The 576,716-nt window shown below is 34.8% G+C and overlaps 1 protein-coding gene across 4 annotated transcripts; it reads right to left on the bottom strand.

Annotated features, from left to right (window-relative positions):
* Nucleotides 1–194,442: 194,442 nt before the first annotated feature.
* On the bottom strand, nt 194,443–559,659 carry FSTL5 (follistatin like 5). Of its 4 annotated transcripts, XM_077782912.1 has the most exons (17): nt 559,557–559,659; nt 531,389–531,437; nt 441,465–441,603; nt 422,885–422,918; nt 380,284–380,532; nt 319,896–320,092; nt 311,961–312,081; nt 280,954–281,120; nt 261,764–261,884; nt 254,586–254,747; nt 251,957–252,091; nt 239,567–239,593; nt 235,236–235,354; nt 228,668–228,817; nt 222,346–222,453; nt 220,656–220,780; nt 194,443–196,861 (listed from the first exon to the last, which is right to left on the bottom strand). In XM_077782912.1, exons 3-17 carry the CDS (start codon nt 441,585–441,587, stop codon nt 196,159–196,161), a joined length of 2,541 nt encoding a protein of 846 aa, XP_077639038.1. In that variant the 5' UTR covers nt 441,588–441,603; nt 531,389–531,437; nt 559,557–559,659; the 3' UTR covers nt 194,443–196,158. The 4 variants fall into 4 exon arrangements, with proteins under 4 accessions (XP_077639038.1, XP_077639039.1, XP_021392230.1 ...); XM_077782913.1 differs by lacking the exon at nt 531,389–531,437 and having other exon boundaries at nt 559,557–559,642; XM_021536555.3 differs by lacking the exons at nt 531,389–531,437; nt 559,557–559,659 and adding an exon at nt 464,289–464,513.
* Between the last annotated feature and the right edge of the window lie 17,057 nt (nt 559,660–576,716).

The following is a 576,716-nucleotide window of genomic DNA, read 5'->3' as shown; positions in this document are numbered from 1 at the left end:
AACTTCTTAGGAAAATAAACTGTTTCTGAAGGAACTAAATCTGTTACTGCTTAAGGGAAAGGAACAGATTAAGTGGTACATGGTGCAGGAAGACTGACAAGGTTTTAGGAGAGGAGAAAAGGAAAAAGTAAAAATAAAAGAAAGAAAAAAAGAAACACAATAGTACAAAACACTTAAACTTGAAACAATCTCTTAAGGAAACCAGAAGAAATGATATAACTTGCAATGCTTATTTAACACGCTTCAATGAAAGCATAGGAAAAGTACTGCTCCTTCCTCCCTCCCCTTGAATGCAAAGAGAAGCAAGCCAGCCTGCTTTCGTGTCCCCAGCATCTATTATTTTGCTCTAGTAAAATGTCCCAAGGCCTAGTAGTAATATGAAAAACTAGTAGACTGGAGATATTAGATGAAAAAAAAAAAAAAAAAGAGAGAGAGAGAGAATAATAAATAATAATAAAATGTTGCTATTATATGTTAGATACCTATTACATCTATCAGCAACCTTTCAGGCAAGGATAAATCCTTCCAATATTTCAGTCATACAAATTTCCTTTATAAAAGCTGTTGGTAATTATCAGAGACACTGAAAAGAGAGAGAATTCTTGCAGTATACTGTTATTTTTGAGTGCCTGAAGCATAGAGGGCAAAGCACAATGAATACATGCTGATTACTTAACTACCTTTTTCCTTCTTTTGTAAGTCTCTACTGGCATATTGTAATGCAGCTTATTCAATTCAATTCATAGAAATGAGTCAAAGGTGATTATTCTCACAAAGTCCAAAGGACAAAAAAATAATCATGAATCTAATGTTAGCTTCTCAATCCTTTCAAGACATACCTGCAATCAGTATACCACCAAGAAAACCAACTTAGAGCAGCAGGAACAGGTGTATTTAGCAGCAACATACAATAAATGTCAAATAGAAAACTCTTAAGGATGTTCCCAATTCAGTTGTCATCACTAGCCATTAAAGCACCTGTTTACATAAAAAAGTGATAGCAGAATATATTTTTAGGTGTCTTAGGGGATGGAGCAATGAGAAACAACAGAACCAACAATATATGGCATGTCAAGACCGCCTGGTGTACCAGCTTGCACGGTGTCAAACTGCCACCATGCCTGTTTGAGAACCATTGCTGTAGAAAAAAATGTTTTATTCTAGTCAAAATTTCTTCTTACCTTTTCTATTTTATCACTGATTTTCAATTCCACTTACTGCTAGTATTTCAGTAACATCTTGGTTTTAGTTGAACCACAACCCGTCACAGCATCAGTGAGATACGACTGGTAATTTCAGACCTCTTACAGCTCATTAATTTTTCCCTATTCTAAATGACCTTTGTTTATGAAAAAGAATGTTTATGATAATTTTATTTCTCTTAACTGTTCTTATTTCCCCCAAAATATTATGGCAGTGTTGCCTGTGGTTTCAGAGATGGTTTCTCTTTACTAAACTTTGGGGTGACAAAAGTCCTTTTGACTTGTGAGGGTTTAATACGCAAAAACTTTTTGACCCTCTGTTATATGGCATCATGCCCCAGGCAACGGTAATGAAAGCATGGAGGAAATATTAGAAGAACCTATAAACTTACACTGATACTGAACATTTTTACATTATTTTTTTTTGTCACTTGGATTGCTCATCTATGATATTTCCCTGTAATTGTCTAATTATTCTTATACAGAGGCTCTTCTATGTTCTTCTATGCCTCCACTAAAATTCAATTTCCATTTTGACTTAATATATTCTTCAATAATTAAAAAAACGCTAAAGTTCAGGAAGTACTTATAAAGTTCCATATACAAATATAAGCCCTGAGAAAGATCACCACTGACAGGAGTTAAATTACATTTGTTTTAAAAGTATCACAGAACTGAGATCTTAGTCTTTTAACATAGTTATTTTCAAGTAAAGGGATATTGTGGGAGGGGACTTGGGAAACTGTCCCCCCGAATTACCCTGGGAGGTGACAGGTGTGTAGTTCCCTGCCTCCCCTGTTATCAATCAGTATGTCTGTCATCCCTTGGTGCTAGAAAATTCTTTGTTCTTTATACCTCCATTGGTTCCTTCCCTGAAGCCGCTCCTTCCCCTTACCCTCATTGGTTATAACCCTGCCACTCGACCCTGACTCTGCCCCCGAAGCCTTCCTTCACTGAACGCTTCATGCCTGGACCCTCCCTCTCTTGTCCCAGTTATAATCCCGATTCCGCCCCCTGTTCGGGGCTCTCAGAGCGAGCTCCCTCCCGGAGAGGTTGTTTTCCCTTCGCTCCCTGAATTGCTGTTCCTCAATAAACCCTCCTGGAATCAAAGCCGCCTGTGAGTCGTCCCGCCTTCATAGAGGAAGATTTCATTACGCTATCCGGCTTTCGAGGACTCGGCTCTCTGACAAGCAGAGTGGTCAGAGACCCAGAAGCCCTCAACTGGCGCCCGAACAGACTGGCCCCTCTCAGGAGTCAGCCGCAGAGCGTCTCCTCGGCTGCCTCGGCTCTGTGATCCGGCTGCCCGAGGACTGAAAGCGCCGTTCGCCGCCAGTTCCACGAGCGGCTGCTCTTCGTTGAAGAAGATCGCCTACCTCGCGGGCTGCAGACACCTCGTCCTGGTTCGACTTCGAGTTTGGGAGCAGACTCCGAACGGGACGAGATCTGCAGCGCTTCCTCTCCCCTCAGAGGCTTTTTCGTTTTGACAGCGGTCTTCTTTGTGGTGAGTTCCTGGTGCCCTGTCTGGCACCCGACCCTGTCTCTTTTCCTTTTCGTTTCTCTCTTTGTCTCTTTGGGGATTTCCTTTTTTCTGCAGTGAGAATGGGCAACCGCCTGTCTCCTGCCCGGCGGGATTTTTACCTCCACGTTAAATCCTCCCTTGTTTCGGGGAACATTTCTTTTAAAAAGAGGGACCTTAAGGCTTTTGTTAATCTTATTTTCGATAACTTCCCTGACACCTCCAGGGATGATTTTTCTTCTCTTATTTTCTGGGGAAATATTGGGAAACTGTTATACGCATTACAAGTAAAGGGGAATTTTTCTGTGGGGCATTTTTTTCCACTTTTTCATTCTATTTACACTTTATTTAAACAAAAGGGTGAGAGTTGGGTCCCCGGTTCTCCTAACCTTCATCCCGCCCCCCCCACTCCTAACTCGGTTTCCCCTAAGGGTGGGTCGGGCAGCAGATCCTGCCATAACCAGGCACAGGGCTGCCACCGTCTCCCTGCTGCTCCCCGCCCCACTCTGTCCTCTCCTCGTCCTGGGACTGGCCATCCCAGTGCGAGTCTTTCCTCTCCCCAAAGCCCTCAAACCCCTGTACCCAGTTTAAAACCATGTTATTCGATTCCTGATCTCTGTCACCACACCTCACAAAATGGCGCCGGCCACATGGCCGAGCAGCCCGCCACCGAGGGACAAAATGGCGCCTCCTCTCCACCTCCTCACTCCCTTCGGGCCCCTGCCAGTCCCCCTCAGGCTCCACCTCCGTCGAGTGCCGCCCCTGCGTCGGGTCCCGCCCCTACCACCGCGTCGATTGTTACGTCGTCGGGACCCGCCCCTCCAGCCCCCATGGCCACACCCCTGGGTGGGCCCCCGGTGGGAGGGACCGGCCTGCAGGAAGGCCACGCCCCGGTGGGAGGGAACCCCCTGCCGGAATGCCACACCCCGGTGGGTGAGCCTGGCCACGCCTCCCCTCAGGCCTCTTCTGGTTCCCACGCCACCGGAACCGGAAGTCGGCCTGGCCGGAAGCAGGCCATCTTGGCCTGCCGGGCTTCATGCCACCGAAGCCCACCGGCCAAGGGGAAGGTCTGAGCCCTTGCTCGTCCTGCCTCATCCTCCGATGAGGATGAGGACAGCGACAGCCCCCGGCCCACACCTAGGCCGGGAGGTGGGTGGGCCCGGATCAGGGCAGAGGCAATTAAGGATGGGGATTTGGAATTCACAAGAGATCTGGGGCCATTCGCAGCACCTGTGGTGAGGACCAGGGGGCAGCGGCCACACTGGGAGCAACTCCCATATGTGGAGATTAAAGAACTGAGGAAGGCTGCCAAAGACTATGGTCGAGACTCTCCTTTCTTTAAGAATGTATTGGACCTCGCTTTCTCGGGCCATACATTGGTCCAGCATGACGTTAAATATATTGCCAAGTCCCTGCTCACTCCCACCGAGCTTTTATTGTGGGACATTCAATGGAGAAAGCTCCTCAAGCCTCTTCTGAAAAAACACAATTTAGCAGAGGCAATTGGAGAGGGAGAGGAAGCCATAGAAGCCCTGGCAGGGGAGGGGGAGTTCAGCCAGCCAGAGGACCAAATACTGTTACCCACGGAGGTCCTAGATGACATCAAGGAGGCTGGCCGAGCGGCACTGTTAAAAATCCCCGATGGGAAAACCCCCCTCCAGAACTTTTCAGCTATTACCCAGGGCCCAGAGGAATCTTTCATAAAATTCGTGGACCGGCTGAGGGAGGCCATCGACCGGCAGATAGACCATCCTGCAGCGAGGGAAGAGCTCCTGAGAAAGATGGCCATGACCAACGCGACAGCCGAGACAAAGAAGATATTAAGGACTTTACCTCAGGACCCCGAACCCACCATCGCACAGATGGTGGAGGCCTGCACGAAAGCCGCCTCCACCGAGACCACTGTCGCCCTTGCAGTAAGTAAGGGGATTGGGGAGGCGATGTTGACGATGAACACCATCCGGTGCTTCGGGTGTGGCCAGATGGGCCACATACAAGCCAACTGCCCATACTGGCCCCCGGAGCAACCACATTACTCGTACACACCCTCCCCAAGACCAATACCCAGGAACCCGATGCCCTACCATCAGCAGGCGGGAAACGGGTCGCGGAGCGCGGGGAGGGGCCGCGCGAGGACAACAAGTGGCCCCTCACAGCGCCCAGGCCTCCCCACCATCCGGGAGGACCGGTGGCCCAGCGGACAGTTCCGGAGGGTTGGCGGAGCCACGACGACGGGCTCCGCCTCTTCCGTAGAATCCGCAACTTAGATTCAGACACTCACCGGGTCCTCAAAAGCTCCATCACTGTGACTCTCCAGGATGAGGACCTGGTGAGAGTTCCCGCTGGGTTCCTGGAACCCCCTTACCGCAATTGTGAGGTGACAGTGTTAATACTCGGAGATTGCAGGCTCACACCAGACCGTGTTACCGTCGTTCCTGAAGTGGTGTGTTTTCAGCCGGGGTCCGAGGTCACCGTCTCGGTCGTCTGCCATCAACCACCTTGCACCATCACCAAGGGGCTCCCCTTCGCTGCCATGTACCTCCTCGACGTGGCCGACCTCACCGATCCACCAGTACAGGACTATTTCGCTGGACATGACTCCGGGGAAGACAATTTTGTCTTCCTCACACAAAATGTTTGCAAATCCAGACCAATGATTGAGACTGTTTTATCGCTTCAGGGAAAGTCCATCAAACTGGACCTGATGGCAGACACCGGGGCAGACGTCACCATCATACCCCGGTCAAAGTGGCCCCGCGACTGGGAGTTGGTGCCCCCTTGTGGCACAATCTCCGGAGTGGGAGGAGCTGTCAACTCCATGCGCAGCAAACACCTGGTAAGTGTGGAGGGCCCTGAGGGACAGATTGCCACCATTCGGCCTTTTGTTGTTTCATCTAACATCATGTTATTAGGCAGGGACGTTTTGTCCCAATGGGGTGCCCGCCTCGATATCCCTAGCCCTGCATGGGATTTTTAGTATGGGCCACTGCGGAGCGCACCTCCCCACCGCTGAATTGGAAGACCGATGTTCCAGTGTGGGTGGACCAGTGGCCCCTTGTGGAGGAGAAATTAAAAGCGCTCCATGAATTAGTAGAGGAGCAGGTCCGCCTGGGGCATTTAATACCCTCCACCAGCCCCTGGAACACTCCTGTCTTTGTTATTAAAAAACCTGGCAAAGACAAATGGCGCCTGCTCCAAGACCTGCGCAGGGTCAATGAGGTAATCGAGGACATGGGCCCCCTGCAGCCTGGCCTTCCCTCACCCTCCATGCTTCCCCGGGATTGGCAGCTCGCAGTCATTGACATCAAGGACTGCTTTTTCAACATCCCATTGTATCCCGGAGATGCCCCCAGATTCGCGTTCTCCGTCCCTTCCATCAATAGGGCGGAGCCTTATAAGAGGTACCAATGGACCACTTTGCCCCAGGGAATAAAAAATTCTCCAGTGCTCTGCCAAACTTTTGTGGCCCAGGTGCTTTCGCCGATCAGGAAGCTGTTCCCTGAAGCGATCATCCTGCATTATATGGATGATGTCTTGATCTGCGCTGAAACACAAGCTTATCTGCAGATCACACTTTCCAAGACTGTTAAGGCCATTAAAGCTGCAGGGTTTGAAATTGCCGAAGAAAAGATCCAGCTGTCAGCGCCATGGAAGTATTTGGGCTTTCACATTACGGGAAGGACTGTCGCGCCCCAATCTGTCACCGTCAAAGACGACCCACGGACCCTGCGGGATCTCCAGCAGATCTGCGGTACCATCACGTGGATCCGACCTCTCCTGGGACTCACCACGGAGGAGCTGGCGCCGCTCTTCAACCTGCTACGAGGAGATGGCGACCTAGCTTCCCCTCGCGAGCTAACACCTGCCGCCAAAGGAGCCCTGGAGAGAGTCGCTGAGGCCATACGATCCCGTCAGGCCCACCGTGTGGATCGGCTCCTTCCCGTCACCCTTGCCATACTGGGTAAGTGCCCAAACTTCCATGGTCTGCTTTTTCAATGGGACGCTGGGCGGAAGGACCCACTCCTTATCATTGAGTGGCTGTTTCTCCCGCACCAGCCAGCGAAAACTATTTCAACTCCTGCAGAGTTGATGGCTAGAATAATAATAAAGGCCAGACAACGCCTCCGGACCCTCGCAGGGTGTGACCCGGCGTGCATTTACTTACCTCTTAATTTGGAACAATTGGAATCCCTGCTTCAGACAAACGAAAGTTTGCAAATTGCTTTAGACAGTTACCCTGGACAGATTTCCATTCATTACCCTAAACATAAAATATTCAAAGACACGTTATATTTGGCCCCAAAGTCATTCAAAAATAAAACACCTATTAAAGGTGCTCTCACGGTGTTCACCGATGGGTCGGGAAAATCCCACAAATCGGTGATCACTTGGAAGGACCCGGAGAGTCAGAAGTGGGAGTCTGACATCCAACTGGTTAAGGGTTCCCCTCAGATCGCAGAACTTGCTGCGGTCGTGAGAGCATTCAAAAAATTTCAGCAACCTTTCAATCTGGTAACAGATTCGGCTTATGTTGCCGGGGTAGCAGAACACGCCCTGCTCAAAGAAGTTCAAAACAAACAGTTATTCGATTTGCTCACGGAATTAATCTGGCTGATCTCCCACCGAGAGCAACTCTATTATATTATGCACGTCCGGGCTCACACAGACCTGCCAGGAGCTATTGCAGAGGGGAACCGGATGGCCGACCTCCTTGCAATGACATCTCATTACTCTGCACCTGCACTTTCATTAACCTTACCAGACATCTTTGCACAGGCAAGGCTCAGCCATGCGTTTTTCCATCAAAATGCACCTGCCCTTGCCCGACAATTTAAAATATCAAAAGAACAAGCCAAAGCCATACTAGCCACATGCCCAAGCTGTCAGTCCTTCGCCCTTCCACCGCTGCCAACGGGGATAAACCCCCGAGGGTTGGCAGCATTGGAGCTGTGGCAAACAGACATCACTCACTATAATCCTTTTGGCCGCCTGAAATACCTGCATGTGTCCATAGACACATTTTCTGGGGCCGTGTTCGCGTCACTCCACACTGGTGAGAAAACAAAAGATATCATCAAACATCTATTCATGGCATTTGCCACATTAGGAGTCCCAAAAGCCATCAAAACGGACAATGGGCCTGGATTCACCTCGACAAGATTCGCACAATTTCTACAACAATGGGGAATTGCCCATTCCACCGGCATTCCCCATAACCCCACAGGACAGGCAATAGTGGAACGCTCCCACAAAGAGTTAAAAAGGCTGCTAGAACAACAACACGATTCGGCTCTGGCCATGACACCAGTTGAAAGATTATGCAAGGCACTTTATGTTCTTAATTTCTTAAATTGTTCTGACCGGGAGCCGAATCCGCCTGCACTCAGACACTTTTGCAATAACACCAGGGCAGTTTTGAAAGAGCGTCCGCCAGTCCTCATCAGAGACCCAGAATCAAAAATCATCTCAGGGCCATACCCTCTGATAACGTGGGGGAGAAGGTACGCTTGTGTTTCCACAGCCCAGGGTCCCAAATGGATTCCTGGAAAATACGTCAAACCGTACCTGGAGAGCACTACCACGGACCCCCCAGCGAGGAGCAACCCAGCGACCCCATCACAATCACCACCAGATAATGCAGTGGCGTGGCGACGGAGAAAAAAGAAGAGGACCGGAAGACCACCCAACATCGTCTCCCGGGTCCTCATCACAAGGACATACCTACCTCTGCAAGACTTAACAACTTCCGCCACCCCATCCCCTCCTGTGCCGTTCCCTCTACCCTCATACCTAACCCGTCATCCCTTTACCCCTCCGTCCTGAAATTTATTTTTATTTTAACCCAAAAGGGGGAGCTGGGGGAGGGGAGGGAACCAAATGTATGTTGGTAATATTGTTTTGTTTAATTTTAGTACTAGGATGGCTGCCAGAACATCATTCACCCAAAAGGAACAACAGAAGATGTCCCACTGCGCCCAGCTGGTTGCAGCCACGCTTTCCATCCTCCTGTGGCTGCATGTAGCAGATGGCTGGGTGGTACCACAGCCGAAAGAAAACGTCTGGATCACGCTGGCAAAGTCCTTGCAGCAGGATAACCTATGTCTGGCCATGGGCAACGTGGACAATCCCCTGTCCACTTGCCTGGTGGGGGTCCCCTTGGTAGCTGATGATTGGCCGGTATCCAATTCCGACCTGCTCCGAACCACGGGTAGGAGGCCTAACCCGGTCGATACTTGGGATGAGTGAACCAAAATTTTGCCCAACAGCAAAGAGGAACCCCAAGAATTGGACTTACTGGGGTCCTCCACAGCTAGATATTGTGTCAAATTCTATTATAGGAGGCCAAGTCAAAATTGGCACGGAATTGACTTGGCCAAAGACACATACCGGAAAGATGTAACACCTATCAGTAAAAAATATAACAGCCAAACCTGGTGCAATTATACTAGCCAGGTGATTTCAGTTTCATCCACTCATCCCAAGACATTGCCCAGGGGGATGTTTCTTATCTGTGGGGACAGAGTATGGTCGGGAATTCCATCTCGGCTCCAGGGAGGCCCATGCAGCCTTGGCAAGCTTGCTACCCTCACTCCAAACAGAACTCAAATTCTAGATTGGAAAAAAGAAAGACAATTGGCACGCACCAAAAGATCATATGCTCAATTCGACGAAAGTTGTGACTCCGAAATTTACGATTGGGGAAAAACAAAGAGGGTCGCTGTATCCATCTTTTTACTATGGTATGCAGCAGCTAAGGCCCTCGGTGAGCTTTCTCACCTGGAGTGTTGGATAAGTAAGCATGCCAACGCCTCGTCTGCCGCCCTCTCCGATCTTCTGGCAGACCAGCAAACCACCAGGCAAGCCACATTACAAAACAGAGCGGCTATTGATTTCCTGCTGCTCGCCCATGGCCACAGCTGCGAGGACTTCGAAGGATTGTGTTGCTTCAATTTAACATCACGGAGCACTTCCATCCAAGCCAACATCCAGCGGATCCGGACCGAAGTACAGGACATCAAAACGGAAACTTCGGCTGTGGACCCCGTCCACAAACTATTGATGCAGTGGGGCATTCCCGGGTGGGCAGCCTCCATTTTAAAAGGACTCTTTTGGATTTTCATAATTATCCTTCTCATTTCAGTTGCCTTAACCATCTTCAAAAAGACGCTTACCAAGACTTTGGCAAATATTTATTTAATTAACAAGAACGGGGGAGATGTGGGAGGGGACTTGGGAAACTGTCCCCCCGAATTACCCTGGGAGGTGACAGGTGTGTAGTTCCCTGCCTCCCCTGTTATCAATCAGTATGTCTGTCATCCCTTGGTGCTAGAAAATTCTTTGTTCTTTATACCTCCATTGGTTCCTTCCCTGAAGCCGCTCTTTCCCCTTACCCTCATTGGTTATAACCCTGCCACTCGACCCTGACTCTGCCCCCGAAGCCTTCCTTCACTGAACGCTTCATGCCTGGACCCTCCCTCTCTTGTCCCAGTTATAATCCCGATTCCGCCCCCTGTTCGGGGCTCTCAGAGCGAGCTCCCTCCCGGAGAGGTTGTTTTCCCTTCGCTCCCTGAATTGCTGTTCCTCAATAAACCCTCCTGGAATCAAAGCCGCCTGTGAGTCGTCCCGCCTTCATAGAGGAAGATTTCATTACGCTATCCGGCTTTCGAGGACTCGGCTCTCTGACAAGCAGAGTGGTCAGAGACCCAGAAGCCCTCAGGATATGCTGCAAGATAGTGCGGTAACCCATACTACATTGTAACTTAGATTCAGATGAGGCATAACAGGAGGTAAAAATAAAAAGTTTGTCAGCCATGAAATTTTAATTTCTCTTAAATAGTAAGACAAAAATCTCTGAAATCAATAACAATTTTCCATGTGTCAAATGCTATTGTCATATCTGCATAGAGCAAAGAATGAAGAAGGGATTACATGACCATGAGAAAGAATTGTTTAGGACTGCACACTTTCATAGGCAACAATATTTGAATATGATTAATTTAGAAAATTATGAAATCCGAAAAATTCTGGACTTCTGAGGGGTATTAGATATAAACTCTTTGAGATGTCCAAGAAACATTGCTGTTGAAAAGTGAATTCATATACTGGACATGAAGGCAGGGAAAAGTAAAGATTAATACTGCAAGATCATATGACAGTACATCTTGATAGGTCAACGTTTTGTACATGAGTGCTGCTTGATGAATTTCTGGACATAAGGATTAATATCTAAAGGAAATTGAAGTGCTTTCTACTTGCGTCTTGAAATCACTTTGCAAATCTCCTGAAAAAGAAGTTTACAAAAAATAGTTTAAACCAGAAGTCTTTGTTTAGCTGGCCAAATACTAAGAAAAGTAATAATTTTATAAACAGGTAAAAACAGCAAATAAAAATATCAGTGTAATACAAAGTATTTCTCATGACAAATTTTTTGGTAGTAATGGTTACAATAAATTGATATAAAGTATTTTCAAGTCTTATGCTTCCCTTTCAATCTAAATCAATAATGCTTTGTTCTCTATTATTTTGCCCCAGTAAGGTTCTATGATAGCCTCAAGAGATTAAAAAATGAATGTGCTCTCTTTTAGGTGATACAACTTGTTAGTCCCTTTTCTTCACAAAAGTGTTTTCCTGTACAAAGTAAACCCCTAAAGATATATCTAACCTCATTTAATCCTTTCAATAGCTTGATAACCCACCCTGAAGTATTTTATCTTTATAACGGTCATGGAAGAAATTGCTTTGGTCTGCAACTTTTCATGGGAATAAAACTGCACCTCAGACTTGTGGTATAAGACATGACACAGTAATGTGTGAACCATGAATTATTGAAGTAAAGGAATCCTGAAACAGAATCTCTTTTCTGAAGGCAAAAGGTCAGTGCAGGTTTGCAGGCTGGATACCCTAAACATCAAAGCCAGTCGAAACATGACCTACAGGGAGATGAGTCAGGAGATCTCAGGTCACTTCCTGACAATCAAGATTTGTACTGAGTCCAACTGTAACATGAATTTTTCACTGAGATAAAACAAATAGTTGCACCTCCATGTTTAACACCTCTAAATAATTTTCCCTTTCTTACCACCACTTCAAATATGATCCAAGCTAATGACAGTGAGAAAAAAACAAAGAAAAAATGTCACCCCCTCAGACTACACAAAACTCCACGTCCCTACCCTTACACAGCCCCTGTTAAAAAAAAAAAAAAAAAAAAAAAAAAAAAAAAAAAAAAAGAGACTAAAAATCACTCCTGGAAGAAAATGATCGCAGATGTTACATTTTGAAATATTAAGATTAGTAGGTAAACTTACATTATTCAATATACATGTAATATACAACCAAACCTAGTGGATTGATCCATCCCCTCCTAGAGCTGACTGAGAGGATCTGCTCCAGTCCCATTTCCAGGCCTCACCAGGAGTGAAGCTGGACACTATCCCCTTTGGGCATGCACAAGGTCTCTGCAGACACTGCTGCTTGAAACAGACAGGCAGAGCAGGATTGACACAGGCACCCGCGTAAAACAGGAGCTGCCTGAGTAATCCAGTCTTGGGACTCTCTGGGGAAAAACCCTTCCCAGATGTCACCAGAGTTTGATCTCTCTGGGGTCCTGCTATCACACCTAAAGTCTGCAGTTAAGCAGCTCCAAGACCCCTGGTATCCCCATTAACCAAGACCTCCTGCTTGCCAGGCAGTCTGCCTTGAGGTTCGCTCCTGGGTCGTGCACAGACTGCACATTATTGCTTCTCTGATCACTGGTTGCTCTTTATCCATTTTGAACAGTAATTAGTCAGATATCCTTTCTTTGGTCAGCCTTTCTCCAGTGTAGTGCAGGCAGCCTAATTTCATGGGTTTCTCTTTTATTAAATTCTTTTAAGATTCATTCAGTGAAGTTTAAAACCAAACTCCCTCAAATCGGATGGTTCATTCAGGCTTTCCATAAGCTCCCAGCAGATAACAAACAGTAGCAAATTAGTGAAGAAAATAAATACATAATTCAAATTTCATGTAAATAGTATTAGGGACTTCAAAGATTAAAAATCTATCCATTTAAGTAGACACAAGTTGACACAAATAATTGTAACACTTACCAAAATTATGGTTATTTAATGACCTCAAAACCAGCAAAACTTTCTTGAGACAATTGTAATTTTAAATTTATTACAGTAACTAATAAAGTTTGGTACAAATAGTATATCACACATATGACAGTGAGTAAACAAATAATGTAAAGGGATTTTTTCCTCCTTTTTATAATTATAAACATATTTTTTATTGACATCATGCTTCTGACCTAGAGACGACGAGCTTACTTCAGATTTATTATCCCAGATGCATGTATTTGTGAGTAATACAAGAAAGCAATCCGTTGTTAAGTGCTTTAATCTTCATGGAAGATACTAAAAGGATTTCTAAATTTATTCTAAACCCCGAAGTTCAGAAGAAGAATGAGAAAGAAATTTATGCTAAAGTAAAATCAAAGGTAGCCTTTTAAGAATTTTTCCTATAACTTCTTTCTTACTTTTACTTTGAGATGGATTTTTTTATGAATTCCTTCACCTGACCATAAGGATAACTGCTCTTAATACTTTTCAAGAAAAAAGTGAGCAGTCTCTTTTCAAAAAAAGAAAAAAAAAAAAAGGAACCATCTTATATAAATTATAGTTTCTCCTTTTTTCCTACTAAAATGATAATCTGATAATCTTAAATATTTGTTATATTTTCCTGGAAGGAAAAAAAGAATCATATTATTTTTCAAACATACTGCAACCACCGATTTTTTTTTAAGCACAACATTACTTTTCTCAAGTGTGTAATACTGAATTTTCTATATCAGACTCATAACCTCAAGTGGTTTTGGGATTTTCCAAAGTGAGCCTTTGAAATGCTGAATGAGTGCCTATACGTAACTTGAAGAGAAGACTTCAACTACTATTAAGACTGGCTTCCAGCTCTAAAATGATAGGAAATGTCTTAAAAAATGAAACTTTTTTTATTATCCTTATGAAGTAGCATTATAACATAGGACCATAGGAACGGATGGAAAAATTCATATCAATTCCAAATGTATTTATGTTGTACATATATTTTACTTTAACCTCAGTGCTCCTATTGGGCTTCTATGGAATCCTAATCATGTGGCTACAGTAAAAAAAAATCATTTAGTTATGTGCTTATAAAAAGTTACCAATTATTTTGTGCTTTTCAAAACAAGCATTTCTGATCTGTTTGGGCTTTGTTTATTCTCTTAGTTTGCAGTGGGTCATTTTGAGTTCTTTTATGCTGGAATGCTTTTAAAGTGAAAGTTATAGAGGGTTGGAATTTGTAAATTGCCAACAAAAAGTGTAACCATTTGTATGGAGACTACAGTCATGAAAACAGTATGACCTTCTCTTTTCCTACTGTCTTTCCTTCTAGATCTTAATTGCTGAGACTAGAGGTGTCATTCAGTGAATGTCAGGTCATCCATGTAAGAAGGGAAGAAAAACATACTTTTAAAATTTTCTATTCATACATGGAAGAAGAGTCAAAATAGGAAAATAAAAGCTCAGAGAATTCCCAAATAGCTGTATTTTTGAAGGAGATGCAAATATTCCTGGTCTGCATTGGGAACTCTTTTAGTACAGCATTGCCTGCTACTAAGAAAATGTTTTAAGGTTTGTTTTTCAAGAATCCCATCAAAAGATGTAGAAAGGGAAGAAAACAGTCTCTTTAATTAAGGTATATTTCTTTCTTCAGTAACTACTTACTAAATGCATAAAAACTCAGAATGCTTATCCTCAAATTCCATCTCTAAATTCAGATATTTTTTTTTTAATTTTTTTTTTTTTTTTCTCGAATGGAACTATAGGTTCCGCCATTGAAGAGATCTCTCATGAAGGTACCACACTGTGGTTTTTGTGAACCCAGCATGGACAGTGCTTTCAGATGCTGTGAAATTCTGGCAGCATTTGTTGGCCCAAGTGTTCAGGACTATTTTCACCCATGAAGCACAGTTTGCTACCTTGGCTTTAATGCTGTTGCCTACAGAAGGTACTTTAAAAAAGATAAAAAGAGGGGTTTGCTCAGAGCAAGTCTGCCTTCCTCTCTGCACCACCATGGACCTATTTCAACTCAATTAAAATGTGTCAGGTACCCCTGGAGTAACACAGAACGATTGTTCAGTCCCTCAAAAAATCTGCTTTGAAGGTGATCCCAGCTCACAAAGGAAGAGGGGTAAGAAAGAGAAACCAAAGGGGGAAAAAAAGAAAATTATACAGTATGATTAAAAACTTTGCAGAAGAGTGGTTAAAAAGTATTTCAGCGATACTTGATCAATGTTGAGACCTTATTTCAAAATGTTAAGTATTTAAAAATAATATAAAATTATGGACAATATGATGTATACAAATAGTACGAATGCAAGTGTGCAAAAGTAAATACTAAGTGTGGCCTTGGGCAGAATATCTTATTCAAATAAATATTTGAAGAAAAGTTTCAAAAAAGTTCCTCAAAATACATATCTATCACCACATATTTTCTCACATCAAAATTTTGTTGAACACTCGCAATAGCCACTATATCAATTATTAGTAGTGGTTATGGATTTTTCATGTGGAGTGTTGCACACTGCTTTTAAAAATCAGTTCTGGAGTCAAGCAAGTAACAGCTTGCTCACATGTAGGGACAAAAAGGACAAAATTTGTGTTATTGCTAATACACAGAGCTATTAACAAGGAATTCAGAAAGTCCACAAACTTTTTATACAATTTTATGCAATGAGACTTTTTATCACCTATATGGCATGTGTCCTTTTAATGCATTTTAAAAAACATCTGCCGTCAAACCCTAAAAAATTAAATAAATTATAGAAAATATTTTTAGGACACTCATTAATGATCAGAAAAAAAGAGACACAATATTTGCACTGGTTTTCTTCAGCAGTGCATGTTATTGGCTGTGTTTTAAATGTACAAATTCAAGACTTGTCTGCTTTTTTTCTGTTTTTCTTTTTTTTTTTTTCCTTTCTTTTTAAAGAACCTCATTTAAAATTGATACGTGTCCATTGACAACAAGAAACGCAATCCTCTTGTTCTGAAGTATTAAATCAATTCTGTAATCTTACAGAATCTTTTCACTATCTGCACTTTTATTGTTATGCCTCAATTCTCAGGGGACATTTGTAAAAAAACCTGATTTCTTTTCATTAAGTCTTTTTTTATCTGCAAGAAATGTGGTATACTGCTAATAATGCTAACAAGTAGTCTGTTACCAGAATGTTCCATTTACATTAGTACTTTGTAGGTTTTCTAGCACTGATGTAAACAAAGAAGAAGAAATATAGTTCAAATCCTGATTATAATGTGATTTGTCACATCTTAATGCATCCTTCATCTGAATCATGAAATTTTACCAAACAAAATTGTGATGGTGATATTTCAGGGCTTCGAGATTTCCCTGGTTTTTTTTCCTTTCTGAAAGCAAATAAATAATTAAACTAATTAATTTGTTGAACCCATAAATGAAGCTTTTGGGTCCCCATAACCATTTAGGGAAGTGAAAAATTTTATGCTAAAGAGAGAAAATCCCTAGCAAATCTATTGAGTGATTTAGATTATCTCAACTGTGGTGCTAATAATGCCAAGGTTGTAGGTTTGATCCCGTTCACTTAAGAGTTGGACTGGAGCATCCTTGTGGGTCCCTTTCAATTCCAAGCATTCTGTGATTCTGAGTGTGCTCCTATCAGTGTGGTTTTGCATCTTGTTCCTATGAGCAGCATCAAACTCACCTGAAAGAGTCAAAGAGAATAACAAGAACTTGCTAATGATTACTCCTATTGCAGTAACATCCAGGATATGAAAACAATGACCAGACTTCAAAACTCTAAGCAAACTACACCAATGACAACAGTGGGTTTTTTTCTCCATTTTAAAACCCAGCTTTCTTGATGACCACAGGGGTACTACCTCTGCATGGAAAAGCATAACTATCACATTAGATAATGTATATAGTTTCATTGTCAAGAGGGACACTACTTACACTAATTCTGTCCCTTTCTGTTGTGAGTAATCATTTGACAGACAGATTACCTAAATACAAGACAGCATTAACAGTTGACTTTCCTGGTGTGACAGGATTCATGTTGCACAGCCCTAATTACTTCGGACTTGTCAAAGGGAGAGACAACTGTGTACGATACATAGTGTACTGCTAATGATGCATGTCATGTGAATGAATGGACAGGTTAAGCTACATGTTCTTGCCAAATTTCTATTCCTTCAGACAATTAATAGAAGATGTTCAGGAAACAGATGGCCAGATATCTAAAAGTCAAATCAGAATATCTTTTATGGTCTGTGGGGAACAGTTACTGGCAGCAGAATTGAAGGTGATTAGCATGTTGTTGACAGTCTATTCAATCTTTGTATCATTTATTTAAAATAAGTAATTCTTCTCTGCAAGAGACCTGACTTACCTTTCCATCCTACTAGTACAGCTATGCCTGAGAGAACACCAAGTATTTTCTGCCATACTGAGTTTAGACCTCTCTGAAACTGAAGAAGCTACAATAATAATGTTTTCATTTTATAATAATAAACAACAATAATGTTTTTCAGAATAGAAATAATGTGAATCCAAAGCCCTTCTCAGGAGTTGGAATTGTTTCATCCAGCTATTCAATTTCACTTCAATGTTTAATGTAGAGAACATCATCCTTTTCCCTTTAATTATTTGTTAAATTTAAGTATAAGCTTGGTAACTCAATGGGAATTTAGTTATCCTGGTTATGGGTTTAGCCACTTACTTTTAGGAACTTTTAACTTTTATCTATCTTTTGCCACTCTCAGATTTTTTCTGTTCCTTTTCTCAGGAAGCATTTCCATTTGGGTTTTTTATCAGTAGAGCAAGCCATAGTGTAGTGTAGGGCAGGTGTAGCTCTATCCGAATGCTTTGTTGGAACTATTAACATTTGTCACATGATGCACCTCATAGAAACCTACAGTTTTCTTTACTGACCCTCCTGTAGTTTGTCATAAAATGGTTTCCAAGAGAAGCTATCGAGCTTGTGAGAAATTTGGACATGTAAGTAAAGCCTAAATTTTCTCCTTGCTGTATTTTAATAGAAGATCATTCCCTTGTATGTATGTGGTACATATTTCAGAATGAGTTGATTTTTCCTGCCACAAAAATTTACAAGGATTAGCCTTGACATACACTCACCTCTTCTTGATTGCCCAATATTATTTCATCAACAAAACAGTTCCTTATATATCCAAGTCGTTGGCAAATTCAAAACAGGATGAAAAATTCAGACAATAACAATTTTGTGCCCCATTGTTTAACTTTTTTGCCATTGTATGTTGAGAAAGCATAATCAAATAGTGCAATGAAATTCACATAAATAGAAATCACAGTGGATGATCCTCCTAGCTTAAACTACAATTGCTTTTATGCTCATAATAAAGGCATTATTTTTTAGTTTTATTCTACATTATATCATTGCATGATCACACGTATTATATGCTAGTCAGTCTACTACACTTCCTGGTAAAGTGAAAATTTTAAAGGAATTATGATCTAAAGAATAAGATTTGATTCTAACAACTTTTGAGGAAGGACAAAGGTGTGTATGTTGTTGAACAATAGACAGTTGTAAAGCAATGTCAGAAATATATCCTGAACTTCATTGAGAGACAACAAGTCTTTCCATAGAATCTAGGGATTTTGATAAGTCAATATTTTTTGCCTATTAGTAGTAGAATAGTAGACTAGAATTAGAATTAAGCCTGGTTCTGAAACAGTTCTAACCAAGAACACTTCAGAATTTAATGAAGAGGCAGAATTTCTTCCTAGGTGAAATTTAATCTGTATGTCTTCCATGAATGAGTAACTTTTGAATAATATTAGACCACAGAGAAAATCACCCAACAATGCAAATCTGATGAGTATTATCAATGAGAAAATATACATTAAGCCAAATCAATATCATCATTCTATACAAATAACTCAATCTTCCATTTCTAATTTACTCACACTGACCAATCACACTAATACATTCCAATCAGGTAACAGCCATGGAAAGTTAAACTAACTTGCTCATTTGGGCCAATCTTGTAAAAATCTCATTTTTGTAGTACTGATTTTAATAACTGTGTCAGTTATTGTTATAAAGTAATTTAAAAATATTTAAGTGGAATAAAGGTAGGTATGGAATGGATTTGTTTCTTCTTTGATAACTTCAGTAGAGTGAGACAGGATTTAATTGAGGTTTTTTAAGTTGTTTTTTCTTTTTCACTGGAATGTTGATACCCTGTTGAGTACATTGTGCAAGAAAGCAATTATAAACCAGAATTACTAATGGTAGGTTAATCTTATATATCTGAAATCTTGAAACAGAAATTCGGAAAGCCCACTCCACAACCCATAGACATCTTGAAAAAAATTGTAAATTATTGCATAAGTCTGTGTAGAAGTCTGTAGCTCTCAATTTGATATCCAATAGTTATATGCAGGAGTCCTATAATGTAAATAATAGTTTCTAATCACATTGAATTTTGGCACAGATTTTTTATTTCCATATTTGAAAGAAATGTCTATTCTTTGCTCCTGTTCCCAGCTGACAGTCCTGATAGCTTGATGACAATTTACATTATGATTTTAAAAGGTTTTTTCCCAACATAAATTATTCTGTAATTCTATTAGTGATTTTTTTAACTTTAGTCTATAACATGATACAACTTTAAAGTCTCACATAACCATATGAAATGGGCTATTTTATGACTATGACTAAATTCCAGTGATGCACTGGAGATATGAGACATAAGCAACAAAACTGACAAGAAAACTTGTGTATGCTCATTAGCTTATTTCCTTCCAGTAATTATGAATATTCTGACATTTTTACCATCGATCACACATTAACAGACAGCAATTCTTACTTTTGAGATATGCAAAACCGAAGACATAATTACAGTCCCAAATTAGCTTTTGAAAACAGTTGAAAAATAGCCAAGTTAGTAGGATGTGTCACCCAAATGTTTGCTCTTGAGCTCACAATTGCCTCAAACATTCAAAAAGTCTCTTTGACACCAAACTGGTGATATCTAAATTCCTTATTTCATGTTTTTCTGAAGCGAACATATTTTGACCCTTTTCTGCTATCATTTCCCTCCTTATATCTCATCTATAAACCCTTCATGTTTGATGGCGTATTCAATATATTTCCGGAGATAGCTAGCTAGATAGCTAGATAGATACCTCCAGATATCTCAGATTTTTATATAGATTTTTATACAGATTTTATCTATAGATACCTGTAGATATTTACCAAAATATTTTATGATTCTATAATCTGCATCAGAGTTAGCAGTTGTTCTATAAATTTTTATGTACTAAAAGCAGAAGATTTAGATTGGCTAGCACTGCAATGGAATAATTTTTTTTTTAATTGAACAAAATGTTACATTTATAGTCTAAAAAGAGCACACAGTTCAATTAGGCTTGCTATTATAGTTTAGTTTCTCATTTTACATGGTGTTGCCTCTTTGATTCCAGACTAATTTCTATCTCCGAATATCAAAAAACTGTAAATTATAGATAACTCACTCAAAAAGTTTCAAGGCAAGTATTCTTATTGGGACCCACATGCTGATTATAATGATTGACACTGACAAAGGTCTCAAATCACTGTGGCATCCTGCAGACTCTTTCACAGGTATAGTCATTTTTACTGTGCAGATCCTCAACTGACTTCAAAGTTGCTTGTAAGAAAGCCTTCACAAATCTTAGCCCTGCTTGCCAGAATATTCATTTTAATCTCCTTAATCTTTTATTTATCAGTAAAACATATGGAACTCATTTGACACTAAATAGAGAATACATAAAGGCAATAATTCTCATCATTTTAAAAGGGTGAAGATGAAACAGGAAGACAGAAAACTATCCTGATGGAATGCACTAAATTTTATGCTCAATTCATTTCAATACTGATCCTTAACCTTGTTTTTCCTTCTTTCTATATGCAGGCCTCCATAAAAGATTTCTGAGTTTAGACCAAAATAAAATTAATAGCAATGATTTATCTATTTAACAGACATCACGACTATTCAAGAAGCACAGACAGGAAGGAACCATTTGAATCTGTTACCAATAGTTGTGTTTTTATGATTTTAAGTTTCTGTACCAGTTTTGTAATGGTTCCTTTCTGTACCCTCATTTCCCCACACTGGTTTCCCCAAGTTTTCCCTCCTCTTTCCGTAATGTCCATCACACCAAAAGTGCAAAGTCATTTCCCTGTCCCCTCCCTGGTGCCTTGTCCATCACATGGCTCCCCATCCCACTCCTCTAGAACCTTCTACCATGGGCATCAAGTGACTGGGAGAGGATCAGGGGCCCCTCCTCTGGATTCCCCCACTGGAGCTGGTGCTTGTCTGTTCCCCCACCTTCAACTCCCCCAGTTCCCCTCCTTGGCTGGTGGGTGATCCCTTCCCTCGTCTCCTTCCCTATTTATATGTTGCAAGAACTAGATGTGGGCTCTTTGTCAGCTGTATCCCCTGGAGTGCCAAGATCCCTGGAGCTCTGTAAGAAACTCTGGATTGCTACCCTTCTCCTCCACAGCAGGGCTGGCAGCCTAGACACTCCCCAAACCTCCCTGAGGCACAGGGGAGTGTCCCCCCAATCAGCCATGCCAGATCTGGCCAGGGGCCTTCAGGTGGGCATGGCGGCAACCAGTGCTACAGAATCCTTTCTAAAACAATCATAATCTGTTTTAAAATTAGGCAATATCTTTGTCCCATTCCTTCTATTGTGGTAAGAAACTGCCTTCCCTTTTACAGACTATCTTAATTAGTAAGAAGTTTATATCCCTGTGTTCTGGTGTCTATGTATTTTAAGGTCATTTTCACCTAGCTGCTGTTAGCTATCCTATTTTTTCAGTATATTTATATATCATTCAGATTTCTTTTTATTATGCTATTTCAGCCATACTTCTCTGTTTTACTGTTATTAAATATATTTCTCATTCCCCTGTTTATCCTGAAAATAAAGATTTTTCTTCCTTCTACATAACATTCTAGAGGAAGTCTCATGAGTTCTTTTATGCAAGGACAGTAACTCTATCTTAAAAATGCTTCACATTTGTTTTCTAAGGCTGAATAACCATTTTTTAATACTGTTTTGCTTTTGTGATTTCAAGTAATCATAGAATGTTTTGGGCTGGGAGGTACCTTTAAAATCAGCTAAGTCCAACACTCCTGCCTTGATCAGGGATACCTTCCACTAGACCAAGTTGCTCAAAGCCCTGTTGAACCTGACCAATCCACAGCTAATTTGGACATCCGAAAAGTTTTCTTTGTTTCTACCACTAGTGTTTCCTTTATATATCCTAAACCATTGATAGAAGTACTTTTTGAATTTCAGATTAGTGAATTTTGCTCTACTTCTATTAAGACACCTTCATCTTACTCTATCTTCATCCTTTTCTGAACTGATTGCCAGCTTCATGGCATCAACAAACTTCCACTGTTGAGATGAATACATCAGTGACAAGTATTAAACAAGATTTTCTCCATTAGTTATCTTTGAGTTTCACTACCAAACTTCAACAAATTCAACAATTATCTCACTAACAAAACTTCCTCAAGCATTCAGCATTTGTCTTTGCATGATATTATATAAAACGTTTTACTGAAATCAGATTAAAACTGAATTTCCCTGTCTAGACAATCAATCTGTTGTCTTATCAAAGACAATACAAGGTTAGTCTGACGCAATCTACTTTTGATGAACTGATGCATTATTTTCCAACATTTATTCATTTACAGTCATGACTTGAACACTTACTTTCAGTATTTATTCATCGATTGTATGCTACTGAGGATAGACTAATCAGTTTGCAGCTGCATGTTTTTCTCTCCTATAAGCTAGATATTATATTTTGCTGTCGTATGGTGCCACTCCAACTAGGCAAATTCATTAGAAATTCCTACTAATAACTGCCAGCTGTTTTGAACTTCTGTGATGTGTATGCATTTCATACAATATTCAAGCAGAACATTTTTTACCACCTTTCTCTAAAACATTTTTTTAATCAAATCTTTTTATTCCTCCCTTAGTCATTGTCCACTACTATTATTACTCAATCAGTAATACTCTTTTAGAGCCATTCTGTTCTCCATTACATTTATTTCTTTGCTGACTGAAGAACCTACTTCATCAGTGACAGGCACAAGCTTTCAGCAGTCATACTTAATCTATTACTGGAAAAAAATTTTCATACTGGAAAAATCCTTTCCTCAGTTTTTAAGAACCACACTCACATAGATTCTACTGCTGAGAGGTGGATGAAAAAGGAAAATTTATTAAACTGGCATATACCTCTAGAATTTTAGAAAAAACCTCAAAACAATAAAATATGTGAACAAATTATTTCAGGCAATAGAATTAATCTTTCTCCCTTTAAAATATGGTGTTGTTTAATCACCTTCACAGACCTTCAATATGGCAACTTAATTTAAAAAAAAATATTATTTCTACAAACAGAAATACATACATTTTGATTTTGTTGCATAGTAATGGATTTCATAATTTTACTTCTCTAATATAAGGCTGAGTTACAATGAGCATGTTTCACCTCCTAGGGCTCAAAAAAATTTTCCTCTGGGTGGTTCAATTGTTTGCTGCATGGTAAAGTGCAACTATGTTTTCTTTCCTCTGCTTCTCCCTCATTCCCCCATAGCTTTTCATTGTGGGTTGATACACTGAAAATAAATATTTTACCAGCTTTGTAACTTCAATAGTTGTTAATTTGTTGTAATTCCACTGTAATTGTAGCTTATATTTTTATTTCAGGTTAAACCGTGCTTTGGCAATCTGAGGAATGAATACAAATTGTGTGATACAAGAATATAAAAAAAATTCCTTTTTTGTTGCTATTCAAGACCCTAAAGCAAACAAATTTCTTTAGGCAGACCATGCTTACTGTTCCAACGTTTGCAATGCCAGTTTTACATTTAAAACTAAAGGATATCGGACTATATAACGTGACTTTTGTACATTTTCATTTAAGATTCTAACTTAAGAACATTAAAAAAATATTATTTTAAGTTCCATATTTATTGCTAGCAATTTCTTCTCATATAACGTCCTGAATATACCTGAACTTCAATACTGTCAAAGCTAACACATGTAATCTTGTTTCAAGTGACTTTACTTCAATAAATCTGTCACAAATGTTTTCTTCTTAAGTTGGAATTACTTTAATTGACTTGGCATTTGACTCTGTTAATCAACATTCATCTTATCTCAGTTGAAGTAATTTAACCTGAGTTCAATTAAATTAATTCTCTGTCTCATTCTTAGAAAATTGCATTCACAATTATAGTCTGTACAATACTATTTAAATTACCCAGAATGAGAAGTGGGATATTTAAATATTTGTTTATGGCCCTAAATAAAAGTTACATCTGATTTCCTTAACAATTTTTTACAATTGAGATTTTCAATCCAGGTATTCAACCTTGACAATTTTGCTTTATTATGTGAATTATCTTTGTTCTGATTTCCTTAGTAGTGACTTAGAAAGAATAAATGCTCTTGGAAAGAGGAAGCAATAGGTGAAACCATTAGTCAGAAAGTGCAAAGCAAGCAAATAGAAGGCAGGTGCCTAAGTTATCTATTTCCTCTCAAGGTTGATGTTTGCTACAGGATGTTTTGGATGGACTGAAAAAGTAATTTGACAAATAACTGGAGAAAAGACACATTAAAGACTGTTAAATACAGAATGCCAGATCTGTCTGAAAAAGATTCAGAACCTGAAACAGTAGATATTCCTTGGAAGTATTACTTCACATTTTGACTGTTTATACTCTGTCCCCTGGATATCTATAATTGGATGGTAAGTTCTGCTAAGTATCATTACAGATCAATATGATCAAAGTATTCAGAAATTCTGTGCTATAATAATGCAATAAAGATATTCACCACTTGCACAATATTGCTTAAAGGAACATAATATTTTTTTCTCATAAGAAAATTGGTATGAGTTCATGGTGTGACAACAAAACATCCTCAATCACATCTTTTGCTAAATGTCACCTCCGGTGGCGCTTTATTTGGGTCATTATTGTTTCTGTCTTTTGATTTTTGGGGGGTATTGGTTTCGGTATTTTTAAGACATTGATCCAAAAGCATACTGAAGCTGTCAACTCGTTATTACCAAATGTTCCAGACTTTTAGGAAAATACATGAAACTATGACCATACGGTCTGTATTTAAATATTTGTGCAAATGTTTCATAGAATTTTTGGCAACAGGACAGAGACATGCTTGGTTTAATTTTTTATCTCAGTGGGAATTTTACTTCTTTTATCATGATTTATAATAATAGACTATTTTAATTAGCCTCAGCTTTGTGACAAAATTTACTGATGTCATTTACTGTCACTCACTATGCTCTATATGTTATATATTTTATATATAAATATATGTCTGTATATAATCTGTTTGCTTTAGAGAGGGGAAATTATTTTATATTCAGTTCAATTCTTGCTGTCATAGAAGCAGCAAAGAATATTCCTTGGGTTTTCTATAATTTTAACTCTCTTTTCAACAGAAATAATTTATGTTCATTCCCCACATATGAAAGCAAACCAAAACCTATAAAATCTTTATACAAACAATAACTTTAAGATAAAAGAAAAGCCTAGCTCACATTGACTGTTAAGAAAATATGTGGGTTTGCTACTTGCTTTGTTTATTCTTATATATCTTTCTTTCCAGGTGTATTAAAAATAATCTTAAATCTCAAAGTATCTTTATAATTAAAAAAAAACAAACCTGTTTTATTAAAAATATACATAGTGATTCATTTCACAGGCCAGAACCCAAGCTGAGTAAAAGTACTTATCCCACTAACTGCTCCATTCAAGGTTTTTTTCCTCTTAAGATATGAAATGTTTAAAAGAACATTAAAAGCAATTCAATAACCACATTTCACTAAAATCAATCTTTTAACTTCTTGAGTTCCTTTGATAATTTGGTTTTTGGATTGCAGTGGGTTATTTACAAAGACTAATTTTAAGCTGGTTTCCTAAGGCTCACTCTCCTAGTAGCAAAAAGAGACATTATTTTAGAGGACAAATTGGAGCACACAAATCACCCCCTAGTAAGGACTTTCTACTTCTTGATGTATAGAGCAAATATAGGAGACAAATCTCCTGGGCAGATATGGAGACCACTAAAATCACAGGGGTTTGGAAATCTGAACAATTTTTGAATTGAGCAATTTTCTTTCCAGACATTTTAAGCAAGGTAACATGCTATGGTAGAAAAAATGAACATCACTAAATCATATTAATGTAGAACAAAAGATGTTGAGAACTATCACTTCAAATTTAATATCTCATTTTAAATTAAGTCCATCATCTTCTGGAGGAATGCAAGAAGGTGTTTTAATAATTCAAGAACACAGTTATTCAGGGAAGCTTGATCTATTTGACTACTAACACACTGATGACAAGGGTGTCTATACTTCTCTTTTTCATCTCCTGCTTTTTACCCTTACTTTGACAAGTCCATATATGCCTTAGTTCAAAATGATGCTGTGAATTAGAAAACTACTGTTCTGATCACAAACTCTTTCCCACCGCCAGAGATAAGTTTGGTTTACATGACAACTTACTAAAAAAAAAATTATCACCAATTTCAGCTGGTTAATATTCCTAATTGTTACTACAGAGCCAGCCAGTGGTTACTGTTCCAAATTGGGCAGTGCAAGGGAGAAGTAAGGAAGGGGGAGCCAGAATAAAAAAAAAGTACAGTTGAAAATACTTACATGGCATAGACAGGACCTCAACTCGGTGAATCCACCACCCTGCTACTAAAGCAACCACCACATTTCTCAAAGAAAACCCCAACCTAAAATTCTATACTTATTGCAGTCATTTAGATATACATTTATATATTTTTAAACTGTTCCAAGTCAAACTCCAAACATAAGAATACTTCTATGACATTACTGCAGCTGATTAGTTCAGGAAACAATGACACTGGCAATTCAGACTTCTACAACATCTACATTCAATATTATTCTTGTAAATGGCTTTATTTTGTGAAAAATCTGAGAAAACTAATGACTAGGAAAGGAATGTGTTCTCTGCCATGTGAAAACACAAATTTTTCTCAAGTACATGTCTTCAACAGATACTAATTGTGGCAAATAACTATGATAAAAAAATTAAGATGTTTAAATTTGAATTAGTAACTTGTGGTCTATAAGAAAAATACTGGATATTCAGTTCAGTCCTACTATTTTGCTCTTATAAGATGTCAATATGTTACAGTAAAAATAATTATCACAGGATTGAGGTATTTGGCCAACTTACTATTCACTAAATATAATTCTGTTAATAGCCTATGTTGAAGAACAGAAATACATTTTAGACTCCTTGCAAAATCTCCCCTCTGTTCGTAAACCACACTGAAGTTCTTAGCTAGACTTTCCCACAGTAAAGCAGATCCACCTTTAACTCTCAACAGCACCAATTGTGATGCAAAGTAATTTTGGTCGTCTTCCATACTTTCTGTGTTGTTATCTGACATTACTGTATGTAAAAGCAAAATATTACACTAAGTATACCACAGCTTTTAGGGTAGAGTAAGATTAAAATTCTATAGGATTTCAAGTGAGAACAAAAACTATTTCATTTTAGCTAGTGTAGTCCACTCTTGCAATAAGTCTGTATTTCTAAAATAGAACATATATTGAAAAATATATTATGATCTCTTATCCATCTATTGAGATTTAACTTGTCCTTTAAAATTATTCTCATTTCTTAAAATTAAACATTAATATCACTTTTTTTTTTTTAATGCATTCAGCATTAGCTTCTAAGGAATAGATTCATGCATCTTTTTCTGGATAAATACACTTCTGTCTGGCAAAGACTGTATTTAAATGTAAAAGAAAGGTCATGCTAATATTGCCTCTTAAACTTTGCCTTAAAATCATCCAAAACATTCTACTAGTTTTTCTAATATTTTCCTCTTTTTTCCAATATTATTTTTGAATGTGGGCATTAAAACTTGTTATGCCATCGTAGTATGAATCTCAATAGCATTGCAAATTATTGACCATAGTAGTGCTATTTTCTCTAAGAATTCAAAAATAATATAGCCTAATTTTTACCCACTGCATTTCTCAGATGTTCTCAATTAATTTTTCATCCACTGGGTTGCCCAATAATTATTTTCAAAAATTAGATGTTCAACATGAAAATATGAATTGCAATCTTCAGATACATTTGTGATCTGATTTTTTTTGCTATATAGTTTCATAATGTAGAGTAAGCTGTCTGAAACCAAATTACTTTGTATTCTAATTAGCATGTACTCCAACACTTATAAACATAAGTTATATGGCTTTTCATTCATTACAGTATGGACTAAGTCACTTAGCCTGGTTCTCATTTTAATCTGGATCAAACTTGAATTAATGTATTTTTCTGAAATATTTCCCATCTTTGTAAGGCTCCCTTCCACACACAAGTTATCAAGCCTTGTGTATATTGATAATACTGGAGCTTCCTGATGACAAAATGTTTTTTAAAAACCTCCGAAAGTAAACAATGGCACCATCACCCACAGTAAAAAAAAAAAACAAAAAAACCAACAAAAACCAACCAACCAATCAAAATAGCAAAAAGCCAAAAAACCAACTAAACACAAAAAAAACCAAACAAAACCCAAAAAAACCCAAACAAAAACAACTCCCAAAAAACCACTAACCCCAAACTCAAACTTATGAAAGGAAAAAGTGACTTAGGCAGAAGTGAGAGGATACAAATTTTTAAAAGGAATTGTAGCCTTTGAATCATTGAGGAGAATTGTGATGTGTGACGGTGAACCAGCATATAAAAAGGACATATTAATCAAGGGCCAACCAATTGACTTGGAACTTTCAACGTACTACTTGCAGTAGCAGACCAAGTAAAAGAGTTTCAGAAGAGAATACCAAAACATATCTTTAAATATAAATTAAGGCAATATTTTCATTGATTATTCATGGCTTCAGAAGTCCAGAAGAAATTTTCTCTGTGGTTATGACCTCATATGCAAGCAACTTTATGATAGACACATAAGTAAAAAGGGCTTAACTGTCCAAATTAACAATAGGAGAAATGTGATTTGGAAACAATTGTAACTCATGAGATATTTAATTTTTAGTCTTAAACTATATTTTAAGGTTGTTTTCTTTATCCTATGAAATTTATCTGTAATTAGAGCACAAAAACGAGGGGCTGTGGAATCAGTGATCCTTGTGGGTCCCTTCTGACTCTGAATATTTTCTGATTTTGTGATGCTGTCAAAAAATTAGTCAAAATATCACATGGCATATTTTGGCAGGAAATTACATCTTGTTTAATATCTATTTAATATATGTTACTATATGTTAGGAGAGCAGACAGAGTTATTAATAATGAAGGAACAAGGACAACACAGATGTGGATGACCTGGATAAGAGTAAATATTAGAAAAAAGAAGCCATGAAGAAAAAGAAGCCAAGCCAGGTGAAGGATGAGGAATAAAGATAGGTAAACTACTAGATAAAGTTGTTGAAGCAATTATCTACATCAAAATATTTCTACAGCAATTACAGTGCAGTTATTTGGGGTAAAGCAATCATCAAGGATGTAGGCATGTGAAGCCATACACCTACATAAGTACCTAAAGAGTTACATTAACATACTAAGGAATGAGCAATTCCAATTTGATAGTTTGGTCCTTTTCAAATACTACTGCCACATCTATAGAGGCTCATTCATCACCAAGGGAGCTCTGCCTCATTATTTAGACTGCTTCTGCAGGGTTCCCTCCAAGGCTATAAAGAGAGCAGCTCACTGCTAAAGGCTTCGAAATCTGGGAACTGGACACAATCACTGGGAAGCCTTCAGAAATATTTACACTGAGAACATTGAAACAGTCAGTTTGTGCTAGTAGTGTTTGAAAACACATGACACATTTGTTGAATAAACTCGGACTCCTGCATCATTTAAATCCACAGGTTTAACTGCACAGCGTCATGGGTTTGCATGCATTCCTTTGGAACCAATACATCAAAATGCCTGTTTTGAAACAATGTCTGAATTCGGTATCCCACAACAGCCTGGAGTGACTTTTTAGCTGTAACAGTTCCCTAAGAGCTGCCTGCAGTAAATTATTTGACTGCATGAGTAGTACCAAGCCAGCACACTGACATGAAGAGTCACGTCAGTGATTGTTACTGAAGACACACTTCATGTTTCACACCTCACAAAGCCAAAGCAGGGAGAGGAATGAGTGCTTCTGGAAGTTTCTTACTGCCTCAGAGAATGTATTATGCTGGTCTCTGTCCTGATACTTTCCCACTTAACTCTGTGCCCTGAGCACAGCTCTTATGTTGGCTCTGTCTTTTATGCCCAACATACCCAACCAGTACTGGGGCCTGTGTAAAGCCAAGGCATTCACATGAATTACAAGTGGTCTCTACAGTTGCTACTTCTTTTGAGCATCTTTGAGATGCAATATTTTTACCCTATATTGGTATCATCAAAAAAAAGATAAACTTTTAAAAATACTTATTGAAATAAGCAATATAGAGGTCTTGCCAATTCAATAGCATTGATTTCAAAAAAGGACTAAATGCCAAGGGGAAACCTTAAGCCACTTCACTACTTTCAAAACCCAAAAGAAATAAATGCAATATTATGCAAACTTATTGAACTAAAGAACAATGCTATGATATATCCTATAACATTAACTGTTAATGATGTTATGTAAAAGATACTTACATGAGGTTAAATATCTCCACTATTTCAAAATAGTGAGTTCTGAGATGGGCTAATGGCTTTCTTGAGGCAAAGGGATGTCAATGTCAGAAGCACAATTAAAATCTTTTTGCAGGCTTACAGATCCTACTCCTACACTATTAGCTCATACTTATATCTAAGGTGTCAAGAGCAAAATGACATCCTACTGCCATTCATTAACATAAAAGCCTTCCAAAGTAGCACAGCTGGTTTGTAATATCATCTATTTATCAAAGTGACCTAAATCACACTATAATGCTCAGTTTCTACAGAGAATTATTAAAGATATCAAGAATCAAGGCTTAAACCTTTGCTGCTACTTGACTAAGAAAATAAAAAAGTGATGTAAGGAATTAAATCAAAGATCTATTTGCCTCCTGAAATAGAAATCATTATTTATCACTTCAAAATATTGTAAGGAGCATACACTAAGACAGTAGAATTAGTGACACACCTGCCAAAGTAACTGAAAATTAGCTTCCCCCTGAAATGATGCATATGAAGAACACCCATGCATAACAGCAGGATCTAAACATTATACAATGATAATGCTGTAGACTTAGGGGAAAAAAAAGCATGCTACAGTCTGATTTTCTCAAGTGTCAAATATGGACCTTTAAAGGATATCAGCAGCATCTTCCCAAATTTTGAGAAGAACAAGAGTTCTTTAAATGCCTGAAGGAATTCAGAAGTCTATACACTTAGTCCTGACACCAGTGTCAGGATGTACCTTGCTGATCTCCAATGTAATATTTGTGTCCAGACTGAGAAATTAACTAATGAGCTTTAACTTCTACAGATTACATGTATATGCTGTAAATAGGTAATGCAACATGCTCTTGGTTGATGACAATTTGAAAAATTGCAATGTAAAAGTGACAGTTTCTTCTATCATAATTTTCTGTGTATGATACTTCCCAAGTAAATTTAGTGGCTACTATACAAATAATAGAGCATCCTTTTTGTTTGCACTTGTATCTGTAGTGTACAACCCTTTAATAGCTGTGCCATTCATAGCAAACAGGATATACAGAGGGCTGTTTATGTTTATGTATAAGTATACATATATATGCACATAAGCATGTGAATATATATGTGTGTAACACAACTGTTCCCTAGGGATTTATCAGTTTCACAGGCTTATTTTTATGGTTTCAAGAAACAACAGAAAAGAAGAAAGACATCATCTGTCATTTCCTCTCAACTATCTTGTTCCCTCTTTCTATAAATAAGTAATACTGCATAGTTAGTTTAAAAATTGCAAAAAAATATTAGAAAAAGAGAAGGGGGAATGATCTGGATTTTTTCCCTTAATTTAAAAATCTATACATCAATACAATAAATAAATTGAAACCCCACATACTTTTGGTATAAAATGTAAAATGTTAAGGCTAGAAGAGTTTGAAAAAATCCCACATGCTCAGAACATACTATCTATTAGTGTATATAATAATATTAATATGAAAACATTGGTACAAACATATCTGTTTTACTCTGTTTTTCAAGCCAAGAGAGAGCATGCTCCATGTAGAAAATCTCACACGACAAAAAATATATTTTAACTGGATCTGAGTGATAGTGAGGTTGGAACTAGAATGCAGACATAAATATAGCTTATTAAAAAGGAAAGAACTCTGTTGGTGTGCTGATGATACAGCTGTTTTCTTTGGCAGTAATCTCTTTCCCTTGCTTCTTTATTTATTGAAAGGAACTGGATCACCATCAATTTAAAATAAATAGAACATTTGTTCCTACATTATCTTAAGTGAAGTAGAGATTCTAAATCCTTTTCAAATCTCAGATAATGCATATCCATTAACTTCCCTTAATTAAGGAAAGAAAAAAAGAAAATTAGCTCAGTACCCTTAACCCAATAAAATAACTGTCCTTTGTCTGTACCTTGTAGTAATAAGGATTTTGATTCACCTTCAAATAAAATAGCTTTGATAGATAAAACCAGTTAAGCAAACTAAGAGATAACAGAAAATGTGTTTTTTCAAAAGAACTCTGTGAAAAGAGTCCTTGTTATCTCGAGCATTATTTCATTGCCAGATTCATTCTGTTTTCAGCTGTAACAAAATGAGACAAAATCATACACTTTTTTTCCTCTATTGTCTTTTCTCCTGGTTCAGTTATAGCAGTCAGAACTCCAGAAAAGCCTGTTTGTGTCGCTGGTTACTTAAAGGACCCACTTGCAATGAAGAGATTTTGCACTTCTTTTAGTTCACTATTAATGAGCTGCTCGAGTCAATTAATGATGAAGTTCCTGAATTCTAAGACATTCCAGCAAATTTTAGTCAACTAGGTAAAATACCTATATCTCAAGGAAGTTCCTTGTATTTTTATGTATCTCTTTTCTGGTATATAACAATAATAATAATAATAATAGTAATTTTTTGATACACACTGGGTTCTGTTTGCCTGTTTCAGGAGAGCACGTTAGCTCAAAAATCTACTGAGTTTGCATCTGCTAAACTATATAAATATCTAATTAAAATAGCTAATAAAACAAATACATCAAAATTAGCAGTGTCTTCTTGTAATCTTCCATTGCATCCTTCTAAAATAAAATCTCTTTATTTCATGACTACTTTTACATCCTTGCACAACCCTGATGACATGATAATAACATAAATCTGTTATTACCTAGTTAGTTAGGTATTTAGTTTCACTACTTTTGGCCTACAGAGATTTTTGGCAGGATATTCAGAGATTCCCATCTCCTCCTATTAAGGTAAAAAATCTTACAAATAACTCCATCTCCAAATGGTTCAAAAATAGTTAAGAAAGAAACTAATGATATTTTTGCCTTGCCCTCTAATGCTGACACCCTAACAGAATACCTTCATTATCAGAAGTTTAACACTGGAATGATATTTGACTTGGAATCTGTATGTAATTTTAAAAAATGTTAAACTAATTCTAACCTTTGTCTATCAATACATTTCTAGAAAATTAGGACTAAATTTCTATTAGAGTCCTAAACTGAGTCCTAAACTACAAACAAACCAAACCAAAAAAACCAAGCAAACAAACAAACCAACCAAACCATCCAGAACAACCCACAAACCAATCCACCCACTCACCCAAGATGTAAGATTAAAAAAAGCATAGGAGACTTTTTTCAGCTGAAAGTCCTAGCTCAGAAAATCCAAACCTGTTCTTCAGTGCCCCCTAACCCACTCTGCTCCCTCAGTCCACATTCTTAGCTCAATATAGTCGTAGTGAGAGAGGAATATATTACACAACTTTTCAGCATGTGGAAAGCAGGCTCAGTAAGCACATTGTAATGTGAAAGAAGGGCAGAAAATGTTTTCAAACCCTTTAACATTTCTTGACTTACAATCTGACTCCTCTGTGCAAAAGGAAATGAAGTCTCACACAGTTTTTCAGGAATTGGTCAAGACCACTTCATTCTCTAGGTTTATTGCTACTTATTGCATTTTATTGTATAAAAACTAAATTTCGTGCCTGTGAAATTAACATTGGAACAGTAGATATTTCAACATAAGTTAATCAAGTGGCATGGAGTGTTCTGGCAAAGAATGGACCAAACTACTTATGCTCTCCAACCACACAATAATGGGTCACTCCTATGAAAGATTACATATTAGAAACATTTGTAGAATATTTCCTTTTTCTTGCTCATGAAAAAAGTACTTGAGCAAAATAAAATTATGATATTAAAAAAAATAATTCAAGTTGCGTCTCTTCCTGACACTGCAGCCTCTGGGTGTACCTTTACCACTCCTGCAAAAGAGGAAAAAAACCAATCAGCCCTCTGAATTGAGGGCTGTTATCAATCTCTGTGTTAGTTAATAGTCACTAGTTCCCTGAGGTCAAATTTATGAATATTTAATACTAAATAGAAGCACAAATTGTGTTTGAGAAACACAGAATTGGACAAATATATTCTGCACAGCCATTATGGTAACATAAAACATTATTATAATTGTGGAGTTTTAAGTGCTTAAAGGGAGAAAAACCATAAAAAGTGCCAATTAATTTTATCCAATGCAGGAGAAATACAAACAAGAATGGTGACTGATTGGGGTTTTGTTGCACAAACTGCTTTCTTTGTATCATGTGCACAGGAGAAAAGGGCAGCTCTAGGACAGGAAGGGCTTTCATCATCTAGGTCTGGCAGCCATGTATTCTGAAAATGGTCCACAGCTTCACTGAACCACTTAGGTACCTAGCCCTTGCCAATAATGATAAAAAGCCATTGAATTATTGTTAGCCTTCTTTATGCTGATGGGAAAATGCACAAGTGATATGCCTATGACAGAATGGCAACTATTTATAAATACTGAAATATTGACTTTTGACATCATTCCAGATTTACTTCAAAGTAACTGGAGAAATGTCATGCCGCACACAATTTAATTTTGTAATTGTGACACATGATTCATTATTTTTTACTTTATGTTAGAGAATTATTTCAGAAATGCATTGGCCATAAAATGATAATTTTCATTTTTGTTAAAATCTCAAAATCATTTCAGTAAAATATATATTAGTACCACTTCTTAATATTTTGCCTACACAATAATGGTAGCAGAAGTATTAATAGGATTTTAATATTTTATATAACAGTATATATATTAATATTTATAAGACAAAAGCACAGAAGCATGTGCATATAATACAAGTCTGTCAAGAAGCATGACAAATACTAAGATTGAGTACTGTTGTGATTTAAGATAATTTGGGAGTGACATCAATGGGTATTACTTTTAGAACTTTTCACTTGGAAGTTTATTTAGTTTTGGTATTAAAAATAATAATACTGTCTTCAGTCATGCAGGTTTGCAACCTAAATATTGGCTGAGGTCATAATTCTCTTTGAGTGCTTTAACTGACTTTACACTACCCCAGTTCTGAAGATGTCTGATTGTTTTAGAGGAGTTTAGCAACATTGTGCTCTTAGATAAGCACCCTTCCTCCAGCTAATGAAAATCTATAATTAACTCGCTGTGTGCTCCTACAGTTGAAAAAACTTTGAGATCCCCTATTATGTTATACAGTATTTTACACAGCTCTGGAAACCTGAGCACCCATGGCATTAACTCAAAAAATGAAAACAGAAATCAGAAACTTCTGACTGCAAGCATGCTGAGATAAAAACTGCAGCTAACACAATAATCCATAAAAATGACTGAATTTAGAAACGTCAAGTGATATTTGAAATTTTACATAGCAAAAGTCCTAGTTTTTCACATTAAAACTGTCCTTTTTTACACTATTTTCTGTAAGTTTAAGCCTTACGTTAAAAAAATCTAATTTTTGCATATCTTTTCACTAAAACTGTTTCACAAGCTCTACATAATAAATACATTTTTATCAGCCATATTTTGTTGAGGAAGAGAAAATGAATGTATTACATATGAATTTTCTCAAAATGGCTTACTTATTTTTTAATTCACTCTGTCAGATTTTAATTGTTTACTCACATTATATTATGTAAATGCATGAGATTTACTCTTAAAATTCACTGAATATGGAGAAAAATTACTTTTAATTTAGCAAATCAGCAGAATGGAGCCTTGCTCTAAGATAGACAAAGTAATGGATTAAGTCTGGCCCTTGTAAAAAATACCAAAGTACTTGTCACATAGATTAGAGCACCTTAAAAACATTGAAAAGTTAACTAAATAAATAGATAAATCTGAGGTAATAATACAATATACTTCCCTCATTTATGCCATCATAGTGGCTGCCAGGCAACTTGACCTTTGAATCAGTTGGCAAAGTCATTCATTACTCATGCAGTCAGCATTCACTGTCTTGTACTGAATTGAGAAAAACAGGTACATGTCATGAAAAGTTAAAAAATAACACTCAAAATAGTAAAACCTTTTGAAATCCTGGTCCATATAAACAAGACCACTCAGCAAATACTAATATGAACAAGAGGAGTTAACTCTACATGTAATTGTAGTGAGCATCAGAAAGAAATAGAGTGGTAGCTAAATTCTTTGTTCATGATTGATTGAAAATGCCAAACTATTAAAACAGCAATTTGAGGGCAAATGTAGTTTATTCAGGGGATTACCTTTCTTTTGTACTTTTATTCTTCATCGTGTGTGACAAGAGTACCAATGCCGTCTCCCCAAGTTGAATTAGACGAAGGCATTAGTCTTTAATCTTTTTAAAAGGTAATCTCTAGAGATTAATAAGGCTTTTATGTAGAGATAATCATAACCTTTTATGGCTATACAGGTGCAATCTGTTACAAAGAGATGTCCCAAAGTGGGACAAAACAACTACATAGTTTCTCTGAGTTAAATGGTTCTGCTGAAGGAGGCAAATAATATAGTTTTTATTTCTTCACTGAGTTATGGACATAAGTACTGCTGCTTTTATAAATAATTTGAAAGCATGTCTCACAACGGAACATGGTAGTTGGCTATTGCTGTGACTAAATCATCACAAATTCTTCTTCCAGTGAATTGACCATAACAATACTTCAGTAGAAACTAGATCTGTACTAAATGTTCAAACAGATGTAATTAGAGATTATTACTAATGAGTCACTTTAATGCAAATGCATGGTTACTTCCTTGTTTAAAAAGTGATCCCATGCAGACACATGGTAAAATACATAAAATTTAATCCCTGTGAAAATTAGCAAAGAAATCTTGAGTTTTGCCTTTGTAGAAAAGGACAAAACCCTCAGATGCTGTTTGTAGAGGGAAACTAGAGCACAGTGAGACTATGCAGACTCATTTCAGAGTAGTTTACTACACCTGAAGTGTTTAATGAACTGCATTCCCACAGCATAAATTCAAAAGACTGGTTTCACAGGGACTGCATGGCAGGAGCAACAAATGCACAGTAAATTCTCATGTAGTCCTTGCAATATAACCACAGTGAATCCTTCAACTATTCCTTTTTGAAAAGTTCCTTAAAGTTTACTAAGTCTGAAAAAGTTCTCAGTAGAAATGGGTGTAGTAGCCTATGGCAAATATGAAAAGTGTGTTTTAGAAGTTTGCAGACTACTACATGAGACATAATGTAATTTTCTAAGATGTGCTATGGGATATATATCATATCCAGAAGTGCTTTTTTTCCAATAAATGATTAGATTTTAAGGATTATGCTCCCAGCAGCAAGTATGGTAAAAAAAATCCAATTAGTGTAAGTGGGAACTACATGACTGATTCTCAGCACACAGCAGCTTGCTCATGGGAGATGTTGGTCTACAACAGCCTTTATAACCATCCAGAAGAGATCTTCTGTAACTACAAAATATCCACTGAAAAGACTTAACTCCTTCTTCCACAGCTGCAAATGCTGCAGAACAGCTGGGGCCAATATCACTGGTAAGTTATGCAGAGTGTTTAAACTAGCATCAAGCAAGTTAACTCTGAAGTTCCTAAAAGGCAGCTATGGAAGTAAAATAGAAACTACTTCACTGAAAAAACAGGTAAAGCTAGCAAAAAGAGAAATATTATAGAAGGCTAAAATGAGCTAATATGAAGAAAATGCCCAAGAAATAGTAAATAGAAACAATTTGTTTGCATCTGTATGTGGAAGCACAGCATGTACTCGGCATGTGAATGCATGAACTACATGTACCACAGACCACTAGACCTGGCATGATTTTACAGGACTGCAGAGATCCATCTCTGTTGGGTTTACACACATCTCTGTTGTGTAAACCATCTATTACATACTTTCACTGTTTATTGGCATTTAGAAAAGCCACAAAAATTGTTATATGGGGAACATTTTTGAAACCCCTTGCAACTTTCTTTCTCTCATTCTATCTACCACATACATGGCAGACCAAGTTTAGCTTTTTAGGCTTTGTACAGTAATGTAATTGTGACTTGTGCCAGCATTATCAAAATATTTGGGTTTATTGACTCTTCTACTGCAGTTTAATTTGTCTTTTGTTATCTTGGTGAATTAATGATAACTTGAGGTGGAAAAACACCACTAAAATATTTCCTGTTTATCAAGTACAACAGAAGCTAAGAAAAGTCTGTGGAGAAAAACTGGGAAGAATTGCTTATTTAATTGCTGCATCATAACTAGCAAAATCTGAATAGAATATTAGTTTAACATATCAGTACAAATGCTTTTAATGTACAATGAAGGGAGAAAAAGGAGAACATGGAAAAGCTGTCATTTAGTACATAAAGTAGATATAGAGCTGACAATAAAGCTATTCACATACAGATAAGGGGTTCACTGCAGTGGTATTTCTCTATTACAGAGATACTGAAGGAGAGACTCAAATACATATTTTACTGTTGATGCCCTCTTTTTTTTCTGCCCAATGCTTTATTTTCAGCTTCAGTAAGGAAAACTGATGCTTTGTAAAGGAAATGGCTTTTGGGAAGCAGAGGGAAATGTTTGTCTTTAAATAGCAGCAAATGAGGAAAAACTCCCAAATGCAACTCCCTTTCAACCCAAACCATTCTATGATTTTATGCTTGTTTGCTACAATTGTTATTGGAAGAAATAGTACAAATGGAGCTGCTGATTTCCTTAAAAGAAAAGAAGTGTTTCTCAGCAGGTGGGGGGAGGATAAAGTGATAGAATTTTCTGCTCTATAAATCATCCCTAAAATAGCCAGAAAACCTCATAAAGTTCCTCCTCTTTTAGGAATATCGCAAAAGTGGAAAGATGGCTGAAGTAGCTCTGTCGCCATCAAGCATTCCCACAGTCATTTGTATCAGAATAAAGGGCAGACACTGAGGCAGAGCCAAAAAAAAATAGTTCTTATTTTGTGGATGAACAGTAAAAGTGATCAAAGTGTCTGGTTTAATAGAAGAAAAAGTTCAATTGAGAAAAATTATAATCTTCTCCTTGCTCTAATAATTTCAAGCATTTGGGTAACCCTTAAATCTTTCCCTGCTTTGAAAAGGCTGAATTTAGCATAAGAGTGCTATGGTCCCTCTTTTAACAACAGTTCAATCCAAGCTGCACTTCAATAGAAACTAAATGTAATTGCAAAAATAATAAAAAAGGACATCCTCCTCCTTTCAGTTAGACAAAATACCAAAATCCCCTTCAGCTGAAAAAAGACAGGACTGTTTTAGAAATGTCTGATGGTAGGAATTTCAACATTATATTTGGAAACATACATTTGTATAACTTATCCATTATTATCATACACATATACATATGGATTGAAAGGCATAGAGAACAGAAATTATTGTAAAAGAAAAAAAATTTTAAAATAAAAATATTTGGATTTCAAGTATAAAATTTACTCCCATATGAGCTTGATTAGAACTCTTTTTCTCAAGCCTGTCCTTTCTTCTCTATTATACAAAATCTTATCTCATTCTCTGTACAGTCTTGTTTAAACTAATTTGAATGCTTTTTTATTTCAAGTAACAATCATTTCTTTAATACAAATTGAAAAAAAAGAAATGAATGCAAATGGGTTAGAATCCAGCACTATGTAACTGCTGAATTATACCATTACAGAATTATTATAGTTAGCTATCTTCTTTTTTACATTTACCTCCTAGAGACTGCTAATACATCAAAGGATTTTATCACATCATATCATACAACATATAGATCTAGTAATACTTCCCTTTAGTTGGCCTAACATTAAATATTAGCTATATTTTAGTTAATATATTGCTTCAATCAGCACTGAAAATCACTCTTATGAGCTTAATAGGAGCTCCTGCCACTTTTCAAAACTTTTTTTATTTCTATGGATTTTCTGCTTGAGATTGTTGCTGTGACACTACAAAATAACATGAATTGAAACGTTTTCCCATGAATTGTTCTCCTACCAATTTTACAGATTTCTCTATTTGTCCTACTAGGGAAAATGTTTTGCCTTAAAATTCTACAGGGAAAGACTAGCATTCAGCTAACCTACAATTCACCACATGTCCACTGATTACAGCATAGATACTTATGTGTTTGTGACAGCAGAAATGTCAGATTTTTAGAAAACTTGAATTACAATATAATTCTGTAGTTTTTGACAGCATTACTACTTATGAATATAGTTTTATTATTCAACAGAGATTTATACCCTAATTGCTACTTGAATTGGTTTATACAATAAATTAATATAGCAACATTAAAAACAGAAAGATGTTAATGGTGCTGTAGAAGATGATAACCATGCCTGTGAGAGAGACCACTATAGGAAAAAAATGGACACATCACTTCAAATAAGTCATCCGTGTAGTTCAATATATTACACTGAAAACAGGCAGCAAATTGGAGGAAGGTTAAATAATTTTCTGAAAGCTCTATTTCTCACAGTAATTTAAGTTCCTGTCACTTTGTACCCAAAATCATTGTACATACCAAAGTAAGTCTTTGTTTCTTAATTTAAACAGTTGGTAACATCAAAATAATCATTATGCTTCATGCAATGGCCTTGTCATAAAAAACATACTTACTTCTTATAACAGGGTCTCAAATCCAGACCTATTATCCTCCCAGGGTAATTCACCATTAAAGTAACACATTTGTAGTAAATCTGTATCCTGTGTAGCTAATGCAGAAACCTTCATTTCCCATGGAAGTAGAAGCACACTCTGCAGGCTTTGACAATACTGAACACAAATATAAGCACACAGACACAGCAAAACCTTTTAATACTTTTTTTTTGGTGTTTGTGTGTGTGTGTGTGCGCATAAGTGCCCTTTGAAAACATTCCAGAATCTGTCACTAAGAGGTGAGAAGCTCTGCAGTGGCATGTTTGCAGCCCACAGTGCAAGGTGCCAATGCTCCCATGCAGTTTCTCATCAGCTTGTTCCCAGACGTGTCTGTGTGAGCCCAAACCTCATACCAGGTGTCTCCTGTTGTGACACACACTTTTAACTGCAGGATAACAGCAGAGGCTTTGACAACATGGGCACAGCTTGGAAGTGGAGGCTCCAACACCAATGGTCAGTTGTGGGTCATTGAAGAAGGCCAGCCTTGAGAGCTGGGGCAGGACTGAGGTTAGTTAAAGAAGCAGAAGCTCAGCAAAGAGAAATAACAGTTGAGAAATAGCATAAAAGAACTGCCCTGGCAAAGTAACATCCCTGAAAATACCTAGCCCAGGGACACAGACCAAGAGCTGCAGTCTGCAGTGAAACACAGCTGTCTATAAAATAGCTAGATCTCAAATATTTTGGTAGAAAAAGCAGATGCCTGATTTGGCTTCTGATCATCTGAGTGAAAGCTCTGAAATCTAACTGCCCTGATGGTTACAATCATCAACGACCATTCCCATCAGAACTAATTAAATATTAGTTCTGTGGTATCATATACTAATCTAGGTCAATGTCCCAAATGTTCCCATCACAATGATCTCTAATTTCTTCTTCTTCATCATCATCTCCTTCTTATTCTACCTCCCCCTCTTCTTCTTCTTCTTCTTCTTCCTCTACTTCTACTTCCTATTGTTCTTTGGGGAGATGGCAGGAAACTGAGCTATTGCTGAGAAATACCTATCAGAATCTTCTTTTCTTAAATGATCTTCTTTTCTTTAATGAGCAATTCTAATGATAGATCCAATGATACTCAAGAACATTTAGAAAATTGCCAGTATCATTGCCAGCATTGTTCTGCCATGACCAGCTTTACATCATATCCATGATCACACTGGTGACTTCATTCTACTAAATCCTCCTGGTACTTCTCAAATTATTTTTTTAGTTCTATTATGCATAATCAAAAATTAGCTCATTTAATGTCTTTTCCAGATTGTTATTGCAAACAGTCCTTTAAACCAGGGTAGTTTCTCTTTTAATACTCAATCATATCACTACATTTTACACTTTCCAAAATTGAGGAATTACTCAGGCTCTTTGTTTTCTGGGTCTCATCCTGCTTTTGACATGTGAGACAACATTAACTCTTCCCTGAAGACTGATCATTTTTTATGGCTTCTTGTGAAAGACAACAAAAAGTTTTTTTAAAATTGAGACAAACGTGTCTACACATCTCTTTCACTCACCATTTCATTAAAATCCTTAAGGAATTTTACTATATTAATTTAGAGTCCCATGATTTCCCCTTATGAAGGTCAAGCTCCTTGTAAAATTATGATCCATTAAGTAGTTAATAATTTTACTTGTAATTAATACTTCAGCTACATTAGTTAATGAAGGCCTGTGAGTTCTGGAATCTCATTTGGCCCTCTAATAAAAGTAGCTAAAATATTTTCTGATATAGAAGCTTATTGTAATGAATACCTGGGTTTGGGAGTTTTTGTTGTTTGCTTTTTTGTTTTACAGGATTTCAACCACCTTCGCTTTTGGTGTGCCCTGTTGGTTAACTTGTTAACAGTTTTTAAACTTGAAATTTAAAAAGACTGCTTTTGATACTTTAATCTCTAGTAGTATCTCATCTTTAACAAATGAGAAACTGATATAAATTGTCTCAAAAATAAAGATGAATACTTAGAGACAATGCATTTATCAGACATTCAAGTGGTGTTGTTCTCTCAGATTATGTAAAGAGAATTCAATTTGCCGGAGAAAAAAAAAGTGACAGCATTTCCTTTAAACTTTTTCAAATTCCCTGAAAATAAGGCTCTCAATTTCCATTTAAATGTGTTTAAAATAAGTGAAGATGTTGTGGGATTTCTCTTGGAAAATATTTGTAGTATTCCTCAAAGGACTGCAAGTATTGTTAGATTAACTGTAAAAACTTCATGTGTCAATACCTGGATCACAGGGGTGGGAAAGGCCAGTATTCAGTATTTCAACTGTGTGAGCAGATTCATTTTCTTAAATTATCTTTAAAAATGGCTTCTTTTTTTTTTTTTTCTCATGAGCTCTAGTGAAATTAGTTGGAAAGAGGAAAAGCAACTTTCATATTCTTATTGAAAGTAATTCATGAACCCAATTACTGGAGTGCCAGAACATATCTACCTTTTGAAGTATTTCTTGTCACATGCTGAATATTTCATAACATGCAGACCACATATCCATATTTATTTCAAGATGGTCTAGGAATAATATGTCTTGTTAAAACTGTATTAATTCCAACAATAATTATGCTACATATCAGCAAGAAAAATATAATATTTTTCAGAAGAGGAAAATAAGAAAGTTTTAAACATGAAAAATTCTTGTTAAGGATTTGCACTTATCCAGTACTAACTTGCAAATTATTTAATAATAAATGAACAATTCATCACTTCTGCTATCTTGAATGTACTGGCACAGTGATCTCACCTATAAACCTTATAGATTAGCTAAATGACTACTGTGGAAATGACAAAACTGAGAGGTTCTTTTAGAAATTTCATATCTGAAATAAATTTAAAAAGTTTTTGCAACATTTAGGAGTCAGAGATACAGTATCTGACTTTGCTAAAACAAAGCACCACCATGAAACAGTAATTTTGCAGTAAAATGCTGCAGATTATGGAAATGATGAAAGCATATTTTAAAATGAAAAAAAAGTGTTTTTCTCTTTCTTTGCACATGCAGAAAATATTGATAGAAGAGAAATAGATTTATAAGGGCATTTAAAGTAAATATATACAAATGTGCTTATTAGAAGAGAAAATCTGTTATTGTGATTTGCATTTTCATGCATTTTACTTTATGAGTATTTTGTATAATTTAGTGCCTATTATTGAAAACTGTTTTGCTTCTTAAAGCAAAATTTTAGATTAATTTTTGCTATGTTGTAGAGAATTTTAGTGAGGTTATTTTTAAAATTCCGATAGACTTTAATTTTTTTATAAATCAGAATTTAGAATACTGCAGGAAAAGTAGCACAGCTAAGATGAAAGGAAATCAAATGGAAGCAGATATTTGTAGATTTGTAGAAAAGACTGTCAGCTCTTGCAGAGTAATGGAAAATATCTTACCAGTTACTTATAAAGGGAAGAAATTTTAAAGGAAGAAAAATCTTCTATGTATAAGAGATAAATGCACACTGTCTCAGCTCTCATCTCTCTAAAACGTTTCAGTAATACTTGGAATGTAATAAAACTCTGGGGTTTTTTTTGACAGGTGTTCAAGAGTTTCCTCTGTTGCTTTTTAAGATGTCAAAGATACAATTTTTAAAGCTTCTTCTCAAGCTCTGTTGTTTTTGTTCAAATTCCTGTCTTTAACAAGAAAATTGCAGTTACACTTCATATATTTTTAAATACTACTTTTTTTAGAATAAGTTTTAAGGAACACTAATTTACCATGTTTTTAATTTTACTGAAGTAGACAGGATTCTACATGTTTTTTAACCACTTAAATGAAAGATGGTCATACTCAGACTATGTTAGGCCATATGGCCATAAAAAATTATATCAGATGAATAAAATAAAAATCACTGAAATGTAACTAAAAGCTACATTTCCTCTCAGATGAGGAGACACTGAGGTATTCTGCAGCTCATTTGGATTGTGTCAGTAGGCAGGAAGGTGAACCAGTCCATCAAGGAGTTCGTGGGAGTTCTTGGGATGTGAGGTGAGCTAAACAGAAAAGTTCAAATCCTATTTCTGTTTTGGATTCTCCCCAGACTTTCTGATAAATGAAATGCAAACTTCAGTCTTGTATCAGCCCAAGTTACAACACTAAACTGGAGCAGGGACTTGTGGCAACAGTCTGAGAGATCTGCTTCACTGGAGAGTCACGAGTCATGAACACGAGTCACGAACAACCAAGTGCCCTGGCACATGTCCAGAAAAGCACTTATGTGAATGTTTCAATCAGAACTCCTGAATCATCTCAATCAAGACTTTATTTTTTTTTTCATTTTTCTATGACTTTGAGCAAGTTTATAAAACTGTGAAGGTTTTAGTTTTAACTAGTCTTTATAATCTGTTTGAATTCTGAGAAAACGTATAACCAGTAAACAAAAACTACAAAAGTCTCTGTGACTTGATAACTAAACCAATGAATTACACTGTGGATAAATGCAAAAAGGAGAAATCATGTAGTTTCACTAGTTTTAAAATAAAAAGGATAAATTAATAAAATTAATTCAATTTTTAAGTGCCATTTGCTTTATATACATCTGTTCCTTGAAGGACAGTTCCCTTGACAGTCATTCAGTATTTTCTATGGTTAGTCAAATTCATTGTCTACATGACTATTATGTTTTACTTGCATTTGATTTTTAACCACTTAGATATACACTCATGCTTTGTCCCTTCATCCACCATTCAATCCTAGAAATAATGGCTACAAATATAACTGTTAGAGGCTTCTGTTGAAATTGCATAGGCTATTTTTAATAACTGCAAAAAATTCTCAAAGTTAGCAGACCAACAGTTTTCACATTTTGGGTCTTCACAAATACAAGAACAGACAACCACAACAAAAATAGTAGCATTCTGTTTCCCCTCTGCATTTGTTTGTATTGAATATATAGCACTTCAGAGGAAAATTAACTAAAAAAAGCAAACTGACAGGAGGTAAATAGCAATTTGGATGTTATTCAAATGCACACTTTTTTTATTTTTCAATACTTGAAGAATTTCCATTCTCCTTAATCTTCCAAACAACTTCTTTAGCATGTCAATGAGTGAATTACAGAACAAAAATTCATCCTTGTTTTGTTATTCCATGTGTTTTGTAAAATAAAGTACTTGCTAGATTACCATTCACATAAAGTCTATTCAGCAAGTGGAAAGTGATTCAAGCCACAAAAATTAGATGTCTGGCAACAAAGGGTTTTGCTTGAGCCTACCTGAGGTTCAAGCAGAATTCAAGCCCACAATGGATAATGAACAAAAACCACAAGGACCCAAAAGCTCACAGAAATGGGCCATCCTGATTCAATGTACACTTTGTATGAGTTTGGGCAGAGTCTATAAGTAATATGTACTGTTACGTAACATTATTTTAAACACTACTTTTACCGGGAGTATGTCTATCTTCAGAAATTCAGGTTTACATTTCATGTATGGTCCTCAAGGAACCACTTGTTGGAACCTGCTTGAGTTCTCTGGGCTACCTGAGTAGGGATCTGGTTGTGCTATCAAATGAAGCAAGCAAAGACAAAGAATTTTCTTGTACTCTCTTTCATATACCATCTCTACTTAAGTAGTTGTAAAAAATAACTGATAAAAGACAGATATGACTCACAAGTGGGTAATAATATTTCCTAGGCTTCCTTTGAAGTACATGACAGGCTTTTAAAGGAAACGATTGTCAAATAGGCAAGAGTGCATTCCTTTTCAGTTGAGAGTAGGAGTTCATAGCACCTCCATGCCTCTTACTGAGGCAACTATTCAACACCTTCTGGACATTCTGGGCATGCTGGAGAAGAATGTAATTTAGAATAATAAGGATTTGAAGCAACTGTATGAAATATCTCAGCAAAATAAATGTGTTTCTCTGTTCTTATGGGTCAAAAAGATTTGTACTTTTCATTTAAAGAGCTACTTTCAAAAGCGGCTACTTTGCTTGAAATGCTGAAATATCACATTATGTGAGTATGATTAAGACATTTCAAAGCTATCAGTGTGAGAAAAATTCCTGGATGTTTGTCTGCTTACCAATTATGCTACCTTTCTAATATACTTGATGAGAAACAAGGCAAATGTGTATTATCTCAGTTTAGCAGAGGGATATTCAGAGCTGCCCAATTTCCAACCCTTTACCTATAACTTGTGAATTCATCACCTTTGTCTATATGCAGGGATATTTGCTCCAGAGGTTTTTGATTTGTAACAATTCCTAAAATACCAAATAAGAAATTTAGATTAATAGATTAATATTTAGAAATATTTCATGCTTCCTTTTTTTTTTTTTTTTTTTTTTTGTGTTAAGTTGCACTCTTGGCTTTTAAAACTGCAGTTGCAAATAATTTCTGATAGCTAGTAACTAGGAATGTTCTCAAGTTTTCATATTGGAGCTGATAATGTTTAAAAAGTTCATTAATAGCCTGGATAGCATAACAAAAGGGTCCTGCATCATGCTGGCAAATGATACCAGGCTGGGTGGATAGGTCCACCCTGGAGAGATGTTGAATGGATGAAAAAAGTGGACTGAATATAAAAAGGTCTCATATGAAGTTCAACAAAGGCAAATGAAAAGCCTTGCATCTGTGATGATATAAACCCTTACAATTTTACAGGCTGAGAACCACATGGTTAGGAAGGTGGCTTTGTACAGAATATCTGAAAGTTTACAGTAGGCAACAATTTGAGCACAAATCACCTGCAAACCCTTTCAACAATGGGGACTGATCACACCTGGACTGCACCAGCCATAAACTGCAGGAAAGTGACCACTGGAACTGACTGTCATGGAGCATCAAGACCAAGATTCCTACACATTGGAGGATGAGCTACAGGTGACCTTGGCACAGATGGGGGTAGAGACTTCAACACGGGTGCAGTTCCACAGGACCAAGCAGGATTAGTGGCAGTAACAAGCTCAGCCCAGTGACCATCAGGCAAATGTGATGTGACAGTCGGGACTGAGGTTAAATTGTACATCCACCAAAAACATCAGTACCCAGAGGAAATCAGTTTGGTGCAGGGATACATGTTTCATAAGTCAGACAAGAACTAGGGATACAACCTGGGCTTAAACAAAGCTTCTAGACCAAAAGGCAGAGGATAAATTTGTATACTATGACTGGTCAAGACAATTAGTGCTTGTGGGTGGACTCAGGGCCTTGACACCCTGAGAGCTGAGTTCTACATAGTAACTGTGTATTTCCAGATTTAATCAATTCTTTCCTAATGCATTTCTAGTCATGTCTCTATCAGTGTGTCTATTCATGTTCTCAGATCAGATCAGAACATTCTTATGTCATGCAAAGTAATTAATTTTATTGTACTTTTCTGTTGTATGCTGCTGTTGTAAAACTTTTATTCCTTGATTTTTTTCCTACAATAGCTGATCATAAGATCATTTAAAATACTTAAGTGTATATTTATAAGGCATAGTTATCTATTTGTATTTTATCTAACTTAGCTAGTAATATTTAGGTAATTAAGTCAATGCCTTATTCAAAAAACTGCACCAAGACAGTATACCAAATGCAAAGAAGTGTACTAGTTTTTACTCACGAGAGAAAAAGGCATATTCTACTATTTTAACTTCAGAAAGAAAGCAGTGCTTTTCTTGATGTATTAAGCAGTAACTAACAATTGATTTTCAACTTTATAGTCTTTTTTCTTAAAATAATAATAATTCTGTTACAGTTTTGGAAACTAAAGAAAGAAAAGAATTGATGTCAAAAAAATTACTGTTTTTTACACCTGAGCTTGAAAGAGAAGTAAACATGAAACAAAGTAATTTAGGACAAATTGGGACAAACCACTCTGCATTAATGTCAGGGATCAATACTCCATCTGAACAAGATATACATAATATTTTTAACTTTTCAGAATAAAGCCACTGTCTTAGACTCAATAACAAAGGACTTTTTCTAAACAGTCGATCAAGTTTTGGGCATATCCATCCATCAATATATTCCATATTTTATGTACCATAATTCTTGGGTTCTTATTTCACCCATCAAATTTCTTAACTCCTTCTCCCTCTTCATTAGAGTACTTATCCCACCACTTTTGCTCAGTTTTTTTTGCATCACTGCAGTCTTAGTAGTTACTGAATATAGACCCAGAAACAAATTTATGCATCACAGTAAGAAATGTGACACAGCAGCATTAATCTCTAGGTGACTTGCTCTCCAGTACATAACACAGTCCCCCAAACCCAATGCCACATTGCTAGACTCTGTTTATATCAATTTTAAAAAATAAAGAAGGAATTAGCAGCCAGTCACCAAAGTTAACCAATCCAGAACACCGAGCTCTCATGGAAAAGGCCACCCATTAAAAGGGATGCCTTCTAATACAGTGTTCCAGCAATTATCATCTTAAACATTTAAGATGCAGATAGCATTCATTACTCTGCCCAAATACCATGTGAGCTCTTCAATTTGTATGGCAGTGAAGGCTCTGTAGCCAGGCAGCAACTCCTGTTCAAACTGTTCCAATGCTAATGGCCAGTCTAGCAATCTTCAGTATCGACATGAGTCCTAATTTAGCAGTAGGGCAGAGTTTCTCTTCTAAATATATATGAAGATCAATTAGTTCCCTGGATATTGTTATATTTTTATTTCATAATATTTTGTGTTGGTTCTATTACCCAACTCTCCCCTGTTTGCCAGATGATTTTAATATATTACCAAATCAGATGTAACACCATTTAAGAATATCCTTTGAAATAAAAAAAGCTTCAACACACTTAATATCATCATTATGTCCACCACACAATATGCTGGTTCCTCAGCATCTCCAACAGTCATTATGCATGACAAAAATCTAGAAGAAACTAATTTGGCAAGCTGAAGGAAGAGATGTGGATGAGTAATTTGAAATGGGGAATTAAGGGGCTAGGGGAATAACAGAGAAAAAAAAGTCCTGAAAAATAATGGCCAGATAATGAACATGTCATCTCAGAGAAACAGCATAAAAAGAGAAAAATTCAACAACTAGCAGTCAGAATATATCTAAGACTTTAAGGAAAGAAAACTGACAGTACATGAACAAATTATTTGCGTGAGAAGGGGCAAAGAAATAAAAAGCTCAGGGATGTCTATGGAATAGATAGGAGAAACATCTTTACTATTAGATTTGACATTCTTACTAAACAACAAGAAAGGAAATGAACATTTCTGTCTGTGAAAGAAAGAGATAAGCTAAAAGAGCTTTTGGAGGCAACTGAAGAGCCAAAAAAAACCCAAAAAACTGGAAGGTAAAAGTTTGCATTGGGCATAAGAAAGAGCAGGTTATGCTGAGTGTCTGAGAGGGTGGGGCTGAACTTTCACTGCAGCTCTGCTGGATCAGAAAAAGCTGCATTACTCCTAAAGCTGTAGTTCCCATTTCCTTGTAGACTGTCAGAAAAAAAGCTGGCAATAAAGGTCCTTTATTAACTTTCCTACTGTTTTCACAAAACATCAGATCTACATCAATTAAAATATGAAAAAGAAAATAAAGACTATGTCTGAGAAATATCCTGAGGGCCAGAAAATCCTAATCGTTTCTAAGGAGTGGAAGCCCTGTTGTTTTTGACTTTAAGAACAATTCTGGATAAAATACTTGAAAATGCACAATAAAGAACATTTGTGCAGTGGCAGGAGATTAACTCATTGATCTAATAGGTGTCTTTCCCCTCTAGCTTCTATCATTCTGGTTTAAATTGCTCTTTAAATTTAGAGAGTTAAAATTAAATAAAGACAAGCTGTCGCACCAGTATATGCCTTTGAAAAATCTATTAAATGCATTCATCTGTGTTACAGCTCTCTCCATGGGCCAGATTCTTCCTTCATTTGTACCAGTGTAGAGCTGTTGAAATCAGCATGAGAAATCTGAGTAACTATTTATTGCTATTCAGGAGATGTAGCTTGTTTGGTAGTCAACTATCCTAAGTGTTCTAAACTCCAAAAACATCTGAGGCCTTCCTGTTGAATATTCTGTATTTTGGTGCCTAGTAATATAAAATAATGCATTTTATAAAATAAAATTGATTTTAAATCTGTGTGGGCCAAATGCTGCTTTCAAATCCAGTGGCATAAAATGATAACCAAGTTTACTTTGAATTGTTATTGGCACTTAATGTTAAAAGCGATGAAAAACAACAGTAACCAGTGTCTCCCTGAAAAAAACACCAAACCAGATATCATTACTTCTGTTATGTCTTTCTAAGCCCTAAGAATGCTATTGGAGCAATAGCTGTTTTTTCAAATGGCTCTGTCAGCTGGTCTCACCTCTGAGTTTCATTTAACACGTGTCTTTATCACAGATCAAGTAAGGTTGGAAGAGACCTTTGGAGATAAGCTAGTCCAAGTGCCCTTCTCAAGAGAGCTACTTAAAGCCAATTGACCAAAGCAAATTTTGATATATTCACTTGGAGGAAGACTCCACAACCCCCCTGGGAAACTGGTGCCAGTGCTCAGAATATAAAAACAACAGTGTTTCCTGAAGTTCAGATGGAGCCCCCTTTGTTTTCTCTTTGTGGCCATTTTTCCTTGTGTCATAAAAGTGAGCCTAACAGAAGACCCTTGTCCATCCTCTTTGCATCTCCCAGTGAGGTGTTGATATACACTGATGAGATGCTATCCTGAGCCTTCTCTCTTCCAAGCTGAACAGTAGCAGCTCCCTCAGCCTTTGCCCACAGGAGAGATGCTCCAGGCCCCATAGTCTTCAGGCCTTTGCTGGAGTCTGTACAGTATGTTAATGTCTCACTTGTGCTGAGGAACTGCGAATCGTTTTCATTTATTCTTCCATCTGTGTTAAAAGGCTAAATGTGCATGGACTACGTGCACAGCAGTAATAGCTTTTTGAGTCTTTTGACAAGTTCAAATGGGTTTAGAAAAGGACTCTTTTCTAAATAAATGAATCTTTGATTCTCTAAGTAAACTAAAAAATTGGCTCTATTATCCCTTTTTTATACAGAATATTTCTTTTGACTAGAACTTAAATTTGTTGTCATAAGTTTCCTGATTTCCTTTATTATTTGTATAATTTTTACAGATTTTATTGGAAAAAAGCTTATGAAATAATCACGTAGAACAGATAAAAGCTTTTTATTCCTTGGCTTGCAACTGCAGTGATGTCAATTAAGTCCCAGAGAGGGGCATATTATCAACCATAAAGCTGTAAGTGACCCCTGCATCCCACTCATGAACTAAGCAACAATAAGAATGTTAGACAAAAAAACTCTTTGGCAGAAGATTAAACCATTTTAGCTAGCAGCATGGTTACTCAGTATGGGAACCATTTCTAGTGCAAGACTTACTGTTGTCAATTTCTAATGCATTCACAAAGATTAGAATACATAATAGCGGTCACAGCAAGACTTCTTTAATAATTGTTTTATTGGTAGGGAAAAAGAGTTCTTTTTGTGGAGAGCAAGAAACCACTACTTGCCTTCAAGAGAGGTCCACATCTCAATGCAGCATGTTTCTTAATCACATATCTAATCACAAATACATAAGTGACCTCATTGTCACTAAACAAAAAGTCTATAGAAAATTTTATAAAATTAGAAAGGCTCTGGCTAATTATGTTTACCCACAAATCAACTCAAACCATAGCATCTTTAGCTTGTACGGAATAACTGATTATATATAAAATGGTATGTGTGAGATCAGGCACCAAATCATGCTCTCTTCTTTAACAGTCAAAGGGATATGGTGTTCCTTCCCCTCTTTCATTCAGGCACTAGCAATTTGTCTGCCAGTATGTGCTAATACAAAGCCTGGTCCTAAAGGAACAGATTAACATACTTTTTTGCCTGAGTCCTTAAATACATGGCTTCCCACAGGGCACAAAATATGTCACGTTTACTTAAAAATGTAAATTCCACAGTAAAGCTGATTTCTTTTTTGCTCTGCTTGGCAGTAAGTCTGCAGCTACAGGTAAGTGGGAGACTGTCCTGTCTAACAAATGTGTCTTCCAGCCATAATTCACCTTCTATCACAACAGCTGCAACATGAACATATTAGGACTGATTTTGTAATGTGCAAAACAGGCCACAGTATGACTGGATTTGCATGTGTGTGGAGGGAAAAATGCTAAACATCAAGCTTTTATGCAAACCTATACGTCCCAAACACTGCTCTGCTTCTCACAACCAGATAAAATTTCTCTGTGGAAACGCACAAGTGTAAGGCAACTATTACTACTTTCAAATTCCACACTTTTCTGTAGGAAAGAAATTTCCATGATGCAAAGGAGTTGTCTCCTTAGCAGAACTGAATACCATGAACAATCTGTCTGAGTCTGGACCACACAGGGAAGCATATGCCTTGGTGGAACTCAAGACCTTCCTTTCAGGCCATCAATCAGGGAATGGGGATAATTAGAAACTATTTCAAAGGCAATAAGAGCAATAAAGGTGTACCTGTGATTAAACTGCTGGTTCAGTGTTCATCCTTTAATGAAACCAAATATTGCTGGATTTTTGTTTCTTGCTTCACTCATATTTTACTCATTCTGTATCTCAGCCTTGTTTTCATACACTTTGATAATCATGAAATATTCTGCTATATCATCCACCTTCTTAAAAATGAAATTATCAGAAATGATGATGAGCACTGAAACACAGTTGACATGAAAAATCTGTAGCAAAACAGTCCAGTTAATCAGTACTGCAAAAGGGAGGTATATCAGGATGCTTTTTTTCATGTTACTGCATTAGTAGAATGATGAAAATTAAATTAAAATGAACTTATTACTATGGTCATTGGAGGTCCAAGACAACATGTTCAACAGCTAATCTCACTGGATTAATAGGATATCCAGAATATATTTTCTGGTTTTGGATGAGCTTCTCTTCTCAGCATTATTATGGCACAGTTAATTTTCAGTGGGATTTTGAATTTAATGAGGTTCTTTAATAAGGAAACCTATTAACATTCACACTCAGGAATTAAAAGGGCAACCCAGTCTATGAGCAAATGAATCTTTTTCCCTTGGGAAACTATTAGACAACATGTGTATGCCTTTTATTAGTGATCATTGTGCCTGCATCACAAGATGTTCAGAAAATTCGGTGTTTCTGCCATACCTTATGAGGATTTACCTCCTCAATTTTCTCCTTCGTTTTACCACAAGAAGCTGCTGTTTCTTCAGCTGTACTGAGAGACTGTGCCTCCAATCCAGTGTCTTCAGCTTTACCCTTTAAACTGGTGGGACTTCAACAACAACTAAATAAAAAGTACTAGAATTTGTGAATGGGTGTATATGTTCAAGAATTCACATGCATATGACATGAGAGGTTTAAGACAAACTTACCAGATAAAATACAATCTGCCTTGGTTATTAATTATCATGGCTATTCTAACAAGATAAGAATATTTAGCTTCTCCATGTTGAAAATCAGAAGTGATAATTATTACTTTGTAAAAGGCCTAAATTTCATTCTCATGCCTTCTTCACATTCAGCTCTCTGAGCTTGGGAATAACCAGCAAAATCCCCACTGAAGAGTACTGTGCAGTACAAGTGTGTATTGTAAATTCTATAATGCATTGATTGAACTTGTTTTTAATTAAAAAAAATGAAAGCCCCAATATTTTGCTCATGCTTGTTCAAAAAAAAAAGATGTTTAAAGCATGTAGCTGTTAGAAAAATTCTCACCATTCTGTGGAAAAAAGCCAGTAAAGGTAGGGTGTTGGGACCTTCTAATCTTTTGGACCTGAAAATTGTGCAGTCTGCCACAGTTGCTGTATGCCAGTCCCTGTGATCTTGGGCAGAGTTGCAGAAACTCATGCTGTGGGCAACTGGACAAGCACAATGTACCTCCTGCTTGAACACGTTCCTCATGATTTGGTTATACTGCCATAGAATCACTGCATTTTTAAGGTTGGAGAAGACATTTAAAATCATCAAGTTCAACTATCAATCAAGCACAACCACCACACTCACCACTAAGCCATTCCCTCAAGTGCCATATCCACGTTTTTTTTTGAAATCTTCCAGGAATGGTGACTCCACCATTTCCCTGGACAGTGTATTCCAATGCTTTACAACCCTTGCCATGAATAAATGTTTCTATATATCTAATTTAAATATCCCCTTGCACAACTTGAGGCCATTTCCTCTTGTCCTATCACTTACTAGCTGGTAGAACTGGCTGACCTCCACCTGGTTACACCCTCCTTTCAGATAGTTGCAGAGAGTGATAAGCCTGAACCTTCATTTCTCCAGGCTAAATAACCCTAGCTCCCCCATCCATTCCTCATAATAATTTGAAAAATAATTTCCCAATGGAAAGAAAGCTAATGGAACAAGAGGTATAGCTGGAGAAACAAAAGAAGCAGCAAGATCTGGGAATAGAATTGGAGAATAGATTGCCTGTAGTCTGCTCATACAGTTTAGAATTATGAAACTGAGTTTACTGCCTATGGTTCTGATTAGTAGTTCTTTACTGCAAACATAAAGGTCCTGCAGGCTTAAGCCACAGAATCACAGAATATTCTGAATTGCAAGGGACCCAGAAGGATCAGCAAGTCCAACTCTTATGCAATTGACCCATAGGGGGATTGAACACACAACCTCAGAGCTTCAGGCTTGAACAGGGAATTTCCCCCACATTTCAGTGTGGGTGAAACCATAGCCAAAGTCCTTAAGAATGAAATAGTTGTTAAATTCAAAGATACAGCTGGATGGGAGGAGGAAAAATTAGAGATAATATAATTTGTTAACTTTTTGAAAAATCCCAAGCAATATGAGAATCTGGGAGCAAAAATTCTAAAGAAGGCAATCCTGATAGGTCTTCCAGGTACTGGGGAAATAGTTTTAGCTAAAGATACAGCTGGAGAAGCTAATGTACCATTTCATCACAATCAAGGGCTCAGAGTTGTTACAGGTATTTGTTGATGTGGGTCCAGCTCAATTGGGAGACTTATTTGCTCTTGCTCAGAAAAATGCCTTCTGCATTCTCTTTGTTGATGAAATAGATACAGTAGGAAGGAAGACAAGGGGAAAATCTGGAGGACAAAGAGTGCACTCAATCACTAACTAGTAAAAAGATGTATTTAATACAACCACTAATGTAGCAATTTTGGCAGGTACTAACATGCCAGACATATTTGAGACCAGAACACTTTGACATGCAGATTGAATATTAATTCCCAGATATAGAAGGAAGTCCATCTGTTTTCAAAGTTCACCTTAAGCCTCTGAAATTAAACATTATTCCAAGTAAATATAATCTAGCAAGAAAATTCACATCATTAACACCTGGCTTTTCTGGTGCTGATACTGCCATGTTAAAGCTGAGGTAAGCAATTGTGTCTGCAATTAGAAGTGAAAGAAAATGAGATACAATGGTTTTAAAAATGGTTAGAAATTTCTAGTGAGGGAATAATCTGACAAATGCAAAGTAAGAACTTATGCTTTAATTGATCCTTTTCCCTCCTAAGAATTTTCTTTGTAGTTAGATTGTACATTTTTGTTTAGATATGGCTAATGTTTTGTTTGTGTGTTTGGAGATTTAATGATGGGCTTTTTGTTCTGGGGAATTGTGTGTTGCCCTTCAGCTTTTCAAAATCCCTTCAGTAATGTTGTCTAAGAAAACAGTGGTTGCATTTAGAAATAATGCAAAAAAAAGTTTTTCCTTTTTTCCTCAGATTTTTACTGCTCAGTACCAATGACTTGTCACAATATCTTGCATAATCTTTGCATACAACCTTAGAGAATCTTAGAATCACAGAATAGTTATGGTTTGAAGGAATATTAAAGATCATCTAGCTCCAACCTTTCTAACATGGGTAGGAAACCTCTCATTTAAAAACATCAGATATATTCAGAAGTCCAGAAAGCATTTGTGGGTAAAAAAATGGCTGAAAAGATGATATAAAAAATTTGAGGACTAAACATAGAAATGGCAGAACACGTAGAGAATGAGAGGAAGGTTGGCATAGGAAAAAAGTGAAAAAGAAAAGTGAGCACTACTTGGGCTGAATATTTAAGGAAGCTCTGGAGGAATATAATCAGGATGTCAGGACACCATACACATTTTTCTGCCTTCCAAAGCTCAGCCTGGAGTCAATTCCACGATCTCTAAACTCTTTGTAACATTCCTCCCTGTGGACTGTACCCTGTCTCTCTGAGGACATTTGTTGTTTGGTTTTTTTCCCACAATCCATGCCACTTTCTCTCTACCTTATTTCATCTGACAGGTTTCTCTTTTCAGTGATCCAGTTTTGCTTTTCTCTCTTTCCTAACTTTGTGCTTTGGCTCTAATAGCTTCCCTTTTTGGCATGTGGCAGTCAAACACACATCTGCTCTCTCTAAGAGGACTTGTCATATTAACTTAAGCTTTACCTTGATAAACACATAAATACAGGCTTAGTTTTAAATGAGATAAAACACATTTAATGACTCACTTCAAGCAGGACCTCGGTTTCATAATTTTAATCTATGTTCTTTCAAGATGTGCACATAGTGATGAATATAAGTTGTTAATCATGCTGAAATTTTTATTTGCACACAAAAGCAATAGTTCTGTAAAATGTAATGAGTTGAAAATTGCCAGTCTCTGACAGAATACTGCTCTGTTTGAAAATGATTGTGTGCTATTTCTGGGTGTGTGTGTGCTCACTGTCTACAACCAAATTGTTACATTGCAACAGGCATTACAATTTATGTGCTTTTCAAAAAGAAACCAAAAGAACCCTGAATATATTTACATAGCAAAATATTTATTGAGCCTTTCCTTGCACTACCACCACTAACCAATGTTTCCTTTAAGAAAAGCAGACCATGGAAGATAAAAGATAATTTTACCAGCAGTTTACATTGTGTGCTACTTCTGCTCCCATTATGCAGTGTATACACTTTCCTTAATATGTTTTCAGATGCCACTTTTCCCACTTCAAGTCTTTTGCTATCAAAATTCATTCATGAATTTATGTAAATAAAATAATGTGGAGTACTGGTCCAGAGTCTGAGCATCATTCTATTGGCTTAAATCTAGGATAGCTACTATTATCAGTAGGACTGTGTGTATTTATACCACTGTAAGGAAATTCTGGTAAGGTATTTCCTAAGAGGAATAGCTATTTTTATTCTCTTCTGAAATGGGGTTTTTGCTCGTATCTTTAACAATAAGGTTGGGACTCTGTACAAGAAAAAAGCATTAGAATTCTAAATCACTAATGATTCAATCAATATATTAAAATTATAAAATTAAAGCCTTTTCTGAATTTGAGTATTACAGCCTTTCTTTCTCTACCTCAGTTAAACACCTGACCTGAAAGAAACTATCACAATGCTGTGAATTCAACTTGAGTTCAGCATTTTTTCCGGCATGGAATCTACAGGCACTCTCAGGAGAAAGAAATCAAAGCTTTTGCACTTCCTCACTAAACTAGTCTATCTATTTACCATGCCCCATTTCTAAGACAAGGCATATTTCTGAAGCATGTAAGATTTTGTTCACTGCACTGCACAGAATGCATTTGCATACAGAGCTCTTAGTTACTAGCCTTTGGTAGGTTAGGTTCTAGTTGTGGAGCAGAAATTCATGCCATATATTAATGCACATAATGCAAGAAATTTACTTAATACATGCATTCCCTGTCACTTGCTCCAGCTCTGTCTCTTCCAAAGATGGAAAAAGCCACTTCAGGATTCTTTTTGAAGAACCAGTCCAGTAATCTATTGAAAATATATATATTATGTGTGTGAGAGAATGATAATCATGGGAAATTTTGTTTATATTTTATTAAGTAGAAATGATAAACTAATAGCAGTAAAATTTTAGAAGACCTACCTTAACTTGACCAAGGAATACTGGGAGGTATTTTCTGAAGTTTGTACAGGGTAGCTTTCTAGGCTGTTAAAATATTCACAAATTAAAACATATATTTGTCTTTTATGTAGTGAATAAACAAATTAACACAGCATGTGTCAAAAACGTTAAAGAACCCAAATTAAAACAAAACAAATTGAGTCAAAAGATATCAAATTATAAATGTAAATCTCATTATAATCACATAATAGATCTTTTTACTATTAGGCTTATGCCGAATATTTTAATGAGGAAAAGTAAAAATATAATTTCTATTATTACATCAATGATTTTTGCAGTACCTGGAAGCTAGCATAATACAATTTAGTCAGGCTTTTGTAATGCTCAATGCATGAAAATCCTTTGTATGAGTTTTCACCAATGAAAAGGGAAAAAACCATATGTATAATTTAAAATCAAGATGTAAAGAAAAAATGCTACAATCTCAGAAACAGTTTTGAATCAAATTAATAAAAAAGCACCTCATAAAAGAAAAACATATGTGAAAAAAATTTAAACTATAAACTGTATTCATAAATGTATTACATGTGTAAATCTGTGTGATGCAATTCATGGGCAGTACATGTATAATCCAATATATTTTAAATATAAATCATGTACATGCAATGTTCTATTTCCTCTGAATCCTGGAAGTAAAAATTAATAAAATGTCAAATCAAACACAGTCCAGTGGAAAAAACTTAAAAAAAACCAAAAAACATTAATGTTTAAGGAAGATTATCAATTACAGTAATTCCACAGACACAATTTCAGCCTAGAAAACATCAACATCTAAAACTGGATGAATAATTAAAACAGGACTGGTTGCAGAAATTTCAATGTCAGATATTTATTTTTAGTGGACACCACTCAGAATAACTCATAAACAGGATAGCAAAATACATTTAAGATATCTCTTGTACAAACCTAGTTTCCAAATGTATTTTACTGTATGATATGTAGTAATACTAGAATGTACCAGATGGTATGGAGCTGAATTCAAGGAAACAATCCACTGTAACATTCTGGCATAGTTATAAAACTAATCATTAGAATCAAATGTGGAGCAGAAAATAAGTGACAACTTTTTTACAAACAAAAGATTTCCACAGTGATATTATACACTTAATATTTTCATTGTGCTTCATTTAATGAATAATCTGACAATACATAGTAAATATTGCTGCTTTTTCCTATATATTGGGGCAAAACTTTAAAACTTTAAAACTCAGATACTTTTACTCTTGATTAAAAATGTGACAATTATTACATTGACATAGAATAAACTGTTGGACTAACACTGCAAGACAACATTTGTACCAATTTCTCATATTAATTTCTAAACTCAGATCTCATTATAAAACTTTAGTATACTAAACCCAAGGAACAACAAACTGTGAAAAAGTAATTGACTTTTACACTGTTTTGATGCTGGAGGTTAAGAGTGCAAAAAAGCCCCAAGCAAGCAAAAGATTTTTTGGTGCCCTGTTTTTCTCCATGACTCCCAAAACATAGTCTATGCGTTGTTAAATAAGTCTACATCTAGCTGGTTTTTTTTTGTTTTTTTTTAGCTAGAAAATATGGTATGTTTTGAATGGAAACTATCTAAGGTATTTTCATTCCTCTAACTTAACAAACACACACATGATGACAACATAAAATACTTACTACCAAATCTTAACTTGAAAACAAAATGTTTTAGAATACTCATTAATTGCTAATACTACACATTAACATACAGGAGTTTCTATTGCCTCTATTTCCTAGGTTAACTCTCTCCTCTGCTAATGATAAAGAGCAGTTTAAAGAAAGATCTCTTAGATAAAATTCTCTTGACTGGGAATTAACAGAAATGTTTCTGAAAATGGAATCTCCACCTATACTTCTGCCTGTTTTCTAAGCAAAGTACAATAAATAAGATTTTTATTCATGATACAGTGGAAACTTCTGGACTCAGAAGGTTTGGGTAAATATATGCAACATTAAAACTTGCAATATTCCCTTCACTGTGGCAATAGTAAGTAAGCCATACTGTGTGTATATCTCATTGTGACAAAAGCCACCTAGAACAATGAACCTGGTTTGTATTTTTTTCCCCATTTCATAACTAAAATAGCTTCATCAGGACTAACGATGCATTGCCAAGAACTCCAAAAAGCAATACATGAAGAAGAAGCTATTTGTCAAGGCTGTTAACAAAGACAGAAAATTAGAAAACACAAATAGTCTTAGAGTTTAGTATTTTGGATTTGTTTGGTTTTGTTGGTTTGTGGTGGGTTTTTTTGTAGGTTTTTGTTGTTTTTTTTTTTTAATATGAAATGAAATATCAGGAGACTTGTCATATTATAAAAAGGGTTTATAATATGTATATATATATATACACACACACACACACATATATATATATATATATATACACACACACACATATATATGGTATATATATACTTTCTAAGAATTGATAGCTTTCCTGCATCCTTAGCTCAGGAAAGACTGTTCTTAAATGAAGCACTCTGCTACCATTTCTAGAGGTAGAAAATACAATTTCTGCACCAATGTATTTTACAAGATACCGTCATTGCTATTAACACCATGTATATATATATATATATAACTTTAATACTCACTTAATTTTTCTCTCAAAACTTTTCAAAGCTAGCCACAGGTTTCAATACCCTTCACCCGACATCTGAGGTTGCCAGTCAGCTACGGATTATCTTCACTAAGGGTTTATTAATTTCTGCCAATCCTGGTAGTTTCAATTGAATTTTCCAGTAAATTCTTAAGAGCTAAAAAACTTCCAAACCTCACCACTCCAAAAACAGCCACATTGAGAACTTCATTGTCACAAAAACCTTTATCAAGCTCTGTGGAAAAATAAGTAACAGGGTTAATATCACCTTCTTGCAGAGTCTTAAGAACATTGTGAACTCTTGCACTAATACACCAAGCACAAAAACTTCAGTATTTAGGAACAGATTAGAACAATCAGAATACAAGGCAATCACTCTTGCACATGGATTTCCCTAATGTCATAAACCTTTATCATTTCACTAACATAAAAAAAATAGAACTATGGCAAATTTCATTTCACTTAATTTTGTATAGGAAGGGGGAAGAAGTGACCTTTGACAGAAATTATAGAAAGGCAAGTGATCATTCTGACAACAAGCACAAGCTAGTAAGTAGGAGAAATTAACTCCAAATACCTTTTCTTCAAAAATGTGACCTAAGGGCTTGTTTTCACTGATTTTCTTTCTATGCTAAAAATAAAAATCCCCAAATCCCAAACCCTCATATTCTAAAAAGGTCCCACTTTTTGTTTGATGTGAAAATTTTTTATTCTCTAAATACATGAATTCTGTCATTCCAGAAGTATTCACAGAATTATATGGAAAAATCTCCATAAAATAGTGACACAGAACTACCAAAAACTTAAGCTATTCCTTAGAAATTGAATGTTCTTACAATTTCAACCCCCTACAACTCAGATCAACCCTTCCTGAACAGTCTATTAAGAAATTGTGGCAGGATGCTTTTATGTGGTGAAATGCCCTTCTATTTTCTATAAATTCCCACTTTAATCATTGTGAACAAGAAACTTATGAAGCAGCTCTCTGAAAGATGAGAAACAGAGTTCTCATTTTTTCCCCCTGATCTCAGTTTTTTGCATTTTCCGTTATGTCCTTTAGTCACTTAGAAAAGCTTGAAAGAACCTGGATGTAAACCATTGAACCTTCTGTTCCATACAATCACTGCTTGATTTAAGTGAAAAATAACAAAAAAAGCCTCTCAAATTCCACACTGTATATCTTTGCTTTCATATAAACCTATATGGCCTGATCTGATGTGTTTCAAAAACCGTGCTGGGTTGTGAAGGTATTGTGTAAAGTGTTATCTGGTGGTGCTTCAACAGTGATTTGAGATCACAGAGCTTGTGACAGACGCCTACACAATACTACTGATTTGTATTTGGGCTGTTCCTTCTACTATTTATCTTTTCAACAGAGGGTGGCCTGATAGCTTTCTGTTAAACAAGTACATAGGGAGATGGTTTCCAGCTACAGAAAATTCTTTATCTGGTTGGAGTGATATGAGAAGATTTCAAGTTAAATATTAAAAGCTATGAATGAACAGACTGCTTTTTAGTATGGGTTTTGATGTTTGGGGGTTTTTCACCTGTAAGGTTTCCTCTGATAAAGGTCTTCTATTACAATAGATTTAGAATAGCAAAGCTGAGTTCTCACCTAGCTGTGAATGTTTAAAAAATAGAATACAATTTCCATGTGAAATATTCCATTTGAAAAAAAAAATATCAAATGCCTAAAAAATAAATGTTTTGTTTGACTGTTTGCTTTATTGGAAAGAGATACAGGAAAGATAGCAAAATGTTGAATCCAGACTAGAACTCGCAGCCAGGGATAAAGGCAGAATTTGATGCTGTAATTTGAAAGTGTCCAATGTACACATAAAAGTTAACAAAGTGAAAACTGATTGTGGTTGTCATTTACTTTTGAAACTTAGTCTTTCACCCAAATCTGAATTGACTCATTAGAGACACAGAAGTTAATATTTAGTATTCTCAATAACATGAATTTCATAGGTGCACATGCTGCTCATGTGATTCTAGTCTCACAGCCAAGGGAACCTAACATTAGCCACAAATATAGAATTATGAATGGAATCTCTCTCTCTCAAATGTTTCCTCCTAAATACATTTCTGATTATCCATTTAATCACGATCTACAGTGAATATTGTGAATATCAGACTCTTAAAAGTCATTGTGACCCATGAAAAACAAGTGCATTTCTCTAGTGGATGAATAAACACTGATAAAGTTTAGGGCAGCAGCAGTGGAATAACCAAGGAAAGCAATACACTGCAGTCCCAACACTATGCTCTTATCTGCATTTACTAATGATTAATTGTTGATCCTGACTTTTTTCCACCACCAGCTTCTTTTATAACTCACACTAAATTATACAGGATATGAGGCAGACTATTCAAGTTACAAGATTATTATCAATTTTTCCTGTCTGATTAGCTAAAACCTTCCTTGTAATACACAGGGGGATTCATTATGCCTCTTCTGGAGTTTAACTCTTAGATAAAATGTTCAGAATAATCTCTTCAACTTGAAATTAGACTGCCTTGCTTTCCCTAAAGAGATCACTTTTATTTCCAGGTCAGTATAAGGACAGCTTCAGCTATAGATAAAACAATTATTTTAATTTTTAGAAACACTTTTGAGGTTACACAAAAGAAAAAAAAAAAAAAAGTAAAAGATTTACTAAGAAAAAAATTGTGGAACCATGGAACCATCATCCCGCTTTTAATCTTTTTCATCTGTAAAATCTATAAAGAGAACTGGAGAATTAAGGAAAAGGTTATACTTATATGATCCACTTTCTAAGAATTGATAGCTTTCCTGCATCCTTAGCTCAGGAAAGCCTGTTCTTAAATGAAACACTCTGCTACCATTTCTAGAGGTAGAAAATACAATTTCTGCACCAATGTATTTTACAAGATACCGTCATTGCTATTAACACCATATTCCAATGAGCAACAATATTAACTGTACCATTTAGGAACACTGAAAAGTCTGCAAGTATATTTATTATATTTTCAAATGCTTACTTAACACTAATGAATTCAAGCTACTACTGCTAAGCATCATTTTGAAGCTTTATATATTGAATTCAGCATTTATTATGCACAGCCATACAACACTGCAGAAGACAGAAATTTTTGATTAGAAGCTATAAAAATCTAGATTCTCTCTGCTATGAAGTCCTAGTAATTCATATCTCTGAAGCAACAGCAATATGTAGAAACCAGCAGAATTAATCAGGAGAGCCAGAGTTTTGGGGAAAAGTGTCTATTATTTCTAATGAACTCTCTTTACCAGTTCAGAGATTCCAGTGTGATTGCTTTTCTGTGCAGACATAATACATTTTATGATGTAATACTTTCTACACAATTATGCTACTCAACTATTTAAATCAATAAACTACTCCTAAAGAGTCACTTCTGTTTCACTAGGGCAAAATAAATTCCCTTATGTGTTTTAAATATCTTCTTTGACAGGTAAATAATTTCTAATAAGGTAAAACATTTTCTTATTTTGGATGACTATGTAAATTAAGCCTGAGAAAATACATTTTATAAAACAATAAAATCCATGGGGTTTTTTGTTTTGGTTTGTTTTTGTTTTGTTTTGAGGGTTTTTTTATCTAGACTAGCTTTGATATTGAAAAATATCAAAATGCAAGGAGAGATTGGAAAGAAAACCAGTAGCTAGCTAGAATTAGGACTAAATGAAAGGCAAACAATTCTAGCCTAGCATTAAAATATCAACTAGACACCTGAAAAAAAAACATAGCTGCCAATACCTAAAGCCACTTTTGCATTTCATGCATCTGACTGATGCATGCCTCAGGGACATTTGCTGATACTCACAGGTTATACATGATTGATACCTGATGCATGAATAAAAGAACTACTGCTCCTGATAAAATTTAGTTCCTAAACAGAAGGGATACATACAATAACTGTTGAGTGAGCAAAAGTATGCCTTAATTTAGTGTAGCAAAGACAGCCCTAGATATTTCCTGGTGTTCCAATAAGAGACATTGTGCATTTGGAGGGATCCCTGCAGTAACTGTCAAAAGAAATCTTGCATGTAACAGGTTCTAAGGTGAAAGATTACCCTTACAGAATATTCTTAAGGAGGCACAAACTACACAACAAAAGAACCAAACAACTATTTGTACTGCTACACTGAAATGGAAATAGGTTAAATTAATCAACATTTTTTTTACCAAGCACGCTAATGGAAAAAAAATCCTTCATGCCAGTAAACAAACACATCCCTTTTTAAGACCCCTTAAAACAAGAGGTTAAGTTTGCTATATGATTAATTTACAAACCAGTTACCTCACATAATGCAATCATAAAGAGAAAGTCAGTAACTTTGTCTTAAAAGAGCTTACTTTGCCTGATATACTTGATTTTTCAGGAGTCATTAAAATTTCCTTACATCTTTTGGGGGCTAACTCTGTGTAGCACCCTATCACATTAATATCTATGAATAATATTAGCATACTCCATTAGTATAGTAATAACATACATTCAGCAGTTTCATGTTAGCAGTTTCATTATACAGGTCTCTTTTCCTCAGGCCAGAAATAACATCCAAGCTATTGGGAATAACTGCTGTTCTCAATCCAATATTGTTGCAAAAGGTCTTTGAGCTCCTTTACAGAAACAAGTGGCTGTTGAGTGATAGTCTCCAAGTCACAGAAAAGGGAACATACATCTGCCTAAACCAGTAGCTTAAGAGTCTGCTGGAATGATCTTTGGCTGTTGTTTTGAGAGGGAAGTGTAGCAATACATTTAATGGAGGAAAGCAGAATCACAGTAGCTTCAAAATACAAGTAGATGAAAGAGAAAGGTTTTTGTGCTCAAACACACACTGTTTCAGCCAAGTTCAAGTAAAAGGAGTTTAACTACTGAATTTGAGTAATCCAATTATTTCAAATTACACACTTCAAAACAGTAAGGGCATCCATTTGTTAAAGAAAATAACTACTACCTTACAGATAACAGGGAAATATATCAGTTGGAACTTCTAGATCAGAGGAAGTTTTCTGTGGTTCTTTCTTAATTCTGGACTCAAATATTTGCAATTTAGCAGAATTATTGTTAGGTTTCTAGATCTCATGACAGGTTCCTGCTGGAATTTTGGCCCAAGATATATTAACATAACAGTAAAAATACTCTCTTACATCTAATGGTAGCTGTGTAAGATAACAGATGTTAATTTCTCACTTTTAAATAATGAGAAGAAATAGTTTTAAATCCTAGAAACAATCTCTGGTTTTTAACCCTTAAAAACAGTTCTCTTGGAATGACTTTGAAAATACGGAGTGTCTAATAACCCAGAATTATAAAATCACTGAGAATGGAAATTCTACTTTGAAATTCCCAATGCATTTCCAAAGATATTATTACACTAGGGAGAATTCTTTGCCTTTTTTTTTAATGTGGGAAAAATGAAAATTTTCTCCCTTCACTAGGGTTCAATTGCCTCATTAAGAACATTGTGAAAAGCACAAACAAAACATTACTGGTACATGTACAAGAAAGAAACTTGATAAAAAAAGTGGAGGAGTACCATACAAGCCCAGGAACACAAGCCCTTGATTGTCTCTCACCCTTAAAGCTGCTGCCCTCCTGCATCAGAGCAGTGACCTTGCCTTGCACTCCTCACACTGCATGCAAAGTCCATTTTCCTAGGCTGTGAATAACTGTTGTGGGAAGAAGTCCCACAGAAAACTCACAATTTCATTCAAGGCAAAAAATTCCCTTTAAACTAAGGCACTCATCACAAACAATTTTTATTTCAATTAGCCATATCTTTAAAAAGTATTGTGTAAAACTAGTCATGATAAGCAACACAAAGTATGTTCATAGTATTTTTTCAGGGCAGGGTGACCTAATTTTACAATGTATTTAGATCTCTGAGGTCTTTTGAGAAAACAACATAAATTCCATCTTTCATGTGCCACTGAACAACCTAGGGACCCAATTTATTACCATGGAAATGATTTGAATAATAAAAATACTGAGATACTGGCCTGCCTTCTCTGAGAACTGTTTCCTGTACAGCCCTAGCCACAGCATGGCTGGAGAATGTGAGTGGTGTGCTGGGAGGAGGAAGCTAGGAGGTAAAAGAGCTTGCCATCCTGATTTTTGTTAGTTTGAAGGATGTAAAACTTTAGTCCCAATAAACCTTATGCCCTTATATTATGATTCCTCCATATGTTTTTATTTTTCTTACTTCTCACTGTTTTAAAAGAGAGGGATGACCAGAAGTTCATATATATTCACAGATATATCTATTCTATGAATATGTTTAGTATATTTTAAAATATATGCATATATATATTCACACACACACATATATATACATTCACACTCCTATATATGTAAGTATAAAATAGTTGTTACTTGTAAAGAACATTTATCCACAGGCCATTGTAGACATACTAAGCTAGAGGAGGTTGACACTGCATTCAGACAGTATGTACAGAAAGAAATGAGATAAACAGGGATGCCTCATAATGAAATCTGCTTTGTTGATAAGAGAACAAGCTATCTGATTGCTGAATTCAGCTTGCTTCCTGTTGTTGCAGAAATGTATTGTGTAGAGAGATAGCAATGAAATAGTCATTTCAAAATTGAAATTGAAGATGTAGTCATTGTGAAACCAGGAACTGATTTGAAAAACCTACAAATGCCTTCTTCACCTCCCACTTGGATTTAAACCAGAAGGCTTGTATAATTTGGGATTTATAATTTTGACACATAATTCTATAAATATGCATTTAAAAACATAAAAAGGAAGCTTCTATTAGGATTTATATTTTGTGGCTTGATAGCGACTACACCTGGAAAATCATTAGTTTACATTTTAGAAAACAGATGTACAAAGGAAGTGGGTTTTTTTTAACATTGATGCCACACAAGCCTCTGCCATTTTACAAATTCATTGAATCCCATGGGGGGAAAAACAAAAAAAAACAAATGAGGTAAATATTTCTCCACTTTCATCACCAAAATAAGAGAAAATCCACCAAAAGTGTCTTGCAACTCTTTAGAATGTGTAGTTACTTAAAATACAGTACATAAAATTATAAGATTTGTAACCTTATTTGCAAATATTTGTATCATTTGTATCATTTCCTGTACTTGCAATGAAAATTTTGTAAACATTTTTAATCAATGTGTTATGGTATGTGACAATTTTTAAATATCACCCTATATGAGCATTATTCTTCATGAGAGAGTGGAAGAAATTGGACTAAATAAATTTTACTCTACAGTTAAAACAAATGTACATAAGCAAGAGCCAATGAGTAAATTACTTCCTTTCCTGTGGCGTTTGTTTAAAGAACTTGAGCTCATTTCTTCTTTGACATATCAAAGAAATCTGTAGACATAACCAGCAGAGATATGAAAGTATGCTAATACATGAAAAAAATTGACAAATGAACAGAAAGTAAGGAGACAGGGAGGGAGGAAGGAAGGAAAAAATGAAAGAGGGAGTAATTTAGGAAATCAGCTACCCAAAACCAGAATTACACACACATTGAATCCTTAGAGTGATTTCTGAGTTTGTTAAATTGACACAGTCTTAAAGAAGGTAGCATTTATTCACAAAAGAATTGTTTTTTGCCTCCTGCTGCCACATTGAGTCTCCTCTTTCAATAATTTCACTTTTATCTTCTTTTAATTGGAATGCTATCAACAAGATAAAGATTTGTATTTCTATATTTTTGGCTATACTAGGACATTTTGAGACTTTTTTCCCTCTATACATCCAGATTTCCAATGCAGTAACATGCAGCATTAGTAGTAGTCTCACACTTCAATTATTTTTTTTTTAAATCATCAAGAAGGCAGGACTCATTTTTGTGTCTTCAGATCTCTCTAAAGCCTTTGATATGCAAGGTGTCTGAGGGTACAGACATGGGAGACAAAGCTTAAATTACTGCATCTTTACTCTGAGTGTAACGAAGTCTGGAGTTATGCATCGTGTGTTCCTAGACTCAGTCATATAAAAAAATTGAAGTGTCTTAATTTGCTTCTATTCTGGGGAGCATATAACAGCCCACACACAAATGGTTGAGATACTGTAGAAAATTGACATCTTAAGATTATATCTGAGAAAGTGTAGTCTTTTTGGTCTGTATATTTAGGTGCAGTATAATCACCCATGTTGTTACGACTAGATTCATTCTCTGCTTTCCTTACACAGACTCCCTGTACACACATGCAGACAGAGCTATTTTTTTCCATAAAAATAGTGAATATGTGCCTGAAATCTCTTTAGTCTTTCAGAACTCAAAACATTAAAACTGGAAATAAACTTTTATATTTTCTCTTTCTTTCGGAGAAGAAGACTTATGAAATGGGAAGAACAGCTGAAAAGTTCTTGCTCATTAACTGAAGGTGGTATGAAAGCTACTGTGGAGTACTGGAAACAATGGATTCTCATCTGAAGAAATAACTACCCCAGTAGTGAGGAAGGATTATGTTACCAGCATCATTAGACCACCAACTATTTCACATACAAAGCTTCAAGCTACATTTGAGAAATATGGTTCCTCTGCTCCAGGAATGATTTATTGCATTATACATGCATTACTTAGAGCTGTCTCTATCTACCTTGCACAAAATATTCAATCACTTTCTCCTAGAGCTTTCTTCTTATTCAATTATTAGAATAAATTCTGACAGTTTCTCACTCCAAGAGATACCTACCTATAAATATTCTTCTGCTAATTAGTCTAAGATCACTTAGTCTAAGAAGGGCTAAAGTGATCTTGCAAATAACGTTATGTTTTCTATGTCATATTAATTGCCATATATCTTGCTATGTAAAGCTGAGCATCCTGGAAATTTCTCACTGAGATACAATATCTCTTTTGAAATAACAAACTCTGAAATAATCATACTTCAGCACAAGCACAGTACACAAGAATTAACATTTGCCTGAAACAATCCCCGTCACATAGTGATTTCTGAACTATGGATCTGTGCTGTTCTACACACAGTACTTCCTACAGGTATCAGTATTTTGTTATGTATGATCAGTATTTCTGCATAGCTTCAGTGCTTGTCCTCTCAGCTAGGTCCGTCTCTAATCTGTCTCCCAGATTTGACACATCTTTTCCATTGAATACAATAGTAATTTTGTCATGCCTTTGTTTGTCTTCACTCCATCCTTTATACTTCACTTTCAACCCTCCTGGCCTAGTACATGTTTCATGGAAAACATAAATTGTTTAATCTCTCTTGGCTAAAAATAGTAAATTATTTTTTCCTGTCATCTGGAAGATAAACTATCATTTATACTTTAAAATGGATTATATCATGAGACAAAGCAAAAGCAAATTTAAAATAAAAACTATTGTACTTAATAGATAACTGCCCAAAATAAACCTCAAAAAATCCTCACTGAATTAAAGATATACAAAGTTGACATAAGACAATTACTTAATTATTATGACTTAACCAATTATGCAGTCAATTGTAGTGACCAGGTTATTTATTTATTTTTTGGAATGTTACACCATATAATATCTTTTAATATGAGTGAGTGGAATTTTTTGTGATTTTTTTTTCCAGAATGAAATTCTTTTTGTAACAGGTCTGTTTAAGGCTACTGCCATTTCATAAAATCTGTCATAATTGCATAACTTCAGCAATTAAATAAATGCCAAACCAATCAATTAATGCCATTGCATACAGAGTAAGAGCAGATTGATTTGTTTCAGTACAGTGTCACAATCCCAAATTTTCATTACAATGAGATAAATGAGTGAGAGCTTGATGCACATTAGACAGTAAAAGTGCAACAGTGATTCAGCAAGGGACATTAAGAACATTAATGAACAAACATAACAGTCTGAAAATGAAGCACTTAAGAATGCAGAACCGTTTTCTGTAAAAATAAAACCAGGAAACCGTAACAGTTTAAAATACAGGCATTCCCAAAAGATGCATGCAATGCAACTGAAAGCAGAAACTCTTCAAATAGAGTTGTTAATTTAGAGCAGAACTGAGTCCTGCACAAAGAAACTAGCAAGAGCATATTGTTAATTGAAGTCAAAGCTGTGAATTAGTCTCAAAACAAACATTTGACGCTGTCAAATTCCATGGAATATACATTAAATTAGTCTAGTTGTGGATAAGAGAGATGCTGCCTTCATCTTCTCACAGCTGGAAAAGTTTCTCATAGTGGAAGAATTTTCTGAACCAAATTAGTTTCATCAGTAACAGTCACACATTTTTTGGTTGCTTCTGTTCCCAACATTTCCTTCAATACCAGCAAGTTTGCTTGACACTGTGTCCCCTAGAGAAGATGTAAAGGTGACTGTGTCTGCCTACACTCTGAGGCCATACTGTGACTGCTGTGAGCAGCAGACATTCATTACTTTTAAGTGCTACAGCAGATGGCAGATGGTGGATGCCTGACTGATACTTTTTAGCGCTCCTTGCCATGTATGACCGTCTGAAGGATTTCCACATTAATGAATAATCATAACAATTTCTGAAAATGTTTAAAATAGCTAAAAGCATTATCGTTGGAGCACTGCAGTGCCGCAGGTCTAGAATAAACAGTTTTCTTCAAAGAACCTCTGGAGAATATTTTTTGCATATGTCTTTCCAAATAATCAGAAGTACATTTTTGGATGCTTCAATAATCACTGCACTTATTCAGAATCTATGCCATATGTGATATCCCAGGCTCAATTACTGCTAAAGAAGAATACTGCTAAAACAAATTGCTTGTCTTAGAAGTAAAAATGAGGGCTATGTTTCCCACAGAATGTCTTTATATTAATTATTACTTTACTTAAAAGGAGAAAAAAGAGTGATTCTGTGCCACAACTTGAGCCATTAAATAAACATTCCAGGGATTCCCAAAGCTTTCCTTAATTTTTGCCTTATTTTTTTAACTTCATCCTCTTTTTTTAACTTCAATAAAGCTCAAACATAATCTGACAAAAATAAATTGGTAGAGGTCTAAGATTAATAGTGCTTGAAGAGGTACATGGGCAACTTTCTGTAATTAGCCTTGCTGTTAACTAGAAACACTTAAAACAATAGAAAAAAACCCCACCAAGTTTTAGAGCGATATCTGATGAAGGCTACCACAAGAGGGAGAAGAGGTGGAAATTGATTCTTTCCACCTTCACACCATTTTGAAACTGGCAGAAGAATCCTGGCCTAGGAGTACAGCCAGTCTAACAGATGGCTGTAAGTGTTGCTAGTTGGGGAAATCAAAATGTCCATAAATTTTGAGGATTGGGATTATAGTCTTATCCAAGAGCTATTGAAGCAAAAGCCTGAGCTGGATTTTCTTCTCAACTATAAAGGTGTAAAGGTATAAAAATGGAATTTGTATACCTTTTTTTTTTGCGGTCTTAATATCAGAGAATGGAAATTTTGGTCTTTAATAAATGACCATCAAGAATAAATCCCATTTTAGATCTATTTAGACCTTAATATTTAGAGATTGCTTCTCAAGTCTGATTTTGTTAGTCAGTCTTGCAAGACTGGCTGTGCACTTGTCTTGGTCCTGACTTCTGTGAGCAGATCAATATTGGTGTGTAACTTGGAGCCTAGGACTCTATTGGTTCAAAACTCCTATGTTTTCCACATAATCTCCACAGTGCTTCACTTTTCCTTCTCAGGTCTTAATCCTATTAGGAAAAAGAAGGAAAAGAAATACATTGACAATAACTCAAACTGTTTCTTACAAGCAATCTGGATACAACCCACTTAATAGTTACTTTGAGTACAGTTAATGAAAGATAAGAAGTCACTACAAACACAGGGTTTGGGTTTTATTTATCTGCTCTGACCATTTCTGGTGTTGTTCTAGTTACTATATATTATACCAGTAAAATCAGATTTGGATGTCTTACTTTCTCTTACTTTAAAGCCTCTACAAGAGTAACTGTCTCAAAGTAACATCTTTTATTTGATATTATAATACCTAAAATCATCTGTCTCACTTGATCTAGTGAGATAGGTTAGTGAGTGTCTTTTCTCCAGCCACAAAACTGAACAAATATAATTTTATGAATTCAATTTTTTCTGTTTTCTGCTGGATTAATGTGCTTTGCTTGCTCTGAGAACACTGGAGTTGTTGATGCTACTTAGACATTATATCTTAATGGCTCTTAGGTTCTGCCACTCATTGGAGAACACACACATTTTGCTGTCACCTGTGAAAACTTAGAAGGAATTACTTTTTTATTTCTACAGTAGAGAAATCACACTTTTAGAGATAGACCTGAAAATAAACCAATGAACAAAAAACCCTAAACCCCCTGCATCTTAAGAAACTACACATTTTTTGCATAGACAACTTAGAAAATTATATATTGGTAAGATTAGAATTGTTACATGAGTGTCAATTAATCACATAAAGTAGGGGCAATATATAGATCATGAGCTCATGACTTGTTCACTTTTTTGAATCTATGAAAAAGTGCAATTTTTGTTTTGAACCAGTTCTTCCAAATTTTTTAATATTAGACGTAATAATTTATTGGCACCTTTAAATGCCAAGAAAAAGAAAATAATCTAGTAAAATTATTTTCAAATAGCAGTTGTTTGAAATATGCAATTTGCTTTCTTTTTGTTTTAAAATGTGTACAACTGGTCCCATATAGCTTTATAAATTCCTGTTGTATTATTACTGAAACTTTGCATTATCTTCTAATCAAAACAAATAAAACCAGGGGGAAAATATCCAGTACAAGCAGATGTGAGTTATATCTGAGGAAACTGAGCTAGAGGTCAGATCAAACAACTTAGACACCTGTAAGCAATATTAGAGAAAGAAAAGAGTTTGATAGGGAACCATGACCTATATTTATAGCTTGGACATGGGTGTATATCTTCTGTCAACTGCCTCCAGCCTGAGCCAAGCTGATCGCTATCACTCTTACACCAGGAGCTATTGCTTCTGGTGGCTTTGCTTGTTATGGGTCTCATATTGAGTCAAAATGATTTAACTTAGCAAAGATCTGATGCTGGCTTTGTTTAAGCTAGTATTTTCTGCTTTGCCAAAATAAATTAGGAGTTCTTTTCAGAGAGGGTAGAAAGCTGGTTAAAGAATGTCACACTCTTTGATCTTTGTATTAGTTATGAGCAGAAAATAATCTGTATGGAGGATGTTCTTTGTACTTTAATAAAGCTCTTTTTACTTTGTACTTACAGTTTCTTCCTTTACATTTAGCTAAGCAACTTGGACTGATGCCTTATTTGTAAATGGATTTACCATATGTACTTTTTTAGGAACTTTTTCAAAGCATATAGACACAGTTTATATAGGTTATTTCATAAAATTTCACCACCCACTAAGTAAAGTATTAATTAAAATGTCTGACACTTTAAAATTCTGAGTTACCTGCATTTACTCAGGCTCCATGATGTTGATAACTGATAACAATAACTGAAAATTTTTGTTCCAGCATAAAGGTTGCAAAGTAAATCCTGACTCTGTCAATGGGACTCTTTATTCCTTTCTATGACCTTTGCTGCTCTTAAAGGTGTCAGCTGCTACATGGAGGGAGAGTATCTGAGAAAAGATGTAGATCTGCCTCTGTTACCACCTAAAGGGTGATAACATTTGGCTACAACTCTGGCAGAAGAGACATGTTGACTCCTCTTGCTGTAGAAAAGCTATTAAACCTTAGTTAAAGAACTTTAAATCTAAACACCTAATCCTGCACGATATTTTAATCCTAAATTTTGATCACTTTATGTTGAAAAATATACATAAAGTACATTTCTAGGTCAAAGAATTCAAAGGAAAATCTCAATGAAGTATGCTATTTACTTTTGTCACTGTTTTTGACAGTAATTTACGGGTAATATTTACAATGAGGGACAAAAAATTAAATTTAATTAGGATCTTAATATTAAATTATTGCTTCACAAATATTAATGGAACATTCCCTACCAATTTAGAGAAAAAATGTCTCATTATGATAGCATATATACAAATCCTTCAATTTTAAATTTAAATCAGCATTTCATACACATAGTGGTATTTGTTTATATGAACACAATAATAAAAAAATCTTCTTTAATTGTAATAGGTAATTATGTAGAAATGTAATTAATATTCTCTTTTTAGTCTATATTTCCCATGTTAAGCTTGAGGAATTGTTGAGAATTGAATAGTGATTTCACCTTGCATACTGCTTTTAATTATCAAAGATACCTTTATATATGTTTAAAATATGAAAGAGACACTTTTTTCCCCCAGTTTACTGTTGATATAAAGAGAACCAAGCAGACAAATAACTACCTAAAATGTCTTCAAATATAACCTCTGGACTGTAGAAACAATGAAATGTAAATGCACTAATGTTTAATTAACACTATTGTACTATTGTTATTCTGAAGGAAGGACAATATCAAGGCATAGTAATTGCTGTGCTTATCTTACCATTAAATTCCTGACAAAGCAGAAGTACATCTACGATTCTACAGAGATTTTAATTTAATTAACTCTGTGGTGAATGGGATACTGTGCACCTTGGCTTGAATTTCCAGTGAAGTTTCCACTACTTCTCTCTTCACCCTCCACTCCTACATCTTAAAAATAATTTCAGATTCATGAACTGTATTTTTTCATCAGTTCTCTTTTTAAAGGTAGAGAACCACTCTTTGTGTCTGATTTGGATTCAGAATCACATAAGTCTGGCCAGGATATTTGGTCTACCCTATGTTCCATACCTTGTATACCCACTGATCCTTTCAAAGGGGATTACCAAAGCAAAAGGCAATTCAAAACTGTGCTACCTGATCATGCTGTGTAGTTAAACCAAAAATAATGATAGATTAATAAATTCAAAAGTATGTTTCTTGCTTTTGACCACTCCTACTTTTTAGTCACTGCCTAAAATAGAAGCAGATAAGTTATGACTCCATTAATATTGTCAATAAGAAACACCTCTTTTTACTAATTACAGTTTTTACCTATAAAACCACTATACCATTCCTTTCATGGTATTTTAATTCACATGCCCAAAACTACAAACCATTGTGCAAGATACATGTTTATTCCATTTTGTTGTAGTCTTTATAGAAGATACACCTTTGGAAAAAGTTTGCAATGGAATCAGTTTATGAAGTGCCATTAATGAAGAAGTTGTAGAGGTAGATTTTTTAAATTTACACATTTTCTTTATGCTCACAAGCTTCCAAAAACCAAACATGCAAAGCCAAAACTTGAATGAAAGAATATGGATAGTCAAAAAATATCTGAAAACTATTTCAAGCTGTCAGCAGCATTTTAAGTATATTTATAATTCATATGCTACCTGATGACCATATACAACAACCTAGTCACAACATTTGATGTCTTTTATATCTACTTATGTACTTTATGTGTAGGGGTGTCCAGAAGAAAAGACAAAGTGTGTAAGAGCACATATTTAGCCAGGCTAACTTCTTAACAAGTGTTCAGAGTGAAAGTGAATATATCCTGGAAATTAAAGATTTCAATTACTGCTGCAGATTTTCCCTGCTTTGTTAATGTAATATCAGTGAATGACAGTTCATTCCAATTCTGATCTACATTACCAATAAAGTCCTTATTTTGAAGAGTCTGAAAAATCAATTAATAGTCAAAATTAATCTGAAACATGGTCTACATTACAGGCTTAATTACACATCGTTTTCAAATCAATAAGTAACTTACGAATTTCTGCTGCTCATACCTGATCTGTTCCCACACTAAAATGCACAATATATTTACAGTTTGGAAAAGAACAAAAGACACTCCTTTTTAAGTGGACACACAGGTCCATTAAACATAATGATTGATTTGCTCTCCTGTACCAGCCCAATAACAAGAAAACTTTCCTCTCAAGCAAACAAACCATTTGTGAAAGCTGTGTTAATGTTCACACTGTATTTCCAATGATTCCAAAACATTGGGCCTCACAAAACTTTCCCCAGAGGAATGAGGAACCAGTACAAAAATAAGGACAACAAAAATAATTACCTCTATTTTCTCCAATCCAGTCTTATAGTGAATGTAATTCAAAAGACATTTTTTTTCAGCCATAGGACAGAAACAAAGATTGTTGCTGCCTTGCATGATGCAATGCCATGCATCTAAGCAGATATGACAGATTATCCCTAGCAGCAGGCTGATAGCACAGTTGTACTCCACTCCTTCTGATTGTTTCTGTGACAATACAAATATTCCTGCACACCAAAACACATTATGGGCATGCCAAATGCCCTCTCTGTATAACACATACTGCACATTATTTCATTTTTAAAACCAAGAGAAATCTAAAACTCCATTCAGTCACTTGCTAATAACACTAACTGAAAGTTCCCCAACTAAAGCAAACATTAGTAACCAAACTGAAGTTATTTTTTCTGACAGTTACCTAGCATGATTTGGTGAAAGTAGCCACTTCTTAAAGAATATTTATTTTGACCTAAAGTATTCAGTACATATGAACAAGATGTAATTTTAGATAACATAAAACAAAATAAAAGAGCAACCTCTAAAACCTCCTTAAATGTTCTGGCTTCCAAACAGTGAGATACTCTATTTTCTTTTGAACTAGAAGGAAAAGAGCTCCACCCAAATATCCTAATTTAGAGGTGTGGGGAAGCAGCCAAATAAAAGTTATGTTTATTGCTTGATGTATTTCTTTTTCTGTATAAACTCTATATTATCTGTAGTGATGTGACATGAATCATTCTCAATTTTCCTATGGAGGAATAATCCCATGCACCAGTAAATGCTGGCTTCCCAGAGAAGTTGTGCTGTCTCTACCCGTGGGTTTAATCAACACCCAGCAGGACATTATCCTGGACAACCAGCTGTAGCTGATCCTGTTTGATCAGGAGAGTTGGACGAGATGATCACAAGAGATCCCTTCTAACCCAAATCTGTGATGTCAGATGTCAGGATGTCAGAATAGATCACTGCATGCAGAATGTAACATTTAACTTACTTAGCTGTGTCTTAATAGGTTTATGTGCCTTGACTGACAGTTTTAGAATAAACCCAACAGCTGAACATTATTTTTTGACATCATTGTCTTTACTGTGCATTTAAACAAAACCACAGAGTTTTCTTAGTTTAAGTTTGTGCAAGGGAAAAATGGCTCAAGCAAAGCAAAATGACAGAAATATTTTTCTTTTTTAGTGCTTACCAACTCTCAGTGGACAGAGGAAAAACTTTGCAATGTCAAAATTTGCAGTTTGCCTGTTTCCTACTAATTGACATTATGCCACAAGAATCCAACTTGCAGCACTGAGTAATTAAAAATTAGTTGCCTGCTATTTAAAGCTCCCAGTGGGAAACACACAGACATGTCTGTACAATGCACTAAGAAAGGTCAGGCCTTTGGGCTGCATTCAGCGTTTGGATTCTGTTTCGGTGGCTTAAACACAAAAAAAAAGCTTGAATAGAGTTCAATTTGCTATTGACATAAATGAGGGTTATTGGGACTTCAAAACAAACATCATAATTTTCCCCTTCTTACCAGTGAAATAAGGGTGACAACAAAATTAAAGTCTTATGCAGAAATAAAGCAAATCTGCCTTTCTATGGGAAGAGTTTTGGTAAGTAGAGAAATTATACTGAGAAATCACTCCTAACGTTCAAGTTGCCACTCTTTCTAAATGTCATGAAGCATATGATATCTAAAAACAGTTTTGATTTATTGATTAAGAACTTAAGGTCATGTTATCTCATGGGCTTGTGCAGAAAGAAGGAGTCAGAAATGCCACTATATACAGGAGCTATTTGTCATACAAGAAGGGTACCTCTTTTACATAATCTAAAGGAAAAATGTATCATTTCGGTTTCCAAATCAGTCTGCAAAAATGATTGAAGGCTGGATGCCTATGTCCTAGAAATATTCCTTTGAAACCTTCTCTTGGAATATTAATTTAGATTATTTGAAACCTGTTCTCAGATATTTTAAGCATGTTTATTAGACTATATATATGCAGGTTAGTCCAATTCAGGAGTGATCAATTGGTCAAGAGATTTCTGAAATACATAAAATCCATGGAAATTGATATTATACAAATTTAGTAGAATTTTGTTCCAAATGGTTTTTTAAAAGCAGCTATTTAGAATCACATAATATCCTGATTTGGAAGGGACCCCGACAAGCACCAGAATCATGTGTCTCCTTATTTTACACATGTGGAAAAGTTGAAAGAATTTAGATCTTTACAGTAAATCAAGAATTTAACTTTTAAGAAAGCTAACTTTTAAAAACACATGGGTATGTTCAATTTTGCTAATTTCCTGTTACTTCCTCACAACCATACATTCTCAAAACAAGTTTCTGAATATATACATTTCTCACAGAAGTAGCTGTAGTTTAAGTTCAGAAAGATACATTTCAAGTCTTTTTCCATTTTATATCAGATATTTTGTACAACAGATTTTTCTTTGTTTTGAAACAGCTTTTAAGAGTCTTAATTAATTTCATTGTGGATTTTGAAACTTAGGTAACCATTTCTATTTTTTGACCTGAACTCATCTTGATCTTGGAAGACAAAAAAAAAAAAACAAAAAACAAATCCAGATGAGAACAGATTGGGTATGAATAGTTTTCTTCCAAGTCATGAAAGCATGTTATGAATAAATTATCATTGCAGCTGAGCAGCAAGTGGCCATGACAGTGCATTTTGACATAATGCAATAACAGGAAAAGGTTGAAATTATATTTCCTCAGGAAGCCAAAATCTAAGTGAGACATATGACTTGTAAGTTAGGTGACAAATTCGTGTCATCAGAAGTAGGGCTACATTCAGGAGTCATATAAAACCCACATACATAAATGTTTATAAACAGAGAGACAGTTCTTGTATGTGAATACATTCACTATTAGGATGCTGCACTTTGGAGTCTACACATGTACTAGATGTCTAATTTCTACTATTGCCATAAAATCAAACACCAGTAAGCTCTAGGTGCCAGACTTTAGTTCTATCCAAAAAAAATGAGATACCCATCCCTTGCTGCATGTCCTGTTGAGAGGCTCTACGAAACCACTTCAGTGCCCCAGTAGGTCATTGCATGTATGCAAAGAAACAAACACAGGGCATTCATGATTTCAGTGAATGAAACCCATTGGTGTCTTCAAGGTTTTTCTTCAACTTGTACTACTAATCCTACATAATGTATAGGTCTGAGTGTCTAGAAAAGCTCAACATTGGCTCATAGTTACTCCCTTAAAAATCAGTTGAAAAGCCTTGCTCTGACAAAAGGAGAAGCAGAGATTTTTTTACCAGAATAAACCTTAAGTTTAACTACAGCAATAAGCCTGGGACAGTCTTGTTGAATTCAGCATAAATCAACACCTGCTAACTGCCAAGTCTCTTAGTTTGTCCATCTGTGCTGCATGGCTAGATAAATATCCTAAGTCACTCAATATTTTAGTCTGGTACAATAATTTATGACAATGAAGATTAAGGGCTGACAGGTGAGGAAAGAGCTAGAAAAAGATATGCATTGCCTTTGTGAAGATCTCAACTTGAAACAAAAATGCAAGTAAAAAAATTAATATATTATCCTTTTCTTATTTTGTAACAGTTTGGTTTTCCTTTAAATGCTAAATACAACTGCTTGAAGACATTGGATCTACTTGGTTTATGCTATCAGAGATGTCTGTAATATGGAAGAGATTGTTATAGTATTCTTCTTCAACACATTTTGGGAATTCCTCTTCTTCAGAGCAAGGTCATTGAAGTGATGATATGTGAAACCATTGGTACCTGTTGTGAGAGCTAATCTACTGAAATACCTCTATTTTTAGCACAGATGTATTTTCTTGTACAGATAATACTCTATTGTAACTTACTAGGAATTAATTCTAAACTCAGTTTCTCTCTGCCTCCAGATTTACTGGCTAAAAGGGGACTTGGTAGAAAGTAAAAGAAATTCCACACCATCTATGAGCCTAGAAAAAATGTCAGATGTATATAGTCAGTATCTACATTCTTTCCTTGCATTTAGTTTGTGCCTGAGGTTCCAGTAACATCCTCATTGGATGGTGGTGAACTGATCAATGGACACAAATTTAAAAATATGAAAAAAAATTAAAAATTAAATTTAAAAATGAAAAAAAAAGAAATTATATGAAATTATATGTCAACATGAGAAAAACCATTTTTACTATAAGGACAGTCAAAGACAAAAACAGGTTTGCCCAGAGAAGCTGGATTCTCCCATTTTAGATATTCAGAGTGACTGGATACATCCAAGGCAATCTCATCCTTCGACTCTACTTGAGAAGTGGAAGACATGGTGATCTTAAGAGGTCTCTTCCAAACCTCAAAAATTCTGTAATTCTGTGAATTTCAGTTGTGTTGGTATGAGAGACTTTAAATCCTCAGAATACAGCTCATGTTTGAATAAAGACAATTGTATGTTTTTCTGTGGTGCATAACATTTGAGTTTCAATACAGAAACTCAGAGATTTAAAGAGATCTCACATTAAATGAGAGAGAAAAATTTAAAATCCTAAACAAAATCTAAGCCACAAAAAAACCCTAATGAAGAATACAAGAATGAGAAACTCTGAACTCCTATGAACTCCTTGCTTCCTTTGCAATCTTTGCTGTGCATCACTTCTGTAAAAAAGCCAAAACTCAGGAGATGCAATTTTAGTCTTTCTGATTTGAATGAGTGCTATTTGAGCTTCTGCTGTGAGCAGTCCTTTTAAAAAGAGACTGAGGGAAGATGAGATGTGATAGATCTGGGTAAAAGAAACAATATCATTGAGAGAGATGTGAAAGTAATCCCAATGAGAAACTGAAATTGTACTTGAAAACAGAAGTATAATAATAAAAGGGGTGTAGAAAAGCATTTTCTGTAAGATGCAATTTAAATAACTGAAAAGAAAGCAATGGAAGTTGTATTAAAAATAAGGAGATCGGTAATTTCATTTTCAAGAAGCAATGGAAATCGGGAATATGAACATTTTTACTCATCTCTGTAGGCTCTCACTTAGGTTTGACCTGTAAATCAATAGATGGTAGTCTGATTCATCACTAGAAACTGGAGCTAATCAGTTATTTCCCACATTTCTTTCAACTGAACCAGCAGCATTCCTACACCTGCAGATAGGAATGAAGAACTATCAGGCTAGAGAGAAAGCACAGAAATAAATGTGGTTCAAGGCTTTCAGCTAAGGTACCTCCAACCTAAGTGAAAGATACTTGTTTTGGTCCCTGCCACAAGCAATGTTTGACCTTTGAAAAAAATTACTTTCTACCAGATGAACACGAGATTATAGAGAACCAATTTAATGTCTACAGCTATTCTACCCTCAAAGATGCACTGTGAAAAGTTTCCCTTGACTTTATTTTCTGCCTTGGACTTCAAGTCTGAGAGAGAAAAGTTAAATAAGACACTGACATGATTTAACATCCAGCCATTCTGGGACATGGAGCAGAATTTTAAACAGGGAAAGTTCATGTGTTGTGATAACAGCAGTTAAATAATTGGAATAAGGTAATATTATGATGATGAGAACAGGAAGGGGGAAGGAGGAAGGAATAACATCCCATAACAATACAACTGCTCACCACTCACTGACCAATGCCCATCCCATTCCCTGAGCAATAACTGGCTGCTCCTGGCCAACTCCTCCAGAATATACACTGAGCATGATGCCCTGTGGTATGGAATATCCCTTTGGCTAGTGCAAGTCAGTTGTCTCAGGTATGCTCCCTCACAACTTCTTGTGCACCTCCTCGCTGACAGAGCATGAGACAGTGAAAAGTCCTTGACTTAAGGACTACTGAGCAATAACTAAAGTATTAATATCAACAGTACTCCTAACCTGAATCCAAAAAAACCACGGCAAGTTTCAGTTACTCTGAAGAAAATTAACTCTAAACCAGCCAAAACCAGAACAGAAGCCATATAAACATGAAACATTAATTTTATTCTGGTGGTCAAAATAATCAGAGTGCAAAGAAAAACTGCATTAATTAATAAGCAGGAATTCGCTTTTCTGTCACTTTCCTGAAAATCATGTCATGCGTTTTGAATATTATTTTATTAATCAGTGGTTTTTATGAGTGACTCAGCTTCTGTAAGTCACAATGATAATAATTCTCTATGTCTGATGAACCAAACACATTGGGAACTTCAGTCCCGCTTTTCTAAAGCAGATTGATTCATTAAAGGGGATGAAGAGAAAGGTGATCCCATCTAATCTCTATACATTTGCATTTTTCTTATCCTTCTTGACCACACCTGGAAAATTAGCCTTGAGTTCATTGGTGTGTCCCTTACAGTGTGACAATTATACTATTTTTACCAGTTTACTCATTGTCATAACCCACAAGGCTTGAAAAGCCATTAGGCAGTCCCAAGAAAACAATGTTTGATTAGGTTTACCAGCAGCCTAGTTATGTTTTGGAATCTAATAATGATGTAAGAAAAAAGTTTCTATTTTCTTATCTGTATCCATTTTCCTTATTACTTTCTTTACTTCCTAACTATGTATATATAGCTCCTTGTCTCCAATTGACACAAAGGAGAAAGGATGATCTCAATTTTTGAGAAGGAATGATCACTTTGTCCTGTGATTCAGAACACTCAGAACAATATATTGTTTTTGTTATGTGAACCTATTTTTAATACAAAGGCACATTATTCAAACAGAAATACAACAGCAAACAAAGAAACAAACCCCTAAAAAACCCCACAAAACCTCAACTCATTCTCAACATTAATATTAGTGTGGTGTTCCAAAGCACAGTCCATACAGTACTCAGAATTACTCTCAGATTAAGAAAGTACTTATATAAAATTTATTCAGGAATTAGTGATATATTCTTTGTTCTCTCTCTAAACTTTTAGTTTGTTGTTTTTTCATTCTCATATGATTACATGTATACTATTTTATTTCCAATAATTAAAGTGAATTTGTTCTTTATTCAACCAACCATTCTTCAAACATGATTTTTTTTAATGTGTTTTTTTCTCTGTACACTTCCAGGCATTACTATAATAATTACTATAATATTTTATTTCCTGTTTTTTTCATTTATAACCCAAACAGTTTTCTGAGCATGAAAAACATTTGTTTCATTTTCTGAGAAAAGACTTTTATTCATACATCTTTCAGACTGCAATCATTGCTGTTCTCAGCTGTGGGGAACCTTGTTGACAATGGACTAACTTTTGACCCAGACATATGCTGCCACTTTGCAATGAGAGTTATTTCAAATGCCATTTCTGCTCTTCTGAAAAAGGTCACTCAATCCAAAAAGCTGGATTGAGCAGTTTACATCTGGCTAAAAGATAAATACAGTCTGAATCACCTGAGAATAAAAAGTCTTCTCCTGTAGGCTCTCTTGAACTGGAGGACTGAATCCAATTTTGTTTTTACATTGCCATAAAATAAATGTGTTTTGATAGCCATTTAAGTTAAAGAGAAGTAGTTTGGTTTTTTCCTGTAAAAGAAGCTGTGCTTTTCTTCTGGCAGCAACTCATTTTCTTAAGAGCTCTCACTTCTCAGAATCAGCATGTAATAAAGATTCCTCTATGTTGATAATATTACTGTAAGCACATTTGAAACACAATGCAAATTCTTTTAAAGCTTTTTTTTTACTCTTAATTTAATAAACTGTTCTTGTCTTATAAAAAAAAAAAAAATCTGTTTCTTTCCCCATCATTTTTTCTTTATTTTTTACTTATTTCTCTATCCTGGAACCATGAATTTTCTGCAACAAGAAATAACTATTTCCTAGAAAAGAAAACAGCTTCCTCTCATTTCAACATACAAAAGAAACAATTTTTGTACAAATAGAGACTTAGAATTAGTTCTGTGCTGTTTTGCAAAAGCCTTATCCTATCTAGAACAGCAAATGCATTTCAGAGAGGCAAATTCAACATCTGAGATATTATCAGAAATTATAACTGAGTTTTTAGGAATACTAGCTTTTAAGAAGCTGATTCATTTCCTCATGAGTATTCCACAAGTTTTCCTTTCCTTAAACTCAGTACTATAAGTATTTTTTTTTCCTATTAATATAACTTGTCTTGTTTAAAAAATAATTTTGCCATTCCATTTGCCAGTTATTAGTATACAAGGCAAGTGGGTAAGGGGTGAAGAATCAAAAGGATAAAAGTGAGAAAACTTGTGGGTTGAGACCCACAGACAGTACAATAATAACTATTATTGTTATAGCAACTTGCAATGAAAAAAGAAAATATGAGAGAGAAAATAGAGAGAGAAAATAAAAGCAAAAAAGACAAGGGATGAAACTGAAGAAAAATTCCTCACCATCAAAGAGCTCATGTCCATCCAGTCCCTGAGCAGCAGGACCTAATTCCCCTCATTTTATTGCTAAGCATACCATAGGTATGGAATATTCCTTTCGTCAGTGGGTTTCTGCTCCAGCAGTTTTGTTCTCTCCCAGCTTCTTGTGCCACTGATTCCTTACTGATGGGATGCAGTGAGGAATGGAAAAGGCCTTGGACCCATATGAACATTGCTCAGCAACAACAAAACCATCTCTGTATTACCAACAATTTCCTCTGTAGCAGTTACTGTGAATAAAATAAACTCTATCCTAGCCAAAATTAACACAATACCATTATTTGTATATAGCCTTCACAAGCCAGGCTTCCACATGGACACACTGAAGATCTTTCTACTAAATGACTGAATTGAACCAAGTAATTTCACTGAAGTAAGTCATACTAACCAAATCTGACCCCTAATATTTCTAATTTTTATCCATTCTTTGTGCCTCCTGCTCCTCCACTTCATAGGTGACTGTTCTGAGACCATCATGACTGAATGAGAATTGCAAGGTTACATTTTCTTGTGAAGGACCTGACTGGGTCGGGGTCAAGATCAAGAAGATAGCATGAAAAGCAAAGAACACACACCAAGCCATACCCACTTCAAAGTTCAGCAAATGCCTTTTAACTCTTACTTGTTCTCAAACAACACAAAGAAAATTAGGTAGCAAAGCTGCATGCTGCAAATTGCTCCAGGCACTTTAAGTCCCAAGCATTGCACTGAGACCAAACTTCAGTATAGTGGCGCGCACATCTTATCTCATCTCTGCATCATATTTATCTTTTTTTTTATACCTTTAAAGTTGCTTTTATACAACCAAACATCTACTTTCTAGCACCTTATCAAATCTGTTTTTAGGCAAAAGTAATTTAGAATGCTCTCCACATTACAAGCTTAAAAGTTTATATCTGAGTTTAAGATCCCCAACGTAAATTTTTTGAGGGCTTGATGACAAATATATTTCCCTTCTGTAAGGCTCTTTGTTAAGCAAAAAGTTCAGAATTATATGAAGATAGACAGATATCTGTCCAGCAGAAATGTTACCTGGTTTTGTAATTGAATGGTGCAATTCAATCAAGAAATTATCAGTGCACAGTGACTTTTTGATGTATACATAGATGTAGGGTTTTTTTTCTGTGCCTAAAGATTAAAGTGCTCTCTCTGCTTCTCTGTCATCTGTTTAGCACCTGGCAGTTAAGATCAGTTGTCCCACAACTCATTACCTCTTATTGAGACCTACCTCTGATCGATTACAGGTGCAGGGTCTACAATTTGGCAAAGCACCCTACCTACCTACAACAGTCCTTCTTGTAAGGCAAATCAATCATTCACTTTCTGCTCATTTATTATCTGCAGCTTCAGCTAACAGAAGCTTCAGCTGAACATCTCTTGTAGGACTCCCATATATTTTTTTCTCTAGCATTATCTAGACTTTTTTTTTTTCATTCTGAAAGATGTTTTAAGTTTGAAAATACGTTTGGCAAAATACTCCACATTTAAAAATACATACTCAAGGTTCAGTATAATATTAGACATAGTCATTTTACAGTTGCAAAACTTGCTCACACAAATGTAGAATTTCAAGTCTGTAATTCCAAAATTCATACTCTATATCCACTTTTTTTAGAATTAAGCCTGAAACATCCATTTTCCTCAATCATTTCAAGGACATGAAGTTAGATTTTTTTATTTCTTACCCACAGACCTTCCTATCCACAATGTGTTTACAAAATCTATGTAAACTTCAAAAAGAAGAAATCTAAAATATTTATTCAATTAGAAAAGCTTAAAATTCCTACCAAACAACAGAACCAATGACTGAATCCTTGGGAATACTTCAATCATATTAGACAAAAGTTTTACCTGCTTCATTGTCTAATGCTTCACAACTCTATCTGTGCATTGCAGCATTTGAAATTTCAAGGAGAAAATCAAACAAGCAAACAATCAGTTCTATTTCAGTACCCTAGATTCAATAACAGAACATTTATTTGTATGTTTCCTAGAATTAGATAATCTTTGAGCATACTGCACATGTAACAAAGTTATCTGAGTATAACTTGTGCGACATGAAAATATTGTAGTAGTCATACAAGTCTCAGCAGGAAAGGTTTTAGCCTACTTACCAAGACAACAATAATTGTCCCCACTACACTAGGGAAACTGTAGAGCACAGAGAACAATTGGAAGCATGGACAGGCAGCTGTGGGGACTGATACACCTAACATAAAATGTCCACAGTGACCGAGGGGACCGAAACTAGAGATGAACAAAACAGCAGCTGTCTCACAGTTGTGTGTCCTGGCATAAGCAAATAAGCAGTAACCACTCAAGATTTTATTTTAATATGTTTCTGATGTTTTTAGCTGGAAAGAACAAGTATTTAATGGTATGATCTCAAACACTTATTTTTTTTTTATTCTAAAGAAGCATTTTGCTTAATATAAATATGAAAAACATAAGCCCAAAATAAGGCTACTCCCAAAACTCCCTTCAGCTCTGTTCAGAATGGCTGAAAATGATAACAATCATAACCTGTGTGAAATTCACGAGACTATACTGCAAGCACCTTATTCTTTCCAGATTTTTTTCCCCTAACATCATGTTACCAATCCTCTACACTACATAAGAGTAGAGTAGAGTAGAGTAGAGTAGAGTAGAGTAGAATAGAATAGAAAAGAATAGAATAGAATAATAGAATATTTCAGTTGGAAGGGAGAACTAAAGGTTCTACACTATTAAGGACATTATTTAATAAAAAACAACATTCAAAGCTTGCATTCCATTTTTCTGATTATCCAAAATATGATTCATAGGCATTTCTAGATAAGTATTTCTACTCATAGCTACCATATCTTTCCATGAATCAGCAAAACATACACACAAAAGCAGCTCTTATCTTCAAAGCTATTCTCCTTGCAACTGTTTTTTGAACCTTCCTGAAACTGGTCATGGAACATCTCTAACACATATATTTCTCACTGACATTGCAGATAGTGTTTCCCTTTGCAAAGAAATGCACATACAAAGTAGTTTTAAGGATTCTAAGCCTCAAAATATTTATTCTATTTCATAGCTGCTTTGACTGATCTGTATGGAGTTTTAATTTCAAAAGGAGTAACAAGGTGTGAAGTGTTTGCAACTGCAATTAAAACCAGTGACTGAGACAATTGCTGCTTGATTGCTGTAAGATTTTTAGTCCCCCAAAGCATTTGTAAAATCTTTCAATAGTGATGTTATCCCTTTTCTTCCTCGTTTTTGTTCTTCAATAGCAAGCTTGTATTAATACTGTACTTGTTAAGATTAATGTGAAAACACTCCAAGTTTTGTCCTTAGTGGAGAATCTGTCCCACAAAGTACAGGAAGGATGCCAAGAGAGGACAAGAAAACTAAGGAGGTTTTTTTAGGTATTAGAAACAAAATTACTATTAACTCATACTAACTTAATATATAACTGATTACAATTTCTGAGTTAAATAATATATGGTTATTTTCCTCCATTTCATTATTTCCTTCATTTTTGCCTTTTTTATTGAACCTATTGATGAGCATCTCTCCTGTATGGCCTCTATCCCCCAAACACAACTTATTCTGGTGCTTGTAAAGTCTAAATAGATTTAGGGACACTGACTAAAAACTGGGACAACTTCCACTAAACAAACTTCATAAATAAAACATAACTCTCATACACACATATACTCCTGTTCTATTGAACTCTTTGTATTTGTGAGTTTGCACACAAATATAGGGGGTACTTTGAAAGAGAAGTTTAGCTCTCTTTTGAATACATACATTCATTCACAAGAACTTCACCTGCGAACTGGTGATAAAATCTCTTATTCTTCCTCATCAGTAGCCTGTCAGTTTGGGAACTGCACAGCACAGCCTGCACAGCATTTACAAGGTTACTCGAAGGAGCTGTGAAGAGACACACACACAAACAGTGGAAGTTTTTCATTTCAGAGAAGTGTTTCAACTAAATATGCAGCTGTAAGTTTTGCATAGATGAGACAAAAAGTGTGACAGGAAAGCTTTATTCCAAAAACTTGCATAGACCCCAAATAAAGTAGAAATGGGATCAATAGCTGTATTCTCTTGACTGAGGTCAGTAGACTTGAAGAGTAATTTACAAAATATTATTTTCATATTAGACAGGCAATCACCGTTTCTGAAGCTGACTGCAGTTTAGTGCATAGCTCACATTTTCTCTCCATTATCTATTTCATCACATTAAGCAACTAAAGCCATCTCAAAGCTTTCCTAGTATTATTTGTACATACATTTTTAAGTACTAATTTGATGCACTATTATTTTATGGTAAACCATGCCTTCAGCTGGCTGAAAACTAAACTTTGACAGGAGCCAAATAGTTCAGAGTTGCTAAAGTATTTTCCCCAACAAGGGTTTTTAAAACTCAGGAGCCAAGTTACTTTAACTGACAGTATTGAATTGCACAACTTTTGAAACTGGTCACCAGCACTGCAAACGTAAATGAGCACCTAATTCTGTCTCTTCCTTGAGAACAGGCCTAAGTTAGTAGTTGAGTTTCATGGCACAGCATTAAGATGCTGCCTTTAAAAGAAAGAATCTTAATAGTCCAGGACAGCTGTACTGTGTAAACTAGAGATATCACAATTTGCTGCTCACAGCAGGGCTCAGATGCTGCCTGGTTAAGTAAAAGTCTGAGCTGCACATTCTGCTGCAAATCAACCAAATGCTGCTTCTACTGCAGCAGGCATATAATCTTGCAAATGAGAATGGGTTGCCAGTTTGGTGCACTGTTTATGGGTCTTTTTGCAATAGATGGAAATCATACATCACTTTCTACATGTCACTCAGATTCTGCTAAAAGCATAAATTACTACTTATCCATAATACAAAAGAAGGAAATCTATTTTATTATTCCCCTGGAAAATATAAACAAATTATGCAACATCACACTTCCACCTAGCAGAAAGCAATAAATTATGTATGTAGACAAGGAAATAAGAGTGGAAGTATCAAAGGAGGACAAAATATATCACAAAAATGCTGTTCACACTACAAGATATAAGGCTTTATCAGTTTTTTTATTCTGATCCATTATGCTCTGGGGATCATCTCAGCCTCAGAGCAATTCTTTTCAGTTAATGTATAAATCTAAAGTGGATGTGCTGTGTGGTTTTCTGTTATTTTGTCCATCCTGGACAAAAAAATTGGACAAAAAGGAAATTATAAATGTCACTGGAAAGGTGCCTGTATTGGTGAGATACAATGGTCAATTTCTTCACAATTTTCAACACAAAAATATATTTAAACTAAGCCATAAAGGGCAGCATCACCAGATACTTAGGATTTGAATAAAACTACTAAGTAGAGACTGGGAATTACTTCAAGATACCCAATACAGAATATCAACTGCAGAATTGAAAATTTCCAAGCGAGGGAGTGACAAAATTAACAGACTAAATTACTTTGTCAGGGAAAGAGGTAGCTAGTCACAGGTTTCCCATTACTTTTTGATACCCAAACAGCTGAAATTCCTGTTAGATGTATCAGAAATACAAGCCTGTGGGATTGTATTTTCTGAAAGGGGGAAAAAATAAAGGATATTTCAAAACATTGGCCTAAGTCAATAGTGCCTCTATTTATTTTTCTCTTTTGTCTAAAACGGCTTGAGTTGTACCCAATTTTTCACAGGGTAAAAGGAATCTTCGTTCTTCATATTCTTGAGAGGAAGCTCATACACGGTGCCAGAATCTATAGCTTTGTGGCTGATCTGAAATAATTTGTTAATGGACATTCAAAGCTGTTTCTCACTTTTCAGAAACATTCCCTGGCTGCATCAGTCACCTCAACAAGAGTGTAGCTATCAGTTAAGAATTATACAGCAGCTTATTGCAGTGGTCAACAACAATGGGACTGTTGTGCCAAATTATAAAGTAGATCTGAGTCATTTGGCTCATGCCTTCTGTTGCAGTTGCTTTCATATGCCTAGACTCATCTGTTTCTTGCACAACATTGTGAAACTCTTCAAGCTTAATTCTATTTACTATTAATTGCATTTCAAGAAAGCTGCAAAAATACCACATTCACTTTTCACTCTTGGATAACTTGCTATAATAGGAAGGCAGAAAGCAGGCTGTTAATCACACTAAAACACCTCTAAACTGAGACAGCTTTGGTTAATGCAGGCAATGCAAATACAGAAAATATAGAAAATCAGGGAGCTGGTTGAAATCAATCCCTGAAACAAGTTGCACTTCTGCTAGCAAATTGTGGACACAACATCCTGTATATAATTTCTTACAGTTAATACTGAACACATATGGCAAAGCAGTCCTCACAGTATGTGGAAATATCTACATAGTGAGTGATATCAACTAAATAACTATTAAATTAACTGTCATGCAAAATAACTCTAATAATTCCCTATTCCATTTACTCCAAACTCATACAATCAGATGAGATTTTTTTATAATTTCTTTTTGTTTCCTCCTAATCTAGTAAGATTAGCTTAGTTGGTTAGAGCATGGTGCTAATAACACCATGCCTGGTGGTACAATTCCTGTATGGGCCATTCTCTTAAGAACTGGATTTGATGACCCTTGTAGTTCCCTTCTAATTCAGAATATTCTGTGATCTGGAAATAAGTTCCTAAATGCTACTATTCTGGAGACAAAGAGAAAGGCATACAATTTTTTTTTAAAGCAAAGTAATTAATGGAAAAGGCTATCAGTCTTTCCTTTAATAATTTATTCCTTATCATAAATCGGACCAGAACCATTAAGTAAAAAGACAAAAAGTCTTAAGGCGTTATGAACTTCTCTTAATCCTTGCATCAATACAAGATGAACAGAGAAGATAAAGAAAGAAATCTTGGAAGAGGAGAACTGCTGTTCTCATACTACAAAACATTAATGGCATAGCTAGCTACACTAGTTAACAAACTATATTTCTGTTGGTTTTTGCAAGAGGTGAAGAAAATAAAAAGAGGATTTCTGGAGAAATATGTCCAAAATGAATTGTGTTTGCACTGGGATAAAAATTCATAGCTTGAAGCACACAAAAAATAAACAGTCCAGCAGAACTAATATTAAATCTAATATTGGGACAGGCTCCTGTGAGCTATTTGCTACTCTGTTGACATGTAATAGTCTGTTCAGAATTGTAACTTACATTTTTGTACTACAAATATGAGCACAACTCCTGAGTTAGGTAAAAAAAAAATAATTCAAAAATAATTCAAAAAATATTGCTTTTTTTTCTTTAAACAATGTGGTGATTTGTAGCTTAAACCACCAAATTTTTATTGTCATATTATCAAAAAAATTCTATCTTTTTGAATGTTTGATTGTCATCTAGCCCTGTGAACTTCTTATACATGGAAAATTTTTTGTTAGGGGGAAAAATTTCAGTGTATATTTTGTTTCTTTAGATTTGCAGAATCCACAGCAAAGGAAGATTAGATTACAGAAGCATCTGAAGCTTAGTTACAAAAACCCCCATAAAAAAGCCTTCAGAACAATTCAATAATTACTATTTGACATACATTTATGCATGCTCCAATGCACTCAAATCAACTTTTTCATCTTTTACTTAGGCTAAAATTAACTTCTCAAATGTATAAATTAATAGAGTTTACACAACACAGAAGGGAACACCTCCTTCTAAAGGGCATTAAACAGAATTAATGTCGTCGGCTTAGCCTAAGGGTAACCACTTTGGAAAAATTGATTAATAAACAATAAATTCCTTATGTGTGATGTTTCAGTTGTTGGGATTGGCTCATTTTTACACAAGTTCTTTAGAGTTTCTTAGGGCAATCAGTCCATGGTGAAGGAAGCTCTACAATTAAAATAAATTACTGTGTTCAGGACAAAAAGGCATAATGTTTTATATGAACATGAAAAATGAGGGCACATCAATTGGTATGAACAATGATAGGGGGAAATAGTGGCTATTATTCTTGTAACAGGTTTTGCAATACACTTTGCTTTCAGAAGCTGGCAAGTCAACCATTTCATTTTTTAAGTAATTGGCTTAAGAAAAACAGGTAGGCTTAAGAAAGCAGGTTGTCAGAGACTCTGGCAGTTTTCAAGCTGCATCCTAGTACCCAGGGTTCTAAATAAGTGCACATCATCACATTGGAACATACTCTGAAAGGCTTCTTCTGCTTACCAATAACACAGAGAATTAGGCAACTTTCAACTTATTCTACATTAATCAATTCTTATACCTATTTTTACTAGGTAGAGTAGATCTGTCAATGTCCTTGTGCAACAAATATAATGCTCTGCAATCATTATTAGGCAGGTGTAATATGACATGTAACATTTGCTTCTGAAACTAAGGTTGATGAGGAAGAGGGGAGAGTTATAATCCTATTTGTACCTTGACTTCATGAATCCTGGAAATTCCTCTGATTCCTGCCACTAACACCTATAAGCTGCCATAAGTAAATCCAAGCTATACAACATGACAAGAACTCACAGACACTGGTAAATAAATCGTGTCAAAACACCTTTTATAAACAGCTTCATAAAAATACATAAAGTTGACAGATATTTTATACTGTTCCTATGAGAGAAAACCTCTTCAGTGAATCTCCTGGATTTGATGACATCTCCTCAGACTTAAGAAACTAAGATACAGTATTAGTCTCCAGATGCCAAATATCTTAATTTTTAACACTATCTGATTAATTTTATGTTTTATCTCTCACAGTAACAGCTAGAATATATGTAGCTGGGAAAGTTTATATATATTTTTAAGGAAAAATATTTGAACACTTCACTGGAGTTCATAGTCATCTAGTCATCGTCCATAGTTCACTAGGTCATCTTGTATACTTAGCAGGTGTCATGAGGCATTGTAAAAAGTTTTTAAATGATTTAAGCTGTATTTGGAGCAAGTTGTATAGACAGAGTGAGAAAGGTTCACCTTAGCACATCTGTATCCAAAAAGGTCAAACACCATAAATGCACTCATTCACACTTAGAGGTAGAAAGCTGCTGTTTTCCTTTGAACAAGCCATTGGTGTGGGAACTGGTGACAGACTAAGCTGAGTTTCTGTGCTTTTAACTCTGTACTAACAACACAGCCCAAACCTCCTCCACAAATTTCTTTTCCAATGGAAGAACATCAGTAATCTCCCTCTTGACTGTGCAACCTCCCCTCTCACTTCAAAGTTTCCCGCATATACACGTTATCATCATTCATTGCAAAGCAGAAAAAATGGGATTGGTTTTACTGCCAGGTACTTCCATATTTTTCTTATAAAAACTTTCAGCTTTAATTTATTTATTAATCTCAAAAGCCAATTTTATTTTATGGAATAATCACTTAGTAAATTCCCAATGTGGAACAAAGACAAAAGAAGTTGAAATTCATTGGAACCATGGACTACTACAGCTACTTGCAACTCTAGAGCTTATTATATCTTTTATAACGGTACATTTTAAGAGAACTTAGAGAAATCAACAAAAAAATCCCAAAAAATAAGCAAAAAATTAGCACCCCCACAAATTTTGATTCTAAAAATCTTAATTTAACAGGATAAAAGTTTATTTTCTTTTCAAGTCTCTCTGTACTTATATACATACAAGGTCAACCATGTAGCTGTTAATGCCTGGGTGAAAAGAACAATATTTTAGGTAAAGAGTGGGAGTGGAATGGCTGACAAATAGATGTTTAGGACCTAAAATTGAACTTCACTGAAGATGCTTAACAGAGGGGGGAAAATAAACAAAATTTATGTCTATTTCATATCTACCTCCTCAATCCTACCTCACCTTCCCCCAAAATTACAAAAGAAAAAAATATCTAGGAGCGTAATAATTGCTATAGGGCACTAACTGCTATCTTTCACTGGTTAAACAGAACTTGAAAAAGAAACTGCACAGAAGAACCAAACAGCATAAATCTAACAAAATAGCCCCATAAAGCAGTTCAGGAAGATGCTACTTCACCTGAGGAAAAGAAATATAGAACTGGTTTGAGATCAACCCCTTAAAAACAACCTTTAGATAAGCAGTGGAGAGGGGAGGCCTTATACAGTACAGTCAGAGTAAGACCTATACAGATTCACCTCACCCTGACCACATAAATTTTGGAAAGAGAGAGTGACTGAGAATCTGAAATTGCTAGAATAGCAACATGAAATAATTCAAGCAAGGTTCAACAACATCTGACTTCTTTACGTTCTGAATCTTTCCCTGTCCTTTTTGTCTGCTAGCTGCAATACCTCTGCTTTGCTTCTCACATAGTTATTCTAAGCTTTTGTCTTTTCTGGGTTGTTTTGCTTAATTTTTTTTCCTTTTCCATGTTTTAGCGCTGTAAATGTTACTTTGCTGAGTTTCAGTCAGCTAAATACAAACTTGATTTTCCTGATTTTTTTAACTTCAAATTAGAAGCCTTGGGGTATGATATCAAACAACAAGCTGAAAATCACTGATTTCCAAATAAAATTTTACTAAAAGTATGCCACTCAGAATGGCTGCTCTACTGTCAAGGTCAAACAGCAAAGTCTGAAAATCCTCTTCAGAGCCCTCTTCCTCATCTCAACCACTCAGGTATTCCCACTGCTTAGTTATTCACATATGCCTCAGCCTACTTCATTCTCTTAATTTATTTTTCTGTTTATCATAAGGAGTTTAAACATAAGTTAATTTTGAGTCATTCATACTGAAGGCTTAATACCCTCTAAATCTAATTTTATTGAATCTCCAGGCTGCTACAAAACTCAACTCAGAACATTATAACATAACTCCAGATCCTTTTTACCCCTAAAACTTTGAGGAAAGCACAGTTTGTTTCCAGCTAGGAGTGAGTCTGTTGTTTTCCCTACACCTTAGCTGGAAGAATCCAGTCTTTTATAAACCTATGTCAATATATTTTATATCAAGCAAGCTTTGCCATATTTTTCCTCCATTCTCCCAGCACCAAAACCTCCTAATGCAAAACACATATAGTTTAACCCACACCTGACATGAACAATCTGTTTGTATCTCTATTTCATACATTTCTCTATTTTATTATTAACATTTTGAAAAAGGGAGTTTTCCTAAACTTGAAAATTCCCTACATGGTTAAATTTTAAATACAGCCATGCTAATGGTCTAAATAGTAACAGTAGAAAAATAGAAAAGTTATATCTTTCTGTCCAGCTCCAGAAGTCTTATAATATGCTGCAGAGAAAAATCTGTGTATGATATATCTTCATCTTTCCACTTAGCTGCCATGATACATTAATAAAACTACTGATGCCTGAGATGTGAGATTATAGAAATGACTTAAACCTCTCATACAATAATATTACGTGAATAAAGGAAGTCTTTTTCAACCATTCCTTCCAGCTTTTGTTAACATCATTATGCAATAATAGCTACACGCCTTGGATATGTAAAACATAATAATAATTTGCTATTGGAGAAACAGCACTGCAAATAAGCAGAAACCTGGATGCTTCTACAGGTTTTTCAACAGAGATCTGTACAGAATACAAAAACTAACAGGCATTGAGTGCAGTTTACTAGCTGCATTTCATTTATTCTGAAAATTCCCCATGCTATTTTCTGAAGGAGATTGGAGCAAATTGGTATTTCCCTTTGCACAACACTTTTCCCCATTCAATATCTACCATTAGCTCCATTACTTCCAATTTTTAGGGTGGAATGTAATCAATAACAAGCACTAAGTCCAAAAGGAGCCAAAAACCTAGCTGGAAGATTCTGAAGTCTTTTATAGAAAAGGGCATCTCTAAGCAGGACATTTCGTTCCAATAAAAAAATCTTACTCTGTAGTCCTGTGCAATATATCTAGTAACAGCAAAATGTCTTCTCTAATCCATATAGTACAATTAGGGCCTGTTTGAAATTCACTCTCACTTTTCAAAGATGAACTTTCTGTGAGGCACCTTGATCTATTTTGAAATTTGAAATTACACAGATTCTGTTCCTATGCAAAGTATATTTTGTATTTAAGATTTTCAGTGGCAGTCCTACCATGCTACAAAAAGATGAGTAGAATTGCCAGTAGGAAAACTGTTGAAATTCCAGCAATAAAACTAATTCCTAGAATACAACAATATTTTTAATTAATATATTAATATGTTTTTTCTCTTTATAGAAAGGAAGTACTATAATTCTCTTGCCAACTATTGTACTTTGACAGCACATTTGTTGAAAAAGCTCTAGGAGTAAATTTGCTTCATCATTATATTTTAGTGTTTTACAGCCATATGTGGTTTTCTTATTTGGAGTCACTAGCAGCCTTTTGTTGTCCATAGTATGAGTAAAAATAGACAAGAAAAATACTTTTTCCAGAGAAAGAGAAAAAAATTAGGCACTTCTATCTGAATTTTACATGTCAACAAAAGTCTAATAAAAAAACAGATTTTAACTTTTGTCTTGCTAGTAACATGTTGAAAAGTTTTAATTAAGAGGCTTACTTTATTTTTGACTCTCACTTTGAAAGAAAGATATAAGTTTAATAATTTACTACTCACCATTTAGCACTGAAAAATACACTGTAAAGATGGCTAAAAATAGATCTGCTCAGCTGCATCTCTTCATAGAGAAGTAAATTAAATTAAGTGAAGTTGCTGGTTGGCTCTTGTGTATTCATTCTCTTCAGCAATATGGGTCATCAAACACCTAATACGGTTTATCACAGATAGCATGTTGCAAAAATGACAGTGTAAGGGAAGTTTATATGGAATAAGATGTGGAAGGAACATCCTTCTGTTTTCTTTCCACAAGATATACTGGAAGAGTTTTATGAGACAAAAAATTGTATTTTACAGTCAGACATTTCTCCATACATTAATGAACCCATAACCCCTGTGAAAAATAAAAAGAAATTGAAAGCTTTAGAAATGTATCCAATGCACTTAGAGAGTAGTATTTAAAGGAAATGAATCTTGTAATCTAAGCAAATAAAAATCGCAACATTTCAGCTTTGAACTGCAAGCTTATTCTTCATTTGAAATTTTCAGGCACTGCAGCTGCAATGGGATATCTATGGTTAACCTCAGGAGCCCAATAGAAGATTTGCACACATAATGTTGAGGCCACATGAACTCAGTGAAAATTTGGAAACCTGTGTTAGACACCCAGGAACTCCCAGTAGAAAGTGACACAAATCATCCCGTCAGTAAGGGCCAGAAGCGATATAAGGACAATAAATATCCTAAAGCACAGCACCAGCAGCCGGTCAAAGGAGGTGACTGTCCTGCTCTGCACTGCTGTGGCCTCACCTTGAGCACTGTGTGCATTTTGGGCACTGCAATATAAAAAAGACACTATTAAAGAGCGTCCAGAAGACAGCTATAAGGGTGGTGAATGCTCTGGAGGTGAAGCTGTGTGAGGAGTGGCTGAGGTCACTTGGTCCCTACAGTCTGGAGGAGACTGAGGGGAGACCTCATCGCAGTCTACATCTTTCTCCTGAGGGGAAGAGGCACGGGCACTGATCTCTTCTTGCTCATGACCAGTGACAAGACAAAGAAAAATCATGAAGCTGTGTAAGGGGAGTTTTAAGTTGGATATCAGGAAAAGGTTCTTCACTCAGAGGATGTTTGGGCACCAGAACAGGCTCCCCAGGGAATTAGTCACAGCTACAAGCCTGAGTTCAAGAAGCATTTGGACAATGCTCTCAGGCACATGGTGTGATTCTGCTCAGGGCCAGCAGCTGGATTCAATGAGCCTGATGGGTCCCTCCCAATTCAGCGTATTCTATGATTCCAAATGTGCAGCTCCTTACTTATTCAGAAGGCTAATGGAGGAATACAGAAAATAGCATTTGTCTTAGCTGAAAAAATGTTATCAGACTTATTTCATGTCTCTTGTAATTTGGTATCTGCATTCAGGAAGACTCTCCTTAAAATGAAGATGACAGCATCATTTCTTTTTTTCCTTCCCAATTAAAAAAAAAAACAACAAAACAACCTACTAACCCCTTTTAATAATAACAGGGGTTAATGTAAGGTTTTTCAAGAACCAAGAGAAATTACTTTGAAAGTACTGCATATTTTATCCTCTTTTATAATTAATTTTATACCAGACCAAATAATTATTAAATTAATTCAGGGAAAATGAATGCTATTCTAACTGGAAACAGATTTATTGTGTAGATTGATATTTTTCAGAGAAAGTGAGGGAGAGTAGATGATACTTATTTTTTGAGCAATTTTCAGTTTCTTTTAGTTTCCCTAGCTCAAGTCACTTGTCTCACTGGAATGAATGGCAACCTATTAAGAGCTGGATGACAAGAAAGAGCAAAGAGGTCAAGCTATTTAAAATTACCAAGTGCAAGATTAAGTAGTGAATCGATCTCAGTTTCTGAGTATCTACAGCCAGACAAAACATTTATAATGTCTTCTTTGGTCCAGCACACAAAGACACAACAAGGATGTAAGAGCTGGAAAACAAAACCATACAAATTCAAACTAGCAACACAGTGCACACTTTTTATCATAAGAAACGAATCATAGAAACAATTTAGCAGGGTTTATAATGGATTCTCTGTCACTGTCATTGCTAACATCATCTGATAGGATAGCTGTCTTCATTTCTAAAAACCAATATTGCTGCTCAGGGATGCACATAAGTCCTATTTAGTGTGCTATAGAATAGCTAGGATCATATAATTTCCTCCTTGCTTAATCATACAGGAGTGGTTTTATCAGATATCAGTAAAATGAACACACATTAAGTGTTTCCATCAAAAAAAAAAGAAAAATTCATTTGAAGTATAAGTGATGGCTTAGTTTGCCTTGCCTGGAGGACAATAAAATTCCTGGAAATTCTGAAATTATTCAGGTTATGATTTGGAAAGAAACAGATGTCCCTAAAGAACAATAAAAACTCTGTATACATTTATTTTTATTCTTTCTGTTAAGGGACTTTACAGCTCCAATACTTCCCTAAAGAAATATTCCATGTTTCTGTTTACTTGTCACCCACAGCCACTACTCTTCTGTAAAATGGTTTCTTCAAACAGCAGAATCTGATTCTCTCTTTATGTATAAATCAGCTGCAGGCTATGGGCTTTCAGTCTTGAATTGCAAAATGAAGTTCTCTGCTCCCTAATTATTCTGTGCAAGCTAGTAATAAATCAATAAAAGGGGCAAATATAGAGCCACAAGTATAAAACACCCTTGCTCACTAAATGTATAGAGTTTATGTATTTACTACTTACTTTTTCTCACTGTATATTTTTCCCCCTTCATTTATATACCTAGTTTCTCTTGGGTGTCAAAATACACTGTTATCTAAGAGAAATCAGTGTTTGTGAAATACTGTGATGCCAAACTCAGGTGCATTTCAGCAGCAGTTCATCACACTTTCTTATGCAGCATCATTCCAATATGATGGTAATGGCAACTAAATTCCAACAGACTACACAGAATTCATTTCTAATCTCTCCAGGGTAATTTTTCTTTACCTGAGAGCTTTATGACTTTACATTCTTCCTTGCATCCCAGAACTAGCTACATTTCCTGTGAGCATAAATTTGGAAGGAAGTGACTGTAAAATGTGTTAAACAAATGAAAAATTTTAATACTGATGATTTTTTCCTGTGTTCTGTCATCCAGCAGACTTTTTCAACTAGTAGCTCCACATTGTAAGAAGTGTCTTTTAACAGGTTTTAAAATTGGTATTGACTGTACCTCCTAAAGGTCAGACCTGAAGATATTGTGTTCTTCACTTCTATTTCCCTCCTTCTCCTCTTGATTGTCAAAACCAGTCAATGAATACAAGTGCATATATCTTGAAAGAAGGGTTGCCAAACTGGATTGCATTATGTCAAGTTGCCATGCATTTGTCTTGTATGTATCATGTTTGGTTCAGACAGAGTTAACAATAAGTTTTTTCCTTTGGGTTGGGGGTGGAAATCCTATTGAGTATTAGTTGTGAAAACTTTGTTTATCACATGAAGGTCAAGTAAAATAAAGCTAGGGTTTTGTTTATTGGTTTATGATTGCTACTTTTTATTTAAAGCATTTAATGATTTCCATCCCCCCAGAAATGAAAAAAAAAACAAACAAAAAAAAGCCCAACAAAATATTTGGGATAGGAAAATAAACTAGGAAAATAAGCAGGAAGCAATTTCCATTAGAAATAGAAAAGGTCAGTTTCTCACCTTAAGGATGGAATGAAGAAAAGAAAAATCCTTTCTGCATAGCAATATCCCCAAACCATTTGATTTTATTTAAAGCTTGTGATATGGGCGAAGTGAGTCATGTTATAGCTAGCCCATTAAAAAGTTCCACTGAAAGATGAAATTCAGGGCAGATTTTTTTATGTGAAGCACTCTATACACATTTGATGGAAGTGCAAAAAATGGAAATCAATGCTGATCTTAACCCAAGAACATTGGTTGAAAATAATAGCAGACTGGGACAGGATAAGAAATGAACAGCAGATCAAGCATGAAAGATTTCCTGCAAGACTGTGCTTGTGCAGAGCTTTACCTTTGGCGCAAGAAACAGACCAGGTTATTGATTAGTCAAGAGTATCTCTTTCAGTCCCATAGAGAATTTTTTCCTACATATATTACTTTTAATTGCCCATTTATTTTTGGATAGGACTAGAAGCGGGTACATATGACAGCCTCTATTCATACTTATATAGAAAAGGTTAAACTACAAATGTTTTATTTCACAAGTTCAGAAGGAGTCAATAATTCATATGTAGTGCAACCACAGGCAAAATTCCCAGCTATTTCAATGCATACCAGCTAAAATCTATTTGTGGCATACTCTCTACTGTATTTATCTGGGAGCTTCATTTCATAATTCCTTGTTATTCTCTCTTGCACTGAATATAATTCCTTTGTCCTTTCTGTGGTCCCTAAGGTTCTAGTTCTTGAGATTCCAATTGCATTTGTTGAGACCCCACTTGCTTCAATTCATTCTTAGTAGTCTATTGACTGAAAACAATGAAAAAAACCAAAAAAAACAAAACCAAACCCACCCCCCAAAAAAAAACCTGAAACCAAACCCAGCAGAAAAGTATTGAGGCTACTTTGAAATTCCATCCTGATTCAGAAATACAGCAAAAATACAGAGGCATCTGGAAGAAGAATGCTCTAAAATTTATAATTTACAGCATTGATCCTGCAAACAAATGCATCACGTGAGTAACCACTGAAAAACATCATCATCTTTATTGGCTTTGATTGGTTGGGCTGTAGGTGTGGTAAAGCTTCTGATTTATATATATATATATTTAATTTCCTGAAAAGTAAGTTTACAATGATGCCTAGAGCATATGAGAAGCTTTTTCCTTAGCTTTGTCATAAATCTAAACAAATAAATTATAATAGAAATGGTACATTCCTCATGGATAAAACTCTTCATGCTATTAAAAATGGGGGAGAAGGACGAGGTAACTCCATTTTTCATTACATCAATTTAGAATCAATTCAACTTAGCTACATAATGAAAATTAAATGAAAGAATCATGCACATTTAAGTGTCAACAAGATATACTTATGTTAAAACATTGTTACCTTCAGTTGCTATGATGTTTTTCATTTTTATACTGTTAAATTCTTTACTTTTGCAATCATCATTTGTATTAGAAAGATAACTGTAGATGTTACCGAATACCATCTGCAAACAAATATAGACTAAAACAATGTGAATGTGCCTACAGAAAAAAGCACTAAAAAAATGTGTTTCAAGAAGAATGCCCCCAAAATCCATAGGAAATTTACATTGCTCATAATTTCTACTCCTGTCTAAATCATTAGTAATGTGCTTAACACTATATATGCTGAGAAGACTTGGATTTTAGGATGCCACTGAAATTAAGCACTCCAGACATATACTAGATGAAATAAGTTGTGTCAGACTTCATAATAAAAAATAATAGGTACAAGGAGCTATATCTGGACAAAAATGTAAGGGTACGGCTCATTATAAAGATGAAAATTGTATCAAGAACTGAGATATTACAGATAAATTGAAATAAAAGGAAAAAAATCATGCACAATAAAAACTACCTGGAAGCACAATCCAGAAATAGCTCTCTTCAGTACCCATTTTTAAAATTTGACAAAAATATAGAAGTTCCAATTCAAGATAGAAATGTACATCTCAGTGACCCATATTAAGATGTGGGATTGCTGATTCATGCACATCTCTCACAGATCCTTGGTTTTTTAGGTTTCTCCAAATTTCCATTTCACAGATTTTGAGGGTGTCATTATGGAACTCGGATATCTGTTTGGGGTGACAGTTAAGTGGTGATGATGATATACTGGAATCTTTGAATAAAGATTTTTCCACAATAAAATAATAACCAAAGTAATTTTAAAATCCAGCACATCAAAGAAGTAGTCAAAAAGGGTAAAATTGTCATTCAATTTTATATGAGAAAAAATAAAACAGACCTAGCAAACTAAATGTAAAACTATAGTAAAGCAAAGCAGGTGATGCTTTGAGATGAAACTTGAAGGCATAAAATGAAATGTTTTCATGCACAGAAGTAGGATGACTGTAGAGTCAGTGGGGCCAGCAGATTATCAAAGTACAAAAGGCACACTAAAGAAAGGGAAGACCACTGCAGAAATCACAAGGGACTCCTTTCATCACTGTTCACTATGGAGAAGGTCAGGAAAGTTCCCTTCTTCACAAGCATGAGATGGAGAAACTATTTTTTTAAGAAAAGCATCAATAGAAAAGGTTTTAGTACAAATTAATAAATGGAACAGTAACAGTTGTCAGGACCAGGCAATTTGTTCAAGAGTGAAGGAAGTCTAGTATGAAGTTGCTGAGTTACTAACTGTAGCATATAAACTATTTCTCTAATAAGACTCTGTGTCAAGAGGAATAAAACAAAGAATGGAAGACGTAAAATGCTTGAAAAAGGACTCATGCAAAGATTTAGGGAAATACAGAATAGCAAATTGGATAGCCATCAGGAAAGTATTACTATTCTAGAATTAATAAATGATAGATAAATATGAAACATTTGCTAAAGCTTCACATAGCTTTTATAGATTTTTGGGAGGACTACTGCCTATCAGATTACTTTGAGGGTGTTAACAAACAGATTCATTGATATAGCTAATCTGGATCTTCAAAAAGCATTTGAAAAGTTTCCATTCTACAATATTTCACCCATGCTGTTCTTTCTTTTTTCATTCCTTTTATTACTTCTGTTTTTATTAAATGCATTCTATTTAGGTTAACTATGTCAATGTAATTTCATAATCTTTATTCTTTTTTCCAGCTGCTATAGTTTTAAGTTACTAAAAAATCGAAAATTAGAAAAAGCTTTGATGCACATTTATAGAAAGCTATCTAGGTTATTGATCAGCCAATTTGCAGAATCTCCTAAGGTCCTTTCACAATGAAATTCTGATACTACTCCCTCTTAATTTAATGATAAATGCATCTCCTGGGATAATACACAACTCAATTTTCTGCCTAGTGTTTTTTCTCTTCCAAATGTAATTAATATCAAGTTAACAAGAAACACTGTCAATTGTCAGAGGCAAATGTCCTGTACCATACAGAAAAATGCATGAAGTCAGTCAATTTTTGTGAAAGGTGGGAAGAACTCTCCTTGTATTATTCTGAAAAAGTAAGATAAAAATATTGTTTTAAGAAATCCAGAGAAGGAACAGCTTCCAAATACTGGATTTTGATGTTTTCCTTCTAACAGCCTTTCAAAATAGTCTTTTTTTATGTGTAGACGTGTTAGGAGACATATTTGGACCTAGCCAAAGCTGATGGTCGTTTATTTTTTTAAATTACTTTTTGCAAAACTGCAGGTGTATAAACCAAATAAGAATATAGTTGAGCTAGACAATGTAACCATGATTGCAATTCAGAGCTGATCTCAGCTGCAAACTCTGTGTCTTTATCATGCAAAAGATTAAATTCTTTCTCTTTATAACAAAAGAAACACGCCCCTGTTAGCCCTGTTCCCATCCTCTGTTATTCAGTGGGAGTATTTAAATTAAATTTGTTTTATGCAAGCAAATTCAATTAAACCTTACAAGGAAATGTCTCCCAGGTTCATTTACTAGCGGTTTGTTTGTGGATGACAGGAATTTACCCTTTGAGTGGCATCTACAGCATTTAGCAATATCATATACAGCACACAACTACCCTGCATATGGGGTAAAATACTTCATTTTATAAAATATTACCAAAAAATTTTCTTTTTATAAATCCTATTTCTTTCTCTTTTTTTTTTTTTTTTTTCCAAATAAAAAGATGAAAAAGCCACAACTGAGAACACAACATTTAATAAATACCAAGGCAAAACTATCCAGCCTTAGGTCAATTTGTTGCTACTGCTCACCGTTTTGCTTTAGTTATTGCATATTTTATCTATGTTATCTATGTTTAATTCTTTTATTGCCTAGTTACCATCAAGGATTATCATATATAAACCAGAGAAAGGGGGAAAAAAAAGCCTATGTCCCCCTGCTCCCACAATTAAAAAACTAAATAAAGCCTCCAAGGCAGCAAAAGTCCACTATAGGTTTAAGTATAGAAAAGTTCATATGGGCTAATATCTAAAACCTTAAAATATTGCCAGGTAGTCTATTTACTATAATTAAAAATATCCCTACCAAGCACATAATACTGTTTGCAAAAAATATTATCTTGTCCTCTGCAATATCAGTTTTATTCATTTGAGCTATACCTGATGTTAGCACTAGACTACACAGCACATCCTTTGAAAGCAAAACCAAGCACTTTTTTTTTTTTAAATCATCATTAGTGTGAAAAAGTTAAAACAAAGACTATCCAAACAATTATTAGTGGTAGCCCAATATTGCACAGTGAATAAAGAACAAGTGACTAGCCACTTGTCTATAATCAATGCAAAAATAGCCACAAAATGAAAAAAGATAATGTTAATACTTCACTTTACATAAAAAAGTTATGTAATCCAATGTGCCATTTGTAGAGGCATTATAGTGCCTAATAATTGTAAATGTCCACTAAAAATGCTCAAGTTAATGTAATATACCATATGTGAACACCTCCACCCTTGTTATAAATTACCACACTTTTATTGTTCTAAAAGTTTTGAACTGCATGAATTTATTCTAAACAGCAGTGTGATTTTGGTGGGAGTTTTGAGGCTGCTTTGGTTGGTTGGTGTTTTTTTCTTCACTGCAGCCCTGTAGCTCTATTACTACAGAATTGCAAAGCAGTTTTTGCTCCTGAGAGAAACCTCCCTTAAGATTACAGCCACAAGTGGGATCACACAAAATTCAAAGTCACACCAAAAGCAACCAATAAAAAGGCAAGGAATGAGATGCATTTTTTTTGGGATACAGTAAATATTTTCAAAGAACTCTCCCACTGGTGATAACTTGTGTTAGTGGCCACAAAGAAACATTGCTCAGATTACTAGAAGATGACAGAATTCCTAGTTCTTGTTTTTCTATAAAAAAAGTTTGTCATGAATTTTTGAAAAATTATTTCTGTTTTGGGGGCAGTTGCTATCAAACTAGTTGCAAATTTTGGTATTTCATTAATGCTTTTGGTTAGTCCAAATTTAAAAAATCTCCTACTAGCCTTCAGAAATGTGGCTCATCACATTAATTTGTATAAGTTACATGCTTAGTCAGCATATGTGCATATTCCAAAACAGAAGAATTCCTGTTTCTAAACATATTTCAAAATTATGTAATAAGTATTTTGAAGGTTTTTTTTTGGTCTTTACAGTATGTTATGTTATGCAGGAAAACAATATTGCTAAATAGAAATGGAGAAAGAATATAGGGGGAAAATGGACAGAGAAAAGCAGAGATGTATTTTAAAAAGTCAAGGGAGTAGGCAGAAAATTAATACATGCAGTTTAAAAAAAAAATGGGAACATGATAAATGAAAATTCAGAGATAAAAGAACCCAGGAAATGAGATTACATATTTTTAGCAAGTCCAAATATTATCTGCACTAATGAGCACTAGACAGAAAAAAGTTTAACTATCTTTCTTGAAAATGAGAAAAAAACTCAGACAACGGAACTTCAAGGAAACCAACAAAAAAGTTTGGCAATTGAAGGCCATATCCAGTCTTAGTGTTTTTATACAATGTGCTCTATCCCCTGCAGGCACAAGAAAACGGGATGTAGTTGTAGTGAATGAAGGATATGAATAATGCTTTAAATAATTCTTTAAATCATTATTTTGTACTATTAAAATTTATTTCTGAAGTCAGTATAAGAGTACTTGTAGCTACACTTATCTTAAAGGATGGAGGAAATATTTGTCTGCTTGGCTGTTACTCCTAGGTTGAATAATTTTTGGTGTTGCTATTCAATCTGCGTAATAGAATGTAACATGCTTGCAAGGAACAGAGACATACTATCACTACTCCATAAGAAGCTACTAAAAAATTACTCAATGTGCATTACTGTTAGGATCTCAGATGATCTGAGATTGATCATTTAAGGTGAAAGAAAGTTAAGTAAATTAATACTGCTATAACCTCCAAAACTAAATTTTAAGCACCCCTCATAATACAGAATATCATTTTAATGTCAGTTGTAACCCTAAATGAGTGTTTTTAATGAGAAGATGGGCAGAAACCATGCATAACCTCTGGCAACATGGAAAGAGATTTCTTAATCCACTATCTGCTTTCCAGTTGATTCGCACTACACAATACAAGGCAGCAAAAAGTAAATTCCAACCCATTCATGGCAGGGGCTTAAAAAGCAACAATTCCCACCTGTTCCTTGCCATAGCACACTCATAAATTTTTCTAATTATTATGATCATATACAGTTTTAAATATTGTAATTAATTCTGCTAATGATGTGACATCACTAGGATATGATCAATTAGCCTTCAGCATACCCTGCACTTGTCTTAGACCTGTGGATTATCTTGTAATTATCAGCTCTGCTATTTGCTGCTCCCAGACACTGGGAAAAAACACGGTTGCTGATTATAAAACATGTGCATTGGATCCTTCCAAAGTGGAAGACCTTTCAGAAAAAAATAGCACCTCAGTGCTACTGGTTCGTTTTATAGATTCACTCCACATGATTTCTACAACAGATGAAGGATGTTGAGTCATTCGATTATAAACTTTCCTCTTCCACAAACTTTAACAATAGTTTCTAGCACTGCATGTTTTCTTGTTTCCAGTTTCCTCTGGAGAGAACTGTCAAGAGATGGAGATCAATACTTCATGCTTCTCTGTACCCCTGAAATTTAGTTTTCTATCCTTTTCTAACTCATTGTTAGCCTTTCTTCTCCTTGATCACTTTGCATCTAATGCATGACTTTTGCAATAGTCAGGACATGCTTCTGTTGTGAGCTACTATGAAAAACAACAGATGGAAAAAGCACCTCTCCTTACTAGCACCAAGACACGCTCAAAGTGACTTCCTTCCCCTAGGTGCCAGTCTTACCAACAAAGGGATGCCTCTATCATCTCTAATGGCCAGTAGTAAGAGCTACAACACTAACCCACATCCCAGTGTGTTCTGCTGCAATGCAGGGATTTCAGTTGCGCTACATCACAAATATATTTTTGTTTAAACAATGACTCTTCCAAACGCTTTGCTTGATCTTGACAAGGTTTCATGTGATGGCTATAATTTTCTGTTTACATTACCTTTACATGTTCTGTGCCACTGTATTACATTTTCTCTGTAATTATATTATTAGGAGAAATATGAATTAAAACATTCAAGGTTTTTTATCAATTAAGTAATAAGGAGACTAACACTTCTAAGTGATGTAGAAGGAAAGCTTCTCAGTATATATACTATGTTAAGCAAAATAATGCATATAAATCAGTTTCAATGACTAAGGCAGCACTTAGAACTTTTCTTTTTCTGCATCTGTTACAGTTTTGAGGCTGTTTCTATCACATAATAAGCTACTGTATGTCACCCTTATTCTTAAGATTTTCTAAAGCCTTCTGAGTTTACATTCTGTTAGAAAGCTTTCCCACACATTTTCTATAAACAACATATTGTTTTGCATTCCTTCATGGGGGTAGAGGAAGTTAATGTATTAGTGGTTTGTCCAATGTCTTTAGAGAGGTAGCCCATTCACTCTCCAATCCACTGTCACCTTTGGAAAAGTATAAAAGTTAGAGTCAGAAAATAAACCTTCTTTTTTTTTACCTTGCCATCGCAGTGGTTCGTGTTGTGCTTTCTCATGTCCTATAGCAACAACTGTAGGCATACTTTCATAGAGTAAATAAAACTATGGGTAAACCCTACACTCTTCAGTCTCCATTAAATAGGATTTTATTATTGTACTTGACTGTGTATCCCTAAAGAACACTGAAGAGTTCAAACTGCATTGTTAATAAATACCACAAAAAAGAAACAGTTCACAATATCAAGGTTTCAGAATTCAGATCAAGTAATTAATGAATTATTATTTGATAGTTTCTTGTGTTTGAAACAACTGCCATCTACTTCATCCTCTCCTCAGAAACAAGAGATACTTGAATTCAGAGCAGTGAACAAATAGCATGTGATAACTTATATTCCCTACAGTCTTCCAGTGTTTCATGCCTATTTTGTCTATGGAAAAAGCACCAGAAAGACATGACTGCTGTAGTTGTAAACTGGCATTTGTATTTCTTTGTAAAATCTGTAAACAGCATAGATTGTACTAGGAGAAACATTATATGTTCTAGGTTTAAAAATTAATCACTGTGCCTAAAAATCAGATAGATGCATTTGCACAACACTGTGCTTAAATAAGCCCTGCTTAGAACCATGACATAGCACCTAAGAAATGTATTAAATATTCATCAAATAATAGAATTGTTATGCCTGGAAATGGCCTCTAAGATAATTTCAGTTTATCTAAGACTAAGCAACTGTTAACCTCATGCTACTCTGTTTACCACTAAGCCATATCCCAAGGTACCACATGTACATGATTTTGAACACTTCTAAGGGTGTGACTCCACCATGAGAGGCATTCCAAAGTCTGACCACTCTTTCAGCGAACAATTTTTTCCTAACATACAACCTAACCCTCCAATAATACAACTTGAGGCCATTCTCTCTTGACCTGGCACTTGATACCTGGGAGAAGAGACTGGCCCCTCACCTGGTTACAACCTCCTCTCAGGAAGTTGTAGAGCACAAAAAGATCATCCCTGAGCCTCCTTTTCTCCAGGCTAAACACCCTCAGATCCCCCAACTATTCCTTATAACACTTGTACCTCAGACCCTTCACTGCTCTGTTGCCCTCCTCTGGACATGCTCCAGCACCTCATTGTCCTTCTTGTAGTGAGGGGCCCCAAACTGAACAGAGTATTCGAGGTGTGGCCTCACCAGTGCTGAGTACAGAGGGACAGTCACTGCCCTGGTCCTGCTGGCCACACTATTGCTGATCCAAGCCAAGATGCCACTGGTCTTCTTGGCCACCTAGGCACATGCTTTTTCTTGTTCAGAGAGCTGTTGAGAGGCAGCCCCAAGTCCTCTTCCACTGGGCAGTTTCCAGCCACTCTCCCTGTAGCATGTGGGACTCAGATTCAGTCAAAGGAAGAAACAGAGTTTCTAGCTAGGCAGAGGCCTGGGAAAGAGCTGGAAAAGAATGTAAATAATTCTTTATCTCTCTTGTTTTTCGCATTGTTTATAGTTAAGTTCTATCACTGTGCGTCAAACACTCTGCACCAATGGTGGTAGGTTGTTTTCACTTCAGAACCAATGGATTTGGTCCTTGCGGAGCTCTGTATAAAAGAGCGGCGCATTTTGAATAAACAGAGGTTTACTCTCACAGCCTTCTGAATCAGTCTTCTTCATTCCAGTCCTGCCTCGACAACAACTGTAGCGTTGCATGGGGTTGCTGTGACCCAAGGGCAAGATCAGCACTCAGCCTTCTTAAACTTGTCAAACTTCCTGCCCTTCAACAGATCAACACCCACACCCAATCTGGCATCATTTATGAACTAAGAATGTACTTGATCCCCTCATCCAAGTCATCAATAACGGCATTAAACAGAACTGGCCCCAGTACTGAGTCCTGGGAAGCAACACCAGTGATTGGCTGCCAAATGGATGTAACTCCATTCACCACCCCTCCCTCAGCCCAGCCACCCAGCCAGTTTTATCTAAGGAAGAGTACACCTTTCCAAGATATAAGCAGCCAGTTTCTCCAGAATGCTATAGGAGACAGTGCCAAAAGCTTTACTAAATTCCAGATAGACTATATCCCAGCATGCACAGCTCTTTAAGGAGATAACCTTGACATAGGAGGAGATCAGGTCAGTCAAGCAGGACTTGCCTTTCATAAACTCATGCTTGTTGGGCCTCATTCTCTGCACATGTCACATTATGCCACAGAAAATTATCTGCTCCATGACTTTCCTTTGCTCTGAGGTTAGCTGACAGACATACAGTTCTCTGGATTCTCCTTCCAACCTTTCTTGTAGATGGGCTAACCTCCAGTCAGTTTGGACCCTCCCGGTTAACCTGGACTGCTAGTAAAAGATGGAAAGGGACTCAAAAGCACTTTCACCAGCTCCTTCAAAATGCTTGACTGGATCCTATTCAACTCCATAGACACATGTTCCTCCAGCTGGTGTAGCAGGTCCCTGACCATTTCTCCTTGGATTATGGGCACTTGGCATACAGACCCTGAGCCACGAATACTGTATGATGTTCCTGTTTCTTCCCATGTCATTGCCTTCAATTGACAACATAGAGGATGCTCCTGATGCCCCAGCTATTCATTCTAAGACCCTGAGGTTTCTATTCATTGTCCTCAAATTTCTTATTGTGACTTCATCTCTGTCCACTTGAACAAACAAGAATAGGGAATAAATCACACCAGACTGGAGACTTTCCTGGTGATGTTTCTTCCTGAGATCCCAAGGAGACAGCAGGCTCCTGCATGGGTTTGTTCAAATTCTATATTGGAGTCTCTGTTTCTCTCAGAATGGAGTCATGGATGTCAGCTACTCTTTTTCTTAACAAAATGCTCTACAGAAGATGGCAAAATACCAAAAAAACAGAACAGTCTAGAATTCTCTGTATATTAAAAAACTGGATCTCCAAATTCACTAATCTGAATTGTGTTCTGTGCTTTGTTCCTCCTGAATAAATGGATATGCTTCTTAAAATTGCTACCCAATTAACATGTAGAGGGGCCCCTGAATATTTAAAAATCTCAGCCAGAGGACTGACAGTTTCTGATGAAAAGGTCAGTTTTCAATTGAGAGATTTTTTTTCCCATTTCTGTGCAATAACCCATAATGAGTGAGCAAACTGTATTTCAGGATTGTAGCTCAACTGGAACACAGAAATTAATTATGCCAATCAGTCAGCAAGTAGCAACCTGTCGCAAGTGCCTGCACATATTAACTATGAAATGAGTCAAAAGAATAAATATTCAGCATGAAAACCTTCTGAGAGCATATCACAGTTATGTTTGCTTCCAGTAAAATTCACAGCACAGCTGTATTTATTGTGCCAAACAGAGATAGAAGTCTAAAGCCAAAATTGGATTAATTAAGCAAGGGTTGTAGGATCACCATGGGCTGATCCCAGCATAACAAAATGAGAGGATGCTTCCAGTTCTTCCTGTATGCTGGCCAAAATAATTGTTCTGTAGCAGGCTGTACTTGGAAAGACAGCTCTGAAGGCCATGTTATTTGGGTAACCTTTTACAATTAAGCCACAAATTAATCTGCTTGTTAATGTTTGTCATCATGGAAAGACACTTTAAAAATCCTAGATACATTATTGCTGCCCACTACAACCATCTGCAACAACCATCTCCTTGGAATAAATTTCAAACTAGTGCATTTTGATCTAAGGCCATGCTGAAAATTAATGGCCTGGAAAGGTTGTGGGTTTTATCCATTTTATTATATATGGTGTGTTAACCATATACATATGGTATTATTCATGTATTAAAATCATTCTAACAGAGTAAAATTACTGAGATAAGTATTGAATTCTCTGTTTCTGTTAATGGAGAATGGCTCAGCTACCACCCCTGTCAACGTACCACTGTTCCTCAGAGGGAAAAAACCTTACAAGAAAAATGGAACCACCAAAACTGCATTCCTAGGAACTGAATATAAAAGATGAAAAGCTTGAAATTGAGAGACCCAAAAACCCCTCTTTGAAGAAGTGGAGAGATATAACCCAGAATCCATGAGACAGAAACCCAGGCAGATAGACTCAGTCTGAAAGGGAGCTTCTTAACAATTGCACAGCAAAACCTCAAGGCTCGTTATCAAAGGGAAATAAACATCCCCAAGTTTAAAAGTTTATCTAAGCCAGGTCTAAATAGCATTGGATGAGACATAAGAGGGCAGTCAAGATTAATTATTCTTGTAAATATTGTTAATTTTGATACTTATTTTTACTCTTAACCATCCAGTTTGCCACCTCATAATTTATGCCACAATCTTTTGATTTGCTGAAATAATTCTGGTTTGATTTTAACCACAGGACACTTTATGACGGAAAGGAAACTAGGTGGAAGCAATAAACCTGCAGCACATTTCCCCAGAGTCAGTAGATATAAATCAAATGGTGTATACCTATCACATGTATGTACAACTTTAACAGATTTAAAGATCTTTGTGCTGTTTGAGGAATTGCATCATCCTGCTAACTCAAACTGAAATTCAGTACAGAGACTGGAAACATCTCTTATTTTCTAGGGAACGTTTTCCTTTAGAACCTCTAATAGCACTTGTTCTGTAAGGAGCAGGAAAAAATAACACTCCCAAATCTTCATGAAAATTTGTTAAATTAAAAACATAAATTGTTAATTTATGATTAAAAGAACTTGTTTGTGTCTATTAAGAGCATTTTACCTATTACCCTAATATTTATATATCACTATGTATATGGACATTAAATGAGAGTATTAGAACTAATGTACTTGGTTTAGAATTTTCTCTCTGCTGTCTCTCTGTCTCTTATTTTTCTAAAATACTGCTACTTGTACCTAAATAAAAACTCTGATTAAGACCTAATTCTGCAAAAGCCTTACAGCTTCTTTCCACTAGAGAATATCATAGAATCCTATATTATCCTGACTTGGAAAGGACCCAAAAAGATAATCAAAGTACAGCTCCTGGCCCTGCACAGGATCAACACAAAAATCACACCATGTACCTGAGAGCATTTTCAATGCAATAGAAAGGCTTAACTGCAATTTTGAATAAAGTGATCTAAAGAGGTAACAAGGATGATTTATTTACTTTTATAAATGAAACTAAGTGTCAAACAATGTTGACTCTGATACTTAGTGTCTGAAACATTAAAAACTGTTTAATGGAAGATGGGTGCTCAGGGCTGTACTACATCAGGTTTTCAGAGTTTACACCAAATGATGACTCTGACTAGCAAGGCTAATGTAACTGTTCAGGTACAAGTTGGATATACTGATATCTACTGGTATAGAAGAATTCAGAGATTTAAGTTAAAACTTAACAAAACTCAAGAAAGAAGAAAAGACAAATCAACTACAGTGCTTGTGATATTTCCATATGTATGATGGAAAATAGAAAGGCAAAAATAATGTCCCACAGCCATCAGTAAAAGGATGGAGAAAGTTATGTTCTGATTCCATAACTTCTCCAGTAAAAGAAGACAACTAAATTCAAATCAAACCTCTGAACTTTATAGTGCAGTTTGTAAATAGACAAAGCTTTGCACTGCACATAAATGACAGTAGCTTTGTCTTTGACTACCTTACTTCATTGATGCTGGTAGACATCCATTTTATTCATCTAGATTGTGAATATCAGGCAGGTGGTTAATTTTAATGTCTATTTATAAATGTCTCATATAAGCAAGAATACCATAAAACAAAGAGTAGTTGAAATTTAGTTAACACAGAATCCTGCACTTCTAAAAGCATAGAATGTGCTGTGGCTTTTGAGCACAATTATCACGAAGTGAAAAACCAGGGAGATAAATCCCCATGGACACAGTTTAATATTTATCAAGATATACTTTAAGAAACTAAACATGTAGGAAGCTAGTTTGCATGTGGAATTCGTTGGGGAATCAAATGCAGAATTCTCTCTCCCAACAGAGATTCTGCAACATTATAGCATCTGAAACTGTTTTGAGTCCATATGCACATCTGAAACTGTTTTGAGTCCATATGCAATCTAGTGTGACAACTCTAAAGTAAATTTGTACTCACAAAACTACTAACAAGTTGTTACTTAGGTTTTACAGGAGAGCAGATGGGAGGAGAATCAAATTATTCTGACTAAAGCATATAAGAAATTATTTATGGGCATGTTCAACTATCTTTTTGAAGTAGGTACATACAGACGCTTGTGGGCTCATGTGCTGAAGTGCTTGATGAAGAAAACCATAAATAGAACTCCCATCCCTGAACACTAAAATAATGTACTGCCCATGCAGTCATTTTGTTAAGCAGTATGAGAATAAATGCTAGTGCATAGCCAACATATCTTTATAGTGATTACTAGAGACAGGACTGAGATAGATAGTGATTATGATCAGGAAAAATATACAACTTCATGCACAGATTTTTAAAGTTAAAAAATGTAGTTTTCACCTTTGGAGCAAAGTTATATTAGGAGGTATATTGCAAGACATTTAATCACAAAACTTCTTAGTTGACCAAAACTCTGCAATAATCTCCACACGATAAGTTGAGGCTGATAAGGTGGGCAAGTGTAGTAGAAGATGGTTCAAAGAGAACATACTTTAGAATATACTTATGTGCAAAGAATAAACCATCAGCATATTACATTAAAGATGTGTGCCTAATAGAAGACTTGAAGATAACAACTAAATCACTGAATAACATGACTTGCCACAGGCTCTTAAAAATAAGTCTTATTCCTGGAAAGTGTACTTGCAAGACAGGTTGGAAGTATTTTTATCTCAGGAGTTTTAAACAGACTGTAAAAGACATATTTCAGAGGTGATATGTAACATGTAGCACAGATGTAACGCTTCAGTGATGAAGCAAAAAGGGAAGCTCAACAAATGAGGCATAACTCAAATCTAGAAAAGTCTGGACAAAGTCTGATATCCGAGGCTGGCTTGAAGAAGATGACATAAAATGAGAATAAATAGAATTAACAGTGGTATTAACCAGAAGGAGGACTCTGTATTGAGGAATCTGAATTATCATTTTGTCCATAATGTGGTGTCAGAGCAATTTTCCTTTGTGGGGAACACATCTTTTACTAGAGGGACACCAGAAAACAAATCCCTATACAAAAGATGAAGAGCTAAACTGTTAAAAGGAAACAACAGTCAAGGTGCAGTACAGGTTAAAAAATCAAAAATATGGAAGTTGGAACAAAGCCTTCCTCTCTGTATATTTGTTTGAATGCTATACAATATCACTCTATCTCTAGAAAATGAAACCAAACCAAAACACTCTTCCACAATAAAAAGCCCACCTAGTTTCACAAGGCTTGCATCCCTTTGTATTATTACCCAGCATACAACACTTAAAATACTTTGAGAACAGCCTGGCCTTACTGAAGTCAGTGAGAAATTTGAAATTGTCTTGAGAGGAGCCAGGATGAAAGTCAGCAGTCCCATTGATTTCAGCAAGACTATTAATTGTCTGAGACTATGTACAAACATGAATTTTCAAAGGAGCAGGGAGCAGGTCTTTGAACAATTCAGCTGTGTGTATTTACAAACTGAGAAAAATGTTTTAAATCTGGCTGCAACACTGGCATGAGCTTCAAATGAAATGAAGTGCACTATTTCATTATGTTGAACCTCAGCTATATGCAGATTAACTCAGGTGAGCGTTCTGGATCAGTAGGTGTCAGTCCCCTGCTGTTAAATAAATTTAGGGAAGCAAAGGCAAGAGGAGCATCCTGCAGCAGAGCTGAGGAGCCGTGTGTGCTCTAGCTCTGCATAAGGGAGCCTGAGCAGACAAGGAACCATCTCTCAAACCAAGATTCTGGTTTCAGGACCTGTAGTTCTCAGTGTCCTAATTTTTATTGAATAGAAAAGAGGGGACATGTCCAGACTGAGAAAAGATCTCAAGGTGTCTAGGCTGTTTGCCTCTAGATATGGTATTTCCTTAAATGCTCAAGTTCTTTCCAGCTTACATGGTACAGCCTAATTCCCTCAGCTGCAGTTTCTGAAGTCAAAGGCACCATGGGGAGGTCCCAGAACCAATACATTGCAAGACACTCTCCAAAGATGGAAGAACTCTACATACCACTTTTCTTCCACATAAAAGGCAAACACAAAAAACATACAGATTAAACTTCTAACTTATGTTAGTCACAAATTTTCTTTCTGTTTTTGTCTGTGTGTGTATTAAAAAAGAGAAAAAAAATTACCTTCAAAATTGCAACCTGTTCTAACATTGCCATTGTTCTAATATTGTCTTTGTAAATTTTGTATCTGGTTCATACAAGCAAATTTAATTTCCTGTCAAATAAATTAAAATTGAGAATGAAAGAAACAAACTATAAAAGTTGGTAAGTCCTAAGTGGCACAGCTCATGCCAGGTAAAGTGCGTTCCAGGTACAAAATGTTTTCAGATAACTCCCAAGTCATAGCAAATGCTCTTTTATTTGTCTTTCCTAAATAGCCATTACTATCTAAAAAAATTGGATCTATGCTCCCTTTTCTTTTTTTAAAATACATTTTGTCATCAAAGACTAAGGAGACTGCAGAAATGTGTTTGGAAGGGGGGGATGTTTTAGAAGTTTTTGGTTTTATTTTTCCTGCAGTTTTGTTTGTTTAGTTGCTTTAGCATGTGGTAAATAAAATATTTAAATACAAATGATCCTTCTCCACTCTTATTCTGCTTAGTGCCCTACCCGAAACTGTGACTATTGGGCATGACATGCACAGCTGCTTTTTCCAGTGCACAAGGAAAATATAAAATTGCCCTCATACAAATAACACTTCCTTTTAAGGCCATGTGTTAACTACAGCAATCTGATTTGCAACCACCACTCTATAACTTGTCTAATCAACTCTCAAATGGATATTAGATCCAAATCACTGACTGGCTCTTTTCCCTTCCTATAATTTCTTCTACAGCTGATCTCTTAGTTCCATAACATTATCCACAGATATAAAGGATATATTTAAAGTCATTAGGCTTTCAATTCTACTAGACAATACCACTTGTAACTATTTAACTTCAGTCTTTTATGATCTTATTTACTTCAACTATTTTTACAATATTTGTATTTCACATAAATCCTGTCATCAATAAAATTAGTGAAACACATAGCTAACCTTTTCTCAAAAATCTATGACAAAATTGAATAATGAGTCCATGGCATTTTGTTTATCTCCACCTTATAATAAATCCTTTGAAAGAAAATAAAAGCACCTTTAAAACATATATATTTAAATTATTACATTTTAGAAATTGTCACATTAGTTTTAACAAAGAAGAGAATACTGAAATACATAAGATGTCTGCTACCACTGCCTAGCTTGTTAACTTCTTAAACGTCATGTTTAAGAATACTTCTATTTAAATAAAAATATAAAATGTAATTATGTGCAATCAGGTCAATTTTTTGATATTATGTAAAAAAATAATTATTTAGCAAATATGTTCTAATGTTATTTACCACACTTCAATTTTTTTCCTGCCCAAAATTGATAATAAAATAAGTCAAGTTTACCCTATAGAAAACTACAAAGGATCTCTATTTATAATTATTGCTTGGAAAAACAGATCAATTGAGTCTTTAACATTAAAAGCTCAGTTCTTTAATATAAAGATTTTTCCAATTTTATTACCACAGTGTTCAATTTGGTTTAAAGGTATTTGTTTTTTTATATATAGAGGACACTTGAAGGACTGAATCTACTAAAGGAGAGGAAATTTAATGAGAAAAGCATATTATAAATTAATTTTGCAGAATACTTATGATAAATGAATCCCACCTTTATAGCGATTAACACCTGAGATATTATTTAGTTCCTAAGATATGTTCCGTTATCCAGGGAACAGTAACTATGTTTCATTATTTATATCACTGATCAAAACAACAAAGATTCTACACATCAGGATGAAAAAACATTGAAGGAACTCTTTATTGAAAACCTACACATTAATGTCTAATCATTAAGAACTCTGAAAAATAACCTGGTCTGGGAGGATTTTTTAAATATATTTTCAGCTTGCTTAGAAGAAAATATACATGGTATGTCTAATAAATTTTACAATGATGTTTCTTTTAGTTCTCATTATGATCTTCAGGCAAAAAACTGGAATATGCTACACTATGTGAACTTATCACCCTGCCTGGAGAATCCTCCTCATTTTCTTCTTGAATTTTTCTCCTTACAGAAAACTAAGGGTAAGGAGCAGCAAAGATACCACCTCCTACCCCAGGAAGAGCTGAGGACAGGCACAGCCAGGGCATCCCGAGGTTAACTGTATTCCTGCAGATAAACACCCATACATTCTTTGGAAGAAGTGAGTCCAGGCAATCTGCCAGCGCACTGCATCATTGTTAGCCAAGGGATTCAACTCAAACAAGTTTATGGCAAAGCAGCATCAAAAAAAGATGCTTTTCAGAGTTCATGTTGAATATTTACTTGATCAGGCATAAAGCAAAGCTGTCCAGGATTACCAAATACACAAAAATCTTTATCTTTCAGAGAGCTGAGAGTATCACTGGAATTGCATACTTGCCTGGGGTTTATAGTCTTCATGGGACAGCCAATTTTAACAGCTCCTGGACTCACACAGAGGCTGAATGAACCTTCCCTCCATGAAGTGTGCTACTGTCTATGCCAGCCTACCAGGGCCTCAGATATCCAGACTGAGAACTAAACTAAAACCTGGGGTATTTTCTCACCTTTGCATGTTCCAGGACAATTTGGCCTTTGTAATTTAATTTCCATACAGTGAAAAACAGTGTATAAATAGTTAACTAAGAAAGAAATCAACATTAAATAGTTTAACTAAACCCCTATAAATTGTGATTTCTATCTCACTTATAGAGAAAATATGTTCACTTTATATGTGTGCACCTTCCACCTAGTATTTACTCAAGCATACAGGAAAAATCAAGCCTCCATAATGGGAATTTCTTCATGAAGTGTAATCTATAAAAATACCTATTATTTCTAAGCATAAACATACAGATTTTTTTTTTTACAGTAATAATATTGTGGGGGGAAAGACAGGGATAAAGACATCTACTCATCTGAAAAAAATTAAGATGACAACACAGAGACTGAGTTTATAGCATGTAAGACAAAGTGTGGTAAAATAAGTGAACTATCCCTAAGCAAGCTGGAAGGGGACTGGAAATTTCGATTGCACTAACATGGTGTGTCATGTTGCTGTGGCTATTTTTTCTCTTCATCTCAAGTAATTTGTTTCTCTGACCCCTTAAAATGAACACTGCATTTGTACACAAGAAAATAACATAATAAATAACATAATACAGGTTATACATAAATTATTGGTGCATATTTTAATGATAGGTACACAGTCATTTAGATTTTTGAAAACAATTAATATAATATCTATAATATCATATATGTTATAGCATATATTTTTTATGTAAAGATAATAAAAAAAGGTGCAAAAACTTACAGATACTACCTATCACGTACAAACATAAGTATTCACAAATGTCCAAGATGCATGGTGTTGAAGCAATATACTTGAGTATTTCAAGTGTTTGTGTTTTCTCTCAAGTGCATCATTGAAAGTATGAAAAATACAAAATATTAAAAATTTTCATATGCTATGTTGGTAGTAACTCCAAATACTGTTCTCAGAGCTCATGATTTATTTCAGTAGCCAAATGAATTTTTAAGAGCTCATAGAGTATCTAGGATAGGTACAAGCACAGCACTTGAGATACAGCATAGAAAAAGGCTTTTGTATATTAATAAACAGTGACCGTTATGAAGAAGCCTAAATAATTTGCATTCTGCAAAGAGTGACTAAATGATCTGGAAAATGAGACATCTTTGAAAATATTTGTTCCATCCATACTAGGCTTTGGAACACAGGCTAAACTTAACAACAACATCATTTACAAACTTCATTGTCATGACCCATAGGACGCATTCATTATTGGAAAAAAAAATGTTTCAACATAATTTCCTGGAACAAAATCTTCATTTAAATGTACATTTAGAAAAAAAAATAATAATCTGGATACAGTTATCTTTTTAATTTTTCTAAATTTAAGCCTCTGCAGGCTTCTTTCTATCTGAAGTGTTGTAATAAGCCTATGCTGTTAAAGGTTTACAAGGGAGATGGCTATCCACTTACCTTTGAAGTCCACTGTAGTTTACAACTCCTTTCCTGCCTCTTTAAGTGATATTATTTTGAATAGATGTCTATAATCTTAGGATGGTACTTCTACATCATACAAGAATCTTCTGCACAGGGCAGTGTTATGTCACTTTTATTAATTAATTAATATAAAACAATTGTTTGATTCTGAGCCACAGCTGAGCAACTATAATTGCACGTATTCTTATTGAAAAATTTTGTTTAGCCTTTTACTATAAAAAAACAACAACGACAACAACAATTGACTCCATAAAAAGGACGCATGAAGCTCTTACATGATATTAGGTATTTGTTAGGGGAGGGTGAGACCAGTATTGGTCTGAGGATATTTTTGCACCTTAGAACAAGAATATGCACAAAAAGTAATTTTAAGTAATTAAATATTAATATATTTTTTGAGAAATTTTACTTACATTTTAAATTTTCCACACACAAAAGGATTTTTGTAGATGGCTGATTCTATCACATATCATGTTGAGATCCAGTATACTAAAAGCTATAATTGTTGGTGAAATACTGTTCTTACGGAAATCAAATGTAGTTTCCCCCTGACTATTTTTAACTTTAAAAAAAAAATTAAAATTTACTTACTTTTAAAACATTTGGAGGACAGTATTTTGGCCTATATTAAAGATTACATATAGCAAAATCCTATATTTTTATGTTTCCTGGCAAATCAGGCTTTTCAGTATTCTACTTTTGCTTTGATTTTATAAAATTACATTGCATGAGTTCAGATATTTGCAATGCCACCCAGCCAAGGAGCAACTTCTGAGGCCTGGGTTATGCTGCACAGGACTATGCTTGATATTCCTTTGTGGCATTCAGCTGCTCTCTAAAATTGGGGTGAGTGGAAGGGTCTCTCACTTCTGACTTCTAATTTCTCTAAGCATATAATCTGTTTACCCCTTTCTGACAGAGGGCACTTTTTTTTTTTCAGGTCACTTTTGGGTCACCTTTCTGCTTTGGCTCATGCCAGACAGTTTAGTTTGTGTAAAGGGAGACCCCTAGAATCCTAATTCTCATAAAAGCCATTTTCTCCTGAAAAATTACACCACCATGCTGTGTGGCTACTGGGCCCAAAATGTCAGTGTTTTTCTAAAACTAGATAGAATAGTGATCCTGTCTTAATAAATATTAAAAGCCTTTTTTGTTTTTACTTCAAAAATATTAGTAAAGGAATAACAAGTCAGAGTCTCAGTGCTGGTTGATGAGGACTGCCAGCACTGAAGGCAGGCCAGGTGATTTGCAGGACAAATATAATCTAACTTTCTGGGCAGAGTAAAGAAGCAGGGGTTAGCACTCAGTGCTGTCACTGATAAAGTTATTACGTATCAGTGCACCCAGGATGTGATGGATTTGGGCTGTGCTGATCAATACAAGCAGAAAAGATGACATATTTGTCTCTTTGAGATGACCAAAGCCCACGTGCAGAACAAGCTGTTAGTGTGCTGCAGGTTCTAGGCAAGGCACAGATTTCAGAGCTGTGGTGGCATCAGGAACTTTCCCTCGGGGAAGCCCAGTTTCAGAGGCATATAATTTCAATGTATTAGTAACAAGATTTAAGTCTTAAGCCTTTCATTATCATTTAAGGATGCCCACTTTCAAGCACAAAGCACGCTATGCTCCCCTTCACATTAAACTCATTTCTGACAGTTTTCAGATTAATTTCAAGATTAACCAGATGCCTATTTGAAAATAGGTAACTTCAAATAGATTTTCAAGCAGGGGAATAAATATTTGCCTGTGTTATGGCATCACTAATATGTTCTTTGCCACTGTTACCTCTAGCTGAGCTTTGCTGGCAACATCTTAGTCCCAGGTGATCAGGAAAACTTCTGGAAAAGGCTACAACCATCATAAATACTGACATGTAGGACTTTTAAGTCTCAAACTGAACCCTGATTATCTCTGAGGTGAAGGCTAACTTTCAGACTCAAGGGTATTTTTCCTCTTACATAAAAAATTGTCCAAAATGAAGAAATTGAATTAAGTTCAAAATTCTAGCTCAGTGAGAACACAGTGATCAAAGTTGGTTCATGATTAGAGCAATTTATTAGAAAAGTATTGAATTAGTCATTCTTTGAAGTCTTGGGCAGCTTTATGGAAATTATGATGCAAAGAGTAATTTACAGAAAACTGTATGATCCAGTGTTTCTATTTAAATATTCATAAGATATTTGACGCTACAGAAAAACAGACACTGGTTTCTGATACAGAAACACAGACTTGATAATCCAATAGTATCTTCTGACCTTAAACGTGAGAAAAGTGTGCTGATACAATAATTTGTGTGGAGTTTGTTTAGAGTGTGTTCTTGGTGGGGTTGGGCTTTTTCTTTTTGGCTTTTTTTTTTTTTTCTCCAAAAGGAATACAGAAATCCAAGAAAATATTCGTGTGCTGCCAGTTATTGTAAGTTGGTTTTAGCTTTACTTCTTTTTTTTTTACCTTTCAAACAAGCCAAACTGATGTTATTGCAACAAAAGCAGTATATTATTGAATATAGAACAATAATTAAGGGTATCTATCTGTACCATAGACTACTAAATTTTTTATCACCTGTCAGGAAGCATTTATCCCTAGCTGGAAAAAAAATTTCAATTAATTTCACATAACTAAAAATTAATTCAAACTAAAACCTGCTATGAATGGCAGCAATGATATAATACTAATTCGTTATCACACAAGTTTCAGAGAGTATTAAATGTGAGGGGTTTTTTTCCCTACAGGAAAATATTAACTTTTTCATAAATTGAAATGCATTACCAAAAATACATTAATAAAGTACTTCACAGGAAGTGAGTTAGTAAAACCCCAATCCATCCCATATAGTGTCCAGGCTGAATTTCTTTGATATACTAATATTAAAGTAATAAATAAAATCTGTAAGCAAGTAATCCAAAACTCTGCTACAGAAACAAAGCAGTCCTAGAACTGAACTAGCAGCTGGGATTCCTTTCTGTTTGCTTGTTTCTATAACTCAAAAGCAGAGCTGAGTGCTTAAAGAACATATTTTATATCTGTTCTAGTCCTCTAGTATCAAGAAATTGTAGCAGCAGAACAGTGCCTACTATTTCCTCCTTCCCATCCCTTCAAAACTGAAATCTGTTCGTGTTTAGTTTGAGGAGTTTGAGGGAAGGTTTTTGGTTTAGTGGGTTTTTTTAGTTGGTATTAATCTGTGTTTAAAACTTGCTCTGATCCTTGTAATGAGATCTCACTTGTTACAATCGTTTTTAATATTTGCGGGTGAGTAAGAAAGCAAATGGATGATATCATGCCCTAATGAGAATGCTTGCTGTCATGAAGATTAATAGGGAAAATGGATTATACCACCAACTATTGCTGCATTGGGTCTGAAATCGTGACTGTGTGAATAAAATAATAATTACTGATGATGGAGTGCATGACAAAGAGTGTAAATACGTTTTTGGACAGATCCTAAATAATACAAATTCTAATTACATAGTTCATTAATATTTTTTGATTAAACACTAAGATATCAAAATAGCTAAGTACTTTAGTCATTTATGAGATTACATTTTTGGTAGAAATAAATAGAAAAGCTAAATTAATACTATAAATACTTGCAGAACTTTATAGGAACAGTATAATCACTTTGTTCTGTGGTTTCCTTCACAAGAAAAAATAAATTTTGTAACTTTAATAACTGGCATCAGCAAATCTGTGTGCAAAGAGAAGAGAGGCTAGATCATATTTTTCCATTTGTGACAGTGCAAGATTTGGCAGTCATCCTTTTGTACAGTTATTGCACTTATTTGTGCAAAGATGAATAATGGTTAAATGGTTATTAACTGTTTCGATTTTTCTTTCCACTAAAAAGACAAGGAGGCCTCAAACAGGAGCACAGAACAGACCTTTAGGACAAAAACCATAATGCAGATATAATACTATGTTTACAAAATATTTTGCAGAAGCTTTTTTAAAAGGTTTGTTTTTCTTTTTTTTATCTCTGGAGCTTGAGACAGAGCCTGAGAGAGCTGATAAGTTTAAAACAAATCTAGACACTATTTTCTTAGATATTCCTGAAACAGGGCAAATTTTGCACTTTTCCTTTTCTCAGCTGAATGCAAGCATGCTACCAGCCCACAGTAATTACTCAAGAGCAGTATAAACCATGGTCATGGGATGAAATGATGACCTACAGAAGTTGTGCAAGTAATCACATCAGTCACTTGTCCTAAAGCAGATGAGAATAAACTTCTGTCTCTAGCAAGTGTAGTCTTTTTTATCCTGATTTTCCCTAATTATATTTATTTTTTCTTACTTTTCCCTGGATGACACATTGAATTTAAAACCATATGCCTTTTGAAAAGCCCATAACAACCTTTGTTTTGCTTGTTCCCCATAGGAAAGGTGTTATTATGGAGTTAGCTGCAAATGAGCCCATTGAAATTAACTTCAGGGAGGTTAATTTATTTTTACAGTTTCTGGTTGTTTTTTTCCCCTAAAAAAATCCATGACACATTTCCTGACATCATAGTTAAAGGCACATTAAGAATGAAGTAAGAATATACTTGTAGAAAGACTGAATTGCCAACAATGGTTTTATGTGCAAGATTAAAGCTCTACAGACAACAGCTAGCAGTAAATTATACTGCTATATACACAGTATGTATATAAAGTGTGAGGATAATGGCAAAATGAATACTACTCCATCACATAATGAATAATAAAATGAACTCTAAGTTACACAGAGAATCGAATAGTGTGGTAGCTGGTGACAGCCACAGGACATTTTGATAACATATCTAAATATAATTTGACATAGTTCTTTTATTATCAAAAACTAACTACTTCACAAAGAAACAGGCTCTGAAAGTCATAATTTATTCCCAGTTGCAAAGACAATGAAATACCTATTTCTCTGGAAACTGGAAAGGATTTTCTGTGACACAGATCAGTGTCCTGTTTAGTCAAATTTTTAACTGCTTTAAATCAATTATTTAACTCAAAATTTTCTTCTAGCATTGATCAGAACCTCTACCTCTAAAACATGAACATTATTTAAATGATAAAAAAATTTTGTTATAGTAAACAAAAGAAAATAAAATTCAAACATCTTCCTTCCAAAAGGCGATTGTACAAGAAGCTTCACAACAAATAGCTTGCTCTTTGTAATTTTTTTTTTATAAACCAAAGATTTTTCTTAAAACCCTAAGCTGAGATGAACTACAAAAGTGATTCACGTTCTGCTATTAGTTAAAATTTTGCTTTTTTTGGATATAAGTAAAGATATTTCTTTATATTCTCCAATAATCATTTGGGGTTTGGGCTTGCTTTTCTTCTTTTTTACTGAAGTTTTGAGCACAGTGAAAAATTAAGCATTGGGAATTTATCCCATTGCACATTTTGAAGATTGATGAAACTCTATCCACCTTGAATGACATACTGAATGCATGGAACTGTGAAAGTGGAAGCTATGAAGTGAAACAGCAAAGTTATTTGTGATTTATAAGCTCCCAAAGGCTTTACATCAAAACAACAGGAAGGGTTTTCATATGGTCTAGAATGAATTCTGCTTCTTAGCAAACACAAAAAACCCCCTAAGAGTGGAAATTGATTTAAAGGATCTAATCTTCCTGCAGGTGAAAGCACACCCCTATTGCTACTTATTCTAAATGAGACCCTCAGTTTTATTCCTAGCATCAAGAATTTCCTGTCTCCTGCAGGATTTGTTGCCCTCCAACCTGCATTTTCAGCAAACAGTTCTCTTCCTCAAAATATTATATCAGAGGCCTTAAACTTTTAAATGTGTAATCTTCATAATTTTGAAATTTTAAGTTGTATTATGGAAAGTTACAGTAGACATAGCCTATCACAAACTGAGCTATAATCAAAACAGGTTTATGCAGCTACTCAAAAAGCTCTTCAGGATGTAAAGTAGAAAAATTCACTCATGAGTCATCTAGCCATCCATATGCACTCATATATCTACCTGTAGCCTTTCTTCCTTTTGGCATATATTGTGCGCATCAAACACGGGTAACACTGGAACACGAGCACAGCAATGTCCCATCACAGTGTCCTGAGACAATTGCACTAAAGCAACACCACCCTCAGTACTAGGGGGAAAGGCTCCTTCACTCTCCCTCCCCTGCTGGGTGCCCCCAAAGCCAGTCCCACCCTGACATACTGCAAGTTCCTGCAGTACCACCAGCCCACCCTACCCAGCCCCTATGGCTGCGCTGACTTCCTGGGAGACCTTGGGCTCTGCCTGATGCACCTTGAGGCAGCATCATCCATCCCAGGCCATTCTTTAACCCCACTAACAAATAAGGACCTATTCTGGAAGGAAGATATGTAAGCACAACAAAATACATCCACATAAGCACATGGAAATAAGGTATATGAAGATGTATCTGTTCAAGTAAACACATTCTTTTTACTACAACTTTCTGGAACTCCTTCCAGCTCCCGTTTTCTTTGTGCAGAGAACGACTTCAAAATAATAGGTAGGTGGTTGTAACATTTCATCAACTGCCCAGAAAGGTTATTTTGTTTGATTTTTTTTTAAATTATTATTATTATTATTATTATTATTATTATTATTATTATTATTATTATTATTATTATTATTATTTATTTTTGTTGGTTTAGGGATTTTTGTATTTTTTTTGGGGGGGGGGGATATTTTTTTTTTTGCATTTGTTTTTCCTTCTGCAATCTTCTGAACTTTGAGAAGACCATTCACATGGTGCTACTGGCATTTGGGAGAAGTCAGAGTAAGTTACTTGACCTGACAGCTTAATGCTGCATACTCGGTATGAAGGCTGATTTGACCGAGATTGCAGGAAAAGCCTGAGGCTGCATTACCTCTCCAGGGTGCTGAGAAGCCAAGACTGCTTGGAACATTTGAGTGAGTCCTGGCACTCAGAAAGGGGGTCATCTCCACAGTTTGAAAGCTGGCAGTATCCAGTTTTCTGTTATGGGATATCCCAGAGCAAATATTATTTGACATAGGTAATAGATAGCTCTATATCACTACTTTTATTTTTTCACTGATAGGAATAGTGCATTTTCTTTTTTCCTTGTCTGGAGATTTTGGTCAAGTTTTGCATTATGTTTTAACTAAGAGAACCAAACTCTATTTTTTGTTGTCTTCAAAAGAAATCTCACTTGCTGAAACCTTAAAACAGCTCATTCAGACACCAAATCCCCTAGGGCTGTATCATCTCCTCCAGTGAAATCAGAGCATTTATTTCATATTAATGTGTTTCAATTAGATATTGGAATCACTGAAATCTATGCAAATAAAAAGTCAAGATTTTTTTTCCTCAGTTTCTATAAGCAGAATGGTTACATAATTTTCTACTTGATTTACAGAGATATATAGCAGGCAAAGATGACCAAGAAAATTTAGTTTCATGGAAGACCTCACCTTATCTTTTTAAATATTTTCTCCTCTTACCCAGAGATGGGAGGTGAAGCTGCACAGGTAATGCAACAGAATAATCAAAATATATAATTCTGGAATTTTCTAAATTTTTCTAGAGAAAACCAGAAAACCAAACCTTTATCAGGCAACCCCCCCCCCCCCCAACTTTCTTAATATAGCCCAAACAGAAAATTATTCTAAACCAACTCTCCAAATTACCTAAAATAGGTACTTCTTCACCCAGGAATATTTCAGGAAACTGCATGGTGCATAAATAAATTATCACATTGTTGCTTTCAGTAAGAAACTCGCTAATGCAAAGGTTTAAATAAAAGACATATAGAAGCTTTCTGTGAAAATGATTGGAAGGGTGAAGTTTGTGGACTATTTCAGTCTTGCCCACAGAAGTATGAGACTGAAGGCACTTCAGTACAGGTGCTCAGAGAAGCAGCAACCCCTTTGCAGATAAAACATCTTGAAAACGAGGATTAAGCATTTCTGAGATTTTTAAAACATAACCACTTCTATTGTTGCTGAGTGATTGAAACAGACAACTGATGCAAATTCCTTATCATGATGTTTCACAGACTTTTGACATTACTGTAATAACAACTGTTAATTAAATTCACTCAACTACAAAATATTCTAGTAATCACTGACAATTTACTGAATATTTCACAGTTTAAATTATTAAAGATGAAAGGTACAAAAGAGAGCCATTTATCAAACCTGCTGCACTTTTCACAGCATAAATTCTTTAGAATTTTTATAAAGAAGCCATCTAAATCAACATGTCCACTATGACATGATTATGTTTCTTTGCCAATGTCAGAGCTATTATTCATGCCAAAGAATATCCTACTAACTCTTCTTTTTGGTGTCATAAATAAAGGCAGTAATTTGTCAATAGTCTCATCCTCCCCAAGAACATCTTTTATGTAGAGGATTTTATTTTGATTTTCTTTTCCTACTTGTGAAGATGTCACACTTTCCCATGGACATGTTATTTCTTTATTCTTCCTATACATGAAAAGTCTTAATATTCAGGATGTTAAGTTCCCAGTGTTCACATTATATTCCACTACTTGGAGTCAACAGGACCCATAAAGTTCATATACATCATATTAACTGTCTATTCCACCATCACCATAAGGGCAGGAAAAAATAATTTCCACTTGTCCTGAGTAAAATTTGAAGGAAACTTTACCCTAGTTTAACATAGCTGTCAGCACAATGTTCTGTATAGTGACCTGGCCATGTGGGGTTATCTGATAATGTCACATCCCCTGCATGTCAGTGACCATTTTCTGAATATAATTGGAAGATATTGGACTATGGTTCCCAGAGAAGGAAAAAAACCCAAAAACCCCATAGTCCCAGTAATTTATCCAGAGCAGTCCTGATGAATCAAGAGACACCTCCAAGCAGCTGTCAGCTCCCAGAGGTCTGCCTTGAGAGCAGACACATTAGAGCCCAAGGGAAGTAACACAGCCAGTTTTCCCAAACTCTGTTTTATACAGTAAGGAAAAAGCAAACTGTGGATCATTAAACATGACAGTGACGTCCATCTATGGACTAACAACATGTCAAATTACACAAGCATTTATATTGATGACCAGAAGAAAACAGGAGGCTCTGAAAATCTGTTCCAGCTATCAGTCTTTGATTTGCTCAACCACATAGCTAATCCATGTAGCAGCTAACCTAATAAATTAAAGAATTACATATGAGCAGTTTTAAAGAATAATAAAATGTCTGCATAGATTGTTAATGTTACATTACAATGTTTATCATGACAAGGATCTACTCTTAAAATTACATTATGGCAGTGTCATCAGAATCAGGAGCTCAAGCAGTGCAGCACGTAGGTGAAGATAAAATCCAAGGTTTTCTTAGAAACAATATATTTTGTATTTCCTTTTTAAGCTATTTTAGCTGTATAAAGAGCTGTAGGAAAACATTATTGCTACCTCTTTGCCTGCTTCCCAACAGTTATTGCATTGAACAATGTAGATAATGCACATCTAATGAGTATTTCATTCTCTCTGCTTCAGATCAGGCAGAGCACAGTGTTTCCCTGAGACTGATTAGTGTTCGTACAGAACATCATAGAGAGCAAAGTGAAAGCAATTACTTTCCTCTATAATAATGCAACTACATTTAACACATATATTCAGTGGGGAGGGGAAAAATAACCCTGGATACTGCTAACACTTTGTGGCTATGCTTCTGCAGTCATTGTTACGGCTATGCTAATATGGAGATTCAATTCTGCAAGTGCATTTTGCTGCTTGTCATGGAATTTATCATACATCAAAAATAAATTACTGTAAAAGGAGCCTAGTATAACTAAATTTCAGGTTTTCTGAGACCTATTGTTTACCTTCTTTCATCAACTGCTACTGAGATCTGTTCAGTAAATTATAACAAAATAATAAAGGTGATCATTGCTTTTAACAATCAAGTTTCTGTATTGCTTATCTGTGGAAATGAATAAAGAATACATTAAACCTACAGAATAGAGTAAAACCTCTAAGTTATGAACAGATCTTATTCCTATTTTGTCTAAAGATGTCTTTCTCCCCTAGCATTTAAGTGAAGCAGTGTGTCCATATGTCACAGGTTGTGTTCAATGACAGCAATGCTCTGGGGTCCAGGCAAGTAGCTTATTGTGGGAAATATCCTTCCTGTGACACTACGCTAACATACTCATTCTAAACCCTTTTCAGAGAGATCCTTAATATGAATTCTTATTGCCAGAATTACTTGAAAAACATTTGATAATGGGGGCCAGAGAGGAGAGGGTAGGGAAGGGGGAGCAAGAGGGCAACAAAAGGATAAAAAGGACATGGTGTTAATCCTACCAAAAGTAAACACAGGATTCTATTTACTGGCTCTTCAGAATGACCAGAATAATTCTAGGTCAGCAGAAATCCCTAATAATAGAAGGTCGGGGTGCTAACAGAGCTCTCTGAATAAAAGCACAACTCAAGGAGGTTAGTTACTGGTGATTAAAGAAATGCAGTCTTCACTGCTGTGTGGAAGATGATTTGCAGGCTATAAATGAGAACAAGAACATATCCAATAAATTTAAAAGGTCGGGTACAAAGACAATACAAAAGTGATAACAAGAAAAAATGCAAGAGATCCACAGTCCTTATGACAATGAGAACCAAGAGAGAATTATTTCAGCATTATTTCCTGAAGTTAAGGATGCAATACCTGCAGTGCCAATACTTTAACATCCACATGGAGCCACCTCCTCTTCATTAAAATAAGACTGCTACTTTTTGATTTCCTTCTTCCTATATTTTATATATGATTTCTGAAATTGCAGAATTCCAAAGAGCAATCTCTGCGTGTGTCACATGTCTAACACAGGGCAACAGATATCACAGCATCAATTTACGGTAAAGGTAAATGAAAAAACAAACATGCAGCAAGGAAAGACCTGGGATGATGGCAGGGGAAGAAATTTGTGGACAATGGTGAACAGGGATTAAAGCATGGTTGCAATGCAGGAAGAAGTGGTCAGAGAGTAAAATGCACTGGGCAACTGAGAGGAAAAAATTTTCTATTGCACTTTAAAAAAACCCCAAACTGAATAAAACCCACAGCCTCAATAGAATTTCTTGTTTTGAGTTTTCATTCATTTAAGTGATGTCCTTCCTTTTTATGCCTGGAACCTGAATGAAAATATAAGATAATTCTGGGAAGGAAATGATTTTCTGTAGTCAGTGATGCAGAATCCAAGTTCTGAGTTCTGATACACTAATTACAATGTTACCCAAACAAATGCATAAAAAAGCAAGTATTATATTAATGTACTGTTTAAACAGTAAAATGTCTTAAAACTATAATTTCTGACTCTTTTTAAATGAAGTTTATTTCTTGTTAAACTACACTGCGTTTTTGATGATTATGCATTAACACTTAGTCTCTTCACACAAGGAAAAAAACCACAGTACACACACAAGCAAACAACTCCTATGTGTCAGCTAAACCTCTAGCAGTCTCTAATTTTTCAAAGCCATGTTAGCATCAAAGTAGTCTCAAAAATTATGTCTGTATCATCAGATGTCCCTTGTCAATTTTAAGTATTTTCACCAAAAAAGAAATGGTCTGTTTACATACAGATTGGCCAAAACCTATGCTACAAAAATTCAAACATTATTTTATATTTTGTATTAGTTCTTAAAATTAACTTTTAATTATTTTGACCCAGTGTTGATGCTTATTTTTACTTGATAATATTTCAAAACATTTTCCCATCTCCATGCTTTAATATAAGCAATGTTAGTTATCCTCATTTCAGTGCCTTCTGAATTCATGGCTGGCTTAAAAAATACTTTGTTTTCTTCTTCTCTAAAGAAATGAAATGCATAAAAATATTGCAGAATATGAATATTAAGAACTTCTGTTGAAGGAAAAAAGATTTCTTCACAATTTACATTCTTTAGCCACCTATTTTTCATTGGTTTTTTTTTTTGTCAAAACGCATAATAAATAACAAAATTAATGAGATACCTATGGACATTGGTGTTATTTCATAATAACCAAACTGACTCCTATAACATGAAAAAGCAACTAATAAAGTGTCACTTAAAGCAGACAAATATGAGCCAAAGGCTAAGCCTAGAAACAGTATACTAGTAATGTAATAATATATTGTTCCCATCAGGCTTCGTTACAGTTCCTGGATTTATTTAATTCTATTCATGCCTAGCACAGCTCTCAGAAAGAGCTATTAAAGTATATCACCTAGCTTGTCACAAAAAGAAATACAAGTCATCCATTTCAATCTAAAAGTAAACTAGGGAAAAAAAAAAAAAGAACCTAAATCCCCTTTACCTACTATTTCAATGTGTTCATTCTTTGTTACTAGTAAAGTTTCTGTGACACCCATAAAATGATAATGTATAGCAAAACTGAAGCCTTGGGAATGACCATAATGCCTGTTGAGATATAAGCTCTGATTTCTGCCCCAAATACAAGGAGGAAGAATGCAAGTTCAGGAAAACAAAAAGTTTGAAAACAGGAAGAAATGTCTACATTTTAAAAATTTAAAATATATGTCTGCATTACTTTTTTTTTCTTTTTAAGGGTCACAAGAAGTGAGAATTTTAAAACGTCACAGCAAAGAAGGACATAAGTTCAATCTATTGTTTCTTCCATTCATGAGACAGGAAAAGGGAAGGGTTTCAACTGTCACTATAGGGAATTCCAATTTCATTGGTTTCTTCGGTTTGTTGGGTTTTCTTCTGTGCATCCTGCCCCCACACCCCTCAAAAGAAAAGAATAATACTACCCATTGTTTTAGTGCAAAATGCTGTACAACAAACTCAAGTTACAGCATAATCTTCATAGACTAAATGAACAGGCATTAGTTTCAAGCATCATATTAAAGAATACAATAAAAATGCGATGGCACTCCTACTTTTTATCAACTGGTTAAATGTATTTAGAATGAAACTGAGTGAAAACAGCACATGAATTCATAATTTCTTTAATAACAACTAGAGGAAAAAGGAGCCATGTATAAGATGTTTTTCCTCTTCTAAATCAAAGAAAAAGTTTAAAAGGTATTATTGGATGTTTTCAGCAAAGCTAATCTTTAAAGTACCTTTGTACTTTGGCAAATTATTATTCTAGGATCATAGCTGTGACACTCCTGCAAATTAGTTTATAAATGAAAAAAAAAATTTACACATTCAAATTTGAACATAACACTAATCTAATTTTGTTGATTGCAACTGCCTTTAGTCTCAAACCTGGGTACCAGAAAACAGATAAATTCCAAAACCAGAATTTTACATTACATAGTATACTGAAGACTGATTTGGTCAGTTTACATTGCAGCTAAGAATTTGAGAAACACAACCAGGCATTTTAACTACAACATTTTGTTACAAGATTCCACATTGAGCACTAAAAACCTCTCTCTAATTTATATGTATAAGGAATTCACAACCAAAATTTACTGATTACTAGCATATTTAGATGTTCTTTAGTGTAGTAATGAGAGAAAAAATGGAGGGTTGATTTTTTTTATTGACAAACACCCTTCTCATGACTTTCCTATTTTCAAAAAAAAAAGTACGCCATTTTCAATTTTGCAGTGACAAATTTTTAATTAATTGCAGTAATGTTCTTCATTACATGTAAATTTTCAACATGCAAGTCTTTGTAAACCTGTCAACATATTTTACAATTGATCAGAAGTAATTTATTCTAAATCACTTCAGAAAAATCAAATATAAGAACACTTAAATGAGAACTATCCACAAATACATTATAATCCTCTTAAATAGTCAGCAGCTTAGTGCTGCAAAATAGTCACTTAGGAGAGATTCAGCTGATTAAAATATAACTGTACCACACTGGAGAAGCCTAAACCTCACTTTCAGAAGAAAATTACTGTCACTGAACTTACTTAGATGGGATGGATTGCTTCTGGCTTGGACCTCACTCTCACAACTGCTTATATAGATTTACATGACAAGCCCAATCTAGGTACATGCACAAGCTTAAGTAAAAGGAAACATATCACTAGATTTCAGTTATTCATTTTAATCATAGCACATGTAGGAAATGCAAAGAAAAAAAGCTCCAGCTAGGTGTCTCATCTTTTATTAATTGCCTCTAGATTCTCTAGGCAAATCACCCAGATCCTCTATAAATCTCTCTTCTCTTGATAAGGTGGAATCAAAGCCTTAAGTAATCTGAAACTATTTGCTCATGGGGCCTTCAGAAATGGAAAACTTCTGGAGTAACCTAATTATAACTTGCCACTTTTCAATTATACTAAATAATTGCCTGTGTTTTCAACTCTACAACTACAAGCCCCTAAATTTTACCCTTACTATTTGAAGGCAAATTTTATTTTCTGTATTTTGTGTTATATATTTACTCAGTTTTGATAGTTAACAGATAGCTGCAATGTTTTTTTTTTTTTTTCTGAACCATACCAGCAATCAAAGCCCTAGACCCCAGAAGTACTAAAGAATTTCAACCATAAGAAGACATCCTGAAGGAGCAGTTCCCATATCTGCCTGGAAGCAACAACCTTTTTGAAGTATGAGGCCTCAGAAATCTCTCCTATTTCCTGAATGTAATCCATTTTAGTATTTGAAGGTATTAGGCATGATGTTTTCATTTATTTCACTTTTTTATATCCCCTTTGCCTTTTGCCCTGCAAACAGCAGACTTCAGTAAAAACAACAGGTGTACAAAGAGTTACATTTTCTGGTGTTGATTATTCTCTAGTTACAGGGATTTATTTTTTATGTTTTTGCTCTGGAAAATGTAGCATTTTTGTTTGCTGAGTGAAATGAGGAGGAAGAACATCCAGATTTCAGCTTGAATTCAACCAAGTCCTAGATCTGGTTTCCATCAAGTATTTCACTTATTGTTATTTATGTCTCATTTCACTCACAGCTGAAGAAACATTTAGGTCTATAGAAGGCAAGTTTCACTGGGGTAAAACTGAAACTTCCTCAGCCAAAACTCTTCCACCTTTGCCCATCAGTTTTCATTTAACTAAGATCTTTTACTTTACTAACTGCAGCCTGAGGCAATAATCAATCATTTTCAAACAGTGCAGTGAACAAAAGATAAGTACAAATATCACCAGAATCAATGGATGGGGGATTTTATCATTGTACTATCATTATGACCATAACTTAATTTTAACATTATCTAAAAAAATAATTTAATTACTTAAAAGCACCAGAAAAGTCAAACAGAATATCTAAAAAAAAATATATATACTATTTCCCCCCTAAAAAAGGCAAATAATAAAAAAGAAGAAACTACACCAGAAAAGTTCAGACCTTCAGCTGAATTGTGGTAATCATATAAGACATTGATACCTGTAGCTGAACCACTGTCTGCAGTTTTGAGACATAAACAGTTAAAGCCTAGGAAAATTAGTTCTTTACATACTAAATATTTGCTAGAAAGCATTTTGTTTGAATTTCTTATTTCTCCATATACCGCTATATTTGGTGCTGAAACCTCAAGAATTTCATAATGATCCTTTTCTTTCTAATGAAATTCCAGAAACAAAAACCTTTTATTATTCTGTTAGTAACTCTGCCTTGTGCTACACCACTGCACCTCAAAACTGACCTATAAAAGCATCTTGTTTAGAAATAAGAGTAACTTGGTCTGCTTCCTCAGTAAAGAAAAACTGATGGTCATTCCAAAACTTTCTTTTATATTATTAACTAAGCAGATTTCAACTAGAAACTATATTTATTTGAAATATATGTAATTTGCAGAAATTATTAAAAGAAAATGTTTAAATTTTATCTTGTTAAGATATTTAGAAAGTAAACAGGATAAATGGTCAAGCTACACTCTCAACTAACATTTTCAGTAATACAGTTAAATTCCTTGTTGGTGATTCAAAGTGCGTTGAAGTTATTATTCATTGTTTAGAATAATCACAGTGAATTACATCACCCCTATCCCCACTTGAATAAATACTTGTTTTGTTACAATGCCAACTTCAGAAAACAGATTATATAAAACAAAACATTGAAGGCAATTAGAGAACAAAGAAAGACCTGTAGTTCTCGTGTAAACAAAACTTGGCTATGAGAACAATTTATTGACTGCACTCCTTGCATGGGAAAGAGTTATGGTTGTTAACTCAAGCAAGTATAATATTCAATATATAGGTAAACTAATCTTTGGCAAAATCCTTACAGACATATTGATCTGACTGTAACCATTAACAAAAAAAAACATTGCATCAACTTGAAGAAGAGTGCTCCACAAGAGGTTGCTCCAAATTAAATTCAATTCAAAATTACAGTAATAGAAATAAGTGAAAAGAAACATAAAACCAAGCTGATGAAGTAAAGTTAATATAAAACAAAATTAGGAAGACTGTGGAGGTTAAAGTGCTACATTATTTTATAGTTTAAGAAAGTGAGATTCTGGATGTTTTAAAATACAGGAACCACTTGAATGATAGACTGAAAGCAGTTTCTGGTATCTCCTTTATTATTCCCTTCCCTGTATTACATGAAAGGGAACCAACTCCCAAATGATTCTTTAACATTCAACTAACCCTTCCACAGGTAGGAAAACACTGCTTTACCTTTCAGACTAGAGTGCTGTATTACCAATATGGGTAGCTCCTTACTATGTTCCCTGTTCCAGATATGTTTCCTTTCACCATTTGTGATTTAAATAGTGGTGAGAAGGTGAAATAAAATTACTTAATTTAAACAGCAAAGGTAGGAAGCTGTGATACAGCTTTAAGCTGCCTATTACTTTGTCTTACAATGAGGTTCAAAGAGGAAATTAGTTACCTATATTTTTCAGTATCTAGTGATATATTGCAAATTGTTTTTTTCATCTTTTTCTCATTTTCCTCCTAGTATTCTTTCTTCAGTTTGGGGGTAAGACTGGTCTCTTACAATAATTTGTTTACTTTTCTGTAATAGCTGATAGATGCCTATTAAAAACTGGACCCTTGACAGCAGATCTTTTTTTTTTTTTTTTTTTTTTGACATTATTAGAACAGTTTATAAGCTCCAATGGTTTAGAGCTGGGAGGAAGAAAACCATCAACATATAGTTAGTGGGTAGTAGGTAGGGGGGTGCAAATGTGTAGGAAATGACAAATTTACTTCATTCATAAAGGCTGCAGTGAGAGGGGCTGGCATTTTTGGGGAACAGGGAGGAGAGCCTGTAGCTGCAGTGGCCCCTCTGTGTGCTGATACAGTGCACAAGCCAGGATAGGGAGAAAGCAAAGTTCCCTTTGCCACTGAGTACTTCTGTATTTATGATCTCAGAGACACATAAATTCAGTTACTTGTTTTCACTACTATAGAAAGCATGCAGAATTAATTTATTATGAGCTTTCAATACACTACATGATTGTTTGTAAATACCAAGTTTATGCGACACGTTAAAAAATATTTCAGATTTTGTCCACTTTCTATGCAACCTTCTTTGCAACCTTCTTTCCAAGAAAGTACTGATGATGAAATAGAAAGCTTAAGAAAAATTAAAAGCATTGCTATTAACAATATGAAATCCAAAACTCAATTTTATCTTTCAAATTAAAAACTGAACATTTTTACAGTTGGTTTTTCAGTTCTTAACAATACAATCACCAAAAATTAGAGCTATCATCAGTTAGTTAGATGAAGAAATGAGTAATGCAAACAAATCCCATTATCTTCAACTCTCTTCAGAAACCAAAATTGAAAAATTAAAAAAAAATCTCTTGTTCTAGAAAAATTAAAATCTCTCATGACAAAAGTTGTATTTTTTTTTAAAATAAAACTCTTAATATTTAATTGCTTCTGGAAAGATGAACTTAATTAACATTATTTTGAAGGTACAAATGAACATTTCACAAATCCCAAATGGCAGTTTCAGTTACCACTCATGTGTATCTAGCTAATTTATCTGAATGGAAGTAGTCAAGTATGTATAGTAAAAAGGTAGAGCTCATTAAAAAAAGTGTGAAGAAAGAGTGCTACACTGTACTGGATCCTAAGATAGCCTATGGCTTTGAATATTTTATTTATTTCACTTACTTACAGAAAAAGATAAACCAATACTTTCCAGAGATATCAATCTATTCACACAGGTCCCTCATGAAAAGTACTCATTTATTCTATAAGTCATGGCTGAAGAGATGATTGCTGAGGTTCAAAGCTATTGGTATATCCATGAAGTCTACTAAATCACCTGTATAGAAGATTTGAAGTTGTCACGTGCTTTGCTTTATAGGTCTTTCTAATTTTGAAAATCTATTTTTGGATCCTTTCATAGCAGAAACACACCAGCTCACACAGTTTGTGGGAGCCCTGTGTCCTTTTCACCACCACCAATGATTTCATCCCAGGTCTTAGTAGGCTGCAAGAAGCATCCTGAGTGGAGAAAATCATTGTTATCACCTGATTTTGCAAAGTTATCCTTGAACACTGAGATTTATTGAAGTCTGTGCATCAATGCAGCCCAGTTTGAGACTGCTACACCACTAAAGGTGCACAAAATTCCTGAATCACTGTGTTTGTACATTAGTCAGAAGTGATAAATCCTAGTTGTTTTAGATACCAGGTATCAGACTCCAGCAAAGCCCCTATTCTAACTTTTTGTTTTGGATCATTGTAAGGTCTTTGAGGTCTTTGGCAGATAGATTTTTTTGAGTGCTCTTGGTCAAAGTATGCTTTCTCTATGAAAGATCTGCCAGAAATACAAAAGCCAAATTCCCACTTATTTTTACACATTGTCCCTTTCTTAATTACTTATCTGTGCAAGAGAATAAAAATATGGATAGGGTGTCTAAAGATCATAATCTCCATTTGAACCCCATACATAATTTTCTTTCTTAATCCTACTCTGTAAAATTTAAAGTTTATTTCTTACCTTAATTTTTCAAGAAATTGTGTTAAAAGTATTTAACTGCAAACATAGTTGCATTTTTGTAGCCCTATCTGAAGAAGTAATTTTGGATCATACATCAGATTATATGAAACATCTAGACAACAGGCTGGGAGCTGAGTTGTGTGTAGGACTATTCTCCACTGCCATATTGTTCTAAAGGATTGTATCAATAAGTTTCATTGCTAAAATAATATTCTATCATCTTTATTAGGAAATTTATTTCAGTATTTTTCTTGATTTTAAGGAAGTATCACAATACAAGAATACAGAAAACAACACAAGAGCACCATATATATTTTCCAGCAGCCAGTAGTATCAGCAATTGTATTGATAAACAATATATATTTGTATACTGCCACTCTGGAAATTCATGCAGTAAAACAAGAGATAGTTTTGATTAACTCACCATCTAAAGGCTGCAGGAAATTTGGCTATGTAGGACTGGGAAATAAAAAGCTAAGATGAGAATGAGAAGAATTAACACTTGAATGTTAATTCATTTTCTCTGATTTAGAAACTAAAATAATTTCATGGGATACAAAAATTTCTGCAAGAGTTCTTTCCAAGAGTACCTTTGGGCAAGTTAACTCAAAAACATATTGAGTGCTTCTATTATATTGTCCACCTGTATTCACTAAAGGTCCATTAACACCATCTACATTTTATTACTTTCATTTGTCTTCCCCCCAGTCCAAAACATTTAAAGGACAAGTTAACATGAGAAAGATGCTGCTATATTCTGTATTTTTTTCTTATAAAATACTAGCTTTGTACAGGTTGTCAGCAAACATGTAGATACAGTACTTCTAGAGAAAACAAACCAACCAAACAAACCAAAACACCCCCTCCTGCGCCCCCCAAAAAACCCAAACCAGCAATCATACACAAAAACCAGCATCCCAATAGCAAAACAAAAAACCCAAAACTAAGTAGATTTTTTTTTAATTGAAGTTACAAAATTCATCTCTATGGAATTCATAGTGCTTGAAAGGCCTTGTTATGATACAGTATACATTTAGATGATATAGCTGTGCTTCATTCATTAAGTAGATAAGAACACAGCAACATGACAGACTTCATATTGATAAATTGAAGCAGGCAATATACTCAGTACCACATAACCCCATTGAAAATAAAAAGATCTTTAAAAATAAGGATATAGCTTCTACTCTCTTCACCAACCATATTTTATTATATTTTATTGTTACTCAGTATTTTTTTCCTACACAAGCAATTGAAAGGTTTATATCATAAATTTTTATGATTACATGGAGAAGTAGGTAATAGTCCAAGAAGGTAATAATTTTATAAATTGTAGGAAAATGAATGACAAATAGATTACTGGTGCTGTTGCCTTTTAGATTAATCCTCCAATAACATTAATCATTAATCATTCCATTCAAATGCTTATGTTCAGAATTCCTCTTCCATAGAGAGCATTCATTGCTCAATGCCAAATTCTGCAGTCTGTTTACTGCTGTTGGACACTTTCTATTTCTTACGTCTATAATTTTTGGGCAGCTGATCTTGGAAATATCATGTGAATTCAATCAACAATGGCAGAAATTTCCATGATACAGATGATAATACGTAAAAACTTACTTGAAGGTACACTGCTAACATTTGGCTATGAAAGTCCTTCTTTTAAAAATTTGGTATGTCATGTGCTCATTTTTGTGTGATTTTCTGCATAAAGAAGCTACCACTCTGTTCTGCCATGATAACATTCAGATACCACTTCTGTGACATCCTGCATGTATACATAAATACATACCACACATTCAAGTGGCCTACAACAGTATTATGACTAGAAGGAAAATCAGCCATGACGCATGCTAACATTTCTTCTGAGACATCTTGACACCATACTTAGCTTCCTGATAACAAGTGGAAGCAGATTTTAACACCTATTTGAAGAAATTATGTCCTCCTCAATTTATGTATTGGTAAGAATTCTTGTGCCCCTTTAGCCATATATGTTGCTAACCAGACAATATCACAGTCCTGTGATTCGTATGATAGGGAGCTATTACAACACTGAGACAATTGGGCAGCAATGACTGACAAAGAGCACTTACTTAAATAGGTGGAAAATGGAGAACATGTCCTTATTTATTAAGTCTTTAAAGCTTGATACAGACTATTTATTTATTATTTTTAGTCAAAAATAATAAGTTAATTTCTTTCATCAATACACCCATATACTTGCATCAAGAAGTATCAGAATTTTTCTAACAGAGAAATATGAAGAAACAAAGTTATGTCTTCTATGTAATAGGTTGCTAATCCTCATATAGCCTCACTTTTACCAGGTCCTTATTTCCCTCCTTTGTCTTCAGAACACTTCTATACTGAAGTTATCTTTTTGCTATCTAAATTCCATCTGTTTAATCATCTTTGTTTTCTTATACACCAAAAATTAAAATGTTTGTTTCTTTTTCTCCCTTCTCTTTACTCCGTACACAAATGTGTCTTCGAATTCTGCTTACTGATCCTAAGGGTAAATTACTCAAAGTAATACATTGCATGTGAGTTTGCAGCAGTTATATCTGTATATACATTTAACAAATATTTCTCCTCTCTTGCTTTCCTCTATCCCAATGTTCTCTTTTCTCTTCCTGCTTCAGCATTGTTGCATTTACTGTCTGCTAAATGTCTCATCATTTAGCAAAACTGGGAAGGGTCATTCCTATTCTTTTCTGAGATGGAAATAGCAGTGTGGTGATATGTTTATTTGATTGCAATCAGATTCATTACAACTCCATACTAACACTACTGAACCTCATGGTTCTTCTACTTCTGCAAACGTTATGAAATAGCAGAAAATCTTCATATGCTGTCTTCCTCCCCATCCCCTCACAAGAGCTGCCCAAATGCCCTTCTCACACAGTGAAATGCCTGTGCGACCCTCCCTTCCAGCACTCAGTTCTCTCTAGTGCAAGGTCTAGTTTTGAGGGAATACAGCTATGCAACATTTTTCATGTTGTCAAACCTAGGCTAAACTGTGAGAAAACAGACTAGAGCAAAAATTGCTGTCAAATCTAAGCTCAGACATTACATGAAAATTAATGACATTAAAGAAAAAAATACAAATATGCAAAGGCATACAATTCATCCAAGTATGACTAGAGGCTGACCCTTCTGCACATGACCAATGAAACCTTAGGCAGCAAAGACACTTGTGATATCACAGGAATTACAAATGTATTAATGCTTAGGCAGTAGCTAGCTTAGTCTCACTAGCTATGTACATGTGCCAAAATCCAAGTGCTTTGTCAGTCTGTTGTTTAGCAACTGCTTGTATTCTCTGCTTGTACATGGTAAAAAATTATATCAAGTTATCTGGACTGCAAAGTCAAGACCAAGAGTGATTAATTAATTATAATTAATCAAAACCCATACCCCTGATGACCTCTGCTCCCTCACGGCTAATATCAGAGAGAGGCTTATCACTACTAAGTAACTTGCAGGAAATTGCCAGACTTTTGCTTAGACTTTGTGTTGAAATTCAAAAATATTCCATCTGAATTTTTGTCTGTTCTGTTGACATTGATTGCACTTCCTGCATCTGGGATATGTTGAAACAGTATAAAGATTGCCATGATGCCACAGAATCATAGAAAACTCAAGGCTGGAAGAGGTTTTTAAGATTATTGAGTCCAACCCAACACTGCCAAGTCCACTACTAACCATGTCCCGAGATGCCATATCCACATCTTTTGAACATTTCCAGGGATGGTGATTCCAGCACTTCCCTGGACAACATTTTCTGAGGCTTGACAGCCTGTTCAGTGAATAATATTTTTCATAATATCCAGTCCAAAATTCCCCGGGCACAACCTGAGTCCCATTCCTCTTAGTTGGTCACTTCATACCTGGGAGAAGACTCTGCTGCCCAGCTGGTGCACCCTCCTTTCAGGCAGTTGTGGAGAGCAGTAAGGTCAGCCTGAGCCTCCTTTTTTTTTTGGGCTAAACACCCCTGGCTCCCTCAGCTGCTCCTCACAGGATTTTTGCTCCAGACCCTTCCCCAGCTCCATTGCCTTTCTCTGGACTCTCTCTAGCACTTAATATCCTTCTTCTATTGAGGGGCCCAGAACTGAGCACAGGGGTGCCTCACCAGTGCCAAGCACATGGGGACCATCACTGCCCTTATCCTGCTGGCCACACTATTGCTGATCCCAGACAGATGCCATTGGCTTTCTTGGCCTCCTGGGTACACACAGGCTGATGTTCAGCTTGCTGTTGACCATCAGTCCCAGAACCCTTTCCACCAGGCAGCTTTCCAGCCGTTCTTCCCCCATTCTGTAGCACTGCATGGGGCTGTTGTGACCCAAAGGAAGGACCCAGAATATGACCTTATTGAGCTTCATAAAACTGGGCTCAGACCCTTGGTCCAGCCTATCCAGATCCCTCTGTAGAGCCTTCCTACCCTCCAGCAGATTATAACAGTATCAAAGGCTTTAATAAAGTCCAGGTAGACAATAGTCACTGTTTTTCTCTCATCCACTGAGCTGGTGACCATGTCATAAAAGGAGATTTCGTTGGTCAAGCAGGACCATCCTTTCATAAACCACTGCTGTCTGAGCCTGATCCCTGGGTTGTGACAGCCCTCAAAATGATCTCTTCTCTGGTACAGAGGTCAGACTGTCAGGCCTGTAGTTCACCAGATCCTCCTTCCAGTCTCTCTTGTATGTGGGAATCACATTTGATGACTTTCTGTCAACTGGATCCTCCCAGGTTAGCCAGGATGGCTGATACAAAATGAAGAGTTTCCTTACATCTCCTTTTATTTCTGATGCATTTATAGAAAGAAGTTCTGTTGTCTTCTGTGGCAATAGCCAGACTAAATTCTAATAGGTCTTTGATTGTTCTAATTTTCTCCCTACACAGTTTCACAATATGCTGCCTGTGGTGAAGGATAGGAATCAAACAATGTAGCCTTTCTGTCACTCAGGTCACTTTTCATACTTTAGTTTGCATAGCACCAATCTCCTGTTAGTGGGTAATGTACAGTTGTTTAAATATTCAAGTGGAAGAAAAACATGCTGTTCTGAGAGAAAACCGCATTTGCTGAAGAAGAAACAGTAATATCAAACAAGAAGTTCAGAATGGTTTTGACTCACTAGTGATTCAGAGATCAGCTTTCAAAAGGGGTGAAGAAAAGGAAGGATGGTAGGTATTTTTGTATGTCACAATGTGAACTAGATAGCTGAAGGGCATTACAGGTACTTCACTAACCAGGATGTATGTAGAAAATGAAGAATCCTCAGATAATCTCATACAGAAATAGTTTTTAGCTCTGGGAATTTGAGAGAAAGTCAGCAAACTGGAGGATTAAAGAGCTTTGCTAGTGGACACTAAAATGCTCCAGGCAGAGAAAAAGCATTTGCAGTCAAGTAATGATTGCAACTACTCTCGTCATACAGAACAACTTTCATTTCATGAAAGTACTGAAATACATGTATGAAGCTCTAGTTGTCATTCTGCCTAACCTATGATCTGCATGGAATAGAAAAAATTCAGCTCTCTGCCTTAACTGTTTCTGCTGATGCACTAGGGAACAAAAGCAGTTGCTTATGTGAGCTATAAATCGCCTCTTACCCACAAAACAACAAACAACCAAAACCAAACAAAAAAACCAAACCAGAAATAAAAAACCCCAACTTTTGTTATCCAGTTACTCCTTGTGTATAATCTGCAAAGCTGTATGAAGCCAAGACAAGCCAAGCACTTTTCTTTATGTCTTACCAAAGTCAATTAAAAATAACTGATGGAAAAATTATTTTTAGTTTGAGTATGCTGAAATCTTAGTGTCTTTTAGACATTCATTTGAATTCTTGTGAGGTCAGCAAAGTGATTTCACTGTGCTTTTACCTAGCTCCTATGTGCTTGTGTGAAAGACAGAACCACAATCATGACTCTCAAGCATTTACATGCCACTAGCAAAGCAAATTACGCAGAAATGGGAACCTCCATCCATAATTACAAAGAACTAAAATGCAAATAAACAGTACCTTAAGGTATAAACTGTTCATGAATTAAAATTTCCAATTTATTTTGATTCATAGCATTCTCATCCCTTGCTTTGTTTGGAATTTTTTTGTATTGTTAGTGCATTGTTTGACTGAGTTTTATAGTCATTTATCTGACTGACTTTGTGCATGCACATGTCTTATGCATCACAAGAGAGGGCTGGGACAGGAGACTAGCAGAATTGAAAGCAAAGAAACTCAGACCATTTAAAAAAAAACAAAACAGGTGGTGTTTTTCTTAAATATATTACCTTAAAAGACATAATTAGTAAACAACAGACACAATTGGTCTGTAAAAGATGTATTGGGTTTGCATGGTCAAGCTTTTGTAGCTTCAGGAGCTACAGGAGTGGCTTCTGTGAGAAGCCACCAGAAACTTCCCCCATGTTGGGCAGAGCCAATGCCACTGGCCAATTAGAAATGGTGAAAATACCTCAGTGATAGCATATTTAAGAAGAAGGGGAAAATTGCACAGATGTGATTAAGGTTAGGGAAGAGCAGAGTGAGGATATGTGAGAAGAACAACTCTGCAGACACCAAAGGTCAGTGGAGAAGGAGGGGCCAGAGGTGCTCCAGATGGCAGAACTGAGATTCTCCTGCAGACCACGGTGCAGATCATGACTGAGGAAGCTCAATGGGTCCTGCAGCCCATTGAGGACCACAGACATGCAGAGATCCACCCACAGGCTGTTGGGGAGACCCACACTGGAGCAGGTGAATGCCTGAGAGGAGGCTGTGACCCCATGGGTGGCCTGTGCTGGGGCAGACTTCTGACAGGGACCTGCAGACCCATGGAGAGAGGAGCCCATGCTGAAGGTGGTTTCCTGGTGGGACTTGTGACCCCATGGGGGACCCATGTTGGGTCAGGCTCTGCCTGAAGGATTGCACCCTGTGGAAGAGGGTGACCTTGCTACAGCAGCTTATGTAGGACTGTTGTCTGTGTGACGTCACACTGGAGCAGCTCATGGGGAGATCTTTCCATGGGAGAGACCCTGTGCTGGAACTGGGGAAGGGTTCCTCTCCCTGAGCAGTGGGAGAAACAACATATGATGATAACCCCCATTCCCTTCCTCCCTGAACCACTGGGGGAGGAGGTAGAGGTAGGAAGATGGGAAAGGTTGGGGGGAAGGTGTTTTTAAGGTCTTATTTTACTTCTCATGATCCTGATTTTGCTAGTAATAAATTAAATTAATATCTCCAATTTGAATCTGTTTTGCCTGTGACAGCATTTGATGAGTGATCTCTTCTGGACTCATGAATGTTTGTAGTATTTTCTCAACACGTTATGTTATATTCTATGTTATATTTTCTCTCTCCTGTTCAGCTGAAAGACAGTGGGTGGGGCGGAGGGGCAACAGAATGGCTTTTGTGGGTGTCTGACATCCATCCATTACAGATGTTTAATGTAAGCTTTAAGACAGCTTCAGGTTTACTTGGATATAATATTACTTGGCACTGTGGGAATTGTCACTCAAAGTGTCTGTCTCTTTCCTTCCCTAGCTTGCAAGAAGAAAGCAAATACCTTGCAAGAAACAAATAACACCAGATGCTATTCTATGACAAAATATTGTGTTAACAGGATTTACGCCAGTGACATTAGATATGTCCTAACTACTAAATCACATGGGGAAATGCTGAGAAACACTCTGAAGATTCAAGTCACTGCCCATTACTGAAAAAAGTTTTTAGCATCTAGATGGTTACTTATATTCTTTCCAGATAATTAAACTAATAATATAAGTGTACATACTTAGAAAGAGTAAATATTTGACCTTAATAGAAGATTTCAATTTTCAAGTGTAACTAAGTTATCTATCAAAGATCATTTACTATTAGAGTTTTATCCTCATATGAATTTTAAGTAATTTAAGCACAAATTTCTTCTAATGAAAACAGACATTTAAAATGTCCACACTGCCCTTGGGAACTCTGGATGGTTGACCCTGCCTTTACTCTAGGTGCCCACAAAAGCTTTTCTCTCCCTACCCTCTTGAACTGGAAACAGGAGAGAAAGTAAAATTCAAGGCTTGTAGGTTGGGTTAAGGACAAGGACAGATTGCTCAGCAATTGCCACAGGCAAAACAGACTTAAAGGAAATTAGTTTAATCAGGGTAGGATAACAAGAAATAAAACTAAATCTTAGATCACCTTCCCTCCACCCTTCTGTTGTTCCCAGGCTTAACTTAATCTCTATTTTCTCTCTCTCTCCCCATTAGCAGTGAAGGGGTTTGGGGAATGGGGATTATGGTCAGTTCATAAAACATTGCTTCTGCTGCTCCTTCCTCCTGAAGGGGAGGATTCCTCACACTCTTTCCCTGATGTGAGACAGTAGTCCATGAACTTCCCCTATGAGCATTCTCCCTATGAGCTTTAGTCCTTCACACTGCTCCAGCGCGGGTCTCTTCTAAAAGGCAAAGTCCTTCAGGAACAGAGTGCTCCTGCGTGGTTTCCCCTATGGGGTCATAAATCTTTTCAGCAAACTTGCTCCAGGGTGAGCTCCTCTCTCCATTGCATTGCAGGCCCCTACCAGAAGCCTGCTCCAGCATGGGCTTGCCACAGGGTCACAGCCACCTGTGGACATCTACCTGCTCCAGCATAAAGTCTTCCATGAGCTGGAGGTGGATACTTGCTCCACAGTAGTTCTCCCTTGGGCTGCAGGGGCACATCCAGCCTCACTGTCTTCACCACAGTCTGCAGGGGAATCTCATCTCCAGTGCCTGGACCACCTCCTGCCTCTCCTTCTGCACTGACCTTTGTGTGTGCAGGGCTGTTTTTCTCATTCTCTCTACTCTTTCCAGCTGCTATTCTGCAGCAGTTTTTTCCCTGCTACCATCTCCTCTGGCTGGCTTGGCCTTGGCCAGTGGCAGGTCTATCTTTGGCCAGATGGCGTTGATATTATTGGACATGAGAAAGTTTTCTGGCAGCTTCTCACAGAAGCCACCCATGTATCTCTCCTGCTACCCAACCTTGACCATGCAAACTCAATGCAGGAACAGAGAATTTCCTTAATCGCCAGGTATAATTTCATGCTTCTTTACCAGGAAAATGTCAATTAAAACCATCTACATTTAATTTCAGACAACTATGAACATGAGTAGCTGGAGAGTCAACACAAACATTGATTAGGAAGAATTTATTAGATAGAGTTTTTAAAAACAATTTTAAATGTCCAAGTATTATGTTACATAAATTTCTGCATCATTGTTTTTCCATCAGATAAGCAACACTTTTCCTGCCACTAAGAACTGTATCAAATACATTGATGATTTGTGTTTTAACCCAGGAAAAGTTCTTTATAAACACCTTTGCTTCACCCCTCAACTTTGTTTGAAATCTTTTATAAAAAAATCAGTTCACAAAGAATCAACAGCAAGAGCTAGAAGATACTCTTATAAACTCCCTATTCATTACTATTAGGGAACTAATTGAAAGAAGAGGGTTTATGATCACTTTAGAGTATACTTCATTCAATTCTTAATGATGTTTAACATTTGACAGATGTTTTTTAGCTCAGTCATTGCATACAGAGATTTACAAGTGGTGTGTCAGAAAATAAATCTAAATTAGATTTCTCCCTATTATGAAAAACTTTTAAATTTTTCCTAAATTTAATTATTTAAACCAAATTTTTCAGAATCTTTTAATATGAGATATTGGCAATGAAACAGCTAGATTTTGAATGTACAAACAAACAAAATTTCAAATCCAAGTTGTCAGAAAATCTATCACAGCATGTCTGGGTCTTTTTGAATTACTACATAGTTTTCAATTCTGAGAATATTTTTAGTTGAAAACTTTTATATTAATTTAAATTATAACTGTCCTTTTACCTTGCCATAAGTTGATAGCCAGGGTGAACCAAATAGTCATTATATCTCAGTGTTAGTACTTGCAATATGTGAACCATATGTACCCTTTTCCATAACTTATTCTGTTATTAGGACAGTATTCTAACTCTTAAGGTGATGTAGAGTTCATTTTCACTCACTGAAAACATGAATGATCAATGTTTTCTATAATACTCAATAAATATAATACCTTTACAGAACCCTTCCCCTTATTGCCACCCTGAATGTCTGAATAAGGCAGGGAAGACCTTAGAGCAACCAGTTATTGGGAACTACATACTATATCACTCAACTTTGAAAGCTTTAGATGTTTTTAAGCATTTACTATTAGCTTATCTCCACATACCAGCATCAATGTAAATACATTAATAGGCTAAATTAATCAAAATGATAAAATGTCAACTTTTAATGTTTCTGAGAAATTAGGAGGGAAAACCCAAATTATTTAGGTATTTAAATTCTTCTTTACCTGTCTCCTAATGACATATGTCACAATCACCTTGCATTATTCTGAAAACTTTAAAATTTTTGAGTATATGCCTTTAAAATATGGCAAGCTATTCAGTAACTGAAAGTAATCTCAAATTGCCTACAATTTTCAGCAGTCAAGTCCTGTAAAGTTCTACTTGCAGTTTTTAATATTAATATCCCAGAAGAAAGGAGGTGTTTAAACTATTGTGAGAATTCAACATTCAGCTGCTTTTTGGTTAATTTGCATCTCACCAGGGTCCTCTCCAGCATTCTGTACAATCTGAGATAGACTTTTTTCTTCACAAGAGCAATGAGATATAATCACTAACTCTAACAGAGAAAAAAAATTCGTTGCTTTTATTTAAAAAATTACTTTTTCTTAACAACCTAAGTAGTTTATCCAGTTACCATAATATATTTAAAGAGCAATTTTAATAGAAAAAAGCTAACTAATTTTAGGTCAAAATAAAAAACCTCCAAAATTAAATAAATTTTAGAAGATAAATTTAAAAATATATTAAAAATTGTTATTATTCAACCATTTTTAGTATTATTTAAAATCTAGTTAATCTAGTTAAAATGAGTAATTCATTACAAGAAAAACAAAAGTAAAAAGTTTTTGACACTCAAAATATCCACCTAGAGAGCTATAGACATGTTGCTCAGATATTTATTTAAAAAATCCCAAAATGTATTGAATGTATTGATATATAAAATTCAAAGGTAATGCCTACTAACTAAAACATTTCTGCAAGTTAGTAATGCATTCTTTTTGTGTTTTCATGCCACATGAAAAAAAAAAAAAAACAAAACTCATGTTCTCCCCTTCTCTCAGCAGTGTTTACCAAACTCTTAGTCAAAGTTTAAATTTAAAGTTTTACAGATTATTTTTGTAGCTGTAACTATACAGCAAACTTAAAACTGTTGAATCTTAATCCCTACAGACTTTTGGCCCTCCATGGATAATGATCTTTTGTGGGGGGATTTATTTATGCAGTAGTTGGGGTTTGGCTGCTGCAACAGCCTGGAACAGTTACAAAAGGACCTGGACCTTACCTGCTCCTTTTTCATCTGATATTTTTTCTGGTTGTACTTCTGGTTATCTCCTTGTCAAAGAGTTCTACATTTCATGAGATGAACCCTGTGCTGCTGTGGCTATCCTGGTGAAAAAATAGGATGAAGGGACACCAGGCACAGCACTAATAAAACTTACAGGGAAAGCTCAGAACTAACCTGCTTCTGTGGAACCACCAGTTATCCAGATCCTTTCCATCAACCAAGACAGGAAAGTGAGTATCTTATAAAAAGGTACTGAAGAAAGCAATTCCATGATATTGGAGCCATCCTTTGAAGGGGCAAAAAAAATAATTTCCACTTCCAAATGAAAGTAAAGGAGATTGTGCCAGTAACTCCACTGCAAATTAGGAGTGAAATCTCAGCCACTGCCACTGAAATGGAATCAATCTTTGCATCATGAAGAATTCTGCATCTCCCCACAATGAGCAAGACCCTTTGTTACTGACTACATGGAGGATATGCACTATTAATATTTTTCAAGCATCAATTAACTGCTCACCAGGAAGACAGGTTTTTGATTCCCAACAGTTTCCTAGTACAGCATAAAAAACAATTATAAACACCAGTCGTGGAACAGGAAAAAACTCAACCAACTCATAGAAATATTAGTTAATACTATTTTCTCTCAGAACTGTGAGCATTGTGTCTTTTTTGGTGCCCTCCCTTCTTTTTAAACTATCAGTATATTCTGCACCATAAGTAAGGTTTTTTTTTTTTTTTAACTTTAAATCCAGGATCATACAAGGACCATACAAGCAGTTTCTCTAAGACAAAACACCACAAAAAATTACAAGCACTACCAATAATCCCCCACAACATGTACCAAAATACTTATTTCCACATTTTCAACTGCTGTCTGAAAAACTTTCTCCTCTCAAACAAATGTCAAGTAGATATATTGTCACAAGAAAGTTACGGAAGTTTAGTTAACCCTCAAATATTTCTAATCCTCAATATCAGAATACACCATCAATTTTTGTGATTTCTTTTTTGCTATTTCAACCACAAGTACTGAAATGTGCATACATAATTAGAAAGCGATGATATGGGAAATCAAAAGGAAATTATCTACTACATATTTTAATGATTTTGAGAAAGGATTTTGATGACACAGAGGAAGACATAATTAAAACTTCAAAGTTCTTAACAACAAGATTTGTTATGGATATTTCTTTCTTCCAAACTTTTTAAAATCTTTGCTATCAATTGCTTTCTATTGGCACTTTTTATGCAGATCCATTGCATCACCTTTAAATTATTCCCACTTTTCAAGATTCTAAATGTAGAAAGAAAAGGATTCTATATTTTTTTTCTTAGAACAATAAAATCCATTACCCTTTAAAATTTCACATAACTCTTCTTTTGTATTTTGATCAAATTCCTTAAAGAACAAGAGAAACAAGTTAATTTTTCCTATTGAAAACTACAATATATTTTTTTATCAATGCACCAAAGATCCTTTGAATGCATTTGGTAGCTTTTACATTACTAAATTCATCATACTGAAAATATAAAGCCAAACAGTAAAACCCACAAGCACAGTCTTAAATATTAAGCAGTTCCTCTCTATGCTTTAATGTAAATATTATATTACTTTATATTATGGCTTGCACAAGAAGAATACTTCATGCATCGAGCATGCAAACTGATTTTGACAATTAAAGATACAGGAATTACTGAAATAATTTTACTCAAAATTGAAATGTCCAAAATAGAAATTAATTTACATATGGTTGAGATTATTTAAATTCTAACTAATTGTAATCTATAAATCTTCATTAAATCTTGCTGAAACATGTAGGTCATAACTCAGTTGCAAAAGGATTTCAAGATGTATGTAACAGTAATCAATTCCTTTAATCTCCCTTATAAGATGAAGGGGGTTACTGAACCCTTATCATTTTCTCTTGCAATTCAAACCAAATAACTTTATTACTGGTGAATTGAGATTCTAATTTCTTTAGCTGGACAAAATAAAGATCCAGTGTGAATGTTTGTCTTTTTGTACAGCTGGCTATATATACCCACAGTTTGGCTGCTAATGTTATAAAATACTGTAGGAACAAATAACTATTTTATGTGTAAAACCTACCAAGATTTCATTATTAAGCATCTTCTCCGATTTGTGTTGTTAAAGTACTATTTTTTGGCCTCATCTGTGGAATAGCCCTGGATTACCACAGGTAATATATAGTGGCAATAAAACTTGCTGCTCATTTTAGATCTTCAGGAGTATTGTATATTTTATGGGGTCAATTTTTAGAAATTTATCATTTCCACAGAGCTTGCAATTTCATGGTATTCGAGTGTTAACACCCAGCTGCACAAAAGAGTTCTACTGTACTGTATTTCTTCCTTTAAATCTGCTGTGCTGCAACAGAATCAAGTGATATAAGCCTGTATTTTTCTATTGGTTATTTAATAGTAGTGATATCCTGTTGAAGCTTCTAGAGGAGTTGTAAATATTCTTTCCATAACTGACACATGTTACAGGAACACTGCTTAAGTGCATCTCTCCATTTCTCACCAGAAATATGGGAAGATTTTATTTCAGCATATATTTTCTTTCTGAAAGATATCACAAGTTTGTTCTCCTTTTAAGGAAAATTGTAGCTTTACTTCCTTTAGAAGTGCATTCTCACTGAATTCAGAACTATGTGCAATGTAATACTAATACCAGTGTTAATGGCAGAATGCCATTCCCCTTTTCTAGGTGCTTTAAAAAACATCCCCACAGAAGAAATACTCCCCACCAACGCACAGCTGTTTAACACAAGGAGATATTTCTGATCAATGTCTTTGTGCATATAAAGTTATATCCTTGTGCTTCTTATGGATACACACTGGATAACATATTTGTAACTACAGAAGGGTTTTTTTGCCCACCCATGCACCCAAAATAACTTCAGTAAAAAACATGTCAGTGACAAACATCGTCATTTTTTTTGGAGTAACACTTCCAGGTTTGCAGGGAAAAACCCACACAATGCTAACTTCATTCTTTTTTAAATCAGTGCTTTTCACAGCGAGTTGCACAAAGCATGATCATTTCTAGTTTTAAATCTCACTAGGAAAAGAGAAGAATTATATCTAGATGATTCTAACAGGTCTGGTTCTGGAAGATCTTATAGGGATGGACTTGCATTATACATCACAGGGGCTAAAGAAGAATTTTAAGATCACATTTTTATTGAAATATTTACTTGGCTGAATGCACACTAATAGGCTGTTCTCACACACAGAGCACTATGATATTTAATAAGGTAGGTCATCACTTGCCTGTGATCTGGTTGTCAACAGCTATTTTTTATTTTATGTGCAAGTGGTAATCTCTGGAGCAGCAACAGTATGTGGTGTGTCAACCAGTGAGAGCTGTATTCAGAAATAAAACACCTATGGTTACAGCAGTGAAGGGAATGCTACAGAACAGACAACAGCATGAGGATGGGCTGCTCTGAATAGTTGAGGACACTTGGGTAAAAACTTATAATGTTACTCTTTTTTTTTTATATTGCTCATATATTATGTATTACATGCTCTTATGATTATCTTTTTAAATTTAAATAATTCTTTAAAGAAATAGTATCAAACAATCAACACATGGAAATTATTTCGGTAAAATAGAGGCAGTTCCTGTTCTTAAGTAGAATTACTACATTTTGCTCTTGCCTGTCCAAAATCCTTCAGTTTTAACTGATTTCATTGTATTTAAAAGTTTTATTCCCCCCTCCCCACGGTCACAATTTTGTTTATCAGATACTGATGGATAGACCACCTATCAAAATTTTAACAACTCAAAGGGTGCACTAGCATTAGGTAAGACGATGTAGGTATAAAAAACTGCACAATATCTAAGCAAAATTATTTTTTCATGACAGAGACAAGATATAAAGTAATCTAAAAAGCTTATAATACTGTGCTTATCCAATGAAGCTGGCTGACTACGAGTAGCAAACTGAGCTTCTAACATAAAATCCAGATAATAATTAAAGGTGCACAAAATGCATTAGATAACCAATTCTTTTACACTTTATAAAGGTGAGGAACTAGTTAAAAAAAAAATATAATGATAATGATAAGTCCCTGCTCAGAATATTTATCAAAATTTGCTAAGGATGATTTTGCTGCTTTTTACTTTGCAATGATATAGGGGAAGTGAAACAGTACCCCTCCTTAAATCTCCAAATTTCATTGTAATTTCTGAAACATTCTTAGGCATTACAAGTAGTTCTTCACTTCAGTAGTCTGTTCCTTGAAGAACTGATTAAAACGAATTTCACAGAATTCAGGGGTTTACAGTTCACTTGCCTGGCACAGACCATCAAGAGAAAGTTAGCCAACTCCAGGAGCAAATTCAGCAACTCAGAAATAAATCATCTATACTTAACATTGAAAAGGTTATTTTTATCATGGATGTTTCTGGGTGTCTGACTTCTGAAGGTAACTTGAACATTTTTTACACACGCTCATGTATTAATTAAAGGTAGCATGTAATGGTAGAATGTTGTACTTTACCTTCTTCACAATCCTGATCTCTTCAGCAACACAGAGTATAACTTCTTGCAAGATGACTTTGAATTAATATGTGATGCAATGAAAATCAGGGAAATTATCAGCTTTAGCATGGATTATAATGAAATGCATTTAGTATTTAATGCAAAAGATATAAACTAAGTTATATAAAAACTTTTGTACTTACTGTCAACAGATACAGAAAAAAAATCTTTTGTCTACTTAACAATTTAAAGCAGAATTGTGCTTTTAAATGTATTTTAAATTTCATACAAGCTGTATCACATCTATTTTATTAGTTTTGCATTAAAGCATACTTTCTATGAATACATTAATTTATCATATTACTGGAATTTATTCTGTGACTAATTTGTATACAAATTTTAACAAATTTACAACTATTCGGAGATAATCTGGTTTTGTTCTATAATTTAAATTTCATATTTCTTTTGTCACTAATAAAAGCAGACAAAAACTTAATCAGCATTACTTTACAGGGCATTTCTTTTAGCTTCCATATATAGTCCCTAGCCCTTTCAGCCTATGTTAATGGTGCTCTTTATTTTCCATTAAATGTTGAAAATAATGTTTTCAGTGTAAAGCTATTTTTAAATAATCATCATTCACAGTTCAATGTTAAGTCATTTTCCTACTAGTTAATTTGTTACAATGAAATTACATAAGAAAAATCAAGTAAAAAATAATCATTGCACACTATTTTGAAGTAATGATTCATCTATGCATGAGATTTGCTTACTAAAGAATTAATCACAGGACTCTGAAAATAACTAAAGTCTTCACAAGTTTTTGTATATAGACCAGCAACTGAACACCGATGGAAAAATAATCCCATGGAGTAATATTCAGTTTAAAAAGTAAAAATAAATAAAGATTCAGACCCAAACCTTCAAAAAATGTGAATCACAGGACCCATCTGAAGAAAGCACAATGACACATAGTAAAGAACATGGTATCTCCATGTTTCATTAATATGAATGAATGTGTTAAAATATATGTTGCTTCTCTTATGGTTTAAAAAAAATCATCTAAAATTATTAAAAATTAAGCTGATATGGTCATAGGTCAAGGAATACAAAAGAAAAGTTATGTAATATTGCTTTTATTGCTCAATTTTGTAATACTAATTATGCATTGCTTATTATGTAATATTGCTTAATTATGTAATATTCCATTTAAAAGTAAGCACACACACTTTAATTGCAAATGCAACAATCAAAAAACTTATCTTCCTCTTTATTTGTGACTTAAGGTCTTCAGTAGGAAAAAAACATTCTTGAAGTCTTTTATGTGATGTTAAGAAGCATGCAATGACTTTCAATTTTCAGGTTATACAGAGATATTTTTTATAGACAGCCAAGATTGTCAGGTGACCCATTGCGTACAATGTGTTTTTTAGTGTATATCAAGTGGCAAGATATAATCTATAGTTCTAGATTGTTGTTATTAGTAAATTATTTTCCCTGTAAAAATACTGTTTCTGGGTGTTTGTTTTTGTTTTTTTTTTAAACACATCACTTTCAAAATTAAGTACAATAATATGTGTACTAGAAAAGTTTTCTTGGAAGTTAAACCTGAAAGGGGACTCGAGTATTTTTATCACCAGCCAAAATTTTGGGGCACCTGAGACAAGAGGTTAGATACAGCAACAGAGGAGGCTGACAGCTGTAAAATGATCTTATGTTTCTAAACCTCTTGTTCCCTTTCTGACATATTTGCTATCTAACATAATTTTTCACAGTTTCTTTTAATTCTACATTTGTTTCTTCATTCTTTCTCTCTTTCTTCCTCCAGATGTTTGATGGATTAACATTCCTCTTCTTAGTTTGAATTTTTTGTTCAACATATAACTTTTTGAAATAGTTTAAAAAAGTGTTAGAACACATACAGTATCAGGCTTTGGCTTGATGTTCTTTTAAAATTGAAATTTTTTTTCCTGCTATTAATATCTGTAATACAAGTACTTTCCAGTAGTAAAATATAGCATGGTTCAAAATGAAAAGAAACTTCATTTACTGAATTCATCAGGTGAGAAAATTAAGACATTGAAGGACAAGGCATCTTACCCAAGTTGTCATACTTCAAATTGATACTTCAGCAGCTTTTTACAAATAAAAATACAAAACAGTCTTTTAATCAGTTCAGTTATCTCCTTCAAATTTCTTCAGCCTTTGTTCTCTGCTAACAAAGCACTTTTCCAATTATAGAAAAAATGTAAAGGTTTCCTCCTCCCAACAACTTGCATGTAATTGTTCCCATAATCTTTAGCTGAAGTCCTTTGGATGCAGGGTGCCTTTTCAAGTGAGATATTGTTAGTGTTGCCTGAGGCTATTATGATGTAGGCATTTTCTTTGACCTCCAAGCATTTTGCAGAATAGTAGAGCAGCATTACAACCCCCCAGAGCACCTAAGTAGCTACACCACAGAACACATTTCTAAGGAAGACTTATTCCACTGAAGCATGGAAATGCCTTCATCTAAGACAACTCTTGGGCTTCATCTGAGTATTTTAATTAAGTGCAATGCCAAAACCAAAGTGCTATTAAAATTCTAGTTTTGGTCTTGAATTTCCCCAGGTGGTTAATGTGATGTGATAAAGTGTCTCAATAGGAGAAAAAACAGGATTATCAAAGCATCACTGAGCAGAAATACTCAAGAGTGTACACACTACTTATCACATAACTTTAGCAGGACTGTTTAATTGGAAAGTGTTTAATGTGTTTTGATCTGCCAAGCATTCTTCAACATTTTAGTGATAAAATTCTTTGGAGATAGTTTATCCTTAATAGCTTGGTGTTTGCATCACCAGTTGAAAAGCAGCATTGCTGAATCCATTTTTACTCTGAATATCTCCATATGATCACCTATAAAAGTTCACAAAGTCTCTTCAGAGAATGGAATTCTGTCAAACATTGAAAGATGGCAGAGGTCCAGAGTGTTCTTTATCACTACATATAAAAGAACTATTACCTCACAGAGGACAAAATGATAATTTAGAGATAAATAAAAGAGATCATGCTTTGTGTCAGTATGGAATTACATTTAACGATCTAAGAAGGCATTTCAAGACCTTTTTGATTCAGAGAGACAAAACTTTCACTCCTGATTTTTCAGTGTGTTAACATCACTATCCACAACCATAGTTTAGAACAAACAAATAGTCAAAACCACAATAGTTTGATAAAGTGGAGTTCCAAATGCATATAAAAAACCAATGAAATCAAGTCTGCTGCCAGAGAAATTAAAACATGTGTAACCAAAATTCTGGGTGTGTATGTGTTGAAATGGTTTGGATGAGGTCTGTCTACAAGATCATCAAGGGGTGAAATATTTCTATATCTTACAGACAACTTTTAGCATAATTGTTGAATTAACTAACAAAAAATTCTTAAAAATCATATGAAATTATTGAATTTAAAAAAATTTTTGCACTTCAGACACCATCAAGTTTACATTCTGTTTAAATTTATTGAACCTTAACTTAAAATACATTTGTTTGCTTGGTAACTAATGCAAGCATGAGGAAGAAAAACCCTGAGTGTTTTCCCCAGAACACTCCACTCCAGCCACTGATGTACATTATTTTTGAACAGAGGCAGAAAGGGATAAATAACTCACTAACAGCACTTCTCTCAAGAAAAATGTATATTGTAATAGAGGATTCTCTACTAGGACTAGAAATAATCCTGTTAACAATAAAAACTCCAGTCCATTTATATCTCATTTCCCTACAATATAAGTATTTGTACTAAGTTTTTCAAGGCTCTCCAGACAGACCATATTCTTAAAGATGCAAACCATACCCTCTACATTTTTTTTCTCAAGCTGTGTAAATTGTAGCAGTATATCCACAAGAAGTGTAATCATGAGTCTATTTTTACCTCATGCAAAGTATATATAAAAATAGAATTTATAACTACACTTCATTAAATTGAATTATTGCTTAAATCAAATCTGAATCCCAAATTTCCTGAGTTTATCTTTGGTATTTACTGTTGGACTAGAACTGCTGTCTGAGATCAAAGGGTAGTAGAGTGAACAATAAGATATAAGAAAGATATTACAAATTGAAAATCACTGACAAAGAAAGGTACAAGAGTGGAGCTGCAGAAAGTAGTAAAAGGAAGTACAGTTTTAGGGACTTGAAGTTAAGAAAAAAACCCCTAGCCATATTGCTAATATTAAAATATTCAGCCTAAGACTTTCACTTTGCCATGTTAAAACTGCATTTTCTTCCCAGGGGAGATATTGACCTGCTCTAGTTCTAAGTACAGAGCTATGCTGACTCCATAGCAGTGTGACTATACCTCTTCCTAACAGCACCTCTTCCTCAGCACTCTCATTTGAATCAAAAAGAAGGAAAGTTGGTTAGGTAAGTCTTATTCTTCTATGATCTTCAATTTTTAGACCTTTTTTCCACCTTGATGCACTTTCATATTTTTATTCTAAGTGAATAAGCTCTCAGCATAAAAAATTCTTTACTTCTTAGCTATTTCTGTAATAGAACAGCTAATACATATTTATAGATTTTTAAGCCATAACTGAAATCAAGATCACTGTGTCTTTAATTCATCTCTTGGTTTTAACCAATGCAGAAACTGCAGAAATTATTCATAGTGTACTTTTTATCTCCTTGGATGCAAGATCAGAGATGACTCACAAAATTTTAAAAGTTTCTTAGCTCAAGTGACTATGCAGCCACATAAATATTTTAACCAAAGGACTTAAATTGAGTTATATGCTGCTTAGAAGATTCTACTTGCATTGTTTTCTTTGTTTTCTCCTCTTTACAGTTCTTTCTTTTGTCACTGCCTGCCTTAACCACATAATTAATCTGCTTGGAGATCACCTCAGGTGACACACATTAAGAGCAGACAAGTTCTACTGCATGGAGCTGATAAATCAAAGGCAGCACAGACTTTTTTAAAACAGACACAAGTTTTGGATTCTCCTCAACAGCTCTGAAGGGCTGACACACCACATGTGTGTAACTCCAGCCAGCCAGGGAGGTGATCTCCAGGAAGGTAGTCCTATAATCAGTTCTAGCTTGTGATTCTCTCATGTATTCCTGCTGTTTTACAAGTCCTTCTCTGTCAAGTCCTACATCTTTATTTCTCATGGTAATTAAAAAAAAAAAAAAAAAAATCAATGCAGTAAACCATGGCATAAGAAGAAAAGACTGGATCTATATAAATTCCAGCACAGAGGTACAAGTGCATCATTCAGCAGTCACCTAATACTGCAGTTAAGCCCCTGTGCTCAGAATTCTGCTGTTGAAGTCTGCATGTGCTTTATGGTGTTTGTGGTGTGTCACCAATGAAATTATCATCCCACCAAGTACTTGGCACTTATTAACAGATTTCCAACAAGTTAGCCTGCTCACCAGCTGAATACTTTTTACATTGGCTCCCAGCATAAAGTGAAATATAGATCTTCTTTTGCTTGGGGAAAAACCACCACGAAACAAAACCCAAAACAAACAGCCCAAATAGAGAAGACAGAACATTGACAAATGTAGATACTTTACTCCCCTGATGTAGTAGCAAAAAAACTCCATTTATTTTAATTTTTAAAATTTATTTACCAGTTTCTTTACCAGGAAATGTAGGAGCGGTAGTATGTTTAAAATTAGTTTGTGGCTCAAGCTTATATTTCCTTTGTGGCTCTGCAAGTGACATTAGTGATTCAGCCCTTCTGGCTGTAACAGCAAAACTCAGCCTCCTCCCAAAACACTTTACCCTTTCCTGTGGCAGAAGAGCTTCTTACAGTAGCATGAACTTGGTAGGTTTGTGGGAGAGGAACTGTAGAGTGGTAAGTGAAGGATTTGGCAGAGCTGGGGAGGTGGTGGAATACAGAGGGATCTAATGATCTTAACAGAGCATTAAGGTTTCCAGTCTCCTCCTAGAGTAATTTTGAAGCTCCTTTCCAACTTTCTCTGACTCATCTCAGAACCATATGCATTAACAACCCCAAAACCAGTTCTGCTGCAGAAACTGTTCTCCCTCAAGTTCCCTGAAATAAATAAATAATTTTCTCTTTATCCTTAGGCCAGTGATTTTCAGATATGGCTTACATTATTGAAAAGGCTGAAACAGCTCTTCAGGAAAGATGAGTCTTAAATTTCATTTTGCTCTAGTGCCTAAGCTTCTTAATTTGGTTATTCATTTAATTGGGGATTGCATCCCTGAATTCTTTTCTGGACTTCAGTGTCTAAATCCCTTCTTTCAAAAAGTTTTTTTTTCAAAAAAGCTTCTAGGAAATAAAGTGAGACAGGTCTTTCAGCTAATAAACAGAAATATAATTAAAGCAAAGATGCTATTTCATTTTTCTTCTTTACTTGAAAACATTCAAACTATGCAGATAATTCTTCATATTGTAATGCTTTCATTTCCGGTCATAAGTGAAGAGCAAGGGAGATCATGACACTATAACCCACTAGCTCAGATGCTCACCTGGTGCATTTTACAGCAGGACATTTGCTAATGACACTTGAACTTCACTAACTCTATTTAAAAATAACAGCCAAAACCTGATTGTACAATTTTAGCCAAAGCATTGCAACTTTGTCCTAAGGTAAAACCATTTTTGAATTTCCAGTCCCAAAAGACTTGACGGATAAAATCCCACACATAACATGTATCACAGCTTAGAAAGATCTTTGGTCTGTGCAATAAGCACAAAGCCAATTTTTTTGTTCACTTATTTCATAAGATAAAACTTTCCATAGTAACCATGTTGATGGTTATACCTATGTTTTTTGATTGCTGTTTTCAAGCCTTTGAATGGTAAAAGGTTCCAGTCAACAAAACTTGTATTTTCACTGGCCCAAGATAGGATGATAAAGCAAAGTATTAAATTATCTCTCAGTGTGAAAAGAAGAGGAGAACTTTACTGATAATCAGCTTATACAAAGTTGTGGCTCTGTCTAGCATCTTCACCAAGTTTTTCTGTTTATCTGGAAGAAAATCTAATTGTTTCCTTGGATTAGTTAAGGGCAATCCCATGAATGACATATAAAGGTCAATTTCTTCCACACTGACATTCAAAACAGTATGTGGTACTTCACATAACTATATTTTGTTCGCTGAAGAACTAATAGTACTTAACTATATTTTGTTCACTGACAACCCATGAGATTGTTAAAGTTGGAAAAGTCCTCTAAGATTGTTGAGTCCAATTATTAACTGAGCACTGCTACATTTACCACTTCTAGTGTCACACACATGTTGTTTGAAATCTTCCAAGGATGGTGTCCATTTCTCTGGACAGCCAGTTCCAAGGCCTGTTCACCCTTACGAGTGAAGAATTTTTTCCTAATACTCTTCAAAGGTTAAAAGCATATTCCCAATTGTAAAGAAATCTAAAATCTTAGCCCACAAAATATACCATGTAAACAAACAAACAAAAGAAATCAACATTTTGAACTTGTGAATACTACTGGAAGAACTCCTCTGTTGCTCTGGTTCCTATTGAGATCCCTCAGAAGCTGAAATAGTTCTCTACAGAGTTGAAGGGGAGGTTCAAATCTCTTCAGGGAAGCTCCCGGGTATTTTTTCCCTATGACGTGAAGCTGCAGCCAGAGCTCACTCACCTGGATATGTGAGTCAATTTCAAAAGCAGAAAGGTGACTTCTGGTCACAGTAACTGCCAGCAATGCTCAATTGCTGGACTACATGCTACCAAAACACTCTTTGATAGTACCCAGAAGAGCACCGTTTGATAGTACCCAGGTAACCAAGTAGACAAAACAAAAAGTGTCACATGAAAAAAGTGGCATTAATTTGTAAAACTAATTCCTGTAATCTTGTCATCTGCAATGGGAAAAGCAGCAGAAACTAATGGAAGCGGGGGAAAGAAATGCAACACCAAACACAAAACTCATCTTAAAAGAAACATTGCTTTGTATGATACTGGATAAAGTCAGAATGGCTTGTCAAAAATAAAGGAGCACTATTAGGCTTGGGAACTAGCATTTAAAATAATTAAGTTCATGGATAAGGAATATCTAGCCAATACTACAGGCTTTCAAGAAGATTAACTGCCAAAGCATCTTAAGTAGACATGACATAAAAGGATGGTCCTGTACAATTTGTTGAAAGATTGGATAAGGTGAATTTTCATAGTGGAGACAATGTATTGAGGGCTTCACATGTACTGGGTTACATGCTAATCAACACTACAAACATATAAACTACTCATTAAAGAGAAAGAAAAAGAATGAAGTTGAAAGGGTTGTTTATGAAGCAACTTTGTTTAAAATAGATTTTATGAAACTTACAGGACTATAAATTGGCAACTTTATATAAAATTGGATTTTATATAACATTGAACTTTATATAAATTGGAACTTTAATATGAAGTGATAAAAGCAGCAACAACAACAAAATAATTCCAGCACCTACAGATACTTAAGGAGACTATCTGTATTAAAAGAAGGCAAAATCTGGGGCTACAATGGATAATTCTAAGAAAATTTAAAAAAAAAAAAAAGAAAAAAAAACCAACCAAAAAAGGACAGTTTAAAGTGTAATAGCAGTCAAAATAAACTTTGTTAGAAAAGCTGTTGTGCTTGACAAAGCCTGTAGTGAAACTATTTAGAGTCAAACACAACTCTTAAAAACTTAGAAGCTAAAGAAGTACAAATTAGGTGCTCAGAAAATTCCATTACCAAATGTCAGATGTTTTCAGAACATAATAAAAGCAAGTTGTGTGGAATGACTTCTCAGTAACCACAGTATTAACATCAGCACCAAAAGAAATAGGTTGGTAAAGAAGAAAGTCTCTTTCAACAAAAATAGTGCAACAAAAATCTTCCTATGAACAGTGAAGATTATACATACACCCTGAGCTCATTTACACAGGAGTCAGCAGAAAAACCCATAAGAGTAACATTTTATTCCTTCACAAAAGTTTAAAAGATGCATTTTCTGTATTGTACATGGTACTGATTACCTTAGTGCCTTGAATTGACAGGAGGATGTGGGAGTCCAGGGCTTCCCTCTGGCTGCCCTGGAAGGCCTAGGACCCTGGAAGGGGGTCAAGAACCCCCCTGTACAGAACCCTGAGAGACTGTCTCTGCTCTCTGTCCATGGAAAAGAGTTTTCAATCTTACAAGACAAATTACAAGCTCTAAGTGTTTAATATAAGTAATAATTAAGTGTAGCACAAGTACAAAAATAAAATTTTAAAATTCTAAATTAAAAGTTCAAAAAAAACCAAAATAAAAGAATTAAATATATCATATCCATTTTCTCCTTCTTCATGCCTTCCATTTTTCACTATAATACTAACATTTTTCTACTAATTTAAACTAAAAACACATTATTCACCATAAATAACAAATATTAACACATTATAAATATTATATATTAAAAATTATGTGTTATATTTATAATAACATCCCACTAAAAAACAAAACCCCACACACTACCCTACAAAACAAACCTACAACAAAGCAACAAAACATATTATAAATAATCAAAAATAAACAACCTTAAAAACAACACAAATTATAACTCCTTCTTTAACAACAAAAAAACAAAAACTTTTTGCAGTCTCCAAATCATAACTACCTCAAATTCCAACAGGAGGGTTTGCCCTTAAGTACTAGAAAGAGTGTGACAGTCTTTTAAGGGCTTTTCTTCTAAGTATTGCACAGAAAAGCTTTATTTCTGGTATTAAATATTTCACATTCCTAAATAGTCTCAAAAATACTTGTGGTTGAATTATAAAAAACTCACATGGGTCTGTCCTTTTAAATGTATTTCAAAGTAGGATAGAATTATTTCTATTTTAATAAATTTTTGCTACTTTTCTAGTCAGTCATTTACCTAGCAGACCTCTCTTGTTGCCCAACTGTACTTCCTACTTTGATATTGCAAAAATAATTAAAAGGAACAGAATGTTTCTTGAGCTTCAAAATTACTCTATGTATTCAAAAGTAATAGAACTCCTTGAATATTTGAAGTCAAACAATTTTAGGCAGATCCTTTAAAATGTAGAGCTAGAATGTTGTGGGCTAAAGGAATAATCACTAATAAGGAGTCTCAGGCACATGGTGTCCACTACCTTACACTGAGAAGTGGACTGAGCAGTTTGGAGTGTAGCTTGGAGCAAAACTAGAAACTCTCAAGCTTTCCACCAGGTACATACTACACTTTTATTCTCTATTCTGGTAAAGTAACAAGTTCTGGTACACATTTGCTGAATAAAATCCCAAACAAACAATCCTAGAATATGACCCACAGTTAGAGCACAAGTCACACATGCATCTCAATATTTACGAAGTATTGAAAACTATAAAGACTTTTCAAACAGAAAAAAATCTGTAAGATGTTTTGTTGAACATCAAACGAAGTACGTAGAAAAGGAAGAACAGAAGAATAGAGCATTATGCAGTGCATTAAATATAAGAGTTTCTTCTTCCATTCTAGGCACAGTAACCTTTGCAATCACCCTAGGATAATTTGGATTACACAGCAGCAACTACAATCAAACTGACAAAATGTGCAAACCTGAAAATTTATTTGATCAGTCACATTTTATAACTAGTAAAACCAGTTTTCCAAAGCTTATGGGGAGGATTATTTCATATAGTTGCTTCTTGAAAACTACATTTTGGTATGTGTTAGTCATTAAAGACAGTGTTCCATGAAGAATCTCATAGCTTCAAAGACTGACATTCTTCTCAAGCTGAATTTTCTTTATATTGAGGAAGAATACATTTTCATTTCAAGTATACTGGCTTTGTGGAGGTGTGAAAAATATCTGAAGGTATTGCCTTTCTACAGTTAAGAAAACATCTTCTATTCATGTAGATATATGTCTTTCATGAACTTGTTATCTCAGTAATTGGCAAATTCCATGGATGGGTTACTAAAGCCACCTAAGGCAGAGGTATGTGCCCATTGCTGATGCTGTCCTTCCCAGCACTAGCGAAACTATCAGTAAGTAAGGAATCATTTGGCATGGTACCTGACACCAGTGACATAAGATGACTAATTAGTATATCTGGCTTAGCTGTTCTGTATTTATTTCTCAAGTTCTCTACTTCATTTTTAAATGTAAAATCTGTTCTGCATGGTCATCTTCAGGACAGGCTAAAACTTCACGAATGTTGTGTCTTTAGCCCATCTGAAGAGTAAAAGAAGTGAAGTTTTCACTTAAAATAAGGGGAGAACTCTAATTAAAATAATAAAATAAGTATTACATTTTCCTTCTCACGGTTAAAAGTAAGCGCTGCTGAGTTCTAGGAAATCTTATTTTCAATTAGTCTTGAATCTTTTGTTGTTGCTGTCATCATTGATGGTAAGTTATGATATGCTTAGAAATTCTGTGGAGAATATGTTTACTGTCATTCACCACTGAGATTTGCAGAGATCCCAAAACATCAATTAAATGTGGTTGTTTACTCAATGCTGTCACCAGAAGAGGATATAGCCTGTAGAGTGGAACTATTCAGGGGCCTGAAAATGTTCTGCTTGTCAGTAATATCTAAAACATGAGCCAACAAGCATCTCTTTTAGAGTCCTCTCCAGATTTCAAGAAAATCAGAATTCTTGGCGAATAAAGAGTTTTGGTTTAAATGCTTGTTTTGTCTGTAAAGCCAAAGGAAACACTCAATTAATTCATTCTTAGTCAAAATTATAAAAGTATGCCTGGCTTTCTTTGTAAGTATTTATGTGCTGTTACTTGTAACTCTCACTTGGTGACAAAGAAGAGACCCCAGTGTAAATCCATTCCTATTGTTCATCCCTTGGTCAAACAGAAGTTGCATGATGCATAAATCATTGCATAAAGTGCAAAAACATTCATGGAAATATTTATACAAAAAAGGCAGTGTTTCTTTTGTTCCACAGCTCAAAGCGGTCGCTCACATCAGGCTTTCATAGAGACATAGAAAAACAAAGTTTTATCATAGAACTCCGGTGGTAATATATACAAAGGAGACTTCAAGTTTTTGTATTTGTAAAGAGGAAATAAAGAAGTGGTTTCATGAAGGAATTAGATGTTACCATGTCTCCCATAATAGATATTGAAAGTCTCTAGTAAGTACAAGATATGATGCCATGTCCAAAGGAAAAGCACAAAGCTGTGTCAGGGGAAGTTTAGATTAGATATAAGGAAAGCGTTTCACACAGAAGATGGTTGGACACTGGAACAGGCTCCCTAGGAAAGTGGTCACAGTGCCAAACCTGAGAGAGTTTAAAAACAATTTAGACAATGCTCTCAGGCACGTGGTGTGACACTTGGGGTGTTCTGTGCAGGGCCAGGAATTGGAGCCTGTGATCCTAGTCAGACCCTTTCAACTCAGAATAGTCTATGATATTGTCTTCTGCTCACTTCTTTCTTCAATTCCCTACTCTCAGGGTGTGCTTGAGAGATTTATAAATAACTCAGTAAACTCATTGGAGTGCTGAAATAAATACCATGAAATAGGACTAATCAACAAAAGGAAGCACATGCAGAGCGTCATAGTATGAGTTTTCTGCAGCTAGGACTGCATGCAGCTGCATGGGCCTTCCATGCCAATTTTCAGTGAAATAGTATATCTACTCTAGCAGACTTAACTAATCAAATAAAGGTTAGCACTCCTAAATGGAGAAAGAAGTGAGGCATATCATATGAAAACATTTTTTGATAGAAGCAGATCTATTTAATGTTTTAGAACTACCAGTGGAATAGCTGGTATGACCTTCAGTTTTTAATGTGCAAGAATTTTTAGCAATCCATAACTCATAGTTGATTAAACTTTCTAATACCATACCTAAAAGATTTGTAAAATTTCCATTATTTATGAGAATTAGTAATAATGTGTGGTTGTTCTAATGGTTGCTTATGTGTGATTACAATATTAAGAACACATTTTTTTTATTTAAAGTACTTTGTTTTTAACAGGAAATGGTATAGTAATTTTCAAAATTTCAGAGTTAGTTTAATAGCATTTATAAACTACAAGTGATTTCTTCTACTGAAATAGAATATTTTTAATAAATACAATATATTTTCAACCATTTTCAATGTTTTATTTGTAAAATTAATTTATTCATGTCAGGAAATTTAATTGTTTTAAGTTCTTCAGTCAAACTTGAGTTGAGCACAGCCCTGCAGACACCAATGTCAGTATAGGAGTGGGAGGAAGTTTTCCAGGCACAGATCAACCTGCAGCCCACGTAGACAGTATGGAGGTGCTTACCCAGCTGTAACCCATGGACAGGAACACAGAGCAGATATCCACACTGATGCTTAGTGGGACAGTATGCAAAAGGACTATGAGTGAATTTGATCCTGAGAAGAAAGGAGGTATGAGGGCAAAGTAGGTTTACTTTTGTCTTTCTTACTCTCCTATTCTATTTTTAATTGGCCATTAATCTTTCCTAATCAAGTTTATTTTGCCCATGATGGCACCTAGCAGGTGATTTCCTTGTCTTTATCCTGATCCCTGAGCTTTTGACCTTATTTTCTTATCCTGTCCTGCTAAGGAGAGTGAGCAAGAGGGCACTGTGGTTGGGGGTCTGACAGTCAGCCAAGATTAACCCATCACAATTTTGTAGATCTAGGATAAGAATTATTTAGCCATAAAGAACTCTGGAGAGCCTTCCAGAGTAATCTATAAATAGAAGTTAATTGTTTTATTAGAAGGCTAATACAGTATAATTTCCTGCAGCAATGACACAGGAGATCAATAAGGTCCTGTGCTGTGCATAAGACCTTTAAATCAGGCCAATTGCACTTCTTTAGAAATTTATTCAATGACAACTATTATCAGCATTGTGAAAAACAGCACTAAGTGAATGTCAGTGACTAGTTCCTGATAGCATTCAGACCTGAATGAAAATAAACATCCTTTTAACCTGCCTACAATTTCACTACTAGCAATTTTGGATTTCCAATCTGAGTGTGATTTCTGGAAGACAGGTACTCAGCATTATCTGAAAGTACCATTCACCTAACAACATATTTGATAAAAATGTCACTTTCAGAATTCTCTCTCCACTTCTTACTCAGAGACAATTCTCAGCACAAAGATGTAGTTACTGTAGTTTAAGCAAGCAGAAATCAACAGGTTAGAAAAAAGACTCTGGGATTACTAAATCCTGAATTTAATGGCTTTTTGTTCAAGAGCACAAAAGGCCCTGCCTTACTGAGCTGTAATTTAACTTTGCTTGCTTACACTGTTATAGGTCTGAATTGACAACATAAAAAGTTATCAGTCTCTAAAAAGTCACTTGACTATGTTCTGTGTTTCAAATGAACACTGGAGTAAGTTCAAATTAAAAGAAATCATATGAAGCTAAGTTTTATCATGTCTACAGAAAATTCTAGAACTTTTCTAAAACCATCTATGTGAAATTAGAACGTAAATAAAACCTGCCAATATTCACAAATATCCCAAGTTGTATCAGCCTAAGGGAAGAACTCTGATTTCTACAACAATCTGTTCTCATAGTACTACGACATCCAGTGTCTTCCAGATAAAAAAGCAATAAAAAAGTCTATCCTGGTTGTAAGCCCTAAAGTAAAGGATTACTGTGATAAAGTCAAGCAGCTGCCTCTGTAGAGCATTTTAGGTTGTCTGCAATAGAAAAGCTGAGAGTGAGACATAAGTACAGGAAGAGAATCTGTTAGTGTTTGACATTAACTAGCAAAAAAGCTCTCAAACTGCTAAACTGGTGATTCTCCTTCCTAGGGTTCTTACCACATTCCTTCAGACTGCAAGAAGTTGGATAGCCTTTTTGTAACAAGAAGTGCATGGCAGGTTCTCCTATTTTTTAGGAGAATTTCACATACATCAAATAGTGAAACTACAATCATAAAAAATTTAAAAGTATAAATTTAAAAAGTTTGTTGAACAAGATAAATATAATAGTACAAAACCCCTGGGGAAGAAAATAATGCTGTAAATTCCTAGTGAATGGAAAAGAACTGATTCCAGGTGTTGTAATTCATTGTGAAAGAAATAACTGAATTACAGCAGAGAACACTAAATTCCCAAGGTTGATTTATTCACAATTATTTGCATGCCTGAGCAGGTGTCTTGATAGCAGCATCAGCAGCAAATTTTACAATTCACAGGTGTAACATCCCTTTCAGAACTCCAGCAAAGACAGCTGTGTTTGAATAATTTCAGCCTGCCAATAGTTTCTCATACTTCCACTTTTCCCAAGACACTGTGTCCCCAAAACTGCTGCAAACTTGTTTCACTCCTTCACTACAAAGAAATGAAAGATTCTGAGCTTAGGCAGACTCATGAGGTTATCTGGTGTATTGCTGTTTCACAACTACATATATAGCATAATCAGCAATTCCCAAGTGTACAGGAGAAAGGTAACTGCAGTGCTCAGACATTCCTCATTTTAATGCCATGCAAAACTCCAGTGAAAAGTTTTGTTTGTCACAAAACTTATAAGTCTGTTTTAGATATAAATAATCTCCCATTCCAAAGCTGGCACAGCTTCATGGTTAACAATGGATTTCTCTTTATGTCATATCTGTGAGACTATTTGCTTGATTTCACAAGGCAAGACATGGAAAACTAGAGTCCTGAAACTACATAACTGACTTAAATGGATATTCCTTAAACACAGGATAATAATTTTTAAGAGGATTAGTAGGCACCTCAAAACTCCATTGCTAAAATCAAAACAACTTAAAATACTTCATATTAACGTATGGGTACAAAACTAAGATTTTTTTTCTGTGCTGTTGCTGCATTATTTTGGCATTTAGCAAGAAGAGACAGCCTTATTAAGTCTCAGAATAAAATCTATGCTTCTGTAAATCCTCTAGAAATTAAAATATTTTAAAAATGAAGTTTATATGGCATCTATAAATTATCCTAAGATACATCGGACATACTCTGATCTGTTAGGTTCTTTTAAGTAAAAGATTATAATTTTAGTGAGATATTTGAACAATTTAAAGGAAATCAAATTAAGGAAAAAGATTTTATTGTGCTTCTAATTTTATTAGCAAACTCTGAAAGCTGTAAGAAATACTGCTGCTCAATCAAACCAAGACAAAGGTACCAAAGAGCATCAGTGCATTAATTCTAACCTCACTTAGATACAGCAAATTATATTGCTCCACCAGTTTTCATGACTTATCCTCATGATATCTGCCTGGTCTACAATAGAAAGCTAAAGCCCTTTTTCTGTTGGAAATGTGGTCTAGCTACCCCAAGGAGTGAAAGCACAGGGCTAGCAGAGAACAAGAGCTACTGCTGCATAGAAGGCTGTGCTTTTGAGTGGCATTTTAGTTCTAATGAATCTCTTCCTGACATCCAAGCGCATCAGAAGTACTATTGTGATCTGAGTTCTCTGCTCTTCAGTCAGCAGGGGCTAAAACTGACAGCTCACTTAACTTCATAGGGAGAGAGACTACCTCTTACCTCATGGAACTTAAAGGTGATCTTTCTGGCTGGATAAGAGAGACAGATTCCAATGGGAGAGGCATCAGTTCTTACTCAGCTGAAAGGAAGGTGGTTCTGATGACAGGATTCAAAGGAAAAATAATGAAAATACATCAGAGTGGAGGAGCATTTTTACAGTGAATGATACTTATGATCCCCTAGCGGATGTCTCCTTTGCTAAATTTCAGATTTGATTCGTATCTACAATGTTATGAATTTTGTTCATTAAAATGATTCAGTACCATTATACTATGACATTTTACTATGATATAAGCTCAGTAACTGCAATCAGACTATAATTACTTCACAAATATATTTGAAAAACCTAAAAAGGCTCTTAGGAAATTGCATACACTCTCCTTAATGTCATTTGTACAAACCACATGTTACAAAAATCTTCTGTATTATAGAAGCGTTTCTGTGCATAAGAAAAGATTGCCTAACCCCTCAGTGGCTAAGAAGAATTAAATATGCACTAGCATCTCTGATGTATCAATTAGTCATATAAAATAGAGGCAAGTAAAAAGGAAAATCCTACAGTTCCATAGAGAAAAATGTTTATAAATAGTAATAGTACTAAATTTAGTACTAATAATAGTAATAGTACTAAAAATATGATAGAACTACAGATCCTGTGCTAAAAGCAAAATACCTGTTAATAGTTTAAACCTTAAAGAACTAGGTAAGACTGAAAAGCCAAATGTATTCATAAATCCTTATTAAATTTATGTGTGTATGTGATGTTCTGCTTAAATATAACAGACTTGAATAACTCAGGGTGTTTTGTTTGTTTTACTGCTTGTTTTCTTGTAGACAGGGTGTGGTTTGCATGTTTATGTTTGGTTTGGGTTTTTTTCCCCCCCTCACAGTATGGCCTTATAGCCTTGAATTTTCCTTCCTTGTTTCAATGTAGATCAGAAGTGATAAGGTTCTACAAATAAATATTTTAATCTCTTCCAAACCATTGATCTAAGGAGTTCTTGTGGCATTTCCAGCTAACATTATGGAATAAAGATTTTGGCTAAGCAGAAGATTTTTTTTCCCTGTGTTATAATCAGAATTAAAGGGTGTTATTTCCTTATTTCATTATTAAATTCTTTGCTCTGATCAAGCAAAACCTACCTAAGCAGAATTCTACCCTCTTATCAAAGCAAGCAAAGAAATAATTATTTATAGCGGAATTTGAAAGTAATAATATTATTGTAATACAAGGGTTTTTTAATTAATTGAAAGCTCTTTTTTGAATAGTTATTTTTTGGATAGTGATCAAAACATAAACCTGTATCCAAAGAGCTGAACGTTTTGAAGAATTATTTTAATTTATGGTAAACCAAGTTTCTTTATCTGTTTAGCACATTTCTTTAATATATTTTTCATTTCTTTAACACATTTCTTAATTGTTCAGAAATTACACAAATGTTTACCATTGTGCACTGGGCAAGGTCTTCATGTTGAAGCTTCTATTTGCAGAAACAGAACCAATGCCCTCTGGAGTGTCCATTTCATAATCTCAAAACCAATGAGGATAATAAATATATTCACACTATGGGATTGGTTGGTCTACTAACACATCCTGTGGGACTCAGTTAATAGTATTCTTTCTGTCAGAGCTGCCAGCAATAATGTGGATTATTTTGAAAGTTCTGAGATACCAATCTTTCCCTGTCCTCCAGGGCTTCCTAGAGGACAGAAGTATAGTTTCATGAGAAAATAGCAAATTGTTCATCTTACATTAGAACAAATATGATAACTTTGAACTTCTGGGGAAAATACATTAAAAAAGTTATAGCCCAATTTGAGCACCCATTTGGTGTCCTGAGGGTCCAAAACCAAATGCTGGCCAAAAAAAAAAAAAAAAAAAAAAAAATAAAGACCATAGTCTTGTTTCCAAATTAATGCTTTAACAGTCTGACTTCATCATGTTCCTCTCTTTGCACATTTGTTCTCCCCAAATAACCATATCTTTTTTTTTTTTTAAGAATTCTCAGAATATGTTCTCTTGGACTTATGCATTTCAACTGTGAAATTGAAACACTTTCTTTAGAAACAAGAAATGCTGCAACCTCTGCTCATGAAAGGAAAGCAATATGCTGCAAGGAGAGACCACTACCAGTACAAAAGCCTCAGTGTTTTCAGTAGAATACATTGAAATATCTGTCCTATCTAGATACTTTCAAAGGAAGAAGCACAATGAAGGGAATTCAGTTCATTTATTCCTTGACCATGGTGATACCCAGATGATTCCAGATGGAAAAGTGTGAAAAAGGGAAAAAAGATAAAAGAGGAAATGGACACTTTCTTACTTGAAGAATGGACCAAATTCACAAATATGATGATAATAATTCCACAAAAAAATTCAAAACCTGTGGAAACTGGTGGAAAATGTATAATATTGGCTCAGTTCTTAGGAAACTGGTTTATCTTTAAATATTAAAGAGTCTGATTAGACTCCAAAACACTACAGAGAACATTTGCATTTGTTCAGTGTTATACTTCTGATCCTTTAACCCAGTCCCTCAGATGTGGTAAAAAAATTTCATCATTTATTTTAAAAAAGTTCCCACACAACTTAAAATGTTTAGTCTGTGTTCCCTCATAACTCCAGCCACAAAGCCATTTCACCACCTTCTCCACTGACTTCCAGTGTTCAGCCTAAATGTGCTTGTGCAGACTATATAACTGCTAACTTTTCCATCACGGTTGTTCTTTACCCTAATCACCCTTAACTTTCTATTTTTGAAATACAAATCCTCTTTCAACTGTTTTTATACTAAACTAAGAAAACCAAAAAGTTATTTTTCTCTCAAGCCACAGTATAAGTATACAATTTTATTATTATATTTGCTGTCTTCCTTCAGGGTTCAACTTGGAGTTCAGCTCTCAGGTTGTACACAAAAGAGACCTCATCAGCTTTAGTAAAACAGGAAACTTTTCTAACCAGTCATACAGCAAAATTTCTAATTCGTTTCCCAGTAAGCCCCTTTTCTTCACATCAGTATGTTAATGCAAAAATAAAAATTGCTTGGATTTGATCCAGATTACTTGTGCTCTTGATTATACTATATGACAGCTTTATGCTTTTCCTCATTTTCTTTACATTTGGCAAGGTTTATGCACTGTATTTTGACTTTTGCAATTTATCTAATGCAGTTTTGTCCATTTTTTTCTTTATTCCTTTATTTAGGTCCTCTTAAAACACAGAAACTAACAAAACATTTTCCCCCTCCATTTTCCAAAGAATATATTCATAGCCATCATGCTTCTTCTTTCTATAATAATTTTTTAATATTTTTATTTAATTGCAGATATTGTCAGAACACTGCACAGTTCCAGAGTTTCTGACAAAGGCCCCCTCTGTGATCCCATGTGCCACTTCAGACATGAACAAGCCTATCATCACCTTTACAGATTTCACTCTTTTGCATCTTATTTATGCCTCTAATTTGCCCACAAGGCAAAGTATCCCTAGACCACAAAAAAAAAAAAAAAAATCTTTCTGGAGTACAATACATAGGACATTATGTCCAAATGCATGACTGATAACTGTTAGTTGAAAAATAACATTTTACATTACATCATTCCACACCTACATGGTGCTTTTGAGTGGACTACAGCTATCCCAAACAGTCTGATATAACATTGCATATCAAAACAAACAAACAGAATTAATTTTCTAAAAGAAAGAAATTTGTCACAGCTGAATTCAACCAGGACACACAATCAGGACTAAGCTGACACAAACATTTAGAGAACAAGAGAGAAGAAACTTGTTCAGTATTTTTGGTTTCTCAGATACCTCTTTGGCTATTACAAGCCAGATAATTATGTTCTCTCATCCACAACGAAGTATTTATCTGGCTTTACTCCTACACAAAAATAACTTCTAGTACCACTAAAGTAGCCTTCATTTTTTCCAATTAGCAACACACCAAATTATTTCATTACCACTATTTTTCTGTGTTTTTGTTTTAAATCTCCCATTGCTTGAAGACAGATTGCGTACTACACTGACACACTCAGTTCTAAATCACCAAGCTATCAACGGTGTGACTGCTGTACTTTTAAAGAGTCTTCCACACCCTTTGAAAGCACTTAGAAACAGAAAGACTTCTAAGAACAACCTGCTCATATTTCTTCACTGCCAGTTTCCAATTTAAATTATGTAAAGCAAGATAAACAATCTGCAAGCATCCAGGAGGTGTGTAAAGTTTAAGGTATAAGGTTAATGTAAAAACTGCCAAAATCTATTTCACAATATCTCACCTTAAACATCTTTTCAGAACTAATAGGAGCACCACATGTCATTAAAGTCAGCAGCCCATATAGATGTCTATCCATCACTACAGACCTCTTTGCACATTTTAAACACACTTGAAGTTTCTAGTTCTAGTTAAATGATTAGTTTTTCTCTCTAAAGAAAAGACATGAAATTCATCATGCAATTACCTTAACATCCTGCTGCGACAGAAAGGGTCTTTGTAACTCATCTGTAGCTCTACACTTTGTTTCTTGTATGACAGCTGATCAGAAAAAGAGCAGTCAGACTGAGTGGGGAGAGGAAATATTTCCAGACTTGTGGTATAGCCTATTCTTGGAGATTAAACCAAATCTGTAGAACAAGCTCTTCTCCCAGAGAGAAAGGAGTCCTCACACTTTCTCAATGTACCTGAACAACTTCAGCTGGGCAGACACACCCCCAGGAAACAAACACATCACAGGTGTGGATAAGGAGATTTGGAAAGAGAGCTGGGAATATGAACCAGAACTAAGAAACAGTGGGGAAAAGAAAAGCAAAGTGGAGTTTTGGGATGAAAATAACTTTTTTTGTTGTTTTTCTCTATGTGCTGATTGATGATTTTGTTGAAAGAAATTCATTGCCACCAATGTTTAAATGAATGCTAGTTTAGCTTTAATAAATTTCAGACAGATCAATCTCAAAGTTCTGTCTAGCTTGCAATCCCAGCATATTCTTACATCTTTACTTTCTTCAAAAGTTATTGATTTACAGAGAGAAAAAACCCAAACAGATTAATTTCTAAATCTTCATTTTTTGTGTAATAGAAAAGATGGACACAAATTTAATTCTGCTTGTCAGTAACAAGTGAACTATTTAGACATATAAAGATACCATATCTGTTAGAAAATGTCTTTAATTAAGATAAAAATGTAAATGTATAAAATAAAACCCTATCTTTTCAGACTCAAACATTCAATGGAAATTCATTGGTTTCAGCAGAACAAATGTGTCTTGGTTCTAAATAGTAGCTGAAAACTCAATGAAGATAAAAGAAATAGGCAAGGATTTCCACATAGCTGCAGAAGATCTTGGTCCAAATACTTGTTTTTTCTTAGTTCTGAGTAAAGCTAAAGTTGTCTCCAGCAGTCCCTGCTGCAATTGCTCACTTTCTGCCTTGCAGCTGCTCCTTTCCATGTTCAAGGACTCCCTCACTTGGTGGGCAGCTTGCACACCTGAGTGAAGGATAACAATGCCTGCTCTCAAACTGCAAGTGCAAATATGAGGCTCGACTACAGAGAATTTTGAAGTGCTTTGAGTAAAGATTTCTTTGCATGTCTTCTAAAAAGAATTCAAATCTTGAAAACAGTCCGAGGGGAAAAATATTTTTTAGCTGTGCCCTGCTGTAAGAATGTTATCAACAAATTTCTCCTAAGGAGCAAAGCATTTGCATTAGCCATAAAAGAAAACACCCTAACCAACTGGTACTGCTAATCATAATGATGGGTAGGGGAATCATTATGTAAATGATCATTTATGAAGCATCTCACTGGCATCCCAACAGGACAATAAAGCATTTATAAATAAAAGGAGTCACTACAGCAGAGTAGAAATTTTCTTGGGGCTTTTTTTTTTTTTTTTTTTTTTTAATGGGGTTTTTTGTTGGGTTTTTTTTTTGGCTGTCAATGACAAAGGTTCTTTTGATATTTTATTCATACTGAATAAGGCTGCAACATGTTTGAAATAATTTCTGAGAAAGAGAAAGATTTTGTGAGAAAGTAGGTCTGATACTTCCCCTTCCTACTGCACTGTTGAAAGACAGTAAGGAAAGATTATCAAATACTTTGCTAAAAAAGCCCAACTCCTTAGTGAAAATTCAAATTTGATAATCCTATAATACAGTATGACTTTAGTAGCATAAAGATATTATAGTATTTTTTTGATGCCACAAATTTCATATGTGGTATCATAGTTTAGGCTATCCACACTAATGGGAGAAGGCTGAAGTCAGTTTATCATGTGCTCTAGTTATTGTAAGAACTGTTACAGACTCATAGCAAAGATTAATATCATGTACTGTTTTAGTAGCAGAATGTAATCATTGTTAAGAAATAGGCAAGTAGAGAAAACTTTTCCATCTTCTTATTAGAATGTAGGCAGTCTCTGAACTAGAGACCTGATCTATAGCATTATTTTTAATACCTATTGAAAAAATAGGTCTGAAATTTTGATCAAGAATCGGTATATAAACAGAAGATTAATGATATTTTCAAAATATCAAGAATGCGTTAAGCAAGTCACCGTTTGTGACACTTTTTGATTTTTCTTTAAAGACAGTACTCTGGGAAATTGCTGGTGAAACAGAAGTCTCTGAGACAGCTGGAGAAAGGAGGTTAGGATCATACAGAACAAAATATATGATTGTGAACAAGAAAGAGGTTATTACAAATGTCACTCTATAAATATATATATACTTTTATTTAAAGGAATAATCTGAGTGACAGGTTTGTAGGATGCCATTACAGCTAGCACCTGCAGAATGTTTCATATCTGAATGTCCTGACTTAACCCTTCTCTTTGATACTCCACAAATTCTAAAGAGTTTCTGAGAACTCAGGCACCTTCTGTTAAACAGATTTCCCACTTGTCACTTGTCCAAATAAAATTTGAGTACTACTGTATTAATAAGAAGAAAAATCACCTCAAATTCAATTCACCAACAATAGATTAAGAGAACCATCCTGGTTCCTAATTTCCTCACGGTGATTTTGCCTATGCTACCTGGAACCAAGTGGTTGTAAGGCAGATGACCTCAGCTAGATTGAATTCTGGAGCATTGGCTAAATAATTTTTAGCTACAGATTAACGTCGTGTTTTGCTGAAATTCTACCTCGATGCAAGAGTGAGGCAAATTTAGAGGACAAAAATATTTTGTTGTAGGAGCAATATTTTTTTCTCTGGAAAAATGGTTGTCTTTCTCATGCAAATTTGTAGTTGCTAATTTTTTGGTATGGTATTAAATTACAAAGAATTGAAAATCCAGAATCTCAATTTCATCTTCAACAGCATAAAAATATCTGAACAGTCTGCCCCTCTTTTCATCCCATCCTAACCCTCTGCCCATCTTTCATTTCAGAGGCAGGGCCAAAAGGTAGGTAGGTATATAGGTAAATAATTATTGCATTGAAAATTCTTGAGAGCTACTACACTGTTTCTAGTTGTGGTACAGTGCTTAGAATTTTAGGACAGTTCTTCAGCAAAGTCTGAGAAAGAAAAAGATGATGTATTATTCATCATGACAGTAATTGCAAATGCCAAGCAAGGTTCTTGTAAAGTTCTTCCAGAAGAAAGTGTTTACAGTGTATGACAAACCTCTTGTTAATGGCTCCTTCTTGAAATATGTGATTGAATTCATGCTACCCAGGAGCCTTAGGAACACAACAGCAGATATTTTCTAGAATATAGCATTATCTACTAAAATAAGCATCTAGAAGATGTTAAGACACTAAGAAAATTTTGAGAAAATGTCTTAGTATTCTCAAGAGCTACACATACTGGCTTTTTGTCTTGTGTATGACAAAGGGATATAACTATGTTTCATACCTGAAATTCTTTGTTTGTTCTTGAAAATAATTATCCTCTAAACTTTTATCCTTAGGAAAACTGCATAGAGTTTCATTTTTAAAAATATTGTTTTAATTAATATATTTATTTATTGTCAATAGTGGGACAACTAAAGAACTGGAGTCAAAATAAAATAAGCCGTTTGTATACATCTGTGGAATTTATAACAAATATTGCATTTGGATGAAATGTTTAAAAAAAAAAAAAGAATGTTTAACATCACTTTAAAACCCTTTAAAACCCCAAATGGTGTAGCTGGGGAAGATATAATTCAGGTAGCTCAGTACTTGATTCTTAGTGCTGCCACTTATGTCTCTAACTAATAGAAGATGCAGATTATGCTATTATGAGAAATTAGATCAAATAAGATAGAACTGGCTCTACAGATCTCATAGATAACCTAGATTTTATTCCAGGGTTTCATAAACCAAAACTAATAAGTGCTTTGCAGTCCAAAATGTTCTTCCAGTGTTTTCTCCTTTAGTACTGGTGTGCTATATAATCAATTTTAACTGTTCAATAGGAGGAAGTTGCAGACAGGTCTTGCAGACTAATTGTTTTTTTAGGAATAGTAAAAGGATGAAATGTAAATAAATTAGATGAAAGATTATATAGATCTTTTCAGTTCCAAGGAGAGTTGATAGTGCCTGTTATGGATATGTTATACCCAAAGATTTGTTATGGCAAAAAAAGAACCCATAAAGGTACATACAGAGCCAAAAATTTATTTTTAACCGAATAATAATATTAACAGTCTAAATAAAATAGAATAAACGGATTAGTCTTGTTACAGTAATATTAAGTTACAGTTCAAATTCATACTGAAAAGCCTTCTATTGATGTCACTAAGATTGTTATTCAGCACTTAACTAACAACTACATTTTTCTCTGGTGTTGTGTTCACATCTGTTGTGTCACAGGATCAATTTTAGTTATCTGCATCAAGCATGGGAGTCCTGGCAGGATATGAGCATCCTGAGGTGTTTCCAAACAGGCTTTCAGTTAAGGTGTGTGTGCAGGATCCCTTTGCCTCCCTGCTGGCATTCAGCTGGGACTACCTTTACATGCTTTCTTATCACAGTCTGCTTCATTCACTGATTCCCAGCTGAAGTTTGAATACTGCACCATGGCCTCCCTCAACTTTATTTGCCATAAGGGGCTACTGGTCTCGAGGCAAAGAGTGAATAACCTGGTCTGCCAGACCTTTACAGTCAACTCTATTCACAGGGGTAACTACAGCTAGGAATTTGACCAACAGAGAAGTATAGAAAGGTGATAAAAGTAGCTCAGGCCAAGGAAAGTCCAGACAAGTCCTGACAACTGTACAATCAGGTCATCACAAAATCTGTAGCCTTTAACTAGTCATGGAAAAAGGTCATATTTACCATCCTACTGGCAGGGAAAATACAGCAATAATGGTCAGGGTAAAACTCACTGAAAGAGAAAATTGCTTTAGTAGATTATGCAATGACAGAATTTGACTGTTCAGTCATTATAGATTGAAAAGAAGAAAATCATTGAACAAGGCCAAGGACGTAGCAAAAAATGGAGGGATCTGAATAAGACATTAAAATTGTTAGGTCAGAAGTTAGGTAAAAAAATGTATTATGGCAGTTAAAACACTCTGTAGGCAAGGAAAAAAAATGTAATATTGGCAAAAAACCCCCACAAACCCAAACAAAAGCCTACACAAGCTCACACATTTAAAAATTACCATGAGCTGAATGTCATATTTCTGCGCTTTAAAAGTACCGAGAAGCATTTTCTCGGAACATATGGACGTCTGTACAAGAAACTTCGGTGTGGGGCTTGCTTTGGAAATTGTCACATCCCAGAGCCTACCCCCAGGGATGCATCCTGCGGCGCTGCGGGCGCCGGGGGTTCCACGCCCGCCCGGGCGGGAGGACGGGCGCTAGATGGAGCTGCCTCCAAGGCTCGGTGCGGAGCGGCTCCTCCAGGGATGCTTCCGAGCCCCGAGAATGGCAACTCACCGCTGCGCTGAGGGCTGAAATGAGGTAATGCACAGCTGGGGAAAAAAAAAAAAAAAAAAGCTGGAATGTCTATGGAGACTGCACATGAATTTGGAAGCTCGGGTATTGTTGAATGCATTTCATGTTTGATATGTCCAATGAAAAGCAAATTATATTAGAAAATCGCACACTGATCACAGGCAGAATTATATGTGAGTTCATGGTGAAAGCGGAAAGTGTTTTAATTCTACACACAGACCTAGATGGATTATCCTTATGTAGAACAACACATTTCTAATAATAGAATTCTTTTAAGGTTGAAAGGGACCTTAAAGATCATCCAGTTCTAACCCCCTCCACCTTAGCCAGTGACAATTTGTATTTGATCAGGTTGCTCAGAGTTCCACTCAACTTCTCCTTGATATGTTGTTGAGAATTCTCATTCTTGGAACATGTTTTTCTATCAGCAACATGCTTTTCAACACATTCCAGGCAAAATGAATGAGTGAGGACTGGGGAAAAGGAAAGGTAAAAACATTATTTCAAGAAACACAACTTAAACAATTTCAATTGCATCAGTCATTCAAGCAAACTCTCTTGTGAAGTTTGTAGAGTAATGTAAAAAGTCAGTTGCGGGAAAAGCCCCTTTGCATATATTTCATTGAAATTCCTTTCAGTGATGATAGTTACTAAAGTTTAAAAAATCTGAAAGTACAAAAGAGTGCCACATGAATGTAAAGATGGAAAGAAGTCAAACCAGCATTCAATTCCTTCAGTAAAACTCTCAAGAGAAGAAGCTAAGACAGAGCCTACCCAGACTTTGACTGCATTGTTGCTGACCTGGCTGTCAATTACCTCATAAAACCTCACAGATTTTATTCTTTAAGACCTAAAACTTCCAAACATTTTAACAAAGTGCATATTAGTAAAGTCTAAAAGCATAATCCTAGAAACACCAGTTAAAATATAGCATAACTTGGGAGACCAGTAACCTACATTTCAGTTTTACTTTCCCCATCCTGTAAAGTTCAGGTTCTGGCTCTTTGCAAAAGTACCTCAGCTATGATAGCAACGGAGTGTCATTTCACTCATGACAACATGATCTGGGTCAAGAAAGCAGTAATCCCTCATAGAGCTTCCCTGAAAAGCTGAATCCAGAAGAACTCTTGATTGAAGGTTTGTATGAAAATCCATGGACAGCAAAATGACTGGAGTAACAGAAACAGTTGAATTTTGACAGTGCACAGTTTCTGCATGGTGCCTAGAAACCCAAGAGCACTGATTCAGGACTTTGCATGAAACTAGAAAGGCAGAGAGGAGTATTAGTTGAATGTAGGCTAGCCCCAACTCATTGATGAGGAGAGAGTTATAGAAAAAGCGTCTTAGAATATAGTGGTTTTTGGTATTTCCAAGCAACATACAGAAATGCTAATGCCATTGGACAAGGTATTAATGAAATGTCACGTCAAAATATCAATTTATTTCTAATCTCTATTTTCAATATGGAAAAGTTCAAAGATGCTAGAATAATCACTTAGGTTGGAAAAGACTTTTAAAATCCAATCCCACTGTAAACAGGCTAATGAAAGTCTAAATGTTTGCAAGATCTTTCCTTTCCAGAAAAAATTGCCCTTGATGGTTTTTTCAGGGTATATTAAGAAGGAACACTAAAGAGGAGAAACTGGAAAGACCCTGCTGGTAACATCTTGGCTGAGACTATGACAAAAGTTGCTGACAAATTCAAACATCATTTGTCATTGTGTGCTGAGTAAGCCAGAAGATCCCACTGAGTCCCTGTGGTGTTCCAGGATAAAGGTGTTTGCCTCAGAATGTCGCACAATGCGTATGTTCGGCATAAAAATGAGATATGGCACACAGCCACATACTGCTCCAATTCAGGTATTAGCAAGAGAATATTATGGAGAAAAAGAAAACCTTTCAGACTTTTTAAAACAAAGGAATGCTAACAATGAGGACAGTGGCACTATTGTGACTGAGGCTTCCAGTAAGCCGATTCAAGTTTGTTTTTCCCAGTCATACTGATTTTTTAACTGGAGTCTGACAGTATAAATGTAACAAACTGAAGAACTCCCATGATTTACTGCATGCAGGGCCTTGTTTTCATGCTTTTCCAGAGTTAAGAGAAAAGCCACAATACTTACTTTGAGCAGCAGAGAGCAGAGGAGCAATTCTTGGAAATTCTGGCATTTGCTTATAATCTGCAAAAGTGTGGAAACCAAATGGCAGCTATTGCAGTGCAATAGTACACAGCTTGCTCAGTTTTTCATATTGTCACTTATACTGCTTAAAAGGGAAAAATAAACTCATTTACTTTCCTGGTATGTCATTGTTTGCCTCAGTACTTTTCCATTCAGTGTTTTAAACCTCACGGATCAGAATTGGTCAGGGCTTACTTGACCTGCCTTGACATCAGGCACAGAACCAATGTCTTATAAACAGAAGAAAATATTTGCTTTTATTCTGCTTATAGTAGTAATATGTGGACTGTGTTAGAACTTGTCCACATTTTATTTGAAAATGTAATTTTTGATAGGGCTACTGAGGCACAATGTATTATGATGCTTTATTTTTTTTCAAAAAATATTTTGAAACATATTTTTCAAAAACACTTCCGTTCACATCCTGTGAATTCCACTGGGTTCCTGATTAAGTTTTAGACCTATGAAACATATAAAATGCATGAATACAAAATTTAGATCCATAGAAGCTGTGCTTACTTGCCTCCTTCTCTTGGGCTTCTAAATTCTCCTGTGCATATCAGCTTCCTCGACATTATTTCCAGAAGACAAAGTGTCTGTTTCTGGGGCATATCAAGATCTGACTATATTCCCACAATGCTGAGCAATTTGAGAATTTATTTCAGATTCATGTCAGCAGAGAGTAGGTTCTTCAGACAAATAGTGGGGTCTAATCCTTTAGGGTGCTCTTATCCTGATATCATTCTAACAAAATCTAATCAAATTAATAAAAATCCATCTGCAATATTCAATATAAATCTAAAAGCCTGGAAATTGCCACCTAATTTACTTACACTGTAATGAATAAAACAAGAAAGCCCATTCAGCTCAATGGCTTCTATCAAGTTTTCTCCTGAGACACCATCTGTCCCCATGCTGCATTAGAAGATCCAAGGCTTTCATCTGTGTGTGTGAATGCCACGCCCAGCTCCAAAGTTCAGGCCGAATTCTGTTTCAGTCCAGTCCTCCATCAGTTTTGTCTCTTTACAAAAATGCTCAAACAGTATTAAGCACATATAAGCATCAAGATGACAGTTAAGTCTGATGATCAATTTTACCCTTCAGCAGTCTAGGACATACAATTACATGTTTCAATTCATTTAGAGAAACCTCAGACATCCTCACGTTGTATGTACTTTGGATGCAAACAATGGTTTACATTGTTTTTCTGCTCTGTAATGACTCTGTAGTGTGTGGCTCTGTGGCACCCTTCTCAAATTACAACAGACTTGCTTTATTCTCTACAAGTTTTGGACATTCAGCACTTTCAGAAAGACTAAGTTGAAACTGAGTCTAATGTATCCTTCTGGTGGGCAAGAACAACTTCACTAAAATAATTAAATAAGAATAAGTAGCAGATGAAATCTAAGCAGATTGCTGTATAATATTTGGTAATAGGAAAAAGGCTGAACCTTGTTTGTGATTATTAAAGAAGACTAAGTACTGTAATAACAAAATACATTTTTATTTCATGTTTTCTTCTCAGGTCTGTTCAGGAATTTGCCAGTGGAGTGTGTCAAGGGTGTTTTCCTGTCCTAGTTACCAAACACCTGAAGGGCATGAAAATTCTACCTTGGTTTAAAAGCACTTGAAAAACAGGTTAAATAAAGGTAAATTGTTCTCCAGCTCTTTTATATGATCCAAAATGCTCATACTTCTTTACAGATTTAAACTATGTCCCCACTCTCCTGTCAACACGGCCTTATGAACATCAGTAAGGCAAGAAAGGTGTTTTAAGGTTTTTGCTCTTCTCAAATTCTGTTTCTGTTCATCTACTGATATAATAATATCTTTCAAACAGCCAGAAGGAAAACAAATCCTATTTTGTCTATCAAATGCTTTGCTTTAAGGATTTGTTATACAATGCCAAAACAATTCCTCTGAGAACTTCTGACAAAAATTTCCTGACAGAGGGATGACCTTTCTTGAACTGAAAGCTATCAACATTTCAGCCAGATTAGAAAGAGAAAGGGAGCTCATACAACTTTGAACTAAATTACTTTAAACTTTCAGGAACAAGTCAGAGTGAATTATTTCTGCCCAGACAAAAAGTATTACTCGATATTTAAAACTGACTAAAACAAATATTCTGGATGGAATCACTGCTTATGAGAAGACAGAGGATAAACTATATGCACAAAGTAAAATGTTGGGATAAGTAACACTGAGAAGGGAAACCTCTAAAAAGCAGTTTAACATATAGTTTAAAATTAGAAAGGAAAATTAAATGCACTTAACAGCACTTTATGGAAATTATCTAGTCACCTATGATATCCTTAACACTATGTATTTGAAAAAGCCAGAAGAATTACAGAACTTAAAATCAATAATACCTGATACCATTTTGAATTAGAAGGCAAAGTGTTCATAGAAAAGTGTATTTTCTTCTTTTTTTTTCCTTCTTTACTATCAGTACCCTTATTTAATGGTGTGAGTGTAGCTGAAATTTTAAAATTTTTCACTATTTTCTGAATATAGATTCTTTGTTAAGATTTTTTTTTTTGTGATCAGTAATCACAACATTAATATCATTCTCCCTATTCACTGTCGGGTAGTAGAGTATTTTGATGTAAATATACTTTGTTACTAAATGGATAGTGAAAGGAAAAGCCATGTTACAGGTAAAGTGTAATTGGACTCTGTGAAATCCTTACTTTAGATACTAAAAAATCCCTGATGAAATTTTTTTTTTTTAATTTAAAGGAAACACTTCATACTTTCTTGTCAATATGAAAAGGAATATTACAAAAATTATGCTTGCTCTACAAGTGGTTCTTAGGTACATATAATGGTTCAAACACTTATACAGATGTGAGGGTCACAATTTAAAACAAAGGTTGCCTTGAACAACAACAGAAGGCATGAGGCAATACAACACTATCTGAAGAGTTCTTGAATTTCAACCATGCAATTCACTTGTATAAACTAATACTTAGAAAAATACTTAAGAATTACTGAAGCTTAGAATAAGAAGAGGAAAAGAGTTTTCTATTTTCCTGCTTTCTATTATATGCCTATGTGTCAGGAAGAAAGAGGTTTTAGAAGAATGGAAGAGTGATTTGGAATTGTATTGATATGAAAAGATTAGAGTAGGAATACAATGTCCTCAATTCCCCAAAAGTTTCTCTTTTAAATGGAAGTACATTTGGAGAAGCAATGAAGAAATTCAATTCTCTAGTTTCATATTACTAAATTATCATTTCTCTGTAATGCTTGTAAATTACGATGAATCTCAGTGAATAAAAATCTACAGTCTGTAATTGAATCTCTAAATAAAATAAGGTCTAGTAGATCTTAAAGATATCTTTTCAAGTAAAATATTTAAAAAATGAAAAGCAATAGCAGTATTATAGTATTAACAAAAGCCTTAAAGAAAAATCACATTTGTTAAACTGAGAATATTTAGTCCTTGATATATTTAAAATGTTTAGGAAACCAGAAGAATACTCTGTGGAACACCAGGTAGTGTATTAGACAGTCTCATGCATGTGTGATGGTCCAATAAGCCCTTCATTTTTTAAGATAAAGCTCATTAGGCATGTATGTCTTCTTGAAGAAAGGCTTCATTTAAGTACAAATATTTCTGTTTTTTTCTGCATCATGAAAGTAGTTCATCCCCTCCTAGGAGGCCTCTACCCTTAGAACATCATAGTTTTACTGTATCTCATGCACACTTATTTACATAAGTAAACAAAATGTGGGCAAGCACGAAAATGGGAACACACAATCATTTCTGCTATCAGCACAAGGGAAGATGGCACAAGTAAAAAGAGTTCTGTTACAGAAGATTTCTGCTATAGAACAACAGGTTATGGATCCCAAAACTAGTATTAAAAGTGATGATGAAAAATAAAATAATAATGAGAAACTCAAGCAACATTTTAATTTTTCCGACCTCAACCCAAAACAGCAGTGACATGGCATTGACTGGAATCCTCCTAGACCCTGTGTTTTAAGGAGTTCTGTGTAAAATTTGTTTTGAAATCTGGAATCAAGGCTTGTCTTCATCACATTCTGAGCCCCAAACCACTGAAGATTCCTGTACTAAACTGAAGATAATGTTCCACCTCCTGGTCCCAGACACAAAGTGCACTGACCAACTTCTACTACTCTATCTCCCTGTAAATGTCATCACAACTGGCATGTGAACTAGCAGGAGGTAAACATGAGATGAAAGTACTATAGAGCTTCTGGCTTTTGTGTCCCACACAGATCTTGAATGATGTGGTGTTATCTCTTCTTCATGGCTCTCCTCCTTAGTACATACAAAGTGCTGCTGCTAGGGGTACAAAAGACTAGCTCTACAATGATACCCATTCTCCTACAGAGTAATAAAGAGATGCAGAAAAATTTGGCAAGTACCTCTCTTTAGTGAAGTAAGTGAAAGGTGTTCTATTTGGGCTTTTAAAACAGTCAGAAGGAGGAAAAGCTCTCTTTATCACAAGACTGAAATCATCCAAGGTAATTAGAGTTTAGCAAAACAGGTAAAATAAAAGCCATATTTTGTGGAAATGTAATACGATTTAAGATGAAAATGATTAATCATTTTAGCCAAAATTTATTTGAGCATCAAATACAACTCCAAAGGTCATGCTGATCTTGTGGGAAAGATGCTCACTCCCACAGCTAAATGTTGTATTTAAGTTTACAAGGTAAAAGAGGACAACATATCAATACCAGTAGGACCAGGAAGATTATTGTCTCTGTACTTGGCACTGGTGAGGCCTCACCTTGAATACTGCTTACAGTTCTTAGCCCCTCACTTCAAGAAAGACTTTGAGGTTCTGGAACACGTCAAGCACTGGAGCTAATGGAGGGTCTAGAGACTACGTCCTACAAGTAGCAGTTGAGGGAACTGGGGTTGTTAAATCTGGAAAAAAGGAGGCTCTGGGGTAACCTTGTCACTCTCTACAGCTGCCTGAAAGGAGGATGTAGCCAGGTGGGGTTCAGCCTTTTTTCCCAGACAACCAGTGACAGGACAAGAGGAAACAGCCTCAAGCTGCACCAGGGGGGTTCAGGTTTGACATTAGGAAGGATTTCTTCACTGAAAGTAGTTAAACATTGGGATGGGCTGCTCATGGAAGTGAGCAGTGTTCAAGAAACAACTGAACATGGCACTCACTGCTATAGTCTTGTTGACATGGTGGTGGTCAGTTAAAATTTGGTCTCGATCTTGAAGGTCTTTTCCAACCTTACTGATTCTATAATTCTATGGTTCTAAGATAGCAAGAATGCCTCCCCAGATGTCCACTTAACTAGAAATTCAAAGGACCCAGGAGCCACCGAATGGTGGAAAAGAGGATATGGAGGTCCAGCCTGAACAGCATTAAATTATGTTGTTTTGCTCTCAAAGTACAGGGAGAAAGTTCATTTGGAAAAAGCATCCAAGTACATTTTACAAATGTATCTCACTTAATCTTTACAGCCAACAGAGAGAAAATGGATATTTATTTACAATTTTAATTAAGACACTTAAAAACTAATTTGCCATAACTTGGAGACTTAATTCTTCTTCCCTTCTCATTTATACAATAATTTTTCCTTACATTCTACTTCGTTACAGTATTGGCTGCAGGATAAGCAATATTTTAGCACAGGTCTACTGAGATGGGGGTTAGAGGAGGGAAGGGAATCTTCTTGTGGAAGAATCCAGGAAATTACTGGGGTATGGTGAATTGTGGTTTGCTTTTTTCTTGAATCCTATACAAGGACAGTACTCAAAAATATTACCAGACAAATACATTTTTTTTGCCATAGGTTTAATGAAAAGTAAAAGGAAAACATATACCTAAGTTTTCATTACTAGAGAAAAATATGAAAAGAAGCACTGCAAAACGAGAGAACCATCCATATGTAAAGGACACATACCTTGAGAAGATTAAAAATAAGAACATTAACATCATGACTAATAACAGGAAGCTATTTTTTAATCTATTAGATTAAAATAAGAACAAGTTTAATATTCATAAGCTAGAAGAAGCAATCTTTCATGCATTAGTTCTAAATAGAAAAAAGCAATTTCAGTATCTTTCAGACTTTTATCAGTAACTGAATTTGTCATACTTTGTGAAAGATAGCTCACTGAAGACAGCTTTAAATCATTTTTAAAGTCATGGCACACCAACAGGGCATTTAACCCATTAAGAGGTGACAGGCAGGACAGATTCAAGTGAAATATGTATTTTTAACTCCTGTTTCTGAATTTTTATTGGTAGTGTCAATAGATTTTTGACACATAGTCTTGTTAGTTCTTTCTCTGAAAATTTCTTATTATTTAAACAAAGAAAATACCTCTGTCCCCCTCCCCTCCAAAAAACCCCATCAACAGCCTGTCAAATCCAAACAAAAACACCCCAACATAAAACCCCTTGAACAATCTGGAAGCTGAATTACCTGTGCTAAGGAATGTAAACATATCTTAGATGATTATCTCTTAACTCTTAGGTACAGACCTGTCAGAATCTCTTCCTTCCTCAATATAACAAGGAAATAGTTCACCACAGTGTCTTTGTTGACATTACTGTCTTCTGCATAATGTGATACTCACTGACTATAAAATGAAATGCTCCTAACATCAGCACAAGTAGGATTTCACCCATTTCTTCCAAATTTAATTATTGTTGTGATACCATGCATCACTGCAAGTGCTAATTTTTATTTTTTCTCAAATTCCAGTATTACATAAAATGGACTGATAGCGTGTGGAGGTAGGAGTTCAACACCCTCTGACTAGGTTCTTTTAGAGGTTCCACATAGGAGGATTTAAAGTCTAATACCAAATTGACTTGATATAATTGTTTCTTCATGGCATTTTGATTGTAGGATATTACAGCAGCACACTGAAATCATACCAGAAGCACGATGTAGCTATTGCAATATGCAGCTGCATCACCATGCAAACATGGTTCCCATTACCAGTCCCTGTATTCTCATCATCATGGTGCTGGGTGTGTCAAGTCACCAGAAAGGAGTACAAGGGATGAACCAGGTCAAGCCCATTACTCTCTTCAAAGCTCATTTTAATAGCCAACCAGGTATCAAACTCAACCTTAGGTTGAGCCACACATACACTTTCTGCCCCCATGCAGCTCTGGCTAGCTCAGAACAATAGTCTCCACTAATTATCTCAGAGAAAGCTGTTTATACGACCTGATGGCTCACTGGTACAGCTGTGTATCTAAGCCAAAGTTTACTTTTCAGTCCCCCTAAAAATGCAGCTATCTCTACAATAATTGGTCATTCTTGACATTCTTCCCCAAGCTCATTATTTTTGCCCTTCTCCTCCAAGTCTTCCTCAATTGTGGGGAGACCGGTCACAGTGAAGCGGTATCAGTGTGGTGCAAGTGCAAAGGTTCTCAACTGCTGGGGTCCATCTCGCATCTCTCTAATTAGTGTATGTATGTACAGAATTACTTTTTCCTCTCTCTCACCTCATGTGCTCTCTCTTGTTGCTTTCTGAATTTGACTGAAATTAAGATTTTTAGGTACGAAGTTGTTACTAAGTTTTTTCTCATTTAACAATATTCACAAAAAAATCAAGTCATACTTATGGATCATTACAGCTAAATAATGCTTAACTATGTATTTTTAAAAATTCTTGTGTTCTGCATCTTAGTTGCTAACCTCAAAACAAAGTTTTCAGTAGCATTCTTTAGGAACTGCTTAAGATAAAGACCAAAATGCAAAGGACAAACTGATGAGATGTGAACAGGACTTGGTCTTTGTTTCAGTGTTTCTTTTGAAGACATGGCTATAGTTAACATGAGCTCTCCTATCTAAAATTGATTTGTAAGTTAACAGATCATTTTTGTCCACTACTGAACCATAGTATAAATGCCTAGAAAAGATTTACTAGAAAATCCGTGACTAAGTATTCACTAAAGTGGTTATGTTCACATTTGGACACATACTCAGATTTCATGTACAATGGTTTTTTCAAGTCCTCCTTCCCTCTGCCATAGATATTTTTTAGATACATCAAAAGAAGCACTTACCTCTGCATAATTCATCCTGTGCAAGTTCTACAATCATCTTAGGATTTCCTGGAATACAGATTTAAAACATGAATATTCTTGATTTAAAGTGAGATGTTCCAAGCTAAGGAGTTCAAGTGACAAAAGATACTGTTTTTAGAGTTTTGCTTAGGCTATACTTTAGCCCAACCATAATACTTGCGGGTTTTACATTAAACTGAATCAGAAACGTAAACAACTGAAACAAATTAAGTCTCCATCCCCATGTTGTAATGATGGAATCACAAGGCAACTGAGGTTTGAAGGGTGCCTGGCAGATCTCTAATCCAACACTGCTAGTCACAGCCAGTTCCACTAAAGGTCAGATGGGCATAATCCAGACAGGTGTTAATACACTCCAAGGATGGAGACTGCATAGTCTCTCTAAGCAACCTGCTCCCATGCTTGACTGTCCTCACAGCTTTTCCTTATATCCAGCCTGAAACTCTTGATTTAATTTATGCTGCTGTCTTGTCCTCCTGATATGCACAGCTGTGAAGAATCTAACCCTATCTCTTTTATAACCTCTCATGGGCACTGGCAGGCTGCTACTAGGCCTCCCTGGAGATGTTGTCTCTCTGGGTTGAAAAAGACCCTTTACATCAGCTTTCCTCCTAGAGCTGCTAGCAAAGAATGGAAACAGGTTCCATATCTTCCTCTCGTTTAGATCAAAGCTTTCAGTCAGGCCAACTGTACTTGAGAAAGCTGAATTTCAACTATAAGAGCTATGAAATAACCACAGTGATCCAGTATTTGTTTAACTTTACTGAAAAAAAAAACAACGGTGAGAACTTGTCGCCATTGTTTACACACACAGTCTGGAGAGTATTGTCAAAAAAGAAGTAGAATTATTGAAGGCAAATAATAATAATCATGTCACTCGACCTGCTGGTCATGTCTCTCTTGATGCAGACCAGGATGCAGTTGGATTTCTGGGTTGCAATCACACACTGCTGAGTCATATTGAGCTTTTCATCCAAAAACACTCCCAAGTTTTTCTCCCCAAGGCTTTCCTCAACCCATTACCCACTCAGCCTGTACTTGTGCTTCAGATGTGCTAATAATGAGCTTGTGGTATAAGATGAGCTTTCCTTTGTAGCAGCCAAAGAAAACTTCTCCAGTTACTTAAGCTCTTCTAAAAAATTTTCTTTCAACACTACATATTGTTTTACATATATATAACTACATCTATTTTCAAACATCTATTTGAAATAATAGGTGCTTTCAAAGAGTCAGTTCACTTGCCAGCTCAGTGACTGATTGGATGATTCACCAAAGTCAGGACTGTTTAAAATTTATGGGGTTTATTCTCTTTTTGTCAAGCATTTTCTACATACAGAACATTCACGTGGTATAAATTACAGAACAAAAAACTGCATGAGACAGACTACTGCAATTGAGTAACAGACAGTTTACATGATTATTGTTTGTTCACAATGGTGAGGAGTTCTTAAAAAGGAAAATAGATTCAGTAGCTAGAAATGTAAGCAAATTTTTATCTCAGTTAAAGCTACTTACCAGGAGGTTCACTCAAGCTAATGAGAAATCTACTGTACCACACAGGGCAGAATGCTCAATGCACACAAGATTACAATGCTAGAAAATTCCAGATTTCAAAGCAATTTTACACAATCTAAATTGCAGTAAAACTTTGTTTAAAAAAAGATTTATTTTCTGATTGCCTTCAGTAAATGGAGGTCAGTTTAAGAGCTTATAAGCATTCTTTAGCAAAAAACATAATAAAAATAAAAATACTCTCAAACTTCTAAGTCATTTGCTCTGAGTTGGATAGATGTTCACTGCTGGCTTTCTATTGACTTGTTATTCTACTTCTGGAAATATTTTTCCCATTTACATGTTTAACCAGTGCTATATTAGAATACTAAGTAAACAAACTATAAAAAATACAAAGTTTTTGTTGTTTGTTTTTTGTTTTTGCCTTTTTTTTTGCACTAATCCAGTTGGATGCAAGAACTAGAAAATCTGTTGAGCTAACCAAATGGTTTAACAAATAGCAATCAATGGTACAATGAATAAGCAAAAATGTTATCTACCAGTTGTAGACTTCAGTTCTTTGCATTCTCATTTTCTTAAAATGTATTTTCTTTATGTTTATTTAACAGTTTCCTCAATGATATAAGTGAAGATTTGTGATGCCAGGTTTTTAGAATGTGGTATATTCTGAAAGGATGTGCAATATTTATCTTCAATAGACTTGAAACTCCTTGCTGATGACACCCTGTGATAGCTGAAAAACCTAGCATCTATTTTTTTTTCTAAAAAAAGTTAAAGCTTCTGCAAGCAGCTTTCTCAACTAAGACAGCATAAAAATAAACTCCAAAATGCAGTGATCAGAAAACACTGCAAATATAATTTTTCTTTTTTTTTCTCCTGTCCATGTATGTTGCACATCTTGTCACCTGGAATTTGATAGCAGAACTTCCTTTCCAATGACAAGCAATCCTGTAGCCACAGTGGGAATAAATGTTATAATTTCTATGTTTGTCTTTCTTGTGAGACTTTCGCTTCAAGGCACAAAAAGATTTAACAGTGGACTGGACAGGACATAACATTTCAGCTTAAGGAGTCAAAGGTTATTGTACAACAGCTGTTTTGTGTCTGAAGCAAAAAAACCCAAAATTTGAATAATATTTAAGTCTTCCATTTACAAATGCAAAGTATTCCTGAAACTTTTTTGCTTGGTTTTTTTATTCCTTTTTTACTTTAATTTTTTACACTTATCATCAATATTTAGTTTCAATATTTAGTTATTTCAAACAACAAAATCTCAGCTGATAAATAATGAGTACCATTATCAAATAGCCATCATTTTAGTCACCTTATGTAGAAGCTGATTCAAATTGTGTACATTGTCAATGAAAGAACAGGTATAGAAGGGCCTAACAATTTAAAATTAAAATTGTGTAAATTTGAAGAATGGTGTAATTTAAGTGCAATGTACTGTAAAACGATTAACTCAATAAATATCTAACACAGATTATTATGCTTCTCCAACCCAAACTACTGTGTTGCCTCTCTCAACTTCAGTGATTTCACAATTTAACTTATTGAGCCGTCCATCCAGGATGAACAGAGATTCCTTGGAAGGGGTCATGAGATACTGACCAAAAAGGCCACTGTCTTTTATAAGACGGTTCTTACTGTTCCAAGGCCATTCGCCTGGCTTCATGGGTTCCTTCAGACTCTTCACCATCTTCACCTTGCCAGAAGAGAGCTCCAAGAAGAGAACATCAGTTTGTGTGCTGGAGCTGCAGTAGACATTGTATTGATGAGCTTCAGTGAAGGACGGCTGAAAAGCTACATCAGATATGTGCAAATTGGTGCGAATGTCAAATGCATCCTGTATTTCTCCTCTCACTGTTATGGACTGGATCCTCAGGAGGCCTTTTGCATCATCAATGCTGAGCAGGTAGTGTCCATCTGGAGAGACATGGGGCGTGCCCGTCACGTCGCCGTTGTACCCAACCACGGAATCAGTAACGCTATCCACTATGAGCTGCGGCAGGACAGCCCCAGTGGTGTCAGGCTTACAGCAGATAAAAAGATATCCTCCAAGATGTGTATAAGCCAGTGACTCAGGAATGCAATTATAATCCTTTAAACTAACTGTCTTGATGTACGACATCGTTTCTAGATCAATTTTCTGGAGCATGGGATCATCCCTATGAAGAATATATCCAAACCTAAAAGGAAAAGCATAAAACCAAAGAGTTACTGTGTGCATAATATATGAATGGGGAAAGACACTATGAGCAAAGGAGATAATATGTGCAGCGGTGTATTGCTATACATCTCAGCTTCAGATGTTTCAGATATTAAGCAGTTTATAATATTTTATTTTTAGTGTTGTAATTTAGAATGTATTAAAAAATGCCTAAAACCCATTTATTTGATTAATGGGAAAGTTCTTTTTTCCTACTGACACAAGGGAAAAAGTAAACCATTACTCTCTATATCTATTCACTTATAACTTTACAAAAGCCAGAAAGGAGAAAGAAATGAAATATCAATAGATACCACATCTCACATATTCGAACTCAGTTCATAGAGCTCTTCAACTTACTTGGGAACATCAGCTTAACTCAGCCCTCATTGTTATTCAGATCATTATCTGAATCTTCCTTATTTTAATTCAATAGAAATGAATATCATAAAAGGATTTAAGTTTATGCCTCCTAATGACCCAAACACCATATTTCTTACAATTTAAATGATCCTTTATGCTCTTCCATACATCAAGAAACTTCCACTGAACATGAATAATATGGTTAAATTTTAAAATCCTGGAGCTGATTGATTGTAACCTTTTAATATAAACTATATCACTATTCTTTTATGGTAATGTATATGTTCTGACTGCCTAATCAATTGACTATATATATGCAAAAAAGATACTTCTAAATATTACAGAATTATGTGAAAGTACATTAGCTTTACTTATCTAAGTAGCTTTCACAGCACCTTTCCCAAACAGCTGTTTTCTTTTGACATACTTCTTGGCACTTTCCTCTGAATCTTTGATCCTGAAAATGAGGCTGCATGATAATAAATATAATCTAAAAATACCTTTCACATCCTTTTGATATAAAGCCATATGACAGAATCTTCCAACAATTGAGTTGACAATAACACAAAATTTTCACACTATACTTGTAACCCCAGTGTACTTACAAATCAGTAAGCCACCAAAGTAACAGGCAAAAAATGTTTCAGGACATTGTTCAGGCAGTTCCTCAGTATAAGATAGTGTAAATTACATTTGCAATTTCTACTGAATTGATGTAAAAACACTTTTAATTTTAGCCCCACCTTACAAAATCCTTGCTTAATGTTTCAGTATCATAAAAGCACAGAACTAAAGAACTACTTCAATTGTTAGGGACCATAGGATTTCATTTGGTCCAAATGCTTCCGCAAGAAGGCTCAATGTGAATCACATTGTCCACGATTACAATTTGATCTCATTATGACATCAATTTTGTCTTTAATTTTTCAGCCACTTATAAATACATTAATTCAAGCATCTTGGTTAGGAAAGTGTTGAGTGAGCTTTTTTGGAAGTTATGTCTGGATAACTTACTTAAGATAATGTTACTTTTCTATTCATGACGTCTGCTGTTCTGTCATTGAAAAATATTAGGAATATCAGGCAGAATTTGATTTTTAGGTTTTTTGACTGCATAACAGCTGTTTCTTAATCTTTTCGGGTAGCCATAAACTCACTGATTCCTGGTTTCATTATTAACAGTAAGTATTTTTCAGCTATAAGAAACAGACCTATGCTGCATTTTGTAGAAAATCATCCTGTAATAGAAAAGGCTGAATAGGTAACAACAGTGACATTGCACATCTCCATGTTTAAAAACTGGTGTTAGACACATGCGCAGTGGTTACAAAGGAACAATAGAATTGGTTTATTGATTGCATTTTTACATAACAATGTAAAGCAACAATCAGTGAATTATCCAGGAGTTCACAAGAAGATAAAGGGAAAATACCTAATTTTAAAGTCAATGTGATGACAGGTGCTGAATAACTTAATTTTAAGCTATTATAGTATTATTTAATCTATTTTAATAAAAGTACACAGTGCAGAGAGTTTTTGCTTTAACTACTTCTGATCTCAATTTAAATTGCAAACAGACAGTAAATTTTTTGTGTTTGAGACCGGCATGCTGACCTTGGGTTTGAAAACATTATTTTTCTCTTTCAGTATGCCAGTATATTGTCATGGGAAAAATCAGGAAATCTTTTTTAAAAGTGAAAGAAAAGGCTCCCACTGAGTTATTTTTATCTTACATAGGTACTAAGACACAGACTTATATCCAAGTGAAATTTTCCAATATAAATAAAGATACCAAATCTTTACTGTGATTTTGAAAATACAGCAGTCATCATCTACTTGAATAAATCTATGTTTTTAAATATTTGGCCTGTTGTTTTCAGAAACTGTATTAAATATATTAATAAATTCTCTTTTGTAAAAAAAAAAAAATGAGTCATTTAACATTTGAATATATTTTATTCTATATATGGGTCCATCATATTTCATGGTACCTTTATTTAATTCAGGAAAAAGACTTAAAATTTGACTGTATGTTTTAAGATGCACTTTAGTTTCTATCCTGCAAGAGAAAAATCACAAGCAACCTTTATAAAAAAAAGGTAATAGTTTTTTAAAAACCCTAATGAATTCTTAAACCATTTTACACCAGAAAGCAAATTTAAAAATATAAATACATATATTTTAAACTGGTCAAAATCTAAATCAATTTTTTTTTCATTGATCATATATTAAAGAAGAAGAAGAAATTTTTGTTCTGCTTGACAATTCATTTTTTTCTATAGATAATTCCAGGTCATAAAAATGGCCTTCTTCTAAAGTGAAATACAAATGCAAAACAAGATTAGCATCAATTATCAAAATCAGCAAACCTTACTTGCTGATTTAAACTGTGATTAAAATCAAGTATTTAAATCAATTTGATTCAAAGAAATCTGCCTTGCTTATGATTATTTGATTTAACTACTGTGGAATAATTAAGATGCCTTAAATGTTTTTTGTTGACTAACCTGGTTAGTGTGAATGAAATATCTTAGGAGCCACAGAAGAATGTTGATATAAACCTTCCCACTAGAACAGACTTTATAAATATTAAATATTAAATAGTTTGTCCACAGCAAGGAACTCCAGATCTCCATAGTCAGCAAACACATTTTAAAACAAACCAGCTGATAACATAAGGGCACTGATTTCTTTTATAGCTTTATCTATCTCTTTGTATATTTAGTTCACAGTTCAAAAAGCCACAAGTAAAAAGTTTACAGTATCTTAGACAGGCTGTTCCTGTGATGTAAACAGTGGCTTCAGCTTTGATGATGACTGAGTTTAACTGAAAACTATAGAAACTGGCTTCAACATTTTACCCACTTTATTTGAGTTGTATTTTTATTGCACTTGAGAGATTTATTGTCCCTTGCTTTGGAGCTATTAAGGAACTTGATTTTATATGCTACAGCAGCTAACCATATGTATTCTGATAATCAGTTATACCTGAATGCCTGTTTACAATGAATCTTACTTATAAAGTGCGCAAAGAGCAGTTTAATGCATTTTTTTCAGTGATTATTTATTTTCAACTCACAATTATTTACAGCTATCTGTACTATTCACCACATTCTATTTACTTCTAAATTGGAAAACTGGTTTGGGAGATATGCTCTCTTTCCTTCCTTAAAGAACTGACTTCTCCAGCCCTGATAAAATATAACTCCATTTTCTTTTAACATTAATATGCAAAAGACTTTTTGCTGTATAATGTTTTCTAGTTCAAACTTTAAAAAGTCACTGCTTCGGACACAGATGTAAAGTTAGCCCAGTGTAATGTCTCTGGAGCTGAGCACACTGAGAGACCAGTTATGTGAGCAGAATAATGTATAGAAGGTACGTAGCAGTTTTTAGTTATTGATTTCAAAGCACTGTACAGATATTACAGAGGGCAAAGAAAGCTGAATGACTGGCCTAAGGCTATACAATAATCCATTGGCATAGTCCAGGTGAAAATACAGGTTATCTAAGGCCCAGCATGGTTTCTAACCTATCATGGTACAGGTTACTATTGTAACTGAGGTACTAAAGAGACAGATGTGCAAAGGTACCTATAAAACAATATAGTTTTGAAGAAGAGTATATAAAATCACTCCATCAAAATAATGTTCTTGATTGCTAAAAATACAGAATTTTGGACCTGTCTGGGAAAGAAGTTGGGAAAATTTCATGAAGGATCTACCCTTCCCAAAACCAGGAGTACAGCTGACAAAAGCAATTTATTAGAACTAATAGGATTTTATCAGTACTATTGTTTAAACAATTCTTTCTTGGCTGCCATACTGCCTGCAACATTTCAGTGCTCTAATTAAAATTCAGTAAAGCTGGACAAGGATGTAAATACCCTAACAGCCCAACAACATAGATAAAAAGAAGGGGGAGTGGGAATAATTTTAAGCAGCCAGTCTTCTTGGGTGTAAAAGGATTTGGCAAGCAGTGTATCTCATATGTTTGTCTGCCCGTCTCAGTGAGAGCTCTGTGGCTGGAGTTTTGAGAAGCTGAACAAATCAAGAGAGGTCTGTTCCTGTGCCTGCGAGGTTGGTGAGGCTGATTCTTAGTCTCGCAAAATTGCTAGGAAGAGGCATAAAGATGGAAAAAGTAATGAAGTTCTGTAGGGAAGTTACAGAAGGGAAAAGGGGAAGTAAAGAAAACTGATAAGAAAAGCTAAGCATTTCATGTCTAGTATAGTTTACAATATACAAACCCAACAGAAAAAAAACAAAGAATGAGAAAAAATATACTTTGCTACCTAAGATGAGAAAGTACTTTCCCAGACACTGGCAACTGAGGAAGGTGATAAATAGTTTTTTTATAGGGACATATATCTGTCTGGTTAGATAATTTGTTCCTAATAATTTTGAAAGAGTTGACTAGCTCTTAGCATTTTAATAAATCTCAGAATAACAGGAAAATTTGGAAAGTCTGAAAAAAAGTCAGGTATCCCAGCTAACAGCTTGATGCATATACAAGAGGAATAATAAAATAGATTATATGAGAATGAATTACAGAAAATCGTGACTATAATGCAGTCAACATGGGTTTATGAAAAATTTAGTTTTGTCAGACAAACCTAAATTAATTTTTTTATTAGAAAACTTTCTGAAGGTAACTGAATATCAGAAGGTCATAGCTTTCCTGGAATAAAAACTCATACCTGAATGAAAAATAATTTATCTGTAATAAAAGGTAGTTGTCAATGCAGAATCATCATTTTATAGGAAATTCTTGGTACAAAAGCTGATACTTCACAAAATTTTCACAGATGATTTGGATGTAAATGTCTATGAATGTCCATGACAATAAGGCTGTAGATAATGACAGCAAAATCATTATATTCAGTTGCTCATTCAAGCAAAGAGTGTTCAAATGTGGCCAGGTGTAAAGTTGAGCAGCTTCACATGTGAATGAGGAATGTATGACATGAACATAAAACAGTATCCTAAAAAATAGCAGCTATAAAAGGATTTAATAATCATAGCAGACATGCAAGTCAATACAAAATCTGAATCCAATGAGTCAAAAATAAAACCAAGACCCAAAAGCCTCTGTAAAGTCCTTAAGGGTATAGCAAGAGAGGTGAATAATACAACACACTCATTTCAACACATCTGTATTCTACACTTGGAAGACTAAGCTAAAAATGCTTTATTTTTTTTTTCTTCACTTCTGCCCTTCTAAAAACACAATAAAAAATTAGAGGCAAGGAAAAACCTGAAAATTATTTAGGAATGGAGACAATGGTTTTATGCAAGAGCCTGAGTCCAATATAAAAATAGCTGCATACTGAAACCAGACAACTTATTTAGGAATAGGTATTTTTTCCTAACAATGGGGACAATATACCATTGCAACCAATTACCATAGACATGCTGATTTTTCTGTGGTGGGACTCTCCAGGTAAAGATTATACTACTATCTACTTGGATAAGTAAATGTAGCTTCAAAAATATCAGATTCATTATCTGAATCACTGAATGACTAATTGAAATTATTAAAACATAAAGTACATGCAGGAGTCAGAGAAAATGCTCTCATGGCCTCTTCTAGCTGATGGATATATGAAACACCATTTTTTTGCCTTTGTTCATATAATCAACATTGCATAGGTAGAGTAGATTTTAATCTTATACTACCCATTCATTTGAAGGTGAGATATTAACCATCATAAAATCATAAAATCATCAAGGTTGGAAAAGACTTTTAAGACCATACAGTCTAACCACTCCCCCAGCACTACCACTCTAACCCCTAAACCACATCACCATATCATTCAGACACACCTTGAACACTTCCAGGGGTGGTTATCCCACCACCTCCCAGGGCAGCCTATTGCAATGCCTGAAAAGAAGCAACCAAGGGTTTCAAATCTTGTGAAATGACTGTGATTTTACACAATCCCTTAGCTCACAGACATACACACAAGTAGCATGCAGAGGAATCTGCTCTCCTGCAAACCTAAGGTTGTGGTGCCACTTTTCCATCCACTGTATAGAAAACAACTATTTTTAAAAACTTGTCTTACACTGTTTTTGATTTTAAGTAATTGTGAATTTCACGCATGAGTTACTAATAATTTTACAATTACTGATCTTTCATAGACACATATATTTTGAAAAAGAGCATTGTCCTTGACAACACATTCATATCCAAATACAGAAGGTTTACAAATTGCTTGTAATATTTCATATTCAAATATATAATATTTCTATACAACTATAAAAGCTATAAAAGGTTATTATTTTGAGGCTTATTGATCTAACTGTACAAGATCATGGTGGATAGGCTGGGAGAATGGTGTTAGACCATGGAGACATGCTTCAGAAGAGTTGTCTGTTTACACACACCAATGATCAGTTGCAAACAAATTTCAGTCAACTCTCCATAACCTAATTGCTGCCTTCTAACTAACAGATGAATCCATCTTCCCTTCTCTACAGCATTATGAACCATCTCAGCATATCAGTGTCAGATTATTAACTCTGCTTCTGTTCCCAGACTGGGTCTCATCTTTCTGATAAGGAGACAAGAGCAACTATTAAAAAAATATTACTTACCAAATTTGTGAGAAAAAAGTATTGCAAGTCACTAAGCTGATAGTTTTGGATTGCAAAGGCAAGCAGAATGGGGGATGCAAAAAATCTGTATGTAATAAAACAGGATAAGAAAATGTTGTCTTCCAGTGGTGTCTACAGAACAAGCAAAATAGGGACATTTCACAAAATTTATATTAGTGAGATTTTTGTATGAGGTCTCCATAAACCAAATGTGTAAGTGAATGTGCTGAGCTTTGACTATCCCAAGATTTCTCTTTTTGTTCTGAGTAAAGGAAAGCTATTAAATCTGAGTAAAGTCTCCATTACTACTCCATGTTCTATAGAGATGGAACCCAGCCTCCAAAGTAGTCATAACATTGTAACTTTCCAAAGCACTTGGCTATCTAAAAAGATTTTAAAAATACAGCTATTTATAATTATGTCATTAAATTGTGATTGTCACCTCTGTTCATTTAGCCTGATTTTTATGATTAGGCTGTTGGAAAACAGCAAGTGACAGTTGAGAATACCTTCACTTTTCTGGAATGCTTTATATATGTTTGATGGAATATTCAATACAAAATTTCCTGTCACATAGTTTAGTATGTAGAAGCCTCCCACTGCTCATTAATTTCCAATTAATATTTATGACAATGTCAACTCTTATGTCTCTTCTATATAGTGAAATAATGAACAATATCAGCACATAAAGTTGTTTCTCACAGTGCATACTGGAATCATGTGTAACTTAAACCTGCCAGACATGAGAGCAAATCTTTAGATTTCCAATAATTTATTGTACAGTTTATACAAGTGGGAACTGTAGCCTGTAGGCATATCACTACAATTGGAGAAAACACTAGAACTATGAACTGTGTCTGTTTCTTTCCTCCCTTACTCTATATGAATAAACAATAAAAATTTTAATCCCAGATTTTCAAGATTTTTGATCATATGTTGTGACAAAAATTTAAAAGAAATAGGACTAATTATACTTAGCAGCTCTATAGATGTTTCTGTAAGAGTAGTATACTGCATTTGGCTGAGATGGAGTTAATTTTTATTATACCAACCTGCATGGTGCTGTGTTTTAAATTTTTGAATAAAAGTGTTGATAACTCACCAATGTTTTAGTTATTGTTGAGCACTGCTGGCACAGCATCAAGGCCTTCTCTGTTTCTTACTCTGCCTTTCCCACGAGTAGTCTGCAGGCTTGGATAAGGCTGGGAGGTGACACAGTGGGCTATGCCAGGGATGTTCCATGACATGTAACATTAGGTTTCAACCATTAAACTTCTTCCAAAGTATTGTTGTTCCTGCTGAGTGGGAGCTCAGCTGCTGGCTGGGGACAGCTCTCCACAGGGAGTCATTAGATTTCCATAATGAGCTTTACAGAACCCAGACAAAGGGAGGTAACTCAAATTTCCTTGTCCAAACCAACTTCAAAGAGATGGGAAGATATCCTAACGTATGGTAATTGCAAAATGCAATTTAAGAAAAATGCAGATCATATGGAAGATTGCTATATTGTTTAAAAATTAAAAACCATGTCCAAATATTTAAAGTTATATAATCACAGTGACAAAATTAATAACACTATAGATTATCAGTTCCGCAAAATAAATTCAAGACCATATTTTTAAAGTATTTTTAAAGCATTTTAAAGGTATTTAAAATATGGGATTTCACTACACATTTTATGACCCTATAAGCCTGTTTGTAACACACACAGAAAAAAAGAACAGTAAACACAAGAAATCCATTATTCTTTTCCCAAAGTAATTATCATAATTACCACTCATTTCCTGAAAAACAACCTGGAGACTCTCATTGCCAAGCCGCCAAAGTAATCCCTATAGCAAATCAGATTATTGCTCTACCAAAATTAGTTCTCTCTCTTGCTCTCATCAGATTATCAAATGTCTCAGAGTGAGGGAAATCTTTTATCAAATCATTCTTTGGAATAAGATGCTCACAGGAACTTGCCCATCACTGAGAAGTAACTTATGACATGAGGCACCAACATTAAATTTATATTTAAAAAGGTATCAGTTTTGGAAACCTTACTAGGTATTATTATTACAAATAAATATTGTCAGTTTTTACAAGTATTTTAACATCCTCTCTCTTTTCATACCTGATTTCAGTTTTTTACCTGCAAAATTCCCATCACCTCAAGTTCATCATTTGTAACACACATAAAAGATAAAAAAGCAAATTTTCCTTACATGCTATACAGATTTCACTTATGAGAAAATGTGACAGTGCAGATTATCATATCACAGGATTTACGCAGTTGGCTCCCTTTCACTGTCCAAAATAAATTATTCAATCACTGTCCTTTATGGTGTGGGGCTTTCAAACCAGAAAAAAATAAACAAAACCCAAACCTTTGCTAATGTAGGAATATGGTTTATTATGGTTTACAAGAAATGTTGGTTTTACATAAAATTTCTCTTGAGTTTTTTATCAAATCTGTTCAGCCTAAGTAGCCTTAACTAACTCTGGCAGAGCTTGAGAAGAGTATTTTGCTTTTGAGAAATGAACAAAAAATCTTTTTCCTCTCAAATATCTCACTGTTCTTACATATCTGTTGCTCTTTATAGCTATACCAAAAATGCTTTGAATGTCATTAAACAATTTAAAAGGTGTACAGCATCCTGCTCTGGATTTTGTGGGTTTGTTCCATAACAAGAAAGTAGATTTCAATAAATTAATTAGAAAATGTATTGTAGAAGTATCATTGGTAGAATGTGCTATCTACTGGTAGTTGTAAACAAAGCTGCAAAACAGAAATCTGGCTGAAATCTTTAGTGACTCACCCAGTTCTGTGGGAGGTTTCCTGGTTACAGGATGTCACATTTATGTGCATAACTCTCCAGCTTCATCACTGTAGTACCTAGGTAAATTTTTTCCTATTTTCCTGAGTAAAGGCTTAACAAGAAACTTATTCCAGATCAGTACTTGTTGCCTGAACTTCAGCACTGCTACGTTTTAATATCTCTTTGCATATCTGAAAAGGGTTGACCTTGTTTACAAACCAAAATACAGAGCCATTGCACAAGGAGCTTGTTTACTGTCAAGCCTTTTCTGAATTCAGTTGATACAGTCATAGAGCAGACATCCTGTGAGTTGGTGTATTTCACACTGGCAAGGATTCTGCTATGATTTGGTTATGACTGTTAATAGGTGTGTAGCAAAAGATCCTTAAGCATCCACAAATTCTCCTTTGGACCCTTCTTCTATCATCCAAACCCTACAAGACAGAGGGAGGGATAACATGGGGAAAAACCCCATGCTGAAATTGCATGAAATACCACTCTCACATACCTGCAGTTTATTTACTGCCAGTCTGCAGAGTTTTAATGGAGGTATGTATTATTTGATATAAAAAGAGCATGTTTCAAAACATAAACATGCATATATGCATGTGAGTATATAGAACAGGTAGTATAGGAAGAAAAGTATAGGAAGAAAATCATATACTAGGACATTCCTCTTTTCACTGTTCTTTCCTCTAAGATAAGAAGTGGAAAAGTAAAAATAATTTTTGCCTCACATATTCTGGGCCTCTGTACTAAGCTTCCAAATACTTTCACTGCTACTCTCTGCACAATCCTGTATCTTCCAAATTGCCTATCAAGTCCCCACTGATGCTGCTTGACATCAATGGTAGTATCCTTGAAAGCGACGATTTTTCCTTTTCCTCTCAAGGGATAAGCATGCTCTCTCTCAGGATTAGATATAAATGCTTTCATTTTCAGCTGATGAACTGGAGAGTTGAATGTCTACATATCAGTATCATATATCATTTAGGACAGCAGTGCTAGATCTGAAGTCACACAGAGTTGAGTTCTGGGTGGTTCTGATAAGGATTTCAAGTAATGCACTTTGAAATTTAAAAAGAAAGTGCTGTTTAGATTAAGCACGTGCAAAATGAGTGCTCTGCCACAATGACCAGTTTAATTTTAAATACTGTATTTTTTATAATGTGTTCTTTTCATCAGTTTATTAAAAAATGGTCTATAAAACATAAAATAAAAAAAAAATCCCAAAAATTATATGTCTCAACTGTATCTCTTCCAGAGTACATAAACATATCAATTTGTTTATATTTATACCTATATTGCTTTGAAATAAAGAAGAAAAAAACAATTTCTGCAGTTCAAATCAAGCACAGCTGCTTCCCACCCCTACAATCATATCAGTCATCAATAAGGAGGGTCAAGAATTGCCATTACACCTCCTTACTGCAAAAAATAATTCTCTACAGGTAGCACTCCTCTTCTGTGGACACCTACATTTCTATGCACTGCTATGTATGTCTAAATATGAGCTGAAAATCTAAGCTGCTATTTTTTGCCAGCAGAAATCTAGACCATACAGTCAACAGAGTCCAAAGAATTTTTAAAAATAACCAGTACCAAAGGCCTACCCCCAGAGTAGGGGGTGAGAAATATTGTTTATACACTCCACTGTGTGTATAGACTAAATCTCCAGTAACTATTGCAGAAGACAGAGAGCTTACACTCACAGATTCACTGTATTTTCACATCTAAATGTAGGTGCCTACAATCTGAACCTCACACTCACCATAAGCATCCTCTCAGCATGAAAACATAATATCGAAATATAGCCTCATAAAACTTTGCACAGATTTGGGCAATTGAGGCTTAAATGACTGACATTACATCACAGTGTGACTAAGAGTTAGAATTACATTTGAAATGTGATGGTCTGTTTCTCCAAGACATTTTAACAAGTTCAGGTATCATACAGCAGTAGGGGTTATTAAAGCTTGCCTTAGGAGTCAGAAATTCAACTGATTCGAGGAATAGCTAGCACTGCTGAAAGTGCCTGCATAGAGTGAAGAATGTTACGTAAGTCTCCATGCAAAACAACACTAAAAACAGAGCTGTCTCTTCTAGAATCTTCAGGAATCTCTGAAGATGATTTTCACCACTCTCAAAGCGTAGCTTTAACAGAAAACCATCACTTTTCTTTCCACAAAAAGAATAATTTGTCAGTCATAACAATCAACTTCAGTAGACTTTTTCAAGGATAGAGTCATCAAACATACAACAAAAAACTCTTCTGAGTCTGCCTTTCATTTTTGTCTTAGGGTTTTGTGGATGTCTATGAACTGCATGCAAATCTTATATATGAATTTTCCAAGAGTGATTTTGTTTATCACAATATCTTAGAGAACTGTGTTTTCATGACATTACTGAAGTACTTGGTATACTCTGACAGATATAACATCACTACACAATATGGAGATGGAATCCACTTCAGACTATGAATTTACAAAAGATAACTAGTATTTTGCAAGAAAACTAAATATAATAGAATGTGGCTAGTAACCATGCTATATGTACTGATTTTAAAAGTTCAGGAGATTTTCTGGTTTATAAAGAATGATTTTCAACTGTTTCTGTGGACAGGAACTATAAAAGCTGTGCAAGGGAACAGTAGAAAGACTATGCTACACAACTTTTCCCATTCTAAAGCATGGGTAAAACAGGAAGAAATTAAAGCCCTCTGAGGCACAATTACTTGAATTAACTATAGCAGAGTTAGGTCCAAATGGTCTTGCTAATATTTATTGTCTTTATAATACTGAAATGCATACTGGGTTATTGTGGAAAACACCCTAAAGCAAAGGTCACAAGAGAAAAACAAAGCATGAAGAAGAAACTCAATGCAGGACTTATGTTCTGTACTACAAAAATGCCAAAGCCATGTGAATTCTGACACTGCTTCTTTAAATTTGCAAGGTGTCTTTTTTTTCCCCTCTTCCTTCAGGTAGAGCAACTTAATTTACCTTTTATATGCACACATACCCAAGCAAGGTGCAAGTGTGGAGCTGCCATCAATTGGTAAATTAACAACCTGAGCTCCTCTATGCTATTTTCTTCTTTTAGACAAGCCATATATATTGCTTACCATTCCAACTGCAGCCAGTATAAAAGAGGAAATATCTAAGCATTGTTTAAAAAGATGAAATAGAGAAAATATTTGGGATTTTTTTTCCTGAAAATGAGGATAAATTTATTTTTTCATTTCTTTTAAAAATATATTAACATAAAATTCTGAGAAATGTATTCTTCTCTTCAGGAAGATCAAAATAATAGAAAATGAGGAGGACGAGAAGGATAATACAAAAACTGATGTCCTCTATCTTTTCCGGTTTTGGCCTACCCCAAGAGATTACCCTTATGAAGGCTATAGACTTTTTTAAAGTCTGAAATCAATCACTTCAGGAAAATTATGTTCTCAAAATAGAAAGTACATATAACAGAAGAGAATTAAATAAGCTACAATCAAAATTATCTGTACAAGAAGCAAAGGGCAGCATTTTTGTACAAAAGAGTAATTTTCTAACCAAATAATTTTTTCAAGAAAAAAACCCTGAACTATCTACTTTATCCTAAGTAAATAAAAATTTTGTTTAAAGCCTCTCCATATTGTATGCTTAGGAGTGGGGAAAAAAAATTAAAACCCACAGAATATAAAGCTGTGGGGCCACTCATAGGGAAAATGAGTCATTTCAGAGTAAAACAAGATCATCATTATAATTTCTGTTACATGAGGAACAGAATTTGATGGCAGGTCCAATTTTCTAAAAATATTGACTCTTTTATTATGCTTCTGCTTGGGAAGAAATTCTGGGTTTTGAAAACTTAGGGTTTCAAAACACGAACACAAATGTTTGTGTTCTTATAGATTTGCACATTAAAAATCTCATTCTTCTCCAACTAGAAGAAAAAAAATATCTATCCAACAACAGGCAACCGTTGAAATTTACAGCATATATAGGACAAAAGAGGAAAACTAATATATAGCCAGATATTACTTGCTTTTATTATTATTATTAGTAGTAGCAGCAGTAGTAGTAGTAGTAGTAGTAGTAGTAGTATTGATTAAGCAATATCTTTTTATTATAAAAATAGATGGCAGCAGAGACCTTATCCATTAGAAATCATGTTTGCTTAATAATACTGATAAAAAATAAATACAGATTTTCATAGATTAATTCAGAAAAGAACTTAATATTCAATTGTAAGTAGTATGAAATGAAAATTTTTAGACTTATGGGAACAGACAGTCTTAGTAATGAAAAAATTCCTGATTAGATCCTCAAGTGTATTGAAATATACTAGAAAAGGGGCAAAAGAAAAAAAAAAAACTGAAAGTGACCTGGTGTCCCAAAAAAAGGGGATAACAAGTGCTGAATATCACCTGAGAGATCTGAATGAAAGTGATCTTTATAGTAAGTATTCCAAGATTGCAGAGATGGATATTCACAGATCTGTTCTGAAGATTTTATTCTTTTTGGATATTGCTTTTTATATACTTCATAGAAGTGAATATGGTGTCTCTATCTCCATTCTTAGTGAGGGAGCTCAGTGTAGAGAGGATTAAATTGGATGTCAGACTCCACAGTCGATGATGACCAAATATACTAAAATGATTTTTTTCTCTCTTTTTTTTACTCTCTCAGTACAGGCTGACCATTATTTTGAAAAATAAGGATATCAAGGACTTCAAGACAGCCATGCAAGACAGAAGGGAAGAAATATTTCAGTAAGGGCTTGAAGGAATCCTGACAAGTGTTATGCTCTTAGAATAAAGAGATCTCAAATTAAGCTTTGTTCTTTGAGATTGAATAGAAAAAAAATCTATTACTAGACAATATGTAACAGAGACAGAAGATAACATTATAAAACAGATAGTTTAACGCATTAGTAAGCTTCCAGCTTCTGAGTTTATCCTACATCATATTTAATAAGATAGGTTCTGGATTAAAAATTGAACACCACAAATTTAATGCTGCTGAGCTGAAGTAAATGACATTGTAAGTGTCATCAACAAAATCCTCCCTTTTATTGGAATAGTTTTCACTTGGGTGGAAAAACTCAAATAAGCATTTATTTGGGGAAAGTCTATGTGAGTTGTCTTCTGTAACTCTGCTGGATAAATCAAGTAAGTGCTTGCAAGCACTCCTTGTGGGAAGAGATTATTTATTTCAACACACTGCACAAAGCCCAGGACTCCTGACTTTTAGTGTACATTTGCACAGCTTAGGGATATACTGAATTTTAGGCTGCTGATGCCGGTATCTATGAATTGTTTCAAGTCTCCCTGGAGGAGCACTTGCAAGATGTGTATTACAATCAGATTTTAAATTATTGCAAATTATTGCCCAATGCTGACAAGAAATAGTCCAAGAAATTTTAGGACAAAGGGAAGTAACTTAATTTCTACATTTTTAGTATCCAGGAATATATGAAACTATTCTTATTATATTATAAAGGAACCCACACAGCAAAAAAAATCTATTTTTAAGCACTGGCAGCTAGTGCATTTTTCTGTCTCATACTATCTAGGGAAGGAGAAATTTAATAAAAAACCCCAATCATTTTTAAAGCAATAAAAGTCAAAGAAATGGCTAGCCATACAGACACAGCAAACAAAAGTCATTCTAAAGATGCTCCTAAATGTCAGTACAAGGCAGGAAAGGATTAGGAAAATCTGGCACTTCTGAAAATGTGGTAACATCAAGGTGGGCAGATGCCATATGAACTGAACAGTCAAATTTATATATGTCACAAGAAATAGTCAGCACCAGTACAGAATGAATAATGAGGTAGAGATAAGGACTACAAAGGTGGTAAATAACAGCAAAAAAGTCTCAATAGATCTTTTTCTTCATTTTTAATATGAAGTCTACACCCTGTTACAGCTGGGGATATGTGAATATTCTCAAGAACAAATACTGATCTTTACCACAATTCTTTTCTCTCTTTTTAGTTTTTACTAGGGACCCAAATTAAGAAAATATTGCATGCAACAACAACAATAACAAAAAAACCCAAAAAAACCCAAACAGAAACAAAACAAACAGAAGAAAAAAACAACAAAAAAAGCATGTAATTCTTGTTTCTAAAAAACACGATAAAATGTTATTTTTTTTGCACATAGAAGCATCAGAGATGGCATTTGATTTAAAAATGTAAGATTATCATGGCAAAAATGATCAGGCACGTCAGGGCCTGACGTGTTCCGTGTTCTAATTTGTAGATTGTACAGGAGGTGGGAGTTGGTTTGAGTGGCTCTGTTAAGATGGAAGTTGGATGTTTTATTCACCATAAGATGATACATGCTGACAGATGAGGACCCATAGAAGGAACATAAAAACAATCTATTTGTGTAGATCTGGAAGTTTTCTTACAGTCTGACTCATATGACTTAAATCCATTTAAAATGGGCTTGTAACATAACAAATAGGACAGTTTAAACACAATTAGCAAAAATCTATTCTAAATGTTAAAAGATAGAGCTGAACAAATGATAATTTCCAATCACATTTGTACTAGATCCCTGTCACAGATCTAGTCTACAGCACGATTCTTGCTGCTATCAAGAAAACTAGCTCCATCCAAGCCAGACCCAGCAAATTTTTTTTTAAATAACTGTGTTCGGGGTGTTTCCTTTACAAACATTATTTAAAAAAAAAAAAAAAAAAAAAGGTTGATTTCATAATTAGATTGTCTCTGAGCTAATAAATGAATCTTTATAATTTGGGGTATTTTTTGTAAACCAACAGGTAATTAAAGCACTACTAAGATAACTTCTATCCACCGGGTACAACAAATTATTTGCCATAATTGCAGAGATTAGTTTCTTCTTATAGTTGATTATTTTTTAAATATTAAATTGTACTGGTACTGGTAGATCTGAATCTACATACTGGTACTGGTAGATGCTGAATTTTTAAAAGCAGATAGGTTATAGGAGACATGTAGAACACTTATTTTTAGAAATGGTTTGTCCACTTCAGATGGAAGATGGTATTCTTTCCAAAGATAAATATTCCTGTAATGACTTCTGCAAAAGCAAAGAAATGTTACTGTGTGAAAAATAAAAAAAAAATTACAATTTAGCAAAATTACCTTTTACTGTATTACAGGTGACTAGACTTACTTAAATCAGATTCCAAGCACTTTCTAAGCTAATGGGGAAGGTCAAGTAGAACAAAAAGATTCTTTTCTTGTTTGTTTGTTTTTGACTGATGTTGTTTTATACTGCTATAAAGGCTGGCTGCAATCTCATGTTTCAAGTAACATTTGAAGGGAATTCTCATTTCTAAATAGTCACACTGAAATTGAAATTTTTTTTATATAATCTTTTTTTCTGCTGACAGCTGGAATTTGTTGTTCAAGAACTTTGTGAAGTTTTACTCAAGGTACCTAAGAGAAAAAGATTTGGACCATAAGTTAAATAAATTGGTCAAGCAGTATTCAATTCTCAGCTGATGTGGGAAAAGGCACACAGAATAACTGGTTCCACAAACAAGATAGTTTTCCAGATGGATTACTTATATATATGTGTGTATGTCTGTGTGTGCATACCTTTATTTTTCAAGGTTAGAAGCAGTCACACTGAATAAAAATATTAAAATAGTTTTATATTGGCTACATTTAAATGTGCAATTAATTATTTATTAAATTTCATAGCATCAAGATGAAAATGAACTTTAAAAATATTTTGAAAATATTTTCTTTCTGAATTCCAGTATGCCCTGGCTTCAAAAACATTATGTACACCTCTGAACATCATTTCAGTGACAGTAAATCTTAACTGGACTTGTGGAATGATGGCAATTATCTTCATCTTCGTGATTTCTTATGTGCTTTCCCACAGACACAGTTGGGAATCTGTATTGCCTAGGACATATTAAAGCCTGCAAACACTGGTTCTTTCTTGTCACTTAGACTATAGGAGTGGAGCTAAAAGAGGATGCAGATGGAAATTTGGGCACTTGGTATACCTTGTAATTACCTAAAGGACTGAGAGTTTCTTAGTTTAGATATGAAGTGACTACATTTATGAAATTTTTGGGTGGGAACATGTGAACAGAGAAGGACTGAAATAGAGAATATAAGTTTGATGCACTTAAGAGGACTCCACATTTCTAAAAAGTCCCTTATTTTAATAGTTGTTGGTGTCACTGGTGGTAGTTGGACAAAGTAAGTTTCAATGCTATAAAACTGTCTGAGGTGAATCTTGCAATCTTTCATTCATTAGATTCCCTCTGGAACAAAGATGCTCTAAAATCTACTATTTAAAGCCAAAAACAGCGAAAAAGATTTTTGCTGTCTCCTCTCCATCTTTCCCAAACAACCCTATTTTTCAAAAGCAACATATTTATGGTCCAGAAGGGTCCTTCTTTTGGGTGGCAAATATGAGGAGAGGGGATAGAATGACCTCAAGGTTTTCATTTAGCATGAGTCTTTAACTAAGACACAGAGTAGGAGGCTGCAGAGTGAAGTCCTATCCCCCCTTTTTGTGCCACCATGTTGGATTCACTGTCAGATTCCACAATCCTTATCAGAAATTGCAGAATATTTTCTAAATCTTCTTTTCTTGCCCTGGTACTAGTGAGCTGTCTTAATTTCCTCAAGCTTTCAAGCCCTTTCCCTATTTTCCCAGTATCATTATAGGCTTATAGCTGGATGACTAAGAACTGTCTCAAAATATCTGCTCCCTAATGTGCATTGTTAACTGAATTTGTAAAATATTAAATTGTTCCTATCTTTGCACTAAATCATACCGTCTATGTGAAAAGTCAACCCCTAAATTAATTATATTTTTTTTGTTAATGCTTCATCTACAGCTGACTTAGCATGCACTGCTTCCATTGTTTCACTCAGGAACTACTGAATAGAAAGCTTTTTCTGATTATGTAGGATTTTTGCTACAAAAATACTATCTTCTATTTGATTATTTGCATAGAAACACTGAAAATGCTCTCCACACCCTGTCAGCTACTTCACACCTCTGTGGGAGCTTAAACTCTGGAATGAAATGTGAATGTACTGACTCACTGCTCCACATGGGTTTCATTTAAGAAGGTTCACAGGAATGCATTGGCAGTGCATTCCAATTACCTCTTAAAGAAAAGCTTAGTTTTTGGATTGTTTTGTGCAAATGAATAAGTGTGATTTTAGAAAGACTGCTTCCCTTATTGCCATACACAACAGGGGCATAAAAGAGAGAAAAAACTCAAATAGAATATGTAAACTCTATTCAGATCCTGAGCCATCTCATCAGTGAATTGATTGCTCATTCTTCCACTTGTTAGGTCAGGTAACAGTATGACATTTAAAGCACTGCTCAGAGATTAAAGCATCTAAAAACTTAGAGTTACTCCATTACAGTGAGTTCTGTACATTTAATACTGCTTTTGAAACATTTTGCAGTGTAGTGAAAGACCTTAATTTATTCCAATTATCTTTAGTTCTCTTCAATTTATGAACACTGGAGCGCAAATAATCAGCTCTTTTGCTCCTTAGGCTTCCAAGAATATATTTTCGTGAGTATTGTACAAGTCATCTTTCTGCAACCATCCTACATACTAATTGCAGGAGTCTATTTTTATGATAAGGAGTGGTATTAGCAGACTATTAAGGACAAGATCATTGGTTGTCCTGAATTGCTTTGGAACAGAAATAGCTCACTGAATAAAATTTTCTCCTCATTCAGTGTATAAGGACAAATATTGAAATCATATATCCAATTTTTATAAGGTGCATCTGCAGAAGGAAAAATCTTCAGAAAGAACTGAAGAAAAACACCTTGGGATTTGTACTATTGATGACAATGTAACAGATCTCATCCTACCTACTTTTGTGGCCCTGGTGTTTGTTAATTTTTCAACAGAACTAGGGGGAAGGGGAGACTTTTCAAGCTGTGTGTATGGAAAATATGGGCATAAAAGTGTACATGAAAATCAGTGCTTTATATTCATTCATTCACTCTCTTGGTATAATTCAAAGTAGATTGACAGTGAGTGCACAGCCAATGATGATAGCAGGATGGGCTGTTTTTCAAGATAGGCAAGATAAATATGTAATTTCTTCCCTTTGAAATCTTCAGATTTCCAACTGCAAGACTGAACGAACTTCTGTCACTGTTCTTTCAAACAATGTTTTACTGTTTTGTGTCATAGCCTCTTTTTCTAAGATTATGACTGAGATCTGTTGCCCATTGCAACTACAACTAGCTGGCACAAGAAACTAATGAAAACTCATGGGAAACTGACTTTCTCTAAACTCTGAGCTTTCTTAGCGAGAAAAAAAGGAAATTTCTTTCCATCATGAAGGAATACTCAAAGGCATGATGCAATTCCTCCCTTAGAATCAGCAGTCTTGTCAAAAAAAACAGAGAGATAAATCTAGAATTAAGTCAGCTCTATAATGGGATGCCAATCAGGTCTATCTGCAACTGAGACTCTGTAGAACCATGATCTTGCTATCTGGAAACATCAGTGGGGTTGCTATAGACATTATTAGGGCAACAATTAGTACATTTTCACTAAAACAAAGAGGTATTTTCTTTTCTTTGTAAATATATACATACACACACACACACACACACACATATATCTTTATAAATGCAGATACAAAAGGATTACAGAAAAACCATTGTTTGATTCCTAAGGGTGTTTGAGTGCAAGGAAATAGTATTACTGGAACATAAAAGAGAGGGGGACACCTTCCTAACATCCCAAAACTAACTGGTGGTACTGAACCTACTACAGTTTTCTCCCCAGAATTATAAAGTTTCTTTTCTTGTCCTTTTCTGTAAACATACCAACTGGCCAGCAATTATAAAAGAAAGTTTAAAGAAAATAAATTAATCTAGTCTTCCTCTACTTCTTTTGGCTCATGCATACTCAGTTTGGTTAGTCGATGTTTTGATGGTGCATCACAGTTGTTCAGAGCATGAATGAATGTTATGCCTGCTGGTAACCAAACCAAAAGGTTACTTGCTTTGACTCCTGCTGTGTGATAAGTATAAGAAAAAATTAACTCAGTCAGTGGTAGGAAAAATATGGAAAAACAATTTTTTTTACCTTGGAATGAATTACTGTTTACGTGAGAGCAAAATTTATAGTATCTCATCAAATGTCTGATCTGGAGGAAGTGTCTGCTGCTCAAAAGAGCATTAAAATGTGTGGAATTTTCTTTTCTAATAATGAGCAGCCTATTTGGATTTTCATACATAAAAATAACTGACCTAGGTAAATCAAAAATATAGTTCCACCACTTCTTAAATAAATTATTTTGCAATAAGTTTTAAATACTTATATACATACGAGCAGTAATTGCCACTTCAGTTATTATTAAAAATTTAAAAAAATAACAGTTCACTATGGCTTTAAATTATTTGCCTTTACTTCTGTTCCTATGTGTCAACAAGCCAACCTATTGGACAGAATATGCTGTAGATAGTAATACACTACAAATGGTATCAGATGGTTTGTGCTAGCTGTTAGGAAACTTATTTAATTCTTTTAAGTGATAGGTCTTTTTTTTGCTTAGAACTGCTTTTATTTGGACAGTATGTTTAGTTCTAGATGCTAATTTGGTAAGCCATGCATACTGTCTTCTGCTCCATCATTCAAAATTTTAGTTTACAAGCGACAAATGCACCTAGCTACAGAAAGTTTCCATTTTTCTGAAAGGGGCTGGTGTTGCATGGTCAAAGGGAGCTGATTTCTGACAAAGAGTAAATAGGTCCCTTGGGCAATTAACTACACCAGCCAACTTAGCCAGTGGGGTTATTTCCCTCTTAGCTGTTTTTTGCAATTCATACTCATAAATTGTTCCCCTGGTTGGTATACACTCCTAAGAATAATAAACTCAAGCTTTATGTTTGTTGCCTAACAGCCTTGAGAAACACATGCTGTGATTGAGTGGGGTGTATTTTTGTTGACTGGTCATATTAACTTTAATAGACTGGGATTTTCTACATCACTACTAATTTGATAAAAACAGTTAATTTAAAATCTTTCCTGTAACATTGTTCACATATTGAATTCTAATTTAAACAAAAATAGCAAGGTACTGTCAGGCCAGATATTATGGAAGACAAATTCTTCAACAACTGATTAACATAAACAGGTCTTGAAGAATATATTGAAAGAAAAGCAGTGTTTTTGTCTGCATAGAGGATTTTTTTAAATTTTCTTTTAAGAAAAGGCACTCAGAATTAATAGCATTTCCCTTAAGTTCATTATTTGATAAAACCAAATTGATTTTGTTCATTAAGTGCTCCAAGTCTATAGGTTTAGCAGTGGACAAACTATTGCAGGCTTTTTTGCCAGACCAGGAATTTTATTTTGGCATTTTGGCAATCTTGATAATTTTATCTGGCATGTGAATATAAAAAAAAAAAAACAAAAAAACAAAAAACACAAAAAACCCCAAACAAACAAAAAAAAAACCAACAAAAACCAAAAAACATTTACTAGCCCTGAATTGATGTACATGTTTATTAGATATCTGCAGGCACCTATCAGATTTTATTCTTTCAGTGTTCAATTGATTTCATACACCTATTTTATTCCTGTGTTTTTTTCTTTTATTCTTTCATTGTATTTTCTGTTAAGTTGCATACAGGACATGTGAAATGGCTCAGCAGCTGAACGTAACATGCAAAGCAAGAAGCACCTACTTGACCTCTTTGGGCAAAATATCAACCTAAAATAGTTTGAGTTAGACAAGGCAAATCCAACACTAGCTTTGGACTGGCCCTATTTTTCTTTTCCCATTCTGATTCCCCTCCTAGTATGATGTTTATCCCTATCCATGGTTTTACTTTCCTATTTACTAGAACATTAAAGTATCTTAATGTCAGTTCTGTTTGGGCAGTACCTGCTAGTTTATGAAACAGTAACTTTTGTCCTCACAACACATATCTTCTCCAAATACAGCAGAAATATTTAATGTTTTTCTAAGGCTGAATGTGAGGACTACAGATTACTTTGGGACACAACAGGAATTTGCCTACTCAGTTCAAGAAATATGGTAATAGTGGTACTTAGAGTCAATTTATTATTCAGATATATTAATCTATAAATTTCTTTTTAAACTGCATATGGCTGATTGCTAACTTACTTGTTAGTTTAGAGTTTTGTAGGAAATTTAAAAAAATAATCTCTCAACAACACCATCTTTAGAAGAAGCCAAACGTTCTTTGATACAGAAGACTAGATTCTTCCCAGGCACATACAGAGAGAATTCTAAAATCAATTGTAAAATCATCCTAAATTGCATGTTTTCACATTTAAAAGACTACTACTCACTACGATAAGAAATTATATCCTTTTTAATGGAGATGCCTATTTATACCTGTAATTTGATAATTTTGCTAGAACAGAATGATGACAGTTAAGATTATCTAATGAAGATATTCCTATAGAATAGAAATAGAAACTTGAACTTGGAATATCAGAATAAGTAATGGATAATTGTTGGCAGAGCTGTTTTGAGGTGAAATGGGTCTGTGTCAGCTTGTAAAAAAACTTAGAAGCTCTAAATATACAAACTAGTAATACACAATAATGCAATACACAGAGGAAAAAATCCTAGACTGCAGAATTATTCAATACCTAGAAGTAGAAATGTTACAGGAAAAAATAGGGGAGGGAGGGAGGGAAGGAGGAAGGAAGGGAGGGAGGGAGGAAGGGAGGGAGGAAGGGAGGGAGGGAGGGAGGGAGGGAGGAAGGAAGGTTATATATCAAATTCTTACTAGTGTATTTTGAGGAAGAAAAATAGATTTTCCTATTTTCCTCTAAGAGGTCTTGGGAAGAGCTCTGCTTTATGCCTGTGCTAAGTGTTGTCCTGTTTTCCTCAGATTCTCTTTCTGTGTTCCATGTCTTTTAAAACCCAGCTGATCAAATTGTTCAGTTCTGTCACAGCCAGAACCCGTTCTTAGGATGAACACAAAGGCAATCCAACATTCCCTTCATTCAGACAAACTTACCGTACATGGGTAATGATAAGGGTTGTAGCTGGAATGAAAAAGTCATCCACTCTGTCAAACTGCTTCCCCACGGGCTGAGTATGGATTGTGTGATGAGAAACACTCCCACTGGCTTGTGTTATCACCTGCATAAAGTAACATCATTATAAACTGTAGAAGCGCTCTTTAAAACTCAAATCTCAATCCAAATGGATGCAGTATTGACTCCGTAGTCTCTTGTGTTGTCTTTTCCACATTACCAATAAAAGGAGTGCAAATAACAGTGAAAAAAGCTGATCAACAATACAGATTTCAGAGAACTATTACATACCAAACCTCTTAGTCTTCTTACTTATTTTTCCCCTCTATCTTTTTTAGCAACCCTGAATCCATATTTATTAATTTACATTACTAAACCCCTTAACAGTTCTTAGTTTAAACTAAGTTTAATGTAGTTTAAACTTAGTTTAACTAAGTGAAAATGTACTAAGTTTTTTGTTTATCTTTTTTTTACACTAGATCTTAGAGTGAGATTAAATTTTTAAGCACTTCAGCCAGAGTGAAAAGATGCTATCAAATCCACTGCAACATATGTCTATGCATAATCCCAATCCTTGTCAACCATGAGAGAATTCAACATAGCACAGACATATTTCATAAGAGCAAGCTGAATTAAGTTTACATATTCCTTAAATTGTGAGGAACCAATTGTATTCAAATGCCAAAATCTTGGACATTCTCTGAAGCAAATGTTTATGGGTGAATAAAAGACAATTCCATATGTTAGCTACTATGCGTTTCACATGTGTGCATTTAAAAGTGGAATTTTTTTTTAAGAAGACAATCTATTATATATACTGTGATTAAAAAAGAGAGTGAAGACGACCTGTCACTTTAAAATATGGTAAGACTAACTCAATTATCAGTTCTGGGGAGGAATGGCAACTAAACTTCCACAAATTACCTTGTATACGCAAAGTTACTAAGAATCTGTAGGTGCTGAAAAGGGGATTTCAAATGTTACTAATTTTGCTTTTCAAATTTCTCTTATTCTTTTTCTTATATATAAGTATATATTAAATGCATAAGGATTTTATTAATTTCTGAAGAAAGGAAAACAAATTAAAATAAAAATGAATTTTTAAATTACGATACAAGGCTGATCATCATGGTCTTGGGGGATCTGTATAAATAAGGAACAGAAATTAATAAAAAAGTAGTAAGTTAAGTACAGCTTCTTAAGATGTTTCTTTAGGTTTGTCACTGCTTCAAGGAATGGGAAAAATCAAGATTTTTAATATCTTTCATCTGAAAAAAACCCAATAAAGACAGAGCTTGACACCTCCAGAATGTCAATATGACCTTAATGAAATGGATGTCTAAAGCCCAATTTATCCTCTAATTAGGGACACAAAAAATCATGAATAGCAACAGTTTACTCTCAAAATCCTGGCAGTACAGAACATGCTGCTGTTTTCAGCTGCACTCATCCTTCTATCAATTTGCCATTGTCAGTTCAGACTAAGGGTCTTGAAAATAATCATCAACTTTTTTGCTGAAGTCAGTTGTCTGACTTGTTTTTTGTTTAACTAAAATAATTTCTCTGGCCCTGCTTTATGCTTGCTTAAAGGAAAATATGCAACACATTGCAATTACACAAAGGTTCAACTTGTCTGTATTTCCTTACATATAATCATTGTGATCACCTCACCTGCAAAGTTGGGGAATTCTTCTCCATGTTTCCCCAGCTCAGCACCCAAACTTGATCATGTGATTTATCATAGTGTAGTTTCACTGGAACAGGATCTGTACTCACTGCCTGAAATAGAATAAAAAAAAGAAATGCTTTGTTTGCCACACTTTCAAAGGAAACATAATATATATGATTGAATGAAAAATATGAGTAGATATGCATTTTCGATATTTTCAATCTGCATTTAGGAATTATGTTGTCAATTGTTGAAACAGCCATCTGATTAATTCAGAGTTACTGAATTGCTGAAAATGTGTTTTTATTATGTACTCTAACATTTGGTATCAAAATTACATTATACTAAAGCCTTTAAAAAGTTGAAAGCAAAAGTTTTAAATCAAGTACAAAACTACTTATCTTCCTTTCCTGCCATTTCTCTCACTTTACATGTATCAGTTGAAAAACTACACCATTTACTGAAAAATAGTTAAAAAGGGAAGAGTATTCGCAAGCCACATACTGGAATTAATGGAAGATGTTACCAAAAGGAAATCAACATGATGTTGCTGCACCCAAAGCTTCCTATCAGTTAAAATGTGCATATTTTGTTGAAGTAGGAAGGATTGTTTTCATGTTTTCCAATTATAGTTGCTACTTTTCATAGACCTGTGATCAGAACCAAAGTGTCTTCCCTCCAACTTTAAGCATTGTCACTTGAGACCATGAACCTTTCAGACAGCTGAGCTCTAAACTTCCTTTGTTACAAAAACTGAAGGATTCAGAGGTGTTAAATGGGAGGATAACGTATTTGATTAAGAGATGTTAAGCACAGGCTAAACAAGTGGGGGGGTGTTACTTTTTTATTTTCATCATTAAAGAACAAAAAATAGGTAGAAATTGTTTTTTAGTCTTACCATTATGGAACTGTAAAGCAGAGCTTGTTTATCAGTGTGTCAAGGAGAGTACCAGCTGGCTAATTAAGTGAACCTAATTTAAACTAATGATGTAGATCCTCAAGATAATGCACTAATGGCTGGCTGAGACTGCTGATGATACTTAACTGTACTCCTGAGGTGTTGCAAGCGACCACTTCATCTAAACAGAATTTGTTTTTCCTTTTGAAAATGGAAAATGAAGCCAGGTTGCTCACTGGCTCATTTAAAATCACAAGTTACCCCTTGAAAGAGGTTGTTTGTGTTTGATAACTTCTTTCTGCTACACGATAGAAAACAAGTTGTTTAAAATAATACTTGAACTGTTGTATGGTTAATTTGTCAAGGCATGTCAAATTTTCTTTTGGCTTCCCAGACAAAGGTCTGACCCATCTATGTTCTGCCAGAGGACTCCAGCTGCGCTCAGAGCTGGGGTCGTGGCACAGCCAGGAGGAGCAGAAGGAATTGCCTGCAGGGTCAGGCACAGGCAGTACAGCTCCCTAGAGGGAAGCCAGCAGCAAAAAAGGAGTTGAGCGACTCAGAAGCAGACTTTCACAGCTGTTTCTAGCTGACCAGGCTGATCTGCCAGCAGCACACTGAGCACTGAAAGACAATGACTGCTTACTTCAGCCTCTAAGTCATCCCACTTAGTGCTGTGCTGCTATGCAATACTGCACAATTCCTGCTTTCAAGAATTTAAAAATGAAAGCAAATGCTCCCCTTGACTTTAGAATGAGAATTACCTGGAGAAGTCCAAAAAGTCTCCTTCTATATATCTGTCTAAAGATACACCATTCATGTTTCCAATACATTTCATTTTAGTCTGCTATAGAATCCTCTAAAGTACTTACTTTGATAAATATACCTGTCATAAAAATAAATCATCCTCAAATCTAGTTGTCACAGATGTGCACACCTTTTACATTAACTTTCATAGTAGAAAGGAATAACATGTATAGTAGTACTTCAGAGAAAACATTGTAATAAGCAAAAGCAAATAAAGTTTTTTTTTACACAGAAAACAGCATCACTACATGACTTAAAGGCCTTTCAAATAAATTTTTAATTTTCTTTAGGGTTTTTGCACAGTGATGGGAGTTTCATTAGAGTGCTCTTGCTTTTAAAATATGAAATTATCTCCACATTTATTCCCACTAGCCTATGTGCTTTTTTTGTAAGGTAGCTTCTTATTAAGAATGTACTCTCTTGTTATTAAGATGTAGACTAGGAATAGTTACATGCACATGTAAACGTATGAAAATGATATCCTCTATATTAATATGATCCTCAGGAAAAAGGCAGTCTAACAAGAAAAATGCTCTCATTTCTGAACCATTCTGAGCTGAGTTTCTACTTTCCAAAAATGAATTAAATCTTTATTTTACTCTGTGCTAGGCAGTACTCTAAGTAATGAAAATAGACTGATCTGGAAAACTAAATTCCCTTCTGTGCTTCCTGTGTGTAAAAGTGTTTTTGTAAGTGCACATCATATGAATAGAGCAACATTTAATGGTTAGAACATTCTTTTTGCGTACAGAAAATAAAGCTAGAAAATAAATGCTTATTTTTAAAAGACAAGAAGACAGAACAATGCATGTTTTAAGAAATGCTAAACAAAGTATCTGTTGACTTGTTACTAAATTCCGAATTAGCCTCATTTCAATTCTAAAACCCATCTGTGAGTCAATAGTGGTTTTACTTTTCATAGTTTTATATGATATGTAAAAAGATTGTATAGGCTTTATGCTTTCATTATTTATTTGTTTTGTTTGCAACTACTGTTATTTTTATCTCTTTTTTATTTTGTTTTTTTTTTGTTTTTTTGGGTTTTTTTTGTTTTGCTTGGTTTTTAAGTCTATTTTGAATAATTGCACAGGTAAGCTGGACACAGAACAAGTCCCCTTGTACTTTTCCCATGTATTTGGCTAAGTGTATCCTAGGAAATAACATTCAGATCATTAACAAGTAGTAGAAATTCTACTTAGGTGTTCAAAAGTGACAGTAACACATCTGATTTAATTTATTTATCTGGTTAAACTGTCTGGTTTATTTATTTCTGGTTAAATTGGTAATATTGTCTCACCAAAAATCTTTGTTAAGTCCTGTGAAATGGAAAAATAATTTTTTATGATTGCTTAAACACCTAGAACCATCAAAATCAAAACTTCCATTCCTGAAAAGTTTTCCACAGCTGGGGTAATTTAATTCTTACTTTCCATAGTTTGTAATCTAGATATTATTGAATTAGGAGAAAAGCAATACTATTCTATCCCTCAAAATAAAATTCCTTTGAAAGTGTTTTTTTTTCCCCCGGAATGACATGCAAGCTGCTGGAGTATCCTGGTTTTAGCTCAATATTTAACACACACTCAATGCACTAAGCTCTTTGCTATGCTTAGGCATTCTGTATGTCTGCTTTTCATCTCATTACAGAAACTTGAATATTTTTTTTGATAGAACAATCTAACATCATTCAAAGATTGCACAACTGCTTTACATATTTCTGGGGAAAGGCTGAACTTTTAATTAGTGATTAATTTACTGAATTTTACTTTCTAATTAACATAGATCTTTGCAATAAGTATCTCTTCAATTTTTAATGGTAAAGTGATATATATTTTTACATATTTAAAACAATAAATAATGTAACTGAAGACAAATTAGAAGACCCTACCAATGAACATATTTCATAATACCTAAATTAAAACCTATTTTCAATGAGCTCAAGAGGAATCATGTGCTCTTGACACTGAAGTCTAAATGGTAATAAATTCAATTGATGTTTCAACCCTCCTGTGGAGAAAAGGAAGTTGACACCTGAATGTCAGTCAGAGACCATGGAAAACATTTTCAGATATTCCAGTCCTTCAATTTTGAGGACTGTGTTGAGACTGTGGGTTTTCACTCTGTCATCCTGAAGTAATATATCAAACCCGTTGTAAAAAAGTATAGTTTTCAGAAAAAAAAAATCATTATCCACTCATTTTATCTCTATTTTAATAAACAAAGGTAAATTTAATTAAAAACCCCACCTTTTTATTATTAACTTTGTGAATAAAGTATTTTATAAATCCTTGCCACCATTTGGATAGTTTAAGTTTTGAGGAAGCCATGTCTGAGTCAGCTACACAGAATTCAGAAAGCAAGTGTTTCAAGTATGCAAAAGTATTAAAATTGTTTTTGAAGTTAATGCTATTTTATAAACGCAATTTTGTTATTTAGTTTTAAATTTTATATGCCTATAGAGAATACATGTGTACACTTACATCATGGAATAGTTTGAGCTGGAAGGGATCTTTAAAAGTTGTCTAGTCCAAAACCATTGTGATCAGGGACATTAGATCAGTATGCTCAGACCCACATGTAAACTGGCTTTGAAGGCTTCCAGGGATGGGTCATGTACCACCTATCTGGGCAACCCCTGACAGTGTTTCAAAATGAAGACATTGTAAAAAATGTCTTCATTATATCTAGTTTGCATCTAACATTTTTTTAGTTTAAAACCATTGCCCCTTGCCTATTGCTACTGTCCCTATTAATAAATCTGTCTCCAACTTGCTTATAAGTCCCCTTTAAGGACACAATACTGTTTCCCTGAAGCCTAACATATAATCTATACTTAAAAGATTTTTCATTTACTTATCAGTGAGAAAACCAAAAGGCATGAAGAAAAGCTCTATTTAAGTGTGAAGTGTGGTTGGGTTTAAGTGTGCAGTGGGTTTGTTTGACAAGCTTTTGTTAGCAGGGGGGAGCTATATGGATGGCTTCTGTCAGAAGATGCCAGACACTTCCCCCATGTCTGACAGAGGCTATGCCGGCTGGTGCCAGCACAGACCTGCTGCTGGCCAATACCCAGTCAATCAGTGGTGGGGTAGGACCTCTGGGATAACATAGCTGAGATGCACAAAAGTGCTATTGTGCTTGCAACTAGATGAAAGAGGAGTGGGAATATGTCAGAAGAACAGCTCTGCAGTCAGTGAAGAAGGAAGGGCAGGAGACACTTGAGGTGAGCCAGCAGAAATTCCCTTGCATCCTGTGGTGAAGACCACACTGAAGCAACTGTGCCCCTGCAGCACATGGAGGGCTGGGGTGGAGCAGAGATCCACCTTCAGCCCCTGGAGGACCCCACACTGCAGCAGGTGAATGCCTGAAGGAGGCTATGAATCCATGGGAAGCCTATACTGGAGCAGGCTCCTGGCAGGACCTGTGAAACTGTGAAGAGGCACCCACAATGAACAGGTTTATTGGCAGGACTCCTGACCTCATAGGGGACCCAGCCTGGAGCAATCTGTTCCTGAAGGACTGTATCCCATGGAAAGAGACCCACATTGGAGGAGTTTGTGAAGGACTGAAGCCCATGGGAAAGACTCCGACTAGAGAAGTTAATGGAAGACTGTCCCCCATGGGAATGGCCCCAGGAGGGTGCAGGGAAAAGACATCTCTCTGGGGAAGAAGTAGCAGCAGAAATTATATGTGGCAAATTGTCAAACTCACCTCCCATTCCTCATCTCCTTCACTGCGGGTGGGGGAGAAGGCAGAGATTCAGGAATAAAAAGAAACCCAGGAAGGAGGGAGTGCTGGTGGACCGAGGTTTATGATTTGTTACACTATCCATTCTCCTACTTAGATTTTGGTAGGGAAAAGGAAACGAGCTGAATTTATTTATCAAAGTCAAGTCTGTTTTGCCAGTGATGGTAACTGGTGAGTGATCTTTCCCTTTGCTTATCTCAACCCATGAACCTTTTCTTGGTCCGTCAAGTTGGGGAGAGGAGTGGTAGAGTGGCTTTGGTGGTATCTGGCCTCCAGTCAGGGTCAACATACCACACTTGGTTTTGCTCAAACTCTATGACTGTATTAATTGCTGTAGCATAGCACTGATTTCTCCCTTTTACTCAATGAATTATTTTCACTAAGCAGAGTGTCTCCAGCATCCCAGCCACCAAGAAAGCGGAGCAGAGAAGAAGCTTGAATTCAAAGTCTCCAGTCTTGGCTAAGGGTGGTGTTTATTTTTACTATTTCCTTAATTTCTCTGTATAAAAGTGTACAGAGCAACAGTCTTTCACCTTGTGTAGCCAAACCTGACCTTTCTGTAAAAACTGATAAACACATCCTTGCGATAGGACTCGATTTTAGCCAATAATAATTTTAGAGTGAAAGGTACTTCCAGTCAGAAACTTCCTACAGAACTACTGGAATAATATTTATATAAATTATATAAATTATATTTAATGTTATCTTCCTTACAGTTGTCTATTGAGAAGAACAGTTGCTAAACAAAAATTGCTGCTAAATTTTGTAAATAGGTGTTTAAACTCAAGATAACAGTATTTCTGTTTCTGAAATATGAAAAAAAGTATTAAATTCTTTTGTGTAAATTAACAGTAACTTAAAAAAAGAGAAATAAATACCTGTACAACTTTCTGAGACTGTACATCAACAATGAGAACTCTGTCAAGTGTGGGCTGAGTCACATATATGAACTTGTCCTTTACATTAACAGCAGTTGCCCAAACACAACGCTGAACAGGTTCACTATCTGCTTTGGGACAAACTTCATCCTATAATTCAATAGAAACAGGAAAAGTGTAAGAATCAAAACAGTCAAGAACATAATAGAAAGATATATTATACCCATTTTCTTATTTTTTAACTGTAAAATAAAACCTCAGAAAATGTAGGGAAGGAAAAAGGACAGTTGACATTAGGACATAAAATCATATTAGCCAAACTGCATCTGTAAGCACCACAACTTAAAATAATTCATTCACGAAATTCTGGGGTGTTTTCTAGAAATTCAAGAAGTATTGTTGACCCAAGAAAGAAATTAATTTGAAAAAACCATACATGTAGAAATAAAGTGAGCAAGGGGCAAAAGACCTTAAAATCAGAGAACCAAACCAGACACACGGTGCCTTGTTACTGCAGGAGCTGGCAGCTCCCACCTGAGCAGCATCCCAGCGCCCTGCAAAGGGAGGCAGTGCAGGCGTGGCTTACCCTGCAGCTGAGGGCACAGCAGTAACTGGGTATGTAACTGGGGAGATGATAAAGCACACATGAAGAGAAAGGGGAGGTGGTGTGGTGCAAATTGTCACATGGCATAGGGGCAAAGCAGCAGTCAGAGAGATCAGCCGTTTTAAAGGTTGCTTTAAAGATCAAGAAGTTTGGCAATCTCTGCCAATGAGACATTTTCATGGTCTATCTTACTAGTGTTTAGCCCAATAAATACCAAATGTCTTCTCCCTACCATTCCTTCCCTCTCTGCCCTTCCACTCCTGCAAAAGGATGAATTTGAAAAAAGTAAAAATCCATTGACTTTAGTGAACTGACATTTCATAATACATATAACTCTACACTCTCAGTCAAAATAGCTACTGTACTTTACATGCTCACTATTTCTAATTTGTAGAAAGATAAGGCAAATCATCATGTATTTAACTACCTATTTGTGAATACTTTCTCCCAGAAAAAGCTTGGTTTTATCAAAATTAAAAGTTACTTGGTCAAATATATTACTCTATGTAAAATTCCATTTATGAAATAGCATGATTTCTTTCCTATAATGGATATTGTAATTATTGAAAAATATGGACCTGAAAAACACTCAATTTAGAAAAGTACAGGATGTGTCAAGTGTTTTTGTTTCCTTGACCTTTTACTCTTTTGTCTCTTATTTTAAATTCTTTGCATCACAAGGGACAATTTTACCAAATCATAAGTATTTCTTTTTGCCACTTATCTGCTGCTTATTCCTAATTTAGACTGCTCTGCCTGATACATCATAACTGGCCGCTGTGAAAATAATTATGATATGTCAGCAGATAATGACTCAATGTAGAATGAGCAGCAAGATATGATGAGCTCTTAAACAAGAATTCTGTTTCTAAGCATCAAATGCCTTTTGAAAGGCACAGGAAACATTATGTGGCAGAAGACCATCTCTGGCACCAAGCAATACTCTTCAAGAGGATGATGCATTTCAACACTTCCTTTTCTGTATCATCAACATTCTTTGCCTGCTGTGCCTCTACATTTTCAAAAATACACTCAATCTTTATATGTCAAAAGAAGAAATAAATCAATTTCCAGCTTTAAAAAAGAGAGTTTCTTTGCAGAAGATTGAAAGCCACTGCTTGCTTTTACATGGCTCTTAAACCTCAACAAAGGGAAGGTCTTTCAGGAATTATATGATAAGGAAAGGTTACTAAACTCAGGTGCTGTGTGATAGCACATCATCAGTAACTTCAGGAGAACTTGGAAATAAGTAAGAAGTAAGATTTAGTTTGTGCTGATAAAAAGCCATGAAGATCAAAGGGAGAAATTAAAAATCTGTTTTTTTAAGGAATGACAGGCATGGGAGAAATAGGACTTTCATTCTTAAAAGTAGCTAAATGCTTTTCATTGTTGCATAAAGTCAACATATGCAACTATGTCTCTAATATGATGTGCAAGCATCACATCAGTGATCTATTGTCATTTGCCTTTTGGGTAATTGTTACTTCAAGTGGAAGATTGTTTCATTGATCTCATTATTTTTTATATTTATTCTAAATATACCTTGTCTTAGTTCCATGTTTTATCTAAACAGATAAATACATCTAGATTGTTCTGTATCATCCTCTTTATTCCTCAGAGTGAGCACCTTCAAATAATGAATCCCCAAATGCTTGTAAAAAATCTACAGAGACATTATTTTCATTAGTCTCTCAGGGACTCACAGTAATTTACATGAGTTTCTGGGACTGAATTCTACAAGGACATATTCAATATATTATTCAAAAATAATCCTGACTTCTGCTGAAGGAATCTCTGTTTCTTTCACATTGCATCATATAGATTAGTGTAAATGATTTCTCAGATACCACCTCCCCTTGTGGGATGTATAACACAATAGCAAAATTCTCTAAATTAAGCATTTACAGGTGTATCCAGAGATGAGCTACTGCCATATACATTTTCCTGAATCTGAGTCTAAAATACTCAGAAGTGTATTTTTAAAGATTTTTTCAGTATAAGATCAGAACAAATATAGTCTTTTATATATATATATATACATACACATATATACAACCACACATATATCTACATATGAAAATGTACTTTAAATATCTTAAAATATTTTCCAAGTTGTCATAAATGTCTATAATCCAATTCCAGTTCTTACTTGCCTGAAAAGACTGGGTTTTTTAAAATGTAACAGTGAAAATTATGCACTAAACTTCTCATATCCAAACCAGAGTGTTTTTTCCAGTATAAACTGGTTTATGTGGTTGTTTCTCTAGTTATTCAAATCTAAATTCATTTGAAACTACTTCAAAAGAACTGAAATATTGCTTTTGAAAATATAACATTTATCTCATTAGACAGTGTGGACTTCTTTGACAGGCAGTTATTCTGAGGCTCCATATTAATTTCCCCAGTGGTTGGGTATTGGTTAAAATTATTTCTCCTTAAAATGTAAGCATAAACCCACCATTTTCTTCTTCTAATTAAAATGTGAGCAATTTACTTTTTCCTAATTTATTCTCTCTGTAAAAAAAGAAAAAGTTAATATCTGATAAAACATTAATTTACTTCATTGTTGTATTCCTCCCAGACTTTTTAATCAAAAAGTGACTTATTCTGTAACAAGTCAGCAGATGGAGGAAAATAAATCCTTAGAGGAAGTATTTCAAGATAGTCTGGGGCAAGAAAATCTCAAGAGGAAATATGTACTTGCAGATTTATATGTGCAAATTCTGTGTTTATTAGCTTACACTTACTGCAAGGATCCTCAGTGTTTTAACAGGATGTGAGTCAAACTCTTTAGGCACTGTAATGAAATGTTCAGCTATGTTATGGCTGCCTAAGAGTAAGATGATACCAATAGGTTGCAACAGTGCATGTCTTAAGACATGCATTTTTGTATTACCTCTTCTACATTAAATCATGGTTTTCTTGACATTCTTTACTAAAAATCAGACTGGATTTTTCTTAAAAACTTTTTTTTACAAAGGTTAGCATTCACTACACTTTCTGTGCTGTAAGAGTATATACCAAGGCAGTTTCTGTGGACTACAAAGTATGCTTCAATCTAATTTCCTGTGGAAATTTTGGCCTGCTATGTAGTCACATTAATTATTTTGAAATGAAATATTTTGCTCTGACCTCCAGCATATACCCAAATGTAAGATGGCATATTTCACTGAAATTTGGCCATTATGTGCTACTTGTAATAAACAGAAAATCAGTTTTATGTTAAAGCCAAAAGGATTTTTTTCATTAGTCTCCAAAAGGCATCTGTTTCAATTGCTTTTTTCCCAGTCTCTGGAAATAATTATTCTAATTGGGATTCATTGTGAAAGGAAAATAAAAACACTTTTGCATAAGAATTAGAATTTAAGTATTTGGCTAATATTAATTTGCAGAGGATAAACAGAGGTTGAATATTAGTGAGAAAAACGTCCCAAGCACTTCACAATGATGAGGTGTTTAAAGAGGTGAAAGACTCTACTCGAACTATGGTTAATAATCTATTTGACAACAGATTAAACCAACAGCTGTCAAAGCTGGTCTAACTAAGCAACAACCTATATCAGAAAATAGAAATCAGTTTATTTCTGTCTCTATGCATCTAGAATTTTCACTATCAGACTAATAAATTTCTACTTGCACTTGACATTAAGGAGATTCAAGTAAATTAGGATATTCTGGGAAGGAGAGGAAGGAGGTGTTAACAATTTCTGTGACCTATGATGATCCAGTAACACACTAAATCTTTTGCTTCACTCTAAACACAGTAAGTCTAATTGATTCCCATGCTAGATATACACCAAAGTGTTTTGCTGTATTGACACTCAGTTGCACAAGAGGTAATTAAATATTTAGATAAGGGTTCTCAAGTATATAGCAAATGAGAAAATATATTTACCTTTAGCAAAATTAGCATACCTAAATATGTATATGTATAAGTACTGCAGTGTTGTTCACAATACAGTGCAATGTTTTGTAGAAACACCTGAGCTCATTCTCTTACAGCAGCTCAGTTCAAGTTTGTTGACAGACAAACAGGAAACCTGTGGAGGAACACTGGAGTGTCATGTGTAATATCCAGACGTTTTATAAACTGGATTTTCTATCCAGTTATTAGCTAAACTGCACTGCTGAATTTAGAAATGTTCCTATGCGTTAGCAACTGTTTGGCAATAAACAACTCTCCTGGTATTTTCCTTATCACTTGAATAGCTAATGCAGAGAAGTGTAAAGAAATGAGAAATGGGAGAGGTCTAAGCAAGCACATGTTTCCTTTATTAATTCATATGTTAATAGTTGAGTCATGGATGTGCCCTGATGCGAAATGCCATGTAAAGCTACACCAAAACATGCTTGGTATACTTACCAACAGCTCTGATTCATGAAAGTATATGACAGAGCCAAAGATAATTACTAACCAGCAATTTATGACATGAGCTGTTACCACTAAGAAATCACATGGTGAACTTGATAAGAATCTGATCCTGGGACAGAACTGGGTTATTTTATTATTATTTTTCAGAGGAAACAGACTTTCCAAAGAGGCTTGAGAAACATATGATATTCTTCAAAGGAGAAGAATAATATTTTTTGAAAAAAGTTTCTTAGAACAACTTTAGAATTAAAGTTATCAAGTAGCCTATTTTCCTGGGCTTTTCTTTTTTTCCCTTTTATTTCCTCCTCCAAGAAGATATATTTATTATTCCACTCCAGGTTTGAAAGGTTCCAAAAGGAAACAAAGTTTACCTATTCATCCTGATTATTGACACATTTCAATAAAAATAGTCTTAAAATCTAGGCTGCACTTTAGATCAACACAATTTCAACAGACTTTTTAAATAATTAGCTTTTCAATTAAACAGCCATAAAAAAAGCTTTCTGGCTTATTTTTGACTGTGTCAACCTAATTTCACTTAAGCAGCACAAATCAAGGTATGATTAGCTGTTCAAAGCATAATTATTCACACTAAAATAGATCTTGTTGCTGAGTACAGCAGCCTTTGACATCGATAATGATAACAGAAGAGGCAAACTCCATTGAGACAGCTCTAGCTCTGTCATTGAGTCATTAGAGAAAAAAAAAAACTGTACAGCTCAATGCTTAGCATGTATTTCAAGGTCACTCATTCAAATCCAAATGAGAAAAAGTTACTATTTTTGAGAGCTGATGTATCATATAGAGTAAGTCTTAATGTAGTGACTAGTACCAAGTGTTCCTGTGGGAACATGCATCATGTCAGCTAGAAATTTGATTAGCAGTAAAGGAAAAACATCACAAGAATAAATGGAAGTGGAGAATACACTAGTGTTTTAATACATCCTACTCAGGGAAAATACATCATAAATTCTAAGAATTTGGGAAAAAAGTCAGCTACAGATATTGTTAACAGTAAAGTTATTGAAACTACTTATATGAATTTTAAGTTGGAACCAAAGCATCAATCATCTCTACTAACTTCAGTGGAAGCTGTGAGAGCGTTTACCAGGACAGGGATTTGCCTCATGAGTTGAATATAGACAAACATCCAGTGGAGAAAAAGAAACCATCAACACTTCCCTGCTACCCAAAAGATCCTATATTTAATATAGAGAGAACCAATCCCTGAGTCATTAAGATGAACTTAAAACTGGTGGGTTGGAGGTGGGAAGCTGGTGGGGACCAAAAAAATCCAACAACAAATCCAGAAATAGAGAGTTGTTAAAGAACTGGGAAAGGAGAAAGATAGCCAAAGAAAAGGCTTGCAAAATTATTCAGGGAATATTCAACAGAAAAGAGGGACTGAAAGCTTGAATTTAATAGAGGAAAATACAAGAAATTTTGAGATCACCATTATAAGCTATTTATTAATTCAAAAGACATGGCTGAATTTATCAAGCAGAAAACACAGAACTAGTAATAATAAATTCTTATGTAAAGAAAATTATAATTGAGAAAACACTACAAATAGATTTTTAAAAACAACTTGCCTGAAAACCGAGGAGTTTTTCACTAGGCTTAATATGCCTCTGAAATTCACATTCCACTGGTTGTATTACTTTGATGCCATCTTCATAAAAAACATAAAACATGTTCCCAATTCCTAGACCTTAGGGACAAAAACACATTGAAATGTATAAAATTAAATAATGACAAAAAAGAAAATCCTTGTCTTGAACTAAAAACCTAATCACAGTTCGGTATGAGATCAGTTTGTTAACATGTATAATGGTAATACGGCTAAACCTATGGGATCTTTTGTTGTAAAACTGAAATAAAACTCTTACATTATTAACAATTTTACATAGTTGCTTTTTTTTTTTTTTTCCATTGGCAAGTCAGTGTGTTTATGAATACAGATCTAGAAATACACAGTTTGACAGCTGCGGCAAATAAAAGTGATCTTGTGAAACCATCTGCACTGAAGTCAAATTAATATAAATTCTCTATGTATGCTTTTTTTTATTTTTGCTTAGGGATGGAGGACTTAATATTATTTCTTAACATTAAAGAGAAGACTTGAGTCTTTGTTATAAACTTGATACTTCTGTCAGAAAAGGAAATATTCTCTACTTTATTTTATTAAAAAGACAGAGTTGGGAAGATATTGATTCCAATGTTGAAGGGCCACAGGTGTTTACAGATTATTCAATCCTTCTTCCTCAGTGTTGCTGAAATACATGATGCTAAGTTTTGTGGAAAAGGTGGGGACTAGATCTGTAGCATGAAGTCTCACAATATCTCTGATCATTGTCATGACCACAGAAAAGGACAACTAAGTCAACAGTGGTTCATTTGCTATGGGGATGCCATAATGGATGACCAGCTCATATTCATAAAATTCTTTGAAGAAAATCATAGTACTTATAAAATCATAACTATAACCATTCTGACAACTAAACTGTTGGCTACAATGGTAAAATTGTGCATCCATCCTGGGCACAGGACCTAAGCTTTCACTTGACATAACAATATTTGGTATAGGAACACAGAGGAGTCAAACCCATGAAAAAGAAATTTGAAGTAAAATTCTGCTTATGCTAAATTCTGAGGGAAAATCAATGTTAATAGAGAGAGAACAGGTCTCAATACAAAATAAAGTAATGAGAAAATCAAGTGGTGGCAGGAGGAATGAATGTTTGTGTGTGTATATATATATGTATTTTCGTACACACGTACATAAAAGTTTCCAGTCCCTGTTAGGAATCATATAGCTAACACAGTTCTTTAAAGGCTGTCTTACATAGAAGGTTTTCAGGCTATGCCCAGAACAAACACATTAAATTATCTTTGAGAAATCTTGAGGAATCATTTCCCATTTCTGGCCAAATTTTCCCAGAAAGAGAGGCAGTCTCCAAGCAGGCTTTTCCTCACTTTATATTGAATCTATCTATTAATAGGCTAGCAAAAAGTGTGAGAGAAACTTGTCTATGCTGCATTAGGTGCAACACAGAAGCAGGCTTAGGTTCATGGAAAACTCTTCTGTCATGCCTATTCAGAGCACAGGATGTACTCAGGGCAATATGCCCACTCTGGCCAGTGGGCACTTTTGTATGCCTTGTATGCAGATAAACCACACAATCTATATAAGACAGCATGTTCAGGTCTCTCTTTAGAGAATGTCTGACATTGTATCATGTAAGAACAGCTGAAATTTGCAGATAAGCCTGACTGATGTTAGGCTGCCTGCACCAGTGAACACAGTGGAAAGATCTATAGCTGTGCAACTGGTATATTGTGCCTTGGGGACGAATATGTGAACACGGCTGGGGACAAAACAGGGTTTCCCCTTCTCCATCCTATCATTTGCTGTACTATAGTTATTAGCAGGATAAGCAATATCGGAATGTGAAGAAATAGCTCAGATGATAGCCCCAGGTGACCCAGGCATTTGATAATCAGCCTCCAAAAAACTCCACCTCAGGTGCCAATACTCCAAAGTAAGATTTCCAATGTACAGATATTATTTATGACTAATAAACAGCCCAAAGTTTTAAGGCTTTATTTCAAAAGTATGGATAATAATGTTCACCAAACTGTTCTACAAAAACAGTGAAGGGCATACAGTAAGAAACGTCCTTCTTCGATTTCAATACCAAGTTAAGAAAGTCAGTTCATATAACAAACTATACCTCTGAATCCAATTAGTTAATTCCCTGTTCCAAGTTATTATAACCCAAAACTCTTCATTTGAATGAATGACTACAGATACCTGTACAAGTATCTAATCTGCATAAATATCTAATCACCTTGGCAAGCCACTTTTTCAGAACTACAGGAGCTATTCCTTTGAAGTCTTAATTTTGCAACCCTCCTCCCACTAAATACAATCCTGCACATTTTTAAAGCAGTGCCAAAAGCAATATATAAATAGATTTGCTTCATTTAGACTAAATTGATACTTAAAACTAGCTAACACCAATTTTATTTAATGGTGGTGGTTGGGGTTCTTTGGCATACATATGAACAGATATATATTTATTTATATATTACATTATTACTGTAATACACATGTACCTTCAAAACCCTTTCAGATTTTCTGATGCAAGTGATTGTGATAAAGATTTGTGAACATGATACAGAAATACCTCTAAGCATGGAGGCCTATGTATGATTTCACAATCTTGATTGTCCTACTGATCATCCATCCTTCCCTTCCTATATGTTAATACTTTCATAACAGAAAATAGCAGAGTATGGATGGTCCAGAGAATTTGGTGGTGATGCTTATTGGCATCTTTAGGGTACTGCTCTCTTGGTAACTATTTCCAGCATTGTCATTAGTAACAGTATTTATTGGAAACACAACGATTGGCCTGCATTTCTATGCAGAGAGATTGAGAATATCTGCTCTTGGAGACACAAAATCTGCTACTATACATTGCTTTTTTGTTTAGTTTCATATTAGTCACAGAGAAATTTGAATGTCTTTACCATAAGCACTCTGGTAAGCTATTATTTTTAATTGGTATTTTTTGTCACAAAAGTAAAATTCTCCTAGGTGTATTCTAATGACTGAAAGCAACAAATTGACTTGAAAAGACAATAAACTAAAAAATCAATGGGATTCTAATAATGTTTTCAGTTTTGAGATAAACCATACTCAATACTTTCCCAACAAGAGATGAGAACATTATACTTTTAAGAATTTGGTACAAACTTGTTGCTCATTAGTTTAATCATTAACAGTGTAATTGTATGAAACTCTAAACACATCATTTGTACTCTGCAAGGCCAATAGAGCAGGAGTATCACAGCTGAGCTCGACTACAGTCACAGAAATGATTGTTTGTACCAGCTGAACAACTGACTAAACAGGAATAAAAAAATAAAATTAGTTCATAATTATAAATACACTGGGAATGCCAAAGGTTACATACATACAGGCAAATGAAATGTCAGATTTTTAAATCTTTAAATTAATTAAAAACAATTTTTTTTTAAGTCTACAGAAATACTATTTCTAGCAGGAATTCACAACAAAGTCTGATTTGTTATCTTGTATTATCAATCTTGCAATGGAAATAATTTAAATAATTTCTTACTACTGAAATATTTTAATTCCTAAATTACAACTTTAGATGAAGAACAGGCTACTTAGAGCAACATAATGGGGACTCATGACAGCTCTTAGATTATGGCATTTTCTGCAATATGAGGATAATTTTTGAGATCAGGTTATATATATGAAAATTAATACCTATCTTTTGCTTGTAAAAAATATCTCCATGATTTTTATGTTAGTAACACCTGATTGTGTCTTTATTTATGTTTATCCTTCAGTTTATCACAAACATCCATTCCCTGCCCCAACATTTATTTACAAACCTTTCCTGAGCATAAGAATACAATGCTTAATTTAATTAAGCAACAACCGGTATATCAATCTTAAACTGATTAAGGTTATAATTTTGTCAAATAAGAGAGAGTCATACAAGAAAATCAATCTCAACAGTATATAGGCTGACTGGTTAGACGTTTTACTATGACAACAATCAAAAGTTAAAGGCCTACATTTTAAATCTGAGCTTCTTGTGTATCTTTAAACAACTGTCTGAAAGTCATGAACAGCTTATTTCCTTCTCTCTCCTAAAAAGGAAAAGCAGCTTACAAAAGTATAAGCATTTATAGGATTAATTTCCACTTTAATTTTTTTAAAGTCAAATTCCTCTGTGTTACAAGGGGGTAGGTAGTTACTGTAACTGTAGAGTACAAAAGAAAATTTTGTACAAAAATACACACACACGCACACAAAAGAAGCAACAGATAAACAGTTCATCAAAACACAGAAAATGTGAACAAGAGTAATCTCCATTAGTACCTTGCTCTCGCCACAATATATTTGCAACTGCAGCATGTAAGAGAAAGAAAGAACAGAAAATACATATGAACAAGGCAAAACAAGAAATTATACATCAAATCTGAAATAATTATAATGCTTTAACCTCTGATTCACTAACATACTCCTACAGGTAAACCACTGGAAACAGTAAATTAAAAATAGTTCTCTGTGACATGTGACCAAATTGCGATTAGCTATAGTAGTTATTTGGAAAAGGGTAAACCCCAACACTCCCACTAAACCCCTCCAAGCTAACTCCATTAGCCATTACCAACAGTGTGCTTTATAATCCATTACAAAAAGCATGTGCAGTTTTCATGCACATAAATTATACATATTAATAACAGGTGATGCAAATTATTTCCTTTAAACTCCAGACTTTGAAGAAACTGATTTCAGAACATAGGTATGAGTGAGATATGCAAAATTAAAATATCCACAAGATATTTTTTCTGTCTAGCTGTAACTCAACCATGCTACCAAAATTCTCATGCTGTATAATGTTCACCGTTCTCTTTGGAAGACTGAGAATGACAGTATAAGATGGCATGGCAACAAACTAAATTTTTACATTGATTTTTTTTCTCTGAAAACATAAATTTTATTTGGCCATCTTGTTTACAATTGGATTTTAGACCTTTGAGACCAATGAAATTATATTATCCTAATATTGCTCTTTCTATCTGTGGAGGGGGAAAAAAAATAAAGCAAATGTAGTCTCACAAATTTAAAGTAGTTAGAACTTGGCATGCAACAGAATAAAATTTTTTAAACACCATCACTGAAAACAAACACATATAGCAAAGTAATGAACTTAAGAAATTTAAGAAATCCCAAAGGAAAGGAATACAACACAGAAAACACATCTGTCACACACACACATATAATGAAATTAGGAGATTCATTGAAACACAGTGCTAGAAAAACTAAAAACATTAGTGTGCTTAAAAAAAAGTTCAGAAAAAGTAATGAAAGACATGTTAAAAATTATGCTTGCATACAGAAGTTCCTCATCTGCTGAGAGCTGAAGCTTGAGAGTCAAAATAGGAACTATCACTTCAGAAAAGGTCTGGATACTAAGATTTTCCCACATCATTTGTACTTCAACAGAGAGGAGAGGGAAAAAACAACCCTGGAATATGATGCAGGCCTTTGGATCTGGTAATGCAGCCAGTTTTGGATTCACACTCCTGTTGGTGCATCTAGCCTGAACTTCATGGTTTTGTCTTTGAGAATGTCCAAAAGATTTCTAAGGACTTGCTAAACATCCCCTACATCCACCCTGCCAGTCACCTCACTGCAGAAGGCCATCAGGCTGACCAGGATTTTTTTAATCTGTAACTCCATGATGACTTCTCCTAAACACCTTCTAGTTCTGGGAATGGTTTCCAGGGTGAAATGCTCAATTTCTTTTCCAGAAATTAACATGAGGCTGATGCACCTATCGTCTCTTGGATTCTCCCTCTTGCCCTTGAAAAGCGGCACTGGATTTCTTACAGTCTGCAGGAACCTCCCTGGTCACCACAATCCTTCAGAGATTGCCAAGAGTCACCTCACAATGCCCTGGGCCAGTTTTCCCAGGGCTTATGGGTACATCCTATCCAGGCCCTTTCCGCTGTGAAAGGGGGAAAAAGAAACCTTCCCTTCCAGAGGATGACTTCCGTCCCAAACTTTCCCACTGATGTCACGTTCCTAGGAACAGTTTTGCCAGGAAAGACAGATGTGAAGAAACCTTCAGCACAACTTGTCCCCTTCCATATGCTTTTCCACCAGGTCCCTATCCCCCTCAGCAGGCCCACATTCACCTATAACTTTCTTTTTCATGCTGATGTCTCTGTAGAAGACCGTCTTTTGTTCTTTATGTCATCCACCAGACTCAGCTACAAATGGGTTCTGGAATTTTAAAATTTATTCCTACATACCTAGACAGTGGCTCCAGTTGCAGATCACATTTCTGTATTTGCTTGTGTTATCTTACATAGTCTTTCTTATTAAATAAAGCAAATTAATTTCCCCAGGGCAATCTGGAGGATTTCCTTTAAAATTACTTTTCACATTGTGAGGAACTAACCATGTAATACATGACACTTGAGGTCCCATAAATTCAGCCATAATGTTCTACAGTTTATCAGTGTTTTTCTAGGGGTGACACAGGAAAGAAAATAAAAAGTAATTACAATTACACAAGTGTACGGAGCTGTACAGGATCAAACAAAATGATTTAAAATGCTAAGTACAGAACATCTTAATTTATGTTAATGCAAAATGATATGTATGATTCTGAGCTTTGCTCAAGAAAAACGGCAGGATAATAAAAGTGCTTTAAAAGCCTCACACATTAATTTTAAAATTAGCAAATCAGCTAGAAGAAAATTGAGATATAATTTAAGAATGCAATATAATATCATAAAAAACAGCCACAATCTCACCTAATGGATCAAGAAACCTCACCTATTTTTTTTAATCAGACCTATAATTTCTGTCCAGGAAAGATGTCAAGTCTTGAGATAGAGTTAAATGCTGGAACAAATACAGCATGTATGGATATAAAGTATGCTAAGGAACATATTGTTTGCCTTCCTTTTTGGTTAAGCAAAAAGTAACATTTTTCAGCCACACTTTATACTAAATTCTCAAACATTTGTAAACTTCACAATGTAAGCATAGAGAATTATTAATAGATCTCAGCAAAATGCTCTGGTTTCAAGACAGAGTACCATCTTCTCTTTTGCCATAATTCAACAGAGTTATTAAATAGTATTAGGAGAGGTCCTGAGAGCCTTGCAGAAGACATTTTGTATTGCAAAAGTTTGTGACCTTGAGCAGGCTATGTCTGCTACACAGGGCCTTGTCACAGGGAAGCCTGCATGTCCCACGGGTACCTGCTGCAAGGGTAGGTGCTGGGATGCTCATAAAAACCTGTGCTGCATACTCATGGGCCTTATGACAAATTGCAACCTGCCAGATGATATATGGCTTTGTTTGTTACACCAAATAAAACCACCACAGCATGGGAGGGAGCAGGAACCTCTCAATGGAGAGCATCTGTGCAGCTTGATGAGGGAAAATCCACCCACACTTATTCCCATGCTGCATAAATAAATCTGTGATGCCCAGCACGTGAAGGGTTGCAAGATTTACTCACTACTCACTGTATTACTCTTTTTATTGTATCTTATTAAAGCAGCTATTTTATTACATAATTTGTTTCTGGGCCTTTTAGATTGTCATCAAAAAGAAGTCTGCATTGTTCCTCCTTCTCCCTTGTCCCCCAGCAGTGCAAAACACAGTAGAATCCAATTGAAAGAGGTTTTCATTCTTTTTCTTTCCTTTTTTTTTTTTTTTTTTTTTAAGCACACTTACAGCTCCATAAAAATCACTCTTCATGGTCCTTCCACAGCTATTCTATGGTTTTCTGTACAGCCAAAGCCTTTGATTAGGAACAGCTAACATAACATCTGAATGCTTGTTCTTCATCATTGTTATACATTGTGTTGGTTGAATGGTAATAGGATGCACATATTTCACTAAACTCTGTCCTTAATAATTCCTGAAATTCTGCAGCAGACTAATAGCAGTGTAAATTTTTGTTTGGATGGAAACAATTGCAAAAATCCACAGTATTTCTAGTACTAAATGAATGACGGTACTACAAATGAATTCTGTATCCTTCTCTTTCTTGTTGCATTGTAATAAATTTCATTACATTTCTTTTTTTGTCTCAATAGACAATTTCAAAGATTTCAACTATTAACTGTGTTATCCCTCCCTACTTTTCTTGAAACATTCAATGCATTTTGGAAATAAAGTGTGTGTGTGTAGGCAAAATTGACATTGAGTGAGTTTGAAGACTAAATGTAACTCTTCTACTTCCTTTTGGCATTATTAGCTGTTCAAATTTTCAATAATAAGCATGCAGTACTATATATTCAGAAATACTCAAACAAAATGGATATTAATTAAAAGATAAGAAGCCACTGTCCCTTTCAGTGCTATCAATTCCATTTTGGCAAGAGGTCACAAGTAGGTGTAGTAGAGAATAGGACAATGAGAAAAATGCAATAAAGTCATATTAAAAAAATGTGTAATTCAACATAATTTTTCAGAATTGTGCTATCATAATCTGCTGTACTTTCAATTACATTAAAAGAGTAATTTCAAGATGTTTAAAGGGATGTTGTCTCCTTACTTCATTCATAGCCACCACCATTGTCAACTGTTTTGATTAATCCTAAACACAGGATAAAGACAGTGTATATGTTACTTACTCTGTGTTCTCACATCTCTAATGTATAAACGCCTGCCCTTATGTTACAAGGTAAATCTAAAACTTAATTACTACCTTTTTGCTGAACCACATAAGTTTAAGTTTTTAAATATTATTTGTATATTATAAATAATTGCATTAAAAGTGAAGATGAGGTTGACATGAATTATACTTTTATGGAGATTCCACATTCACTTACCTACATTTTGTATCATTCTTTTTCTATAAGAAATTCAGATTTGTTTTGTTTATATACAAATGCAAATATATAAAACCTAATTTATTTGTGAAGCCAACACTTTTTAAAAAGTTATCTATTGCTTGCTTTAAGTATTTTAAAAATAATTGTCATTACAAATTCCATCCAATTTCCAATCTGTTCTTATGTGATATGTACTTCAATTTCATTTTTGGTTAATACAATAACCGAAGATCTGGTTTCTATATATTAGACTATTATTTATTAGTTAAAAGTCAACAGCTGACACTTTAATTTTGCTCAAATATGAACATTACCTTATTTTTCTACGTTTTGTATAACTCTTCATAATGAATCATGCATAAGTCCTTTTCCATAGCACATTAACTCAATCCAGTGTACACTAGCAGGAAGATAAAATGGTTTATGAGCTGAATTACTTGGAAGTTTGAAATAAAGTCTTTGCCCACAATGCTGTCAACAAGTATAAACTTGTTTAGCTCTGCCATAAAATAAAATGCCAGCATAAATTATCTCTCAGAAAATTAGGTAAATAGGTACCATTCAGTATTAGATGTGACACGAAGATTCTATTAAAATTGCATAAAGCCTTTCAGAGAGAATCTAGGCCATAAATCACAGTCAAAAGGCTTTTAGTCTTATTCCCAGTTCTAGACAGTGGAGATGCCTTGTTGCTCATGATGGCCATAAACCTGTCAACTCAGTAGCATTCAGATCACATAATCTTTTGAGGTGATAAGACTAGGACATTACCTAAAAAAGGCACAGTTAGAAATAGAGCTATTTAATGGCATGGAACAGTTTGAGGGTTTTTGGGGGTTTTTTTGGGGGGTTTTTTTGGGGGTTTTTTGGGTGGTTTTTTTGGGTTTTTTTGGGGGTTTTTTTTGGTTTTGTTTTGTTTTTTGTTTTTTTGTTTTAATTTAATTCTAAAATACAGTGCACAAGTTAGAGAACTTTTGTTCAGCTTTTTGTGACTAAGTGAAAGAAACCATAGTATAAATTACTTTGCCACATATGATGATGTCACAGTGGGTGAATTGAGTAACACAAGAGCCTGTGGTTGATAACTAAAATAAAAACTACCAAATATTAGAAGTCCATCAAGTACTTTCAAATTGGTCTTGGAAATGTCCTAATAGTTTTACTTGAAAACTCTCTATCATGACAGCTGTCTCCCCAAGGTGTGTAGATATATCTCAAAAAAAATTAGAGAAAACACATAAGAAGTCATATTAATCATTCACAGACTGAACTGCACTTTGTGCATAATTTTTTAGAAATAGTTAGGAAAAGTTAAAATATTAAAAAAAAAAAGAAAAAAAACAAACCCACAAAACTATTTCACTTCAAAGGGAACAGCATGAGTTTTTATGATCTATGGCTCCAGTATAGTAGAATTATTCTAAATTGAAACAGAAAAAAATAAAGTACATCCAAAGTACCTGTCAAAATTATCAAGAAATGAACCAAAAAAAAAAAAAAAAAAAAAAAAAGTTACTTTACTTCAAAATATTTTGCTGGTAGCTAAGAAAAAAAATTAAGTACTTGAAAATTACCCCTGAAAATATTCACTTGTCTTTGGTGATGACTATTTCTTATTTTCCTGTTTTCTACACTACCAGATTTTTGTCTTTAGGAAAAAAAACCTATATTCAGTGTAATCTGAAATTCCATATGTGTATCAAATTACACTGATATATTCTACTCTATTATTTATATTAAATATTCCATTATTAGTTTAAGTCTTCCTAGATATCTTTTTTTCTAAGGTAACAAAATGGTTTATTTGGTATATTTATCTATGTATTATATGCTATAGTCTGTTAATGTTACTTTGATTAAAAATTAAAATTTGGACCAATTCCATTGGTCTTACTACTACTTCAATGGAATCTCACTAAATAAAGAAATTTCATAGATGGAAGTAATAATTTCTTCCTCCTCTTTTTGAAATTATTTTTCTACAGTGTATCAAAAAAAAATGCAGTAACATGTTTCCCACTCCATCTTTCTCATAAATATATTGTCAAGATACACTGTCAAATTATCTTTGTCCTGTATTTAAATTCTTCAGCTTCCAAATAGTTTTTCAACAACAGCAAAATGATGACTGGTTTGCCATATGGCTTCTAGGAGTTGGGCTAAGCCAATCTTTGTTTGTGATTATCATAGGTACTCATCAACAGGGATCTACAGTGGAGCTGTCCATTTGTATGTTCATGCTTTAAATGATGCTAAATCCAATAGTATGGAGGAGAAGGCTATCTGTTAATAGAAGATTTGAGAGTCTCTTAAAACGTACCTGCACGTACTACAAGCTAGAAAATGAAAAGCCATCTTTTATCAGTTGCTGCAGAGATGCTGGGCAATAGAAAAATGAACCTGTTTACAAAAAGAAAGAATCTGGAGTCCTAAAGAAAAGACAGAGTCTTAGTTATGATGAAATCCCATTCTTCTGCTAGCAGAAGAGGCTCCAGCAGTCTGACTTTCCTTTATACCACTGCAGCAGCAAAAACCCTGGAAAACATTACAGATTGCTGCCAAAAGTAGAAGAAAAGCATTGTCACATAAGAGCTAGTCAAGGTTTAACTTGTACTGCTATGAATCAGTTTGGGTTTTTTAATGTTCTGTTGACACTATTCTTCTATAAATATTTTTTATCCTGCATTTGTACAGGAGCAGGATAATAACTGAAACCAGAGCCTGATTGAATACCTTCTTTTAGTCCTTACACAGGACTAAAAAGGAGGGTAAATCATGTGTAGTCAAGACAAATATTTAAAATAACTAGGTCCAAATGCAGTGCATAGAATACTTGCTAAAAGTTTCAGATGTTTAATCTGGTGCTATTAGTTAGTTGGTGAATGTGGAAGAAAAAATTTCAAATATATATTTCTTTTTCTAGAATATTAAAGAAACAAATAACTTGTTGCTTGTGCAAATAACGTTGCTTGTGCAAAGAGCAGTTCTCATTTAAAAAAAAAAAACAAAAAAACAAACTTGTACAAAAACAATTAGAATTATCAAGACAAAAAGACTGATTACTATGGTAACTGTCTTATAAGAGAAACTTACATATTGTGTGTGAGAATTTGCAATCAATATTCATATATTCATAGGACAAGAATTCTTAAGAACTCAGTTTATTGGAGGGGAAAAAAGAGACACTCAAAGGAGGAAAGAGAAGGAAAAACTGACTTCAAAATGGAAACTAAGCATTATTCTGTATTAGTGAAATTGATTTCACTATTTGAATAGAGCAAAATACCAAGATAAATGAGGGATTTTTTGACTTTCTGCATGTCTGACTCAGGTATATGCATCTCTGTAAGGATACACCTCAAGCAAACAAAGCATTAGCTCTGTATTCAGGCAGAACAGAATGCAATTTAATGTCTTGTGAAATGTAAAAGATAGAAAGGAGTTAGATAAAATGGTTCCTTCATGCTTAAATCGATGAATCCATGAAATACCAGTTCTGAAAAATACAAAATGTTGGAATGAAAATAAAACCAGATTTTGAACTGCTATTTGTATTTACAAATATGATTACACCAAAGAGTCTTTCCAACACAGCTGAACTGTCTCAGGTATTATTAGAAGATCATGACAGTAGGGGAGACTCTTGTGTTTTCAATGAGATTTAGACCAGGTCATTAATCCCCAGAATGTTTTTACCAGTCACCACAGGGGTTATTCAGCTATCAACCAGACCAGCTATCTCATTCTCAATAGCTGTAACTGCAGGCTTGAGGGAAAATGGAATTCACAGCAGAATTCATAGCAAAAAGAGAATGTGCAGTCTCTGGAGAATCCAAACAGCACAGTTCTCACATTCAGAAGTATTTTAGATGCTACTACTATTATCAACATCAGAGGAATTAAACAGGATCTGATAATAGAGAGCAGTAGAAATTTATCACCAGTACTTTTAAGAGATATTTATATAGGTAATATATAAACTAAAATTTTCCATTATAACTTGCACAAATCTAGCAAAAAGGATCCATGTACTGGGACATAGTTGTTAAATAAATAAATAAAATTTCAGCTACAGAATGAGCTAATTGGTAAAAGGCATGGCTAAAGTTAAAGTACTTATAATTTAATTTCTCTCACCTAAGACAATGTTAAAATGAAAGCATGTTTTCAGAAGTCTTATTTTTAGTGCACATTGAAAAAGGCTCATGTGCTAAGAGGAGGTCAAACTGTCCTTGAGACTATCATCCACTATTCAAAATTTTACCTATGTGAGACAGAGCAATGCTTCCCTGTTCAGTGCTGGCATTTACTGAACAGATCTGGATGACAAAGCATTTTCAGAGTATTTTCCATTCACTTCCATTGGATTACCATACTGATGATGAACCATTATCATCAAAGTATATTGACTTTTTTTGGTAAGTGGACTTCAATTTTCTGAAACTGGAAACTTCAAAATAAACAAGTCCCTAGCATCCTTAATTCATTCTTCACATTGTGTAACTTTACTTTTTCTACTAGCATCACATTTCCCACACTTCAGTATAGCTTTGCCTTCATTTCTTTTCTCTTTATAATACAGACACATTCATTACATGCACCTGTAACAATCCTATGAATTATGAAAATCTAGCAATCTGATAGCACATTTAGACAGACAGGTGAGGTAAAGGTTTGCTTATTATTTAACAATCTACTTTTCCATAATGACTGATTTTTATTTAGTCCAAGGTAGCAGAAAATATAGGATTTTCTCTTAGGAGCTGTTTAAATTACCAATTTACAGAGAAAGCAACTAGCCATGCCCTTTCTGTTACAGATACTATTTTTTTCTCTCAAAGCACTTAACGGAGTTTTTAATAAATTTGGGATGTATTGAAAGCAAGATTCCACACAAAATAATAAAAATGTAGGTTTTTGTGTGAAGTAACATTAAAAGTAACATTTAAGTAAACATTAAAACCAAGATTTTCCATGCACTCAAACAATGGGTCGGAGAAGTATAAAAGTGAACATTTACTTTGACTATTACACTTTCTAGGAAATAAAATATATGCACTGGTAATGGAATAATGTTCTGCATTTCTTACGTGGCTTTTGAAATTACTGTCATGCTCAAGGCAGTGCAATTGTACAACATAATTGTATTTTATTGTTTTAGAATTCAACTGTGAAGTTCTCACTAAATTCTCAATAGAAAATCAACTAAATGTTCAGAAATGCTTTTATTTTCCTTTGATTTTTATGTTTTGTGACATCACAAAGGAGAAAAGCCCAGACTAACTGACAAGCTAGTGAGAATCTGATCTTATTTTAATCAAAACAGTATCATAAAACTTCCAAAAGGGAGCCCTCTAATAAGAAACTAAAAAAAATAATTAAAGTGTGTCTGCTTTATTCTCTTAAAGGATGATAAAAGCAAAATAATTTATAAAAATGTCATAAATTTATAAAAATGTCATAATTGACAGACTAAGTTTATATCAGATCATACAGACTCACATTTGCATTCATCAGAGACTATCTTTAGAATGTAACTTGTGACCTAATCAATAGGCTTGAAATAAAAGTAGCTGTAGCATTACGCTTAATATGTGTGAGTAGGGTAAATAAAAAGCCTACAATTGTATCCAAGTGGTTTTACCTATGTGATTTTATTCTTTTCTAATTTCTAATGTAATGTATGAACAGGAGTTTTGGAGGAAATATAAAAACAAGCAGAAAAGAGTTAATAATGAAGCTCTTCCACTTCTGACAGCAGTACTCCAATGCTAGCAACTCCTCCCTGCAAAGAATTTTTTTAAAAAAACAGCAGTAGCTTTTTAAACTGCATCTATAAAAATGTGTACCTGTTGTAATTTGTTCATGTAGTTGTGACAATGATTTTGAGAGTCAGTGCTTTTTTTGTTAGTACATACCTTAGTCTTTCACATACCAAAATGGGATTCTGAGCAAATTGGAGTTTAACATATAAATATCTGCTACACCTAAATTTGAATGTTATAATTATACATCTTTGGGTTTTATGAATATTTACACGTGGATCAATTCTTGGGAAACCATGTTCAAATGCCAAAGAACATAACAGTAAAATGCTTCCCTTCAACATACAACACAGAACGTGCAGAGTAAATTACTGTTATAGGAAGATGGCTATATCTTTGGGATATGGGTCTTAGAAATAATTTGGTTTATATTCTGTCTTCCTTCATTTAAATCTTTCATGACACCAGTGGTCATTCTAAGATCTTACTGCTAGTAGATATTAAAGCATTTGTTACAAGTTGTGTTCATTGTATGGCATGTGATTTTACAAATCCTGCTAAGGTAGCAGATCTAAAATTATTACACACATTACAAGTCCTGAAAGAAGTCTTCTGCATTGTTGTGGATATTCATACATATTCACGGCAGATCAGGTCTTCAGAACTGAACTGACTAAATTAAACTGACTAACTTAACTAAAACACTTGCAAACTGGCTAGTTAGCTACAAATATTTTGTTAAGGCCAAACAAGTTTTAGCCAAACATATACTAGCTCGAGTTTGTCAGGGTCTTGAAATTTGGCAACATTCACAATATTTTTCACACAATACAATAGGCAAATGGAAGTGGCCAAGCTACTTCACATTACCAGATTACCAGAAATTCTGCATGATGAAACAGCTTATTTATCCTCAGGTGTCTTCCCAGAAACATGTAAGCTGTAATTTTCATGACACTTTAAAAAAATCCATGTTAAGGTTTTTGAAGAATTACAGTTATAATTAGTCTTAAAGCAGATAGGTAAAGATACCAATATTTAGATTATAACATTTTCCTTCATGGAGATTTCCTTTGAAATATTTGAAGCGTAGTAAAGCTATATGTAACTGAACTCAATGTCCTGTGGCTTGTGAGTGTCAGGCAGACTTGCAGTGCTGCTAATTCTGCCTCTGGTATCCTGCTGAGCACTTGACACTGCTGAATATGCTTTTAAATAAACAGGAATGTCTTAAGTTAGTGCAATCACACTCACTAGTAAGATAACCATCCTTTTACTGGATTTATTTCTAATAAGTATATAAGTATGTAGTATTCATTAAAATAAGAGATTCAAAAGAAAAAAAACCCAAACAAACAACAAAACCAACCAATCAAACCAAACAAAAAATAGGTGAAGTATAAACTCAGGAATGGATTTTTCTAAGCAAAGTGAGGTAAGAGGAAAAAAATACTGTTAGACAAATAATAGGAAAACAGCGTTTATAAATCCCACTACCATTTAACAGAGGATAAAGAATGCTTCTTGTTAGTAGTGATATTGATTTCTTCAGCACATTCAACTCCCTAAATAGAAGTGAATGTGTTCATTGTTCCTCCATATTCCAGGCACAAGAGAACATGGGCAGGCTGGAACTGATCTGGACCTGCCAGGAACTTCAGTAGGTGAGATCAAGCCATATGATTACTGTCACATCATGAGGCTGATTTTGACTCTTGGTATATCTCAGGAACAGCCAGGAAGAAAAGGACTTCCTCCCACACCGCATCAACCACTGGAAAGCACACTAATAATTGCCATACAGACATCCCTTTCCTTTTTCCCTTCACATTCCCCTTGTATGCAACACATCTCTCATGAGGAAACTATCAAAAATTTACCAGCAATGTAAAAAATATGTTGGTCCACACAATGAATCAGAGATTTTATTTTACTTCTAAATGTACTGCAGATTGCACACTCTGCCTTCAGTGACTCTTGGATACCATTAATTGAACTTAATCTTTTTAACTGAACATTATCTTTTCAAATCAGCTATCTACAAAAAATCAATTTATTTAATGTTTCCTGTTTTAATACTGATTAAATGTTTGAGTGTGGGCAACATGTATTTTTACACTTCTCACAATACTTACGAGTCTTTCGAGCAGAATCTTCCACAAAGAGAGAAGAAATATCTTCATCCACCCCTGCTTCATTCTTTGCAATGCAAGTGTATGCTCCTGTATCTTCATAGCGCACATTGCTAATGTGAACTTCACTACCATTTGCTGAAAGGAGAGGAAAAAATCAACATGCAGACATGCTAGTGCTTTCAGATTATAAATTCAGAAGGGTTTCTCTGCTTACACTAATTAAACCATTTTCATTCCTGAGTTCATAACTTGGAGGCATGCCAAATTAGTCCAAAGGTATTCAACTGGCGAGTGAATTACATGCACTATTTCATCTCACAGTTATTCAGAATGCCTCAGCTGATTTTGTACTTCAGAGTCAAATATCAATCTGAGGTTTTATATATATTTAAATTACTATGATTTTTTTTTAAAGTCAGGTAAATATTAGGTTTTGATTATGTTGCATTTGTTTACTAGACACCATCATTTCCTTTACACAAAATAACCCAAGGAATATCACAGGACAAACATCCAATGTAAATAAAAATTTTAATTTGTTGCTCCTAACCAGAGGGATCTAGTTAGTTTTGGTTTTGTGTGACTGCAATGTAACAACAGAAAAACAGATGCATTGAAATTTTTCACCTACGTCAATGTAGAAGCTTACGGAAACCTCAGGAATTGTATGTCAGATTGCAAAGGAATGTCAAAAAACAATCCAGGTTTCATAGGCAAAGGTCTTTTAAATAATGTGATGCAAATAATTGTGTGAACAATGATTCACTGAATTTTAAGTATAGTATACTTGTTCAGCTGTAGGAACTATACAAAATCCAAGCTTTGTCGGTATTCTAAACTATGGACTAAAAGGGGCATTGTCCTATGGTGTAGCATCCTTCTAGCTTGAAGCAAATGCACAGATATATTTACTCAGAAAAATCTCTGGAAAAAATTAATGAGATTTTCAAAATTTTATTTCAAATAATTCCATGCAAGAAAATTGAATTAAATGTATTTTGCTTAGAGAAGTATCCTTTTAATTTATTTGTCATAAATACACAGAATAGACAGGAAGGCAAAAATAAAAAAATCCTCAAATCCCTAGAGGAAAACATAAGAGAATGTTGCTATGGATGAGAAGTTCATCACTTTCTACACATAGCAGAAAGTGTTTCTGCAAGGCAATTGTTCACAAATATCCAGGAGTTGTACATGAAAGAACAGAGGACTATGACACCTGCAGTGGAACTAACACCTCAGAGAAGCACTTGCCATATCTCTCCCACTGCTTCTTACAGTGCAAGCTGAGTGCTATCCTATGCTAACTACAATCCTGGCTTTGTTGATGAGTGAGAGAAAGTTTTCAAGGGAACATGAGCAGCAGGAGATTTTTTTTTCCTATGGCTGATCAAAAATTACCTGAAAGACTAAAGAAGCATGGAGATTTTATGTTGGACAGGTCCACTAATTTTGCTAAGCCCTGAAGATTCATACAAATAAACTGATGCAAAAGGTAAGACTTTCCTTTAGTTTTGGCTGGAGATTTTTTGCAGTGGTGTGTTTTTCTTTAATTTGATATTTGTTCAATATCTGTTCACACCCCCCCATCCCTAATCTCCTCCTCTCCCCAGTTGTCAATCTTCCCTAGCTCTCCCCTAACCCCCTCATCCCCAAGTTGTCAATCCTCCCTTTCCCTGCCCCTTTCCCTGGAACCTTCCCTGTCATTCATCCTAGCCCCCTCCTCTGCTTCCAGAGCATTCCCTGTCTATTTAGTGAGGCTCAACACCCTATTGATTACTTTGTGCTATTCCACTCCCTTGCTTCCCCTGATCGGTTTGTCATATGTTAGTCCTGCCCTAAACTCCTCCCCTGCTATTCCCTTATTGGTTGCTGTTCCTATACCCCTCCTCCTGAATTCTTGTATAAAAGCTCCGCTCCCGCCCCCGAGGGGGTCTTGGGGCTCACGGAATAAAACCATCCTGTTCACCCCCAAGTCCCGTGTTGCCTCCGTCTGTTCCCCACCACCAACTGGGACTGCAGAGCTTCCCAGGGGGAGCGGCCGCCCGTTCTCTTCCCTCTCGCAGCTCAGCACGGCACCGCTCGGGGTATCGCGGCGAGGGGAGTGCCTGCCGCGTCACAACAATTTTTGATTTGGGTTTTTTTTTTTATGTTTTGGTTTGGGTTTTCTTCAGGATTTTGGGGTTTTTTTGGGGAGCAGGTAGGGCTTGTGTGTGTATGCAATGTCTTTGCACTCTCACAGAGGTCTGCTGATACCTTCATCAAACAGCACATCTATTTCAGGTATTTCTCCTCCAGTCCTTTCTACTATCAGGTCCCCAAATCTCATTAAGATTCTTATCAGTTCTGATTGGGACCAGGTCTCGGACTGCCTGCTCAACTCTGATACTGCACATTTTCAAACAGAGAAGAGCATACTGGAATTTACTGGTAATCCTGCCAGTAAATAAAATCATTATTCTAACAAAGACAAAGCAGAAAGACATGTCTTGGGGAGTAGCTGGAAGAACATTTTGGAATATTTTAGTTTAGCTTTTGTTAAAACTATGGAAAAAGGGCAGCTAGTATGGAAATTATGCATGGATAAAAGAGTAACAAAGTGTAGAAAACAATAAATATACCCCTTTACCTTGGAGAGTTAGCTGCTTGGACAGCTTTGGAGTAATATCAATTCCATTCTTCAGCCAACCAAGCTGTGGGTTGGGAATACCTTCAGCATGGCACCGAAGGCTAGCTGTCACACCTGGCTCTCTTGCCTGGCTTTCTGGATAGACTCGGATAACTGGTGGAACTGAATACAAAAAAAACAATTTTTATTTGGTGGAGAACGTAATCTTCATTTTAATGAAAATAAGTATAAGCAATTCTGAAGACCCCTACAGCTATATATAACTACACACAGACGTGGTATTCGTCAGATATTCAGTGACATTCAATTCAGAATTCTGTTTCAGAATATTTATGAAGCAGAAAAAATATTCTGTGAGAAAAACCTCTTTTCACTGTAGTATCAAAGAAAAAAACCTTGATTCTTCAATAGTTGGTGGCTGAGAAATAAGACTTTTATTTTTCCATAGAATTCTTTATAAAATATAACTAATGTACAATAAGCGAGTCATGATATGTTGTACAGAGATTTTAATTGTCCTGTTTCACAAATCATAACATTCCATCCCCACCTTTCCCCTCTTTCCAAAACACCTAGTAACAATCCCTTCTACCTGCTTAAAATCTGTTAAGGTTTATAATTCTTTATACGTGTTCAGACAGGACCTTCTGTACTCATGACACCACTTTCCTTCTTTAACATATGGACACATCACTAGCTTATGTTCAATCTGATTTCCCTCTAAAGTTCTTTCCTGACAAGATGCTTTCCACTAGGTGGTCTTCAGGATATACTAGTGCACCAGGGCTGTTCCTCCCTGGGTGCAGGACTCCTGCACTTCTTGTTAAACTTCCTAAATTCCTTCTGGTTCATTTCTCCATCCTGTCAACTCTCTACAAATAGCAGCATGAGCCTGTAGCTATCAGCCATTCCTCTCAGTTTAGTGCCATCTACAAAACTTTTGAAGGTAGAACTCTGTGCCATTATTCAGATTATTAATTAAGATGTTAAACAAGACACGCATCCTTCTGGACAAAATGTTCACACAGATGCATAACCATGCCATGTGATGGACGAACAACCAGCTCAAGGGTCAGGAACAGAGAGTTACAGTGCATGGAGTAACATTTGGCTGGGATCCAGTCATTAGTGGGATTCCACAGGGCTCAATCCTCAGCCCAGTTCTCTTCAACATCTTCATTAAAGACTTGGACACAGCACAGGACTTGAAGGAATACTAACTTTGCTGATAACACCAAACTGGGAGAAGCTGTTGACTCCCTCAAGGACAGAGAGGTCCTGCAGAGAGACCTCAACAAATTATAGATGGTAAATCACCAACTGTATGAAGTTTAACAAAGGAAAATGCCAGACTCTGCACCCGGCATGGGGCAGCCCTGGTTGGTCGTTCAAACTGGGGAATGAGGTGCTGGAGAGCAGTGTGGTGGAAAGGGATCTGGCTGATGACAGAAGTCAGCAGTGTCCTGGAGGGCCAACCTAGGATGCCCTGGGGAGCATCAAGCACAGCATCACCAGCTGGGCAAGGGAGGGATTGTCTTGCTCTGCTCTGAGGCAGCTTCACCTCAAGTCCTGTGTGCAGTTTTGGGCACCATAATATACAAAGGACATTGAGCTGTTAGAGAATGTCCAAAGCAGAGCCACAAGGATCATGAAGGATTTTGAGGGGAAGCCATATGACCAGTGGCTGAGGGCACTTGGTCTGTTCAGCCTGGAGGAGACTGAGAGGAGACCTCATTGCAGTTACAGCTTCCTCGTGAAGGGAAGAGGAGGGACAGGTACTAATCTCTTTGTGGTGACCAGTGACAGAACCTGAATGAGGAGCATGAAAACTGTGTCAGGGAAGGTTTAAGATGGATATCAGGAAAAATATCTTCACCCAGAAGTTGGCTCAGCACTGGAACAGGCTCCCAGGGAAGTGGTCAAAGCACCAGCCTGTCAGTGTTCATTAAGTGTTTGGACAATGCTCTCAGGCTCATGGTGCAACTTGGACTGTCCTGTGTAGGGCCAGGAGTTGGACTCAATGATCCTGATGGGTCCCTTCCAACTCAGCAGATTCTGTGATCCTATGTATAAGACTAGTCTTATGATTTTCTTTATTAACAAAATATAAGAATTGTTGACGTCACTTTTCCAAGGGTTTAAAACTTGCTGCAGTATTTGCTTACCAATTAAAATCTTCTACATATACCAATAGTGTCAGAGAGAGGACCTATGACATCACAGTGGACATATTCCTACAGCTAATCAATGGTTAAGCAAGATTTAAAAATTCTGCTATGCAAATTTTTAAGATAAATATTTATCTATAGTCACTATATACTTATCTCTATATCTCTATAACTTTTTATAGAGACAACTTGCATTAGGTTGTTTCAAGAATAAAAAAAACATTAATTGTAATAAAATTAAGAAAGTGTATTTCCTATTCGCCAAAATTTTGTTTAATGCAGCTCTAAAAACGTGGAATACTTAGGTTGTCACAAAACACAGCTAGGAAGAGGATGAAGTATCAGTTGATAATGAAAGAAGATAACAAGATCAAAAATTATCTGTGTCTATTTTGGCATGAGATTAAATATTTTCAAATCCTATTCAACGATTTACAAGAGATGTCTCAGCATGCTGTCCCATTAGATCATAGAAATGTCTTACATTTCTACATTGCAAGAAATACACAAATCTTCCTTATATCTCAGACAGGATGCAAAAATCAGTAGGCTTCAGTGATATTTTAAATCCAGCTAGAGAGGATAGTCTTCTCGAAATAATTCCAATATGCAAATTGCAAAAATGTAATATAGTAACATGGAAGAAGGTTAAAAATTATATAATATGGCTTTTAGTTTCTTAGACTACCAGCAAGAGGAAGAGCACATAAATATCAGAGATTTAAGGTTTCTATTGATTTTCTGGAAAGGACTTTGCTTTCATGGAAGTGGATCTTAATTTTTTATCTCAAGCCTGACATTCCCACTCCTATTTCCCCTCCATTTCTTCTAACTTCTATCCCCTATTGCATAGCATCTGTCTGCTCCATACTGAGAGCTTGCCTTCCCCACTGTGTTCTTCAGTGGGCCCTGCTTGACTGCACATTCAGTAGTCTGAACATTTTCTGGCACCTCAGTTCCCAGTCTCACTCTGCCTGACTTACTAAAGTCCAATTTTCATGTCCGCCTGTTCAGCACCTCTTGACACAAGGTCCTTTAGGTAGCCTGCCTCATGTTGTAGATTTCCCACTGCACCAAAGCCAAATAGTTTATTCTTCCACCCTGTCTCTGGAAAAGCAAGGGTCTCCACTTCCTTAGAGACTGGGCTGCCATCACTGAACACTCTCAAGCATCTCAGCAACAGAAACAACTTTTAAGACCAATAGCAAGGCATTGCAATTAGTTGTATTTTGACTACATATGCCAGGATATTTCATGTCTCTTTTTGTGTCAGTGAAATATTTTAATTGCATATAAAACCTTATGGGTATTTAACTACCTCACCTTGACAGACTTCTACTGAGCACATGTAAAGAGAATTTTTTCAACAGTTCCATTTCAAAGAATTTTCATTGCCAAGAAAGAGGAATCTATTAGTTTTATTTGGACAAAAGGCATGCAATATTTCTGATGCAATATTATTGCTAAAAAAGTTTTAGAAAATATTACAACTAAAACTGCAATCTTCCTAAACCAACAAATAAAATCTCACCCTGCATGACAAAATGTTATTATTGCTAAATTAACTACTTAAAGATTATTAGGAGATGTGAAAGGGAGGAGACAACCTGCTCAGGTGAAAATATGTCTGAGTTTTCTTTTACCATCCCTTATTTCTACAGTAGATCCTGTTCATTTTAGCACTGTTTTTCCAGCAACAGAAGTTCTCAAAGGACAGTAGGGTTTACTTCTTGCCAGGTCTTTCCTCTATTTGCTGCCATTTTCCTCTTTCCTCAGCAACTCTGTTTCTGATAGGTTATCTATACAACTAGAAATGTTTTTCAACCTTTCTTTTGCATTATCATTTTTATTTCCTATTACTCTGAAGACTATTTGTAATATTCCATTAAGAAAGAACCATGCCACTACGGCATGCTGTACACAACTGAGATATAAGTGTAGTTGTGGGCTCAGTCTAAGAAGTTAATTTGATGTGACAGGTTCAATGTAAAGTCTTTGGGGTTCATTTGAATAAGGTATCTTTTTTTTTTTTTTTGGTCTATTTTGTTGGGTTTTGTTTGGATTTTTTTTTGGTGTAACTTACCAAGAAATAATAAATAAATATCACCAGAAATGAAATTTTAAGTGCACAATTAATGTGACTGTTCACACTGACTTTCAAAGACATATGTTCTAGCATCTTAACCCAAAAAAGCTTAATTTAAAAGGGAGAGATCATGACAGAGGTTAAAAAGGGAGGGGAGACACTGCATGTTTGTATTTAGCAGATTAAAGTATAACACATAATTGAGTGAATTCTATATCCCTCATCTCTCAATTCAAAAAGCAATCTGAGACTGTTGGTTCCAAATATGGTGGATACATAACTATTCAGTAGCTCTAGCACTTGCTATAAAACCTCTTGAGCATTATTTCAGTTTTTATTTTTTTTTTTTAAGTTTATATGAAAAGGCTTAAAATATCAATTTATGGGGTTGGTCACAATATTTACTTTACCATATTATATAAGAGTAGACTTATTATTTCACTATAAATCAAGTCTTTTACAGTGCTCATTAATGTATTTTTAAGACTCCAAAGGAAGCTCATTATTCTTTACTACTGTGCCAGATAATTCAAAATGAAAAATATCTTATATTTTAATCTTAAAAGTAAATGAGATTTATATATATAATAATTGCATACTAGCCTAAAATATATTATTTTTTTTCTAAAAATATGTAGCTGTACATAAACGAAAACCAAGAAAGAACTTAAAAATCTAATTACTATGTTTTCATTGAACCTGCACATTAAATCTTTGTGCTCAACATAGTCTCATTATCCCATTAACCTTTTGACTGACTCTCCAGTTAATACAAGTATCATTATATTAATTAGTCATTATCACAGCTACAAGTACTGACCGTCATGCCTGTGCTTAAGAAGATTATTCCTTAGAAGTACAGATCCAAACTGTGGAAGAGCTGTTCATTTGACCTTTAATCTCAGTGGATTTAACTCAATTTATCCACAACATGCACAGCAAATAATCCTATTGCTCGAAAGGTCTCCTTTTCCTGTTTCTTGCTCCCCAAAATATCAACATGCAAAATCATTTAGGAAGGTATCACTCCAGTGCCAGCTTTTGGAATAGCAGCTATCTGAGGTTTACAGTGGTTTTGAGATGAAAAACCAATTTCCTGACAGACACATTATCACCACAAAAACCTACACTTGTCCTCCTTCACCTCTCTCAAATTATGTTTCTTGATTTTCAAGTCTTGCAGAAAACCTTCTTCAACTTGAGCAGAGTTTTGCCTCATTATGCACTGAACTGAGCCAAACATGAATCCTAGTTTTTTAACTCTTGCTACACACCTCTGGGGGATTATTTACACATTGGGATTGGTCTGAAATATGTTGATTAGAATATCATTCTGTTAATAATTTAAGGTAAACCAAACCCCATGAAACAGAGGAGAATGTTGGTCAAGAACCCACTAATATGTTCAGCTTGCCAATAATTCTGCTATGTCTTTAGGATCTAAAACATTAATAAACTGCATTTCTCACTAGTTTAGCCAGTAGTTGATACCTGGCTTTTTAAATGACAGAAAATAATCCCAGAAGAAAAATTTGGAGGACGAGATGCTGATGCCATGTCCCCATTAGCTCAGGAACAACACTCAATGAACAATTTTTTGTGGTTCAGGAGGGGAAGAAACTGGGGAAAAAAAGTTGAAATGTATGGATAGAGAAATATTACAAGCCAGCTTTCTGGAGAAACATAACAGGAGAGACAAAATGTTTATAAAACTGCAAACAAGTACTAAGTGTCAAATGAATTTAAAATGTGAATATATTAAGAACAGAAAATGGGGACAAGGCTAAGAAAAACAAATCATACTAAAAGTCCAAATAATCTTGGAAGCTGTATTTCATATGTATATACATGAAAGATAAGAATAAAAGAAAATATTTCATGATTCTCGGAGGTTAAAAAAAGTCAGCCTGATAAGGGTTTATGAAACTGATTAAGAGCCAACAAAACAAAGAATGATGGTAACAGCAGTGGCCAGGAAACTAGGGCTAGAGTATGCCTCAGGAGAGAAATAGAGCCTCTTAATGCAAAGTAAATTTGGAGAAGATTGAGGTCAACCATGATTCTGGATAGGATTAAACAACAACATGTCATGACAAACATTGGTAGTTTACAGCAGAAAGGGATTCTTAAGAGTCAAAGATAAATATGAATTGAAATAACATGAAAGCACTCCTAGGAAAAAAAAAAGACATTAAATCTCAATAATGATAAAGCAGATGCTTCATCAGTGGAAAAGTAATCTTTAAAATACTTTAGGAAATAAATTGCATATAAGAATAGGAGGGGATACACCAGCTCGAGAGAAGGCAAAGGCCTGTCTTCAGGGTACCAGTAGCAAAGCAGTTAAGTTTTGTCCAAGTACAGAAGTCAATGAATGGAATTTGAACAAATGTAGGCAAATGTAAAGATCAAGTTATCAAATCCAGGTGCCTCAAGTTAATCTATTAAAATCATGGTTAGATTTCAATAACATAATTGTGAATTTAGAAGCCTACATCAATTACAAAATCTTCAGGGAAGTGCATTCTATTAATCTTATATTCAACAAAATATTCTTAACACAAGAATCTTACTCCTTTAATTTTCCGAGCATGTTACCCAAGTTACTAAATTAATACTAAAACCTATTTTATTTGTGTGCATATGTATATAAACTACTTACTGTTCTGCACAACATCACAGGTGCAAAGCAAGTCCTCTGGACTATCATTACACTTTTTAATAGTTATTATTCTGTGGAAGCAATAAATTTAAATTTTTTGTGTTTCATGACTTTTAAAGTTACTTGAAGGCGAGCAATGAAGAAATGTACCTTTTTCTATTAAGATGTAACACAGTACAAAAAAAAGTAGAACAGAAACAATATATCTGCTTAAAAAAGTTCAAGTTTCTTATGACTTGATAATTAGAACATTTTTCCTTACCAGTCACTTGGAGAATATGAGTTTGGTAGAGCTTATCATACCCATTAGCATAGCAGGTGTAATTTCCCATATGAGTTGTGGTAACCTTAGTGATGTACAAGGACCCATCATCTCCAAAATCCTACCAGGAAAGATTAAAAACAAGGTTATCATAATTAAACCCACATCTCTACAGTAATTACGCTCATCATCTGGGCAACAAAGCTGTGATGCAAATATCAGACATCACACATCACAAATATTAAATCAGCATATCTGACAGTAATCTGAAATTCAAACATTATATACTTGTGAATGGTAGAGTTGTTTAACCTTGCTACATATATTGTGACTGTAAAAGAAAATACAAATTTTATTTTAACAACTAGTTAAACTCAGCAGAAGCAATATGTTTACTTAGCTATGACAGTTATTTGCAGAAGAAAAGCTGTTGAGAATTTCATCCGACTAGAGAGAAAAACTAAATCTACAAGTTAAATGACATCCTGTGGAAGTGTTGTCATCCTTTGTAATGAACAGACATGACCAAAAAAAAAAAAAAAATCCTTGTTTTTCTTCAGTTCCTCTCATTAGATTCACTGATATATTACAGAAGCACTACTGCTGTAAACTGATTTCAGGGATCTGGATTCCTAGAAGCAAATATTTGTGATCAAGACCAAGGCAAAAGAGGCAAAAGAGGTACATCATCATCTTCTACTTCTTTTGGCACTGGGTCCCATGCCAACTCAGCATAAGGTCCATATTTTCCCTTTTCTTTTGCTGCTGATATAGTCCTGAAACTGTGGACCTTCGTAACGCTGGACTAGATCCAATTCTGGGATGGCTTCATCTTTCCTTATCTGCATATTCAAATAGCGTCTCCAGGTTCTTCCTGGGTCACCTGTCATTCCTTACACCTTTTTTTTTCATTTGAGTTATGTCAAGAGCTCCTTGTTGCTTTTGATTTACTGTTCATTGTGAAGGCCTGTTCTTTAGCATAGAGGAGGTCATCCTTGAAAACCAACCATATTATACCCCTTTTATTTTCAGCATGATCTCTGATAGAGTTCTTCCAAGCACATCCTTGAACAGGCTGAAGTCTCCTCTCTGAAGTCCATGTTTATATTGCCTTTTGCCCTGCTGTTCCCTCTTAGACTCCTTGACTCTGACATCTCATGATCTCTGTAGCCAAGGTTGTCCTCAGCTTTATATCCCCATCCAGTTCTTCCTTGTTTCTTCACAAACTTTGTAACCTTCTCTATAAAGTCCTTAAATCCATGAAGACTTTATCAAAAGCTTGCAAAACCAAAAAACTTCAGCTACAATACCTCAGTCACTGTAAATTGCACAGTAAAAGAACTTTCATAGAAAATATTACCATGTGCTGCCTTATTCTTACATTCCGTCCTTTGGATCTTAAAAATTACAAAATACTGGGCTACATTAACCTCTGGGTCACTATGACTATTCTTGCATTCTTCCATAATCTCACCTATAACTTTCCCAACTTTTTGGGATTTATTTATTTTCAGTTCTCACTTTCCAGTTTTTGTTTTTATTGAGAGAACACAATCGCAATGCTTTTATGCACACATTTCATTCATGATGATATTCACTATAACATCTTGAGTCTTTTTGTAGACTAAAATTAAAACATGAAAACTGAAATCTCTTTGAAATTCCTTTTAAATTTCAGTTTTATTTCTTTAAATATACTCAAAATATTATTCACAAAACATATGTTTCACTGTATTTCTTAACCCAAAGACGTCTGGACAGCTAAATTTCACATTGCACAATTCTGTGCTTCCAACAAGTCTACTACTTGTTCCTTGGGAGAAGAAAACAACTCACCTAAAAATAAACCTATCTGATAATACTATCAATAAGTTGACTTTCTCAAGATAACTATACGTTTCTATATTAGCACTTTGGTTACACACAAAATATTTCTACCAGATCTTCAATACACCATTACATGTTGCCACTGAAAAGATCAAAAAAGGCACCCTCTTTTAGACTTCATTTCTATCGGATAATGCAAACCAATGTCATTTTCCCTCAGAATAACCCACCTGACAAACTTCAAAAAACTTCCTTCTTCGATGTTTTGATCTTTATCTCTTTCTAAAATATATGAAGCAGAAGATCAATTTACTTTTTCCCCCTTACTAGCTGAACACATGTTTTCAAAGCATTCTACTTCAACAGCATTATTAGGGGAAGATGAAAGGACAGCTATTCAAAAGAGCCACACTACAGGTACTTACATTTTATCTGGAAAATGGGTATTGTTATTGCCATTGGGAATTTTTTCCCTAATCTCTGCCAAATATATTTGTGAACAAAATAGGGCATAGGATGGAGTGTATAAATATTCAGCTGCTACAATGCAGTCTGGAGACCAGTTTACTTTAACATTCCTTATGCTAAATTACTAGATACTGCTTTGAAGCATACCTACCTATTTCAGCTCTTTAACTGATTAATTGTGGCATATGATATCTTTAGGTACCATCGCTGTTTTCAAAGTAAATATGTGCCTCTGAATAGTTTCTCCCTTCTTTTTCATGGAAACCATGGATGAAACACACTTTTGGTTATTTTATATGAGCATTTCAATGGAATTCACACACGATGACACTCAGAATTTTATGGATAGTATGTTTTGTTGGTAGTGGTGAGTTTTGTTTGGTTGTTTGATTTGGGGTTTTTTACAACTAATGTCCCTAGCTTATTTTTATACTGAGTTCAATGTTTGTTTTGTTAATTAAAGCAAAGCACTCAATACAAAGTGAACTTAATGTTGTAAGCAGCATTTGAAAAGGGATGGTGAATTACAAACAGAGGTACTTGACCCTGCATGTTGACAAGTATTTAGTGTTTTATTGACTAACTCACAAGCTGAGTAATTTAAGAAAACCTGTATTATCTATACTGACACACAAACATCTTTGAAACAGAGCCTTCAAAAATCCACAGCAACAAATACAGAAAAGTGGGGGTTTTTTTTACATTTTGGAAAATATATTTGATGACAGTAAAAAAAAAAAATTACTACAAGCTCAATTTTTGTTCTCCTACTGCTCAAAGAGAAATGCTAAGGTACTTCTAAAATTACATTGAGAAACTCTAATTATTTTTGTCATACATGAAAAGATAGAATTGAACAATTACCTTAACAATGATTCCACTGCAAATCTGTTCTCCTGAAGAACCTGACATTTTACAAATTGTGATATATGTAACAAATAATTAATAAAAATAATAAAAAAATACTTCAATTTAATAGTGAATCTTTTCCTCTTTTACTGTTTGTAAAACAGAAACTAAAGGTGATTTTTGGTTTTTAATCAACAATTATTTCTTTGGGCTTTATAACCTGCTTTCATATGCTAACACTTTGCATATGAAAAAAATTATGACCATTTTCCAGCATTTCTTCATTAACAGCTCTAGGAAGACTGTTCCTAGATTTCACCCCATAGGAGAACATATAATGAAACAGACTGCTTGAATTTGTTCATCATCATAGAAGCTAGGAGCTGGTTTATCCAATTTTTGTTTTTCTTTTTTTTTTTTTTTTCCCCAGCTTATTTTTTGCCCATAAATTGCTTTCCTAAATAGCTTTTTGGGGTTTTTGGCTTTGTATAATTTTTTAAAAATAAAGAAAAGTACATAGTCTATGTGAACTGAAGATGTGAATTCTTACTTACATTATCCTCAAACAGAAAAAGAAATAGTTTATTGTGCCCTTAATAAATTGAATCATTGAACACCAAATATTATGAATTCATTGTTTTCATATTACCTTTATTTCTATTTGCAGCCTTTAACAAACCCACAACAAAGGAAAAAAAATATAGTTTGTTTTTTTTTTTATTGATGGTTATCAGTAATAGTTAAATTATAATGATAACACACTCTGAGGGGTGGGGGGCATTTCCCTTATTTTTAAAGGAAAATCTTGAATTTATTTTTTTAATGGAAAAAGGCAAAAAACCCCACGTCATCTGTCTCTGACACTATCAGGTAGAAAATATGAAGCTAAGAGTTTAAATTTGTATTTCCTAGGGGAACACTGTATCAATAACTGAAACCAAACAGATATTTTCAGAACAGTTGTTGTTTGCTTGTAAAACACAACCAGTATACATGTTCCTCTTTATTTCCTCTACAACCCTCCAAGCTTTCTGCATTTTATTTCAGTCAACTCATGGAAGTACCAGTAATGCTCATGTCACATTCTTGCTCATATTTTACATATTTTTTAGTATTTCTAACTTCCTTTATTACAAGGACACAAAGAGTAGGTAACCTTTTGCGGGTTAACTGAAAACATTTTTAAAAATACTCATTAATGTATGGTTCATTTGCCAGAAAAACTCAGCTCATTCTTTTTGTACTAATGTCAATGTTACAACTCCTATTTTCCAAGTAATCAGTTTCTCTGTTCAAATTGGCAAAGCAATGCAACTCTGCATTTTACTTCTGACTGTAACAAAGAAACTATATTCCACAAAGAACACTGAAAAAAATTGCATTTGGCAGAAGTGCAAGTTTTTTTTAAGTTTTCCCTCTAGATTAGGAGGGAAAATAAAAACTACATTTCATAAGCACAAATTTTGCATACCTTCTCAGTCTCAAATTTTACAGCTGCAATAAGAACAAATCATGAATCTAGTGTAAGTCCACTGGCTGAAGAATAAGCCTGACAGAAAATTGCAAATTATGCCAAAGCTTAAAGAAGGAAGGTGTACAGTCTAACATAAGCACTAGTACAGTGTATGCAGTAGTAAGTGACAAAATCTTGACACTGTTCTCAAGAATATAACACCAGACACCAATTCGTGACCATTAATGCAGACTAGTTTTAGTCAAAGGAAATTAATCTTCCTAAGCTTCTTTTACAGTCATTTGAGAAAGCTCAGAGTAGCAAAATCCTTTTATGGGATGGTTCAGTGGATCTGTCACTGCTCACTGTTTTAGCTGCCACCCACTTCTCTGCTGACCATGAAAACAAACTTCCTAGCTACAATTAGACATTCCAAGCATTTCATTGGTTCCTCTTTTCTTGACACTGGGGAGAACAGAAAGAAAAAAGCAAATAGTGACTGAATTTTACAAAGGCTGTATCTTAATACTTCAAAATAGCTTTACTAGCCTTTCTCTACTGATGACTGGGTAAAGTGGGGAACATTTGGTGATTAATTCAGAACATCTAACTATATCTCCCATGCTGAGAAAGTCTTCATGCATTCCTAAGCTTGTATTACAAATGCTTAATGCAGAGGTCACCCTCTATTCTTGCTTCCTGAAATAAGACTTTGTAATGCATGAGCCCAGGCCAGTAGATGAATTTAGCAGGATTTGGCTGTATTCAGCAAATATGAGAAAAAGATTATTTCTCTGACTGTAAATTAATCTAAGAACACTGTACCTGTTTAAATAATTAAAATAGATATGTATGATTTTCCCTTTATTCTCTGGGATACAGTAAGGACTGCAATTTCACTTCATGAGGAAATAGTAACATCTATTAAATGGTAATATCCATTATTCTGCACAAAACATGCAACTGCTTTGTACTTTTCAAAAAATGCCAGTGGATTAAAAATTGGTTTTGCAGTTTTGAAATCCAACAATGTTCAAGCTTATTAAGAATCTGAAGAGGGATGACACAGAAAAGCAAAATAAAATACCTCAGTGTTAGATCACCAGTGAGAATAATGATTCATTTGATATGTAGATATGTAAAGAGAATTTGGAATTTTTTTCTTGTTTATGGCAGACACTAGACATAAGTGAGAGATTTGCCAAAGTACTAGAGCTCTTGAGGCTAGCCATAAAACATCACTAACCTTTTACTTCCCCAAGAACTCTGTAATTTTATGCTATCTTGTGATGAACCAGCAATAAGGACTGCTAATTTATTTAGACATTCAAAATCTCCAACTGAGTAGATGCAGTATATTTTAAATGGAAAATTCAGCATGCTCTGATACAGCTGTCTTTTTTATTGCTTCATGTTACAGAGAGATCTTCAGAATGACTCATATACCATTTAATTTTACTCCTTTTTAACAAACCAAATTGTTATATAATCAGATTAATCAGATAAATCTATTTGACATTAATTTCTCACATATTTTTCCAGTTAAGCTCTTAACCAATGAGATGAATTTATTATAATTTTCCAATTACCACAGTTTATTATCATTCCACCAAACTGTTCAATTTTTTTAAAGTCAGCTTTAATTGTAGATGTAGTTATTATTACACCCCAAGCTAGTTCTGCAAAGAGAAACTAGCTTTGCACTATACAGTTCACTTGGATCATATTTCAAAGTGTATCTAAGTATTAGAAGGGCCCAGGGAAGCAGAAGCACTAATGTAATTTACCCTGTAATGTGACTCAGTTTAGAGTTAGATTTGTGGAATGAACTTTTAGCAAGCACATCCCCATTTCTACTTTTCCTACACATTTTATTTGTAGAAAGAGTGCAAAGTCATCATTGAATATTCCCTAAATTTTTCTGATTCTAAAAATATCACAGTACATAATTAGACTTTGCTAAGATTTAATCTGTTTTCTAATACGTATACTACAAACTATTTAGTTTCAAATTTATAAAGTTTATTAGAGTTTTTAATCTTGTTATTACATAAAACACTGGATTTCAGTTTTAGTTGAATCAGTCCAAATCCCTTTTCTTATATTGCAAATAAATAATTCTTGGTTCCTGAACTACACTCATCTTGAAAAAAAAAAAAAAACAAACATTTTATTTCATAGAAACAAATTTCTCCAGATGTTTCTTTACAAACTCAAGAGAATCTACAAAAGAAAGAAAACAAATAACCCTTAAATTTTTGTATTACTCAGTTTTTCATCTAATTATTATCTAGTCAATCTCATGTATTTATGAATTATCCAGGAGTGAGACAGACTAGTAGGTAGAATGTCTTCAAGGTTTATGTAATCCACAAAAGCCCTGTGGGATAAATTTCAGGTTGTCACAAACTCCTTTATGTACATGTGATAAACCAATAAACAAATAACAAAAATATATTTTTAAACAACTTTCAAATATCTTGCAGACAAAACTACCTAAACCAAAAAAGAAATATATTGGTTGAGAATCCCCTACTATGTGGCAGCTGAAGAGGATCTATCAGGGGAGGTGGCAGGGAAAAACAAGTAAACCTAGTACCTTAAAATTATTTAAGAATCAAAATTATTCATTTTGGTCCATTCTTAGCATACTAGGGGAAAAAAAGCATATTTTAACTCACATAGTTTTTCTAAAGTTGATCTCTAATTTTAAATTCAGCATTAATGTTTTATCTAAAGACAACAGTAGAAAGAAAAGAAGGCCCGTCACACATTAATTGGGTTATTAATACAATCCCACTTGTGTCAGTTTATTATCCAGAACATCATGTAAGAAATGGGCACATACATGCTTAGAAAGATTCTGGATATAACTGATACACTAAACAATTTTTTTTTTCAACTACACACCTGATTACATACAATAAAGTGAATGACATCCATTCCTTGCCACCTTTTTCTCTTTTCTTATAAGATTAAAGTATTGGCAGTTTGAATGCCAGCACAGCAGCTTCACTTAATAAGGGTTTAGCCAAGATTGGCACACTCAATAATTCTGAAATATTCTTCTTAGAACCTTTTAAATAAACAAAAAATTCCAGTCACTTGAACTAAGCACTCAGTATGAACTGGAGTACTACAAACAGATGCTGAATTTACACTAATAAAATAATGAAAGCTGAGACAATTTACATCTAATACTAATCTTGGTTATCTAAGCATCACACACACTGCCTTTGCTCAAACCACTAATACAACAATCCATGTCCATCAGTCTAATTCTTTATCACAAGAAATCTTTACTGGCAGGATTGATTCCCTGATATCAATGAAACAAAAGACACTTCAAGGTCATTGGCAGCTACCTTTTACAGTAAACACAGAAACTATTTCTTCAGGAAAAATTCTTTGGGTTTTGCTTTGGAGTTCGTTTTCTTTGTTTGTTTTGTTTTCCGTTTATACTGAAATGAACTCTGATATTTTTAATATCATTGTATCATCCTGTAAGACATTGGAAGAACATCCTGGTATAAAACAAGAAAAATTAGACTGTTCAAAAATTTTTCAGTAAAAAAAAAAAATTTACAGCATACCGTGGCACTAACAAACATATTTTCTAGAGCTGTATCAAGTAGGATTTCCATTCTTTTATGGATATGAAGCCAAGATGTTATGATAAGCCCACAGGTATCACATATTTTGATGGTTTTCATACACAAAGGCAATAGCATAATGCTGAACTAGCAAAATATTATTCCTTTCTATACATTATTATCAATAAGATATATCTGTTTCTTCTTTCTGTTACATGTCTTTCTGTTACAACTCATCTGTGTTCAAGTCATAAAATGAGGTTGGAATTTCCACATTTCAAAAGGGATTGTGAATAGTCATAACAAACATTTTCTGGATGCTATTAACAAATAAATATTGCTGATACACTTTGCTATTATTAAACGCTCATTTTTGCTATACATAAAACATTTACTATATCTTGTTGCAGCTAAACTGTGTATTTATTTAAAAACAAAGTACCTAATAGAGGCAGACATGTTTCCCATGCATTACAATAGTTCTTAAAAAAAACCTGAACGCAAGTACTTTCAATTGCAGTTTAAAAATAAGGCCACAAACTCCAGTTAAATGAAACACTTATATAAAAATTTATATGCAAATGACACCATCACACTGAGTCATGACCACATTACTGTGCTCCCTTTAAATTAACAGGTTCCCTCTTCTCTGAGACATCCATTACTTCAATTTTACCACTGCTCTGCCAGTCACAATAAGCACTTTTTTACTGCTGAAACAATAGCTAACTCTTTGTTAGCACACTTCAAGTTTCTACAAGATGTAACAAAATAATTTTACTTCTTAGTAAACCCTTGTGTCCTGTAATTAATTTTTGCTTTTCTAATACTGTTTTCTGTAATGGGCCCAAAAATTTTTTATAAGTGCAAGTCCTTTACGAAACATGAAGGAATATACACTATATTTTCTTTTTTCACCCTTGTTCTTTGCTTTTATTTTAAACAATGAAACAGCACTACTCATTAGGAAGATTCTATGCTACTGTCACCATATAAAACTGTATTACTGAAGTACCATAATATGATATTTTTCTTATATACAGTATAGTCTTTGGAAAACTGAAATGTACAAAAGCTCTTTTTCTCTAGCTAACCCTTGGTTTCAATTATATTTTACTCCAGTTATAACTCTATGATTAGCTGTTGCCAACTAATCATAGAATCCATGTCAGAAATAAGGTCTCTATTAATACAGAGGGGTGGGAGAAAAGGCAGCTTTTTCTCCCCTGCCTTCCTTTTGACATGTTAATTGTTCAATAATCACAGGTTAAACTTCAAAGTCTTTTTCATGAATGAATTTCTCATCTGATATTACAGTTATGTATATCATGATAAAAATGTGAAGGCAAATAGGATTTCCGTCATCTTTCATTAATTATAGCTTACAATAGTAGGAACTTCACAGAATTCATGGCATTTGCCAAACTACTGCACAAAATTTTAAGTATCTTGTAGACAAAAGTCGGATGGCCTTGCTATTTTACTTTGCTAGAGTATGGCAATTCCATTCTACTTGTCATTAGCACAAACAGGTCTGTAAAGACAGATTTTTACCTAGAAGTAGCACATATTCTAGAAAAGAAGACATAGCCTCCTCCCACTTAAATAACAGAACTATTTGAAATAAAATGCTTAAAAAAATGGACACATAAATATGCTTTAAAGCCAGACAACATACTTCACATGAGAGTGATAAGACTGTGATTTTAATAAGGTGCTCTGAAATTTATTTTCTATGTAAAAAAAATATATTTTTTCTCTTCAAGACTTAATTAAGTAACCATAGCAAATGCTTATAATTTGAAAACATTACTATATTTCCCTTTGAAAGTGCTATAAAATAATGTTCATCAGCAAACCCAAAACATACTTAGCTTTTGAGTTAGTGTCAAAAAATCCAATCACTTCTATCTCTTTTTATCCATAAAAGTATAATAAAGAATGCAGATTCAATAATATTCTATAAACTCACCTGAATTCTCCTTACTCAAGGAAAATTTTTTTATACCAAACCAAAATAGATATTATTTAGAAGCACTGTTTCAACTTCCCTACTTCTGGTTGTAGTTTTAAGCCAGGCATACATGAAAGGAGAATCAGATGAACATCATTAATAGATTTCTTTCCTAAATCACACTAAATTAGGAAAACCTTTAGATTACTTTATCTCTCCTTTTGAACAGATCAATGAAAACATTCTGCTATGGATACAAAGGCTCTTGTATATACCCAGACAGGAAAAGTTCTGAATGAATCCTTTACAAAGGCAGCCCTAGATTATAAAGATAGTAATGTAAGAACAGTACAAAAATGAAAGAGAAGGAAGAACACACATGAAGGTGAAAAAATGAACAGGTGAAAGATGAATCAGTCTGAGCTAAAGAAGATCTGATTAAATTTAGATATGAATGGATACATGGTGTCAGGTATATGAGTAGATAGATCACTGGCCAGTTTGATTCAGAGAAATCTTAAATATCATAATTTGAAAAATCATGACAGATATATCCTCTTCTGTTGTTATCCAGTCAGAATTCACAAAATGATCAGACTTGGTCTAGACAAACAATTTGCTTCATGTTCACTTTTGCAAGTAATGGTACCAATTATTTTTTAGGTGGGTAGAAATTTTCTTCCTATGTCAGTACTAAGTAAATGCTCTTGTACAATTCTGCAGTATTTTTAAAAAGTATTATTCTTTTTGAAAATATATAAATGCCAGTTAAGCCAGATTCCCAACAGGTAATTATATCCTACCTCTCCTAATTTTTCCTTCTGGGCTGCTTGTGAGGGTGGGCCAGACATGATTTGTCTTTTTTTTTTTTTTTTCCTTCGTATTTAAGCAATTGTGCCTCTCTGTTCAATGAAACTGACTCCTGGATATCAAAGCATTTTTATTGCTGGTGATATAGCCCTCCTATTTAATGTACTACAGCAATGATTGGAAAGTCAGGACTGTGAGCCACAGGAGGCCATTATTAACAAAGCATCTTTCTCATGCTCTTAAGAAGGAATGACCTTTACTGCTAGCTGTAGTGTAGTCAGGTTGCTCTTTCAAGACTTCTTTTCTAAAATAATAACCTGAAAAGCTCAGTATTCTTTCTGTGTGCTATAAAACCCTTTCACATAATTCTTCTGAAAGCTGTGAAAAGCATTAAGTCTGCTAGGATAGCAAAAACTACTGCAAAATGACCTGGAAAAGGTGGAGAAATAAATATGTAACTAGTAATAAAATTATTCAGAAATGATACTGTTTTTCACCCAGTTGATGGATGTATAGAGCAGAAGTGAGGTCTATAACCATACAAAAAATTGAACTGCAATTTTTTGATGACCTAATCAGAAATTAATAGCACAAAATGAATTTGCTAGTAACACCAATATTGAACACAGACATAACCTGCATCTTTATACAGATATATAGAAAAAAACAGAGAAAACAATGAATTTGAACTGAAAGAAAAGTTTAAGGAAGAAAGATACTATAGGAGTGAAAAAAAGATGCTTAAGAATTTTAGAAGTCATTTTGTAACACAAAATATAAAACAGCTTTCCACTAATTTTGAAATACAGGGAAAATGGGCAAGAGCCAAAAAAAAAAAAAAAAGCATGATAAAAGTTCTGGTGCCTAAAACAAAAAGGAGTAGAAGTTACTCCTGAATTCAAACCCCAAATGTACTTGATAGACACCTGGATGTGCAGCTATCCTGCACCCCCTGGATTAGCTTTGGGATGTTCCTAACTGAGCACACTGGTCTAAGGTGCAGGATAATACTCTCATCCATTTACCCAAATTCCATCTTTCATTATTCATTATCAGGAAAGACACAGCAGAAAACATGTTCTCCTGAAAAAAGATGGGAATTGATCAGTAATAGATGTGATTATTGTACAGTAGGGAAAAAATATAGTTTTGGGACTTTTATTTTTTAGACTTTCTATAGTTCTCATACAACACGAATGGAACTTGGGAAATATTACATGGCAGGTACATGCCCCCAGGTAATTGAGCCAAGCATCCGCTCCTAGAGCTGAACTTGCAAGACCAAGAGTGTCAAAAATGGCTTTACAAAATCAGTTGGCATTAGATATGTTATTATTAAAGGAACATGTAGAATGTTAACTCTTACTGAAACACAGTGTTGCATTACCATTCCCCATGCAACATCAACATTTCAAGAAGCCCAAGCCAAAAAGAAAGAAATCACCGATCAAATATCAGAGCATTTCCAATCACTCCAAAATCAAGGCTAGCTTCCTGGCCGATGTCCATATTCTAATCCTTGTGACCTGTGGGGTGGGGACAAGGGCTATAATGAAAATTGGGTTGATGATTGCAACTGGAATTTCATTCTTAATTGTTGGGATACCTATGGTGCACTGTATAATTGTGTCATTATCCTGCCTTTTTTATATTTTGTCTGACTTTTCTACAAACACATCATCCTCATGGATAGCCTGTGAAATGAAAAAAAGGTCCCAGGAAGACACTGTTTGTGCCACAGGGAGATGTACGAGACTTAAAAGACCACAATTGCCTCAAACATTGTCAAGGCCACAGCAGCATGAAGTTGAAATAAGCACAGAAGACAGGAATTTTCAACACGAAGAGGCTTATTCCAGGCCTAGAGGAGCTGAAGTTTGGTTAACATCCTGGTTAATGCATCCAGACAAGAATTCCCACTATGGCAAACTGTGGGAAATGAAACAGCTGCTTTATACATACCACCCTCAGTAATGGGAACATCTGTGAACACTCATGGATACCCACAAATTGGACTACAGAAAAGTGTCACCTCCAGAATGACTCTGGGACTCCCAATACTGAGAAGACCAGGGTGAAGAAGGACCAATGGGAGGTCTTTGGATGCACAGTGTGGTGATTATTTTCTTATTGATCTCTCCCTCCTTCACTTCCTCCCTGCTGTTTCCTATTTCTACCTATGTGCCTCACATTTACTGCTAAATAAAATCCATACTACTGATTTTGACATATGGTCTCATTTTCAAATTAATTCAGGCAGAGGCATCTCTCAACAATCAGATCATAACAAGTGAAGTAGAAAAGAAAACAAAACTGGCATTCAACTCATGAAATACAAAAGAAAATATAATATGCATCTTACTTAAAAGAAAAACTGTGTAACAGATAAAGGGTAATTCAATATAGATAAAAATAGAAACATGCTGACTTTGATGAGTCACTGTTAATCAAATCCAACCACCCCATCAGAAAAATTAGTAGAAAATATCTGAGAGATGTAATGTGTTTAAGAGGTGTCATAAGCATAATGTACAAGGAAAGCCTGCAACTAGGCTTTTAAAATGAACTTCATATGCAATCAAGTTATAGATATACAATTTGATTGATATATATATATATATATATATATATATATATGTTGTGTTTGTAACACACAAAATACCACATAGAAGATCACACACCAAAATTTCTGGACTTCAATTTACTAATTAAAGCTCAAAATAAACTGAATAGGATCCAGATTTTGTATTGAACAAGACTGCCAGCTTTTTGCTTATGGCATTTTATTTGTTCATTGTTGGACTATGAGTTACATCCAAGAAGGACGAGGTTAGGAGCATCACTTCAAAGGGAAGAAGGTTCTGGGGCTCCCTTCATGTCATAGGACCTCACATAAGCAATAAGATGGCCCATGGCAACACTTCAGGGAGGAGGGAAAACCTCAGGAATAAAACAAGAGCATGCAGAGCTTGCCACAGTAAATCACAGAGTCAGTGCATTGACTGCAAGCAGGCATTCCCTCTTTTAGGATATTTGAGAATAAAGAAATGTATGTGAACTTTGAATATCTTTTTGTCAAGGTTTAGGAATGGTATTCCCTAATGTAATGTTCCTGCTGAGACTTGCCAAACCATGTGGAGTTAGATCACCCCCCCCCCTTGTCATGTGGCAGGCTGGGGAGAACTGGAGGAACAAGAGGGAAACATCATGGGTTGAGGTGAGAATAATCTACTGGAAATAACAATGAAATAAGAAAACAAACAGTAACAGCAACAATACTAATGACAGGTTATGCAAGAAGAAAAGAAGTGAACTACTCATACATGATTGCTCACCTGCCTCCACAGCTGACTGCTCCCTTTGCCATGCTACTCATGTGGAAGGGACTCCTTCTCCCATTCTCAAAAAATGATGTGAGGTAGTAGAATACTGTCTGGGTCCTAGACATGCTCCTTCCTGGCTACTGCAAAAATTTAATATGACCAGCCAGAACCAGGACACTATTTGGTTTTGACTATTAATTTTCACTTTCTTTAAATTTAAGTCCTCTAGTTTATAGTCTAACTTTTTTTTTTTTTTTAATTACTTTTAAGAGTTGTTTAATGTGATTTGAGGAAAAGATTGAAGAATATTTCTCTGAAATTTATGGTTCATCTGGGATTCTGTCAGAAGTGCAAACACACATGCGTGTGCACACACACACATTTTTCTTAGACTGAGCATTCATATTTCTAACATTGTGTTAAAGTCATAACTGTGCTGTATTAAGAAAAATTCAACAGTGCAAGAAGAGAAGTTTGCATGTAGGCCCATTCTATCTCATGGGAGAAAACAATGTGAAAAGGAATAATTCATTAGGTTCTCCTGAGATTTTTCTTAAGAATAATAAAAGGGGAAACACAGAATGGGAAGCTGGAAGAAAAAGAAGAGGTCAGATGTCTAGAGTCCTTTCAAGGAAAGGTGTTTAGTGTTTTGGACAATCTGAAAACCTTTCTGTCATCAGTTTCTGATAACAACTCTACAGAATGGAAGCTATTGTGTTCTTTAAAGAATGTCAGTTTTTATTGATATTCTCCATTACAGTATTTTGTGTTTTCTTGGTGGGTGAAGGGCATAGATGTGAAGAAGAAAATGCTGACTGCCACCAAAAAAGGGTCAACTTTAATGTGCAAATTAATTTTAACAAGATAAACAAATCAGAAGTTTTGAGAAAAAGGTAACCTATATAAAACTTCAAAAACCGCAAAATGGAAACATTACATGCTTTCCATGAAGGCAGCCTAAAGAGAGATACAATGATCTTTTACCAAAAGGAAAAAGTTGAGCTACACTATTTTGAAAAGTTACTGTTAAACGTTGCACGTGAGCAAACCATCCGAGTAGAACTTCAATAAATGTAAGAAAAAGGGCCAAGATCTTACAAGAAAAGTATGATTGCTCACATGTATTGGAAAGAACCTGAAGGCAAAAACGGAATAAAGTATCAGAAAATGAATAAAGTAAAATAAGTTACAAAGACTTGAAAAAGTGAATTAATTAACACTAAAAAAGTAATATGTATTGCATTTGGGAAATACATCTGCTATTTTTAAATAGGAATTATTATCTGTAATGAATAGTAGGTTAGATTAAAAAAAGAGGAAAGTGTAAAGCCAAATATTAAATTTAAGATGCAGGATAACAGCAAGGAAAAAAAGCCTTTCCATATGTGTACTGAAATATCATCAAAATGCCCTGTGATATCAGTTCTGCAGTGAGTCATGGCACAATTATATTACAATTTAAGTAAAATATGCAGAGGCATATAATTTCACTCAGATGGGTGCTAATTATCCTTGCCTCCCATCAGTTTCAGTAAGAGAAGGATTAGTAGCAAGATGCAGTACTTCTACAAAAAGTAGTTATAAGTATCATAAGAGTTGAGGAGTACTAAGGACTTCTAAAATTATTGACTAGATATTATCAGTAATGTTATTAACACACACTTCATAGAACATTTTTAAATATACTATTTAAATACAAATTTCTGTTATCATCCTTTGAAAGTCAAACAGTATTTCTTAGTATTTCTTTAAAATGTCTTACAATATACAAGACACTAGTTATCATGAAGACTCCTTTTTAGCTACTCCACAGTTCACAGCGTTAGAGATATATCTTGTACACTTTAATAGAGGAGTAGAATATTAAAAAAAAAACCTCCAAAAGAACCTATCAATATCAGTTTAGACATGGACTCCTTTCCTTCTTGTTGCATTTTTCCATTTGACAAAATACTAGGACATTATATTGTTCTGTGTTTGTCCCTCTTCAAAGTAAATAGCTTAATTCATACCAAGAACAAGATAGTGCAAAAGCTAAATTTCTATGTATGAGCACTTCCTATGATTTACAAAATTACACTGTCACTACTGCTTAGTCTGACTGATTTCCTATATATGTGTTGACTTCCAGTTATGTTGAAGTTTGATCCATTTTACTGAAAAAACCCCAAAACCCTAACTATCTATCTTCCCAGGTCAGTGTTTGCCTTGTCATTTTCAGAAAATGTACTGCTCTTTACACAACATTATTAGTCTTGAGATGCTCAGATGTGGTTCTTGTATAACTGAGTAAATTAAGAATTCCCAGAGTTAGGCAAACATCATTATAGTTTATAATGTAGCCATAGTAAAACTTAGATTACACTGCTTCTGGGGACATCTTATATTATACAAGGAGTATAGAATCTAGAAATAAAGAGACACAAATCAAATCTGTGAAAACGGTGAAAAGTAAAATAAATTTTGAAGAAAAAAAGGTCTGGGGATGAATATAACTCAATGTCTTTCTCTCCATTCTTTGTTTCTTCTTTTAATCCAGACACCATTAATTCTTTCTTTCCCCCTATTTTACTTTATCTAGAAAGAGATATTAATATCCCACATATATATATTTGAGCTCTATTAATTTTAGTGCCTCACTCCGTGAATATTTAATATGACCTTCTCTTTCTGTATTTGAATTGTAACTAAACTGTTAAGGGACTAAACTATAACTTAATTTTTGCTTATGTACAGTGAGGCTCCTGTGGATCCACTTCTCAGATTTGTCTGAGAATGCCCCTGGGTGGCATTCCAGCTTTCAGATGTGCCAACTGCACCACTGAGTTTCATGTCACCTTGCTGAGGGTGCCCTCGATCCCACTGTCTGTGTCATTGACAGAGATGTTGAAGAGCACTAGGCTAAAGACAGACCCCTGAGGGACACCTCTTGTCACTGGCCCCCATTTAGACACAATGACAGAGTTGTTGACCACAACCTCTGGCTCCATCCATCTATCCATTCCATCCATCCATCCAGAAGAATGTTGCATGGAACCATATAGAAGGCCTTGCAGAAGTCTAGATAGGTGACATCTGTTGGTCCTGCCTTGTCAACCACAGCCATAACTGGATCATAGAAAGTCACCAGATTGGTCAGGCAATTGGTCAAGTCCTTCAAGATAAACCTGCTCCAATGTAGGTGTTTTGCATATCTGCTTCACCAAGGAGTACCTTCTGCTCTTCCAGCTTTAGACTTACGTCTTCTGTTTCTTGCACTTTTTTGTTCTCTAATCTCTCTCTCTCTCCCTCTTTTTTATTCCCTTTTTTTAAATTTTCTTTTGGAGGTGCCATGGGTGTGTCTGAGCTGCTGCCCTGTTGATGGTCCCTTAGGAAGGGCTGCATACAGCACATGACATCCCCTGCCCTTTTCCCTGAGAGGCCACACCTGTGACCCCTACTGCCAATTCCTGGGCACCTGCACTCAGGAAAAGAACTTTCTCTGGTGGTTTTTCTTTTTTGTTTTTGTGTTTTTGGTTTTGTTTGGCTTTTTTCATACTCAAATATGTATGTATCTAGCTTAGAAATCACTTGCTCTTTTCATGTCTGCAAAAAAGCCAGCTTAACCTTTGAGTCTGAAGCCGAGCTCTTAGCTTCGTTTCCATTCATCATTTCCCTTTTATTTCTGTGAGTACAGATGCATGTTCCTTTTTCTATCAACAGCTCATGCCATCTATTACACTTAGAATTGACTAGTAAGAACTCCAAATAATGGTTTTGAGCGTCAGGAATATTTACAGAAATGTAACAAATATTGCAGACAGGATCTTGCGGACATGGGCAAGACACTTTTCAATGTAAGTCATGTGATTAATATCAAACTAACAAAAGCAATTCTTATTTAATAGAGAGCTTTTCAGATTATGTTGGGTTGATCCTAAGTCTTAAAACCATCACTTAAATCAAGATGAGCTTTTGAGCTTTGAAATTGTCTATTATTTTACAAACCACCACTCTGAGGAAGCTCAGCTTACCACCAGAATTAACAAAACCAGACATAATAGAGAGATGTATGGGAACAATTTCCACCTTAAAAATAAACCATTAATTAAAAAAAGAAATAAAAATTGAGAAACTAGGTATTTGATTGTAGCAATATTTCACACACATACAGTTCAGGTGATTTCAGACTCACTTGGGTTAGACAGCACAACTCCCAGTGTAACAATTTGTCCACATTTAGAACTTTGCTAATGCAAAATGGCCAAAACAAAGAGAGCATACCCAGAAGCATACAAAATTTAGATGAAAGCTTATTTTTAGGACATAATGCTAATACTCGTTTTCTACTTTCCACTGTATTTTTAGGTCATGGCAATGTTAGGTGGCAAACACTTGCCTTCCTGAAAAAAAAAGATTTACAAATTATACTAATATTTTGTTTTTCATTCTTTGAGAGGTACCATATATACTGCTGAATGTTTGGAGGAATGGGCAAAACAACTAATTGTATTATGAAATACTTATTTCGGGAAAAAAAATAGATGTCTATTGAACTATTATAAAAGAAATCTTATTATGATCTGTTTGTACATGAAAATGTTCATGTCACAGATTTCTCTTTTCTTCTAAATATGTGAAGACTGTATAAGCCTGAATGTATAATGCTGACTGTATTTTGGTCTGCAATTTAGCCCTCATGTTCTTTTACAGCTATATTTATGTTTTAAATGATTGGTCTGTGAAACATATTTTCTCTATATTTAACAGGGGTTCAAATACACAGCAAATAAAACCAGGCATAATTTGTGGCATATCATTTCCATGTCTTTTCTTTGAAACATCAGGAGTATGTAGCATGTAATGCATCACTTTTCTATTATTTATGAGAGGTTTTCATAAAAATCTGTTAAATAGAACTTTCTGTTACTTACACTGATATCTTCCAAATCTAAGCTGTTCAGAATTACATTGTTCCTCTTCCAGATGATGGGAGGTCTCAAGGTTCCCTGGATGCCACAACTTAAGACAGCACTCTGTCCCACTGTTGCTGCAGTGGTGCTTATTTTTTGATCTTCAGGCAGATTCAGCTGAACTACATCTGCAAAAAAATGTATTGTTTGTAAGATCAAGAAGCAGGCAGTTTAATGAGCTTAATTAGTTTGAACTTTTTGTATACTGGTAATTTAAGAAATTTAACAGGAACAAAAGTAAAAAGAGCTTCCAAAAACCCCAGCAAGTTCAGCGTATTTCATATAAAGGTCAGCATGACATTTCAATTAAATTGACTGACAAGTATCAGCCTGTAAGAAGCAGCATTTAACATGAAAGTGAATTCCAGAGGTAGGACTGTAATACACATGACTGCATATCCAAAGTCAGACACTGGAAGTGATCTGACAGTTCAGGCAGGCAGAGTGGACTAGTCAGATCATTTATTCTATATTTTCAGGCTAACTAGTTATTCCTCATTACTCAATGTTTGAAAAAATCTTTTAAAAATTCAGACATATGTGATAGGAATCGAGACCTTTAAACTTTCTCTGTTCATCTATTTACTAAGTAGCTCCAATTTTAACAGAAGGCCATTTCACTTCTATGTCCCAGAACTCATTTGGACAGTTGCAAAAAAAGGAGTGATACACATCAAACTGATGAAACACTGCACACTTTTCCCTCTTGTGTAATTGCCTTAAGTTACAGGCTGATCATCTGAGAGTTAGCTTTTCACCTGTGGTGAGCCTGACTAAACATAACCTACTAAAATTCTATACTTGTAAGGATTTTCTCATATTGGATAAAAGAACAACATAGAAACTGAAGATCATCCAAATAAATTTTTTTCCACTCAGCTGCTAAAGGATGAAAAATCTCTGGTTTTCATCTTTCATTCTTCAACTACAAATGACATCATGGGTCTATTCTCTTTTATTTATGAAAATACTTTCATATAAGAGACATTAAGTCTTTCATTATAGCAAAGAAGGAACTTGTAAGGAAGCTAAGATCTTCTATAAGTTCATTTCAGCCTCATACAAGCAATACTTTGTAATTAACACTTCCTCCCACCCTCCTTCCAACCCCTCACCTACAAGTGCAAGCATTAGAAAAGCATGAAAGTAAGCTTAGCTGTTCAATAATTAAATTCTTTAAAAATGTGATTTAAAAATATAATTTTATACTTATTTCTAAAGAGAGCCCCTCTGATTCTTTCTTCTTTCAAAAGGAATATACTCTATGACTCAAAACATGAGTGACAGTACCCACCAGATATGCCGAAAAGAGACTGAACTTTCTTAACTAGATGCATTACCTGACACAATGCTTTACACTAAGGAAAATTAAATGTGCCAATTAAATTAAATTTATTCTTCTGATGTTTACTGTACTTTTTAAAATATACTGCATCCTCAGAAGCACTTCATTTTCTGTTACAGGAGATGGTTCTTCAGTGACACTATCTTTCAGACAGTGAAACATAGCTGCATGGCTCCTGAATGATTCAGAACTTCTGGTAGCCAGCTAATAGTACACATATTTTGCTTCTTTATTCAGGTCACTATGCAAAGATCTCAAAAGTGAGGTAAGTATTCTGGTATTTCATTTATAAATTTATATTATCTGTATATTTTAAAGTCACTATTCAATCCAGGAAAGGCATGACATCAGCTGGTGTTGTAGGGCTGTCTATGCTAGCTGCCAACCTTCACATGATAAACCGACACAGGCAACTTAAATTCTACAAGATTTAAAAGTCATTTTTCAATTAACTTCAGTATTACTATGAATGCGTACATAAACAAGCACAGTCACTGTTGCAGATGTATATAATTTTTAGAAGATGGCACTAGAAAAGAGAGCATCTGTCAAATATAAAGCTTAAGATTTCCTACATGAGCAAGGATATTCTGAAATCAAAACTGAGAGGCTGTAATTTGGTTGACACCAAGAGTTCAAATATTTTTTAACATTTTCAAACTGTCTTGGTTTTAAAAATAATAATAACCTTATAATAAATAATAATTAAGATAATGATAATAATAGCAACAAAAACAATAGTAATAACATAGGATTACAGCAGTAATTTTGCCAGAGAAAACTCACAAAGAATTTCTGAAAAAATTTGCAGTCTTCAATATAATATATTGATAAGCTATTCAGAATTTTTATTTCATGACTACTGTAACAAAAGGGCCAAATGCAGAATTTAAAAAGATTAAGAAACAGTTGCAGTCCTGGAACTAGTCAATGCACTGATGCTAGATATTTTTTTAAAGAGATGAAAAAAAACTATTTTAATAAATGCACTAGAATCACTGCTTTCCTGTAAATTAGTGAAAATTTATGTAAAAACTTTCATAAAGCTATACAATTACATATATTCATATTATTATTTCATAGGAAAAAAGGGCTTATAAGTTACATTATATCTTTTCTTATTTTCTTGACAGAAAATTATTGCACATATTTCCTCATTACTGGGGGGGAAAAAAAGTTACCACCCAATCCAAAAAGCCCCAAGCTTAGAGGGCAGCACTTGCTGCAGAATCTTTTGTACTGAAAATTCCTGTCTGCAGGCAGCCACAGTGAAAGGTAAATACCGCTGGGGGTGGAAGGGGTGTGGTGTGTGCAAAAAGCCATCAGGTGCACAGGGCATCACTTGTCTCAGAGTTCAGGCACTGTGACATTCCTTTGGAAATATAAAACACTGGCCCAGGAAGTAAATGATGCATTTACCACCTCTTCTCCTTGAAAGAAATAAATATGGTTCTGAGAGCAAATACACAGGTACTGAAATTGTGTCATTAAGAGACACTTCTGACTAGGATGACTTCTAGCTTTCCCTCTATGTTACCTTTGTAGGTCAACACACATTTTGTTTATTTAACACACACATTTTGTTTATTTAACATTAAATGAAAAGGCAGTGTTAAGGTTTAGAAAGACTGGAAGCGAAATGAATTCTGTTTACTGACACCATCACCACACAAAAAAGTAAATGTTGGTATTGCTGGTTACAGAGCAGTAATATTATAAGGAGCCAGTAGAAACTACTTCTTATAGCTTGCTATTTTTAGAAACACAGATCCTCTACCATGATGCACCATATTAATGAGTTTGTTTGTAATTCCTCCAGATGCAATATCAATCTGACATGCATCCCTGGTTCTTAATTATAAAAGTTACTGGATACACTCTTTCAGATAAAGGGAAGAAATGCAAACAAAAGACCCACATCAAAATAACCCAAACATTTAAATAAAATCTAGAAGTATAGTTAGGAGACAAAAACAACAGACAACTGTGTAAAAATATCTGGTTGGAAATAAAATAAAGCTATTATAAAATAGGACAAAAGGAGTGAAAGCAGAATAAATATTAACTATTGGGAAGACATTTTAGAACTTTAACACTGACCAGGAAAAAGGAAAACTTACTGAAAAGGCTCAAAAATATCAAAGATTTTAAGCAACAAAAGAAAACCAAAACCAACTAACTAATCAACCAACCCAAACAAATAAACCAAATCAAAACTAATAATTTAAATCTGAGACATTCCTGCACTGGTTGAGAGAAGGTTGAAGGCATTTGATATGATCCTTGGCTGCTGAAGCCATTCTGCCAACTCTCCTGCCCTTCATCCTGATTTATGGTCTTGAGCCAAGTTCTTCTGGCTCCTCTCATCTTGTTTTTGTTACTGAAGTTATCACTGTATTTGATCCAACTTGAATTTATCCTTCTTTAAAACACATGAAAGAAAACTTTACACAATATTTAGGATTATTGAAGTGGAAATTATCAACTTTTCCTGAACAACTTCAGCCAATACATCTGTACAATGCAATTGCTATTTTCACATCTGGTTCCTTACAGTTGCCCTGTAAATGTCAGGTCCACACAACTTTTTTTGACTCTGCTCTTTCCAGTAGATTACTTCTCAGCTTCAAGCATAATTTCTTACTCTTAACCATGTATAATAATTTGTACTTTGTAACATTAATTTTCATATCACTTTTATTGTGCCAGGCCTTAAGGTTCTAATCTTTAAAGAAGTTTGCTTCCCAGGCGGTTTCTGGAGAGCTTCAATAATAACTCCTCAAACTGATATTTTCCCATTTCACTGAAACCATATCATCTCCCCTTCATCCAGATCTTTATTCATTTTACCACTACTAACTCCCCATGATTTTACCTGACTAAAAAGATTCTAATATGCAAACATCCCAAGTGCTTCACTGAAAATTATGAAAGCATTTTTTTTCCCATTGCTTCTCTTTATCTAGAATCTATGCTATAAATCTACTTTTGTCTGTCATTTCATTAAAATTAGATCAAATTATAAATAGTTTGTCTATTATAATTGTCTAATTACGTTCTAATATAAATACATTTCTGATAGCTTTCAAAAATATCTTCAGAACTTACTGAAATCAAATGCAAAATTACATCACTCCAAATGAATCAAGAAATACTGCAAATTATGATCAATTATGTGTAAGACAACAGTTGAAATTATATTATTGAACTTTTAAAACAGAGTGGGGCAGTAGGGCTCTGTTAGGAAAAAAAAAAAATAGTGACAGCTGTACAGTGCTTTGACCAACAATTCTCATTTCTTAATCCTAAGGACATTGGGTCAGTGTGCATAACACGAAAGAGTTTGATGGTCTAAATTTAGCACATTTAGGGAAAGAAATGTTATGCTTGGATTTGAGTTTTCTGAAGAAGATAAAGGAAAAATAGTAAAAGCGGGGTTATTTCTTTCAGTTCTTTCCCTATACATGAAAAATCCAATCTCCAACTCCTTTGATGGCCCAAATGAACTCTAGGGAACTGTACACAAACATAAAAGCCATTTGTGGTCTTCGAATAACAAGTCAGGTTACTGGGAAGAAAAACAGTGAAGTATATGAAATTTATTTAGGCTAAATAGCTCCTTACTGTCTCTTACGATGAGTAAAGAAAAGCCACAATATCACTCTGAATAAAAGGTTTTAATAGCTAAAGTGTATGAGAAGATGTTACATTTGTAGTCTCTGTATCACTTTATAATAGATTATGTTGTTAAAGAGAGGAAAAGAGGAAGGTCTTACTCAACTGTAGACTGCCTTGGTTAATTTAATACCATTAACAAATGTGCAATTTGAACCTTCTCTTTTGCTTCCAAAAGTTCTGTGTATTTATTCAAAGCAGCCACAAAACCCTTCCAAGTCTCAACTAATGAACATTATGCCAAATGGTACCCACTATTGAAAATTAAGACCATATCAAGCCTGTATTTATATTGTTTGCCTATTTCAAACAAATTAAAATAAAACAACTTTTTAAAGCAAGCAAAAAGCCTTTTATCTATGAACTACACTAAGCTCTATACTGAATGTATAACATTACTTAGTTGCTTGAATTAGCTGAAATGCAGCTAGGTAATGTGCCTTTTACTCTTCTGGCATTGATCCCACTTTCCTTATAATGACGTAACAGAAGCTTTTTCATCAGTGTCATTCTGCTGCTCTTTTACAGCAATTTTAAAATCAGCAAACATCACCATTAGCATGACTAATGTTGTCATTATCTGCTGTATATTCTGCTTTGAACTTGTAAACATATTATTCACATACTTAGTAAATGTTTCAGAATGAAAAGTAACAGAGCATGGTTCATGGGTGCCTGCTCTCTAAGGTCTTATGCCATCAAGTCTTTCTGTTCCCAAAATCCATTAAAAAGAGCAAATACAAACATGCAAAAAAAAAAAAAAAAAACAAAAAAAAAACCCCAAAAACAAAACAACAACAAGAAACCAAAAAACCAACCAAACAAAAAAGCATAAATAACTTTTTCATTACTCCTTAATGTTTTAGCTGCAGAGCTTGGATTGAAATTCAGGCAATTGTTACAAAAAGCTGAAAGCTCTTAATGTTATAATTATCACTTATTTGTCTTTTTTCTTCACTGACAAGAAACTTGAGAAACATTTTTTTGTTGAAAATATAATATTGTAATAGCTTTAATGTTTTTTAGGAAGTCCTGTAGAAACCAATTCCATGAAAAAAATCATCAAAAAACAGGAAAGGAAACACAATCATTTCTGCATTTATTTATAGTACTAGACAATGAAATTAATAGACGGGGATTGGTATGGCATCCTAGGAAACATTTACTTTATGGAAGAACTTGAAGCTTCTCTGAAAGACAAATGTGAACCACAAGATTTCTGCTTCCTCTCACAAGAAGAGAGTATATTTTGTTCAATATCTAGAAACATTGAGTGCTTCCTGTTTTAAAAGCATAAAGGATAAATTAGACTACATCAGCTGACCTTCTGCTTCAGTGAATCAAATTCTTTTTTTACTGAAACAACTTTCATATTCTATTTTTTAGGACCAAAAATAACTAGAGAAGCAAGTATCTTTAAATTAAATTCTTAAAGAATAGATTGAAATAAATAAAATTACTAAATAAATTATAGATTATTATATTTCTGAGAAGCTTACAGATGTGTGTCTTTAGTGCTTACCATTGAAGCAAAGTCTGTTATTTAATGGTTCTTTGAAGAAGAAGAAGAATGACTGTAGACTGTGACTGTAAGTAGCTGAAAGACTTGGATTAATGGGCTGCAAGTTCATTTGTCAGGAGAGAAACAGTGAAGTGATGACAAGCATCTTTATCAACTCTGTCCCCTCCAGCAGAGAAAAATTCAAATCAATGACTAGGAATTCTTTGGAAAGCAACTAAAAGCAAACAAAACCCAAAATAATCTTGTTCCATCATTTGTAGAATGCATAACATATGCAGTTCTGCATGGTAGGTAAAAGCTCAGGAAAGAAAAGTTATCAAGGCATTGAGCAGTTTAAATATATATTTAAAAAATCACAAAGGCTTGAATTTTTATTCAAAAAAAACCATAATGATGCAGAGAGCTTTGACAGCAAAATCATGGATGTCGTGGAAATGCTGGAAAAGAATTTCCATGGCAGCACGATGGCTTATTGGCTTTTTTTACACTGGAAAGTCATCAAAATAAGTGAGAGGCAAGTTCAAAATGAAGGACATTAGTTTGAAGTGATATAGCTGAAAAAGAAAATCTTTTCCAAAGGTTATTATAGATTCCAGAAGATGACATGTGCAGATCACACAAACACTTGGGAGAAATTATAATGATATTATTTTTCCACTTCTCTAAATATCAAGTAATGTTCATGGCTCAAAGAAAGCTGGACTGGCTGGATCTGGGACCAATACAGTTGTTTTTGTAGTTATAAGGCATATTTCTTAATTCTACATGGAAATCACCCAGGAAATGGGATTTCTAAATTTTCTCTGCAGAAAGAAAGCTTTAACTGCTAGTTCATTTAGTAAATTAAGTGAAGGTAATTTAAGGTAATTTAACATTTTTAATGAAGCAAGTAAATCAACTGAAATGCAATTGAATTAATAATCAGTGTGTATTTCCTCTTGAAAATAATTTTACACCTCTGATATTTTTAATTGATTTGAATAGTATTTCTTCTGAATATCTTTGCTCATACATTATACATTTTAACTTTTTAAAAAATATTAATAATGGCAATCATTAAAATCAGCAATTATCACCTTTTGTTAATTTCAAATTCATAAACTGATTAAAGTAAAACAAAATTTCTAAACTCATAATACGTGTGGTTTAAATTTAATTCTTACTTTTAAGTAGTTTAATTTATATCCATTGACTCAAACTCCTCCTCAAGACCCTGTGTTTTACACAAATGTGCACAAAATCCATATGTATTAGCTCTTGCCTTATATTCTTGTATCTGTATTAGATAACAGTGAGCATGTTTTGAAAAGTATAATTACTGCATTTGTTAAGGATATTTACAACAGTGCAAATAAAGGGTCTACCTGACAGACTATGTTGTTTTGAGAACGCTGTGAAGTTGAATTCAATTGTTATGGGAACTTTGGAAGCCTAAGGGGAAAACCAGGCCAAGAAAGTCAACTCCTGATCTGTACAGATTCGATGTCTTCCACTGCAAGGGAAATCAGCAATCTACTCCTGTAATGTTGATGGCATGTTTCCCACATGCCATTTATTAGTCATAAACAAAACAATCCAAAGTTTGCCTATCCTGATTGACAGACTAGTTCTTTCTCCTCATGAAGAAGAATGTAATTCCAGCTTTTATGCACTTAAGTCTCTTGAAGAGACAGTAAATGAAGTGGCAAATATTAAGTCTCTCTCCCTCCTGTCTCTACTACCATCTCAGTGGACTGAAACTGCCTGCCCAACCTTAACATATCCTCTCACAATGTTCTGTAACTGATTTCATGCACCATTCAGTGAATCCAAGGGGAAATTTCAAAGTTATTGTGATGAGTTAAAATTTGATTTGATGCATATTACTGGAATTGCTGATCTGAAAGTAGTCAGATGAGGTATCCTAGGTTTATGTGTATATAAACTTGCAACTTTTATAGGTTCAATATTCCAAGTTAGACAACAATATATTTCTAGCCTATAAAGTTTCTGCAAAAGTTAATTATAAATTATGTTTAGAAAAGAATTTCCAAGTAAATGAAGTAATAATTTTTGGTTAACCTGTTCTCATTTTTAGACTTAGATTCAATTTTAAAGGCTACATTCGAGATTAGCAAGATACAGTTAAAACTCTTGTACATAAAAATATTTCCAACATAGCAGAAACCACAACAGTCCAGAAAATATGATAAGTTTTCACAAAAAAAAAAAGATACATTACTGTTGAAGAAAATATGCCAAATTACCTGTTCCAATCATACCTGTCCTGATATGTGATATCACACCCACAGCAATGATAATTTCTGTGGGCACACATGAATAATGAGTGTGCATCCATAGCATTTCAATGTTTTTTAACACATCTGCTTAAACACAGTTGTTCTTGCAGCAATAGTTACTTTTTAGAAGTCTATGAAAAAATGCCTTTTTTAAATTTTAAGATAAGAGGAGAGCATATGGTAAAAATGACCTGTGCAAAAATAAACCAAAAACAAAAATCTAGCAGACCACAGAGCAGTATTAGCATGTGCACTTCAAATGAGAAATTTTTGAACCTAAAAACCTCACAGACTTGCAACAAATTTTCTCATTTAGTGTTAAACACTTAACACTTTACATTATATCCCTTGTAAATTCAACAGAGAATATGTGTTTTTGTTCAGAATATGGAGAATGACTCTTCACAACAACACTGACATTGTCACTAAAAAATACTGCCTGTGTTTGAGTTTCAGATATTTTCTTTTAAAATAGAAAGATAATTCTTGCTATGCTAGTGCATTTTTAATAACAACCATTGCAGAATTGTACTGTGTCAGTTTTTTAAAACAATAACAGCAGAAAGCATATCAGGTACTGATCCAACATGGATGGGATGTTCAATTTAGTATCAGCACTTTTTGGGTCATCTCAGTTCTTAATTTTCTGAAGTTAGTATTTTTAGATGCACAAAGCTGAACTTCAGATCTTTTAAAATTGCTGTGCTAAGTCTATGCAACAGTGGTGAGAAAGGTATTTAAGATGTACAAAAGAGGAAAAAATGCAGAAGAGAGTGAGAAATGGCATATTAAAAAGATAGTAATTGAAAAAATTTTGGGAGTTACTTAGGTTGAACAAAATTTTTAATTTCATTACTATAAGGACCTATCCTGTTTCTTTTTGAGAAGGAGCATTTTTCATTTTTGCTGAATGTAATGCACCATTTCCAAAACACCTTTCTAGTTTTGCTGATAACATCACATCAACACCAACTTATGTACATGACCAAGTTTCTGAAAAGCTTCAATTTGATACTTCTGTGCATTCTGTCAGTTTCTGTGCATTTCACCAACTCCTCTGGGACATATTTCTTGGCGCTAGAAATTATCTACACCAAAAAATACGTATTTTAAAATATATTTTAACAATTTTTCTTCTGGATTTGCTGACTACTATAGTGACTGATCAGATGGAAAAAAGTAAAGAAAAATATGATGACGTCCTACAGCCACTGTAAATGTATTCATTAACTTTAAACCTTAAGCTGGGTGTGACATTTATCTTGCATTATGGGCATATATGTGATTGCACAGATATCACTGTCTTCAAATTATGATTATATTTAGTTAGTAAGGGAGAATATGTTCAGGAAAAGGTCTTTATTTTCCTTATTTCCTTACTTACATTCCTTCAGTTATATATCAGTGTGGTTCAGTTTGTTTAAAAAAAAATTATTCATACCATTGCATTTATTAATTTGAGTTTGGGGTTATTTATAAATTTAGTAGCTTATATTTCAATTTTGGAATGATGTAGACAGAAACAAGTATTACAAAGAGATCATTCTGCTGAAAAGAACACTGAATGTTCCTCTGATGTAGCAGAATATGCAATGAGTGGCAACAAAAACTTCACGGAATAGCAAGGAAGAAATGCAATGAGGCCAGACTAAGCCACAGATTTCCAAATTTGGGACACACTTGCAGCTGTGAGCAGCCTAAGCAAGGCTTCTAAATAGCCTAACTAAAGTGGAACTCATCACAGTGGATAGAACTCTTAAAACCACAATACTTCTCCCCACAGAAATGTTTAAAAAATACTTATCATTTCACATCATCTGTTCCTTTCAAAAGATAAAAAGATTATTTTTCAGTAATAGTTTTAAAAAAACATCTCTCTTCAGCTAAAAAAAGAAAGAACATATGAAAATATGAAAATGACACTTCATAGAAAGAACACCAGGAGGTTGACAGCCAATGACCTCAGTGTTTTTCTCCAAACCAATAATAACACCTATATATGTACACAACCTCACAAGATTGTTATATCTAAAATCAGTGTTTTGACAACTTCTCTGATTTACTTCCATTTAAAACCTGTTAATAAATCTTTGCTTTTCCTTCTGGCTGCTTTTCAAGCTACACAGAATGTAGATGCATTTAGAATAGTCTGTGCTTTTTTCTTTCCCTCCCCCCACCCCTTCATTTCATCTCCTTATTCTCATCTTTTATTTCTCCCCAGTCCTACTTCCCCTTTTGTTTCTCTGTGTTACTGTTTACATCCACTGATCCTGTTAGTTCTTCTAGTCCCTTCTTGAACACATTCAGGTTTACTACTTATGCAATAGTTCCGGATACTGCAGCGAGCATCACCTGGCTTTTAGCACATCTGGAACTGACCTTCATCACTGGGTGAGGGAGGGGAGGAAGGTTCACAGCTATGCCTACCTTGCAGCTTGGCAGCACAACTTGGTGTGCTAACCCATTAGAGTTTGCAGGTATGCACCCTTACCACTTCCTGCCTGAATTGTGGGAAAGATGTGTCTGTTCCCAAACACACATCTCCTCCTGCATGGCAAGGTGGGAGCTCCAGTGTTCCAGTAAGAATGCTAGTTTAGACAACAGGGAGAACATGACAGTAAGCACTTTACTTTTCACCCAACAATTTACCTCAGAAGATACTACCAGAGGACACCTTGAGGTCAGAATAGGAGGAGTGTATACAATTAAATACAAATATATTAACCAGATTGCCTTCTATTGCTACTGACTTTTCACTTTGTTCCAAGATAAGAAAATTGTTTACAAAACATTGATCACAAATATAAACTTTAGAAAATATAAATTGATACTAGAAACTATTCAGACTTTTACATAGGTGTATAAAATAACAATATTTGAAATTATGTCTCTCCATGTATATCCTGTAGAAGTCATCTGCTATGGACCCAGTCACCATGAGTCACCATGACTTTTAAACCTTTATAAAACAAAGATTCTAGAAACCACCTCTTAGATTACTCTTTTCAGATTTTCCTGTACAGCTTTTTGACAAGACCTGGAACAGCATTCAGCTGTCTACAGTGTCAAGTCCTGTCATCTCTGGAACACTTCCTTAGCTGAAATATGAGCTTTCCCACTATCCCATCCAAGACTGCACAGTTTCACAGTTTATCTTTTCAGTCATTCACAGAACATGCCAATGCATATTGCAGATGTAGGTTTAAACTTTAAAATAAAGTTTTCACAAAGTTTTAGAAAATCAAACTTAGTCTCACTTCCCCCTACTCCAGATCACTCTTTTATTGACAATCCCTCAAAATCTGGATTTATGGTGCTGAGCCATCACATCAGCCTTCAGAAATGGGAAGACACATCTGAAATATAAAAATTCCTACTCAAAGTCTGCTGATGAATTCCTGATATGGAAAAATGCTGCTTCTTGATAACAAAGAATCATTCTTTTCACACAGAACGTTTGCAGACAAATGACAAAAGAAAAGAGGGTGTGTTGGAATGGGATATACACACAAGGCTGGGACACAAACACACTTACAGAACATACAGATTAAAGTTTGCAGTCTAAGCTCCAAATGTAGTCTGAATCTGGAACATCAAACAGAATCCACAGCTCTAGAAGCACAGTCCATGATCTATTGCAGTAACACAGCTTTATAATAAAGCCACCCTAATCAGAAAAATAAATCCATATGGTCAGAACAAAGTATCCTGTAACTGATGGTGGTCAACAGGAAATGCACAAGGAAGAAAACACCGGGCAAGCATATAGTGATAATATTGTTTTAGAACCCATCAGTACAAAATTGCCAGGCCAGAGGCAGTTTATGGTGGTGAGACTAGCATAATGAGTCAGGAGAGTAAACTACCCTGGAAGAAAAGGAATATAGACTAGCATTAGCTGGCCTGTTAGCTGAAGAAGTCAACAATTCCACTGCTTTAATCTAAAGAATACCTTAATTTGGAATGGAGGAAGTATTTTTCAATGAAAAAGAAGGAAAATAAAGTACTGTCAATCATGTTTTTATACTAAGTTAATGTTAAAGAATAAAACCAAACCAACCCCAAGAAAAAAAAAATCTTTTTAAGAAAAGGATTTTTTTTAAGAAAAAAAAAAAGTAGATCTCAAATATTACTTCATTATAACTCCTAAACTAAAAGCCCTTGAGTTGTTTGAATCTATGAAAATAATATTGATTATTATGTTTTAAATCTGAAAAATGTACACTTTTTTAATTGATAGAGAATAAACCACTACTGTCAGAGGAAAATAATAGCAGTAATTATGATAACCACACATTTAATCAAAACATATAAGCACAAATGTAAAGGATGAACTTATGATATATGTCTATCTTCTCACACATATAGAAAGTTTACTTATTAACAACTTCATAATAAAATGCATATGAAATAAAGGCAGGATTTTCTAAGATGAAATAGGGCCAGGAAAGTTAAAAACCCCTTGGAAGTTCTTACAAAATTTAGAAAACTGAATTAGAATTTTTATTAAATAAAAAATTAAATGCCTTTATAATAAAAATTACATTTCAATCATCTCAATTTCCACAGACACTCCACCCCTGCAAACTGTAACATATTTTTAGAACATGGATTTCAAGTTCTACACTCAGTCCAAATGTCAGTTTCCTTGGTTTCCTCAAGGTTGTGGGAACTCAAAATGTCTCTCAGACATTTTTAGAGGTTCCAGGCCTTGGTCAGAAGCATTCTAGACCCTGGCAGACAGCTGAAAAACAACTGTGATTTTGAGTTTGAGCCATGGAATGAATTACCAACTTTGGAGGTGGAACAAGCAATCACAAAAGGTTAGATAGTATAGTATAAGTAGTTACGAAGTAGAGGGGAAATTTTTTTAGTATTGTACAGGGGGGTTTTAGCACATGTACAGGGGGCTTTTCACTTTGTACATGGGGTTCAGAAGTTCTAAGATGGAAGAAAGTGGGCTGATCCTGTCCTTCTTCCTTCTTCTTCCTTACCTCCATGTTCTTGGTGATGTTGGCACTCACAGATTGGTTTAGTGTAGAAAAACACTTGGCAACGTAGGTAGTAGGTATTGGGGAATAATTGTAAACATGTTATACGTAATATATCTTATAAAAGATAGCAGCAGCCCTGGGCGGAGAGGGAGACGAAGAAGACAGCAGATAGAGAGGATGTCAGGGGGTGTGTGTGCCTCTACCCAGGCCGCTGACCAAATAGCCACAGTCCAAGAACATAATCTGTTAGATAACTAGCAATAAACTGCCTTGAGAGTGAACAGCTAAAGCCTGTGGAGTTTTTCTTTGGAAGCACGGGTTGGAGGAGGAATTTCACCACCACATAAGGACCCAAAGCAAGGCTGGGGTTCTCACAAAGGTGATTCTACTTACTTTCCTGGGCTGCTTGCACCAAAATACGTTGCTTTCTTCAACTGTTACACAACTCCCATCAAGCTGTTTGTTGTCTACTAAGAAGGTCACCTCAGCTTGTACATCTCCCTTCACTTTTTCCTAATTTCACTGGACATCACCTTTTGCATTAGTTTTCTCAGCCCCCATCATTCTGAGAGATTTTAAGTATGTCTCTTGTTACTCATCTGGCAGACAAAAGACCAGATATTCGCCACAAGCCGTATCAGCAGTGAAATGTAAACCAAAAATTCAGTTGCTACAAATCAGTTTTTCTATCCTTAATCCTACTTTTTATCTAAATCTGGGATGGATGAGCAAAACAATTTATGAACAAAAGACCTGATATTAAAGACAATCTTTAATAGCAGACTATATTCAGTTTCTACTTTGATTACTTTAAACAGCTTTTAATTTTCAGCAGCATACAAAGCTCCGACTGTTGTGAAAGCTCCTGATTAGCAAGCATAAACTACTGACAACAGAGTCTCTTTTCTTAACCTTCACAAATGTCTCTGTCATAACTTTGCCCTTACGTTCTACATGAATGAGATATAATTGAATTTCATGTAGTAAATATAGTTCTAGGTAAACAATAAAAGGGTTAAAAGGTAATGTTGAAAAAAGCCAAGAATGAAACAAACACTCCCACCTTCAGGACAAATTCAACTCTAAAAGACACCTCACATTGACATTTTATTATCAGCTATATTCATTGACAACCACTGGTAGTGGTTTCTTTAAAATGTCTTTAAAACCTTAAGATACAAATAATAAACTATGATGACTGACTACTTTCAAACAAAGACATTTCCATTTGGAGCATGCACAAGAGGTTCATGATACCAATAAACACTACATTTTCTAAGTTCTTACAGGAATTCTAATGAGGAATAAAGCCAATAATGATTCATTATAAGATGAATTGCAAATGTTTAGCACATCACTAGCACAAGGTTCACCCAGTACTGGAAACGACAAAAAAGGAATGCCATAAAGTTGAAAATAATATTTTTCATTAAAACAGTGGTACACATAAGTATTCATGAATGATGTTATATGACGAAAGCACATGGTAATTTTTTAACTCTGAATAAATCCATTTAAATTATCCACCCCGTGGTGATTGCAAATTAAGACACAGAAACTGCTAAGGAATTAACTATAATGTTATAAAGAAATTTTAAAAATACAATGTTAGTGAATTTGCAGCCTGTAAAGACAGACTGGGGTTAACATCGGAGGATTTCCTAGAGACATGAAAAAGCTGTATTTATTCAGCATTATGAGGGGAACACTTTGCAGACTATACCCCTGAACTTAAGCCTGAACTGGTTTCTACTATGAAATGATGACCAATATGATTAATTCAACAGTAGTGAACATTATTTTCTCTAGCCAGGCTTTGATTCACTGTTGAACCCTACTTAGGGAGGTGTGGATAGCATGAGTGAACTGCAAGTATTTTACCTGTCTTCAGGCTCAAAGGGTCAGCATTTCACAAACTAAAGGTCAGTTTACTACAAGTGGTTTCAATACTGTTTAATGTTTTCATTAATGATTTGGCTAACAGAGAAAAATGGATTCTCAGAAATCTGCCAGCTGTCACCAAATTCAGAGGATCAGAAAGCAGACTTCTACAAGATTGTCCTTCAGAGGGAATTTTTATATACAGGAGCAGGCTGAAAAACTGTGAAATTCTACCAAGACAAATGAAAAGTCTTATACTTGGGACAGATTAGGTCCATGTAAAAATACAGAGATTCAGCTGGCTAGAAATCAGCTTTGGAGACAAGGATTCAGGTAGACCACAACTGGAACGTGATTAAAGGAGTTTGGCCAAATGCCTGCAAGAATTTCCCTCTGACATGTTCTGTACTCCAATAATCCCAGTTCTGAAATAGTCTGTGAAAAATCTGAATTATTAATGCTAGTGGTTGGGGTTGCAATAGGCAAAGGTGATCCAGTCCATGAAACCCAGATGGATTTCTGGAAAGCTCTTAACAGTATTCCTCAAGTCTTTATCAAGAGCTTTGAAGGAACAGATACATGTTTTACAAACTCTGCCAGCATGACTTCATGCCCCATTGTGAGTCTAGGGAGCAGTAATAGCGGCAAGACATAGTAGAAGCATGGGAAGTGAGCCAAAGGAAGGTTAAACTGTCCAAGGGTTCAGCTGGCCTAGCTTCCCAGCATACTTTTCTTTATCTGGATACCATTTCATTTGCTCAAAGTACAGCTTCAGTTTATTCCAGTTTCACCTGAGACTACCCAGAACCTCTGCAAATGCTTCCTTTATCCTGAACATGAGGAATATGCAATCATGTCCAGCTAATCAATTAATCGAAATTGAATAAACTATTAGCCTGATGCATTGCACTAGTTAGGAGCTTTGACTCAGAAGTAAAGGCAATTTTTCCACTTAAAAACATACATTTGTTTACCATTAGTTTTCACTTTTTTCTTATTGTAATTATCTGTGTTGTTCACTAAACACTGTTCAGCACCAATAATAAGACACAGAAGTTTTAACAGAAAAAAGCTATTTTTGCACTTTACTTATGATTCACCCTCCATTCTCTTCATTAAATGAGACAGAACACCAAGGTGTATGAGCAAAGATAATTAAAATTTCATAATGCAGTAACAAAAAGTCAAGTAGAGACAAACTCTTTTTAATACCTTAAAGACTTTAATTATAAATTATAATAAAAGGAGAATATCAATAAAAATCCCACCATCCAGCACTAGTAAAAGCCCAACTTACATGGATTTAAATCTCCAGAGTATACGAAGCTCCAAATTGATCTAATTGGAGGCCTAAGAGCTGCCCCAGCCTCTCGTCTTTCTACAAGCATCATTAACTATTTCCGTGGGGACTCCCCAGTTATTTGGTGTTGGCCAAGAGAAATGACCAAGGATCATGCCTTTCAGATTCAGGTTCTGAGGGAGTGGTTGTCAATTACAGCCTCCTCTGCCTCTTTTTGTTTAGCAAATTTCTTTCCCTCTATCCATCACTGTATCAAACTGCCTCCTCATGTAATTTGTCTCTTCGGCAACTCTTGCTACCAGTGCTATCATCATTTACCTACTTTCTAGTTGCTGTCGAAGAAATCAATTGAAATTAATGGTGTCTCACTGAATAACACGACCTCAGAAAAACTTGCTAGTCAAATGCTCACAGTGGGTCTACTATGGAGTATAAAAATATCCAAAATGTCCTGTTTAATCAGAAGAAATCACATTTCCTGCTGAAGATTCCGATCATGTAAATTGGATTAGATCATGTAAATTATGTGTTGCACTCAACTTTTTAATCTAAAGTAGTTAGTTTAAAGATAACTCAGCTATTTTTAATTAACTTGCAGCAAAAATATTCAGTGCTTGACCTATACATTATCCAAAACACGAGTTTTTGCCGTTCCTTGTTTCTATGGGATCTATTAAATCATAGGGAAGCAAAGGACATAATACCTCAAATATTATCAATGCCTTCTCTCTGCAAGCCAAGAAAAATTGCTTCATATACAAAAATTCCATCACTGTAGAAGTTTGAAAGTACCTTAAGGCAAATGTGATCAGAGAATGCTTCTTTATTGTTTTTCAGATTAACAATTTAATAGTTAAACTGAATCTCAAAACATCTGCAAATCTAAACCACCCTTTTGTAATGAAGTCATAATGATGAACAAGTAAAAAATCCTAAAACTGTATTATCCAAAAATATAGACACAGAAGAAACTTTTGTTATAAGCTATACTTTTACTTTATATTGCAAAAGTATTTATATGGCAATAATGTAAGAAAAATGGTAAATGGATAAGAACAGCCAGTAATGTGCATTAGGAATAACACATAATCAAAAAGACATCTAATCCATTACACCTTATAATGTTTTCTGGTTTTCTCTTGGAATGAAATTTTACAGAAAATGAAGTTGGATGTTAAATACAGATTTCTTATCCAGAGAACATGGAAGTGTTAATTCACTGAAGTAAGAGTGATAATTTGTTTTGACCTTATTTATTGTATAATATGTTGCTGAAATTGTCTAAATAAAAACAGGAGTTTATGCAAAAAATCAATTTCTGTATGCTTATTGTATTTGCACATGACTAGTTCAAGTAAAACAATTTTATCTAAATCCTAGGAGTTACCATAAATATTTTCAAGTAATTTTACTAGTATAGATCCAAATTTAATACTCCTGTTTGTTGCAAATACAGATGATGAACACCAGTGCTGCAAATTTGCTGTTGCCTAAAATGAAACATTTAAAATGTTTAAATCTATGAAGTATTTCTGGAACTAATCAATAATGAAATGGGAACTTTAAGAGCAGAGTTGACAGCCCTGGTAATTCACAGTTTTATGCATGAAGCTCTCAGTTTATAAATGTAATAATTTGCCAATTTTACTTATTATGTACCTTCATTTCATTTTCAAATTTCAAGGCTTTTTTCCCAGAATGGTAATAGAATTTCTAAACATTTCAGATCTTTGGACCTGTCCTGAGTTTTATAATAACCAAATTTTGTAGAAACCATCTCCTCATCCAGTTTTGTCAGGAGACTGAGAAGCCAGTATTCTAAAATAGTAATTCAGGATTAAATTAGCTGAACTGTGAATGTGGTTAGAAAGCCTAAAGCATAGCATATTTTGGCATAAAAAGAAGAAGTCCATGCAACAGTTATTCAATAGTTCCCTGAAATAATCAGACTAGAGTTATGAAGCAGCTCCTCACAGAAGTCTTTAACATAGAAACAAGAATAAATGAAAGCTGTTTTAGTATCAAAGAGATTCTGAAAAATCTATCACCTGGCTGAAGTGCCTATTTACATTTAGAGGGGAAAAAGAAAGCAAGCAGAACTCAAGGTAGGCTCTGTTACCTGACTGTACAGAGGCTTCTAATGTTGAGCTCAGTGACATATTCTGAGAACAAGGACTGTGGATACTCTGCTCTCAGCTTTGCACATGTTTCCCCAAGATCAAAGCAGGCAATGGGCTATGCATCTAAGGAGATCAGCACAAAGGTTAAAGCACAACCTAAATACAGATGGGATTAAGCTGTGACTCTGAGCACTTCAGTCCTGTATCATACAGTCCTACTCACAGTATTTTCTTACCCTTTCTCCAACACCAGATCTTGAAATCTGTTTCAGGTTTCTTATGAAGAAAAGTCACAAGCGAAATTGCACTTGGACCTCCACTGAAACTCACATTGTTCAACATCATCCAGAAGTAGAAAGAAAGTAAAGTGATACATTTTTCTGGGAGAGAACTTCTTGATAACAATTTATGAGGTAGTTTAGGTACCAAACATAAAAGCTGATTTGCTTAAAGGCTTTACCTATGATACTGGCATGCCAAATTCAATATACTTAATTCAGTATCGAAAGTGTCACATGAAGGAAATTTTAAAAGTGCCAAACCTTCTTTACAGAATGATAGGCTCTTGACTAGTTAGCATTGCTCAGGTATTGAGTACACAGGCTTTAGAGTACTCTTTGCAGTTTTATGAAAACATCTACTCATTTCTGACAATATGAAAATAAAAGGAATTATGAGGTAAAGACTGGTACTCAGAAAAAAAAATCCTATTTTTTTTTTTTTTGTGAATCCAATGCACAAAAATGTATAAATCCATTTTTGCCTGAGCAGCTTGACTGCTTGTTTTCTGTAACAAAACTTCCAGTAAAACTTGAAAAAGAACAGAGAAACACAACAAGAATGATTGAAGATGTGGGAAATTTTACATACAAGCAAGTATAAACTGACAGAGGAATTTCAGAATGGAGAAGAGATGACTACAAAGATATGTCAGGAACTTAAAAAAACCCAAAAAAACAAAACAAAACAAACACAACAAAACTGTTTCAGAAAAAAAAACATGGAACAATTGTTCATGGTTTTTTATCACAGAAAACTTAAACTAAACAGGCGATAAGCATAATGAAGAAAAAAAGATAGCACTTGTATCCAGGACACATTTTACTGTGTCTTTGAAAGAGAATATTGTAAATGTTAATTCCACATGGGCCCAAAAAGTAAAGAAACCTATATGTGAAGCATCCAAAAAGAGCTATTAAACAGAGGCAGTCTCTGAGAAAAAAAAATCCCTAAAGAAGATAAAATATTTTAGAAGAAACTTATATGCTTTTCCTTCTTTCACAATCTTCCATAAGCACTCTTACAACAAAGATACTGCAGTAGATATACATTTGTTCTAACCCAGAAAAGTTAACATGTGTATGTTGTCACTCAAAGTAGACATTAACTCCACAACTAGTGAGCAGGAACACAACATTAATCTTTGTTTAGCATCAAATGTTTCTTAAATAGATTACTCAGGAAGTTTTAGAACACTATTAAAATTCCCTCCAAGAAATACATCTCTACTACATGTCTTAGTTGGGAAGAATTATAATCATAATGCAAAACAAATTTTTGAAAAATTACCCTTTCTCCAAACATTTATTTGTGACAGAGTGGCAAACAGATTACTTGTTGGATGCCATCTTAGGCAATCAGATTCCCAATTCTTGTACTCAATATCTACATAAAGAAGGCTTATGTGGTTTTGCTCTCCTCTAGGTTTTCACTATTTTGGATCTTTTTTTAGACCTCTTTTGACACAGTATTGCACTATGTAAACCTTTGTTTCATAGCCTTTGTATGACATCTTTTTTACTACAGTCAAAATTGCATTTCCATATAAATCACTTGCTAACCTACTTAAGATGAGATTTGACACTATGAGCATGATGTATTTAGAAAATCAGATTGAGAATCTACTGACAACTTAATTCTGTATATAATATAGGCACAGGGATATTTTGTTAATCTGTTTCCTCATTTCCTTTGGTAGAAAATGTTCAGGTTTTCTTGTTGTGGGCTGGGGAGAAGACTGGGCTTTTTTAATATCCAGCAGCAAGTCTGGGCTTTTTTAATATCCAACAGCATCCATAATACCTTTGGAAAATTGCAAAGATGTTTTTAGGTGGTAGATAGTATGACAGAATCATTTAGATTAGAAAAGACCTATAAAATCATAATTTCCAATTTTAATCCAGCACCAAGGAGTCCACACTAAACTATGTCACTAAGTGTCATATCTATACATCTCAGATAATATTCATCCAGCTAAATAAGGGCTGCAGTCAGCAGAGGGAGTGGAGTCAGACAATTTCATCTATTTCATGATAGACAATTTTATCAAATATACACAACCCATACATGCATAAATATTCCTACTGAATTCATCTTACATGTAATTCTTGAATGAAGACATAAACAATACTATATGCAATTATGGGACATTTATTTCTGAAGATTTGGAAAGCCAAGGGTGATTAGAAGCAGTTAGTCCCACAGTTTACAATATCACAGACCACTAAAAGAGCTTTAACTGGAGTAGTTGATATTCTTTCTGCCTTATGCATACAGTTGTCAATATTTATACTAAGTTTTAGCAGCTTAAATTCACACTCCTCAACTGTAGACACATACAAATAATCATAGCTGTAACAAACACTTAGAGATCTGTGCTATACTAACCAGGCAAATGCTTGATGACAAGAGATTATGACTTATTGAAATAAAACTTAAAAAACAACAAACAAAATTCATCCTGTTTATATAGAGCTTCTCATGTATATCTCCAAACATACCAAGTAGCTCTATAACTGCTGGATTGAACTGATCCTAATTTCCTGAATTAAAATAACAACATGTAAATTATATTTTCCTTCATTCAATATATAACTTCAGAAAATGAAGCTAAGTACTAATCAGACATAACAATTTATCGTGATGAAATCCTTATATCTAAGCACTTTGTAAATGTATTAAAACAATTAGTGTTTTCTAATATATGTACTAGCAACCATTACAAAGTAGACGAATAAGATTAACAAATGTGTTTAAGAACAATATTCTGCCTTAAAAAAAACCCAAACCCTAAGATATTTTTGAAATTGAATGTATTTTCAAATGCTTTTGGGATGCCAAGATCAATTTATTTTTATTTAAAATGTAAAAAAACAATTTTAACATTGAAATTTATTTTATCCAAAGTTTCTTTGACATACTTAATAAAATATTTCCTTCACTGTATACTTCAGTTAGCCAAAAATGCATATGCACTAGGATAGTTGTAAACTGCAAAATCATACAACATAAAAAAAAACCCTCACATTATGGAGTCACTATATTAAAGAGAGATAAAATATACCAAGCTCAAAAGCTTGAAATGCTACAATGAAACTTTTAACTGTCCTATTATTTTGAGAAATTAAGTTAGGAATGAAATTTCCTGAAATAAGAAAACTTTACTGGAACCTAATCCACCATGAACAATGAAGGGAACTAGAAGGGTTCCTTCTCCAAAATATTTCTTTGCAATGAAGGTATTTTTGATCCAATTTCTCCTTACTGTATGTAATGGATATTTGAGGGCATTCAATGAAAAGCTTCACAGTGCAATGTAATGCACTTTTCTCTAAGGTCTAGTGAGGAAAGCTCACAAGTTTTGCAAAATTGGAATTATTATTTTTCTATTAACTCTATTTTCAAAGTGTATTCATAAGATCTGGTACAAAACCATGCCTGCAGATTTATATTTACAGTGGAAATGTCAGATATTCTTAAGAAATCCAGATGTCTAAGGAATTACTAAAAACCTTGTACACCCTTCTAATGATTTTTTTATAATTTTTATTTACCCAAATGTGAGAACAAGAAAAGAAAGCAGAGTAGAACACTTACTAAAAAACCCAAACCAGACCACTCTAAAAAAACCCCAAATCACTACCAACAAAACAGAAACCTAACTCCCCCAAACAATAAATCAATAAACCAAAAAGAAAAAAAAAAAACCTCAAACCAAAAAGTTCTGAATAAAATTACTATGCAACACTTTTCTAAAATGAACATTAGTGCTTGATATTTTAAATGCACCAGTAGGCAAAAAAAAAAGCAAAACAATGAATAGATTAATCAAATGTCTTTCTTACTAAATAATACTTTATGAGCTATTAATATTCACGATAGTTCCAGATGAGTAATTCTGCCTTGAAGTAGAGATACTTAATGTTCTTGCTTGTGGATTGGCTGGTGATTGTCTCTTTTAATGCTCAGTCATTACTTCTTATGTTCTGATAGCATCCTTTCTCTTTCCACCTCACCCCCGTTAAGAAGGCAGAGAGCTTCCTTTAAAATATTTGATAAAGGAAACTAATTATAAATTATTATTATTATAATTTTTTCTTGAAATTTCCTTAATACATCTACATGAAGGCTTTTGTGGATGTTGAAACATCAGTCATAGCTTAAACTTACAGGTACACTGCTCTGCAGAGATGAAAATATTCCCATAATTCACAACGTAACAAAAAATTTTAGCAACAATACTATACCTCACCACAGATAATTGATTCTGAGCAATAAGCAATAGATCAATTACTGAGGTATTTTGTTAACCATAACTAAATATGTGTCATTTTTTTGTGTTTAATCCTTCACCATTCTGTGTCATTCTCCAGAATAAGCTCATTGAAAGACATAGAAGACTTCAGTCTCCAGCATTTCAAGCCAGTGACAAATGCCCTGCAAGGCAATCTCTACCAATCCCCTTCTCTGAAACAAAGCTACTATAACTAAGGTGTTTTGTTCCAGTCCTCATCCTCTGTAGTCCTGTATTTCATAGTGCTATCTCTAGTAACATATATCAGCAAAGTAGGCAAAAGCTTCCAGGTAAATACACTGATAGGATTAGAAATCAGGAGAGATCAAGGTTCATAAACAACATCTCCTAGTTTCTTCAGTATGATGCCCAATGAGTCTGTTTTACAAATATTTGTTTTATTTCACATTCAGACCTATGGTCTATTTGTTTTATTTCACTCATGCAGATCTATGGTAGCCATAAATTTGTTACTTGATTCCCCCAAAACATGATGAAAAATCAGCTGGCATAGAAATGAATTGACTTACTGGCATGTGAGAAATTTCAGGAACACTGCTTCATGAAACAACATTTAAAACCTTATATATATATATATCCTTGTTTCTTAAGATTAGTTTAAAGTTTGGCCCACTAATAAAGGAGGGTGCATTTTCTTCCAGTTGAGATTCTCTAGATTGAAAATACACTTAGCACAGGTAAGAATTTGAGAGATAGATCAGGTCGAGCAAAAAAAATTACCATGAAGTTCAATAGCTCCTTCTCACTCGGATGTTAACTGGTGTTTTCAGAGGCTAGTGGTGAAATATAACACCCTCTGGAACAATCTAATACACTCAAGTTGTTGCTGAAAACAAATTAATGGTAGCAGGAGACAGAATAATACCTCTTCCCCCCTCAGAAAATGTTTCCTCTACTATTTGTTAACATGTTTTACTATTGAAGACTCATCACAGTCATAAAGCTCTGACTCAGATTACACACTAAATACAATATTTGGGACCTCATATTGAATTAATTTGAAATATAAATTACATTAGGGTTTTTTTAAATTAGCCTTAGTGGACTTCAAGATAACTTAAGGAATCCAGTAGGAAGTCTCATTTGCTTCATTGAGTAATTCAGTATAGGCCTTTTTAAAATTTAGATTTTGTTTTAGGGTTGTTTGGTTGGTTGTTTTATAATTCTATTGATCTATTTTGCTTCAGAAACAAAGATTCAGATCTCAAAATACAATTTCTGAACATGCACTTGTAATTATTGCATTTGACAACTTGAAGTAGAAGTAGAGCTATTATAATGAAAGCAGTGATGTTTTAGAATATTTTCTCAGGACTGAGAGAATGCAATAACTAATGCAATAACACTGTATTTACAGGAACTTCTGTTTTCTTCCTTTCTACATGATTCAAGACACAAGAAACCACTGATTTTGACAGTCATATTAATCACTGGCCTCCTAAAAGGTGAGCCTAAAGCAAGTTCTATAATTTTGGACCAGATCAAAAAATTCCATAATATCTGTTATGACTGGAGGTATATAAATCACTTCATACAAATACTTCAGCAACAAGGACTGCTTGAAAAAAAAATTTATATCTTTGACCTGAATGTCATTTCAAAATGAAGGGTAGGGTGCTTTTAAATATATACAGCATTAGCATGTGCAGCAGCAACATACAAGATCCCAAACAACAGCTGCACAACAGATTAGATATTGTTAACAGGGCTGAGTGATGCCTGAAAGCACAAATAATTCCAGCAAAACTACAAAGCATCATTAGTAGAAGAATGACAACTAGGTCATATTTTGTTCTACCTAGATAATTCTCACACTTTCTTGTATGGCATGGGGTATTTTTTAGTTAAGTCCTCAGTGCCCACAGTCCTTCTATGGCCCCCTTTTTTGAGCATAAGACAACATCAACAATAGTAACAATAGGAATAGTAACAATACGAATCAATTCTGAGAGAGATTGCTTTTTTTTCCTTCATTTTATGCAGGATAAAAATTGATACATAGAGCCGTTAGTTCAATTATGTAAAATAAATTTGGTATTTATATTCACTGTATTCAATCAATTTTATTCATAAATGTCTAAATTAGTGTAATTCTTTCTACTGAAATTACAAAGAGAAGTGCCTACATATACATCTGCTGAGTGATCAAACAGAATAATTTATTACTATTTATTTCCTTGTGCTATGCCTTGAGATTTTTACAGCCCACCATGAAGCCACTGAAAGTATCTGCTTTGAAATTTTATCTGGGAGGAAAACAAGTAAGATTATTTATTTTAGAAAAGAACGATAGAAGAAAAACAAAAGGAGACAACATTTACAGTGAACACAAAATTATCATGATACCACAGGAGACATTAACCAAAGAAAGAAAACCCTTGAAAAATAAAGGAAGCATACTGGTTGAGATTTACCTTACAGAACATATAAACTGTATTCCACACCCCTTTTAGCTTTTGTTCAGCTCCTTCATCTTAGGATTTTGCCTGCCCTTTCAGAAAAAGTTAAATATATCTTTCCCTGTCTAAAAAAATGTTTGCTGATAAAATCCTTTAGCTTGGGACTGGATGAGAAAGGAATGCAGAAAAGCAAAACAAAACACTAAGATGGAACTGGATCACTTTTAGGATATCATTTTACATGATGTGGTCAAAGTAGTGGAGGACTGAATCAGCTGATTCCTTCAGTCCTAAATTCCAAAAATGTAGCTAGAGCTAAACTTTCTGCCTTATCTACTTGTGTTAGAGGAAGTCATTATTCAGGTTCCTCTCTGTACACACTATTGATCTAATTAAATTGCTATGGAATATAGCAGACAAATAATTAGGAGATAGATGCTACAGCACTACAATTTACCCCTCATGATATGAAAACAGCCTATACCGAGAAAATTGCAGGTATAACTTTACAGAAGCCAGTAAGCATCTTCATCTCTCTGTAACATCCTGTGAAGCTTGGCAGAAATATTCGAGGCTGAGAGCCCCCTCTTACACATATTCTTTGTTTGTTACTGTCTCAGCAACTGACCTTCTGAAGGGGGAAAGGGATTTTTTTTATTCCATTGCACATAGTTATTTACATTTGGCTGACCAGTCTAATGTGTATCCATTTTATCAGATAAAATGAGACAGTCAAAAGTAAATCACAGAATACAAGCAAGCATGTATATGTATGCATGTATAGATATAGAATTATGTGCATATTAACACCTTTAAAACAGCCTATGCTTCATTTTTTCCCTTAAGGTGGTTCCTTTTCTACTGCTGGAGTTAAAAATAGAATTGATGGTATTTGTGAGGAAAATTTCTAATTAAGTATGCCAATGAAAAAAATCCTACCTGCAAATGCTAATGAAACAAGACTGATAATTAATTCCAAAAATAGGCATTCCTATTTAAATAAAATGCAATTGCCTAGTTCTTTAAAAAGAAACTACTTTAATGGACTAGTTTGTTGAACACCATAGTGAAGATGATTTTTAATCCTATCTGTGTTCAAAATCTTACCTAAGTATTTTTAAATACTATTTGAAATCAGAGCTGGAAAAGTGCACACTAGTAGTATGCTTGATTATAACTATCCCCTTTTTAGGCCATGGCTGAGGACACAAATTTCCCTTATGCCTTTTCTCACACCTTCTCCAGCTTTCTCAAAAGTTCTTTTATGCTTAATAGAAAATGCTGATGGACAATTACCTTTAGAAAATGAGACCTCTTTAATGTTGATCAAATTCAAATATGACTTAAAGAATATTTTGTTAACTACTGTACATTTTATATTTTAGCAGTGCTAGGTACAAACTGGGTTGAAAAGAACACTTGTGGCATTGCCATGCATAAACACTGTGGTGCTAATGCCCTGACCAACCTCTACCACCTTGTCTTAGCATTACTGTGTTCATACATCTCAGATTTCTGTTATACAAATAAAATGAACAAACAAACAAACACTCCTTTGGATTCTGTGTAGAAGCTTTGAATAGGATCTGTTTATCCACCATTGTAATACCAAATTTTCTTCACTGCCATTTTGAGTGAATAAAAGTCAGTAACACATATTCCAGCAGTTGCACAAATTTCAATGAGAACTTGACATTTCTCAAATCCACCTCTTCACTATCTAATTAAGGATAGAGGAAATTCCACTGGGATTAGCAGCTATTAAACTGAGATTAGGTTCCATATGTACATTAAAATGGTAGATATAAAGGAATGATAAAAAAACATTAAAAACACACTGTCAAGTTCAATTGATGGAATTGTGCAAGAGGTCAAAAAATTCTAGAAGTATTATTTGATTTGAATTAATGGCTAAGTCTTTTAAATGTCTCCAAATAACAAGTAGCACTACAATATTTTAGAAGAAAATTCCCTGGAAATACCATTACTTAGTTATAATCTTTCACTTATTAGATAGTTATAAAAATAATTTGGGAAAAAAACTTCCCTGTTTTGCTTTCTATTTGTTCTACATGTTTGAAAGTGCCCAAACTGCTGAAAAATTATCTTTTCTATATTGTGAACCAGGATAATTTTAATGCTGCAACATATAGTCACAATGTAACATAATAAGAAAAATAATAAATCATCAGAGTATAATAAAATAGAATGCAAACTTAAAAATATTAAGTACTTAAAGAAAATTCTGGGAAAAAAAAATTCTATTTGGAATAAATATTTGCAACCTTCCTATGTCACTTTATTGAAGAAAATTAAAATGTTTAATTGTTTTGTAGGTGGATGCCTAATTTAAGAGATATTTTTTGTGGAATATTGTTTGGAAGATGTGTTGTGATGCTTCTTGTGTACATTTCCATACATGGATCTGGTTCCATGTATATATTAATTCTCTTTATCCTGGTAAATCCTGACTTGGCATTACTAGTAACCTCTCACCAGCTTTGCCATGGGCAAATCACACAGGCTTCTGGAGAGGGGCTGTCACATTTGCTTTACCTTGGGTTGTCATGGCTGTGTGGAGAGCTTGGTTCCTGCTTTGTGTCATGTTGCTTAGCCATAAGAGCTCTAGTCAAGTGACCAGGTGCCACACTGAATTTGCTTTGGTTTTGCTTAGCCTAGTATATTTTTTATGGCATTATATAATTTTTGTTAATGCTGGTGACATAGGTCAAACTAACTGAACCCAAACTCTCTTAAGATAAAATGAAATCCTCAAATTTATGTCAAAAGTATTTATTTTATCTTTATTACAGAGCCTAATACTTTGTCACATTTCTTTGGCTTTCTGGGCACACACCATACAATGAAGCAGCTGCTGGTTTTAGGTTTTATTTTTCAATATGTAATGAATACATCTAAGTTTTGTTTATGACATAGAAGAATGAATCTTACTCTACAAATCATCTTCCAAGATACCCTTTTAGTTTTAAATAGGGTCTCCTCGACTACTCTACTACAACAAAGAAACCTAAATTATTCCTAATCTTATATAATCTAATGTTTTCATTAACATTCATATTAAGGCAATGCTTAACATACCATATGGAAATTATTTTCATTATTCAAAAGTCCATTAAAAATACATAATGAAAAGCTATTCTTATGTCTGGAGTTTTACAACTATACAAAATAGTCCCTCAGAGACATATCAAAGTCTTATTTTGAAGAACAATGTTATGCTTCTGTTTATACGGTTTGCAAAAATCATGCTAATGCCTTAAACATCTTTAACCTTCTTGGATTGCTGCTTATGATAAAGGCTTCTGTAATAATTTCTACATCTATATACTTAATCACGATCTAGAAGTACAACATCTAGCCATATAATCATAGTTAATGTTTGTGTTTCTGTAGATGCTATATAATTCCGTATATTTTTGTAAGCCAAACTTGTACCACAACCTTTAAAAAACAAAATAATGGATCTTCTAGTGTTTTGCTGCTGCAGATGAATTAATTTACCTCACCATCACAATGTCCTAAGAGCTCTCATTTTATTCCTCCACCTTATTTCTTGGCTCTGCTCACACTTCTTTTGCATGAGTTATGGTATGACCCTTCACTTAATCAATTCAGGTCACACAACAGGATTGTGGTGGGACATGAAGGGTGAATATTTTTCTGCTGACTTAGTAAGTGACTCAGAGGAGAGACTGTGACTGCTAGGACACTGCAAGAAAGCCAGTCAGATAACCTCCAGAAGCAGGATCAAGTTATTTTTAGGAGCAGTAATTCGTTCAGCTAAGCTGCACCACAAAATCATACTTTCTGAAAGACTTCCAGAGAAATAAAAATCTAATTCAATGGTAAAACTGAGATACTTTCAGGCAGTCTGTCTTGATTATTCATTTCATGTTTATTCTTTTTGTTTTCCATGCATCTATTTTTTTCTAATATCAACTGACTATAGTTTAAAACTAAGCAGTTTTTTATCCCTTTTTCATTTGAAATCACCTAAAGTGGCTGAGTGCTCATCTGCCCAAAGATAAACTACAAGAAGACTAAAGCAACAGTGTGCAATTTTTCAAAATAACGATACATAAATGGACTAGTCAACATATGATAAATAATTATAAAAAGAATTCAGGACAAACTTGATCTTCTGCGCTGCCTTGTTACTCCGTTTGGAGCAACAGCCTTTAAATTGAAGTCAGATTTCAAGATTGCATCTTGAATCTGAGGTAGACAAGAGTGAAAAATCGTCAGTTCTTATCTGGATATAACAAAATATATGGGTATTACCTTTAACATACGTTTAAAAGCTCTTAAAATCTTTCTTCTGCCTGCTAACCCAGTGATTTGGTCAAGTTGTCAGTTTGTACTACAGAGACTCCTTTGGCATCTAGAGAACAAATACCTTGCAAAACTACACCACAAATCTTTATCTCCTTTTGAGTCCTGTGAGGCCAAAAGGCACCTAAGAGAAGTGTTATTTTTGTTGCTGGGTTTGTCAAAAATGCTCTTATCAGCACTCATAAACAGAGGGTGTGGGGAGATATTTTGGTTCCATTGACATTACTTGCCACTTGTACACAACACAGACTTAATCAATGTATGTTGGCATCAAGAAAGATTATCCATGAATTCTCCATTACCAAAATCCTTCATAAATCAGGAAGCTACTGGGCATCATTGATTTCTGCTAAAAAGTTTTCTGCTGTTTCATGACTATTAAATTGCACTAATTCAAGTACAGCATCCAAACAATTCAGGCTTCGAAAATCAAAAACCACCATTTCGAAAAACAAAGGAAGAAAGAGAAAATAAGACTCAAGGAAGAGGCTAGTCTTGGTACTTACGAAAAGCTCTGTAGAATTCTTCTAGATCTAGGTGCTTGTCACTGTTATAATCATCATATTTCAGCAAATCAAACACAGAGCAGTCAGACCGTTCCTTGCCAAGCTCATCCCGTTTTATTACCTGACAAGAAAATTATAACCATGAAATTACATTTGAGCTCTTTGAGTTCTCTGGTATAATTAATTGTTTCTAATAATCATTTAATAGATAATTTTAAGATTGCTGTGGGGCAATGAACTGCAACTGTGTAAAGTCAGGGATTTTCAGTTACTTTGTAATTATTTATTACACTTTTTAAAGTTAATACCTTTAGGATAGACTCTCTGAAATTACACAAAAGTTTTTTAGAATATGCACAGCATATATATATATAATGGAGAGAGACTGAAGCATTATAAAGACACTGGGAGTTTTAAAGCTGATTTTACTTTAAATGTACAGGAATGGTGATTAAGAAACATTGAAATATACCTAAAATATTAATTTCCCAAGTATAAATGGCAAAATGTCTTTTTACTCTAATTTCTAACATACAGAAACCAAATGCAGACACTTCCAAAACTAGCTAATATAAACTCTTACTACCCTACTAATTGTATCAAGTTCTTACAGGCTTTTGACAAGCCTATTACCTTACCAACAACTGTTATACAAGTAGCTGACCTGAAAAGGCTCCTGTTTATCAGTGGAGACACATATCATTTGCAAATAGATCAAAATTAATAGCTGTTAGATTTTTAACTCAAATGAACAGAGAAATGTTCTTTAATATATGCACCATTTTGTTTTAGATCTGTGTATGTCATAGACATCTACTTAGATTCCAGCTGAGAAATTTTTAAGATGCTGAGAGAGATCTAGAATTGTGATATTACATGGGGCATTTATTAGAAGTACTACCACATAACTGAAAGAAGCAAAACTGTGCAACTTTTTGTTGCAATATTGCACAGTTTACAGTTTTATATTAGGCACAGAAAAAATATAACTGCAGCTAATTCCTAGGTAAAATAATTACTCTTCCAACCCTTTATCAGTCTCCTATGATAATTGCAAAACCATTATTATATTTGTATCAACAGAGAATATCTTCTGAAAAATAAGTGATACAGGGGCTTTTGTGTTTCAGTTGTTCTGCAAAAGAATTTGTCCAGTTACTATTAATGTAAACACAAAATAACCAAAAGAATAATGGGGAACAACAGGAGCATTAGAGGAAAAGACACAAACATTTTATGCTACCAGAAGTCATCTTCTACATAATAATACAAAAGCATTATAAAGGATAATTACCTTTTTAGTGCCTTAGAGAGTATGAAAACCATTTACAAAGATAAGAAAAATCACTACAAAACCATCTTTTGTTATTATCAATTAAAAATACATACTATGCTACCTGAATATTAGTGCTAACTACTTCCCATCCTTTAAAAGCCTTTTTATTGAGTTCACATTAAAGTGAATTAAGAAAATATGAAAATGTGTAGATCTTGCAGCTGGAACATAAAAGACAGAAGTGTAATCTGAGAAAAATTAGTAACTCTAAACTCATTATAGTTATACAAGAAGAACTAAATATGTAATGCTGTGTATTGGAAACTTTAGCAATCACTGAAATTTCAAGGCCACGAACATTCAGTATGAAAAGCATTGTTCCTCTCATTGTTCCTTTCATTGTTTTTAATGCTTTCACTATCTTCAACTGTACAAATAAGGATGAATAGGTTGAAGAAAAAGGTTGAAGAAAACCTTTTTAAATCCCCAAAACACTTGGCTTTATATTAAAGGCAGAAGAAAAATTGGCAAGATTTTTAGCAAGTCACAAACTAGAAACAAAATACTTACTACAAAGGTTGATTAAGGCCTGCTTACAGGCCTTACAAAATAGTAAATATTACAAAATACTTACTATAAAGGCCGGATTAAGATTGTCAGCACAATTTTATTGTTGCTTGTTGATTATGCCATACCAGTCAAATATAGATTATTTTATTTCTAGTTTTACGTTGAAAATTCATACCAGAGAATGTTAGCAAATATTTATGCCCACAATCTTTAGTTTTAAGTTGCATAAAGACACTGAAGCATTTACTTTTAATATTATAAACTGGCTAAATGCAAAATATACAGCAAAACTGTTCATGGTTCATTGTGAAACCCCATAAATACTGAAAACTTAGAAACTTACCTACATTTTCAAATTTAATATGTCTTTCCCAAAAAATTAAATTTATCCATCATAATTAAATACTCTTTGAAACATGGAGAAAGGATTTGCATTTTCTGGAACATATTAAATTTCTAAAAGATATAGCACACAATTATCTATTTCCTATGAAATACTGTTACCTCAGTTCAGAGCCTCTCAGAAATGTAGTCTGTACAACTCCAAATTTTAGAAGACTGAGAAAAGTAATCTGATTACAAATTTCACACTGCACATCAGAATAGATTGTTTCATTCCTTTTAATCTGATTTCTGACAGTTAAAATGAAAAATCTGCAGATATTATGAAACTTGACCACAAATAACATAACATATCCTTCATTAGTGCACCTTACCTGAAGTGTTATCAGTCTGTGGTTTTTTGCTTGCCTGTGATTAATGATCTTTATGGACTTCCCCAAGGAAAATGCTACATAAATACAATTACAAAAAAAACCCTGTCCTTTAAATCAAACATTGTCAGTCAGTTAATGTGCATTCATCTTCCCTAAAAGCAAGTATTTCATCACAACAGTGCCACTCAGTGCTTGGTAGAACACCAAGTACATCAAACACCAGAACTGTGCTCCAAATTAATTCTGACTGCATAAGGGGGGTTCCATTACTTGTTCCACCATCTTCCACAGCAGTATAAATTTATATAAATTAAAATAATTTATTAATTATGAAACCAAATTGATAATAAAGGCTGGTAAATTATGCCTTGCTTCAGCTTCCATTCATCTAGTTAAATCAATATTCTTATACTTTACCACCAAGTTCTGTAGGGCAGCAACACAATCCTCTATTTATAGTAGTGTATACCTTTGATATATGTAAAGATACAGGACTTGTGCATCACAGAATGATGCAGAGATCCCTGAACAAAGGGATACCAAAACCACTAAACCCACACCTAGTGGCCTACAAAGGCATGTGCTCAATTTCATTCAAAGGTATTACCTCAATACTATCCCAAACTAATCAAGTTACATCAGCTCGGATATGAGATGCCTTTCTGCAAAGTAATTTCCCAATTAGTTCCAATTGGGAACTTCCTCCAATGAGAGGCACATTTCCCTGCCTTTCCAATTCTGCACTTAGCAGAGGAAAGACCTATTCTGACATGGAGGATATAAATGTGTCCTTAGGTATCTGCAAATATAATGCTATAGATGTCTAGCTCACAGTTTAAAACCAGAAGAGGTATTAGGGCCACACAGATAGGCCGGATAAAATTCTATACCTCAGAACTAAACCTGGAACCACCACCACTTTTAGACTGTGGGTCTGGACTTAACCACGATAAAACAAGTGCAAACAAAGTCTTGCACCATTGTGCCCACTTCCAGTTAGTCCCTGAATCTTCTCAAGAAATGAAGCTGGCTCCTGCTTCCTTCACAGCCTGCAAGAATATAATGGGAAATCCTGCTACTTGATAAAATCATAAGCACATAAGATCCAGATGCAAGAGTTTGTATGACAATCACAGTGTTTGTAAGCTTCATCTCACTACTACTCACTAAGAGAGTCTTAATTTCCCACAATTTTAAAGTTTCATGTAGGGTTCTTATATTTATTTTGAACCTGGAATTGAATATAGCACATGTTTAGTTTTTTCCTAGATTAATGTAAAAATAGATAATGCAAGCTAAATAATATGTCCATAATTAATGGCAGAAAATAAATAGAACTATAACTCATACACAAATTTTTCTTCTACCTATGTAACATGTAGTCAAAATCAAAGTTGATTAAAAACACAAAGAGGAGATAGACCCATCATCCCTCCTCTGAGTTCCAAGTTCTCCAAGTAACTCTTAATGACAGCGCTGATTAGATGCAAAAATCAGAAGTCATGAAGGTAAAAATTTAAATTCCAGGGTCCACCTAAGTATTTTGACCAGTTTAAGAAACAAAGTCTGACAGAGAGATGCAATTTATATAAGTTGTGCCTCTGCAAACAAGTCCCATGAAGTATCTGCTGGCATAAAGTGCAAAAGTATTATCATTAATACAGAAATAAAAACAAAATAGCTTTGTTTTTGCAGAAGTAAGGATGAGTTTTTACAGAAATGAAATGTGTTTCCATTTGTCCTACATTAAGCTGGTAAGTAAAAGAAATACATGCAGGTATTTGCAATTACAGATTCAGTTAATAAATAAGAATGCAAAATTCTTTCTTTGAATCTAAAAACTGATCATTGAAAGGAAGGAAAGGAAGAAGAAAATTTATTTTTATTATTATTATTGTTATTAATATTATTATACATTCAACTTGCTATGTCATTTCCCTTTTTTGTAAAATTTTGCTTTCATAGTTCATTAGTGTAAGAAATAAATTAAAAAACAAATCTCTAATCAACTATAGATTATTTCACTTTACACACTTCTTCCTTCAAAAAGGAGCTTGAATTTTGTTTAGCAAGATGAAATATTTTTAGAACCTGTGCACCTTTCCTGATGGCAACCAGAAAAGGCTTACTGTTTATAAAATAGCAGTTCCACCATAGTAGAATAACTGCATTCATAGCTGGAAGAACACGTATTCCCATGCCTACCCATAACATTCTGCTCTTTTTCCTCTTTTACACAGCAAAAACAATATACAGTAATCAAGCAGTCTACTGTGATAGAAACACTGGTATTTCATTAAAAAATTTTTTAGTAAATTCTGGTTTGGTTTTGCATAAGATAAAATAGATAAACAAGTCTGTTAACAACTGAACATTCATAGCTAACCTGAAGATTCAATTATCTTCCATTATTTTGGATCCATTTAAAATGTGCCAAAGTGGTTTAAAAACAAACCAAACCCTTCAAGGAACCACCTTGCAGATACATTGCTCAGAGATTATGAAGATGATGAGAATCCTGCCTGTTTCACGGCTTTCAGTTTGGAAACACAGATACTCTTTCTGGTTAGTACCTACTTCTCAAAAGAGAGTGGTTCAAAAGGTTAAATTCAGAAGTCCTTTTAAAATTAAGCCACATCTCACTTGCCAATACAGGATTTGGAAATTAAACATTAAATGAGTCAGACACAGTGATTAAAGCAGTCAAGGCAGAGAAGAATCTATGCTGGAAAAAAATATCCATTAAGCCTGCACGGAGCTATGTAACCCCACTGCTTTCCTATTACATCTACACAGTGTATAGGAGTTAAAATTCTTTTTAGCTGCAATTCTGTATTGGAGCACAAAGCAATGAAAAATACTATACCCAGATGACAGAATTGTTCAAACAGTAGAAAAAAAAAGTCTGCTGATTTTTAATGTATTGCTATCTTTCTTGAAGTATTAAAAAAAAAAAAAACAAACCAGCAAAATAAAACAAAATTACAAAAAAAAAACCCAAACAAAAACTATACCAAACAAACAAAAAAATTTCAAAAAACCCCAAACTTTTCTTACTATTTGAAATTGGTTTTTTAAAGAAGAACACTTCTTTTACTTTTTTTTGGGAGAAAAATACATATTTCTCTTGCATCAAGATGCAAATTCAATAACCTTATGACTTTTGATCCAAAATACATCAATAAAATTGTAATTTTGCTGTCACCATTTCCAATCTCCAACTGATTCATTTCAATTTTACATTAGGTATATGGACACCTATGACATAATAAATGCAATCCAAGGGCCTGATTGCACAGCAAGATTGACGAGATGTAAAATTTAAGATGTACTATAAACTGAAATTCAATATTCACGTGGACATAAATTAACTTCAGGATTCCTTGTTTTCTACAGCAAGTATGTTGCTTTTCATATCCCCTTAATATGATTACATTTAAAATGCAGACAGGAGCTATTATTTATGACAACTCTGCAGATTTCAAAATTTTGACTGTGAGAACAACTGAGAAAAATTCTCCTAATGCTGAGAACATTTTCAGGAGTACAGTAATGTCTCCCTGCGGATGGTTGACCCTGACTGGATAATGAAAGTTTCATGGGCCAAGATAAAGCGAGAGAATGATCACTCACCAATTACTGTCATGGGCAACACAGACTCAGCCTGGGGACAAATTAACTGAATTCAATACCAATCAGACAAGAGCAAGATAAATGAGAAATAAAACTAAATATTAAAAACTCCTTTTCTCCAAGGGGCTTAACTTCACTGACAATATTCTCTGTATTCTCCCTCTGCAGCAGAGCCGGGGACAGGGAATGGGGGCTGCAGACAGTTCATCCCATGATGTCTTTTCTACTCCTTCCTCCTTACAGGGAGAACTCCTCTGTCTTCCCATCCTACAGGAGACAGTCCTCCATGAACTGCTCCAACATGCGTCCTTCCCATGGGATGCAGTTCCTCATGAACTGCTCCAGCATCGATCCCTTCCAAAGGGAGCAGTCCTTCCGGAACTGACTGCTCCAGCATGGGTCATTCATGGGGTTGAGTCTCTTGTCAAACAATACAATAACAATGCAAACACTAACAATGAATTTACTTTACATTCATCAAGTTGAATAATTTGATGTTTCTGCAATGAATTTTAGTAAAACCAAAACCCACATATTTGGGGTTTAAGGATGACTTGTTTCCAAACGTGTGAAAAAGAACTACTTTACATCTGCCATTATAAATTCCTCTTTATAGAAAAAAAAGCATGTTGGGAAAAGTATGCATAGAAACTTTGATAACACAATAATGGAAGATTTTTTTATTATTTTAAAACTGTGTTTAACACATACACACAAAAAGGAAAAGTATACATGTAGTAACTGAATAGAGAAGAATTAAATAGAGTTTGCAAATCTGTATATGATTAATATCTATGTTATCTATTCATATAGTATAGTCATAGATATTATTTGTAAGATATACACAGGTATTGAAAGCCCTTAAAAGTTGAAGTTCTGAAAGACTCTAAGAGCTGCAGGAAAAATCAATATTGGAAAAGTACAGAAAAAATATTTTTAAATTAATTTTTTGAAATAGTGTATTAGTAGTTGACATGATACCTATATTTACAATCCCCCTCTGGTCCTTGGAACTGCTACTAAAATTTTCAAAGCTAGCTGTATGGAAATGATAACTCTACCATATTTCATAACACTGCCATGGAAATTAAAACAGGATGATGTTCAACATTCACATCTAAAAAATCCTATTTTTTTAAAATTTTAATCAGCTGCCTAGTATTAGACTCATTAATACAGTTTAGCCATGATTAGGTTTCTCAAACACAAATGTCTGGTAAATCAAGGTACATTTGCCCCATCAACACTTTTTAATAGAATCAATCCTTTTAGGTAGATTAAAGCTAGTGCTGCTATGCCTATCAGAGCAGCAATTACTGGTTTAGATTTGTAATTAGTTAAATTTTGTTATTTAGAGACCACCATGAACTCTCTTTGCAAGATTTCTTCTGTACTTCTGTAACCCTAAGATAAAGCAGTAATATTTCTTTAGTATTTACCTCATTATTTTAAGTATTTTCAGCTTCTACATCTATACACTTGGACTTGATGCTAGTATGCCATGCATAATAAAACAACTCATGGTCACAGCAGCCTAGAGTGGTCTAACACATTACAGTATATTTTAAAGCATTGTATTCAAATTTCTAAATAATCATGACAGAATTTCTGAATAATTTAGCCATTCAAAAATCCTCAAATGAAGTTTTCCATCTGAGACTCACATTTTCTAAATGTACAGATCCTGAAAAAGACATCTGAATAGTCACTGTGCTAAGAGAAACAAAAAGTAAACCTTACCTGAGATAACTCATTAGTATCCACAAGTCCACTGTTGTCTGAATCAAAATAATTGAACATTTGATCTATAAGAAGTTTCGTTAACGCCATTTTCTCACCAACAGATTTATCTTTTGATTGTGCAATGTATCTCTGGTTTTGTAGATCTAGTAACATATTTTTCACTTCAGTATATTCTGTAGGTTTGCATTTATCCCCTGAAAAGAAAATACACAAAAGAAGATTATTTGGAACTTGATTTCTTATTAAAAACTTAAAGGTAAAGAAACAAAACAAAAACATGAAAAAGCATGTATCGCTACAAACAAGGTTGTTTTAAGACATAAGAAATTAATTCCGTAGTAGTTTGATCCATACCATTCCCTTGTCTGCACTTCAAACTAAAACTAAAACAAAGTATTGCAGTTCTAGGTATTTTCTTAGACAATGTTTTCTTTTTATAGACACTAAGGAAACTGTTGTCAGTTTCCAAACCCGTACTTTTTAAATTTATTATTCGGTAAACATGCATCTGAAGATTTATTAAAGTTTTACCTTTGGTAAAGCTTTTCATATGAATGTTGAAATGCAACGTATGCAAAAAAACTCTACAAATATGATAGAAAAATATATGCTATATATTTCATAATAATATTTGACTTCAGAAAGAAGAAATTACTCTTGAGTGCTCATAAGTATCACTACCTTTTCATGTATTGGATGTAGCAAGCTTATTTGAACAAGAAAAAGTGGGATTGCCAAAGGAAATCTTTGACAAGACCTGATTTAGTCCTTTCATTTCTATAAAGTGGAAAATGTTACAGAAATGTCCTGCATACAGTCAGTACTTATTTTAAACCAAAGCACAAAACAATGCATGCCTGATGTTCTCTTATGTCAGTTGCTGCATGTTTTAAACTGTATAGAGAAACAGTTTAAAGGAGTTAAATTAAGATAGGGTTTAAATTAAGGGGTTTTAATTAAAATAATCTTAGGATTTTTGAAAGGGTTTTTTATAAGATGATACATGTAAATATGTACTGGCATAACACCAGGTATTTGTTGCAGATGTATATTTGCAGTTAGACAATACTTAACTTCAAGTAGTGACTTAAAGACTAGAGCAATATACTGATTTGCAAAGAAAGGTATTTTGCAATCTCCTTTTTACTCACTATTCTGAAGATACAAGGATTTATGAGAAACAACTATTTACCTCATGGAAACTGCATAGGCAGTGGTTTTTTTGCTAGTGGATCTTCTAAGAAACATCTAATTTAAATGTATGGGACTGGAATTAATTATTTTGGTATATTTAATGGTATGTGCATTGTTATGGTGACACTGTAAACATCTTCATAGCCATTACAAAAGCAGAGAGGGAAAACATTCCTAAATGCTTCTCACTATCCTAGAAAGACTCAGATCTAGAAGAGAAGGATTTATGTTAAAAATTAAAATTAAAAAATGCTTTTTGGAATCAAAACCACTGTAGCCTTTTTTGTTTTGGTTTCTCTAAAAGCCACCAACTGTTATGTCGCTATTTAAATAACAGAAATAGACAGACCCAAGTTGTATTTAACTGACAGCAGCCTAAGCTATGCATAGTATTTGCAGATTTGTCCTCATCTGCCAGGGGCATGAAGATTGAGGCCATACAATTTCTAAGAGTTGAGTTCTGCATGACTGCTTTTCAGGGGTCTAATGCAGAAAGACTCAGTAGGGAAACATGTTTATTCCTCAGGCATTCTGAAGCTGCAGTGAGCAAACCTTGCCATCTGAAGGGATGCAGGCTCCAGGTGGTGGGGAGGGAAAAGAGCACTTAACTTGAACATACTCTATAATTCATTTGGGCAAACTCCAAGAGGCTGGGCCAGAAAACAAGTACCATCTTTGTCTCCCCCACAAAACTTTTCTGGCTGTCGTGCCTTTGAAAAGACAGTCTGGCTGAAGGTGATAACTAACACCATTTTGCCTACACTCATGGCAGGGATGCAGGGATAGCAGGGAAAAGAAACTCTATTTGTTAGTGGATGGCTATCAAAACTAGCTACCACATTGAGATTTTAGCCTCTAAAATGATCAGTCTCATTCTGCAAGTTTAAAACTGCAAAGGGCTATTTACAGATACAGAAGATAGTCAAAGAGTTAGTTTGTCTAATAATATCTGTTAAATCAAGGATTTGTCACAGTAGCATTGACAAGTTGCTTCATGTCTGGTTTAAAAGAGAAACTTGCACTGATGATTTTTTTTTCCTTCAAGCACAGAACCATGTCTCTCACTTTAATGACTGACCAAGAATTGAAGAGCGGTTTTCATCTCTACCAAGGCAATAAAGATGCTAATGTTCATTTGAATATTGAAGATTATTTAATTATAAATTCTGGACAACTTATGCACAAATTGCACAAATATTTCCATGAGTGATTTTACATGTCATGCAAATTTGGAGGAAAAACAATTAAATTTATGTATCACATGATCATAGAAATCATTGCAATAATTAGTTGTGTTTCCTACTTTTAACTCCAAATAAAATTTATGGAAAAAAAGTTGTAAAGGAAGTTTGATCACAGTCCAGGAAAGACATTTTTATGTACTTTAGGCATTAACTTTTCATCTAAAACTTAAGGAAAAATTAACTAATGTATTCTGTCACAAGAACTGTTCAGAGAGAGAATTCAGAAAACATCTTTTCCATGACATTTCTACTTCTCCTTGCATAGCACAAACTTCCGTAGCAAGTATAATAGTCATATAAGAGCACTTAAATATTGCATGTTTATAAACTGTTTATACATTTTACAAGAGGAAAAAAGTATTTATATCATTTTTTAATATAAACCATTAATGCTGCCTAATACAAAATAATCTGAGAGAGTGCTAGTGACAGAAGTTTGGGTACTTCCTGTAGAAAAATTTCACTCACAAATTAAGAAAAACAATCTGTTAGAAGTACTATATTAGATATATTTTGATCTAACACCCACCTTATAAATATTACTATGAATTTTAGCAATGCACTTTAAGTCAGTGAGAAATGAACTGTCAGTTTATGACTTTAGCTAATTACAGTTGTGGTAAACCAGGTTTCCACAGAAAATCAGGTTTCCACACTGCATTTAAACCTTTTCATTTAATACATAATTGAAAGTAGTCTTTACACAAACATCTGGAATTTAAGGACAAACATGATGGATGGACATTACTGACAGATAAGGGAATCACAAGGAAACAATGAGAGACTCCTAGTGAATATGGCACAATTTCATTATTAAATTGCTCTCTTATCTCATTGTCATGATTGCCTATTACTGCAATATTTAAGGAAATGTGAAGCTGATGTTTAAATTACAGGAATGAGGCTCTGTTTACAGGAGACTTCCTCCAGGCTGGAGTAGTAGCACAGAGAAAAACTCAGTTGTTTTATTTATGTTCTATTTTAGTAAGCATTAGTTGTGAAATAGTAGTCTCAATGACACATGGATGGTAAATGGGGATTAAGTCTGTCAACCTTTATAGTGAGGAAAAGTAATTTATGCTTAACAAAATTAAGAAAGACAAACTACTGGGAATACACTACAATTATATTACTTCCAAAAAGGCCTACTAAATTCCATATAATTAGCTACATACATGAAAAGGTAATTAATTTACTAATTTAATTCCATTTTTTAGTTCTTTTTTCTTTCATTTTTGAACAAGAATTCCTACAACAATAAATAGTTATTTTCTGAAAAAATCCTAGAAAGTAATAATAGAAAAAGAAAACAGAACATTTCCTTTTTTGTTCCATTCATTCATGGAAAGGACCAGTTTTACTACACAAGAGTTTTTGTCAAAAAATAAACAAACAAACAAATTTTAAAAAGATACCTAAATAAAAAAATTCTGCTATGATTTATTTCACAAGTTTTCTGACATTGTCTCTGCAATCACAGCAGATGTGCAGAAACCCACAAGTGACAGAAAAAACACAATGGAATCTAAGTGCAGGTCTCCAGTTCCATGTCTTGCACCTTCTGATGTAGTGATATTCCTAGGGTTTAATGAATTCAAATTCAAAAATAGTAGAAAAATTGAAACATTTGGAGTTTCCTTCCATTCAGTGCAACAGTTTTGTAGCTGTATCTGTGTTACCTAGGAAACAGCTCAAAGTTATATTTTGAGTCCTATTGTCCTTCTAGGCAGTATTGAATAGTAGTATCTGCCTATAACAGAAAAAGAAATTCTGTTTGACAATTAGTCATGCTTAATTTGTAAAAGAAAAAATTATCACAAAATTAACTAATTATCTATGAAAATGTGGGAAAGAAATATAAACATTCTTAACACCAGTAGAAAAATATTAAAGAATCAGCTAAGATAATAGTTTAGGGAACACTCCTTACATCCAAAGTCAGATATCAGATTCTTGTATTACCTAGTTTTTAGAAAAACACTAATATACACAAAGAAGAAAAGAACGCAGATATTTAAAAAACACAATAAAGCATACCATTTGATTTCTCAGTTTTTCACCACATTCATGGCTAATACTTTAGCCTTTCTTTGCCTGAGTCACTCCATTTAGCAGGAACAACCCCTATGTCAGAAAGCTAATATTCACAGCATGTCTATCCCTACAAAAGTCATCAGCTGCTGAGATACAATTTGGTTCTGAGCTATCTGTGATTTTGCACTGAGTTTTATCTCTAACTATTGATAGATTTTATCTGTATCTATACAACACAAATGGTTTCCACATTATTCTTTTTAAATTAAAATAACTTTGGATCTATCAGACATGGCAATTAGTTTTCAGTGAAGCATATCTCACATGAGCAGTTTTAAATAATCCGAAACAGATATATACATAAATCAGATTTGAGGAAATGGTGTCGACCTGATAAGCAGCAATTTCTAACTTTCTACATTCTGAACATATTCAGACTAATCTAATTAACCGAAACTGTAAAAATCACAAATTATATTGCATGGAGCAAACATGAAAAATTAATCCAAACTAATATATATATATACATACACACACATATAAAAACTTATATCTGTATAAGTTTTGCACACACACACACACATTCATATGCAAAAACACATGCACATATCTGATATCAATTCAATTTCAAACATAATATAAGGCGAAATTTGAAGGTCTTCATCCATTCAGGTATTTCTCAACATCTGTCTCCAGATAAAGCATGAAAGTTGTAATCTTACTTGCAGCCCTAACAAATAAAGGGACACTTAAACCTAAGCAATTTTGGTGGTCTAATCTGAAAGAAACTTCAAGTCAGATATCATTTCATAATATCTTATTTTTCAATATAAAACTCATATCTTCCAAATCTAGAGGTTTGACCCTTATTCCTTGGTCTCGTCACTGAAGCTCTGGACCTAGAAGAGAACATACAATATACAATAGAACTAAATTTTGACCTATGGCCCAGAGTTTGAGGCAGGTGGAGAGGAAAGCTTTACACTCAAAGCAAAAAAACAGGGATTAACATCAAAGATTTTCCCTGTTGAAGCTATATTTTAAAAAAAAAAGGTGAGAATTTGAGTCTTTTCTACCATTTTTTAAAAAAACATGAGATTTCAGGCCTGCAAATTTTGGCCCAACAGCTGCTCAGCTTTACACATTCAGAGTTACTATAAAAAAAAGAAAGGAGATTGTAAAAAAAAAAAAAAGACATTTTGAATCTGTGTTTGGCTTCTGGATTTTTGTTTTGGGGAGGAGCAAGTCTGGGTAATTTACACACAGCAGATGTGCTGCTTTATGACTTATTGTGCAGCATCCATCCATACTTTCTAATCACATATACAATTATCTAAATCTAAATTCAACAATACTGCCAAAGTCAAGACACTTAGGTGTTAAGGACTTCATTTACTCAATTCTGTTCTGCAAATAGGTTTAAATAGTTACAAATTATTTTAAGAATGGTCAACAGTGTTCTCTATTGTTATGGGATATACATATAAAAATAGCTCCCACATAAACAAACCATGTAATTATCCAGATAGGCACACACATACAAAATTTTAAAGTTATATCTGTTATTGTCCTTGAAAAATACTTCTAATTAATTACCATAGCTGGTATATAAAAGAGAAATTAGATTTTCAAAGCCTTAGTTGTACTTTGTAAATAAGAAATAATGTTGTCCTTTCCTCAGATACCACCAGTTAAAATGTTCTAAACCATTTCAATTTAGTTTTCAAAACTAAAATTTGTAAGAGAAAAGTAATAATTTCACTTAATTCCACATACTGGCACAAGTCTGGTGTCCAGACTGATCTAGGGACACAAATAAACAGCTTTTCAGTGCCTAAACAATCAATAGTTCAGATATATTATTCAGATCTTCCTTAGAGAAATGTCATTTAGGTTAAATAACAGTAAAAGTTGCAATAAATTTGCATTAAGATTAACCAAAAAGGTAACTGAAAATCAGTTACAAAAAGTACTGAAATCAGCTTTTGGGGTAGTGATCTGTGTTGTTCTGGTTTTTAATGCAGAGTAGTTGTTATATCACAGATCTCTGGATGGAAGAAAATAGGTCATATAAACTTTCACCTTCAAGCTGGCATTTGAAATCTCTAGCAGGTTGGCAGTAATGACCAAAACATCATTTTCCACAGCTGAGAAAACAGTGAATGTTGGGGTTATGTGGACTGCATGTTAGCATCACAAACACGAAAAGCAGTGCTAGCCTAAAACTGGAAAATGAAGGACTCTTCTACAGGATTGACCCTTTTGTAAAATAACTCAAATCCACACTAATTCCATATATAGATATCACTTCTCAGAACTTCTCATGTCTTTCATGCTTACTTTGAGATACTATACCATGGCAAAGAAGAGATTAAAATGGGTGCATTTTACAAATGCAGGCTTTGGAGTTTTTTCTTGTATTCAGCTCAAGCTTTTAGATCAGCTTTTATATGTGATTCATGCATCTTGAAAAAATTAACCTTCTGTTTGATCAGTAAACATTAATGTATAACATTAACAAGATAATGTGGGCTTCCTTGTTCTCTTTAAAATAAATTTGAGAGAGAAAAAGAGAAAATCAGTGCATCCCAAAGGAAGGCATTATTAAAAATGAAGGTTGAGACAGAAGCTTAATGCAGCATTTTATTTTCCCCTCTAGTGGAGTTAATGACACCATTGCTGCTGTTAGTCTTCTTCCCACAGGGCTTAAACAATTTTTGACTTGAAGTATCTAAAGTGATACTACGAAAGTTGTAAAATGGTATAGGCTTACATTTAAAAAAAAAAAAAAAAGCATTCCACATCTAGCAAGAAAACACTTATGGAATATAAGCCTCACCAGAAAATCTATGCAGAATTCCACTTCTGCTTCTTGGGAAACGTGTGTCAGAGGGCTCTCTTATTAAAAACAAACAGAAACTCACTGAAACTGATGAAATATTGAGTCACAATTTTCCTTTTCCCAGATGCTTCCTAGAAATGTAGAGTATTAATAGGTTTATGAAGGTGAGGAACAAAGACTGGGCTAAGTCTAACTAAAAAAAAAAAAAAAAAACCAACCCCAAAAAAACCAGTTCAAGTGCGCCATTTCTATTTCTTCTCTACCATCACCTATGCCCACTTTTTCCTTTATTTCACCTTTGGCACAGCTGGGTTTTGCTGCTAATTGCAGAAGTTTTTACATTCAGTCTTTTGCTATAAGAAAAGGAGACTTAATTTTATGTGTGTATGTATATGTATGGAACCAAAAATTAACAAGTACTTGGCATCACACACACTTGTGTCTGAATTTGTGCTCATACCCATTGAAGTTAGAGTTGTGTAAATCAATGCAAGAGAAAAGCAAGCCCTACATAATCTGACTTGCATTTAGAAATGCAGTATGAACCTTGCAAGGTTCTCAGATTATTCACAGTTTGACCAGTCATCCTTAGACAGTGTTTTGATCATTGTTCTCTTTCACATACACAGAAAAGGCTACCTAGAGAAAACAGATCAATAGTTGAATTGAATACTCCTGAATTCCTATAAATATGTTTTAATAAAGATATTTCTCATCTATGGTTTGATGCAGAAGGCATTAGCAAAATTAGACTCCAGCTTTTCACCAATTGCAGTGAAATTCATAACTGATTTCTTACAGCTGAAGCTTTGTTTCTAAGTGTTTTGTTCAGCACCTAATCTTCAGCAGAAAATGTCCTTATTCACACAGATTTAAGGATTTAAAAAGATGTTTTATTTCTCTCTTGTTTCATGTAATTGTGTTTCTAGATGGAATCCTTCATCTACTTAAAAAAAGGGTTGTAAAGCACTGGGAAGTAATGGAGTTGCCATCCATAGAAGTGTTCAAAAAACACATGGATATGACACCTGAAGACACAGTTGAATTGTGAACAAAATGCTGGTGCTGGGTTAACAGCTGGACTTAATGGTTTTAAAGGTCTTTTCCAACCATATCAATTATATGATTCAAATCAAAGCAAGCTGAAGGTAATAAAAGTCCAACAAATTTTCTTATCATTTTAACATCTATTTTTCATAACAGATGAAAAATGCTTGATTAGAATAAAATAAAAAAGATGATTGCTTGGGTTTTGTTTTAAAATTTGTGCTAATTATAATTTCAAGATATTATAATCTTTCTGCTTTCTTACTGTGACTGATGGATAGTGGTTTTTTTACTAACTATGACTTAGTTAATGCTGCCTTCCAAACCTAAAGATGATTATCTCCTAGCTGTAACTCAACACAAGTGTCAGACATACCAACATGACTACGTGAAGAGTGCTATGTCTGTCATTATAATTAACCTGCCAAAACAAAGTTATATACAGATCAGCTTTTGCATCTGAAGAGAACATATCTAAATATGTTATTTCAGCATTAACTTAATTTTGCTTATGGATTCTGATATCTGGCATTGTATACCCCAAAGAGAGGTAACTTTCAAAGTAAGTATGCAATGAAATTAGTCCAAATAGCTTCAATGAGTCTGTAATCATATGTCTTTCTTTGAACAGTCCTTTTTGGGTTTTTTTCACCATTGTTAAGCAGCAAAAGTCAGTTTAGGAGAAAAACAGATCTACTAAAAAAATCAAGGTATGCTCTTAACTAAATGATAATAGCTGACTTGACAATTTGTGGAAGACAAGACCATATAAAAACTATTATCAAAAATTTCAGATGTTATAAACACTTTCCAGATCTGTTTTGTTTCATGTCAATAAAAAAAGCTTTCATGAATTATTTATTACTCTCACAATCAAATAAAATATTTGTTATATATTTTTATGTTGCCTAGTTAATGGATTTTCTTAAGGACATATTATGGATCACTGAGCCTGATGCTGAGACTGTGGAAGTTTATCTTAGTACTACTCAACACAAACATTGCTTCCTGAATAGGTACAGTTACTGTATTTTACGTTCAGTTTCTGAAATGGGTGGTCTGGTTTACGTATGCAAACATGACAGTGATCACAAGATAACATCAAACACTTTAAAATATGGACTTTCAACCTGTCAAGTAGTATGTGCCACAGAGAAAATTTGGGTACATCTATCCCCTCACAATAGAGGATGTAAACTGACAGTTTTCATTCTATACATCTCCTCTTCGTAGATAAATGGAGGTAGTGCAAGATTTCAAAATAAGGAACCTACAAAAGGGATACAATTCTTGTCTATTTGTAGAAGTGTTGCACCCACATCTGCTATTTATATTTTCCTCCTTTCAAACTTCGACTTAGAAGTCAATAGGCTTCCAGACTCTAAAAACAAATTCTGAATGAAAAAGAACATCATAGGTTGTCTTTTGAGGTATTTCTCTTTAGGGAGATTCTCATCTCACACCATACTAAAATGCTCTGCCCCACCATAAATTTTGTAAAGTTTCTGCACAGTCTTGAAGCCATACAGGTTCAGCTGCTTTATTGAGAAGGAGCCATGAGAGCAAATGCCAAGAGCAGAGAATCTTTCAGTGACTGAATTAAACTAACATCTGCATACTGAAAAGACCCTTAACTGTGAAAGACAACTAGTGAAAAGGGCCAAGTTTTCCCCAAAACTATTAAAGAAATCATTACATTCAAATTCTTCCTAAATATAATGGAAAAACTAATTTTCAAAATACCTTACGAAATGATTAAATTATTCTAGAATAAAATCAGTTCCAGTTTCAAATGTGATATTTGAGTTACCCATGTTAGAAGACAGTAGCAGCAGTGCTGGTTAACAGAACTACAACAGCAGGAAAGTAATGCAAGACAAGGTGTGGACAACATAGAAACTTAACGCACAAATCTATTGTAAAAACACATTTGTTTCAATTTTCAGACTGCTAAACAACAGGTGCAAATGTCAAACAGGTTAACAAATAAGAGTAGATACATTAAGCATTAAATGCAAATGAAAAGTAACCCGCTGACATCTGATATTGCTATTACAGTTCCAGAGAAAATATGCCTGGAAATTATGTCACAAACAGAGCGTGTATATAAATATGTATACTTATGTGTAGTAATGATAATAAGCAACAGCCAGGTTCACATGCAAATAAGATAGAAGATAAGTTATTGTTCAAACCATTTAATGTTCTAAAAGTGTAAATTACTCTGTTAAGCATGAGATAATCGTATCTGTATAATATTGCTTAAGATATCATTGCAGGACAACTTTAACTGCTGTTATATTTTTGTTGTTTCAGAAGAACAGGAACACAGTGGGAAAACTATAATAAAGTACTAGCTGCTGTACAGAAATAATTGGAGCTATAAACAAGTATCCTCAGTTCTTATTTTTGTACTAAATAGAAATTAAATCTATCAACTCATTTAAGAAACTCTAGAAACAAAATTGATATATAAATTTCATCTTAGTTTGTTGCTTGAAATAGCAGGCACAGATTTGATTTAGGTAAAATTCCCTCAATTTTATTTTCTTATATCAAACAACACCATGGTAAAGAAATTATTATCTTGAAAAAAGATATTCCCCTTCCATACATGACAAAATGACAAATACAACTGTATTATTTTTATCAGATAACTTAGTGGATTTTTTCAAACTCTATTCTGCTTTTGTGAACTCATTCTAGTTGAAAAGTAATGTACAAGAAATTAATGGAAAATGCATACTGTGAAAAAACATATTTTATATGGACTGAAAAGTGGTGACAATATCTCTGGTGATTCAGTCTGACTGAATTCCACATACCAGTACCAGACTTTTCTCATTGTAACTAATAAGACACACAACACAAATGTTCAGAAATCCCTGCCTAGAAATAAAAAGCATGTATTAATTACTATTAGTCTTGAAGTCTTTCAATTCTTGTATCCATAGGCATAGAAAATAGATTTAAAGACTGAAATCTTTAGAAAAAGCAGAACATTGGAAAGAAGATTGGACTGTAATATCTACCATACTGTGTTAATGGATGACAATCTTATTTTAAGGATTTGTAAATTTATGCAGGTTTAACTTAAATTTACCTCTAGACCTTAACTGAAAAGGGAAGAAGAGGAAAAAAAGTGGAAAAGAGCTTCATATTATCCTAATTCTGAGATTATTTTCAAGTTAGGTAGTTTTCAGAGCTTCCTACCAGTGACAAGTAAACCGAATTTAGTCTGCCATCTGACTTGGATGCTGAATTCTATCTTTTACAACCAAGGGGTACTATAACATTCATGTAATAGAGGCAAGGAATGTTATTGCTGCTGTTATTATTACAACTAGTACTAACACTACTATTATTATTATTCCTGTTCTGAAAAAAGAGTGGGATTAAATAGTAAGAGTAATTATATTTACAGGACATTACAGTAGCCCCCAAAAAAGCAGACTTTACAGAAAGACTTAATCTGTTAATAATCTTGAGAATGAAACTCAATCTTTATTTCTCTTCTTTTTCTACATTCCCTGTGTAATAAAGGGGAAGTGGTGAGAATGGACATAAAACTGTCTTTTAGAAATTAAAAAATAACCCTTAAACTGGATAAATACTGAGATGTTAAAAGTCATTGGTACTATTACTGTCCTTTTTTAGAATTGTAATATAGATATCTTTAGATCTGGGTTAACAGGGGGCTGTTTCTGGATTCTGTTTTGTTTTAAGGGAAGACATGAATCGAACTTGACATCACTTCGATACTTCTCAGAAATAATGAATCCATTATTTATATTGGCAGGAAACAAAATGAACAGCATTTAGATACAGATTATCCCCTTTGTAAATTAATAACCCTTTTTTGCCTTCCAACGTCACCCATTCTGTTGTAAAGAGAGGTAGTCAAGATTCTCTCACAGATACTGAAAATATATTTTGAAGTCTCAGACAGTAAATATTAACCAAATTTAATTACCAGTAATCAGAATTCTCTGACATGCAAAGTGAACCTGTGCATTTATCTTTTGCAAATGCTAAGGGTTAAGAAATATTTTCAGCCTTGTAATGAATTGGACAATATATCAGTGTGTAAATTGCAGCACAGCCACTTGTGCATACTACACATAACATAACACTGGACTGGAATAAATAGGAAAAGGCTGGAAAGCAAGGGCACATGACATGCAGTTTACTGATTCTTTAAAACTCTAAGGAACTGCCACTATTTGTCAATTCAAAACTTTAGTGACTTCAAGAAATGCCCTGACCAATTAAAATTACTTAGAGTCCCACCTGGGAATTGCAAACTTTGTTAAAAGCTCTTAATGATAGCTAATTCAGCAGGGATACACTGCTGTGTGAGAGTAAACAGAACCTGCAAGAAACCACAATAACAATCTCCTAGAAAGGGATTATCTAGTTATATTTGTAGGTCAACTGAAGTATGTTGTAAAACTTCAAAGCAGTTTCATCCTTTCTGACTTGTAAGAGGTTTAAAAACATTGGTTATTTTTCAAAAATCCACCAAGACAAATGATCGAGAATTTGGGGACTGCATTGGAGATGAAATACCCGATACATGGCCGGCTTCATAGCATCACAAGCCCTTCTGAAAAAAGTGACAGTAATTTGAGAAGACACACTAATGAAGGTGGAGTTTGTTTATTTAATATGAACTTATCACCTACACCAAGTTCACTGCTTAAATTTTTATGTAAATGTGCAGAGATTTCTTCTGGAAGGGCCTTTCAAGTCTTACAAATAACCTAAATAACTTTTTTCAACCCTCTTGAAGAACACTTTCTATTTGGATATACTATGAATCACAAGAGACAAGAGGTCTGTACCCAAACTCCAAACTATTCCAAGTAACAGAAATTATCTCATTAAGAAGCAAGCATTTTACCTTAATTCTCATGTTCAGTAAGTTAGTGTGTGTCAGTAAAGTGATATACACTCTATTCTCAGCTTCACTCCTGAAAATAAAGCTGATCTGACCTTAAAAGAAGGTGGGGACAGCCTTCCTAGGCCTGAATGAGTGCCCAGGCTTCATGATGCCCTGAGGCATCTTGCCAGGCTCAGTCTCAGATCCTGAACAGGTGCCAGAGGGCAACAAGAATTTGAATCACAGGAACTGGAAGAGATTTGAATGTGAAAGGCCTGACACTTAAACATACTGCAAAAAAGTGAGGTGGCCTCACCATGTCACCAGGCAGTGGGGCGCAATCATGGCTTGACACTGACACCCCTGCTCTCGAGGCTTACCCATTTGTTGGCTCAGATCAACACCCTTGGGTTTCACAGGGGAAGCTTCTTAATTACAAGGCATGAGCTCAGGTGCATTTCTGGTGCTGAGAGCAGACATTCTGGCTATAAACTGAAAAACCAGTCTCTATCTTAACTGGGGATAATCTTCTGGGTTACCATTAGACAGTTCTAAGGCACTAAGAAAAAGGCAGATAAAAAAAACCTTAGCAGAATAAATTTCCAAGTCCACATGTGCCAGGTTTATTATGAACAGTAGACCAAGCAGTTCCTGATCTGTGAGGGTCACAAGTAGGCTAGCAAATTTATCATTCCATTTTTCCCCCGGGGAAAAAGAGACCAAATGAGTAAAAAGAAAATCATCATGATAAGGACAAATATTTTAAACAGTAAGTAGGTTTGATATAAAAAAAAAAAAAAAAAAAACAACAAACACAAAACTTTTTTAAATTAATATTTTAAATTAGGACAGAAAGACAAAATTAAGGATGTGGGTGGACACACTAACTTCTTTATCCATGCATGAGCACAGAACACCTTCAACAGATACTGCTGAAGCCAAAGTACATACCAGTAACAAACATTTCTGAAATACACCATTTCAATTTATATATTAAAAATAAGTATATACTGCAATTCAAGCTGAACAAAGCACTATCACTGCTATACTGTCACTTTGCTAACAAATCTTGCAAAGGGTGAGATATAGGAATCTGAACTCAAATCTGAGCATAAAGTAATTTTATGTTGCATATCTCAGCAAATGAGTTGAGGAACACACAGAAGCTCTTCTCAGCAGAAAATTTTCCCAGTTTAGTATTCACAAGTGGGTATATATTTAGCTAGTTATTTGAGTGTTCTTTTCTCTCATCATCAAGGCATACGGCCACAGTATGACCTTCTGGAACACAGTCTATAGTAAATATTTTATTTCATAACTATTTCTCATCACAGTACTGATGGGGATTTTTTTTTTTTTTTTTTTTGGCAAAGGTAGTTATCTAAGGAGAATTTCACCAGATATATGTCATATAACCATTCATTGGTGTGCATTAGACATTTCCAGATAAGAAGAAAAGTATTTTGTTAGAACAGAAGTATTTGGTCCGCAACAAAAAATGGGCTGTTTAAAGAGCAGCTCTCTAAACAGATATGGTTTCTGTTATTGTCCTTTTGCCTTCTGACATGAAAATCAGGTCCAGTTTATTTAGATTAGTATTTTTTCAATGCTAAATATAAATGCTATCTATTCAGAAGAACTTATATTCTAAAGGCAGATTCACAGAATGTGATCACACACCTCTTTCCCTTACCTGTTTCTATTTCTCTACCACTCAATTTTTCTTGATGGTTTCTGACTTGTTAAATGAGTTGGTTTACTCACTACAGTAGGATTAACTATGTTAAAAGCAAATGAGTCCTTGCACTCTTGCACTGGCACCGAATTCCTGACTATCAAAATATTTAATTCCTCATTTACTCAATGAATTAATATGCAAGGTTTATCTAAGAGCCACACACTGAAAGTTCCTACACGTTACTGCAGTTGCTCTAGATAATCTTCCCCCACCCCTAAAGCAAAGAATTATAAAATTCTTAATGTGCTTTCCCTGTGGATATAATGTTTCTATCAAACAGATGGGTGGATTTCTTCAATCTTTCTAACAAGAATTAATGGAAATTAAAAAAGGATTTATTGACTAGTGGCAGATGGCTGAAGGATTTTGCTTAGGTACAACTCATGTAAATTACAAAAAAAGCAAATTCAGCCTCTTGCTGTGGACAAGAGGCTACTCCTGCATTAAATTAGGAACATTCTGTTCACTGTTAAAAGGAAGTAAACACTTTTCTTTTTACAGCTGAACATTGCTTATTCCAAAAGTCATGTGCTTGGGAACACTAGGCCAAGGGAATGTGAAATTTGCTTCACAGGGGTCACAGAATGGGAAAGGTTGGAAAGGACCGCAGTGGGTCACATCTGGTCCAACCTCCCTGATCAAACCAGGTCATCACAGAGCATGTGGCACAGGATTGTGTCCAGACAGTTCTGGAGTATCTCCAGTAAGGGAGACTCCACACCCTCTCTGGGCAACTGTTCCAGTGTTTGGTCACTGCACAGTAAAGAAATTCTTCCTTGTGTTCAGGTAGAACTTTCTGTGCATCAGTTTCTGCCTATTGACTCCTGTTCCATTGCTCTGCACCACTGAGCAGAGCCTGAAAACATCCTCTAAGACTCTCCCTTCAGACAGTGACAGACATTGATGAGGGCTCCTCTCTGTTGTCTCAAGACTGAACAGGCCCAGCTCCCTCAGCCTGTTCTCATAGAGATGCTCCAATCTCTCAATCATCCTTGTTGCCCTCCACCAGATGTGCTCCAGGAACTCCAGGTCTCTCTTGTCCTGAGGAGCCCAGAACTGGACACAGCACTCCAGATGTGGCCTCACCAGAGCTGAGAAGAGGGGCAGGATCACCTCCCTTAACCAGCATCATTGGCCTCTTGGGCACACTGCTGGCTCATGGACAGCTTGGTGTCCACCAAGACCCCCATGTCCTTCTCCGCAGAGCACTTTTTCATGCCCATGTAAAATCTAACAGCTCTGGGTCTAACAACACTAGGACTGAAATTTTAGAACACTGCTTTATTTTTTTTGTATTCATGGTAATTTATTACTATGCAAAAAATAGATTTTTTTTTCTTGGATAAAAATTATATTTGGAAAGAAAATATTATCTCTGCAAAAATAAAGAATATTTATAAACTGAAAATAAATTTAAGTAGATTCTATAAAATACTTTAATAATATCTGCTTTTTTACTCATTCACAAAGATCTTGATAACCTAATGTAAAATTAAATTACAAGCTCTGAAGCCTCAGAAATTATACATAAAAGACATTTATTTATTTATAATTCCCCATCAAATGTTTATGTTTCTTGAGTTAAAAAAAAAGGAACTCTTCTATTTTATGTTGTAATTATAGAAACTAATCAGATGGTTAATCTATGTTTCTGTGAAAAAATAAACCAAAACTATCTTCTGTCAAGGCAGAATAGTTTTAAACCTATATATGCATTTTAATGTAATTTATACTTCAATATTTTACTTATGATTCATTTAATTTTTAAAAGCACACTGGAAACAGCTTAAGATGATGGTCTGGGGCACTGGTTTACTGCTTGCTTTTTTCCTCCAGAAAAATAACCTAGATATTTGTTTAATCCATTTGAAATCTGCTCTCTTACTAAAAAACCCTCTGTGCAAACAGTTAAAATTATAATTACTGGGGTATTTCAGCTCTACCTAGATAGTAATATCTAATTAGTAGATATTACTATCTACTATATATAGTAGTATAGTAGATATACTGTATAGTTATATTGATAGTAATAACAATATTAGTTGCAATTCCAAAATGTTAATGGGTTTTTATGTTATATGCTTTAGGTGAAGCTAGTCTTTATCAGCCCTGAGAGAAATTGCAAAACTAACCTTAAATTACCTCTAAGAATTGTTACCTTATTATAAAATATAATTCCTGGTAAATTTACAAAACTAGCAATACTGTTCCCAAATTTTATTTGCTCCTAAAAGTATTTCTAACCCACATATCTTATCAAACCTACCCAAGCTTACTCAGACATTTAAAAGACATTTTAGGTATTGCATGATTTGCTGGTAGATGAGTGCATTCTGAAGAATAACGTGCAATTTGGAAAGCAGTCAACCCTGACTACAAGCACAACGTGTACTCAGAAACAGTTTCCTTTAGGAATGCGACAAAGGCACATGAAGAGCTTGAATGGCTACACACACATGTAAATTGAGGGACAAAACCCATCACACATTTATCAAAAACAAGTTCCTTCCAGTTCAGTCACTGTTAATATTGCTCCTCTGTTGACAACAGTAGCAATTTTGCTTTACATATTTAGTAACAAATCCAACAGGAATGCAATAACTTCATGAAAAGGCAATTAATTGAGAAAAAAATATAACCCTACTTTTGACTTACCCCACTAAAATATTATAACACAAACATACATACATACACAGAGAAATTATAACTTTAGCAAAAAACAAACTTCTACAGACTTAGCCAACCAAACAAAAAACCTATTTATGGAACTACTTTCAATTCTTAATGATTACATGAGTAAAACACAATCAGTGATGTCATTAATTTGTCACATATGCTTACTGCTGGCACATTATAAAGCTGTCCTCCATGTCCTGTTCATAGCCCACAGTGAGAGCTACATTCTTAGAAAATGTATGTAGAACTGGTTTGTGAAAAATGCAGTTAGAAAACTAAAAACTAAATCCCACTAACATTATACAAAGACACATTTTTTATCACAAGTCTAATTGAATTTTCACATATTTGAAGTCTAAATAATTTAACTCAAAAATTTTGAATTTTCTGCTGCCTTTCAAGTACAAATCTATACCTTTTGCTTTGTATTTACCATGGGCTTCAAACATTCAAAAATTAAGAAAATGGGAGGTGAAGCAGTTGAAATATTTAATTCTTAATTGGACTTACTGAACTTTAATTGAGTTTTTAAAGAAGTGTGTGTGGGATGGTAGCCTGAATTTTGCTCCATACTAAAAATGTATTTTCAGGGAACATTCATACTGGCTGCAACTAACTTATCCTTTGAAAGGTGTAATGGCATTCTAATTATTTTTCATGGTAATAATCAAAATAGATCACTTTTCTCACTTGAATATTTTAAAAAGTCCTTCTATGGTTTATTATTATAAAATATGACAGTTATTTGTACTGTGATTAGTCCAAACAAGATGAAACATAAAATGTAGCTTCCATCCATAAGGTAGAGTTCTGAAAGTACCACATGCAAGATGCAATACTCCTTTATTTAGTTTTTTTTCAAGGTAGACCAAAAGATAAAAGTACAAGATAACTCTGCAATTTATAAACAAACTGATTTTTTTTTCCCAAAATCAATAAATACACAAATCATACTTTTTTAATAGAGCACGCCTTCCTATTAACTATTTGGAACAGATTAGTTTATGAAAAAGTCATTGGCCATGAAGTTTGAATAGAGAAGCATAGGACAATGATACAAAGGAACAAATATATATGCATTAAATTACTTCTATTTTTAATATAAACCAGTGATATGAGTTTTTTGAAACCATGCTTTCAAACTATTTCTGCTAGAAAAACAAGGCATCGAAAACAGGGTGTAGTGGTTTCAAGAACAAATATGACAGTATTTATGGGAAAAAACAATTTATCTTGCACTGAGTCATCAGTAAAAAACTCTAGAAATATTTCTACATGCACAACAATATCTTTTGAACTTTCTTTAGCATTTCCAAACCTCCTGAAAATATATTTTCATTTTTTTCCCATTTAATTCTCATCTCTCTTCTATTTTGTATTCTTCCTTTTATTCTAAATAACATATTCCTCCTCCTCACAATCTTTATATTAGAATAAAATGGTTTCCACAGTATGTCTTAAAGAACACTTTGCATTGCATATCCAATCTTGTCATAAATCAATTCTTTGGCTTGAAATTCAGGATGAGAGTAGATTGATTAGTTGAAAAACTCACATGGATGAAAAAGGTAATGTAGATTCTGGTACTTCAGCTGCCTGAAGGAGATACATGCACATGCTGTTATGAAGAAGGGACAATGCTGCTTTGGTTTGTTTGTCTGTCTCTCACATTGGTAATTCTAGTCCTTTGTCCTTGTACCAACTTTGTTAAAAGATTCCTCACTCTGACTGTCTGCATGGCTTTTTGCAAATGCCACTTCTCTTTCAAATAGCAAAGTGTAGGTCTAGGTGGGTGTTTGGAAGCTAGTCTTCAGTGGTGCTCCACATGGAGTAGGCAAGTGGTTTTCTACTCCAGAAATGCTGCAAGTACTATATACACAGACTGCTTAAAGTTTTCAATAATTAAATGTTAATTTAAAAAAGTATACTTAAGAAAGGTTGTCATCCTCATGAAGATTAAGAATATTCAGTACACCAATTATCTGAATATTAGCATCAAATTCCTTGACTGGATTATATAATTATTAAGATGACAGTTGCAGTTATTTTCCTGGTATCTCAGACAATAATACTCTAATGATTTTTCCCCCCCTTATTTGTTACTGGATACAGATAGAATTTCTGAACTGTATACAAGATCACACCCAACAAGTTAACACAGAATCAAAACCTCCTAAAATGCTTCCTTCTCAGTCTACTTTCTAAGGGAGACGAGCTCTCTCCTTTTTAAGCTTTTCCCAGCACAAGTATAATTTTGCTTCAAGTACCACAGCAATCTTTGCAGCCCAGGAAAATGGGCTCTGAATAATTTGTCATTTAAAAATTTTTTTTATTTAATTTTATAGCCCAAAAGATCAGAGGTACCAATGCCGATTCACATAAAATTCTCATGACTAAAAAAATGGATGGCCTTAATCTATCTAGATTACTAGCTAGAAAAATAAGAACTGCAAAAGATCTCTTAATTCATTCAGATCAATGTGCCCAGTCTACAACGACATCTTGAGACAAACTGTCTCTCTTTCAATCCCTGTTACCTCACTCTTCCTTTTATCCAATCTACACTGCAATGAGTCTTTCAGAGCCTACATGGAAGCAGTTTCATACCTGCTTCACAGCACAATTTCTCAAGCATAATTCCAGACATAAAATGCTGGAACAGAACAAGTGGAGATGACCTAGTTACTGGAACTCTGTGTATGGAGTGATATATGTCAGACAGAGGCATCAAAGTGTAGCTCGATTTTTGACAATCATATGCTCTAAAGAAGTTGATGCTTTATTAATTTTCTATTGATTTTATAAAGCTAAACCAAACAATCACAAAAAAGGAGAGAGACTTTGATTCAACAACAAAATCTTGACCCAATAAATGCAATTTCCACCCCTTTCCCCAAAAAATCCTTTTAAGAATACAAAACTCACTGTAATGGGCAACTCATAATATTATGCTACTCTTGGATTATGGGAAGAAAGACTGACTGTTACGATAAAATATATTTTTGGAAGAACATGATGTAATAATTCACCAGGCATTTAGAATTTGCCAAACAAGCTATCCTCAGAGACTGCTAAGTCATAGTAGAGCATTCAGAAAGCTGCCAGAAGAATGTTGCAATGCAACTGAGAATATTTCAGTGTCAGAAAATACAAAGTGAGTTACTCAGGGAAATGTCACAAGCTAGGAGGACAGAAAAAAAGGAAAAAAAAAATTTCATTGACTAAAAGGATAGGATAACACTCAAGTAAAACACAAACAAGCCACCAACTACTTGCTAAGTGCTACTCCACAGCCTGTAAACTAAATTTAAGAGGAAAAATCAGTACATTCCTGAAAGCCCCAGCAGTGCTGGGAAGTGCACAGCATAGGAGTAGTTGAGCAAGCACCTCAAACAATAAAAGGATAAGATGATTGTTACTGAAGTAAAATAAAAGGTCCATATGAATGTCATTGTGGCATAGAAGTAAGAAATTCTTAACTCACAGTCTTTTTGCTAACTTGATTTTATGACTGATTACATAGTGGTTATATAAAAAAAAAATGTCAGGACAATCCTAGCTCACAGACTATTTCCAGGTATACCAGTTTAATACTTTGTAACCTGCTGAAATGGATAAGAAATTAATCTCATATGTACTTAATATTGTAAAACTACAAAATAGACAATCTAATGCAACATGGACTGTCACCTTTTGACATTGTATTACAAATTTAAAAAAACCAAAAAAAGCCACCAAAAACAAAAACACAAACAAACAAGCAAAACAACCCCCAATAGGTATGTTTGCACTGCTCGAGACTAATATTAATGCCACTATGGACCTGTAGAGAAATTAAAAGCAACAGATATGGAAACTGCTAGGTAAACTTCTAGGTATGATTTTGAGTTTAGGAACAGCCATTTTTTTTCTGAAAATTGGATCAATTGTTTGAGAGAGATGCATGTTGCAAATGAATAGGAAGCAGCTTTCCAGAGAGATTAAAATATTTTTGTCTGAAACCAAATAAAATATTGTCTGTTTTATTTCATTAGGTCCAGATGCACTGTGCCATTGTGAATGCTCAGCAAAATTTATGAATGAATTGTACCCTGCCAATAGCAGTACTGGTAACTCAGCAAGATCTTTGCATATCACTTTGGCATATGAAAAGACCAAATCAATTTATCCAATATTCTCAATATTCAATTCAATTTTTATGAATTACTTCATATTCTGCATTGTGCTACTTTAAATGCCTATGATTAGTGTCTTTAAAGGCTTTAGGATGAAAAAGAACAACTGAAATTCTCTGCAGGATCAGCAATAGGAAAAAGGACACCAAAATTCATAACTTTCTTCTACTTTTCATATGAAAAATTTAAAGCCTTTAAAATGAAGTAATAGTTGTAAAAGTATCTCTTAGGAGGAAAAAAGCCTATATGCTTAGCACATGAAAATTACTCAAGTATCTGCATGGCTTGTTAATTATAAGGCCTCTCTGTTCAACAGTAGTGACAGTATTTCTGTCCTCTTTTGCAATTTTGTCTTACACAGCAGTGAACTGTATAGCTTTGGGCTGTGCTCAGGAGTCCTAAAGTGCCTGGTAGTTTCATTGCTCCCGAGGAGTGCAGCTTTTATGGGAGGGCATAGCCATAGACTAGAAGAGAGTCTCTCTCAGTTTAGACTAATACAATTAATGGCTTTGATGGTTAAAATGTAGACCTTGAATTCTACTTTGTATTCAAGATGTGAGTTCATATTGCAAGCACAGTCCAAGAGAGGAGCAATACTGCTGACTGTTGTCATTAACCAGGCTGCTCAGTTCTAAACATGCTGAAACATTTCTAAGAGTTGAGACTCTTATTTCCATGTACAATTATCAGTAATTGAGCTTGAACCATTGATCATCTATTTTTCAGCTTTATGTTACAAAGTATCTCATCTCTCAGGTATTTTTTTTTTCTCTCTTTCCTTTTTAACCTTAAGAAAACATGACTACATGATTTAATAGCATCACTGAGGACTCCAGCGGTGCCCTGAACTCTAGAAACTCAAGGATGGGAAAGGAGAGGTAGTTCTACTAAATGCTTTTTGGGGCTTTTTGAAATCTCTCCCAAAGCTTTGACCTTTGTCTCATTGTTCAGCTTTAATTCCTTGCTTGTCCTCCAAAAGCCAAGTCCTTTTAACCACCGAGACTGAAATTGTAAGGAACTTACAGATTCACCTACATTCAGTAAATGGATAACTTTTAGGTAACATGAGTGGAAAAAAGAGGCATTATCAAGGATTTGAACATTCAAGCTGAATATTTTTTAGGCAACTTAGCATGAGTATTTGTTAGGATGTAGCAAAAAGCAATTAACAAAACTGCAAATAATAGAAGAAGCAAGGCTTAAAAATTTAGAGCTGTACTTTTTGCATGTTATTCCAAATGTACATTAAGTTCATCTGTTCATACAGCAAGGCAACACAATCCCAAAGAATAAAATATTAGAAATTCAAATGAGAAATATCTTATGCAGAATGCAATGAAAACTTAACTTCCTTTTTTTCCTGTTTTGAGAAGTTACAAATTTAAAAACAGATTTAAAAAACAGACAATATAGTTACAAGCTCCCAGCAAAAGATGTCACTAACATATTGAAGCAGCAAACTACTGTAGTAGTGGGGGGACCTAACAGCAGGACTGTTTCAACAACAAACACCTTGCTTTTATATAGTCAACATCTGTGCTTCCTCAATGGCAAAGTAAATGAACATAATGGTTAGTGCCCTGTATTCACATTTTGCCACCTGCATATGCATGGCAATATAAAAAGTAATCAAATCAGACGACACCAAAAAAAAAGCAAAATATCAGAATCCCTGATCTGTCACTCCACTTCTCTTGAACACCCATATGAAATGTGTTTATATGCAGCAAAACAACATACCAAAAATGTACAGATAACCCAAACAATCTCTTACCTATTGTCCTAGATTGCAAGGCAAGATGTATTCTATTTGCCATCTGTTAGAGATGTGGCAATTATCTTCTGTTAATTGAGCAGTTTTCTTTATCTCTTCCACAAACCATCCTCCCCCACACCCCAGGGAGACATCTACTGTCAACAGCCGATTGAATGTCACTGCATGACTGACAAAAGTTACAGCATCCCATTGTGAGATGCTCGGCCCAGAGGGAGGAGCCCAACATTGCTAAATAGATATTATCTGACTTTTTGGGATACCAGACTCAGCCTTTCCACTGAATTCCCTGAGGAATAGCTAGGTTTTCTTCACTAGATCTTCAGAGGACTACACTCTTCTACAAAATCACCAGTCCAACAAAACCATATCTGCCACTCCAAGAAGAATGCAGCCATTCCAATTTAGACCACTACCAACACTGACCAAAAAAGTGTCAGGTTGTATTCTGACTCTGTCAGTAGTTTTTCTTTTTTATTATTACATGTGGGTTTTTTCAACCCCTTTTCCTAAGAAAATGTATTTCTGATTTAGAGTCTCTCACTGGTTTTGCTTTCAAACCAGAACACCTATAAGAAGATCAGGACATAATGAGCAACATGACCTCATAATTTGGCAAGATGAAATAAAAATATGGGAATAGGTCCTACTTACATTTTTATATTCAGTAATTTTATAAAGGCAATTATGTCATAATGCTAGAAATTTCAGTTAAGTAATTAATAAAAGCTTATACATATGGAACTTTTTAAGAATAGAGGTAGTGAAAAATCCTTCAGCTATTATCACGCAAGCCTCAAAACCCTCTAGGGCCACACCTGTTGACTTCTATACCTATCAGTACTTTAAAGCCTGCTAATATTATTTGAAAAAATATAAATGAGAGGATTAAAAATTATTTCACTTATCATTAATGGCTAATGCTTCTATATGAAGGACTTGATACCCTTTTTGCTGAGGGCAGAGAAATATCTTCCTAGGGGACTGACAGTCCTTAAAATTTAAAACTAGGGTTTCAGTTAACGACATATCAAGCAAATGCACAATCATATTTCCAGATCTGCTTCTTTCTAAGATAGGGTTCTATGGGTGTTGAGGTTGCATAAATCTTCTTCTTAAACAAATGTTTTCATTTTATTCCATGACATATCAGCACTTTGTAAGCAGTTGTCTGCATTTTGTGTGAACAAGTATGATTCAAATCCATGTTGCATCAGGGTACCTAGAAAATGGTGGGATTGCAATGACTCAGTGTTTCTGCTGAATTCCTAGAGCAAACCATGGACCCACACTGCTCCTTAATGGGATAAACAAGCCTATTATTATTACTTGAAGTTTTTTAAGTGCAATGGAAAACCACTGTTTTGTATACAAATATATGAACATTCCCTAGTGCTTAATATCTAATTAGTAAAATTTAACCTTTAAAAATATTTAGAATGTAATTATGTCTTTTTTAAAACTCATGAATTAATTAAGTTGGTTTGGGGTTTTTAAATTAGTTTTAGTCTTTACCTAATTTTAAAATTTTCAAAATATTATGGATAATCACTAAATCATAAAATTGCAGCAGTCATACAGATGAAGTAGCCATTTTATTTTCCTCACCTTAAGAAATATGATATGAAAGCATTTATCAGGCAGAAGGATCCAAGACTGTTCTTCCCAGAGAGATTAAAATATGGTTATTCTTTTTAATTGGTGTCAGGAGTTCCAAAAGTCTGAGATAACCAGAATCCAAAGGAGATTAAGTATGTGTTCTGCATTAGTTCTATAAATGCTGCCACTATGTCCAAGAAAGTGAAATGTCTGTTTCCCTCTACAACCTATTTTGAACTAAGTTTTGCTGGAACAAGATTACTATCAAAAACACAGTAGGTATGCATTGTAGAAGTTTTAGGGTCCCCCATATTTTACAAAGCCAAATATTTGCAGCAGTAAGAAAATAATCATTTTATGCACATTACAAAACACTTAAGAGGCATTCCAGTCCTAACTGTGGGCATGACTTTCTGGCCATGTAATAATTCCACAGACATTATACATATATTCTCATTGCCTACAGTAGATTAGTTTTCAATAAAATTGAGATTGGCAAAATAGTGGAAATGGTACAACTAGAGGTAATTAGCCCAGCTGGAAATGCATAGTGAGGAGACTTTGATGTGAAGTGACATGAAAGGTGAATATCTGCTTCTAAACAGACTACAGTGCAAACAAGAAAACACCAGAAATAATAGGCTGATTTTTCATATCTGAGTTCAAATATTGCATGTAAATTGTACATATAGCATTAGTGTTTATTTTTGTCCACCTAGTTACATATGAATGTTGTTCCATGTTAATAAAAATACGTTCTTTTATAAATTAATTTTAAATTCTTCTGCTCAGAATGGCTTCCTTTTAAATTAGAAGGAGACTGAGATCAGAATGAAGGCAAATCTATAGGGAAGTTTCAAAACCATTTATTTACCCATGTTTTGATTGAATTTATAATGAAAGTGTGCCTATAAATGAGAAAATGAATTCCTGTGGTTTGAATTTTGCAGAAAATGAATGAAGGTCGGAAGAAGTCTTTGTTTTCAGTCTACATTAATGTGTTACATAACTTTAGGGTACAATTTACTGGCAAATCTTTTCTGTAAAACAAAGTATGTGGTGGTTCAAAAAAAATTAAAATAAACCTTTTTTCATTTGATTTTAACAGGTACCATTCTTTGCCTCAGATGACTTAGGCACAAGGTGCTTGCTCTTAATTACTCAAGATTCTGTCCTTTATAATAGCCCTGAGCCATTTTGAATGAATGACAGGGGTTTTTTTTCAATTTTCCTTTTTCCCCTCAACATTTCCAAAAAGTAGTTAAAATCTAAACTTTTAAAATATTTCATTGAAACCATAAACAAAACAAGAGCCTGTATAACATGTATATTATAAAAGGTTACATAAGATAACATGATTCATATGTGGAAGTTTAAGCCTATAGCTTCTTGTGTGCATTTAATTATCAGGTTTTCATTAAATATTTATCTATCTATATTTATTTATATATGTATGTGTATATAGGTCGGCATTTTTTGATATTTAAAAAAATCACAAAATCTTATGATTTATCTTAATGATTTATAATTGCATGCAAATACATAAGACATTGAAAGCAAAATTATTAAGCAGTTTTGTTGAATTTTTACAAGTAAATACTACTGATTAGGATTTGTCTTTAGTGCTCAGAGTAATATAGGGGAAACATTCAAGTCTGAGGATGGATTTGAAGTAAAAATGGGATGGGCTTACAGACTGCAGCTATATATTCAATCTATTATTTTCTTTATTTACACAAAGAATTTAAGCTTAAACTTCTAAGAGGTATTCCCATGATATTTGAAACTATTTTTAATATTAAATGTAATGGGAAAGTTCAAGTGTCTCCAAGACAAGTAATCACTTTATCTTTGATCTTCATATTCTCTCTATTTTAAGACAGCATGTATAGGCACATAACATTTCTTGTCAGCCTTTGAAGAAATACACAACAGCTGTTGATACAAAATTAAACATGCTTATATTTTCTTTTATGCACATACATGTTTTAGAGTGCTTTCTAATAAATTCTTTCAGAAGTACCATCAGAACTAGCATTGATACAAAGCATAACATAAATGGAATCTCCTTACATCTCGGAAACAAACGTAGCCTCAGAACTCACAACTAAACTTTAGATTTCTTATCTCTCTAATCTACCATAGCAGTTCACTAAACATAGTTGGATTATAAAAGCCTTTCTGCAGTCAATATCCCCTGCATGAGCAGGTGTGCTGTAAGAACATTGTTTTGAATTTCATCATCTGTGATCATTAACTTATCATGCAGTAGAAGGATATTTCAAACTGACTGTAGTGCCAACACATAGTGTAAAGAGCTTAGGAAAAATTACTCAAGCAAGAACCAACAACAGATTTTGTTTACAAGGAGGGACTGAGGAAAAATCATTAACACACTACAGTGTTTTAAAAGACAGATGGCAAAACACTAGACCTAAATTTAGCCATTGAACTGTAATCATATAGTACATGGAGGCACACTTTGAAAACTTCAATAGAGTTTCTTTTGCTGGCTGTATTTATGCTATCAAAGCACACAGTTGTTCATTGACTAGGAGATGAGTGATAAATTTCTAAGACAACCTTGCTACTGTATTTATCTTTTTTAACTGATTTTTTTCTTTATAGAATTTATACTAAGCCATCTCAAAACTGCCAGACTGGATTTCAGGATGTGCACTAAACAAAGAAAATTACATGACATGCACCTTTTGTGTCCATATCCTCATCAAAAGAGGCATGAATCGGGATGACACACTTCATTAGCAATTCTCTTTTATAGCAAGTATATCTGCTGCTGTACATATTTATATCTTGCTAGAAAAAGCAGTGTTCAGGAGAAGTGCCAAGTATTGGAGCACTTAGGTCTGGACTGAGTTCAATTTATAGTCTTGACTAGGCCTCCAAAAAGAACTATTTCCTTCATAGCTAAGATCTCCACATCATTCTTTTTAAATTACTTTTTTTTGCTTGAGGGAGACCTAGTAGTCATGCTTTCCATCTTAGATTATCAGGTAGCCCATTATAGATTAAGTCCATTATATCACATATAGTAAAGCAAAACTCAAGTTTACTGTTCATTATGATATTCCTGAATGTGACATTTAAACCTTAAAGCAAACCATGCCAAAAGTTAATTATTTGGGCAGGAGGGAGAAATCCTTCCTGTCTAGATAAAAGAATATTCTTTGACTCTAAGTCCTTGAATAAGAATACCCCTGAAGAGTCTTGAATCACTCTATTCATAGCTATATAATTGTATAGTCCCATCCACCAAAGAAGCTTCTCAATGAAAAGAAAATTTAAAATTCCTTTCATCTTTAACTTAATATCTTTCAGTTTTACTCTGAGCCAGTTTGAACAAAGGCACACCATAATGTATGTTACCTGCATATTTCAGCGAGTAGCTACTGCCCTTCCAGCTTCTGATGGTATATACAGGTTGTATACAATGTAAATTTTTAATGTAAAACAATTACAAATCTTAAACTGAATATATAATACTGTTTCTATTGACCAATGAATTGTAAACATTTGCATGACCAGTAGGTTGTGGAAGGAATTTAAACTAGATGGCTTTTATGGATTCAGATGGACAAAGATGCAGTCTTTATGGATTAGAATAATAGTAACAACTGTTACTAATAAATTCTGACATGGTTTATAGATATTTAAAACAGATTAAGTAATTCATCGTGAATAGACAATGAGTTCTAATACTGGTTTAGCTTCAGTGGAGACAAAGAGAGAAAGTTCTCTGACTCATTACAGAACCTCAATAGAGATGTTTTCAGCTACTCAACAAATAATCAGATCTTACAAGTACTGGACTGTGAATGACAACGAATGGCTACTCTTGTGGCTTCTGGTTATGCTCCTCACACACATACCCACACATATATTTAGCTAACCTTGTAATCTCACCCATTTGCAGCACTAATATGTACAAGAAGCTGACTGCTGGGCCAAGCAGGGCTAGAGATGCTGCAGTGCTGTACTGCAGTGTCATTTCTCTTACACTCATCATCTCATGTTTGATACCAGCAGTGATCACCCTCACACACAACCTGCTCAAAAGCTTCAGTGCACAGTGCCATGAAGCAGCAAAAAGGCTGCCACTGTGTACAGCAGCTGCCCATTTACAGCTTAACTGTGCCCAGTGTTCAAAGCAGCCTTGATAATAGATTCAGTCCCAACAATGCCAGAGCTCCTTCCTACTCCCATAATGTCAGGCACAGCATCTAACAATGGGAGACAGTGTACACCTCGAGTCTAAAAGCCAGTTTGATTCAGATAGCAAGGAAAGAAAAGCTTTTGGTACTGTTTTATAAACTTGTCACTATTTTACTTTAGGGACAAAAGCCTTCATGCAGTATTAAAATCACATGTTCAGGGTTTATTTTGCACAGCACTTCCTAGCAAAGTAAACCACATAAATCTAATTTAACAGCATTTCTTATGGCTCCCAGTGCCTCTTTAAACAAGCTTTCCTCCAGAGTTTACAAAAGCCATGTATTAAAGTCAGAAAAATAAATTATGGGACTTTGTGACCTCCTCATCTGGAAATGACAATAAGTGGCATTAAGGCAGAGTTTTTTACATTTCTAGGGAACATGTCATTTTCCACTGAAAAGGATTTTCCTAACATTTTTTATTAAAGGCAACAAGAACTAGGCAATTATCATAAGATACAGATTTTGTGTGGTTGGTTTGGGTTTGTTTTCTTGGGTTTTTTTGCTAGCAATTCAAAAAAGAAATGCTATTTATTAAAAACATTTAGGAACTGGCCTCAATATGAAATGAAAAGCTGTAAGACTGGGTAATAGCCTGGATAAAGCATACATATAATGAGGTGAAGATGATGATGACCTGTATGACCCCATTTATAAGTAAAATACCATCTTTGAAAAAACAAAGGGAAATCTGACAAGTTTCCAAGTTGTGCTTGTGGTTAAACCACAAAGTTCATAGCCATAAACAACTTAAGATTTTTTTTCTTTTGCACAGTTTTAGTCTTACATTTTCTCTAAAGCAGCCAGTATTGGTGTTTTTAAAATGGCAAAAATGAAAGTCACATGACAAGAGCTATTATAATATCAAATAACAAAGCAATAACTGGAAATTTTTTTAAAGCAACTCTACACTCTTAGAGGACAAAATCTGGAAAGAACACTTTGATCTTTAGCAGATAGATCAAGTATCAAGAATCATTCTTATTTTAAAAAAAGGTTATAATCTGTCAGCAGAAGATAATTCACAATAAAAGAATTAAAGAAAGCAATGTACTAAGCCTCTGCCTACATTGTAACAGTCCTAAAGATGAAAGAACAGATATTTTTTTTCCTCCCTTGAGTGTTTCACTGGCTAAGAAGAGCTAGCAAATTCAATGCAAGTCTCTTCAGATTTTTTTTTTCCAGAAAACACAGTTAGACAAGGTAAACGAGTACTACTGAGTTTAATGATCTTCCTCACTGGGACACATTTTTTTAAAGTTCCTTCCTCTTGGAGAAACCTTTATACAGCACTCTTCATCACTGGTTTCTATAACACTTTACAGAGGAAACAAGATATAATTTTCCTTCAATTTGCAGTGAGTAAAACCAAATAAAAATCCCAGGTTACCAAGGTTGGAATCACCTAAGAAATTTCAAACAATGTTCTGGTGCTTGATGACTAACTCCCACAACCCTAAAGGCTTGCAAGAACTCAACTTGCTTTTTCTCAGTATCCATGGAGACCAATGGGAGAGTCCCTATATTTCTCAGTAGCTCCTGGGACTAGGACTTCCCAAAATCTATTAATTTCCACTTCTATCCCAGCTCTATTCACAAGCATGTTAAACAAAGACAGAAACAGAGACCAGGTTTCAGGAGAGGGAGAATGGTGATCTACGCACTAGTGAGCCTGAAAAAATAGGTTAATTAATGTCCAAACACTGATTTGGCCACTATCATCTATAACAGAACAAATGAGACTTTTGACAAGCTCCATTTTATAATCTCAAACATGAGTGATTATAGGATATTTTAAGAGAAAAATTGTTGGAAATAAAACCTTGAAGAGTAGATCACTGAGATCAAAATCAGACCACAAGCAGGGCAAACCATCAAGGTAAAGTCTAGAAAAGCTTTGACTGAGAATTTATATTTCTATTTGATACTCCAATTGATCTTAAAGCTTATCATCAGTATTTACTGAAAGTGGAGCTTTTATGTAGCTAACATATTTATCTTTTAATGCTATATGGAGATGAATACTAAAAAAATAAATGCAGCATTAGGAGGAGAAAAATAAAAGAGGTTAGGTTTCCATAAACCTTTCTTTTATGCCTCATTTCTCTAACACAAATGGACTCCATTTCCACTTAGATAATCCCTTTGATTTACAGAGTATTAATAGCTGCACTTCATTTCTGAAATACAATCTGATTTGTAATTATGTTCAGAGAGAGATAATGTACTCACATCACTCACACTTTCATAAGGTCTGGAAATCACTGCTGCACTACTGAAAAATAAGTATGGAACATGCTACAAGTTTAACAAAAAAGTCACTCACAGAAAGTCCAGATCTATCAGAAAGTTTTCAAAGTCCTGGCTCACTATTTTTCTGTCAGTTCTCTCTACCAGAAAAAAAAAAAAAAACTTGGAGGAAACTTTATGAATTTTCAGGAAGACTTACATATTCTCCAGTTCCTCTACTGTTTTCAAATTGAATAGTATTTCTCATACATAGCTGTATGTAGCTAGGTTCTTGTTTGTCCTCTATAATTTCCTCAGCACCTCATATAGAAGCTCTGCATAGCTTTCTTAAAATTGTGAGTTTGTTGGACTTTTTTTAAAGTTTTTTTTAACTATGTCACACACACAAGAAAGGGTAAAGGTGCAATGTAATGAGCTACTTGACTCAATTTCATGAGTCAACCTAAGTCAAACTGCTGCAAAAAGTAATATTATTCTGTTCCTTGCATCTAATCAATGTGTTTCCTTCTACTATGTGTCAGCATAGTAGATTTCTAATACCTTAGAAGCAAATAAAAAGAAAAATCTTTAAAGGTTTGAATTCTTAACTCTCAAATTAAATTTTATTTTAATATATAAAATTTCTATCAGGTTAACCTGACTTGGCTAGAACCTCCTACAGGTTCCTGCAACTATACATGATAATTGCTGATGAGTATGTGAACTCTTATCATAAAAACAATAGCTGGCTTTCCTATCTCAGAAATTAGCGTTAGAAAGCTTTCTAGGTTTAAGATCCCAGTCTACAGCCTATTAGTATAGGGTACTAGCACAAGGATAACAGCTTCTTGGGACTAGATGCAGGTGTCCTTAGGTTATCTTGGCCTGGTCTGCCTCAAGTAAGGACTTAGCCATTTCACTTCCTCTGAAGCAAAAAACCCAACCCATAACCAAAACAAACAAAAAACACCAAAAAAAACTAAAAAAACCTAAAAAAATAAACAACACAGAATAAACCTACACAGAATAAAAACCGAATAAATCCTTCATCAGCTCTTTATCCTTTAATCTGGCAATTTCCCATTCTTCATTCTCCAAAAGTCGTAAACTGATTTTCCAAGGGAGAATATTTTCTTTTATGTATGCTTAGCATAAAGTTAGCAGTCAAATCTGAGTGTTCCTGCTCTTGAGCTTCTGATACGAAACAGTGTGATGCTTGTTAAGGGCTTGGCTCCATGGCTCCAAAGTTTCAGCACTTGTGACATGGAAACTAAAGCAAATTAACCAGTCACTGCAAGGTGTCCATAAACACTGATTTCTCAAAATAAGCACACATAAATTGCTATCATCTATTGCAACATCAAAATTGCAATGGAGATCTAGATACTTTGGGTCACTGTTCCTGTAAAACAAAAACCTGTACAGCTCCACTGACTTTAGGGGACCCAGAGCCTTTACATTGTTAAAGAACGTGATCCACTGTAATTTGAAACGCAAACACAGTGACAATAAAATTTAATGTAGCTTGGAAAGGATCTATTCTAGAAACAGCTTATAAGCATCAGATAATTACTCTCTTCAGATAGTTACAAGGGTGGATTAATTTTACATCTTGCTCATTTCCATTTAGTATAATGCAGATGAATCAATGCTACAAGAGGAAAAATGCAGGAATGTTTATCAAAATGTGTAAACATGTTTACAGTCTTTTGCTGTATATTCATTCCATCTCATTTTTACTTAATTAGAGATAATCTCCAGTAGTAATAAAGAAAGCTTCTGAAAGAATCCCTTCCTATTGAACTACAAAATACCAAAAAATGGCAAAAAGCCTAGTTCTTCTGTAGGGACTAACTTTTTAAAGGTCAATGCTGATCTCATGAGGGTATCTATCCCTTTCTTTCTCCCTCAGTTATATAAATTGGTTTATTTTTAAAAGATCCTTTAGAGTTGCCTAAACTATGACTTTAAGTGGTCAAAAAATCTAAAAAATTTGTCAAACATATTGCACTGGGAGAAGAGATATAAGAGAAAAATGCCTTTAATTTCCAGAACCCTGGGTTATGGTGTTATTCTATGAAAACTGTTTTAAGACTTATCAGTTCTGCTGGTTAGAAGGATTCCATGGTAGAACATTTGGCATTCTCCAATTTCCACACATCTAAAAAGGTTTCTACTTCTAGTCATGTCATTTACATTCAAATACACAAAAAGAGGTAGTCAGGTCTTTCTACAGGACTGAAGAAACTCTCTAGTTCTAAGCTCTTCTCCATCATAAAGGGTTCCTTACTCAGTCCTAAGAGAAAACATAAAGTAATTCAAGAGCTTTAGACAATAATTTTTTGTCCTTTATCAAAACTATTAAATAAGTGCAGTACTTTGAAAATGGAAATTGCTATACAAGAGCTAAATGCTATTGCCATTAATTCATTGCCAAGGGACAGCAGCTATTAAGGTCAATCTCTGTAGAATTATTAATTTAGCATTTTCTATGATGCATGCTGCTTAACATTATTCTAACCATGGCAAAATCTAAGCATTTGGTCTGCAATATTGTGTTTTTGTCCTTTTAAAAATTTAACAATGATCATGTTATGCTTTGTACAATAACATATATAAAATCCACTAACTTTAAAGGATTTTTACATCTTTCCTCTTATTTCTGGAGCATTCTTGTTACCGTAAATACAAAGAATGTCTCCAGCACACTTGCTTGAAACCTGACTGAGTGGAGGATTCCTTTTGCAACTACAAAGATAACTTTTCCTGGCAATAATTCCTCCAGCATTACTCAGTATAAAAATAATAATAAAAAATATATTCAACATAGATTTTATTGACTCTGGTAGCTAAATAACAGTGTTTCCACTTCAATAAGCATGCCTCACAACCAGGAAGACTAGACCACAAAGGAATTAATCCCTCCCCATGCCCAATTGCTTTTCCTGAAGGGCATTATGGGAAGAGATCTAGAATTGATCTTTGCATTGCAGCATTGTTATTCCAGGATTTTTTTTGTCCAGACATAATAAAGGAAAAAATGTCCTACTGATGAGACAAAGTGGATAGGAGCTATAAAGGAAATAAGGGAACACTGGCAGCTTTGATCAGAACACAGTTATAAGAGGAATAGACTGGAACAGTTGCACCCAGGTGAGGTACTATTACATGACAAGGGAATGACTGTATGACAGATGGGCCAGAAAGAAAAAAATTTGAAGAGCCAATAACCAAAAATTAAGCTTCTATTTTTACTTTTACATTCTAGGAAAAAGCTATGAAACTTATGGACAAATATGTCCTTTATTCTTCCTAAGTGAGGGGTTATATTGCACTGTTTCTTCAGCTATGAGCAAGCATGCAGAAGAAATCTTCATGGACCTGAGAAATCCAGCCAAGCTACAGAGGGGCAACATGGTAACTAACACACATTACCTGCTTCTAGTTTTTTTCGTAAAAAATAAATAAAATATTTGAAATATTGAAGACATAGTTAAACTATTTAGGACATCATAAAGTTTAAATGTAAGCTAAAGTTATTTAGTTTGAACTTAATTTGACTTCAATGGATATAATTAATCAAATAATATATTAAAAGAACCAGTGCTAATCCATGTCATTAAATCTGCAATACAGACAATGCTCAGGTTAAAAAATGCTCAAGCTCAAACAAACAGTTAGCACTTCTGACTCAGTATAATATATTAGAGAGTTTTACACCTTCAGATAAAAATCAAAACTTTGTACTTGGAAGCCATTTTACAGGGTATGTTCCTTTCCTGAGATGGCTTTTCAGTAATGCCTTCTTTCCACCTATCCCCACAAAAGATTGAAGAGGTGAGGGAAAGAAGAAAAGAAAGCTCATTATTCTCACAGGAAAGTGTCTAAGTTGAATTTTCTAGACTGGACTTACCCACTTATCTGTAAATAAATATCTTATACCTTGGAAACTCTTATGTATGTATCTTTAGTGATGAAAAATGAAGCTAAATTCTGAATAAATTACTACTTAGAGTCTTGAAAACTATACTTTGCATATTATGAGAGGGGACATACAACACTGGTAGAGAGGAAGTCTTCATGGTTTATTTTCCTAGAACTGGTGCAATCATATGCTTGTTCACTTTACAGAAAGAGATCTAAAAAATATGTTCTGTCATTAGTATCAAACCCAGCCTAGTTTTGTAGGCTGCAATTTGTAATATGAGAAAGTAGTATTAGAAAGCAATATCAAATGTTAATTTTAAAAAGGAGGGGTAAAAAACCCTATGTCAATCCACAGGGAAGAAAACAGTCATCCAATTTTGAAGTATGATTTCTGATTGAATTTCCATGTTATTCAGAGGAGCACAGATAAAAGGTAAACAAAGCTATCTAATGTATGAAAACTTTTCCTATTTCAGTGAGTGATTTAGCACAGTTACAAACTTAATTCATCCTTATTAGAATTCATAGGGGAAGAAAATCTCAATAATCTACACTCGAAAAAGTTTTAAGCCATGGTGTTTATTGAATAGTTAACAGCCCCATCTAGGATGATATAGAGAACTTTACTAGGCCTAGCACTCAGCATCCTTAGTAATAACCAGAAGATTCAATAAATAATAAGCTGAAGAAATACATAAATCATACCAGAGATAAAGCAATATCAATAGACAAAGATTTTCACAACACAACCTGAAGACAATAAAATTGCATTATACTGGGAAAAATAATTTGGAAACGTTTTTGAAGAAAAAGAAAAAAATTTCAGAGAAACACAAAATCAGGAGAGTTAAGAAAAACAATATATTTTACTGATATGAACTGGTTGCAAAATGCCTTTGCTGCACTAAGCTGTGCATATGAAAAGATAAATACAACAGTGTTTCAGCACTTGGTATCCTGCACTTCCACAGTTGCTTCTGGCACAGCATATTAAGTTCTGGGCATATCACCAGGAAATTAAAAAAAGATTTGAAGAACAGTAAAGAACTTTAACGCCTGAGAGAACTTTATGTTACAAGATTTAGGTGAACTAAATATGAATTACTGTCCTCAGCAAGGACCAAAAAGACCCAAAAAATACAAATAGAACAGTAAGGTTAAATTATATTGTTGAAGATTTAATTGCCATAGGAAACAAAAACAAACAAACAAGCAAACAAAAACTCCTCAACATTTTGTAAACATTAAAGTTTACAAAAATAAAACATTTAACTGAATGGGAAAATATTCTAAGACTAGAGTAAATGTTCTTACTTAGTGCAATTATCTCTCTATGACACTGTGAAAAGCTTCTCATGAAAATTTAGAGCTAGGATAGTCCAGGACTTTAAACACTTAAAGAAGCCAAGAGGCACACAGGACAGGGACAAAATTAGGATATAGCAGGAAATAGTGATGTATTAATGCCTGAGGAAAGGAAACCAGTGCAAAAAGCTATGAGAGAGCATGAATACCAGAAATTCCTAAAAAAAGTATCAATTGAATTGCTGAGAAATGGTATCTCAGGACTTCTACTGTTTAGTATTTTGTGTCTGTAGTACCTATTTCTACAAAAATGTTTTTCAACAGCAGGTGTCTATTTTAGGGTATTCTGACTGGAAATTCTACTATCAGTAACAGCAAATATTTATAATAAACTGTAAATGAGAATAGAGCTATTATAAAAATAATCAAAATCAAAATCTAGCTTTCTAACAAGTGAAGTCCATTTTATTCTGTAAGTAATTACAGAATTATCTGAACTCAAATGTATATATACAAAAGACATACTTAAGAGAAAGCTGACTTAAACAAAAACTCAACATGAAAAGAAAAAAAATCACTACTGCAGAATAAAATAAGCAAAAAAGTCATTCCAATACACTCACACTTCAAGGGCCTCTCAGGCATGAAAGATGAGAATTTTTAAAAGGTTAATTTCAGCTCTCAGGTATGCCTGACTAAAGGCAGATTACAATAAGAAATTGCTTTAATTATGGCAAGCCAGCTAACCGTATCCCTAAAGTTTTTAGCTCTAATAGCCATAGTTAAGGAATTTTGAGAGACTCTATCATAACCACCACATTCATATCAAAGCACTTTTGGGACCACATTTTGCCCTTAGTTACACCATTTCAAATCAGTATTAAATTCTCCAAATTAATGTAGATTCTGTTTACAAAAGCCCTTAGAGTCACAAAGCATCCAGAAATGGAGAGCAGCTTTAAGAAATAAAACAGTGGGGAATATTTCTTCCAATTGAGACATTCATAGATGTAGGAAAAAAAATTAAAAACTTGAAACTTTCTTTAGACAAATTATTCTCTTTACAATGCCACATCTCCAGGAAGATTTTTCAGCTATGAGAATTGAGAGTATTATGAAAAATCTACCTTTCTCTTCAATTGAACTTCTGTAGATAAAACAGTACCTGGAATAAGGATTAGGATGTGATCCTCCCACATTAGTGCTCCAACTAGCAACCTAGAGACTATTTCTGACCCACTGACTGTCACAAAGGCCTTAACAGAATAGGTGAACCTTCAAACTTAACAAATGTTGTGAGCTACAATTCTTGAGGTAGTCTACACCCCAAATGATGCAGATGGGGCACCTGATTCTTGTTCCCCACCATGTGATGAATCCAAGAGGGACACCGACATTTCAATAAAATTTATAGCTGCTTCAACATCTCTGAATACATCTAGCAGAAGCAGTCCCTACAGGTGAAATACACAGAAAAACAAAATTCTGACTCTATGCCAGATGGATTCCAAGCAATTTAGCTCAGGATATTTGTGACAGTAACATACTTTGGCAGCAAAAAGCTCTCAGATCCTCTCTAAAGAAATGCACATACTTATTTTTTTGCATTGAAATGTTAAACTACAATTCTAGAGGGACAATGAAATAAAACAAGCAAACACAGACCTTATTCTCTAAGGGATTGGGGTGGAATTGGCAGGGATTGGAGGAAAAGTGTGGTTACTATGAGGGTTACTATGCAATTGTCTAGTTCTTGCTGGTCTACCTAAATCTCATACCTTGAGTATTTTTTGATTGTCATGCCTTATGAACACATTTTCTTCTACCATTATTTGTTTAAATGAATCTTTCCAACACACTTCTTCCACTATCACCATAGATTTTAACCTTAAACTATTTCCTGTTGCTGTTTAAATGTAATTTTCCACAATTATTCATGGAAATCTATTGAAACACCAAAATAAACACCAGAATCAAAATCCTATGTGACAACATTTCTCTATTAGGAAAGAGAACTAGAATATTTACTTTGAAAATTATGTACATATGTTGCCCAAGTCCAATAGAGTTTGAGATGCTGAAAGCTAATTACTATACAATACTGCATTAATAATAATAAATAAATAAAGGAGAACAGCAACAGTAAGACAAGTAAAAGAGATCCAATTAGCTGCATTCTGAGTGGACCATTTCCCAGTGTATCTTAGAAAAATTTTTAATGCAAGATTTGGCATAGAAAAATTCTTTCATTAGCTTGAAAATCCCCAATGAAGCAGGGTATAGTCATGCCACAAATTATATGTCTCATTCAAAGAATGGAATTGAAAATGAAATTTCTTTGCTTCAGCTTGAAATTGTTGAAGCAAAACAACATTCTACCATTTGTTATCTTTTAGTCTGAGGACAGGTATGCATAAAATAAGCCTAGATAAGACAAAATAGATTAGTTTATATCAAATTATATTCTTGATAATTTCCAAGAAGTTTTTCAGTCGTTTCAACATTTAAAATAAAATCAACTATTAATTTCAGTGTCAATAAGCATTTCATTTATCATAAGTCAGAAGTGAAACAAGGTTCCATCATGCCAATTCTAAAGAAGTTCATTGTTCCAAAGAATTTACAAATTTATTGCATTCAACATGTAGCTACATATTGCTAGAAATAAATAACTTGTTGTGAAGTTTATATACAGTCAGTGTTCCTGCTAGACAATGTTTTTTGACAAAAACCTTTTTCAAAATGAACTGAAAAAAATCCAAACCATAAACCAATGAAATGGAGGGCAACTTCATTGCAAATATTACAAGGCTATTATACCAAAATACTTCTTTCCTGCAAGAGTTTTCTGAGCCAGTATCAATTAAAAAGTTAATAAATAATATTTTTCTAGCCCCTCATACAAGCCCTTGTGACCAAAGCCATAGTCTCTGCCCAGAAAACACATAATAATTTCAAAACTAATTTCCTCCAACACTGAAGATTAGATTTAAGTCATAAAGATCTAATTTCAACTCCTGTAAACTGATGATGTAAGGTAAGGACATAGAATGCATTAAGGCCTTATGGAGTGATGCCAATTGACATTGAAACAAGTGATGTAATACCTGGTATTACTTTGGCCTCCTTACAACTTCTTTCCTTCTCTCTGTAATGAAATTCACTGGCCATATAAAGCCAAGGAGGAAACACTGAGTGACTTCAGCTGAGTCAGCTTTCTGTGACTCCTACTGCAAGCCAGGAGACAGAGCCAACACCCTGGAAAATCCCACTGCAGTGATGGATCCATTAGGGGAAATACATTTTGGGTAATCCAAAAAATCTCTCAGTAATATTTACATGTCTGAAAACAGAAAACCTATCTTCTACTGTATAAAACCCCAAAAATCACATTTATGACACTTTAAATAATGACTCTACGCACTGAACTGGGTTTATCCTACTGAAATTAATATGTGTGTATTGACCAAAAGAAGGAACATGAACTTGTCTTACAGTCAGTTATTAATTCTTAACAGAAAGCAATTAATAAAAAAAAAAAATAAATCCAACAACTAATTCCCTACAATCCTAACTTCCATAGGTTTTATTACATATTTGTAAGTTGCAAATTTTAAAGTATAGAATATTTGCAATATTATTAGAAAAAAAGTATTAAATAATTAAAATCTTTAAACCTAGAATGTGGAGCAGACTAACGTTTTATCTAGTTGATACTAAGAGAAATTTAATGGCTACTCTCACAGGACAGATACATAATATGCTGTGTATAGAACAGCTGTCATTGCAAGCTAGTTTTCCCAAGCACATTAGTAGAAAAAGAGGAATAAAAACAAACCAAATCAACCAACAAAAAGCCCAAGCCAAAAAAACTACCACCAAAAAGTCAACACCATGGTACTTTAAATAGCCATTATTGTTAAAGGAACATCAACTGTATCACTTTCCCAATGTATACACATTTCTTTTTATAGATATTTTAATAGGATTATACCCATAAAAGGGAAAATAAAAAAAAAAAACAAAAACAAAACAAAAAAAAAAAACAAACCTAGACATGAGAATTTTGTCACTGAGGATGGGGATCTATCAGAACTATTAATGCTGTATCTATTTTAGCCATCACATTGAAAGGAATACTTGCAAATTATATGGTTTTTATAGAAATTATAGAGAATGACTTTGTATACAGCCAGATAGAGACAAGGAAAAGGACAACGGTTTTAAACTGTGATGACAGGTTTAGATTGGATGTTAAGAAGAAATTACTCACTATGAATTCTTCACTATGGTGAAGCACTGAACAGGTTGTGCAGAGTGATTGTGGAGGGGCAATCCCTGGATGTACAAACAGACTGGGGTGTGAGAGGTTGGAGGGCAGCACTGCAGGAACAATCCTAGTGATCCTGGTCAATGGTAAATTGAACTTGAGTGATTGTGCCCTGGCAGCCAGGAGGGCCAACCCTGTCCTGGGGTGCATCAGGCACAGCATCACCAGCCAGGCAAGGGAGGGGACTGTCCTGCTCTGTTCTGCACTCATCCTGGATCTTGTGTGCAGTTTTACACACAATATAAAATGTCATTAACTATTAAAGAATGTGCAAAGAAGGGCAACAATAATGGTGAAGGGTTAGGATTAGGGACAGGGTTCTCCTGAGTGAACAAGAGAAAGGAGACTGAGGGGAGACCTCATCCCAGTCTACAACTTGGCACTGATCTCTTCTCTGTGGTGACCAGTGACATGACATGCAGGAATGACCTGAAGTTGTGTCAAGGGAGGTTTAGGTTAAATATTATGATAGTTTTTTACCCAAAGCGTGGCTAGGTGCTGGAACAGGCTCCCCAGTCACAGTGCCAAGACTGATGTTGTTCAATAAATTGTCTGGACAACATTCTCAGGCACATGGTGCGGTTCCTGGAGCTGTCCCATGCAGGGCCAGGAGTTGGACTTTGATGAACATTGTGAGTCCCTTCCAACTCAGCACATTCTGTGATTCTGTGCTTAGGGCCAAGTTGGATGGGCTCCTGAGCAACCTGGTCTCATGAATGGCATCCTTCCCATGGCAGGGCAGCTGGAACTAATTGATGTTAAGGTCCCTTCCCATCCAAAACATTCCGTAATTCTATACTGCTGTGAGTAGCAGCACAGGTACCTACTCCTTTGTTCTCGATTCTAATTAAATTCCAGCAGGAACTTAATAACAAAATAGGTATCTGTGCAAACTTTCCATCTCAGGATTTCAGGACATTCTGTTCAGATTAAATCTTTGGAGATTATCTTGTGCCAAATTTAACTCCCACTAAGCATGCAACAGCAGAAGTTAACCAATAAGTTCAGACAAAACTAAGCAAATTTTTGAAAAGGACTAAAAAAAGGAGACTGCACACAAAATTCAGAGCTTTCTTTCTAAAGCACAAAAATGACAGAAAACACATATAACAATGTGTCTGAAATAGTAAGGTAGACTGTATTGCTAAGCAGAAAACACAGAATTAAACTTCCTATGCAATGCTATTCCTACTGCTATCTGCAAACACATTTTATAATCATTCTTTGTGACATCATCACATAACCTATGCACATTCATTTTTTAACCTTCTTTAGGTCTGCTGTGATGAAAAAAAAATATACTCCATATGGAAACATCAGCTAAGTAATATTCTTCAGGTCATAAACCACTAAGCAAGCAAAATCCAAGCATCTGATCACCAGTTCAAGTCAAATAGTATCTTCAAATTTATAAAATGAAACTTCAGCCAACTCATCATGGCTATTTGCAGCTCATAAACGATTTAGAAATTATGAGAATCATTAACTTGAACTACAAAAGTTAACAATTTCACCTTGCATAATGTACCACAAAATATGAAATGGGTGTTGGCAAAATATTCTTTGCATATCTTGCACTTGTTAGTCAAATATTTGTCATATATTTGTCTATTTCCTGAAAACAATTCTAACAATATTCTTCCATGCATAAAATTAAAATTATTTCAAAAAAGGTCAGCCTAGTATTTTTTATGCTTGAACAACAGTAGCTTCCATATAAAAATTATTCAGCAATTGTGACCACACCTACTTCTCTCTTGTCTAAATTACAGTGAAAAGCATAAAAAATTGTATTCCATTTTCAAAGTCTGTTTTGCCATCCAGCATCAAACCAGCTCTGCACAAAAGTAGACTATACTTTCAGAAATTCTTTATGTTAAATATGATAGGAACACAAGGGAATTTTATATAATTAATTTTTTTAAAGAATCACTAGCACATAAATTAGAAATTCCAGTTTAAGTATTATGGTAGTGTACAGAGAGTGACTGGCTATTCAGTTAAAGATCTCATGTAATTTTCCTACAATTGCTTTTCCTCTTGGATCTTATATTCATTGATGTGCCAAGGGACATTCTGGATACCTCCATCATTACTGTTCTCAACTGTTCAGTCAAAATAGCATTATTCCTTCTTTTTGAAAGATCACATGAAGGATTCAGAGTTCAGAAATGGATCTTTCAAAGATCTGTTTTAAATATAGAACAACTCTCTATATCAATTACAAGCTATAGTGTAAGATAACATTTTTCGTGAGATTCCAAAATCCCTTTCCTTGCCCAAGGCGTGGATGCTGTGTTCACTGAACAAACTGCACTGCAGGTTGCAATCAGCATATCTGAAATTATTTGCTTTATAATGTCTTACTTCCCTATTTTTCTAAATTTAAACCTTATGCTTTTTTCTTCCTTCGTATTGATTTACAGAGATATATTATTTTACAACTACTTGCATTAGAATTGCCTAAGTCACAGGTTCATCCATTCCTCCTGATAAAACTCTGATTATATTTCTTAAGGGATTTTTCCTCTCATCCATCATTGACATTCATTCTCACACTTCATTTTCAGTCTCTTTTCCCCCTGCTGGACATTGTTCTCAGTATGGCTAGTGAGGTATTAATCCTTTCTTCTTAGAACATGTGAGTACTCTACCATGCTGAGTACCTGTCTCATCAAAAATTGTTCATAATTCAGGCTTTTTTTTAAATGAGTACAAACTTACTATTTCCAAACTAGAAATCATTTAGTAGTTCACCATTAGAATTCCATATAGTACACAGCAGCACTGATTTTTCCTGCACACTTCTTCAGATAACTTCAGATATTTAATTTGGCTTATATATTTAAATATGGCATTTTTAAGCCCACTCTGGAAAAGTACACACTGGTAAAAACAGGCACTTGATGGCCTCATGTTCACTTTGTAGAGGTGGTTGGTAGCTGCTATCTGATTTAACAACTACAGGAAGACTATCCTCAGCAGTGGGGTTTGTAGTGTATAAAGTGTGCTCCAAAGAGTGACAGAACAAAAGCAGACCTGCTCAGTGACACGAGGACGTGACACCTATCTGCCATCAGAAGTGCCCAAGGTCATGCTGGATGGAGTTTTGAGTAACCTAATATAGTGGGTGGCACCCCTGCCCCTGGCAGGAGGGTTGGAACTAGATGACCTTTAAGGTCCCTTCCAACCCAAACCATCCTGTGATTCTGTGAAAAAGGGAGAAAGGGACAGGAAGAGAGGGGGAGAGTGAGTGCACACACACAGACACTCCCCCAGCAACTTTGTCTTTTGTTGGCCATGCTACATATTGACTACTACTAATATTACTCCACCAGACAAGTAAAATTTCTATTATTGTCTATTAGCAAATAAAGTGGAACAGAATCATAATAGTGATGCTACTTCAGGCAGAATGTTACTTCAGGTAGACCACTGAACTCAGTTCCCATTCCCAGCAGAAGAAATCGAGTTGAAAGAAATATTGTGCTTTCATAAAAAGTTCATGAGTTATTATGCACCAGCAAATGCAAATAATTTTGTTTCCATGACACAGTAGCAGTTCCCTACAGAGTTTATCTCTTGCCTGACCCTTTGTACACAATGTCCAGCTCACAAATTGATGATACAAGGTAAAGTTAACTCAGCCATTTAAACTGGTTAGCGTTCTTAGTTGTTTAACACAATGCTGAGTTGGTCAAGTACCTACAGAAATCAGCTGAAAGACTGACATGGCCCTTGTATTAGGCCTTAAATCAGAAATGCCACACTGTCATATCCTTTTAGAAGTACCACTGTATGTGTATCTATACACAAACTATGTTACTTTAGCCACAGATATTTTATTACTTTTTTGTACCAGATAATTTATCAGAAATGTAACTTTTTCCCTTTTTTGTTTAATAGCAACTCAATAAAAATGAAAACATTTTTGGATTTGCAATCAAAAGCAAATTATCGTGCACTCTCAAAGTATATTAAGACAGCAAAAAGCCTACAGATACATACACAAATTTATCAATTAGCCCATAAAAACTGTGTGGAAGACTGTGTACATACATTGCTTTAAAATTGTGAATTAAGAAAATAATTGTATGTTTATTAGACTGTCTGAATTGCTATGACTGTCATAATGGTATGAGATGTATTTGAGAGTTGATACTGGATATCAGTGGAAGAAAATGAAAATAGTTCAGTTGAGAAGATTCTACCTTTAAGAAAATGGTGCTATTAAGAAAATGGTGCTATTGCCTGCAAATGCAGTTAAAACACTATTAAATTCCTGTACTTTGAAACGTATCCCAAAGCTACTTGATGTCTCTTCCTGCACCTTATTAGCAGTCAAAAAAATTCAGATCACCAGGACATTTAAAAATGCTGCCCAGAGCAAAACAATTTTTATTATCAGCAGAGAGGATTATCAAGTAATCAAGGAACTTTTTCCCATAGGCAAGTCTGAACCGGTCATTTAGTGTTCACACTGATGAAAATACTCCCTGCAGAGATTCAAAACAGATGATAACTCAATCTCAGTAGCACAATGAAAACCCATCAAGGTTCCATTAAATAAATCCTTCATTTGGAAAGTTACTTTTTTACCAAACAGATATTTACAATTACTTCTACAGACACCGAGATATAATGGAGACAAGAAAGAATAGTTGAACCTTGAAAAAACATTGACCAAGGACACTTGAAGAAAGACCAAGCAGTTTCGGAATACTTAGTAACTGAAAGGTGTGACAGCAATTTGTCTCAGCTGTCACACCTGTCACGTAAAAGAGGAAAAAAACTCAGTGATGCAGTTTTCAAAATGCAAAACAAAGCAGAACAGCAAAATTGCCAGACTCAGTGAGTATCTCTTCTGTATTTTATTATCTAAAATACAAAGGAAGATGAAGGTTTCATATAATAGATGTGCATCCCCTTCAGAGAGAAAATAAACCCCTCTGAATCATTCATGCAGGAAAGTTCTCCAAGTTATGATGGTCTTACAGGAAGCAAAACCCACAAAATATACCCACCCAAAAAATACCAGTAGACTGAGACATATAAAGTCAACAGGAAATTGAATTCCTCAGGAAATCTCTATCCCTGTGTTCTGTAACAAAGTAGTATTAGCTCAACCTGAGCCTACACACTCCGCTGAACACCACTATTCCGCCATTACCAATAAGCACAAGAATTTAAAGGGAAGAACACAATTCACTTCTCTGGCAACTGTAATAGCATCTATATTGCAGAGGCCCAAGCCATTATTCTCAGAGTCACATTGTAGTGGTATTTAAAGAGTGCAGACAGTAATAATCTAATGTTAGGAATGTGCTAATTTGAACTTCAAAACATAATGATTTGTTGAAGTAAGCACACCAAATTGTGTATAGCCTCATTTCAGCATTCAGAAATACTTTTAGAGTATTCAGAATGAGTTGTGCTCTATGAAAGTCAATTGGTTGAGGTACATTTCATCAAGTTAAAAGAACCTTCGTACTTTACTGAAGTTTGGAAAGCAATAAGTGAGAAATGCAGTAAAAATAATGAGATAATGATACAGTCTTTTACTTGCACATTGATAACTTTCTATTTTTCTGACACCTTAGATCAGAAGAGATCTTTATAGCATGTCTGAGTACCACTGAGCTCCTTAAGACTGAGAGACTGGAGACAACAAGGACAGCCAATTCACAGACTGGAGTAGCCAACATTTATATGCCAAGGAAAATGGTGAAATGCCTGTAGAATCATTTTTTTACAATTTATTTTGACAGGAATTCCAGCCTGACAGCTTCTTTTCCTTGTTGAGTGTTCTTGTGTTGAGTTTTACTTTGTGGATTGGTTTTGATTTTTTTTTCAAGAACTGACTCTACTCTTATGTCCATTTTAGTATCTCAGTTTCTCAGTCTTTCAGCAATTTTAATTAAGTAAAAAAAGGTAAAAATTCACTGCAAGTGACCAATCAACCTAGCAGTGTACAGCAAAGCCAGAAGTAAAGATGTGTAACTTAGAAGAGACAATCCAAGTAATTCACCCTATTCTCTTTTCACCAAAACTTGTTTTTCAAAGTTTATCAAAAGTTTATCTCCGTCTTGATTGGTCAAAATTGTGATTGTTCTATATCGCCTGCATAATAACTCTGTTGGTTTAATGAAAGAGATCCCTCAACGCTACATACTTATCTTTTATACATACTTTTTTTTGTGTGTGAACAAGCTCTTCTTTCTCTATTTTTTTTTTTCTTCCTCATAAATAAAGATTGCAAATAAATTTAAACTGATGTCATTTCTGGGAAGTTACTAGACCTACATTTTGTGGGGATTAATCATCCTGGCTTTGTACTCTTGCATCTACTTGAATCTACACAAAAAAAAGCTTTGTCCATCCATTTTCTAACACTTTTACAACTAGAAAAGAAGAACTGGCATTTAAAATATTTTTAAAGTAACAATGGAAAAATATTCCAAGAATATACCTGTTAGTTTTTATTTACACAAGTAATTTCTGTTACATTTGCATTCAACTTCTTGCAAACTGAAACTCCTCTTTTTCACCAGTCCAATAAGCAAATAAAAAGGGTTACAATTTTAAAATTAAGTTCTTACCTTCACTTGCAATTTTATGTACATTCACTTTTACAAGAGATAGTGAATTAAGATGCTCTCTTGCTTGATTTATCCTGTGTCTTTTAGAAATAATAATATTTTATACAATATTCTGCGCTGAAAACTCAAGTCCTTAAATTATGCATTATAAAAGAGCACTTAAATACTGTAAATACCAAAGCCTCATCAAGTGAACTCTGCATGAACGTTTTGTGTTATCAGATTATCATGCGCCACAATTCATATTTTAAAAATTTCTTTAACTTCAAGCAAGGCCCAAAATGTTTTGTAAAAAGTTTGTATACAACTCAGGAAAACATGCTTAGCACATGTAGATGGAAAATGGATCTACAATGCACTCTAGTGTCGCAGCCCTTTGATCAACCAAACAAGAGCATTGTTCAGGAAAACAGCCCATCTCAGTCTACACACCCAGATTTTCATCTTCCAGATGCAAGCATGCAAAACAGGCACCAGAAATTGGCCCCACCTACACATCATTCACGCCATGAAAAAGAAATGCACAAATTAAAATGCACACCAACATCCCACGAGGCTTAAAAATGCCTTCACTGCTACCATCACCACTAATACTTGTGTATAGAGTAAAACAACTAAAGAAATGAAGCAATTATTTTCTTTTTTTTTTTCCAACACTTTTTTTGGAGCGAAGTGGGAGATTTATTAATTGATGTCAAAGTAATATATGAATGTATAGGTTGGTTATACAAAGAGAATATCAGGAATACTCTAAAGGCATATTGCACCAAGATTTATGTTCATTTATCTGTGAACCACAAAAATGAATAAAGTTCATGAACAAATAAGGAGTATTGAGACAAAAAAAACCCCAAAACCTGACAAAACAAGCAAAGCCCCAAACCATCACAAGTACATGAAATGTCACAGGAGCCTCTTCTGATCTCCTGTTTTTTCAACTACCTATTTTCTACAAGTACTGGACATAAGCAAAGCAAGTCTAACTCTACTTTTTAAAAAGCATCAAGAGTTTCAGAATACTTCCAAAAACCTTTTACTATTTTAAAGGATTCATAAAAGAAAATCTTCAAAAAATTAATCAAACTGTGAGGTAAATTTCCGTAACATACAGAGTAGGTAAACCCCATCCAATATAAGTGAAGAACTACCACCAGTTGTGATGTTTGCCAGATCAACTGGATTTATGTTTCAGGCAAATTCTGAGACCATTTCAGAACAACATTTAACATTCACATCACACTATTGGTACAAACAGTGTGTTTTCAACAATTTTTTCACATTTTGTGGGGTGGGTGGTGGCGGGGGGTGCATGTGTGGTCCTGGTTTGGATATTATTGATTTTTTATGGTTTATTAATTTCAAACTTCTACCCCAGTAATCTCTTCCTTGGAATCCCTTTTACATCTTTCATGCTTGCAATATAAGAAATATTCATCAACTGACCGATTTGAATTAACCTAATCTTCATTAAACTCAACAGGCAGGATTGAATTAAATCCTGAGATTACTGAAATGATAGTATTAGAGAAACTCCCTATAAATGAGAAGGGTTTCCCTGTCCCACAGTAATCCTTAGCACTTAAGGATTTTTCTAAATTAAAATCTGAAATACATAATTTTAAATTTACTTTTAAAAAAATTAATTATGGAATATAGTAGAAATGAAAGAAAACATTCACATTCTTATATATTGTATGTGTCATTTGTGTTCACTCAACTATCTAATTTATACCAATTTCATGTACTCAGTATAATTCAGGGCTTTTAATTCTTTTACCAGTTTGTTGGGTTTTTTTTCCCTACAAGATTTATCACAAAAGTATGTTTTTCCAACTATCATAGATAAAATGTCTACTTTAAAACTTCATCATACAGTAAAGAAGATAGATATATTCCCAGTGTGGCCATTCACCACCTGCTTAAGCAAATACACTTCAAGATGCTTCTACAATTGTGATAAAGCGACAGCAAATCTAAGAGCACACAGAGCTCATATTCTAAAATGATGATTGTACAACTATAGTTTGCATCATAAGGGACCAATAAAAATCTTTATGTTCTGTTTGAATGGCAAGGACTTGTACAAAAGAGAAGATGGAATAGGAAAATAACAAAGAACTGATGCATTCAGCAGTTGTTTTAAATTTAGAAGCACTAATGAAACTTCTTGACCATAATTAGTATTTAACACTGAAAGGATATTTTTCCCTCTTTCAGATTTTTTTTTTTAGTGATATACAAGGATTGCTGTTTTACTAGATCCCAGGAGTGCTTTTTTCTTATTTTCCAGGTGGGATTCAGAGTATGGAATCCTCATGATTAACAACACTTCTGCTATTCTCCATGCATTTAGATTTTTATTCTTCTAATTATCAAAGTGATGACTGGGAAATGCTAATTCATAGCTTCTTCCTTGAACAGTGAAATATCCTGACAAACAGGCTGAATACTAAGTGAAAACTTGCAGTTTTATTAGTCAATAGTACTTTTTTATTCTGTAAAACAAACATTATTAGACAGATCTGTATATAATATCAAATCTGTATTTAAACACTGCTAATAACAAAACTTCAATGCACTGCCTCTTTACCAGAATTCTTAGTAACAACCCTACAGAGAATACAGCTATGGATTCTACTACTTTAAGGCCAACATCAGCAGCTTTCTTTGGCATAAATACTTTTCCTTGCAGAGATTCAGCAGACTTGGTCTCTAAGTGGTGAGAAGAAAAAAAAAATCTCCACCATCTGTTCCAGCCCTGAGGGAAACAAACTTTCCTGGCAATACAGAGTTCAGGCTTTAATTGCACCCAAAGCCAATACAAATACATGCAAAAATATAAAACATCTTAGTGAGTGGAAGTTTTGTATAATTTTATTTTAGCTTATTTCTTAGGGCTATTGTTTAACTTATTTTTGCTATAATCTGCTTTCCTTTATTTCCGTTGTTAGCTTTCAACAATTTTAAATTAAATCCATATTATCATTCCAGATAAAGAGAAAGCTAAAGGATCTAATCCGATTTCATCACCCAGTTTATTAAATTTTACTTACTCTCTGCATGAGTATCAGGAGAAGTACATTTGCTAAGGCCAAACAGAAAGACTAGTTTCTTCATGAAAAGTAAAAACTTCAAATAATACAAATTTTATAAATTTCATATAGATTATTATCAGTAATCAGTAACAAAGCTCTGATTTCAATGACAGCAAAAGGGAGAAGTTCAGAGCCAAACAAGAAGAAAAATAAGTTAGAGGCAAAAATTAACTATTTTGATTTTCTGAAATTAATCTTTTAAAAGCAGTTTCAGCTGGAGAATTTTTTGGACCATTCTATATCAATTTAAATATGAGTCATTTTTTTTTATCTTAGGATAAAGTCTGATAATTTAATCTACTTTAATTGCAGTTTATGTCAAAAGGAGCATTGTATAATCGGCAATTCCATGACAAAAAATGCTGTAATTGAATCACTGATTATAGGTCTCTGTCAAACTTTAAATTATTATCTTTTGCTTGCAATGTTCTCTATTACAATGGTATACTTTTTTTTTTTTAACTAAGGTAACTCAAAACTGCTAAGTCCTGGCAGTAAATAGAATATATACAATGTTCATCAAAATCATGTTATTTTATTTATTTACTGTCTGTGAAAAAATTGACAGAGTATACTGCCCAAGTCTTCTTCTTTAGAAAGTGCTTATGGCTACTTATTTTCTGGCTGCTTCTAATATGTGTTCGTACTATAACTTAAAAAATTAAAAGCATAATAATAACATGATAGCTGCCATCACAAGCCTGGTGGCAGGAAGCTTTTTTTTTTGTTTTCCTGTCACCAGATGAGACAAATCAAAGGGAAAAACTGTAAGTCATCTAGGTAGCAATCTACTAAGAAATGTAATTTGGAAGCATTGGCTGTTGCATTTCATTACTTGTATTCTGCTTATTAGTAATATATTACTTATATTCTTTAATTAGATTCAAAGAAAGTTGAAAACATATAGTTGAAAAAATATTTACAGATATTGACAATTTGCCACAAGTAGCTACTGTCAACTGAGTAGATTAAGTTTCAGTTTCTTTAAACCAATTTTATTTCTCAGATTTCACTAGAGTGCTACAGACTAAAAGCAAGCAAATAATCCTGAAAAGGCAATACTACATTTCTAGTTTAGTTTACTGTAAACCCCACTGACCATCCTATATTAAAAGAAACTAAATGGCAAACCACAAGAGAAAGCTTTTAAATGCAGGTTTTATCCACTGCAAATTTACTTACTCCATCCATTATTAGCTACTACAGCAAGAATGGAAATTAAATATCATTTATGCATACCTGCATTTCTTCAAAATATTCAGATTTTGTAAAAGCAGCTATGGCTTTTTTAAGTTGGTATACCATATACTAGCCAACTGGAATTACAAATATCATGCCAATGCCTTTTATATGTATCCAATTGCTAATGATTTTTAAAGGCCAACAATATGTTCCATCAGAAAAAATTCCCACAAGACCTGCTGGTAATTCTGACGTTATTTAATTAAAACTTTTTAAAGTTTGCATCAGACCAACCAGTGTTCAGTAGTTTAAGACTTTGTACTTACTCTAAACTTAAAAAATACGTTTCTCATTGAAATGTCAGCCTGAATAAAAGGATTCCTTTATTTACTATAAGTTTGTGACAAAACATTTAGTTTGATTTATTGTATAATAATTTTCTATATCCCATAGCAGCAATTTGATAGTAAAAAATAATTATTTATTTATTTTTAAGTACAAGCAACCATTTTGTCACTACACTATGCACTACTGTTATCTGTTTTTTTCCAGTTTTAAAAACATTTGCCATCCTCAATACTAGGCACTACCAATATTTATTTTAGAACATCACAAAAAAAAATTGTGTGGTATTTTTTTTGCCTTTTCCCAAAATTTTTGTAAAGACTATTTGAGCACAGAAATGACACATGAGTTTAACCATAGCTGTACAATCCTTGTACTGCTAGCAACACATCAATAATTTTTCTGACAGTACCATAAAAGCAGGAGAGCAAAGAATATTCCATCTTGTGAATAGCATTGCCCTATCCACAGGCCCAAGTTGGAAAGGGGGGCACAAGCAGAACTCTATGCACTGATTACACTTTGCCAGACCTCTACTTCTGTTTCTCCTCTTCTGATCTCTCCAATTCTTCCTCAACAGCACCAGAAATTACTGGCTGAATTTTAGCACCATGAATTACTTTCTGTTTCTTCAAAATCAAAATGACAGTGTATAAGTAAGGATGATTGTGTATAAGTAAGGATGCTTTTTTTTCAGAAATGCTTATCCACATAATGGTTGAGGTTGAATGAAACCATAAGAAATCATCTGGTGCTGCTCCCCTGCTCAAGAAGGGCCACCTTGAGCTGGTTGGCCAAGACCACATCCAGTCATGTTTTTAATATCTCCAAGGAAGAAGACTACAATGCTGGTTGCCAGATTCAGTGACTAAGCAAATACTTGAGAATGCAGCTTTCAGATTAATAAAGGTTCTTTGAACAGATTCAACACCGTAATTGGAAAAATTAAAAGTTTTAAAATGTTCTACCAGTGAAAATCTGTGATGTCCGTAGAACCATTTCTTTGTGTGGTATCAAACAGCAGTGATGACCTTACAAGAAATTTTAAACTTCATTAAGTTTGTACAGAGATTAGCTAGAGAACACTAATTCTTCATCACTATGTGAATGTAGAATACATAATAGGTTAGAGCTGATTAATAGATCGATCCCAGCATTAAAGGCATTGATAAACAAAGATTGGAATTGTTCTAGACACTGAAAGTAAAAGATGCCTTTGCAGTATATCTTTAGCCAGGCAATAAAAGCCAAGTCTATATTTGTATCAGGAGTTGCCCCATTGTCATTGTCCCATACAACATTTCAAAGGTTTGAATTCAATGCAAAGGAAGAAAGAGAGAGTTCAAGACTTTAGTTGCAAAGATATACAATATCACCAACAGCAGTGAAGCAGGGAATGTTGAATGTTCAGTTTTTAAATTAAGCTTCTTATATGCATGTTCTCATAAATATCTTGGCTTTAGCTTCACTCTGCAGATCTGGTATCAGATATTACATATGTTGGCCTCACATGCCAGTTAGTTTAAGCAATTTAAGGTAACACGGGAATTTAAGAGAGATATTTGAGACAAATCTTGCATAGATATTGGAGAAAAAAAGAGCAGTTTTGCAAATCTCATGAGCAATGCAACTCAGGAAAATGAACTGTGAGGAAAGTAGAGTAGAGGAACAGTGCTAAAATTTAGTGTGGTTTCAAAGGGTAGTAAAAAGATCCAATTCTCTATTGATTAGAGCTTCACTTTCCAACAAAGTGGTGAAAGAAGCAGCACACCAGCCATAAACAGTGATTTTTACCACTCTGTGAATGTGCAATTACTAATGTTATCTCTGCATGAATTCAGGATTTAATATTAATTTCTTAAGTGTTGCACTAAAGGGAAGATATATAGAAGATATATGGATTAGTAATCTATATTTAATAATTCCTATGCATTATCAAATGTTTTAAGATCAAGCAGAAACTCTGAGTTCTGAAAGATTTTTTCAGATTTCTTTTCACAATACAGCTTGTGTTGAACATACTTCTGGAGTGATAACTGAAGCTTGACACTTTATTGGCAGCAACCTTAAGGGTGATATTATATGCAGAAATTCAGGCTTTTAGAAAGAGTGTAATAATGATGTTTTTGAGAATTTCAACAGAGAAGCCAACTGATAGCCAAAGCAAAAAAGTAAATACATCTTAGAAAAAAGTTCTTTTGCAATGAAAACACTGGACTGATATGCAGATTAACATACCCTAATTTCTTTTGCAAGATGGCTAATGATCAAACTTAAATAATGTGTTTAAGATTTATATAAAAAGGCAAGATTAAATATTTCTAGAAGTGAAACTGGTAAAATGACAGACTTATATGCTTGCTTTTGAAGTATATGAACATCAGGCAAGATTAAATAAATGCCAGTGCTTCTAAATTAATGTGCCAATATTTTAAGAACCAATCTAAGATCACCTAGGGCACAATCAAACAGAAAAAAAAAATAAAAGTATATCTTTTAACTAACCTGTGGAAGTCACTGTAGAGGCTAGATAGGCATCCTAGATCTTTTCTGTGGGATTAAAGCTCACTTTAACTAATTCCCCCAGCCCTCTTTAAAACAAAAGAAAGCCTATAGGCTTTCCCCTAGTATTTACAGTCTGCTGCTGAAATCCTATGTAGCTTTTACTCACAGGATCTGCTGTATGTCAAACACAAAAGATTGCGCTGAATTTGTTCCTGCTTTCTTATTTCATAATTTTCATTTCTTTTCTTGGAATACAAGGCAGCCTATTCACATCCACTCTTAGGATTCCCTGATGATTTTGTAATATGCCTTCATCTTTTTTAAGCTATTTAATACTTTCGGTCATTCAGTCATTCCTGCTAATGTCTTCTGAAACTTTTTCCAGTTTCCTATTACTTATTTTGAATAAGTATTTTGAAAGTCAGTTTCATAGTCAGATCTTATCCTCTGTCCTGAACAGCTTAGTCTTGGGAACAAACTTTCCAACCTATGTTTCTACTTTGTCTTTCAGGAACACTCAGGAAAAAAGCAAATGTCTTTAGATATCTAGATATTTTAGTAATAATAGTAAGTCTGAAGCTCACAGACTTTTTAACAGATTAAAATATTCCTCAAATGAAAATGAGACCAAAAAAAAAGAAAAATAAGAGATAAAAATAATGTTAATATAAGGATGTCACAGAAGCTGCTTATAAGTAAAAAGCTTACATATGAAGTAAACTTTATTCTACAAATATTCTAAAAAATTCAAAGTATATAGGAGTGTTTGCTGCATTCCTGAAGATTCAAAGCAAACTGCCATTTGTCTTAATGACCGAGTGTATCACTGTATGGAAATAAAGACAATGCAAAATTTACAAGAAGCTCAGAGTGCATAGAAAATACAAGATGAATTTGTCATTGAAGGTTTTTAATCTCTTACTTATATTTACTAGCCTGGGTTTAGGAAAACAGAGTTACAGAAGTGAACACACAAAAATATAACTGAAGCTTGGCTGATGTCCCTAGAATGTCATTCCCAACCCAGTACATTGTCCCACATGAGTCCAACTGAACTTTATAGAAGCTGAAGAAAAATGTTTCCAGACTTCTAAGTTCTGCACAAAAGCCATTAATTTCACAGTGCCTCTTCACAGAATAAAGATAAGGGCTGTGACACAAACCAAAATAATTCTAGGCCTTTTGAATCCCCATCCTCTGGGGCTTGTTAAAGGTATGGGCTAGCAAGAGGCAGGGAGAGGCTGGTCAATAGTGCCAAACACACTGTGAGTCAGATGTTCCTATTGCTCTTCTTACACCCAGCAGAAGCTGCTCTGAAACACAAAGGGCCTGGCTTGAGAACATTCAGGACACAGGCAGCAGAGAGCATGCAGAAGCCACCTGCCCCCTGCATGCTCCCATGCTCATGCTCTTCACAAACTACTTATTCACCCACCATACAAGAAACGCATATCAGACATCCCAGCTGATATGGTCAATATCAGATCTAATGAATAATCTTAGCTTCAAGCTTTGAATTTTGTCATTAGCATTTCCTCTAGTTCATCATTTATGTTTCCTCTTCTTCCCATCACTGAGCATAGCATTGTAGCACTTGACCATCTCTTTTATCTTTTTTTCCTTCTTTGATATGAATATCAGAAAGTTCCTTAGATGACAAGATCACAAAATATTTTCTAAAGATTTCTCTTGCTTTATTAAAATAATCTTAAATATTTTACATTTTTTAGATTATTTAGGCTTGAGAGCTCCTCTGAAAGTGATTGCAGAGTTTTCATTCTCTAACATCCAGTTACAGGACACTGGACTTTACCTGAGAGAAATAGAGGACTCTACAGGTATACAAAATACTTCTAATTTAAATTCATAGAAAAGGGGATTATAAGTAATTAGCTTCTCTGTAGAATTCCTTTTACATCTATATGAGAAGAAATTGAGACAGTTTATTGACTAACTCTCAGGGTCACAGTTTTCATCTAAACATCTAACCAAGCCAGTAGGAAAAATCGTTCAGTGTCTGATACATCATGACATGCCAATAAGTAACTGAGGGAATAATTATAGGAGTGGAGGAAAAGTAATTTCTAATTTAGTATGGCCATTATCTTGATCCATGTGAAAAATGTAACATTAGCATAACAATCTCAATCGTCAAGGAAAAACTTTCAACTTCAATTAGTTTTGCATGTATTCCACACATATTTCAGAAAAAGGTGTGATATAATTTGGTGTGAAGAAATAAAGATAGAAAGTGAAAAGGGAAAAAGGAAAAAAGGAAGTAGTCCAATGAATCTGGAAATAAATAAGCTACAATATAAAGCAAGTAATGCATCAGAATTTGAAGTTTTAATTTAAAAAACAGCATGTCAGAAGAGTACAGCTTTGACACAGCTTTCACTACCTCAAAATGTATTTATTAAATGTTTCAGAAATTGCTCCCTGTGAAGGCCTTGATGCTTTTTGTCTGCGTTCTATGCACAGCTTAGCTAAGACACACATTTCTCAGTGATTTTAATGGAGTTTAAACATATAAGCGAAAGATCGCTTTTAGTTAGTAAGGCAATCTTTAAATTCCACTTAGCATGTGTTTAAAAGGGCAATTTTCAAACCATTAAGTAGAACTCGTGATGTTTGAGATCAACTATAAATCATTTGGTTACAAGAAGTATTATTCAAATAATTATAGCTACCTAGCTACTATTATAATGTTAATTGGATATATAGAACATTAGCTTTTAAAATTTTGTTCTCCAGACACAGAATACTAGTGTTTTCTGGTAAGCTTACTTCTTTAAATAAAGTGTCTTTCTCAGCTTCTCTCATCTTGAGCTCCATACCCAACCTAAAACTTAAAATTTCTGCATCAAGAAATATTTCCCCCTGAAAAGTGGAGAAGAGAAAATCCAATATGAGGATTTGAAGCAAAAATAGCTCAAAGCATTGCCTTCTTAGAGATAAAATACACCAAAAAAAAAACCCAAAAAACACCCAAAAAGCAGCTACACAGTAGTTTGAAATGAAAATCAATGATTAGCAATGAACCAGAAATTAAAAGTTTTAACTGCTGTCTTAATATACTCATTGACAGTGACTATCCTATTATGTAACAGCATCTTGCAGGCACTCATTCCCCTCGCACCCCGCCCCAGTTCAGCCTAGCCTCTTCTAAAGGATTTTGTGAAAGCCTAAACAAAGCACTCAGAAGATTTGTTTTCTGGTATTCTTTGAATTTTTATGGTCTCAGCAGCAGCTCCTTGAAATGAGATCACTTGTGCTGGAGGATGTCAGCTAAACTAAAAAGAGGACACACGGCAGTGCCCTTCTGACACCACCAGTAGTGATGGGGTTCACCTTCTCTATCAAGGAGGAGCACTCTAGAGAGGTTTTTCCTATTATCTTTTTAATATTTTTGACCTGTAACCGGCAGAACCTTCAGCTTTATTGAAGGCAATCTACTAGTGGTTAGCTTAGAAATATTTTGTAAAAGAAAGAAATCTTATAAAAATAGATTGACATCTTCTGCCTCCATTACCTTATAGATATAGTGGATGTTGGAAGATATTTACAAAATATAGGAGATGTTGGAAGATAGTCACAAAAGGCAGCCAAGCTTTAACAACACTGGTCTCTGCTAATGCAATGAAGGGTGAAGTTAACATAGAGATCAATAAGACCCATATATATGAAATAAGATAAAGAAAAATAGCTGTTCCCATCTCATATGTTTAACACTACTGAAATCAACATAAGATGAGAAAGAAGAAGGAAAATTAAATATTCTACATTATTTTTAGGCATGTAGTTATAGCCCAAATTAGAAAAGTTGAGTAGCTTGATAAATAACAGTTTTCAGAAGGTATCTCAGAAAAGGCACTCAGTTACTTCCTAAAGACTGTAATTGACAGTAAGTAGGAAAAACCTACTTTTTAACTTTTTGAATCCAGCATCTAAATTAGGTGCTCAAAGCTGATCATTCAGATCATTGTCCACAACAACAAGTGTGAAAGAAGCGTGGTGAATTTAAAACAAAGACAAGCTAACAAAACTTCAGGCAACATTTGGGTTATATTTCTACCTGAAGTACTGTCTCATAAATAAATCTCTTTTTTTCTAAGGGGAAAAAATGTGGCAATGTTATATTTTTTCCCACACATGCTCTGAAATTATTTCTGTTGTGTATGCCATACTAAAGAACTGAAATTATCCCCATAAATTTAAACACCTCAGTGGTTTTCTACTATCATTTCTTCTACCACAATACTGCATCATCAAAGTTTTTTTTTAAAAAGAGATTGTGATTGTTGAGATTGAAGCATTCATATTTTGTTGTTAATGCACAAACCATTCCCTACAAGGACTATATGTTATACTCCTAAAATCCCATTTTTATTTTCCACTACCTCAGAACACATGCTATGTACTTAAGGCCTATATATTGGGATGATATATCAATTTTATCCAGTCTCCACAGTTAGTTTTGAATGAAGTTAAACTTTTGCTATTACTTATATATGGATTCCTGTTAGAAGATTTCCACACCCCCAGTTTAACCTATGGATACCTGTACCTCAGCATTTTTTTATCAACTTGCTGAGCTTATCATGTTTTCAGGAAGTACTAAAAAGACCATTAACAAGGGCTTTATTAAAAAATTTTTCTCTCCTGCCAAAGCCATCCACCTTTTTTTAACACACTCAAAAACACACTCAAAATATGTCAAAGTAAAAAAAAAACCAACTCAAAATATGTCAAAGTAGTCACAAATATTCAGTCTGCACTGGCAGACTTCCAGAAACCCGCAAGGTTTGCTCAAATTATAACACAAAAAGGGCATGTTGCAATTGTTGACATTGTCAGCACAAAATGCTTAGCATAAGGTGTAGCTCTCAGAATTCAGGCTGGCATCTCAGCATTCAAAAGATTAAAAAGTAACTAATCTTGCATGCTTTGATGACTACACAAGTATTCTTTTCATTATCCAAATACAAAGCAAGAAAGACCAATTTATCCGTGAACAAGCTGCTGGTCTATCAACTCTAACAACAAATATGAGTACAGGTCCTGCAACCTTCCAAAACTCCTCTGAAATCCTAAGTTCTGTTTTTCCTGCAACAAAGATTAACATCCTTCAGGCTTTGGGATATAAGTACATTTAGATGAATGAGGTCAGCAACCACATTTTTAAGGCAAGCTGCCATAGATTAGTTTCTAAGAGACAACTGGTTTATTCAGGTTAAATGCCTGGAGCATTGAATGTAAACAATAGGAAGAAAAATCCATAAGGTATCTCTGGAGTGCAATACTTACTGTATTAATATTTCAAGTCATTTATTCACTGTACACTCGGTGCAGAAGCTATAGAGATTTAATTGAACAGCTTGAAAACACATACCCGATAGCAATATTCCAGATATTGTTCAGCCATGCTTACCTTTAAAGAAACAATCTTCACTGTGTACAATAGTGATCTTTTGCTTTTTCAGGCAGGCAGCTCTGTGCACTTCACAGTGGTTTTCATAGAATTCTCCATCAGACCCACACACAGGTTTGTAATGGGGCTTGCAGTGCTCCATGCACAGACACTCGGCTTGGCCAGTCTTCCCATTCACAACGCAGTGTCTCCCTAGACCACAGTACTTGTTTTCACATGATCCAAAATGGCCATCCTGACCAAAATGCCCTTAAAAAATGAAAAAAAATAAAGTTTTTATTTAGTAATTACATTTTGCTTAATTGCATGCAAGAGACAAAAAGGATTGATTTGAGTAAATTAAGTGAGACTATGTCTTTTGTTTCATCCTTGAATAATATTAAATATAGGTCAGCCTGATGTTAAAAAATTTAGTCACTTTATCATGACTTTTATACTTTTAATCATTGTCATAGGCTAACTCTAATTTAGAGCAAGATCTAGTAACAAGAGTTACTGATTACTTTTTAAATGTATACTGAAGTTTGTCACCTTAAGATTGCTATACTGTTGCATGTTATAGAACAATGTATTCTCCAGAATTTAGACCATAGAATGTCTCAAACCAGAAGGGACCCACCCATAAGGATTGAATCTAACTGTGTGCTCCTTGCAGGACTACCTGAATCTAAACCATGTGATTAATAGCATCTTCCAGAAGCTCCATGAATTCTGACAGGCAGAGAAAATAGACATTCACACATTGAGACTGATCCATGAGAATAACCAGAGCTGAATCAGGGCTCTGAATCAATATGGAGAATTTAAAAACAAAAAATTACAAAACCTCTGCAGTGGCATTACAAGGACATTTCAAGAAAAAAAGCATGGAGGAGCAGGACTGATACATCAAGAGAATGGTGGCTATAAGGAGTCACATGAACCTCTAAGTGGTATTTCAATGATGAAAATTGTGAATTGGATGGTAAACAGAGCTTTAAGAAATAGTAGAAATAGAGGAGTTTCTGCTGGCCACAACTTTCAGTTCTTTCTGATCCTACAATAAGGGAATGGATTGTCAGCATTAGGCTATCAAAGCCATCTGTCTGCTTTTCTACCCTTTCTATGCTGCTGCAACTATGTAAGATAGCACTGTTGTCAGCAGCAGATCTCTTGGTGAAAGGGGAAGTTCAGTGCACAGTAATATTTCCTTACTATATCCTCAGTTTCCATTTTGACTGCCATAGAACTATGGCTTCTTGGCAAGAGGAAGTGTAAGATGTGAAAATGATATGAATATGAAAGCAGAACTGTCAATTGCAATTATCAATAAATAGTTTTTCTGATAACATAATTGTGTCATGAAATATATATAAAAATACTAAAATGTCTCGAAATGTGGGAATAGACACTGTGCTTCACAATTAATTTATTCTCTTACTTTGTATTCCTAATGTCCAGAATAAAGACCTGTTATTCTAATTCCTTGCAATCCTTTCCTTATCCTCACATCCCAGCTGAATCCATCCTTGGCTAACTCATATAAAAATAGCATGAAGAAGCAAATCAAAATGCATAATTTGGAGTACTAGATTCATTTTCCATAGCAAAATGCTAACATGTCAATACAATAGCTTGATGCACATTTCTTCAAGCCACTAAGAATTTATGTTCCTTACTTACTGAAGTGAAGATATAAAATCTCACCACTTTTTCTTCTGAAGCCTATGGGTCTATTAGACAATCATGCTTTGATTTTCTTGCTTTCTCACACAGTACAAATTTTCTAGCCAAATGTACTACAGAAAGTACACAAACATAAAATTTGCCTCTAATGACATGCTTTACTATATTACTTGATAACAATTTCAGCACAAAGTCGAGAGGACTACATATTCACCTCAGGTGTTGTATGGCTGATATAACTAAACCACAGTGATTTTTATACACATACAAAGACCAGACTGATGGCAGGTTTATTTGCTCATGCACCAAAATTACCTGAAACAGGAAAACTCAATTCAACATTAAAATTTTCTCTTAAGTTTTTGAAAGTATTCCTCCTCATGCCAATTTATCACCACTATATGCAAGCAACAGACATCGACTGACAGAAATTAATGCAAACCAAATTTCCCTATTGTCTTATACTAAAGTTAAGCTCAAATAAAGCTTTGGAATACCCAAGAGTGCTTTACAGCACAGGTCATGTATTCACATTATAGAAGATAAGAATTTAGAAGTGATGGAATTGTTACAGTTTGAGGACAAAGTACATAAACCATTATTATTTATGCTTTCTGAACTGAAGATAAAGATCTTAGAACTCCATCTGACAACTGCTCTGAATTATTGAGAGGTGTGTGGTGAATCAGAAATGTACTGTGTTGTATGTTATGAAAATGGAACTCATTTAAGACTTCTCTTGGGACTTCATCTTAGTACTATAATTGAATCTGATGCCTGAATGCAAAACACTGTCTTTCAGATAAGGGAGAATAATTTACATTATACATATGGGTATTTATAATATTGGTATTTGTCAACATATACCAATAATATACAGCTATAAACAAGCAACTTTTCTGCCTTAATGAAAAACTACACTTATTATGAAATGTTTTATATATATCTTCATTTTACACCATTAACTACTCCAAAACAATACATAAATTTGCATACATCACTGCATATGCAACTCCTTCAATTGAAGTCTGTGGTAAAATTCCCATTGACCTCAAGAGAAGCAAGTTTCTTTCTCTAGATACAATTTAAAGCCTTCAGTCAGCGTTAAGTAATAGCCATAAGTTTAAGCATATTTAACAGGCACTTTTCTCCACCGAGAAGGAGCAGTTGTATTGTGTTTACAATACATATTTAAGAAAAAACAGAAGTGTACTCTGAGGCAGTCCACCAAACTGTGGTTACCAGATTACCAGATCACTCACAGCAAAGAAATAAATGCAATTCATGCAATTCCAAAACAGGTGAAAAAATGCTCACAACCATAAATTTGAACTACACATGCACCCAATTATGAAAATGCAAACAAATCAGTCTAAAGAGGTACTGAGAAATACCAAGAAATGGGTTTAGAGATAAGTTAAAAAAACAAATTAACAACCAAAACCTAGCTTAAGTAAAACCAACTTCTGCTGCTTTTCAGTGCTCAAGTCCAAATTGCAAAAATCACTATATTTGGCATATCCTTCATTTTATTTTTTCTTTCCAAAAAGGGTACTTCCATCATTTTAACCTTAGAACAGAACTGGTACTAAGCTACAGGAATCTTGCCATTAACAAAAGAGAAACCACGTTTTAAAGCAATATTGGCTGTGACATGCAGCCCATTCATGAATGCCTATTTCAGTCACTGTTGGGACACTAACTGTTGACACTATTACTTTTCGTTTCTATATATTATTATTGAAGGTATACTTTTGATACCTTGAACATGGATGAGGCTCTTTTCAGTTTGTTGGGGGGTTTTAGGGGATTTTTTTTGTTGTTTGGTTGGGTTTCTTGAATGTCAGTGTAGCTAAATCTTCTGGGATAAAACTGCTTAGGGTGCAGCACCCATACAGGAGACCATCATCATCACAAACACTGAGTTTTTCAGAAGGCTGTTGTTCTATCTAAGCACACATTTTAGAAAGTAAATTAGTCTGAGAACAACTTAGGATGTCATATTTAGGTATAATTCAGTAATGTAGTTGAGAAGGTAAGCAGCAAAGCAGATTCAATACTAAGAGACTGAAAGTCAGTAATTTGGGATGACAAATAATCTAGCCATGAATGCAAATATTTTTCCAGCAATTGTTATTGCTTATGTGATGACAGTAAAGTCTACATTTGTCAAATGCCACAACACAAAAACAGGGAAGTGTGCACTCATATGAGCTATGTACTCTGAATTTTCATCTAAATAAAGTATTATATTTACACATTTTGAGAGGATCTAAAGTATTACAGGAAACAAAACATACTTTGTTCCATCTGAAAGAAAGTCAAGAAACATTCAAATTATCACAACCTTAAGTTAAAAAAAAAAAAAAAATCACTTTAAGAACTATCACTAAAAATGTATAACACCCAAAACAGTCAAAGCAGTCACATAGATTTTTCAGATCCTCTTGAAATTTAAAAGTCTAAATAGATACCAAATAGAAGGGCGGAAGTTTTTATTTTTAGACAATAGAGAAAGTAAAATAGTTTTAATTAAAAAAAAAAAGTAAATACAGTTTCAAGTTTTCACCTGGGATTCCTCATACAGGTTGCCTATTTAAAGGATACTTCAACAGCATTCATAGTTGAGCAAGCTGTAGTTCACAGTTTGATTAATTTACAACTGGGAATTAAGCTGATGTTTTAGCATGTAAAAGACTCAGAGAAACACACACAGATACTTTATCCTTATATCTAGTCAGTTTAGAGAAACATTGCACAGTGGAACTTTGGAAATTCATGAGAGTATAAATCACCATGTTCTACAGTTGGCCCTGGACTGGAACAGACACACACAGGCTTTCTTGTGCTGACCATTCTCTCATAAACTCAAACTGTTTTCTTACTTCCCTAACAACATAATTTACATTCATGGCTTCTATTCTAACTCGCTGCATCACCCATGTGTCATGGAAAAAAAATGTGGTCGATACTTTTTGAGACAATGCACCAACATTTTGTGTGCAAACAACTAATGGTAATTTCTGGGGTCAAAAGAACTGTGGTCCCATTCCTCCCTCTTCTATTTAAAACCATTCTGTAAATTACAATTCCACCTCTATAGCTGTATCTTTTCTTAATACTCTACCTATGAAAGGCCCAACCAAGACTGTAATCCTTATTTTAGTAAATGTTCAGTGTAGTCTCAGGTTTTAGTAGCAAATGAGATTTATCACCATCTACCATTAAGACTGGTAGGGCATTAACACTGAGCAAGACCCCAGTCTGACCTGTGAGAATCTGCTCATAAATATTAAAGCTCTAGACTTTTTCTATTTTTCAACTTTAGCATTTTAGCAACAGTTCTTTAACAATTTTTTATTACACTAGCCAGAACAGCTTGTAATTACATTGACTCAACATGACACTAAATCTGCACTATTCGTTATCCAGAACTCTTGGTATATTAAATTATTCAGAAATTTAGAAATTTTTTTATTTTGGTAAGGAATATTTTGGGCAAAGGACAAAATTTAAAGAAAAGAGTGGATTATTTGAAAGTAAATTTAAAAATTCTTTAAAAATCTGTCAATATACTGATTATAGTAATGAATTTCCACTACATAACAGCGCATATCTTAACAAACTGAAGAGAACTAGTGGTTGAAAGATGGGAGGGTGGAAAGCAAGGATGAACAAAAGCTCTACAGCCATGCAGGATGAAGAGCTGGAACCCATGGCCCTGAGAAACAGCCCCTCGCAGCTCACACCCCTCAGCCCTGCTCCTGCCTGCCGCAGTGAAAGAACATCAGGCACATGGCTCACCAGCATCTTGCTGTGCCATGGTTTCCTTTCAGCACCACTCAAGTAAGCTCCAGTGCTTTATATGAAAGTTTATTCTACCTGTGTGTAAAATAAGTTTTTGGCTGGGTCTTGTACTCTCTTTTCCTGCTTTTCTTCCCTGCCTTCCCCCTCTGCCCTCAGACACCCATCTCCCTTTCTTCCTTTTTCCCAGAAGGAGCACAGGAAGTACTGTAAAGATTTACACCTTAGTAGAACATGATTGAGATCTTCTGGTGGACTCTGTCAGTGAGCACCAACTAACAGAAATGGACACAAGCATTATGACTATACAGGGTTTTTTCAACCTTAAAAGTCAAGCCTAAATACACTTAGGAAAATAGAGTGTCTATATTCAAGTAAAGTGACTTTCTTATTGCACTATAAAGGTAAGTTGGAACAAATTAGGAGAATGTGCTGAAAAGAAAGAAAATAATTATTATTTTAATATTAATAATTATTATACAAAAGGAAATAATATGCAAAACTACAGTGAGATAAATGAGAACAAATTATACCGAGTAATCAGGGAGATCTGTAAATGCTGAATTGCCTAGCTATTAACCTGAAATATTGAAATTTCCCATAAAAGTGCATCTGTCAGCCAGAAACAGTCAGGTTAGCATCTTTGATCATATGAATTTGTTTGTCTTGCCAGAACTTAGAAGCCATCTTCAGCAAAATTCACAGAATTTAGTTTCCTCAGAAAAGAGAAAATCAAATCATACCTCCTTTACTTGAATGAAATTGAAGACCAAGAACAAAAACACCACATAAGAACACGAGGAGAAGTTACAATACAAGCAGAACTACACAAAAATCTCTTTTGCATATTAGGCAGAAACTTTTCCCCCTTTCACAGCCTTCACCTGTTCCTCTCTTGCCCTCATTGCAACCTCTTTGTAGGCTTGCTCCCCTCCAGGTACCCACACTGGGGGCTCGGCAGCTGCCTTCTGCAATTACAAAGGCTTTCTATGTGTTCCTGCCTCTGTAAGCGTTCTTGCTCACTAACAGGGCTAGGAAACACCTGTTTGGTATCACAGCACATGCCTGTGACAACTCCACTACAGAGCCTCACCTACAAGAGATGCCTGCTCCGATTTCTGCCTGTACCAAATTCAGTTTCACCATCCCAGTGGTACTGGGCAGTGCCCTGGCCCTGTGCCCAGGGACCACACGGCAAGGTCCTGTGTGCCACCTCACCTGCCAGCTCCCGCAGGTGACATCACTCTCCTAGCAAGGACAGTCCTCACGGCAACCAAGGAGTTTCCCAATTCTCTCTCACTGCTAGAAGGTGATTCTTGGGCACAATATTAAACCTTGTAAAAATCTCCTTCTTTAATCACCCTCCTTACACTTGACCAGTGACCACTAAATTTATAAAATGGTCTGTGGGCTCTAGACATGCCACTTGCCTTACATGAGGAGAATGGAAAATGCACACAGGTCTGACAGAAACAGCAGAATAAATTTGGATTAAGAGCACTGCTGGCTCTAAGCATAAATATAGACTGATGTCTTTGAGCAGTTTCAAGCCAGCAATTCATTACTTTCAATTAAATCCTTAGCTCCAATTAGCATTAACTGTGTTTGTCTTTCTCACATATTATCTTTATTTTGAAAAATGTTTATAATTCATTTAACATCAAACCAATGGCAAAAAGAGTTTCTTTAACACAAAGCAGGAAACAAATTACACATTTGCCTCATCACAGATACATGGACCCTTATTCAAATGGTTGATTGCTTTTCAATTGCAGCACAGCAGGCAATCCTCTAGTCTGCCAAACACATCACCCAATGTCATGAAGAGCAGGAAATGTGCATCATAGTGACAGCAGTTTTGAAAAGGTCATAGTCTGAACAACCTTTCACATATTTTAATGCTTATTTAAATAAGGCTTTATGAAAAGCACAAAGGGCTAGCTTAGTTCTCAGTCAGACAAAACAACATAATTTTTTTTGTTATTCACAAGCCAAACTGATTAGTTTTAGCAAGAGCGATCAAAACAATCACAAGTTTGAATAAATTCTTGACTAGAATTTTCCTTTTACTTAGTTAAAATTAGGAAGGCTGTCAGGATTTGATTTCAAGAAGCAAGGTTTAAGTGATGCATCACACAATAACAACTGTTCCACTTTAGCAAACTTTTCACATGAAGAACAGACTTGTCGATTTTGAGCTAATAGTATAGTAAGAAACTATTGTTTCCTTGATAACTATATATGGCTTTCCCTGGGATTAAATATGCTTCTAAATGAAACATTATATAGAGAAAATTTAACTCATCCCTGATCAAGTAGCTGTCATGAAATAGGTAATTCAATTATCCATGGTAAAAATTAGCATACCATATTCCAGATATTACCCAATACCTGTGTTAGACATTGAAACAACACTGTTTTGTTGTAGTTTTTAACTTCAAAACCCTTCTTACAGATAAATCTGTGATGTCTTTCTGCTACTTTCCCCAGGGACCTGTACTAGAAAATGTAGCACACACATTGAGCAGCATTTAAACCATATGGTTAAAGTGCAGCATCATTTCTGTTCAAGGAAAGCTAAAAAAGAAATGTCAAGTATTTTCAGTTTTACTGATGTGAAACACTTGCTCCTAGTAAATTTCACATTGTCCATTTTTCTCCAGCTGTTTCTAAAGAACTGTGGTGGGTTGGCCCTGCATACCATGTACTGCCCACCGATCGCTTGCTCACTGTCACAGGAATACAGAAGGAATTCAATGAGGAATTCATTCATTAATTTCCATTGGCAGGTAGATGCCCAGCCATCTTCTGGAAAACAGCAGAAGTAACAGGGCCATGTCTTAACCACCAATATTCCCCTTCCCAGCCCCTCCTCCTTTTGCCCAGCTGTTATTCCTGAGCAAAATATTTTATGGAGTAGGATGCCCTTTTGGCCAGCTCCACCAGCCATGTCTTCTCCCAGCTTCTTGCTTTGAGAGGGGAAGAGTGGAAATAGAAAAGAATGTTCAGTGTTAAACCCAGCACTGTTGTGGTCACCAATGAGAGTATTATGTGGGCTGCTTTCATTAAAGAAAGACCCAGTAGAGGAACAATGTGGGAGCTTTGAGAGATTTTCCAGGCATTAATAATCCAGCAAAGGGCATGTGGGTGTGTGTGCTGTAATCCAAACTGTCAATCAGTGCACATTTGAGAAAAAAAAAATATTTAGAAAAATATCACAATAATTTTGTTATGTGGAATTTCTCAATTTCTTCTACACAACAGTAAGATACTAACCATTTCCATGTCCTTTACATGTATGAAACATAAGCACATGAAAGTTAAAGAATATTAAGGTGAGATACAATCTTTACAAGCCCTTCAGAAAGAACAGCCAAACACTACACACTTGTACACGAGTATAGCTCTCAGAGACACTAAGCTAAAAACTTTGACACCAATGACCCATGTGTGGATTCCTGAAAGAAAAAAAAAAAAAAAAAAACAACACCAACAGACCAAAATAACCCCAAAAGCCTCCAAAACCCTCCAAAATAACAACCTACAAAAGGTAAATATTTTAGAGACAAGAGGGAGTTTTAAAAATAATGTTTCTATAAATAATATATTTCCCTCTGGACTTTGCTAGAAGAATATAATCTTAATTCTCCTTGAACTTTCCTGACTTAATTTTGCCATTGTAAGTAAGCTAAATGTGATGCAGAGCCCTATGCACTGTGTATACACCTCTTACATTTGTTTTTTCAGAGCAGGACTGATCCTATTTACTCCATATATTCAGCAAAGTTGTGTTTCTTTTTTTTTTTTTCCCTAAAGATATTAGAATTAGCCCAAAATAACTATAAATATGAAAAATCACACTGAAAGCTAGGCAATATTAACACAAAAAGGCAGAATGCTTTTCCAAACTTCTTTAAGAAGAGAATATTGGTCTATGAAAAGACAAAAAATATATGGAAAAGTAAAGTATCAAAAATCAAAGTATCAAAAATCTTTAGCTTGACATATGAGAATAGTCTACATAAACTATACATTTAAAATTACTTCTACATCTATATATGTCTATTAAAAATACCTGAAAAACCAGAGATGTCCATTCAAATATATGTATAAGTGATTACTTTCACAGAAAATAATGCCTGAGTGAGATGATTCAGTCAAGCAATGTGACTACTGAAAAATTTTTCTGCACTTAGACTAAAGATATTTTCTGATATATAATTCCTAGGGAATAAAAGAGAAAAAGTAGTTTTCCTGCTAAACCTGAGTAACACAGTTTCAATTTTATATCCAGTAGTCTTCATAGAAATAGTTTGCTATCGAATCGATTCTTCTCTTCTAATAAATATGTAAAAGCATACTGAAGTCAAAACACAAACAGTCCTCTTGTCTACTTCATGGAAAATCAATCTTATGAGAAAACTATATATAGCTTTCCGAATGAGAAAGCATTTAGCTTTCAACAGAAAGAAAAATTCTAGTCAGATATTTCAGCAGTCATGTTTTTTGTATTAGTTGATATAACTTCTGTCTAGTGATAAATTGCCCTTCTAAACATAGAAAAAATGCAACTTTTTTCACAGATAATATTAGAATTTAATAAAACCCACCAGCATTCTACATAAGAATTAATCTAGGGCTATAGTAATAGATAATCTTTATACATTTAAGAAACACCAGCTACAAAACTAACTGTACAAAAAAACCCATAAAATATAATTTTAAACTACTATTCAATGGAGTGCTGTCTACAAGAACATTTCTAGTGATGCATAACTTTCACACACCTGGCTCTTCTCTCACATTTCTTCCCAGCAGAAAATGGCAGAAAATTAAACTGAAAGCTCTGGTCACCACAGCTACCAAGCCCTGTATGTTGTTTTAGTGGTTTAGCTACTGAAGTGCAGAAATATTTCAAATGAATCAAAATGAAAATCCTGTTATAATATTTGTTGTATATGGAATTTCTAAAAGCAAGACTAACTTTCATGCCCATTAATAAAGCTAAAGAGTTTGCTGCACGTCATACTTTCCTAAGTAATTTCAAGAAATCTATGAAATGAGATACACAGATATAAATTTACTCTTTATTACTAGAGAAATAAATATTGCCATGGGAATAAGTATTTTGAGCTACTATTTTTTAATATATTTAACTGAATTGAAAGTAATTTCAGGTCACTAGAGCCTGTTTATGCTTGGCAACCCTAAATTATTAATTGAATCAGAAATAACTATTTCATCACAAATTCTTTGAAAGTAGTAATGCCTTTGTAACTAAATTTTTACAATTGTTTTACTCATACACAGTTTAGATGAATGACTGAACTTATAATTCACACTAGATTTTCCTCAATTCTTAAAGCTGCCTTTACAGCATTTTGGAAACTGTCAAAAAAACCTATATGAGATCTGTGTGAATTGACTCATTAGTTCAAAGTTGCTGGAATGACCCAGATAACTGGCATTGTTTGCCATAAAACACCCCTTGAGAGTATAAATCTATCCTTATGCACAAGCATGACTGAATTATAAATGTATGATTTTCTTTTCAATACTACATTGTAAGGTAACATTCATATAATCCATTTTAAGTCATGGCAGAACTTATTTTCCTGTCTTAATTTCATTTTGTATGCTCATGAAGTAGCACAGTATTATAGTCTAGGGGGGGGAAAAGTACAAGTAGAAATAGGAATGACTTTTAAAGCAGTTTAATCCATTAACTGTCATAGCTATTTCTGAAGTCATACTGGCTAAGACAAACTTTTTGTTGAGTCTTTAAACCTATTCTTTAGTTCATACAGAATTTAACCTGGATTACTTTTTGAATGTTCAACTAAAACTAAAAGACATTTTAACAGCATTGCTACACATGTATTTATAAACTAATTTCACAGAATTCTGTTAGCACTACAATTTTTAGAAAACAGAAAAATTATGGATAATGTACTTGTAAAGCTTTCTGGAGCTCTTGTACTTTTTCTGAAAAGGAGGTAGAAAGCCCAGTACCTTGAAAAAATGCTACGTATTTCCTTTATAATATTTTTTAAATTTTCTTCCTGAATTTAATAGACAGTTTAAGCAATATTCATCAGTATATATGGCCCATTTTTTTTTCAACATAACTTTATTGGAGTGATTTTGACTGGCCATGTACACTTGAAAATGTGCAGGTACTTGACAATGTGCAGGTACTGAACTTCTATCTTCCTCCCTCTTTCTCTTCTCACCCCACAAGAATTATATGACCTTCCTTTCCACATTTCCCTTCTTGAAGAACTTTTTTGAATCAACAGAAGTCTCCACAGTAATATTCCGTTCATAAGGACAACACAAGAGCACCACAAATTAACTCAGCCAGGAAAAAAAAAAAAAAAAAAAAAAAGCTCCGTGGATTCTGCACCACAATCAAGTCAAACTGTTTTTTCAGAACAAGGCACACTTTCCTGTAACTTGATACCTGTATGCTACGATAAAAGAGAAACTGAAGATTTCCAAGGCAGTGATGCCAGCTGAAACAGATAAAAATGTGCAAATGATTTAGCAAAGTGTTAAGTGCACCATCTGAAGTTGTGTCAGTACCGTGAAATTCCTGCAGCTAACACAGAAAGCATTCCAAGTGCTAATGACTAAACTCTTTAGACTTTCAAGGTCTGGTTTTGACTTGGTTTGTTTCAGTTCCTTTTTTTCACCCCCTAAGTGGACAGTTTGCCATTTTATTTTGCCATTTGCTTAACCTGAATACTGGAGAAATGAGAAGTCATGCCATCATACTGAATAAATGAATGACGAAACAACTGACAAAAAGTATTTAGTAAATAGAGTAAATTTACTAACATCATTATCTATTAATATTGTGTTTTGATAAAAGGGAAACATCTCTCTTGAAAATTTCTCAGGGATTATTTCGTGCCTTTTATTTTAAAATAATGTGCAATCTCATAACAATATCCAACAGACACCTTAAAAGACAATACACACCATAAGAAACAGCAGATGAATTAAGTATTACCCTTTTTTCCCAATTTTCAATTTCAGAATCTAATGGTCAGCAGCAACAGCCATACTCCTATTCTCACATCTGAATTCATATTTAAGATAATTCTGGCTAACTTCAGTTTATCTTCTTTATTATGGAGAGGGAGGAAGAATCTTCAGCCCAATTTAGACTTCTAGAGGGATAATCACCAGCTTAGAAAAAACAGACAGTGTAATGCTTTTAAAAATCAATTTTCCATTGAATCATTAAGGTCAGAAAAGACCTTTAGGATCATTGAGTCCAATTGTTAACCCTGCCATGCCATCTTGCACAATAAACCACGTCCTCCAGTGCCATATCTACGTTTTTTGAACATTTTCAGGTATGGTAAACTCTACCACTTCACTGGACAGCTTGTTCCAATGACTGGTCTTTCAGAGAAGTAATTTTTCCTAATAGCCAATCTAGCGCGCACACACATCGATGCATCTTGAAGCCTTTCCTTTTTCCTATTGCATTTTACTTGGAAGAAACCAATCCCCACTCACAACATTCTTTCAGGGCAGTTGTAGCGAGCAATAAGGTCCCCTCTGAACCTCCTTTTCTCCAGGATGAACAACCCCAACTCCCTCAGCCAATTCTCATCAGACTTGTGCTCCACTGTCCTTTTCTGAACACACTGCAGAACCTCAAAGTCTTTCTTGTAGTGAGGGGCTCAAAACTAAACACAGGATTTAGGCATGACCTCACCAGCTCTGAGTCCGGGGGGATGATCATTGGTCTGGTTCTGCTGGCCACACTATTCTTGATACAAGCCAAAAAGCCGTTGGCCTTCTTTGGCCACCTGGGCACACACTGGCTTTTGTTTAGCTGTTGGTCAACCAGCACGCCCAGGTCCTTTTCTGCTGGGCATTTTTACAGCCATTCTGCCACAAGCCTGTAGCACTGCACGGGGCTGTTGTGACACAAGTACAGCACCCAGCACTTGGCCTTTTTGAGTCTTCACCCATACAATTGGCCTCTGTAGAGCCCTCCTGCCCTCCAGCAGATCAACACTCACATCCACCTTGTTGTCACCTGCAAACTGGCTGAGAGTGCACTCAATGCTCTCATCCAGATCATTAATAAAGATACTAAAAAGGTCTGAACCAAATACTGAGCTCTGGGGAATCCCACCAGAGACCAACCCACTAACTGGATGCAGCTCCATTCACCATCACTCTCCAGGCCTGGCCATCCAGACAGTTTATTACCCAGTGAAGAATATACCTGTCCAACCCCAGGGAAGCCAGCTCTCTTATATTTGATGGAAGACACAAAGACAAGAAAAAATTAATGAAAATTCATCATGAAAAGCATGTGATTTTGGTTCCTAAGTTTGCATTTAAGAAAATACACAAAACACAGCTAAAAAAAGAGCATATCTTCAGGTTTCATTTATTTACTTGATTCAGCCAAAGCATTTGGAAAAAAAGACATGTCTGTGTTAGGATTTCAAATGTGGTAATAATCTGCATGTCCACCATGACTTGTTTTCAATACCAAGATATTGGAAATGTTTTCCAATGGTAAGAATATAGTTCTATGTATAAGACATAGCATTTCTTTGCCAATAACTTAAAAATAAGAAAGGGGAAATAATTGAAGACCAAAACATCAACCATTCTTATTTTAACCTGCTGTTATTTCAAACACTTATCTGTTCTAGACTCAATTGAACTGTCCACTTTGGTTTGTGTTATTCAAGGGTTCTGTGTAGACTTGATTTAAGCATTCAGTGATCAGGCAGAAGATAGTTCAACTTCCGATTTTTCTAAGAAAATGAGAAAGCTAAATAAGGTAAGCAGTTTTCAAAACAAAACCCAGAGGCCTTGTATTGAATAGGGATTTTCCTCTTCAGTACTTAAATAAATAAATTTTCCGGTGTAAAGTATAGCAAGGATGTGTGTGTTCTTTACTGTTTTTCCACTAGAGCCTTATTTTACATACCTTCCTAACATACTCTATGAACATCCAATTTGGCATTAATTCAGTCAGGTGTAAATTCTGGTCCTTGAATAGCCTGAATTCCTACACTAAGTTAAAAAAAAAAAAAAAAAGATACTCATAAGGGATTTGGCACTTGTTTATTGAGATCATGAAATATTGTAAGGAAGATGAATTCCCTCAAGCATGGTAGTTCTTAAAAGAAACACTAGTGATTAGGACTGGAATGTGCAAAGAGACTATAATTTCCACATTCCCCCTAGAATAAGAGCAACATTAGAAAATAGTAATCTAAACAACCTCAATGTTTATTTTTCTGATACTATTGTTGAACTATTCTGAAACAATCTTGCTGAAAAAGTAGCTTCCCTGGAGAAAAGATGTAAAAACAAAGAAGAAAAGCTTTTGCAGGCCTGTGAAGAAATGGAAGGAAAATAGAAGGTCTATAGACCCTAAGCTGAAGTCAAAAACAGTAGAACACCCCAAGGCCATGACAATTCAAGTGTTAAATAAAACTATGAAATGAAATAAAATGAAATCTAAACTCTAAAAGACACCATTGCAAGCATGCATAAAATAATGTATAATTCATCTTATATAATGTCTCATGAAATGAACTCAAATAGCATTAAAAACTATATTTAATGCTGGTGCTCACACAGACTTTCAAGGATAAACATTAACAATATCTGAGGCTATACTGAAAAAATGCTTTTTATGAATAGGTTTGACAACATCTATCATCAGGTATATAACTCTATATCCCTATGTTAGTATACATATCTAACTGTTTTATGAACTGTGAATTCCAAGATATTACACAACTAAATTTATGAAATACTGACATGAACTGTGTTCTGAGTACAAAATATACAGCAATGCATGTAATTCTGAAGAAGAAAAAACAAAAATAAGTACATGAGTTGTAAGGGCTGTTATTGACAGCTATTTTTCAATAATGTTTTAATATAATACACATAGCTTGTCTTTAAACAGGGAAGCATAAAGAGCAAAGGACACGTGCATTCTTCTCTGTAGTGGAAAAAGTAAGATGTTATTCTGGAACTCTCTGATTGCTTTTCCTAATACTGCTATACTTTCTGAAAAATAAAATGGAAATGTAGCAGGGTAAAAAAGAAATTATTTCCCTCTCATTCCTCAAGAAAATCTGATTTATTGCTGTGACCCTCACTCTTCTTATAGTTGAAAAAAATGATAGTGGATCTTTTAGGGGAAATAAGGTGCTCATTTCCTTTTTCTTCCCTCCAAAAATTTCATTTCCTTTCTACTATCCTTTCATTTGTTGCAATAACAGAGAAAAGAAAATTCTCTCTGTCTGAGATTCACCATTTACAAACACCTACACCTTTATGCTTAGTCAATCAAAGGTTGCTTAACGTGAAAAGCTTTGGCAGGTAGCTTTATTATTCTGTATTTACTTCTTTTTACCTCACTGGTAGAACAACAATGAAATCCATTATTACGTGATTCTGGAAGTTGTGACAGAACGTCATGCTTCTATTTGAATCCACCTAGGCCAGCATATCAGACTCACACTCTTAGAAACAATGGATGAATTTTGAAATATGTTTTGTATTCCTGCTATATGAGAAATGAATAGTTTGTAAACATCATATCTATAAGAATCATATGGAGATGAGAAACAACTCCAAAAACTAAAAAGTGATGTGTAAGAAAGCAGGATGCTTATGGATCTCTTTGAAAGAAGACCAGCTTCAGAATGAGCTGATGATCTGGAGAGAAGTCAAATAATCTGCTCATAAAGAGGAGGAAACATTCAAGCTTAATAAAATTTTTCTGTACAAAACTCCAATTTAAAACTGTGTATTTACATGTTTAAATTGAATCGGATTCAGTTTCCTTTTTAAGTAGAATATTTCTGAGGGATCAAAAGGAAAACTGCAAAGCAACATCCAGACCAAATTAATGTCAACAGTTAACATGGACAAAGCACAAACCATTGATCATTAAATAGTTCCTGAGGATAAAGGCAATTTTAAATACACAGAACATAAAAATCCCTTCAAGAAGCAGTGAGCAAATTTTTCATTGAGATCTTTTTTTCTATGAAATGGGCACAAATCTGGGAGAAGGTGTCATTGCTCATCTATTCCAGTTCAAGAAGGAAAGTTGCCAAAATTCTCCCTGAAAAACCTCTTGTGTGAGATACAAGAACTGTCCAAAAGGAGGGTGCATCCACCACTGCATATACTCCTATTGCAAATTCAGTTCACTTTCTTTTCCCAAATAGCATTAAAATTTTGATCAAAAGTTCATCCTAATTAAATCATCATTCTGAAATCAAAATAATAGACTAAAATGATAAAAATGGACTTGTGGGAATATCAAAGGCACTTCAAAAAACTCCAGTGCTTGTGTCACTACAGAGAAATCTAAAATCATCTCACATGTTCGATTACTGGGTCAAGAATTCCAACACCTTTTTGTTTGGATATCAAATGCTGCTGCATCTTTGTGATGTAACAAAATTAGAAAAAAAAAAATTAGTGATATTTTAGCATTAAAAATTCCAATCCCCCAGTAATATCTAAATTATTCTTGTGCCCATTAGGGTCTTCTCCTCATTATTAAGTCAATATTTTTTTGACTGTATTTGACAAATACATATAGATTCTTCTTTAAACCAGAAAGGAGGAAACATCATATTTCACCAAATTTTAGTAGTTGTTATATTCATCAGGCAAATCCAGTCTCTGAATAACAGTGATTTTTATGCTGCCTTCAAGTGAGCAACGTGCCAAAGGCACCTAAAGATAAATAATACCTAAAGATTAAAACCAAAGTCAAATAGTTATAAATTGTCTACAAGGTATTGCTAATCTTTTTTTTTTTGTCATGTTCCCCCATACATGGTATGATAATCCTGTGAACAATTCTATGAATAAGAGGTCAACTTTAGAGAAATTGTTAATAAAATTAGCAAATTCTCAATATGAAAAAAGAGATAAGAAACTGGTCCAAAAAGAGAACTAAAAAGGTGAGGAAGAATTAAATGTGTTATTTAAAAATACTCAAGCACATCTTTAATAGTAAAGTTGAGTATTTCATTAGGGAAAGTCAAGCTGTCACATAAAAATATTTTACTGTACTGCAGTTCTCATGTTTTGTTTGCTTGGAACCTTATGCATCAGGTCTACATAACAAATGACAAGTAACTCCACAAAATCAAAATTGAACTTGCAATGAAGATATATACTGCACTCAGCAACATGAAGGAATAACCAAACTCTGTCCAAAAGTCAACTCTTTTTTCATAGGCATTCTGATAAAGAATCTTAAAAAAAATTATTACATTGTTTTATGCTTCTATCAAGTAGTTTATAAAATAAAAGGAAATTAACTAAATTATTAAGGAATAAAGAATCCTGGTGAAGAGATAAAGAAAATACAGTTTTCTGCTAGAGAGAACTTTATCTTCAGATTTTAAAGTCACACTGCAAGTTTTCCTACATGTGATAAAATCACAAAATACAGCAAAAGTCATCTAAATTGCTTTCTTTACTATTCAGTACACTTCAGGGTCAATGATGAGTTTAAAATGCAGTAGTAAGCATTTTGATGCTAACGGTCCTGAGAGAATAATGATCATATAAAAGGAAACTGATTGGAAACACTGTTCTAACAAGAATCAGATAATTTAACATGGATTTTTATTAGAAAATATAAATTTGTTGGGAAAAAAATCTCCATGGGACGATATTCACTTGAAAAAATTTACCAGGTAAAGTGCTTGAGACTGTACTAGACAGTAGCCTGATTTTTGCTGAGGACACAGGATACTAAAACAGCTCACATTTAAAATACTTGAAGGCAATAAAATTCACTGAGGGTAAAAAGCCCCTTGGCTCTGAACAAGTTGCAATTCTGAGAAGTCTCAATTCACTGTCACCATAAAATTTTGATTCACTTCTGAAACAGAAGAGGACCATCAACTTTAGTCAAAAATTTGTCCAAGCTTGAGTATACTTTCGATTTTACTCATATTAGGAAAGTCTTCACCATATGTCTCTGATATAGTGCAGTGCCATTCTGTAAAGTAAAAAAGTCCCTTCACAGCTTGCTTTTCATCAATACTATTCACAGTGATGGCACTCAGTGGTATAAGGCTTCTTAAGCCACCTAAAGTCAAGATTTAACTATATAAAAATCTGACAGCACATAACAGAGTATAGAAGTCTTATAATCTGTTCAGAGACCTCATCTCTTTCATCCTTATGGAGTGAAATGAGTATTCTTTCTTGTGTAATTTCAGAAAAGGAAAATGATGAATGCTACTCATTCTGCACTAATACTCATGCACATCTCTCTTCTCTACTATAATTTGCAACACTTTAGAACAGAATTTTGTCTTGCTACTCCTAAAGTATAGAAACTAGAACTTCTTTCTTTTCACTTTTTTCCATGTCTACTACTCTAGATTTAAATAATTATATCTTCTGAATGCCTCCTGCTATTTCTTCTGAGATAAAGTTTTATAAAAGTGCAAAATGTCCTCATCCACCCAAGGATAATTCTAGTAAAGCTAAGAAGGAATTATAATAGTTTTGTTCCCCACTGAATACCATGTGACTGGAGCTGTTTTTACACAGCAGTACTCCTATAAACAACATATTAACACCACAGAATAATAGTGATACTTCATAAACCATATGGTGTTATTACAAAGGCACTGCATGCAAATTTACATGGGGTGACTTTCTAAAAAGTTTATTTAGTATAGCCAAGCTCCATTTAATATAAATCAGTCAGAAGGCAGAATTAAGTCTCATTAATGCAAACTTATTTCTCTAAACATTAGACACTCTCCTGGTCACTGCATGGAAACAAAGCAATTCACACCACTTTGTGCATGAACAGAAAACTATCCATGAAGGTCTCCCATTGCTCCAAGGAAGTGGTGGAAGCCAAAGGGAAAGATAGGCATATCTTCCCCCTTTTGGCTAATGACTAACTTGAATCAGGTGCTCAAAGCCCACAAGATTCAGACCTGAGATATATGAATATAATGGGTGTTAAGGTCCACATATTTACTTGCATAAGGGTTAAGATCAATATCCCAGACACTTTTCTGTTTAAATCCTGAGTACTCTACACAACATCTGAGGTGTTCTCTGCGGAAGACACTCAGTCTTCTCTCTGCAGAAAAATATTTATGCTCCACCTTGCTTTCTTCCATGTCTTTTATGAACTCAAATAATTTTCTTATTGAGGAAACTACAATCATTTGGCGATATCTAGTAAGAACTAAAATTTAAGAGTATAGATGGCTCTTTGAGCCATCAGCCTAATGAAACTTGTATTCTCATTGTGTTCTGCCTCTCAGCACTGCCTTCACATTTTTCTTTTCCTTGCCCCAAAATTTTCTCATATTTTAGAGCAAATCCATGTCTCCTATAACATGCTACCAGATAACAGTCACAGTAAAATGTGAATAGACCAAACAGACAAACCAACTAAATACCAACATATATACAGAGGTTAGCCTGACAATATTTATGTGCAGTACGTCTTGAAAACATCTTTTTTCTCTGTCAAATTCAAATTAAGTAGTTAATTTTTCAAAGTTGTTAACTAGAATAAACATGGTAGAATGTATTTCTAAAACTACCATTTCTGTTTCCAAGTTGATGATTATGTTTAAAAATTATTATGAGGGGACTGACAGGAGAAAAAAAGGAAAATATGACCCAGACTCTATAAACTTACTTTTCTAAATAACCCAGACTATAAAAGAAGAAAAAGAGAAATATAAGGAATAAAATGGCAGCTAATAAATAGTTAATGAAGTACTGATTAGGAAGTATTTAATTTACCTTTGGACAGAGGTGATAGAAAACAACTTACTCTACAACAACAATGAAATAGAATGACTATCAGGAGATTTTTTAGAGTGAGAGGGATTCAAAATAATTTTAATGTTACCTAAAACTCATCCAGCAGTTAAATTCCTTGTGCTAGGTCTATAAAACATCTAGTAAATAAACACATTCCTGATGCTATTAAACATTTTCACTGTAGTCATCAAAGGCAGTCAGCATCTTATCAATTCACGATTTCACATTAACATTGTCACTGGATTTGTTTTCCTATTTGACTGTTAGCTGTACTCACTAGTGCATAAATTTTCTTGTCAAGTTTCTCAAAGTTAATCACCTATAACAGCTTTTAAATAGTCCCAAATTCCATATTAAAAATAAATTCTTAAATTTTACAGACATTTATACACTTGATCACTGCAAGTGTAAGAAGGTCAGAGCTACAAAAATACAATCCTCTTAAATATGCAATCCTCTTAAAATATATTTTTGTCTATAACTTGAGCTTGAATCGCAAATGACTTCTATGTCAATGTTCATTTTATATATGTCAATATGACAGTGGAAGAACATGAAGAGCTCATTTCTAAACACTGACATTGAAATGTTGAAGCCTGAAATTGCAGACAGGTTAAATTTGCTGAAAGCTGTACTAAAAGTCATGTGCTGCCTTGAAATTGCCTTCATCCCATCCTCAGATGCTTCAGCACATCAAAAGAAAACACTCCCAATCTTTGCAATTTCTCCTCAGGGCTAGAAGTGTTTATTTTTCTCTGTGGTCCTGTCATAACCAGGCCTAGGGGTGGATCTCTGCTCTATAATCACAGTGGAATTAACACCCTGCTTATGTAAAGACACAGAAGCAAATCCAGAGTTATCAGGGTAAATCACAGAACACAGAGACGCTACAGCTAAAATATTGTTTCAGTGATGTGAAAAAAATGCCAGTTGCTCGATTTTTCCCTCCTTTCATTCTTAATTTTGTTGGGTTTTTTCAGAGCCTAGAAAATCTGGTAGCAGACAGATTTTCAGACTGCTGCCTGTAGTTGCGAAATGCATGAGTGCACAGAACACTCCAAGTAAATCACCATCAGCATCACAGCAGCCATGTTATTGAGGAGTATAAGCTCCTTTTGTTCCTAATAACGAGGATAAATTTTTGCTGCATGGTACCGTGAAATGACTACTGCTACACAAAGGCTCAGTGGATTTTGGAAATGAGAATGTTTTCTTTCTTAGGTTGCAATTTCTTATTTAAAATGATTTAAAATGATTTAAAATACAAATATTAAGTTCATGCTTGTGTTGAAAATTCACCTAAAGAAATCCCAGTTTGTATTAAGGTAGCTCCAGTTCTCAAGTTTCAGGGACTTTAAAAAAATCTAAATTTTTTTTCCGCAGTAAGGAGATAATGTGAAAATGTTTTTTTTTTCTTCTTTTTGGTTTTATCTCATTTAGTTTTAAGCATATGTACTTTTCATTATACAGTTTACTCACATTTTCACTATGTTTAACTAAGGAAAAAAAAAAGCAGAAGGGCAACATTTTTTTAAAAAAACCCCAGCACTGACACGCAAGGCATATGTCTCTCAAAAAAAATTGTCTTCTATGGACAGGGTAGATAGATGAAGAACAAAAGGAATATTACTTGTAGCATAGCAGATAAGGTATAAAATTCCTATTAGCTAGAAAATGTGGCAGAGAAATTTCATTTCCTATTTTGGTGGATAATGCGATCATCTCCCAGAAAAAAAAAAAAGGGAATTAGTACCATGTAAATACACATTAACTATTGAAATTAAAGTTGTTGTTATTATTTGCTCAATATCCAATCCAATTTTAGCTGTAAGAAATTATATAGAATGAGATTTAGAAAGAAAATCACTGCTCTCATATCTTCAATTTTTTCCCACTGTTTTTCATACTACTAAAATTTCAAATACCAATAGGTATTATATATATATATATATGTATATATATTACATATGCTATAGAATATATATATATATAGAATATATATATGACATATGCTATAGAAACCAGGTTGTCTAAGGTATAAGGTCAGAGATAAGCCAACAGGAGCATACCCCTCATTGTGCTAATATGCTCTAAACCAACATATGTTATATGTTCAGAAAATAATTAGTTTTCATTTCATATAGCTGTCTCCCTAAAGTCAAGAATATAATGATAAATCGCTAGAAATGTAGTAATATTTACAACACCTGAGATAGAATGCAAATGTTCAGAATACAAGTTCCTTGTTGTCTGATTGTTAACAGAAAAATTGACATCAGATTTTGAACTGCGATCAGCCTGAGTTATATTGTCTTCCAGTAGAATTCCAATTTTAATCTTAGATGGTTTGGGGATACATAAAAATTGCCTCTCTTCTCAATCATGGAGTGCCACATTCCAGAACAACAGAAATATTGAAATAGATACCTACAGAAATGAAAAATAAACAAATAAGAGATTAATTTCTTAAAGTTGAAGGCTGTTTGTCATGTTAGGCAACCTCAATATGAATGCAATCATCTTCCTGCCTATTGGCATAAATCTAGTCCTTCTTTTGCACATTCACCTGTAGACTGAAAACTAGATTCAGTGCAAATGTACTACCTTAAGCATGTAGTCTTGATTACCTAAGTTTTTGAATATCTGTTCATGTTCTTAAATTTCCAATATTTATTTCTTCCTCTCAAGCAGAAACTAGTGATCTCCACGCAAAATTATAAAAATGTCACCAAATAATATAACTTGTACCAATCACAGGCATCTAAAGCTGTAATATAAATGCTTAACAATAGCACGGGCATATCCTATTGTAATTAGACATTTCTGCCATGTTCAGCTGAGTCAAGTAAGACAATTTAAGTAACTAGAGATGTCTTTCTCAAGATCAAACTTAGAATTTTAACTTGCTTTTCTGGCATTTTTTAAAAAATTCTGAATAATAAGCATGAGTGACCACACCAGCTTTAGACTCTATGTGGGTTCATGCATGCTAGTTTGATTATTTAATTATTAATTTCTATCTTGTATACTATTTTTGTTCTGTGTATCTTAACATTATCTCCTTCAAATAAGGAAATATTAAATAGAATTGCCACCCAGTAGGCTTGCCCTAGATAAACAATAGAAAATCCCTGGACAGATTAGTGGTTAACAAATGCTTTAATGGTTTCCTCTGAGACAAAGATCTGGACTCCTTTAATGCAAGCAAGGATTACAAATGTAATCTCATACTGGGGCTAGCTCTCTAGTTCAAAAATTCTGCTACCAAAACACTAAAATATCTGTTAGGTACAGAAGAATGACTTGTGACCTACCTTGTGTGTATAAGTCAGAAGGGTGCTTTTGTATATTGCATGTGTAAGGAAATATATATATTTCAATAAGAAAAACTGACAGAAAAAAGTACAGAAGTCCTCAGATTAAAGCTCTGGAGGACATTAAAGATGTACAGTCAAAGTCTGTGCAGCAAAATATCATTTTTTTCAGAGATATGAGATTTCCCTATGAAAATCTGGTTTGATGTGCTTCATGTGAAATATGTATGGTCATTTAGTGCTAAAAATAAAGACACAGAAAGTCTGTAACTTTAGCAGAACCCCTGCATCAGCTGAACAAGACAGCATTAGGAGTGTATTAAACTAGAGGAATAAAATTAATTGTGGCAGCTCATATGAATGAAGGAAGCTCAGTAGCTGTTCTGCTGCCTGAAAGAATTTTTTTGCTGCTCTTTTGAGGTATTTTTTTAATGGTACAGGATGGTGGCCACTAAAACACAAAATACTTGCAGCTGCTTCATGAACTCAACACCACAGACTTTACAGCAAGTTCTGATCAGAACTTGTTGTCAAATAACTCATGTAAGTTTGAGTTAAAACAAGAAACATATCTGCTAAACTACAGGGTCAAATTGTATGTCACAGTCTTGCCCATCTTGTTTAGCTGTATTGTGCTCTAACTTAAATACTGAATCAGTAGGATCTGACTCAAACTTAGATCTCTCACATCCTAGAAGAACATTTTAACCTTTACATGACAAACATAAGAATATAATCTTCATTTCAGAAAGTGACTCCTGCTCAGTGTTGGTCAGGGCTGGGGTGGCCAAGTCTTGCTGGGTAATCTATTGAAAACCTCTAATTGTAGCTTTTTATAGGCCCAAGTTTATGTTTAATTTACAGACTATATGAACAAAATTTTAACTACAACCATAAAATTAACCTTTTCCAATAAGATTGATAAGATTTTAATTATCTGTGGATGGTTTACAATCCTTGCAGGCACTTATCTCACTGATCTTCTGATCTATCAGATATTTTTGGTCTCTCACTGCTGCTTCTAAACTGGCTGCAATATTTTGACACCACAAATCAAAGACATGAAGATATTTCAAGCCCAGTCAAATTGGAAAGATTTTTCACTCAAGCAACCACTGCAGTAAAAAAGAAATAAGTATTTTTCCAAATACAAACCAATAATTGTAATGACTACTTGATGTCCTACTGCAAATTTTAGTATTTTTTTTCATAAGTCTCATTCTATTTTTAAGAAATACTAGTAAATCTGTGATGCATATTAAACTCTGCTAGTAGTATGTACTGTAATTTGTACACACACACAGTTTTAGCTCATGGAAAATACAGCTTTTGTTATTAGATCTTTTCTGTAAGTCTTTGAAAAGTTATGCTACACAAGACAGCAAAATAGATATAAACCACATTGTTTGCTCACTGCTGTCATGGAGATTTTAAAAACTGAGTGTTACAAATAAAATTACATTGGGCATCAATGAAAATTTCCCCCCCCCCATGCAATTTAGATCTTAGCTTTTGCTTTTGAAATCTTGCAACAAAGTAAGATACTTTCTTTTTCTGAATAGGTTTACATACAAAGAATATAAACATCAGGTTAACCCTTGCATAAGTGCTTGAAAATCTATATATGCACACAAGTTTTCCTCAGAAAGCTTCCACAGGAACATAAATTATATCTCCCCTGTAAATCTCCTCCACATTTACAAGAAGATGACTTTTGCTTAACTCTCTGAGGAATGCAATCCTGTAACCTTGGTCCCACCTATTAAAAATCACGTTTCCTTGTCATTTGGTATCTTTTTGATTTGTAACGCTGTGTCAAAAGCATTAGATAGCACAAAACTGTCTTTTCACAGTGTCAATAAGGGGTGTAAGTTCACCAGTCATTTAGCATTCAAAAGTAGCTCCCACACATTCTGATTTCTCTTTAATAGTTTCCTACTCCCTTAATGTTGAAATTATTTTATTCAGTATAAAATTGACACATCCAAACAATAAGCTCAGAAGTTACGATACCTAAATACAAATGCAGTATTTCCTTGAGAATCTTTTCAAACATTTATTTTGTTACTCTGTTAGTCAGTTGTTAAAGTATTTTATCTTTTTACAACTGCTAAAAACATTTTAAAAAAGACAAAAGTTTTCTAGTTTCTCTTTGTAACATCCAAACACAAAAGGTTGCTTGTATTTAAGGGATTTTATTAGATTATTTTAAACAGGATTTTCATAGTACTGTTCTAAACTTTATAAATTATTAATGAAAAAAGAAATAAAGAAAGGAAAACAAGGTTTGCTAGCCTGGCATAAAATTGTGAGGTTCTGCATCTCTTATAGTACAAGGTCTTCACTGCAATGGACAAATTTTCATTTTTATTATTTTTTCCCTGTATTTTAGATTAATAAAATTATTAATTATATAGGAAAAAAATATAAATCTACCAAAAAGGTTGAATGCTACCGATTTAGCTTATAGGTTCAGCCAAAAATTTATGTCATTTTGATTTAAGCTGCAACCATTTTGGCAAGAAAGTGACTTTTGAGGTTCTAAAAACATATGAGATGTGACCAGCAGAAGCACAAAACACATTTTTTATGCACTGCGTAATTGATGCCAAATCTCTTCAGTGTGATAACACCACACTGGAAAAGCTCAGTCAAAATTCTATCCTGAAATTCACAACCAAAGCACACACAACACATTTTTTTAAACACTACTACTATAAAATAGAACACCAAGCATTTTGATATCCATTTAAGACATTTGTATGTAAATTTGTATCTCAAACATACGGCTTTCTGTCAAAACCAGCATATGGTGGTATGTGCAAACTGGAATCAAGGTAATACTAATTTTGTAAATAATTATACTGAAAAGGTAGGTAATGTTATTCCACATATAAATTAGAGATCTCTTATTAAAATACTAGCAGAAAATACATATTTTAATACCAAGGAATTAGCTAATACACTTTTATCTTTGAAGAAATACCAGTTACTATTCAGACTGCCTTTTAAGCAAGAAGTTAGTCAATAACTATTACTCCACTGAAAGCCAAAAAATATACTTAGATTTTTCTAATTTTTAAACATACATGTATGTGGGTTTCAAAGTGAACAGGTAAAACATATTCTGCTAAATCTTGTAGTTGTATAGCTGAAGGTAAGAAGCAGATCAAATCCAAATGTATTGCATATTTTCTGTTACCTGAATAATGTAAAGCCTACAAACTAGTTATCAATTTTTCAGATAACATAAAATAGAATGGTTTATTTTTTCATTATATGAATTTCATTATTTAGTAGAAGAAAATGACTGTTCCATTATTTATCATTTGCTACTTATTTATTTAGTATAGGGGTAGCCAAACATTTTCGACCCAGCAGCCAAAAAAATCAGTTTGATATTGTTCAAGATGACATTCTTCCTAACTCCAGAAAACCATGTCAAAATGTAAAAGGTGAACAAAAAAGAATAAGACATATCTTATTCTCCTGCTCTTGTGACAACAAAATAGAATCACACAGCACCCACATGAAAAGAAATATTATGAAACTATGGAATAATTACTCGTGAGAAAATAGTTATGAGAGGAATGCACCAAAATTAAGGAACTTCTGTGTGATTTGTAAAGCTGAATGGAAAAATTCTCCTTATCTAAAATATTTCTGATTTTCCATTGTGAAACTGGCTTTGAGTTTCTGGTTTACACATGACATGACGAAGTTTCCAAAATCAATACAGAAGCACTGGCATTGAAATTCATAAAATGTGTATTTCAAGCTCTTGGTCATGAACCTCTGTAGAAAGACTAACAGACTAAAGGCTCTAAGAAATTCAATTCATGCAATATGAACTTCAGTTCCTGATTCTGAAAGGCCTAGCTTATCCCACAGAGCTGTCATAAATAAAAGAAACCCTAATAACTGGTGACATACAGATACGGCAAATAAAGGTCATTTTCAGTAGCTGGCTGTATTGCAAAATGCTCCATAACTTTGATAGGACCAAATATTAATATGAGATGAGTACTCCTTCAAATTAGAGGATGAACATCCTATAGATAGTTCTAAATTTAACATTATTCTTGCTGCTTGTGCTGTTGCATGTTGTGGCTGATAAACTGCTATTGTTTATTTTTAGTTAGAAAATAACAACTTCTTTAGCCCTTAGGTTCTCCTGCTCACTGAGTTATAGAAGAGCTTTTCTCTCTATCTCTTAAGTGGAAAATCTTACATTTCACAAAGTAGCATTACCACAGTCCACCCTGGGCTTCTCTGGGCCTCTACACCATCTCAAGTTAGAAAACATTCAGGACAGAATAAATAGATAGGTCTCTTCCTATCTATTCCTTCTATGCATAACGTGATTTACCCACTCAATGAAAAGCTCACTAAAGTTCATGAGTCCTCAGTCAAAGACCAAGGAAAAATTAAGACACAATTAACCAAATTGGTTCACTGTATCCAGCTTTTCTCTCTTATTTTGAGAATGGTGCCAGAAGTGGCCAGGTCTCCCTCTTATTACCTTAAAACACTTTCCTGGCTATTCTAAGGTCCAGCTCTATCTCCTACAGATAGTGTCTTTGATGAGCAAAGGCACAATTAAATTGACTGGTCAATGTTTAACAGAGGGGTATTCCCTTCAAAATAAAACCTTAAAATGTTTAATAACAAGCAATAAATTGTTTCCATCTGCTGTTGGAAGATGGCAGGATCTTTTTGGTCCCTGTTGTTGTGCTAAGCACAACCCACACCTCTTCTACCTCAACTTAATGAATTTAGAATTTTTCTGTGTAAAGAAAGTAAGAGCATTTTTATGGAGTGAATCACTCTGAAAAGAGATACAAATTTCTAAATGACTGACCTCTGCCCAATATTTCCCAAAGCATAAGGGAGAAATTTTGTAAATGTATTGCTAAGATGCCTTGATGGTACTCTGAAAAGGATTTTTTTTCTACATTTAAATTCTTTCAGAATTATGTGCTCTGATTTACATCTCTGCCATCAAAATCAGGAACACTGCAGAACACTGAAGTCAATCAAATTCAATATATGTATATAAAAATCTACCAGTGGAGAATGTTTTGGACTCTTTGGCATGCAAAGATGATTGCACACAAGTTAAGAAAATCATTGTATCAAATTAGTGGGCTTTTTAAATTCTATTAATTTTTAGGCCATTTAAAAATCATTAATCTATTTTGCACTACTGTTTGCAGGGAAACCAATGTTTTTCAGCAACCAGCATGATTCAAAAATTCATTAAAAAGTGATATGCAAACATAACATGAACTACAATAGCTTCTCTGTGTACACTTAATATTCCATGAGTTAAAGAAATTTTTGACACTTTTCTTCAAGTTGTCCTTCCACTGCCCTATCTGAAATTAAAGAACAAAAATGCTAAGCCCATTTAATTTAGAATAGCAATGAATTAATCCTAATAATGAAATAACTTCAATACAACGTTGTCTTTGAATCATTAGAGGATTTGCAGATAGTATCTTGTGAATGCAAACAAGATAATCACACAAGTACAGATACCAAATAACCCTTTTCCCAAACACTGGTGGGCATGCATATTCAACAAAATGCAAATATTGACTTTTCTGATAGCAACTAGATCAGATTGCTAAGGTGCCTGATGAGACACTGCAGTCCCAGTGTGGGAAACAGTACTGACCTTCATGCTCTGCATGGCAAGCCTGTAGCTTGCTTGCATTTATGATTCCCCTAAACTCTGAGTGTTTGCCACAACTGCAAGAATAAAGTAGACAGGTGGAAAAGGGCAATCTCAGTCAGTACAAAAGAGCCTGAAAGAAAGTAAACAGGTTTCACATGTCACATATCTCTCCAGAGAGACAAAGAAAGAAAGTAATGCTGTTTGCAACTGACTGTTTATGAAGATCAATGGGCAGATAAAAAGACTTTTTTTCTTAATAAGCAAGGAGAGGGGGTAATAGGTCACACATCTTGGCCATTCAGCCATCAATATGTTCAGCAAGTGTGTTAGAGCACAGACCTATGACAAATGTTAATAGTTTAAAGAGTGTTCATCCAGAATGAGTGCATACAGTTACGCTGAGTCACATGACATGCTTTACCAAAAACCTTCCCAAACACACTATAAAAACCCAGATTTAAAATACGAAATATCTATAATACTGCATATTTGAGTTTGCACGTTTTAATCTTCAACAACACTACACCTCCAAATTTTGCCTAGTCCAACACTTCAGTTTAAAGTGGAAATAAAGAAATGAATGGGAAAAAGTCCAGAATTTCCTGCTACTTTTATTACACTTACTATATATGATAGGATACCTCAAAATGGTTGTTTAAAATATGTATATAAAGGATATTAAAGGCTCAAAATAAATCCTTTTTTTTTCCTAGATTCTTATTTCTGTTCTGAGATTCCATTTCTACACATTTTTTTTTTTGTATGTCTGTCCTGACATTTTATCTGTACATTTGTGAACATACAGACATACTATATAAGTGTATTAATATATATTTGCCAGAAGTATGTTGAACCATCTTAGAAAGACTATGTTTAGGCAATATAAATACATTCTCTTTAGCTTTCATCATTCTGTATTACTTCCGCTAATGTATTTCATTTATGATACTTCTAACTCTATGTAGTGCTTTTGAGATGTCAATTATAATTATAAAGAGTAATAAGATTTTTCACTGTTTTTCAGGAAAAAAGATCCGATTATTGCTAATTAAACCAGAGTGCAACCTACATATATGATCTTTTAAGCACAGAAATTATGATTCTGATACCAGAGTGTTTTTATTGGGTTTTTTCCTCCATTTGTATTGCATTTTTAGTGGGCAATTATCCCTAAGGCTACAAATCACAGCTTTTACATTTTATGAAGAAGAATCAATGTGTGCTTATTAGAAAGTTGGTGGCGTTTATAATACAAATGGGAATTTTGCATGCCTTTCTATTTGCTAAAATTCTAATGTTTCCTTCCTTCTGAGAGTCTTCTTTTAATCAGCTCTTTGCAGGACTTTAAAAAGCTAAGAAAAATGCTTGTTTTAATATGCTTGGATTTATTTATTTCTGAGATAATGAAATGCTTTCTTAAATTTCCATTAAAGTAATGCTGCCATGGATTTTTATAGTCTTTTAAAAGAATGAAAACATCAAGATTTGACTGATTATTGCTAGTGGGGCAGCATTCCCAAATGTATATGTGGGTTTTGTGCATAATTTAAATAGAGAGTAATTTGAACCTTATTACTGAGAATTTTTGTTTTGATATCCTGCCAGCATAGCAATCTAAGCTTATGCTTAGGTCTAGACAGGACACCATATGCTAGAGAAACAATAATTTATAGCCTGGGCATCATATGTGCCATTAAATTCTACGTGCTATGAAGTCCAGTGAGCACAAAGAGAAGAAAGAACCCCACTGTATCACGTTGCCATTGAATACAGACGCTTGTAGAATGGTATTTAGATGTGTAACCACTCGTGTCAAATCTCTCAGATTATTTAAACAACAATCAGTCATTACCTTATCAGCCATTGATTTACCTTTTAACCAACCCCTGTGCAAGAAAATTCTAATAAGTATGGACAAAAATCTATTCCACTGTATTTCTTTCCCAGGCTGGAAACTCTGATAAACAGCTTTTTGATCAATAACTGTTGCCTAAGCAGCCAAAGGTCTCACTTTATTTAGTTATGTAGGGCCACACAGAATTACAGTTTGTTGCTGTTATTTTATGATACCATATGGACACCCTTTCCATAGCTGAGCAAAACAAAATCTGTAAACTATTACAATTTTGAAATACAAACCTTTTCCGATAGTTATCTATACATCAGATAAACTTAAAAAGTCTTTAAGAATCAGACAAAATTTACTCTATTATGAATTCAGATAATATTTTAAAAATTGGAAAATGTCTGAATCCATATTAATTAATAAAACACAATTATTTCTTGAATCACCAGGCCTTCCAAGGTGATGGAAAAATAGGTCAATTTACAAAAACTAAGCTTGTAAAGACATAATCCAAACTGAATGTTCACCTTAACTTTTTCACTCAGACCAATAAAGTTCACTCCTTTTCAGAATCTGAAGCTGAAAACTATGTGTTCTATGATTGTGAAGAAAGTTAGAAGTTACTTCAAATACTTAATCTCTAAAAACCTTTCAAAGTTCAAAGGCATATCCTACCCTTCAATATTCAAGGGAGGTTCCATTTTAAGCCTTTACATATATTCTCCCCCTTAGAACACAGATTCTTTCTGCCATGCCAAATCTTGAAATCTGGAAAGATATTAATGGCTGGTATGAAAAAGGGAGACAGAGTTTATGCAAAATGGGGCACAGGTGGAAAAGAACATGGAAAAATACGGCTTTAGAGAAAATGATCTAGGCCATGGCTGCACAAATAAAGTTATCTTTACACAGGTATGTAAAGGCAAAAAACAGAGTGTTTTATCATTACCCATAAAATAAAACATTTTACCTTGCCCTATAAACAGAACACCTTAAATTAGTCTTCCAGATAAGAGAAGTCCTCCTTCAGTTTAAAGGAGACACTGAGTGATTCCTTCTATCATCTCTTTCAGGCAATTTCCTGAGGTTTTTCTTTCTTTTATACATTATTTTACATGAACTCAAATAAATTTGTATACAGGTAAAGCACCAAACTTCCTGCTTAGTTTCACAAAACCAGGGAAATTCCTCCTGAAAGAAGTTTCATTCAATCTTTATTATTTGCACACAATCACACATAGCATTTTTATTATCATATTAATTCATGCAAAGAGGAAAAAACTGCACATGAAGAAATATCTTCCTGCATGCAAGGAGTATTGCCTCTTGTTTAAAATAATTATAATCTACCTAACTTTTAATTTCGTGAGTTCCATGCTTTTTTCCAAGCATTTGTATCAACATGCTTTCAAAGTATCCCATTCTGCTAGGAAAAACAATCTGTGTTCTTGAGTTTTACTTAAAAATACTGTCTGATCACTGGAGTAACCCTTCTCTATACTTGCTTATGATTACATTAAATTTAATCTAAAACATCAATTCCTTCAGTAGTGTATTCAGATTAATATCTTATTAACTCTACTGCCAACTTCTTGCCAAATCAGAAGTCTCCTTTTCTTCTTACCAGGATGCTGTTATGCATATTTAATGAAAGCAAACAAACAAACCACCACCTTTTTTTAATAATAGCTTACATTTCATCAAACATTTAAAAAGCTACTTTGAAAAATGACCAAAAATTTTATTATTAGGAAGAAAGGGTAGAAAACTGTATTCATTTGCTAAAGCTGTACACAGTTGGATAATGAAAAAATGTTGTATGCTTTTTGTACTAATCACTTGAAGACCTACAATATAACCATAATTTTTAATTTTAATATCTTGAATTAAATTTTAAGCTAGAAGATATCTATTAGTTGTTTAAATAGAATTTAAATATTTTATTTAAATAGCAAAGTGTTGCGGCACATTTGGGGGGACCCCCTGGGGTAAGTTCCTTCTTGTTCTAATTCTGTCATGTAGGAATATACATAACTAGGTTTATTTAAATATTTGATGCATTTTAGTTTACAGCTCATTCATCTAAGGAATAAGCTTTTTAGGTCTTGGGGAGCTACTTTAAATGTAAGGATTAAAAAAGGCATTTATAAAAAAAGTCCAAAAAATCCCATATATATGTGTGTATATTTATATGTGCATATATATATCTATAAATTAAGAAGCAGAAAGACATTTGAGTGACTGTGTCTTGGGGTGGCAGGACAACAGAACATACAAACATCATTTAGCCAACCCAGGACAGACTGCAACCTCTGGTTTGGATCCCTTCAGAATAAGGTATAATAATTGACCACATTTAAACTGCTAGTTAAAATGGATGCATTCATTCCTTGTAAAGTTTCCTTAGAAACACTAGACTCTTAAGCATAATCCAAACAGACAGCTGAGTCCACCCTATATGATAATGTGCCACCTAGCTTTATTAATCTGCCCTTTGGAAACAAATGAGAAATTTTATACTGCCCCACCATAATTGTTAGTGACAGGCATTTTAGCAGTCTGTAATTTGCATTTCACTGCAACGCCTACTTTCAGTTATGATGTAAACGTTAACAGGATCTGACACCATCAATCATGTTCTGGTGTCCAAGGCAAGTGACAAAAGAGCATGCTTGGAGTAAACTGGAACATGACCTTAATGATAATGAAACATATCAACCCTTGCTATTCAAAGGCAAAAGATGAATACTGTAAATGTTTCAACCAGCATCTGAATGACACACAGTGCTGCAATAATTTGGAGTAAGATTTGAGGTGGAAATTGTGTTCAACAGAATAATTTTTCAAGTTTATGTAAGTTCTGATTGTCCATTAAGCTGCTTCCAAGACTTATTTTATAGAAGAAAATATGCTTTTAATGTATAATCAACAGCATTCTGAAAAACACTATATGAATGCAAAAATTAGTTCTGTTTAAGATGGCATGAGTATGGAAATTTCTTCTATGTAACATGAATGTGTCAGGTTTCTTCTACATAAGTGTTCTTAAAAGTTTATGGCCTATAAACAGCACAGAAAACCTATATGCAAGTTATGTTGACAGCTATCAGTGCTATAAATATGCAATAAAAACCAATGGCCTCATACCTGAATGAAAATGATACCTATTTACAGGTATTTGTTAAAACAATTTATAAATTAAATCAAATTTATTTCTGAAATACCAGTATTTATTCAGATCTTTTGCTTCTGATTGCCATGTATTCCTCCTCAACTTCACTTTTTCTTTCATGACAACCCTTTTTCAACTTTAAATACTTCTGTATGAATAGTCTAATTGAACTACTGCCTACACTGGATTTTAAGTTCATATCTAAAAAAAATTATTATAGAGCATGTAAAGATCTCTGTGGATTTTAATAATTATTTCTATGTACATCTTTTTCAGTGATATAAATACCATAGCCTCCTTTCTGTTCAGTAACAAGGTATCACAGCAGACTAATTTATATAAACATAGAGATAATACTGAGATCTACTGATAAAGCAAGGGTTATGCTATAGGCAAATAAAACACAGCAATAGAACTTGATTTCTTCTAATATAAATTATAATTTACATTTTTTTAGCTATTACATTGTATACTTTTTAATTTACAAATAAAATGAAAGCTTTTCATTTAATAGCATTAGAATAGTTTCTGACATGCACTTTGCTTTTTGAAAATCTATTCTAAAAGGAAAACTTCAAGTTATTCAGATAGGAAGATTATTTTGCTTCAATGGTCTGTTACACAAAATGTGAGCTGCACTATCATTCTCATTTGTTTATTTTTGGTCATAACAATTGCCTGCTACATCACAAGTAGTGTGAAATAGCCTGCTCTACTGACCTACATGCCAAACTTAACTAAGATATCTGTGTTGCTGATACAGATCATATTTTGCTCTTCATTCTGAGAATGAAGGTTCTGCAAAGGTATAGGGTAGACAGAAAAGGTAGATAATGTTTTAAACCAGCTAAGCTTCACAGGAAATGACCCATTTTACATTTAGATTTCTACTGTTAGCATAATCAAAAGAATATTCACTACATGTGAGAAACATGGCATGCATAGCCTACAGACACTGCACTAATGTATATGTATCTGTATTAAAGGATCCAAGAATACTTTTTCTGTGAATTTAGTGCAAACCTGCAGTGCTCAAGAGCTAATTCAAATTACCTCATACAGCCATCTGTGGTTTGTGTACCTCTTCTAAGATGAAAGAGGTAAACGAAAGCTGTTATTGAAAATGCACATTGTCTTAAGCACAAAGAAGAATCTTAATATATAAAACTACAAAGCTTTTAGCATTAATTTTTAACTTTAAAACCTCAACATTTATTAATAATAAATAATAGACTAACTTAAAGTCAAGTCACATTAATTAGCTCTTCTCAGCCTACTCCTGAAACAACACAAGAAATTACCCAAAACAGTTTCACTGTAACATTCAAGTTAAACAGCAGCTACTTTTACACGGAAGCTTTAAAAAAAAAATCAAACTGTGTTGCTATTCAAAGTTTTTCATTGGTCACACAATATTAAAATCCAATTAAATTTAAATAACCAAAATTGCTACATACATTCATCCTCTGAGTGACTTCTCTAAAGACTGTAAAGTCTTAATAGGAATGAATATGTATTCCAGTCAGTACTCAGCACTCCCCTCCCCTGCCAGTGCCAAATCTCTTCTCCACTGTATCTGTTCAAGTTAAGTGCTTGTGCACTACAGAGAGAAACTTCATGAGTACCACTGAACTTATTCTCTCTTGTCAAGCTTTCAATGTCTGCTTTGAAGTAGATTTAATAATTTAACAGAATGCAACTTAAATTTTAGGAGGACTCGGATGTTTATTTTTTTTTTAAAAACAGAACAAGGATAACAATTTCTTATGTTAGCTCTACAATGCTACTACATGCAAAAACAACCATTGTATCTATTATTGGAATTGTTATATCATACTGGAGAAGAGTTCTTGCCTGGAATTTTGACACAGACCATATTTTTCCCTTCCAAATTTCTGAATGTCATGAATATTACATATGAGAAGAAATCCAAACTCAGATCTACATTTTCCTGCTGTAAACAAAAGCCAAGGAAAGAAATTATTTGTATGTATAATTCCTGAAGCTGCTGACAAGTCAGGCACAAAGAATTTCATCCTTTTTTGAATGCCATAGACACAGTTGTAGAATATTTTTGCTTCCATATTTTCTCCACTATCATTATATATACATTACTACATAATATATATAGGATAATTTTTTTATAAATTATCATATAATACATATTATAATGATATATAATAAGTATCAGTAGTTATCTCTGTAGTAATTATCAGAATATATGTGCATCACCCCACATAGTTTTAAAAAGTGTCAGAAATTATGGATATGCATTTAAGACAAATTAAATATGCATCTGATTATTCCAATTGATTTGTTGAATATACACTGACAGGTGTGAATTTTTGTATAATTTAAAAGAATTTTTTTCTTTTCATAGCAAAAACAGACTTAGAAACTTTGCAGCCAAGCAGTATAAAGTTGGAAATAACTCCCCGTGAAAATGCAGACAAAATTTGTAACAAAGAAATTTGTAACAAAGAAATTCAAGAAAGACATTCAAGAAATTCCATGTGATACTGTTCCTCCCCTGACACTAACACAATAAAACTGCAGGCAATTTTTTACTAGTATGGAATGTAAGTCTAGAATTTATCTTAAGGTAGATGCTACAATTCTGTAAAATATATGCACTAGATTTTATTCACTTGTTATTACTTTAGCCTTTTTAATTAATTTCTTGACTAAGATAAAGCGTGTTTACCTCAAGATAACAACTGGTGAGGCCATATTTGTGCCGTTTACGCTGTTTATGTCCATGGCATTACACTGCTAGCAGGTCTCACTAGGTTACTATACAAATACTGTGCAGCACTGGTAGATATCAAAACTGGATTTCAGCACTGTCAAATAAGGCTTTGTTTAAAAGAAATAAGATTTTCATAAATCTGTATATACAGTAGTGTACACTTTCTATGTCAGGTAATCACACTGTTATCAAACGTATCACCTAGAACTGATCTCTAACACTGATTCACACACTTTACTTTCTCAAAATGTGCTTCAAGTCTGCTGAAAAATAAATTCTAGGATTAGCTGTTATACTAAAATGATTTTCACACATGAAGAAATTTGTTTCTTTTAAGTGCATTTCATAATCTGACTCTGAATTGATTCAGACCTTAGCATTATAATTTCCATAAGTAATAATTATGATAAAGCCATTCCAATATAATAATAAAGAAAGATCACTCCAAAATACTCAGTTAATAACACTGTGTCTGTAGGTCTTCAGTAAGAAAGGAAAAAGAGAATTATTCAGGTGTTAAACAGAACTCCATTTCTTACGCCAATTCTTAAGTAATAAAGAGATTTAAGTTTCAGTTGACCAGGCCTTGGAGGAGAACAGAACAGGATAAAGGGGATAGGATTTGGCATACTTAATTAAAAAATCCTCATACCAACTCTTCAAAGTATATTCACTCAGGTAAATTGGAACATAATGACAAAAGAACTTCAGAACAAACACTGTAGGTCGGATTGTACAAACATTTACCAACATTTTGCTGCTACACGTACTCTCTAAAATACTACATTTTTTTCTGAAATGTACTGATCTGGTAGAGAAGCTACCAGAGCATAAAAGACTAAAACATTTGTCAGTTCAGTCCAGGAGGATTGCAGTTCAGATTCTAACCACACAGAATTAATAGAGGTCTGTTGAAAAATGGATTAAGAATAATTTGCTTGAGTAGACAAACTGAATCACTGGATACATAACAGAATCTAATGAACTGTATTTTTTGCCATTAATTAATGGTCTTAACCATTAGTTAATGGTTTTAACATGACAGAGGATGCTGGTATCATGTATTCTGCATCCGAACATGCAAAGCTTTGTCTATTACCAAAAGTAAAAACAGCCAGACATATTGCAGAATAGATCTAACAGTTTTTTCACCCTCAGGCATTTGAGAGTATCTCCAGACATAATTTCAGTTTTACAAGTTATTATTCAAATAAGGCCTTACTGTTTTTGTCTCTTAAATTATCTAAATTTTGAAATTTCTTAAGCTTTTGTCATTTCTTCTTGTCTTACATTATCAGTGCATAGAAAAAGATGACACCAATCTGGGATTTCAGGAAAGACCAGGAATGTTGTGAAGGTATGCTAACTATTTAAAGAGGAAAAAGCAAGCAAGATATGCAGGTGATGCCTATATGTCTTCCTCTCTAATTTGGGTAGCTAAAGATTATAAAAGGAACAGATGTTTGTTAATGATATCAGAGGATTCTGGCAATATGTTCATAATCATAGATAATTATGTTTTTGAAACTAATCTGTGAGTCAGTAATGGTTTTACATTCAGATTACTAAGGTAAGCATAAAGCGAGAAGCATTGACTACAATTAGAAACTCAAGTCGTAATTAAAATTATGTCAGTCAAAATTCTCTAAATGGTTTAATTTTGAGTGTGTTAGTGATGTTCAAAGCTCAGATCAATAGTAGCTAGCAAACATTTTAAAAGCATCCTATACAGGTGGTATATTACATCAATACAGGTGCTCTTAACTAAAATAAAAAAAAAATCTTCAAATTAATATAATTAAAATTATTTGCATAAACATTTTGAAAATGTTATGAAAAGTGCATATTTTCCAAATCTTAAGTGGAGTACTTTTTCTATCTTTCAAAAGTTGTTCTTTAAGTTCCTATAACTATTAGGCAAAGTTACACTATTGTATCATTACTCAATATCAACAAAACAACCCCCTTACTCTCAGCCTAAATTCTGACATTTTTCTGATTTTGATGGTGGTTTTTGAGAAAGATATTATATATTGTTTCTCTATACTGAAATCAATTTTTTAATTCTCAAAAAAAAAATGGTACTGTAATTCAAACAATGACTAAGCTTAGGGACTGAAATGCTACTAGTTAACTGAAATACTTTTGTGGCTCATCATTTCCTGTGTGCCAGTGTTTTTTCTGTGGAAAGGAATTGAGATTTCTTTCAGGTTTGGCAAATAGTCGAAATGGGTCAACCTTCTGGTACTTCAGAAATAAATTTTTTTCAGAAGAATATTGTCAGAAACTATTTCTACTTTAAAGTTTAGAATATTATTTATTGAAAGCATATTAGTATCTCCAAAGTGAAGCACAGGCTGGGAAGAAAATTCTTCGCATTGCTTAAATGTAACACAATTTCTGATGTTTCCAAATCATCACAAAAAATATCTATTTTATCTTCCACTATAGGTTTAGATATAAAACATTATTTTGTCTGAGTTAACATTGAAAGACAATGGTAAGAAAGGTCAAATAGGACTTCAAGCTAGTAATTAAAAGTTAGGAAGGTTTAGTTGGCAATTGCTTTGCTATTTCTTTCATATTATAGAAGTGTTATAAAACTAATTTCATTTGTATTTTGCTCTGGTGATAATCATTTCCACATACAAAAAATTCATGGAAGCATAAGAAAGTTTGCCAACATACATTAAAACTATAAAATGTTAACATAGTGTTTTCCATAAAAGCAGTGTTGCTTTTCTCAAACAGTATACAAAAAGATCTGTTATCTGTTAAGTAAAACAAGATCAAGAATATCACATATCAGAAGGAGAGGGACTAGTGTCAGAACAGGGTGTGTTTGAGTATTGGCTTCTATTCTGGTGATTGACTTAGAGGCTGAAAACAGAAGTAACAGATGGGAAAAACAAGCAGGTCAAAAATGTATCAGGAGGAAAAAACCCACTACAGAACAATATAAAAAGCATACTTACTAAAATAAAAATAGGAATCAGATGTATTTTATGGCTGTTTTTTTTATAAATAAGGTAAAATGAAAAATTAATAGGTATTTATTACATAATAAAATATACAGAATGCTCCTTTATACTAATATATTGATCCTGCTGTAGTCAAAAAGCATTTGACTTGAATTCTGCTGCAATATCCTCCCCTCCTTAAAGCACAATCTAATGAAATTATTAATAAAAAATTAGATACTGAATTACTCACTTCAACTAAAGTTATAAGACACAACAGAGACATTTGGTAAGGATGAACTATAATTCCTCTCTGAATTAAGAGGACAACATTGCTTCTGAAAGCATCAGAACTGTTAAGAAACCACAGAAAACTTTTGGTCCTTTTACCATATGTAGTGGCTGAAACTTGTAGAGTGTAAGGAATATTCTTAGAAACCCATCCCAAGAACTTGAGGAAAATTTACCTATCTCAGAAGAACATATGCAGATCACAAAACATTTAGATATTGTATGCGAACTGCAGTTACTCATTGACAAGACAAAAATGCTTATGCTGAAACATTAATTTAATCTTCTTTCATCTGAACCAACCACTATTTTAAGTAGAAAGAGTTTTACGATTTTTATACACTGTAAATAAAATAAAAATATCTTTCTGCAACTTTGTAATTACACGGACAACACATGAAAACAAATAAATTTAAAGAATATGAAAAGAGAACACCACAAAAAAAACCCAATAATAAACGCACCTCAAAATAGCATTATGCAATGAAGTATATCTGTAGATACATATATGTTTCGAAGACTACTCTCTGCATAATTAGTCTTCCAGACCACTGAAATCTTCTAAGTTGAACTGTCAGTTTAGGCAGAGACAAACATATCTTGCAGGAAGTTTAGTAGGTTAAATATTTTGTCAAGTGATGTTACAGATACAATCACAACAAATTTTGTGCAGCTCAGCACCAATATCACTGCCTATTTGGAGAAAATGGATATCTCCCTTCAAGTAGAGTTTAATGGGTTCCTTTGGTTGAAGGTGTAGACAACGCTTTACAATCCTTTGAAAATTGCTTCCGTGGTTAGTTCACTAAATTAACAGCTAATTAATAAAATGGGCACTCGCATCCGGTTCATTACTCTGTTCCTACTTTTACTTGTTGCTCACATGCATACCAGGATGGGGTGGGGTGTGTGAGAAAGACTGTCAAACATCATATATAACTGACATAAATCATTAAAACCCACAAAGAATGGCTCATTTCAGAATCCTCCAGCATTCACAAATAATTTATTCCTGTAATCTAATCTGAGTTGTCACAGTCTTTTTATAATTTGTATTAATTCACAAAACAGGAAAGCATTTTGAACAATACATCATGGATACACTCACTACATCTAGAGAAGATTCACCTTTATATTGTATTACCAATGAAAAAAAAAAATTATAAATCACAAATGGGTTGAAAATAAAGGGAATTTTTGGTTCTATCATTTTTCTTATGCGCACTCTTCAAATGAAGGACCATAGGTCCTTCGGATGATGTAAATTATCACATCACCATAAACAATATAACTGTCCTGACACAACTCCAATCAACCATCAGCTTTAGCTTGCCTTTAGATGCTTGTGTTTATCCTCCATGTGAGAGAAAGCAAGAAAATTGAGATGAATGACTACTGTGATACATAAATAACTGAATTAAGAACAGCTAACTCAGGTGATATGATTACACATTTCTTCCTAATGTAATAAAAAATATATAAGTTGGTTTGCCACTTAATTTCCTCCTTTCTTTGCAACATTTAACTGGCACTCTTTCTCCTATCCTCCCTTTGTTTCCCTTTTAAAGTATCTCATAGCCTATCTCTATAAAAAACTAAAATATCAAGAGAACAAGCTTTGCCACCATTGGCAATTTTGCTTTTCATTTCTTGATTAGCAATTTTTATTGGAGAGGTTTGCATGTTCTGTCTCTTAACAGACTTTATTTTAGGAAAAATTAAGGTGTAAAATCCATATTTGAGTTTTAGAAGTCTTCATATTCTTGATAAAAGGTTGTTTCTCTAACCTGAATATTCTATTTCACATAGTGCTTAGCCACAGAGTAAGGTGCAGAGAAAATATAAATTGTATGCCAAAACCACCAACAACAGTTGTTTTGCAAGGCAACCTATTAAGGAGATGATTAATTTGTGCACAAATTGGAATCACACCCAGTTTCAGATTTACTGAATGGAAAGGAAGAAGATAAATTGATGGTAGTGATTTTTTATGGAAGGATAATAACCAGATATAGTCAAAGACACAAACTTGGTGAGAAACTGTGCAGCCCATCCCATCCAAAGTGAAGCAGTGTCGTTCATCTCAGGATTCCAAAAATAGTAGCTAATACATTGACTTTTTAAATTTCAACCCCTTTCCTAAATATATATTTGTCATTTCAAATACTAAAATACTTAGTAAACAATCCATCTGGATGTTTTATTTACCAAAAATAAATGTTAATATTTGTGATAATTATAAGAACATCCATATTTTGAAAATAATTGGTACTTACCTTTATTTCTTGAGATTTCATGATTCTTTTCCTGCTGCAATTAAGAGCAGAAAAATGTATTAATTGCAGAGTTAGTTATCACAAAAATCATAACATCATAGACAAACATGATCCAAGTGAGACTGTGTAGTTCCTCCTCCATCTTGCTCCAAAGTAAAATCAACTACACTTTGCTGGATGCCTTAAGAATCCTATGTAACTAATTTTTAAATCCCCTTAGCATTTTTCACTTTTTTTTTTTTCCTCCCACAAGGACTGGGATTAAGTGCTGGAATGCATTACCCAATGGGGCCATGCAGTCTCTGTCACTTGACCTCTGTCTTGGGAGATGCTCATAATTCAACTGTACAAGGTCCCTGTAAAACTGGGACTTGTACCATGGTGTAATTTTGAAGCATGACAATTTAATCAAGGTGGTAATCTATCCCCACAATTTCAAACTTTGATTTTACACAGTATTTGCTCAAAAAGATGTGCTTTATTTTGGGTATTGAAATTCTTGAAATATTTCCTGCTATAAAAATTTATGGCAGTAGAAATAGCATGAGGAAAGGCTAAATGCAAAACATTTTAAATTTTTTTCCATTACAATATAGCTTTTATTTTATGATTTTAACAAAAAAGGAAATTACATATTTTTTTTTCTTTTGCTGCAATTTTAATACATTTTAGCTTTTGATAATAAAGAGAGTGTACTGATTACTCTTCAGTACTAACTGCATTGTTTTATTTTACCTATACACACCAAGGATTTGTTAATACTGTGCTCATAACAGGCTCATTTAGTTTTAAAAGCATTTAGACTGTACATAGAAATCTACAGAATGACGTTAATACTTCTACACAAATACATATGTTCTTTAACAGTATATCTGTTAATATTTTCTAACTCACGAGGGCATGGAAATATTTAGTTACCATTAACTTAAGCATAAGGCCATCTTATCTTCAAGCAAGTAAAACATATTGTTCCAACATTTTTAATTTTGTGAAAAAATAGATAATATGGCTAGTGATGCAATATTTTTGTGGTTCCCTGTAACAAAATCAAACAAAATTTACAAATCTAAGTCAATGACTCTTTTCTTGTTTCTTTTCAAACAAATAAGCATGTCAAAACTTGTAGGTATCTGGAAAATATGTTTTCAAATTTCTTCACAACTACAACAGAAACACTAGCAAGATATTATAAATAAAAAAAAGCAAAAAAAAAGAAAAAATTCAGTATCAGTAAAATGTGATGTACTAGATACATTTTTAGTATGGTTTAGAGGATCTGTCTAGTACTTTCTTCTAGTCTTCTAAAGCAAAACTTGCTTGTAGTTTTTATTTTATATATGTTTAAAAGTCATGCAGTGAAACTTAGCCTTTAATAGGACAGTGTAAACTCAGAGGAATCTTGTTCATGATAAGAAGTCTGTGCGTATTAAAAAATCAACCAACCACCAAGATTTAGAGTCAAGATGTAGCCAAGTTGTGTTAGCATTTCAGCTAGTGCAATTTTATGGGCTTCACAGACACTGTTCAGTTCTACAAAACTCACTAGTCTTTTCTCCCTTCTTTAGTTTGAAATTAAAAGAATGAAGTTTTTTTGCCAACAAAGCTACAATAGAGTCTAAGGACTTAATCCAATTACTGATTACTAGATCAGAGTAGCCTTGCAGGAAAGCAACATTAAAAGTCAAATATTGATATCAAAGGAGAAGAGAAAGACTATTCTTTATAGGAAGAAGAGACTTCAACAAACTTGGCAAAGTTTAGAGTAGAAACAAAAGGATTTAGATAAAATTTTCAAATTAAAAAAACCCCAGAATTTTGCCAGTTTTTTTTTTTAATGAAATTTGTTAAGATTTCAAGTAAATAAGCCATTAACTGAAAATATCTTTTCAGACCTTTTTTTTAATATCTTTATCTTCTTTAATTTCAGCTGAAGATTTTGGAGCAAATTTTTATGGCTTAGTTTTCTCAAAATACTCAAATTATAAGTTTAAGCTGCCATTCAAACCAGAAAGAAAAGATTTATTTAGTAGAACATAGACCAGACTCGGTGTGATATTCCTTGGGCCAAGGTGCTTGGTAGCAGCAAAGAGCACCCACATAAAAAGAAAAGTCTCTATGCCTCAAGTTATTTCAGAATTTAGCAGTGATTAGACTAGGTGTAACATCTCTGAACTCAGAAAATAGTTTTCTGCCTAGAGAAATCTTGCTAGATAGTATTTTTTAGCAGAAAACACAAAGTTAAAAAATGCACATAAGTTTATATTCGGGATGAATTAAATATAGGTTCCTCCTTAATCCTGAAAGATAAATTATGTGAAATATCTTCTGTAGAAAATCAGTAAGAAGAAATGAATTATGCTAGTGACCCAATATTAAATGCACCTGTAACTTAGAAAAATTAACTTCAGATACTCAGGGAAATAGGAGATGCTCATCCTCATGGGAAACACACAAATAAATAAACAAATTTTTCAGGGTTATGGAATGTGAGAGAGGTAAATGAACTACTGAAACTTTCAGTATGGTCCATAATAACTCAATTGTTCACAATTACATTTATTTCCACCTGCATTTGTGCAGTGTGCTAGGATGTTAATACTTGTTGGCCTGAAAAAACCAAAAGTCTACCCACACACTATTAGAAAATATGCAAATGTGCAAGCATCACAGTATTAAGTAAAACATACTTTTGTATAAACACACATGTTGAGGACTTTATAAACCCACTATTACACATATTTCTGTTATTTCTCTCCTGTATTGCATTGTGATATATAAACAAAATATTTTTATCCAACATGTTAACAATCAAAAACTATATATAAATAAAATTTTAAATTAATTTTATACATATATACACACATGCACACACATTTTTTCATTAATGTAATCATCCTGGATCTTTATGTCTAGAATGATTACATGACCTACAATACTATATTTTAGTTCATTGTATATTGTACATGAAATACAATACTATTGATATGAGCCATCTGTAAACAGAACTAACCATTTTTCATTCTAGCATATTTTTTTCAGCTTCAATATAACAAAATACTTTTGAATTTAACACTCTCCAAACAAATTAATCAGGCAGGTTGAATGGCATTTTATGGCTTTGTGTTGCATTACAGTATAGCAGCCTGATGAAACGTATCAATGCAGAACATACTTGAACTGTAAAAAAAACCTTTCCTGCATGCCCAAAAGGTTGAATTTAAAGTAAACTTTTCATGAAGACAATGTCAAATTTTCTGTTATGTTTGTGAACTGAAAAAGATCACAGATGGTTGACCACAAAAATTACTGTTGTTACAAATCGTAATTTTATTTCCAAAATAAATCAAATGAGGCTCTGCAAAGAAACTTATTTAAATACACACAAATGTTTTTCCAAGGTATAAAAGCTCCTTTTCTAGTGCTATTTTTCTTTTTTGTCTCAATACTATGTTGATAGTAAACACTATCAACATCTCTTGAAACATTTTGATATCACTATTATTCAGAAATGTCACATTTGCTAAATAAAGGTGGCATAGTACCAATTCTTATTTAGAATAGCTTCACATTAGCAATAAGGGGTGTAGAGTAGGATGATCAAAGGGACCCTTAATTTACCAAGAAGGTACAAAGCTACTTATATGAAAGACCAGAGGTGATCTGTAAAGGTAGATGACAATCTAGAACTAACCAAATACACCAACCACTTAAGAAAAAGTGTAGCTCATTTCTTAGCCTCATTTAAACATATATCATGCAAATTTTGTTTGGTTTTTCCCTTTTTGAAAGAAAATTACTGGTTATAAACCTTGGATTTTGCACATAGAAGCATTCTGACTGCCACTTAATTCTATGTTTTTTAAAAGACAAACTACATAACTGTATTTCATACAGAACCCCATTTATGGCTCTGCTGAATAATCTGCTGAGGATCTGGGTATGTGTCTGCCAGAGTGGGCTACTGATAAAGAAGAAGAGCTTTATTTTGCCTTTGGAAAACTCAGACAAAACCTCCTTTGCTATGCTGGCTCTATTTAAAAAGTAGCTGCTGAATTAATCAAATTCCTAAAATAAACAAAGTCCTAATTAGTGTAAAGCATATGGTAGATTGTCCTTGACATGTGACAAACATTAATATAATTTAATAAACATACACCATTAATTACAGAAGCTGATGAAAAAGGAAGTGTAAAGTCACTTGCTTTTCCAGCATTCCATAATGAGAAGTTACCATTAGACATAGAATAAAATATAGCTAAATGCAGAAAATCAGCTTTGCGTTCATTATCTTTAAGGCTAATTCTGCAGTAGGGCTACTATATAGATAATAATAGTAGTAGTAGTAGTAATAATAATAATAATAATAATAGTAATAATAATAATAGTATCTTTTTTATTAAAGAAAATATTTCATTAAGAGAGGTACCAGAGCAGTTATTACTGTTAAAACATGTACAAGCTGTAGTAGCTGAATTAATGATACATTTACTTAAATTAATACAATTTTAATTACAAGAATTCTGAATTACAAATGTACATAAACCTTATATTCATGGGTGAAATAGCAGCATGGTCACAGCCTGGGAGTACAAGCACACATACTGCTCAAAGCAATCTGGTAAACTATTCTCAGACCCAATTTGATCAATGACATTAGGCTGAACATTTGTGTTTCAAAGAAGTTTTATAGAATCAGACTTCAGCAGGCTCTTAGCAACAGCAGTACAATTGCAATTTAAACTAAAAATGCATGCAAAGCAGAAGCAATGACATTTACATTTGTAAAGCTGTTTTGTTAAGCAGCAGTAAGCAAGGCCTTGCTTACTATGGTAAGGAAGAAAGAATGTGCAAAAAGTGAACCATTTTCCTCTTGCTCCTGTCAGAATGCTATTTACTGCAGAAAGCTTTTTAGTTTAATGTTTGCAGCAGGATTCTTGAACTGGTATTCTGCATTCACAGCCCAGTCTTGTTAGAGATTGCCACCATTATAGCAGCAAATTCTGAGAAATAATATGCCACAGGTTGTTCTTGTATTGATTAAGGCATCACATGAATATAAGATTGTGTGAAGGAAACAAGATGTGAAGCAAGGTTGCTAGGCAAAAATAAGGTAATATATAAAGCTGTTGAAGTGCTCAGAATTAATGGTGTTCCCAGGAATATTACTAAATATTACAGTGTTAAGAGTAAGCCTTACAGGCCTGCGGAGAAACCATGATGAAATCTTGAATTCATGAATCTGTATGAAAGCAGCCCAACAATATCTGGAGAGCCTCAATACAAGAGTGAAATGATTGTCATTAAAACCAAAACCAAACCAAGAAAAGCCCAGACATAGAGATGGGAAGGGTAAACTGTGAAATACGCTGATTTGGTTCTTGGTTTGCTGACTTAGGTCCCCAAGGAACAAAAAGTGCAATCATGGTAGACCCAGGAAGGTGAGTTTGAAGTAGTTGTTTCTCTCTACATGCAGATTATAGTCACTTAAAAGCAAAGAAGCAGAGAAGAAATAAAGGTATGACAAAGCTCAACATCATCTTGTCTATGTCTACACACTCTGAATGAAAACTATCTCTAGACCAGGCGTCAACAAAGTGTGTGATTTCTATGGATGGAAAGTGGACAGAAGAAGTTCTACACAAAATTTACACAGATTTTTCTATTCAGGCCTGTCTGATGTAAATGTAAACAACCTAGATGGTTTCAAGGGCATATATTATTCTTAAAGATAGCCTTTGCCCTTGAGGTGAAACAGTTCTGGGCTAAATTTACTGTCTAAATCCCAATGTTTCTTCAGTACCAACTGATTTGAAGCAGCTTTTTGCTAATGACACAGTAACACTGTTTATACCAAATGTATGCACTGTGCATTGCATTATACGAAATAGCATTTCTTTTTTAAAATAGGCAGAGTCAGTCAGATTAGTACATTTTCAAATAAACAATTCCTCTGGTAGGATTGTTCACAATACATATAGACACATTTCCAAAACAATGCTAGTGCAAAAAGACCTGCCTGTAGCAGCCTGCAGGTAGCTCCCAAGACAAATAAGCACCCTATAGGACCTATAAGCCCTAATTACTCTGCAAGCAGTTGAAAGGCAGCTGAGTAGTAGTTAAGCGTTTTAATTTCAAGGATTCTTATTTCACTAAATCATTAGGGTTTAGTAGTACTGTAATATTTTTCTTTTCTTGTTTCCAATGTAATACCTTGTCCATGAGGAATACGAATGATCCTACAGGCCTAATGAAACTGTAGTGAAAGGCCAAATATATATTCCTTCATTTTATTGAAGCAGAGAAAGGCCTGTTTTCCAAATCTTGTTATTTTTCCACAATGAAAAAAACATCTAATAAAATCTACATGATGACTTTAAGGATTAATTCTTCCATTGGCTGGTACCCATCTATCCATACACCTCATTATCATCAATTGTCCTAGAACTGGTCACAGTTCTGAGCTGAACTCAGGAAAACAAATCCCAGTAGAACATGCACAGAAGGTTACTCTGCATAGATTTCTTAGGCAGCTCACTCTTACAGAAATACAGTGTAACTATAGCTTCTTTAATATGATGACTTCATACTTTGTTCTTTGATGACAGACCAAATACATTTAAAATTTAGAAGCAGTTTCACAGCACATGATAAAAAAACATTATTGTACCAATTTTATTCTGCTGTGCAGTGTTGCTGTTTTTACAATGCTTTGAGCACATAGATGCCTAATTCATGGTTTAAGCAGCAGAATTGTATACTTTTGCATTAAAACATGTACTACTATGAACAAAACCACTTATATACTGAAAATTTTTCAAGCCGATTTATGTAGCTAAATCCAGGCTGCCACTCTCCTTAGCTAAGTTGGATGACCTACATAAATAAAGACTTTACAGAAGTAATTACTGCTATTTATGCATCTTTTGTATTAAACTATATGCTCAGACACTCAGTATAGTCTTACTTCCCCATGCATAGGCAGCATAAGATGTAGTTTCTTCAAGCCTACCAAAAAAGAACTGCAAAAACACAGGACAGTTGGTGAGGTGCTACAGAGGAATATACTTATCTGATATAGATCAGAATCATATTCAGTATATGTATATTTATTTTGCAGTTATCTGAGAACACTCTAGATTTGAATAGGCAAAGAAGGGGGAAAGAGATCTCCAAGAAGGAACACTTTAGCACAGTGAATTATCACTGGAAATTCTAGGATACAGTATTTAATGGGCATTCTATTACCTTCCCCTTTACACAAGTTCCTAAAGCTCCAGGTACCCTCACAACTACTGAACAGTAGTATATTTCCTGACAAAATAGTACTACTTAAAAAAAAAAAAAAAAAAAAAGAAAGAAAAAGCAAGCTACTACAGATGGATCCTAGCCACAGAATTCCCAATGACATTAATGGAAGCAATTTCCCTAAAAATCTCCATTCGTTTTTCTTTCTAAATTTCAGAGGTGGTTTTAAGTGTAATTTTCTAAAGCCACATAATGTATTTTGCTTTTTATTATTCAGTCTGTCTGAGGCTCATTCAGATTTTATTTTTCCTCTTGGCAAGTTTTTGTACAGATAGGAGAAAATCTACAGGAAGAATGACAATTAGGGAGTATAGACATGAGAGCATAAACATCAATTACCTTCTTACAATACAGGAATTCAAGTAATATTTAGTCTGCATTAAGACATAATTATTGGTAAAATTGTACTTTATCCACCAGTATTGATTAAAACCAGTATGCTGAGACATTTCTAGGTTACAAACAGGTTTTTTCTACCATTCATCTTATAAGGGCAGATAAGGTAGTGTAGCAAAGCAAAAGAGAAGTTTATTATTTGAATATTAATCAATTGTAACTGCCCTTTTGTAAAGTGTTTAACTCTATGTTTGAGAAATACATTCATTTAAACCAGAGTTTTGATGAAAGGTTATATCATATTACCTACTGTGTGACATTTAGGAAACTAGAAAGTAAAGTTAGGATCGTATTTTCTTCTACTGAATCTTAGAACACTGAGGATTAACTCAGTATTTGATTGGTGAATTTCAACTTATTTTTCAAAATGAATTATGAAGTGCAGCTATGCTATATACTCTGCAGATATACTAACAATTGGTTACAGCTTTTATACTGTGCAGTAGGCAAAGTACTGTAAAGCTTTTAGTCATTTTCTCTTGGCCTTCATGTTGGAAACAATTAGCTTAAAAAAGAGGTTGCAGAGAGTTGAAATAACAATCTAGTAAATAGCTGAAGTTCTGATCTAATTGATGATTTTATTTTTAATTACTGTTCCTTCATATATATAAAATACATCTATTTTTCTTCCCTGTCTTAGACTGATATAAGTAAACAAAAATAAAATAGACTTTGTTATGAATAATAAACTAATGTCCTGAAAATATTTCCTTGTACCAAATCAATGAGTTTGAATTTATTCCACCTAATGATGGAGTAGGTCCCAGGAAGCAGTCACTGGCAAAACAAGACAGATATATCCAAATGGTAAGCTCTGTTCTTTACTAGTTGCTAATAATAAACCACAAAAATAAATTTTTGAAAATATGAAGATATAGAAAATATTTGAAGATTCAGTAATTACTTTGAAAGGCATGCTTTACTCATGCCTCACTTAAGAGTAGAAATGAAGGAATAATGAGATAAATAGGTGAGCTTTGTATCAAAAGTCAGACTGACCAATGCAATGGTTTCTCAGACCTTTATAAAACTGCAGCTATCTGTTGCAGCCCTTTACAATTTTGGTGATCAGCTTATTCACTTATGAATACAGTAGTTACAATTAATTTCCAAATTGTAGCATCAAATTGTGTAATACTAAATAATGACATGTATACCAAAATGTTTAATACATTCTATTAGGATATTAATGCTTTATTTCTTGCACTGATGTATGACAATAATCCTCAAGTAATAGCAATAGAAAGTAGTGGCATTTTCCTGAAACATTAGTGAAATAAAAATTCCACTGATGCCTCAAGAGAGGGATAGGCCTTACTTCTCCCTAGAAAATAGACTTGAATTATAGGCTGCTTATTCCAGGTTATATAACCAGAGTTATAAGAAGTACATTAAACAAATTACTAATAATTTTTGTTTGGTTTGTTTTCATAGGAAGAAAGAAGAATAAGCTTGTTAGAGTTTTCTCACTTCAAATACTATTTTGTTAGAATGCATTGAGCAGGGAAATTCAATTCCATAAAATTGTTTGATAGAACTGACAATGAACATTAAACTATTAATATTATGCAATGTTATAGAAATATTTATTGCTATTAAACTCAGTTCACATAAATTACCATTCATACACTGCATTGTTTATACACTGTTCATTTATATAAATAGTCTAAATGCAGTTGAGCATAGTTAACAAAGTCCATTACATAAGAACTATAAAAAAAGCAAGCCAAGAAAGATGTGTCAAGTGAAACAACAAAATCTCCTACTCTTCTCTCACATTTCATAAGACCTCACCTCAAGTACTGTGTTCAGCTCTGGGACCCTCAGCCCATGTACACAGACCTGCTGGAGTGAGTTCAGGGGACGGTCACAAGGATACTTGGAGGTCTGGAGCAGCTCTCCTATGAAGACAGGCTGAGAGACCTGGGGCTCCTCAGCCCACAGAGGAGAAGGCAGGAGGGTTGCAACTCACTGATCTTTAAGATAAGTTCAAGGTAAAACCATTCTATGTTTCTGTAAGCAGTTTTAATGAAGTCAAATAGCAACACTTTTGTATTAGCAAATTTGGGAGACCTTTGTTTTGAATGTTTTGTTTTAGGCATTAAGCTTCCATGTTCTTAACACTATGGTTATTTAACTGTAGTTGCATCAATGCATAGCAATAAGAAAAAATATGTAAATTAGGCATCTTTTCATTAGGCTGTCGTTAAGCTCTCAATTTCCTTTGTGTCAGGCCTAAGCACAGATAGCAAAACCTTTAATGTTTTCAATGGGTATCGTACTCTTTAGCCTCATTTTGTGAAAGGAGACTGGGGCTTTTTGTTGTTGTTACTAATGCTGCTTTCTGGGTTTTCTTCATAATGGAAAAAAATCTGAAAGACATCACATTCCCTTAGCTCATGGTTGAAGGGATTTGAATATTCTGATGAAAGTAGTGTTCTTGTCTGGTATGATTTACCATGGAATCAGTTATCAAGAACAAATACAATGCCCTGAGCTGGACTATTTATATGATCCCACCAGCAATTATAAAAGAAAAAATATACATGAGAAAAAAAACAAGAGAAAAAATAACAACTACTGTGATCTAGCAGTCATTGCATTTTAAGGTAAGCATAGCCTACTTCAGTAAGTTCACATGGTAAGAGGACTTTCTTACTGCTATTTGTTTTCAGTTTCATAAACAATAGAGATAAGTCACACAGTTTTGCAGTTACAAAATTTTCAAAAGGACAGGCTGCTGAAGAGAGCAAAATCACATACCTAAACCCAATACACATAAACACAGATCAATGCTTCTTACCATGCCTCCTTGAAAAGATTTCAAATGACAAAATTTAAACCAATCAGGATACTAAATGCAAAGAAATTGCTTAGCTATTGTGATGGCAAATATTTGTACTGTAAGATTACAAAAGCCATGGTTCACAGGAACATATGGGTTGTTTAACCTGACATCTTCATAACATAAAATCAGAACAGTGGCTACTGTAAAAGAGAAAAAGAAAAAGGTATAGTACTATTTAATTAAATATTATTTTATCTAAAAAATACCACTGCCTATCCCATGCTTAGTAAAATTATCACAGTTCAAAATGACAACTGAAAACCAATTTTAAAAAAAGTAAGTAATGAAGAAGAAAGAGTTAAAAATAGTGATATATTTTCCCAGTCCTAAAAGGAGACAATTTATTTATCATTTATTCTGAACTTGTTTTTCTACCACACAAAGTATAGGAATAAAAATATTAAGAATTTTAAAATGTGGATATTGAAAAGAAACGTGGATGCAAAACTCAGTATTTAGCCAATCTAATTGCGCCAATTTAAAAGGAGTCTGATAGTGCAGAAATATTGTGATTTGATTTTATACTAAAGCCCAATGTAAGAAGTTTTCTTTCTCTCTTTTATTGCTGTATACCAGTGTTACATTTTCTCAGTTGGGAATACATCACAGGAGTGGGCTGACCCTGGCTGGATGGCAGTACCCACCAAAGGTGCTCTATCACTCCCCTCCACAAGTGGAGAGCAAGGAGAAAATATAATGAAAGGTTCATGAGTTAGGGACTGGAAGAGATCACTCACCAAATACTGACACAGGCAAAATATTAGAGAAATGTTTTAGCCTTTAGAATTAGAGATATTAACTGAATTCATTGCTAACAAATCAGAGCAGGATAACAAGTACAATAAGACCTTATAAACACCTTCCTCCCACTCTTCCTTCCTTCCTGAGCTCTACCTGCTCTGCCCCAGCAGCACAGGGAGATGGGGAGTGAGGGATTTGGTCAGTTCATCACACACAGTTCTTGCCATTGCTCAGGGAGAGACGGCCTCTCCCTGCTCCAGCATGGGGTCTCTCCCCTGGGAGACAGTCCTTCATAAAGTTCTCCAACCTGAATCCATCCCTTCTGCAACATTTCCCCACATAATGCTGTTGTTGTAACATCAGTCACCCTTCCACAGGGTGCAATCCTTCAGGCACAGCCTGACCCAACATGGGTTCCCCATGGGGTCACAAGCCCCACCAGGGACCTGTCCCAGCATGGCTCTCCTCTCTCCATGGTCTGCAGGTCCCTGCCAGCCTCCTTTCAGGCATCCACCAGCTTTTGTGTGGCTCTCCATGGGCTGCAGGTGCATCTCTGCATCCTCGAAGTCCTTCATGGGGGACACAGCTGCTTCACCATGGTTTTCACCACAGACTGCTGGAAAATCTCTGCTGAGGTACCTGAGGCACCTCCTTCCTCTCCTTCTGCACAGACATCGATGTCTGCAAAGCTGTTCCTCTCACTTATTTTCATTCCGTTCTTGGTTTAGTGCAGTTCCATCTGCACAATAACTTTTCTTCCTTTTTAAATATCTTATCACAGGGTTAGCACCATTTCTTATTGTCTCAGCCTTGGCCAGCAGTGAGTCCATCCTGGAACAAGCTGACATTGGCTGTGTCAGACATGAAGGAAGCCTCTGGCAGCTTCTCACAGAAGCCAATCCTGCAGCCCCCCGCTACAAAAACCAGGTCATGCTAACCCAACACAAAAGGAAATGCTTAAATTATGTAATTATTTTAATTCAAAAACAAAATTTAAATAGATAACTACAATAAGAGGGGAAAAATAAACCAAAAACTATGTTGATAATTTTTTTATAAAAGATTAATCTGAGGTACAGCTCAGTTTGTCTACATATCAACAAAACTGCTACATACCATATTTATTACTTAATATAATTTTATATTGACTTTTGCATATTATTTTTCACATTATAAGTGCTGTCTATGCAACAGGATATCACTATAATTTTAACAAACCAAGATAATAAAAGTTAATATACACAATAAAAGACTACATGTTCTAGGCAATAAATAGAGGTATTAAATGCATGGGGAAAATGATTGGGGAAAAGAATAAAATAAAGCATTTGTCCAACAGAAAAAAAAAGTAAAGGGATGAAATTAAATTAGAGTGGTCTTGAGGACCTCAAGAAAAAGAGTCAACGAGGAAGTTATGAAAAAGAGACAGATTTCATAAACACACATCTCAAGTATTTGGTGTCTTTCATAATCTTAGAAATCCAAACTGCACAAATTTTAACAGGAACAAATCACCTCAAGCAATATATAACAAAAAAAATCTCTCCTGACTTTGTTTTGCTATTACTGCAATTGCAATTTGTGATTACAATTTGCCAGCATAATAGAATATGAAAAAACATGCTAATCAAGAATCTGAAATGATAGCTGATACAGATTGTGTTTGCATTGTATCTCAAATACCAGAAAGGTAAAAAAAACCCATTTCTTATGCATACAGAGGGTAACTGGAAATCCTCCTCTTAGGATTCAATGTGAGAAGGCCAAGCTGACTACTGGAGAAGACAATTACATTGCCTGCGTATACCACCATGTTATATTTTATTCTCTGTTGCCAACCTGGCATGTGATATTAAAAAAAACCAACTAATCAACAGGTAGATGATACATGTGAATATCATCACCCCTCAAAATACTTGGTTGAGATTAATCTTTCCCACAGTGATGACTTTCAGTAGCAAGAAAAAAAGACAGGTAAAGCAAAAGTTTCAGCCCAATAGTTAAGATGCACCTTTGCTCCCTGACTGGCCCTCTTGATTTTACTGCAAGTTTATAGATAGTCATTGCTAATAAGTATTGGCAGGCATCTTGAAAGGAGGAATCAGCCTTGCCTTAATTCCAGATTTTGACACTCCATACCCCACAGGGACTGGCTAGTTGGAAGAAGGATCATAGAAGAAACTTTACAGGGAAATTTTAGAAGCAACTTTCCTACGCCTTAAAAAATGCTTTGAGCATGTAGTGAGCAATAGCAAAAATAAAGTGTTCAATTGATATTAGCTTATTAATGCACAGTGATTGTAATGGGGTTAAAAATTACTTATGCCTTTTTAACACTATTGCCCCCAGGAAAATATCTGATTAGATTGCAGAATTCCCTCCCTTTCCTGAGAAAAAAAAAAAAAAAAAAAAAAAAAAAAAATTAAACCAAAACAAAACAACAAAAACAAAATACCTCTGGACTACATTTAAAAGTGATTAATGTGGAAAAAAACGTGAGTCTTGCTACTTCTAATCCTGGAATTTGCATAGGACATAGATACTGTACTCATGGAACCTCAGAAGGAAGAAAATTCTCATGTTACTTTAGAGCTGAGAACAGCACAGACATGACAGGAAAAGCTCTGTTCTTAGTCCTCCGGGTTCACTGCTCATCTTCAATAGATTTTTTTTCCCTTCTCTCTGTAGGACAGGGGATTTTAGAGGATCAAATTTTATGACTTCTCAGATCCTGCAAGCAAACAGATTTTCCAGATAGACACTGTGAGCTATAAATCTCAGGTTGTTTGGAGACCAGACAACACAGGGAAAGCACAGGCTATTTTTGAATCCCAGAATACTACTTTCTGAGCATTTCTTTCTTGGCCATGACACCCTAAATGACAATAAAATCATTGAACACTCAGCCTGTCTATATTTTACAGGCATTTCAGTTCTCTTAGTAGAGGGAGAACATTTTATAAGCTTTGGGCAAAAACCTAAAAGACATACATGTTGCTTTTTTTTTCTCTGCTTATGCATTTAAATTTGCTTTTAATAACATGGGACAGAAGCTTAGACAAAGTCCTTTGATGTCCCCCCCCGCCTCAGCCCCCTGAATTATCAGGCTAGCCCAGAGATCCGAGGCTTCGAGGGGAGGAATATCAGGAGATGGCAAAGATTCCAAAAGAGGCTCTTACCCCAATATATGTTGGTTCAGCTCTCTTTATTCTGTGATGTCCATGTGGGCAAAAGAGGATGAACAGGAAATGTCAGGGGTCTATACAGACTTTGGACAGGGTGGGCTTCCCTGGCTCTCCACCAACCCCATTGGGGTAGGAAGGAGGGGTTCAGGGTTATCTTGATCAGAGTCACAGAGTCCCAGGGAAGGGGGAACAGAGTGCCCATGAGCACAATGTAACAGTCCTTATTGCTTAAACACTTCTAAACTGAATCTAATTCTAATGTAACCTAAACCCCTCTAAACTGATCCAGTCCTGAGCCCTAATTTAACATGAATCAGGGTTGAACTGATCAATTTAGCAGGAAATAGCAACAGTAAGAAGGGAAAGGAGAGAGGAAAAAGGAAGAGAGGCAGGTTTTCTACAGGAGGTCAAAATAAATATTTTTGTCTGCATAAATATCACATACGAGAGTGAGGATTGCACAGCTGAGTCACTTCCCTGTAGCACTTTGGTAAAAACAAGATGAAATCAGACATGTCTGGAAAGAAGTTTGAATCAACAGATCACCAGAAGCCAGTGAAAGCCTGGCACACCCCCTTTGCTGCATACACTCCTGCTCAGCTGGACAGCAGAAGCTCTTTCTGATGGAGCATCCTGCACAGGCCAAGGCTAAGGCTGAGGCTCAGGCTGAACTCTGACTTCCCTGGATTCTCCCCTCTCTCTGCTCCCACCCCACCCATGCTGTCAGGGCAGTGCTTGCTCTGTTAGGAACATGGTTATCCTAACCTCAAAAGTTCAGCACTGGGCCTAAGTAAAAGGAGCCCAGGGGACCAGGACTAAGTTACATCTTCACCAACTGTCCCTTGAGACTAAAACTGAACTGCTCCCCACCCGTGAGGAGATCATTAACAGCAAGGCACTGTCCCCCATATTATTCCCTCCTAAACCATGTGAACCACCAAGGAGGGTTGTGCAGGCATGTGTTAGTTAGATATGCAGAGTTGGCATGCTCTGGAGTATACATATGGATGTACAGGCTATATTCCATATTTCTTAGCATCTGACAGAGAATCTGCAGCCAACTGTTGCCATTCTGTTGGCTGCCACCTGCCTGTTTATACCTGGAAATCTCAGAGCATACACTCCTTCACTGAAGACATTGCATAAACACTGGTCTCTGTCAGAGGCATGCAAATTACAAGAAGAAAATTCATTAGGATGCTAAAAATACTTCCTAACAATATCAGGTGGGAACCTAGGTATTAACAAATTGCTCACAGTACCTCAGCAGCAATGCAAGAAGACTCCCAAATGTAAAGTACCTTACAAACTTTTCCAGTGTTTTGACAAATGAAGAACCAAAGATTACCTGGCTTAACAAGAAATTCACATGGTGTTCAGACACAGCCTAGTACTTTTCAGCATAACCACATAAATGTAAATCATAGAAAATAAACAAGGGAAGGGGACTGAAAACAACTTTGAGGAGTGCTTTGTAATAATCATTCTCAGTTCTGGTTCAAGAGAACTCATCTCTTCTTGAGCTTGAATATTTCATATATAAACAATGCAGTCAAACATTTGATCTTCATTACCATTATAACAGCCATGATAATGAACATTATTATAAATAATGGTGTATTATAATGAAGCACAGAATCAAAGAACATTAGGACCTTTGGAGGTCACCCTGTCATATCTCCCTGCTCAAGCACAGGCACCCACAACATGTTGGCTGTCCCAGACCATGTCCGGACAGTTTTTTAACACCTACAAAGATGAAGACTCAACAAGTTCTCTGGGCAACCTGTTCCAGTGCTCAAAGTAAAATAATGGTTTCTTATGCGTAACTTTTTTCTATTTATAAAGTTTCTTTCATAGAAATGCAATCCTTATGCTTTCAGATTATCATATATACAGACCAAATTCCTACTTGTAATTTCTATGCATGAGAAGCTGAAATAGTTCATAATCCCTTTTAAAACAAAACAACCTTTATGATATGAATGCCTGTTTCCACCACAAACACAATCATTATTTCAAGATAATACCTAAGTACTAACAGGATTGCTTTTCCCTTCAGGTTGACATTTAAAGTTGCTCTGGTTGGACTATTGTTCAAGTCAGATAAATTCCCCTTTACTAGAGCAAGAGAGATTAATCTTTTTTTTTTTTTTTTAATCTTTGCACACATAAACTTGCATACATATTGCCTGATCAAAGCAAATATAACTGCATATCATATATTCATTATCATCTGTTTGCAGTAAGTATTCTATTGGCATAACTTAATCTAAGCACTTGATTTATTAAGTGTGTGATTGAAGCAGAAAGTTTTTTACCATATTATTTACATTTTGAGTATGTGTATCTGTGCCAAAATTAGGTTTTAAAATTGACTTTAGAAAAGTTTTACATTCCTAGGGGTTTTTTTGTAGAAACATATGTCCCTAATACCAAAAGCCTAACTATACTCAAACATTTTTTATCTAGACATATTGCCTAAGGAAAAACGCACCATATTTTTCAATACAATGCTTTATATCATGTTTTAATTATTTGTATATGTTGTTTGCATATGTCTATGTGTGATTCCCCAATATTAAATGAAAAGTTTATGACAGTCTATTACAAGAATTATATGAGTTATCAGTACATTAAAAGTATAATAAGGAAATAGCAACATATGAATAGTTCCACATACATTCATTAAGACCTGAGACCATCTAACCTCAGAAATAATGCTAATCATACCCCATATTTTGCCCTTCATTGCTCTCAGTCTTCATGGTTTTGTGTTGGGGTTTTTTTGCACATGTGATTTCTCTCTCACATGATTTATTCCACAGTTTCATTACTAGTCTCTCTCTTCCTTCTAGATTTCAAAGTACTTTTATTGCGCTATTTTATTTTAGTTTGCTTACAGCTGTCAAATGGAAATTAAGTGATGAGACAAAGTTTTGAATAATACTCAGCATAAAACCCTGAGTGCTGATAGAGTTATTTATTTCCTTGACTGTGGCCTGATTCACTCTTATTCTGATTGAGAACATTCCCTGGAGGGTGCATAATTGTATAATTTTAAGATTTTATTTTCTCTATGTTAAGAAACTTTTTGTATTTAATCTATATAGTATGCATTATGTAGCTAATAGACAAGTATTTTACTTGTTTGAGAACTCATGTTGTCAGTTCCTCCTTATATGCTGAGATAGAATCACACAATATTTTGTCTTTTTATTAAACTGAGGACCAAAAATAAATATTTTTCATACTTTACAAAAAAGTACTGAAAAATAAAACTAGCAGTATATTGAAACATTAATAGAAACTAACATTTAGAATTTCTGGCTATAATTCAGACCTTTTACTTTTAGCACAAAAGTTCAGAAGGGTGAAATTTTTTTATCATCTCTGTTGGCCTGACTGTAGGTCTTAAGGCACCTCAGATGTTGCTCCCATGACTGCCATGCCAAGAAAGAATTATATTGATCAGAACTATGTTAACTTTAGAAAGCCCATGGAAATATTACAGCCCTTTTCCTTGTTTTACAGAACCACCACAGAAGTTTCCCTTTTAACTACCAGAAGAAGGGCAGGATTTTTTAGCTGAGAACAGTTTTGGGAGTCCTGGATTCATGACAAAGGAGCATCAGGTGGGCAAAATTTGAATGGCATGTAGTAGCTGAATATGGGAACCATGCAACTCAGAAGACATCTGAACTTTGCCATGGTCTAAAACTGCTAAATTCAGCAAGCCCTGGGAACATCTACCTCTTGCAAACAAGTTTCTATTCATCAATTAACTTCAACACCATTCTTCTTTGATGGACAGTTTCCCTGTTTGCTGCTTGGACTGCAATTCACTGAGGACTGGGATAAGTCATTGCCTTAAGCAGATGCTGACAGCTGCTTTAAGAGAGAGTCTCTCCTGGCTCTCCCTCTGAGTTTCTGTTGATATGACTAATCTCTAGTTTTTGAGGCTAAAACACGTCTTATCTCATTCTCTTTGAAAAACTTAATTGCTGAACATTACTCAAATAAACACAAAAAAAGACAAGGCTAGAGTGTAATTTATCCCTTGACCATGGAAGAAAAGGAAGAACTATTAGAAAATAATCCATACCTTGTGCCGTAATCTTACTAGGGGCTGATAGGGCCTAAAGTCGTATCCTTCCTTGACCAGCCACCCATCTGCTCCCAGCAAAATGCATCCAAGAAGTAAAACAGCAGACCACCACATAAACATCTTTACAGGTCTATTTCTGTGAAAATAAAATGTACAAGTTCAGAGATGCAATATTACTTTAGCATAAGCCATATAATAAAGGTTTACAATACCAATAAACCAATTGTGGACTTGAATAAATAAATATAGTAGATCTAGGACAATCCACCTGGCACAACAGCAAAGAGGAAAAAATGGTAGCAGTATTTGGGACACCAGTATCAATTCAGCTGTACTGAACCGAGAATTTTCTTATCACTATTCAATACTCATATGAGGGAGTCACTGAGGAAACAACCAGGAAAACTCAAAGTAAAGACAGAACATAAGAGAAAAGCAGTGGTGAAAAATGCAATAATTTTTCTCAGATGAAATAAAAAAAATTATCATCAATTACATGTTCAGCAAGACTTTATTTTAAACATGGTCTCTTGTTTCTCATCTCTCCCAATGCACTATTCACAACCTACAAGCTTATAATAATCATACTCACAGATCTATAGCTACATATGGCATGAGAGTTACCTTATATGGTTCCTAATGGATGTACACATATACATTACAAAAGTGGTTTCAGAACCTTTTAGAGATATGCAATATTTATTATTGATATTCAGCATTTGTGTTGAAACCATCATGTTAAACAGACAACACAGCAAACTGATCTTCATTACTTCCAGATACTCCCAAGTCAGTCTGCTAGTCTTTATTATTTAGTCCTGCATTATGGGGCAGAGATGAGCCACTTTCATGCATGACTGGAGTTTTTTTTCCCCTTTCTATTTTGCTTTTAGTTCACTTACCCTGCCAATGTAGAAACCTCTGATAAGAATCAAGATATACAGGAATAAGTACAAAACATCATAAGTGTGCCCTAAGAGCCCAGACTGTGCACCAAATTTTCAAGTCTTGCTCGACATTTTCTTTTCTATGGGAAATCATCTGAGCATAAAATGTGAACAAATTGGGGATCACTTATTATCCTGTATCATTTACAGTCATGCTCCTGGCAATACTGTTACACAAACTGTGGTTTTGATTCCTATCATTCCTCACATAGCAATCGTCTTCACAGTCACCTGAAGGCAGAGAGACTGAATAGAATTAATTCCTGTGGAGATATTACATGTAGTAAATGGACTCTACTCTTACCTTTATTCACAGTCTCAGTAACAGATCCTATTTAAGTGTGCTACCCTTCCTTGGGGACTACGCTACCAAACTTGGTAAAACCACTGAAAGGTCTGTTTCATCCTCATTCCAGCTAACTTTTACCAGTCTGCCTTGCCTTCACACTTGGAATTCAAACAAAAGCTCGACATTAATACACCGTATTACTTCAACGTCACTTACCTTTTGTTCCACCAAACCCAGTCTCATTCTGGGCCTCCCTATTAATCAAACTTAACATTTCATCTCATTTATCATTACTTTTTCGAACAGTTTCCACTTCAATTACCTTTCTTTGGTGCTCCAGTTTTTCTAATATACATAGTATAAGTATCTCTCTTAGGAGAGCTTGCACAGAATACATTAAGCAGAGAATTATTTGAAACACAGAAAACAAGCTCTATTACAGAGGGATATTTTACATAAATAACTTGAGGCTTGTTCTTCTACACCTGTTCAGTAAAAGGATATTATAGTGAAGATAGGAAATGACACACTGAAATTTTCTTCTTGAGTTCCCCTCACACTTCAACCAAAACAGAAGTGCTAATCAGGTGTTCTGGTGGACCTCTGCTACGGGATTATTTCAACTAACCTATCTTACTGACAGGAAACACCAAAAAAAGACTGCTTCAGTACTCTGAGGATTCAAGTACATTACGGTATGGCATTTTCCTTTACTGACTATGTGTTAGTTCACAGTATCTCTCTTACTGGAAAAGTAAGTCCAATTAAAAAAAAAAAAAAAAAAAAAACACAAAACACCAGAACAAAAAATATGAAAAATCAGAATCTTGATTTTTAATCTCAAAGAAAACATCTATTTGTGTTTGTTGAAATTTTTTAAAAATACTTAATTGTTGACTTTCAAGGTCAGAATCAGATTAGTTTAGCATTTGTGCATGCTAAGATTAGCATGGTTGAACCTTTGTCACCTTTCTGCACTTCTGGAATACTTCTCTGTACAATGAAAATTTGGTTGGAAAACAGTCATTTCACAGAAGATTGTAAGAGTAGCCACATTCCACCACCCTCCCACAAACTGAATATATTTTAGTCCCATGTGGTGTAAAAGAATAGAGCACTTACAGTTTTGAAAATTGTTTGACCTTGAAAGGCTTATCTTTTGTACTTGTACAGAAGAGAAAATTATTACATGCTCAGTTTCTGACTTGATTGCCCGAAACTTGGATGAACACTTACAACACAAATTTGAAAAGTAAGCTTTTTGGACAGATGCCACCTAAAATCCCAAAAGTATGCAGGGTCTATGCAGTCATTTTTTGCCTTTTTAGAATTTAAAATATCCACTTTTTTTAAGTAGCATACAGTTTCTGTTGAATTTATTGGTTATCTTAAATGATTATTTATTTTAAAATTATTACCAAAACTACAGTTCTCCTTAATACAGCACTATAATGAAGCCTTTATTTTAAGAAAAAATATTATCTGTCCTAAGGACTTACATTGTTAGAGAGTTGAACTAAGAGCAGGAATAAAAATGAATTTTCCAAGCTTCATTAACACTGCTGCATATAGCCGAACAGAAAGAAATATGGTATCAAGACTATATATTCATCTTACCTAAAATTGCTTATTTCTTATTTCTCCTTGAAGGTACAGCCCAAGTTATAAGCAAAGAGGGGTTTTAATTTTATTTGACTATTGTATTATCAAGAAATCAGATTTTTTTTTTTTTTGAAAACTTGTTATATCTTGTTCTGGGGCAAAATGACATATTTCTGAACTCAAATTTGCATTAATGATCTAGACTCTCATTATCATAATCTAGCAGAACTTGATGTTTCAGTGTTTAGATAACATTCTTCTGAATTTTTAACTTCATTAATTACATATTTGTGAAGGAATTGCTTCTAGGTTATTATTATATGTCTACTGTTATTTTCAATGAAGTCTGTTGCTTCTTTATATTCATATAATCATGTTTGGAAACCTGATAAATTTACTTGGCTTACTCTCTCTTTAAGCAGATACCAGTCTGTATCTCTGCATTTTTCTGTTTCTTTCTCTACATATTTCTCACTTATAGATTATAGGTTAAAATGCAAATAAAAATTTAAATATTATAAAATATTCCAGTACATATTTTAATGTCTATATATATGATTTGTCTGCCAGTACAGTAAACATTGAACTGAAATTCTTAAGCAACTACTAACAGTAACTCTGTATTATCCATCTTATTAATGCAAACAGCTAATTGACAGCTACTCATGGCATGTAAATAATTAGGGGGTGGGCTTCCCCCTCACTGCACACAAATAAGTAGGGTCCTGAGTTTCTTTCCACAATGTGCATTAATTTCCTTATTAACAACGAGCTTAATGCACTATTTTAGCATGAAATTGATCAATGTTGTGGAAGTCTCACGTGTTGTCATCCTTAGATTTTCCTCATGAGCTGAGGAGGATAGAATGAAGGATGTTGAACAGATAATGGCTGCTCCTTATTTCCCACTGCACAGTAATTTCGCCAGTATCAAATTTAGATTTTCCTTTCTGATTCTCAGAAGGCTCTTCCATTTCACTTTTTAGCCATTTCCAGAGCATTCATGAATCTGATGTACTCTGCAGTTTTCTCAGTACTGACTAATTTGCACTTCAGTTAATTCTGAACTTTTTTCATAAATTATAATCCATAAGAGGATTCTTTTATTCTGTGTCAAAATTCTATCTTAAAACTCTTGGATGAGGAGCACTGCTGGGAGAACTATAGCTTCTGAACTGATAGAAGGAATACCTCAGGATTTCTCACTTGCCTTATTTAGGTAAGGGAAACGGGACCCTTAAATAATTTTCAGGGATTTTTTTTTTTTAAGCAAAGAAAATTACATAAAAAGTTCAGTTTCCAACATCACCCTGGTGATCAGACAGTCACTGCTGAGTTAATTTCTTATAATTCTTGAGGAAATGTAAGGCAAACCTCTATCTCCCTTTTCTCTCCTGCTAGTGCTTTTCTGATACTTTGTGGAAAACAAACAAAATCTCAGTTCTGACACCTTACTTATGAATATCTAATAATGATTAATATATTCTACAATACCATATAGACTGTTTCCTTTCAAAATTATTATGATTTCTAAATCTTCTCATCAGTTAATTGGTAATATAAATTTTGTTCTTTGCCTAACTTTTCTTGTTAAACGAGGAAAGAGGTTGTTACTATGAAAGTTTAGCAAATGCATAATAAGCACTACTTTACCTGTCCCCATGCTGTATTCTGCACAGAGAAGATTGAAAAGATATCATATTTTACACAACCAGTTCCAAATGTGACAATGTGTATTTACAGTGTACTAAAAAATATAATTAATGTAACCTGGCTTAGCCAGACTTCATATAAAGAGTTAAAACATATACCCAGTTACAAGAATGCCCTATTTTAAAATGCATACATACTTAAAATTATGAACTTTGCCATTTTTAAAGCGCTTTTTTTTCCAGAATTTCTCAGCTGTTATGCTCTGTTCTCTGTTGATAAATGGTGACTAGCCAGGATATTTGGCTTTAAGAGAAGAGAGAATTCATTTAAAATGTAAATCTTCCACATCAATAAATAGATCTGATAAACTGAATGCTTTTACAAAGTATAATAAATGAAATCCTCAATACTGGCCTAATCACTGCATTCCTCCTGCCTTTAAAAGAAAAGCTATATCAGATATTAACCTGGCATTATTTAAAAGGTCAGTTTCAACATATCAAGGTGCAGCACTGTATGCTCTCAGGAAATGTCAGTCTCTGTCTTTTAGATATTATTAATCTGAAAATAAATAAGAAAAAAATTAATTGCCTATTTTGTGGGTCAGAAAAAGACCATAAGCTATGTCGCCATATTCCATGTTATTAATAGGTTTATAATACAGCCACAGTGATAAATATAAACCATGCTTCATTGCCTGTGACTTTGAGGATTTCATTGCATATCATGATGGACACAAATAACCAGGCATGAAAGAATACACTGCTACGATCCCTTAAGATGCTTTTATCTGTCCTTATGGTTTCATGGCAGAAAGGTAGCAGCAAAGAAAGTATTTTCTTGTGCAGAGACAATTATATTGCATTAACTTTGAATGGACAGCAGAAGTTTTAGCTAAAATCATGTCTTTTCCCATTAGCCTGCCTCTACTCTACTCTAGTGCCCACATCTTCACACACAGCCTGCCTTCAAAAACCTTACAAAAGTAATCCTTACACCAAAAATGGGGCTCTTACAAAGTAGTCATAGTATCATATTCTCTTATGAATATAGCTGTAATCCATATCTAGCAATGTTTCTCCTTGTCAAAATGCACCGTGGAAAGCAGATCACAGTGTCATGGGGACAGTCTCAACCCCACGACTTCCTGACAGCTTTTGAGCGCTGCACGCTTGATGCTGCCACCTTCCAGTTCTCCTCCAGAAGTGGCAGATACACTCTGAACCAGAGTTGTTAGGTCACCTTAACTATGTACAGCAGGCTTGGGGCTTGCAGCAGCGAAGTGCAGCGCTGCCACGGCAGCCAACAGCTCGTACATCTGCGCATCAATCTGTTCGGTCTCTCAGCTGCGACTTCACGTGGCTACAGCCACTCACTGTGCAGACACATGCTCTTCATCCTTCACCCACCAAAACAGGCTGCAAGTCATTTTGGAACAGCCAGCAATGCTACTGACAGCTCATGTGCTGGAACACACAGGATGAGAAACACTTTTTTAAAATCTCACAAAAAGCCCTCTTCATGCCAGATGTATCCTGCCTTCTGTTGACCCCTGTCCATCTCTCCCCGGCTCCTTTCCTGATTTGAAGTACAAAACCATCAAGCTGCAAAAGCAGAAGGTGGAGTGCAGGCCCTTGAACTCCTGTACCAGTGCACCTGGCCTTTGTGCAGACCTTACAAACGTGTCAGGTGGTGTCAAGGCAGGCGTGTCGGGCACCACCATGGTGAGCAGCCAGCACAAGGGCCACACTCCCTGCCTCTCACTCTCTCTCTGCCCTCCCACCACTTGCAGTGCCAGGTGCCGGTGGGTAGGAGCAGCATCCCAGGCAGCCCATCCCCTCTCTGTGGGGGTTGCAAACAAGACCCAGGGCTTTTCTAGAAGGACTTTTTTGGATTTTGCCCTCAAGGTTTACAGTGGCTCATGTGAACCTGTACACAAGTGATCTACTCATGCCAGGGCCATTTCTGAAAGGTCAAAACACCCAAAACGCAGATGCAGCAAGGACACTTATCTTTGATGCTAAATTCATGCTGTAATTTGATCTTAACCTTTTCAGTATATTTATTCACTTATATAAAGAATGACACCCAGATGTCTTAGTGTCAGCAACCCCAGTATAATTATGAATTATAATAAAATGAGAAATGGCAATGTTAAAACTTTCTTGTAAGTTCTTCACATGGTCTCATAATGTCTTTAATATTTCAAAAAGAAGAAGAAAATGTGCGTACTATAGTTCACATATCTCAGAGGAGCTTTGTTTATTGGATTCGAGTTGTGTGTATTGATCTATTTTTCTCACAAGACTTCAGTATCAACCTCAGGGTGATTTTAGCATCACTGATATATGCAAGTGCTGGTCTGTGGAGGTTATACTGTTAGTGAGGTGGTCTCTTTCTTCCCTCATTAAGCAAACTTGTCACAGCTGCTTCCTCAATATCCTAGAGGATTAATGTTTACCATCATGGCAGTATCTGAACTGATGGGAATTCAAGCACTTTATGTTATGAAACCAGAAACAGAAAAACTGCCAGCTTAGAACTCAGGTGAATATCTTGGTACTGTTAATATTTTACAAAATTTGTAAATTGAAACCTAGCATACCATTGTGCAGCTGTGTTCTTTGCACATGCTAGAAAAGATAAATATTTTGGTTTTAAAGTTTTTCATGTTTTTCTTCTAAAATCAAAGGCTACTAACATTAACTAAATGTAAGAAGAAACAACAGCTGTTGGCACTTCAGTAGTAAATTGTTAAGAGTACATTTGAGAAAAGATATTATCCTAGAGCAAGCAAAATGGCCACTTAAGATACAACTTTTTTCAACAGGTGAGCTGCTGATTAAAGATTAAAATTCTCCATATTTGCTGTGATATATTCATCTACCACCCTTACTTCTCTTTTTGTTATTCAGGAGAACCTTGAGGTTTGGTAAAACAGTAGTTACCAACAAAACCATTGAAACCTTTGTGTTATTGTACTCCTTGGATAAATGCTAAACCGTGATACATCTATCATTAGTTCCAACAGCCATGATAATTTAGAGAATCACTTCCTATTAAGTATTCTTGTTAAAGCTACGATTTTATCCCTTTACATCTGCATTGAAGTGCTGTAGCCAACAGAGATAGATCCCACCTTTCTTACCCAGAGAAAGAGATTCTTCAATAACTCAGCTGCTTTAAACTCAACCCCGCTGGAGACCAAGATCACCATGAAAATCGCAAGACAGAATAGATGGATTTGAGTTTTTTGCCTCTAATCAGATTTGAAGTAATAAAAGAATCATAAATGACTGTAGAAAGAAACCAAGTCCTAAACCACAAAAATGTAAAGAGAGAAGGTAGCTAGGGACAGGGGAAGTAGCATTTCAGCAGTTTTCATAGGATGGGAAGATTACTAGAGTGTATATCAGCAAGAGATGTGATGTGGGAAAGTCTATGCCATGTAAGAAACCAGGAGCTCCTGAAACACAGAAGGACATGGAGGCACTCTGGTGTGATGGAGAAGAGTATACACAGCAGTACAAACACTGACAGGAAAAATATGAAATTATCAAACTGCAGAGATTAAAGGTGCATGTGGATTTTGATGTAATTGGATTGAAGCACAGCTCAATCAGTAACCAAACGGACCAACGAATGTTGCAGCTATTTAAATAAACAAGGACTATCTGCAGCTGAGGGCAGTTTGCCCTTATCAGGATTGAACCAAAAATACATTTGCCCTCCAGTACTCTCCCCCAGTGCCCACATTAACATAATTAACTATAGATGAAATCCTGACCCAATTAACAACATGCAAACAACTCTAAAATCTACATTTAATATGTTTGGTATAGAATTTCACCCTATTTATAGGATTCAGTTACAATGAACATTCACAAGAATGGAAATAAAACTTTAAAAAAAACTCTGTTAACTAAAATGAAAGAAAAATCAAAGTATCTCATGATTGTTTATAGAAAAAAAATCTATGTCCATTCATATAGGTTCACAGAAGTATAAAAATAAAGTGTTGTGTACTGGAATAGCTAAACTAGTTACAGGTATTTTCTCTTTTTCAATTTACCTGCTGTGGAGTTTTTGCCTCTCTCCTTTCCTGCTTTGTGATGACTCAACTGTCTTTCTTCTTTATTATAACAAAGGTCAACTTTCTTCATGAGCTTCAATTCAGCACAATCAGAAATACAGAAAATAGCACTTGTTTTGTCAGTCAAAAAGTTGGTATAGGTTCCTAGAGCCATGTGCTTGGATGTTTAAGTCCAAGTCTATAAAAGAAGGATTTTCTCACCTTATGAAAAAGAAATTAACAGACTGAGGAAAACAGGAAGTAAGCACATACAGTTTCTGAGATCTGATAGAACAAAAAACCTCACCCTATAATACCTGATTTTAAAAAAAACTCTGACAGCTGACTTGGTAATTTGCATTCTACTATCTATATTAAATATAGTGCATCATTTTAGTACATAGTATTTTTCCTAAAAAAAAAAAAAAAAAAGCAGTCTTCTTTAAATTTTGAAAATATATTTCTTATCAAACAACGCATTTCTCATATTGTATGCTTACAACCCCATTCAATAGGATCTGAATCTTCATTTCCTGCTATGTTTTAACTGTTTTATACTATTTTACTGGGTTTCATTGCTTATGGTTTTATACCACTCTAATATAACTACTAGGAAGAAGCCTTCCAAATGCATGCTGGAAAGCTGACAATAAACCAGAAACAGCTACCATTTCCTGACTCAATTGTAGATATATAGGACTGTAAAAAAAGACTTTTTTCAAAAATTCTTTAGCTAAAAAACTTGTCAGTTCTAAGAAGGATTATGCAGATAATACAGATAATACAAAGCAAGGAGCACCCAGTACATAGGGATGAAATAGTAGTATGTGAAAGGAATGTATTCTGTGTGTCCTCAACCACCATTGTATAATACATTGAAAACAATTATTTTTGTGTTCATTGACTTCAAAAAACAAAATGTTTCAAATATTTTATTTGGTTTGGGTTTTTGGTGTTTTGAGGGGGAATTTTTGCACTTTTGGTTATTTTTGGAAAGGCAAAAAAGGCTAATTTCTTCAGTTTTATTTATACAATAGAAATACAAGAAAATATTAATGTAGAATTGCCTGGAATTAAGTTTTGACCATCAATATGCCAGTAAACACTAAAAACAGCCTCTTAACCAAAAAACCCTGTATTTCAACATGAAATTAATGCTCAGATGCCATCACCAGACACTCCATATCACATCTGGAATGAACTCTGTGTATAGACAAGAGTATCCCATCCCATCTCAGGTGTGTCACTCTGAAGCTACAGCCTGAAGAGTGACCACTCTATCTCACTGAAATATAAGCTTGTGCTTCCTTTTCCTTCCCACCTTGTCTCTATTCTCCTTTTTTGATTCATACACGTTGACTCTGCGATTGTCTAGGAGACCTCTGTGAAGTGCAAGGCTCATGAAGAGGAGCCAGGAGATATTGCTGAACATCACATTCCACCTGCTCTGTCACAAGTGCTGATCGCATGGCAAATATCCAAGTGGCTCTTTATTGATGAATCAGTTACTGTCACATGAATTATCCTCAGTGCTGACTAAGGTAAGCATCCCTATGCTATTAAAACTGAAAGCTTCTCTTGCCTCTGTCTGTATTTTGAAGGTCTGAGAATGCCAATCTCTCAGCAATTTCAAATATTTCTTGATATCCAGATGAGATTTTCTAGAAGCCACAAAATACAGAAATTCATCAAAGCAGAAAAACATGGTTTTGAAAGTTATTTTGAAGTTATTTTGAAGTCATTTTATCTGATTCAGCAACATGCAATAGAGTCTGAAGACTATTTACTCTCTTGCAGTTCTTATGTAACTATTAAGCAGTGGAAAGAGCCTCAGTGGATGACAGCCAAGTGATTTTAATCACTTTAATATTAATTACTTTCAGAGAATCATTCATGCATTCTGAAAATCTCTAATTTTGAAAAATCAGGATTACTTTGCCTACAGATAGAGAGAAGAACCCACATTTTTTGTCATCTTCAATGTCTTAAGGTTGCATAAATGAGACAATCTGACATTCAGCAAAGAGAGGTGATGATAATGTCCATCCTCCAGAGTAAGACACAGGTCATCTCAAACCACAGCGGATAGTAAACCCAGGTCAAACCTTCTCTCTTTGCCTCCTCCAAAAATGCTGAGTATGATCTGTAGCAATTGAAAGTTCCAGCAGGAAGAAAAAGAGAGTGCCAAAGAAGGATAAAGGCAATAAATGTAGGGGACTAAACTGATGCATCAGGTTCATGGCATGGCATAGATGAGGGAAAAGGGGATGCTGCTAAGTGGGAGAGGGAATATTCCATGTAGTAATTAATACTCTTCATATTCCTAATCCCTCACTTAATAAAAGAGTGTCAACACGCAGTGCTGACACATTGGCTGCAATTTCTATGTTGGACACTTGGAAACAAAACAAGAGCAGCACAATTGTTGCTCTCTCTCAAAGTTCACTGCTTTGGGCAGCCTTCTATGCTTAAAGCCAGCCCCACCAACAACCCACGATCCATTTTGTAAGATCCTGTTACATACTTCCTATTCATGTTCCTAAATAATACCACAGCCTCCAAGTTCCTTACCGTTCTGAGTGAACCATATAATACACATTCACAATGAGGGAAAAAAGAGAGTAGGTGCCATTAAAAGTATCAAAAAGTTTTCCAAAGTCACTTGACTTTTAATATCACCCATGAAAGATAGCCTAGATTCAGCTCTGTGTTTTGCCACAGTTTTGGCTAGTCTTAAAGCCCAAGGGAGATATAAATCTGGGAAGCAAATATTTAGAAACTACTCCTGAAGGACCATTTACAACACTGGGAAAGGCAGCCTTTTCCAGCTTTTTGGGTTTTTGGTTTTGTTTTTTTTTTTGTTTGTTTGTTTTTTTGTTGGTTTTTTGTTGTTGTTGTTGTTGGTTTTTTTGGATTTTTTTTTTGGGGGGGGGTTGGTTTTTTTGGTCATAATGGGATAGCAGAAACATGCCTGGGAGGATAAATGCAGGTACTGTTTGTTTTACATCAGCCTCTTCCTAGACTGGCATTCCCATAAGGCTATCCTCACTCATGTGAGATAATACTATAGGGGTTAAGTATACCACCAGAAGCTTTGAGAGAAAAGTTTAAAGCTATGTCACTTACCTACAGTTCAGTGTCTAAAGTCATAGGACCGTACTGCCTTGTTCAAGTTGTATCCCAGACAATTACTTTTACAGTCTATGTCTACAGTAACACACTGGCTCAAATCAAATCACTTTTACATACTTTTGAAAGAAGCTGTCTAGTTCCATGAGAGCTTAAATTGATCTTTGACCATGACATACCAACTGATAGGTGGAGAGTAGTGCAGGAAAAAGTTCATTTCTAGCCAGATCAGCTCTGTAATCCAGATCACCATTCATATCCACAGCATTGGCCAGTAGATGGAAAGAAAAGACTGATCAACAGCTGAATAGGATGTCAGGGATACCAGTGACCACAACACAGTTCAATTGATACTATTAATCTATTTAGCTACAAAGTGAAACTGCACACCTTATTCTCTGACCATAGCTTTACTTGCCCAGTTACATCAAAGCGAACACAATAAAATTTAAATCAACTTATTTAAAATAGAACAGGCTGTTTAAGCAAGCTTAATACATTAGTATCTCTTACACTCTCGTGGCAATAAACATGATCAAGACTCCCACAGCAAAATGGAAGACTTTTTTTGCTGTTGTGACTCTTAATTATCTATAATTTTATCTATTGTAAATACCATCTTAGAGAAGCATTCTAGTTTTTAGGGTGGTTTTCTGGTCATAACAGCCCTTCATGAACATCCAGCAATTTAGGACTATTCTTTAGTAATACTGACTTTTGCCATTAATAGTTTTCTGTTGTTAGATTTGCTCATTGGCTCTAATTTTATAATGTTGCCTGCAGATGGCCAGAAATAACATGCATGCAAGGATAAAAAGGAGGATGCAAATTTCTAAACAATACCATAATCTTCATTACAGAAGTGTTCGTCTAGTAATTAAGTGTGGAGCTGAACATATGGTGTCTGATTTATCTTCATATTTTCACTGATGCAAACTTGCTATGATAATATTAATGTAAATGTAACTATACCACTTTTCAGTCTGGGAGCACAGAAAAGCTGTTTTTTTTCTTCTCTTTTTTCACTAGTAATTGCACTTTTTTTTTTTTCTCTCCACTAGAAACTGAACGAAAGAACAGTGGCTACAAAGTCACAGGTTTAGCTACTGCAGACTTTTCTTCTCATCCTTTGTGTATCTAAGGGAAGTAGCTACTTCCCTTAAATACACAAAGAATTTCATTCTCTTTTGGTGGAAAAGGAGTTACATTCTTCTGGTTTTGGATTATTCACCAATGTTTTCACACCCAGCAGATGCTATGATATTCACCAAACAAGTAGAGTTTCCCTAGTGAAATCTGTCCAAGGCTTCTTCCCTCTGTGTTAATATCTTACACTAGAATTTAATTCCTGCTGAAGAAAGAAAGGACACTGTCTCTTAACATGGAACAATAGGAAAAAAAAAAATCTCAGTCCATAAAATCCTTCCCTGTAAGAATAGTTAACAGCACATGCTAAAGTTTTTGGCAATTTGTTATGTACAATTACTAATATTTTTTTTATTTCATTTGCCACACCCTTTCCACTCTGTTCTTTAAGCCCAGATCTGCCAAATTCTGACCCTTCACTTGTGAGCAGTTATGTGTCTTTTTCTGGATATAGATGTATATTAGTACATTTATGGATGCACATTAGTACAAGCCAAAAGGAGTAGCAGGATTCAACTGCTGTTCATGCTGTTCAGCTCCTAGAAAGCATAACCTTCTATTTTCTTTACTCCAATTCTTGATAGTCTTGAAAGACTAGGTAAACTCAGAAATGTCCTGAATTAGAAATTTATGAGAAACACTTCTTAAAAGGTACTTTTTCATATTCAAAAATTCAAAGATGAAATTTCCACATCATGATAATATCAGCTTTTCTCCCCCCACTCCCAACATCCCCCTGCCATGTCTTTCTTTTCTTTCCTCTAAAACATGAAAGTGGGTCTCATGGTCAATGGATACAAATCAATATGCCTTCTGTGGCATGCTGGGATAAGAAAGTTGATGTTGAAAATCAAAATTATAATCTGAAAGGTTAAGGATATCAGATGTATGGGGAGTTTTAAATAAGTCCTTATGTCCTTACTTTGAATATTGAAAAAAATCCCAACAATTATGAATGGTTTTTGCCATGCTTGTATATAACATTACAAGTCTCTTCACAGCTCTTTTTGCAAGAGCTCCAACTAAATGGAATCACTGAATAATTAATAATTGGAAAAATTCTCTGAGATCCCCGAGTCCAATTCTTAGTCCAGCACAGCTCTGCTCACCCCTAAACACTGTCCCCAAGTGACACATCTACACATTTCTAAACCACTCCCAGGGATAGCGGCAAAACCCCTTCCCTAGTCAGCCTATTCCAATGCCTGATCACCCTTTTAGTGAAGACATTTTACTTAATGGGAAATATTTAGCACTCAACACTTAATGCTTTAAAGGTACAAATCTGTTTCCTTATTTTTTTAACCATTGAGAGCCTCGTAATCAGCTGTTTAGGCTTTCTTTCACCTTTTACTCATAACTCCAGAAACATGCCCAGCTTATAAAAAACACAAGTCTAACTCACTCATATTGGATCTTTGTCTCTCAAAAGGCAAGCAGAGAATGATGAAACTGAAATTATTAGCCATAATACTTCACACTGTTCATCGAAGAGTCAGATGCAGCACATGAATTCATAAAAGTACTCTAAATCATTAGAGTCAGCAAATTATATCACAAACTTTCTTTTAAATCTCTTTAATAAAGTGAGAGCTGTTCTGAGAAATCATGAGAATGGGGGGAGTGCTATATTTTTAATATGGATTTCTGAGACTTTGGAAGTATAAATCAAATTTTCAGTAAAGATTTATTAATGATTTATGTGTATATCGTGTATATTTTTACAAAGACAAGCATAGCAGCTCTTTCAGAAGTTTACTTATGCATGGAAGAGATTACTGAGAGCCTAGAGCAGTAGATTAATGTGACTATCACACAGAAAATATATAAAGGACATAAATATATTAAAATATTAGATTTTAAGTCTTTTGGGGACACCAATTTTAAGATCTGATGCTTGAAGCAATCTACTAATGTTTCAAACCCAACCTCCAAGGTGCAGAAAACCTCCCCCCACCCTGCTGACTGCACCAAGAACATACAAATGTAGATTGTTCAAATATTTCTGTGAGAAAAATTCTCCAAGCATAAAAGAAGGTAATAAGCTTATTATTAGTCAGTAGACTAAAATGCAACTATAGCTAAGCAGCACAGTTTAAATCCACTAGAAAAACTATCTTCAGTTCAAAAAACAATTAACATTATACAAAAGTTAAATCTCAGGACTGATGTTAATTATGGCTTTTTCTTTCAGTGTCCCAAGGAAACAAATAATTCAGCCCATGCATCTAGGTCTAGAAAAAATTTATAGACTATTATTGTTTATCAAAATTGGCCTTGAACAAATACCAAAAAATCTAAAAGATAAATATATATTTTTTTTTGTTGAACGACTACCATAGCACTGATTATCACTGGGATTCTGAATTACATGAGAATATAGGATAAATGAAAGATAGAAACATAATATATATAGGTTAGAGGACTAAAAGTTTTAAAAAATAGTATTTTAACTCTCCAATATACTAGCTAAAATTCACTCACCTTAAAAAGCATAGGAAATAAATGAAAAATATAATCAGGCTTCAAACTATCATTGTCTGGTGCTGTGTCTTGTAGTTTATTTTAAATAAGAATTTTCTCTCTATCAAAGTAGTTAATACCATGGAAGAGCAACTCTGTGAAGAACTGTATTTCAACTTAAAAATCAGCCCTCAAGATTAAAAACATCAATTTCTCACTGAAGCCAAAGTTACGTCTAACCTTGGCTGTTGCAAGGAGAGGGACGATCTGTGCAACTTAATTCCACTTGACAAGGACAAACCTAAAGTACTGTCATGATGGGCTTCTTTCTCTGTGGCCTTTCCACTGCAAAAACTGATGAGATGAACTTAGTTTCCATCTTGAAACAGAGCAGAGAGAAAAGAAGGGCTCACAGTCAAAATAAGATGCTACTTTAAAAAAAAAAAAAACAAAAAAAAAAACAAACTAAATTTAGTTTAAATTTTTTATCTAAAAAATGAAGTTGATGCATTGACCACTCAGTGGATGAGGAATTGGCTGGATGGTCAGATGCTGTGGTTAGTGCTGTGGTCAATGGCTCAATATCCAAGTGGAGACCACGATGAGTGGCATTCCTCAGGGTTGGTATTGGGAGTGGCAGTACTAACATCTTTGTCAGTGACGTGCACAGTGTAATTGAGTGCATCATCAGCAAGTTTGCCAATGACCCCCAGCTGCATAGTCTAGTCAACACACTAGAAGGAAAGGATGCCATCCAGAGGGACCTGGACAGGCTTGTGAGGTGGGACTGTGCAAAACTCTTCAAGTTCAACAAGTCCAAGTGTAAGGTCCTGCACCTGGGTCGTGGCAATCCCAAGCACAAATAAAGGTTGGGTGGAGAATAAATTGAGAGCATCAATTTATTCTGGTGAGAAGGACTTGGGGGTGCTGGTTGATAAGAAGTTCAACACGACTCAGCAATGTGCACTTGGAATGCAGAAAACCTTGGGCTGCAGCAAAGGAATTGTGGACAGAAGGTCACAGGTGGTGATCCTCCCCCTCCATTCTGTTTCTGTGAGACCCTAGCTGGAGTACTGCATCCAGCTCTGAGAATCCCAACATAAGGATGTGGCCCTGTTGGAGTGAGCCCAGAGGGGGGCCACCAAGATGACGAGGAGACTGGAGCACCTCTCCTATGAAGCACCTTTCCAGGCTCAGAGATTTGGGGTTGTTCAGGCTGCAGAAGAGAAGGTCCCAGGGAGACCACATTGAGGCCTTCTGGTACCTTAAGGGGCCCTGCACAAAAGATGAAGCGGGATGTTTTATAAGGGTGCGTAATGATAGGATGATAATAAATAATCTATATTATAATCTGAAATCAGTTTTAGATTATATATTAGGAAGAAATTCCTCACTATGAGGGTGTTGACACATAGCTTGCCCAGAGAAGCTGTGGATGTTTCAAGCCCTTGGGGTGCTCAAGGCCAGACTGGATGGGCTTTGAGCACCCTGGCCTAGCAGACGGTTTCCTTTCCCATGGCAGGGGTTTGGAAAGAGATGATATCTAAGGTCCTTCCAATCTAGAACATTTCTTCCTCGGTAATATCAGATTTTGCACTCATGAATACTGCAGAGATAACTGAGCAAATGTTTGGAAATGATACTGTCTTTCAGAGAGTTTTCTGAGCATTCAGCTATCAGACTTGAGACATAGCTGTAGAACACTGAGAAAATCTGCCTTTAACAAAGCTACAGGATTTCAGATTTCTTTTAGGTCTCAAATCTCTCATAAAAAGTGAATAGCTAACAAAGATGTTGTACAAATGTCACATCTTGCAAAATCTTCTGCTTTATGTTGATTTCAGACTCAAAACACACCCTTAGGAGGGAAAAATTAGACACTGCCACAAATGATGATGTAAAAGGAACAAAAACCTCTCCAAAATGTGACAAAACAATTCTGTTAAAATATAAATGCAAAAGCATTTTCAAAATTTGCAAAGTGCATCTCTTCTTTTACTTAGGTACAATAGGTTATTTTCTGCTCGATGAATAAAAATTTGGACTACTGCAACTCTACACCACAGGTATTTGTGAATTAGTTATTTATTCATGTGCATTTAGCTTTCCATTGCACAGTTCGTCCTCCAAAAGCAGATATACACAGTCTCTTCTGTGTATATATTAAATGTGTTTGAACGTTGCATGTTTCTTGTAATCACTGGGAGGCCATGATTGCCACCAAATACAACCCTCAATTACATAAATAATTGTAACATTAGTGCACTGTATTCACACTGCAACAGAATCAGAAGTTGCATTTACTCTTTTGACTGCTCTTGCATATGCATCAAGATTTCCATTGATCTATCAGAATGATGTGAAATCACTTTGGGGTTCTTTTCCCAACAATCATTTATAACAAAATTTAATAAAACCCGTAAACAACGTATATTGTCAGTAATAGTAGTGTTTTAAGTAAAGTTTGCAAAAGAAAATACATAAAACAAATAGAACTTGAAATATTGAACTTTAAAACAAATCAATCTGCAAGCTCTTTGAAAACAAAGTTTCTTTCAGTTGCTCATCTTGTAAGGATTTTCTACCTCTTCGTTTTATTGCTCATTGCTTTGTTTAAATGTGTATAATGATTTACATATTATTTAGGAAGACAAAAGTCTGTTATAATAACAAAAACATGTACAGTTTAAAGGTACAATGCAGAAAGCCTCTAAAATATTTTATTCCCTAATGGAAGCAGAAGTATGTACAGTAATAATCTAGAAGTTCCTATCATTTAATAAAAGAGTATTTTTAGTAATGAATAAGTTTTTTATCTGATTAAAGTTATGAGCTGCTTTCAAATTACTTTATTTCTTTTTGCAGATATTAGGAAATTCCTTATGAAGGAATTAAAAATACTTTCAGAAAGTTTTTAATATGCTGATGTGAAAATGATAGTTGCTTTTACCACAAGACTGCCTATTCAGTGGTAAAAATATTTCAGATTAAAATAAGCCTCACTTGGAATAAAATGAGAAGAAAGCTCTCTCTGTCAGGAAAAGAAAAGTATTTTAAATATGCTTCATCTTCCATCTAACATTTTCAATACTTTATTGCACAAAAAAAGTCTTTCTGAAGTCAGTGCTGAAAAGCACTGCTGGACACCAACCTCAATTCAAATGCAAATAAACTGTGAACTTCAACCTACTTCAAGCACTCAGTGCAAGCATTGCCAACTCTCCCCTCATTTAACTCTTTAGAACTTCTTATTTTCTTAAGATTTGCAGGACTCAGCAATGCAGCCAAATAATTCACCACTAATTTTACATAATGTATGGTATAAAGAATGATTAATTGAATAGACTTACCATGATCATTTCTAGGATAGAAGGTGTAAATACCTGCATAAACATTGCTATGAAATAAAGCTAAAAATGGATAACAAATGACACATTTCCAGTCATTTTCATTCCCACTTGGTAAGGAATCATGCCTGGCTAAACCACAGCAACCTCTCTTGGCCAGTATATTTAGCCAATACAAACAGAAGTAACAATGGCATAAAGGAAAAAAATATACCAGCAATTAGGGAACCTTGTTAAAGTTCTTCTATAACAGTAACTGTGCAGTAATTTCTTGATCTGCACACTTGATTTGGCCCATCCAAATCAAGACACATCTGTTAATAAATGCAACTGCTAGAAAGGAACACAACTTCACAGATCTTTGTAACTACAGGTTACTCAACCCAAAATCTAAAGAAAGAACTTGTAAAATACAAGAGAAGCAAATAAAGCTGTGGGTTTGTTTTCTCCTGAATATTCTTCCTAGGCAGCAGTAGCCCTTCATATTGGAGGTGTTAGAGGAAATTTCACACGGCACTATTTTCAAAGAGGCTAGACTACCACTGTTCTTGGTCAGCCCACAACTTTCCCAATGTCTCTTTGCTACAGAGAAAATATTTGACTTGCTGCTCTTCTGATAATATGAAATTGATGTCTTTTCTGTCTACCAAGAGTCAGGGCAAAGCAAGCTGTATTAAACATGCATAATACCATATGCAAACAAGTTTCCAGTCTTTTCATTTGCTAACAGCTATTCTCTGTGCTTCAGAAGGTAAAAAAAAAAAAAAGCAGTTTGAATTAAAAAACAGGATTAAACAGATTTACAAACAAACTTGCTAATCTATTTACTTTAAAGTTATGTAGCATAACAGACCAAGCTATGCTGAATAGTTAATGAATATGGTCCTGCTTTTACTTAGAAAAATTGTAGAATAAAGTCAAGAGTAGCATTTCTGTCATTGCTTCCCCTTGAGCCAGTTATTCACTCCAGCAATATTTAATGTCCACAATTATCCTAAAATATTTGCCAGTCATGAAAAAAATAATCAGAAATTACTTCTGGAACTTCATTTGACCTCTTACCTTTGAGATATCAAAGCCAAGTTCACATCTGCTAAATGGAAGAACTATTCCTATTGGAGATACATCTTTAGATTTCAAACTAACAAAGTTAAGAGCCTTGTTTTTAATATTATTTTGTAGTCCCTAAAAGAGAAGAGTGACACAAAAATTTGTATTTTCTAAAAAGTTATATGAAGTCACAGTTGAGGAGAGTATGCATTTTTCTAAGACAAATAAAAGTTTGGTATTTTTAAAAAATGTAATCTATGTGAATGTAACAGTTCTTTTATTCTAAGATTGAATATTGCTTTTAAATAAATACTGAGGATTACTGGATAAACTCACACACAAAGACAAACAGGATGAAAAACTGACATGATTAGGTAGATCCAGAACACACCTAGAATGGAGCAACAAGAATATTTGGGTTTTTACCAACCAGCATTTCCTGTCAAAGGCCTTAAATCAGGAAATAACCAAGTGATCCACTGGAAAAAGTATGCTTTGGATCCCTGACAAGGTTGTCCATATGCTTATATTTTCAACAGTTGTAAGCGTGTACCCTCCTATGCACACCTTTGTGTGTTGGTCAGTTTAAGAAAGGTCCGTATGGCAGCTCTTGAAACTTGAATTTTCTCTAAATCGTGTTTTTGTAACAAAACTCCTCCCTGATTTCATATTAGTTCTGTGGTCAGGTGGTTGGTCAAATCATTAACAACTTTTGTGTGATGTTGATAAAGGACTTGGAACTGCGTATTATAGAAAATTGTGTTCTGACAAATTTACAAATATGCTTGCACAAGCATACTGCAGACTCTGCAGACAGACTTCTCCTAGTTAGAACCAATGACCAAAATGGCTATGGACCACACTAAATGCATACATATATTTAGAATACCATTTTGTTGAAAAGGAGCAGTGCGATTTTATCTCCTTTGGAGTATATGTATCATTTCAAATTCCAATTTTTAAAACATAATTTGTGAAATAAATCAGCCTAATACAAATGAAGGCAAAATATTGCATAGAAAATACAATATAAATTTAAAAGATATAAATTTAAAAGCACAGTATTAATGTCTTAGTATCAAAGTTTATCATCTGATTTATGCTGGTAAAATGACTGATCTCAGAAAGGTCAATGACTTTTAATCATGTAATGATGGAGATAGTCCTGTTAACTGGAAAAATACTATGTGTATGAATAGAGACCACTCAAGTGAACAATGATTTGCAGATTCAGGCCCTGTATAAACATTAAAAGTTTAGATATATAATTAGTGGGTTTGGGTTGCAATGCTGTGGGTCTTTTTCCCCCTCAGTATTATCATAGCATCTGCACCACATAGTTCACAATAACTTTTTCAAAATAATTTTGCAGTGTCTACTTCAAAAAGTAAACATCCTGAATCTCCATATCTTAAAAGACATCATTTAAAATTATAATAAAATATTTCAAAGCAAATCAATATTCATGTCAATGACTGATGATAAAAGCTGTCTTAGCTGATGGATAGACTGTTAATGAAGGCTTGCAACCAGGGCAAGCGCTGTGTAATAAACTTATATTCCCTACTGTTGAGAGAGGAAGAAGAGAGCTGTTTTATGACTGGGGAGAGAACAATAAAAACATATTTCCTAATTCTACCCAAATGTAATGAATGTCTCAGCACTCTGAACTACTCTCTCCTCATTTTTCTAGCTTTCAACTTTACCCATCAGTAGCTCTGTGCTGCTGCCTGATGGTTATCTTTATACTCCAGCTGATAGAAGCATTCAGCAAAATACAACCCACCTTAATGTTAAAGAAATTATGCAGGAGCAAAAAAATGCTACAATACTAAGAAGCAGCCTCCTTTCATTAGCTTCATTCCATCAATGAAAGTTACTTTATGCTCACACCTACTACAACTGGTAGCACCTGTGCAGGGCATCTGTAGAGAAATGCTGGTGGCTTAGGTCCCAGTTCCTAAGAAAAGAGTATGAAGTGCTATATAATCCTAAAAAAAACACAAGGTGAGGACCTCATTGCCGGCTTATTTTGTTGAGTTATATCAGTAGCACTGGCTAGCAGTAGCAGCTGCCTATTCCCTCTGGAATCTGCCTTAATCTCAGACAGACACCCCTGCATGGTGCTCAGCTCTGCGTGTGCAGAAGGCACTGCACAGCGCTCAGCTCTGTGTGTGCAGAAATCGCTGTGTAGCACCGAGCTCTGCATGTGCACAACTCTGACAACTCACTGAAGCAGCAGCAAACTCCTCTGTGAAGCAGAGCTCTGTACCAAGCTCACGAAATGTTAAACACTGCTGAAAAAATGATTACATCTGCCCACACTTCTCAGTTCTATTCAATTACTGACAACAGCAGTCCTACAAGTGCAACATAATATGGTATTATTTAATTCAAAGATCCTCATTTACGCCTAGTTACAGCCTGGGAGCAGGCCTGATGTTCAGCCAACATCAAAAGACAAAAATTCACGACTTCCACAGACACACACATCCCACGTTGACCTTGGAAGCAGAGGTGGTGATGATCCCTCTCATATAGGCGCTGCATCCCAAGTTGACAGCGTTACAGTGCTGAATTGTTTGTCAAGTAACAGGGCATCACCATCCTTCTGTTACACACATATACAGGCACGCACAAGAACAGAGCAACATGCGACTATGCTTTTAAATCCTCTTTAATTCCTTTTATACTCTCTACTTCCCAGAATGACCTCGCATATCCTGTCCTCCCCCAGACAGAATCAACCAGAGCTTCTCTAGTCCCCCCAAATCGGTTTTTGGACAAAGTAGACTCTGTAATGTCCCTTGAGATATTTTTATAATATTCAAGATTTCTAACATAAAACATTTTCAACCATTTAAAAATCACTCTGAGAGCCCGCTTTCAATAAAAATAAACCTTGAACTTTTCACTTAAATTCATCTTTTGTTTATGGAGCCCTTTTCACTGAAAGCTGCACCCTTTTTCCAAGCCTTGCCCGTACACTGACCTAAGGGCTACCAAGCTTCCAACTTTGCTCTGCCTTTAATTGCCAGCTGCTCCATCCCACCCAGCACGCCGCTAGCATTTACGTGAAAAATACGTATATGTGTGTGTCTATATATTGGTATTGCTGCTTACCTTGTCCAAGAGTCACTAAAATCCACGAGGGGGGAAAAAAAACCCAAAACCAAAGCTCGGCGGGTCCTCGTGCAAATCGCAAAGAGAGGAGCACTTCTTCCTTTAACAAAGCCACAAGCGGCTCCGCCGCGATCCGGTGAGGAGCGAGGGAGGGAGCGACTACGCGGGGCGCAGCGCGGGCAGGGCGCAGGCGGCGGGCGAGGCGCGGCCGAGGCGCCGCTGGAGCGGCGGGCGCCCTTCAGCACCCGGCGCGGCGCGGACAGCAGCGCTCCCGCCGGCCCCGCCGCCGCCCGCCGCTCGCACCGCCCCCGCCCGCCCCCTGCGCCGGGCGGGCTCCCAAACTTGCGCTCCGCCGCCTCCCTCTTCTGCTCCGCCGCGTTTTGCTACCGGCCGGCCGGCTGGGACGCGTCGTGTTGCCCCAGCACTTCTCGCCGAGGGGCGAGCCCGGCAGGGGGGTGTTAGCCGCAGAGGTCACCGAAGCCCTCCTTCGGCCTCCCCTCCGCACGGACATGGCCCCGCTGAGCCCCGGCCCGCGCAGATGCTGGCGCCGGCAGCGAGGAGCAACTGCTGTGAAACAGCGAGCAGCTCGCCCCTGGAGCACAGAGGGGTGTTGTGCCGGCGTGTTCCAAGCAGGGGGATGTTAAGCAATAATCGTAAGCTTTAATATATCAATATGTCAAAGTTCAAGTATGCTGGAGGCGCACCTGTATCGGTAAGCCCTAGCGTCCACACCAGGTTGAGGTGCTTGAATGCTACGGTAGAGGTCCCTGGTAACTCTTGCCAGAAACGTGGACGTGTGATTTGGAATCTTATTTAGTTATGCAAAACATAAGGGGGGGAAAAATCACCTTGAGATAAGACCGTTAATTACATGCTTCAATTATAAGCACGAGAAGAGGTGCCTTTGGATGAACAAGAACAATCAAAACAAAACATCCAACTGGAAACTAATCGCCTAAAAACTTAGAGATATATTTCTGTGAAGTTAAGCAGAGAAACAGTATTCTGAAGTCTCACTTGAATCTGCTTCATGGTGAGATAACAATTTTAGTTATCTGATTTATTACTTTTAAATCAATTTGCTATCCATTCTACCACTTTTAAGGAGTAGCTCTTTCATCTTCAATGTGAAATCATTATGGAAATTAAGTATCTACTCCTCATGCCATTATAGGTTACCTGTTTCGTGCCTTTTGGGAAAATACGTTACAGATTAAAGTATTAAACTGTCTTTAAATCATCCATGGCTAGGGTAAAGCCAGACAGAGGTCAGCTGCTCTGACGTACATCAGCTTTCTAGGTTAATTACGCTTGTGTCTACATGTGGAATGAACATGCAGTAAGAAAGAAAAATAAATGGTTTTAGGTATGGTAAATACCAAACCTAAAAACGGAACTAGTTAACATGGGAAATAATAAAACAGGACAGGTTGGATTGCATTAGCTTATTACTGTTTTTTGAGGGAGTTCTTACTGGGCTGATAATTAGGTCATGGCACTGCAAGAAGGAACATGATTAACTTCGACACACAAAGTGTGGAGTATAAAGCCAAATAAAGCAGACTTTCATTGACCCAACCCTTTCTAATTGCCAGTTATCATGAAGGCAGCTTGTCTGGCATCTGGGTTGCATTTATGAAACCCTATTATTTTACTTCTCATTTTTCTCTTAAGCCCTCTCAGTTTTTTTGCAAAGTACAGACAATATAATTGCACTATTTAAGGACAATTTTTGCAGTACAAAATTGACACTGAGTCTACTAGCACAGCTGCACCAGAAACTCTCATGGGATGGAGGTAAACACCAAACTGGCTTGTTTGAAACTGAGGGGAATTGAAATGTGATGATGAATAGGGACCTTGTTCAACCATTCTCCTTTGCCATTATGAAAGTACATGAAACAAACAATCAACAATTACGTAGATGTTTTATGTAACCCAATTATTGAAGCAGTCGGGAAACAGGTCAAATTATGCAAGGTCTGACGTATCATAACTTACTGGTTAGCTTTGCAAATTAGTAGACAATAAATCCCCAAACTAGCATGTGGAAGACCCTCAAAATTCCGAAAATCTCTGTATCTTGTGAGGACTTTCACTCCTAAATTTCAGTGTAAATAACGATACAATTGTGTAATATCTTAATGTATCTTGGCATCCTTGCAATTCTGAGTGTGTTTATCTGATCATACGTGCCTTTATTCTTTGTAAACTCACTGAGCTATCAATTTAAAAGCTAGTATTTAATTAAAATTAATGTATTTTTAGCACATACATATTTTCTAATTTTTCCTCTATTTTGGATCTGTATCAGTTATAGAACATAGTTGGGATATAAATTTGGTTCATTCATATCCTGACATCTTTCTGTCTTTCTGTCTTCTGCTTAATGGCTATTATTTGTAAGCTCAATTTTTTACATTTTTGAATCTTCTTTACTCACACACAAAATATGTAAATGAATTTTTTAATTCTTGTTGTGTCCCATACATTACATCATCACTTTGCAGTTCAAACATTTTCATCCACAGAGTGACTGGGATATTACTTTATTGGATGCAATACAGACCAATATGTATTATTGCAATGGAGATCTTATTCTGTGCCTAACAATTAATTGCTAGTCTATACTGTTGCTATACTGTTGCTGTTTAGTAGTATATTTCTGATTTCCATAGTCCTAATTTGGATATTTTATGATCATATCTGGCACATCCCACATAATGTGCCAGACAGTTTTCTGTTTGGTATACTCCTGAGCCCCATGTGCTTGACAATCAGTTATGCCTGGTTTTTATATTTTCTGCCCCAACTACTATATTTGAAGCATTTGCCATTGGGCAGAGAACACATCCAGTAAGCACTGGCATTTTCTTGTCAAGATAAGGAACACAAAAGAACTTCAAAGCTGCTTTATGTTTGTTTAGACTATAGATATTATTAATAAAGAGTCTCTAATTTGTATTTATGAGATGATGCTTAATATAATATCTGGTATAGCAGGAAGTTTTATGCAAGATAAAGAGAAGATCAAAGTCTCTATATATTAAAAGGAAGTTAATGCAAATAATAGATGATAAAAGTTTTAACAATCTATTCAATATTGTCCGTGCTGTGGTTTAAATACAGTTAGTAGTCAAAAACCAGGACCAGAACATTTAATCTTAGACTTCACAGCCTCTTCAAAACTCACTGAACAATAGTTACTTTCTTTGACTAAATTGTATCTCCTTTTCTACTGTAAAAAATTCTGGAGAAGGGGCTATGTTTCTCATAAACAGCATTGCACCCAAAATGAATGCAGAATTAGAGAGTGTCGTTTGTCAGAAGTGACTAGTTTTATTTCTCTTGGCTTTTCTACCACTAGCACTTCTAACACAATTAATTCAATTTTTTTTTTTTAATTTGTGCTTGGGATTTTGTGTTAAAAATCAGTAACTGAGAAAAATAGGACATTTCAAAAACTTGCCTTGTTAGTTACACTTTAGATTATTCCAGTGATTTCTGTGTGGCTTGGTATCCGTCACCACCTGCAAGTTCAGTAACAAAATTTTAGTTTTCTGTGATCAATCTTTAAACGTGTGAATTGAAAAGCATTCCTATTAATAGTTACCAAAACTTTAGGATATTAATATCTGATACTACCAAATGTTAATTAATTTGTTGTTCCAAACTTTGCAACAGTTACAATGTGGTAATAAGATGAAAAAAAACCAAAAAAAATTAGTTATTTTTGTCTTTGAATGAAGAATATGCAGCACTTTAAACACAATTATATTTGTAGCTTAATATCAAAATAATTTTAGACATTATAAATTCTAATAATGAAATCTTATTTCAAAATATACAGTCCAAAGTACTTCCCTTTGTAGGATTCGATTTCTATTTTTTCTTAACAAATTATTCCTCTTTTTTTTGAAGACAACAGCTGCCCCTTCAGTGCAGCTGCTACTAGTGAAGATCATTGATTAGCTTGAAGTCAATGACAGCAAAGGAACTCTCAGGATGCTCTGATATGAGACAGCATGAATAATCCTCCAAATCTCTCTCTCTCTCTTGCACACACACAGCGTGAAGTTTGGACACATGCATCTTTCCCTCATTTTCCACTGGTCTAATTTACTCAATGTCTGTTCAATGTTTTAATGAAAGATGATAGTGCATCCACCATAAACTCAGTCCTGAACAAAAAGCACAAGAAATGCATTGAGACTGGTGCTTTGATAACAGCAGGGCATCATGAGCACTAGAATGACAGACACTGGCAAATGGCAGAGAGGAAAATTAGCTTACTCATGGCTTGGAGAAAGGTTGTGCCAACCATCTGTCACAGGAGATCTCCCAAATGACAGCAAGAATCATAAAGGCACATTAAGGTTTTCCCCATATCTCCTCAAAGCCAGTTCTCCCAAAGGGACCCAAATAAAAGAAATATGATTATTGTTCACACACAAGGAATCTATGGATATTCTCAGTTCACTCAGAGAGAAAAAGAGAGAGATTCTGCCAGGCTGAGAATATCCATAGGAAACCACCTTTGAAATTCATCAAAAATAATTCAAATGCATGCCACAAAATAACAGATGTAGACTCAGAGTGTGTGGGGGGAAGCCTAGACTCTGAGGTTAGATCTGTAGATTTTTTTAATTATGTCTAATAAAATGAATGCTGTAAATTAATTTCAGTGTGTAGCAGATTTGCAATGATAGTGATTCTGACAAGATGACATTGTCCCCATTCTTATCTTGTGAAAATAAAGTAACAACTGATTAAATAGGAAGGAGATAATATACTACAGAACTAATATCCACATTAAAAATTACTATTGGAAAAGAATTAGGCAATGAGGATAAATATTTAATTTCATATCATCTAGCTTTTTTTCAACTTCATTTGGGATCAAATAATTTCATTATTCATTATCGTTGAAATCTGAAAGTATGCTACCACTCGATAGTAGCTAATACAGATTCTATTAAAAAAAAAAACTCCACACAAAGAGAAAGCTGCAGATAGTCCGTTTCAGTGCGTAGTGATAACATTTATAAGAGATCTCTTAGGGCACCTACTGGGGAATTTTAGCACTGCATGCCAAAGAAAGCCTGTAAAAAGGGTAAAAATCTTTCTAATAGATTTAAATCAGAACATTAATTCAGCCTTTTTTTTTTCTCCTCTGGGCAGTCCTTGTTATATTGACTGTAGTACTTAAAGCAAATAACCAAGTGAGAGAACTTAATAGCTGAAGGTATTCACTGATGGAAGGGAAAGAGCTAATACTCTACATTTTAGAATCTGGCAGCTCTTAACTATTTAAATGTTTAGTAAATTAAATATATCATGTTGTGTTTATATAAAAATATTTTACATTAAAAATTTTATTAAAACCACAATGAGAATTTTAACAAGAATCGCAAAGTCGTTGGATTAAGCTTGTTTATTCTTTAAGACAGTTTTTCAAAGTATTTTGATTTTTGATTTTTTACATATGAAGTTCTGTGGTAGTAATCCTGACCTCTGTAAAAAAATTACCATATCATTTTAATTTGCCATTTGATTTATTTCTGTCCACTAATACAGAATATCCTCTATTTTATAGTTCATTTCCTCAAAGTCCCTCACAGGTGATTTCCAGAGACATATAGTATGTAGCGAGGACTTTAGCTAGCCTGTGCCAGAAAAATATTGTTTTACATTTTACAGAAAAGATAGCTTTTGAAATTTTATCAATGAAGTAGCAAGCACCTCATATCAGCCTCATAAAGCTGGATTTATTTTTAAGCAAAATTTCTGTAAGGGCCTCTCTCTGTTCCTTTACCATTTTTTTGTGTTTTCCACTAGTCTGTGACCTGCAACAGTCACTTAAAAACTCTATGGAGAGCCTTGTTAAAAAACACCAGCACCAAACCCAGAACAATAACATGCCTTAACCTGCTGCTGAGGCACACTGGCAAGTTGTTCATACCCACTGTCACTGCAGTTTAGGTAACCTATTCCAAACCAATAAAAATCCCCATGAGCAGGGGATAAGCATCATCCTTATGTTCCTTTTATGCACTACTACAGGAATTAAGCATCACAAAAGATTTTGGAAAGACATTCAGGCTTCTTCCTTCATTTCTCCTAAATCTCATTGATAGAGATAAAGCACAATCGCTTATTTTCAAGTGGGTTTTCCTAGGGAATAGGCCAATAAAATAATAATTGCATGTCTGGAACAAAAGTCTAAATTAATATCCAGTGTTGTGTAGCCTAATGCCCTCCTAGTCATGTATCTCATCCTGCTTCTGATCCCATCCCCAGTGGCACTAAGAGAATATAAAGGAACCAGTTCTTCAAAGAATGCACTTACTGACTTTGAAGCAAGTAGGTCTGTGAACTCTGATATCTGTACAGGGTAAGAGACTTTTCCTACACTTCTGGATAACAAGAGGAGAATATAATAAGATATGTAGACACATCTTAGCCTATCTCTCCTTGAGACCAATCAGCTTGTCGCAGAAGAGCACAAGGAATATTAAATGGAAAGAGTACTCTGGCTTATGTGACTTTGATACAGCAGAATTTCTCATTTCTTTAAGAGATAAATCTCATCAAAGGTTTATACTCATATTACAATAACTACATATGGTAAAGAATGCAGTGAACTTTTCAGCTGGGAGACAATGCCATTCTTCTGCATATTAGTTCACAGCACTACTCAGTCAGAATCGTTCTTTGTCTTTCCAACATCCTAAAAGAAAAAGGATATCTTCATACTTCTACTTATAAAGTAGTTCCTGGGATGAAATGAAAGAGGTAGTCTTAGATTCTGTACACATTTTATTAATTTGACTTCATTTTCCTTTCTTTTTCATAGGTCACTTGATAAACTCTGACAATCACAAGAAACCAACTTACACCTGTCACTAATATAATGTTAAATATTAATAAGCACATATTTTTTAGATAATATGAGGGATGTGAAATGGTTACTTGAGACTCCTCAGTTTTTTCCTCTCAATGAATCTAATTAAGGAATCAGCCATCTCTACTCCAAAACTTATCTAATTTAAAGTGACAGACCTTTAATTACATATGACATACTATCCAATTATATGTAGAAAAATCTATTTTTACCAGTACAGTGCTATTTGAAAAGTTGAGATTTGATTTGCCAAAAAAAATCAAATTTTCTCCAAGTGCTTTACTCAAGAAGGAAAAAAAAAAAAAGAGTGCATTACAGCTTGTTAAATATTCATTTAAATGACCTCCTTCTTTGTAGTTTATCCTACCCTTTATGTAATTTCTATTGAAGTCAAAAATAGGCCAAATAGGTTCTTGTTCATCATTTTTGTGAATTTTTAGAAATTTGAGAAGGATTACCCAGTCACACATGAATATCACACATTAATAAAATTTGGGAGAAAAAAAATAGGAAAAAATAAGAACTTATTTTGGTTTTAAAAGCAATTACAAAAAAGTTGTTGAAATTCATTATAAAAGAAATTTTTGTGTTTATCTTTAACATATCTGATTACCTTACTACTATTCACAAATACAGATCACATTACTTCTATATACTTCCACAAGAAAAAGAAAGCACAGATGTCTTCTTTTTGCTTAAATGGGAAAAATACTGAGAGGCTAAGCTGTTTAAGCAGTTACAAAAGAAATCTGGGGCAATGCTGGGAACAGAAGTTTCCTATTTCTTATTCTTTCTTAATCATAGGATAATCCTGCCTTATCAATCCATATGTCAGTTTAAAAGCAGTGATTACAAGTCATCAATAGTGATGATCCAATATTTCAGTACAATACAAAAAGACACACAACTGAACTTCAAAGAGAGTTCAGAAAAAGCACAGTAGCCTGCCTTTTAGCATAAATGGTTCTGCTTGCCTGATATAATCCAATACTGTTGATTCAGGAAAAATAGTCACAGTAAAAATGCCTGCTGTGCTCACTTTGCTTAGCGTGTGCTACAAAAAATACACACACTATTATTTCACTAAAAACCTCCAGAGATGCAGACAATACAGTTACACTGTCAACATCTTGAAGCAGGATCAGAATACATACCACACTTCTGCATTTGCTTCTCTGCTAAATCAGTTATTTGTTTTCAGTCAGGAAGCCAACATCATTATGAAGTTTCAGATTCAGAGATTTACACAGTTCATAGCACACATTATAAAAGTATATTAGGTGCTACTCACAAGTATAGATATTTAAGACATCAAGTGAAATTCATGTAAATTTACATTAGAAAGCTTTAATAAAAGTCAGCTAAGATGCTAAATAAATAATCAGATTGGAAATGCAGGTGAAAGATGCATACTCATTTTGCACTTATCTGTAATCATTTATATTCTATCACACCACCAGTGGTTTTCTCCAGCAGCGCTTCATTCAGTGAATAGATATGGGTGAGACAATGCCTACTTGGAAAAGGTATTTTCTTCAGGCACATATAATTGCTAATCACCTATGAGGTGTTTGTTCTTAGCGGTTTACTGAGCACCAAAGAGGCAGAAGTCAAGTTTCAAGGCAGCAGCCAGGTGAATAAACCCAGAAAGCCTCTCCTTCCTCCACCTGAAATCATCACAACATAAACTTACTGTTCTGCAACTAGTAACATGTTTCATATGGGAGGTATTTTACTATACATTGCTGTCTTTCACAGTTTTGAGGGGTGATAGAGAAAAAACTAAAGCTGAAGTCTAGACAGAGAGGTGTGGATTAGGTGAAGTGACAACTAGTATGGAATTGGCAACATTAAAACAGGAACAGAAGACAAGGATTTGAAGGACAGATAGTTATATTTTCAGGAAAGGGCATTTCCTGAGAGAAACATCACTGAAACAACCAAAGAGGTTAAATGGGAAGACAAAATCACAGACAAAAAGATTCTCTGGATAACTGAGTACAGGAAGTAGAGATAACAAGAAATGACTAAGAGACCAAAGAAAGAGTTGAAGAATAGAAGAAAAAGCAGGTGAAATGGAGAAAGAGAGAAAAGAATTAAATTTCTGGAATAAGAGAAATTGCTAGAGATAGAGAATGGATAAGAAAACTCAGTTCATACGATACTGAGGAATGGGAAAATAAATATAATAAGATCACCTCATGTTTCACCTGCTATTTTTTTTTAAAGGAAAGCATTCAGCAAGGTTTTGTTCAAAATGAAAGAAGCAGAGGAAAGTCAGAGGAATGAATCATTACTGTTTCATCCAAGAAATAGCAAACTATAAACAAAAATTGCCACTGAATTGCACAACTAAAACTTCAGTTCAGTATCTGCTTGAAAACATAAATTTGCATGTCATGTTAGAATGTCTATATCTATTACAGAAAAGAATAAACCACATATAAATTGGTAATCTTGATAATCATATATTAAAAATTGTCTGCAGATTAAAATATATTCACCTAATAAACTTCCAGATAAATTTGAATAATGAATGCATTTCAGAACCAGTGACTTGGCAAATACAGAAAAGGCAAAATTAATGAGATATTTATGGAATATATTTTCTATTTTTTTTAGATTGTACTCCCAAAATGCAGGTGATAGAAAGAAATCAAAAGGAAAATGCACTTGCACTCTGTATTTGATTTAGTAATGCAGCTTATGGTAGACTTAACAACAATGTGACTGGATAGCAAATAATTACCCAAAGCCCTTTAAAATAAAATCCTGTTGCACTCAAACCTTTTATAGGTGCCAACCAGTACAAAGACCTTTTAGGAGAATTGCTTAGACCAGCCATAAAAACACAGAAAAGTTACATTTTCTTATTTAAAACTGCCATTCATATAGGACCATATTTTAGTCTAAGTGTCTGTGGATGCAAAGCAGAAGTAGTAAGAGTGAAGTTTTAACTATCTCAGCTGTGACTGCTAACCCCATCATGCAACATAGAAATAACTCAGTAGGGAGTTTAACACTAAGTCAGATACAAGTGTCAGAGAATCACAACATTTTTAGAGTTGGACGGGTCCTCTGGAGATCATCTAGTTCAATCCCCCCGCCAAGACAGGGCTGTTGTACCAAAGCAGACTAAGATATTACACAACTTACTAGTAGTGCAGCTTTAGTGCAAATATCATTTGAAATACAGTTTAATAATTGTGGAGATTATGCCCTCACTCTTTCCTAATTTGGTGGTACATTTATATTCAGTGGAGTAGCCTCCCTCTAAAACAAAATATGCAGAAACAAAGCCAAGTTCATCATGCTGTGAATATGCAAAAGCATTCCAGCAGCACTATAAGAAGAGAGTTAAAAAAACAGTTCAGAAAAATGAAACTGGTACAACATATCTAATTTCAAACATTAAGAGCACTATTATAGGAAGTTCATTGATTTTTGCCCTTGAATCTATTCAACAAAGACTGCAGCTGGTCTGGTGTATCTATTTGACTATGTATGAAACAGTGTGTGAGAACATCTGAAACAGAGTAATGGCTGCAAAATAAAATTATAGCTGGGATAGGATGAAAAAGTGCATTGTCATATAAACAAAATAGGAAAATAATATGGATTATTTAGACATATTTTGATGCATGGGTTTTATTTCTATCCAATTCTGTGGAATATTTACCAAGTACAGTTTAATCAGACCAATCCTGCATGTTAGGATGCAGAAGTGTCATTTCAAATCTATAAGCAATGACTGTTTAGTAAACCTTACCTCAATGTATGGCCAACCTGCTTTAGATTCTACCCTAGCTTTCACATTTTTCTTCAAATCCCTCATTCATACCCATCTGAAACATATAATTGATTGTAATTAAACCCAAAAGAAGGTCAGTATACAAAGGGCCCTTATTCTTTATACGTAGATAAATCCAACAGGTCAACATACCTATGACCAGACTGCAGTTTACTACACACAGGTCAGTGCATAAAGCCTGTTTTGGATTGACAAATTTTTGTGTGGTATTAGAAAAACTATCATAAATTTTGCTTCAGTTTATATTTATTCTTTCCACATGTTGTCTTTGAAGGAATTAAGTAAAATTTGGACTGATCCAAGCTGTAATTGACTTTTTCCAGCTGATTCCATATAGTAGCTTTTGGAACTGTTTTCTGTTTTAGAATTCAACTTTGTACAGTCTACAAATATATCACCAACCAAACATTCTCTTTTTATGAGTAGATTATTTTTTTTCCCTAATGCAGTCTTCAAAATCTCCTAAAAAGGACAACTCTTGTGATTATAAATGTAGGGCATTTTTTTTATTATTATTTAGTATATAAGACTATTCTTATGTAGTTTCCTTCAATGAGCTCTGAAGCAATGAGAATTATTTTGATACATTCCCTTAGAGTCTAACTGAAGATTAAATACCCAGTTTTAAGCATCAAGACTTGAAGAATAATCATCCTTGTTCTACTTGAGCTCTTCCAGCAGTGTTTGTTTTGATTAGATAAACATAAAATAATTAGGAAACTCTCAATATGAATGTTTGGTTGATTTTGGCACACCTTCCCATGGTCTATTTTGTCATCCCACATACAGCTCAAAATTTCATGCTGGCATTAACAGCTGTGCTTTTTGTTTCCATTATATTTTGTGACTTTTTCATCAAACATGAAACAGGAGAAACTCCTTGGTGTGCTACATCGTATCTGTCACATGCAGTGTTCTGAAGGGGAAATGAAGAAGCGTAGAAGTGTAATCTGTGTTATTGAAAAAATTAACAAGTGGAACGATCTGTAGAACATCAAACATTCACTCTACATTGCTTTCCTCCTTTTCTTCCAAGTTTATATGACTCAGAAGTGAACAGCATACATAAAAGCATCCTATGAGATCTATGAACTACACTGCACAGTGCAGATCAGAATTTTTAGAAAAGTGCTCTCCTGAGACGTGGGCATTTCAAATGTCATACTTCATCCCAACTAAGATGAAAAAGGGAAGTTGTTTGTTTTTAATAATTTGACATATACGTAAAATGAAAATTTAGCCACATAGTCTTTCCTTACAGAGGAAGATTAATTCTTCTGATTTTGTGGACTGCGGCTGTACTGTGCTCTAAAAACCAGTTGACTTTAATGGACTTTTGTTAATAATAATTAAATTATTAAAGTTTTAATAAACTCATAAAAAAGGAAAGCATCTCATTTGCATAATACCAAAAAATCATTTATATAATTATATTCTTTTATTGCATTGTCTTTATCTTACTTCATTTGAGCCATGTAATCTTTTTTTCTAAATTCAATATACACCTCAAAATTTTACTCTTGCCTTCTTAATTTCAAAGTTCTTGACCCTTTTTAATATACAAACACACCTGGTGTTATTCCTTTAGGTTTCATCAATATCACTGAGGTTTTGCCCACATTTTCTTCTAGGAAACAAGTCTACAATAATTTTCCTGTAGCACCTAATCCAAAGAATGTTGGATGTTTTTTTGTGAAACATCGGCACATCTAATATTTTAGGTAGATTTCCTGATTTATTGAAAGCAATTGGAGGATTTCTCTTATGTTCAGTAAATCAGACTGGAGATACCATGTCCAAATAGATATTTATTCTTCCTGCACAAATTTAACTCAAATATTACCAGACTACTAAACCCCAATAATCTGATTATCCATAAATAAAGTTTGTGTCATATACTTTATATTGTTTTGATTCATTAATTTTGCATGGAGTTTTAGTCAAAGTACACCCACCAATAAAGATAGTAAGAATAAAGATTTGCTTCATAGGCAGTGTCAAAAACTGTAGGGGAGAGAGATGCAAGGCAGCATTCAAACTAACCAACAGTCACTGTAATTTTGGTTAAAAGGCCCATGATGGCAATCACTGATTTTGGTAGTGACAGTTTAGCACATTGTTCTATTTTTTATGCAGAGGTATATAGAAAATGGTATGGAGGTTTAAATCTGAATTGAGAACAAAGTACCTGTGGAAAGTCTTGAACACAGTTGTACAGAAATATGTGTGATAAATGTTGTATACCCTACCCCCCCTCATACTCTCCAAGAATAGCTAAAGTTTGTGAACTGTCATTGGTTTAGCACAAAGACTGTGAAGCACATCTAGCAGTTATCAAAACATATAAATATGAATGTTACTGTTTGAAACATAGTTTAGGAGAAAAAAATACATTTTATGGTGTCATTAACTTCTCTATCCTGCTACAAAAATGCTAAGAATTACATGTTTTCACTAAATGCTAGTTTTAACTATTCAGAGTTGTGCACTTTTGTTTTATTTGCTAGTCTTTTGCTTTTTAGTTAAGCCAGCTGAGGTATTGTTATGATGATCTAAGTTCTGTTTCTTACAGTGTTAGTGTATTACCTGGAGACCATATTAAAAGAAGAGTGTCTCTTTCCTTTCGTACATTAGTCTCTGTTGTAGCAACACTGAGAAAAACAAAGGTCTGAGAAAGGGAGCATTGAGGAGGTCACTATAACTAGTTCAATAAGTAGAATAAGTAATAATACTTCCAAACATGTAATCTATTGAACATGTCCACCTTGCTCTTGTGAGATCACAGTCCTTTGCAACCTCCAACTTGCCTGTGATATCACAAATCCGTGGTGAAAACTCAGCTTCCAGGAACAGGCAGCCTGAGTCTTTGATTATTAATTCTCACTTATAAAATATGAACTTTCTCCAGTGTCAAATTGATTTAAGAGTGATGCTTTCTGTATCCTTCTGGTTATTAGTGCAACTACCTGGGCAACTAATTTGAAAAAGAAACTTAGCACTTTAATTTTGTATGAGAACTCTTTCAATCTGAAGATTACATAATTTGCACTGAATTTGTTCATGTTAAAATCATTTTAGAGCAAATTAATTTGAGAGATAATACGTGGAAAATTTAATCACCTAAGAGTGTTGTACAAGACCAAGTTTGCAGTCTCCCAGCTTCACCAGTGCCATTCATTTTCCTGATCATTTTCAGAGTATTTGATGTCTCATACTAGTGAAGTCATTAAATAAACAAGAATGTTGAAAAATACGTTTTCCATATTTCAACATGGGACAATCTGGAAATGCACTTTGACACTGGTTTTACATGAATGCTTTCAAGTAGCTGCATTGAGTGCCTCTGTCAACCTCTCCCTTTCTGTAAGCTCTTTTCAGCAAAATAGTTATGTGTCTCTTATTTTTATCTCATATTTTTAACTCTTCAATCTCATTAAATCCTCTGCAAGAGACTATAATGGCCAGATGATTCAGCGGTTCCCATCTGTACAGGAAAATCTCTGGTAGCATCAGTGAGGATTTTTACATGAAATCCTCTCATCTGGGCAACATTATTGTGCAGTCTATTTGGGAGATTTTATAAAATCATAATTCTTTTAAATTCAGAGGAAAAATAAAACACCACACATTCAAGAGGGTAGGATTTTACCCATTCCAAGGCTTGCCCTGCCTTTCTTGTGAAATAAGGACCTTCTAATTCAAAAGCTCTGCTAATTTGGAGTGTTTTTTTTAAATAGAAAATTATCCTTTTTCCCCCACATTTTCTAGGACTGCATCTCTAGAGAAGTAGGGTAAATTTGGATTCTATGTTTTCATACCAAAAGGGCTTATTCAGAGAGTTTTCTGTTTACCTCTTCTGTTATTCTTCTAAAGCATGCACTTGATATGCCTTGATATGCTGAGTGAGATTGCTCCTCCATTTCCAATTATTTGGTTGGCTTTACTTTAATACTGTTGACCAGAAAACAACATGGCTGCTACAGAATGCTCATACTTTTCAACATGTTCCTATTCGCCAGATAAAAAATTTACCAGTTAAGCGCATCACGTTTTCTCTTTTCATCACAACTTCTAGATCTCCAAGGTCCTATGGTTATTTTTTCTTATATTTACTTCCTGTGGTATTATTTGTGCTCACAAATTATCTCTGCTATAAGAACTGTAATTAGACTAGTGTGCTTCAGCCTCCAGGCAGCTTTGAGTAAATATGAGAACTGTGATATTTGGATCCCTGAAAATGAGTACTGCTTCTTTCATTTGGTCTTATACATTACCTGGGGTCTAGAAACTGGAAGAATAAACATAGATTTACTGCTGTCAGTCCCCTGCCCCTGTAACACAGTAAATCTAGATACTAAAAGCTCAAATTATAGCACATTTTATCTGAGGTTCTAACTTGATGGCACCCATATGATCTGTGATATTCTCTATGGGATTGGCAGCTGCAGCTCTGGGATGAGGCTCAATAGAAAACATCCCTTTAGCCAGCTGTGCTTCCCTCTGCTCACCCCAAAACACTCCAATCTGTAGCCTTCTCCTGCAGTCTCCTCCTCTCAAAATACCAGTACTCAAATGTAAGTTGGTAGAGATATACTGGTTTCAAACTTTTCACCATTTCAGATTTTATTTCTCTCCTAACATTTGTCTTCGGGTTTTCTCCTGAGCTGTGGTTTGTTGTTGAAGCAGACACTCTTAAAGTAATGTTATGACAGGAAAAAGAAAATTCTTTCTGGGAGAAAAATAGAAAACAGCAAGCCACATTTCAAATGGAGACAAAACAGTAAATTGAAGTCTTACTTAAAAGAAAATAAGAATATGTAGTTGATTATATGGCACAAAGAGAGAAAATATCTATATAATATATATAGAGAGAGTGTAGAAGGATAAAAAATTAAATTTGGCAGAAGAGCACAGCTTCAATGGCAGAGACTTAAAAATGTTTATTAAATATAAGAATAAATTGAGTTCATTCAACAAAGTAAACAGGCAAAGAGGCACAGTTATACCTGGTAGCTACTTACTTGAGACAATGAAATTGATGGAGAATTAAAATGCAAGATTTAAACTAGGGGGAATTGAGCTATAGCTGCTTTGCTTGGGTTTTTTTTTTTTTTTTTCCACAAATACAGAGAAATAAAAGCTCTGACAGTATCAGACTGCTAAAATAAGATTCATATTGTGTCATAACCTGTCCTTACCCCTTCTTGATTCATAGTGAATTCTTAAGCTGTTTTTAATACCAAGTCACTGATTAAATTAAGTCAAATCTAGTTGAATTAGTTAGCTAATTTTACACATATATCTAGGCCATCAATGTCTATACCAATGCTACTTTCATATCCAAAACTGCAGGGTAAATGTGTGCATTTGATGAGTGCATCTAATTACTAGCAATCTCAGCTTTAAAGGCACTCCTGGCATGCCAGCTGAAAGTCTTCTCTGTGACGGGGAAACATGCACAACCCTCAGCTTGCCATCTTAAATGCACATGAACACATAGAGACAACAAGCCACATGGTCATACAGCTACTACCCGTACATTAATACTAATTATTAATACCTTTATATTAATACTATTACCTTTAGTATTGTTTTAATCTAACATGATGGCTGGAGAGTACCACATTCCACTGAATATGGACTATCACAAAATAACATGGACATAGAAAAAATCCAGCTGAGTAGCCCAGCCTACCACATCTATTGGTTTTATAATGGATTTTACAACACTTAAATTTTTTTTTATCACTACTTGAGCTTTGGAGTTCTGCAAGAATTTTGGTATTTAAGACAGACAAATACAAAATCAAAAACACAGGTGGTTTTGCCATGGTTCAGACCAGTTTTCATTAGGTGTTTCTCATGTGCACATCAGTATCCATAGCTAAGGCTGCCATTTCATTGCCACACAAACACTTATAACAAATTTCTGAGCACTCTGCTTTGCCTTATGCATACATGATAATAATAAATGACACTAGCGTGGACTTGATAGGAGAGCTGGCTGTCACAGCAAATAGGCACTGCATTAACAAAAGACAACTCAAAAGTCTCAGAGCACTTAAATTAATTTTCTTGGTTACTAGGTACATTTTAACGTGTGATTTTTTTTAACAAGACAATATATTGTATTTTTCCAAGCTCATCGGTTTTTATCAAGAGACTAAAGAGAATTTGAAGCAATGCCTACTACATGACTCTTGGCCCTATTAAAATTTCCCAGAGGTTTTCCTTTGAGTTGAACAACAACACTTAGTCAAGCAATGTGTAAATAATGATATATAAAGCCAGTCAAGGGAAAACTTTGCTAATTTATTCTATTGGTACCTCTAAAAAACCAGAAGGTTAACCATGCTTTTATTTGTAAGAAAAAGTGAAGGTTTTGGCTCAGCACTGATTCTCATTTGCTTACTACTACCCATTTGCATATGGGTGAGAGTGTCAGAGCACTGGAACATGAAAAGGAAGCTCTAGAAGAGAAGAGATGAAGAAAATAAAAATAAAAGAGGTGTTAGTGTGTCCTGTTTCACAGCAGCAGACTTATCCCCTGATTGTCCAACCAATACCCGCTTTAATGATACAATGTTTTTATAATTGCTTTCAAAATGTATTTCTCAAACAATTTTCTTCTGAGAAGCTCAACACAATTGATAAGGCAGTTTATTAGAGAAATGCCTAGTAAGTTTCCTATACTCCTGTTCCATCTCACTAGCCTTTCTTCTTCCAACACCTACATATATGTTCATGTCATCCTATACCCTAAGAATATATAATTAAAAAGTCAAACAACCAAAATATTGTCACACTCAGTGAGAGAACAGAAGATATTTTAAAACTATCATTTAAGTATTTACCATTTAAAAATTATTAAATAACAAGTTCCAAAATACAGGGAGTGTCATGTGTCAATGCTATACCGATCAGTTCAAATTCTGTCCCTTCAGCTGACGTTGCCTGAAATATTTTCCACTTCCACATGTTGAACAAAGGGAAACTGATCTTTATGAACTGAAAGTATGATTCTGCTTCACAATGAAAAATGTAAGTGGTTTGTTCATAGATTTCTAGATAGAAAAGTGATAATGAAAAGTGTGTAGTGTGCTATAAATGCTTCCTTTTCCACAATTTACTTCTGTATACAGGTGCCCAGCTTTTTATGTGTACATGTGTATATGTACATTTGTATATATGTACATGCAATTGTATCTTACTCTTTAGAGTGATATGTGTTTATTCTCCAGCCTAAGTAGAGAGATTCACTATTGTAAAGACATGTGACATAACATTTTATTCAAAATATTTCATGTTATTTCTTTCCTAAAAGATAAACAATTGCATTTTAAAAGTAAAAAAAAATACTAAACAGGCAGAAAATTGACTCAGAAAAATAAACAGTGATAGTTATTCATAATAAAAAGAATTTTTTAAAAAGCAAGATTAGTATAAAAAACATCATTTAACATATGTTTGAGGGGCTTGTAATAACACTTCAGAGATATTTATGTTGCAGGGTAATTTTTTTGAGTTACTAATTTTCACTTGGTGAATCTGATATTCCTCAGATCACTACTAATTTGTGTACATGCCCAATGATGTCTAATCAAATATAGCAAACCACATCAATTTTGCTTGTTTTCAAAAGTGATAGATGACTTATCTCTGTTCAAGAATGTAAAAATCTAAAGTTTTCCTTGAAAAAAACTTACATGCAAGGCCAAATTACTTTTATTTTTCATGTAGTATATAACCCCTAGACAGTGATAAATTTCCCATCTTATCATTCTCACACAGACATGATTGCCCAGCAAGTGTCTACATAATTTCTTAAGTGCTGTTTCCAACTTTGGATTGCTTAAATTTCCTTTATTATCACTTGAAAATTCAACAGCTACACTATGATTTTTTTATTACATTGAAAAGGCTCATATTTTACTTAAAATCATACTTAGTATGAGTAAAGGAACAGTTTAGTAAAGACAGACTGAACTACATTACTGGAAGTAAAATACACATAAAAAGGTCATCATAAACAAGCTAAGTGTTTATCATTTTTAAGTAAAACAAAACCATTAATGGCTTCTTGTTCCCTTCAGGTGATAAATAACATGCTTATAAAATATTTTCAAGATTCAAATTTGTCTAATCAATTTATAAACTATTTTTTCTTCCAAATATGTGCATTATTAATATTTGAGCCGATTGAAAGTGATATTGCAAAGTTTCATGAGGTATCATATTAGATGCCTTAAAAAACCAATAAATCTTATTGTCACACATCATTCATGCTTTAACACTCTGTAGGCTTATCAGCAAAAAACAACTCCTATCCAAACAATTCCAAAACTAGATCTATCACAAAATCAGAATATTCTGAGTTGCAAGGGATTCACAGATACACAGAATATTGAGTCAGAAGGGATCCACAAATATAATTAAATCTAACTCTTTTAAAAATGTTTCCCTATAATTTATGACTCTCCCTAAATCACAGATATTCTTTGCTTAGAATCAACTATCATTTACATGTTGCAAATAATTGTTACAACTTGCCTTTATCTTTTTCTTGGCAGCCCAAACTTTTTTGACCTGTGTGAATACGTATTTTTAGAAAAAAACTAAGCACTCTGATTAAAAACATCCCTACACTTACCGCATAACATTTGGTGTTGTGACATTCACTGCTCCATGACTGTCCAACTTCGTTTCAATTAACTTTTGTCTAAAGAGTGACTTAAAGCACAGCTTTAGTGTTTCTTTTCTATGTTTCCTCTCACTATACTCATTCTGTGAGTTTCAATGACTTTGTTTAGACAGCAATATATAACACTAGGGAGGACTGCATCTCCCATGAGGAGTAAGAGTCTCCAAGGTGAACTCAGCAGAAGAAGGACTAGGAATACAATTCAAGAAATAGTTAAAAGAATAGAGGTGATAGAGAACCCTTTTTCTAGAACTTAAAGGGCACAGTCCTAAAGACCAAACTATTCAGAAAAGACTGATAGTCAAAAAGCTGTAGAGCTGCCTGAAACCAAGCCTGGAACTGAGGTGTTGTTCATTAGGAAAGGGCCTATAAGACCTTAGTCCTGTACTTCTCATACGAAACCACATCATTTTCAATGTAAAAAAATTTGAAATTGACTGTTTTGTTAAAAAATCAAATAATTTAGCCTAAACTTCCTTTTTCAATTTCCTTCAGAATTAGGAAGAGCTGCAAGGCTTTGCTTTACGTTGTCTCTGCACTAACCTCAAGACCAATGCTAATAGAAGATTAAGAGCGAATAGAAAATTAAATGCTTTTGTGTTAAATACAGCTGCAGGCAGATTTTGTAGGATACTGTGAAGGAACCAGTGAGACGAATTTGGTGAATTATACATATATATATATATATTATATATATAATATATATTATATATATTCTTATAAATACAAGAAAGACAAAGGCCTGAAAAAATACCAGCAGATCTTATTCTTGTACCAGTAGTTTCTGGAACAAAGCAGGAACTGTAGCTCCTGTGTGAAAATAAGTTTCATTTTATACATTAAACCCGAGACAGTAGCACACACAGGCTCACCTGAAGGCTGCATAATCACTTGTTTTCAAGGAAGATGAATTTAGACTACAACTGAAACAAATAAATGAACCCTGGGTTGGAATTGTAAGGCTCAGTGGTCAAGGAGAGGATCTTGGTTTATTTACCATTGCTGAGAAGCAGAATAACTGGGAATGTAACACAAGTTTGTAAAAAAAGACTTATGTGAAAAACAAGGCTAACAAAATTTTATTTCTGTGCTAAAGCAAAGAGAATACTGTCATAAAGAATAAATAGTATATACTTGTCTATAAATTCAGGTCAAATAAACATTTCCAGGAGTAACATTGAATGTGTATTTAGGAAAGGCCTCCTGACCCCTACTTTTAAATATTATTTGGCTGCCCTATGAAAGGAATAATTAGGATGTCTTTCAGTACATCTATGAAGGAACTAGCTTCTTTTTCTCCTGTGTTCCTATGTTCTGATGTTCTGTGCCAATGTTTAGGAAATTTCAATAAAAACATGTAAATGTATCTTTTAAGAACCCTGTAACATTTCTTTGAAAATAATGAAATATAATGGTTAATGCTACTTTTGCTTTATGGGATGGAACCCTTAAATTAGTAAGTATTTCAACCTTCAAAATGTGTGCAGAAAAACACTGGTGTAGGCAGGATAAATTCCCTTATTTTGGCCACATGAGAAAGTGAAATTCTGTAATGCTATATTCTATAACCAACTTAAAGCCACATATTTTTTTTTCCTTTTCCTTTGTCTTTATCTATTTCTGCCATTGAAAAGTGGCATCAGAATACTGACTAGACAGACTGTATTAAAAAGCAGGTTTCTCAAAGGAACAGGTGGACGTCTGCCACCACTGCTATACCCTGTCAGACCTCTTAAAGTGGAGATGAGAGAGCTGCGTCTGAAGTCAGAAGTGCAGGGAATATTTAATTGCTACCTCTGACTAACTAATAAGGATCTAGAGAAAATATAGCCTTCGTTTCTTCTGGGAGTGCTCAGTGGACAGGGAAACAACAAGTAGAATTTACAGGAGAAAGTCCCAACTACTTTCAAGAAAACTATCCTCAGATTAAGAGCTAACAAACATTGGAATAGATTGTCCAGAGGGTTTGGACACTCATTTTAGGAGATATCAATACATGAAAAATGTAAAAATGTAGAAAATATGACATTTCTACTTTGAGCTTATGACTTTCTGATGATATTTAAAGGTCACATTATAAATATATTAAATGAAAAGTATTATTTAAAATGAGGAAGACAATCTTATCCATAAAGTCTAAACAAGCAGATAAACCAAAATAAGTCTGTGGGCTAATTTTACAGAGACTTAGAAATCTTAATGTGTGGCAGGTATAAGAACCAATATGCTGGATCCTCAGGGTAGTGTTATGCCTTCATACTAGGAGAAATAACAGTTAATTGACAACTTGTCAATCAACTGGGTTTTTTTATCTTCATTAAAAAAAAAACCCAAGAAAATAATTATTTTACTTTTCACATAATTTTTCTGTTGGCATGCCTAATAGCAATCGCTAAGGTTTGGGGAAAAAATTCACATTTCAGTATTTACAAAACACTTTATGAAAGGATATTTTTGCAATAAAACAGGACCTTCTGACATAGCTGTCTGAAAGTCTAACAATTTATTCTGACTAGAAATGTGCATAGTTCAGATGGTGTCAATATTTGCACTGACTACAAATAATGTCCTCTTTCTTTGTGCCATTAAAATGAGATGTAAATACCTTATTAATAGATACACTTGCCCAGTAGCAGCATTGTTCATTTGTCCCTTCAGAAGCAAAAGAACATAATATATGTGTATCTCTGTGGTCCTATGAACACAGTCCTGCCATCAATGCCAGCAGGTCACAGACTTTCTATTGGGTTTGCCAGGCCTCAGGGCTAAAGCTTATCAGTTTGCTTTCTTCCCTTTGAGCTTGTCTTCACCTGCCTCCAGCCTTCCTTTTGCTTTATTTAGCTCTAACAGGGATTTGTTAACAGCCAGATGAGCATGTTTGCTTTATGGGTCCTTTTTTTGGTGTGGTACACACAGATTTTTAATATGGGTAGTAGCAGCAATTAGTTATTCTGGGTAAAGAGGGGGATTTATGGCTCTACTAAAACAAAAAAAAAAAATTAGAGAAATAGAGGCCTGGAATGCAAAGGCTTCCAGAAGGGGCAGTGCCAGATGCAGGAAAGAAGTGTACTTGTTGAGTAGGGGCCTGGGCCAGCGATGGGAACTCCTCACTAATGGTCATGCGAAGAAACCATAATCCAATTTCAGACAAAACTATGGGGTTTGCACCTAAGATGTAAATTGTACCACTTGCAGAACAGTGAAGAAACTAGGTGGAAAGATGTTCTAGCAACATATAAGAATACCTAAAGTTTTATATGTTCTAGCCGAAGGAAAAAGACAACATCATGAACAAACTTCTTGAAGCAAAAGGATGCTGGCAACTTGCTATATTTTTCTACCTTTTTCCTTCTCACTACTCCTTGCAACAGTGAAATATTAAAATTTATGAGGAGTGTTTAACTGTATGATTACTTAAATGTATCTCTTATTCCTGTACTGCATTTGCATTTTTATTATTTTTCCTCCTGCAATAATTAAATATTAACTGCTAAAGATGATTTGTAAATTAATATGTTAAGATGTCAATTAAGAAAAATAAAAAATTCTGACTTTCCTTAAAAAGTATTTGCCTGTTTTTTCTGTAACAAGATACCAAGGATAACATTTGTTTTATCTTTGTTAAGACTCATGACAATAAAATATCATGGCCAACAGTTAAATGATGTCTAGAACAAAATTTAATTAATATTTAAATATTAATCTAGACATTAATGCAAATAATGGGAGTTAATAAGCAGCCTTACATCGTCTTTAAGCAAAAATTACCCTGCATATTTCAATATGCATATTTTAGCACTTCATTTCTAGGTGAATCTTGACAGCCCCTACCCACTTTTCGTTGGTTTTCATAATACTCTAGAGTACAATTTTAAGATAATAAAAAGATAAGAAAATAACCCATTTTTTCTTCTTTCATGCAAACCCATACGCTTCCAAGATTATTACTTTTTCTGGAAAGCTGACTCATATTTGTAGCCACCTATATCCATAAAATTGTCCAAAACCAGAAACATACTTTATGACTGAATTTATATTTAAAGTAAAAATATCAGATACTTCCCCTCCACACCCCATACCATCCCCACTCCCATCCCCTGAGAATAACAGATGAGTACCTCACAGTATTGTTAACTAAGTATAAACAAACAAAACTCTTAGAAAGGTGTTCTCTTTGTATTATAAGCACTAAGAAAAATTCTTATTGCCTTTGATTATGGCTTTCAATTAACATATTTTAGTGATCCCGCATGTGGCATCTTTTTTAACATAATCGACATTACACAAAATAAGACAGTTGCCTGTCACAAATATCTCAGCTCAATTCCTCTCACTCTAGTGAGTTCCTTCTTAACTGAATTTGGCTATGCACTAATTAGCACAGAATGAAATATATTTGCACCCAACAGGGAGTGCTACAGATTTTGCCTGTAAAAGTTAACAGCCCAATGTGAGCATACTCAGATTTTTGGAAGATTTCATTTTGTCTTCAATATGCAGAAACTTATGCTTTCTATCAGAAAATTGCAAAGTGCTATCATGCTACACATTTCTGGAAGAGTCTAACAGCATCTCCAGAGGGGATAGAATAAAGAGTATTTTAATGTACATTGAGCTCATTAAAGTGTTTCTTCCCTAAAGTCCTGTTTCAACCCAGTTTCCAGAACAGACAAGTTAAAATTGAGGGAAGACTTTTGCCCCCATGCAGAACTTTTAGAAATGTCCTATGACTACTAATTTATTCTTGAATGTTAATTGTGTTACTGGGAAGGATTTGAAGGGATTTGGAGATATTGTGGTCACAGCAGGTACCCAGAATCTCTGAGGTAATAATCTTGTGTTATTTTGATTAGATTTTTTTTTTTTGTTAAGGTGTAACTTGACATCTTGGAAATCCTTACTCTAAAAATACCCTGTTTGTGACACTACTGTTTCTGTATGAAATGTATGAAGATTCTAAGAAATCAGTATACATAATGGATAGTGTCCTTTTCATAGTGTCAGATCAAGATTACAAGTGACTTTCATGCTCCTAGTTACAAATTACTGACATTCAGCGACTGCATGAGCAGCATTTGCTGAACTTTGAACTATGCACAGTTATTCGCATATACAGAAATATGAACCTATTCCTGTAAAATGTGTGATGAGTTCAAATACAGCAAAGCATTCGTTGCACTCTTTGGCTTAAAATACTTCAATCCCAGAGAACACAAAAAGGCTCAAATGCAATTTTATGTATCTATTCTGACAGATGCAAATCTGCAAGCTAGAAGCATTTAATGAAGACCCTAGCATAAGCTCAGACAGCACAGGGACGGTTTCAGACAAGATTAGCTAGACATGTTCCACTGGCCTAGTTAGTCTGATTTCACAGGTACACTGAAAGCTGCTAAGACCTGGGCTGAGTCTACACTAGGATGCAATCAGAGACAAGCAGACAGACCAGGGAGCAGGAGTAATCCAGCTGCAGCTCTGTGCAGATCATTTCCAAGATGATAAATTGCTCTGTACAGAGTAATTCTTAATGAAGCTGGTATACAGAGTGGACCCAAGAGGCTTCACTACAAAACTGCATAGATTCAAATCAAACAGCTGCAAGCAAAATATTACCCCAGGTACAAAAATTATAATAATAATTATTTTTCTTTGCCTTAAAACACATTGAGTAAGATCACTGTAGATACAACAGCAACTAGAAGAGGACAAGAAAATTTTAGTTTTAAAAGCAAGGTATCTACTAGTAAAATACAGAAAGCACTGTTTATTTTATGGTTTACCTTGCATCTGAACACTTGATATCACTTGTCTACTGTAATGTAAATAATAATAATTTGGCCTGGCACTGGCAAATATCACTGTTGACATTTTGTCTGGGGAAAAAAACCAAACACATACACACACCAAAATCCCCAAACAAAACAACCATCCTCCAGAAAATTGCAGTATATATTTAGTTTCTCTTTGGAATTATTTTATGCAAAAATATTACTTTAAATAAGGTTTCATTAATTGCTTATGAATCCTTTTTTCTACACTATTTAAGCAGATTATTTCTGCTGTATTCACTGAAAATAATATTGAACTGAAATAGATATTGTTTATCTGAAGCCACATCATAAAAGCAATATATAAAATACTAACAGATAGCTTTACATAACACTGAAAGATCAGTGATCACTGAAAACTTCTAAATAGTACCATTAGGTAAGGCTTTATGAAGCCTTACCTGTCAGTAACACCAAACCCTTGTAACTGCAGATCTAAAACCATTGGCTTCATTTATTGCCTCTTATTAAATATGACATGTATGTCCCACCAAGCAAGGCACAAAAACCATTAAAATGCTTCATGTAAGGTAACAACAGGGATTAGTTGAAATACTGCAATAAATAAGACACATGTATTTTAGCATAAATGCACATTTTTTACTTGTTTTCTTTCTGCCTCAAGAAAATTTTCTCAGCTAAGGGCTAAGTGATTATACTATTCAAAATAAGGAATAAGAATGTATTAGAAAAAATAATGAAAGCCAAGTTGTATAACACAGAGAAATTTAGACTGTCTAGTTAATAGAAATGAAGGTACATAGAAAAGTTTGGTTTACTCAATTGAGACTTACTGGAGAAAAAGCCTCATGTACTTCCCATGAATGGATGGACTACTCTAGTATTAACATCTTAAAAAATAAGGGGTCTTTATGAATAGAAGGCTATAGGTCTGAAACACTGAGGAAAATGATAGTTCCCCGCTCTTTTGCCCTGCTGCTGTCAAGATCCCTACTCCTTGGAAACAACACACACCCTGGCCAGGGACAGCCTGGAAAGAGCTCAAGGACCCAGCAGCCAGCTAAACAGCATCCAAAAGAAAAGAGGTTAGATGCAAAAGAGCATGACAAAGGGACAAGTCAGAATTTGCAATGTACTATGCAATAGCATCTGTTTTATAAATCACTTTCATAAACCACATAAGCACTATCCTTAGATGTGGAGCTAGTGCTTATTTAGGGACCTTATTTCCCACTCCAAACTCTCTCAGGTAGATTCTATCTTATGCACTAATGTGTATGTTTTTTCCTGTTTTGTTGGTTTTTGGAGTTTTTGTTTGCTTTTGGTTTTGTTTTAGAAATATGTCCAGGGATGGAGATTCCACAGCATCTCTTAACTATGCAAGCAGTCTTGCATGATGATGTAGAACTTACTTTACACCACAGTAACTAAAAGTTGAGCATCAATCCAAGTGTGTAAAAAGATACCTACATTAGCCCATAATTTACAGGCTGTTTACATTACAGCTCATTAGGTAATTGCTTTCCAGTTAAAGTCTTTAATTCCCTCCTAGTTATAATACTTTATCTAGGCAGATTTTTTACACAAATTCCATGAAATGGTTGTTCAAGGAAATATTTCTCAAAGAATGTTTTCTGTAATGAAACCTCAAACTACATTTGAGAGAGTGGAAAAGGCTATTTTGTTGTTATTGCTGAGATCATAACTTTTATGTCAAGTATCAAGCTCATTAAATACCTCTTAAAGTCAGCAGTACTTGAATATTTTAAATGACTATTACTTTCATCTTGGATATCTCTTTTCTCACCTGCTGAGATTTTTATTTTGGGTTCATGGAAAAGTTGGACAGTGACAGCATTCCCTCCCTTTCCTCCATACTCCTATTGCTTTTCTTCTGGTGATAATTGCTCAGTACTTCCTTTTGGGGTTCAGTAATTAAAATTGTTTAGCCATTGCCCTGTCACCACAAGCAGAGATCTTTGCAGAACATTAGCATCACTCTCAGAAGGCATAGGAAAAAAATTATTTCAGAAGAAGGTTTACTACATGGGTAACTTTGTCATTGCCTTAGTGTATTTTGAGGTACCAAAGATATCAGTTCTCATGATACTCTCTTCTATAGGAAGAATTATTTTTCTGCAGGTAATATAACTCAGTCTCTAAAAGAATATAATATGCATAAAATAAAAAGGAATGCTATTCAAAATGCTCAAGAGCCTTTTGAATCATCCTTGAGAACAATTTACATTTCAGTTCTAACCTTATCCTTTTAAACTAGAAACAATTCTGTAATCTTTCAGTAAATAAAATTTTATTTATTTAGCCATACCACACCTACTTCTTTTTTCGCATGAAAAAAAGACATTTTACCTTTAAATTGCTGTTGAAATTTCACTTTTTCCTGAGATAAATTCTTTTGATTAGATCAACACGTTTGTGGGCTTGACCCCCATACCACTTAAGATTAGCACCCAATGATCCTTGTGGGGAAAAAAAAATCTTAGTCTTTGCAACACAAACAAAAAGCCAAAAAAATTTATAATCATAATAAAACATACATCTCAATCTTTTCAAACTTGCCAAGAAACAGAAATCAATGTTTATTCCCACTATCTGCAAAGTCACATTATTTGTATAGTTTCACATATATATGGATTTGAAAACCTCCCAGCAAATATGAAAACTAAAGGATTGATTCAATTTCTGCTACAAACAATGAAGGTGGGGGGAAGCCTCTTATCTACTTATTATGCTGCTAGGCACAATTCCAAAGATAATAAGAAAATCAGAAATTCATAAGAATTTTGGAATAAAGAGTTTCCTTCAAATGTAGCAACACTATGTACATTATACCTTTACTAGAAATTACTAATTACAACCAGACTTCTAGCTGATAGCACTTGGGAAACAAATACATGTGATTATAGCTGGTGATTGCATCCAAATGTTCCATTCACTGCTGTGTTCATGGGGCTGCCCTTCTCCTGGAAATGAGGTTCATCCAGTGTTGTTTTGAAAGGGCAACGCTTCCCTCAGACCAGAGACACACACCCAAACGTGCTCAGTGCTCTGCTCTGACACAGTGGCCCAGGAAATTCTTTCTCTGCTTCCAGCCTCATCCTCCCCTGCCTGCTTGGGAATGCACTGAATGAGGCACCCAGACTTGCCCGTTCATTAACATGAAATGATGCCTCTGCACTGACTTGCACAACTTCCTAATAACTCAGACATGAACACGGAACACAGAAAACAGAGCTGCTGTACAGCAATTTTGCAATTACAGCTTTACAGCTCCTTATTCCAGCAATATTTACAATATGCACTCACACCTTCAAGCAACAGTTCTTTTACAATCTAGGATTAACAATATGCTGACAATGTGCTGATGGGCACAAAACCAACTAAATTTAGTTATCAACTAAATTGAAAAAAAAAAGTGCCAAGTTAGAAGTGGTTTGGTTTTGTGTCTGGGTTTTTTTTTTTCTTTTTTAACAAGATATATGTTCCTGGTAAGCTGATTAACTTTTTAAATTGCTGTTATGCCAGCCTGTGGTTAAAATATTGTTGCTGAAGCAGAGTATCTCCATTGAGATCCCTTTCTCAATTATGTGAATTTGTTCAAAAGAGGAAGAGTGGAAGGAGTACCAAGAGGGTATACACACTGAAAGGAATGCAGAAATCTGACCAGTCCTCTGCACTTCAGACAGCAAAAAAAAATACAGTCATAAAATGTAGACAATATTTAATTAACTCAGCAATGCAGCCCATTCTAACTATAAATCATTAATATTCATCACTTGAATTAGTCAAATATCAATTTTGGTAGAACCAGAAGTTGGTGACTTCCTTCCCCTTCCTCAAAATTTATATTGTTTGCTGTATTCAGCATTCATTTTCTCTTCTCCTCTCCTGTTCTGTGGACTTGTCAACACTACTTTACAAATTTCAAATTAAATTACAAATTAAAGAGCAAGAAAGAGGTGATTAACTATGGTAAAAATATTTTTATGCTTCTTTGACAGTTTCAGCAGAGATTCAAACCAAGCAAAATAGGAAAAATCTAAATTTGGTCATCATAGTTTCATAAGCATGTATCAGGATATCTTAAAACTATTGTCCTCTATAACCCTACTAAGTATATTCCTTTTATATTTATCAATACATTTTGCAGGTTGCAGTGCTCCAAATAGAATGACTTCTCAAAATACTGGGAAATTATTTTTCTAAACTACTAACAAGGTTTGTTTAAGTATGGGTTCATCTCTGCAATCCCACATTGCAGTGACATTGCCATCTCCAAAAAAGTTACCCAGAATCTTGTGCAGTGTGTTCTAGGACAGCCCTGCTCAAGCAGGGAAGTTGGACCAGGTGACCCACTGTGGGTCCAAACTGACCCATGCAGTGATCCTATGATCATTAAAGTGAAGCTTTCAATTTTTTTCTCTACATAGTTACAGCAGTTATTAACTTAATGCTTTGGACTACAACACATTCCCTTCTCCCTGTCGTAAGTGAACTTTAAATAAGTCCTGTTCTTGAGGTTGGTAAAGGAGTATAAAATCCACAGTAGCAGCATGACATCAGATGCATACTTAGGGCATTCAAATGTCACACAGCACCATAACAGTGTTGGCAGGGTAGGCTAGAGTCCAAGAGCAAACAGCATAGGACAGAGCTTTCAAGCCCTTCTAGACAAAACCACAGAGATCTGTTGTCACTTCTTCCAGATGCCGCGGTGATGTTGCTTTAAATTAAGATTTTATTGCCAAGGTAACAATGGCAATCCTTAGACCAAGGAAAATTTGAAATTAAAATAGTATTTTCTTTTTTATCGTTATCATGAGTGTGTGAATTTTGTTTTATATGGCAAGTGTATAAAAACAATGCAACTATTTGCTAGATCTTTAGATTTTATTTCACCCAACATTGCTATTATTTATTCTGTACACAATTACACTCTCTCTGCAATTTATGCATTAATCAGGAATAAATATAGCTAAAGAGACATGTTACTAATAAGACAAAGATCAATGTTTGACTGAGGTTCTGATAAGAATACACATGCAGCTAGTTCTCTGAATGTTGCATGCCAGTATAACCACTGTGCTCAGATCAATGACTCAAGTTTCATAGACTTAGGCTGACAGAGGCCAAGCAGACCTCCAGTGTGAGGCAATTCCACAATTCTGGCTGCAACACATTATGGGCAAAATGAGGACATGTCTGAAAAGTGATTCAGTAACCTAGTCAGCAAATCAGTCCAAGGCTCAGACACTTGAAAGAATGCACTATGCACAGGAGAAAAAATAAATTAAAATGCAGATCCTTTTCACTTTGTTTTTCCGCAAACTGCACTGGCAGTCTTTGTAAGGCACAGGCTGTCGGTTTTAGTGTTTGATCATGAACAAACTTTCTTTGAGGGACATAAAAAAAAGTAAAATAATAAAAGTGAATTATGAAAAACATGCAAACATTTAAAAATGATATTTTGTTGCTTTGCATTTGGAACAAGAATTCTCATCTAGCATACATCTGCTATCTAGGACACAAAACCAAAACAAATGTGTGTCATTACCCAGTAGCCAAGACTCCATAAAATATGAATGCATAAAGAGTGTAAAATTTTTTACTCAATTCTGAAATTTAATCTCCTTATGAATCTGTTTTAAAGTTCTGGCACTGGCATTGTTCTCAGCCTTCACCTCAACGATGCTGTTAGAAGCAAGACATGTAGAAGCAAACAGTTCAACTTCTGTGACATATATGACCTTATAAAAATTATAAATAAATAAGACAGCCTGGCTAATGAGAAATCTTGTGGAAGCAACTTCAAGTTCAAACTCTCATTTGGAAAATTTAATACACAGCTAGACATATGACAGCTCCTTTTTCCTTTACTTATATTGAGTACCCAAAAATAATAACCTCTTAAAATGTTCATGTAATTGGACCATAGAGAAATCAGCCAATTTTAGTCTTCAAGATGCAGATAACTGTTGGCTTGAGTTAGGTGTTAGCAATGGCAAATATTGTGTTATACATAAACAGAAAAAAACTGCATACACCATTTTTCTAAGTCCTTATAAGAATGCTATAAAAATAATAACATGATAGGAATTATTTGTTAGAGTCAACTGTTTGCAAGACAGTGAAGAAGATGTTGTTCACTAAAATAATGAGAGAAAAATAAGTAATTCTAAAACATTTGTGAAAGATATCCAAAATAAGGGATGAGATAGTTTAACAGATGACAAACTTGCTTCTTGCTAGTCTCAACACTGCAGTATTTTGACATTTAAACTGAAGAGAGTCTGTATTTAAAAAAATAAGTGTCTTCATTGCAACAAATATTACTCTATTTTGTGTTAATTAGAGTTACATATTAGGATTATCATGCTCATGAACAGTGCATGAAAGTTTAATTAAAAGACCACTAAATTATTCATTTTTAATGAAACTGCCAGGAATTCTGCAGAGAAGTTCAACAACATTTATCATATCATTACTTTAATGAACTTCTTTCTAGATAATGAATAAAATCTTGTAAGAATTCATAGAAGCTCCTTAAAGGTTGAACTATCTTCACATGCATAAGAAAAAACACACCTAACTATGTTCCCAGATCTTGAAAAAAATAAACTTTAAAAGCGTATTCATGAAAGCTATACAGTGAACAACATTTGTACTTTTCAATGGGAAATGGGTCAGATATGGAAAAGTAATTCAGAATACTTTTAGAAGAGTACACAGGAAAAAAACAGTATGTAAAAAGATACTAACAGCAAGTGGTACAGATGAACTAGAGAGAGCCATTTAGAATGATGAATATGAATTATTGAAAAGTAAATTATCCCATAACTGATTAAAAAAACCCAAACATATATTGGTAACAGAATAGGAAGGATTGGACTTCACCCTTACAAGCTCTTGGTCTTCACCCTTACAAATAAACTAAGCAGAGTGAAAACAGTGAATATATCTTTATCTTTGTAACAGCTTACATTGCACACAATGACTAGCATCCTAAAGGTGATGGAAGTAGTCAGAAAAACATAGCAGTAGTTCAAATGGGATTAGAATTTGTTTCTGTGATAGGCCTTGCCCTGATTTCAGCTAGGATAGAATTAATTTTTTTTTCCTCAGGAGCTGTTACAGTTCTGTGTTTTGGATTCAGACTGAGAATGATGTTGATAATACACTGATGTTTTAGGGTTTTGTGAAGTCCATTTATCCTAAGTCAAATACTTATTTTTTCCTTGTCTCATGCTGTCAGTGAGGAGGTATGCAATAAAAGAGCTGGGAGGGAGCATAGCTGGGACAGGTAACCCAAAGAGACCAAAAGGGAATCTCCACACCACAGGACATCATGCCTACTATATAAATTCGGGGAGTTACCCAGAACGGGGGCTGATTTTGGTTCGCTGGTGAGAAATTGCATTGTGCAGCACTCGTCGTTTTTTTTTTCCTTATTATTTTAATTATTATTATAATTTTCCATTATTACTGTATTTTTACTTTATTTTCAGTTATTAAACTGTTCTTATCTCAACCTAGAAATTTTATTCTGCTTCTCCTCTCCATTCGACCAAATGGAGCATGGGGAGATGGGACCTGAGTGAGTGGCTGTGTGGTTTTTCATCTCCAGCTGGGCTTAAACCATGACAAGCCTATTAAAGCATTAACAGGATTTATTCCTTCTTGGCCCTCAATAAATATAAACTCTGAGAAGATAAGGAACAGTTTTGAAACAGAATTATAGCACTTCTGATCCCCTCAGTAAGGCCTATGGGAGTACTGTACTCCTGTGCTAGTGCTTCCTCTAGACAAGCTCTCCTGTATATGACTAGAATTGCATCCGAAAGAAAACTAACAGAAAACAACACACCCCCATTCTCCCAGCAGTGCAATTCAAGGAAAATAAGGAATGGACAAAATCACAAGGAAAACTAATGGACAAAGAGGTGCTCTTGCTCATAATTTCCCTACACACTGTGTGGAATGGTTGCAACCTGCTGAGATGGTGAATAACCATACCATTCTTTCACTCTAAACGTGAAGCCTAGAGATGCTTAAATAAACCAAAAAACCCTCAAGATTCTCACTATCACTAAGATGTAACAGAGACAAATTTAACTTCCACAGAAGAGAGCTGATATTTTACAATCCACTTTTTAGCAAGACACATATCTTGTGCTGAGCATGGTTAAACCAAAACCACCATTGTTAATAAACAACTACTCTCCAACTTACATTCTTTCAAGAAGTCTACTTTGTCTTCATCTAAAATTTTATAAAGACTATCTTTCCCTAGCCTTTCCATTAACCTGAAATGCTGTAGCATGGGGAGCATTTTACTGAAGCACCACTTCACATTCAGAATTGGTGCTGTTTCCTAGTTAGACACAAGCTGCCCATCACTATCAAAGAAAAGGCACCTGATTCAGCAACAATTTTGGTCAGGCCCCATATAGTTATTATCATCTGAAAATAGTCTTTGATTCCTTCTTAAAAACAAAACCTAAATGGTCATGGTAGAAATGTTTCATTTCCAGGACAAGGACTAGCCAAATATTGTGTTAGATTAAAAAAAGCAGTTCATCATCTCTATCCAGAAACAACCTCTTGCTCAGAGGAATTGGGCCAGGTCTGTTGGTGCAGCAAAGGTCCATACCCCCAATTCCAAGCTGTAGCAAGACCAAGCACATGTTCCCAGTAGGCACACACACACAGGGCACGTATGTACACAGTTTACTAGTACACCTTTGTACGTGGGAAGCAGCACCTTAGCACATCTGACAGATTGCTTTAGGTTTACACACTCAAGCTAATCCTTTTTGTTTGCTGAAGCAGGATCAAGAAATCTCCATGTTTTTTTTCCAGCATCTCCATACATTATGTTAACCAATATAAATTTTATTTGTAAGCGTAGATAAATAAAATTAAGGGGTTTTCTCCTCCCCCCAATATTTTTCACAGGGCAGATTAGAATCCTATTCAACCAACTCTCCTCCAGCTCTGAAAGTTCTCTTCCAACATGTCAGTGGAATCATAAGTCCTGAACAGAACAATTTATCTTAAAACATTCATAAAATATACTAGATTATGCTGCATTTTATCACCTCAGTTACAAATGCCTATTACTTGCATTCAAGTCTCTGCAACTCTTAGCAAACTGCTTTATGGCTCTATACAAATAAATAAAAGCAACAGTTTTTATACAAGATATTAGCCCAAATCTGAGCTGCTACAAAATCTCATTTGATATTCCCCTGTTTTGGAGGGAACATCGGGATGGCATGAGAGTCTTAAGCCCATCCCATATTAATGATGTCAGTAGAGCGAAATCCTTCATTTTCGACTTTAGAAACACCACAACTGATCATTTTTACCCCTCCCATTACCATGGTTTTTTGATTTCTGACTGTTCATTCTTGCTATCACTGAAGATACAGAAAGCAATTTAAAAAATTGCAATGCATGGATGCATAGACCATCTTTAGAGGAAAAATTATTTCAAATAAGACAGCAGCCATGATTTTGCCTAAATGCGACCACTTCCAAATTTCTGCCACTGCTTTTCCACAATCTGCTTTGTTTCAAAGTCAAAACAACTGCCGTAAGAGGGAATGAGCTGTGCACAACTAAAATACTGTAGCCAAGAATGTGGGCTTTTGAAAAAACTCACCAAGTGTGTGGCTATTGTATGGGATTCCCTAGAATGTTAGAGCAGCTTCATATCTGAAATGACCAAGACTGACATAAATATTTCCTGAGCTAAAAGTAATTTGAATTTTTTTTGATCCCCAAGGTTTTCTAGGAGCTAATATAGTTCTTAAGACAGTATGAAATAGGAAAACCTGAGAGGATAGATGAACATGTGCTTATAGACAAGGAAAACAGAAAAATACAATATTATGATCAGACCACAAGAAAAGCTTAAGTTGGAAGACACATGAACCTATAGCCATAAGGAAAGAGAAGAACACCAAACTCACTTTTGTCCAATTTGAACATATATGCATTAGGCTGGGGCATAGAAATAGCTGAAAACCTCTCCCTTAATTAATTCAATTTCTTGTTGTCATCTGAGAAACATTTGGAAATTCAGATACATAGCAGAAAGAGTAATAATTCATGCAAAGAAATTTAGTCATGCCTCACCCCCTGACCTCAACAGAAACCTGAGAATCCTTGGAAATCATTAAAGGCATTCTGTCATCCGATGTCTTTCCTTGCATTTTTTTTCTTCCTTGAGTTTGGATTATAAACAATTTTGTCAAAGATAATAGCATTTTAATTGGCATATTAAACTCCTAGTGAATAATCTCTTAAAAACAGAAAATAAAAAATTAACAATTATAGATTATAACAAATCAAGTGCTTAAAGAAAGAGGCAGATTATTATCAGAAAAAAAAGCCCCAAACAATACAAGAAGCAAGCAATTTTTAAAAACTAGAACTTAAATTTTCACACTCATCCACAGCAGGAAAAGAAAAAATAACTTAGTTTGCAAATCACAAAAATATCTTTAGTGATTAGCAAACAGTATTAAAAAGCCAAAAATATTTCATCACAAGTCACTCCAGAATTGTGAAAACTTCTTCCAACAGCAGCAATGCCTTTGAAGTTTTTTATTTACCTTTCTTTGAATTCTCAAATTGTATACTTTCCATTTTCCTGCACATCTACCTTAGCAACGTACCTTTAAGTCTTTAAACTGTCTTTGTCTAACTACAGAAAGCAAAAAGTATTGTAAAGCTTACATCAGTTTCTCACTCTGTGCAGCTGAAATTCTGAGGGGATTTTATTCCTTAATAAATGAAACCTCAGCCTTTACAGAGGGTTTTCTAAGATGCAAGTCTATATGTATTTACTGGTGCTCAACAAAACTGCAATATTTGCCTTGGTACTCACAAGTTGTACAGCAGTAAGAAGCTCAAGGAGCGCAGTGTTAAAATCCTGTTGATTATTTGGAAAAACATCAAGGATTTATAAAATGGGGGGCATATTGTGCCCTGGGAGAAGAAACTTGATTGGGGGAAGGCAATGGGGAGGAGCAGCAGCAGGTGCCTCCAACACTAATTAGAAGGGTGTGAGCTCACCAGGGACTGCGCCAGCAGTTAACTACTCAGTGTTCACTCTCTGGCTCCAGGCAGCCTCTGCAGCCACATCCATGCCCTCCAGAAGAGAGTCTGAGAGTTTTTATAGCCCCTTGGCTGCTGCTGCAGGGTCTTCTGAATGCCTACATGGAAGCCCCACATGCACACACCTCAGGTGCCAGCACACAGGGGGCTGACAGGACATGTAGTCTGGGAGTGACAAAGAAGCTCATAATGTTACTTACTCATGTTTCTCCCTACAGGCCTCCCAAAATAATTCTTCAAACTGCATTTTGCATTTAAATTCAGAAATGAAATCAGAAGTTCAAGGACAGCTGAATAAAATTGCCACACACTGGCATACCATGTGTGATGCCTTCCTCAGATTTTTAAGGCAAATGAAACAATGAAAGCAATTTATTATTCATATTCATAAGTTGCAAAACAACTTGTTTAATAAGTAGTCCTGAAATCATTACATATACATGTGTATATACATATATATGTATAGATATATATATCTCCTCATGGCATCTATATATATCTCCTAATTGACTCTTGTAGAGTCAATTACTCAATCAATGACTCTAGGACAGAAATACATGTGAAATATATGCAAACAGGCTGTGCTAATAAAATTATTTTTTATATTATAAGGACATTACAGCTTGACCACTGAAGAAAATATAATGGACCTTAACAGGAAACCCCAGCAGTACAGGCACAGGATCATCACATAGACCCTGTGATCACAAAACTTTAAGGGTCTCCACATGTTCCTGGAGGGTTGCAACCTTGGTAGCAGGGAAAGAAATACCTTCAGGGTAACAGATAAAAAGGAAATTTATACACCAAAAATGAAACATCCCACAGATTATGAGACTCAGGCATATTTGCAGACCAGTGGAAAAAGAAACAGGTAAATGAACTGTGTTAGTAGATGCATAAATATAAAAACACAGCTGCATCCATAAATGAGGAGGAAGAAACCTTCCAAATCATATGTTCCTTGTTCAACAATTCCCTGTTCTTAGTTAAATAGACTAACAATCAATTTATGGCTCTATGAGTAGGTGCATTTCTGTAGCCACTTTGGTTGCCTGGGATTTCTGATTTCGTGAGCTGCCCTAGAGAGTTGGTAGCGATATTTGTGCATCACACCACTCAGAATCACATCAGACTGTGAACCACACAAGCCTAAATTCGCAAAGCTGCACTTCACTACCATTCTTCTAGTTTGATTTCTTCAAGGGTCCAGCTCATTTTTAGGAATGTTAGGTTCATCTAGCTAATGAACAGAAAGATGCAGCTAAGATCTTCCATGTTGATGACAATTAGCAATTTTTTATGCTATAGAATTATAGATTAATAATTTTTATTCTCATAAAGTCATCTACTTTTTCCAAGAGACCTTGCATTCTCCCTTCACTATACATCTTCCATTCTGTTTTTACATTATGAAGTTGAAATGCATTTTTCTGTTCACTGCTTTATTGCAGTATTGATTTTTTTGTCTAAGTCTGTTTAAACGTTTACCATAATGCCTCTAACACTATTTTAAGAGAATGATGCATTCAAAAAGGTTGTGTTGTGTTTTTGATGTGATTTTCCAATGGCATATCTCAGCAGCACATGTTGAACAGCTGGAAACTATCTAATTAGAACAGGGAGGAAAAAAGAAAAAGGCTGTTTGAGATGAATTATAATCACATCCATCACACTCATAGTTTTCCTTATTTATGTAGAACACACCTGTGTCTAATTGGCAATGAAAATTATAGTAGGATGAAATACTGAGGTGACCTTATATTATATTTCTCCTTCTCTGAGCTTAAAATAGATTTGGTATGTTACTTTAATTATATAGGTAGATTTCTTTACTGTAGTATTCATGTTATAACTCATTTCATGCAAAGGGACAAATTACATTTTTGATTATGTGTCTTTGGGAGTTGCTACCTGCTAGTCTCCACAGATGATAATCATGGCAACTCAATGCAAAACACCTTCGGTGGAATTAATTTGTGACACAGTAAACATGGACTCATTTTTGAAGCTGATCAGTGTATTAGGTTTTTCAAAAACAGCTGTATTAATAACTCATCTACATCTTTAGGTAACAAAATCTTCCTAAATCTGGAACAGGTTGCCCAGAGAAGTTATGGACGCCTGGAGGTGTTCAAGGCCAGGCTGGGTGGGGCTCTGAGTACCCTGGTCCAGTTGGAGGTGTTTGTACCCATGGCAGGAAGGTTTGGACTAAATAACCTTGAAGGGCCCCTTTTAACCCAAGCCATTTAATGATTCTGTGATTGATGGGCCTCAGAGCCTAAACCACAACAGAGTAAAATCTATTGAAAACTGCAATTGAAAGATTATTATTAACTTCAGAGAAATTAACTCATGCAGAGCTATTTATGTGGCTACTATTATACAAATACAGAAATAGAAATGCTGCATCCCTTCTGTTTCTTCCTTTTCTTAACATCCCTTCTGTATTTTTCTTAACAACATTACAACTGAGCATGCTAATGTAAGAACAAAAGAAATTCCCAGAATCAGACAAAAAAATTAAACAATTGGTTTTTTATCTTGAAAAATACTTTAGGATTTTTAAGGAAATCTCTTTTCTTTCTTACCATAATAGACTTGTGATCAGAACTTCTAATGTTACAAGTGCATTAAAAATGGCTAGAGTGAGTTACAATCTTAAAATTACAAAACTCAATGTTCCATCATATAAAATTCAGTTAAAACTTAACAGCAAAATTTGAGATGAGATGATATTAAAATTAAAATGCACACCTTAATTGCCAATAACTGTTTCAATTAAATAGTTAGGTATGACCCAACTATCGTCTTAATGGATATAGGTATGACCCAACTATCGTCTTAATGGATATAAAAGCATAATCTACTTTGAAAATAGCAAAACAAAGCAGACAGCACACTGAAAACCGACCTGTAATGAGTGCACAAAGGGTTTAGAACAGAGGGTTCTCTTTCAGGCATAGCTCCTATTTTGAAGAAACAGGTATGTCAGTAATTTTAAACATCCAGTTTTTTGCTGACAGTGTACTGGTTTAGGGGCATGAGCAGTGGTATTCATTTGATTCACTAATACACACCACAACGTTGAATGAATTAAAAAAAATGAGTTCAAGTGTCTGAGAAAGAGTACCTGGAACATGTACTCTGCATCTAAGTACATGTAAGTCTCTTTCAATGTTAATTGAAACTTTCTGTCATATTTATATTCCATGTTCTATCACTACTGAATCTTCTAATGGCATAACGGCAACAAAAAGCCAAACCCAATTCAGTGGTGAAGGTGGGGGTGGGGTGACTGGTTGGGTTTTTTTGCCAGCTTTTTGGAACCTCAGAGACTAGTTTGTTAGATTTTCTCTCCTTTTAGCAGAAATGTGTAATTCAACTGCCATAGCTATACTGGAGTTTCATATGCACTTCAGCTTTATTGATTAAATTCAGAAGAATGTAATCAGGTAATTATTAATCATCTTGCAGAGCTTTCTAGATTTCCTATGATACATACCATCCAAATCTTAATTTCACTTTTTTTAGGTAAGTATGCCTCTCCTAATCAAACTTCATAATTTTTTTCAGTTTCAAATTTTCATTCCGCATTTCTTACTAAGAATAATAAAGGACAACATTGTACATTGTTTAGGTTGTGCTGTATGAATTCTACAGCTTGGAGGTGCCTGATTTAGTTGGGGAGTTCCATGGGTTTTTGTGGGGTTTTTTGGTTGTTTTGGTCTTTTTCTTTAAGTGAATGTATTTCTCAGATACAAATTGCACATCCTGTCAACCATTTCTCCTCTAAGCAAGTGAAAAATGCTGGTGTAAACTTCTTTGCCAATGTGTCAGTGTACATTAACAGTTAAATCCAAATCAGGATTTAGACTCCTCATTATTTTTTTATATAAATCCCAGACCAAATCCACAAACCCCTGCTCAACATTTGTGTCCCAATCTGTGGGGTGCTTTAATTTGCAGGACAGTTTTTAATTCAACTCAAAAATGTTCTGGCTCTATAAGTTTTGTGTTTTAGAACATCAGTAGTCTGGTCAGGAAAATTTGTGAAACTCTTTAGCTTATAGAAGCCTCCAAGAAACCCCATTTCATAAGAGGCAGAAGAGCCCTAATCAGCAAGGTATATGCAAATCTCACAGTTCTAGCCCCCAGCTTCCTCTTGGAGAGAGATATTAATGGAATCAAAATAACAGAGAGCAAAGAGACCAAAATCCTATGAACATCAAAGTGAGGATTTGTAACTCTAATTTCTACCTCTGAAATTTTCATCTCTTTGATTCTAAATGTAAAAAGACTTCTAGAACCAAGAAGAAGGAGGAAGACCATCCTACAACTCTTTTTCTATTTGCTTCTGTTTGATAAAAATTACTCAGCTGCACAGGCCAGCAGAGTCTACTTAGGCTATTAGAATACTTTCCCAGGAGACACGCCTTTAGACCTTCCAGCAAAAATGGTTAACCCCAAATTTACTGTTTACCACACAAGTTCTGCATGAAGCTGTGATGCAAAAACTTGTGATTGCAGCATTTATAATAAGCATATATATTTGATATAATACAATGGATATAACTTAAAAATTCTAGACATATGTGCTATAACAATATGTAATTAATAAGGAGAAGTCTGGGGTTGCCCTCATGAGACACCTTGCTCAAACACAAGCCTATTTTATGATTTATGACTCTATTTCATCTAATCAGGAACAGATAATTATAAATATACATTATTGGATCACAGTTTGTTCCTTCCCCAATATTTGGAGCTAGGTAAAACAAACATCTGGAACTCCAGATTGCTCTAGCAATCAGGATCTTTGTTTCAAGTTCCACAATGCTATTCCTATCACAAGAAGTGTTACACCATGTATGGAAATTATTATACCAACGTTTGGGAGTTTATACTAAAAATATGTCAGTATGTAAATGAGTTTTAGAAGTGATAGCAGGAAAGACTGAAAGAGAAAAAGCAGCAATCAAAGCACTTGGCTTTAAAGGAACATCCCTGTTTAAGTCAATTACCCTGAAAATTTGACAGCTTTCCACACCTCTGTGCAGAAACAAGACAGCATTCCTTAAAAGCCAGAGATGAGAAGGTGGTTATGTCATTGGGATTCACTTAGGTACCAGGAAATTTTCACAGGCACCTCAAACATGAGATTCTCATTAATTTCACTGGGAGTTCCACACTTAATTGAGTATATGTTTCCTTTATACAGTCCAAAACTGGTAACAGGATAAATGAATTATTTTAAAGGCTTTAGCATAAGATGACAGAAATTATATAATACTCATCTGATCATGAGAAAGCCTTCTATAATGTGTAAGGGGAACACAAGAGCATAGCTTCTAACTTTTATTGAGATTTTAACATATCTTTCCAACAGTATGAGAAGACTAATTTACAAACTTGAAAAATTCCACTATCCACAGAATACACAAAGAACAACATTCTTGAAATGTGAAAATTTCCACTTTACCTGGATCACCCAGGTCGGATGCTTTAGGATGAAAGATCAGAGTCAGTAATTTTGGGAAGTAATGATGCAATCCCCACTTCTCAAAAAAAAAAAAAAATTAACTGGGGAAGGAAGGCAAGGGGGAGACACATCAGACTTCAGATGGCTCATTAGCAAGTACATCTTTGAGTTTGCATCTTTATGAAAACTTATGTTAATATGTCACACAGTGACTGACTTGTTTTTTATAAAGCCAGGAAAGTTGGAATTCACTCTACAAATACCATAGCTGTTGAGGGATGCATTTTCAAAGCTGCATGCATGAGTTACAACAAAGGTAAGGCTGGCCATGACAGCATCTTTCACAACTGTTGATGTTGTAGATCTTTCAATTCAATATTAATAAATTCAGCATGTAATTATTTTGCCATCTGTCCCCTGTAAACCATTTATTTCTGCCCCTCAAGTAAGTAAACCAAAAAATACATTAAGTAATTTCTTCAAACACAAGAACTAATAAATTATAATTATGAGGTTTTGTATACCATATAAGAAAGACAGTTATTAAATTACTTGTTATCTTTTTTCTACTATGCATAATTGCCAAGACAAATTACTTAGCTACAGAATAACATCAGAACATATTTTAGCATGCACAGAGTGTTGCTTTAAATTTTTTTAATCTACCTATGAAAACTACTATCAACCTAAATTCTGCATTTTAAGATCAATTGGTTCAAATCTTCTTTCCAGTTTTTTTACTCTCTCTTAATATTTCAACAACAAACCTAATATGTGTTGACTGTTCTGTTTGCATTATAAAAAACAAAAGATGCTATAAGTTTCATTAAATGAAATCAAATGTGTATGAAAATTCAAGTTTCAACTTTTAGCATTTTGCTGAAATTGTCTAAGGGAAACTTTCCAAGAGAGAACACATAGGTAACCAAGATTGTGAGATTACATTTAAATATTCAAGAAATTAGATTTTGATAATTGAAAAATGTTTCAGATACAAAAAGGAAATCAAATATATGCTTTATTAACACAAGCAACCTTGAAGAGCCGTGTCATTGTGATAAATAGCTGGTAAAGCAGCTTTTATAATTACTGTTTTTAAAAGTCTTTCAGTTTTTGATCAGGTTCACTTTCAAACATTATTGGTGCTCAATTGAATGAACTAAGCAGTTATTAGCACTGTTCCACAAAGCTACTACTAATAAACTGATTTTCATTCAAAATTACAGCTTTGGTTACATGAGATATGTTTCCATTTATTTACAGATAAGACTTAAGTTCATTTGCATGTTATTTTGCCAACTTGAGTGTACAATTATTTTAGAACAATGAAGTCTATAAATCTGCATTTTCCTTTCAAAGTTGCTAGATAGGTTATCACCCCTGGCAAGTTATATTCCCAACTCCTATGCACATTTTTTTATGACCTCAAGATTTCCTCACAGAAGCAAAGCAGATTAACACCTCTTTACTTTCAGATTTCATGAAGTTAAAAACAAAAAAAGAGAAATTTTACAACAATTTTACAAAAAAATTTTACAATTTTCTCCAAAGTGTTAAATCCTATGTAATATGTGTGTGTAAATTTTTCTGTAAGTTACCTAAAGCAGTGTAATAAAATCATCTCTAACACAGACTAGAATGTTTATATCCCTTGCTCAGTGCCATCCACTAAGAAATAGTTCTGCCATCCCGATCACTGTGCAAGACATTGTTCCTCATCTTTAATTTGGAAGAATATTTTTCTGTGTATGTTTTTGTCACTGAATATTTCATCTGTCCCTTATTCCAACATGCTTATTCTGGGAATTTTCTTCCTCTTATAGTCTATCTTCATGCAAGAAAGAGTAGCCTCAATATCTGACAATTAACAAGTACTTTTAATTTCAAGTTCAGTCCAAATTTTTACACTTATGGTTTCAAGACTGTAGAAAAACTCCTCTCACTAACAAATAAAGTTACAATTTTATCTCAATAAATGCAAAATGTGACATATGTAATTTAACCACTTGAAATATATTTTTCACATAAAACCAAAAAGTCTTTCATCAATAAATTTTTTCTCCAAATCAGAAATATTTTTCCCTTACATGCTTAAAATGTGTTTATAGCTACAGAAAATTTCAGGCTGATAGCTCTTATAAAAAACACACTCAATTTATTTTCAGATTATATTATTCAGATGTAGCTGAAATTTAAAGGAAGTAATCCTCCTCCCTTTTCTGTGTTCTCCAGTTTCAAGAAGTTGAGTTGATTGCATGCTAGCAGTGACAGAAGCTAGGTTCTCAGATTCCAAAAGAGAAAATACAGGATAATGCATGAAAGTGAAGTTATTTTAATTTTTCTGAAGAAGCATGTCAGTCCTTACCTAGAAATAAATTTCCTGTCTTAATGACTGCTCAGTCTCTGGGCTGAAATTAATTCTGGGGTTTCTGATAAATGGGATCTAATGCAATGGTCCTTGGATTTGATACATCACTCCAGATACTATATAAAACAAACTAAACTGCCATATCACTTCACAAGGTAATGAGAACCATTTTCTTAAAAAAAAAAATCTGAAAGAAGATATACTACAGAAAAAATGTCGGCCTATCATTTATTAAAATATTCCTTTACGGTTCCTGTATCAATATTTTTGTTTCTTTGGATAACACAGGTTTTATTTTGTAGTTTTCTGGTGATTATAAAGAAACTCAAATTTTGATTGTCAGCTGAAAGTTTAGGTAGGCCTGGATAAGTAAGTTTTCATTTCCTGCAGCAATAGAAATGGGACTACTTTCTTTGATGCTGATAATGCCTTTTTTTCCCACTCTTCATTGACGCAGGTAAACATTTGAACTATAACCAAATCTTAGAAAAGAGGCCCTGTACTAGATATTGACAAACTTGACATGACAGCAGTTCTGAAATGCTGGATGTCACAATGTCAAAGCACTTTCAGAAAAGAAGATGTATCAATTAGGTTGCACAAAGCAATGATTGAGAAAAGGAAGAAGTATCTGAAGTGATCTTTCTGTAAGACATTATTCCTCTTATTGTTTTGTTACTCTTTCCCTACCTAATGGCAACCTTCACTTTAGAGCTTCAAAGCCTTGAAGCAGCAATAAGAAGGCAAAAGGCTGTAGCTGAGAGAGCTGTAAAATAAAGATTGGTGCAACCCCTGGGGATTGGCAAGAAGAGGAAATCAGGAGATAATAAAAGTGAGGTGATTATTACTGGGGAAAATAGATTAATGAGGTATGCAGCAAAGAGATCTGAGCGAAAAAGGAAAGAAAATTCGACCTCAACAAAATCCCGACTATTACAAGGTTGTCAGTGGAAACTCCCATTGCAGAGACAGGAATGCAGCGGGATTTACTTGAGAGAGGAACCTGTTTCTTCTCATTTTTCCAACCTGCTGCTAGTGTTTAATTCAAGGTGAACTGTAATGGATGAATCATTTTACCTTTTTCCAGATAACACATCAGAACTTCTCTGGAGCTCAGTGTTATTTGTCCACAGATAGGGAAGGATCTTGAATTGCAGTGAAGAGCCACAGAACTAGCAAGCAATACCCAGAAGCAAACAAGACAATTACCTGAGAGCTCCTGCCCTGCTTTCACAATGGCTTAAATTAACCTGTTGATCACTGGATTGAAATAGAGAGGAAAGAAATGCTTCAAATCTCAGGTGTAAAACAGATTTGGCTAAGACAGAAAACTAAATTTAGGATCCTTTCATTACACAATTAATGGGAAACAGAATAGCCTCTAGTTGGCATCTTCTCAAGGCATAGATTGCTTCCTAAGCCACTTTTACATTTTGACTAGAAATTACTTCCATTTGAGAATCAAGACTGATGTGTTTATTTGCTTTAAACCAGGGTAAAAAAAAATCCAAGATGCAGTTTATAAAATCCCTTTTAGTATGGATTTGAAGTAAATTGCAGTCAAATTTAGCATGAAGTATAGATATATATTCTGTGACTAAAAGGCGCTACGGAACCTGAAGTATTAAGAAAGTTTTCTTGGAGATGACATGGCAAAAGATATTTTCACCTTTGTTTAATTTCATTTTACCCTTCTTTTTCTTGAACAAACACAAAGAATTAAACCATTCCCTCAAGAAAGGAAAATTTCAAACATAACAACAAAAAAATGCCTCTCACAGGCCATTCATTGCAGCAGGCAGAAGGATGCCCCATATTTTTACAGCTTGAGCACATCAGAGTTTCTAACTTTTGCTGCTGTTCCTAAATTTCTTTACTAGCAGAAGTAACTCATACTGGCACCTGTGGCCAAGCCATAGAGCTGACTCTCCTCATTCACAGCCATAATATATAGAATAGCTTGGGATAGATTTATGAGATTTTGGCACTCTACCAGAAGTGAAGTTACTTCTGTTGATTTGTCTGGTGTCTGTTTTCCATGCCTGATCACTGGGATGTTACTGCATCGTTGCTATTCTACAGACCCTGATGTAGCAGCTGTGCAATCAGCACTGCACCTCTGCTTCTCTGAGCAAATCCAAGCAGGCAGTGCAGTTCCAATGCATCTGACCCTGACTAGCCCATCTGGATAAGAACCAAGACTTCAGGGTTAAAGGAGCTTCTTCCATTTCTAGTTTAGATGTCATTTGTTCTAGAGATGTTCCTGCAGAATTAAGGAGGTTTGTATTCTGACCCACAAATATGAAAACAATATGCATCCCAACTGTATTCAACCTTTTCTTTAATAACACAGGGTTCTTAGGTTGGAGATTAAAGCTGTAATGCTCTTTAGCTGGTGTCACATTCTGTGCAAAAGGCATTGTATTCACTGAGTCTGAAGGTATGCACCCAGGAAGCTACTGATCAGCAATGTCAGTATCAGTGATTTGGGGTTTAATTTTCAGTCAACAAAAGATTTAAACTCATTCTGTCAACCTACCTTCTCTGTACTTAAATAATGTTGTGACAGTAGAAATAAAGGCTAATTAGCAAAACAAAAAGCAAACCCATTCAATCATGAAGTAGATTTTTTTCTATCTTTTCTTATTCCTTCATATAATGACTCACTGAGAAGGAATCTACTTAATCTAAAATTTTTAAGACTAAATTTTTCTTGCTTTTCTCAGAGTGTCCCAGGGTCTCAACACAGCTATATAATCATAAAATAGTCTGAGCTGGAAAGGACCCATAAGGATCATTGAGCCTGTTTTCTACTTTTCTCTTAAGTCATAATGGCCCTGACGTCAATGCATAACATACATATGACAGGATTCCAATAATTTTTTCAAATATTTTAAAGTATGAGGAAAAAATACACAAAGCTACATATATTAAAATTATTGTACAAGAATCATCCATTATCCCTTTTTGAGTGGAGCAGCTTTGCATTTAAAAAAGACCAAAATTCAAGGCAACATATATAACTTGCATCATAATCTGGGAAACTAAATAAAATTACCTAGTAAATTTGAGTATGGAGCAAGATAAAAAGGCATTGGTTTAATTATTTTAATAATTAAATCAGCAAGTTTAATTTATGCTTTGATGATATAATAATAAATATAATAGAAGTGGAAATGATACAGTTCATTTCAGTGCATAGAAATAACTATGGCTTTTGCTGGAAAGATTTAATACAAGTTTTTTTTGTTCTTGTTCAGCTTTCTTTCTCTTCTCTTCTCTGCATAATGAAAAAAAAAAGAAATATTATTTCCTTCCAGATGATCTCAAAAAAATGGAATAAAAGCAAATATTTAGAAACCTAAAACTGAGGTCACAAGCCTTTAGGAAGATGTTTAAGATTTATTTATTTCCAACCATGAGCCAAGACTCTGATCATTAATCATGTAATTCCCTCTGGGATGATGAAGGGTAGCCCTGTGGTAAATCTGACAATACAGAAGTAGCAAGTGTCCTTCTAATAACTTTTATTACCTGCACAGTAAAATTTTCCTTTTGTTAGTCAAGTAGATCTTTTCACTCCAGAAGAAAATCTGAGCTGGCTTTCACCAACAAAACAGCTAAAGACATCTCCTTCTCCATGGAATAGAAACAAAGTGTTTATGCGTAACTTGATTTTTAACAAAGGTCTGTCTTGGACTTTTAGAAGCATTCAGATTATCATGGCCTTTCAATGCTAATCTGAAATAATCTGCTTCCTAGAGTTTGTATTGATTTTCTCACAGACTTTTCTTGATCTTAGTGTAGCCTCTCACTGCAAGCGCCACTTAACAAATTCTGAGATACTGTGATCTCTGTTGAGGTTTCTTTGACATGAGTAAGTAGAAATACTTCCCAAAACCCAAATAACTTGTCCCACTATTTCTTAACAGGATTGTCTGTTTTTCACCTGCTGGCACTCATAACCATGAACTAATTTCTAGAACAAATAAATAAATTTTTCCATCCTCAGCAACCAAATGCTTCAAGCAGAAAAACAAAAAGTTGACAGAGCAAATTTAAGAAAGATTGTTCATAGCCTAACTATACATACAGAACCAGAGGAAAATCTCATGCTTTAGACTGACCTTCCATGTATTTCATGATGGAGCATCTAATACAAGAAATAAACTAGTGAACTGGTAAAAGTAAAGCGCTACTATTTTGCCACACAATCTTTTTAGCATGTCCAAATAAGCAGTCAATACTACTCTCTAAAATACCCTTTTTGTTTACTGCATTGTCACAGTAAATTGAGGCATTTAAACATATCAAGCGAACAAATCACAAATGCAAAATCTCAATTTAATATACATAACATTGAAGTTAGACTAAAATAATAATTCTACTCATATCCATTTAAGTCCAACTTCATAGACAATATTTTTTACTGAAAACTAAAATTTCAGATCCTACATTTTTCTATACTGAGAAGCATATTGTAGAATTTGACAAGAGACACATATAAGAAATTGCTTTATTATTGCCACAATATGCATGCAGCTGGATACAATTATCAAAAGCATTATTAAACATTGTTATCTGTGCAAGCCAGGGAATAATTTCAAGCACCATGTCTGAATTCCCTATATATATAAATACTTCTAATCCTTATCTGTAGCTGACAAAAATTAATATTTAATTGGTGCTGGAATAAAAGAAGCATTTAAATTAAGGGACTGGAAACATGGCTTTCTATTGCTTTTTGAAAAAAAAACCCCACAGACTAAATATGGTCACTATCAGAGGTGACTCCAAAATGATTTTCTACCTTAAACAATAGCATCTTGGGAAAAGCCACAGGAAAATTTGATATAAAATTTTGTTTAGAAATACTTTATATCTAAATATCCTTACTTAACTTTACCATCATATTCTTTGAAAGAATTGCTACTACAGAAAGTTTCTCATTACATATCTTCCAAGGCAGTATCTGGTTAAAAATATACGTATTGTTATGACTGAATTTAGCCAACATTCTCTGTTATATTTAGGAATAGAAAACTATAATTACAGTATATTGATAACTGCCATTTAATTACCTTATTTATAAGCACAGATCTTTCCAACCAGAAAAACTATTTCTGGTTAAACAGATTGTTGAAAATAATTGCTGCTATAAGACAATTATTTGTCTCTGTACTGAACTTACTAATTAACTCATTTAATAAGTAGCACTGATTCCCTCAGAACCCAATAGAAGCTACACTTCTTGGTTAACCAGGCAGAGTCCCTTGGACCTAATTTTGAGGAATATCTGGGATCAACTCAAAGATTGCTTCCTTGCTGTCCTCCATTACCTCAGTGTCTGGTATGGTAGCAGCATCCCTTACTTTCTTGTAAATAAAAAAAGAAACCACATACTTCACATTCTATCAGAACAGGAAAATTTCCTCAACAAGCAGCAATTTTTGCCCCTATTGCTATTCCTTACAATCAAGCAGCAGAAAAAAGCCCCAAGCAAACCAATCCAACCCCCTTCAAAAACAAGCAAATAAAGAAACCATGCCCAAAACCCCCCTATAAAAATAATCCACAAACCCCCCAAAATACCTAGAGATATCTTTGCCCCTAGTAATATTTGATTGAAGTTTATCAAGATTCTAACAAGCAGTAGTAAATTGAACTACAAAAGAGATTAAACTTACTTAATCAAGTTTTAGGGCAAATTCATTTGCATATGTTTAAAGGATCCTTTCACAGCATACATGCCTTCAGTGTCCTAAAGACACAAATTATCCTTAACTGTGAACATACTTCAGCTGAGGCTGTATAACATATAGACAATAAGAATTTGTCATTCTGTCTGTAGCATGTTTTTGTCAGATCATCCATGAGCCCAAACAAAGACTGCATCCCAGTGTTTTGAGAAAGTATCAGAAGAATGTGTCCATTATCAATACAAGTGGGCAAAAACATTTGCACAAGAGGAGATGCAAAAGTCTTCAGGACCTCTTCAGAAAGAGGAGTTACCCAGATGAAGTAATAATTTCCTACAAAGCTGAAACTGGGTTTTTAAGGGTTTTTTCCCCTCATGTTTATCATGAGACACAGAGTCCAGTCCCTCTGCAAAAAAAATTGATCTTATCAGAGGATAAAATGAAGATGCCTTCAGTGACAACAGGCAAAGCAACTCTTTTGCTTTTATCCCTAATTCATTTTTCTCATCTGGAAAAGTAGAAAATATTATTGCATGTGTTTGTAAGGCACTAGTAAAATCACCTTTTTTTTTTTGCTTTTTGAGATACTCTAATGAAATGAGAATTAAAAACAAAGCAACAAACCAAAATTCAAAACAAAGACAGTCAGTACATCTACAGAGCTATAGAGAATACATGATTTTTGATCTTACAAAAAAAATATGGTAAGTCATTTTGGATATCTCTCCTGTCTCCTGGTTATTGAGAAAGATCTGTAGTTGGGGTAAACCAAGTTAACATTCCCAAATCATTTAAATCTACTTTGTTCTGGAAAATGCATGACTCAAAATATTTACTGGGTCAAGAAACAATGAAAGAAAATAAGAATGGTCTCCATCCTACACAAACCTTTTATCTGTAGTACTGTTTAAAAAAAATAAACTAAAAGGTGGGGGAATGCAAAGTGGGGGAGGATGGGGAGAAGAAAAGGTATCCAGGAACTAGGAATAAAAGTATAATCCAGAAAACTGGTTAGAAACCCTTGGATTGGGACCTATGGAGGGGGGCCTATTATAAGATATTTCTTCTGCTTAACCAGAATAATTTTCAGTCCAGTGAGGCAGCCAGGCATATGCCCCACACAAAGACATAGCAGATGCAGAAATGCAGACAGGGGAGCTAAGAAGCTTGTTTCCTTGGTGCAATAGGAGGGAAAAGACAAAACAAATGCTCAAGGCTGCACAGTGGAATGACAAGTGTCTTAAACTAAAGATGTGTGTGGCACAGAGATAAAAAGAAGCCCCAGCAAGAGCCACATCTGTAATTCATGTAGGTGCTTATTTGATAGAACACCTATTGAAGCTGGCTTTGTTATGCCCTCAAAGCACCCAAAAAAAATTAAAAAAAGGAAATACAAGAAAACATTATTATATTCTAAATACTCTCCAACAGTTTCATGCTCCTTTCCTACCCCATCTGTCAAAAGAACTTTTTAGCTTCCTTTTCTTCCTTCAGATTCTCATTTTTAATTTAGACTATGGAATTGTGGAAGTCCCAGAAGAATATGAACACACTTTAAGTATTCAATGTTATAAATAACATTTTTAATAATTTCTACCATAATAAATGCTCTAATTTAAATGTACCCAATGAATAAATTTATCATATCATATTAGCATATACAGAAATATTCATTTATGATACTAGAACAGCTCAGCATTTGTTTGCCATCTGTAATTATAGACTTACAGATTAGCCCAATAATACATGCTGCTTTAAGATACATTTAAAAATTGTATCAGAGAAGAAAACACAAGTTTTTTCCCTCAATTCAAATTTCTCTTCTTGTTTATGTATGTCAAACCTTAACTTGAGCTATAATACAGTTAATTACACTATTTAGATGCATAGCTAAGACAGTTATTTCTGCCTTCATGGTCAAGTAGCAGACTTGAGGAGTGTGACCATATTAATTACTCTCACTAGAGTCAGGAATGTCACTGAAAGTTCGTACCTCCATACATACTCTGAAAAACATGCAAAAGGTTCAGATTCCAAGTGGCTGTCTAATAATCTAAAACCCAGATGTTCTCAGAATATAGTATTGCTGCATTGTCTCGGTTCTGTTCTTTGTTCATACACAGAGAAACACTTCCCTCACCTGATCTCTCAGCACCTTTTCATAACGGTTTTTCATAACAAAAGAAGAAAAATAAAAGCAGGATACACCCTTATTATAGCAACAATACCTCTGCTTGCTACAAAATAACATGCTTTAACCGAAAAATAATAGCAGATTTCTTAATACCTAAGACGTTGACATTTTACTTTCTCTCAGCAGTTACCAGATGAAAATAGAGACTTATAGAAGCAGAAGAATGATTTTGTACGGCTTGTGCCTATTTCGGACAGAATCACTACATTTCTTTATTAGGCTTATGTTTATAGTTAAATGACAAATCAAATGACAGCAGACCTTTCTTCCTTGTTTATTAAACAGAATATTGAAAAACTTTGCCATATTATTGACATATCATAAAATCCTTTAGGGACACTCATTTCCTGAAAACTCAGGTAATACAATGTGATTGACAGCATGAGAAATTAATCTAGTAAAATTCTTGGGTTTTCTCCCCTGTTTTTACTGTATTCTGTTGACTGCACATTCCGTTCTCACTTTTCATGAAGGAAGGACCATTACTTCTGTCTCAAGTAGTTTTATATGGCTTTTAAAAGGCTTTTAGGCACAGTAGCTACTTTTATGTTAGAGCATTTTTCAAGTGTGTTCTGCAGACAGAGAAGGAAGAGAGTGTCTAGCAGGACGTGTTGATTGTTCCCTTGTATAGAACATGTAAATGGTGGCTGCCCAAACAAGATTTGTGTAATATATATTGCAAATTCCAACAAGCTACTCAAAACAAAAATTGAAGGGATACAAAACATATTTCCCACAAAAAAAAAAAAAAAGAAGAGTTTAAGTACAAGATTTTTGTGCCACATTTCTGAACTCTTGGTGATGCTACATCAAAAGAGTAAAATAAAATTGAATGCTACTTTGTTTTTGCCATGAAGAAGAGGTGGAAGTAACTTAATTGTAGCAGTTATGGTCTTATGGCAATTAGGACTTGGTTTGAGTGTTTTTCTCCCTTAACCTGCTCTTAGTTTCTCAGGAACCACAGTTACCATAAAGAAGCCCAGGTAAATCTAATCAAGTAAGAATATGATTTTAATTTATGAAGGAAGCAATCATAAAGAAAAACAAGCTGAAACCATGAACAAGACCTAAGATTTTAGGATTGGTAGGGACAAAGGGACAACATCGTGGTGGGTGTCTGCTACAGACCTCTGATCAGGATAAAGTATTAGATGAGGCCTTTTAAAACAATTAGAAGAAGTCTAATGTTCACAGATGCTTGCCCTCATGTGGGACTTGATCCACCACTATTGTCTAGAGAGACACAATAAACATAGGCAAGGGCACAAGTTTCCTACCACAAGCAACACAGAAGTCAATACGGGGAGGGCTCTGCTAGACTTCATACTGAGAAACAAGAAAGGACTGGCTGGGAATATAAGGTTTGGGAGTAGTCTTGTCTGTGGTAATAACGAGATGATGAAGATCAGAGTCCTGAGAAGAAGAAATAAGGCAAAAAGAAAGTTCTTAACTCCGGCCTTTAGAAAAGCAAAAGTTGACCTGTTCAGGAACTTTCTTGAAAGAATCCCGTAGAAGACTATATTAAACATTGGGGAAGAGGAGACTAGTTAATTTTCAAGGATCACCTCCTCCAAGTTCAGGAATAGTCCATCCCAATGAAAAGGAAATCAAGGAAAGGTGACAGATGACCTGCATGGAGAACAATTAGCTCTTGATAAAAAAAATGCTACAAAAACAAAGAGTACAGGAGGTAGAAATGGGGACAAGCGACCCAGGAGGAATATAGGCAGACAGAGAGCAGCGTTAGAAGCACTGAGTATTGGAGATGAATCTGTAAATGTGATACTAGCACAGACTTGGATGTGAACCATACTTCAATCCATTTTTTGTCTCTCATATTTAGGAGATATGTCCCCACTTATCATTGTTTAGCAGTATACCCTAATGCAATATAGATTAGTATGGATATTCTATCCCCAAAACCAAATATGACCTCACTACCTTCTACTTAGCAAGATCAGCAAATGCAGAGGACAGATATATTGCCTTAACTAAAATGGACACATTTTGCAATGGTGTCCACTCTCCTGAGCTATTAAAAAGAGAATTAGATGAGGGAACTCATAAATCTTCAACTTACATAAATTTCTGAATGTGTGCTACTGACAATGGAGAAAAGCAGTACTTTGCATTCAGGTATTCTTGTCTCACTTGTTCAAAAAAGTACACCCCCTACTATTCTTATCCTTTTATTGTTCAGCCACCAGAAAGGTAAAAACACCAAGATCAGGTGTACACCTATTTCTGATCCCAATAGTAGAGAAACCACATCCACTTGCTGCTGGCTACTGCAATCCTTTGTTGTTCTGCACAAAGATTTACGGAGAGCTCTTTTATTTTCTTGCATGTCAAAGGCAACATTTCTGGTTGCAAAGTGAGTACATGTCTTTCCTACTAGGCTTTTTGTAGAGTTATTGTTCAATATGTAATTTGGGTCTGTCTGGATCAAAGAAGCATAAAATAAGCTCTATTGCTCTAAATTTCACCCCTTGTCTGGTGAAGACTCATCAGGCAACATGATAATTATTCCCTTCTTTGAATGCATTCTACAAATACAGCACAGTTTTCAAAAGATAGCAGCATAATTTGCAACATTCACTAGATAGTAATTCTCTCTATTTCTCTGAGTCTGTGCAATAATCCATTATTCTACTTTTATATTTCCTCTTCCTATTATATCTCCTCACACATTAGAAATTTCTTTATGTATTATATATGCATGTAGTGCTCTAGGCAGAACGACCTGAAAATGTTTTATATATCAGCCTGCAAAATTTTCTTGTGGGTAAAAGTCACTTTATAAATGGACCATATATTATGCAGCCCAATGTATAACATAAAATGAAATGCTGTACAACTCAACTTACTGGGAATATAAGCGTGAATAATTATTCCTAGACAATTGACCAACATTAGTACTGAATTGCCTCATGTGAGTCTCAAGGCTGAACTACTGCTGTATCTTGCATGTCAACATCACATGCGAGCATACATGAGGTTAATTTTTTTCTCTGTCACCCTACTGAACTTCAGCACTGTTGTCTGCAACCATACCTTTGAGATTTAATATAATTATGAAAGGTCTTATTAAACTTTATGAATCTTTCCTCACAATTTTTTGTCTTTTGTCTCTGTGTTGAAATTCATGTGTTATATTCATGGTGAAATGTCTGTGTTATATTTATATTATCTTCAATTTTCAAGAACTTAAGTATGATGTTGGAGGAAAACTAAGTATATAAGTTTCATTGGCTAAAAAATTGTAATTGCTAACTAGAGGGTGTTGATTTACTTATTTTTTCTAAGCAGCTGTAGCAGGCAATATTTCAAATATAATATATATGGATAGCATTATTTCTCACTTGTTCAGCACCATTCTGAATAATTACTCTCTGTAATTCCTACCATAGAGTAATAGGATGTCAGTTCCTTTTCCCAGCATTAAATTTCTCTCTTCCTTTAATGTGTTTTGAAAAAAAATCTCTTAATAAATAGTGGATGCCTAGGGAGACATAAACTCCATAAGGTATGATAAATAAACTTAACAGGAAATGTTTCAGGGTGGTTGTTGGGTATTTTGTTATTTCTAAGTAAAATGGGCCTGTCTTTTATTGTAATGGTTTCTATGATCACAATGTTGATCTATGTTATTAAAACAAATAACTTCAGTTCTCAGACTATTATTCCAGTAAAACATTTTTCTAACAGCAAGGGATATACATACAGTGCAAAACATCCATCAACAGCACCATCCATGGTCATAAAATCAGCTTTTCCAGCATTGTATAAAAGAAATTACAATTGTCTTTCTGCATCAATAGGAGCAAACTGAGATATATTTCAGGGCAAAAAAGTATCTATTATATCTTCTGTTTCTTTATCTGATGATTCAAATTAGTGGTGTTTCTAGGAATTCCTGTAGGCTTCCCTGTTGGAAACATTCTGCTTAGCAGATACGTTAAATAAATAACGGAGTGCTAACTTACAGAGTCTTATGCTAACTTACTCAGAGACAACTTAGTTCTGAGAAAATGCAACAGTTGACTGAAAGTGAAGAATTAAGTCTTGTATTGGAAAAGCACTAGAATTTATGAAAACACATGATGTATAACCATAATGGAACAGTGCAGAAATACAAAAACATGTAGAAAGTAGAAACCAAGTATTTATACATGGTTATTCAGATTTTTCAATTCAGATGCCTTTAAAAAAGCAGTAAGTTATTAAATTTCATGATGTTGTGTAAAGTGAGCTAGAAACATATATATATATATTTATATATATATGTAACGTTAAAAACTGGAAGGTGTTTGTTAGTTTGGTCCATTCCTTGTTTCACATTGTGAAATACTTACTTGAAAACTCCCACCACCAGTGCAGAGCCAGCCTTGATAAATAAAGTATCAACATATTTATTGGCATTAATAATTGTTGGTATCATGAATTATGAAGAGTGTTCACATCAAATTATCTAAAGCTTGTACTGTAGCTTCATTTCTGTAACAAGTGCTGTTTTCTCATGGGTCAATAATCTTGACAAACTAGTTAGCTGGCTGAAATTACTTCTTACAAAGAAATAAACAGTGTATAATATTTCCAAAGCTAGTTCTAGGAAATAGCACTTCCAAAAGAGGTAATTTTTGGCATGCTTATTGAAAACTTGCCCCTTCCAAGCTGACTTCATTATTCTGAAGTCAGAATAATTACTTCTTATAGTACCTACAGGAAAAATACTGGGAACAAAATTGGCTCAGTGGGATATCTGGTCTTCTTTTAATAGCATTCATAATTTAAAGAAGTGACTTTATGACTAGAGCACCCCACTCTCCACTTCCTAACTATACTTTTGAATATATGGTTTATTGGGCAATAAACCCAATGCAAAATATTGGGAATATTTTTATTTAGCCATTGAGGCCCCCACAGCTCCTCTTGCATTGCCTAGCAAATTTAAGGGATTCAGTATTACTACTACTACCCAAATAAAACCCCAAAAAGCCCACCAAATCTACAAATTTATGAATAGGCAAAAATCTTCCAATTTTGACACAAGATCATGTGTTTTAGCCATAAGCATAGACAAATAAGAGACCAGCAACTCTGAATAAATGGGTTGAGAACTTACTACCCATACTTTACACATTTTATAAGTTATTTCAACTAGCTCCACTCTGGCTCAGGGGACCAAATGCCTACTGGAGGATAATATGGATTGAGCTCACTCCTGGAAAGCATCTCTTATTTAGTTTTGACTGAGAGGAAAGAAGTTCAAGTACTTAGACACTTCTCCACAACATCAATCAAAGCACAGAAAGCAGGACAATTGGGCTATTCATGGGACTTCTGTTCCAGCCTAAACTACTGGTGTTCATCACACTGAAATGCTGCCAGATCTATTAGTTTTCTCATGAGGTGGAATTCAAGCAGATTTGTTAAAGGATAACAAGCATACTAGTGATTTTAAGATGCATAAAGGAGAAAGGAACATTACCCTAGGGAAAGTAAGATTTGAACTTAGAAACAAAACGTTTTCATTGATGGTAGCTAATTCTGAAAGCCAGTACCATCTAGTCACCTTTATCAGATGGTTATTTATTGGCTGACTCTCAGTTTTCAATATCTACAAATACCAATCTGCAAATTGAGCAGACCTGAGATGTGTCTTGCTGTCAGTTATTTTGACAAGACTTGCAATTCCAAGTCATCACATCTTAAATCTAAAGTTTAAGGCCTACTGCATTGAAGAACATGGATAATTTTTTCTTTGGCTAAGAAAAATAAGCGCTAGAAGACTCAAAGGTACCTGATAAGAAAGAGTTGCATGTTAACACTTCTGGATAGGTAAATAAGACTAAACAGGAATAGAGTCAACCCTAATGTAAAAAGGAGGTTTTGGAGTCAGGTAACTTAAGGGGATGGGCATGCATTCAATTGCATGCCCCTAAGAGAGGGAATTGGACAGCCTATTAAATTTTCCATTAAATCAATGGGTAGATCAAAAGCCCAAAGGTTTGGCTTAAACTTGTTAGGTAGAACAAGATTTTAGGTCTCTCTATACCAGTCTGCTAAGCCACTTTGAGCACAGCTGCAAGTCCACACTGTTTAAAGGTCTCTGTCACCATCTAGTGGCAGTTGGAAGGAGTTTAGACAGAACATTCTTCAAATAAGCTTTTATTATGAAAGAACAGTGCATTTGGACGTTTTCTACTTGTATTTCATTCATTTAAACCCTTCCACTTAGTGTTTGGCTAGAATATTAAAACAATCTAATTGGTATTTAATTTTTGTTGAAAATGAGAATTTACATTTTCTGGCATTTTGCTGTCTGTTTTTTGTAGATCTTTTCATATAATTTCGGCAGCTGGACACAGATCTATCTATAATGTTTATTAGAGATTAACAAAAATTCTTATTTTTAATTCCTATATTTTTCAAAATAAATGAAATAACTGCTCACTCTTATTACTGCACTGTCATTTTTTCCAATTTCTGTGAGACTTACAATCTCATAGAGGATGCTCTTGTAACACTCTTGTAAGCATGGACTACTTTTAAGGAGAAATATCTTTGCAACTGTGGTTAAAAAAAAGTCATTTGAATAGTATTGTTCCAATATTGTATACCACCTTTCCAACTTTTTTATCCTCTTCTCACTTTCCCTATTTACAATCTATTGGTGTAGAAAGAATAAAAGCTTTTATTATACAGTAATCTGCAGTCATAACATGTTCTAGAAAACAAATATGTGCTTGTACTTAACACCATTTCTCAAAGTTATTGTGCAGTAAAATCACTGGACTTCGCTAAACACTTACTGTTCATAAAATGGGGGTATTAATATTTTTTATTCTGATACACTACTACTCCTTCTCAATTATAACAAATAAGATAGACTTATTAACTACTCATTTCCTTTGACAATTCAAGAAAATCGGTTTTTACTATATGAGTAAGAAGACAAACTGTCATGCCAGTCATACCCATAAACCTTTAGAATAAGTAACGTAAAATCCCAGATCCTTACCATCTGCTACAGTTCTCTAAAACTTGTGCTTGCCATTTAGCCCAATATATTAGCTTTTCTTCATTTCATTCATGACACTTCTTAATAATTTGGTGTTTTACTGATGCTAAGAAGAGAGTCCTGTGTATTCTCCTGAGGAAACCTGCTTCAGTTTTCACTCTTGACAAAAAGCCTCTACCTCAATACTTTAGAGGAATTTTAATATCTTTCTCCATAAAATAATCATTCCTTTTGCCTCATTGCCATTTTTCTTTTTCTCAAACTCTGCCGCCTTCTCCTTTTTCTATGGGTTTCTTTTTATTTGTTTGATTGGTTGAGGGGGGAATTTTTTGTATACACAAGGTTCTGTGTAACTTTATGTCTCCCACAAGTACTATGCAACAAAGATTACTACTGCCCTCACCAAAAGATCAAACCCTTCCTCACCTCAGCACACAACATTTTATTTACTTTACAAACCATGACCATTCCATCATTTCTAACGTGGAATGAACAGAACTACTATAAATGCTGTAGACTGAAAAGCTATCCCAGTAGGACTGTGGGTTTTATTATAGAGTTCCCCTCCCCAGCACAGAGGTGTTTGCAGTTTACAGCCATAGGGCCAGTCTGTGTTTTAAGAGCCAGGAACATAGGCAACCCATACTATTTATCTGGGCAGTATCCCAACCAGAAAAGCCCCTGGACAAAGAAAATCTCCTAAGCATATTATTAGAATAGCAAAAAGTTAATTGCAAAAAATTCATCAGCCTTCTGGACAGAAAAAGAACATGGCGAGGAGCTGAAAGAAGTCTTTTTTCTCAATTTACTTGGAATAATGTGATATTAGGGGGAAGAGATAGGTGAAGGCTCCACTCTGTTACAGGCAGCAAGTGCCAAGACTTTGATGTCTATTATTCCATTCACAAAGGAGAGACTAAATTACAATCATAAAAACCACAGAAAATATCAGCTGCCACCAAGGGAGGTATTTATACTTTGTTTTTGGAATGCCAGCAAATACAAAAGCACAAAGAGTACAAACTTCTAATCTTGTAAGAGTAATTACTTGTAATAAGATGAAAAAACAAACAAAAAAAAAAAAACAAAGCAAAACAACCTTATGTTGTTTTGAAGTTTTTGTTTGTTTTTGTTTATGTTGTTTCTGTCTACTGAAGATTATCATATATTCATCACAAAACATAATGAAGTGTATAACAGTCTCAAAACCAATAAGAAAATTATATATTGGCAAATTCAGGTCTTTGTTGATTGCCTAAAATACTGATAGAATGAAAATTACTAGCAACCTGTGATTCAGGAAACAGTGACCATAACTAGACAGTGGAACTGGCTATTATAAACCAATAATTGATGTCATTTGACAAACACCACCATGAAGCATTGTAATAAACAGTATATTTTATCAACACTTCAGTTATAGCAGCAATAGGACATACAGGGATGATTATGAGGCACATTTTTCAAAATGAGTTTCTACAGACTCTGTACTGCCAGAAAGTGGCAGTACAGACGGACTTCAATCTGATATTCTTTTTTCAGAAGCTGTTAGTTTGGAAGGAATTATATTTGCTTTGTCCTCCTGTTTATTCTCATTCCCTATTCCATAGAATATCACTTTTCAAATCAAAGGAGAGACAGAGTGTCTTGATAGGTGGGGCATTTTGGGAAATATGTGAGGTTTATGTACATCATCTTATGCATCTTCTTATTTATATATGTATGCCTTCTCACTGTTTTATATCTTGTGTTTATGTTTTATAGATTTCTCAGTATTTTTTCAGTCATTGGACATCTTCTATAAATTTGACAAATGTCTGTGGACACAAGAAAAACCATCAGATGTACCATTTCTTTAACCGCTGCTATATATACATTGAGTATTATAATTCTTTCATTCAATTTCCAGCAGCTTGGTTTTATTGTTTGCATGACTGACTTCCTCTGTGTCCATTGGCTTTTACTTTCTAAACCATTCCCAAGGCTGACTTAAAGTGTGCTATTCCACTACTCCAGCCCCCATCTCCCATAACTCATCATTCCTTTTGTTGACAATTACTTCTTATAAGATATTTGTACATTTCAAATGCATTTTCATTCCCATTTAGATAGGAGTGGATGTCCATATAGATCAACTTGCACAAGACTGTAGTGAGAAGAGGTGAGACCAAAGGCTACAGTGACCTGTTAGGATTTCTTGAGGGTTAGTGGCAGGGTTCCAAATAATTTCTCAGTGCCCAAGGAAGGATCTGATCAAGCCCAGGAGAGAATTATACTGAGGCAGTACAGATATTCTTCCTTTGGTTCATGCTGAAGGCTTGAGGCATATGGGCCAGCATTTCATGGGGCCAGAAGGGGAAGGAAGAGTGTGTCATACATAGTCTCGGTTGTCTAACTCATTGCAATAACAACATTAGGCTGGGTGCAATGCATGTCCACCTTTTTTCCTGTATTAAGCAGGCCAAGAAATTACCAAAGTCAGTATAATACGAGCAAAAGCAGTATCTATTGTATAAATTGTCAGAACTGGCAAGCAAAGTGCAGCAAACTCCAGCAGAGGCACCTTACAGACAGCTCTGAATGGATGCTTCCACCACTTTAAGCAGCCCAAGGTAATTTTTAGGAAAAGGGCAGTAGAATTGACACATAGCACAGTAGGTTTACTGAAAGAAGTAAAGAGCATCACTAATATTTAAATAGTTTAGTCTGAACGATTCACATTCAAGAGGCAAATTAATAATTTTAACAGACCTAAAGGTTTGTGAGCTAGCACTGATATCAGTGAATACTGTAATCATGGGCTGGTTTTAAAAATTTTCAAATTTAACTGTTAGTCATTGCTGAACAAAACAGCATGTAATTTATTCACTACCTTATTAGAACTGCATGGCTTTTTCACGTATTGAGTACATTAACCTTTCTGCAAAACTACTTCATTTTACACAAGAATAATCTTGTTATTACAACTGTTTGACTAAATTTGCACTTGGCTCACCTCTGTATGTGATTAAGGATTTTAAAACTCTATTCATAACAGATTTTTTTGGCCAGTAATTTTAATACTTCTTTTAAAATGAAAGCTCACCACTCTATTCTGCATTTCTGAGGCCATGTGAGCTCTCAGTTCCTGGTGACCTCGATTAAAATAGCAAATTCTAGAAAGTACTCATAAAAAGCAAAATTAACAAAGAACCAGTAATATCATTGGAAATAATAGAAATGTGTAGTTTTGTGGACAAGTCTAACTAGTGTCTAAAAAGTATTTTAACTTCGGCATTATTTACTATAAATTAAGAGCCTGAAACTATCTACCAAAACCACAAGGCTTTCCATGAAAGCTACAAGTCATCTGGGATTTTTTTTAGAGTCACTAAATCTTGCCTGGAGAGGAAATCAGGTAGGAACAAGAGGAGAACAGGGGGGGAAATGCTGATGGGGATATGTTTAGGCTATTTGATTTAGTTTCCTAATTTTTACTGGAAGATCTTTACTACAAACTCGAATAAAGAAGTAGTTATAGAGAAACTAATAAAATGCAATAAATATACGTATTCATACAACTTGCAGCAATCATCTTTGATGTGGTAAATTCATTTAACAGTCCCATATGAACATTCTTTCAAAAACTAAGTAGAAGGAGGAGGAAATTGAGAAAACAGGAAAGAAACTTGGATTGCATATAAAAAATATAGGAAATAAAGAGCAGAATGGCAAGCATTACATTATTTCAGTTGATTACTAAAGCTGAAGAGCAAGATACATGCTATATACACCAAAGAGAAAATAATGGAAACCCAATAGTAGAACTACCTGAATAGGAAAAAATTGTAGAAATATGAAAATTTTGGCATTTATTACTAAAAATAGCAACAATGAAAGAACTCTGCATTTTTATCTATTCCTGAATTATACTCTGCAAATGTGGTTTTTCTTTAAAGAAAATATGTATAGAATGTGAAAAAGTGGATTCTAAAAAAGTCCCTTTTCAGCAACAGTTTCCATCAGACCTTGTAGCCATCTTAAATACAACTGAAAGCTACTGATAAACCACTGCTTCCAGCAATTTCATTTCTTGTATATATCCTGAACTTTGTCACAATTAAGATTTTTACTCCTCCTTCCTGTTTACTCTTCCAGACCCCGGGACTTCAGCTTACCTATAGATTTTTATTAGCATTTAGGAAGATGGCGATGTCACCTCAACTTAAGAAATTAAATACACCTCAATTTAAGAAATGGATCTTAAACACATCCATACATTAAGGGAACTTCACAAGACTCTCTGGCAGTCACACTCCCAACTCAAGAGATTGTCCCTGCTGGAGCCAAAGGCTCTGCAAGCAGGTGGCTCATGAGCCCACAGAGCCACGTTTGATTCCACTCACACCCACCTAGCCAGGTTTTCTTACCAGTTCAACCCCACTATAGTATCCCATAGCAGATGGAAAGGTCCTAATTTGCTCAAAGTGACTGGTATGATATGAATTATATAAATAAATATCTCTGTGCAGGATATAAAATTAATAATCTCCCATATTAGCACCTGAAGGGTCAATTGTTTCATTTAAGTGTTGTGCTGCAGGTAGGTAGTTTTCAGAACTGTATTTTCCATGTCTAGAAAGTTAGAGCAGTTTTTGAATTTAAATATCTTAGTTCAAAGATAATTTCTACCTTAAAAGTAAAGAAATGTTTAAATACAGAGCAAGACTTAGTGGAGGCCTGTGTAAAACAAAATCAATTACTATTCTTTGCTTGATAGCATTGCTTAAACTTTTTTATGAATAGTAACTAAAGAGAAGGAAAAGAAAGCACTGAACTGTTTTCCAACACACACCACCAGATAGCAGTAAAGGATAAAAAGAAAGATTTAAAAAGTAACTACTAATGGCCACAGAGCAGAGGGACAGAGGGAAGAAATAAGCACAGAAGATTGGCAGTTTGATCAATCCCTCACAGCCTAATTACATACATGGGTAAATGCAAGGGTATCTAATTTGATATAAATTACATATTAATCAGGTATGAAAAAAAGCTATGTCATATGTGGGAGTGATTTCAACCAGACATTCAGCTGCAGTCCTCCTTTTCTTGACATACATTTTGTTTTAGCCATTTTTTGTGTTTGGCAGCCTAGCTAAGATACCAACATCACTGTTCAGCAGGCCAAGATCACCATTTGTTAGTGGTCAGGACTGACCAAACTGAGCATGTTTATTGCTGCATTTTGGTGCATTAGATGACCCTTTCAGATCTCACAGAAACAGGGATATTTTTGTCCTCACTTAACAGCACTTGCTTGCAGACAATGAAGGCAAACCTTACCAAAAAATCCAATTCTTCACCTGTCAATTGCACTGCACATTTTGACACCAAATGGCAGATACTCACCATCAGACTAACATCTAATATTAAGTTTCAGAAATATCTACAGTATTAAATGAGTTTCTTGGGTTTACCAACTCTGTTACTGTAGGTAACTTTTATAAATCATAGTCTTCTGTCTACATGAAATAATATCTCTGACAGGAGAGGGCAAAATACTTTCTAATTCTTTTCAAATGAAACACCATAGTACTTCTTCTGTTGCTCTCAATGACTTGAGTCAAAACAATTTTTTTCTCATGAGTGTTTGTCATTACATTGACTCATTCATATGAAGGTAGCAGCAGTAAATAACAGGAATTCCTTGACTAAAACAAGAAAAACTGCCAGCATCTGCATTAAAAAAAATCAAATAAGAGAGAGAAAAACTTCTTGACGTGGTGTTTATACGAATAGTGCTCAAAGTCTGCTAACTATTGGAGAAGCCTAAGGTCATGGATTTATTTATTTAATGGTCTATGATTGTAGGTAACTTAATTTCTATTTTCTAATACTGTGTGCATCACCTAGCTAGCAGTACAAATATGAATCCTTTTCTGAGATGATTATTCACTCATGAGTGTTTTGTTAAAGATGAGGATACAAATTTGCTGGCAATTATGAAGATTATGAGATGCAAAGATACAGAATATACCATAGATTTCTGTTACTAATATAGATAGGTATGCCCATGCAGTGTGATGGTGAAAAACTGAACATATACCTAATTAAAAAACCTCTTATAAAGCTAGGATCTAAATGAAATTAATACATGAAGCGTTTCTCAAACTGCTGGAGATATACCAAAGATATATAAATATAAACTTCCAGCAATGAGTTTTTGATAATAGGTTGTTGTTTCTTCACCATCTCCAATTTTCTAAGTGATTCCACAGAACAATAGTATCAAAGCCATTGCGATGACAGCACAGGTGGCAAAGAGAAGCATCCTGGTCAAGCAGGCAAACAAATCTGAGCATCCAAATATAAACAGATCTGGCAAGCAAATCATGGCAGATCAGAGAACAAGACACAAAATGGCATTCTGCTTCTATTCCTGCTGTTGCATATGCTGAACCATCAGTCTTTAGGCTAACCTTTGTCCAAAATTTAATGTCTGCTTGGTAGCAGGTAAATAGTGTGAAATTAATGTCTGTGTGATAAAAAATAAACATCCATGACTTGTATGAGACAGGACTGGAGCAGGGTTCTCACTATTTTTTTTCATTCCCATTTCATTCTACAGTATGCCAAATGAAATGCTCCACTGATAAGGTGCACAGTAAAATTATCAGGATAAAAAGCATGTGAAATATCTTGTAAGAATTTCTAATAACTGACAAAATAGAATTCTTCTGTTTGAAATTTCAGAAAAAGTTGTGAGCTTTATACAATTATGTTTAAGATAGTCACATAAGTTCATATTTTTCAGTGATTACAAAATTATGAAAAATTATGGAAGTATGGAAATCCTCTATTCACCTAATATGGGTACAAAATGTACATAGATTCAATGTAAACTTATTTACCATTCAGTTATGTCTTACTGAAATTTTGTGCCAATTTTGAACTTAAACCATAAGGGAATAAAAACATTTACTTGGGTCTTCCTACAACAATTTGAACAGGTTTTATCTGCAGTCTGTTAGGAACTCCTTAATGACTACTCAATATGTATTATTCATGGTAGAGGTAGCTGAAAGGTTTTTGATTAATACATTATTGAAGGTGTTCTCTGCTATCAGCTAAATTATTTACTTAGAACTGTTTCCTCCTAATATTTTTCTTGCTCTAAATTGTAAGATATAAATTGGAGGAATTGGTTGAAATAAGCAGTGAGGGTCATAATCTCAGCAAGTTAGCTGACCTTTAGGTAATCAAATTATATTCATCTCTTGATGTCCGTAAGGGACTGAAAACCCCCTCTCTCATTAAAGGAATAATGGCTATTGCACTACTCTGTCTCTCAAGAGCTCAATTCTTCTACACTTATCCTCTGAAACTTATTGGGATCAGAGAGCAGTAACTCGACTTCACAGTCTAAGGCAAGAATGAATCATGAGCTACCTTCTTGTATTTAGGTATTTGCATTTAGCATGTTTGATCATGTACTATTTCACATACAACTCAAAGTTCACATAGGAAGACATCTTGCCATAAACAATTCTGCTGAGTGTTAGGAAACAGTTTCACTTTGTCAAACCAAGAAACCTGGAAATTCTTTCGAAGTCTATCTTATAGTTCCAGGTGAGTGACACATTCCTAAGCTTATTTAAAGGATGCTAAATTCTTTTCTGAAGTATTTAGCTGTAGATGTATATCAGAAAGAAATGTATCTTCCTGGACTTTTTTCAGGCTTCCAAGGAAGCTTTTGCTATAAAATCCAGCATGCATAAACCAGGATAAGAAATTGTTCTCCCTCAGGGCACAGTCTGAGATAAGACACACTGTAGGACAAACTCCAAATAAGTCCATTATCCATGCCAATTAAATTCAAGCCTGCTTTTCTTCACTGATGCTTTTTATAAAGAAATATAAATGCAGTGTCAATTAAAATGTTGCATTCAAATAGTTCATTTAAACTTAATCTGACACAACTATAGACTTGTATTACCCATTTACCTTCAGAACATCTCATTTCCTGTGTGGAATTCAGCAACTGGAACATTATCTGAAACAGAAAATTGATTTCTTAGCAAGTGTCTAACTTCCAAATGTATTTTAGAAAACAGGAGTGTGTATCCTTAAGGAAATCATGCAGGGCAGGTTACATAAACTGGGTAAGAAAACCCAAGTAAATATAATACATTTGTCTCTTACTCCAAGCGCACAGTTACCATATTTTAGCAGCTGTATTGCTATCAGAAAGCTGTTGAAAATGAGAACCTGGTTGTTATTCTCATTCATTATGTTCAGCTTCCTTTCATGAAATACTTTAATCCAGACAAGGTATTAGACCTCAAACTCTGTAACATCACCACAGTTTGGGCTCATACAAAAATAGATCCAAAAGTTCCAGAAAGTCAGCAAATGTGAAGGTGCTGTGCCATCTTAGGAACATATGGCCTCATCCGTATGTGTTATTCCTGTAATTCTCCTCAAAATTCCCATAACAACATCTATTTCTTCTTTCTTTTTTTTTTTTAGATTGGAATATATCCAAATGAAAATGCATAAATAAACATGTCTATGAAATTAAAAGAATTTTCCCAGTGTATTTAACTTATCTCATTATTTTCAAAACTACATTTTGAAAGAAAAAATTGAAACTGCTGGTTTGAGAGCACAAATTAAAAATTGACACTCCGATGTTTGCTTGAATATGCCTAAAAAATGTGAGAGACAAAGACAAATATGCAATTTAATAAAACATTCCTAGTACCTTAGTCACTATATGACCAGCTTTTAAGAGTATAATTTGTTAAGTTTCTAGAAATTGCTTTAGAGCAAACTCTAAAATATGCAATGTAATTGTAGCACCACTGACATTTTTTCCTTGAGCAGCTAGCAAATGGTCACAATTTTCAGTCATTACAGCTTGAGCCAGCCTAGCCTTGCTTAAATGAAATTTATACCAATCTTCTGAAGGATCTTGCCATGTCTAGTGTTTGACATTTATCTAGGTGTGGCTCACATCAGCTGTCCTCAGAGCTGAGACTGATTGCTGTGCATAAGAACAATCTGCTTTAACAGAGCTGAATCTTTATCTTTCTCTTAGTGCCATTCTGTTGCGGATAAAGCCATAATGAGAATACACCAATGAACTCATTCAATTAAAATTGCAAAAGCATATCTGATATTTTTGGATTAGAAAACAGCAATGATTGGAAAATTAAATCAGACTACAATTTTTAGAGCTAGAAGTCAGCCTAGTTTAACCTTTTCATCTCACTAGTAGCTTTTAAATTAAAGAAAATTTTGAAGGGTACTCAGCATCTAGTGTACCCTTTAGAAATTATAAGTGCTGAATATCTTGGAAAAAAATAACCAAACTATCTATATCTAAGCTTTGGTTTAGAAGCTTAAGTACAGACAGCCAACATTTAAATTTCTTGTTAACCTTCTTGAAATACATGGTTAAAGTGTTTATTTTGTCCTTTCACCTAAAGAATAAAAATTCTTTTTACTCCCAGATACACCCCTCCACCACAATTAAAATGGATGTTAGAAAGTGCCCCATGCAGCATTGTTTACATAGCCTAACAAACCCATTGTTTTATGAACACAAGCACAAAACAGCAACATATCTCAAATGCATTGAAAAAGCAAATCCATTCTGAGACAGAGGGCAGGCTTTTCAACATGCACCTGCATTCCTCCCAGAATCAGAATCAGACCATTTCCAATGGCTCCCTCCAAACAAATGAGAGCATCTGCATCAGGCAAAAGCTACTGAACTCTATTTATTTATGCCATCCATTCTTATAGAGATAAACCTGTAACTGCTAGGACACGTTAAATTCAATTTTAATACCAATGGCTGCTTTGTAGTCCTCACCATCTGTCATACCAGGCTGCATACGTTTTTTTTCCACAGTGTGATATTCTCATTCTCCCAAATAAAAATATTTCTTGTTTCCCTCATAGGAACTTCATGCTTCAGAACATAAAAAATTGATCAGCCTAGCACTGACATTTGGGACACAAACTACACGTACAAATTAACATAGTTTCAGACAAAAATTCCTTTACTTTTTGCCGGACTTTAAAAATAAAGTAATGGTTTATGCCATTTGCATATTTTTATACAAGATGGTTTGCTTTCTTTGTATTTAGTGCTATCAGCAAGTGTTGGAACTTTGTCCTGGAGAATGAATTGCCACAGTTCTTTCTAATAAAATTCTATGTATTAATTTATTTCAGTGACATATTAAAAAACACTCTGAGAAATATTTCTGCCAAGAACTTACAAAAGAAATAAAAAGTTGTACATGCAAGTAGTCTGTCAAAAAATCCAGGAAGGGACTTTCTGTTTTCTTGTCTCCTTCCAGGTCTAAAAATAAAATATTAGTCAAAATATTTTAAGTTTAATTGCAATATGAACATGGAAGAAATGTTCAGATAAAACAAATTGATTTTTAGTTTGGTTATGTTTTTTGTTTGGTAGTTTTGGGTTTTTTTCCCCCCAATAAATGCTACAGAGAATTGGAAGTTAAAACAAAACTAATAAAATACATTGTGGGAGCTCTTTGGGTTTTTGCAGTTATTGGCATCCTTTCTCACTAAACACATTACTCAGCAACTCCACACCAACCATGACCCTACAATCTTCTCATAATACAGGTCACAGTAAATGCAGAATCCAGAAAGAGTCCGAGATTTTTCTATTTTTTTCCATTAGAACTGTTTTCCTTTACTTGCTGTTCCCTTAGCTTGTCTTAGGTAATGCATCCAAAGCCTACCGTCAGTTCTTCAAAATACCAGGCCACCTTTCATATCCTCAAGAACCACCAGGCTCACATTTATAAGAGACAATATATTTTCTGCCTATTGCAGATCTGCCCAACTGGAAAGAACCTGTTTCCCAGGACACTGCTGCATGCCAGAGAATGCCAAAGCCACTTTTAAATCTTCCCTGTGTTCTTTCATTATTATCATTAATGTAATGATGCAAAAGCTGGTTGTAATAATAGAATGAACAAATTACTATTTGATTAGGGATCAGTGGTAACAGATGCTACCATAATACTCCATATTTAGAGTTTCAATGTTCTCTCACAGGTCTTAGGCACTCATAGTTCACATTGATTAAAAAAATAAAAAACAAACAAATAGAAAAACTGTGCAAATCCCCCTCAATACTCCAGTATTTCTTCATCCTCTTCCTTCCCACCCTCTACCAGTATAGAGCCTCATGATTTCACTGCAACAATTTTAGCTTCCTTTGACTCTGACTTTTATTATAAGACCAACACTTTCTTTACCAGTAAATCTGAAAAGCTTATTTATTCATTTCTTCATAAACAGCCTATGAATACTAAATTAACTTAAACCTTAAAGATGTAAGTCAGATCCACTCAGTATTCTTGGGCTAAGTCATCTAGAGCACCTACAGAAACAGATATATCCTGGTCTTTCATCAAACATGTTACATGTTCAGTCATTCACTGGAAGTCGGCAGCATAGCTTTAAGACATTTCTATCATACTCTTGTTTCAGATAATAATTGCTGACACTCCCACATGTTCTGCTTCATTTACATTATTAGCACAAATGTCTCAACCTAATAGTTTTAAAACTTACAGAAATTTTAATATTCCTCACACTGGTAAGAAAAGTGTTAGTATACCACCTATAAAAAGTGTTAATTTATGATGCTGTGATATTTATTGCTCTGCAGCAAAGTGCACCAAAAAAAGCCAACCATGCACTGAATATCAAATTGACTTTTAAAACCAGGTGGAATGCTATTCCTTAGCAGAGGCTGGCTAGAGGATTTGTCAGAGTTATTTTTAGTTAGAAAAGCGGATTTCTTAAAACTTAAAATTTTGTCAGAAAAATTAGTTCTAGAAAGGGAAAAAAAAAAACAAAACAACACCCACACACAACAAAATCACCCCAACACTTTACAAGGAAAAAGACACACTGAAGTTATATCCCAGCAAAAAGACATTCTTCCTTTGTAGAAAAAGACAGGAACAAACCTATGCTTTCTCAATATGATATTATTCAGGTTTTAAACATTTTCAGGATGGTTTTCATGCTTATATTCCCCCCTTTAAACCACACAAGGACACAAAGAATTTGATTTCTGTTTATATTAATTGAAAAATAAAAAGCCTGTCAAAATATCTCAAAAATTGTTTGCATCCTTCTATTTGAGCTGCAGTTCTAGAAATACTCCTGGGCTCTCTCTGCTGCTTTTCACAGGCCTTCCTTAGACTAGTGCTGTGCACCCACGGTGGAAAATTACATATTTTCTAAGTTCTGCATATAAAGGCAATGAAAAAATAAAAGCAAACAGAAAATGAGTGGTGCTTTTATACACACAGCTGGAATTTTAAAAAGTAGGCACACAGTTTTGAGTGTACATGTATGATTTAGAGCAGGGTTAATAAGCAAAGAAACCTCAAATAATTTCTGGTACTCTTTGATATATCTTTCAAGGTACAATCCTGTGGTGTAGATCTGCTTTATCAGTTCAATGTTTCTTTCTCAATTTGTCACATTTCTGATGTGGTGTATTTTTATATTAGAGCCTACTGCAGGGCTGAGATCTGTGAATAATGGATTTTATATTGTGCTTTCTGAGCCTCAAGAAAGAGAATCGCAGACCAGATAGAATATTGCATTTGCCGTTTCTTTGTGAGGTTATTGCCAAATCTCCCCATTTATTAAAAAAATTCCTGAATAGATAATTATCTTTCCATTTTTTAAGTTATCAAAACATGAATACTTTGCTCAAATAAAAAAAAATGAAATGCTTTTCTTTCTCTAGAATATTCAATAGATTAGTCAGGAATTTACATTAATAAGAACTTTGCTTGGTTTTATTACAAAAAATTCTCATTTCTTCATGCCATTTGATTAGGTTCTGGACATGAACAAAGACAAGTATTTTACTGTTTTATGTTGCTATAAGATACAATTTTTTTTTACACCTTCTATGATATAAGTCCATTTGTGTTTCCGTGTTTTATTTGTTATCTAGACCAACACAAAAAAGTTGTGCAGGTTGAGCTTTCCCGTTGGTTTTGTCAAAACATTCTTTTAAATTTGGTACAGAATCCTCAGCCTAGTTTATACCTAGATGGAGCAAGATCGAATTTTTTTTTTTTAGTAAAACAAAAAAATCTATCAAACATTCTACATACTTTCTGGAAGAAATTTAGAAAAAACTATTACCCAGCCTTAGCCACATCATGCTAATTACATGGAGAATAAATTAATATGTACTGAGTTGTAGAGACACAGTTTAAGAAGTGAGATTAGAAGACTGAATGTAAAGTGGTCTCTCTCACACCTCTCTTATTCTAAATTTCAGAAACTAGATAAAATAGAAGTGGGTGACATCAGAAAGAGAATTAAGTACTTTTGTCAAACTTTTAAAATATTCCCCTTCATTGTGGTCTCATACAAAATTCCTTTCCTAGTGTCTTGCTAAATCTAAGTTTTCAAAAACTCATTTTTCCCCACCAAAAATTAAAAAAGATCAGCAACAGTGTTTGTCTTGGGTAATTCAAAACCCTGTTAGAGGGTCAGAAAATAGAGCATATATTAGTGCTGCAGTTTTCCACATGCAAAGAAGTCTTCCAGATACTGAAAACTGGCACTACACTTATGGGCTCATAACCATTGTTAGCCAGACTGCAGCCAGTAAGCTGCCAGGAGCCTTGCCCCACTGAGAGGGAAATGTGCCATGCTTCCCAAATAAACCTATTCCCTGATGAGACTCTGATTTCTCAGAATCTTAATTTATCTTAATCCCTCCTCCCTGTCATTCTCACTCTTGCCTTCTTTGTGCTGACTGGGAAAACTTCCCCCCAACAAGCCTGCCTGTGTCCACCATGGGCTGCTTTGTCCTGAGATGCCCAGAGCAATTCAGTGCCACAGCAATAAGTTTTAGTCCAAAGCATACCCAGTAGAGATATAGTATTTTAATAAATACAAGATGCTAGAAAAAAAACCCAGGCACTATACTGAGCAATGAAAATATTTAAATTCACCTCATCCAAATAAGCATTTCAATCAGTATCAGTGACATCAGTTTCTGCAGTGTTACACTCTACTAAATACAGTTTTTTTCTGTTTATTATGGAAACCAAATGCTTTAAGTAATTGAAGCTGACACCCAGCAATTTCCAGCAAAACATGTCAGTTCTAAGCATCTTAAAACATAACCTTGTTACATAGATCTCTGATCAACAGTGCTTCTCAATATGTTAAAAATTCCCTTAAAAACCGAGATGTCTTCAAGTTTCTTGTGTACCATTTTGGGCTCACTCCCCTCTCTGAATACAAACTTACTCAGGGGAGAGACAACAGGGCCTGAGCAAGATCAGAATCTCTTAGAGCTATTGCTGCACTGATCATCCATGACACTAACAGCTACTAAGCAGCTGTGATTCAGTTTTGGAGCAATGACCAATAGTTACTATAGACTGCCCACCTGGGAGCTCTGGAGTAAGCAGGTAGGAGTATTTGTCACAATCAAATATATATACAGCATACCCCCACTAAAAAAACTCAAGAGCTACACATAAAAATGCCTATGAGGAGTTCAGACAAATAGGTAAAATAAGTGTCTTTTTGGAGCAAGATTAATATAGTCCTGGTAACATTTTTCTATATACTCTCACAACTGTTTCTTCTTCCAGCAGTTGCTGTTCATGTGCAGTGGCAAGATTATTACCACATTGAAACTTCTGTTTCCTCAAACTTGACCATCACTCACCACAAGTCTTTCATTCATACCAGAAGTCCTGAGATGACCTGGGATTTTATATTGCTGCACTATTTACACTGCAAGTCAAAGCTGAAACACAAATTCTGTTGCATAACAGAATCCAAAGCTTCCAGTATAGATAATATTTTATTCTCAGTGGAGAAGGATTAAGCTATGCAACATTTAAACAAATGTAGCATCTCTTTGGGCCCTGGACTAAAATTGACAGCCTCATGTCAATATTTGTTTCAGTGCAGAAGAAGGGTTATTTGCCAAACCATGGTCTAACTAAGAGGAGAGAAAAAGTCAGAGCTCTAGCTTGTGTTTTAGATTTTGAACAATTAATTTTCAAAATCTTGATGAAAGAAAATATTAAAAAACACCCCCAAAAAAATAGAAGAAAGCTTTACAGTATTTCAGATATTCATCACAAAAACAGGGAAAGTCCTTCACATTTTCCCAGTATGAAGAAATCTAATCTTTGCAGCTTGTCAAGAAAACATGAGTATAATTGCAATATTTTCAGTAGGCTGCTGCAGACCCATATCACAATAATTCTCATATCAGACTCAGTTGAGCAGAAGGAGGAATCTAAACCTGGACTTAGTCAAGCCAAGAACATTTGTTTAAAGGAAGCTTCCAGGAAGTGAGTGCTGATACTTTTGCAAGACACAGCTTGTGTTTGTGTCTAAAAATCTGCCTACAGAAATTGCTTTCCCTGGAGGCTACAAGAATCTGTAGCTTTCACATGTAGAATATGAAGCATTACTCATGCTGGGAGCATTTCAGAGTCAGCCTCTGCCACAGCAGAACCTGGAGAGTTATCTGCATCTTCAGTCAAATCTGTGGGATTTAAAGAATCTCCGGGGGACAAGCAATTTTTAGAGTTACCTATTGATTGGAGCAACACCCAACTAAGCAACTTTATGGACTTAGTCCTTCATGTTTGTTGTTACATCAGAGAATGACTACTTATTGCTGTATTGCTTTATCATTTTACATTTCAAGCAACTGCCTCTGACCTTGTTTTGTGGCAATTCTGCAACCAATTAGTTTTAATTATCAGAATGCAAATCATCTAATGTAGTCCTGTATCACCCTAGGAGCAGTTAGTTTTAGTACTTTGTCTCCCTATTTGCTGTTTATAAATTTTGAATGCCTATGTAATGGTCTAGTCAAAGTTAAGCAAAAAAATTTGTTTCCTGTGTTTGACCAACCCAGCTGGCTTCTTGTAACACACTCCAGTTTTGCTGCTTTGTTTCAGAGTTTGAATTTCATATTCAACGGTTCACAGGAATAAAACCATTTGCCATTTTTCTTCAAAATTCTTAAAAACCCAAGATATTTCTTTGATAGTTTCAACTATAAAAGGGGATGGCAGTGGCTCAGTTCAAAACCCCTCTGAATGCTCAAGCCTGAGAAATCTGGGCGAGACTGGAGTCCACAAAAAGACACCTCCAGCATTAGCCAGTACCCTTGTGTACAGATCCAAACACATATAAGAAAGCCATTATAGACTTAGCCTACCTTATACATGGTCCACGTGTTTTACTTAATTACACATAGGAAACTGGTTTTAGTTTTTGGAGTCAGAAACTCTTAAATAGCCCTTATTATACAATAATAAAATAACAGTCTCTTTGATGCAATAATCATTTCAGTTCATTATAACTTACTAATTATTCATTCAAAAATATGCTAATGCAGCATTCATTAATTATTTGGGAAGTAAACCAGTTTATATTCCTTTCTGTTTCAGCAACATAGGTAATAGGATGAATAATTTTGTCTAGTTAACTACAAAAAGCTGTTTCTACTGAAGTTCAAAGAACTGAATTTTATGAAAGCAAAATTTGGCTGTAGCTGAGAAAATTCAGGAGAGCAACAACATCAACCTGAAATTCCCATGGGAAAGCTTCAGAAGTAGCCAACCACCAAACCTCTAAATGTATTTAGCCTTTTCATATGCTTTTCAAGGAATAGGACGCTAACCATTTCCTCCATAGATTGGTTTATTAATCTATATATAGATTTTTGTTTGGAACTTTTGCATATGCTTTTTGTTTGGTTGGGTTTTAGGGTGGTTTTTTTTTTCCTTTTAACAGTAGTCATTGTTAAAATGTGCTAATAACGATAAATACTACAAACCCTGCCAATTGTGGTGAAATTAATTTATTCTACAACTATTAAGAGTCCAAGTGTAGCTGCTGGGAAAGAAAAAAAGGGTGGTTTTAATAAAGAAACTAATGTATTCTGTGCTGGCAGGAATTAAAGCTGTCCAAAGACTTAATATTAACCTTTCTATAACTTGAAGGAAGGAGAGAGTAGTGCATGAATTTCTACTACCTTCTGTGAACTATGCCTTATAATAAAGTAATAGACTTGCACTGCCACCAGGCAGTTCCCCTTCATATCAAGAGTTACAGGAGCAGTGTCCAGGAAAAGAAAAAAAAAAAAAAAAAAAAAAAGAAAACAAAAGCAAACAAAAAAACCCAAACAAAAACAAAAATAAAAACCAGTAACATAAAAGGCCACAGTCTTTGCATGGCAGTAGAATGTTAAGTGTTTTTGCTACTCAGTCATGATCATTCTAGTGCTGTTGTCATTATTTTCTTACAGATGTAATTTATTCTTATGCATTAAATTCTACTCCCTTAAAAAAAAAGATTTGCATATAAATTTGATGCAATTTTTCTATCCAAATTCTGTCTTCCATGCTATTGAACACCCATACATTCTGCTTCCAGCAGGAAAAAAAAATATTGTGAAACTGGCAGTTTGAAACCTTCTTTAAATAAGGATTTTTTTTAATCTGAAAATATCTTCATTTTTTCATGGTGTTCAAAGTTCACATAAACCAATGAACCATCATTTCTCAAAGTTCTCCAAGTATGCAGTGTTGAAAAGTGGCATTTAAATCACCATAGCTGCAAAAATCTACATAGCATTCCATACCAGCAGAAGCCTAAGAATTCTGTGTAAGTTATGTAACAGGACACTTCAGAACTCACTACTGATACAATTTCAACCACATGTGTAATTGTTATGACAACCCATCTACCAAACTTTAAGCAGCCTACATCCATTATGCAACTGAGGAAAGATATTCCTGTAATATACATTCCTATACACTTTGTACTTCTGCAAGTATATTAGGTATTTAGGAGCTAGAACATGTCAGATTAACAGACTTTAAATATTTGGTCCAATTTTAAATGTAAAGAACATCTTCTGCTCTTCTGGAAAGGAAAATAAAACAGCCTCATTGATAGGCCACTTTGAAACAAAAAAAAACAACAGAAGATTGTCAAGAATGTGTGTCTGTTACTCCAACTCCCAGAGGCAAAAGAATATTGAGAACAGAAATTTCTATAAAGTTTCCCAATATCATGCCAGCCTATCATGCCACACAGTATGTGACTATAGACAGGTGTTGCATTCAATAGGGTAGAAAAATGGTGCACAAACACTAGAACAATTCCCCTATTCAAGCCTCTGACTTCATATATTACTGAAACTAAATTTAAAAAAAAATAAAAATAGATTATCCCATGCTGGAACATAGCCTGATTCTTACATGTTCACCAGCAAGTCACATGGGTTCGTACACGCTGCTTCCCTTCACACTTCACCTCGGATCGTAACAACTCAGACAAAACCACCTGAAATCCAACTCTCCATACAGAAATCTAGTCAAAACCTGTCCGACTTCTATCTGTGAAAATACAGGTTTCCAAGGAAAGAAGGTTTTGTACGTCAAGAACACTAAAGGGGATACAGACAGTGTTTCTTGACTCTTTTTTCCCTCTGCTAATAAGTCAGTTTCTAGGAAAATATTGTCACATTATGTCAGTAAAAAACAACAAAAAAAAACAAATCCCAAAAACACCAAACAGAAAAAAAACAAAGCTTACCTGCTTTAACTCATATGAGTAAGAATATTTCACTCTTTTCTATACATTTAGAAAGAGATGCTGAATTCAAATTTTCTCTGTAATTTGCAATGCAACATTTGCTTTGTTTAATTATTATTTTCTGTTACGGATAGAATGTAATGGATAGAATCAGGTACCTCATCCTTTTCAAGGCTCTTGCAACAGTTAGCAGAAGGAAGCAACCAACTTTATCTGTAGATTCATGAGAATCAAGTAGGAACAGGAAGTGCCCTCAACTGCTGATGTTGGTTCCTAAATTCAAAACAGCCTTGTAAATTTGAGATAGGATTCACAGGTATGAAAAGTGAGGATATCAGATTTCTGCTCAATACAGGAATGCTGTCCAGTATTTTGAAGTCTATTTAACTCTTTATATCCCTAACTAATTAGCATGATGAGAATAAGGCTAAATATATTCCAGAGATGTGCACAAAGCATCAGTGCAGAGAGATGCAAACAACTTTGAGATTGAAATTCTCATTCCCAACACCTTAACACTGAATTTTCTGTTCTTTACATGTTTTTTCTAATTGCCACATGCAATATGGTTCATACTTAACACGCTGCCATCACAGCCTGTCAGAGTAGATAGAGCAAAGCATCAGGTCCCTTTCTACCTTCCTGACTCCCCAGGGGATTACTGTTGAAGCCAATGCAGGCACACTCCTTAGGAGCCAAAATGAAAGGATGTGCAAGACCTACAGAAGTGAAGGAGGGACTGCCATTCCCGTCTCTTTCTTTCCCTCCCTCTCATACCTTGAGAATGTGTCCGTGTGTGTCCGCAGACAAAAGAGGGTAGAAAGCAGCAAAGAACACCATGGAAACAGACACAACACGAGTCAGGGGCTCAAACCTACTTGCTTCCTTATTAACTTTACACAGATAATCCTAGAAATATGTCTTACATTGAGCACTGGCTGAAATTTTCTCTACTAACAGCTTGAAGCTTCTATCTTTATCAATTCATACTGTGCTCAGAGCAACATGATTTCACACATAATTCTGCAGAAAGCTGCTTTTTACAAAGCCATGCAATTCTGTTAGCCTCTCCTGATGATTTAAACAGCCACCAAAACCAAATCAAAAGAATTTCAACTTTTGTCAGAGAGAGGTGTTTTTTTTTTTGGTATTGTTGTGCTTGTTAAGAAGAATTGCAGGAAAAAAAAAAAAAAAAGACAACAGCCAGGATAGTCTTTGACTCCATTGACACAGAAGAAGGTAATCAATGATTCTCCTGGCTCCTCTTTCATCTGGGTTTCCTTCCAGCCCTCAGGAGGATGGAGATTTTGGTGTGGGAAGTTAATGTACAGTCCACTCGTACCCCAAGACAGTGCCATAACTAAACTACAACAAAACTAGGTATACATTAAAATAAAACATGGCTACCCAGAGATGAAACACTCTGAAGTCCTGATTTATAAGGCTTTTAAGCCAAGTAGTTTCAATACAGTTTTGTGATTTGTTGGTTTCATCATTAAGGCTTCATGGAAAACTGGAACATTTGGAAATTCCCTGGAGAATTTAGCTGTAAAAAGTATTATTGACTGCCTTTTCCTTTCCTGATTGAACACAGAGAATATATCTCTAGAAACTCAACTATCTATCAGTGTTAGTAATCAAGGATAAGATTCAGGAGGAAGGCTTCTTGTTGAAGCAGTAGAGGCCTTATATGCAACAAGAAGTCTGGCCAGCTAACTCTTCTCCCGAGTACATGTCAGAAAAAACAGTATGAGAACATAGCATAAGTCTGCTCATCTTACCAGGATTGAGAAACCTGCCAGAACTTAGGATAAATTCTGCTCAAGAAGTGTATGATGAGGCTCACAAAACAGTCAGGGGAGAACAATAGCTGCCCAGAACAGCATCTTTGAGAGATGACACATGTCAATCAAAATGTAAAAGATTAAAGCAAGGATTACTAAACTTGCACATGCTTTAAAGTAATCCTTCAAAATATTTTAAAAGGCTGCATGTATTTTTTTTTGCTTCTGTTAGAAGGAATTCTAGAGAGTCATAATCAGTGACCTAGTTTCAGCTGGGATAGGGTTCATTTTCTCCCTAGTAGCTGGCACAGTGCTATACTTTTGATTTATGAAGAGAATAATACTGATGCTTTAATTTTTGCTAATTAATTTAATTTTACAATAATGTTTTAATTGTTGCTAAGCAGTATTTTCACAGAGTCAAAGCCTTTCTGCTCCTCACCATACGAGTGAGGAAGCTGGGGTTGCACAAGAAGCTGGGAGGGGAACAGCTGGGGACAGCTGACCCTCACTGACGAAAGGAATATTTAATACAATGTGCTATCAATGCTCAGCAGGTACACGAAGGGAAAAGCCAGCCCAGGGCTGCTGCTCAGGAGCTGTCTGGCAAACAATTTCATTGTCTATCACTTGCTTTTTTTTTTTATCTTGCTCATCATCATAATTTCCCCATTCATTTCTGACCTAATAAATTGTTCTCAACCCATTAATTTTCCTTCCCCACCCCAGCCCCCTCATTCTCTCTCTGGGGGAATGGAGCAGACCAGGCAGAGGCAGCAAGTGACTGTGTGGTGTTTAGCTGCCTCCCAGGTTAAATCACAACAACCAGAAACAACTAGAGCACCTGCCCTACCAATTGTGCAGGCACACAAGTTGAAAGGGAGAAAGAGAACATATAATAGTTTTTAAACCATTATGCCAAAGGAGTACTATAATTTGTAAATGCTGTACAGCTATACTAGAGAATGGCAGGAAAGAAAAAAGATAAACTGTCTCCTTTTCTCAACTTTAAATTCAGCAAAAGAAACAAACCTGTATACAGTCCAGCAAACAGAGAATTCCATCCTAATACTTGGGCAAGAAATGTCAGAGTACTGCACACCAACTCCATTGTATTGCCCATCTCAATAATACAGAATACTGAATTATCACATTTCACAGAACTTCCTATCACACAGGAACAGAATTAGGAGGAGAGGCTTTATTTTCTGCTGCTTTTAAAGACAATTCTGATGTTGGCTATTCTCCTACTGTCAATACAAAACATTTCCAACACCATACCTCCCTACAAAAGCAGGAAAAACCCAAATCAAAAGCACAAATTGCACAATCACCATAGATGCAAATTAATCCTTGAAAAACCATTTAGAAATTTTCATGGAGAAGACAGTGAGGAAAAGTCCATAATAATAATTCCACTCCATCAGAGTGGAGAAATCCAGAAAGAGGTTTTACATTGTAAAAACAATCAAATCTCTTCTCTGTATCCAGGAACATTGAGTGAAATTGTCATTTTCCAAATCTCATACAAATCCCTGTAAGTGTTTGTTCTCCATTTAACAAAACAAATATTGTCACAAAGGACTTATAAAGACCTGTCTTGTCTCAGTCAAAGCTAAGGAAATCTTGCTGCTCCAAGTGGATCAGAAAGAGAATTTGTGCCCACCTTTAAGACATAGGTACCCATGCACTGATCTGTAGGAGCACTGACCTAGCATGGCATTATTACAACGCTGAAACACAGGACATCAGACACTGGCAGACCTAACAATGCTTCCTGAGGTGGACCTTCCAAATGAAGAGTTTCAAGTACTTATTTTGCTCTTAGCTTCACAACTTGGTTCACATATTTCTGAATATCAGTCTGAACTAGAATGCACTGTCAGTCATCTCAACACTGTATTTTTTTTAGTATTAACAGACAAAATAATTTGCTTCAAAAATACCTTAGACTCGGACAGAAAAAAAAAAAAATGCCCTGGCTTCAATTATAGCACACAACACTGCAAAACACCATCAAAAAAAGGCTGAAGAGACACTTGAGAAGGAACACAATTAGAAAATGAAGTCAACCTACAATTACCACAACACATTTTGATATACATTTTCATCCCAGCACATGCTATAGGGGAAAACATACCCATAATATGCATATATTTTTTTAATGAATTAAAATGTCACTGCCGTTTAAATAATTTAAAACTATCCTGCAAGTTCCAATAATATTCTGAAAATTGAAACATGTTCTTAAATTCTATTTTAGACTTGAAAATGAATACTTTATTTTTATACAGGTTTCCTTAAACCAAGGAAAGCATGCAGATTTTAGATATGACAAAATAAATGTATTTTAAAGCCTGGATTGTTACTGAAACCCCTAAGCAACCTGAGCTGGCACAAATCACATGATCAAGACATTATTCATTTTCTTATGTTTTAATATCCTTTTGATATGGTTATTTTTATCATGAAAAATCTCATCTTCCCATGGCAATTACCTTCTTTATTACTCATATTTAACTAAGAGCAAAATATATGCAGTGAGTACTGAATGGCCTTTAATGTGCCATGCAGTCACTCTAGTCATACAGTTCCCAGAAAAGTAAAATAACTGTTTCCATTATACAGCCACAGTTTCACTCAGTTTGGATGAATAATTTTCTCCACACACTTTTTTCCTTCCCCTGACCATAACATTAATTGGTCTAAAGCCTCACTTGCAGCTAGGACTTCAAACACCATTACACCTAAGAATACTATTCAGGTGATTATTGCAATATTAGATGCACTTGATTTACTGCACAAACCATGTGGTTAAAATGTTGTGGTTATGTTTCTGTTTAAAGTTTTCCTATGTGCTTTTTCAAGCTGGAGAAGGCATTTCCAGACACTAGATTAAGGTAAAGTTTCAATTATTTTCTTCTGTCATTGTCACCTCAACCTACTCAGTATTTCCTGATCTAATTGCATAACTGGTTAGAAAAACAGATGGGCCCAAGTTTAGAAATACTGCCCAAAAGGTGTATATTTAGACATGCCATTCATTATGTGGAAGGCAGACTTCCACCCACCCTCACATCTATTCAGTAACATATCTTCCCAGAAACATGAAGAACATGAGAAACAGAATGAAGCATTGATAGAAGCATTTTTATCAAGCAGGACAGATTTATTATTTTTTTTTATTTCCTAAATATACATTATATTACATGCAGAAAATACTAAGCCAGAGGAAATATCTTCACTACCCTTACCTTTATCCACAGCAGCTCTCTTCTGCAGGAATCTGCAGCTGCAAATATCTGTCTGGGATGATAATGCTGGCTGGAAAGGCATGCTCTACCCAAGGAAAAAAATGGCACCAAAAATGTGGAAATTTGCTGCTTAAAGGGCTAATTCAGCCTTTTTATACCTCTGTGGGTTTTGCTTTTTGTTCAAGTGTTCTTAGGGAATCAGGGCAGAGTCAGTTCTCTTTAGATCATTGCTTGAGGGAAAAGGCCACCATAAAGTTAAGGGAAATTCTTTCAATGGAAAGAGATTAAGATCCTTCAAGAAACTGGGAAATTAGGACTATTTAGATTGATTGCTAATGATCACTGTCATAAGAAAACCTGTTGGTTTAAAATGTGCTTAATAAAGCTTAACAAGAGAAGCAGCTGGATATCAGCAACAAAAATTAAAATACACAGCTTTAAGCTAATTTCTCTTGCTAGAGTTTTGGTAAAAATACAGTGAACTGCTTGAGAGAAATTAAAAAATAGAAAAGAATAATTACACATAATTAAGATCTCATTTTTATCTTAGCAAGGCACTCAGAGTTATAAGAAAAAATGTCAGATTGTGTAACAAATCTCCTGTAGTGCCCATCAAAACACCCCAGAAGAAATATTTTAGGAGAATCTCCAAAACACTACCAAATAACACCAAACACCTAAAACAAACAGTTTCAGTAAAGTCACCATTTTTCACTGTTCTAGTGTGCTTTCCATAAAATCTTCTCAAAGTATTTTGCAAACACTGATATATTTTTCAAGTTGTTCCTTTATGCTCACCACACTGGTCTCCAGTTACTGCTGCTGACCAGTAAGAACAATTACTAGAGAAAAAAGTCCTGCACTGTAAGGCTTGCATTCAAAAGCAAAACACAAGTGAATGACTACAAGCTCAGCCTGGCCTCATACTTTAATGCCACAATAATTTTCTTAAGGACACAAATTTTCTCTTGAAATCATGCAATTATTTTTTACATTTCCTGAAACCATAAAAAAGTCTATTTTCTAGAATTAATCAACACCTAATCAACACAGACAAAGGAGTGATACTTCCCTTCAGATGTTTTTTCTGGCACACATTTAAAGCCTTTATTTAGTCTTAGATTCTAGTCTATTCTAGTAGTTATTTTTTTCCATTTTTAACAAAATAAATCAACATTTAATCAAATATTTCAGTATTATCTACCAAAATATTACATTGAAGTATGGCCTCAAAACAAATTTGTCCTTTGTCCCATCCACTAAAAAGCCTTTAAGAATCCTGAACTTCCTTGCGTAAAAACTTTGCTTTTATTCAAATTTAAGGTCCAGCTCTTCCTCTGGAAACAGGAATTAATAATTAAGATTTTTGATGTTTGCATCTGATATATCTGCAAGACTTCTGAGCTTCCTTCAAAGCTGGGGTCACTGAAGGAAAAAAGAAAACCCAAAAAAAACAATAGTATGTGTTTGCTGTTGTGCAAAGGCTGTTTCCAGAAGAACGCAGAACTTGGCTACAGACTGATTGCCCTGTCAGCTTCCTACAGGAGCAAAAATTTCAGCACCCTGCCAAATGACACAGTGACATCAGGTCACCTTCCCTGCAAGATTTCTTCTACCCTCTCTGTTAATTAGCAGTGGATAATCTGGCAATATGCTGTGCTCCTTGCTCTTCCTCAGCTTAAAAAAAATAGATAATTCAAGGTATTGGGTCTCCATTTTCGTGAAGGATCTTTCTGTCTTCCTTGAAAACCACTCTACATTTCTCAAGAAACTACAAAGCAGATACTGTGTGTTAATAGAAAATAATGATGGCAGCTAGGGAATTTAATGGAAACCTACACAAGAAAAGTGAGGTCTGGGACAAGCCTGGTCTGCAATGGTCTCTTTCAACGAAAGATATGGGCCAGCAAAATAACACACATTGACTTCATGCTATTGTTTCTTCTGCTTGTGAAGTGCTATACCCCTGTTTATGCTCTGCACAAAAGAGAAAGCAAAAACTTTATAAGAAGACAGAACATTAATTATTATTTCTCTTCCACTTCTCTGCACTGCTAGTTACCCAGAGAAAATGATAATGCTCCAGTAAAATTCTCCACAATATGTCACATTAACATATCAATATGATATGCGGGTATCACCCGACAAAAATAACATGTTCCTCATTTGCTTATAAATTAAGTTCTCACTAGTAATTAAGTGGAACATACACATACTATATAATTAGATACAGATTTTTTTTTTTACCCACAAAGAAGTAGTTAGATACACAAACTCATGAAGGAAACTAATTTCAGGCATTCCCATGTAAAATTGCTTATCATTTGCAGTATATAAAGTGGTTTTCATTTTTTCCTCATTGCGAATCAGAGTTGAGAGAAGATATTGAAAATCTAGAAATAAATAAATAAACTACATTTTTAAAAATATTAATATCAATACAGGAAAATTAACAAAATGCTATCTACCTTGAGACCAGGATCTGTCAGATTTTTTGGATAATATTTACAGACTGACTAGTAAAAAATATTACGCAAAAGGTAATTGATCCAATTAAACTCCCCCTTAGAAAAGGTTATTTTGTCTTCAAGAAAACATTCTGGTTAAGATCAGGGAAGGCAAATCTTACAGTTATGCAAAGGAATGTGAGTTTCATCACAGTACAGGTGAAGGTTATAATCACATAAGCAGTATTAGCCCTACAAAGATATTTCTTAAAACACTATTAGGAGACTAGAACTGCTATTTGTTAAGTAATCAAGGGGCTAACACACATATTATCCCCCAAAACCAGTTTTAGAAATAATCAGCAGTATCACACAGATGTGGAAGACATGATCATATTGTGGGTTCACACAAATTGGGCGGCTTCAGATGCAAACACTGAGACAAAACTTTGAAAGAATACCAATAATTTGTTATTGAAGACCCATGTCAAAGATATGAGAGGCTCTGTAAAGCCTTTGCAATGACAATGCCAGATATTTTAATTTCTATATCTCAAAGAGTTACCACAATGACTAGTTTCCATCTCACCTAAAGGTGCTCTTAAAAGAGCTTAAAAATATGCAGTTCTCCTAAGACAATACAAAAGCCAAAGAAAAGTGAATCTCAAAAATGTTCAACTGTTTTGGCAGAGAATATTTAGCTTTTGCTCGACTAGTTAAATTGAAAAAATATCATGCACAATCACTGGTGGAAACAGGCAAATAAATTAGGAAGTCAGACTTCATTTTATGTAGTAAGAATAAGCTGTGTAGCTCTTTGTATATGTTTATATTCACTGTAAAAGCAAAAATGCTCCTATTCTTTGGTAGCATTTTGTTCATTATTTGGTATTTGAAGTGCTCGAGTAAGTACAAAAGTGATAGTGAATAAAGTGGAAAAAGATTCAGTACTCCAACCTGAGAGAAGAAACTTGCTATTGTGAGTAAAATATTGATTACTTAAGCCAATAAATGCTCTGTAACTCAAACATAATCACTAAATCTTTTTAAAAAAAAAAAAATAATTTTTTCTGGTGTCTGATTTAACCTCGGCCAGCAACTTATGCACAGCACACAGAAAAGGGGAAAGAATTAAAGAGCAAGACTCAGAAGCCTTGTGGGTTGAGTAGTTCAGTAATTATAAAAAAAAAATAAAGAAAAACAATTAACAATTGTTCATCACCATTTGAATTATGCCCTGCCAGTTCTTTTCCCTGCATTTATAAATGTTGAGAAATGACTCCTTAAGGTATGAAACACTCCCTTGGTCTGTTGAGGTCATATCTCCCAGCTGTGTCGCCTCCCAGAATCTTAGGCACCTGCCTCCTGCTTGCTGGTAAGGGGGGATGAGAAGCAGAAAAGGCAGTAATTAAAACACCTCTTATCAACCCCCCATTCAGCATGAATCTAAGACAGAGCTCATACCAGCTAGAGTGAAGAAAATTAATTCTATCCCAGCCAAAACAAACACACCTGCAAACTATTGTTCCTAAGCTCTTTTTAATAACTTGAAAATTCGATATTTCTCCCTATAGAAAGGTTAAAGGATTTGTAAAGTAGGTCTCTGTTCAGAAAGTCATTAAGGAAAAACCAATAAATAGAATTGCTTTCCTAAGCTGGTACATCAGATTATCTTAACATATTATTATTTGTCTTCTCCAACAAAAGCTTGTCTTAAAGAAATTTTATATTAACTCTTCAAAACTTTTGTGATGAGAAGGGCTAATGGGAAAGGAAAATGTGGACTGAGAAATTATGACAACTATGACAAGGCCTTAAGGGTTCTGTTGAGCAGAAATGCTGAATGTCACTGAGCTAATTGTTCACCATGGTTTGAGAGTTCTGACTGAGGGATAAGACACTCATTCATATGCAAACAGTGGTCCTAGTTCTAGTTCAAGAGTTTTTTCAAGTAAATTATTTGAATACGATTCTTAGCTTATCTGCTGTTTTGTCACTTGATAAGATTTTATGAATATTTTAGTATACACAAGGTATATTAACTTGGTAACACTGAAAGGTGTTTGACTTATGATGTATTCTATGGAACCTGAAGGCCCCATCTGCACAAGTTGCAGGAGTAATTTCAGGTTCAAAACAGAAGCATGGCAAGTTGGGAGCAAGTCGGCAAAAAGAAAATATTTGTCTTTCTAAAAAATAATAATTGTAAAGCAGAGCTCAGGAGAGTTTCAGAGATTGCACTAGATCCTACTTTGTATGCAACTGACATGAGGGTCTGAGATCTGCAATGGATGTTCTTTAGAGAAAGATGATCTTGACAAGAACTCATATTCGGGGCATATGAATATGCAAAGAATCATCTACTTTGATTCAAAATAGCAATGTTTTTAGAGGGGAAAAAGAAAGAATAGTGCACATCATCTTATATTTTCCCTCTGAATATGTGTCCCCATTCTGTCAAGTTTAGCTTACAAAATTCCACTGGATTAAAAATACACATTAGGTTACCAGAGAAATTAAGTTTACTGCTGTGAAAATTTGGAAGGTTAGGGAAGCAAGACAAGGAGGACAGGCAAAGTGAGGGAGCACAACTTCATTTCATTAAGTGACAGAGAGAAGATGTTTTTTGCCTTTTTAAAGATTGTGCCTTTGCTTTTACTGAAGGCATTTATCACTATTTATGTGCCCCCACTAAAATCAATCTCACAACTATGGCGTTTTGATTCTCTATTTGCTTTTGACCAACAGCATTAATTTATACACCCCAATAAAAAGATGGACAATTTTTCTCATAGGATGTGTTCAGATTTTAGATAAACGAGTTGATAAAGTCATTAAAGATTGATTTATAATATCCACCTTCTAAAACACCATTTAGGAATCTAAGCATGCAACTATAACTCCCAAAGTATAGAAATCAAGAAGTTCTTATAAACTTCAGTTGCTGACACTCAAAAATTATATTTGTCCATATAAGAGTGAAATAACCTGTTTTCAGGGACTGAAAACCCCTTAAGTCTGAGTGTTTCTTGTGCCAAAGACCACAACTATCTTTTCCTCATTTCAGGAGTTTTGCTGCCACTGATTCATTTTACAAAACTCAAAGATTGAATTTTCACAAAGGTTGGGGAAAATTTAATGCATTATAAATATCTTCTGTTCCATAAATACCCTTAACTAAAATTATGCTAAATCACTGAAGGTTTAAGTCAAATCATGTGTATATCTTTTATGCAATAAGATTTTTCTGAATGTCCTTTCTCAACATGTGAAGAACCATTCATAAGATTCAATAAAGTTAAAAATAAACATGGTGAAGAAAACAGATGTTTTTGTGTTTCCATAGTGACCTTACCTTTTTGATCAATGATGCAACCCTGTGAAAAGACATAAGGACTATCAACAAAAGCTGCTCTTCTGGCAGCACATTCTCCTGATATGCACACCTACTAAAGGCAATAACACTAAAAAAAAGTTCTTTACAAGAACTTCCAAAATAACTTCAAAAATCCAAGCAACTTCATCTCTACATGCCTTGTCTCCTTCCTATGCTGTGGCAAGATATGGTGAGCAGTATACAGGCCCAAAAAAGAAATGTGGATCCTGCAAATCTTACACATACAATCCAGCTGACATTTACAATTTCTACTCTTTTCTAGAACCCTTCTTAGTTTGACAATAAGCATGGTTTGATGAACTGATGGGAGTTTGACCCTTTGCTCTGCTATCCCCTCTAAAGAGGGACCTTTCTTCTATCATTGCCTTGTATGCCAAGACTTTGCCTACGGCCCACGACTGATCAGCTACTTGCTAAACCACACTGCCTCCTAGCTGGGTATGTGAAGAGTTGGTAATCTAGAAGAGCAAAATATAGTTTTCTGAATACTGTCTGGTTTTGTTTGGTTTTTTTTTTGTTTTTTTTTTTTAACAGGGTTTTATAATTTATCATAGAAAATTGTGTTTAAAGTCAGTGGCAAAGCAAGGCATCACTGAGAGAGAATACAAAAGTAGTTCAACTTGCCGCCAGTCCTGTGTACCAGATGGAGTGACCAGATGAGCAAGCAGGACCTATTCCATCCAGACCCTGGGTAGCCTTCACCCTTTAGTATTTTAAAACAGACCACTTCACTCTACCCAGGTAGAGAAGCACTCACAGACACCACAGCTCAGTGATTTTGTCAACCAGCTATGTACGACTACATGATCACTTCCCAGACTTGGGATGCTAGACCTTGACTTTAGGTTGATACCTAAAGTTATCAACCTAAAGGTGATAAATATGGTGTGATAAATTATGGATTGCCTATCTGCAAGAACAGACTTCTTTATTTTTGCAATGGAACAAATCAGCACGGGGAAGGGGGGGAGGTAGGGCATCAAAAGAATCTTCTCTCTGTTGTATCAGCTAAGATTTGCCAAACTCCAGCTGGAAAAAAACTAGGCATGCCCCAAAAAAAAAGGCATGACAAGGATGTGGTCATGTCAGGGATTTCAAGAGGTAAAATTAAGTAATGGACTTCAAATCTGAGCATGCAAAAAGACCCCGCCATCATTATGCAATGACCTTCCGCTTCTTTGTACACTAATGCAATATGGTGGGCATGTGTTATTCCTACTATGTGCACATCCAGATCAGTAATAGCTAGTTTTAAAATTGTTACTTTTTGACATTTTGAATTGGTGGAAATAAAATATTATTAGTATTATTTTAAAATAATTTTAATGTTATTTTTCTTTTTGCTATTCACTCTTTCCATTCAGTGAGAAGACCTAAGTGATGAAAATATTCAAGATTATCCAAAAGGACTGCTAGACCTGTGTAATCATGTAATCTAATGGATGTCTGCACAGATAAAGACTTGATTGTTTTGTAGACTAAAACAGTGGTTTTAGTTCTTACACTTCTGCTTTTAATTTTGAAAACTGTATTTCCTGAAGAAAAAACAACAGAGAAAGGGAGTAGACATAACAAAAAAAAAAAAAAAAAAAAGAAAAAAAAAATCACTGCTGTATTTTGAAGTTTTGAAGGAGAAAATTTCTAATTTCTAAACATAAGGAGGAAAGGAGTAATCCAAGGGGAAAGAAGCCAACAATAAAACCTCAACAACAACAAAAATGCCAAAAAAGTCTTTGGTACATGCATGGAAATCAGGAAGGAAAAACCAAGGTATGAGAAGCATGTATGCTCATTTTATCCTGTGCATACCCATAAATATGGTGCTTTCTTTGGAATCTTTGAAACTTGATGTATCTGCTGAGCTCTGTCTCTGGCCCTTGAAATGGGGAGCCCAGCTGGGCTCTGCTCACATGGCAATACTTTAAACAGGATGCCAGGGTGCTGCAAAAAACCTGTAAATGCTAAAATCTGCTTAAAATTTGGGAACTGTAAGAGTCTACATCTTCAAATATTCCAATCTGCTTTAGCTGAGTGTTCCATTTAGGTGTCTGTATAGTACCATAGTCCAGAGTGACAGCATCAATTCATACTGCTTACATCCCTGTATTTCTGCAGTACTTGCAGGTTTTGCCATTACTCTCACCACTCTGTATCCTGCTGTGCTGGGATGCATTACACTGCATTTCACCTGCAGGTGAAATGTTCAAATTTTTGTTACAGGTGCACTAGGAGATAGAAAACAAGGCACAAAAATAGGGCAGATAATGGAAATGTTTCTTGCAAGTGGGGAAAATTGCAGTAGGGAAATAATTTAGGTGCAAGAGATAAGACTTCTATTGTTATTTTTTTTCAGGATGTACTGTGGGAGCACAAATATAAAAACTCAGATTCAGACACAGCACAAGTTCCATTGGAATGGAACGCTCATTAACTAACCATGAATTTTTCAACATAACTTAGACAAGTATCCTGAAGGGGCATATATCATACAAGTTAAATGTGCCATTTCCCACTCTGTGCCTAGAAAGGTCAATATTAGCATGAAATTATTTGACAATATGACTTTTGATTATTTTGATTAAAGCTGCTTGCCAGCACTACAATGTAGGCATATTCTTACAGAATTTTGAAACAGATAAATTGTTATTCTAATTGTATGCTCATATATTTTAAAAATTTACTTTCTGCTCTTCCATGCTTCTCATTCCCAATTAGCAGAATCAGGCTGAAAGCAATTAATGATGTTGCCAACCACCTGGTCTGCTAATAGGTTGATCAACATAAGATGCAAATCTAAGCAACTTAACATTCTTTAACAGGAATAAAAGTTGTCTGGATCAAATAATCCCTGACAAATCAATCAACATGGCTGGCCATTTGCTTCAAAGACTTTTGTATTATGGAAAAGTATTGTTATGCATCCCATATAATTGAGATGCATAGAATGACTTGGTGGGTGACACTGTGCTATAGAATCAGAAACAGAATGAAAAAATCACCCTCTAAAAAATATAGAGCTTTCATTTCTGAATTAGCCTGCACAAACTCAGCAAGGAGTTCCCAAAACTTCTTTCATTCAAACAATAGCCATACACAGCTCCTGTTAGTCATCCTCAGTGCCAGAGGGGAAAAAAATAATCTTGCTCTACATTTGAAAAATAGATTACAGTCTGACCACATGCTGGTCTTTTGGATGGGACTCCTATTTCACATCTAGATAGAAAAAGCAATTCTTGCAATGCTTGGCCAATAAAGTTACGGGTAAGATGTAAATTCTAAGCATAATAAGGCATACCATGACAAGGAGGGGGAAAAAAAAGAGAATACAGTATTTGAAAATAGGTGGCAAAGAAACAATTGCTGGAAAACCTCCATGTCATTTTCATTCAAGCATATTGTTCTTAGTTTGCCTTATATACATAGCTGATCAATAAAAAGAGGTCTATCAGGGGCATTTATATCTACGCACACTTCAAAGGCTGTCAGGTTTAAAAGAATAGCAAGAGTTACATTGCTCCATCTAGGTAAACAACTGATTAATTTCAGCAGTTCCAAGTTCCAGATTTATCATTTATTCATGAAAAAATATCTTGAAATCACACACACAGAAAATCCCCCTCTCAAATAGACACATTATAAAATATAAAAATACAACAGTGCTATCCCTTGCTCTAGTGCATTTGTTATAGAAGTGAGACTGATGGTGAGCATTCCTTTATGGTTGTTGCTGATCTGTCCTTGAGGAGCTTTGAGCCAAGAAGCCATCTAGCCACCTCAGCAGACAGCAGTGCTCATGGGGATAAAGGCTGGCTTTACATGGGACTGCCAGAACACCTGTACAGTGCCATAGCAATGCCTTCCACACGGGACATGGCTTGTGTGCCAGGGCAAAGCCAGTAGCCTTGGCACATGACTGAGCCTGGGAAGGCAAACACTCTGCATTTTTATTATTCCTGTCGGAAAGAACACGGCAAACCATCTTTCACTGATGGTTTCATCTTTCACTTTTACACACAGCTGATAATAGAAAAAACAAAATTTTTTCTCCTACTTGCAAACCTTTAGAATTCTTACCTTCAAAGTGCACATTATACTGTGAACCAGTAACTGCTAAACATCATATCTTAGAGAATGTTTAGTCACTTGCTAGCAAGATGAGGCAGCAGTGGAAGAGAAAGCATGAAAGATAATGATTAATATATTAATTATTTGGAGACAAAGTCCATAAAGCATGGAGTGCTTTAATTAGTCTGTATACATAGGGAGCCTCCATTCAGAAAACTTCCACTCTATTTGTGGGAACCAAATAAAACTGATCTCTCTTCAAAGGTTCCAGCCCTAGACGCGTGTGTGTATATATGTACATATACACTCCCAGATAATCTCTGCTTGAATAAATATTGATTTTGTGCTGTAAATTGTCTCTCAGAGCAGAAACTCTGCAAAGAATGGTGCAATAATAGCCCCGAGCAAGCTGGCTTGCACAATAAATGTATCCTGTTTCTTAGCACGTTTTCTTTTTCACCAAATGCTATGTCTTGGGAGACTTTGCCAGTTTGTTATTCAATAAGTACTTCTAATCAAGGAATTACAAATGAGTTTGCACAAACTGCTTCGCCATACTTCTTTCTTCTAGGATGCAAAGAATATATTTTTTAATCAAATAAGCACACAGATGTCCCTGGGAAAGCAAAATGAATGGCATTTTCCCCACTCCTTTTTAGAAACCACAGAGATTTACATAACCACATCAGCAAAGCAAGAATCATGACAAAGTTATAATGTGAAATGACAAGAGAGGAGCATAAGCTGTGTTACCACTGTGGGCATCTCTCTGCTGTAGCTGAAATGGATTTGGTCACAAAAAATAGTGGCAATCAGAAAAAGGGAAAAGTTAGGAAGCAAGAAAAGCCAAGAAGAAGTGAAGAAATTTTCATAGCACTCATGTCTCCCTTAATTATTAACCTTTATTAAATGAAGGCATAACACCAAACACACATGAATCTCTCATTCGGGATATAAAGAACAGGAAAGATGGGGTTCGTTGCAACTAACATAACTAGACAAACAGAAAACATGAGAAATATGAGAACAGAAGATAGAAATGTACTTTTTCAGATTTACAAACTATTAACATTATTCTTACTGTGTTGTTTTGGGGTTTTTTATTAGATCTGTTAGTACTTGTTTAAAAGAATGATGAATATTCTGTCAACATGATGTGTGTTTACTTAGCCTCCTCCTTCACAAAAAAAAATCGACAGCTGTCCAGCATTGATGCTGTGGAAATGTCAATTATTTCTAATTACATAAGACTAAAATTTTACTTGTCCCCTTGTTTTTTCAAGAGTCTTTCCACAGCATTCAGCAGAATTTTTTTCTTGGCTTCTTAAAGCAAAGTTAGGTGTGTTTTACAAAGAAGTTGACTGCAAGTTCTAGGAAAAAAATAATATGTCAACATTTCTTTACAATATTGACTCTTTAAAATCGTTCTATGCTATTGATAAGTAACTATGGGATTTCTCATACAGTCTGCTTTTCTTACTTTTTTAAGGAAAGAATTTGAAATACTTTGATAAGCAATCACTATTTCAACGCTGAGTTGTCTAACCTTTTCACATAACTTTGTGAAAGAAACACGAACCTCCTGGTGAGTTACACAAAAAGAAAATGCCAGCTGAACTTACTGAATACAGAATCTGTCTTATTCTCATTTTACTTAAGCTAATATGCTATAGAGGCTACAATGTAAGACTAAATAATATAGCAAAGGAAAGGAAAAAAAAATTTAAAAATTCAATATTTTCCAAATAAAACTAAAGACAACCAACTTAGATGTAAGATGCAAGAAGAGAGCACTTTTTGTTGATTTACTGCATTTGCATATCTGTCAGGTTTAAGCTTCCTAAAGTTCCCTAGCTAAAATATTATTCAATTGTGCTACCTGGAAAAATATGGCAGCTTTTAAAAATTAAGCTGTCACTATATTTCTGCTCAGTTTCTCCCTCAGTGACTGAAAAGTCAAATTCTAACCTCAGTTATGGGGATGTAAATGAGAGTGAAAAATCTATCTTTGTAACAGCTGCTACATTTCATTTCAATATATAACCAGACATTTTACAAGGTATTTTTTTAGAAATTACATAGTATATGTTATGCATTTAATTAATCAGTTCAAGCTCTATTTTGATAACTCATTAAAAGATGTTTTAAGATATAAACAAAAAGTTCAAATTATAATAGTAATAATCACCAGCTTGTCTTATCTTTCTAATTTATAAATTAAGAATTACAATTAAAAGGGATAAAGGCAGAAAAAAGTGGTTTTAATCTGAATAGAATATGGTCCTCAATAGAATGAGCATGTACAAGAATAGCGTTTATCTCTGTGCCAAAGTTATCATAAACTGCCAGGATTCACACCAGGACTACATGAAAGGGCAGCCACAACAAAGGCTTAGCAGATGTAAAAAAAACCCACAGAATGGAAAGCACCAAAGCAAACCACAGAAGACTAAGCCGAATCTTCCAAGAAACTGATATTCAGCATAACACAGAGCAACATTAATAGTTCTCAAGATGTTCAGCAATCAATGATGGAAAACATACCTGCTTAGCTGGAATTTCTTTGACTTTTCTCACAAAACTCAGTTTCAGAGCTCAAAACACCTTGAGCATTTGAGAATCTCCACCCTATACACAGTGAGCACTACATGATCATGTCACAAGCTGACTTTTCACAAGCTCAAGGAGACCTTCCCGCACAGTTCATACAGATTAGGAGATGCTCATCTGGCAGAGCCCCTTCCACTACTGCCAAGCTGATTTTTGACGTCTGCTTTTCCTCCTCATATGTCTGCTATTCTCAACAGTCCTTTAGATTCCCTGGCTACTTGGCCCATCACCAGACCACCCTAGCTGCACCTGTATTCATTAGTGAAAATGAGCATGTCAGTGTGATGTGACAAAGTTTTATCTCCTACCCAGCTTTACAGGGGAATCAGCTGTGAGGGGAGAAGAGGTGGAGATGCTTCTTCCACCTGCAAACTTCCTTTCATTTAGTATAGAGTAAATAGTTTAAAATATGGGTAGATTCAAAGAGACAGCAGATTCATTTCTCACTGGGAACAATATCAAGTTACTACATTGTTTATTTTCTGATTTACCAGGAAGCAAGAAGTACCTACTTCCATGACTGTAACAATTCCAGGGAAAATAAACAATCCCCGGGAAAAATAAACAATCCCCAGTCCTCCCTATTTACAGTACAACCAAAATGGGTACATGTACTTAAAGAGGATTAACAAAATAGAATGGATAGGTGAATATCTGTTGTTGGTAAGTCAATCTTAGAGAACAGTCCCCAAAACCCCTTAAAAACTTAAGCAGAATTCATGCTGTGCTTGCATGCATCACTGTTTTACACTGCCAGCTACATGAAAGGGCAGGGCATCATTAAAAAAAAAAAAATCCATAATTTTGACCCCAGCTATATTCCACTAAAGGCAGAAGAGGGGGAAACTCGCAGAACTTTGGGGTGAGGTGGCTACTGGGTGCTTAACACCACAAAATACACCGCTTTTCTTATGAATCAAAGTATATTTGAAAAGAAGATATCAATAAAAATTTCCACCAGCATGGAAGTAAAAGAGAGGGTGGGAAACAAAGGTGTACTAGAAAGGCTGAAGATGCGAGCAAAGATATGCTTTTCAATCTGTAGCAAGCCCTTCATTAAATTTCAAGTGCTTGAGCCATTCTTTGCACATCTCAAAACCACATGTTCCCACACACTTAGCTTTTGATTATAAATACAACTTTCACGTTTTCCTAATGTCGAGTAGCTATTGCTTTAGGCAAAGTAGTACTTAACAACATTCTTGAGTGTGTGAAATTTAGGGTAAGGGGAAAAATCATCTCTATTTTTTTCAAATTTCCAGCCCTGTTTAGAGTAAACATCAGTTGTCTCATCAGCTGCTATTATGACAAAGAATGTACTCCAAGTGCACAGATGTGGATCCTGGAAACAAATTAGGCCTTTAGGAAAAAGATTTTTTTCTTCTTCTTCTTTTCATAAAAAGAACTAAAAGACTGAATTATGCACTGATTTTAATAACAAACAATATTGGATGACATTTTTTACTTGACAAAGTGAAATTTCCTCCCGACTGCCATTATTTCAGCCTGAGTGTTTTCAAAAGAATTAACCCATTAGTAACTGCTATATCTTCAAGCTGAGTTGAAGTGTGAGAGAACATATATATATGACTTGATTGAATGTAAAGTACTTCCATCACACCCCCTGAGGAATTTGAAAAGGTTGGAATTTTCAAAAGTATGTTCTGCAGATGATCTGATTTGCTCTTATTGTTTTCACCTAAACTCTGTGGAGGAAAAGGAAGTGCTGTAGCCAGTTTTAAAAGCTGATTTATATGGACAGCTGGATATCACAGTCTGACATGAATGGCTGTCTAAGGCAATAAGTATTTTCTGAACACACTCAAGATATTGCTTTAGTTCTGAGACAATAGCCAACACTATTTTCTGCATATAGGAAACTAAAATATTTATAGCAGGTATCACAGAGGTAAAAGACTCATACAAATCATGATTTTTTCCATTTTTGCCCAGGAAGATTTGGCCAATCCTCAACTCCTCTATCACCTACAGTTTGCTAATTCCTCACCTGTATCAGCAGCCCCAGAAGTAATAGAAATTTAAAGGCTAATTTATGAAAAACCCACAAATTTGCAACTACTTCTACTCTAATCAGATTCTTTTATCTCTGGGGCTCAAAAACTGGATTTGTTCATATGGCCTTTGTCAGAACAGCAAAGTTTATGGATATCACTATTCTCTATGGGAAACCTGCACAAAAGGTTTATCTCTGAACAGGATTTGAAAAGAGGAGCAAACTGATCAAAGCCTGATGAATATCAGAGCATAAAAGCAAAGCAATAGAGAGGGGGGAAAATACACAGAGGGTGCAGAAGCAGGAAGAGACATTAAATGCAAGTATATTCCAACTTGCATCTCCTAAAATTCCAATGTCACAATCTTATAATAAAAGTAAAAATAATTAATATTTCATTAATATTGTTATAATCATAAATATAGTAACAAAATATTATACTAAATTAACAAGAACACAAAAAAATCACTACTTTTCACTGATCTTCCTTTCTGATCCTCTCACAGCTATGGCCCAGTACTCCTAAAAGCACTTTACAACTGCCTAAATTGTCTGTTAAGATGAGCTATTCTTATGCCTTTTGCTATGACACAGATTTGCAATCAAAACAGAGCTGCTTATTCAAAAAAAGTAGGAAACCATTCTTTGTCCTTCTGTTTCACTTGGAATTGGATACAACTGATGAATTAATGTGTTTCCTGAATGGTTGCATACTGTTTGACTGAAGTCAATAATTATATTCATAATATTAAAGCAGTTAATAAATTAAGATCCTTACATAACTCTATTACATACATTTTATAAAGTTCAAGCATGACATGTGTTTCCACACTAGCTATTGCAATCCCTCTTCCTTTAGCTCAGTTCCCACAACAAGGAAAAGATATATAAAAGAACATGTTTACATGATATTTCTCATTGCTGAGCAGGATGCAGACAGGGTTTTTGATGCTTTTCTATCTGCCAAAATCAGGTAAATCTATGAATTAATATTTTCCATATTTTTTGGGTATTCCTTTTCCACACAATCCTTTCCTGAGTAAGGCACAGTTAAAGTGTTGAAAAATGCATAGCTCTCAACAACACTGGAGACGGCTTCCCTAAACAGCATGCTTTTATAACTTTTCCTCTCTATATTTCAAAATCTTCTGTGTATTCTGTCCAAGCAGATGTTGATTTACAAAAATGCACCATGTAGCAATCTCTGCTTATCATAGAAATGGAAATTTTGGGAAATTGGATATGTTATCATATCAAGAATACTTAAGAAAAATTCATATTTTTGGAATATTTTTAATGCTTTCAATGTGAAATAGCACAGTGCTTACATGCTCTTTTTAGTCATTTGGTGGCAGTATTTTCAAAGCATATTCAAGGTTTCTCTGCCATGTGAAAATACAATCTTTAACTCTTTATTCAGCACTCGCACTATAAAATTCACTCTTCCTCTGCCCAATAAAGCTGTATTTTATACCTGTAAATTAAAAAAGAGTAAAATACAAATAGTTTTGTGGACAGTAGTGTCAAGGACCAAAATTAAACACAATTCCTTTGTTTTCTGTTAGATTGCTTTAAAGATGGTGTCTTGCAAAACTTGCAGATGCAGCACCAAATACAACTTCTCATCCACTTCCCCAGGGGCTTCCTTCCTGGCCCGATCTCCTGAGACGCCAAAAGCAAAACGTTGTCCTGATGAGAGGTGTTGAACTACAATGCTTCCTATTTTCAGGAGCATCTGTATTCTCCTTTTCTTTTGCTGCAGACTATCTCAGAACTTTACAGTAAATAGGCAACAAACCCAATGTTCAAAAATATCAACACAGCCTTGACTTTTGCCCATATCAGGTATCCCTAACATACACATTACAATAGTAAACATGTATGGGTGAATGTTTATATAAAATTTTAACACTTGTTTAATCTAGAGCAATAAGAAATTGATAGCAAAATAATTTATGAACTGCTATAATAAACCAGGATTTGGCAAACTTAAAATAATTTAAACTAGGGCTTGAAAAGATTGAATTTATTCAAAATCACAAAATCCAAATTTAACTGTGTCCTAGTTTCTGCAAGTCTCACTGAGAAAAGCTCAGTGAGAGCTCTTCCAAGTTCAAGATGACAGCTTTCCCATTCCTGTGCAATGAAACATAGATTCACTTAAACTATGAGAAAAACTAAGTTTATGAAGTCCCTGTTAAAGCAGCAAGCACTGAAAAGGTCAAAAACATTTTAGTTTTACCAACAGACACACCAATACGTAAACATTTACCCTAACAAAAGCAAAGCTTCATAAGCTTGTGAGCCTAAAAATATACTAGTAAAGCTATTGCAGAGCAATAACAGGAGTCTTCATCACAACAGGGTTCTTTTTAAACAAACCACATATTTAGCAGTATACTTGAACTACAGCATCACAGAATACATTATACTAGTTTGTTATTTTATTGCAGAAGAAAACTGTGGTACTTTCACAACTTAAATACAACACTGCCAGATTCAGTAACACTTGTTACTGCATATAAAAATTACTCCAAACTTAAAAAAAGAAAATAGAAATTTCAGCACAGGAAAAAGAATAGCTGCAAACAACCAAGGAAAAATCGCTCTGCTCATTACTTTATACAGATATTAAGACCCTGTACAAATTGTTAATGACGATCATTCCTGCTTCTCAATAAATAAGACCCTTTAGAACAACTGCATTACCTTAAGAAAAGCTCCATTATCATCATCAGAAGATCTGTACAACATTCACTGGACATTAAATTCCATTTTTGCCTTTTACATTTAGGATATGGACTTTTGGATACATTAGTTAGATGCTCTTCAAAACAAGGCAAGCAAGCAACTAGGGGTCACTCTAGAAACATTTCTTCAGTCTTATTTCGGGCTACAAAAGCAGGTCTGAGAGACACTTGTCTAACCTAGGAAGGGCTGTCTGCACTCTTTCTAACACCACCTTCAGGTGGCATTTCTTTGCATCTTCTCAACAGGCACAGGGCTGAACCTCAAGGAGGTGAGGTATCAGCCCTGGATCTATCATTATCATTCAGCAATCCTCCCAGCAGAGCAAACTCGAGAGTTCACTGGCTCTGAGAGCTGTCCCAGGCAGAGGGAGGTTGCTGGTCACAGGTGCTGTGGTCGGGGAGAGCTCAGAGGGTCTCACTTCGGGCTGCTGTTTTAGGACCACAAGAGAGGCGGCTTTAGTCATAGTAATCTTCCATCTTGGCCACAATTCAGGTCAGAAAATGTCTTTGAAAATTTGCTAATGAAAATATTATCCCACTCAGGATGTTATTCAGACAAGCAGAAAAATTTCCAAGGCTGTCCAAGAAAATCCAGGTTCTCATTAGTTCCTGGTGACAGTGTTTCTGATAAGCTCCAGGTGAGATGCAATTCATCATGGCCAAGACCTAAAAAGCATTTTTCAATCATGGTGCAGCTGGGGGTAGGGGAAAAGACACTGCCAGAGGAGCAAAGCCAGTCATTAAAAAAACTTGAGAAGCCAGGAATTAGATTAAATTGCAGGGGCAATGTTTGTACTCATGGAAGGCAGATTCTAAGAGCTGACAAATCTGGTGCAAGACTGGGCACTTCCTAAGGAGTAGGAATGGGTTTTAAGTCAGTAAAAGGAAGCACAAATGCAGCAACTAACAAGCAGCAAGTTGAGCAGCCCATAGTAACACTTTTCTGATAAGGATAGCACATCATTACCACCAAAAACTACAGCTAGAATGGTGTTCTACAGCACACACAGCTCTGGCAAACTTTACAGTCAACCCAGAATGAGTATAAATATACAGAAATCCTCCTTAATAACCATTTCCTACCCGATTATTTCCCTTTCCCTCAGCTGGTCACCTTTGCAATCACTTTTATTGTATTTCTGAATCCAAAAGACAAACTCGGGGCCAATTTCCTTAAGCCTCTATGACAAGGTGTTTTCTGTCACCTCTGAGGCTACTGTGGATCTTACTCATCAGAAAACTAGTATTTACCAAATCCCATCAAAGTACTTGCAGATACTATAGACTGTTGCCTTGAGAATCTATAATATAGTTGTACTCTCAGGCTTTAAATCCATTGTGAACCACTAAGCAGCTGTTTCTCATTTATTTAGTATAACCCATTTACATGTGTGTTATGGAAAGCACCACTACTCAATGCAAAAATCCATAAGATACTTCTATATTTAATTACTGTTTTCTAAACCATCTATGAGTGCACTTATGCAAATAAACCTCCTTGTACAACCTAATGTCTCAGTTCAACAAAACACAGAGTCACGTGCTAACTACTGAAAGCTCTAGGCTGAGCGAGAAAGCAGAGCTGGTCAGACTCTCACTACAAGATGAGAACCCTCCATTTTCAGTAAGCATTTTGAAACATCAATTTTCTTAATTATTAAAACTTTCTGAGTTTGTTGCTTTCTTTGGAGAAGAGATGACTACCACCTCAGGAAAAACATTTTACGGAAATCTGTCCTAAATTGATTTCTTCCCTTAAAGCTATTCTTTTTTCCAAAGCCACAGAAACCCCTCTTAAAGGTACATTTTGGTATCAGTTTGACTTACAAACATAATGGGAGCATTCCTTGAATTTCAGGGGCAATACTAATCTTTTCTTTTAATTAAGATTACTCTGACATATGACATTTTTATATTCATAAATTAAAAGAGAACACAAAGTAACTTTTCATGAAATGAAATAATGTTGCAAACACATCAAAACCACCAAAATTAAGACTTGTCTTAGAGTTCAAAGCCATACTCTGTTTTACAGTCTACAAATAGAGCCTCATCAATTAAAATTTAAAATTTCTGGCTATGCTTGGCCCATGTATCTTTCATTCAAAACATGTTTCTCTTATTTTCTTCCTCTTTTTCTTGAGAAGTAGGTATTTACTATCTCTACATTTTCCTGAATGTCACAGTCATTTTCAATGACCTACAATTTTTCAGTGACTTGCTACATTTATGCCTTTGAAAATTCAGCACTTTCTGTAAATTTCCAACATTTAAGCATGACCCATGATTCTTGTAAATGAAATGTCAGTCTGTCTTTCTTACAAACTGTAAAAAGTAGTTTTCTTGCACAATTTTTAGTGAGTCAAAGTCTGTCTACAAATTAAAAAAAATAAAATGCACAAGTCATCATTCCTAGCTTGTGTAAATCAATACATACTTGATAAGCAGTCATTTATGCTACATTTTGGTCATTATTTTGACTAGATGGAATAGTCTGCTGCTTAGGGTCAATAATAAATGTCAGGCTCAAATTCCGTTAGCAAAAAGTTGAATTTAAATTTGGCTCTGGACCAAAAGACCTCTGGAGGTTTCATTCAACTGAAATCATTCTATGATTTAAATGATGTTCTTTGTATTTCTTGCTTAAGTCACTTGGAAAATGATTTGATTAAAGTATTTCTCATGAGATCAATTTTGATTCAATAAGGCTATCATTACATGTTGAAAAACAAGAAAAACTTTGAGGCTATTTAGTTTTGTAAGGGATATTAAATAATTCAGGCTATTGGGTAAGGAAAATCCAAAGATTTTAAACAGATGCTATGAAATATGTAATATTATATATTACATATATTATAATATGAAATATGTAATATAGAACAAGAAAAAAGTCTATGTGGGAAATACGTACTAAGATGTATTTCAGATGCACTAATGCATATTTCACTGTAATCTGAATTACATAAATTCCTCAGATACTTCTAGATTCTTGGAGAAAAATACGCTTTCCTTCTGACATCTATCTGAAGCATTTTGATGGACATGAACCCTTTGAGTGCAGAGCCTCCCATATTAGACTAGCAAAATGTCTAAATACAATGTTTACAACCTCTAGGCTAAAACCAATTAATGTAGCAAAACAAACAAACAAAATCCTAACTGAGTATTCCATTATTCAATCACATCAAGCTTCCTTTATGAGTTAAAAATAAAACCAGCCAAAATGTATTTAGTTTTATGTGATTTGTTAAATAAAAAGCAATGATAAAGTTTGAAAAATAGTTTCTCTGACTACATAAACTAAAATGTATGTATCCATTTTTCTAAATGGTGTTCTGTTTATTAGAAATAAAAAAATTTAAGCACTCTACTGATTTTCAAGTCTTTATGAAAAATACAAATATTACACAAAGCATGAAAACTTTTTCCCCAGAAGCAACACTCCTCAGACAACAGCATTATAGAGGTTGGAAAGACCTCAGGAGACATCCACTCCAAATTTATGCTCAACACACGCTTAAAAATACTTAACATAGAGCACATGACAGCATATCTTCCTGTAAAGATATTGGCAGTATTCAAAACTCAGCTGCAGAAACATATCCTAAGAGGAGCAGGTCTTCAGCTTAAAGCTTGTTCTGCAGCTCGACACCAAGGCCAGGAATAGCTGCACCAACACTACTCACAAGACTTGATGCAGGAAGTTACTCTACAGGGAAAAGGAGTAGAGGAGAAAAAAAATAGGAACCCTGGACACTTTTAACATAATTCTGTGAGCTTTTCACTAAAGCTTTCAAAGAAATGGAATCACTCCAGCTGAAACTGAGAACAGTACATATGTATACATGACTTAGGCAGCCATAAGGAAAAGGCACAAGGCTTAAAGGACCTCAAACTTCAAAGTATCTTATATAGTCCCTTGTATGAATTTCAATTCTGACAGTATTGCTGAAAGTGAAATGCATTTCCTTCCAATTCCTCAAATGCAATTCTAAGGTATTATTTAGTTTAACAGCATCATTTTCTACTGCATAAAAAAAATCTCCATAATACTGTATAGAAATATAGATTTGATGATTTTTCATTTGGAAAAGTTGTGTGCAGATCAGAGAAGAAAATTAGATATTTTAAATAACGTGTTTATTCAAGTCAGCAACTTCTCTTTTTACAGTATTTCCCACTGAGACTATAACGCACACTTCTCTTAAGAAGACTAATTAGCTGAGCCCAGGTTTTTTTAAACAAAGTGGTCACCAGAAGAAAGGGTGAAGACATGAAAGTGCCATCATCATTACACTTTGTCTAAAAAAATGTGAAAATTATTTACAGTTCTCTTTTTCTATGCTAAAAAACAACAGAACAAAGTCTCCTTCAAACAGCAGCATAGTTCAAAGAAATCAAATTAATTTATTTATAGAAAATTAACTTTTTCTCAAATCTGTAGCACTTCAGATGTTTGATATCACCATAGAATTTAAGTATTATAAGTAGAAGCCATTAATTAAATTCTCATTAAACATTTAATTAAAACTAATTATTTCTTCATGTTTTCTCATATTGGGTTTTGCATCATCAACATACCACAGGGGCATTTTCAATCTGCTTTAGTAGAGAAAGATCATATACCCTGGAAGATTTTTTTAATGATGATACTTTAATTTTATTCTGAATCTAATCTGTTTTAACATTTCTATCATCTCAGTTTCCTGAAAACAGATATAAATGTGGAGTCAAGCTCCACTGCACCTGGAGTGGTGATTAAAAGCAATTGACTATAAAGAACTGAAAATAGGTGAAATTTAAAACAACATTTTTCTTATTTTCATGAACTAGCCAAGATTATTCACACACACTTAGAAACAACAACTATTTCAAGAATTGAGCAGGAGTTATTTCTCTGGGAAAAACAAACTCTGTGAACAAGCATGCCTCCTCTCACTGGGATAGGTGGCACTTACCTAGAGGAAAGTTGCTGTTCATGGTCACTTGGTCCTGCAAGCACAACCTTTGGGTACAGCTATTTAGAAGCACAGCCACTGGCCTCTTAAAGAAAACTATCCTGCTGGTCTCTCCTCAGTCCCCAAGTAGCTTCAAACTGGATTAGGAGGTTTTTAACCTCCTCTTCAAATGCTTCCAGAAGAGCCTTAACTGCCTACCACCCCATGACAATTAAACAAGCCACAACCTACACAACAGGATATCAACCCAATGGCATCAAAGAAATCTCATTTATATGTAGCTACCATCACAAGCAGCTGGGAAGGGTTTGGCATAAGTACTGACAGCTGGGTAAGTAGGAGGGCTCAGTATGGCTGTTGAAAGATAATCTGGCTCCTAATTCTGAAAGCCTGGCAGTTATTTGTCCCAGAGAAGGACTAATGGGCCAGTTGATGGCCAGATGGAAAAAGTTAGGAGACAATCTAGCCGACTAACACAGGCAGCTTATGATTTAATACTAAAACATGGAAGCCCATCAAAATGGTTCCAAATGGGGTCTTTTTTCTTTCGTTTTAATCTCATTGTTTTGGCAAAGACTTCATGTCATGGTAATGTAAGTTTTTTGTGCTCAGCATATGCCTCTTGCTGAAGGCCATCTACTGCACGGCGGCCTTGTGGTCCCGAATGCTGCAGGACTTCCAGGGAGACATCACAACTGGGGCAGTGAATTGCTGAATTTGATCCATGGATATCTGAACTAGGGCTGTCTCTGTGTAGTGCCAGAGAATTCTTTGTCTTCTAAAGATTGTTAACAGGCAGGAAATGCAGTTCTGAGCATGCTGCCAGCATATAAAAGAAAATATAGTTGGAAACTTAGCACCGTAAGAAAGAAACTAGTAAATAGATTGCAATTGTTCTAAAGAGATGGCAATCTATATGGCAGATGTCAAGAAAAATGGGTAGAGTGGTATACCTAAAATATTCCAAGTTTAATTACAATGCACTAAGGGAAAAGAATGCACAACCAAACCTCAGAGAAGCTATGTGGTTTTTTGTTTAGGAAGAGGAATGAAGTCTGCCATTTGGCAGTATAGTATGATAGATCTTGCTACCATGGCCCTAACAGTGCACTCAGAGTGTATTTTGGTTTAGAGCTAGATTCCTGTGTTTTATGCCTGAGTTTAATAGTAAAATTTAAAATCTTGCTTTTCAGTTCTAGGCAAACCTGAATGCATGGCTGCACAGTGTTTGCCTGTTACACTGGAAGAGAGCTACATTCCCTAAAGGAGGAGATGATAACTACACATATAAGCCATTACAATAAGAAACATGGATTGAAAATGGTCTGAAAAATAGCAGAGGACAAACTGTTGTCAGCATTGTGCAAGGGTGACCTTCCCTCTGGAGGGATGATCCTTAATGATCATAATTAGAAAAAAAATGTTCCTTCATGAATAAAGTGAGAGAACTAAAGAATCTTAATATCTTGAATTATGAAAAGGTATTTCCAGCATCACCAAGTTAGGGCTCAAGTTTCATAGCCATATATTACACAGAGAATAGAATATGACTTTATATTATGATATCAAAATACTGCCCATAGTTTGAATAATTAGTGAAACAATTTGACAAAACTTTGAAAGGTTCAGAATCAGCACACATAACCTAAAGACAAGCTAAAAGATTTAAAAAACCAGGGTCATTACATTTATCAGAAAAGGTTAGTTTTCTGTTTTCTGCGTATTCTCAAGCCCACAGACTTTCAAAGCATAGCATTTCCATGCTTCAGATGATCAGAATGGTGTTGAACCTGTAACTGGTATCAGTAAACCCACATGAAAAGTCCTGAATCCTTTACTGAGACTCATTTCTCTTATTTAATAGCTTTTATTTCCACAACTGCTACTGTATTTTGCTGCTATTTTCCCCTACTACACTAATTTTAAAAACTGGTACCTAGGGGCAAAAATATTAGAAAAGCAGATGGCTTTAAAAATGAAAGGGTAGCCTATAAAATATAGGCAAGGCAAACAGCATTGGGGAAAAAATATGACTGACTTTAAAAAAGGAATCTATAACTGAAAGGAACCTAGAGAAAGGGAAAGGGAATTATTACAAATAAGGACATAAGAGAACAGATGAAATTAATCAGATAAACCTTTCTCATGGTCAGGATAATAATAGGATTTGCTATCAGTTGAGGTGTCTCAGCTGAGAATTTAATTTCATTACAATTAATTTTTTTAAAAAAAATTCAGATTAGAAGTCTAATAAATATCAACTAGTGCTTTTTTTAGAGCTCTTTATCAATACATATTATATGCACATGTAAAATCAGAACCTAAAATTTATTATTTTGGTGTGACTAAAAATAAAGGCATGATACTCAAAATATCCTTTTTTCCCACCTACCTCCCCCCATCTCTAATATTTAACTGCCTGTAAGATAAAAATTATTAAGAATTACTGCCTAGTATAGATTTCTGTTCTTCCCGAGCAGCTGAATACCTCTGCCAACTAAATTGTCTGTTTAGCAGGAATAGTAATTTACAGCTAGAATTTTGTAAGTATTTCCTGATTATCTTTCCTGATAAATCAGTGGTATATTGAATACCAATGAGAAGATACAGAACTTACAATCACCTTAAATCTTTTACTCCACTGCAGGTATAACATACAGGCATAGTTATCAAAATAGACTATTACAAAATTTAACTAACTTTTTTAAAAGCATAAAAGATCCCTCAACAAAAATACTCTCCCTGGTTTTGGGTCTTTTCCAGACCTTTCTGCAGAAAACAGTTTATTTTTTCCTAAGTAAAGCAAATTAATGTCTAAGGTTTTCAACAACTCAGATAAGGGTTAAGCTTGATTTAGAAAAAGAAATATTCTAATTAACTTTCTAATGTAATTTACTTCACATTTATTCCATGAGTACTGGAAGTTTTAACTGTTTTAGCACGCAAGATAAGAAGGTCTTAAGGAAAGATATGTATCATGTTGAAGCAGTAAATGATAAATTATCCTTTTCCTTTTAATATTACTGTTGTCCAACAATTCTTTTTTGGTGTTCAGTGTTGATCTGAAGGAAAGTTTTAAAATGCTATCAGTATCCCCGCTGTCTAATCAGCTATTCTTGTAGCATGACTCACAGTCTGACAGTCTGACTACTGCTGAAGGTTTGTCCTTCACCCAAGTCATTCACTAGATGACACTCTAGTATTACAGTACACCCTCTTTGCTATGCAAGACATCAAACTAACTCCTTAGAAATGAGAACTTAATTTTAACGAAAATAACTAAAGAAAATGTTTTCTATTTTCATAGATGCTTCATTTATTCAGTTCATTTAATGCTTTGTAGAGAACAATTCACATTTACAAGTAAACATAAAAACCAAATTTTAAAATATTTTAATACAGTAGCTACTATTAGGAAGCAATCTTAAAGCAACTCTACTTTTGTCTGATGCTGAGATGTTGTGCTCAAGGCAAAATAATGAGAACTTTTCTTCATTTTTTCCCATTAAATTATTGCACATATTTCTTTGTAGATTCAAAGTATAGTAACACATTTTTCAAGACTGAGTCACTATTTTTTATGTGGCCTTAAATAAAAAGCAAAGAACGAATTAGAAGTAACTTCTTTCAACCATGAACATTTCTTTCACCTAATTACATTGGAAGACTGAAGTAATGAATCCTTTTACATTTTTTCTCATTTCTACTCTGATAGGTTGGATTCAAAGGATTTGTCCAGTAACTTACAATAACATCTTCAACAGAAACGTGCATGAATTGACTTTATCAGCTCAGGTTTATTTCTCTAGCCACTTTTCCAGTCTCCCTACATGTTGCTAGATGTGAAGATGTACAACAGATCCATCATACTTAATTTCCTCACATGAAGAAGGGTTATGAAATTAGGAACAGCAAGTGCTGTTTGTGTGGTATTAGAACACATGAGAATATAGTACCCCTCTAAGTTTGTAGCATGTGTACAATCTGCAAAACTGTTCTAGGTAAGATATCTACTGTTCTAGATCTTGTCTAGCACAGATAGTGAGAGGTCTACTATAGAATCTACTGTGAAGATTAAATTACCATATCTCAGCAATTTTATATCTGTAGGAATGGTTTACTCCTTCAAATAATCCTGCTCTAAAATTTCCTTTCTGCAGAGATCATGCTAAACAAAGTTTAGACTTCTGTTTGCTTTGCACAATACATCTGTAAGTATACAAAAGCATAATTTTTATATTTTTTTTTACTATAATCGTTTCTAATATATGTGTGCAATGCCACTATTTTCTCATTTACTTAAGAGTTAACTCAATGGTCCTGGTGGGTCCCTTCTAACTCAGAATATTCTCTGAATCTGTGAAGATATTTCAGAACAGTAATTTACATGTATGCTTCCATGAAGACTAAAGTTCTTTTTTGCACTATAATATATCCTGTTTTCAAACAGAAAACATATACTTGGTTGTCCTGGTTCCAGCCAGGACAAGAGTGAAATTTTTGTACTAGCCATGAGAGGGCAAAGCTGCAGCCATGTGGTCATAGCCAGGCTGGTTTTTTTACCACCTCCAGGGGTCGGGGTAAGGGACACTTACTTCTGACAAGGCCAAGGTGGGAGGGGGAAGCTGTTTCCCATTGCTCATTGTCACCTGAAGTGTGCAGTGAGCATTTTTACATGTGACTCACCCTATCTTTTTATATATTTCTGCCATTAATAATGGCGCTGTTACTGTTGTAGCTCACTTCTGTTTCCAGTGTATTGTTCTTACCTGAGCCCATGACCTCTGACTTTTGTGCTTTCTGTCAGAGGAGGGCAAGGACTCCTGGGTTTTGGGGACTTTTTAGTGGTAGCACTAATTTGGGGAATACCATTTCTAAACCACAAAATTAAGGTAGAAATATTTTAGGTGTTCAAGTTATACCAAGTTGCAAGAAGTTCAATTGAAACATTTCCCAAATTTTCTACTAGCATATAAACATTTCCAGCTCATGATGTATCATGAGGTACATGACCTACTTAAAAAAAAAAAAATCTTAAATCAAGGATTGGATTCAATGTTTTAAAATATCTGTGGTTTTCAAAACACATATTAATATTTGAATTAAAATAAATTCATATTATTAGAGACTTTTAGTCAATAAAGCCCCAATTCAGATGGTCAATATAGTTTGAAGTGATATTTGTTCTTCTAAATATTTTAGGGGTTTCTTTCTGCTTCTAAGAATGTCATCCGCTCCATGCTTTTCTGCAGATCTGTTGTCAACACCACTCCTCAAATTCCTCAATCTATTTCCCACATTCTGAAAGCTGGTCCTCTTATCCTTCATTCCTGGTGGACAATTACATACTGTCAAAAAGAAAATGCAGAAAAAGCTTCAGCAGAAAGGTATTTGACACTTGTGTGGGAAAACTAAAAACATTAAATGCAGTAAAAGGAGAGCCACAGATGGCAGGAGAAGCAGCTGGAAGCATGGTTCATTTCTCCTGCTTTGCTAGGTCAATTAGATTATGTGAGTATGTGCCAGGTAATGGGCTTTTTCCCTGAGCCAGTGCAGCTTTCAGTCAACCATCCTCCTCCAAGCTAGTTAATTATACATGTCAAGGATGTATGATTTTAAAGACAGCTCTCAGGTTGACTGTGCAAGCAGCTGTCTCAGTGATTCAGAAACCAGCAAAAATGTTGCTGATAACTAGGCATTAAAAATGGTCCACACTAAATCTGCTATTAAAATTAAAGTCACTAGAACCAAACTGTGAGAAAGAAAAGCTGATATACATCTACATTTATTCAGAAGAGGAGGACAAAAAAAGGAATATTTTAAAGTTCTAAAGAAAACCAGCAGAGAAGATAACCCAGGTATCTTTAGATTTCATTGCCTGCAGTAAGAGACAGCAGTTTGAGACAAAAGCACTACTGACAGTTCTCACAAGGAGTTTTGGGTTTCTATAGTAAATCACTCTGCTCTATGAAGTGTTGATTCCTTAAGAAATATAGTTTGCTAACTAAGACTTAGTAATTTCCTAATTACATTTCTCCCACACTGGTGCACACTTAAGGAGCAGGAAAGAGAGCAAAGAGTCATGAAAAATCATAGACATTTTTTACAATTTAAACATACACCAGTAATTAATTTATTATGTGTACAAACATGAAATGTCACATATTATAATGAGAGTTGTAGTCAGTGCTGTGAATTTTAAATGCTACATGATGATGAATACCATTACAAAGATGGAGAAGGAATTTTACAAGAGAATATAGCGACAGGAAAGGAGGAATGTCTTCAACCAAAAAGAGAGGAGGTTTAGATAAGATTTGAGGAAGAAAGTTTTCAGTGTAAGGTTGACACAGTTTGCCCAGAAAATGTCTCGAAACCCCATCTCTGCAAGTGTTTAAGACCTGGTTGGACAGAGCTGTGAGCAACCTGGTCTAGTAAAAGTTGTCCCTTGAAACTATATGGTCTCTAAAGTCCCTTCAAACTCAGGCTATTCTATGATTCTATGACAAACTTCCTAGCAATATATTTCCTACTGGAGTATGGTTTTCTGAGAACTTCAAACAGAATTTATATATAAATCAGTATTCATTCCTTAGTTATATTATGTCAAAGCTAAAAATTTTTACATAGGTGTCTCCCTGAGTTGCTCTTCAGGCATTAGAGAACTGTCACAGGAGAAAACCATGATAATTAAATGAAAGTTTACAATTTTATCACAGCTGAGTTTCTGTATTAAAAAAAAAAAAAAAAAGCTGAGTAATAATATGGAATTCAATAATGCTCAGATTCTACAAGAGCATGTTATAGGTAACTCTGAATGCACTCAGAACCAGAATTATTTAGTTTCTATGTTTGCATAGTCAACTAAGGGATGCAAGGAGGAAAAAAAGTGCATTTTTTGGAATGGTATACTGACCACTAATCTGCCAGCCTTCAAGTCAGCAACATTTTATGAGTTATAATGAGAAATTCACGTCATGTATTCCTAGGCCACTCTGAAATAGAAAAAACTGGATGGAGCTGCTGGCTGTATCAGGAGCACGTTCTGCCCTTTTCACCTCACTTTTGCCTCTAATGTGTGCAGCCTTCTCTCACTGCCTTGTTTTAACTCAGGAGGAAAAAAGTAGTAGCAGGATGTTAAAGAGCACAACCTTACAGAGAGGAGATCACAGCACCAGGCAGCTGCAGTTCTCTCCCTTTTGCATTCCACTTTGCAGCTTCCCAGGTGTATAAACTTAGTCTGGATTCCACCACAATCTGCATACAAATGATGTATTTCAATTTCTGTTTAAAACAGAATACCACAACAAAACAACAACAAGAAGAATCAAAGCATTTTCTATTAGAAATCCTGAACCCTGGAGAGGCAGGA

This window comes from Lonchura striata, chromosome 4 (genome assembly GCF_046129695.1).
Source record: "Lonchura striata isolate bLonStr1 chromosome 4, bLonStr1.mat, whole genome shotgun sequence".
NCBI lineage: Eukaryota > Metazoa > Chordata > Aves > Passeriformes > Estrildidae > Lonchura > Lonchura striata.
This window is presented reverse-complemented; position numbering and strand designations above follow the sequence as displayed.

Coding starts and splice junctions, on each gene's coding strand:
- FSTL5 (XM_077782912.1), bottom strand. CDS start 441,587: ATGTTTATGTGGTGGTCTGCTGTTTTACTTCTTGGATGCATTTTGCTG. Junction 281,121..311,960: donor AGAATTCTACAGAGCTTTTC/GTAAGTACCAAG, acceptor ATTTTTTTGCAG/ATGTAGTTCAGCTGAATCTG. Junction 235,355..239,566: donor TATATTGTGGCGAGAGCAAG/GTACTAATGGAG, acceptor TTTGTCCCTAAG/GTCTAGGAATTGGGAACATG.